The 576716-nt window shown below is 39.7% G+C and overlaps 7 protein-coding genes across 19 annotated transcripts; 5 read left to right on the top strand and 2 right to left on the bottom strand.

The window, feature by feature from the left end:
* Window positions 1-144455: 144455 nt before the first annotated feature.
* DLG1 (discs large MAGUK scaffold protein 1) lies at window positions 144456-431219 on the top strand. Of its 8 annotated transcripts, none has more exons than XM_061194323.1 (27): window positions 145995-146040; window positions 146161-146245; window positions 146371-146420; window positions 147445-147576; window positions 163736-163902; window positions 251022-251186; window positions 282639-282737; window positions 296788-296841; window positions 309406-309456; window positions 311979-312103; window positions 314117-314286; window positions 315437-315573; window positions 319349-319493; window positions 330884-331004; window positions 335477-335633; window positions 350724-350826; window positions 377372-377486; window positions 382493-382669; window positions 385852-385921; window positions 390504-390537; window positions 396439-396480; window positions 398669-398719; window positions 399602-399703; window positions 399953-400125; window positions 418648-418757; window positions 429485-429576; window positions 430521-431218. In XM_061194323.1, the coding sequence occupies exons 3-27, from the start codon at window positions 146402-146404 to the stop codon at window positions 430625-430627; spliced, it is 2718 nt and encodes a 905-aa protein (XP_061050306.1). In that variant the 5' UTR covers window positions 145995-146040; window positions 146161-146245; window positions 146371-146401; the 3' UTR covers window positions 430628-431218. The 8 variants fall into 8 exon arrangements, with proteins under 8 accessions (XP_061050304.1, XP_061050302.1, XP_061050309.1 ...); XM_061194322.1 differs by lacking the exon at window positions 390504-390537 and adding an exon at window positions 389716-389812; XM_061194318.1 differs by lacking the exon at window positions 390504-390537 and adding an exon at window positions 389713-389812 and having other exon boundaries at window positions 430521-431217.
* Window positions 431220-445243: 14024 nt separating this feature from the next.
* Window positions 445244-471386, top strand: MELTF (melanotransferrin). 2 transcript variants are annotated; one of them, XM_061194317.1, is made up of 16 exons: window positions 445244-445400; window positions 447191-447345; window positions 448462-448561; window positions 450790-450972; window positions 453061-453217; window positions 454365-454432; window positions 457439-457626; window positions 458351-458531; window positions 459216-459367; window positions 461874-461970; window positions 462946-463140; window positions 464088-464217; window positions 464344-464411; window positions 466197-466384; window positions 468500-468698; window positions 469146-471386. In XM_061194317.1, exons 1-16 carry the CDS (start codon window positions 445352-445354, stop codon window positions 469226-469228), a joined length of 2193 nt encoding a protein of 730 aa, XP_061050300.1. In that variant the 5' UTR covers window positions 445244-445351; the 3' UTR covers window positions 469229-471386. The 2 variants fall into 2 exon arrangements, with proteins under 2 accessions (XP_061050300.1, XP_061050299.1); XM_061194316.1 differs by having other exon boundaries at window positions 464088-464244.
* A 43995-nt stretch (window positions 471387-515381) lies between these two features.
* Window positions 515382-522089, top strand: PIGZ (phosphatidylinositol glycan anchor biosynthesis class Z). Of its 2 annotated transcripts, none has more exons than XM_061193237.1 (3): window positions 515382-515470; window positions 517720-517922; window positions 520263-522089. In XM_061193237.1, the coding sequence occupies exons 2-3, from the start codon at window positions 517799-517801 to the stop codon at window positions 521828-521830; spliced, it is 1692 nt and encodes a 563-aa protein (XP_061049220.1). In that variant the 5' UTR covers window positions 515382-515470; window positions 517720-517798; the 3' UTR covers window positions 521831-522089. The 2 variants fall into 2 exon arrangements, with proteins under 2 accessions (XP_061049220.1, XP_061049221.1); XM_061193238.1 differs by lacking the exon at window positions 515382-515470 and adding an exon at window positions 516875-516944.
* A 3643-nt stretch (window positions 522090-525732) lies between these two features.
* Window positions 525733-526535, bottom strand: NCBP2AS2 (NCBP2 antisense 2 (head to head)). The gene has a single exon (XM_061193236.1). The coding sequence runs from the start codon at window positions 526475-526477 to the stop codon at window positions 526178-526180; it is 300 nt and encodes a 99-aa protein (XP_061049219.1). The 5' UTR covers window positions 526478-526535; the 3' UTR covers window positions 525733-526177.
* Window positions 526536-526626: 91 nt separating this feature from the next.
* NCBP2 (nuclear cap binding protein subunit 2) lies at window positions 526627-532232 on the top strand. Its single transcript, XM_061193235.1, has 4 exons — window positions 526627-526785; window positions 528707-528888; window positions 531241-531379; window positions 531982-532232. The coding sequence occupies exons 1-4, from the start codon at window positions 526708-526710 to the stop codon at window positions 532051-532053; spliced, it is 471 nt and encodes a 156-aa protein (XP_061049218.1). The 5' UTR covers window positions 526627-526707; the 3' UTR covers window positions 532054-532232.
* Window positions 532233-537033: 4801 nt separating this feature from the next.
* On the bottom strand, window positions 537034-576295 carry SENP5 (SUMO specific peptidase 5). Of its 4 annotated transcripts, XM_061193230.1 has the most exons (10): window positions 576145-576295; window positions 564473-566013; window positions 555318-555423; window positions 555017-555155; window positions 554704-554751; window positions 552700-552777; window positions 542520-542657; window positions 539779-539862; window positions 538249-538299; window positions 537034-537372 (listed from the first exon to the last, which is right to left on the bottom strand). In XM_061193230.1, exons 2-10 carry the CDS (start codon window positions 565980-565982, stop codon window positions 537262-537264), a joined length of 2265 nt encoding a protein of 754 aa, XP_061049213.1. In that variant the 5' UTR covers window positions 565983-566013; window positions 576145-576295; the 3' UTR covers window positions 537034-537261. The 4 variants fall into 4 exon arrangements, with proteins under 4 accessions (XP_061049213.1, XP_061049216.1, XP_061049215.1 ...); XM_061193233.1 differs by lacking the exon at window positions 542520-542657; XM_061193232.1 differs by lacking the exon at window positions 554704-554751.
* Window positions 562878-563003, top strand: LOC133093406 (short transmembrane mitochondrial protein 1-like). The gene has a single exon (XM_061193229.1). It carries the CDS (start codon window positions 562878-562880, stop codon window positions 563001-563003), a length of 126 nt encoding a protein of 41 aa, XP_061049212.1.
* Window positions 576296-576716: the final 421 nt, after the last annotated feature.

Below are 576716 nucleotides of genomic sequence, written 5' to 3'. Positions count from 1 at the left end.
TGTCCTCATTTGAATCGGGAAGTAATGCTGTGGTGAGATTCAGTCTCCTGTAGTTCTGCATTGGAAGCGGGAAGAGCACATGGACCCCCTCCCATCCCCAGCGGCTCAAACCACCCACCTCCCGCACCCGGGCTCTCAGCCAGGTGCTTTCACAGTTGCATGATGGGCCGTGCTCTGCCTGGTGAGCATTGCTCTGCAGTCTGAGCGCCTGGATGCAATCCTCCACCCTGTGATTTCCAGGGTCTCCCCCAGGCCTCTGTGTAAAATGAGGATAATAATTGTACCAACTCCACAGAGCTGTCGTGAGAATACATGATTTAATATATGTAAAGGCTTCTGGCACATAGTCAGTATTGCGAAATGGGTTGCTGTCATCATCATAATCACCATCAATACTTGGTTTCCCACCTTCATGGTTTTTTTTAAAAAACATGAAAACCAAGTACCATACATAACATTATTTATTTAATACTTCAAACGAACTTTAAATAAACTCACTTTTGAAACATATCCTCCTCCTAAGCAAAGTATCCTTGAAATCACAAGTTTGATGGTTTTAGTTAGGTTTTTAATGGCTCTTTGCAACAATGCATGCCCATTAAAGTAAATGTGTTCACCCTGTAGCACTAACTCATCTTGTGCACAACCAGGGGTCCTCTGCCCTGGCTTTAAGGAACAATGCTGTGGGCGAGTGCTGGCATCTGTCTCTGTCTTCTCATCTGTAAAATAGGTGTGATGTGATGCTGCTGCTTCCTGGGACTGTTGTCCTATTCTGCAGCGTGTTGGTTGTGACCATGCTTTGTAAAGTGCAGTTCACTAAAGTTGCTATCATGTGGCTCTCCTGTCCCTGTCCCATTCCAGGTTAGCTGGTCACCCCAGGTTTGCAAAAGGAGCTGCTATTGGAAAACTTCCCCAACCCCTATCCCACCTCTCCCTGGAATTTGTTGGAATTCGCAGTCAATCAAGTAGATTTTTTTCTCACGTGTTTCCTTTCCTCAGGCTAGAACAGACCCCAAATCCATTTTAATCCTCCATCCTCATTCAGCATCCCTCCTCCTTATTGAGGGTGTCAGGCCTGGTTGCCGTACTCATGTGATGGCACCCCCAGCCCATGCGCCTCCAGCTCGGCTCAAGCCTGCCCCAGGGTTCAGGAAGCAGAACTTCCAGGAATTTTATCTCCATTGGCCGTGGGCTCTCCCCCTGCTGTCTGTCCATCGAACTCATGGGTCTGGAAATACCCTTGCTCTGGACCTGACCGGCAGAGGCAGCTGCTGCAGTTCTGCCTTTTCCTACTGCATGATGACTCATCAGGCATTCCCTCTGACCAGAGCCTCTTCCCTCTCTTCACCTGGGGCAACAAGGTAAATCTCCACCAGAGGGCTTGGTGTAATTTCAGCTCCAAGGGGTGAAGGCTGAGGCCCTGGGGGCTGGGGCAGGGTGGGGGTGGGGGAAGGGCGGTCCTGAGGGCAGAGGAGAGGATGGGAATAAAGTCCCAGGCTGAGGCCTGGGATGCTTTGCATTTCCCTGACTCCGCCCTGCCCAGCCAGCGTGCAGGGCTTCACAAATGTCCATTTAGAAAGCTCCTCCTTACTTGTGTGGAGAGGTCCCAGTGACTGACTGGCCCCCATCAGACACAGGAAAAGCTGAGGAAGCTGGGCACTGATGACAGTATGATTCCTTTTATTTTATGGGAGAAAGGAAAAAATGCCTATAAAACAAATCCAGAGCTTTTCCCTGAAGAGTGGAAGGGAAGAGCAGTTTTCAGTTTCTTAGACAGTTTTAGTCTATCAATGTGCCATGGAATCCTGAAGAATGTACAAACAGCCCTTCAAGTGTGAGTTGTATCTTCCAAATCAGTTGGAAGCGGCTCTTGTACTCCAGCTGGGGCATCTCTGGGCCCTCCTCAGCCCTAGATCCTTTGAGCTAGGGCAGAGGGCCCCCCCATTTGGCTCTCTCTCCTTTCAGCACTCCCTGCCCCAAATCCTGCCCCTTCAGATGTTCTCAACCCACTGCTCCTACTCCCAGGTCCTGCCTTGCATCTGCAGCCTCCAAGACAGGGCAGGCATTTGGCCACCCTGGGTTCTGCTCTGCCTGGGCTTGGACCCAGGTGGGGGCTGGTCATTGGGTTCTGTAAGGCGAGCTGAGCTTGCTCCTGACCAAGCCGATACCTTGTATCAGCTTGTATCTCCTGTTTATTGATGCGCTGAGGGAATCTCTGCTCTCTGTCCCCCTGGAGTTGGCCTAACTTTGGTTTGTCAGCCCCCAGGAAAAGGCAGAGGAGTGGGGTGGGAGTTTGTTATGGAATGAATGTTTGTGTTCTTCCAAATTCATATGTTGAAATCCTAACCCCCATAGATTATGTATTAGGAGGTGGGGCCTCTGGGAGGTGATTAGGTCATGAGAGTGCTCTTGTAAGAGAGATCCCACACACCTCCCTAGCTCCTTCTGCCATGTGTGGATCCCAGACCATGCTGGCACCCTGATCTTGGACTTCGAACCTCCAGTGAGCAAGAAGTCCCTGCTGTTTATAGGCTACCCAGTCTATGATATTTGGCATAGCAGCCTGAATGGACTAAGGGTTAGAGGGATATAAAAACCTATTCTGATCTGTACATATATTTAATTATTTGACCAGAACACTAAATTTTATTTCTCCATGGCACCTATTTCATTGTACTGGCAATTGTTATCTCTTAATAAATGGTGTTCATAGATAGTTGTTCTAGCTTATAGAATTCTGGGGAAAAGAGCTTCCAGAATAGTGATATGTTGTACTTGCCACAAAATCAAGCAAGTTGAAGATGTCTGTGAGCGTTAACCCTCCTTATGACAGTCTCATCTGGTGGGATAGTTAGTAGGTAACATAGGGACATTCACAGCAGAGATTATAACAACAATAAAAGAATAGTTCTTATAATCAAACTGCAGCTGGGCCCTGTAACGGATGGTGAGGAGTCAGTCATAAACAGGACATGCTCTTTGTCTTCAAGGGCTCCGAGTCTGGGTCATTTTGACTCAAAAGAATTTGCAATGACCCTTCAAGTCCACTGTTCTCTCTCCAGGAGCCCAGACTGATAGCCATCAGCACGCCATCATTTCATCAGATGGATGCAGGTGTGACTGAGGATTAGATACCTCACCTTTTATTCCTTCATGATGCTGTGTGCTCAGATTTTGTGAGCATGGTGCATGTCTGCATGTCTTTTTACATTTTTATCCACACCAGTTTTGTTTTTTGCTTCTCGGCTAAATTCCCAAAGATGACAAAGAAGTGTGTTTATTCATTTAAATTGCCTTGCGCCAGGATCCACTCAGCCGAACACCTGGATGGTATTTTGATAATGATGATGTTGATGTTGACAAACGCTTGATAATTCAATATCTGTGTAAAGTGTCCTATTTTTAAAAGAAAGCTTGGCTAGAACCTAACTAAAATCATAGGCAATTCAGAAGAGGTTTCTTTTAAGAAAATGGCAAGAGAAAAGGCTTTGCAGACCCATCAAATGAGAGAACAGTGGTGCTCCTGGCAGTTTTTTCTGCTTTTGGCACCGTCCAGGTCACCCCCAGAATGATGCAATGTCCTTGTGGACCTCATCCCGTCTGCATCTGTCTGTATGGTCCAGGGCCCATCAGTCTTTAAATGCTACCCTTCCTGCCTGCCAGGCAGGCCTGGGCTTCCTCTGTGAGTCACTCTGTCTGAAGCCGTGACCCATGCAGCACCCCAGACTGTCTCAATGCGACACTTCGCTATTAGCCTCCGTGTTCATCCAGCAATTTCAAGAAGAAACTGCAAGATATTGTTCTATGCCTAATCAAAAGCTGTTCTGCCAAACAACAGGGCAGTGAAGATGAGAGTTGCTTTCAAACCTAAAAGGAAAGGCAAACAAATACAAGACCAAATTCTGTTGGTCAAGCTGGATGTTTTGATATCAGCCTGTCAGAGACGGCAGTGGGGCCTTCCTCAACTCCTTGTGACCAGGGCTGATATTCAGCTGGTGTGCAGGGTAAAGACAGCTCTGTCCCACCAGCTTCCATGTACCCTCTCATCTCCCAGGGAAGAAGCAAGTATGGTTCCCTGTTGGACAGAATGGGCAGCATCCATACTGTACATTTAGTGATGAAAATCTCTAGATGCATTTTTTTGCAAGACTTTTGATAGCTCCACAATTATCCCGGAAGTTTTGCCTGGCCACGCCTCTGTCTCTGGCCTGATGCTCCAGCTGAACAATGCAATGAGAAGTGCTTTGGTAGCCCCTGCGTGCCCAATGGGTTTGTCCTCCTGAACCAGGGAACTAGAACTACTAGCTCATGGGAGCTGGGACTGTCTAGGACCACTTTCTCTGCAGATTTTGCAGTTGTAAGGCAAGGACCTTGAAAACCAGATTCTAGAAGATATCAAGAAGAGCCAAGTGGAGGAAAAAAAAAAGAAAGAAAAGACAAGTGACCAAGACTGCTGCATAAATATAGAATCGGTAGGATACTGCTGGTTCCCAAGAGGGGGGTCATCATTCCACTGGTTCTCACCCCAGGCTGAAGGCCCTCTATTGGACTGTGAAGACATCTTGGGCGGGTCTAATAACCTGGGTATCTTCTTTGCCTTTGCTGTGTTTCAACTTGAGACACAGAAGAGGGAGGATGGTTGCTGTGTGGGGTATGTGTGTGTGATACAGATGGGGATGTGAAAGTAAGGAACTCTGCAGCTAACATCTGAGATTTGCCACCAGCCAGGAAAACATTCGTTAAGCGCTACCCTGGGTCACCTAATACGGCGTCCTCAGAAATCCTGTGGAATGTTTTCAACTTGACAGCCTCTTATGTACCCAGACATATATTTCATATTCCTCAAATCCTAGCCAAGAAAGGGAAGGACGTAAACCTGGTGGGCCTGCAGGTAGCCTGGACCAACAGTCAGAAGGCCCTTGAGTTTGGTGCCGGCTCCAGCACCAACATACAATCTGTCTTCCATCTGATCCCTCTTGGATCCCCTGGATATGCTGGAAATAATCTTTGACAGTTTCAGCTGAAGTAGCCGAGAGAATGGAAATTTGGAGAGCAAGACCCAGACCACAGCAATCTGCTGGCCACAACAAGCCACACTGCAGACTCCCCTTAATGCAAGTCATCATTTATTACTAACTCCATTGATGACCTGCTGACTGTGGCCTACCACTTCACCAGACCGGTGGGAACAGATGGTCTAATGTGATGAGAGCATCACAGAGTGTCAAGGCTGGAACTCCTTCATTCTACAGATAAGGAAACTGAGCCCCAGGGAGGAAAATATTATAGTTATTCATTCACATTTCTGCTTCCGCAATTAGATTACGAGGTTCTCGAGGGCCAGGACTATATTGTTTGAAGCCTTACGGCCTAGCAGAGGGCTTGGCCATTGCAAGATGCTCAATAAATGTTTCTGAAAGGGAGGGAGGGTGGATGGGAAGGGAACTTGCCCAAGGTCATACAGGTTGTAGTGGCAGAACCAGACCCCCTACCCCACAGGCCTCTGTCCAGAGGCAGGCATGCTGGCCACTCAGGGAGCTGCGCATCTCCTTTCAGCATTGCCAGCTCTAGTTGATGCCTTCCCGCAGGTCAGGCTGGCTCTCTCTATTGCCCAGAAAGTGTCACTGATACCAGACCCCAAGGCATCTGCTGTTCCACAGCAGGGCCCCGGGGCGCTCCCCTGGTCTGTGACGTGAACAGCATCAGAAGAGCCAAGCCGGCCTCGTCTCAACTCCCCTGATGGAGGGGCTGGGCCTGGGCTCTCAACTTAGGCTGGTGTCTCTGGCGGGGCAGGACCCAGAGCTGGAGCCAAAGGAGAGCCAAGAGTGAGGGCCCCAGGGTCACAGGCAGGATGGAGCCTAGCAAGACATCCAGGCAAACGGGTGGCAGAATTCTGGGAAAGTCAATAAGGCAGGGCATCGGAAACCAAGGTCCAGAGAGCAGAAGGGACCTGCCCGAGCTCACCCACTAACAGGGCAGAGATGGATTAGAGGCAGAGATGGTCTCTTCATAGAGGTAAGATGTTCTCTTCCTCAGAACAGCGAGGAAGAGAGGGAGCCAGAGCAAGTCCCGGAGGAAATATGGTGCAGCTGCGGATTCTGTTTATAGGGCGGCAGCAGCGTCGCCTGAGGCGTGTCAGGAGTCGGGGTGTGGGTGGGGCGCTGTGAGAGGAGCTGAGCCGGCTGCGTGTCTCTGCGCTGTCTCAGGCTCGCTCCACTTTCTGCCAGCCCTGGGAACCTACCTTGCCCCTGTCCCTTGCACTGGCCCCTCTTTGGGGTTGGGGAGAGGCCCAGAGTTGGAAGAGACTCTTTTCTAAGCAGCCTTCAGGGCCCTGTCAGTGATGTCATCTTCTGTCACATCCCTAGACAAGGTATCCCGTGTGCCCCAGGATTGGCGCTGGACCCAGAGCTTGGTCCCTGCCCCCAGGGGTCTTAAAATCTTGTTGGGGAACTAGGGCACATTTGAGACACCCAGCACCAGGCACTCTAAGGCCAGCACGGCTCTGGCTACACCAAGTGGGTTGCTCAGAAAAAAGCAGAGATCCTCGCAGGTAAGTTGGCTTCTTGGAGGAGGTGAGGCTGGAATTGGAGCCCAAGCATTACACGCTGGGTGAGGGTTTTGAGTAAAGTCACTGCAGCAAGACTGTATGGGCTTCTCGCAGGGGCGGGGGATGGAAAGCTTTGGGGGCAGCCTCAGAGTCACGGGGTGAGGGCTAGTGTTTTGTTTTTTTTGTTTTTTTCATTTATTTATTTATTTTTGGCTGTGTTGGGTCTTCGTTTCTGTGTGAGGGCTTTCTCTAGTTGCGGCGAGCGGGGGCAACTCTTCATCTCGGTGCGCGGGCCTTTCACTGTCGCGGCCTCTCTTGTTGCGGAGCACAGGCTCCAGACGCGCAGGCTCAGTAGTTGTGGCTCACGGGCCTAGTTGCTCCGCGGCATGTGGGATCTTCCCAGACCAGGGCTCGAACCCGTGTCCCCTGCATTGGCAGGCAGATTCTCAACCACTGCGCCACCAGGGGAGCCCACGGGCTAGTAGTGTTTTTCAAGCATTTTTTTAGCAGCAGAATCCTTCACCAAAGGAAAACTTAGAGATCAACGTGCTAAAAGCAGAACTGCTCAGCTTCCCTCTCACCCCGGGGTTAGCCCCCCAGGAAAGGAATGGAGCTCTACAGCTGGACTAGTTCAACCTTCTTATTGGACCAGCAGGGAAACTGAGGCACAGAGAGCCGAAGGACACGCTCATTGGCTCTCGGGAGCGGAGGCGGACAAGATTGAGGTCTGTCTCCTCTCCCCAGCTCAGGGCTTCCCCCAGTAGACCTTACTCCCTCCAGAATGTGGCCAGACTGGGGAGACCTTCCACTGGGCTAAGGAATGTGGGTTCCACAAGATGGAGAACGATGGAATGTGTTTGGGCAAAGGCATTCTCTCTGGCATTCTAGTGTGGCAGCCTAGCTCAGACTGCACTCTCTTGATGTTTCAATCCCTTTATTGAGGAGGCTGGCATATTTGCATCCTCGAAGAACTATCTCCAGCAATGCAGGGTCAAAGACACTTGTGGGGATGGTGGTTTGGGCTAGAGAAGGACAGGTGTCATTGGTTGAGTTTGGTAAATAGATGAATTGTCAGTGGATAAGTTCAGTGGATAAATTCAGTGGAAGAATCAGTGCTTCTTAAACTGCATGAGAAATTGTGCCCATTCATTGGTCTAATGATGTGGCTTTAATTAGGAATTCAACAATAACTAAAAAAAGTCCTCAGAGAAAGACAAATACTATATGATAACACTTGTATGTGGAATCTAAAAAGTACAACACACTAGTGAATATAACAAAAAAGAAGCAGACTGACAGATATAGAGAACAAACTAGTTGCCGGTGGGGAGAGGGAAGGGGGGAGGGGCCATATGGGGGTAGGGGATTAAGCGGTCCAAACTGTTATGCATAAAATAAATAAGCTACAGAGATATATTGTACAACACAGGGAATACAGCCAATATTTTATAATAACTATAAATGGAATATAACATTTAAAAATCGTGAATCACTGTATTGTATACCTGTAACTTATATAATATTGTACATCAACTATACTTCAATAAAAAAATACACCTAAAGACCTAAAATGAAAGGTAGAAATAGATAAATAAGCCCCATCTTGAGCTCACAAACAATGCAAAGAACTGATAAATATCTTTGGAAGCTAGACAAGACCTCCTGCCTCTGTCTTCCTTGCAGATTTGTCTTGGCCAAGCCTCCTTCCACTAGGCCTCTACCAGTTTTCATGACACATCTTAGTTTCTGTTACCTTATGGCTGAGAAGGCTAGCTGGGACTTGGAGTGAGGTGAAACATCTTAAGTAGGCGGCACATGCATTTATCCTTTTTTTTTCTTTTTTTTCTTTTATATGACCAAGCTTAGAAATGCTTGTCAGAGAACATCAGACACTTCCTGAGGTCTCAGAGTCAAACCTCCCCTCCACTATCACCCAGGAGACCTTCTCTCTCAAGCCCTGAGTCCCCCAGCACCATCTGGTACATTACGTACTTGGAGTGCTTTACAGTTTGTAAAGAGCTTTCGAGTATATTCTCTTATTTGAGCCTCACAAAAGTGCCGTGAGGCAGGCCAGCAGGCATTGTCCTGATTTTAGAGAGGGTAAAAGCAAGGGTCACAGGGGCAAGTAGACTTGCTCAAGGTGGTGTCACTAGTTAGCATTTATTTAACATATATTCATTGTTTTATTTATACTGCTTTATGGTTGATATTTGTTATTACAGCATGAAGCCAGATCTGCTGACTTGCTTCCCAGGACTCCTTCAGCCGCCCCAGGCTCTTTCTCCTAAGGATATGAATAAAAATGGATTTTCTGCTAAAAACAGATCAAATGACTTAATACAACTGTAGGCAATTCAGAGGGACCTGGTAAATCCTAAATGAGTCATGCTTCATTTGAATAACAAACCAGAGGAACTCTGAAGCCTGCAGCATAAAGAAATAGAATTATACAGTTGGAGGGAACTCGATTATTGAGACCAGTGGCTTTTAAACATTTTTAAAGTACAGAAACCATTCTTAAAATTCAGTTTTACCAGGCATCTCAATAAGAAAGCCTATCAAAACAGCGTCTTTGTAGAACTTGAGGCTTCACTTAATATCTTTGGAAAACCGTCTTATTTATATTGTAGATGAGGAGACAGGCCCAGAGGCCCAGGGACAGGTCCCTGGGGGAATCTGTGAGCTGGGGCTGGAACCCCAAGCTGGTGGTATTCCCACTGAAGGGTCCCCATGCAGAATGAACTGATTGACCCAATTCACTCTTTGGTCATAATCCCCTACTGTCGCCCATATTACTAACACACCCAATCCTTTCCAGTCTCCTTTGCTCGAGCTATTTATTTCCTCTTCTCAGAATGTATTTCTGCCTTTGAAACTTGCATTTTTTTCCCCCTCCACACCTGGATCAAAGGCATCTCCCCTCCCCTATGAAGTTTCCTCAAGGGTCATAGTGAGAGAGACTCACAGTCTCACTTCTGAGTCCCTCTGGAATCTTTGGTGACATGCTTAGGATGTTCCGCTTTGGTCTTAGAGTCATTTGAGGCTTAATCCCACTCCTGAGATTTCATCCTTTTTGAGGACAAAGGCCCTTCCCAGAACCTAAGACAGTGTCTTCTTCCAGCTCTAAAATACCATGAAGCTATGATCTCAAAAGGTGTTACTCTAGAGTCTTTTCTTTTTTTCAAATGGAATTGTACAGAATCAGTCTCAGTTTTGAATACCTAAGTCCTGGCTAGTTAGATTCTTTTAAAGCTGAGCCAAGTTCCTTCCATCTTGTCCTCTTCCTCATTCTTGAGCATTTATCATGCAGCTCTACATGAACACTGACTGACCTTGACCAGGGCCTGTGAAACACATACAGTTGCTGCCTTCAGGGGCACTGGCCAAGGAGTCCGAATGACCTGGCCCCCAATCCTGGCCCTGCCATTTCCTCAGCAAGCCACGCTCTCCCTTAGAGCCCTGGCCTCTTCAGCCATTACACATGCCCACTCCTCTGTGAGGAGCCAAAGACAGGTACATATAGAGGCATTTATAAACTGCAGGCTGCCTTGTTGGCCAGCCTGTTGAAATCAGTGGGAAAAAAATTAAAGTCAGTGTCTAAGATTTCAAAAAATTGTGTAATACCAAATAACCAGTTTATCTGAATGTTCTCTTTCTAGTAGGTTGCTGTGGCATTATACAGTTATAGGCTTCCTACCACTTGCGGTTCAGCCCTGAGGCCCTTGTATCTGCTGCTCTGGAAATCAGCTCACTGTAATCTACTGACTCCAGTTGAAAATATACATTCATTTCCAAAATATTTTTTGAACATCTACTATGCCAGGTTGTTATGGGTTGAATTGTGCCTATCAAAAAAGATATGCTGAAGTCCTAACCCCTGGTATCTGTGAATGTGACCTTATTTGGAAATACAGTCTTTGCAAGTTAAGATGAGGTCATACTAGAGTAGGGTGAGCCCTACTCCATTGTGACTGGTGTCCTTATAAGAAGAGGAGACAAGAAACAGACGCAGACCCAGAGGGAAGGCTGCCATATGAAAATGGAGGCAAAGATTGGAGTTATGCTGCCACAGCCAAGGAAGCCCTAGGGCTACTGGAACCTAGAAGAGACAAGAAAGGATCCTCCCCTAGGGGCTTTGGAGGGGGCATGGCCCTACCAAGGCCTTGATTTTGGAAGTCCAGACTCCAGAACTATGAGAGAATACATTTCTTTTGTTTTAAGCCACTTACTTTGTGGTACTTTGTTATGGCAGCCTTAGGAAACTAATACATTGGCAAACTGGGCATCTAGCAGAGAATAAGATATAGAACTTACATTTTGATGAAGGAGGCATGACAATAGACATAGATGAATAAATATGAAAATAGCCGGTTCAGGTACTAAAAGTAGGGTCATGTGATATTGTGGTTCTTACTTGAAGGAGGAGAAGCCCTTTGTGTAGGCGGTGGGCTGGAACCAGATCATGTGGGGCCTTGGGAAGCTGTATGGGAAAAGGGATTGTCATGGAGCCAGGGTGGCTGTGGACAGACCTAACTGGGTTATTCAAATGGATGATGGTGGTTTTGAAAGGAACGGTGGCAATGGAGGTGAAGTGAAATGGACAGATTCGAGATATTTCGTGTTGATTGAACCAAAAGATCTTGCTGATGGATTGGCTGTGGAGATGTGAAAAGAGAGGAAGCAAGGATGAATCTAGATTTTTGACTTAAGCCAAAACCGTTAATTTTTGAGTAGATGGTGAGGTCTTTTATTGAAGTGGGGAAGATTAGGGGAGGCACATGTTGGCGGTGAGAGGGATGGAATCAAGAGTTCTGTTAGGTTTGAGATGCCTGTTAAACATCTTTGTGGAGGTGCAAGCAAGCCATTGGTTATGTGAGTTCAGTGGCAGGAGGGCCTCCAAGACCAGGGTCCTTCTCCCTGTATGGTGACAAAAGATTTTTCCAAATCCCAAGGCCTCCAGTGAGATTGGAGAGAGTTTCTTTTTTCCTACTGGACGCCTTCTCTTTGTCCAGGGTTATAGCTGGGCATATGCCTCCTGAGTGGCCCTGAATAACCGCTAATGCTAACAAACTTGCTAAGTAGTGTGGAAGTTTTTAAACTCCTTCACAAAGTATTTTGTGCTTCCTGCAGTGTCTTCAGAGCTGTGTCTAGCTTCATCTGCAGAGTCAGGTCTCCTGGGGCTTCCAGGATAAACTGGGTGGAAGGGTTGGGGGAAGCTGTAGGTGACCCTGGACAGTATTTCCAGGACTCCAGGCTCCGAGCTGGTTGACTAATTAAGAAAGCAGAAGAAACTTTTGCTTTGCACAGACTCATTTCCAGCACAAAGAGCTTGGGGGAAAAAAAAAAGCCAGAAATTCCTGTACTCTGGGCAGGCCAAGCCTCACCCGAGGGTGCTGACTCAGAAATAGCAGCTGCTTGCCCTGGGAGCCAGCAGTTGTTGGCACAATCAAAGATCAATTAAAACATGCCATTCTGGTTTGCTCTCCCTACACCAGTCCTTCCAGGGCACTTCCTCTCACTTTCAGCTTCCTCCAAAGACTTCTTTCCTGCCTAATTAACTTGGAGCCCAGTGGCCTGTGAAGGAGGTGGCTGGAAGGAGGGAGGAGCGGTCACCAGGAGCTAAGACCTGGGGCTTGCTTGGGTTCCTCCAGCACCATTCCTGGGACTGGCAGAAATTCACTGACCTCCCTGGGCCTCTGGTTCCCCAGCTATGAAGCAGATGGTGATTGTCCACCTTCCTGTCCTGTGCTTCCAGGGTCATCCTGAGAGTGAAGAGAGAATGCATATGGCCATGCTCGGTAAACCGTAGGCCCCTCTCCAAGTTTAGTGGTTTCTGTGACATATAGCATATACAATACGACAAAGTGTGTATTTTTAACCCATCTTAAAATTAACCCTAAGAGAAAAAAAATGGAATCGTTCTTTTCTAGTTGCAAAATAGTTTAGGGGGGAAGAAATCAATAATCCAGAAACTCCTGAAGTTTCTCGAAGTTGACATCTCCCTGGCCCCAGGGGCGCAGAAGTGGGGCTGTAACTGGGTGCCAGAGAATGGCTACAACACAGGGTTCCAGGAGCCTCCCAGGAAGGGTTGCCAGATCAAGCAAATAAAAATACAGGATGTTCAGTTAAGCTGGAATTTCAGACAAACAACACATAATTTTTAGTATAAGTATGTTCCAAATATTGCATGGGATATACTTATACTAAAAAATTATTCATTGTTTATCTGAAATTCCGGTTTAACTGGGTGTCGGATATTTTATCCGGCAGCTCTACAGGATGCCTGGGCCACATCAAGCAGAGGATTCAGTAGATCTAGAAAGCCACGTGGATGGCCAATATGCCTCACCCGTGTCCCCAGGAGAGTGCCCTGCCTTCAGCGTAGGGTCTCCTTATCCTTCAAGCAATTCGGCTTAAGGAAATGGTCTGTCTTTATTAATTCAGTATGTGTGTTTGAGGGCTTCCTGTGTGCAAAAGGGCATTGTCTAAATGTGCAAGACCATAAATCTAGTCGCTACTTAAAGCTCAGAGAGTGTTAGAGGAAGGAGAGGAGACCAGACTCAAAGGAGACAACACGGTGAAAGGTGAGGAGGCTGTGTGCTGGGAGGAGGACTGAGGAGAAGCCAGGGGCAGGGGCTTCCCATCCCCCAGCACAGCCTCTTTCCCCGCTGACTGGGCGCTTGGGCCCCCTGACTGTCATGCCCTTATGCAACTCCTCCCTGCAAAGTCCACACACTGCCGTCACTAGTGGGCTTTAGACACAGGCTTTTCAGTGAGGTGAAGGGAAGCAGCGAGGGAATTACCTTGGGCAACGCCTCTTCTGAGGGAAGCAAATTTGAGATTTTCTGTGCAACTTGTCATGAGCAACACCAGACGTGCACAAAAAGGAGAAAGCAAAGAACACTGGCCACTGACCCTGCTGTACTCCCGCCTCAGGAGACACTTGTCTGGCCCCAGTGTCTCCTTCTTTCCCTTCCTTCCTGCCTTTCCTCATTATTCCCTGACTAACTACTCACAGAGGAGAATCAGCCAGAGTCCCACTAATAGGATGCCTACAATCAGAGGTAAGAAAGTTAAGAAGGGGAAAGAACTGAGGCCTGAGAGAGATCATGCCCAACTGAGGAATCCAGGAAGGCTTCCTGGAGGAGCTAGCATTTTGTTGTGAGGGCTGAAGCACACATAGGATTTGGACATGTAGAGATGGGTGGGTGGGGGAGACAGGTCACACACAAGCAGAGGAGAGAGCGCAAGGCAAGGAACAGAGCTGGAGAAGCCCAGAACACAAGAAGAAAGTGGTGATCAGGGGCATATCGGACCATTCTGAGGTTGGTCTCAGGGTTCAAACCAGGGACTCAAGGGAAAGCAAAGTTTGCACTGTCCTGGGATGCTCAGAGAAATGTTCTGACCCACTTGTTTACCTGTTTTTCTCTTTCCCCTCACTTGAGCACATCTTCCTCTGTTGGAGACTCATTTATAATTCAGGCAACCTCCTTCAGAGGGAGCAGGTGTTTCTCTGGGATGAAGCACCTTGGGAAGCAGAATGTACAAGTGGAAAAAAAGCGTGTCACAGCAGAGCCGGGCAGAGAGAAAATTGGGTCGCAGCAAGGGCAGAAGGAGGAGGAGGCTTGTTGGTATGCAGTGACAAGGCAGCAAAAGAGGGAATCATTCCCTTTCCACACCCCCTTCTGAAAATCTGGATTGACTTTACCCTCCTTCAGCCCCACTATCCATGATCTCATCACTAGATTGCCTTTCTTTGAGTCTCAACACCCCCTTCCTCCTCCAAGATGTCCCTTTAAAAATGCTCACATCGTTATGAAGAACTGTCTACCCTGGGTTCCTCAGACAGCAGAGCCTGAGGTAAATGCTTACGTGTCTGCTTTATTAGGGTGTGTAACCCCAAGGAGCAGAAGTACGGGCAAAGGGGAGTGAGGCTGAGGGAGATCCAATAGAAGGGCATATTTTCAAGCTGGCCACAACTTGTATAAAAACCACAACTGCTGCTTTCACGAGACCATCTTCTGAGAGGCCATACGACAACCATATACAACATTCTTTCTCGGTCAGGAGAGGAAGGAAGAAGAATGCATCTGCAAGCTCCCATCTCCTATGGTGACATTTGGCCCACGGGCATGGGCTCCTCTGCTCTTTCACACTGCACATGAGTGAGCACCAGGCAGGCCACGAGGCACTTTATGTGTCAGGGTCAACAGGTAAGCCCCATCCCCATGACGGTGGTGAATGGTGTGGCCTTGAGGTGAAGCACTGTGGTGGCCGGGCCTGGGTGAAGGTTATTGGGACCCACACAGAACTGGTCTGCAGTGGAGACTGGGGCTGAAACAAGTGGCCTTTGGAGAGGCCAGAGAGATTCTGGAGATGCCCATGTGGTATCTGGTTCAGGGACGGTCCTTCATCTTATTATTAGCAGCTGTCGCCTGGGTTACCAGTTAGCTCTTCAGCAGGTGCTTGCCTGCTGGTGACCACTGAGAGCAGGAGAGACACGGATGGGACGTGGCAGTGGGTGGAGGTGCCGGGGACAGGGTGGGCATCTGGCAAGCTCACTTCCCCACCCTTGGTCCTAGGTTGGCGTGTGGCTGTGATGCGAATCACCCTGAAAACCCATTTGGGCTGCTCACCTCCGGCTGGGAGGCAGGCCCCCAGGGGGCCTCGGTGAGCAAATGCAACCCCACACAAAGACAAGACATTAAAGGGACTCCTGAGGACCCAGCATTATTGACGGCCTATTCAAGTCAGAGGAAATCAATAGCTCTCTAGAAAGGGCTTTGGAGAAGAAACAAGTGTCGATGAAGAAAAAGGAAAAACAAATACAAATACTTGCTCTCCGTGAGTGAGGGTGAGAGGATGAGTCAGGATTTCCCCCAGATTGACAGTGTTTCTGTAAACTTTTGACTGACACCTGCCAAGAAGGAGGGTCTGTGTGTGTGAGTAGAAATGAACCGCTAGATTGATTTTCTTTCTTTTTTAAAAAAAATAAATTTATTTATTTATTTATTTTTGGCTGAGTTGGGTCTTCGTTGCCACACACGGGCTTTCTCTAGTTGTGGCGAGCGGTCGCTTCTCTTGTTGCGGAGCACGGGCTCTAGGCACACGGGCTTCAGTACTTGTGGCTCGTGGGCTCTAGAGCGCAGGCTCAGTAGTTGTGGCGCACGGGCTTAGTTGCTCTGCGGCATGTGGGATCTTCCCAGACCAGGGCTCGAACCCGTGTCCCCTGCATTGGCAGGCAGATTCTCAACCACTGCGCCACCAGGGAAGCCCTAGACTGATTTCTTAATCTGATTTTCCCTTACCCATCCAGAGATTCCAAATTCCAAAAGGGAAAATTACATAGTTTTCTAAAACATATTAGTACCTTCTTTCCCAAAGCACTCAGGAAAATGCAAAAGGCTTTTAAAGCTCTAGAGGACGTATTTGAAATGCTGCGTACTTCTACCTTGGCAGTGAAAGTAAAAACAAGCCCAGATTCCATTTGAATGGTACGGTGTCTATCTAATACTTTTCTGCAGGAGTTCCAGGCCCTGCTGTGTGTAAACACTCTCTGCTTTCCCCTAAGGGAATTAGGTGGTCAGCATTATTGTCCCAATTTGGCAGCTAGTAAAGCAAAGCATGTGATGGGGGACTGATTTGTCCAAAAGAACACAGCAACAGTGTTAGGCATAGCTGTTCTCCACTTTGTCTTCTTGATTAAGTTGCTCTTTCAGACTAGAAATTATGGTAGGGACCCAATGAGATTAAGGACCTCATTGTAAAGGGGGGAGAAGAGGGGCACCAGGGATCACAGAGGGCCATTCCTTCAGGTCTGGACATTTGTTTTTTTTCTCGTTCTAAAGCTGACGTCTCATCAGTGGCTGACAGGCCAGCACTCTGCTAAGCCAGTGAGGACTCTCCTGGGCCTCCCAGGACCTTTATCTGGAATCAGGGTGCTGGCGTTCGCCCCAGTGACCTCGTGTGGCTTGTGTCATGACCTGATGATACCTGAGTTCAGTCCCCCTTTGTTAAGGGCCTTCTATGTGCTGTCCTGAGTGGGGCACTGAGTGAGGCTGCACTTGGCAGAGAGGCAGAAGAGAGAATCATTTGGTGCTGACTCCAGTGACCGTGGCCCCCAAGGTATGGTAGTCCTGCAGGGAAGCAGCAGGGGCTGTGGGTTTCTGTCACCAATATCCAGGGCACAGGGGAAGGCAGCACAGTACTGTGGACAGCTGTCCTAGCTTTGGTTCAAACACCAGCGCTGTCACTTAGAGTTGGTGGTCTTGGGAAAGTGAGTCATTTAACTTTGCTGAACTTGGGCCTCCTCATCTGCTAAATGAAGGTAATGATCTCTACCTCAGAGCGAGGAGATTAAATTGTATAATATATGTAAGTTCCTGGCACACGGAGGCACTCAGTAATTATGGTCATTGTCATGACTGGTTTAGTCCCGGTGTCTCTAGGTGATCCGATTTTGTTAGACTGGAAGCTGTGCTTCCCTGGTTCCCTTGGTCACTCCTGTTTAGGCTTGTATCTGTCAGGGAGGTCCACAGGTGAAAAATTACAGGCATTCTGGAGCTTGCCTCAAAGCACACCCATTGTTCCCACAGGAAAATCAGGAAGCTTCCAGACTGAAGGGCCCAGGCCCCCCATCTGGAAGGTGGGGTGGAGTGGTATTTGAACATACTTGTTTTTCTTTGCGGATTTTTTTTGGAAATCTGAAAGGGCAGAGCCTATTGCTAACGAGACAGTGTTTTCCATCTGTGTCTTCCCTCTCAGATGTTGTCTGTCATTAGGCTTGGGGGTTTGGGAGGCGATCAGATCTCCAGGGACTCAGGATCTGCCCCCAGATTTCCTAACTGGCTAGGAAGAATTCCTTTAAAAAAATGTTGGGGAAGGAGACCAAGGTGGTTCCTGGAAAAGTGTCACGGCTACCCTCCCTCCTTCTCCTCTTCCTTCCCACTGCTCCAGAAGCTGCTCTTCCGATGCTGGCACAGCTGACCTTGACATTGACAGACAAGCCCCGCCTCCTTTCCCACAACCCATTCCTATGGGGCTCCTTTAACTGAAAGGTATGGCCTTGGGCCCTTTCTTGGGCCACATACAGCTCCATGAGTGGGTGAAACACACATTACAGATGTGCGCAGTTTGTGCAGGAGAGTGTGAATCTTTGTCATCTATAGGCTTTTGGTTTTTTCAAAGGTTACACGAGATACCGAGTGCCGCCTTCTTGTAGGCTGTTCCCCCTCACCCCCAATTCACATATTGAAGTCCTAACCCCCAGTACCTAAGAATGTGACTGGATTTGGAGATAAGACCTTTAAAGAGGTAAGTAAGGTAAAATGAGGTCATATGGATGGGCCCTCATCCAATATGACTGGTATCCTTATAAGAGGAAATTTCGCCACAGACAGGTACAGAGAAAAGAACATGTGAAGATATAGGGAGAAGATGGCCATCTACAAGCCAACGAGAGAGGCTTCGGGAGAAACCAACACTGCTGACACATTGATCTTGGACTTCTAGCCTCCAGAACTGTGAGGAAATAAATTTCCATTGTTTAAGCCACCTAGTCTATGGTACTTGTTATGGCATCCCTAACAAAGTGTACTTCCCATTTATGCACTGTCAAGTTTTGTGGTCTGTTTTTGTTTTTAATTGGGAGTCTTTCTTTTTCTTGAGTTTGAAGGATAGATTCAAGGGGAGGTTGTTTTATTGACGAGTAAGATTTGCTAGAAATCACCTGCTGAAGCTCTTTGGCAGATTTAGAAAAGGACAAAATGCAAGCCCATGCTCACCAATGTCAGTGTGTTTGCACCACGTATCCTAAACCATAGAGATAATTGGAGGAGATGGATGTATTTGTATTGACACAAGAGGTTGTGAGTTTATGGGATTTGTCCTGCCAAGCAGTACCAGGAAAAATGAGTAATTATGATAGGAAGTTTTTCATCTTAAAAATTGATTTATAAGCATCATTAGAGAACTTGATACTTGTTTCACTTAAAAGGTTCTTTTTTATTTAACAAGAAATATGTTTCTACCAGTTATAATTCCAGCTAACCTAATACAGTGTGTTCTGGGCTTCAGTTGTTGATAATTCAATAAACCTTTAGTGCATTTGTAGTTCTTTCTGGGGCCAGAAGATTCTAGACTTTTTTATAAAAACAATTTTCTTTTGAATAGCAGTTTCAAAGAAGTCGCATAACAACCCTGTGAGGCAGTACACATATCATTACTAACAACTAGCATTTGTGGAGCGTTTTATCTCTTACATTCATATACACCATCTTGTTTAATTGCCAGAGAAGTTAAATGAATTGGTTGAAGATACACAGCAATCTTTAATGTTGAACTGGGATTAGAATTCAAGCCAGAGCTTTTTCCATGACACCATCTTTTTTCTTTACAAATAGGCTTAGAGTTTGGTCTCTGATGGTCTAAAAGTCCTGGAACTAATTTCCTACCCATCCTTCCTGGACCAGTTCAGATGTCACCTCTTCTGTGTAGACTCCCCAGATAACTCACAACACAGAACTAATCGCTCCTTCATCTGCAGCCCCAGAGCACTTTTTCAGGCCCTTCCTCACAGTTCTCACTCCCTTTTGTTTATATTTTGGTTTTCTATGTACCCATTTTATCATCCCAATAGACTGAGCTCTGTGAGGCTGAGAGGAGGACTTCCTCAGCCCAGCCACCCCAATGCTCAACCGACAGTGCTCAATGTATGTTAAGGATGTGAAGATGAATTGCACTCACGTGCCCCAAATGTCAGGTTCAGAGGTGCTCCTTGGCCAAACAGGAGTTCTCGGAGTCTATGGGAACATAGGCGCCTCATCTACAAGAACTGGATACATTTTTCCTGATGGAAGGATGACTAATTCACACTACCCCACACCTAAACTAATGCCATCTTCTTGCTACTCTCCAATTGCTTCTTTACTTTGGTTTCTTCACTCTTTTTGTTTTTTTCCTTGGGTAGGTGTCAGTGGTTCTAACCACCCACCCTACCTCCTGTGCCCTCCTGCCCCCAGCCCTGGTCCACAAACCTGGAGGAACTCCAAAAACAAAGTGGCCTTCAACATGTAGACCCATCGACCTTCAAATTCCAACCTGGAGCCACTGAGGAACCAGGGGTAGCAAAAACTTGGTGGGTCTGGAGGCCCATTAATGAAATTCACCTCTCTATTAACATCTTAGAAATGTTACTACTGATAGGATACTCTTTAGAAAAATTTTCAGATGGTAATTTTTCAGGATGCTGGAAGATAACTCACGATTAGCCGTTTTAGCTGCTAGATATTGCTTATCTATATAAATATTTTCCATCACTGGTTTTTCTATAGTCTCTGGGTTCTCTAAAGGTGTTAGACAAACAGCGATAATGAAACATCCTCTAAAATCTGGAACATTACCACTCCCAGGACCCAGTCTCCAACCCAGATCTGACCCCCGAAATCCCTTTCTCCTCACCCACACTCCAGACTCCCAATAGCTGCTTTGCTTGAGGGAAGGTTTTCTTAAAACTGCAGGTTGAGTTGCCAGTTCCTGACGCACAGGCAGACAGCAGGCTGTGCACAATTCTTCCTGGGCAATTCACTTACAGCAAAGAGGGATCTTTTTTGAGGCTTGAGAATATCAATATGCGGCTGCTTGGCTAAAATGCTTTCTGTCTCTCACAGTCAGAGAAATCTGCTTGCCTTGAGCTAGCCTCCAGTTTCTTGTTAAGGGCTAATTTTAGAGCTAATTTGGGTTCCATTAGTATATGGTTCTGTTGCAAATCTGACATTAACATTGGCGGCTTGAGGAGAAACAAAGGGAGGAAAAGCCTTTTACCCTAACTGCAGCGATGCGGGCACATATGGTGTCATTTTTCAAGGAACAGATTTTTGTCTTTCTTGCCATTTCAGAGCTGTTTCCCTCTGAAATTACCAGCTCTAATTTAATGCAGAACATGTCTGGATGTCACTGCAGAGATCTAGTTAAACTGAGAGAGCTGGCAGGTCCCACAAATTTGCAAAAACAGCGTTCATTTGCACAGTATAATGTCTCCCAAGTCCATGCTCGCAGACTGGGAATCAGGCACCAGCAAATGTGGGCTCTGCCCGTAGAATGAGAGCCCTTGAATTGTTCTGTGTCTGAGGCTGGGACCCTGATTCCCCAAACCTTTGTGAGGGGAGGTTACGGCGTTTCCCATTTCACCCCATGGCTAGCTGCCCACGTGCTGGGGCCCACATGGCTTTAACTGAGATCTGTGAATCCAACTGTGGCAATAGCAGGGAAGACTTGAGACTTGCTCTCTAATCTGAGTTCTGCCCATAGCTGGCTGTATGACCTTGTTCCCTGAGGCTCAGTGCCTCACTTGTAAAACGAGGGAATTCTCGGATTCTATGATATCTAAGCTCAATGGCCTGTAATAGTAACTTGTATTTATCTAACTTTTTACATTTTTCTGAGAACTTTCACGTTTGTTATGTCCTGTGATGGTCATAACGTCCTGTGGGGCAGGCATTCCTGTCTTGCACTTGGGAAATTCTGACTCAGAGAAGTGAGGAAACTTGCCCAAGGTCACACAGCTGGTAAGAGGGAGAGCTGGGACTCCAACCCAGTTGGCCTCACTCCCAGTTCAAGGCTCTCAGAAGTCAGCAGATGGAATCAGATAATAAGCTTTAAATACCGTAACTCATCACCAGGGGCCATCTTAGAGGGCAGATAGCCGTGCCCAATAGGCCTACATTGTTCAAACTTTTCAAAGGTGGGAAGACTGAACAATAACTTGAGAAATTATATTCTTGCTTTGGGACATGCAGTATCATGAATGAGCACCCAGAAGGGGCTGAAATGTAGTAGGAAAAGTACTAGAATTGGTTCCAGTCTTGGCTCTGTCTCAAGTTTCTGTGTGACTTAAACAAGTACCTTGGCCTCTATGAGACTCAATTTCTAAATGAGGCAGGTGGATAGGATGCTCTCCAAAGTAACTTCCCTTTGGATAGGTCTATGGTTCTATGGCAAAAGGTTCAATGCCAAAACCAAACAGCATAGCAGCAGGTGTAAGACCTTTGGTTAGGGAGAACCCTCTATGCCCAAGACATCCAAACTCTATAAAAACAAAATGCTCCAGGAAGTTAAAAAGTGAAGCCGATTTATAAAGAGTGAACAAAGCAGGTTACTTCTGTAAGTGACTAAGCAGATGTGAAAACAGGGGCCAGAAACTCCTGCAGGAGCCAGCCAAGTTAATAACGAGAGAGGCAGGCACAGTACAGGACAGTAGGCAGTGGTGGGGACTGCAGTAAACTGGCAAGCGCTGCCTGACTAAAGGGAATGGTGACAACTCAGCTCCAACCAAGTTTTGCCAAGCAGGAATGTAGATGCAGTGCAGACAATATTCCAGCTTCTCAAGAGAACTGGAGATCTGAATATTCATGTGAAATAGCCTAATTTTTAAACATTGGCAACAAATCCAAAGACTTAAAACCCTTTCATGACAAATAAAATGTGTCTGCTAGCCATATGCTGCCCAAAAACACCAGTCTGTTAATTCTGTGTTAACATCTGAGTTTGTGTCTATCTTTGTCTTAAACAATTCCAGAGGGCCTGTTTCCTGGCCTTACTTGGGAGCAGGCTGCAGTAGTGACCTGCCTGTACCATTTCAAGTCAACAATACTTTTCATCCCACAAATCCCATTTTCCTGTCCACAGCCTTTCAGGCTGGACCCCTGACAGGGGCCAGCACGCACGCCCGGTTCCTGCTCTGCCTGCCTGAAAATAACCTTCTCCAGAAAGACAACAGTAAGAGGGGAAAAGTGTGATTTGGCCTTGCTAGTAGGGTAAAGCAGACATTATATTTTTTTCCTGCCACCATTTCTACTTTATTGGATCACATAACCATTTTTATTGTTAATTTAGGTACAAATTAATTGCTGTACAAATGAATGAAAACACAGATGAATGCTCTCACCATTACTTGACACTTAAATGGCAATTACTTGGCTTCGTAATCCAATATAGCGAATATTAGTGCAGCCGTGGTGCATCCTTTGGCCCAACGCACTGCTAATGGGAAGAATGGATGTCCCTGGAGATCCTCTAACAACCTGAGCAAACCTGGGAGGAAGGTGTTGTCGACCCCAGAGGCTTCGTGTGTACTTGTCTCCTCTTTCCAAGTGTAACTGAATAAAGGCATTAGAGGATTTGATGGTATTTTCATGTCTCTTGTTTTTCCTCTGAGGGGTTTCTTATCACACCTGTGATTTTGTATATATTTGTCTCTTCAGAGCCACAGGTGAAACATCAGTCCTGGAAAGCAGGTTGGTAGGACTCCTGTCCAGGCAGCACCAGAGGCCCCCAGCCTGGGTGTGAGGGCCCTGCTATGTATGCCTGTAATCCCAGTACTGGCCTCATTAGGGTCCTGGTCACACTGAGCTGGAACTGTCCAGTTACTTGGCTGAGCTTCCCCCAAATGCACTACAAGCACCTTGAAAGCAGGGACAGCATCTTACCCATCTTTGTACCCCTGCTCGGGGCATGGAGCTCGGTATTGGTGTGGGCGCTGATGCTCAGAAACGAAAAAAAAATAAAGCTTGGTGAGCCCCTCACTTTATCTGTCTGCAGCACCTTCTCAGTGTATCCTCTCTACATGGTACCACACAAGTAATTTCCTCCTTTGTGTCATAGGCTTTTGTAATTTCCTGCCTAATTTTGTCATCTTACATATAACAGTGAAAGTAAAAACATCCATCTAGAAATATCTCCTTGATTTCCATTTGCCAAATCAATCTCATCTCCCCCTACCAAATAAAATGTAGTTACTTCTTGATCAAATGAAAAGATACTGTATGAATAATGGAATTATACTGTATAAAAATTTTATTAAGACAGGAGGAAAGTCCCTTAGTGGACAGCAGTCAATACCAGACTCTAGATTAAATCTAACAAATATTCTTTTTCTTGCCCTTGAGATAGTTGCACTGGAACTTGTTTTGAAGTTTTTATGATGAAATTTTAGATTCTCACCACAGAGAACTGAAGGTAAAGGGTTCCATTACTAGTTTTCTCTAACCACTATAGCCATTTGAGAGCCTGTTTAGAGTTCAGAGAATTTCTGAGTCACTTGCAGGAAATTTTCTTTGTCTGCATACTTTACATTCCAATAGAAGAGCCCTTAACTTTTCGTCAAAAGTGGTTTAAAGCATCAGTTGTAAACCAATTATAATGACTTTTTTGTAGTTGTTCTTGATTTTCTTACAGAGGTTAGCTGCACAGATTTGTGTTCAATAGACTTTTTCTGTTTTCAAGTTTGTACTCTGTATAGAGCTTAGCATAGTACCTTACACTTGATCAATGTTTGTTGAATGACTAGGTGAATGAATGAATGATTAGATGGATATCTCTTACACAGAGGTGACAAAACATTCATTTATCCTAGAGAGTTCTTCCTTTGATGATGCTAATAGAACTCATAGATTTAGACTAATAGAATGTCAAAGATAAAACAATCTGGTTTGGTATTTTTTCACTTTTCAGATTTCAAAAGCGAGGTTCAGAGAACCCCAAGATCACTTGGAACCCTCAAGAGGAATTTCAGGAAATTGTACCAAATATGAACCCTAAGGTAAGCATGGGTTTCCATGGCAACAGAACATGGGCTATTTCATTACTTTCTGCTCTCTTTACATTTGTGCAATTCTCAGAAACTAGCTGGGATTCAGAAGTACATGGAAGACTAGTTCATCAAAACTCTTAAATACTTCTTGGATCTTTTTATCCACTAGTTACTATGGAGTAGAGTTTGGTATTCGGTGGATCAGAACATTCAGAGGGGTCTATTACCAATGCAAGGAGAGTGGAAAGAACTCTGGGTCCTGAGTCAGATGGGGCCCAGGCCCCAGCTCTGGAGCTATAGATCCTGAGGCGAATCAGGTCACCAAGCCCTGCCCTCATCCCTAAAGTAGAAGTGATAGCCACTGTTCCACCTTCCTCACTGGAGCTTGGAAGAGCCAATGAGATAACAGATGTGAAAACGTTTTAGAAATTGTAAAGCATGCACTGTTCTCAATGTGTCCCTAGGGACAGAGAGACCAAGCAGATCCTTTGGAGCATGGGGGTGGAGGGCAACCCCGGGGTACTGTGCCTCCCTGCTCAAGAACTAAGAAATATAGGAAATTAACCTGAGAGTCAAACCAGTGGTTCCCAACTTTTTCCGGTATAAGCCCTCCTTTTTCTCATCAAAGTCTTCCCCAGACCCGCTCCCACATGATAATATTTGTACTTACAGTATTTGTCGATTAAGAAAATACATACTGACCAAAAGCTATTATGAGTTATGTCCACGGTTTAATTGTATTAATTGCTACATTGTATTAATAATTTTGACAAATACTGGTACTTGATTAAAGCAAACTGTGTGAGTTATTCAACCACCAAACACTCACAGATTAGTTGGCTTCTCAAAAGAATTCCCTCTGCTCTCAAATCAGGAAATCCTGCATTGAACAGTGAAACGTAAACATAATGAACAGGTCAGAGGCAAGTAATACAATCACCTTAAGTGGACTCTGGCCCCAGGTTGAAGTCAGACTTTACCGATGACATTAACGTATCCAAAGAAACAAGGTGTTGTTTACAAGAAGACCTGGTTGCCAGTGGAAGCCAGAGGAGGTAGCTCCACTCAGATGAGCACTGACAGCACCCTCCCGGCCCTGCCCGGGAAGATGTGCACTGACCTAGAGACTCAGTCTCAGGTCCTGGTGGAACAACTCCTTCTGTTCCACTCCAGGCTCAACTGAGTATCCTTGCTGCCAGCTGAGAGCAGTCAGACATCCTGACTGTTGTATTTTCATTGCAGATGAATGTCTTGGCTGTAGATCATATAGCCATCCTAAGAGCTTGGGTAAGGTGAGACCAGCCCCAAGCAATGGCTGACAGGGCTGAACCTGGCCCTGAGGCCTGTGAGTAGTCTTGGGGCAGCCACCCTATTGGCCCTCACTTGGAGCATATCTTCTATTTTCATTACCGCAGCCATGATTTCTCCACCTCAGCACTATTGACGTTTTGGATCCAATACCGCTTTGTCGTGGAGTGCTGTTTTGTGCATTGTAGTATATTGAGCAGCATCCCTGGCTGCTCCCTAATATACAGCAGTAGCATCCTGCCCCTGCCCGCCACCCCCCCGCCCCGAGTTGTGACAACCAAAACTGTCTGCAGACATTGCCAAATATTCCTAGGCCAGGGGGAATGACGCCTCCGTCCCCCCGCCCAGTTGAGAACCACTGGCATGAACCATTCTAGTTAAACGTCTACAGGATGCAACCACATGGGGTTCTTCTCAAAGACTAGTTCATTCCCAAATAACAGTACCTTCAATTTATATACAGTGTCGCCTTTATCCAAAAGATGTTAGAATTCTTAAAAAATCAATTTCAAGGAGCTTGAGTTAATTTAGAAATATGGTCAAGCTCCACTTCACTATAATGCAAAGGAAATAGGGATTCTGGCAGCTGAGTGAACTGAAACTTCCCTCTGATGCCCTAGTGATTCTAGGTCATCCTTCTGAACATCAACTGCCCCTTTTTTAAAAGTGTAATAGGGATGGATTGTGCTGACTAGGGGAGTCCCTGGAAGGTGTTGATATTTTGTTGCTTTTAAAAATAAATCCTTGATTTGTTTTTGATTTCTTATTATTTACTTCTTCCTCCTTAAAACAGTACCAAAAAAGACATTCCAATTACCTGAGAAATTCAATTAGTTTTGTGCTGCTAAATTGAGGATTTTTGCTAAAATGGTTCCAGCTTTCCCTAAATAATTCTTCTACTGGAAATTCCTTCTTCTGAGAAGAGCATTCTCACCACAGTCAAACCCTTCAGCAGCATAGAGTTCATCACTGCTCCTACTTACAAAGAGAAATTTCCACCTAGTTCCATTCAGGAGTGGGGTTTTCCCCCTTGGCCTCGTCCCTGCTCCTGGACCCCCAGGCCATCATTTGCTGTTCCAGGCCTTATAAGCACTGAGAGCTGGTGCCCAGTGAGGGTTCACACTGAGCCCCACACTGAATGCCTCCATGGGCTCCCTTCTTGCCCCGCCCCTCCCCCATTTCAAGGACTCAGGTGTTTTCCCTCTTCTCATCCCGGCCCAGCTGCCTCTTCCTGCTTCCCCAAGCTCAGTTCTATCTAGTCTCTGGGAGAAGAAAATCTGGTTCCACAAGCACTCCCTGAGCTTTTGTGTCTAAACCCAGGTTCTGTGGTTTCTGTATTTATTTATTGTTTCAGTTATATATTTCTATATTTTTTCAGATTATTTTCTATTATAGGTTTTTACAAGATATTGAATATAATTCCCTGTGTTATACGGTAAATCCTTGTTGTTTTCCTATTTTATGTATAATAGTGTGTATCTGTTAATCCCATACTTCTAATTTATCCCTCTCCCACCTCCCTTCTCCCTTTGGTAACCATAAGTTTGTTTTCTATGTCTGTGGATTTTTTTCTCTTTTGTACGTAGATTCATTTGTATTATTTTTTAGATTCCACATATAAGTGATATCATATTATATTTGTCTTTCTCTGCCTAACTTACTTCACTTAGTATGATATTCTTTAGGTCTATCCATGTTGCTGCAAATGGCAATATTTCATTCTATTTTATGGCTGAGTAATATTCCATTGTATATATATATATACACATCTTCTTAAACCAATCACCTGTTGATGGGCACTTGGGTTGCTTCCATGTCTTGGCTATTGTAAATAGTGCTGCTATGAACATTGGGGTGCATGTACCTTTTCGAATTAGATTTTCTTTCATCTTTTCTGGATATATGCCCAGGAGTGGGATTGCTGGATCATATGGTAGCTCTATTTTTATTTTTTTAAGGACCCTCCATACTGTTTTCCATAGTGGTTGCACCAATTTACACTCCCACCAACAGTGTAGGAGGGTTCCCTTTTCTCCACACCCTCTCCAGCATTTATTATTTGTAGACTATTTTGATGATAGCTATTCTGACTGGTGTGAGGTGATACCTCATTGTGATTTTTTTTTTTTTTGATTTGCACTTCTCTAATAATTAGCGATGTTGAGCATCTTTTTACATGCCTGTTGGCCATTTCTTCTTTGGAGAAATGTCTATTTCGGTCTTCTGCCCATTTTTGGTTGGGTTGTTTGTTTTTTTTGATATTGAATTGTACGCGCTTGTGTGTATTTCTGTCAGTGTGGACTAGAGTGCCCTTGTGTACCAGTGAGAAGCAGAGCAAAAGGGAAATATACAGATGAACTCTTGGAGATGTAACCCTGTCTTGTGTCTTACCAACTATTTGAGACAGAAATGAAGATGAAAAGGGGTAATGATCAAGGCAGCCCTGCACAGGAAGCCCCTTCCCATGCAAGCTACGTAGAGATGCAGGATGGCTGGGGCCTTGAACTCCATTTTTTTTTTTGTTTTGCTGCACCACGCGGCTTGTGGGTTCTTAGTTCCCCAACCAGGGATCGAAACTGTGCCCCCTACAGTGGAAGCATGGCGTCCTAACCACTGGACTGCTGGGGAATTCCCCAATCTTTTAGTCTTTTCCTGCTGGGGAAAAGGAAAAAAAAACCCTGCTTGGGGTTAAAGAGAGCGCTTTGGTGTCCCTGGGATATAAAGGTAGAGGTTCTGAGTTTGAGACCTTGCAAATCACCCCCAGTGAGAAGCCTGCTGGGAGGAGGAAGTGCAAGCAGGCTAGCCCTCACTCAAGGAGACCCCTCTAATGAGAGATGGGGAACCCATCGCAGTGGCAGCTGTTCTCCACCTGGCCAAGGCCTCCCATGACAAGCAGGAAAAGAGGGGAACCTGGTCTAACTGTGAGGCAGGGGGTAATATAAAGGCTTGCCTTACAAGTGCCATTCTCTCTTTCCCCAGCAGGGTGGGCTGGGTGCCAGCACAGACACCCAGCAGCTGCTGCCTGCCCTATGGTGCCTTTGTGCACAAGACACATACTGTAGTCTTTGTGTGGAAAAGCCCCACCCAGGGCACCTGACACTGAAAGTGAAGCACCCATGGTATTTCAGCCTCGGCTCAGCTGCTCAGCTGGGTGCCTTCAGACTGGCACAAACTGCACGGTCTTTCCTGCTGTGGCCCTGCTCACCCCAGTGAGAAGTAAGGAGACCAAATTTATGACGCCTACTGGATGCCAGATACTACACACACACACACACACACACACACACACAGTTTCATTTAATCAGCTCAACCATCATGTGAAGTAGGCATTTTTATCCCCATTTTAAAGATGAAGAACTAAGGCTTAGCAAAGTTAAGCAGCTTGCCCCAAATCACGCAGCTAGGAAGACTTTTTGAGTCTTCATGGAAAGGAACTGATCTGGAGGCTCTGAACAGCCTGCTGTTTCCCACTGCTGCTCTCCCTGGGAAATTGTGGGTAAGCAGTGACCCAGGCAATGAAGGACTAAGAATCACACTGAGGACATAAGAGATTTCACCTGCCTCCTCAGACAGGAACGCAGGAAAGGGCTTTCCCTGGGAAGGTCTATTAGGGCAGTTCTCAGAGTGAGGCAGGACCAGCCACCTAGCATCTCCCGAGAAAAATCACTGATCTCTTCAGAAATGCAAATTTTTTGAGATTAAAAAAAAAATCTCAAATTTGCTTCTCATCTGTAAGTTTATAATGACCATCCTATTTCCTAGTTGACATGTGCAGCAATAAAATAGCTGGAAGGTCAGTCAGGGGCATCAAGGGGGGCAGGGGGAGGAAAGCTGGGGAATTCTGTGTCCTCCTCTGAATCAAGTGTGGGGTAGAAAGGAACCCCAAGAGGGAGGAGAGGTGGTAGCAGCTGAAAAGAAAAGACCATGCTCCCTGGGTCTGTAGGAGGAAAGTGGTCCCCAGAGAGAGCAAAAGGTGGGTAGGGGATGGCGGGGGTGGTTCTCTGCAGGACACCGTGTGTGTCCATCTCCGCCGCAGGCCTGCAGGGCTGAGTGTGAAGAGCTGTGCGGAGCCCTGCATCCGGTCGGAAGTACAAGTCTGGAGCTCCTGGCTCGGGATGCTGCAGCTGCTCGGGGGAACTGCACAATCAGAATTCTCCTAGCGCTTCGTGCCCGCAGGAATCTAGTCACGTGGTGGACGTGGTGCCTGGAGCTGGGGGGTCAATGAGAGCTCAGTCTGCGAAAAAAAGCGTTCCTTCTCTCTGAAAAAGCATTCCTTCCCTCTGAGACATATCCTGCTTCGCTATGCACTGCTGGGCTTTTCCTCACAGGAAACCTCACCACCTTCGGGAAGAGGCTCAGGCCAGTGACCCGGGCCAGGTTGCTGGACTCCCCGGCGCGCGGGAGTCTCAGGCGCATGCGTGGTGAGCCGGGACGAAGGGAAGCACTTTCCCTTCCGACTAGGATTTTTTTTTTAGCAGAGGCTCGTTATTGATACCTTCATCTCCTTTAATTCATTTTCCTCTCTACCACAAGGCTGACTTCTCACCAAGCTACGATCTCATTCCTGAATAACTGTAGGGCGACAGCTTTAGAGAGATCATTTCCCTCCTCTCCTACCGCTTTGCCAAGGATCTGTAATTAATTAAGAGGGCTAAAGCTTTCATTCGAATTTCCTGAGTCAAAACCAAGGCTTTGTTATTTCTGGATTTGGGGGGGAGGGGTCGAAGAAGGAGCAGATTTCCCTCTCTTCGACTTCCTCCAGGTCTCTTGATGGGAAGGCATTTCTTAGTCATTTAGGCTCACATCGGTGATGTAAATCTTCTAGATACTCTCCCTCCAGCCCACTCAATCCCCCTCTGCCGAATGACATGCTGGACCCAAGATCTCGCCCAATTTGAGCCTCCGCAGATCCAGCTTCTTCTTCTTATTGATGAACCTCCCTCCACACCCAGGACCAACAATTCCCTATTTTCAGAGGGAATTTGGTTCCTCCCTGTTGTTTTCCAGTTTGTTTTGTGCTGCTGCTTTTTGTCCTTCCTCAAAAAAAACCTCATTCCTGTCAAAGACCTGTCAGAAATCACTACTCTCCTATGTAATGGGCACAGATGTCTTGTCAGAAATCCGGGCTCTCCTATCAGCAATCCCTGTTTTCCTATCAGAAATCACTGTTGTAGTCAGGAATCGCCCCCTCTTCCTTTAAAAATCACTGTTCTGAGAAAAATCACCACTCTTCAGAAATCCTTGTTCTCTTGTCAGAAATGCACTAATATCCTGTCAGAAGTCAACATTTTCTGTCAGAAATCCCTGTTTTCCTGTCATAAACCATTGCTCTCCTGTCAGAAATTCCTGCTCTCCTGACAGAGATCCCTGTTTCTTGTCAGAAGTCATTACTTTCCCACTGGAAATCGCTGCTCCTTGCCTGATCCTTCTCTCCACAGGATATTCAGAGTTGTTTGTCACGCTTTGACATTGATAGCTTTCCTGTGACTTCCATCCGGCTGGCTGTTCACACCTGTTTTGCTGCATCTCTTGAAGCTCAGCGCTGGGTCCGGAGGCAGCCTGGGCCAGGGGGAACTGCACTGGGGCGTCCACGGTCTCATGTGCCCCTCTTGGCTGATTACAGACAAGTCATTTTTGCTTGCTGGACCTTTTCCTCATCTCTTTGTTAGGGATGATAATATCACCATTCTGCCTGCTTCACAAGGTTATTTACTTTATTTATTTATTTTAAAATTAATTTTTATTGGAGTATGGTTGCTTTACAATGTTGTGTCAGCCTCCCCTGCATAACAAAATGCATCAGCCATACACATACAGATATCCCCTCCCTATGTATAAAATAGACAACTGATGGGCACACACTGTATAGCACAGGGAACTCTACCTAAGGTTATGTACTTTAGATCAATGACAGTTCTGACTTTCAGAAAGCCGCTACCTTATTCGAGCCAACATCTCTCTTCCTATAATTTTTGTTCACAGAGCAAGTCTAATACTTCTATGCCACAGCCTTTCACCTCACCTCTAAATCTTCTCTAACCCATTGGAAATGACCACAGTTCTCTAACATTCAGAAGAAACCTGCTCGGTTCCCTATGTAACGTGGTTTCCAGACCTGTTGCCAGCCTGGCCACATACAACACCCCCCCGAAGACATGTTCTATCATAGTTTGTTTGGGTTTCCCTAAGAGTGTGGTCTGAGCAACTTAGGGGAAGCAGGATTACCACCTCTCTCCTTCTAAAACAGAGTATTAATGTGGCCCAAGATTGCATTAGCTTTTGTATCATTTACCAAATAGAATCTTCCCAGCCAAAAGCTCTATTTGTTCAATAAGTCTTTTTTTTCCCCCCATTAGAGGTTTGTAATTTTCTTTGAATAGATTTTTGCATGTCCTTTTAAGTTAAATGCAAAATACTTAATGTTTTATTCTTCAGGGAATGAGCGCGCTCTCTCTCTCTCTTTTTCCATTGTATTTCTTTCTAGTCTTCATCACTGGAATCTAGAAATGGTGTTGATTTAATTTGAATCTTATAATCTGCAATGTTGCTGCACAGGTTTATCATTTCTACTAATATTTCTAGATTCTCTGTATCTTTCTTGGAGGGCATGTCCATTCTCTCTTATAATGTGGAAAGCTTTATTTATGGGAAGACACAGCAGTACTGCAAGCTGTAGCATTTTTTTCCCTAGGAAACACTAAAAATGGGTGACAGCATCCTCTTCAGCAGGAGTGTTGCTGGCTATACCTAAAAGAGTATATCGTAGTACAAGGAAATGAGGATGACATTATTAGATGGGTAATCTTTTTTTTTTTTTTAATTTTATTTATTTATTTATTTATGGCTGTGTTGGCTTTTCGTTTCTCTGCGAGGGCTTTCTCTAGTTGAGGCGAGCGGGGGCCACTCTTCATCGCAGTGTGCGGGCCTCTCACTATCGTGGCCTCTCTTGTTGCGGAGCACAGGCTCCAGACGTGCAGGCTCTGTAATTGTGGCTCACGGGCCCAGTTGCTCCGCGGCATGTGGGATCTTCCCAAACCAGGGCTCGAACCCGTGTCCCCTGCATTGGCAGGCAGATTCTCAACCACTGCGCCACCAGGGAAGCCCTAGATGGGTAATCTTTAATTAATTCTGATTTCTATTTTTAAAAGTAAATCATTCAATAACTTTGGTAATTCAACCATTAATAGCAACAAATTACTTACCACATACTTCACAACTGAGCACCAATCACACCAAAGTTGGGATGATGATTAAAACAGGCATTTCACTGAATTGTACACTTTTAAAATGGTGAATTTTAAAGTATGATTTTTTTCCAAAAAAAGAAATCAGGAAAAATTAAAAGCATAGGCTGTGGAGACAAATATTTTGCATTTATATCCCATCTCTGCCTCTAACAGGCCCCGTGGCCTTGGGCAATTACTTAATTTCTGTAAGTCTCAGTTTCAACCTATGTAAAATGGGATTATGAATTGCTCCTCCTCCATTCCCCTGATAAAAGACCCTCTCCTCCACCCTATGGAGATATGGAGTGGCCAAAGTATCTCATTTTTCTAGATATAATGATAGGTGCAGATGTGCTCACATAACCCAAAGAGCATCCATCGAGGTCTTGAGGAGGGCTCATGTGGATGTCAGGTCAGAATAGGGCTCTTTCCTTCTGAAATGATAAACTGTAAGGCTCATGGGAGTCAGAGCTACTGGGGCTCATCTTTTCTATCACATGGAAAGAATATACTAGAGAGTGAAGCTTACACAGAGGAGATGGAAGGAGAGAGAAATTTTTGATAATATTGTTTGAGCACACGGATCCCGCCTACCCAGAAACTAGACAGCTCCTGGTATTTTCATTTATGTGTGCCAATAATTCCCTTTTTTCTTTAGCTTGTATGAGTTGGGTTTCTGTCATGAGCAACCCAAAGAAGCCTAACATAGAAGTCTATTTTATAAGGCTGCTGTGAGAATTGTTTGTGGTAATACATGTAAAGCACCCAGTGCTTTTATAGAACATGTACTCAAAAATTGAACCTTACCATTATCATCATGATCATCAATATGCAATAGATAGGGACGGTTTTGTGTCTGCTTTGTCCCCTGCAGTAGCTAAGACAGTACTAAGTATAAAGAGTTCAATAAACATATCCTTAGCAAGAAATTTATATCTTTCCCTTAATATAGGATTTAAACATGAATTAATCAGAAGTTTTCTCTGCTTTCTAGTCTTAGGAGATAGAGACAAATCAACAAAATGGAAAGAGTGTTGAATTGGGGAGCAAAAGAGCAAGGTTCCAGTTCTGTTTTTCACATACTGAGTGCCCTTCCCCTCTCTGGGCCTTGGTTTCTCCATTTGTCAAGTTAGGCTACTGGGGCTAGATGATCTTAGTCCCTTATGAGCTCTAAACCTGAGATTTAAGAAAAAAGAGCAGGGAATTCTTTTAACACCCCATGATTTCTTAGGGTTAAAACAAATTCAATCTCACACACCCTTTTTGCATCCCTCAGTGATCAGGAAAGTTGCTGTACTTGCTGATGACCATTTGCAAGATTCTGTGATTTTGTGTAGGAAGATGCAAGGAAGTTCAGTACTCTTCACTGGCTAACATAGAAATGTTGCAAAATGCATTTTAGAATGATTTTCAGCCACAAGGCCTGAAATATAATTTAATATCCAGAAAAAATATCAATGGAAACAATATGTTTCATTCATCAAGCATTCATTTAGGCCTTCTAGACACATACTGTGCCAAGTACCAGGGAAACATAGGAACTAAGACCCAGTTCCTGAGGTCAAGGAGAGCAAATCTTGCAAGGCTGTTTCCTGAATGTCTTGTTCATCAAGATTTCACTGGAGTTCAGATGCAAATAGAGATTTTGCTAACCTGGGTGTCCACTGTGTGCCAGGCACTGGGTAGACAAGTTTGTGTACATCGTTTGTCACTGAGCTATAACTTTCCTGCACTTCCACCTCCCAGAGACACTGCTCTGGCTGAGGCCAGAGACAAGAGCCTTGGTGACTGACCCTCCCTTCACAAGGAGGCCCTGACCCTCCCAGCCTCATCCTCTCTCATCCTGGCTGTCTGATCAGAAGTGAAGCTTCACTCTGTATTGGAGCCTGGAGCTGTGGTATGTACAAGCATCGAAGCCCTCACTTTGTGGAAGATGTGAGACATCAATTTTTACTCAAGTACTGGGGAGGGATAATTTTTATGTTAAAGTAAGTATTGATAGATCATGGAACAAATTTAAGATTCATTCATTTTTTTCCAAAAAATATTTATTGAATGCCTACTGTGTGCCAGGCCTTGTCCTAAGCCCTGAGGATTGAAAGGTAAATAAACAGTACACAGTTAAAAAAAAAACAAAACCCTGCCCTCATGGGGCTCACACTCTAGTAGAAGGAAATAGACCAAAAAACAAAACAAAACAAAAACCACCCCATAATATTTCAGATGCTGACAAGGTCTATGGAGAAAAATAGAGCAGGGAAGGGGACTTCAAAACCATGTCCAATTTGCAGAGGATTGCTTCAGGCTTCACCGTCTGATTCCTTGGGGCTCCTCCTTGCCTCTGCCACAAGGTTGCCTGGGCAAGGGATGGGGGTTGAGAGTTGAGGGATGGTGGGGTAAGCAGGAGATGAACTGGCTTAAGAGATGCATCTTGAGCATATCGACCCAAGGAGAGTTGATGTGGAGGGAAGGGAGGCACCCAGTGGTGCCTCATGGCCCAGAACCCACACCCTATGGGACCCCAGTCAGGGCTTGAGCAGACTTCTGTCTCCATATTTCTACCTCACTCAGCATGATCCCCACTCGAGTTTCTCAGAAGCCCAGGTGGCTGCTCTGGGGAACTTCCTTCAGTTGCTCCCTCACTTTCACTCATCAAACTTCATCAGCAATTCCCCAGGCTCCACCCCAAGCCCTTGCTCTTTGGGCCAAAGGCAGCCCTGCTCTGTCACCATCCCACCTCTTATGGCTACAGAGGTTTCCAGCGTGCTGAACACTCTCCTGGCCACACACGGTGGTGGTTTCTCATGCCTCGCTCTTACAGGGCAGAGAAAAGAAGGCAAATCAGAGAAGTCGAGCTTGATGAGCAGCGGGGTATAGGAACGGTCCTGCCGCATAGGACAGACACTGCAAGCCAGTGCTTCTCAGCCTTGACGATGCCTCAAAGTCAGTCATGTATGGGCTTGTTAAAACAGACACTTCTGGGCCCTGCCCCCAGAGTTTGTGATTCAGTAGGTCTGGGATGGAGCCCCAGAATCTGCGTGTCTGACAGGATCCAGGTGGCACTGGTGCTGCTGAAGCCGAGCGCACACTGAGATCCAGGGCTCTAGGCCAGCCGGTGAGGCATGCTGCGTCTGCCCTCTGCGCTCCAGCCTCCTCTTGGGCCCTTCCCTACCCTCTAATTTGTGGACCCTTTTCCCTCTCCACTTTCTTCCCTTCTTTGGCCATCTGATTTTCTTTCTCACTCTAAAAAATGCCCTTTGGAGTGTGATCTGAAAAAAAATTCTACTAAGTTGCAAATGGCTGGTCATAACTATCATCCCTTCCAGGAATATTTGAATTTTGACAGTCAAGTAAACTCCAAAGCTAAATAAATAAAACTCTGATGGTGGACTTCAGGGATCAGCTAGTGAATAGTGGCTGTGTTTGGAGGCTCAGAGCCTCTGAAACTGTGTAGGTGGCAACTTATCTTACCTCCCGCTGGGTGCCTCTGGGGGAATGGCTCTCGCCCAGCCTGGCTAAGAATTGAAATTCTATGTCCCTCTTCTCCAGAAGCAGTGAGGCAAAGATGCCACTGCCAAAGAGGAGAACAACTACCGGCAATAATTAAATCCCTCAAGGAGACAGGATTCTCAGTGTCTTTTGTGTTTTGGGAGTGTCTCTTGCTTTGGTGGAAAGAAAGAAAATCTGTTTTGACAGGCTCTGCTTCTCCTGCCGAGAGAGCCCCCTATGTGGTTGTAACAGGGCCTGGGTCTTCCTTTGAAAAATAAATTGACCAGAATCTTAAAAAGTAAGGTCATGGCCCTTGCCCCAGGTTTAGAAAGAAAGAGTGGGCAGGCTTAGAAGATGTGCGGAGGGCTTCCTGAAGACAGGCTGGAAAAGAAGGTGCGTGGAAGGAGGTCAGCCGTGGCCAAACTGCTCATCTGTCCAGAATCTCATCCCTGGGTGCTTGCCCTCCAATCCAAGAGGCGTCTCTTGGCCTCACTGCCTCTCGTCCTTCTCCTGAGAAGCAGTCATTTCCCAGAGAGAGTGGGGATGCTGGCAGAGAAGGAGCAGAGAGGGAGGAGCAGGGTCTTTGGTGGGCCGTAGCGGGTCGTCCCTCCAAGCTGACTTGATGAGGGCAGCCATGTGGCAAGGTGGGCAAGCACCAGCCCGGGAGCCAGAGGCCTAGTTTCTTGTTCTTGGGTGGCCTGGCGCAAGTAATTGTTTCTCCACCGCCCACTGAAGAGTTAATTGAGATGATCTTTAATATCCCTTCAGCCCCTGAAATTCCACTACCTCTTCTCCCATCACCATCCGCCGTGAGAGGTGCTTCAGGGAAGAGTTAGTACATGTGGACCCACTAGTCAGTGCGTGGATGACAGTCATTTTTTTCATCTCTTCTCTTGGCCTCAGATGGAATTACACAGAAGGACGTGTCTGCTGCAAAGCGTTTCTCTGATCTGTCTTCAATGGCTATTTCTGAAGCCACATTACACACTGGGAAACCTCCCCATTTTCTCCCCTGTGCTCCACCTCCCACCCCTGTCTTCTCCTTACCATTCTTGTTGGTTTTGCACAAGGAACTCTGCGGCGATCCCAACTGCCCTTGTCTGCCCCTGAGAAATACTGTTCCACGGTGTCCTTGAGGGCTCAGGTTGGAAGAAGCAACCAGAGTATAATTTTGTTTCATGACATGTAACTTTGGTAACATGCCTATGTAAGTGTGTGTGTGTGTGTGTGTGTGTGTGTGTGTGTGTGTGGCACAAAGCCTTAGGCTGGAGGCATTATAACCTGGCAGTGAGCTCAGGTTTTGGAGTCACACACACCAAGGTTTAAATCCTGCCTTTGCCACTTATTAGTTGCATGACCTCAAGCAAACTGCCTAACTTTTCTAAGCCTCACTTTACTTATCTGCAAATTGATTATATGCACCCCAAGAGTTTTCTGGGGACTTCCTCCAAGCATAAAATTTGTTTCAGAGCTAATTAGAAGGTTCCATCAGTGTCGTGAGCATGCATCCTTTCTGGTGGATAGTAGCACTTCTTTCTACTGCTGCTATCTCATTGGGGGCCACCATTCTGTACCCCTAAAGACACCTGGAATCCTAAGCCATAGTCCCCCAGATAGGCTGTGACATCCAAGAGGCAACTGAGTGGAAGAGGCCCCTCTTCTCCTGGCCCACTGGCCCTTCAGCCCCCATAAGATCACACACCAGGCACAGGCAGATTTCCTTCCTGAAGGATTAGGCCATCTTCAGAGAGTAGGAAAAGAACCTAGAGCACTAGTTTATTTGGACTTTTTCCTGAAGCTCACAAGGAAAGACTTTGATCTTCTTAAGGAGGGCCCTTGGATGCCACCCCAACTCCCATGGACCTCAAGGCACACTGTCATCTTTGGTCTGTACAAGTCCCCGCTCCTGCGTTCATTCCCTTTTTCCTCCGTGCACCCCTCCCATTCTCCTTCCCTTATAGGCAACCATGGATTTAACCTATATCTTTTTGTGTATTTCCTGTGATGTGTTTTTATTTTATGTAAATGGTGCTGTGTCATATGCACATTCTTTTTCTCCCTTCTTCCCCCAGCACTGTGCTTTTAAAATCTATGTGTGCTGCTCTGTGCACTTCGAGCCAGCTTTCCCCTCTCTCTCTCCACAGTGGACTCTGGGTGACCTTCAACTTCCTTGCCACAGATAACAACGCTGCAATGAGCTTCCTCTGACAGCAGTTTCTCCTTCTCCTAACCTGAGTCACGTACTCTCAGATTTGTCGGTGCCATCTCTAATCTCTGAGTCCAAAACACATAAAGCACGCTCTCTCTGGGTCCTTGTTACTGTGAAGACCCCGGTAACACCCAGGTGGCAGAGAAATGAGCATTGATATTTGTGCTCCCTTGTCTCACAGAGCCCTCGGAGAGGGTGCTCTAGACCTGTGGTCCTAGACAATAGGAGCCTCTTACGTGAGTTTTCATATCAGGCCTAGTTCTTCCTTCAATTGGTTGACTGTTTAAAGAAAGCCCAGAAACAGTAGAGTCTAAATCCATAATGAATACATTCTTCATTAGAAATGTATTTATCCTGTCCTTGGGATCTTGCTGAGGAGAGTTTGGTTTCTTTTGGGGTGGGGGAAGTAGGGGTTTGGGGAGGCACAGGGAGTCTTGCTGGCATCTCAGAAGAGCTACACTTGATGTTCATGGCTGCTCTGGGATCCTCTGGGGAAGGGCAGTGGCCTCAATTAAATTCTTTCATCAGAAATTCCTTTCTACTCAAGAAAGGCTCAGTGATTTGCCAATTCCTTCCAAAGCTTTAACAGGATTAAATACTGTTCACTGAATGGTGTCTATTATTACTGGGCAAAGTTTCATAGACTTCCTGACTTTTTTTAATCCTTTTATCCTTCTTCTTTACTCTGGCTACTTCATCAGTCAAACTGCCTCTTCTTGGGGGTCCAGAGGTGCTGCACGAGACTCAAGGGGCACCGTACAGGAGCCTTCACCCCCCAGCCCTGCCTCCATAGCCCTGGGCTATTGGCTTGTATGGCCCCCATACTGGCTTGACTTATGGCCTCAGTGTTCTTGTTAAAAAAAAAAGGAGGGTGTTGGAGAGTTGAGGCTTTCTGGCTCGTGTGTCTCTGATTTTACAAAGGTTTCAGTATTCCTTGGCATTTCTAACATGTAGCAACTTCTGCCTTCTCCCTCCCCACATCAGTAATGACTCCCAACCCTCAACCTGCTGTGACCACAGCCCTTGGGACCCCAGTTCTCCATCATTCCCTCCTGCCTCTCTGAGGCTGGAGCCCCCAGCCCTCTCTGAGGCCCTTCTCCATTTCTTACCTCTTTCTCCCTGCTCATTCTCATATTCCTTTTCTCAAGGAATTCCCATCCTTCTGTACTCTCCCTCATTGAAATGACAGTTGAAGGCATGCAGCGTCTCTCCCTTTTCCCCCCAACCTTCCCTATGGTGCCACAATCCCCCCAGGGGTTTTTGTCAGGTAAGTGGAACCTGAGTGTACTTTGAAGGCCCTAGAATCTTTATCTTAGAATCATCCCAGATTCTTGAGGCTCCTCTGGATCAGGAATAATCTGGGCTACCCTAGAGCTCTCACTGTCATGCCAGGATCTCAGGCTACCCCAAGATCCTTTATGCTTCCCCAGACATGTTTCATAGGCGAGGAGAAGACAGGGACCAACAGATCTCCCCCATGGAAGACTGATATGCTTCTTGACCTGTCCCCAGTCACATCAAGCCCATGGGGATTTACTGTCTTCTAAGAGAGTTGGGCTACCAGCTCTGCTTCAGACTCATTCATGCATTCTTTCACGCGTCACTCATTCATCTGACACTGGGGAAATAGCTCAAGGCTGCTGAGATGGATGCACTGCAGAGCCCTGGGCCTCCAGAGCTCACAGTCAACGGGGACACACAGATGGTAATGGATGGAGACTTGCAGACAGGTTCCACCCCCTTCTACCACACATGGTTCTTTCTCCTGAAGAGTGGGGACCAGAGGACAGGTTGGGGCTGGGGAGAGTTTGACTGAAGCTCTAATTTACCTAAGTTATCATCACTCAACTGCAAGGTTGCTCACAAGTGCACTCGTTCCCCTAGACACAGTGGCATACACAGCAGAGCATGAAAATCAATAGGATAAAAAAGGCAGAGGATTGTGCAGTGATAAATAGGCATGTTTATCAACTTGCCCTTCTGTTGGAGTTTTCTCCTTGCCTTCCTTTTCTCTAAATTTGTCTGCAGTTCACAGGGGAGGGTAGGAAGCTGGAAGACAGCCCTGAGAGGACTCATCTTAGTACACGTGGGGATCCTACTGCGGCTTTGTACAAGCCAAGCAGGAAGATGTCTTTTGTGCTTGATGGTACCAACTGAAGTACTCTTTCAAACTTGGTGTTATCTTGGAACCACGTCCATTTGCTAGATATCAATTTTTAAAAGAGTTCTAAAGACACTCACATTTTTTGGTGTCACTGGTAGTCATAACACTAGGCCATACTTTTATGAAGCTTCAGATAGAGAGCAAATACTCGATAAATATATGTAGTACAGTTGCAAGTCCGTACACACCACTCGGACATGAAGAGAAAATGCAGGATTTTTTCTATGACTGATCTAATCTTTCTCATGAATCCTGTCCCTGTTGTATAGTAAAGGGAGTAAAGATAATGGTAACTTGCCAATCAAGAGTAGCTCAGTCTGTTCCAGTTTTGAGAGGCTCATGGGGCTAAATGCTTAGAAGTTCTGATGTCTTTCCCCTCCCCCTGTCCCACCCAAAGGTGGTGGCAGTGGCCCTGGAGCTCTCGCCTGTCGTGTGCTGGCCTCTGGGCCCTGTGGGTCCCTATTGCCAGCCAGGTGTCTGACCAGTTTCTGGCTTCCACAGGAGACCTTGTGGTTCAGTCAGGGCCCAGGGTACCCTGCTGGCTCACACCCTCTGAGTCTCAGCCACTTTCCCCATCTGCCCTAAGGCCTCTGATGAGGGCTCACTCTGTCCCTCTCCCGGAGACCCCTGTCAGGCCCACTCACTTGTACCTCAGCTACCATCTCTATTTTCCAAGGGGCATATGGGGACTTAGGGGCCCTTCCATGGCACATGAGCCTGGAGTGAGGCCTGAAAGCACTAATGCTGGCCATTGTTTGAAGTTTTCAGCTCTTAATGTGACCTCCTCCTGTTAGTAATGGGGAGCAAGCTGATTCCCTCACAGGGGACCACCATGGAATGAAAGGTTCATAAAAAATCTTTGCTTTTGGCTTTCCCCCAAAGCCATCTAGCATCTCCACCTGCCTGCATTTCAAACTTGGGGGATAAGGTAAACTATAAACTTCCAACCTGATTATTTCCTTCCACAATTTTCATCTCTTTTCCTTCTCCACCTGCCCCCTGGAGCAGGAGGGGGAGGATCCCCACCTCTTCATCTTATATCATATCCTCCAACTTCCATAGGGCAGCACCTTCATAGCCTGGCCATCATGACGAAAGTAGGGCTCTTCTCTATGCTGTGGAAGGAGTTAGGAGGTGAGGCCCCCAGGCTTGGCCTTTGATATGGGAGTTGCCAAACAACCAGGAACTGAGGATAAAAATGCACTGTTTTACCATCCCCTAAATTTCTCCATTACATTTTATATTTATGTATGAGCCCTAGTCTTTCTCTAGATTAGCATTGTTGCTTAGGAAGACATAAAGATTAGGCTGATAGTATGTTTTTTAAATTATTAAAAGTCATCTATTGCTTGTAGATTTTTTGATGATGGCCATTCTGACCGATGTGAGGTGATACCTCATTATAGTTTTGATTTGCATTTCTCTAATAATTAGTGATGTTGAGCATCTTTTCATGTGCCTCTTGGCCATCTGTATGTCTTCTCTGGAGGAATGTCTATTTAGGTCTTCCACCCATTTTTTGATTGGGTTGTTTGTTTTTTGATATTGAGCTGCATGAGCTACTTGTATATTTTGGAGATTAATCCTTTGTCAGTTGCTTCGTTTGCAAATATTTTCTCCCGTTCTGAGGGTTGTCTTTTCATCTTGTTTATGGTTTCCTTTGCTGTGCAAAAGCTTTTAAGTTTAATTAGGTCCCATTTGTTTATTTTTGTTTTTATTTTCATTACTCTAGGAGGTGGGTCATTTCAAAAAGACACACATACCCCAATGTTCATTGCAGCACTGTTTACAATAGCCAGGACATGGAAGCAACCTAAATGTCCATCAACAGATGAATGGATAAAGAAGATGTGGTACATATATACAATAGAATATTACTCAGCCATAAAAAGGAACGAAATGGGGTCATTTGTAGAGATGTGGATGGACCTAGAGTCTGTCATACAGAGTGAAGTAAGTCAGAAAGAGAAAAACAAATATATTAATGCTACATGTGGACTCTAGAAAAATGGTACAGATGAACCCATTTGCAGGGCAGGAATAGAGACGCAGACGTAGAGGATGGATGGTGTGGACACAGTGGGGGATAGGGAGGGTGGGATGAACTGGGAGATTAGGATTGACATATATACACTACCATGTGTAAAATAGATAACTAGTGGGAACCTGCTGTATAGCCCAGGGAGCTCAGCTCGGTGCTCTGTGATGACCTAGTTGGAAGGGATGGTGGGGGTGGGAGGGAGGGGATATAGGTATATGTATGGCTGATTCACTTCATTGTACAGCAGAAACTAACACAACATTGTAAAGCAATTATACTACAATAAAAAAACAAAAACAAAAACCTTGTTCTTTGGTCTTAGACAAATCACTCAATTTTAAAGTTACATTATTCATCATAAGAAAAAAAAAATGGAGGGACACACTACAAAACACCTAACCAGTACTCAAAACTGTCAGCGTCATGAAAAAAAAAGAAAAGTGGGAAAGTGTCATAGACTAGAGGAAACTAAGGAGACATAAGGACCAAACACAATGTGGTTTCCTGCCTCAGATTCTGGGACAGAAAAAGGACACTAGTGGAAGAACTCGTGAAATCTGAATAAAGTCTGAAATTTAGTTAAAAATAAAATAAAATAAAATAAAAAGTAAAATAAAATAAAAAGTCATCATGCTGGGGAAGGGGGAGGAAAATAACAAGACATGGTCTCCGAACGGAAGGGATGATGACAAATGTAAATAAGTAACTGACCTGCAACAGGAAGTTGTAAGTGCTTGAGGGGTGCGGTGCAACGGCCAAAGCAAGAGGGTTTGCGGAGGACTTGGTGTGCCTTGGACATGATACAAGTAGAAGGACGTTGAGGTCACAGATGACTAAGCTCTCAAGACTGGATTCAGGAATATGGAGGTTTTTGAGGAGGATCTGGTTCCATTTTGTACCCTGTGCTGCTAGAACTATACTTCCAATTGCTGAGCACACACTAGGCCTGGTTTCTGGGTGCTTCCTGGAGTTCAATGCACCTCATGGGCTGCTGCATGAATTTGAGCTCTATGTGCCTGACCGGTTTCTAATTAGACACTAAGTTTGTAGCAAAACTTGACTCTTTCAGAGTTTGCCCAAGGGAAACAAATGCCTTTTGAAAATGGGGCTAGCCTGTGGAATGTCTCCAGAGGTTACCTCTCCTTCTCCCCAGCAAACTGATCCCCTAGCCACCCTCACCATTGCCAGCAGCAGCAGCAGCTACAGCTACAACTATCATGGATTATGAGCCAACAGAGTTCCATGCCAAGGAGGGTACAGGATGGGAGATGATACACTCTTTAGGAGCTGATAGTGAGGCTGGGAGGCTCTGGGCACTCGGGGGCACATTAATGCAGCAAATATTTATTAGGTGCCTCTATATACTAGGCTTTGTTCTAGGCATTGAGAATAGAGTGGTGAGAGAGACACAGGAAAGTGTTCTGCTCTACATTACCTTGTAAAATGTAAAAAAAAAAAAATAATGTAAAAAATAAATAAGTAAAAAACTATAAACAAGAACTATAAAAATATCAGAGACTAGTAAGTACTACACAAAATATTGAATTAGAGTGATAGGCTGAAGAGAAGTGAGGTGGCCTCTTTGGAGGGGCTGGTCAGGGAAGTTCAGCAAAAAGTATAATACTTCTCGTGGGTATCTGAATTGAACACAAATGGCCCTATAATTATTACTGGAGTAAATTGTGTTAATTGTCTCCACATGCCCTGGAGCATTTGTATGTATTATTTCTGACATCTACAGTTTATTAAGTATAGCAATAGTTTAATAACAGGCCACATATCTTGTTTTCTTCTAAGCTTTATTAGATTGGATTAAGATAGTTTTGTCTACTTCTAGTGGAAGTGGAGGGAGTGAAAGAGATTTCTTCTTTGGCTCAAACTGCAAATAAGTCTGACACCCTTGCATAGAGAGCAATTTCCATGAAGAAAAAAATGGGGGAAGCAATCAATTCATTAAAGGCTGACTCAGAGGGGAGGAAATGGAGATATTGGATACAGGGAATATGGACCATAAGTTGTGAGCAATCTTCTCATTTATAGTTGATGGGAACATTATACCTCCTTTCAAGTTGATCATTTCACAGAGCTAATGATCAGTCATGGGTCATTTCCCCCTAAAAACCTCTTATTTTCTCTGAAAGGATCCTTAAGAATGCACAAGGCTCAGAAACTAAGAAAGAAAGTCTAATGGTAACACCCTAAAACAATGAGAATATCAGCCATTGTAAGGTTTCTGAGACTTTACAGAAAGAATCACCAATAAAAGAATAAGCAAGCCCAGGGAAAAGGTCAGCTCATGCCAATTTGGAGGCAGGCTTGTCACTGAGTGGGCAGATGCAGCCATCTCATCTCCCAGGGAGGACCACTAATTAGCTCTGCTCTGTGATTTAAAGCACTATTGATTTGTCCATGACATTAGTGGAGCTAGTATTTGAACCTAGGCATTTTGACTTCAGAGTGTCCATAACCATATGCTAAACTGCTCCCTGGAAGTGGGGGGGGGGGGCGGCACGTGGGAGGAGGAGGAGAGAGAGAGAGAGAGATGAGGAATGTGCCCTAAGGAGTCAGATATAAGAGACAGTAGAGGAACTACCCTGGTGGCGCAGTGGTTAAGAATCCACCTGCCAATCCGGGGGACGCAGGTTTGAGCCCTGGTCCGGGAAGATCCCACATGCCGCGGAGCAACTAAGCCCGTGCAACACAACTACTGAGTCGGTGCTCTAGAGCCCGCAAGCCAGAACTACTGAGCCTGTGTGCCACAACTACTGAAGCCCGCACACCTAGAGCCTGTGCTCCGCAACAAGAGAAGCCACCGCAATGAGAAGCCCCCGCTCACCGCAACTAGAGAAAGCCCGCGCACAGCAACAAAGACCCAGTGCAGCCAAAAATAAATAAATTAATTAATTTTAAAAAAGAGACAATACAGCTCGAAAGAGATTTGGAGAGACAAACCAGTGTGGCTCTCATCAGTTTTGCCATTTCTGGCATCATTCTTTATGAAGCCTGGCCTCACTTCCTGTCTTTGGGTTCCACCAGATCCCTCTATTTCTAATCACTTTTCTTTTTTGCTTAAGCCAGTTTGAATGGGTTCTGTTCATTGCAACCAGATGATCTCTGACTCAATAAATTAAATTAGGAGGGAACATTTTCCAGCAGGGGGTCTGAAATTAGAATTGCGTGTTATGTTAATCAGCTAGAGAAGTATGTGAGAAATGTTTTAATTTTGCTCTTTCTTAAATTCACACAGTATACTAAGCAGGGATGATCTAACTGCTTTAATAACCAAGATTAAATGTCATACAAAAGTATGATTCATAAAAGGGAATACAGGGAATTCCCTGGTGGTCCAGTGGTTAGGACTCTGTGCTTTCACTGCCAAGGATGCGGGTTCAGTCCCTGGTCTGGGAACTAAGATCCCACAAGCTGCGCAGCCGTGGCCAAAAAATTTTTTAAAAATAGAAAAGGGAGTACAATCTCTGCCCAGTGACTGGGGATTAGTACAATCATGGCTTCACTTCCACCTGGTGGAGTGGAATTTAAATTACAGGGATAGCTTTTTGGAATGGCAGTAAAACCAAGTAGCAATCAGTCAGAAGAATGGGTAGAGATGATGCATTCTTTTTTTTTTTAAATTTATTTATTTATTTATTTTTGGCTGTGTTGGGTCTTTGTTGCTGCACGCAGGCTTTCTCTAGTTGCGGTGAGTAGGGGTTACTCTTTGCTGCGGTGCACGGGCTTCTCATTGCAGTGGCTTCTCTTGTTGTGGAGCACAGGCTCTGGGCACGCGGGCTTCAGTAGTTGTGGCACATGGGCTCAGTAGTTGTGGCTCACGGGCTCTAGAGCGCCAACTCAGTAGTTGTGGCGCACGGGCTTAGTTGCTCCATGGCATGTGGGATCTTCCTGGACCAGGGCTCAAACCCGTGTCCCCTGCACTGGCAGGTGGATTCTTAACCACTGTGCCACCAGGGAAGTCTGATGCATTCTTAATTAGTCTTAATTTTTGTTTCTTAGTTAATGTGTTTTTAATTTATTGAATGAGTTCTCCATTGCTGCATTACAAATCATCCCCCAAGATTCAGTGGCTTTCAAAACCATCATGTATTCTCTCTCACAGTTTCTGTGGATCAGGAATTAGGACAGGACAAAGCAGAGATGGCTTGTCTTTGTGCCACAATCTCTAGGACCTCAGTTGGGAAGATGTGAAGTCTGGGAGGCTCTAATCATCTGATTTGGGAGGCTTCTCCGCTCATAAGTCTGGCCATTGTTGCTGGTTATTGGCTGGGGCCTCACCCGGGCTGTCTTCCAAACACCTACATGTGATTTCTCCATGTGGTTCCTCCACCTGACCTCGTTTGGCCTTCCTCACAGGGTGGCTGCTGGGTTACAGGAATGAGTGTCCCTAGAGAGAACCAGGTAGAAGCTGTATCACACATTATGATCTAGCCTCGAAGTCACATAGCATTCCTTCTGCCAAGACTGCTCTGTTTAAGAGATGGGAATACAGATCCCACCTATTGAGGGGAGAAATGTCATAGTCACATAGTAAGAAGATTAAATTGGATGAGAGATACTGTTGCAGACATTTTTTGAAAACTATAGACAAAACACAATGACAAATGCTGACTTTTTAAATAGACATGTAGTGGAAGTCTATAAGTCCCCTACCTTTTTGAAAAGCAGGATATTTAGTAAATTCTTAAGTGGCTTGATTGAAAATCTCATCACTTGAAAGGAACAGGTGACAGCAAAAGGGTACTGATAGTCCAGACTGGATTCTGCCAGCAAAGAACTGTTAGTGAGGCGAAACTCATGAGAGTTTCAAAGAGAGTGCCCATCCCATTCAAGCAGGACAAGTCAGATGTGTATCTTCAGACTTACAGACTTGAAGAAAGCAGACTTCAAAAAGTTCAAAACGGATGATCTCATGGTGAGAATCCCTGAAAGGGAGTATGGCTAAAAAAAGGATGGTTCTAAAAATAAAATTCAGAGCCTAAAATTGTGAATGATCCTGATGAGGAAGAAAAAAAAAATGTCTAAAGAAAACAGCAATTCTGCTGATGAGCTCCGATTTTAAGAGGGCACACACACAAAGATGGGAGGAGGGGCACAAAATCAAGGATGTGTATAGAATGCCACAAACTTTTAAGAATGTCAGAGGAAAGCAAAAGCACACAAAAAGTTGAGGTTTCAAGGGCTGGGGAAGCTAAAGATAAATAACCAAGAAGGTTCTTCTGACTATGTGCAGAAGAACAGGGAAAGAGCAGGCATCATCCATTTCCAAGCCATCATATGGTCTGTTAAAACATCTAGAGTTAGCCTGCTAGTTAACACAATGCACATTTAGAAAATATAATTTTGTAAAGTTTCCTACAATTGACAGAAAGAAAGCAGAATGCCTTTACTGCTATTTTGCTTCCTCCTTCACCATTATGGACTTTTAAATTTAGGATGACCATATGTCCTAGGCTGCTTAGGATAGGCCCAGTTGTACCTGTGGCCTGAGGGAATTATTAATAGCATTCCATGTCATTCTCAGAAGTGTTCCCGTTTGAATACTGGACAAGATAGGACAGAAATGGCTGCATAATTTACTAGCCCCAGTGCAAAATTAAAATGTGGAGGCCCTTGTTCAAAAAGCAGGAAAGTGCTGTTAAAGGTACTAAAATATAAAACTTTTCCCTTTCTTCTGCAGTCTCTCTTGACTTGTTGTGGTGTTTTTTATTTTGTGTTGTTCTAATTAAAAATATTTTTCAATTATTAACATGAATTTTACCTTTCATCTTTATATTATGTAATGCAATATAAGAGCATTTAACTAGCGTTTGGAACCACCAAAATTACACAATTCACATTTTGCAGTTTGTACGTGTATATTTATTCTATCTTACCAGAACAGAGGAAATGTTGCAAAAACAGACTCAGCTGTTTTTATTTAACCTTTTGACATTCTACCAACACTCTTTACCTTTGGCTTATTGATGAGAAAGAAAGGATGGAAAGGAAAAGGAACTATGGGTTGTCCTCGCTTTCACTTTCCTTCTGTGTCACAATATTCGGCATAAGTGATTGGCTGTAGGGAAGTAACTTGAGTAAGAAAGGATATGATAGGGTTCCATGGTCATTTGTGTTTCTTAAATTACCTTCTTCAGTGTACAAAGCAAGTTCTAGTTCTAAGGGAGAATGTAGCTTCTCAGATCTGTCATCGCCCCACTGACTCAGTCATAGATATAACACACTTACCTTGTACTCACTTTGAGTCTGGCTGAACTCCATGCATTATGGATCCACTGGCATTCTGCACTCATGGGCTTTGTGAATGCTATATGCAAATGGAGGAGCAAGGAATGGTGGTGGACATCTCCTCTGTTCACATGCGGGCTCCAATGTCTCATCAGACTTCACTTGCAAAACACAAGTTCAAAGATAAAGTCAGGAATTTCAAGACAGCAATATGGAGCTTTAAACCATGATCATATGCCTGTGAAGTCCCTGGGTAAGATAAGGACTGGGTATGGTTTCTTGAACTTTAGCATGCATCAGAATCCTGTGGAGGGCTTGTTAAAGCACAGATTGTGGGGTACCACCCCCAGAGTTTCTGATTGTAGGCCTGGGGTGGGGCTCAAGAATTGGCATGTCTAACAAATTCCCAGGTGATGCTAATGCTGCTGGTCCTGGTCCTCGGACTACACTTGGAGCACCGCTCTTTAAGAGCAGTGAGTCTCACACTTGATTGTACGTACCAATCACCAGGGTACCTTGTTAAAATGCGGGCTCTGATTAAGCGGTTCTGTGGTGGGGCTGGTATTGCAGGTCTGTGGCCACACTTTGAGTGGCAAAGGTCTAGAGTAGATAACAAGTACTACTCCAGGAGGAAGACAAGCTGGAACTTGAAATGGGCTTTAAAGCACGGGTAGGAATTGCTTAAATGAAGATGAGAGCAGGATGCATTCCGGGCAGGACAAAGGGGACTGTGCAAGGAGAGGAAGCAGGAACAGTGAGGAGAGGGATCTGGCCAGAGCAGGGGCAATTACTGGGACTAGGGAACTGGGGGTGGAGAAACTGGCCCAGCCAGAATGCACAGGGTCCTCGGGGGTTGAATGTCCCCCCTAGAAGTGGCAGTTTTGGATAATATGCCTGGATTACCAATCTCCCAAAGCAATTCTCCATACCCATTGTCATTAAACCCTGAACAGCCAGTCAAACTAGCAGTCCCCAAGGGACCAAATACTCCAAGAGTTTAAGTTCTTTAGGGGGCATCCTATGTTGAGCTCTAAGGTAGCAGAGGCCTGAGTCAGGAGATCTGGCTTCAGGATCTGGCTTGGATGGGTGACTCTGGGTGAACCAGGCTTGTCCTGCTCCTCTGTAGGATTCCTCTATACCACAGGGCGGGGGGTGGGTCTTAGATGATCTTTCAAGTCCCTTTAAAAAAAAAGATTACATAATTTTGGGAATCTGCGTGTTCCACCCCTGTCAACACCCCTGCCATGAGGGTCTGCCCTAATCAAACCCTAGTATCCAGGGTCAGGGCTAAATAGAAGCGGGGGAAGTGGGCCTGGTGCTTCCCAGAGGAAGAAGAGCTTCATGGCACTCCTGTTCCTGATCTTGGTGTCTCTTTACAGGATTAGGCACTGAGTCCCCAGGGACGGAGGCAGGTCCAGCCCTCAAAGTAGCATTCTCAGGAAATTTACCTTGACCATTAAAATCTAAAGTAGATCCAGGTGTGACCAGGAAAAGGTAGCCGGTAGTATTGAAAACAAATCACCAGGGCTTCCCTGGTGGCGCAGTGGTTGAGAGTCTGCCTGCCAATGCAGGAGACACGGGTTCGGGCCCTGGTCTGGGAGGATCCCACATGCCACGGAGCAAATGGGCCTGTGAGCCACAACTACTGAGCCTGCGCGTCTGGAGCCTGTGCTCCGCAACAGGAGAGGCCGCGATAGTGAGAGGCCCGCACGCCGTGATGAAGAGTGGTCCCCGCTTGCCACAACTGGAGAAAGCCCTCGCACAGAAACGAAGATCCAACACAGCCATTAATAAATAAATAAAGCACACCTAGTATAGTGTAATTTAAAAAAAAAAAAAAAATTGAAAAAAAAAAAAAATCACCAAATGGAGGAAGCATGATGAAACACGCCCTGCAGCTTCTTCCCACCTCCCTCTCTGCTTACTGCGGCCCAGACTAAGGGTTTCGGGGGAGCTTCCAGTGCCCTGGGAGGGGACTGTTGCTTGGGTTTAACATGGGTGGGAGGAAAAGGAAGGTCATTGACCAATAAATAAACATGATTCTAGCAACTTGTAGATATTAACTAAAACTATGCACAAAAGATCAGAAAATTTCTGTTCGAAGGCTGGATGTGGGAGTAGGTTTATCTCTGCTGCAAGAACAGAGAGAGGGCACCCCTGCTTCCATTTGGCTCTGTTCCTATCATCAAGAAAAGGCTCCAGGGCTCTCCCCCACCCCCCCAGGGAGGTGGGTAAGCCCACTTCTCTGAGGTTTTTAATTCCTGGGGTAATCCCTTCCTTCCGTGCCAGGTCGGGGGTGGGGAGAACCTCGCATCCAAACCTTTGATCTGGGTTGCAGCAACAGAGAAACACTTCTATAAAACTGTCAGGAAGATGGGAAGGGGCCTTGAAAGAGGGGTTGTAAATGGACAGTTCACCTTTGATCATTCACCCTAGATTTTTTTTATAGCCTAGGATTATGGTTTTAGAAGTGCCCTTCGTGTGTCCGCACAGGAACCATGTGACTTAAGAACAATTAGATTATTCTAAAAGTTTAGAGAGATTGTGAACAAAGGACTTTCATTTTCATTAAAGAAAAAGAAAAAAAAAAAAAAGAAAACATCAGTCAAACCATGAAGTTGATCCCAGAGCTAGTAATAAAGTAGAAACCCAGTCTGGTTTTTTCAGTGTAATAGGATACTCCCCGGCCTGGCAATTCCACTAAAATCTATTAACTGACAAGAGTAGGAGATATATTTTTATTCCTCACTCCCCACCCCCCAGATAAAAGAAACAAAGCGTTTGCTGTCTGTCATTGTTGGATTTTTATTTCATGCTATTTAAAATGTCAGAAAAACAGAAACTTAGTCTGACTTTTTTTCACTTGGGTATAAACAGATATTAGGGCTGACTGCTGATTTCCAATTAATTTCATGTGTGTGGTCAAATACTTCACAGAAAGACTAATTCATCATGGCTGTGTCAGTCTGTGTGTGTTTCTATGAATGTCTCTCAGGCCTCCCACCCCAATACCACATGAAGAGAAAGAAAGTTTACAATCTGTTCGTCTTCAAATCTGGTCCGTGAGACATTTCATCTTTGGCTAGGAAATATAAACAGCTTCATGTCAGTGTTTAGGGAAAGTTTGCGATTTGGGGGGGGGAGGAAGAGACTTCTCAAATGTGGCCAGTTCTCAGCCCGTTAGCCACAGCCCTCCTGCCTGCTCCCTGAGCCCTCCTCTCCCAGGCAGCATGACTGTGAGGCCCCCGAACCACACTGGTGGCTGCACCCCAGGAACACCCCATTTCCTGCGGCAGCCCTGGCTTCCCCTGCTTGTGCATCAGCTGGGAGGCAAAAGCCCTGTCTCTGTGGAGCTGGCAGGTTTGCCTGGCATTCACCACACCTAAGCTGCTACCCAGACCCAATCCAGGCCACTGGGGTCACGGGGAACAATCTCCTCACCTCTAACCTTTGTTATACAGCTCTAGCTGCCTACCTCCTTCTCCAGCACCCTTGACTCCTTAGGATGAAAGCGGAATCCACTACTCCATTTGGCTGGTACTGAGCCACAACCCGAGACAGGGCTTCTACCTTTTCTGCAGCAGGTTTAGCCCTAATTATAGAATTACCCAACGCATCATCATCCCTAAGAGGGGACAGCAGGCATCTGGTGGACAGTTAGGACGGTCTTCCTTGCAGTGAGAGAGCCGCGGAGTTAGATGCTGTCATCATTCCTGCACAAGGCCCTGACATCTACATGGGAGGCCCCAGAGCTGGGAAAGTGGACACCAACCTCTTGTAGTTGGACACCAACTACAACCTCAGAGCAGAGCCCTGAAGACTGATTGATGGATGATGTGAATGGCAAGGGATGGGGTCCTCTTTAAGGGAGGTGATCATGGAAGTCCTCATAAAGAAAAATATTTAAAACTTCAGATATTCCATTTTTGAATGATTTCTCTTCTTCCCTATCCTCAGCTACACACACACACAGACATACACGCCACAATTTCTTCTTTCCCTCATGATTATCAACAAGCACCAGAGATTTTTTTCTTGCTTCTGCCCAGTAATGCATAGTTTCCTAGGGTGCAAATGACAAGGAAATATGAGTTCCAGATGTTTTCATATGTACTGAAATATTCAATGCCTGGGTCTTTATGACCCCAAAATATCTCATCAGAGTAGTCAAAACCTCAGACAGTTTGAGACAAATCCATCTCAGTATTCACGTATTCATTCGTTCATCCAACAAATAAGTACTGAGGGTCTTGCATGTGGAAAACAGGAACCACCCAGGGAACACAGAGGAGAACAAGACATAGACAGTTGTTTGGTGATATGTAGATGAGCCCTTGGTGGATTCATCAGACTTCTCCTTGCCATTGCTTCGGCTCCTTAAAGGGCCTCTTTCAAGTTCTCGGTTCGGCTGCAGATCTGTCTATCAGCCCGTGTGTGGTACACGCTGTTTGGGTTGCTTGGAGATTGGAGATTGGGCATCATTTCTGCTCACTCTCATCGAGACAGGATCTATGTGCATGTTGTAATTTTATGTTCTTTCTGCTGGAGGTTATTGGTTACCTTAAGCCTGTGGCTGGGAGAGTGGGTTCCAAGATGGCGGGCTCTCAAAGGGCCAGTAGTGATTGACAATGGGAAGGCCAGAGGGTCCAGTCCTGTGGGGAAGAGAACAGTAAGGTAAGTTAGAAAAAGTGAGTGCTTTTTAGAGGCTATTGTTTCTACTGTGTCCAGACTCCCCTGGGCTTAACAGAAGCGGAAACTGGAGCCCTGTTAGGTCTGCCGTAGGAGAAGGTATTGTACCAGAAATCTACAACAGGATGGAGGAGTTGGGAATGGGCTATGCGCTGAGCCCCATTCTAAGGGGAGCAGACTTCCCAAGTGCAGGAGACAAAGCTGAGTACAAACTGGAGGGTGAGGCTGGACAAGGGGCACAGAAGAAAAAGCCTTCTATCCGAGGTCCCTCATGCCTGGGGGCTCAGTGGGATCAGCCTCTCAGGTTCTCACCCAGGAGCATCTTAAAGGCCGTGAGCTGCCGTTGGCAGTTCTCAATCTCTCTGACTTGGAAACCTGGAATCCTTACCCAGGGATCTTTTCACAGCTTTCCACCATTAGCGATTCCTCAGATCTGTATACTCTTCAGCAGCTGACCAAGGGCCAGCCCCTGGAGGACTTGGGAACACAAAGGGATTCCAGGGTCCCTCATCCTTATCCATGGAAAACCTAACGTGTAGATGCCACCTTAAATCCGAGAGAAAAACTCTGTCACAAGAAAGATTAGTACATCCTTATGAATTATGCATTCCATTGTTTTGTCTTGGTTTTGTGTTTGCTTTTTTTGCATTCCATTTTTATTGGGAGGAGGTCAAGAAATACTTGTTAACCCTAACCTGCCTGACAAACTCTTATTCTCCTCCTCCTTCCCACAGCCCTCCACTTCTAAGTGAAGTCTTCCTCACTCCTCCCTAATCCTTAAAACTTCCTTCCTTCCCATCACAGCCCCTCACTGCATTGGAAACTTGGAAATGTCTTCTCCTACACAACACTATTAGCTCCCTGGTGGTGGACACACTGACTTGTTTTTCTTTCATGTCTCTCTGTGCCTGGCACTTCACCCAGCACAGAGCTCCATTAAATGTTTGTTGGACCAGTGAATGAACGAGGGGATGAATGAAGGCATATAAAGCTGCATCTGATATGGACGTCAGATGACTGGGCAGACACTGACGACCAGGCTGGCATCAATGTGCCTCCTTTGTGCTGGGAGGACATCACTGCTGCTGGCTCACCTCCCTCCCAGCCAGAAAGGCTTCTTTGCCCCTTGGGCTTGCCCTGGTGGCTGTGGGTCCTCCTGCATTTTCAGGGCCTTGACAAGCACAGAATGAATGCTCCTTTGGATGGCACCCTCATCAGGTTACATTCAAATTGCCTTCTCCCCCAAAACTTAAATTGTCTCTTCTTCCTCCTGAGGTATAATAATCCCTGCAACAGATTGTTTCCTGTTCTGTAAAACGACTCCCTTCTGCTCGCCACATCCCTGCCGTGGCATTACCTTCTCTCAGTGTTTTCTACAGTCCTCTCTTGGGCTCCAGCTTACTTTTCAAATAGGAGCTTCCTTGTCCCTGAGCACAGATTCCCCACTGACACTGGAACCCCTTGCCTGGCAACTGGCAGGTCTCAGCCTCAACTAAGCATCCCTTGGCTTTGTAGACAGATGATAGAAGAGGAAGGTCAACCCTGTCTTCTCACTTGCAGTCCTCTCCCTGCCACCTTCCCAGGACCTCAGCTCCAGGATTGTTTAGCCTTGGTAGTTTCTTTATCTAATTTCCCAGCAAACTTGGACTAGACAACTGGAGATTCAGTTAGAGAGTGGGGCATTCTGCATGCTGTCCCAGGGAGATTCACCATTCCCAGACCCCCCTCTTAGCGGATTACTGGTGTCTAGGAGGGCACCAGTCACTTGTGGTTGCCCAGCAAGGAGAAACAGTAGTGGAGTGGGGTGGGTGGGTGAGAGATGTGGGACAAGGTAAAGAAAGAAGACTCTAGGGTGGGTGGGAACCAGCCCACCAGAGGTGGGTCACCTCTGCAAAGCCATAGGCATGTAGGCCCTGGAGCGGTAGGGTCCTACCCAGAGCTAATATTGAAGGAAGCATGTTCTGGGAGGGACTGAGATGATAACACATGCACGTTTGCATGTGCATGCATGTGTGTGCACACACACACACACACACACAGCATCAAACAGTATCCTCTGAATCTACCCCAGGCTAGAAACCCAAATGGGACTGAGGTATTTGGGTTGGGTGTCCTGTAAATTGTGCCCACTCAGTCAGTGTAGGCACTAGGACTAGGCACTGGTTACATTAGGAAGGAAATCAGGTTAATAGGCTATGGCTTAGGGCAACGCTACACGAGGAAAGTGCCAGATAGTAATTTGCTTCTAGATTCACTTTCCCCCTTCTCCACTCTGCTTTCTGCACTGACAGAGGACCACAGCCACAGGGGTTCCCTGTCCTCTGGCTTTTGATTGGTTTCAGCCGATGGAGAACCTCAGCGTTAGAGGGAAGGAAGGGAGGGATGTCAGGTATTCATTCCCCCAGCTCCATCCTATGCCATGGCCTTAGTCTGGCTATTTCCTTCCTTTCAATGCATCCCAACTCTGCACAGCTCTCTTTCCTAGTTCTGGGAACCTCTCTCTCTCCTTATCCCATCAGACTTAGGGAGAGTAGCAGCTCTGCTCTGTTAGCCCTGGGTTTCTAAACTGTCCTTTGTGGTTGTCCCATACTCCAACTTTATCTTTGTTATTAGTTAACCCCTTTATAAATAAAACCTCCTTGAATTATCCTAATTTGACTGTGCTGTGTGTCCCCTGTTAGAACCCTGACTGATACAGATAGAAAATCATATTTCAGTAAGATTCCCATTTTGTTTAAAAAAGAAATAGGAGCTCAGTTGAGCTGGAAGAGCAGTCAGGTGTCAGAATAGCTGATTGAAGCAACAATGAGCCAAAATGAAAGTAACAGTGAAGCCTTTAATCACTTGCTGTGATAGTATAAGCAGGAGGCTAAATCCGAGAAGGCGCTGACTCCCTCCTGTTTCATTTTCTCTGTGAAACGACACCTTGGTGTAGGGCCATGTGGATCAGCGCTGCTGTGGGGTGACCTCAGTGTTGAAGGGGTTCTGAGTAAGAGGCTCTGGCAGCTTGACAGATCCGGGAGTGGGTCGGGGGGCGGAGGACCGAGAATGGAGAAGTGCTGGGTACTGAGTCCCAGTGGGGAGAAACGGCAAGGTCCTCCCACCTCCCTTCATACAGAGGTCTCAGCAGAGGTGCCTGGAAGACCTCTGCCCAAGCCCTCAGATAAAGAGACCTAGGCATGAAGACACCAGGGATAGGGATGTAAATATGTGAAAGGCTTGACTGGCCAGGGAGCCTGAGACTAGGCTGCGACTCTCTCCAGAGACTGTTTTGCCCGGGCTGTGCGCCGAGGCCAGTGCAGGGAGGGCAGCTTTCCCGGTGTGGCTGCCAGGGAAAGCCTTACCTGGGGTCAGGCCTGGAAAATCACACGGGTTTGTAAGCAGGAGCTGGACTCCTCAACTGTATAAACACACACAATGGATGAAATACACCAAAATATTAGCAGTGTTTTCTCTAGACCTAGCTGTCTAATAGAAATGTAACATGAGTCACATATGTCATTTTAAGGTTTTTAGTAGCTACATTAAAAACAGGTGAAATTAATTTTAATATTTTGTTTAATGTGTCCACAATATAATGTCAAGCACTTAAGTGTTTAATGATAGACTTTATACTCCTTTTTTTTTTACTGAATCTTCAAAATCCAGGGTGTATATTACACCTATAGCACATCTCAATTCAGATTTTCACATTTCAAGTGCTCATGGCAACATGTGGCTAGTGCTGCCGTATTAGATGGCACTGCGCTAGGTAACGGGATTGCAGATTCTTAAAAAGTATTTTTCAAGTTTTCTACCACAAACGTGTTTTAAATTTTATTTTATAAACCTCCAATCTATAAATGTTATCACATCTGGTTTTGTTTATTTTCAATTTTATTTTAGTAAATGTTTCCTCTTAAAATGGATTGTTTCCACCGAGAGGATCATTTCTTACCATATAGCAGCAAATTTTAAAATAACAGATTATACTATTTCTGGACAGCAGTAACATGAACAGCAAAGAACTTCCAAGAGATACCTGTGAGTAAGCAATTCAAAAAATGTCTTCTTAAATCACTTTATGGTGCAAGTATTTGTAAACATAAAATACACTGTTGGGCTGCACCCCACAGGCTTGTGAGCCTTGTAGTTGCCCAGCCTCGAGACCAAAGAAAGAGCCTGGAGACAGCGACAGAGGCACCAATGGTTTATTGGTCATGGGATCTTACACAAAGGGTCCTGGAGCAATACCCCACTGTGTGCAGCAGATAGTGGGCAGGACATGGCAACAAACTCCCCTACTCAGGGAAGAAGGAGGCTACCATTTATAGGGGGAATTGATGTCCGGTGGGCTCATCAGTTACCAGGGACTAATTAAGCCCTATGTAATTAAGAGGATTGGATAGTCATGTGAACGAAGCAGGGACTGGTTGAGCAGGGGATGTACAGAGAGCAAGAGAACAGCCATCTTGAATGGCTTGACCATACATACATGTATGTATAAATGTCTATGTTGTCTGTTACATTAAATATTTAATATATTTACATGGAAAAAGATTCTATCCTTGTCTGTGGTGGCCTAAGAAGGAAAGGGGCTATTACCATCTTGAGTGAGTGAGCCTGAAGTGCATCATCTGGGCAAGGGCTGCACTTGGTCCAGGCTTGAAACCTCAGGAAGAGGGGGTGTGGCTGCAGCAGACAGAGGGGGCTGCACTGGGCGGGCGCCTGGGTTTGCACCTGCTCTGGCTGGGGCCTCCTCTCTTCCTGGTGTTGCTGCCTGCGTGGTCGGAGCACTACCCAGACCTAAACCATCCTGCCCCAGAACCGGGATCTGACCCACTGGAAAATAGGCAACTCTTTCTAACTAACTCTAGATGTTTTTCAAGGAATAAGTGGAACTCTAAGTGCCAGTTCCAGAGATCAAAGGAAGACTCAACCATGCAGGCTAGCCCTGCTCTATGCCAAAAGGTGAGTGTTTACTCTTGCACTTTGGGACAATAAAAACATAACTTGCCTCAGAGTTCACAGTCCTAGGCTCGTAGGAAGCACACACAGGTTGGTTACCTGGTTGGCAGGTTCATTGGTTTGGAAACAGCTGCGTGAGAAGGTAGCAGAGAATTGGCCCTGTGGCTGGAGGTGGTGTGGAAATGGAAAGAACCTGAAATGGGCATCAGGATGCTTCCCCTTGACCTCTCTATGTGACCTTGAGCAAGGCACCTCCCTACCTGGGACTTTGTGTTTCTCCACGGACAGGGGATTAAATTAGGATCACGAGATGATCTCTAAAATCCATTCTAGTGAAAGCATTTTGTGATTTTTGCCTCTGGAGGAAGCATTTAAAAGGCAGCCCAAAGGTGAATTTGAAAATGACTTTCAAGTCTGATTCCTGAGAGAGCTGGGGCCAGAATTGGAGAGAGCCTGCATTTATCATTAGGACCGGTGTTGGGTGGAAAAGAACTGCCCCAGAGCCAATGACCTGAGTAGGCAGGATTCACTGAGAACCGCCTGGACAGACTTCAGCCATATGAAATACCTTGGGATTATGGTGCTAGAAGCATAAAATTACAAAAATGACAGAAGTGTAAGGACCTTGGGAGATCATCTAGTGTAATCTCATTCCATAAGAGGGGACTTGCTGCAGGTCACATAGTCAGTTAGACAAAAGACAGCTCCCCTGACTCTTGATCGAGGTCCCCTGTCATAGAACTGTCCACTGCACTTCCTCCTTTGCAGATGTGGAGAGTGAGGTGACATAGGCAGAGAGAGAGAATTTCACTTGCTGTGAATGGTTTAATAATATGTTTCAACCCTATACTTCTACTTTATTATTACCGGATACTTCTTTCTCTGTTTCCTGATTACTCCATCTTTGTCCTTTGGCTTTCAACGTTTATTAACAATGATAGATGTAATACAGGGACACACAGGTTCATTCAATTGACATTCACCGAGAGCCTTCCACTGCTGAGGATGCTGGATAAGTAAGACACTGGTCCATCGGAGCCTGGGAGATTCGCTTTCCCTGCCAACCACAGTCCAAGGCAACGAGCTCCATAACACCCATGGAAGGCACTGCTTCGGGAGCATGGAGAAGAGGTGATTCGCCTTGTCTCAGGCCCGTCAGGGATTGTAGAAGGAGATAGGTTGGCAAATAGAGATCTACCTGTATATAACAGATACTGATATTTTGCTTATTTGGTAAAGGAGTTGAATTTAGCCTCCAGTATGGGTAGATATTTATATTTAATCCACAGCCACCAGGCAAGGGCCATGGAAACAGGACCTCCCCAGGATTCAGTCTCTTAAAATTCTGCTCAGTCCGCAATTATGCAGCCCCTTTCTCCACCTTATCTTTTTGCTGTTGTTTACACTGCCAGTTATATGCACTTGGCTTATTCGCAGCCTAAAAGCCTCCGCCAAAGTCTTTCTCATCCCACTGAAGACACAGACCTGGGGAAGGGACAGCAGGCTAAGCCAGGGGCATGACTGAGCATCATTCAGGGACCTGGGGATTCCCTTTCCACCAGGAGGTTTGGGGGAAAGCTTGATGGGAGTGAAAGTTAATCTGGGTCTCTTTGAACAGAAAATCAGCTAGAAAATGCCAAGCACGTGACTTAGTTAGTCCTCTCTCCGGGTAGTCATTTACTTGTAAAAGGAGCGCTATACGAGCTTTAAATGTCAGCTTCTTGCCTCTGCAAATGTGGGATAAGGTAACCCCCTGAGTACTTCAGCCTGTACTCTTACACCAAGGATCCCTGACGTTAGTGGGGGGCAGACAGACACACTGTCTAGGAATCAGCCCCGCCCCCCTGGGGAATGGCCCCAGGTGCTGTAGCTTTGGGGGTTTTTGTCCTCTGTGATTTTAATGCATCTCCTTCCTGAGGGCAGTTCCTAGCTCTACCTTTATTATATACAAAAGATGATAACTCTTTAAAAACACGATGAGAGCTGAGTTTTAATGCCCAAGCTTGGGTCTCTACCTGGCAGCTTTTCCTGTATCTAGCCCAACTGCTCTCAACAGCCTTCTCTTTTATGAGCTAATCCCTCTCTTGGCTCCTGTCTGTTAATGGCCTTCCCTATCCCCCTGAGGCACCATGTGCTTAATGATATCCTATAAAGAGGGAGAATTTTCCTTAGCTGTCCTCTAATTTTTGGAATGTACTGTCCCCTCCATAGTGTCAGAAAAAAAACAAAAACGAAAACAAATTAAGCTCTAAAGCAGCAGGAGAGCTAATGGACCTGTCTTTCCCAGAGAAGGGAAAACAAAGGTTCCAACCATTTGCGACTCCTGAATCATCCCGCTGAGAGGTGATCAGTCCCAGCCCGATAACGAGCTCGAATTCGCCTATTCAGTGATTGGCCTTTGTTCAATTCTCTGCTACCTGAATTGTCTTCCTCACTCCGCCTTCAGATACATTGAACCAAAAGTTCACCTGAGGGGCAAGAGATGGTGATTTGAGCATCTAGCCATCATAAATCACTGGTGATGTCTTGAAATTCAAGGCAATATAAATCTGTGCCATTTGGCTCATTATGAACTGGTATTACCGGAAACATTTTCAGTGCCGATTGTTTTAAATATGAGAGTTCTTTATTATTGTCTCCTGTCCATTCAGATCATGGAGTGATTATTATTGAATATTAAGGGACTCTATATTCACAGAGCATGAGGTTCCCTCCCAATATTTCCAATTTATTGCTGTAGATGAAATACACATACAGTAATAAGTCAGTTTTAGGAGAAGTGTCTTACCCTCCAAACCTTACATAACTGCACTGTAGTCTTGGCTTTGTTCCTATCCAGATACTGGGCTGAACTCTGACAAAACAAGCCAGCCAGTTCGAACTAAGATCTCATTTGATTGTTTTCCCCCCACTAAATTAGCACATTTCTCAGGCATCATTCAGAACAATGGTTCTCAACCCTGGCTGCAATTAGAATCATCTGGGGACCTTTAAAAAAAAAATCAATGCCCAGGCCCCACTCCAAATCAATTAAAATAGATTTTCTGGAGGTGGGCCTGAGGCATGGGAATTTTTATAAAGCTTCCCTGGTTATAGCAATGTGCAGCCATGGATGCGAATCACTGTTTTAAACACAATCAAAATTAATGAGTATGAGTTTTGCTTGCACAATAACTATTAATTTAATATTTGTATAAAACTTAATATAGTCACACTTTAAGTCAAACAAAGCCAACAGGAAGCTATATCTATATAGTGAAAAGTAGACATGTTCCAATGCCACTTAGATTAGCCAGATCTTTGGAGGTCATAAAACAATAACATATACAAACAAATCTGGCCAAAAATGTTTTAGCAACCAGTTTCTTATCTGGCACATTTCTAGTAGCCCGGGGCTGTGTGACTGTGCGAGGCGGTCAACATTCACTCTTCATCCTCTCCATTGAGGGAGCCTGGTTGGAAGCCAAGGGTTTAACTGCACTACTGGGGGGTGGGAACAACTGAGATCAGACCCAGGACACAACCTCCTCATACCAACATTGGGACCACTGAAGACTGTGGCATCTTCTTCTTGAGAATTCCATGACAACCTGAAGCATCCATCTCAAGGATGTTTTCCCACTCCACCACATCTACCCTTCCCACCCCTGGCCCACAAAACACACACCCTGGGCCAATCCTGAAGGCAGCTCTGTTTACCAGACACAACCACACTCCAGAAAAGACATCTTGGCTGCTGCAGGTCTGCAGCTTCCCTGCTGAGGCAGAGCCTGCTTCCCTGAATTTGTTTGCCATGTGTCCCCAAATGGTCCTTCTCACAGAGAGGTCTGATCTGCAAGCCTTATAACATCTTCACTGCTTTAAAGAATGGAAGAAATGTCTGTTTCTAATTACAACATTTACAGCTCCCTTCTCTCTCCTACGGAAAACAGACCCAGCTTCTTTTTGAAAACTTGCAAATATTTCACATTTGTTTGGCGAGCAGATTTCTTTCCAGGTTTTTGGAAAGCTGGCCACTGACACATGCCTGCTGAGTGATATTGTCGCTGAGTGCAAACATCACTTGTTCCCAGCATAGCCAAACCTGCTTTTAGGCCATGTCAGGAGGAGGGAGGGGTGAAACTGTTGTGGAACAGCCCCAGGGCTGCTGAGAGTGGTACTTCTGTCTGCAGAGACCTCAGAGAGAAGAACTGAACAAGGTGTATGATGGTCTGTCTTGAACCCTACCCCTTCCCCACCCTGACCCTGTCCTAGACACCAGTTGATTCTAGTTCAGACCTCTATTTAGCATGAGACTACAGAAAAACCTAGTGTCCTTTTTGGGAGTGAAAATGGAATGGCATAGATCCTGGGATATCAGGCCTCTGGTCTGTCCATTCTGAGCCTGGCCCCAGTTACCACTGGGCTCCATTAATCTGCTAGATCCTTCTCTATAAAGGGTACAGATAGAGCAAGATCTAGTTTGGGGTAACTGGCTGCTGAAGCCAGGTGCTTCAGGATCCTGGTCCTGAGTATAATCACCTTGGACCCCAGGTCAACTCTTCATCTGTGCATATTCATGATGATCAAGTGTCATTGGGGATTGCAAGACTATTTAATATAGGCACTAGAATGTTAGCACTAGAAGGAACCTCTTACATTACAGAGGGAGGGGTCTGTAAGGCTCAGCCAAGAGAAATGACTTTCTCAAGGTCACACACTAGTTAATGCCAGAGGTAGGAGGAGAACCCAGAAATCCCAACTCCCAAACAATGCTCTTTCTACCACCCTTTGCTTTCAGATTTTAATGAGAACCAGACTATGTGTATAAGTTGATGAGCATATTCTTTTCCCAGAAGAGAAGACTGCTTGGGGAAATAACGTGATTAATAGAATGTTACTCGGAGTTTCAGAGGGCCAGTCCAGGGTTTGTGCTGGAGAGAAATGGGTGAATCCAAGAGTCAGGGGTGCAAGAAGCCACGCTGTGAAATCCATGCAGAGAGACGTTGGGTGCAGGGAAACTTTCTGTAGCTCTACGGACAGTCAATAAAGAAGCAGGAAAGAAGCAGGGCTCCAAGAGGAACCTAAATCCCTGAGTTAGAAATGGAATTATTCTGAGAAAGAAGAGAGAAACCAACAGAGGGAAAAGCTAATCCCTTTTTAACTGCTCTTTGTTCCCGCACACAAGCTGAAGCAAGTAGGAGGAATTTCCAGCTCAGAACCCCCAGTCAGAAAAGTCTGGTCAGTTGGTTTATTTAACCTACGGCCAGTCCAAGAGAGGAGACGGGCAGGGACTTAAAGGGACACTGTCATTTTATGGGGGGAAAAACCCAGCTGCTGGAATGAAACTGTGTCTGTTCCCAGCTAAGCCCAGTGCCACAGTCAGGAGGGCAAAGATTCCCTTGATGCCAGGCATGGGGGGAGGCAGGGGCAAGTTCCCAGGGGCTGCTGGCAGGATATGGCTGCTCTCTCCCCAACTCTCTGGAAAAATACAAGCAAGGAAATTTGAACTTGGTTCTTGAATAGGCTCATTTTGTGTATGAGTGTAACGTGAGCACCCAGCAACCCCCAGGGCTTCGTCTCTGGTGACTTACCCCTCAGTGGTTCTGGAGACTGCCAGAAAGGGCTGGTCGCTCAGAGCTCAGGTCCAGTTGTCCTCTAGTTCCAATCAAAGGAAGACATGGAAGGTGATGAGAATGTGTCTGAGGGGCTGGAGGTCAGTCCTGGGGTTCATCCTCCCCTCCTCACAGGAACCAGAGTCATGTTTGCTGGGATCCCTAAAGAAATCCTGGTAACAGAGAAAATGAGCTAAGAAGAAGGAGATTTCTAAGAAAATGGTGAGGTTTATCTCAAATCAGGAGTGAGCTGGAGGGCATTAAAGTGAAGCCTCAAGGAGCTGCTCAGGGACTAAACAGTGGGTTCACACGGCCCAGACTCTGGGAGGCCATTTTTCCCCACAGGGGGTGCAGGCTGACTGCCCTGGGACAGCCTCACTGAGGTCCCTTCCCCCTCCTCACAGGGCAGGCGTCAGGCTGGCAGCTGCACTGTAGAGACTGGGCATGGAAAACCAAGTCTCTACTTGCATCCTCAGTTCTGGCCACTGTGCTAGGGAAAGCTCTTCCCCCAACTGTTCATTCCCAGATCTGAAAAAGAGAGCTGCAGAGCCAGTGTTTATCATGAAAGGGCACAGTTGCCCACCCAAGGGCTCTGATGAAGGATGGGCAGAGTTCTAAAGACGTACACAGAGAGAGGACTAAGGGGTACAAAGAAAATTCCACCTGTCTTCAGGGCGACGACCGCCCCCATTGCCTGGGCAGCAGCAGGAGGTACCAGTTTTGTTCCAAACAAATCCTGGGCTGGAGAGCACTGCTGGCCTCGAAGCTATAAAGTTCCACCCCAAGGACATCCCAAGGCCCTTTGGTGACAGACCTCCTTAGTCAGCGTGGGTGTATCTCATGTCCACTCTGTGCCCAGCTCTGGGTGGCACAGGGAGACAGCGGGGAGGAAGACAGACACATCCCCAAACTCATTGAGGTTACATTCTAGTCAGAAAAACAGACAGCAAGCCAAAGATGATGTGAGGGAGCCAAGGGATGAGCATCTAAGTAGCCTGGAGGGTCGGGGAAGGCCTCCCAAGGGAAGTGACGTAAACCCGAGATCTGGGGATCAAGAGGAGTTAGACAAAGTGGGGTGGCAGGGACTGTGAACTGTCTCTCAATATCCACCTCCTCTTCTTCCATAATCGCAGAATTTTCTGTTGAGTCTGTGACTTCCCAGAAAACAACTACAGTTCCCAGCCCCTCTTACAGCCACATGTGACTATGTGACTACATTCTGGCCTGTGGGAAATGAAAAGAGGTGGCGTGTAAACTCCTGGATTTTGGGAAGGGAGCTGGCCCTCCTTTTGCCCCTTTGCCCCTTCTACCAGCTGCAACGTGGCAGTGGTGGGGAGCCTTCTCGGAGTAAGTCAAGGAAGGTGACACCCCTGGTGACCAGATAGAAGCCGCCTGAGCCTCTGATGAGCTCTCAGACCAGAGGGGCCACAGCGGCTTGGAGTTTTATATGAGAGAGGAATAAACTCCTATCTCGTTTAAGCCACTGTTATTCTGGTCCCTCTGTTAGAACGACCAAAGTAATATCCTAACTAATACAAAGTGTGAGGGAGCAGCAAGGTGTTTCTGCTTCTATTCATTTCATCTTCCCAAGAACCCAGCAAGTAGGGGATTATTATCAACATTTTGGTGTTACAGAATCTGAGGCTGAGAGAGATAACTGTCTTGTCCAAGGTCACATGGTGGTGGAGCCAAGGACTCAAAACTCAGGTCTTCATCCCTCCAAGTCCAGGGAACGTGCGCTAGGCCACACTGCGTCCTTCTCTCTAGAATGGGTTTCGGTGCTTCCTCCCTTTACAAGGTGAATTGTCACCAAACCAATTACACTCCATCCTCATCCCTCTCCCCTAGGCCAGTCCAGACATAGTTCATGGTCTTCGTAGCACAGGCCCTGCCCAGCCGCAGCAATAGGTTTAAGTGCCTACCTACATGACATGGGGATTTGAGGTCAGGGATATGACCATTGTCACTTTTCTCAGGGGAGCTCTTAAATTTTATTCTAAAAAGGAGTACTTGGAAGAATCCCCTCTCCCCCAGCTTAACCTGCTTTCCCTTGTGCAAAGGACCCAGGAGACTTGAAGACACCAACACTTGGAGAGCCCAGGGGACCCTCTGCTCCTTCATGAGGGCAAGTTGCTTCTCTCCTTATTATGACAGTCTAGACTTCTTAGCCAGAGTAGCCCAGCTCCTCGGGTGTTCCTCGGGACACTGTGTAAGAACAATTCTGTTATTTAATCTTTTGTTAGTCCTTTGACTGATGGCATGGGAAATCATGGGCTAAGCCATGTTCACACAAACCCTCAGCCGCAGTTCTCCTACTGAGGAGCTCCTTAGGTGATGAATCACCTCCGGGGTACAGCATCTGAATAATTCATATTTTAAAATATTGATTTTTATTCCTCACAGCCAGGAGGCAGCTTTACACAGGCACGTGGCTTGATTAGGCCATCATGTGCCTCAGATGCCTGTAACTTGCAAAGATTTCATGACTGAAGCAGCTGGGGAGGCAAGGATGCAGCTTCCTGGGAAGCCTGCTGCTTAATGTTGGACCTGGAGGTGGGATGGAGGGGTACAGGTCAGGCCCCGGGCATCATCTCAAATAAGCAAAAACCACGTCACTCAAGCAGGCTTCGTCTGGATGCTTTCCTCTTTTCCTTCATGAAGCTCCCTTCATGTCCCTTTGTTGTTACCCACAAAGGAATCTGAAAATCAGGCTCCTCTCTCAGTACTGCTGTTTTTCTCTAATTTCGTTCCTCATACATTGCTGTATTAGCTTTGAGACAGGACGCTGCTGCTCTAAATTAGTAATGACTCTGAGGATTCTTTAAAATGTTTTGGAAATCTTCACGAAAGATTATTGAGACTCTCAGATAACCCCTTCCTCTCCCCACCCCACGCCCTCTCCCTGGGTGATTGGCACACTCCCACTCTTTCATCCTCTGCCTGTGTCCCCTGGAGGCTCCTAGGTCTGTATCATGGCCAGTTCCTTTCCTTGAGCTCCTGACCCACATGTCCATCTTTCTCAAGGATCAGCCTAGACGGCCCCCAGGCCCTCAGACTCCCCATTGAACTCATCGTCTTCACTCCCAAGCCTGCTCCTTCGCCTATTCTCCCCGCTGGGTGATGGTGTTTCCACCCACCCGGTAACCCAAGTCTGAAGCTTGAGAACCAGTGTACACAGTGGGTCACTGAGTTCTGGCAGCTACTCTTTAATGTCTTTGATGTCTATTCTTCTTTCCATCTGCTTTCCAAGTAAGTTCCGAATAGTCTCCTAACTGATCTCTCTTATAGCATTCTTGTTCCTCCAATTCATTTTCTACACTGCCGTAAGAATAATCTTCTACTATGCAAATCTGATCATCGTGGGATTTTAAGATTCTTTCAATGGCTCCCTCCTGCCCTCAAGGTCAAATCTCAATTCCTTGGCAGGGCCTTGTCTCCATCGCTATTTCTTCCTCCCACTCCCCAAACATGATACTCCCACACTGCTGAGTTCTCACACTTCTGGACTTCTGCCTGTGCATCCCTCTGCCTAGGACTGCCTTCCTCCCTCTCCTCACCTGGACAGTTTCCTCAGCCCTCAGTTCAGGCATCTCCACTTTCAGGAACCCTTCCTGACCCCCTGGCCCCTCACAGCAGCCTCTGCACATTGTCAGAGCACTCATCACCAGCTAGTCTGGGAGATCCTGAAAGGTAGGAGTTATGTGTTGTTTGCCTTGTCCTAGAGTCTGGCAGTGTATCAAACTCAGAGGAGGTGCTCATTAAATGTTTGCTGCAAAAATGAGACTTTGGGGAGCCCTAGGATGACATGGTCACTTTCTCCCAAGATTTCTGTCACTGGTACTTCACCAATTTTTTGTGTTGGTGAAACTTAAGGTAACACCAGTTTAGGCCAATAAAAGCAGTTTCCTTAATTTTTTTTTCCTCTGGGAATATTAGTATATTAATTCATTTAGCCATCTATTAATCAGTCACTTCATTGAACAAGTATGAAACGCTTCCCCTATGCCAGCCCCTGTGTTAAGTGTAAGGGATACAAAGCTAAGTGACACATAGTACAGTTTCTGTCCTCAAAGAGCTAACAATCCAGTGGTGAAGATAGACGTGCAGACATATCATGACAACATGATGTGATCAACATTACAGTGGAAGAAGGAGGTGGGAACGATGAATACTGGGATAGAACCTCTCCTTTGAGGTTCTCCTAACCCACATCCTTTCTCTGTCCCTGGATTATAATTGCCTATCATTCTGTTCTGCCTCCCACTAGACTAAGAAGTCCTTGAGGGCAGAGAATATGGGATTCATCTTTGTATTCATTCATTCAGCAAATATTTATTAAATGCCTACTGTATGTAAGGCCCTTTTAGGTGGTGTGGAGACAGCACATAATAACATAGACTAAGCTCTCTGCCCTCACAGAGTTTACAGTATGCCTACCACAGTGCTTGGTACGTACATAGTCTCTGGAAGAATATTTGTTAAATGAATAGAGGGGAGACTCCGAGGGATGTGAGCATTTTTGTCAAACTTCTGGAGGGTGGCCATGGGAAGAGAAACACACTTGTTCAAGGATGTCTAAAAGGGCAGGGCTAGGATGAATGCAGGTACGTTGCATGGGAGCTGGTTTGGGAAAATTAGAAAGAATTTTCTGTTAGTAGAAGCTGTTCCATGGTATGATAGAGTTATGGTAAATAAATGATAACACAGAAGCTCGTAGAAGGGATCCCTACAGTGGGTTCAAGGAGCTTAAGCCAAATGACCTTGAGGTCCTTTCCAAACCTGATATTTCATCATTTGGACACACTGAAGTTTGTCCAAAATGTTCAGCCATCAACATGTGTGGCAAATTGGCCATTGGCTTGTGGACATTTTCTCCAGAAAGGGAAATAAGCAAACACTGACACCATGACAGTTTTACAGCAACTCACCTGGAACTTTTGGGTGTATGGGGACTTCTCTGTCTCACCTGGCACCTGAATCACAGCTTCTCACCAACTCTGACCCTCGGGAGGAAATCAAGGAGCAAGAGGCTGAGCTGGTTGGTGTTCACAAAAGGAGAGAAATTCACAATCCTCCTGGACTGAGTTACAATGCATTTGATGAAATATTATTTAGCTATTATAAAGAATAAAGTATATATACATATATATATATATATATATATATATATAAATATATAAAAGATGTATCAAGTTAAAAGAGAGCAAATTAGATAGTACCATATATGGTATGATCACTTCTGCAAACTTGTTAGAAAGAATACATATAAATACATATGCATAATTTTTCTGAATGGAATGATAAGAAACAATAGTAGTTGTTTACTTTGGGGAAGTAGTTATTTACTGTGGACAGTGTGAATGGGAGAAGGCGACTTTCAATTTTCATTTTGTATGTTTCTATATTGCTTCTATTTTCTAACACCCCATCTTCTTAATGCCAGCAGATTTTACCTAGATCATAGGATTAGGCTAAATTTTTTGCTTCTACTTCATAGTTTTCCATTAGAAAATTAAAATTTAATAATATTTTTCATTCCCTAGAACCTAGAGAAAAGGGGGCAGGGACCAACCTGGCCACCCGCAAGACAAGAGTTTACTCCCTCCAATTCTAAACATGAGAAACTAGAGGCAGGGAAGCAGAGGGCTGAGAGAAGGGAGAGCCTCTTGCTTGAGATCATTCTGTAGAAAGATGTCTGAGCCGTGAGCAGAGGCCACGCCTCCTGGGTTCCTGCATGACTCCTCAGCTACACCAACAATGGGAGAAGAAGAAGCGGGGGTGGGGAAGGGAGTTAACACTTGCAGAAGGCCTACTGGGCACAGGCAGTTTACACGTTCACCAGACAACTTCTGTCCTGAGGAAGCCTTTAAACAGCAAGACCCATCTCACCCTGCACTTTCCTGAATTAAAAGCCTTAAAGCTGGCACAGAAGTTTACTTTCTGGACCCAGAAAAAAGCATGATAAAAATGGTACCCACACCGACTCTCTTACCATGTATCCTGGGATTCTCATTTTGCCTAGGGATCCTATTTATTACAGAGACTTGTTTGTGAACACAATGCTGGTGTCTAGAAGAGACCTTTTCTATAGTGCTGAGGAAGGCATGCCCTGGGCAAGGAAGGGTTAACCTTGGAGTCAGGGCCTGGTGCCAGCCAAGAGGTTCAGAGCAGTGTTTATGGGCACCTTGACATTCTGGTTCTACCTTTTGAGCCTGAGAGGCAGGGCATCTCTCAGACTTCCCGGCTCAGTTCTTCTCTGCATCCCTAGATCTTAATCTCTGTGTTCCTCCCTTTGGACTGGTAACCTGAACTTGGTTCTCAATTGCTTGTGGGGGACTTCAGGGACAGCAGTTGGGGTTTGGAATAGCCACCGTGGGGAATGGGATCCAAGACCGACTGATAAGCCTCATTATTCTTCTGGCTCTCTCAGGATCTCCAGTTTTTCTGGGACTGATGGGTCATGCAGGATAGATTTCACAAGGGGAGTTCACACCTCACCCATTCCCCATGAACAGAGAGGGCTTGCCAGACAAGTGGGCCAAAGCGAGCCCATTTCGCAGTGGGATGTCATCTCCCTGTTTGGTGCCCTCTCCCAGGTGGGCAAGGTCTAAGACAGCACCCCGAATTGGTTGTGTTTCCCCTATCTTGCATACCAGTCCTGATCAAGGGGGGGCGGTGGCTGTTTTGCCTATTGCATTTCAGTTAAGGTGATGACTTTGATTGGAATCTCAGGTGGGAAAGTTCAAGGGATAGAAGATGAAAAGGCATCCTGGGAGCAAAGTCCTTCTGCCTGGGAGAGGCGTGAACCTTTATCCAGGTGCCAGCCATTTCATCCCACTGAAGATCGGAGGTTGATGTCATTTCATTTGCAGGTAAGAGCAGGGAGCGGTGTGTAGCAGGGCTCTGTGATTTTCCAGTGACTCAGCCTGTGACCTTTTAGGAGAGATCTCAGAGAAAGAGAAGGTGCAGAACATGAGCTTGCTTTTCCAGGGCTCAAGTGGTGTTTGCTGCTGCCACTAGTTTTAGAAATCAGGTGTAGAGAGTTGGATTAACCTGACTCCTTGGTTCATGGAGCCATGGAACCAGCCGAGGTCATTGGTCCCTGCAAGACCCCTCTCTTGAATTTATTTACTGCCTTATTCCTTTTATGCCCCATCCCACAGTTCCATACCCCTCTCTCACCCACGGTGATTCTTATGTGTTTAGGATGTATCCTTTCGTTTGCTTTCATACAAACGCAATTTGCTTGCAGTATTTATTTATTTATTTTTATGTATTGAAGTATAGTTATTTACAATATTGTTAGTTTCTGGTGTACAGCAAAATGATTGTTACACACACACACACACACACACACATATTCTTTTTCAGATTCTTTTCCATTATAGTTTATTACAAGATACTGAATATAGTTCCCTGTGCTTTCAGTATTTTTAATTTATGTGACTGTTCCATCTCATCACGTTTCTTTCCTTTCTTCCTCCCCCGCCTCCTCCCCGTTCTTTTCATCGTTCTCAAGATCCATCCATGTTGCTGTGTGTACATCTGATCATTTGCTACAATCCTACTACACAGAATTCCAAGTGTGCATTCACTACATTTTATTTCTCAATCTTAGTGATGGAAACTCAGGTAGCCCCCCACTTCCACTGCAAATAACCGTGCAGAAAACATTCGCATACACGTCTCCTTACGGAATTGTATAAGAATTTCTTGGGATGTATACCTAGTGGAGGAATTGCTAGTATGCAACACTGAATTTGACTCATAATGCCAGAACGTTCCCAAGAATGTTTGCTGATGCACTTTTCTGATGTTCGTCTTCTCACCAGCAGTCCATAAGAGCTGTCATGTCCCATAATCCTGCCAATACTTGGCACTACACTTCCTTCTATATTTTGCTAATATAAAAGGCATACAGTGATAGCTCTTTGACGTTTTAATTTGCATTTTTCATATTACTAATGCTTTTGAGCCTTCCTTCATATCTGCCATAGTGGATACATAGTGTACTGTTCAGATTCCTGCTCTAAGACCGAGGTCCTTGTTAACCCAGCTACCAGTAGTGCTGGTTGCTGATGGCTCATAGATGAGACCCTCCTCAGCAATTATCCTCAGCCAGAGGAAGCTGCTTCACCCAGGGTTATGAACTCTCCTTGGGGGTGACATCCATCCAATGACTAGTCGTTGCAGGGAAATAAAGCCTGGTCCCCTTGCTGAATTCAGGACCTCTCTGAAGAGACACCCCAGTTTCCACATTCCCCCATCGGGTCAGCCTAAGCTGCAACTGCATCACAGTTCAGATTCTGGCTCCACCCAATGCTGCTTTCCTCACTCCCTCACCACTCCCCAAAAAACCTGCTCAAAACTCTCCATCTCAGAATCTGCTTCCCAGGAAAACTGACCTACACCAACTTGTTAGTTCTCTGGAGTTTCATCTTCTGTACAGTGTCAGTTTATATCATTTCCCCATTTTCTATTGCAGTCATAAACGTTCAAGATCCTTGCATATTCTTCGTATAAATTCCCCATTGGTCTTAGATGTTACAGATATCTATTTTTTTAATCAGTCTATTAACTTTGTTCATGGGATATTTTGCTGACTAGAAATCTTTAATTTTGATGTAATCAAATTCATAAAATTTTGCCTTATGGTCTATGCTTTTGAAATTTCATCTTAAAAGAGCTTTCCTGAATCACAAAGATATTTTCCTGCACTTAATCCTACTAATTTTATTTCTACTACTTTTCTTTAACCTTTTACACTTAGGTCTTTAAACGACCCAGAGCCCTCTTTTGTATGCGGTATTAAGTAGGGACTCAGTTTTATTTTTCTCCATATAGTAAGCCAGTTCCCCATGCCATTTACTAAACAATCTATCCTTCCCCCAATTTGTGGTAGCACCTTTGTCCTATATTAAGTCCAGACATATACATGACTCTGTCTGAGCTCTCTATTCTGTTTTGTTGGCCTATTTGTACATTTTCTTAATTTCTGTTTTTATTGTGATGGCTTTATAATGCGTCTTAATATCAGAGAGGGTAAGAGCCCTCTTCACTCTCCTTTTTAAAAGTTGGGTTAGCTGTTGTTCTCTGTGTCTAACTGGAGTGTTAACACATACCTGCATAATTTTTAGAATAAGTTTAGTTTCAGTGTTTTGGACTTTATATGTTGGCTTTGTTTGGGTTAGAAGCCCTAGTTCATCTGGCAGCAAGGGGTCTGATAGCCAGCATGCCGGGACGATGATTTGCGTCATCGGCCGTGCACACACAGAAGCACAGGGGAGAAACTTTAGGAAGGAGTCAAGCCAAGAGATACTATCTGGCCTGCATTGGATACTAGAAAGCCTTGACAATTCTCTGCAAAGTGGAATCCAATCTGATCCAAGAGAAACATTCAAAGGCTCAGAGATCTTAATGAGCCTGGGAACCTAATCAGAGGCAGTAATGAATGATATTAACAATACTGTCCCGCCAAAGAGAAAACCCTATCTGGATGCCAGGTTGCTTGGCCTGTGCTCCTGAGCATTGCAAGGGCCTGTCAAAAGGTTAGCTCATTGCCATCTTCTCTGTCTGCTGCTCCTGCAGCTTTTCAAACCCACTGTTCCCAAAACCTCAGCTTTGAGGCAAGTAGCATTTTTGTTTTATGATAACGAGGAGCCTGTGAGCAAGCCATAGTTATTCATCCGTGGTGTGAAGATGACGCGTGCTCCAGCTCTGGAGGTGCTTACAGGTTCAGACACGTCAGAGCTGAGGGGGAATGAAATGACACTGCCGAAACCTTGAAAACCAAGTTCAAGGAAAGGGCCAAGGCTTTCCAAATGTAGAATCTGCTCTTGGGTGGAGCTGAGGCTCCACCCGGGCATGGGTTATGCTGTGAACTTCCGTTTTCTCTTTACCAAGGACTGTAAGGCCGAGAGAATCACCTCTGTTTGGTCCAATCTGCACACCTGCCCTCACATGGATCCCGTTCGGCTGACTTCTGCTGGGTGTCTGCACCTTTCCTTTCCCCCTCATGCTGTTTTCATCCTCTGCTGCTGTATGAGGCTCATGCCCCTTCCTGTTTTCCAAACTCTTACTTCTAAGTTCAAAGTCTTTGAGAACAGACATCTTCAATTGATTTGTATGGATTGTGTTTCTTCCCCCAGTGGCTCTACAAAATTCTGGTTGTTGGCTTCACATGTTTACCTCAAGAGTGGCCAACAAATCTGATTGCTTGGCCCCATGGCTCTCTCTGTCTAACCTGAGTGTGTGTCCCTGTCCTGGACCCATGCTGGATCCCACACTGTGATGGGGGTGGCCTATATCATCTGCTCCCTTTGGAGAAGGGTCATATCCTGATTGGGGCCCAAGAGGCCAAGAAAGGGCCCTCATTTGACCTTTGTAGCTTTGCTGAACCCCAGAAGGCCAGAGTTCAATGTCCTTGTTACTTTGCTTCTCTGTAGCTAGGGAACAGGACCACTCTGCGAAGAAGGGCTTAATCTCTCCTCTTCCTTCTCCCCTCTTTCTTTTGCTCTGGGTATATGATGAGAGCTCAGGGAAGTCCATTAACTAGCCTCCTGTTTCCTTTAGGTCTTCTTTTAATGTAACAACCAGTGTTTGGAACCTCTACTAGCTGCTTCAAAGACCAGCCGCTGTGTTTTAAACAAGGACAGCTTGGCTGAAGGTCTTTTAGTGGACTTTTGGGGTCCTTACTCTGAGGGGTATAGGAGGGCTTTATCCAGCGTTAGCCTGCCTGGAGTGGTAGGAGGTAGGAAAGGGACTGGGGGTGGCTTTTTCTTTCAGAATCAGTGAGGAAAGGAAGGAAGCTGTGCCATGTTTTAAGATTCTAAGTGTGGTTGTCTAGGAAGCATCTATTCAGAAACCTTGAGACCCAGTCCATAGGTAGGTAAATATTCACAGAAGGAGAGACCTCAGTGGTAGGGATCAAGTTGTTGACTATCCCAGTGGAAAATTAGATCATCCATACTGCACCACCACCCTCTTACCTCATCAATTCCAGACTTTCAGGAAGAAAGGAGTACAGCCCAGCCCATGGTCAGGCCACTGGACAGGATGCTGTGCTGACTGTGCTGTCATGCTGTGTTCACACTATCTGCTGTGGTGTCAGTCATATGCTGACCAGGTCTAGTAGGATGGCAATGACCTTTTTTAGGGCTGTCGAGGATCCTGGAATGTCCCTGTACCTCTTAAAGCCTCTGCTTGTCCATGTGTCTAATTAAGACTAGAGAATCCATAGCCCAACTCTAAAGAGCGAAGAGTTCACCAAACACTTAGGTAGAGATGTTTCTTAAAAAAAGAGCAGTTGCATCCCACAAACTGGCTTTCCTATATTTGGTTTCTCCCAGGGATATTAAATATAACTTTTCACATGCTGTAGGCTTCAGAGCAGACCATGTGGTTGACAGACTTCTTGGTGTGGGCTCAAAACTTGGCCTACCAGTCCCTGAGGGGACCTCTGAATGTTAGACTGTATGAAACCACTCTGAAAGAAGTTGCATGTGCATGAGGAAGGGTGGGCAAAAGCAGAGATGGCCCGAGGAGCTGGTTCACTGTCTGTGCTCCCTGCGCCACCCCTTCTCCTTGGAACTTCTGAGAAGCTCTGTTTGGTCATCATCATCTTGGCCAAATCAAACACAACCAGGAAGAGCTGTTTCTCAGGAATGACCCTTGGGAGTCACGCCGCTGTGCCTTTTTGTGAGCCATGGGGGCCCAGAGTGAGGAGAAGCCAGTGTGGAAAGGTTCTTACGCTCCTTTATGATTCAGGAGCTCTGATTTTTGCTGGTGAAAGTAGGAAAAAGCGTCCTCAGGACAAGAAATCAAAGATAAGGCACAGAAGGAGTGCAGATAGTAAACTATCCACAGAAAGATGCACAGCCTGGATAAAAAAGGGAAGGAAATGCAAAGCTGGAAACAGGTTTTGGGCTCCACCACACATTTGTTAAACTGGGGTGCACCCTAACTCTGAATTTTCAGTCCAGGCCAGCCCACCACATATCCAGGGACAAGGGGCTGTAACAGATAACTCTCATTCACTTCATCCTACTCGGAGCATTTGTCACAGCTTCTGCCCAGTTCTGCTTCTTGGCTTCATCTCACAGGTCCTCTCCCTTGATTCATATCCTATAATCCTGACTGTTTAGCTTCCCCCATTTGACATGGCAAAAATGAATATAAATGACAAAACTCAATGATAGCCCAGTTCTGTGCTAGGAGAAATGGCACATTTAAATGAAGGTGAAGGCCCTGCAAACTGATTGCACCTTTCTAGATAGTAATCTGGCAATAGCAAGAGCTGAGTCCTAGCCACGATCCAGCCATTCTGTCCAGGGAAGCATACTCCAAATAAATAAACCCAAAGGGATAAAAGAACTATTCATACAGAAATAACCATATTGGTGTTGTTAATACTAATGAATTAGAAATGATACAAATATTCAACCTGAGGCAAATTGGAAAGCAAATTATGATGCACGCATATAATAGACACAGTATTACAATTATAATCAACAAACATGAGGCCTCCGTTGACACAAGAAAACCTGAATATGAAATAATATTAGAGAAAAAACACCCTGAGAAGTGTATCCTTACAGTGATTGCACAGTGTGAAAACCTGACAAGCATCAGAAGGGAATTAACAGGAACATAGGTATTTAATACACAATGGAGTTTTCCTGTGGAAAAGTTGTGTAAGTTCATAAGAAAGGTGTTTCCTAAATAAAATAGAAAGGTGGGAGGACAAGGCATTCTCCTCTGGTGGGTGTTCCTATGCTGGCTTGGGTAAGGGGCTCGGCTCCTTTTTCTTTAAGTTTTGTTTCTATCCTGTGGATGTTCTCAGATCAAGGAGAGGACAGGAGGAGGCTTTCTAAGATCTCTCATCTTGGCAGCACTGCCCTCCACCCTATGCTTCTGCCGCCCAACAGTTTGGTCTGTAGAAAATCCTTGGCTTCCTTTCATTTCTCCTAACTCATTTTTCAAAAAGCAACCAAGGAGCAATGGATAGTTGAGACAGCACCAGTCTAGAGGTCAGAGGGCCATGGTTCTAGCCCTGGCTTTGCCACCATCTTGCTGGGTTGCCTTGGACAAGTCACTTCCAGACTTGGGCAAGTCTGGGCCTCAGTTTCCTCATCTGTAAAATGGCAGTGTTGGACCAGGTGATTTCTAAAGTCCCAACATTTCTATTGCTCGGTCTTTATTGACCCAGGACGAGGGAAGGAGTCTTGAAATGGAATTCTCGTCACTCTGAGGCTGCGAATGAACTCTGCCATCCACAGCCAGCTACCTACATGCCCTGGAGGCCGGGGTAGCACTATGACCAGATCCCTCTCACTGCAGGTGCAAGGGCTCACCAAGGGTTGATGAGAAGAAAGAAAGAAGTCTGCATGTTTTGGGCCTTTATCATTGGACACTTAAGTACAGTTCAATGTTTCTTGAGAGAGATAAGAGCCAGAAAGTTCCAGCAAGAAACAGGTCTCCTTTAGAAGAGTGGGCTAATCTTGCTTGACCTTGACTTCCCAGAATGAGACCCTCTGAACAGCTTTGAAACAGCTTCTAGGATGGCAATTACCAGGCTCCTGTGTCAAAACAACTCCTCGCGCTGCGACTGCCCAGAGAACCAAGCAAGTGGAGCAGGGCTGGAGTCACAGAAGCTTCAGCCAACTGGAGAAAGAGCATTTGAAGCAAGTCAGAATTCTTTCAGATGTGCTGTGATCAAGAAGAAAAAGATTGGTGGGAGAAAAATGGGAACTGCGTAAGGAAAATTAGCTGGCTGTGGTATGCGGAAGGGGCCCTAAAGTCTACTTCAGCATCTAAGTCTAATGAGTCCATCTCTCTTTGTGCAGTGAGAAGTGAATAGTGAGGGGAGGACAAAGGGATGGGAAGAGGGGAAAGCTTTTGTCTGTTTTTGGCAGAGAGAATGAAAGGGCTCTTGACTGCTTCAGTGGCCATGCTGCAATAAAAGTGTAGGTGAAGCTCTTCTCACTAAGAATAGGGGCACTGGAAAGACAGGAGGGTCCTGTCTGCAGCAAAGGTCTTAGAGGAAACCTGAACATAGCAGACTTTATGTGGAGCTGTATGAATTAGTTTGCACTGAGTAACAAATCATCTCCAACCTCAGTGGCTTAAAGCAACAACCACTTACTGAAATGACGGCTCTGTGGGCTGGCTGGGCCATTCTTTGGTCTGGGCCAGCTTGGCTGAGCTCCGCTGGGCTGCGCACCTACCATCAGCAGGCAAATCGGCTGGCAGTCGAATGAATGAGGGTGGCATCACTCACAGGTCTGGTGGCCAGTAGGCTGTTAGCAAGAGTTATGTGACCGGGCCACATGCCTCTCATCATCCTGTGGGCTAGCGTGGGTTTGTTTATGGGGCAGCGGATTTCTAGGAGCTGCATGAGAGGGAGTGGCAAAGCCCCTTGAGGCCTAGGCTGAAAGCTGCACATTTTCACTTCCAATGCGTTCTATTGATCAAAGGCCAGCTAGAGTGACCATCTGTCCTAGTTTGCCCAGCGCTGAGGGGTTTCCCAGGACACAGGACTTTCAGTACAAAAATTGGGAGAGTTCTGAACAAAGCAGGACAGTTGGTCACTCTAACGGCCAGCCCAGGTGCAAAGAATGGGGGACTTGACCTTTCTCCAAAGAAGATATAAAATGACCAGTAAACACACGAAAAGATGTGCAACATCACTAATAATTAGGAAAATGCAAATCAAAGCCACAGTGAGATGCCACTTCATACTCATTAGGACGGCTATTATCCAAAAAACAGAAAATAACAAGTGTTAGAGAATGTGGAGAAATTGGAACATTTGTGTATTGCTGGTGGGAATGTAAAATGATGCAGCCACTGTGGGAAACATTATGGCGATTCCTCAAAAAAGTAAACACAAAATTACTGTATGATCCAGCAATTCCAGTTCTGGGTATATACCCAAAAGAATTGAAAGCAGGGACTTCAACAGATATTTGTACACCCCTGTACATAGCAGCATTATTCACAATAACCAAAAGGTGAAAGTGTCTAATGGTTAATCCAAGTGTGAAAGGATAAACAAAATGTGGTTTATGTGTACAATGGAATTATTATTCAGTCATAAAAAGGAAGGAAATCCTGTCACATGCTACAACATGGATGAACCTGGAAGACATTTTGGTAATTGAAATAAGCTAATCGAAAAGAAAAATACTGTGTGAGTCCACGTATATGGACTTCTTAGAGTAGTCAAATTAATAGAGACAGAAAGTAGAATGGTGGCTGCCAGGAGCTGGAGAGAGGAGGGGCTGGGGAGTTAGTGTCTTAACGGGTGCAGCGTTTCAGCTGGGGAAGATGAAAAAGTTCTGGAGATGGATGGTGGTGATGGCTGCCCAACAGTGTGAATGTACTTAATGACACAGAACTGTACATTTTTAAATGGTTAAAAAGGTAAGCTTTATGTTTATGTGTATCTTACCACCATACAAAAAGGAGTGGGGAAATTGGCTCCCCTATTAACGAGAGGAGCTACAAACTATTGTGGCCATTTTTGCCATCTGCTATACGGGTGGACAGTCATTTAACTGAATAAGGCCAAGCTGTTGCAGTAGAACATGGTTTTTGAGAAACTGTGCTGGGAGACAGCGAGAAGGATCCACATATTGACTATTTTGGTACGCTTACCTTTGGGAGCCAGTTGCAGCTTATGGTTATTCATCTGGGTAGGAAACAAGAGAGGCTAAAAGGAGGCTCATGTTGATGAATGAATGAGGTGATGAGGATGTATGGTAAGACTTTGGAACCGGCCAGACAAGTAAAATAAAATAAAACGGAGTCAGAGCCCTAAAGAAATCACTAACGTGTGCTGAGGGCTCCAAGCCGCCCTTTCCCGCCTCCTTTCTGCCCCTGGCTGCACACAGAGCAGGCAGTCAGTAACCAAATGCCTCAGTCATCCAAGGAGCCGGGCACACAGGGCCTGGCTCGTGCACAGCCTTCCCCTCCTAGACCCTCTCTGTTTGGTGTTCACGGGAGTCTGTGTTTATTGGAGACTCTGATTTGCCTGTTTCTTTAGTCCAGCGTCGCGAGGAGCAGGCAGCAGGGAGGAGTGAGGAAAGGCATCAGTGTGTGGGGGTGGCCAGGCGGGGTGAAGGCAGACAGGGACTGAAGGAAGCTACGAAGCAGGTGACCAGGAGGAACAGCCGGACTCCCAGGATGCTGTGGCCAGGAAGGACTTGGAAAGCGTCTGGTCCACTCTTCCCATCAGAGGATGAGGAAAGTGAGTCCAGAAAGCCTCGGGGACTTGTTCAGGACCGGTCACTGGGGGAAGCAGGAAGTGGCAGAGCTGGTACTTGGGACAGTTTTCTCATTTCTAAGCTGGAGCTCTGTCTTCTGCATCCAGCAGCTTCCGATTTTCCGTGGAACCCTCTCCACACTAGTTGCTGGAAGTGGACGTGGTAAAGCCCCACTGCAGTGTGCCTCCTTTCCCCCCCATTTGATCTACTCCTCAGGGGCACCATGCCCTCAGCACATAGGCACGCATCTTCTAGCTCCTCCAGCCCTGGAAAGGCTGGTACAGAGGGTGTACTGTCATCAGCTACTTAATTAAGGGGTTCTACTGTATTTCCCAGTCATTTTCCCCACTCAGGCTCATGAGGAGAAGTTATTTTTGGGTGTTATGGGAAGTACAGTACAGACCAATCCTTTCTTCTTAACTCAGTGACTAAAATTTAGCCTGCTCTGGGTTTGTGGCTTAATGCTTAAAGGTCAACAGTGAGTGGGCATAGCTCATCTCAGAAAGCTGAAGTGCTGGGGGATGGAGTCAGGCTGAGCCCTCTTCTTCTTTGTGTGGAGAGGAGAACTTCTGGGAAGAACCCAATTGAGAAGCAGCTGGTGAATGGACTTATTGATCCAATTGCCTTTCCCACCTGGGAAGGCTTCAATAACTGGAAAAAGCTAGTGACAAGCACACAGCTCTCTGCACTGTCCAGGACTCAGTGTGCTGCTCTAGGAATCCTAAGATGTGAATCTACACATTGATTAAGGGCCTGCTATGGACAAGTTACTGGGGAACCTTTCAAGAGGAGGCAGGTACAATGCCTGCCCTCAGGGAGCTCACAGTCTGGTCACAGGGGAATAAGGCATGGACCCACCAAGGCAAGTGGAGAAGGTAAGGGCTCAGGAGGCACTAAGTGCCTGGTGTCTGACACCCATGTAGCAGAGGTTGGAACGAGAGAGCAAACAGAATCTGAAAATGCCACCCTTTCCCCCATGCTTGCCTGTCAGGACAGGTGCCAGAGAAAGGATCCAAAGCTGCCTTGAGAGGTCAGGGTAGGTCAAGTGGGGAGGGACAAGCCAAAATCTGGGAGATGAAGCAGTGAACTAATAGTTAGAGAGGGAGGGAGAGGGCAGAAGCAGAACAGGAAGCCAAGAATTAAGTGGGGTGGGACACTATATTAGTTAGGATGCAGGTGTAGCTACGTGGGACAGAGACCCAGAGGAACTGTGGTTTAAACAAGACAGAAGTGTATTTCGCGAGTAAAGTCTGAGCTGGTAAAATGGTTCTGCTCAGTGAATCATCAGAAGCTCAGGCTCCTTTTCTCTTCTTGCTCCATCAGGTCATCTCTAGGTTGTTGTCCTCATTTGCATGGCCCAACGAGGCTCACCACCACCTCCACACTCCAGCCTACGGAAAGGGGGGAGGAGCCATGGCGGGGGGAGGAGCCTCCTTCCCTTTAAAGGCAGAGAGATTGCTCTTGCCATTTGCACTCCCATCCCATTGGCCAGAACTTGGTCACATGGCAATGCCCAGCTACAAATGAGAACGGGGATCGTTGTCTTTATTCTGGGTGACCATGTGCTCTGCTAAAATGTCTACTGCCATGGAAGAAGGAAGAGTAGGTATTGGGGGACACCAAGCAGTCTCTGCCACAGGCATACACTAGATGCAAACAAGGCAAGATAGGGTCCATGTAATGCCAATACAGATACCAAGCACAGCAGCTCCTCTGTGAAACCTGCCAGGATGTGTCCCCTTAGATACTGAGAAGAGAGAAGCACAGAGAAGAGTGAGATTACAATCCTTGGAAGAACTAAGGAAATCTTCATGTAAGTGTACATTTGAGTGGAGTCCCATCTATTTGACAATAGATGGAGAGGAAGGGCACACCAAGAAGACATGTCAATCATGTGGGGAGAGCAGCAGGAATGGAATCCAAGATAACGGGAGCCACTGACGGTGTTTGAACAGGGGGAGAGATGGGGATATGCTTCCGCTGGCCTCTCAGGGGCCAATGCAACAAAGCTTGATGCCAAGACAGGCAAAGGAAGAGAACACAGGATAAACTGAAGTTTGGGGGCATAGGGCTCTAGACTGTGTTTATACCTCCCCAAGAAGAATTGGACCTCACTGAATTTACATGAGCAGGTGCTCTGTCCCACCCTGCCCTAAAGGGCCTGGAAGCCTTGCCTTTTCTTCTCATTTTGTTAGGGGTAGGACGGCCCTGCCCTCTAATGTCCCACAGAGGCATCCTCCCTATCTCCCTGAGCTGCGGGCACAGATGCTTGACACTAAGCCTTAACCCGATGTTCTGGTTCCCAGTCGGTGTCTCTATGGGGATGGGGAATGAGGATGGGAGCCGGGCTGGCATCATTCTGCATACGTAATAGAGCCAGAAGACTTGTGAAACCCAGGAGGTTCTGCTAGGATGTTCTGCAGTAAATACGTGTTATAAAAATAAACCTATCTTGCTATTCAACAACAATGAGCAATACCCTAGGGTTGCCAACGCTGGAAGTACTCAGACATCTCTGGGCACAGTGCGGCAGGATGAAGGCCAGTCCATGACAGCATGCTCAAATGCACATATCCTCTCGCTCCCAGCCATCCACAGCCCACCACAGACTCAGACCTCCTTCAAGTTGTCAACTGAACTGCAGCCAGGTATAGAGAAATGTAAAGTCCTACTTTTGAGTCAAAACAAAACAATAATCGCCAGTGTCAGGGGTGGGGAGCTTGACTGTAGCTGGTGTAACAAAAAGATTGAAGGGTTATTGTGGACTCTACATTTAATATGAGCCAATGGTGTGCAGTTAGCATAGAGATGCTAATGTAGTCCTTAACAGCCTTGGAGCCAATAGAGTGTCCAGAACAAAGGAGGCTGTTAATCCTGTTTCAGATCAGAGTAACATATGAGTTACAATCAGAGAAAAGGTTCCAGAATGGTATGAGAACTTGAAACATGGAGATAAGAGAACAGAAACCCTGCAGCCTAGAGGAGACTCAGGTGAACATAACGACCAGCTTCATGTCCCTGAAGGGTTGTCATGGGGATAAGGAAGCAGCTTCTTCTGTGTTGGCTCCAAGGGGAAGTTATAGCCTGGCCCATTTGTTTCAGAATAGAACTGGAATTGTCTGAAAATGGAATGCTCTCCCCCATGAAACAGTGAATTCTCCATTGCTGGGGTTTGGAAAAGGCTGGTAAATCTGTATGTGGGCTACTGTGGCAGAAATTCATCCATTGGGTAAAGACAGGACTAGAGGACCTCTTGAGTTTCTTCCATCTTTCAGGTCTTATGATTCTGTGTGCTTTGTTTTTAATTAAAATTTTTATTTGGACATAATTGTAGATGCATATGCTGTTATAAGATACAATACAGAGAGATCGGGTGCACCCTTTACCCAGTTTCTCTCAATGGTAAGACTTACAAGACTCTAGTACAATCTCACAATCAGGATATTGACTATTCCAACAAAGTCTGTCCTTCCTGTGCCTCAGAAGTCCCTGCCCTTGAGGAGCTACCAGTATAAAGGAGAATAAGAGATGTGCAGGATCAAAAAGAGTGCAAGTTCGGATACAAGATAACCAATTGAGTGGGACCAACCAAATGCCATGGATGACCAGAAGACGAAGAGATCACATCTGCCTAGGGATATCAGGAGAGGCTTCCCAGGGGAGGCAGCATGGAATCAGGCCTTGAAGGAAGACTAGGAACTCGACAGAGGTGGGAGAGTTGGTGGTGGTACAGTGGTTAGTTAGCATAGCTGCCTTCCAGACAGAGGTGGGCATTCTTATTTAAGGACCTGTGGCCATCCAGGGGCTCATTAAGAACTAGAAGATAAGTCTGCTTGTGAATGACTTTCTCTTGTTACAGATCTACTATATAATCTGAAATTGCCAAAGATGTGAATATAGATGCTCAAAGAACCACTGGCAGCCTCTGGGTTGGCTTCATCCAGTTCCTAATACCTGCCCACGACCTCATGTATTACAGGTGCTTAGCATCTGTTGAATAAATGCCTGAGTGAAGATATGAGTGAATAGACCTCTTCCCCTGTTGTCTCAGTTCTGCTTTTCTTCCTTCATAGAAGAGGAGCATGTAATAGCATGGAAGGCAATGGCATTGGTTTAATTTGGGTGATTGCCTAAAACCCACGTGGTTTTCTAGTGTTGTAGCTAGGAGAGCATGAGATGCTGCTTAAGGCTGAGGCCACAGGTGCCCCACAAACCCCCTGGAGGCCAGTTAATTTTTTTCTCCTCTGTGGCTACAGGCTCTACACTGCATCCAAGGTGTCCCACTGTTCAAAGGAATCTCATAATCCACAACTGGTTATCTTTTCCTTAAACATTTTGATAATCAAGCCTGCAGAGCAAGTTTCTGGACCTAGTTACCTTTGCTCCTGTTTAACCTTCCTCACCTCTGGGTTTGTGATGTAAGAAAGGAATGTGTTTCCTAGAAGCGAAGTATGGCAGAGCTTGGGGGGTTGGGGGAGAGAGGACTTTGAAATTTAGAAATCAGCTGACCTTACCCCTTATTTTAAGACTAGACAGAATCAGCTGACCTTACCCCTTATTTTAAGACTAGACAGTGGAAGTCAGGAGGGGGCATGTCCTGCCCAGTGTCATCTCGTGAGCCACTGGGAACAGGGATCAGAGCTCCGGCTTCTTGGCTTCTCTTGTGATGTTCGCTCCAAGGCATCCAACTGTTTCCTCCTCAGACAAAGCCAGCCCCTCTCGAGCCTCCTACCCGTGGCCATGTGCCAGGAGTCTCTAATGCTTATGACAACACGGCATAGGAATTAGGTGTACTTGGTTTTCCTTATGCACAGAAGCATAAAAAAGATCAAAGCATTTACAATTTGATGATGTTCCCAAATGCAAGTTCAAATTGCTGAATTAAACAGCCAGCAGTTTTTCAGAGGGCTTTCCAGAGTAATTACTCAAGATGGAATTAACTCAAGATGGAATTAAGCCAAACTACCTTTGGCTCCTTTTCATCCCCTCTCACTGCCTGGAAAGAGAAGGAGGGGGGAACCAACAAAGAAAATCTTGAGAGACTATTGCTAATTATAGATTTTTACCTGCCTGATGTTCTTTTGCTTTGCACATTAATTAAATCAAGACCAGGTGTCTCGCAGATGGGTTAGCTGCTGGCTCTTGGAAGAGATGAACAGATCCTAGCAAATGGGTAAGGGGAAAGCTCTCAAGTTTTATGGGTCATTGATGCTGCTTCTCTGAGCAGAAATCAAGATTGAGAGAGAAAGAAGTGGCCTAGATCGTTAGGAAGCCTCAGTGGCTGCTCACATGTTAACCATCTCCAGAGCCCTGAGAGCAGGCAGATCCCCTCTGCCAGCAGATCTGGCCAAGCCATCAGATCTGAAAGAAGTCAGACCTCAAATTCTCAGTCTACAGGAAATTGGTTCGGGACTGGAGGTGTGCGACCTGGGACCAGAGGCTGCTGACAGGGCCCTGTGCGGCGATCAGGAGTCAGCCGTCTGATGGGAGCTGCTCTCCTGCCCCCACTCTTCCCCTGATGACACTAACTCTCCCCACTGCTGTCAAAACAGAAAAAGGACATGGCGGGGGGCGGGGGGCGCAAAGTGAGAGTAGCAGCGACATACATACACTACCGGATATGAAATAGTTGGCTGGTGGGAAGCAGCAGCATAGCACAGGGAGATCAGCTTGGTGCTTTGTGACCACCTAGAGGGGTGGGATAGGGAGGGTGGGAGGGAGATGCAAGAGGGAGGGGATATGGGGACCTGTGTATGCATATGGCTGATTTGCTTTGTTGTACAATAGAAACTAACACAGTATTGTGAAGTAATTATACTCCAATAAAGATCTATTAAAAAAAAAACTGAGAAAAAGGAGATGACAAAACCAGATTTTTTTTTTACAGTGTATTTTTTTTATTTTTGTTTTTTATTTTTTTTAACATCTTTATTAAAAGATGTATCCCCATATCTCCTCCCTCTTGCATTTTGATTTGCATTTCTCTAATGATTAGTGATGTTGAGCATCCTTTCATGTGTTTGTTGGCAATCTGTATATCTTCTTTGGAGAAATGTCTATTTAGGTCTTCTGTCCATTTTTGGATTGGGTTGTTTGTTTTTTTGATATTGAGCTGCATGAGCTGCTTGTAAATTTTGGAGATTAATCCTTTGTCAGTTGCTTAATTTGCAAATATTTTCTCCCATTCTGAGGGTTGTCTTTTGGTCTTGTTTATGGTTTCCTTTGCTGTGCAAAAGCTTTTAAGTTTCATTAGGTCCCATTTGTTTATTTTTGTTTTTATTTCCATTTCTCTAGGAGCTGGGTCAAAAAGGATCTTGCTGTGATTCATGTCATAGAGTGTTCTGCCTATGTTTTCCTCTAAGAGTTTGATAGTGTCTGGCCTTACATTTAGGTCTTTAATCCATTTTGAGTTTATTTTTGCGTATGGTGTTAGGGAGTGTTCTGGTTTCATTCTTTTACATGTAGCTGTCCAGTTTTCGCAGCACCACTTATTGAAGAGGCTGTCTTTTCTCCATTGTATATTCTTGCCTCCTTTATCAAAAATAAAGTGACCATATGTGTGTGGGTTTATCTCTGGGCTTTCTATCCTGTTCCATTGATCTATATTTCTGTTTTTGTGCCAGTACCATACTGTCTTGATTACTGTAGCTTTGTAGTATAGTCTGAAGTCAGGGAGCCTGATTTCTCCAGTTCCGTTTTTATTTCTCAAGATTGCTTTGGCTATTCGGGGTCTTTTGTGTTTCCATACAAATTGTGAAATTTTTTGACAAAACCAGGTTTTAAACAGTGCTCTGACACAGGTTAGAACACAGCTCTGCTCCTAAAGGCCAGGGCCCTTGTCCGACCCCTTGTAAGAGCAACTTTGGGTTAAAACACAGAATGACACCCCACCACCCCTGTGTGGAGGCTCAGGGTGCCCAACACCATTGGCAAGGCCAGGTCGGGTTTTCTTCTGGAGGACCCGGGATCTGAGCTGAGGCCAGGATGAAGCAGGGAGGTGGGGAGGCAGGGCAGAGGGAAACAAAGGTCACTTATTACTGACAAAGAACTCATTTGTCCCAGCGTGTAAAGCCCCGAGCTTTCACACAGTCCTGGGCCATTCACTGGAGCCCTGAGCTCATACTAACCAACTAATCAGTTCCAAATGCTCCTCAGAAGTCTGCCTTCCATGGCGCCGATTTCTGATTCATTGCCACGGGGACGGATTTCTGGGTGAGACAAATGATGAGCAACCAAGAGCCGGGCAGGGACCCCCCGAGCTCGCCCACACACTGTTGCAGGCAGACACGCCTACTTTGTCACTGACTGTAACAGACCATGAGCACACTTTGGTTTGTGCAACTTGTATCCCTTCCTGAAGAACCCTGGGACTTGTCCACCCTCCCCCATAGTGAGTTAAATCAAAGTGTCCTGGCTTCAGAGGCCTGGTGGAAATGACTAAGCTGTATTTTGCAGCCAGTGGTCATGGCAGGTCATTCTCATCCCAGAAACCGGCAAAGCATGTAAGGTAATGATTTAGTCTGTCCATTCTTTGGTTTTCTGCCCACTCTCTTCCCCAACCCATTCCCCAGAGGTCTCTTGGCCCCACGACACTTTCATCAGCAACTTTCCAGTGCCTTCTAAAGGAGAGGGCCTCATGGTCTGGCTTACCTCCTCAAATCGGACCAGGGAAGGAACTTACCTGGAGAGGAGGTGGAGCAGGGCTAAGTGAGGCAAGGTAGCAACTGGGGCACACATGGATGGAAGCACTCTCAGGTGCCCACCCTGCACTTACATGGCCTTGACAGTGAGCACCTCCCTAAATTGTGCATCCTCGGTGCCTTACTTGCCTCACCCTAGTCCTAGCCTTGGTGTGGAGGATATTTCTTTTCTTTTCTTTTTTTAATTAATTAATTAATTTATTTATTTATTTATTTTTGGCTGCGTTGGGTCTTTGTTGTTGTGTGCGGGCTTTCTCTAGTTGCGTTGAGCGGGGGCTACTCTTCGTTGCTTTGCGCAGGCTCCTCATTGCAGTGGCTTCTCTTGTTGCGGAGCAGGGTCTCTAGACGCGTGGGCTTCAGTAGTTGTGGCTCATGGGCTCTAGAGTACAGGCTCAGTAGTTGTGGCGCACGGGCTTAGTTGCTCCATGGCATGTGGGATCTTCCCGACCAGGGCTCTAGCCCATGTCCCCTGCATTGGCAAGTGGATTCTTAACCACTGTGCCACCAAGGAAGTCCCATGGAGGATATTTCTAACTCTGAAGGAAGCACCTCCCTGGTCACAAGCCCAGGATGCTTTTTTTAAATTAGAATATAGTTGATTTACAATACTGTGTTAGTTTCAGGTTCACAGCACAGTGATTCAGTTATATATATATATTCTTTTTCAGACTCTTTTCCCTTATAGGTTATTACAAAATATTGGGTATAGTTCCCTGTGCTATATAGTAGATCCTTGTTATTTATCTATTTTATATATAGTAGTGTGTGTATGTTAAACCCAAACTCCTAATTTATCCCTTTACGCCACTCTCCCCTTTGGTAACCATAGTTTGTTTTCTATGTCTGTGGGTCTATTTCTGTTTAGTAAATAAGTTCATTTGTATCTTTTTTTTAAGATTCCACATATAAGCAATATCATATATTTGTCTTTGTCTGGCTTACTTCACTTAGTATGATAATCTCTAGGTCCATCCATGTTGCTGCAAATGGCATTATTTCATTCTTTTCTATGGCTGAGTAATATTCCATTGTAGATATGTACCACATCTTCTTTATCCATTCATCTGTCGATGGGCATTTAGGTTGCTTCCATGTCTTGGCTATTGTAAATAGTGCTGCTATGAACACTGGGATGCATGTATCTTTTCAAATTAGAGTTTTCTCCAGAAATATGCCCAGGAGTGGGATTGCTAGGTCATATGGCAACTCTATTTTAGTTTTTTAAGGAACTTCCATACTGTTCTCCATAGTGGCTGCACCAGTTTACATTCCCACCAACAGTGCAAGAGGGTTCCCTTTCCTCCACACCCTCTCCAGCATTTATTATTTGTAGACTTTTTGATGATGGCCGTTCTGACCATGGGAGGTGATACCTCATTGTAGTTTTGATTTGCATTTCTCTAATAATTAGCGATGTTGAGCATTTTTTCATGTGCCTATTGGTCATCTGTATGTCTTCTTTGGAGAAATGTCTATTTAGGTCTTCTGCCCATTTTTTGATGTGTGTTGTTGTTGTTGTTGTTTTTGATATTGAGCTGTATGAACTGTTTGTATATTTTGGAAAATAATCCCTTGTCGGTCACATCATTTGCAAATATTTTCTCCCATTCTGTAAGTTGTTTTTCGTGTTGTTTATGGTTTCCTTTGCCGTGCAAAAGCTTTCCAGGATGCTTTTTTTAAAAATATCAGTGCTTCACCCCAGACCAATTAATTCAGAACCTTTGGGTATGGACCCTGGGCTCACTCATCGCAGGTGAGTCTGCCGTGCAGCCATGGTTGAGAGCTGCTGGTCTGAGGGCTCACATGGGCCACAGGTAATGGATGGATGTTCTGCTGATGTCTGCTGCAATTTGGCCAGTTGTCTCTGCGATGACTTGGCTCCCTCAGGACTTTCTCTGGGTCCCACAAGGCCCAAGGCCTTGCCAGACGTCCAGGTAGACTTACAAAGGCAGTCTGATCTTGGCTACAGTGCCAAGCACCTCCACACCCAGCTCACCAGTCAGACTTTCAATTAAGTTCCTTAACAGCCTCTAGGAGCCACAGAGATTCCCACGCTGTGCTGCGTCTCCTTTGATGTGGCCACAGACCCCTGCATGTTCCCTGGAGCAGGGAATGTGTTTGGTCGTCCCTGCAGACTCTGAAAAGAAGAAAAAATATTCTCTTCAACTTAGCAAACATGTCTCCCCCAAGGGAGATGGAGACACATGCCTATCTGACCCCCCTCTGTCTTCCTTTTCCCATGATCTGTTGGAAATAGAAGGATAAGCTCCCCCCTTCCTCTTCCTGCCTTGGAGGGACGGATAAAATTTTATGATGGGATCCTCCAGGCCTTTAGAAAATCCTCTCTCCCTAGCACTTGACTTTCAAGCCTATTGTCATTCGTGCAACTCATGAAAATCTGATTTGACAGTGAAACCTCAGCAAAGGCAGAGACTGCCCTTCCCTGAAGCACTGACACTCCCTGCTACACAGAATGGGAGGCCCCAGAGCAACAAGATGTATAGGTTACAGAAACACTTCTAAAAATATTTCAAAATAACATGATCTCCACATTTCTGTGCCAAGATTCAGCATTTTACACAGAGCCTTGGGATGCAAAGGCCTCTTCCTGGATCTCCTGTCACCATTGTCAGAGGATTTGAGGAGGCGGATAGAAGGGGGGCATTTTCATTCCCGTCTCATATTTGCCCAAGGAGACAGGGGAGAGACTTCAGTGAACACTGGTGCCCTCAGAGGGCAGGGGTGGAGTAGAGGGGCCAGAAGAAGAGAAACGAGAGCTCTGAAGTGGGTCTTGAGTTTCTGTTAATGTACTGAAATTCTTGGGATCCTTAAACCTCTGAGTAGGTCTAATATATTTTATTGAGAAAAGTGAAGTCTTTGATTCAGCTGTGAAAACTGGTTAATGCGTAAGCCATCTCTACCTAAACCTGGGTGTACAGTCTGGACCGCCTGCATGGGTGTAGGTTTACCTGACTCTCCCTCACTGCCACCCCGCCCGCATGTTTGTCTCCGTGTCAGTGCCTCTGCAAACACTCCTGTCGCAGGTCGGTGCAGGCCCACCTCTCTCCCTCCAAACGCCTCATCCTGCCTCTCACTGCTCTCCCGCCCCACTCTGCTCCCCTGCCCTCCTGCGCATGGCCAGGCAGGGCTACATGCCAGGCCCCAGGCCCCATTTCTGTAGCTGCACAAATACCACTAAGCCCTCTAGGTTTCTAGGAGCTGGGCCTGCCTTCCACAGGAGATTAAGAGCCCACAGTGAGTCAGCAGCCCACCTGGGCCCCAAGCCCCAAACTCCTGGCTGAGCCTCTGTCAGCTGGGGCATTCCCTGTCCCCTCCTAGGGACCCCCTTCTCCTCATTTCCCCCAGGCCATAGGTAGGCATCTGCCCCTACACTGGGCTGTCAGAGTCCCACTGTGTCTCCTTCCCTACCCTGTCCCAGCTCTGGAACTGTCCTGCCTAATGCTCTTGGCCATGATGGTTGGCCGTGTCTATAAGGCAGATAAGCCTGTGTCTTGGTGGTGACAGTGGCATTCTGGAAGACAGGGGCTGTGGGATGTGCATACCTCCTCTCCTTGGCTGTGACCCTATGGGTTCTAGTAGGGAGAGCTGAACGGCTGCCAAGACACCCACAGGCCTTCGGTGCCCACACACTCCGTGAATCACAGCTACTGTACGCTGTGCTGAGTCACCACCAGGAATCTGGGGAGGCAATATCAGCCTATTTTTAAAAGATCTGCTCGTGTACTCAGGCTCTTACAAAAGGCTTGATAATTATTGCCAGGAATAGGTATTGGTTCAGGGTCTCCAGGGCTGACGTAGGCAGCTCCTTTGATAAGGGGCCAGGACACCACATGCGCAGCCTGATCGTCACCACGGGAGGGGCTGGATTTCCGTGAGCGCGGCACCCCCAGCCGCCACGGGGGGAGTATCATGGACCCCGCCCCTGCTTCTTGAGGGGACGGATGGGAGCTGCAGGAGAAGCCCTAGCACCAACTTCGAAGAACAGAGATTGCGTCTTTGTGCCAACTATTCTCTGAGTCACTATGTCATTCCCATTCATGGGAAGAGAGAAATCTGGTGCATACGACTAACCAGTTTGACTTTCCAACTTCTTGGCAATCCAGGAATTTTTAGGCCTCCGTAAACAGGTCTCCAAAGCTCTCCCTCTTCTGGTGGGGAATGCCCTCTTCACAACCTTCTAGTCATTCAATGAGCCTTTTGCGGACCTCGGAGCTACCACACTCCTTAGGGATCATCTCCTCCCATTTGCTTACTGATGAGCAAATCAAGACTCAGAGTCGGGACAGGACTTGTCCAGGTCACAGAGATAAAAACCAGGTGGCCAGACCTGGAGTTATCCCTGTGGAGGGCATGATGGATAAGACACAGCCTCTGCCCTCGAGGAGTCCCAGATTATCAGGGGAAGCAGTCATTTGTTCAGAGAGCAATGATACAAGGTAGTACGTAATTAGATCCATAAAAAGTTGACATGAAGTATCATGGGAGAGCAAAGATGGGAGATCACTCCTGCATAAGGAATCAGGAAAGATATCATAAGGAATAGTATTAGAGTAGATCTTCCAGAGATGGGTTGGATTTGGACACTCAGGGATAGGAGAAGGGGGATAGGGGTAGGCAAATGAGGGAAATAGCTTGAGATGAGTCGTGGAAATGGGATGCCCAAGGAACGTAAGCCAGTTTGGCTGTTGTACCAGATGCTAAAACCAAACAGTGGGGTGTGGGGAGGGGAGTAGGTTGGGGGAGGGTCAGATGACAGAAAGTCTGGAATGCGGGATTTGAACTTATTATCATTGTTATCATCGCATAGCACCAGGTAGCAATGTGCCCAGCATTTTACTGAGCAATATTAATCATGTAAGGCAGTGTACTTTCTAGGAACTTGGAATTCAAGACAGAGAATGAAATTACGGACAGATATTGAAGGCATAGATTAAACATACACATAAATCAAAAACTATTTAACACATAAGTATTTAAGTGCAAGTAAAGGAGTAAGTGCATTTAATGAACCGGTGAGGGAAGGAGTCTGGGGACTTGTTCCTGGAAGGTCTCCCTCTGTCCTCAGCCTCCCCTGTGCTCTGCAGCTCTGGGAAAGGCCCAGAAGAGCCGACATCAGTCCTAATATTAGACGTTGGCTTCGTGTGGCTCTGTGTTCCAGATGGCTGATTTCTTCCATGGAACTGTTCCTTGAGTTTCCACTCATTCTCATTGATTGATCCAGTTCTCTTCTACGTCCCAGTCCTGAGCTCATAGCACACAGGAGACACAGCTTAGAGAAGGCAGGGGATAGTCATGAGGGCCACTGAGTATGGTGGTTCATGTCAACCACTGCACAAGAGAGAGTAAGTGGGAGCTAAAATCCAGACCTCCTCCTCTTGTCAAGTCAAAAGCCTGTGGGTTGCTGTCTTCCTGGAGCAGGGAGTGCCTTTTTCTAATCCACACAAATGTGTTTTATGGGCTTGTGGCTCTGACAGGGATATGGCCAAACAGCTTCTCTATATAATCCTCTCCAGCCTTACCCTCCCTGCCCGCCCCCCGCTCCATGGCCCCCCACCTTCCACCTGGGACGTGGAAACACTTCCAGCCTGAGGCCCTGGGCCAGGTACCAGCATGGCGATGACTCTCAGCCACCCAGCTCTCCCACTGGACCCCTGGCTCATTTTCTGTCCTATGAGGCTGGAGATCTGAGAAAGGGCAGAAGAAAATCTTTGCTCAAATATGCCAATGACTGAGAAGTACCCACGCACATGCTCTAAGGCCCTGCTGAGTCGAGGCCTGTCCTCAGACTGTTAAACAGATCACTGGCTATCCTGGTGCACTTGGCAAACACGGCACTCGACACTTCATACACTGTAAGAGCTGGAAGCACCTCAGAGTCCCTAGTCAGCAGAAATCACTCCCCACCCCTCCCCCCCACACACACACCATCCCCGACAGAGGCCACCCAGCTTTTCCCTGTCTGAGCATTTTAAATGACTTAGAGCTCACCAGCCCCAGATGGCCCCTCCCATCGTGAGTGAACTCTGGCTGTATTAGCAGTCTCCTCTTTTTGTTCTGCTGCAATTCGACCCCTGTAACTTCCACTGTTAGTTCTGGTTCTCTCCTTCGTTGCCATACAGACCTGTAGGTAAGAAGAAAAGAAAGAGAAAAAATGACACCCCTCCACAAAACAAACAAAAATTTCTCTTTTACCCCCTCACTCATATGTCCCTGCACCAAGAAGTCAAACCTCCTGAGAAATAGCCCCCAATACTCCCAGCCAAAACTTTGCCCATTGTCCATGTAATGTGCCATTCTTTGTCCTGTTCCTATTCTTGGCTCCACACTCCTGGGCTGGTTTCCTGATTATAGGCTGGCAAAAGTCACTTGAACCTTATCCCCCTTAAGCACTGGTTCCTGACTTCCCACCCACCCCTTTGATTCTGCTCCTCCAGGCAGTTTATGGTATATACTTTACCTAGATCAGCACTAGGGCCTCCATGAGCAGTTGCGCAGGTTGTGCACTGCTCAGTTGCACATCAGCCTCTAGACTCTGTTCTCTTAAGTCCTTGCTGTGGCAGTCAGTGTCCTTGCTAAGTTCACAGAGTCCCTTTTGAGGGGGCAAGATATAGGCAGGAGAAAATGAGAACTTCTTCTCTGGGATCCATTGGCCCTCCAACTACCCACCTACTTTTCCCAAATGGATTGTGAGCTCTCAGAGGGCAGAATACACCTCTTATTTTTCTCTGGGTCCTGAACAGCAGAGACCAACTCAGAGCCCTAGCCAGGTTAGAGGTTCAGGAAGTGTTACTTGAATGGATGAATGAGTGAGTGAGTGATAAAAGCATAGGATTTGATTGCTAAAGGGTGAGAGGGGAGCAGTTGAACAGTAGAGAGGGATGAGAGGGTCACTGATACACACGTGCATGGCCTCACCTCTCTGTATTTTAGAGATTCTCAGGGGCCTCGCTTTTCCCCTGGCAACTACTCAGATAGCTTGTCATTAGAAATGAACATCATGGTGACTCACTGGTCCCCCAAGTCATTCTCCTGTGTCTGACTTCTTTGCAGACTTCCTATTTCTGGCCCCACATGACCAGTCTGCATTTCTTTCCAAGCTGCATTCCTGATTTTCCACTGGGTCTTTAACAAAGCAAGACACTTGTAAGGCCACTCATGCAGCAATGATGATGGGAGCCCAAAATAGGGTGTTGGCAGGAGAGGAGAGGAGGAAACAGGAACAAAAAGTAGTTTGAAAGGTGAATTAAAAGAACTTGATCTGGGTTAAGTGATCAGTAGAGACCCAACGTGGCAAGGGGAGAGAAGAATCAAAGAGAAGTCCTCCAAGAGAGGGTGGAGGTCTCGCGGATGAAACATGGATGTCCAGAGGACATGCTGACTGGAGCTGATAATGAGTGACTTTGGTTTTGTGCATTTTTGAGGTGCCAACTAGACATCAAGTTGGAATTGTAGAACTGGTATTGGAGGTATACGGGACCCAATTTGATAAGACAACTGTAATAGTAACATAGAAATCAGAAATGACGGTGAGCAAGTGAGGGTGGGAAAGTTCTTCCCAAGGAGAGTTGCTACCTCTCTTGGCTATTTATGTCAAGACAAAGGCCTAGCTGCGCCTGCCTCAGAGCTGTGAAGAGGCAGAAAGAAAGAAAGAGAACCTAGTATGGTCTAGGAATTGTACCAGTGCTCCACACAAGCCACGTACCCACCCTCACTAGACATCTAGACCAGTGCTGTCCAATAGCACTTTCTGTGATGATGAAAACATTCTCTGTGCCAATACTGTGGCTACTAGCCCCATGTGGCTATTGAGCACATGAAATGTGGCTAGTACAACTGGGAAACTGATATGTAATTTTATTTAAATTTAATTAATTGAAATATAAGTGTAAATAGCCACACAAGGCCAGTAGCTACCACTTTGGACAGGACAGATCTATTCCAACCTCCTCAATTCACATGTGAAGAAACCAACAAAGTGACTTTCTCAGCAAAATTATTTTCCTTAAAATATGAACTGATTTTCGTACAACTCTTTTCCATTTTCATGTAACTGTTTTTGTGTAATTGAGGCCAGGTGTGCTTCATAGAAATCCTGACATGGTTAGAATTTAAGGCCTGAATAACAAGAAAGACCTTTTGAAGAATGGAGGTTTTTGCTAAACTTTTACATTGGTTTTCAATGTTAGGGTCAACTGGATTATTTTTTAGTAACTCGAATGCTCATTAATACTAATTCTGATGAAATTGATAACCTTGATTAAGCACTGACTATAGGCTAGGAACTTGTATTAGTTATCTATTGCTGTATAACAAAATACCTCCAAACTCAGCAGCTTAAAACAAAGAACATTTATTATGTCATTTATTAGTTTCCAAGGGTCAATAATCAAGGAGTGACTTGGCTGCATGGTCCTGGCTCAGGGTCTCTGAGGTTGTAGTGAACATGTCAGCTGGAGCTGCTGTCTCTGAAGGCTTGACTGGGGCTGGAGGATCTACTCCTAAAACGGCTTACGCACATGGTTGTTGGCAGCAGGTCTCAGTTCCCTACCTTGTGGGCCTCTCCATAGTGCTGCTCACAACATGTGATCTTCCCTCAGGAATAAGTAACCCAGAAGGAGCACGACCAAGTAGGGAACCTGAATGTCCTTTTATGACCCTGCCTTAGAAGTGACACACCATTACATCTGCTGTATTCTGCTGGTCACACAGACCACTTCTAATACTCTAAAGGAGGAGATTACATACGGTATCAGTATCAGGAGGCAGAGATTATTAGGGGCATCTTGGAGACAGGCCATCTCAGTGCTTCACACACACCATCTTGCTTCAGCCTCATAAAACGAGCAGGTGGAGGCCATTATTTATCCCCTTTTACAGATGAGGTGATTAAGACTCAGAGAGGTTAAGTGACCTCCCAAGTCTCTCAGGTGACAAGTAGCAGAGCCATATCTCTCCAGGTGTTCTTGGCAAAGGCGGTCAGACCTCCACGGTTGCACTGCCAACTATGACATGCTCCAACAGACATTCTTCTTGATCCAGCCCTTTGGCTCAAGGCATTTTGCAGCTGCTAAATCTTTGTGAGAAATTCAACACTGACTTGTTAAAAACTTTTTTGTGGAACTAGGAATAGAAAAATACTTCCTCAACACAATCAAATGCAACTCATGCTACTCATGACTATAGCAAACATAATATTTAACTGTAAAGCATTAGACATAATCTCATTAAAATCAAGAATGAAGATATAGAGATAAGAAGTAGAATTCTTGGAAAGGAGAGAAAATTATCATTAGAAACTCCCAGAGAATCAACTGGAAACACTTACCAGTATTAATGAGATTTCAGCAAAGGTGTGGATCTGAGCTACACACCTCAGAGCAGTAGCTTTCTTACAGTTCAGCAGTAACCAGCAACAAGATGCAACAAATCCCCCTCATCCCCCAGTCCCCTTGTGTCACCCTGGAGCCAGTGGCCTGTGTTCATTCTGTGGCCAAGGATTTGTGCCTTTTTTCTGGCCCACGTGCAGGGCAGGGTGCCTGAATGTTTGGGGGCGGGGGGAGGACTGCAAGTCAGACAGCTGCAAAAGGAGCCTTCAGGCTGGAAGTTTTCTGCATGGGTCTAGGACTGTCTAACACCCTGAGGAATGACAGGCAAGACCTCTCCTGCCACTTTGGCTTTTCCTCTGCAGAGAAAAATAAAGGACAGGAGATAGGATGCTGGCAGGGGCTGGACAGTGTCTCACCATAAAAGCGGCCAGAATGGAGAGCACCCCTGGTTTTTGAATCTTGACGATCCAGGTTGGGTCATGGCTTGGGCACTATTCATTTTAGGCAGCTATGCACTTCTCCAATCCCCACTTTCTTTACCTGTGGAGCAAAAAGGGGATTGCCTACCTCCTAAGGATTGTGGGGAGAATGCAATATGATAATGAACAGGAAAGTACTTTACCAACTAAAGTACAATGGAAACAGAAAGTAAGACTGCTAGTATTGATGAGGGCGCCGAGCTGGCCTGCTGACAGAGCCACGTGCTGTGCCAGCTCTCTGGCTGGTCCCCAGGTCCCCAAGGTGCATCTGACCCAGCTATAACACTACACCGAGGTCCCATACAGGCCTCCTGCTTGGTAAACTGACGACACTGGCTGCTTCAAATGCCCTAAGAACAGGCGCAGGAATGCAATTATCTTGCACGTTTACCTGGGCCCAGTTTCCTAATCCATAGATGGGCTTTGATTTCTCTGATAAGTTTGTTTGTATTGCAACTTCTACTTTGAGGACCCAGGGTCAAAGGGTATCACCTTCCTTTCTATAACAGGGAGATGGTAGCACATCTCCTGGAGTCTCGGGACAATGCCTCATGCCCCCATCCACGTTTGGGTCTGGCCCACAAGAGAGCCAGTCACCCGAAATAGGGTCCCAGGGACAAAGACAAGCTCCCAAAGAGCCTGTGCAGTGGGAATGCGCAAACACTGTGAGGCCAGGAGAGCAAGGGTGGAGGAAGAGAAGCCTCAGTGGTCCTCAGAGCACAAGGGGAACAGGCAGGGGTTAGGGGGACACAGGAAATGTCAGGGATTGAGAACTTGGAAGGAGCGAGGGAGAGGCTCTGGGAACAGGGGCCCCAAAATGATCTCTTAGCATTTCAGATGTTTGAGGGTGATTCCCCTGCCCAGGGCCCCTGCCTTTGGGGCCTCCAGGAGGTACCATGCTGGAAGCAGCCAGGATTTCCTAGGTGAAGCACGTTGCCCCACTGTGTTGGGAAATGGGGAAATTCTGCAACAGCTGAGTTCAATTACTAAGTCCTCTCTGCTTAAGAGACGCCATTCCCCCAGCAGACTGGAAAATGTTTAAATCTACCTGGACACATGCACGCCCGAGGGGGAGGGGTTTGCTTAGGAAATGGACTGGCTGCTCCCCCCATTCCTGAGATGACAGCAGAGGCCCGCACCCAGAGCCAGGGCCCCCGGGCCTGGCCAGCCGCTGCAGGCTGCAGCCCCAGTGCCCCCGCAGGCTCCTGACTGATGGATGCCCAGCTGTGCAGGAGGCCACTCCTCTCCCTCAGCTCAGTCAGCCCTGGCTGCCTGGGGCTGCAGGTCTATGTCACGGTCCCGTGGGGAGCCGTGGGGAGAGCCTACCCTGAGCTCCTAGGCCTTGCCTGTGGCCACCAGCCCGTGGAGTGAAGGGCTGGCAGCTGTAAACCGCAGCCGAAGGCCAGCTGTCCCTGTACATCCGCCCAGGCTGCTTCTGAAGCGTATCCTCTGAACATGACATGACACTCAGCTGGCTGCTGAGAACTAAGAAACCACTTCAGTACAAGGACTCCTGGGTGTAAAGTGCACACGTCTCCCCAGGGAGCCCCGCTGGTCCTGCTTACCCCCAAGTCTGGCTTCTCTCTCCAGCCTCATCTCCCTCAAAACGGAGTTTCTCTCCCTCTCCCCCGAGGGTCTCTTTTTCTGTGTCTGTAGCTGCCTCTCTACAGTTCTGTCTCTCTCCGCCACTCTGAGTGTGTCTAGGTGTCTCTGTGTGTGTCTGTTTCTCCCTGTCTCTCTGTGCCTCTCTGTCTCTCTCTCTGTCTTTGCCTCTCCTATCTCTTTGTCCCTCTGTCTCTCTCTGTGCCTCCCTTTCAGTCTTTGTCTCTTTGATTCTCAGTCTCTCTTGGCCTCTCTCTGATCAGCTCTTGCTGTCTCTGTCTCTCTCTCATCCTTGAATAAAGCTGCCCAGACTCTACCTCCAGCAGGACCGAGGGCCTCCCAGGGCCCCCACAGAACAGAGCAAGGGAGACACTGGGCCAGGCCCATGTGTCAGGTGGGCACAACAGTTTTGCTGGAACTTGCCCTCTGGCCACGTGAAGACTGTCTGTGGCACCAGGGCATTCTGGGCATGCACAGCAGGCTCCAAGGGCGCTCACTTAATAGCTGATTCATTTTGCCTAGACAGCAGAAACTAACACACCATTGTAAAGCAATTATACTCCAATAAAGGTGTTAAAAAAAAAATTGCTAACAACAGCAAAAAAATAAGCAACAGTATTTGGCGGCTCCACTCATCCTGGGAGACGTGGAGGAAAGGTGATTACATGCTGTGTCTGCGAATCTGTGAAGCCCTGTGTCTCCCTCCCAGGGAGCCAGTGTTCTCATTCTCTGTATTCTTTGGTCCTTCCAAGTGGCAGGAAAGACCCTTAGAAACCAGTGTCTGAACAAAATGCCAGCTGGAAAACCACAGGTTTCTGCTGTTTCTAAGTGAGATGGAGGGAGTGGAGCTGGGGCTGAGGGATAGGTAGAGAATTACTGAAGAAATAATAGGTACAGCAACGCAGAGCCCCATAACTTGAAAGACTTGAAAGGGCAGCTGGGTCCAGGGCTTCTGACTGTACACACCTGTGGCCAGTTCATCCCCCACTCCCCCCGCGACCACCACCGCAAAAAAATTGCCACCCAGCAACCAATACATGAATCAGAGTAATAATAAGGGCCATTTCTCTTGGGTCAGGGGTACTATCAGCCACTCTCTGTATATTATAATATCTTGGTCAATCCTACCAAAAATCCTAGGTAAGCAGTCCTCTCTCCATTTTACAGATGGAGAAACTGAGGCTCAGCGAGGTTAAGTAACTTGCCTAAAGTTATACAACTAGTGAGTAGAAGAGCTAAGATTAGAACCTAGGACCATCAGACTCCAGGCTGCATGCTTGCCCCATTGTCACCCTGAAGAAAAATTTTTAGTCACATGGAAATGGTTCTTTTCATACCTGAGTGTCCTTTCTGTGAGTGGATCAGAATATACTGATAGGAATATTTGGAGGCAATTAAGCATCTGGTCAAGCTCACCTCTCCTCCCTGCCTTCCAGGCAGCATGTGGCTTCTCAGCATGTCCAGGAGCAGTGCTGTTCCGATCAGTCTAGGTAGCAAAGGCCCACAGTGATGTCTGTGGAGCTTCAGGAAATATTCCATTTGCTGCATCTTACCAGTGGTCAAAACAAAAACAAAAACCGGATATTAAAAGCTTAAGAAAAAGGTATGGAAGAAAAATTTGCAATTGATAAAATTCTAGTATTTTTTTCTTTTCTTTGAATTGGGATAAAACTGACATCATTCTCATTATTGTGGCAGGATACTTTGTTCACTAGATTTGACCCGAAGGTCTAAGAAGGGAAGGAAGGGCTCCCGGGGGACCTCCTCCCGAATGTAGCTGCTCCTCTGATCAGCAGTGATTAGGAGGTCAGCGTGTGCCTTATACTTCTCAGGTCAGAGAGAACTTCAGAAACAAAAAGATTAAAAAAAAAGACATTTGGTCCATCTATCTGTAGACTCTTCCTTACTTCTTTCAGTGGAGAGAAGAGTCCCATTCATAGCCATTGTTTCTGCAAACAAGAGGGGAGAAAAGGGTGGCTTGAAAGGCAGCCAGGCGGTGCAACACACCACACCCACTCGGGGATATTTAAACCTGCTGAGGCTCTTGGAGTTGATCTCTCCCTGCAGTGACCTCACGGGGACAAGATGTGTATGGCTGGTGCCAGGATAAGGCTGTGGCTTCACCCACAAAAAAAGTTTATGAGGTTTAAAAGAATTCATTACTCTAATAATACAATAGTGACCCAGAGAATATACACCCAAAGTGGATTTGGGCCCAATTGCTAATTTGGCAGTCTTCATTTGACATAAACTTGATTCCATTCCATTCCACAAATATTCCCTGAGTTCCTACTGTGTGCCAGTGCTGAACTAGACACAGAGCTCTGACCCAAAAGAGCTTATTCACTCTAGGAAGGGAGATCAAATAGGTACTCAAAGAGGGAGGGGCGTTCAACAGTCAACAAATGGTTTTTGAGGGCCTACTAGGTGCCAGCCATTCAGAATGAGGGATTCCTTAAAAAAGCTTTTTGGAGGAAGTCTGATGGCAAATTTGACTCTCTTTTTTGATCAAATAAACCACACTCAATTTAATTTCACGGGCAAGTCCCTATTATTTAGGGACTTTAAAAAATAATGTTAATGCTTTTCCATTTTAATTTTTAATGTGTTTCCTGCTAGGCTTTAAGCTTCATGGCGGCTGGGCTGCAGATGTGCCTTGGGCACAGTTTGTCTCCAATGCTGAGATGGTGTCTGGTCTAGTGAGTAGTCTAGAAAAGCATGAACGTGGGGAAGCTCCTGGCCTGCAGGGGTGGATGTGAGATGGAGAAGGGATGAGGAACAGAAGGCCTGCTCACAAATTATCCTACAAGACAGAGCCACATAAGTTTTCTAAGAGAAATAGCAAAATCTCTCTCTCTCTCTCTCTCTCTCACACACACACACGCAGAGTCAATTAAGGGCATAGGATGAATTGTGGGCTTCATACTCCCATGGCTCGCTGAACTGGCCATAGTTTTCAAAGCTTTGAACAATCAAATTGCAGATACCTTGAGTGGCTCTCTCAACACCCACTTCAACCTCTTTTTTTCTTGCCATCTCTACCATAGAGTCTGAAAAGCTAAAATACTTCCCAGCCTCCTCGGCAGCTAAGGATGGCCACATGAGATGGTCATCCCTAGCCGAATGAGATGAGGCCAGTGAGATGTTGGCAGAAGACCCTGGGAGGACTTCCCTTTGAGAATATAAAGGCAAACATCACAAGGAGAAAGTGTTTGCCTTGTTGTCCTTCATGTAGCCCCCCTTCCTGCCTGGAATGAGGACTGGAGGTACAGCAGCCATTCTGCAACCATGAGGATGAAAACAAGTCAGGCAGGGAGGCGGTAGGAACCTGGGTTCTGAGAGGTCCCTGAAGCGGTGCCACTCCTGCCCTGGACTGCTCACCGCTGGGCTCCTCTGACAGGAAGGAGAGATCCCCTCCTTTTTCTTGCCATCCCTACCACAGAGTCTGGAAAGCTAAAATCATTATTCAAGCCACTCTAGTTGGTTTCTTTTACTTGTGCCTGAGCACAAGCCTAATAATATGTATAAAACAACCACTACTGACCACTTTCCACATGCTGGAGGCTTTGCATTCATCAGTCACCACGCTGAGAGGCACAGAGAGCTAACATTTTTGGAGCACTCACTTTGTGCCAGAAACTTTTCCGGGTTATTTAGGTGTATCTCCTCTCCACTCCTCACTTATTATCAGTCCCAAACTACAGACGAAGAAGCAGGTTTGGAGAGGCTATGTAGCTTGCACATGTCTGGTAAAGGGCAGAGCTGCTAGCTGAGCTCTTCACCACTCATCTATGACGTCTCCTCTCTGTCTCTTTAATAAAGTCATTCTCAAGGAGTGGCCCCCAGACCTGCAGCATTGGCATCCCCTGGGAACTTGTTAGACATGCAAATTCCCAATCCCCACCCCAGACCTACAGAATCAGAATCTAGGATGTGGGACCAGCACTCTGTGTTTCAACAAGCCCTAAAGGGGATTCCAATGTGTGTTAAAGCTTGCGAAGCCCTCTTTAGAATATGTGAGGAGCCTCCATTGTCCCCTCCTGGACATTCCTTATTGCAGCTCCCGTCGGGCTCCTCCTTGGGTTCTAAATCTTGGAGTCCTTTTTTGATCCTAGATCCTGGTTGATCTCTGCAGCTGCCTTAATGCAGGAAGAAAAGGGATTCTTTGCTGTTTTGGCCCCAAGTCCAGCTTGGGCCTCAGATCCATAGCCACCTAAGTGCAGTGGTGTTCCAGGAACGCTGTCAGGAACGAGCCTTTCTAACCCAGGTAGCCCCCCCAGCCCACCCCAGGCTGGATCGGCTCATTTGCTGCTCCACGTTCTCCAGTCTCTTTTTCATACATGCCAAAGCACCTCCAAGAGTCCACCTTGGGAAACCCCACCTGGAGCTCCCACCTCCCTCCCAGCTCGATCTTTGGCCCAGGTGGCCTCTAAGGGCCTCTGGAGTTAGGGCCTGGAGCCAAAGAGGTGCTTCTAATTTCCAGGGTTTGTGAGTTTTTTCACAGACTCAGAGCTAGAAGGGGACTTTGGGACCATCCAGTTCAATCCCCTGATTTTATCAAAAAACAGAGGCTGAGGGAATAGAAGTGATAGGTCCATGTTTATCAGAGAGACGGTGGAAAGATGGGGTAAAGCCCAATGGAGTAGACGTGGTAGACGCATGTCCTGAGTCTGCAGTGCGGGATGCTGCCTCTCTGACACCCAAGAGCAACTTCATGTCACCAGCTCAAGACACACGCCTACTGACTGAGGTACAAACAGGCCCCAGATGCTTCAGCTCCTGTTGGACAATGTTCATATCAAACTCTGGGCTAACCCACACTTACTGATGCTCCTCTTGAGGATGGAGAGAAATCTCAGACCAGCGGAGTAGAAAAGAGAGGAGAAGACAGGGCTACTGACCTGGGGGAAGAGACCAAAAGATTTTCTGCTTGCAATGATTTCCTTTGAATGTATCCCAGGTTTGAGCTGTCCCTGCGGAATGTTAAGGGGATATTTATGATACTGATGGGGTTAGTAAGAGAAAACTGGGGACCATCAGTAAAGGGACCTTTAAGAGAGGGTGAGAATGACTGTGTTTTTCTCCAAGGCCACTTGGAAGATAAATTCAGGCCCTTCCACAACAGCTACTGCCATGTTCCCTTAGCACAAGTTTTCACTTCTCAAGGTAACAAAAGCAAGGGACACCACACCTCCAAGGTGAGTCCCAGAAGAGAGCCTCCGTGTGCTCTGGAGGATGGCTCAACAGAGGCCAAGTTAATTTAGTTAAATTGTGTCATACTCAGGTGCTCAGCATAATTTTAAAGTGATAATGAACATACGAACTCTTGTTTCTGGGTAGTTTATCTAGCGACATCTCTTGGCATTCACAGGCAGCCAATTTCTTCCTGAGGAATTTCCACTAATCTCTTCTCCAGGAATAGACCTTGGCTCGCAAGGCAGTGTCAGTGAGCTCAAGGCATAGCCTGACTTCAGCCCTAGTATTGCCAAAGCAAAATGCCCTGGCTGTAGACAAGTGGACAGAGATTTATAGAGCCTTTTCCGAGGTCCCCAAAGCCAGGATGGTTGCAGCGGTCTGTGAGCTTTGGAGTCTTTCCTGCTTCTGGGATGTGGGGAGTAGAGGTTTGAGGGGGAAGGAGGTGACAGTAGGGAGAGCAGCTCAAGTACATATGATCAGCCTTAGCCACTCTCTGACCTACTTCTCCTTCCTCATCTACCATTTCTGTGGCAGCTTTCCCACCTCACCTGCACTTCATCTTTATGCCAAACAGATTTAAGTTATTTGGGGTGAAATATTGTTGGTTTCCAGACTCTGATTCTCCCTGGGAATGATCTTCAACCAAATAGAAAATATAATTTGTAAAATACCCCATTCAGATTTGCTTCAAAATAATATGGAAGGGGAAAGCAGTGGGGTTACAGATGAAACAGGATTGCCTCTGAGTTGATCATTGTTAAAGCTGGGTGATGGCATTATTCACAGTAGCCAACAGGTGAAAACAACCCTAGTGTCCATCAACAGAGGAATGGACAAACAAAATGTGGTATATACATACAATGGACTATTATTTAACTCTGAAAAGGAAGGCAATCCTGACACATGCTACAACATGGATGAACTTTGAAGACATTATTCACCCACAGAAGTTGAGATATATATATATATATTTTTTGTTTGTTTGTTTGTTTGTTTGTTTGTTTACAGATATGCAAGGATCCAACAATTATAGCAGTCTCTGAAGAAAATAGTTTCAAAAAGACTCTGACCAAAATCAAATGGGTTAGAGAAGAGAGGAAACAGGGGTGAGCAATAAATCATGTTTCCTTATATATACATATACACACATGTATATATACATGTTTACCTATATATATACACACACACATATGTGTATATATGTATACGTGTGCATAGATTTATACACATATATATAGTTCAGTATAAATGGATAATGATAGACTGGAAATGTGTAATGCTGAATAAGAATTCTTAAAATAGAGGTGAAATACTGCAAAGGAAATTCTAATGAGATCTAGAAAGAAAAGTACCATGCTATTTCAGCAAAACATAGGTGTTGGGGGCAGGGCATACAGAGTAAAAGCATCCCAGAGGCTCTTGGGATAAGGAGAAGAAAATGGGGGAAGTAGAAGTATTCTCAATGTCTCAATGGCATAAATCTTAGAAAGTCAAAGCAGAGAGTTGGCTCCCGTGCTCCAGCTCGTTTTTTTTTTTTTTAATTTTATTTATTTATTTATTTATTTTCGGCTGTGTTGGGTCTTCGTTTCTGTGCGAGGGCTTTATCCAGTTGTGGCAAGCGAGGGCCATTCTTCATCGCGGTGCGCGGGCCTCTCACTATCGCGGCCTCTCTTGTTGCGGAGCACAGGCTCCAGATGCACAGGCTCAGTAGTTGTGGCTCACGGGGCCAGTTGCTCTGCGGCACGTGGGATCTTCCCAGACCAGGGCTCGAACCCGTGTCCCCTGCATTGGCAGGCAGATTCTCAACCACTGCGCCACCAGGGAAGCCCCTCCAGCTCATTTTTCACGAAGCCCCCCAAATGCTAAACAGATTTCCTGCACCCTCGGGGACAAGCACCTCCTCTCTGGCCAAAATTCTGCCCCATTTTCTCACCCCAGTAATATGCATGGCCTCACAGCCATCTCCTGCAGGGGCAGCCAGCAAGCATCCCAGGCTGTCTCACGCTCTGTAACAAAATGCCTGGAGCCCACCTCTTTCCTAGTCTCCTTTTTCTAGGAGGGGGCCATGACTTGCTCCCATGAACCCAGGCAGGGGCTGTTTCCCATCACTTCTTGCAATGAGGTATTTCATGGGGCCTGAGAGAGGAAATCAGGTCTCTGCTCCCCCTGGGATTAGTGCCATTCTCTCGTCTGTTCTCCCAGAAGGCCCTTTCTCTAGGTCTGACATAACTTTCTCCTCCAAGACAGGACCAGCGAGAATCCATTTGTGTATAGAAAGACGAGAAGATACTTTTGACATATTGTAATGTGAAAGAAGCAGGCTGCAAAATAATTTATATAATATACCTCTATTGTAATAAAAAAAAAAATCCCACAAAACTATATTACACATTCATTGCATAGCTATATAAATGGGGAGGGAAGTGGGATTGGAGGTAAGCAAAGGGGAGTTTCGTTTTGTCTATATTGTTTGAGTGTTTTACAGTAGGAATGTAATCATGAATCACATGTGTGTAATTTAAATATATACTTAACCCATAACAAGAAGAAAGACCTTCATGCTTTGAAGGGCAGATACATCCATTAATCCATTCATAAATGCCCACTGTAGGTCAGTAGCTGCTGGGGAGAAGAAATGACTCATACGTAGCTGAGTCCTGGAGGCATTCTCTATCTGGTAGAGGAGATAAGACGTGTAAACCAGTAAGTGAAATAGGAAGACGCCCAGTGGAGAACCAATGTGTGCAAGAGCAGATGAGGAGAGAATTTGGGAGGAGAACAGTAAGCACTTGAGTTGGACTAGCCTGAGGGGGGGAGGGGAAGTAGGGGAGAATAGTGAATGATACAGCTAGAAAGGGAAACCAAGGCAAAAGCGTTCATTTATTTATCTAATGCTTCCTGAGTGCCAGCGAATTTCACTGCCTAATGGTGGGAGAGGGGAGAGGTTGTCTGGGGCAAACAATAAATACAGTTTGCTGTATACCTGAAACTAACACAACTTTTTTAATCAACTATGCTCCAATATCAAATAAAAATTTAAAAAAAAAAAGACCTTGGGAAGGCCAGCTGGCTGGAGATAGCAGATTCAGGAGTCCTTGTTTCTGGGTGGAGGGCGAAGCACGGGAATGATCAGTCAAGGAGAGCACTTGGTGTGGGACCAGGAAAGGAGAGGGTCATTATGGAATCTCTTGGGATCTCAGCAAAACAGGGAAAGATCTAGGGAAAGATGCCAGGACTTCAGTTACCCGGGAAGGTTACAAAGGAGCCAACAGAGGAATTGGGTTCTGGCATTTCCACCTCAAACTTGGGCTCCTACCCTCCAAGGGTGGCCGCCCATCTGTTTCTGTGTGTGCATCTGGCACTGGCTGCGCAGAGCTGCAGCTGGGAGCTGACCGGATGAGGCAGAGACAAGAAGAGAGGGCCTCACTTACAGCATGGAGGAGAGAGGGGTATAAACTGGACATTCAGGATATAAGAACTGCTAAATAGTGAAAGGACTAACCACATCCTCTGATTAGGGGTCATGTCCGAGGTGATGGTGCTCTGCATCTCGCCTTCATAGTGTTCTCCACTGGCTCCTCCCCTACGGCTAGCTTGGGAGCCCACTCTCCCCAGGCCTCAGAGAGGAGACGAGGAGCACACACGTCTTCCCGCCTGTATGTGGGTTCAGGACTTTGCCTTAGTGGGCTGCTGGTGAGTGGTGAGTGGCAGACATGTTTTACAACCCCAGATTAAATGCTCCTTCCATATGAGTTTATGTTTATGTCTTTCAGATTTCATCTTTCTATGAATAAAATGCAAGCTGAGTTTGACAGTCAAGGCTACCATAACCTTGTTCCGTAATACTTAGCTGTGGCTGGTGTCTTCAATATGTGCTACCCTTCTCCGTCCTGCTCCCTGCCCCAGGGCCTATCCTACAGTAGCCTCTGGCTTCTGTTGGGTTCAGCTATTGGGGAGCTCCAGATGGATACCTGAGTGGTGCGGGGGGGTGATGACTGGGTATTTATTCCTCTGGGTCTAAGTGTGATGCTGGTTTTATGAGACTGAAGCTTGCAATTTTATTGGTCCACAAAAACCAAAAATATCACCAAATGCAGAAAAATAACAGTATTTTTCTGTTTTCAGCAGCATACTCTTTGCCTCTTCATCTGACAACTTTGTAATAAATTTTTCTAGAGAAAGAACGGAAATATAATCCATTCTTTCCTCTAGTGGGTTTGATTGGAATTGGATTCTTTTTATATTGGTAACGTAGAACCATTTCAGTTTCACAACTCATCGTTTGTAATGTCATGTAAAAATCTGAGATTGCTGTCCCATTTGGGAAGACCTCTATCATTTTCTTCCATATATAACTAAGATTTAGAGCATTTCAAATTTTCTTGTTCAGGAATTAATCTTAAATACTCTTTGAATTGCTAAGACTTATAAACCAGCTTGTCTTTGGGCCCCATTATAGTGGTGGCATACCATGAGTTTTATGTTATCTTTTATAGAGGGTGCTGTGTGGTTTTGCCCAGATTCCCTCATGGGGCCAGCACAGCCATCCCTCAGCTGCTGGAATATAGGATCTGCTGACGCCACATTCTGGTCGGCTTTTTCCAGTCCTTCCATCCTCATTTCCTTACAAGTATAACTCCTGAGAGCTCTCCACAGTAAAAAAGTTACATGCAACTTTCCATTTCATAGGCCATTTCTAGGGAACCCCATCTAGGACATCTTCATAGATGTCAGGATTTTGTATCAAAGCAGTAAGAAATGTAAATCTTTTGCCAATGAGTTCATATGCTTTACTCCTCCATCAATAAGATTATCGAATAATCCAAGGTCCTTTAACTCTATTTGCATTTTCTTTCTTCGTCTTAATAACTTGCTAATTTTGATATGATCTGAAATTTTTTTTATGCCTATAGGCTATAAACACAGGAATATGAGAACTAATATGTGAAATTCCATTTAAAAAGAAATAGTATGGTGTGTTTATAGTTGCAGGTGCTGCATTATACTACTGACAATGAGAACTGAATTCTAGACTTAAAATTTTATGTCTGATGATGGGCCACAGACCAGCCCTCGTTCCTCACACAAACCTCTGTTCTCTTCACTACCCCCATACATCCATGCTGGGCACCAAAGGACACATTCTTATTACAACTGACCTCTCTGTACCTTCAAGTCATGACATCAGATGAGTTGGCGGTAAGAGTATTCCTGGAAGCCATTCCTACATGAGGACAGCTAGCGGTGAATTAAATATATACAGAGTGACTGTGAGCAACTTAAATATATCACACCAAACCCAAACTCATCTTCTCCTTAACCAGATCCTAAAAATGCCCATGCCGCCTCCAAAGCCACCCAACATAGGATGTGTGTGGCAGAGGGAAACTAGGATCAAAAATATCTTACTTTTACAAAATTTACCCCAAAAAATTTATAAAAACATGGAACATATGAACTTTGCTAGGGTTCCTTCCCAGGCCTGGGAAGGGGCCTGTGCAACTCTGAACCCTACAGCTTGAACTTAACCAGTTTCATTGTAAATCCGCCTCTGCCTGGACCTCTCCCTGCAAGGTTGCCTGGAACTGGCTGCATCCTTGACTGAGGCCACTGTTCTTCTAAGGCAGCTGTTCTACTGCACACTCTCTCTCTGTTCTAGCCATAGTCTCTCGGTGCCTAGAGTTGTAATGCCTTGGCTCTTACTGAGCCTGGTTTACTGGGCTATTCTTTATGGTTCTCCTACACCCACACGTTTGCAAATAAACCCTTTTCAAATTATCCCATCTTGGGTGTGCCCTCTGTTTCCTGTTGGGACCCTGACTAGTCATCACTCCCTCCTCCCCAACAAGACCTCTGTTCCCCTCCAGTTGCCCCCTGACTCCTCCTTCCTCACCCACCCCAGATCATTCATTCTCCCAGACCTTGGCTTACACCATCCCCCTGCCTAAAAGTTCTCAGCAAATCTTGCCCTTTCTTCCAGGCCCAGCTCCACCCTACCCTCCTCCCCAGTCAGAGTAGTGTTCAGGAAGCACTGCAGGGTGAATGGATGTTTGGATATTATCCGAGAAGTGTCTGCTTTGCAGAAGCTCCCGGGAAGGGGGAAGGGTTCCTGAAGATACTGATTTTACAATTAACCCTTGGAGAAGGAGGCTCTTTACATCTTTCCTGGAGACTAGACTCACTGTTTATTGCATCACTTAGGGAGACCCTGTCAAAGTGAGGAAGGTTTCTTCCATCCCCCAGGTGAGTGTGGCGGGATTCCCTGTGTCTGTGAGTATGTGAATGATTAAAAGTGAAGCTGGCCAAGTTCCCTACACAAATCATTTCCAGCCACAGTGCCCGAGGGATTCTGCTGGAATGCAGGGCAGGAACACAAATGGATTCTCACTGGCCCTGTCTTGGAGTAGAAAGTTATGTCAGACCTAGAGAAAGGGCCTTCTGGGAGAACAGACGAGAGAATGGCACTAATCCCAGGGGGAGCAGAGACCTGATTTCCTCTCTCAGGCCCCATGAAATACCTCATTGCAAGAAGTGATGGGAAACAGCCCCTGCCTGGGTTCATGGGAGCAAGTCATGGCCCCCTCCTAGAAAAAGGAGACTAGGAAAGAGGTGGGCTCCAGGCATTTTGTTACAGAGCGTGAGACAGCCTGGGATGCTTGCTGGCTGCCCCTGCAGGAGATGGCTGTGAGGCCATGCATATTACTGGGGTGAGAAAATGGGGCAGGATTTTGGCCAGAGAGGAGGTGCTTGTCCCCGAGGGTACAGGAAATCTGTTTAGCATTTGGGGAGGTTCGTGAAAAATGAGCTGGAGCACGGGAGCCAACTCTCTGCTTTGACTTTCTAAGACTTATGCCGGAAAAAAATGTAGGGGCTTTCAAACCAGAAAAGTACCAGATGTTTGGGGAATTGCTTTCTCTGGCTGATTTGAAATTAGGGCATGTTTTTGTCTCCTTCATAAAATTAGAAAGGTATGCCTGTCTAAATGGAAGTAGTGATGGATGACCTCTTGACTCTCCACATGTGAGTGGGCAGGATGGGGGCGTGGTAGCTGGGGTGGTTAATAGTCCGTGGAACATATTATTCAGCATCAGTGGAAAGAGCACTGAGCACAGGCAGTGTCTGTGACCTAGGCCAAGTCCCACCGCTAAGTGTTGTGACCTTGGGCAAGTCAATTTCCTATTCTGAACCTCAGGGTTCTCGTCTATAAAATGAGTTAATTGGATGAAATGATCTTTTTTGTGTGTGTGTGTGCCTTTAATATAAATGTCTTGCAAATCTTTCAGCTAGTGATGTCCTTTTTGATTTTTTCCCAAGTCTTTTTTTTTTAAAGCATTATTCATTTTTTATTTATTTATTTATTTATTTATTTTTGGCTGTGTTGGGTCTTCGTTTCTGTACGAGGGCTTTCTCTAGTTGCGGCAAGCGGGGGCCACTCTTCATCGCGGTGCGCGGGCCTCTCACTATCGCAGCCTCTCTTGTTGGGGAGCACAGGCTGCAGACGCGCAGGCTCAGTAGTTGTGGCTCACGGGCCTAGTCGCTCCGCGGCATGTGGGATCTTCCCAGACCAGGGCTCGAACCCGTGTCCCCTGCATTAGCAGGCAGATTCTCAACCACTGCGCCACCAGGGAAGCCCTGAAATGATCTTCACTGTCTCTTCTAATTGTAAAAATTCTATGATTCTCTTAAAACCAGCCACAGGCCATTGAGGTTGTAAGCTGTTTTCTAGTCCTCTGATTAGGTGAGTTTACTCTCCTGTGAGCAGCACAGTAATGAAGCCAGGATCACAGTCCTCGGGCTGTCATCTTGACTCTGCCTCTTCCCATCTGTGTGACCTTGGAGAAGTCAACCTATCTCTCTGAGCCTCAGTCACTACCCCAGGGCTCACAAGGTCAGATCTGGTTTCTCACTCCCCAGAGAGAAGATTTATGGTACAAAACCAAAAATGTCCTGGGTCTCGCCGTGTTGGTTCCAGCTGGGGCAACACATATGTCTGAGCCTTCTCAAATAAACATTAGTCTGTCATATATCCTGCCTTAAGATCCACCTCAAAATGTAATCCCCTGGGACTTAAACGGAGCATAAATACACAGAAGATGAAAGTATCTTGGGTGTCCCTCGTTTAGGCTCCCATTACCTTCCAAAGCTGAGTCTCATCCCCGACACTGTTCTCCTTAGGTGGCTCAAGATTGCCAGGACACTCGTGGGGCCATTTGCAGGAGGAGAAGACCCATATCCTTCTGGCAGTTTTCCATGACCCTGAATCCTGGAACCAAATCATCGCCCCATTGGGTTTCAGTCCCTCAGAATGCTTCCAGCTCACCCTGACTGCTAATTTATTGGTGAGAGAACCTCCTTAAACAAGGAGCTGGAAAGAAGTGATGCTTTCACAAGGAAACAGGTAGAACAGGTAAGGCCTAAAGGCCTTGTCTCATAGCACTAGTTTTGGATCAGGCAAGCCCAGATTTTATTCTCAGTGGATTACTTTCTAGCTGTGTGATCTTAGGTAAGTTACTTAACCTCCCTGAACCTCACTCAGTGTCCTCCTCTGTGAATACCTACCTTCCAGCATGGCCATGAGGTTTAGAGATACTATACATAGAACAATCGTCTCTGTGCAGTGGCTCACGTGTATCTGGAGCTCAATACATTTTAGTTCCTTCTCCTTCTCCTTCCTTTCATGAAATATGAGAAAGTGAAAAGTTGACGACTGTTAGCTTAATAGCATCGTGGGCTCATCATATCAGGCCTATACCCAGTTCTCCAGCCTATCTTTTCCCCAACCTTTCATCTTCTCTGAACTGGTGACACAGAACCACCCACCCATCTCAACACACATCCTTGTGCCCTCCCCAATCTTCACTTGCCTAAGTATTTCTCATTCTTCAAGGTCTGGTTCAAATTCCAGGTTATGCAGGAAGCATTCCCTGACTTCTAACTAGAAATCAACACTGCCTCCTCTGAATTACTGCAGTGCTTTTGCTAGCCACTCATCATTTTTCCCTTCTACGATAAAGATGTAAAAATATTGCCCCCTCCGCCCTCAACCAGCAGACCAAGAATGATAAATACTGTACATGTATCATCTCAGAAACCCTCAGGAGAGTGATCTGCACGAAGCTGAAACTCAGAAAACAGTCTTGGTTGAATAAATGAATAGAGATGTATTTATTTGAGGTAGAAGACGAGATAAGATAAACGGTAGCTCTTCAGAAAAGGGAATAGAGGAGAAAGGGAAAGTAATGCTATTTGCAAACCTATTGTGTGAGGTGAATATTGCAATCCCAGTTTACAGCGGTAGAAAATGAAGCTGGTGGAAGCTAAGTAATAATGTTATATAACCATTAACAGGCACAATTATGTGTTGAGTACTGTACAGTGCTTCACATGCATCATTTCATTTAATACACCCAACAACCCTTATGAAGTAGTATTATTCCCATTTTGTAGATGAGGAAGCTGAGGCCCAAAGAAGTTAAGATAACCCAAGTTTACAAAGCTCCTCTAGTAGAGGGGGGTGCTGTAAATTTATACACTGTACCTCAAATGTGGATACTTGGTGGGGTCCTTTATTGTCCATAACTGATGACTTTGACCCCTAGAGCCCCAAATCTCACTGAGGAGCAGGAAAAAAATATCAAAATTTGCCAAGTCAAAGATCTCAGAGTGGTTTTTTTGAGGAAGAATGGGAGTAAAAGAGATTATTTTTTTTTTGAAATGTTATTTTTTGTGTTTATTTTTTCCCAGTTTTCTCAGTTTCTTTTGAACAAGTATTTAAATAATTCAAGGCTCAAACTTCTTCTCAGGCTATCTCTCCCTCTCCAGGCTACTGCTCCTCCCCTCTGCCCCTTGAGAAGGCTGGTCTTTGTTCGCTTCTGTAGGTTCTCACCGCCCTAAGTCCCTACTATGCCTGCTCACAGGGCCCTATTCACACCTGCAGCCAAAGTCCATGCCGCACAGCATGTGGCCTGTTCTCCAGCCCGGCTGACGCAATGTGACGTCCCCTCCCTCTCTCCTCCCTGCTGCCGGCTCAGCGGCACCCCGGCTCTCACCAATCCAGCAGACCTGGGTCTTGGCCTGTCCCTTGCGGTGTGGGCGGTCCTCCTCACAGTCTTTGCTTTGGGTCACTTCCCCCTGTGGTGGGCCTGCTGGCCTTAGCTCTTGGTGACCTTTTGCATTCCCCACTGGGGGCCCCCAGGAGCTTCTGGCTCAGGCTGGGAAGCACCAAGCTGGGGGGCAGTCCTGCCTCAGGCCTGCTCTCTGTTCTGTGAGCCGACCCCTGGTCAGTGTGGGATCCTCTAAGGCAGTCTCCTCCCAGAGTCTCTTAGGCAGGAAGAGGAGCACAGCGTTTTGCTCTGGAATCTTCCTCAACTGAACTGACGGTTTCTAATCCTCACCTTCTGGGCACTTCTTCCTTTCCTTTTTTGCCTCTCACTCCTTGTCTCCTTGTTCCTTTCCCTCCAATTGTTTGACAGGGATGGTCCCTATGTCACATCCTCCTTCTTGCGGTGCCGTCCATCTTATTCTCTTTCTTAGAGCCACAAAGGCAGAATGACTGCAAGAAGAATATATACGGAAGGTATTTTGGAAAGTGTTATCGTCGTTCCACTTGTAGCACTAGAAATTAAATCGAAAAGTGTCCAACTCTAAAGCTTAGCTCTCAACCACCATGTTATAGATCCCAATACTACAAAACTAGAGTAAGGGATTGAACCCAGGTCTAATCCAACCTCAAAATCCAAGCTTTTCCATTAAGCCATTTTTCTTTTTCGTTCCACCAACAGAAAGCACCCCCAGACCCTGTCCCCTCCAGACATATCCTGGGGCCTCCTTTCTGTGCCATAGCAGGTGCAAAGCCCCAGAGCCCTCACTTCAGCGCCAGGGCCTCCTTCTTCCCTCCCGAGCAGAGTCCAGGGCATCTCCAGTGTTGACTCAAGGGTGCGTTAGGAGCAGAAATGCCAAAGACCTGTCTTGGGAAGCACCTGTGCATTTGCTTGCTTGCTTCCGATCACTTAAGGCAGGGCTGAGCGGCCCTTTAATAGGTTTGTTTTTGTGTTTGGTTTATTCCTCCGACAGGGTGAGTGGATTTCACTTAGCTGTGTAAAGGAGGAAAGGCAGTGTGTGAGCCACGTGGTGCAGAACACTGAAGTTTCCCACTGGCGGCCTCAGAAAGCCTCTTGAGAAACGTACTCTCCTGGTTTGGTGCAAGATTTGTTTTATTTTGTTTTCCCCTCAGCCAGATATTCAGAATCTGTTTCACTCACCTGGAAAGTTGCATCATCTTGACAAGCACAAGGCAATTAAGAGATTCCCAGCTGCTCCTGTTGCTACTGTGTATTCGCAGGCAGAGAAAGAGAGGACAATTGGCCTCTCAGAAGTGCATTTGCTGGTAAGTAGAAATGGGGAGCTGAGGCAGTTTCTCAGGTCATTCTGATAAACATGAATGATATTTGCCCCAAGTATATTGGGTCATAATTTTCAGCCTGAGGCAAAAGTGAGGCATCTCCTGGATTACGTTAGCTCTTTACTACAGGTATGGAAAAACCCAGTCTAAGGGTTTAATTTAACAACCACTTACTGAGTTTCTGATGCACAAGAGAAAGGGTCTGGGCAGGTCAGCATTTTGATTACAAAGACAGATAAGATATGGCCTTGAACCTTGTGGTTTCTGGCTGGTGGGGGTGGCTAGGGATGAAGCATACAGTGCCTGCTCCCCTTAGGAAAATCCTCTGTGTCTTAACCCTGCCCTGACCCTCTTGCTTCACAGCCTGATTTCTGGAAAGGTTGGTTCACGTGCACTGCCTCTAAGTCTCCTCCTGCTTCTGCTCCCTGCCATCCTCTGACCCTGCTTTAGCTACCACACTGACATGCACATTTTAGTCTTTATCTTACTAGGGTTGCTGTATTTAGCAAATAAAAGTAGAGGATTTACTTATACTAAAACAATTTTTAAAAAAATTTGTTTCAATCTGAAATACAAATTTAATTGGGCACTCTTTTTTTTTTTAATTAGTTTTGGCTTTATTTACTGGCATGGATGATCATGTAGGGCACTCTGTATTTTATCTGGCAACACCAACTCTTACGTGGCTTGTCTGCCAGCTCTAACCTAGAGACTGTTCCTTCCTTCTTGAAGTGATCTCCTCCTTTAACAGATGCAACATTGACTGACATCATCACTCTCTTTGAGTCTTCTTCCCCTTGGACCACCCCTCAGCCCCTTAATCGCTGAGCATCCCCAGAGTTGCAGCCTCTGTTCTCTCTCCCTCATTCTTCCCAGAACACCTTCAGCAGAGTCATGGCCTCAGCCCCATGGTTCAGCATGGATGAGTCTACTTCTAGCCTAGAGACCACACTTGCTACACTCACCTCAAATCTCTGTACCTCGTGGTCTCTTGGGCAACTCCAAGATGTATCACAGGTTCCCCAAACTCAGTGTGTTGCAAATTTTACTCATGTGTCCTTCTCCATTCCTTCTCTGCCCAATCTCAGTGAATTTACGCAATCATCCAACCCACCTGCAAGTCAGAAGACCTGCAATCACTCTCAATTCTGTCCTCTCCCTCCCTGCACATCCAACTTGTCTCCACAAAGTGTGGATTCTATCTTCTAAAGATCTCCCATTTGTCCTCCGCTCCCCCTCTGCCGTTGGCCTATTATAGACCTTCATCATCTCTCACCTAGATCATTGCAGGAGCCTCCTAATTGGTTTCTCTGCCTCCCTTCCATCTCCCTCCTATCTATCTTCCACACTGTCCCCTGAAGGCTTTTGCCAACACAAAATTTGCATTATGCCCTTCACTTGCTTCACTGGTTCTTTATCAACTATTGGGTAACTTGTCATATGGGACTCTTCACCACCTAGTAAATGCCCACCTCTCCAATCTCATCAGCTGACACAGAACAGCCCCAGTCATACTGAAAGTATGTTCTCTTCTCCAAGCACACAGTATGGTCTCAGAGTCTGATTTCACATATGTCATGGTTTTTTTCCTGCAGCACACTTAGTCACACTTGAAACCACAGAGAACTACTCATCCTCCCAGCCTCAGGTCAAGCTTTCCGCCTTACAGAAGCCTTCCTACATTCTCTAAGAAGACATCGCTGAGGAGGGGTCGGGTGCTCCCTGCTCTATGTTCCTCTAGCTGCTAGAGTCTAGCACTTTGTACTAACCTCTGTTAGAAGGCTCTCTAGACAGATGATCTGTTTGCAAATCTTGTATGTCCTGTAATTGTTTGAGCATTGCACCAGACCCTGAACTCCTTGAACACAAGGACCATATCTTTTGTTTAGTTTTATTGATATTTAGAATTTTAAAAATATCTGGGGCTTCCCTGGTGGCGCAGCGGTTGAGAATCTGCCTGCCAATGCAGGGGACACGGGTTCGAGCCCTGGTCTGGGAAGATCCCACATGCCGCAGAGCAAACTGGGCCCGTGAGCCACAATTACTGAGCCTGCGTGTCTGGAGCCTGTGCTCCGCAACAAGAGAGGCCGTGATAGTGAGAGGCCCGCGCACCGCGATGAAGAGTGGCCCCCCGCCTGCCACAACTAGAGAAAGCCCTCGCACAGAAACGAAGACCCAACACAGCCATAAATAAATAAATAAATAAATAAATAAATAAATAAATAAATAAATAAATAAAAAAATATCTGTAAGAACATAGAAACTAATACAACCAACACCTGTGTTCCAATTTTCCAGAGTTGACCACTATAGTATTGTTTTATTTGCTTCCAATATTATTCCTTTGACTCTCCTCTCACCCCTCAGAAGCAAAATTGGAGGCCAAAGATCCCCAAGTAGGGATCCCCGAGTAGATGTTTAAGAAGTGCTGGGGTGGGGTGGAGGGTAATCTGGGAGGAGCAGGAAATCAGTGATCAGTTAAGGCATTCTTGTAATGGGCTTTGAAACAACAGAAATCCACCTTTTTCTTAAAAACACCGTTTTCCCAGAGACTGAAGGCCCACTTGAGCTGTATACTGGTGGCAAGCTGAAAATGTTAAATGAAAGAAAATCTTACTTTATGTGGTTTTGGCTTTAAAAAAAGAAAAAAAGATTTTGAAGAATGTGGCAACACTTAAAGCCCTGGTGAAGCTTATTTTGAGTTTGTTTCCGTGCTCATTCAAAGAGCTCTCTCAACCAGCTAAGAATATGTATCGAAATATTAATTGTATCTTTGGGTGGAGAAATTGGAACCAATCTTCTTTTCTGTTTGCCAATCTGCATTTTTTTTAGAGCAATGAAGAAAAGGGAAACTGCTTTAAAACTATATCCAAGGAAAATTAAATCGTTTGAGAAATATTTCATGAGACGTATAGGATTTGAAGAGCTAGAGATTATATGTTGATAGCCTAGAATTTGAAGCTTGAACTTTAATGCGATTTCTCCCTGTCAGGATTATGGATTGACTGTACCACCCAGGGGACAAACAGCTGACCTCAAATCACATGCCAATATATTCACAATTAAACAATCATTCAAGAAGTTATAAAGCACACAAAATGCATAGTGGCTACGAATAGTCAACAAATGAAGCTTCTGTGTTTTCTTGCCTGAGAACAAGGGGCCTGTTCTTTTAGTATTTATAGCGAATAGTGAGACTCTGTGGAAAAAAATACAGCAGTTGGTAAATGTTCTAAGGGAGGCATTACAAACGTCAGAGAAGCTGGGTGCTCCTGACTTCACCTGTGGTTGGCTAAGGATGAAAGATGAGGAGGTGGCCAGTGGGCCTCTAGATTACCAATTCAACACAGAAAGTGACCATTCTTAAATCTCAGTTTTTTCCTTCTTAATTTTTTCCTTTCTGGATTTTAGAACAGGAGAAGTATTTAGTAATGAGAAAGTGATTTATTGAGAGTTTTCCCACATATACTACTCAAATGAGGTGGTGCTTTTTCCCCTAAAGATGACGTCTCTGTTCCAGGACAGATTACAGTTGATAAACAGTCTAGAAAGCCTTGCAAAATTTGGAAGCATTTGGAAAGCGGGACAGTTTTCTCCACGTATTCAGTCCTAGGCATTTGGCATAGAAAGGGCAACAAAGCAAAGTGCCTGGTTTGGTTTCTTTTTTTTTTTTTTTAATTTATTTTATTTATTTATTTATTTTTGGCTGTGTTGGGTCTTCGTTGCTGCACGGGGGCTTTCTCTAGTTGCGGCGAGCGGGGGCTACACTTCATTGCAGCGCGCGGGCTTCTCATTGCAGTGGCTTCTCTCATTGTGGAGCACGGGCTCTAGGCGCGCAGGCTTCAGTAGTTGTGGCACGCGGGCTCAGTAGTTGTGGCTCACAGGCTCTAGAGCACAGGCTCAGTAGTTGTGGCACACGAGCTTAGTTGCTCTATGGCATGTGGGATCTTCCCGGACCAGGGCTCGAGCCCGTGTCCCCTGCATTGGCAGGCGGATTCTCAACCACTGCGCCACCGGGAAAGCCCGTTAGACCCTCACGTGGGTTTAGTTGTTTTTAGTTTCCCTTGCTTCTCGAGGGAGGAGAGTTGTGCTAATGCTTGCTATTTGCACATCCAAAGGGTGGAGGTGGTTTATGGCAACCTCTGCACTCACCAGTCCTCACCTTTTTAGCATGGGGTCAGACAGCCACATTTCCCTGAGGACCCCTTGCCAGGATGCCACAGGGTGCAACCAAATCCTATAGTGTGAACTGGAAGCATCGGTTGTGGCACTGGTGTCCGATGGACTGTGAACTGAGGGTGGCAGGTCAGCCTGCCAGGCTCCATTCCAACAAATGCCCTTTAGAGAGCTGACCTTCTGTTTGCTGGGCCTTTCTTTACTGGATACCATGTGGAATTCTGGTAATAATTCAGGAAATAATTGAAGGCATTCACTTGTTCAGTATGTCAGTCAGTCAACAAATCTTTCTTAGGCACCTACGATGTGTAAGGTACTAATAGATGCAAAGAATGCCGCAAGAATAGAAACTTAGACCTGCAAGAGTAATTTATAATTTACCATGTTCATCTATGTTATATAAAAGAAGATAAAACAGAGATGGTCCTTGCACTCGAAAAGTTTATAATCTAGTAGGGGAGATGAAGCATGTACAGAGTACAATTTAGTACATGTCACAAGAAAAACCAAGTTCCTGACCAGGGAATGAACAGATATCCTGGAATCACAAGCTAGTACTTTCACGTTTCAGAGAGTTTGAAAGGGGAGAGACCACATCCAGCTTTGGGCCAGGGCTGTGTCTACACAGGACCTGCATGGTGGGATTTGGATGTGTGAGTGTGCCGCATAGAGTGGCTATACTTTTGTCACCTTGAAAATATTTTAAAATGTGCTCCCTTGGTTTTGAGGCTCAACACATTTTTCAGGGAACTGTGCATACCAACCATTGGGTTGCCTTTGTAGCACCTGTACTTTGAAATTTAGCAACATTTTTGGAGCCTAAAAGATAATCAGATCATGACTGACAATTCACATAGAATTAAACTTAATGATAGAACGTCTAAGTCGCACATGTGGGCCATTTTCTAAAGCCACACAATTTAAGGGCTAATGTTTTTTCAAATTGTGGGGGAATAATTTGCAGACTTCAGTGGCTTAGATCGTTAACTTGGTCCTAAAATTTATAACTCTTTAATACAGTCTCACAAAGATTCATCACCCTGCCTAGGGAACAAGGCCTCTCCTGGCTGAAAGATAGTTATTCAGTAAACACTTTTTGTTTCAGCTCTTCATTCTGAAAATTGTTCTGATATGGTGTCGAAAGATTGCTTACTTTGATGATGAATGTTAATTTTTTCTTTGGTGATTCAATATCTTGTGGCCTCTCAGCTTTCTCATTCTGAACGCCAATTGCCATTGAACAAGACTGTAGATACAGAAAACATAGTGTTTTAGATGAATGTGTACTGACACGGGAAGATTCCTTTGAAAAAAAGTTACAAAATCCCCTCTGATAAAAGTGTGTTTGTGTGTGTTGCTCTTCTTTCTTCTAAAAAGAGAATAAAATGAGAACATTCTAAAAATAATAGCTCACTGGGGATTCTGATTAGTCTATTTTACATTTATGACTTTACTTGTAATCTACAGCATTCCTCTGGTTTTCATGACTCTCATGTCGTAATTGTGTCTAAGAAGCTAAAAACATGCCTTACAAAGTGTTCCATATTCCTACACCAAGAAAAACGACAGGATTTGCCAAGTTCTGAGCCTGACACAGCCTTCTTTCCCCAACTGATAGAAACAAAAATATACTTCTTAAGAATGTATACAATAATCTGAAGTCTTAGTTTGATTAAATAAAAAAATATAAATTACTCATATTTATTTCCAGAGGATTTTCTTAGGCTTTTACAGTGCCCAAATAAACTATTACCACCTGAAGTCAAAAGCCATGTAGAATGAATTTTGTTCCAATGGGCCAAAACATTTCTTTTAATCTCTAATACACCCCTGTAATGAGGCAAACATGAAGATGAGAAGCAAACTTGTCTACTGACAAATATAGAAAACGTTTTGCGTACCAAATGATTGTGTCCATGTTTTTGTTTCCATCTGGATCCTTTTCAGTGTGATTACTTATTTTTAGGTTGGCATTTTAGAAGGAAGATGAAATGGCTTCAAGAAATGATGTGAAAGGTTAAGAAGATGGATGAGAAGTGTAAGTCCAGAGCTGTCACGAGGGAAAATGTAGCCCCACGGTATTATGTTCAGTGTATTTCTTAATAAAACAAGCTATCCATATTTCTGCTAAATCTATATCCTTGAGCCCTGTAAACTTGAGTAGCTATGCCATAGTGTAAAGGATTGTAAGAGAAAATGTGGAATTTGAAGTCACATAAGTATAGGGGGAGGCAGTATAACCAAATAATGAAGTGCAAACAGGCCCTAAACAGCCTGACCCTTTTTAAAACACAAAACCTTGGAATCCAGGGGGAGAAGGAGGTATGAACTAGAACAAGGGGACAATTTGGTTATATGACATTGAACCCAGACAATCTACAAAAGCTGAATTACAGAATCTTCAAGATAATGTTGAGAAGAGAACCCTGAGAATCTGAATAAACATGAACTATTTTCCTAACATTTTGAGGAGTTCAAGATATTCTAGAAAGCTTCATATTCTGGTAACTCCTTTATGAAGTAAGTCACAATGGAGTCATCAGTTCTGGCTGTGTCTATAACTCTGTCATCAGGTGGGCCCCAGGACAGATGAGGGCAAGGAATGCCCCCACCCCAGCCCCTGCTTAGACATCCATGCTTGTCTCTGATCAGGCCAGTCCTGCGCCATCTGACTCCTAATTATAGGTTCTCCTTGGGATTCACTCCGGACTTCTGAACTGGGTTTGGAATTTGTTCATCTTTGGCTGAATCTGAGCTCTCTGTCAAGACTTCAGTTCATATTCATCCTTAAAGTCTTCCACTACAGACTGATTCAGTGACTCTTTCAGGCCCTCCCATTCCCAGCCTGGCTCTAGCCTATTTAGATGCAGCCTCATCTATACAGGGCACCCTGACCCCTGATGAAAGGGAAGTCCAGCAGGAGTTATGATTTTCACATTCTAAGGACGCGGAGGTCCACACAGTGGACCTTATCCTTCCTTGTCCACACTCCTCCCCATATGTGGAATGGGTCCTGTACACTGGTCTGTCATTAACTCACATGACCTTTCTGCACTGACACAAAAGAGAAGATGGTTCAAGTTCTACCAGAGGTCTCTTCCCTTTCCTTACCTTTCTTTTTCCCTCCCTCCCTATCTTCCTTCCTTCCAAAAGCCTTTTCTGGGCTTCTCCTATGAGCCAAGCTCTGGACTAGGTGCTAGAATCATAAAGACACTGTCCCTTCCCTCTATAAACTCACATTCTTGTGCCTCCTGCTTTGAAGAAATAAGACCAATCAAGACTACTTGTTCATAGACTTGTTCAACATTTTGGGGTTTTTGCCTCTGTTTAAAATGAGGAGGAATAGGAATTCCTTTGTTCTTTGCCTCATACTGGCTACTTAATTAAAGGCATTTAGGTAGAGCTTTGGGGGGAAAGTGTGTCTTAGAGAGCATTCACCTTACCAGCCCAAACTGCCATCTCCAGAAGAGTTTTTTTTTTTTATTGTCCATTATGCGTGTTAATAAACTTTTTATTTTGAAATCATTATAGATCACAGGATGTTGCAAAAATAGCTCATAGAGTTATGAGCTATTAACATCTCCCAATGGTGACATCTTATATGACTTTGGTACAATATCAAAACCAGGAAACTGATGTTAGGTAGACTACAGACCTCATTCATTTTTCACATGCACTCATCTGTTGTGTATGAATGTATATGTGTATTTCTATGCAATTTGACCCCACGTAAATTATGTAACCACCAGAACAATCAAGATACAGAACAGTTCCATCACCACAAAGGCACTCCCTTATGCAACCTCTTAGGGTCACACCTCCTTGACCCATCCCTGGCCCCGGGCAACCATGAATCTGCTCTGCATCTCTATAGTTTTGTAATTTGAGGATGATTATAAGTGGAATCATACAGTATGTAACCTTTGCAGATTGCATTTCATCACTAAGATAATAGACTTCAGATCCTCCAAGCTGTTGCATGTATCAATAATTTGTTCCTTTTTATTGCTGAGTAGTACGCCATTGTATGAATGTACCAGAATTTGTTTAGCCATTCACCCATTGAAGAATATTTGTATTGTTTCCAGTTTTTTGTTTTTTTGTTTTTACTAATCTGAATAAAGCTTCTGTGAACACTCCTACAGTTTTTTTGTGTAAACATAAGTTTTCATTTTTCTGGCCTAAATGCCCAAGAGTGAAATTGCTGGGTATGGTAACTGCAGGTTTACTTTTAAGAGAAACTCCTTGTTTGTTAGCTTTAAAGGAAAAAAAAAGCTTTACTGAAGTATAATCAACATACAATAAGCTGCATGTATTGAAATTGTGCGATTTTATGTTTTCACAAAAGTATATAACCTGAGGGAGCTTCCCTGGTGGCACAGTGGTTGAGAATCTGCCTGCCAGTGCAGGGGACACAGATTTGATCCCTGGTCTGGGAAGATCCCACATGCCACGGAGAAGCTAAGCCTGTGCGCCACAACTGCTGAGCCTGCGCTCTAGAGCCTGCAAGCCACAACTACTGAGCCCGCGTGCCACAACTACTGAAGCCCACGTGCCTAGAGCCTGTACTCTGCAACAAGAGAAGCCACCGCAATGAGAAGCCTGTGCACCGCAACTAAGAGTAACCCCTGCTTGCCTCAACTAGAGAAAGCCCGCGCACAGCAACGAGGACCCAACGCAGCCATATATAAATAAATAAATAAATAAAAAGTGTATAACCTAAAACCATCACCACAATAAATGCATCCTTTACCCCCCAAAAGTTTCCTCATGGCCCCTGGTAATCCCTTTCTCCTGCCCTACATGCCCCCTCAACCCATCCCAAGGTAACCACTGATCTGCTATTCATCATGATAGATCAGTTTTCATTTTCTAGACTTTTATATAAATGAGATCATGCTCTTTTCAGGAGGTGTCTGGCTTCCTTTGCTCAGCATAATTATTTTGATATTCATCCATGTGTATCAATAATTAATTCCTTTTTATTGCCAAGTAGTATTCCAGTCCATGGATATACCTCAATTTGTTTATCCATTCCTCTGTTGATGAAAATTTGGGTGGTTTACAGTTTTGGACATTACAAGCAAAACTGTTATGAACATTGACGTGAAAATTCTATATATAGACGTATGTTTTATTTCTCTAGTGTAAATGCCTAACGGTTGGGTTATGTGGTAGATGTGTATTTAACTTCGTAGGAAACTGCCAAACCATTTTTCAAAGTCATGGTATCATTTTCACTTTCCCCTAGAAGTGTATGAGAGCTCCACTTGTTCTATTGATACATCTTTGTCAATACTTGGTCTGGTCAGTCTTTTTAATTGTAGACATCTCAGTAGGTGTGGTATTTCATTGTGGTTTTAATTTCCATTTCCCTAAGGACTACTGATTTTGAGCATCTTTTCATGTGCTTATTTGCCATCTGTATATCTTCTTTGGTGAAGTGTCTATTCCAGTATTTGCCCTTTTTAAATTGAGATGTTTCTTTTCTCATTATTAAGTTCTAAGAGTTTCCCAAGCCTCCCTCCAAAAAAAGTTCTCCCCCACTCTGTTTTTATTTTATATTTTAATTCACAAATTAAGCTTCTGTTACTTTAAAGCAAAACCGCCCTAACTAATTTGACCCCACTTTGTGAAGTGAAGAGAAATAGAGTTGTAGGAACCCAGGAAGTGAGGTGGCAACAGATCTTGGCAAAAGATGAGGTCAACAAAATGTCTTCCTTGAAGAGAAGCTACCTGAGGGAAAGTTTTATCCCTGCCTACTCCACCTGCATTCTTGATCCCCTTTTTCGTTTTAGTCTTAGAATTATTCTTGTTGTATCCAGCCTCAGCTCCTCGGGCTTCTTTTTCCTCATTCTCTATACTATTTGTCAAACACCTGCCTGGTGCCTGACCCTGTGCTAAGGCACTATCTCTTACTACTGCTTCTCCAAGGTCTAATACAGTATCTCACACTATGGAGACTCAGCAAATGTTGTTTGGATAGAAGGAAGGATGAATGGATGTTTTAATTTTCTTATACAGGTCAGTGTTTTTCCAGTTCTTTGGAGCCCTAGGGTTCAGCAGAAGGGCCTCAGGTTTCCCATGTGGGATCTAAGGGCAGGACTCTGGTGGCACCGCCTCTGCCAGCCCCACCCCTCTTCAACCAGATCAGTTCAACTTTTATCTGTGTTATGTAGTTGGGCTCCACTTAAGATTTTATTTTTATGGGAATTCCCTGGTGGTCCAGTAGTTAGGACTCCACGCTTTCACTGCAGGGGGCCCAGGTTCCATCCCTGGTTGGGGTCCTGCAAGTCACGTGTGCAGCCAAAAAAAAAAAAAGATTTTGTTTTTTTAAAGATATGCTTCTGCTAAAAAGAAAAAGTTTTAAAACTACTGATATAGATACTGATTTGCTGATGTAATTTCTTGAAAAAGGAAAAAGAGAAATGAATCCTAGTCCAATTTATACTACACTAGGTATAAATCATTCAACGATTTTCAGACTAGACTCTCCAAAGTTGAAAATGAAGGCTACAATATAGCAGTGATGCAAGGGCTAATTAGTGACTGAAGGTGAGTTAGATGTCCCAGGATCATCATAGGACATCAGTGGACTCCCTGCTAATAAATGCCAATAAGTTTATGAGGAACGCCCTATTGAATCCTCCCAATCCACTGCACAATGCCTTTTTTTTTTTTTTATAAATTTATTTATTTATTTTTTGGCTGTGTTGGGTCTTCGTTTCTGTGCGAGGGCTTTCTACAGTTGTGTCGAGTGGGGGTCACTCTTCATCGCGGTGCGCGGGCCTCTCACTGTTGCGGCCTCTCCCGTTGCGGAGCACAGGTTCCAGACGCGCAGGCTCAGTAGTTGTGGCTCACGGGCTTAGTTGCTCCGCGGCATGTGGGATCTTCCCAGACCAGGGCTCGAACCCGTGTCCCTGCATTGGCAGGCAGATTCTTAACCACTGTGCCACCAAGGAAGCCCCCACAATGCCTTTTATACTCTGGGAGGAACTAACAAATTGGTAGTGGTAGCAAATATCTTTTAGTCTTACATAAAAAAACTTACAAAGGGATGGAGGCAGGTTAAAGAACTCTGAGAGTCTATCAGTGTCGTGTGTGCATCAGAATTTCTCGAGGCAGAGAATCTAAGCTTTTTTTCTAAACACCTGAACGGAAAATGTCAGAGGTCAGTAAGAACGTTAACAATGGCTCTTAGACTTCTGAGCGAATAGGACTCTGGCCAAGTCACTTAAATATGTCTGAGCATCAGTTTTCTCATCTGTAACCTGGTGATAGTAGTACCTGTCCCAGTTGCCAGGAAAGGATGTTGTGTAAGTTATGGAGGATAACAGAAGTGAAAGTGCTTTGTGAACCTCAGTGTGCTATGTAAATGAAAGGCGCTATTGCCGTTCTTTCTGCGTGGGCAGAATCTTCTTGTTCTGGATCTTTCTCTGACAGAAGCCAGTGTTGCTCCTCCTTTAATGCTCAAAGATTTAATGGCAAATGAATATCTCGTGGAGAGAAATGGAAGATATAGAGAACCAAAATGGAGCTTTGTGAAGTTGAAAAATACAATATCTGAAATGATTATGATTTCATTTGATTAATAGCAGATTACATGCTGCAGAATAAAGGGCCCGTAAACTTAGAAACATAACGATGCAAGATTTCCAAACTGAAGCACAGAGAGAAAAAAAGACAGGGGAAAAATTGAACCAGGTCTTAGTGATCTGTCAGATAATATCAAGCTGTTAAACATTCTTGTAATTAGAGTCCCAGAAGGGATGGCAGAAAATCATTGACGAAATAATGGCCAAATATACCTCAAATTTGACAAAAACTATAAGCCCACAGATATAAGAAGCTCAACAAACCACAAGACAGAACAAACACAAATTAAACTACATTAGACCATATTGTAATCAAATTTCTGAAAACCAGTGATAGTTTACCAGAGGAGCCCTTTAATTATGTTTTTTAATCAGCCAGCATCTGAGAAGGCTATTTTCACTCTTACCTTGTTCTGCACCGGCCCCTTCCACGTACCTTCCTCCCCAGGATAAAACAAAAGAACATTATTACCTAGGTCCTCATCACTAGTAATACAAGTTGTTATGTATCAGGCAATTAGCATGTGCCAGGCACTCACATTATCTCGTCTAATCTTGACAATAATCTAGTGAGGTGGGAGCTGTTCGTGTCCATTTTATAAGTGAAGAAACAAAAGCACAGAGAGGTTAACTTGTTCAGATCACATAACTTGTGCTGTGGAGCCAAGGTTCAAATCCAAGCAGGCTGAGCCCGGAGCCCACCATGCTCAACACCACACTGTACCACCATAATGAAGGGCATCACACAATCCTAGGGAAGGAAGAAATACTATTTGTATTTCTGTACTATGTATCAGCCACAAAATGTCTTCTTATTAAATCACAGCTTTCAGCGACCTTCCCCAAACCATTGCCACCTTTCCAGTTTGGGGGGAAAAAAAAGTCTTAGAAAAGTCCATACTATGCTTACTCATTGTGATCAGATCTCAAGGACTGGAAATAAATCATTTGTAGTTGGAACAGCAATGAACTTGGAACCAGAAGGCGTAGATTATCAGTTCTGTGACCTCAGGCAAGTCATGTCTCTGGGCCTCAATTTCTTTTTTTAAATTTATTAATTTAATTTTTTTGCTAAATTTATTTTATTTCTTTAAAATCTTAATTTCCTTAAACATGTTAATCAACTTTTTGTTGTTTAGTTGTAACTTACGTTTGAACATCTCCTTCTGCCATCTGTTGTTTCTGCTGGGTCTTTCTCATGGTGCCTTTCTTTCTTTCTTTCTTTTTAATTTCTTAATGTGTAATCCAGGGAAAATGATAACTAATTATAAAGACTGTAACTGGAAGTGGTATGTAAACTGAAAAGTAATATATACAAACTTGAAGGGACTTTTCATGTTTATTTAGAAGGGCCATTTTAAAATGGAATTGATATCACTTATATTAATTGAAAATTTAAGCAGCAAGATCTGATCATTCATTTTGTTTCTTGTGACTGATGACTTATGCAACACTTTCACTTCTGAATAAGAATTTTGATATAGAGATTTGTTTTCTTTGGGAGTAAAGTTTAAAGATACCATAGGATCCTCAAGCTGGGGCCCTTGCCCTGCTGAAACAGGGTACTGGCAATAGAGGCTGATGTAACATAAAAAGAAGCCTTTAGAAGCTTGTGCATGTGCTGTAACACTATGCATCAAAACCTTAAATTAAAAATGTATGCTCCTTAACCTAGCAATTCCACTTCTAGAAATTCATCGTATGAATGAATATTTATTCATCTAGCATTGTTATTAATAATGGAAAATTGGAAGCAACCCTTTAAATAAGCATGTCATTGGGGAAAAAATCCTCCAGGGATAATAAAAGACATTTTGGAAAAGCGTGGCTTATTATTAATGTGGGGAAAAGAAGTATAAAAAAGCAAAGTTTAAAAAGGAGGCTACAAAAACAATTACCATGTAATCCAGCAATTCCACATCTGGATATACACCCCCCAAAACTGAAAGCAGAATCTTGAAGAGATATTTGTACACCCATGTTCACAGCAGCTTTACTCACAACAGCCAAAAAGTAGAAGCCACCCAAGTGTCCACTGGCAGATAAATAGATAAATAAAATGTGGTATATGCATACAATGAAATATTATTCAACCTTAAAAAGGAAGGCAATCCTGACATATGCTACAATATAAATGAACCTGAGAACATTATGCTAAATGAAATAAGCCATTCACAAAAAGACAAATACTGTATGATTCCATTTACAAGAGGCACTTAAGGTAGTCAAATTCATAGAGACAGAAAGTAGAATGATGGTTGCCAAGAGCTGGGGGGAGGAAGGAAGGAAGAGTTGTCGTTCATTGGGTATAGAGTTTCAGTTTTGCAAGAGGAAAAGAGTTCTGGAGATTGGTTGCACAATGATGTAAGTGTACTTAACACTACTGAACTATACACTTTAAAATGATTAAGATGGTAATTTTAATGTTATATGTACTTTACCATAATTAAATTTTTTTCAAAGGCAAGGAGGAATTAATAAGGCATATGGAGAGAAAGTTTCAGGCAAAAAAACAAAACAAAAAAAACAAGCACAGGAAAGCATGGTATATTCTGGGAACTACATGTGATTCCATATAGCTGGATGGACCAGACAATACAGGACCTCATACACGATGTTTAAGAATTTGGGAGTGGCATGGACATATATACACTACCAAACGTAAAATAGATAGCTAGTGGGAAGCAACCGCATAGCACAGGGAGATTAGCTCGGTGCTTTGTGACCACCTGGAGGGGTGGGAGGGAGGGAGATGCAAGAGGGAGGAGATATGGGAACATGTGTGTATGTATAACTGATTCACTTTGTTATAAAATAGAAACTAACACACCATTGTAAAGCAATTATACTCCAATAAAGATGTTTAAAAAATAATAAAATTAGGACTTTATCTAGAAAAGCAATATTGAATTGATTTGCTTAAGACTGCTTATTGAGTTGAGGGCAAAATATTGACAGTATCACTCAGATCTCCTGATTTCCTGGTTAGAGGATGTATGTTTGTGTAGACATATGATGTATGTTTAGTGATCATCTTAAACCAGTAAACATCTTTATAAAAAGCTAATACTGCAATGTCTAAGGTTTAACCCATTAATTGAATTGCACCACCCATTTTCCAAGAAGTACATATCACTCATACAGATCCTTAATTTTCTGTCATTATCGTTAAGCCCCTTTGAAGCTGAAAAATAAATGTAAATTCCCTTTAAAAAAAGAGGCTACAAAATAACATGTAAGATACTATTTTTGTGAGAAAAAATATATATGCATGGAAACGACTGGAAATATCTAGAGCAAATGTTAGTAGTTATCTTTGGGGTGTGCAATTTGGGTTAATTTTTGTCTTTTTCCTGGTTTCCTTTTTCTGTTTTCTAATGTTTCTTAGTGAGCACATAAACTAGAAGAAAACGTTAATGGAGAAAAAGTAATTCTAAGGTTCACTCCGTCAGATGGCAAATTTTTCAAGAATACTTTGGTAACCGTGTCAATCTATTCTTCTGAGTCCAGCAGTTAATAATCCCCCTGCAGGTCAGCTTGGATCTGCAGAAGGAGCAGGACTGTGAGAGAGCAGCTGCTCACCCAGGAAGATCCAGGCCCTCAGAGCCCCCTTCTCTCCCTTCCTCCCATCCTCCCTGCGCCTTCCACCCCTTTCAGTCTGCTGCTCAGTTAGGCTGTCTTCCTAGAACACCCGCTTGACGGGATCACTTCCCAAATACTAGCCTGATAGCAGGGTGCTTATGTACCCTGGGAGCAAAGGATGTTGGGAACTCCAAGGTGTCTCACCAGTGGGACCATGTTATAGACCTGAATTCAGCTCAGAATTCCCTGCCTTACGAAATGAGGTCATTTTCAAGAAGTTCAAGGGGAAAGCAAAGAAAAGGGAGGGATATAAGATTGACAGAGAAATGTCAGAAGATGTGAGAAGCTCATGGGGGAGGAAGGAGGAAAGGGTGAAGGCTAAATCCCAGCCCTCTGTGCAGGAGGACATAGTACACGCTTCAGCAGCAACTTCAGTGAGGTGCTGAATACAGCTTCTGACTGTGCAGGTTATCACCCTACCACTTGTGCCCAAAGAGACTCAGACTCCTCTTCTCAGAAAACAGAGGAATCTAAATCTGTGATAATAGGAAGGCCCCTCACTGTACCTAGCTTGCCTCTGAATTTCCCATGCCTTGTTGCTGACTTTCATCCTCCTCTTTCCAGCCTGGAAACTACTGCCACCTTTCTTCCTTCAGCTAATTTATCCTTCAGGGCTCAGCACAGGGTTTGCTTTCTTACTACATATCACAGTATACCTAAGGTATCTATATCGACTTCCTTCATTTAACCAAAAGCTCCTTGAGGGTAAGAACTCCGTCATTTTCATCTGTGTAGTCACAGTGCCTGGTACATAATAGGCACGATTAAATATTGCTTGAACTGAATTGACCTATTGAAGAATTAAAGCTTTCTTGTTGCTAAGGCTTTCACATTTCCTACTTGAAGGTGAGCAACCTTTTCACTGACAACTGAGTTTGATGCATTGACCAACCTCTAGGACCTCCTGAGATCCAGCCTCCTTCTAGAGCCACCAAAGGCACTATCCATTGGCACCCAAGAGCATCCTGTACCAGGCTCCTTGGACAGAAGGGGCAGAAGGACCAATGCAGTTCTCTTGCTACCAGCACTAGCTCAGGGCTGGCTGAAGTCTTTTTTATCTTATAATAAAACCCCCTGACCTCATCACTTCTTCAGAAACCTATCTTTCACATTTAAGAAGACCATAGTTATAAATTTTGAAGCAGTCTCCTCCTTGAGTATAGAGGATTCTGGGGTAAGAGCTTTCTCTGAAGAGGAGTTTCCCTTGCTCACTCCTGCACCATCTTCTCTCCATGACCAAATTTAAAAGGCATTCAACAGGATTCTGTGCTCAGAACCCAGATCAAACAAACAGCACAATTTTGCTGACTAGCCAACTGGTTCGGCTTTGGAGAATAGCTCTACTCACCCCCAGTAACCTGTGTTCCTCAAGTAATACCAGCCTAAAAGAAGACATGTCAGTAGGCTGACCTCAGAATCAGCCTGCACTGAGCTTGACCTTAACCTGATCTGAACCTCCTGGTACTTTGGACCAGAAGAGCACCAGTCACACGCAAGTTTCCAGTAAAAGGTCACAATGTAAAGAAGGGAATCAAAAGCACTGATCCAAAAAGATCTTCCTCAGTGCTGTATTGTTTGAGTTTTTATTCTCTCCTGATTTGTTCACGATTAACTTGCAAAGCTAAGTGTGAACAGACAGCTTCATGAACAAGCCATAATGAAGCCTAGAGACCAATTATAAGAATTGTATACTCTTTCAGCATTTCCTTGGAAGATTCTTCAAATTAAGCCACTAGCTGCATTTCTTTCTGGCTCGATGTAGAGTCACCAAACTTTAGAACAAGATTGATTCACTAAACAAACTTTGCCTTTCTTTTTCTGGTGCTTCATTTAACTAGTTTATGCCTCAGAGTAAAGCTATTATAATGACATTATCCTTCTAATGAGCAACGGTGCAATGCTTTCCTGATGGCAATACCCAGAATTATGCAGTATTTAAAAGCCACCACAACTTTAGGGAATACTCACTAATTTTTCTATTGCAAATACCGTAGTCATATTCAAAATGAATGAGTGCAATTCTTTTGGTGTTTTTTCAAACTTTTAATTCTTTTAATAAATCATGGCTTCCCAAAGGAATAAGCATAGTTCATTAGCAGTGCTAATGAAAATGTCATCTTCAGTAAAACTTACCAGAATATCATTCCCTGAAGTAAAATGTTTTCAGATGCTCTGTTTGCCAACTTTATTAAAGAAAAACTTTGTAGTCTGGTTTAGTAAATTGAACATAATTGAGAGCGAGAGAGGAACAATTATCCTTAGACAAGTAATTATTTATATAATTAAAAAAAAAAACAACTCTAATAATAGTGTTACAAATCTTCAGGGGAAATAAGAGATTTTTTAAAAATAAGAAGACTGGCATGAGAAACATTATTATTAATTCTTTTTATGCTATTATGTTAATTGCTGAGGCCTTCTCTCCATTCATGTTTAACCAAGGAACTTTGACAAGTTTGAAATAAATAGTTTGCCTGCTATAGACCATAAACAATGACTCAGATTCAAAGTTCCAACTCCTAAAGGCTTCAGCTCAGTCGTTTCCTTCTTAAACAAGTTTAAGTTTGTCCTAGGGAAATACAATTTATTTTAGTGGCTGGCTCATACTAGCATAATACATATTAGTTGAGGCTAATAAATGAAGCTTTCAGTGAAGCAGCAGACTGAACAGTTATTCTGATATCATTTTTGCTCCTTGTAGGAACGTTTTCTTGTCATTGTGGAAATAAACGATGAACACCTGAATAAGAACAGTGGCTATTTATTCAAAGCTTACTATAGTGTGGGATCAGCTACCATCTCTTGTGTTTGGCAGAGACTCAAAGGCAGACAGGGGAGTGAGAAAGCTTATAGTTAAAAAAAAAAAAAAGGCATCAGGTATGCTCTGATTGGTGGTTGTTGACACAGGAAAGTTGGAGGTGGGATAACCAGCAGGACATTTGGGGAGCATATTTGGTTTTCTCTGGTTAGTCCTGAGTTAGAAGCAAGGGCAAAACATAGGGAAGCTGGCAGTCATCACAAAGTCCTGAGCATTCTGCGCCAGTTGCTACAGAGGTTGTGGTTGGCTCCCTGGGCTGGTCGCTGCAGAGGCTGTGGATCAGAGATCTATTGTCCTGTAGAGTCTAGCCAACACCTGTGTATGTGTTCAGTCTCTCATCATATATAGCAGTCAGTTTCTTGAGTTGCTTTCTCACCTCCTTCCGCTTTGAAAAATCAAAAGGTAGTGGCCCACAACGTGATTTACCAAGCTATTAAAATCCACTCTTAAAGAGTGAGTCAGAGCAGGGGGCCAAAGATGGGAATGCATACTTTACTTTTAAGTATACATGCTTCTACTGTTTGCAGTTTTCTTTTTAACCATAAACAGATCTTAGTTACATAGTTTTTTAAATTGTATATTTGTTTAAAAATATATCCTTAAAGAAAGCATCAGAATATAAGTTAAGGCATACTAAAATTTTATTTTATTTTTCTACTTTTTTTTAACATCTTTATTGGAGTATAATTGCTTTAAGGCATACTAAAATTTTAATACTGGATGCTAATAAAGAGTGATTTTTTTTCTTACAGTGTTTATGATTTAGGTGGGGGAGACGTGACATTTCATTTTCAAAGGGTCTTCTATTTGTTTCTAGAAATCTTAGGGACTCACGCACATATCAAGTTGGAAAGGTTCTGAGAAGTATGTAAAACTGTCTACAAATAGAACCACATCTGAACCTTCCTGGAAAAAATATGACACCCCCTAGAAAAGGAGATTCTGCAGTCTTGTCATTCTGGCCCTGTAATGTCCACTTCCTTCAGCCGTCTCAGTCTCCAGGAGGGATGGTTCCTGCAGCAGCAACTGGAGTTATCAGATTCTTTCCATTTACATTTAGCAATGGAATGCCGCTTAAGGAGTCAATGTGCATGGAAGTCACTGTGCATCACCTAACTTCTCTTTATATAAATTTTATAAGATACTTTCAATATACTTTTTTTTTTTTTTTTTTTTTGCTGCGCCGCGCAGCTTGTAGGATCTTAGTTCCCCGACCAGGGATTGAACTTGGGCCCTTGGCAGTGAGAGCGCGGAGTCCTAACCACTGGACTGCCAGGGAATTCCCTATATAAATTTTAAAATAATCTTTATCCCTAGTCAAATTTTTCATGCAAATAGTTTTTAAAGGTCAAAGAGTGCTAAAAGTCCTATAGTAATAATAAAAAAATACAAGGTCCTTGCCCTCTACCCACCTCTCCAATGCGCCCATCCCACTCTGGAGAAAAATCTTCAATTCTTTTAGCTGTTTCTTTTGGAATTTACTTCCATATTATTAAATAATATAGAAGATTGATACTTTTATTCAGCAGTTGAAATCATCAATTGACTTTCTGTTACCTATGTATGATTTATCTGAAACTGTTAATTTATTGATTCTCATCCTGCTTTTACAATTGTATCTCTCTTTTTTGTTGTTGTTAAATTATTTTTCATTACTATATTATGTTTTCATTACTAGGACTACAAAAATATTGTACTTTTGAGCCAAATAGTATATAGTGATATTTTCTTTCTTACACAATTTATTTTCCTGGAGTTAACAGATGTTTTTCATTTGTTTAGATTTCTTTCGACATCTTCTTAAGTTTTCCCACCCCCTCCAACAGCTCTGAGAAACGCTCCTTGATCAAATTTTCCATGTGATCAAAACTGTCAACTAGTTTACCAATTCCATGTCTGTCTTGGAAACATTGATCTTAAAGTCCTCCCACCTTCCAATCTGTACTGCTTCCTCTCAAAGTCCTGCTCTACAGCAGTAGTACTGCAATTGTCTTAAACCAGCATCCTGGAATTCCCTTCACCTATTCCAAGTTGGATCCTGTTTCTTGGATCCCACATTTCCTATTTTGGTTTATGCTCTTGTTTTGCTGAAACACATCCATCTAGAAGCCTCCTGAAAAAGCATGCATGGGATATAAATTTTTTGAGAGAGTGAAAAAAAATTTTTTTTAATTGTACCCAGATTGGCAATCTGTTTAGCATATGATCCTGAGGAAAAGCAATTTTTCCTTAGAATTTTAAATACATTGTTTAACTATCTTCTAACTTCCAAAGTTATTGAGAATTCTGATGCCATTCTGATTTCCAATTCTTAGTATATGGACTGTTTTTTCTTTCTGTAAGCATTGAGGATCTACACTGCATTTTTATTGTTCTAAAATATCACAATGATGTATTTTGGTGTGGGTCTTTTTACATCCATTAAGGTTGATGGTCAGTGGGCCTTTTTTGATTTGTAGACTCTTGTCTTTCAGTTCTGATAAATTTCTTGCATTATTTATTTATTCACTTCCTCCCCTTATTTTGTTAATTTCTAGTATTATTTAGTTAGTTTTCTCCCTTGATCTCTCTTCCAGAATATCTACTATTTGATAATCTTTGTTTACCAAACCTCTTATTTTCCTATATTTTCTTTCTCATTGCTCTTTTTTCTTCCTTCCTTCCTTCCTTCCTTCTTTTTCTTCCTTCCTTTCTTCCTTCCTTCCTTTCTTTCTTTCTTCCTTCCTTCCTTTCCTTTCTTTCTTTCTTTTCTTTCTTTCTTTCTTTCTTTCTTTCTTTCTTTCTTTCTTTCTTTCTTTCTTTCTTTCTTTCTTTCTTTCTTTCTTTCTTTCTCTCTCTTTCTCTCTCTCCCTCCCTCCCTCCCTCTCTTTCTTTCTTTCTTTCTGGAAATTTCCTTGACCTTATCTTCCAAACTTTTGTTGAGTTTTATGTTTTGCTTTCTAATTTTTAATTTTAAAGAACTCTTTTCTTCCTTTTTGTTTATAATGTTCACTTCATGGATTCAATATCTTCTCTGAGGATATTAATTATAACTTCTTGATTTTTCCCATATTCCTTGCATTGACTCAGAACTCTTATTTTCCAGGAGTTTTTTCCTAGTTTGTCCATTTTTGGTCACCATCCTTCATGATGGAGTCATTACTCAAATGTCTGGTGACCCTTGGTTACCTCCTCCTGGTGAAAACTGAGCTGATTAGAAGTTCTGTGTACATGGGAGGGGCTTTGTGACTGATCAGCATTCTTGAAGGGCAATAAAGTGGCCAACCTGACTTTTTAAAGACAGTTCTATTGAGATATGATTCATATACCATACTATTCACTCATTTAAAGTGTACAATTCAATGGCTTTTGGTACATTCACAGAGTTGCACATCCAGTACCAAATCAATTTTAGAACATTTTCATTAACTTCAAAAAAACTCACCACATAGCCTTCTACCACCAACCATGCCCCTCAACCCCAGGCAACCACAAATCTCCTTTCTATCTCTATAGATTTGCATATGCAGGACATTCCATGTAAATGGAAACATACAATATGTGGTCCTTGCAACTGACCTCTTTCACTTAATATAATATTTTCAAAGATCATACTTACATCATATAATATATACCACTACTTTATTTCTTTTTATTGCTGAATAATAATTCATTGTTTGAATATTTCACATTTTATTAATCCATCATCAGTTCATGAACTTTCAGATTGTTCCCACTTTTTGGCTGTTATGGATACTGCTGCTATGAACATTTGTGTACAACTTTTGTTTGGACATATGTTTTCAATTCTCTTTGGTGTATACTCAAGAGTGGAATTGTCATGTGTTTAACCATTTGAGAAACTGGTAGACTGTTTTCCAAAGTGGCTGCACCATTTTACATTCCCACCAGTAATGTATGTGGGTTCTGATTGCTCCCTATCCTAGGTAGCACTTGTTATAATAACAGGTATGTCTTAACGGATGTGTCTTTTTGGTTATAACCATCCTAGTGGGTGTGAAGTTGTATCTCATTGTGGTTTTGATTTGCATTTTCCTAATGGCTCAGACTAACTTTTGTTGTGAACCTCCCAACTATATCTATTGGTCTTTTTTTCTCAGGCAGTTCCATTTTTGTTTGTTTGTTTTGTTTTGTTTGTCTGGAGGATATGTGCCCAGCTATGGCTCCTGGATCTAGGGGGAGGAAGTGGGCTGGTGAGGGAGAATCTCTAGGTTCAGTGTGCAGATTTTCTCTTAGTCTCTTATTTTTACTACTGTAACTCACCACCACCTTCTGTGTCTAGTGTCCCCAAATCTAAAACCTCTCTTTTTACCCAGTAAATAAAACTCTTGTCTTTTGGAGTAGTAGGGTAAGGTGGTTACATGTCTAAGTGTGTAGGAACCTAGCATCTAACTTCTCCTTATGTAGGTATATAACCATTCTCCTTTTTCAGCTTCCCCCCCAACCCTGCCCCACCATGCCTAGCTGTACCTCATCTTCACTGGTATCTGGAGCCTCTATTTCCTAAGCTCTTATATAGTTCTTCAAGACAAGTGTACCTGCTTTTTTTTAGATATAAAATTTTAATTAAGAAATATTTCAAAAATACAGGCAATAAATGGAACAGTCTTGTTATGTTAATCAATATGTTAATACGTCTCTCTCTCTCACACACACACACACACACACACACACACACACACTTTTCCCTACTTGGTTTTTTAATTTTTATTTATTTATTTATTTTTTACTCCCTCAACCCCTATCCTGGGCATTTGAATTTGACCAATTCTCTAACTACTTTCTATCTTTTTTGAGGTTACTAAGCACTCTTATTTTCATTGAGGATGAAGAAACAAGTTCGTTTTTGTTCTAATATTTTGGGAGTGATTTTCTGAGAGGAAAAAGAATAGAGATATAGCTTTATTCTGCTCCCTTGAGTCCAAGCTTCTCTAAATTACTATGGTAGCATTTCTTATCAAACATCTGCTCCTTCCTTTTCCTTAAAGACTTTAATCACCTTCATTAATAATTGATAATGTCCCCTCCTTTTAATTTTTGTTTTTGTAAGTATTATTTTGTTGTCCTCCACCCACTTTGGGCTTGGCTTTATTTATTCACAAAGTAATTTGCAATTTGAAATGATTTCCAACTTGTGGAATTTTTGCAGCGTTTTTAAAAAGCATATCTGGAAGTTTCCTCAACTGTAGCCCAATTTATTAATAAAAGGTAATTAACCTCAGTTGAAAAAAACTATCTTTTGGAAGAAATTAATCTAACATAAAGGAAATTTAAATAGAAAGTAAGACTTAAATGATTCTTTGTTGTTACTGTTCTGGTGAGCTTAAAATAAAAGGAAATAATAAAAGAATATGGGGTTATACAACATGAGGAACAAGAAAATTACAGCTCTAGCCAGTGTCATTTCCCCAAAATGGAAGACTGGCACAGAAAGCTTCTGGAATACTGTGGCAGTTTTTTGTGCTAAAGGAGATTGGTCACTGGGACTCAATCCATGTCCAATTATGAAGAATCTTTTGGATTCTTTTGCTTATCAGAATTCTATTTGCCAAGCCACATCTCAGAAATGGAATACAAATGATTTCCTAAAATTCTAGTAGTGTTTCTTCAAATTCCAACTAAGTTTCCTATGAAAGGATAATCTGACCAGGGGGCCCTACCCAGAGCCTTCTTTGAATAGACACTGGTAATCCTTTTGGCAGGGAGTGGGGTGAGGAGCCTGTCTCAGAGATTTGAGTATAATCCTAAGGATTTCAATATGGGATCCTAGAGTTTCTGTCAATACCCCAAGTTCTTCACAAGCAGAAAGGCAAATCTGGTTCAACTTAGAAATGTATTTTTAGAAAATATTACTAGTTCCCACTCCCTCTCCCCGCCCAGAGGAAGACTGATTATTCCTGAAATGCCAGTAGCATTCTGCTATCAGGGAAAAGCCTTTTGATAATTGTGTGCTGATACTGTCTGGGAGCATTTCTGTCTGTCAAATGAGAGGATGGCACTAGATGGTGTCTAAGGGCCCTTCCAGGCCGGATGTCCCATACATTTATGAAACCTCTCATTAATTAATACTCAAGGGTACTTGTCAGGGTAAAGGAAGGAAAGAAGGAAGCTACAGAGTGTTTTAGATAAACACCTTTGCATTAAAAAAAAAACTTATTTAGTCATAACATATAATTAGGGTGTGGATATTTATTTCTTTGTGGTCAGAGGCGACATTCCTATTTCCATCAAAACTATCTCCACTGTTAAAAAGCATTCAAATATATGATAAATAGGTAACAGACTAGCCTATTGCCTGTGCTTCATTTTATCAGAATCTCTCTGTGTCTCTCTTCTCTGTCTTTTTCTTAGTATCTCTCAGTCTTTCTATCTCCAATCTGTCTCTCATACACCTGCCGCCTGCCCCAATGCACACACAGTTGTTTGTTTGTTTGTTTGTTGTTTGTTGTTTTAGAAGGGAGTCAGGTAGAGAAAATGCAACACATTTTAATGGAATAAACAGTGAACTAACAGTCAGTCCCAGCTCCATTACCAGCTAGCTGAGGTGTCCTAGACTGGGTTATTTATTTCCTTTTTCCTCCTCTGCAAAGTGGGAGGTCATAACCAATAAATTTATCTCATAGGTTGCTGTGAGACTGCAATGAGTTAAATCTGTCTTTTAACACTATATGAAGGGCTAGAGCAGTATGAAAGTATACCAGTTTAAATGGGAGGCAGTTATGAGTCCGATACCCACTTAAGAATGCTTTACAGCATAATATAGAAATTTGAGGGTGGATCATCCATTAGAAAGCATGAGTTCAGTGCCTAATTGTCATGGAGGTGGGCAACTGTTCACATTTTAAAGGGAATTGATTTCAACTTGTACCTTCTATTCTGGTAAGAGTTATCTTTGCAGAAGGAGGTCAGTCTCAGTACCACTAAAAATGGGTAGAATGGATTCTTGATGTAGATAAAATGGTACTAATACCACAGCAGGGACAGAAGTTTCAAGCGCTTAGAACTGTCATCTCAAAGGTCACTTAGTCCAATCCTCTGTCCTGGGTATCTACCTCTCTCTGACAAGGAAGACTTGTTGGATTCTTTCAGACTCTTCTTGATGGGAAATTCCTACCACCTTGGGGCAGGTCTTCAGAATTTTGGACAGTTCTGACAAATTACATTAAAGAAGAACTTCTTGTGGCCCTGTAACTTGCATCCATTAGTTTTAGTACTGTCCCCTGGCTACACAGAATAAGCTTGTTTGAAGATTAAAGTCAAGCTCCCTAAAGCCCTCTCTTTTCTGAAAAAAACTGACCCTAGATTCTACAATCGTTCCCCTTGGGGTAAGGTTTCACATCCCTGATTGCTCTGGTTACTCTTTTCTTTCCAGATGCTGGTTGTCTAGATCCCTCTTAAAGCGTGCTGCCAGGAAATGCCTGCTGAGCTTTTCCTGGAGGTCTAAACCAGCATGGTCACTTTTATCATTCTCAACATTGTTCCTCTTCTTGCAGCCTAAGCTGGCATAAGTGTTTTGACAGCATCAAGTCCTTTCCTTTTATTGATTACCGTGGCACCGGCAGCATACTACCACTTGCCGGAGTGAGAGCAAAAGATGCAGTAGAGTCTGGCAGGACCCGAGTACTTTTACAGAAGATGGGTTGGGGACCTGGGTAGGGGAGAGGACAAAGATAGAGATGTGGAGCTACAAGGGTGGCTTGGGTAGAAGGATTATTGGGAAGGGAAAGTTTAAAACTGAGAAACAATTTTTTTGAGAATCAAATCTCTGACATCTCAATAGAAGAATGGGGGATTTGAGCCTTTCCCTGTATCCTTTGACTCCCTAAGGCTTTGAAGCTATTTGAAAGGAAAGTTAACTTGGAGCTGGAAAGTGTATATTGCTACACACATTTTTTTCATTATTATTATTTTTTTTAATGAGGAGGTTGGAAAAGTAATCAGATCCTGTATCGGGTCTTAGTTGATGGCAGCTGCTACCTGCATAAAGTAAGGAGAACTTCAAGGAAATAAAAGTTGTTTGGAAAAATCCAGATGTCATTGCTTTGTATGTTGTGATGATGTGGTAGCCAGCCCCTAATGATTCTTACTTCCTGGTATTCATACTCTTGAGGCTGATCTAAGTAACAAATAGGAGCTTGTGGAAATGATGGAATGTTACTTCTGAGATTAGGTCAGGAAAGATATTGTGGCTGTTGCCTTGCTCTCTCGGAACACTTGCTCTGGAGGAAGTCATCCACCATGTCATGAAGCCAGTGGAGCAGCCCTATAGACAGAACTTCTTGGTGAGAAACTGAGGCCTCCTGCCAACAATCAGAGGCCTTGTGAGGGAGCCATATTGGAAGAGCCTCCTTTAATCCCAGTTAAGCCTTCAGATGATTGCAGCCCTGGTAGACATCTTGAGTACAATCTCTTGAGACTACAAGCCAGAACCATCCAGCTAAGGTCCTCCTGAATTTCTTTCTTTTTTTTTTTAATATTTTATTTATTTGTTTATTTATTTTAATATTTTTTTTTGGCTGTGTTGGGTCTTTGTTTCTGTGCGAGGGCGTCCTCTAGTTGCGGCAAGCGGGGGCCACTCTTCATCGCGGTGCGCGGACCTCTTCACTATCGCGGCCTCTCTTGTTGCGGAGCACAGGCTCCAGACACGCAGGCTCAGTAGTTGTGGCTCACGGGCCCAGTTGCTCCGCGGCATGTGGGATCTTCCCAGACCAGGGCTCGAACCCGTGTCCCCTGCATTAGCAGGCAGATTCTCAACCACTGCGCCACCAGGGAAGCCTGGTCCTCCTGAATTTCTGATGCACAGAAAATGTGAGATAATGTTTATTGCTGTTTTAGTTACTATGCTACTGAGTTTTAAGCTACTAAGCTTTGAGGAATTTGTTATGCAGCTATAGGTAACTAATACAGATGGATAGAAGGGAGGAATGAAGAGTAAAGGCCTCTCATTCAAGGCCTGGACCTGTCCTGGTCCCCAAGGGTGGAACAGGTACTAGCTTCATTCATTCATGTCCATTTTGGACACTGCTGACCACATAGGGCTAGAAGATGACAAGAAGGAAGGGCTTCGTGCCCTCTTGTCTCCTCTTCTTCCTCCCCCTCCTTTTTGTTTTTAGGAGAGGACTAGGAAGACATTGAGAACTCACACAAATTTTGGTTTTGACTTTTCAGTGGCCCCTGAGAAAACCTGTGTTGGCCTTTATCCATTTGTTACTAGGCTGCGGGTCCTTGAGAGCAGGGCTTAGATCTTTATTTCTATCCCCATTGCCTGGCAAGTGAACATACATAAACAATAGATGAAATTAAGGGGGTAGGTGAAATCCCTCCCTCCTTCTGAATCTGCAGAGATTCCATTCTTAGAATGGTCCCTTAAGTGGAACCATTTCATTCACAGTTCATCAATGAAGTCTTGATAATAATAGCATGCATGCCATCAGCCATTTTCACTATTAACCCTCCCCATCCGCCATTTCACTATTTTAAAAATCCTTCTATTTCAGCTCCTTGGTTTTAAGAGCTTCCTTTCACTTTTCCATCCCATTTCTTCTCTGAAATGCTGCTTTAACTTTTGCTCAAGCTCCCATGAGGCAGGAGAGCATAAAGAGATTTGCTACCAATATACCAGCAACATACTACGGTCAAGTTGTCCAAAATCACAGTGGAAGGAGCCTTGGACTGGAGCTATGAGAGTTAATTCTGGGCTGCTGTCACTGATTAACCTATGTGTCCTTGGGCAAGTTGCTTCCCCTCTCTGGACATCAGTTTCTTTATCTTAAACTGAGACAGTAGGTCTAGATGAACTCTTATATCGCTGGGTTCTCATAACAAGTTAGGATTCAAAGGTGCAATCCAAAAGTGAAACCCGCATACCTCTGAGCAACTGTTATGATTACAGTACAAGGTTCCCCGAACTTGCCTTCATTAGCCCAAGGATACCGCCTCGGTGAAAGGCTATCTGGTTTACTGGCAAGAGCCTTCCAGTGTTGAAAGACATGATCACCGTGGTTCCAGATTTGTCACTAACTCTGGGTGATCTTAGGCAAATCCTCTCTGGACCTCAGAGCAGTGACGTGCCTGCTACACAGAAGAGGCTCGAAGACCTGGGAGTGACTTGGAGAGCTTTTCCCGATTCTCTTTCGACAGCCTGGGAGGCTCAGACCCAGAGTGGGGTCCTGGCCGGCCAGTAGTCCCGCTTCCAGTTGCAAACGAAACTTAAACTAGCCGCGGCAGCTGACTTGCGGCTTGGGAGGCGGTAGCTACAGGTGAGTTCTTAAAGGAGCAGCCAGAGCTTGGATAATACCTGGAGCTGTTGACTGGGCGGGGGTTGCAGGCAAGGGGGAATGAATGAGTGAGTAAAAGAGGGAACCAATTTTCTCTTCCCATCCTTAAATGCATTCATACTTGGAATTAATCACTTAGACTTAAAAAATTCTCTAGTGAAACCCTCAAACTCTTATCAAATTAACTAATCTCCCTATTTTACCTACCCTTCTTTAATTCAATCCTCCCAAAACTTTTTACTGAGGGGCTAATAGTAACTTTTAAAATATTAGCACAAAGTGTAAGAGTGCAGAGACGGCACCCCTCCCCCCCCCCCCCCCCCCCCCGCCCAAACACCTCCCTTTTCCCTCCTCCCAGGCTCCACCCTTTCCCGCCCCCTATTTTGGGTGGTGCTGATGATTCCTCCCGGAGAACACTTTTCCAGGTTGGGGATCCACCCCCGGGGGTGCCAGGCACGTGTTTAGTGAGGTTAAAGGGTGTCTCGGAATGTGTGTCCTGGATCTGGCGTAGGTGAAGTCATGTCTCTCTTCCGACACCCTCACCCTTCCTGGCCTGGTGCGTTACTCGCTCAGAATCGCGGGACACACCGGTGGGCTAGGGCGAGGTAAAGGCGGGCTCTTCCAGGGCCCCCCCGGGCCACCTGTAGAGTCTGTGTGTCAACTCCTTTGTCCTCAGAGCCACTTCGGTGGCCGCCCCTTTAAGCGAGGAGGTGCACTTAGATGCTCCCCGGGTCCCCTTTTGCTTCCCCAGCCCCCTCCTGGCCTTCCTCCCCCCCCAACCAAAGGTAGCAGCGCTGGGAGCCCGGGGCTCGGCGCGAGCCGCCTCCTCACTTCCCATTGGCTGCGAGCGCCGGGAAAGCGGTCACGTGGGGGCGCGGCAGTCCAGATCCAGGGCCGCCATCTTGGCGGAAAGTTTGGGGGGAGAGCGGTTGGGGGCGCGGAAGGAGGCGAGGTTCCGGGGGTGGGGCGGCTAAGAGCGGAGAGGGCGAGCGGGCTAGCGGGCAGCGGCGAGTGTGGAGGCCGCGGCGGCGGCGGCGGCGGCGGCCGAGGAGGAGGACGAGGCAACGGGGGTGCGGCCGCCGAGGGGAGCTCCTCCCCCGTTCCCTCACCCCCTTCTGCTCAGCTCCGCGAGCCCCGGGCGGGGCGGGGGGACGTGGAGCGGGGCAGGGCGGGGGAGCCGCCCCGAGACCGCCCGGGGCGCACCCCCGCTCCGAGCGCACGCCACTCGCTGGAACTTTGTGGCCGCGCCGCAGGTGTGGGGGCCCGCGGAGGTGTGCATGTGGGGCGCCAGGGCGTCGCGGAGAGCGGCCGCTGCCCTGTCCGGCCCTCGCTGGAGTAGCTCGGAGGAAGCGAGCAAGGAGACAGGCAAGCGAGAGGAGGGGGCCCGAGCAGGGCGGGGTGATCAGTCCAGCTGATCCCTTCTCCCAGTGCGCTACAGCCGCTGCTGGCTTAGGGGCCAAGGGTCGGAGAGCCTCTTCAGCCCCCCAGTAGCAGGTGGGGGGTATGTATACTTCTGCCGGGGGAGGCTGGCCCCATGTCCAGGCATTTAGTGCCCTTTGGAGAGGGGGCAGCTTTCGAGGAGAATTTGGCATCTTGCTTCTGTTTGCTCTTACATTTGCAGGGGAACCCAACCTTAGGTAAAAGCTTTCTGGATTGACACTGCTGGATTGTGCGGCTCTTCCTTTCACTTGGGAAAACTTTGCCAGGTGGGCTTTTCAAATAGGGCTAGGAGTTTTTCGATTTGAGAGTTAGGGGGAAATGCTAGTTTAACCTCGATTCTATTCTTTTCTAAATTTTTTAAATGTTTCCTTTATGTTTTGTGTTCTTAAAGGTGTGTGCCCTCTTCCTGATTCTGGAGAAAAATGCCGGTCCGGAAGCAAGGTGAGAATTTACGTCGGAACGCTTCTGTGGGTGTCTCTTGCTTTTCTGTATGTCTGTTTTGTGATTGCTATGTTTTAAAGATGTTTGTGTAACTCTGATGAGACAGCACAGCCCTAGCCTTACTACTTAGGGAATCTAAGCCTCACATCATTCAGACGATGGAAACACCTAAATGTTTGTCAAGCTTTTTTCCTTGACATTTCTCTAGTGACTGGAGAGGCAATTAACATTTTCCCTCTGAAATGTCTTTTTAAAAATTCTGTATTAGTGTTTTAATATTTCATTTTATCGTTCTTACTAAACACTTTTGTGAGCGAATGTGGGATGCTGGTTAAGAACTAGTAGTTTTGAAGCACGTAATATTTGAATTATAATGACAAATTGTAGATATTCTGCTTTTGTATATCAGATCAGTTGAAACAGTGTTACTAATACTTTGATCAGATGATCACTAGTACACATTTATTACAAACTGCTCACCTTCTTCCTTTATTGTAACACGTTGAACATTTTTTGGATCATTCTAGGGAATATATATATGTGTACATGAACATAGTGGCATGGATTGACTTGGAGAATGTTGGGAATTGTTTAGGTGCCTTGCAGAATCATTTGCTGCATAGCTAGTTTGTAATACTTTCTTGTAAATATATAATTTTTTTTTTAACTTTTTATTCTTTTGGCTGGTTGGGTCTTCATTCCTGCGCGCGGGCTTTCTCTAGTTGCAGCGAGCAGGGGCTACTCATTGCGGTGCGCGGGCTTCTCATTGCGGTGGCTTCTCTTGTTGAGTTGCACGGGCTCTAGGTGTGCGGGCTTCAGTAGTTGTGGCACACAGGCTCACTAGTTGTGGCTTGTGGGCTCTAGAGCGCACGCTCAGTAGTTGTGGTGCACGGGCTTAGTTGCTCTGCAGCATGTGGGATCTTCCCGGACCAGGGATTGAACCCGTGTCCCCTGCATTGGCAGGCGGATTCTTAACCACTGTGCCGCCAGGGAAGTCCCTAATCAGACTCTTTTTTCTTTTCAGATACCCAGAGAGCATTGCACCTTTTGGAAGGTTATCGTTCGAAACTAAGCCAAACAGAAGACAGACAGCTCAGAAGTTCCATAGAACGGGTTATTAACATATTTCAGAGCAACCTCTTTCAGGCTTTAATAGGTGGGAATTAAAACTTTATTTGTGACCATTATGTGTCAGCTAGGCGTAATGCTGCTCTGAGTTCATTTATTTTAAACTTCAGAGAGTGATATACTTGGTTCTCTGTGAGGCATTCAATAACTTGAACATCCAGTGAGTTGTGTATTTTGATACTTAGGCCAGTATTCTTTCCAAAAGTATCTAATAACCAAAAAAACTTTCAGTATGATTATTTCAGTGGTCTTTGATAACAGAGTTTAACGTCCTAACATTAAAAGGTGAAGAAGTTGCAAAAATGTTTCAGGATCCAAAAAGTAATGACTGAATAACTGTTAGCTTGTTTCTGTATTTGACTTGCTGTTTCTCTGGAATCCCTGAAAATGTTTGAGGAGTTCTGCTATGTTTAAGAACATTCATTCCCTTAATATAGACCTCTGTTTAAACTTGGCATTCGTGGAGTCAGAATTTTAGACCTGGAAAATGATTTTACAGATGATCTTGTCTAATCTTATTTTACAGACAAGAATATTGAAACAATTTTATTCTTAACTGTAACTTAAATTTGATGTGGTGCATTGTTTTAAAGGAGAATTGAACACATACATAGTCAAGAGTGCTGAATTCTACTCCTGACAGTGCCATTGATTGAATGATATGGTACAAGTCATTTAATCTTTTCCAAGTCACTATTATCTGTAGCATGTGGGTGCAATGGAACAGTGGTTTTTAAGCCTTTTTCTAAAAAGTAGCTAGATCCCTTTTTAAGGCAAAATCTTATATTTCGTACATAATCCCCAATATATAAAACAGGATGCCCTGTCTCTGGCCCTCTTCTCTAGGTACCTTGAAAAGTATACAAACCAGTGAACTAGAAAAATTGTCTCTTTCAATTCTAAGAATAAAATGTGTTTTTATTAGTCATTGGCTATATAACATATTAAAATAAGACATATATTTCGTTGTATTACAATTTTTTTCTCAGTAACTTCAAAGTAGTTACAGCCTTATATCTATCTATTGATGGAGTAACTTTTGATGTGGCTTGAGGGCTACTTTCAAGTTAATGTATCCTGTCAAATAACTTATTGGTAAATTGATACTATACTAAATTAGTTTTAGAATTAAAGAAGACTTTAAAGAAGATCACTCAATACATCTGAATAATTTTTTTAAATTTAGCATTATTATAGACTTTTAAAAATATATACAACAAAAGAGAGAACAGTATAATGAACTAGTATATATCTGTCACCCATCTTCAAAAATTACCAACATTTTGCCTTTTTTGTTTAAACTGATGGACATTTTTTACATTTGGATTTCTAAGCTCTGAGGTTTAAGGTCCAAATGGATGATCAAATTGGATTCCTCTGAAAAAACAAAAAAGGAAGGGAAAAATCATTTTTAGTTGTTTGGTTTTCTAAATCACCATTAAACCTAGGAGTGTTTTATTTAGTAGGATCACTGTTTAGAAAAAAATCGTATGACTTGTATGTCTTCTTTTACATTTGGACATAGATGGAGTCCTCTGTGTGGAGTCTGCAACTTAAGAAAATTAAATGGTTAGTGAGGTAACCAAACAGAACCTACACTTAGATTTCTCCATAGATTGGAGGTAGATTTACTATGTTTAGGGGGATTTTTTTTTTTTTTTAATGTATTCTGCCTTGCCTATTTTGAATGTATTTATTCTTATGCATAATTGAATTCTGATAGTTAGTTTTCTAATTGTGAGTTATATTTGTGAATCTTCTTTGTCCTGTATAACTTTATTGGTTGTGAATTTACTTTGATATTTAGATTTACTTATATTTTAAGATTTTATAGAATGTGGGATCAGATTTTGGTGTAAGAAAAGTAATAGATTTTAGGAATTTTGAAATGGGTAAATTTAGTAGAGATTTTTTTGTGTTTCCATACTGTAATTGAATTAATTGTTGACACTACTAAATTAATAAATGCATTTTTTGGTGCATGCTTAAGTTGGGTTAATGTATTAATCTTTATTCCTTTTTTTGAAAATTTTTAGGTCAGTAAGATTTTTTTTGCTTTGCACCTGTACCATTGGTTTTGAAACAGTGTGGTAATGTACTTTCATCCTGTAAATTACCCTAAGCTAAACTAGAGTCCACTGTGTTCATAGTGTGTACTGAAAAATTCTGTGTTAAGTGTGTTTTCCTTTAGTAGGTAGCAGTCTATCCTCTAAGGTGATACCTGTGGACCATTGGATTAAAGGAGACATGGAGTCTTGACCACTAATTGTTTGAAAGTCCTATGGTGCTTAGGTTTTTGACTTCTAGAGTTTGGAAATCATTTCCTTAGGCTATAGTGAATTATCTAGTTACTTCTTTGGACTTGCACTCTGCAGCGGTTATTTATTGATTGATTTCTTGAATTGGTAGTTTGTATCGGCTATTTTCATGCATTTAAAAAAACTTTGTGTGAGGCCCTAAGGGTTTGGTGTTATAGAAATGTTGATTTTTTCCCACCCCCTCCCTCTGTAGTTGATATATTATTAAGATTAGGTTTCTGGTACCTTCGGGTTATTCAGAGGAACAAGCATGCACATATTGCACTACATCTGTTCTAAGATACCAGTTTTTAAAAATTTTGGTATCTCTGAATTTGGGATGCATTTTTTAACGGATATATATTGGCATTGGTTTTACATTCTTAGTGGCATGTGAAATAATGGTGCCTTTTACAGTTGATATCCTCCATATCAATATCCTCAATTCAGTGAAATATGGCAATCATTGTTCTTGCCCTGATGCTTGGTAGTATCCTTGAAGGATGGCTTGAAGATTTAAAAATTATTGAAAACAGAAAAGTTTTTATTAACTTTTGAGTTTCAGCTAAGTTGTTTCTTTAAAGGTGAATATTTAAATTATAGCTTAAAAAAAAGTCCATGAACTATATATTTGTTTAAAATTTATTCCCAAAACATCTGGTGATTATTTTTGTATAAATGGGAGATAAAGTCTGCCTAATTTTAATCCCTGATTTAGGTGAGAGCAGGTTGAAAACTAAATATATTTGATTTTTGTATTCTCATTTTGTGTACTTATATTTGAAAATTTTGTGAGTAAAATAGACTGGATATCGTTTGATAACAGTCAAAGCTCTGCTCTCCCGGTCCGTAGTGGTTTAAGGTCATTTCTGATTCTTATGTTTGTCTGGGATCTGAGAGGACCTCGGTAGTCCTCAAAGATTTCGTACCAGTCTAGACCCCTGGGTTTACTAACGGGATAAGAGAATTCATCTACTTTCCTTGTGCACAGGAGAAAAACCTGGTCTCAAGATCAGGCTGGCTTTAGAGACTTTAGTGAGTGAGTCATTTGATTTGTATATTTTGTCTGCGATAAATAGCAAGCTTATTTTAATGCACTATTTTATTTCTGCAGATATTCACAATGAAGGTGGGTTATGTAATAAAACTGTCCATTTCTGAGATTTTTTAGCTTCTAATTCATTTATTGCTGCTTTATTAACTAACAGTTTCACTTGCCGTTGTAAACATGGTGAAGGACATTTTAAGTTTGGAGATACTGAGTTTCAAGTGTGACTTCTTTTTTGTTTTAATTGTAAAAAAAACGTAAAATCTATCATCTTAACCATTTTTAAATGTACCAGTCAGTAGTGTTAAGTACAGTCATATTGTTGTGAAACAATTCAGAACTTTTTCATCTTGCAAAACTGAAACTCGATACCTATGAAACAACAACTCCCCTTTTCCTCTTCCCTCCAGCCCTTGGTAACCACCATTCTACTTTCTGTATCTATGATTTTGACTACTGTAAATACCTCATATAAGGGAAATCATGAAGTATTTGTCTTTTTGTGACTGGCTTATTTGCTTAGCATAATGTCCTCAAGGTTCATTCATGTTGTAGCATGTGATAGGACTCCCTTCCTTATTAAGGCTGAGTTATATTCTTGTGTGTTGGAGTATATGTATATAAATGTGCGTGTGTGTCAAATTTTTGTTTATCCATTCCTCCATTGATAGACATTTGCGTTCTACCCCTCTTGACTATTGTGAACAGTGTGGCTGTGAATGTGAGTGTGCAAGTATCTCTGAGAACCTGCTTTCAGTTCCTTTGAATGTACACCCAGAAGTGGGATTGTGGGATCATATGACAGTTACATGTAAAATGTTTAAAGAACCACCATAATGTTTTCCGTAGAGATTGCACCATTTTATAATCCCACCAGTGGTGCAGAAGGGTTCCAATTTCTCCACAGCCTTGCCAACACTTGTTATTTTCAGTTTTTTTGATAGTAGCCATCCTAATGGATGTGAGAGTATGACTCCTTTTTAAGTATGTAAGAAGTAATAATGGCTAACGTTTTTTGAACACTTTCTCCGTGCTAATAAAAGTATCTCGTTTAGTCATCATAATTCTATGAGGCATATATTCACTTATGAGGTGATTATACTATTTTATAGATTAGAAAAAAGGAAATGAGAGATTATGTAGCTTGCCCAAGGACTCTCACATAGAAAATTGTGGAGCCAGGAATTGGACTCAACTAATCTGAGTCCAGAGCCTCTTTTCACCTTCAACCATTAGGGTGTTCTTTATCATAAGTTGAGTATTTTAATGTGAATATCCTATGACTGTTAGTCATATAGTATTTAAAGCGTTGGAATAATTTATCTTGGACACTGGCCTGACATTTTTTCTCTTTCTAGTGTGTGAAACAACAAATTATAAGACAAGCAAATTATAATACATACTTTAAAATTTTATGTACTTTTCTCTTTGGGAATCGAAATGGCTTTTTAAATGTACGTTGGTTTAGACGAAAGCCTGAGTAGGTTTGACTATTGTGTATTTTAATTTATAAGAACATTGTACTTAAACATAGTGATAAAGAACACTGACAATATGTTTAACATAGATGTTGATCTGTAGGGTCAGTGTTTTTAAAACATGGTTTTTAAAATAGTTTTTACTTTGAAGGAGAATGTTTATAATGATGGAATGATGTTTATAATGATGGAATTTACACACTTTGAAAGGTGTATTTACTTAGTAATCAAAGTTTACAAACTTCCAGCTATAATGGTAAAATGTCAAAGTTCCTTAGTTTTTTTGTTTATTATTGGTCCCAGTGATGTTATTTTTTAGTCTGTTGGTAACTTTGTGCACCTGCGTGTGTGTGTGTGTGTGTGTGTGTGTGTGTGTAACTTTGTAGGCTAGGTTTGAGAAAGGAAAGCATTTATAACAGGATATGGATCAGACTGTTGACTAAAAATTATGGAATTGGAGGAAAATTTTATTAACTTTTCTGTTGGTTTTGATTGAATTGGATTGTTATTTATTTGTTAATAGTTTTACTTACTCCTGCTTTGAAGCAGTGCTTTGATTATGCTGAATCTGGTTGAATTCTCTTTAGAACTTTGCAATCACAGAGCTGCAAAAGCATCTGTAAATATTTCTTCTAGTCTAAGCTATTTCATCTATGTAGGGCTAAATTTTTTCCTACTAAAATTTTCCTTTTCAAATTACTTTTCCAGTGCACTATCCAGGTACTGCATTTAGTTGTTATATCTCTTTAGTCTTCTTTAATCTGGGCACGTTTCCACAGCCTTTGTCTTTTATGACATTGATGTATTTGAAGAATACAGTTCCCCTCTGCTCTTATTTTTTTTATATATAATGTTTCTCATTTTAGGTTTGTCTGATACTTGCTTGTGATTAGACTCAGGTTATGTATTCTATATGGTTCTGTACATCCAGAGGTACATGATGTCTTCTGCCCTTCATTTGTAATGTTAATTTTAATCACCCAGTTAAGGTGTTGTCTGATTTCTCTGTAGTTACTTCTTTCCCCTTTGCAACTTATAAGCAATATGTAGGGGAGACAGTAACACCTTGCATGTACCCTGTTCTTTAGCAAAATTTCCATCTAGACTTAGCATCCATTGATGATGCTTGCCTGAATCAGTTTTTACTATGTTGAAAATGACAGTTGAAAAATTATATATATATTTTTAACAGCAGCACTTTTCTACAGTTTCCAGCTAACACTTGGCATTTTACTGTAATTAAGAGCACTCCTCTCCCATTTATCTATCTATCTACTTACCTAGCTAGCTAGCTAGCTATCATATTTCTTTCAGTGGTGGATAATTTATTACCATCCTTAATGATTTTGGTGTTCAGATTGTCTCAGATTTGCCTAGTAGGAGGCTTCTCAAGCTTGCTCTTATGACTTTGACATGCCCTCATTTTTTTTTTTTTTTTTTTTTTTTTAGCACTTTCTTACTTTTTGGCATAACAAGATGTTCCAGGTTCATCTTGTACATATCCTGCCCCAGCCTTAGGATCAACCATTTCTTTGAGAAGCTCGGTTCCTTTTGATACATACCTTGTTTTAAGGAATACCGTGTGACTGTTAGTCATATAGTATTTAAAGTGTTGGAATAATTTATTTTGGATACTGGCTTGACATTTTTTCTCTTTCTAGTGTGTGAAACAACAAATTATAATACATACTTTAAAATTTTGTATATTTTTCTCTTTGGGAATCAAAACGGCTTTTTAAATGCATGTTGGTTTAGATGAAAGCAGAGTATCTGTGCCTCAGTAGGTTTGACTATTGTGTATTTTAGTTTATAAAAACTTTGTACTTTTAGTTAATTAACTGATAAAATTTTTCCCTCTGAAATGGCAGGGTTATATTTCATTGTTTTTTAGCTTTCTAGTTGCCTTCTCTCTAACCCTCCAAAATGGAATTTATACACATTTAAGGTCAGATACATGTACTTTATATAAAATATTGTAAGCAAGAAAATTCTCAGACCAACACCTGCTACTTCCATAGGGTGAATATCCTTCTAGAATGCTATTCTTGTGTATATATACACACTTTCATTTTGCAAAACAAACTCCCTACATAAATAAAGCATAGTATAATTGTTTCTACAATTCAGTGGGAATTGATACTTAAAATCAGTGTATAAAGTGAAAAATATCAGATTAAAATTATCCTTAAAAATTCTCCAGGAGTTTAACACTGTCTGTCATTAACTACAATACAGTTGTTTTTCTCTGTAGTGGAAAGAAATCATTGATTTCAGCCAAGAAAAATCTTTTTTTGGCTGCCGTCGGGTCTTCATTGCGGCAGGCATGATCCTTCGTTTGCGGTGTGCGGGCTTCTCTCTAGTTGAGGCGCATGGGCACGGTAATTGTGGTGCGCGGGCTTAGTTACCCTGCCGCATGTGGGATCTTAGCTCCCCGACCAGGGATCCATCCCACGTCCCCTGCATGGGAAGGCGAATTCTTAACCACTGGACCACCAGGGAAGTCCCGAAATCATTGTTTCTTCAGTCGATCAACAGATGAAGTAGTTGACTTGTGTTTAAGTGACCTCTTGTATTAAAAGCACATAATTCTAGAATCACATTCAGCACAGTGAGATATAGAGAGATGCTATGAAAATGGAGACTGCCTGAGGGAACAGTCTCCTCCCTTCTCATTTTTTATTTGCTGACATTTACTTACTAGGTGGACTGATGGGTAGAATTGCCCTTTTTTTGGTGGAAAGAGGTGCTATGGTTGAATTTGCTTAAGTGTATACAGTGTGACTTCTCTGTGCTATACATTTTAACTACTTTTATCCCACAAAATTTATCATTATGTACCTTTCCGTATCAGTGGATTTGTACCATTTAAAGACTGTGTTTCACTGTATAGATTTATTAATAGTTAAAATAGTAGTTAAAATAGTAAAAATAGTTAAAAATAAATAGTAAATAGTAAAATAGTTAAAATAGTAGTTTTATTAATGATTTCCTAGGAGCATTTTAGGTATATAATTTTTCTGAATTATAAACAACATTGCATTTGTATATGCCTCTTTGTTCTGCATCCTTGATTATATCCTTTGGGTAAGTTCCTAGAATTGAATTGCTTAGTAAAAGGGGATGTGCAATTTAAAAAGGCTTTTGATGTAATTTTTAAAATTACTGTCAGAAATGTTATATCAATTTAATTTTTTAGATATTATGTGGAAGAATGACTAATTTACTATACCTTAAGCACTACGGAGTATTATCTATCTTTTTAATATTTTCTATTCTGATATGTGGAATACACCTTCAGTCATTTTGATGTTTTATTATGTATTTCTTTGAATAAATAAATAGCCAACGATGTAAGAATTTTCTTACATCATTGTTTATTTTAATTCCTGTGAATTATTCATGTCATTTGCCCCTCCAACCACTTTTTGTTTGTTTGTTTTACGAGTTTAATAACAAAAACAAATTAATAAAATACATAAAAATGAAACACTAATATCAATAATCACCATTTATGTAAGTGTTATAGGTAGAAAAATATTAGGAAACTAGATTCAATTTGTCAAATATTTTAATCCTCAAACACTTCTTTTCATTTTTTTCTTAGAGGTATAAAATCTACATTAGAGATACCAATTCTGTCTGCCTTGCAAGTTGCAAATAGCTTCCATTGTTTCTCATTTGTTTTTAAAATTTAATTAAAAAAACATATATTTATATATGGTTAGATTTATCAATTTTGTTGTGCTTTTACCCTTGGTACTATGCTTAGAAAGCCTTTCCTATCCCTGAGATTATAAAAATCTTTACTATATTCAAATTCTGTCATGGCTTCTTTCTTTAATGTTTAAATCCTTAATACATTTGGAAATTATTTTGAAATACAGTATGAGATTGCTTGTTTTTATAATATAAATTCATTATTATGCTCCCTTAAACATTTAAAAAAATTATTAGACTTTTAACTTTTTCAGTAGTTTCAGGTTTACAGAAAATTGGGTGGAAAGCAGAGAGTTCCCATATCCTTACCACCCCACACTCCCATTTCTCCTCTTATTGACGTCTTCATTAGTGTGGTATATTTGTTACAGTTGATAAGCCAGTATTAATATATTGTTATTAACTAAAGTCCATAGTTTACAGTAGGGTTCACTCTTTGCATTATACATCGATAAACTTGACATACACATTTGTTGCTTTGACAAATGTATCCACTATTACAGTATCATACAGAATAGTTACACTCCCCTAAAAATCTGTGTTCCACATATTCATCTCTTCCTTCCCTACCCCCAAACCCCTGGCAACCACTGATCTTTCTGCTGTCTCTTGCTCCACCTGTTCATCTCTTTCTCCCTCCTCCTGATTCCCTGGCAACCAGTGATCTTTTTATTGTCTCTGTAGTTTTGCCTTTTCCAGAATGTTATATAGTTGGAATCACAAGTGTGTGGCCTTTTCAGATTGTTTCTTTCACTTAGCAATATGCATTTAAGATTTCTCTATGTCTTTTCATGACTTGATAGCTCATATCTGTTTCAGTTTAAGTTTTTAAAGACTTTATTTTTTAGGGCAGTTATAGATTCAGAACGAAATTGAGAGGAAGGTACAGAGATATCCCATAAACCCCCTGTCCCCACACATACATAGACTGTCTTATTATCAGCATCTCCCACCAGATTGGTGCATTTGTCACAATTGATGAACCTACATGAGCACATCATTATCACCCAAAGTCTATAGTTTTACCTTAGTATTCACTCTTGGGGTTGTACATTCTATAGGTTTGGACAAATGTATCATGACATATATCTACCGTTATAGATTTATATTTGTATATATCCACCACACTATACAGAGTAGTTTTACTGCCCTAAAAATCCTTTGTACTCTGCCTATTCATGTCTCTTCTACCTCCAGCCCCTGGCAATCACTAATCTTTTTACTATCTCCATAGTTCTGCCTTTTCCAGAGTGTCATATAGTTGGAATCACACAGCATGTAGCCTTTTCATGTTGGCCTCTTTCACTTAGTAATATGCATTTAAGTTTCCTCCACATATTTTTATGGCTTCATAGTTTTTGTTTTTTGTTTAATTTTTGTTTTTGTTTTTTAGTGTGAATAATATTCTGTTGTCTGGATGTACTGCAGTTTATTCATTCACCTATTGAAGAATATCTGGGTTGCTTCCAACTTTTGGCAGTTATGAATAAAGCTGCTGTAAATATCTGTGTACAGGTTTTTGTGTGGACATAAGTTTTCAACTCATTTGGATAAATACTGAGGAACATGATTGCTGGATTGTATGATAAGAGTATGTTTAGTTTTGTAAGAAACCACCAAATAGCTTTCCAAAGTGGCTGTATCATTTTGCATCCCCACCAGCAGTGAATGAGAGTTCCCATTGTTTCATATTTTTGCCAGCATTTGTTGTTGTCAGTGTTCTGTATTTTGGCCTTTCTAATAGATGTGTAGTGGTATCTTTTTGTTTTAATGTGCATTTCCCTGATGATATATGGTGGAGCGTCTTTTCATATGCTTATTGGCTGTCTGTATATCTTCTTTGCTGAGGTGTCTGTTAACGTCTTTTCTTAATATTTTTTCTGTTAACTAAAATATTACTTACTCATAGATTAGAGATATTACCTATATTATATTAAATTATTACACATTCTTGAGCCTGTGTTTAGACTTCCTATTCTGATCCTGAGTTAGTACTGCCTTATTTCTTTAGTTTGAGAAATGTTTTATGGTTTGTGAGCTTCTCTGTTTAAGATGATGTAAGTTATCACTAAAAGCTAGAAAACTTTTTCTCAACTTCCTTTGAGGGAATTTCTGGAATCCTGTACTTCCCTTACTCCTAGTGTTTGCAAACTTAGAATTTTAGCAAGAAAATAATAAAGAAATTTTTACTTAGATTTGGAGACTTCTGAAATACATGTAATCTTAGAGATTTCCAAATAAAAAATTTTTTGTAATAGATAGGAATGATTCTCCTCAGTTCTGTTGGACTAATTAGTTGTGTTTAAGTTTAATTTTTGAGAATTTTTCTATTGTACGTGTTATAGCTTTGTGACCTTATAATTTAGATCTTTGTTCAGGAACTGCACTTGTGGGGACCCAATTTAGTCCAAAACAGTGAAAGCACTTGCAGACTATAAATGGAAAATGAGGAATAGACTGTGATAATACTGATCTGTAGGCTCGACAAAATTAATATTTTCAACTGGGAGTCAACTAAAGGGTAGTTTCCCTCTAACGCATGTTTTAACATTCCTGCATTTTCTTGTTTCCTCTTCTTGCTTGCTTTAGTGCATCATTATTTTCAAAGTAAATAATTTTTTTCAGGGTGATAAAAATGTATCAGACATTTTAATTATATGTCTGGTATATATCTGGGTGAGCTGTATGTATTTTTGGATGAGTATGGGATCACTCTTGTCTATTTAATGGCAATCATTTTAACTACTACTGCATTCTCTCATTTTCTTTACACTTTGATTTACTATGATTTAAAATATAGCTATCAAACTTTTATAGAATTCTGCCTTTTTAGGTGCTTTACATTGGAAAACTTTAGGTGTTGTATAATTTTTTTCCTCAGTTATCTCAATCTCCCGAAGACATTATGGTTGTATCTCATATTTTAATTCTCTTATTTCTCTTCCAGAAGGTATTCACTCCATTAATATATATTTTTTAAAATTAATTAATTTATTTTTGGCTGCGTTGGGTCTTTGTTGCTGCTCGTGAGCTTTTCTCTAGTTGCAGCGAGTGGGGGCTACTCTTCGTTGCGGTGCACAGGCTTTTCATTGCGGTGGCTTCTCTTGTTGCAGAGCACAGGCTCTAGGTATGTGGGCTTCAGTAGTTGTGGCACGCGGGCTCAGTAGTTGCGGCTCGTGGGTTCTAGAGCACAGGCTCAGTAGTTGTGGCGCATGGGCTTAGTTTCTCCGCGGCATGTGGGATCTTCCTGGACCAGGGATCGAACCGTGTCCCCTGCATTGGCAGGTGGATTCTTGACCACTGCGCCACCGGGAAGTCCCTCACTCCATTAATATTTATTGGCTGAATGTCTTAAGTGTTCAGAGTAAGCTCATTAATTTAATTCTTTATTTTCATGAAGTTGGTCTTTTGAGAATAACTTGGATTTTCAGACATTGGCATGTTGAATAGACTTTTAGGAAATAGGAGAGATTGGGATTATACTAGAATTTACCATGTTTGTTTTTGTCTTATATTTGTGTAGTAACTTCTGTTTTACTTTAGACTAGATATCTTATGGTACTCCATGTTATACTCCTGAGTTTAGAAAACTCTAAAGAAAAAGTAGAAGATAATATTTTGAATTCTAGAATGTTACTTTGTAGAAATGCTAATCTTGTCATAATGATAATCTAACCTTTTTTTCTAAATCTTTATAGTTATAATCAGTGATAATAATTCTCTTCTGACATATAAAATGTTGATTATAAAGAAGAGGGACTGCATGGGAAATATAAAATATTAATACTTGGGACTCCTAAGAAAAGCTCAGTCTGTGTGTGCAGTTTTTCCAGAGGGTGCCTTTTTTGATTGGGTGCACCTTTGAAAAAGCTTCACTGATACAACTGAAGGAATTGTAATTGAGAAATAGTTTCTGAAGGAGTGTTATTATGTTGCTCACCTCCATTGTCTCGGGACACCCTAAAGATGAAGAAATGTGGTGGACAAATGAAATAAAGTGTATAAACTTTGGAATGTTAGTCGAGATGGAATATGGGTCAAGATTAAAGATGTGTGTGTGTGTATATAAATACATTTTTTTAAGGAAAGTGATAATAACTGTGACAGACTGTCATCAGAAATGTCACCACACTGTACATATGTTAACAAATATTTCAGTACTTTTGCTTATGGTTTTAGTTAGCCAAGTATGGTAACTAATCTCTTTTTAAGTTGGGTCTTATCTGGCAATATCAGTTATCCTGACCCTAGTAAGAAACAGATATCTAAATAGCTAAAATATTATAAAACCCACATATTGTATCCCATGCACTTTACTCATTTAAACTCCCCTAGACTCTCAATTCAGCTCATTTTTTAAAATTGTGATAAAATATATATAGCATAAAATTTACCATTTTTAAAATAAGTGTGCAGTTCAGTGGCATTAAGTACATTCACGTTCAGTAGCTATCACCACTATTCATCTCTGGAACTTTTTCACCATCTCAAATTGAATTTCTTTACCCATTAAACAGTAACTCCCCATTCTCTCCTTATCCCAGTCCCTGGGAATAACTCTCTTTCTGTCTCTATGAATTTGACTATTCTAGGTACCTCATATAAGTGGAATCATACAATATTTGTCTTTTTGTGTTTGGCTTACTCCACTTAGCATTGTGTCTTCAAAATTCATCCATCCATGTTGTAGATTGTATCAGAATTTCATTGCTTTTAAAGGCTGAATAATATTACATTGTTTGTATATACCACATTTTGTTTATTAACCATTCATCTGTTGATGAACATTTGGGTTGTTTTCACCTTTTGGATATTGTGAATAATGCTGCTATGAACATGGGTATATAAATATCTATTTGAGTCCTTACTTTCAATTCTTTTGGGAATATACCGAGAAGTGGAATTGCTGGATCAAATGGTGAGTCTGTGTTTTAATATTTTGATAAACCACCATACTGTTTTCCACAGTGGCTGCATCATTTTATATTCCTACCAGCAATGCACGAGGGTTTAATTTCTCCATATCCTTATCGACACTTGTTATTTACTGTTTTGTTGATAATAACCATCCTAGTGGGTGTTTACTCAGCTTGTTTTTTCTTAAATGTGATATCCTTAATAATGTGGATATTTGGTTCTCTAGTCCATAGGAGCTCAGATACAGCAAATTAGAAAGGACTGTTTGATAGATTAATGTAAGACCTAGAAATGAGGTATTTCAATTGATAGTAGCAAGCTGCAAGTGAGCTTTTGAAAAATTCATAATAAAGTGTAGGGAACACTTTATTCCTTGACCATACTAGATAGTAAAGTGTTACTCTGAATTATATTAGTCTAGATCTCTGTCGTCCTCTACCGTAGCCATTAGCCATATGTGGGTACCTAAATTAATTAAAACTAAATAAAATTATAAGTTCAGTTCCTCAGTCACACTAGTCACATTTTAAATGCTCAAGAGCCATATATAGCTAGTGGCTACCATATTGGACAGTATAGCTATAGAACATTTATCACTGCAGATAGTTATTTTGGACAGCACTGGCCTAAAATTTTAAGAGATGTTATTTAAGGACAATATATCAGTATTTCTGCTAGTTAATTATAGAATGAAAGGTCACATAGAAATTTAAGGTTTGAAACTTGACCTACAGTATTGGAAAATATAATAAAAATTTTATGTAATGATGTGGGCTATTTATATTGAGACTGGTAACTAACCAATTGATCAACACTCATTTAGTGCTCTTGGGGGGGCATAATACTGTACTAGGAGCTCTGTTTTTTGTTTGTTTGTTTTGGGGGGGGTAAGAGATCTCTATAGACAGGTAGGTAGATAGATCTACAAATATTTATCTCCTACATATATAAAAAATATACCTCTTACATGTATAGAAATACATGTCCTGCTACATAAATATATACATACTCTCACGCACATATATATCTTCTAGAAAAAAATTTTTTCCCTAATATTTTCTGGAAAATAGTCTGTATTTAAGTTTCCCTGTTCTTGTCACAATGTCTTTTATAGTTCATCCCCCCTCCCCAGCCTTCCCCAAACAAACACACACACACACACCAGTTAAGGCTCTGACATTGCAGTTAGTTGGTGTGTCTTTTTTGTTTCCTTTATACAGAAATTCTTACTTTCAAACAATTTATTTTCCCTTTCGTGACATTGCTTTCTGAAGATACCAGGCCAGTTGTCTTGTAGAATGTCTCCCTCTGAATCAGTTTTGTTGATTGCTTTTCTGGTGTCATTTAACTTGTTCCTCTGTCCCCTGTATTCCCTCAGAACTAGAAGTTGGTTCTAAAGACTTGACTTAAGTTCAGATTAAACAGTTTTTGTTTGGTAAGAACCATTTGTAGCTAATGCTCTGAATTTGAGTTTTTAATTTTTTCCATGATGGTTATGTGAACAGTTTTATATAGTGATTCATGGTTTATAAAATGCTTTCACATACAATTTTCTGCAGCAATATTAACATCCTGTGAAGTAGGTCGATACTTTTCTCACTGTCAGACCTGAGTTTTTATTAGCCCTTTATCTAGAAAGTTCTACAATTCCACTGGTTATCAAAACTAAAAAGGGAGTTACTTTGTCTCTAGTATCTTCTGATGTTGTTTTTTAAGGGAGATACTAATCTTTTCATCATATTGCGAAAACAAGAAATGAAAGTTATTCTTTCTAAATATTATTTACAGTTATTTTATTTGATTCTATACAAGATAATACCCCATCTTTACTGTTAAATAATAATTTCCCTCCTTTAAAAAAACCAACTCAAAATTATACCAGGAGGTGAATAAAAAACTAGTAGTGGTGTACTTAAACATGATATAACTACCACTCAGAGCTTCTGAGCAGCATGAATAACCATTGTTAATATACTAAGTTCATATAATTCCAGCTGATAGCAGAGTAACTTGATCTTCCAAATTACCCTGTGCTGCTGTAAGTACATTTATTATTTCTTTTAGAGTTTTGTCATACTTTTAACTGATTATTTCTAAAATAACAAAATATTTTAACTTACTATTTCAAATATTCAAATTTGAGGCTATCTAAAAAATACTTCCTAGTTCTTTGATTTTATTTTAATGTATTATTCTTCTTTTGTTTTACTTTGGTTACAAGGGCAGTTGAAACCACTTGAGGGGTTTACATTCCCAGCCTGGATATTGGTGATAAAAAATATAAAGTATCAGTGATGACTTATGTCTGCAGAATTCACAATAATGGTATGAACTACTGTCTGTTAGGAGCCGAGTGTGTGCCAGTGTGCACTTTACATGTATTGCACTGAATACTTGAAACAATTCACAATGATAAGAGGCAAGTTATCAGAGATTAAGTAACTTGCCTATACATGTAGCTAATTGATGATGGAATAGGGATTTGAACTCAGCACTGACTTCGAAGTATAAAAAGCCTGTGACTTTTACACTGTGCCCTGCAGGTTCTGATATGACTGTGACATAATAAAATGAGAAAATAGTCACTGTATAAGTACATTATAAGATTGGATTTATTTTACTAATCCAGAGTAAAAATTTTGCTTTTGAGTTACGTTGTTTCAGCAATGCATAGTTTAATTAGAAAATACAAATACTTTTGAATTTTTCTTTTCCTTTCCTCACATCTAGATATTCAAGAATTTTATGAAGTGACCTTACTGGATAATCCAAAATGTATAGATCGTTCAAAGCAGTCTGAACCAATACAGCCTGTGAATACTTGGGAAATTTCCAGCCTTCCAAGCACTACTGTGACTTCAGAAACACTACCAAGTAGCCTTAGCCCTAGTGTAGAGGTAAGATAAAAAAACTTTTCCTTAAGCCATTTTTCAGTGATCAATTAATTGGGGCTACTAAGTTTTCTCATTTTATTAAAATGGATATTTTGTGGAAGTGTCATTTATAATAGAATAAAAAGGATGGGATTGAAAATACTTTTGAAAGGAAAAGCTCAGAATTTCTGGTACCCCTGTCTTAAAATGTTGTGAATGGTTCAAGGTCTGAAATACTTGACTATTAAAGTATTACTTTAGTCTTACTTAGTATTACTACTTCAGGCTTATTAATATTACTTAAAGTATATTACTTTATTAAAAATTACTTTGCATGGTAGACCTTAGTGAGGCTCCATCTGTGCAATAATTAGATGGGAACTACTTTGAAAAGATGGTTTTGCTCTGGTATTTTTTCTCAGAAAGCAGTTGCTACATTTTTCCCAAGGATTCTCTGTTTATTGGCTTGAAGGATTGCATTGTTAAATCTCACTAGAGACTGATCAAGAAATCTTAAGGACAGCATTGGTTTCTCTATTTTTTTTGTAGCTAAAACTCTTATTTCTTTGAGTTTTCATAACTGTTTTAGTAATGTTCTTTTTTTGTTGTGATCTACTGTTGCTGGTAGATATGACATAACAGAGATATGAAGCATTTTGTAATGAGGATTCTGTCTGAGGAACATTAGTCATTTGAAGGTGGTTGTCTGACTAACTTTGATTCTAGTGTCTTACTGCTGGAGAAGTGCCTGGAAAATTGAATCAGGGAAAAGTAGTGGTAGGCAGCAACCAGACAGCCCTTTGGTAATGAAACAGATTCTCAGTTTTCTCTTATGTTAAATAGCATAGAACTATAGAATTTTAGAGCAGGAAGAATCAGAGAACATCTGATCCCTCCCCTTCATCTTAAAGATGAGGAAACTGAGATCCAGAAGAAAATGAATGACTTGACCCAGCTTATTCGGCTAATTTGGGCAAGTTTACCTTTGGATTTTAGGCATCTTAATACCCATTTCACAGTTCTCTTTACTAATCATAGTATGTCCTTGTATTTTTCTCTTTGGTTAGAGAATGTAGTGTTGTATTGCCTATGTATCTTTATTTTTCTCTTCTCTTATTTTCGTCATCATTTTCTCTTAGATAGTTTCAATTTCCATTCCCTTTAATTGATATATCATTTGCACTTATGTTAGTCCATTTCACATAGATTTTTAAAATGTTAATCAGTAATACAGTTTCTATTTCACATTTATCGTGGTCCTAGGTTAAAAAATTTTAAGAAACATGTTAAATTTTAAGAGAATTGGCTTCTTATTTAATAACTTAATTATTTTTCTATTGTCTGATTTATGATGCTCAACTATGATTATAAAGCATAGAGTTCTTGAAGTTGATTTGTCTGTTTTCATAGGTGATTGTTTAGATAATGGCCTGCTCAGTGTAACCAGTAAATGTTCATTAAGGTTAAATAAGTGGACAGTTCTGCAAGCTGCAAGTTAATTTCCATATAGATTTCAGTCTGAAAGATCAACTGTGCATTGAATTCCATTAAGAATGGTATTGGAAACATTTCAACTTTTATAAAATTATGAGGCACTGGTACCTAGAATGCTTTTTGCATTGCTGGTTTCTGCATGTCCTGAAAGGTATATTATGGACATAATAAAGGTATCTAAAATTAAGAGGAGAATAAGGCCTTTCAGACTGGAATATGAGATCTTATTAATTAGGAATGTGGAGGAGAAGGGAGTATGGTTACAAAATGTTGTTTAGGGCTTGGCGCATGGAAGATGCTGTAGTAATGTTTGAAATCTGTACCCATTCATGGGTGGACTTAGTAAGGGGAACATGGGGATATATCCATCAAGTCCTAGATTTGTAAAAAGAGAAAAATCTGTGAACTAAGGTCAGTTAAAGGGAAGTACTGTTTTTCAGAGAGGACAGGATACCCTGAAGATGTTAGTCTGAAAATGCAAATAGTTTTGAAACACACTGGTGGATGACAGTCATAAGACTGAAAAAAAAAGCTTGGAATATTTGGAGATTTGATTTCTTTTGAGGGAAAGAAGGAAAGTATGTTCCCCTATTACCCATTCATTTATGCTTCATTTGGACAGAAAACTTGGCTAAGTGACCTTTAACTTGATCTCTCATTTCAATTCCTACTTTAAACTCTTAGGGGCACAATGTTTGGGACTGAAAAGAGAGTTGGATAATTTAATTCACCTCAAGTGTTTTACAGTTGAAGAGAATCCACTGACTCAAAACAAATGCAGAAAAAGTTTTTATTGGACTATAACTTGAAAAAAATTAAAATCATCAAAATATTTTGTCTTGTACAAAAAAATTAGATTATTATTACACTGTGCACTAATTTTTGGATTAAAAAGTATGATAATCTTTTTCTGACAAAACTGCATGCAACATGATCTTGTCTCTTTCACTTTATGTTCACTTTTGCAGGACTATCTTAAAGAGAGTTATTTTTGCAAAAATTATTTGAGATTGATCAATTTCCTCCAGGGCTTGCCTCTCTTATTCTCTTAAAGTAAAAATCTTTGTCTTGTAAAGCATCTATCCACTTTTCTTTCTTGTCTTTTTTTTTTTTTAACAGTTGGTAACTGATCTAACTCTTGCCAGATTCCCATTTGTCAGTTAATATGTGGCCTTGTGACTGTGTTTCTTCTATTTCTTCTGATGTAGTAAAATGAAAATTAATACCATTTATTTTTAAAGTGACATAATTAGTATTACATTTAGTTATAACTTTTTTTGGTTTTGGTATGTCTTTCTTTTACTTTGAACATATGTCTAGTGAGATGTTTGCATACGTTTGCTTAATATTAATGATTGTGGGTAATGGGGGTTTTTTTTTTTTAGTACTTTTTTTTACTTTTTAAAAATAATGAGCATGTGTCATTTTTATAAAAACAAATCTATTCTAAAATAAGAACAATTACTTTTAGAGATTGTAAAGAAGAATATATGAAAGGAAGCAAAATGCAAGAGTAGGAGAAATTGTCTGATTTAAGGAGAAATTCCAACAAAGAAGGATGCACTATTCTATCTTAGTTCTTTGGGGCTGCTATAACAGAATACCATAGACTAAGTGGCTTATAAACAACACAGATTTATTCCTCACAGTTCTGGAGGCTGGGAAGTCTAAGATCAGGTCACTTAATAGATTCACTGTCTAGTGAGATCTCACTTCCTGGTTCATTGATGGCCATCTTCTTGCTATGTCCTTATCATTGAGGAAGGTGTGAGGAAGCTTTCTGGGGTCTCTTTTATAAGGGCATTAATGCCATTCACAAAAGCTCCACTCTCAAGACCTAATCACCTCCCAAAGGCCCCATTTCCTAATATTGGGTTGGCCAAAAAGTTCACTCGGTTTTTTCTGTAAGATGGCTCCATTAGTGCTTAGTTGTCTTTAACTTCATTTGAAAAAATTTTGTTAGATTGTATTGTGACAGCTGTCATATCAGCGTACATTTAAAAAAAAACTTACCAGACTTGGTGAATTTTTGTGTAGCCATTTTAATATTGAAGATGGAAGAAAAAAGCAACATTTTTGGCATATTATGCTTTATTATTTCAAGAAAGGTAAAAACACAACTGAAACGCAAAAAAAGATTTGTGCAGTGTATGGAGAAGGTGCTGTGGCTAATCGAATGTGTCAAAAGTGGTTTGCAAAGTTTTGTGCTGGAGATTTCTCGCTGGACAGTTCTCCACAGTTGGGTAGACTAGTTGAAGTTGATAGCCGTCAAATTGAGACATTAAGTGAGAACAATCAACATTATACCACGTGGGAGATAGCTGACATACTCAATATCCAAATCAAGCGTTGAAAATCATTTGCACCAGCTTGGTTATATTCATCACTTTGATGTTTGGGTTGCACGTAATAAGTTAAGTGAAAAAAACCTTCTTAACAGTGTTCCTGCACGTGATTCTCTATTTAAACGTAACGAAATGTTCCGTTTTTAAAACAAATTGTAACGGGCAATGAAAAGTGGATACTGTACAATAATGTGGAATGGAAGAGATGGTGGGGCAAGCAAAATGAACCACCACCAACCACACCAGAGGCCGGTCTTTGTGCAAAGGAGGTGATGTTGTGTATATGGTGGGATTGGAAGGGAGCCCTCTATTATGAGGTCCTTCCGGAAAACCAAACGTTTAATTCCAACAAGTACTGCTCCCAATTAGACCAACTGAAAGCAGCACTCGATGAAAAGCTTCCAGAATTAGTCAACAGAAAACGCATAATCTTCCATCAGGGTGACGCAAGACCTCATGTTTCTTTGATGACCAGGCAAAAACTGTTACAGCTTGGCTGGGAAGTTCTGATTCATCTGCCGTATTCACCAGGCATTGCACCTTCGGATTTCCTTTTATTTCGGTCTTTACAAAATTCTCTTAATTGAAAAAATTTCAGTTCCCTGGAAGACTGTAAAAGGCACCTGGAAGAGTTCTTTGCTCAAAAAGATAAAAAATTTTGGGAAGATGGAATTATGAAGTTGCCTGAAAAATGGCAGAAGGTAGTGGAACAAAACAGTGAGTACATTGTTCAATAAAATTCTTGGTGAAAATGAAAAATATGTCTTTTATTTTTACTTAAAACCGAAGGAACTTTTTGGCCACTCCAATACTGTCACGTTGGGGGTTAGAATTTCAACCTGTGAATTTGGAGGGGGACACAAAACATTTAGTCTGTGGCAATCCTATTCCTGATGATACAGTACATTTCAAATGGATCAAAAGGTTAAAAAAAAAATGAAACCATAAAAATAAACTTTTCAGTCTTTTTTGGATAGAGGGAAAGCTTTTCTAAGCACAACAAAGAAAACCTTGAAAAATTCAAAGAAAAGGTTAAGAAATACTGACTGTAGAATTTCTTTGTGGATTTTACAAAGTTTGATTGTCTGAACTTTGATTATAGAATTTCTGTATCTTAAAAGATACAATGAACAAATAAATGTTACACTGGGAAAACATTTTGTCACATTTATGAAAAGGAACTAATTTCTAACCCTTTTAACTCAAGAAACCTCTTACCGATCAATAAGAAGAAAAAAGCCAAATTCAATAGGGAAGTGACCAAAGGACATGAATGGGCAGTTTGGAGAAAAAGAAATACAAATGGGCCAATAAGCCTATGAAGAGATGTTCAATGTAACTTTAAAAAATGCAAATTAAATTGACAGTGAGAATATTTTTAACTAACTTGATTGTTAAAGATTAATTAAATGTGAGGAAGCAGAAACTCTTATTCTGTTGGTAGGAGAATACAGTGGTGCAGCAGTTTTGAAAGACAGCCTGACAGTATATATTCATATCCTTTGATCCAGTATATGTCACAGATGTATTCTCAAAAATTATTAATATACATTAAAAAATATATGCCTGCTCATTGCAGTATTATTTGTAATATTAATAAAAAACAAAACGATCTAAATGATTATCAGTAAGAAACTGGATAAACATAATATCATACAGCCACTTAATGTAATATAAAATAGCAGGCATAAAAATATAGTCTCTGTATCTACTATATGTTATTAAATGATTGAAAGCAGGTTGCAGATCAGAAGGTATAGTATGATTCTGTGAAAAAAGAAAGTATTAATTAACCTAAAGTAGGTTAAGAAGAATACCCACTTTCAGTAATGTACTGTTGTTTTCAGTTGTTCCTGCTATCTCTAGGTCTCCTGTATCAGATGGGGACTGATGGAACTCCTTCTGAGTTCATCTTTATGGGAGGGAAATTACCTGACTCAGTGGTATAGGGAGGATATCTCTTTTCCCCTTCTCTTTGACCTTGTATTTAATGCTTTAAAGTAATCCATCTGCTTTAATTTAAGTAGAGTTAGGAGACAGTAGAGTTGAAGTGTATATTCAGCCTGCCAGGTTTAATCTGAAGTCCTCTAAATACTAACTTTAAAAAATTTATTGAAGTTCTTTGTAATATTCGTATATAAAGGTCCACAAATTATAAATGTACAGCTTGATGAAGTACTGCATTGTGAATACATCAGGCCAGGGGAAAAAAATGAAATGACTGCTAACGGATTCTGGAATTAGATAGTGATGATCGTTGCAACTGATCGTTGCTAACGGATTCTGGAATTAGATAGTGATGATCGTTCACAACTCTGTGAATATACTAAAAACCACTGAATTGTACACTTTAAAATTTGGTGAATTTTATGGTATGTCCATTAAATCTCAATTAAAAAAAGAAATATACCAGTACCCCCAAAATCTCCCTTGTACCTTTCCTATTCACTACCTAATCCCTTTTCCTCAAAGGACCATCCTGATTTCTAACACCATAGATTAGTTTTGCCTCTTTTAAAACTATATATTAACACATTCATACAGTATGTACTCTAGCTTCTTGTGTCTAGCTTTTTTCTTACATTTGTGAATTTCTTCCATGATTTGAAGTTTTTTCATTATTACTGCTGTATAATATTCCATTGTATGATACACCACACTATATCCATTCTGTTGATGGTGGATATTTGACTTGTTTCCAGTTTTGGGTTAGTGCTGCTTTGAATATTCTTTTACAGTTGTTTCTGCCATAGCATAATGTTTAAGTTCTTAAAAATCATCATACTATGCAAAGTTGTGCAGTGAAAACCACAGGGCTCATGTCTTGAGAAAATAGGGGACTCAAAACTTAAAACTTGGTGAGTGCCACGTTTAAAAAAGGTAAGAACCTAATAAAAATGGCAGCACAGTTTCACACATGTTAAGTGACTAAGAAATGCATAATATTACAATAAATATGACATTTTACCTTGAAAAAAATCTTGTTTGCTATGGCAGTGTGTGTTCGGGTTGCAACTTGCAAGTTACTGTGAAGTGCTGGCAGGGAGAGTTATCTGAAAGCGGATGAAAAGTTATAACACCAGATATGGATGAGTGTGACTCGTAACACTCAAACTAAAGCCTGAGATATGTGCATTTTATGTATTCCTATGTGGCTCATTTCTTCTGGGTTCAGTTTTCTGCCCTTACCTAGTGTTTCTCATAGACAAGATTGAGCATAAGCAAACATGAAATTTGTGCTTTGTTCATACTGTTTCCTAATACATCAGTTGTGTTGGAACAAATTTGCATTTTCAGAACAACATTATAGCAGAACTGAGTGTGTATGTTTTTTGGGCACCTGTGTATGCATTTCTGTTGGGTATATACCCAATTATGAAAATGATACATTTAGTTTTAGAACATAATGGAAACTGTTTTGCAGAGTGATTATGCCTGTTTTTATAATTACCACCAGTATGTGCAAGTTTCATTTGTTTCGCATAATTGTCAACACTTGTTATTGTCAGTCTTTTTATTAATAATTTCAACCATTCCAGTAGGTGTGTACTGGTACTTCATATTGTTGTATTTGTACTTTCCTTATCATTAACAAGATTAACAATTAACAAACACCTTTTCATATGTTTATTGTTCATTTTCTATCTTTTTGAAGCGTCCAAGTTTTTAACACTTTTTTTGTTGCTTTACATCTTCTATCTTATTGATTTGTAGGAGGTCTCTATCTGGATATGATTCTTTTGTCAGGTATATGTGTAATGTATATTTTCTCCTACTCTGAAGCATGCTTTTCTTAGTGAAGTCTTTTAATGATCAAGATTTCTTAAATTTAATATAGTCCAATTTATGTTTAATGCTTTTTGTGCCTACTGAAGTGTTTTCCAACTCCTAGGTGATAAAGATACTCTACTACATTATTTGTCAGAAGCTTTTATTTTGCTTTTCACGTTTACATCTAATTTGTGCTGCAATTTGCAAAATTTCACATGAATCAGCATTCCAGTGTGTCTCCATTCTTGCCACTCTAGTCTAAACCACCCTGATTTTTTGCCTAGATTCTTGGCCTGTCTGCATTCGCACTTTCCCCTTTTGAATTTATGGCCAGTTTGCTTCCAAGATTATCTTTATAAAATGCAAATTATGTTATTACCTTTCACTGGTTTTCCATTCCTCTCAGAATGAAGTAGGAAATCCCTCATGAGACTCAGAAATCCTAAGTTATTTGGCCACTGCCTGTTTTCTCCACTCATCTTTTAGAGCGCTTTCCTTCTTTGGTCACTGGTTCCTCTTAGCTCAGGGTCCCCACATAATGTTCCCTCTGCGAGAAGATTCTCATTTCTTCTTTTGCCAACTCCTGCTCATTTTTAGCATTTTATTTTGAATGTCAAATACTGAGCACCTATTGTATATCATGCATTTATCTAGTGTGTTAGAAGGTGATAAGTGATGTGAGAGGAAAAAAGGTAGAGCAGATTAAGGGGAGCAGGGATGCCAGATGGGGGGTGTGCTTTGCAGTTTTAAGTAGGGTATGTATGATGGGCCTTGTTGAATGATACTTGTACAAAGAATTGGATGTTGATGCAGCTGTTTGGGGGATAACTACTGCAAAGACTAAGGCAAGAAGAAGGCTAGAATTTATGAGAAATAGCAAGATGGCCAGTATGGCTAGAGCAGAGTGAGAAAGGGAGAGAGTAATGGGAGATGAGGTCAGAGGGTAAGACAGGGGCAGATCATGTGAAGCTTTTGCAGTTTTGGAGCAGAGGAGTGACATCATTTAACCTAACCTTTAAAAGGATCATTCAGGCTATTTTGTTGAAAATACACTGTAGTAAGGGTAGAAGCAGGAGACCTGTTAGGAATCTGTTTCAGTAATCCAGTTAAGGATGGATATAGGCTTGAACCAAAGTGTGATAATGGAGGTGCTAAATGGCTGAATTTTGAGATATTTTGAATGTAGATCTCAAGGATTTGAGGACAGTTTGGAAATGGGTTGTAAGAGTCAGAGATCACTACAAGAGAGTCAAGGATCACTACAAGGTCACTTCCTGATAGAAGGCTTCCTTTACCTCTCAGATTGCCAGAGCTCCTATTATAGCACTTTCTACCTCTACTTGATAGTATTCATTACTGTCGTAATTAAATGCTCAAATGTACATTATTTTGTGTGTATTTTAGTCTCTCTACCTGAGTGTAAGTACCTGAAGTTAGGGACTGTCTTATTTACTGAAATATATTAGTACTTGCACATAGTAGTTGTTCAGCAAATGTTTTTCGAATGAAGTGAGAACTGTGGTTCTTTCCATATTATAGTTAAGAAATAGGCTAAAGGTGATTATATTTTTTTCTTTTTATTATAAAACATTTCCAAGTACAGTAAAATTGAAAGAATAGACCAACAAACATCCATATAGAGTCAACAGTTACTAATATTTTATAGTATTTGCCTTTTCTCTATATGTGTATTTGGGGAAACTATTTGAAAATCAGGCGCAGACATCATGCACTTAAACTGTAAAAACTTCAGCACATATCTCCTATGAGTAAGAATAGTCAGACATTCTCCTGTGTAACCTTAGAACTATTATCACACCTAAGAAAGTTAATAATTACTAAATTTTATCTCCAATCCATATTTACAGTCATTTCTGATCTATCTTTTAGGACTTTTAAAAAGTCAGAATCCAGTTAAGATTCATGTACTGCATTTGAACGTTAAGTCTCTGCTATTATCTGGATTTCCCTATTAACAGAACTTGAGGCAGAGGGCTAATGTGCTATTACGTACTTTATTTAGGGAGTTCATTCACTGCTAGGGAGCACAAGTGAGGGAAAAGTTGAATAAGCTGGAAATAAGGAAAAACTAATACAGGGATGCTTCCTGCCACTAAGTGTGACTGATTGCTGGATCCTGGGTATTGCATCCATGAGAAGCCATATATACTGCATCCAAGGAGGGAAAGGGCAAGAATTTATCTACTGGCTTCTAGTGAGCAAGAATTCCCCTGTCCTTCAGGGTTGTGGATTTGTGGGTGCAGGGCATATGGTATTTGGTTTTGTGGTTTGCAGGAAAGCCCCAAGTGAGGAGGTGAGAGGATGAGATGTGGACAGCAGGCCAGAGGCACAAGGTGTTGCTAGGGCTGCTCAGGGTGGAAAGCAAATGTGAAGATCTGGGGGCAGGCATTGGAATGAGTCGGGAGGGCACATACCAAATCTGGTTCATGTTCTTTACTCTCTTACAATCTAGAGGAATGGCCTCCCCATCTTTTTTTTTCCCCTCTTTAAATGACTGACTTTTTGTAGCGACCATGCCAGTTGTCTTATAGAATAACACCCATTGTGTATTTGTTTAGTAGTCTGTTCATGTTGTTTAAGTCATTCCACTAAGTCTTATATTTCTGATAACAGGAAGTTAGATGTCAAGGTTGATTAGACTCATTTTTAGTAAGCAGACTTCATAGTGATATATGGCACTTCATGTTGCGTCGCAGCAGGAAGCACACAATATCAGGTTGTTGTGCGTGTGATGATAAGTATGATTACTTAAAGGTGGTGACCTCCAAGTCCTCCTTGTATAGTTATGCTTTTCTCTTTGTAGTTATTAAGTATCTATGGGGGTAGTACTTTAGCACCTTGTATTGAGTGAATATTTACCTGATTAACCCATTAATGATCCTTGCCTGAATCACTTATTCCATTAGAGGTTTCAAAATGTTGATTTTCCCTTCTAATTTTATCATTCCATTTGTATTTATTAGTTGGTATTCTTCTGTAAAAAGTACTTATCTCCATCAGCTAGGGATGAAACTTTGTTTTTCCTAAAAAGATAGGGTAAAGCTTATATTTTCTGTTTGCGCGATGATCCCCTGCAAAAGTGACTGATAAGTTTCCCACCTTTTTCTTGCTCTTTAAAAAAAACTGTCACTATGGACTGAAGGATTTTATTTATTTAGTGTTTACAATCCATTTCAGTTATTATTCTTTGGATACTCAGATTACTCCAAATTTGGGGGAATCTCTTGAAGAGATCCCTCCATGTCCTCTTGACATGAGCTCATTAGTCTTTCAGCATGTCCTTGCATGCTGGCACAGTTTTCCCAAGTTCATTTTGAAGTTTCACTGCCCCAGAACTAGAATCAGCCAGGAATAATGGCTTATGGTATTAATTTTTAAAACTGATACATTATGTTCTTCCTTTCTTAAAAAATGTTCACGTGTTCCGTAGGAAAGGATTATAAAAATAATTTTATTATTTTCAAATTGCATAGTTTTAAAGGGCACCTTCACACACATTATTTTATTTTGAGATGTTATAGGACCATGGATTCTTGGTATAGTCTCCTAATATATATGAGGTAAGCCGGATTTTGGTCTTTAGTACTTGGAGCTGATACTAACTTTAGAATTCAGCAAACTGTAGTTCAGGGATGTTGTGACTGCCCAAACTTACGTTATTATCATGTAGAAAACCTGAGATTAGAACTCAAGACTTCAGGCTTCAAAGGCAGATGTTTCTGTCTTAACTTCATTTAATAACTTTCTTGGTAATTGGATTTGTTACCTAGACAAATGAAAATGCCACAATAAAGTTAATAAAATAAGAGAAAGAGCTAGTAATTTTAATAGAGATAGAAACATAACAGGCAAGTTTGTAGGAAAAAAAAGGAGATATTTAACATAAGAAAGTGAAATCCCTCTGTGCAACAGTGGCTGCTGAAAATGGTTTGGTATATATATTCCAACTGGAATGTCTGTACTTTACCTATCCTGCATAGCCCAGCTCAGAAACCTTCCATGTGAGGTCTTCACTCATCTTTTCTTCGAAACGAATCCCTTCTGAATGCCTATAGCACTTTGTACTTTTCTTATAGGACTTATATTTTACTGTTATTTTGGACCTTTTTTCAATTTCTCTCTTGTAAAAAATTTGTTATTTTGAAAAAAATGTTTATCTACAGAAAACTTACAAGAATAGTAAAATTGCCGTTTTGTCACATTTGCTTGCTCTCTGTACACATACACACACACTTTTTAATTTTATTCTTGCTGACCCATTTGAGAGCAAATTGCAGACGTCATGATCTTTTACCCTTAAATGCTTCAGCACGTATCTCCTATGAACGAGGATATTTTCCTTAAAAAATTTATTTTATTTTATATGAACATTTCTAAAAACATCTAGTATACAATTATCAGACTGAGAAAATTTAAAATTGATACAATGCTATTATCTACACAGTGCTATTATCAGTCCATATTCAAATTCAGTACTTTTGGTACCATCTATCTTACAATTCTATAACCCTAATGCAGATCTCCACTTCAGTTCTTACTATGGACTTTAGAAGACAGCTGACCAAATTTTATAGCACAGCTTCATAATTTTTCACAGTTTTGAATTCCAGTTGACAGTCCTTTATGTTGGTGGTCAGTTCCTTTTCCTGTTTCCTTTATCAGTGTTCTCAAGGTTTTCATCCTTCTCCCTAATGTTTATTTCTCTTAACAGAATGTCTCTGTGTCTCAGATAATACATCCCAGAGACACTAGTTTGAACTCCCTCCCTGTACCACCAGATTTACAGTGCTGTCTCATTTAATTCCAGTTTTTAAGTGGTGTATTACAAAGCAAATAAAATGTACAAAATTTGAAATAATGCACAACCCTTATGCAAAGACCCTGTAATTGAAAAATTTCATCAAGACCAAAACTGACAGGTCTGTGTACTGAGTGAGTTGTACATTAAATGTTTCTGCAAGTGATTTTGATGACTACTATGCTGTTATTTTACATTCACTATTATGTAATTTTTATATTTTTATGTTTATATCTCTGACAATCTTATCGCAGCGTTTAAATGGTAGTTGCCAGTTCTAGAACTGAAGGACATACCCCTAAATCAATAACTTTGAAATGGAAGTGAAATACAATGAAATGTTATGAGAAAAGTGAAACAACTGCCATATTATGCCAAGCTGCTAATCTAGGAGAAAACTTGGCAAAATGTTATAGTTACTAAGAAAATAAAAATCTCTGTTAAAGCTTAAGTATGCCACAGTGGTTATAGATTTATGTGCTGCAAGAAGGCATCCCCGATTAGTCTTAACTTACGAGTTTTGATTATAAGGCATTTTCAGTAACTCATTTAAATAATTTTGATTGTTATATATCCATATCTGCATCTGTTACTATCTTTAGTATTAGAGCATTGATATCTTCTCATATGCTCTTAAACCCTACCCCTTCTGTTTCTTCAGATGTGAAAAATATGGGGATCTTGAGTTGGAATAGAATGCATATATAATTTTTCCCAGTAAAATGTATGGAAATTAAAAAAAAAACCCTCCCTCTTTGTTTGGATTACCAAAGTAATACATACTTACTGCAAAAATTCCTAACTTTATAGAAAAATATGTTTTCAATTATGTGAAAGTCACTGTCTCAAATAAATATTAACAGCTTCTGTTGTGCTCTTGATCCTTTTATCTTTGGAATCTCATTCTCTGCACTCCTCATGTAATATCTATAACCTCTTCCTCTCTCTTGGACCTTTGTTCCCTTCTTCCCTTTATCCTATAAATATGTTCAAAGATTCCATTAAAAGAAAACCAGACAAACAGGAAAAAGTTCTTCTCAGTAGGACCTCTATAGTATTCCTTCTCTTCCTAGCTAAGCTTCTTGAAAAAAGTAGTTTACATTTATTCTGTCCTTCCTTCTCATTCCCAATATACTGTAACCTGGCTTCTGATGCTTCTTTTCCACAGGAATTGCTCTCTTTTTCAGTTATTTACTTAAAAAGAAAAAAAGTCTCTGATTACAAAGATAATTCAGGCATATCTTAAAACATACATATACAGAGAAATGTACATTGTTGAAAGTTAGTCTTTTTTAAAATATTCTTTCACTGAGACAACCACCGTTAACCATTTGGTATGTGTTTATTCAGTTAATCCTATATGTTAATGAATACATTGTTTAGCTCATATATATATTTAAAATGAAAGCCATATATGTATCATTCTGTAATTTTCTTTCCATGTCTGTATTTAGGTCTGTTGCATTACATTGTATAATGTAGGGCAGATCGTTTAATTTCTCTTCTTTTAGTTTCATCATCTGTAAAGTGGAGATGAAAACAGAACTCACTTCCTTTGGTGCCTTTAAGTATGAAATGGGATAATTTATATAAAACTTACATCAGAGTCTGACACACATATTAAGTGCTCAGTAAATGGTAGATTTTTAAAATAAAGAATGTTTTTATTTATGTTAAAATGTTGCATACTCAGTCATTTATCAATGTAGCAAAGGATAAAGAACATAAATCCCTTTTCCATGTCATTTTAGCCCTTTACCTTCCCTGATTTTTCTTCATGTCATTTGCTACAATCTGCTTTCTGTTTTTGAAATTTTTTTGTCTTCTTGGCAACTGTCTTGTTGGATTGTCTTCTTTTTGTGTAAGGATTATTAGAAAAAAAAGATCTTTGTTATACAGAAACCAAAGAGAATATTTTGAATCTCCATGTACCTATTACCTAGCTTAAGGTAACTTAAAATGTTACATAGTTGAAGATCCTTTATTTTCCACCCTGATTTCCTTCTCTGCCTCATCCCCCAGAATTACCACTGTCCTGAGTTTGGTGCTTATCATTCCCATATACTTTACGTTGTTACAATTTTCTTCATGCCTTTGGGATTTGTTGAGTTTCTTTGATCTGTGGGTTTATAGTTTTCACCAAATACGGAAATTTTTTTCTCCATTATTTCAGTAATATTTTTTCTGTTCCTTCTCCTTTTTTTTAGGGACTCTAAATACATGTTCATTGGGTTGATTGAATTTGTCCCATAGCTCACTGATGTGATTCATTTTTTTTCTTTTTTTCTCTATGTGTTATATTTTGGACAGTTTCTATTGCTGTGTTGATTCAGTTCATTAATTTTCTGAAGTATTGAATCTACTGTTAATCTCATTTAATCAGTTTTTCTTTTCAGACATTTAAATTTTTATCTCTAGAAGTTTGATGTGATTCCTTTTTTATTTTCTGTCTCATTAACATGCTCATGCTTTCCTCTGTTTTCATGAATATATGGGATAAATTTATAACAATTTTTAAAATGTCCTTGGGTACTACTTCTATCATCTGTCATTTTGGGGTGGGTTTTTTTGTTTGTTTTTATTGAAGTATAGTTGATTTACAGTATTGTGTTTCAGGTGTACAGCATAGTGATTCAGTTTTTTTGCAGATTATATTTTATTATAGGTTATTATAAAATATTGGGTATAATGTCCTGTGCTATACAGATAAATCCTTGTTGCTTATCTATTTTATGTTTAGTAGTTTGTATCTGTTAATCCCATACCCCTAATTTGTCCCTCCCCCACTGCCTCCTCCTTTGGTAACCATAAGTTTGTTTTCTATGTCTGTGGGTCTGTTTCTGTGGTTCTGGGTTTTTTTATTGATTGTTTTTTCCCTTCTCTGGGTTATATGTACCTCTTTTTTACATACCTGGTAGTTTTTTAATTAGATTTGGCAGACATTATGAATTTTACCTTTTCAGGTCCTAAATATTTTTGTATTGCTTTAAATATTCTTGAGCTTTGTTTTGGGATGCAGTTAAATTACTTGGAAACAGCATGATCCTTTTGAAACATGCTTTTAAAAAGCTTTTTTTAGTGGGACCAAGCAACCTTCAGTATAGGGTTAATTTTGTCCCAGTACTCTTCTGGGTACTCCACCCAGAGCCTGTATATTATGAGTTTTTCCATTATTCTTGGCCCTGTGTGAGTTCTGGGAATTGTTCTACCTGCTTCTTTCTAGGGTTCTTTCCCCAGCCTCAAGTTTCCTTATATGCATGACTGATCAGAACTAATGAAGACTCTGAGCTCCATGAGCTATTTGTATATTTTGGAGATTAATCCTTTGTCAGTTGCTTCGTTTGCAAATATTTTTTCCCATTCTGAGGGAACAACCCAATCAAAAAACGGGTAGAAGACCTAAATAGACATTTCTCCAAAGAAGATATTCGATGGCCAACAAACACATGAAAAAATGCTCAGCATCACTAATTATTAGAGAAATGCAAATTAAAACTACAATGAGATATCACCTCACACCAGTCAGAATGGCCATCATCACAAAATCTACAAACAATAAATGCTGGAGCAGGTGTGGAGAAAAGGGAACCCTCTTGCACCGTTGGTGGGAATGTAAATTGATACAGCCACTATGGAGAACAGTATGGAGGTTCCTTAAAAAACGAAAAATAGAACTACCATATGACCCAGCAATCCCACTACTGGGCATATACACAGAGAAAACCATAATTTAAAAAGACACATGCACCCCCATGTTCATTGCAGCACTATTTACAATAGCCAGGACATGGAAACAATCTAAATGCCCATTGACAGACAAATGGATAAAGAAGATGTGGTACCTATATACAATGGAATATTACTCAGCCATAAAAAGGAATGAAATGGGTCACTTGTAGAGGCGTGGATGGTCCTAGAGACTGTCATACAGAGTGAAGTAAGTCAGAAAGAGAAAAACAAGTATCGTATATTAACACATATATGTGGAATCTGAAAAAATTGGTATAGACAGTCTTATTTACAAAGCAGAAATAGAGACACAGACTAGAGAACAAACGTATGGATACCAAGGGGGAAGGGGGTGGGGTGGGATGAATTGGGAGATTGGGGTTGACATATGTACACTACTGATACTATTTATAAAATAGATAACTAATGAGAACCTACTGTATAGCACAGGGAACTCTACTCAGTGCTCTGTGGTGACCTAAGTGGGAAGGAAATCCAAAAAAGAGAGGATATATGTATATGTATAGCTGATTCACTTTGCTGGACAGTAGAAACTAACACAACATTGTAAAGCAACTATACTGCAATAAAAATTTAAAAAAAACAACAACTAATGAACACTGAAGAGGAACTCTGCAGATCTGTGGAGCTCTCACTATGCACCTCTCCTCTCTGGTACTCTTACCTGTGAATTTTAGACACCTTGGCCTTCCTGAATTCTCAACTCTGTCTCCTTATCTTAGATTGCTAGACTTTGTTTAGTTTCCCCCTCCCTCTGCTGCAGCGTGGAAAGTTTTTCCAGGCAGTTTCCTGGGCATTTATGGGACTTTGTCCAACATCTGAAAATCATTGTTTCTTATTTGTCCTATTTTTTTAGTTGTTTTAAAGTGGGAGAGTTAGTCTGTTCCCTATTATTCTATCATGGTTGGAAACAATTGCCTGTATATAGAAAGGCATAGATATTCTAAAATACTGTTAAATATCTTATGTGCCTGAATATTAGGTGAGGTGTTGCCATTCCAAAAGGCTTATATTTGAGACCTCTAAACTAGCTCATATTACAGAGTAATTTATAAATTATTTTGCACGGCAAATGACTATTTGAGAAGAATACACTGACTTGATATGTCCTTAATCAGTGCCAGGTTGGATGTTTATAAAAGACGCATGAGTGTAGAATTTGACACAGATTAAATAATCATTCCTGAGTATGGCCTTAAAAACTATAGGCATTGGATTAAAAAGTATACTAAAGAGTAACGTAGTAAGTGATTATATTATAGAGATTATAATATATTACTGAGAAAACAAATGGGAAAAATTGTCTATTATGTGAATAGGTACTAGCAGTGATTTGGGATAAAATGTCAGGTGATATTTTATTTTATTTATTTTTTGGAGGGGTGTGTAAATATTTTTATTTATTTTTTATACAGCAAGTTCTTATTAGTTATCTGTTTTATCCATATTAGTGTATATATGTCAATCCCAATCTCCCAATTCATCCCACCCCTCTTTTCCCCCTTTGGTGTCCATATGTTTGTTCTCTACGTCTGTGTCTCTATTTCTGCCTTGCAAACCGGTTCATCTGTACCATTTTTCTAGATTCCACATATATGTGTTAATATACGATACTTGTTTTTCTCTTTCTGACTTACTTCACTCTGTATGATAGTCTCTAGGTCCATCCATGTCTCTACAAATGACCCAATTTCATTCCTTTTTATGGTTGGGTAATATTCCATTGTATATATGTACCACATCTTCTTTATCCATTCGTCTGTCAATGGGCATTTAGGTCGCTTCCGTGACCTGGCTATTGTAAATAGTGCTGCAATGAACATGGGGGTGCATGTGTCTTTTTAAATTATGGTTTTCTCTGAGTATATGCCCAGTAGTGGGATTGCTGGGTCGTATGATAATGCTATTTTTAGTTTTTTAAGGAACTTCCATACTGTTCTCCATAGTGGCTGTATCAATTTACATTCCCACCAGCAGTGCAAGAGGGTTCCTTGTTCTCCACTCCTTCTCCAGCATTTGTTGTTTGTAGATTTTGTGATGATGGCCATTCTGACTGGTGTGAGGTGATACCTCATTGTAGTTTTGATTTGCATTTCTCTAATGATTAGTGATGTTGAGCAGCTTTTCAAGAGCTTCTTGGCCATCTGTATGTCTTCTTTGGAGAAATGTCTGTTTAGGTCTTCTGCCCATTTTTTGGTTGGGTTGTTTGTTTTTTTAATATTGAGCTGCATGAGCTGTTTATATATTTTGGAGATTAATCCTTTGTCCATTGAGTCATTTGCAAATATTTTCTCCCATTCTGAGGGTTGTCTTTTCATCTTGTTTATGGTTTCCTTTGCTGTGCAATAGCTTTTGTTTCATTATGTACCATTTGTTTATTTTTGTTTTTATTTCCATTACTCTAGGAGGTGGATCAAAAAAGATCTTGTTGTGATTTATGTCAAAGAGTGTTCTTTCTATGTTCTCCTCTAAGAGTTTTATAGTGTCCGGTCTTATATTTAGGTCTTTAATCCATTTTGAGTTTATTTTTGTGTATGGTGTTAGGGAGTGTTCTAATTTCATTATTTTACATGTAGCGGTCCAGTTTTCCCAGCACCACTTATTGAAGAACTGTCTTTTTTCCATTGTATATCCTTGCCTCCTTTGTCATAGATTAGTTGACCATAGGTGCGTGGGTTTATCTCTGGGCCTTCTGTCCTGTTCCATTGACCTATATTTCTGTTTTTGTGCCAAAACCATATTGTCTTGATTACTGTAGCTTTGTAGTATAGTCTGAAGTCAGGGAGTCTGATTCCTCCAGCTCTGTTGTTTTCCCTCAAGATTGCTTTGGCTAATCAGGGTCTTTTGTGTCTCCATACAAATTTTAAGATTTCTTGTTCTGGTTCTGTAAAAAATGCCATTGGCAATTTGATAGGGATTGCATTAAATCTGTAGATTGCTTTTGGTAGTGTAGTTTAGTCATTTTCACAATATTGATTCTTCCAATCCACGAACATGGTATATCTCTCCATCTGTTTGTGTCATCTTTGATTTCTTTCATCAGTGTCTTGTAGTTTTCTGAGTACAGAAACTTTCTGAGTACAAAAACCTACCTTTCCTTAGGTAGGTTTATTCCTAGGTATTTTATTCTTTTTGTTGCAATGGTGAATTGGATTGTTTCCTTAATTTCTCTTTCTGATCTTTCGTTTTTAGTGTATAGGAATGCAAGAGATTTCTGTGCATTAATTTCGTATCCTGCAACTTTACCAAATTCATTGATTAGCTATAGTAGTTTTCTGGTGGCATCTTTAGGATTATCTATGTATAGTATCATGTCATTTGCAAACAATGACAGTTTTATTTCTTCTTTTCTAATTTGTATTCCTTTTATTTCTTTTTCTTCTCTGATTGTTGTGGCTAGTACTTCCAAAACTATGTTGAATAATAGTGACAAGAGTGGACATCCTGGTCTTCTTCCTGATCTTAGAAGAAATGCTTTCAGTTTTTCACCATTGAAAATGATATTTCCTGTGGGTTTGTCATATATGGTCTTTATTATGTTGAGGTAGGTTCCCTCTGTGCCCATTAGAGTATTTATCATAAATGGGTGTTGAATTTTGTCAAAAGCTACTTTTCTGCATCTATTGAGATGATCATATGGTTTTTATTCTTAAATTTGTTAATATGGTGTATCACATTGATTGATTTGCATATATTGAAGAATCCTTGCATCCCTGGGATAAATCCTACTTCATCATGGTGTATGATCCTTTTAATGTGTTGTTGGATTCTGTTTTCTAGTATTTTGTTGAAAGCCTAAGAGACCTCTGGGACAACATTAAATGTACCAACATTTGCATTATAGGGGTCCCAGAAGGAGAAGAGAGAGAGAAAGGACTCAGGTGATATTTTAATACATGGATTAAAAAAAGTACAGCATCTAAACAACTTAGATGGAAATGAAAATGATGTTTGAGATACGAGTTAATTCAAAAAGTGGCTGTAGTTATAATGACCACCCTAACATTTAAGGTGAATATGAAGTTTGACTATAATTGTTTTCTGAATGTGAGTAGAATAAAGTAATATTTTAGATATATTATTTTAATAATATGTTGTTAAATATTTATATGTTGAGTCCGTTTAAAGTAGATATTTGATTATTTCATCTATATTCACCTAAGAATATGACTACTTAAAAGTTAAACTGTTTCAACTCTGTTAATGGGCTGAAACACTATTTCTGACTCTTGCTATAGTGATTTTCAATCTCCAGTGTTATGAGGTCTGCCAAACTTAGGAATGCCTTCTCTCTCTAGGGTAGACTATTTTAGATAATAAAAATTACACATAAACACAGAACACTAAGGGAGAAACCAACTAAAGAGTTTCACATACCTCTTTATTTTCCCTCATAGAATGCAGTGCCTAGTCAGTACTTAGATATTACCTACACTGTTTTCAGTATTCTTTCTAAAAATGATAAACTTTATTTAAGGGATCATGAGCCTTGAGTGGACTTTACTCTTTCATGTTGGGAGGAAACAGTGGTTGGGGTGTGTGGGAGGAAGGGGGTACTCTCAGTCTCAAACTGAGCATGTATTTCCCAGGCTGTCTTTTCTGCATGGAGGAAAGGATATGTTGACCAATGATGAAATTTACTTCTGCCCATCCTTCAAGCCTTATACCTACATATGTATGTATATAGATATATAGCTGTAACTGGCTTGTGTTGTGCACTTAACGAGGTTGGCATTATTTTAAGTGCTGTGCATTTATTATTTAATCCTTACAACACTCCCATTAAACTCTGTTCAAGGTAAGATCCCACCGGATCTGCCTTAGGTATATATTAGACTTGAGACAAAAGGCTATCACCTGATAGCTGATCAAAAATAGTAATAATAATAATAATAATGTGACAGGTACTAAATGATGGACATGTATTAACTCTTTTGCATAACCCTTTATAGTGAAACTCAGTTTAGTGTTAAAGTTGCTGATGCAGTCCATGACATTTGAAACATTAGGAATAGGAGTGAGGTATGAGAAGAAAATGAGAACAGTTCACTTGTTTGAATTTGAGGCAGTTTATAATACCTGTAGACTATGAGGAAACCTTGTGGACAGAAATTGCAGGTAATGCTCTTCCTTATTACACATTTTTACAGGGGAGCATGGCTGCAAGGTTATGAGACTGAAAGCCGGTTGCAGCCCTATGCCTTGTCCTGTCAGCCTGTCTAGCTCTGTTTTCAGTGATTTTGAGGACAGGACATGAATTCACAAAGTTAGGCTACTTCTGGGTTAAAAATGAAGTCTTCTTGAAGAGTTTGAAATGGTACATAGTTACAGTTATCTTTTTGTGGTGGTGTTCTTTGTTTTAAGGGATTAAGTGAAATAGATTTAATAGGGCACTAAAGTTAAAATTTGACTTAATTGGTAAAATGTTATTATTACCATTTTTTAATAAAGGGGGAAAAGGTAAGTTTTAGAGATAATATTTTAAATTATTGCATTTTGTTCTTCTCTCTCCCCTTCTCAAAAATACCACATGGAATATTCCATTCATTACTGTCTGAGAAAGTCATTACTTTGCAAGCTGCAGTTGCTGAAATGGTTTAGTGGAAGAAATGTTTGCTTGCATTTTTTTTTTTTTTAGTGATTTTTTTTTCTTTTGGTAGTTATTTTTTGAATATCCAAACTGTAGCAAACAAGGAGAAGGAGTTTTAAATTCATATCGGGGAAACCTCTTTGTGGAACGTTTCATTAGATGACTCCCTGTCAACCTCAGATCTTTAAAAGAGGGATTAATGAAACAGCATCTGAAGCAGCAGTGAACTCTGGTGGAATAAACCCTGACCTCTTCCACAGTGTTTTGTGGGATAATTTCAAGTTCTTCAGATACAGATTACATAAAGAAGATTGTAGGGCACGTGACACATTCTGGTTTCCTGTATTTCAGGTAGTAGAAAAATTGCTACCTCTAAGAATGGATCCTGGAGAGATCTTGTCACAGTTATAACTTTTCATCAGTGGTTTTATCTCACAACTTTATTTTTACTTTTTATTCATATAGGCAACTTAAAATAGTTTGCAGTAAACTGCTTTATGTATTAAATATTGTAATGGTAGAGTAATGGATTGCCTGTGCATTGTAACCACAAAGGTAAGATATAGTATGCTTTCTACCTTTGTTAGTGACAGAGTGTGAGAGAACTTTTTGTTTATAATATATTTAAAAAATAAAGTGTAACCATTGTTATATATTTGAAAATAGATATTTGAATCCATTTGATGCTTAGTTTATATCCTTTAGTAAAGGTAATATTCTGAAATGTGTTTCAGATAGCTAAAAATAGTATATTGAACGGATATTTTTTTCCCTGAGATTTACAGGAAGCATTTCTCCCAACAGCAAAGGTTTATAGGGCCCTGATTATATTTAAATCTTCTAAATATATTCTCAAAGTTCTCCCCCTCTACTTTATTTTCTGTCCCCATATGTCATGCTGGTTGAAAGTATAACTCATTTTGAGAACATTTTCTGGACTCTCCCATTTATTTATTGCAAATATAGTTAATTTTTTTCTTAAGAAGAATAGTAAAGTTCTGATTGTGTTGCCTTTGGAAAGATGTTGATTGGATTTAAAATGGTTAAACTTGTGCAAGAACTCCTTAAAGTTATTTGTTTTAAAGTCTGTTATGCTCATCCTCAAAGTGCAACATGCTTCACTTAAGCTCTGAGTTTGGTTTCTTTTATTCCTGAGCACCAGTTTGTGGACATTGTGTGATTGTGTAAGATTCAAGATGCTTACATTTAAAATTTATACATTGGTTTGTAAAATATGGAATAATTTATTTTGGGGGTTTTATTTCTATAAACTTATGACACAGTGTTAGACAAAATTGTTGAGATTTTTAAATTATGTTCAGTAATAAAAGAATCAGTAAATTTGTGAATTCTGAAAGTAGTCTATTTTTATGTAGTGAATTATTTTTCACAAGAGGAAAAGCAAGAAAATTGATCTAAATTAGTTTTGTTTGCTTTTTGTTCAAAATTATAATTCAAACAGAGTTTTCATCAGATACTAACATACCCATTATCTGGTCCCATTCTATTTATCAGGGATGTCTTCCATGTACCTCTGTGTAAAACTGTCTTATCAAAATATTCTTACAGAATGTTTAAAGGGCAGTAAGCCTGGGACACAGGTTTAGTCTAGTTAGTTTGGTTTTTTTTTTTCCCCCCTTCTCTAAGTTCTTTTCATGGTTGTCTGTGGTTGGTTCTCTCTGTGATTTACCTTTTATCACTTCATTTTAGTTTTTATTTCTAATATTATAACAAGGTTATTTGAAATGATCTATCTTCTCTCTCCCCTGTCCTTTTTGATAGATTAAAATATTTTGTATTTGATCCTTTTCAAGCAAACGAGAGCTACCATTGTTAAAAAAAAATTTGGAATCAATATCTAAAGTTTTAATAAGTTTTTATTATGTAACTGTTAAAGCAAAAATAGAAAAGATGTAGGTTGGGAATTAGGAAGCCTAAAATATTATTTGTAGCTACTTTTGAAAGAGCTAAATTAAAATGATTTCATTTATTATTAGAAATAAACCCTTTGAACGTATTTAACCAATAGCTATAGCAGGAAGAGCAAAAATCTTAATTTTCTTTTCAACTGAAGTGCTTCAGTGTTTTCTCCCCCTTGAGTCTTTCCTTGCTTTTCTGATCTTTAGAGAGCTTTATGGTTTTATATATATTTTTAAAGTCTGACAATATAGTTGATGTAATTCTATCATGTTAATACTAAAACACCTTTCCAAGTGAAATTTTTTTCATCATCCGCCTCCCCTCTCTCCCACTTGTGTAGGCATGGTGAGCTAGGTAGGCATGTTGCATCACTGCTACCATGGATACCCTTAAGAACAGGCATGTGGGTTGAGCTAAAGCAATGATGATTAGTTTTCTGGGCTTCCCCCCCCAACCCCATAACTATATGTTCTTCACAGTGAAGACTCTTACTTTAAAATGTTTGCAAATGACTAGGTTGTGAGATGTGATGACTAAATCATCACTGTTGCTGAACAGCCGAATTTTGGCCTCCATTTACAGTAGTATTAATGCAGTCATAAATAGCTCTAGTTCCTTTTCTGATTAATACATTTTAAACACATGTAATGTTTGTTTTGCCTCTTAGTGGGAAATGAAAATGTATTTCCTCTTCAGTCTGAATTTTTAAAAATAATTGTTCTGAATTTACGTATTTTGCAGGGGAAAAGATCCTAGTGAGCATTTCTCTTGTGCAGTATTTCTTTATTGTTAGTATACATACATAGATCTTTATGTAATTTAATCAGCTTGGATACAATATTTTATTTTGTGGTTTGCCACATAATGTCTAAGAGAGATTTGTTTTTGTGTTTGTAAATCCTTCTGTTCTTAATTAGCTCCTTTGTAAATGTATGTCAGTTGAGGTGGAATTAATATTGTTAGAGGACCAGGAAAAGATGTGTAGTTTTGTCAGACTCATTATCACTATGGGAAAATTAACTCAAAGTATACAAAGTCCAACAAGAGTGATTTGGGAGTATTGTATACGGTGTGTTTTCTTTTGTTAGTGATAAGCACTGTGCAGCTTCAGCTAAAGGCACTCATTCTTTAGTATAGAGGTTTCCCATCTGTCTATTAACTTCTGAGAAAGGGAGTTGCATAACTTTCGTATCGGAATTTCTTGCAGTAGAATCATGTCTTTCTCCATCTTTTGTTATACTGTTTGTTGATCAAGTAGAAACGGGATGTTCTCTCTCTCTCTCTATTCATTTTAGGGTCATTTAGCAGAAGTTTAGGTGGCAGGAGAAAGACCTGAAAAGAAAAAAAATTTCTCGTGTGTTCTTGATTAAGCTTATTAGGAGGAGAGGAGTGTTCATATTTCAGGAGATTCTCTTGCACTCAGTACCAGTTGTTATTATTTTTGTTATTCAACTTGTTTGCCAAAACTTGGAATCCATATTAAATTCTGTTAGGGCAATATTTGAAATCTGTGCAGTCTTGGGGAGTCTCTTCCAATTAAGGGACTGCCAATACAAATGTTTTAGGAGCTGCAGACCAGGTTTTCATTGTTTTTATTAACAGGTCTTCCCCCCCCCCCCCCCCCCCCCCGCTCTTGTGAGGTGGTTCCTTCTTCTTTGAGATCTTCATGCATAATGATTTCCTTTGTTTGCAAGTCCTTGCCCCCAAATCTTACTAACCCTTCAGATTCCAGCTTATAGATTATTTCCTCAGGGAAGCCTTCCTTGAGGCCCAAGATTAAATAAGGTTCTTTTATTGATAACTTCTATAAGTATACTTTACTTTCCTTTTAGCACACAGTGTATCATGTATTTGTGTGATTCTTTATTAGTGTATGTTTCTTCCACTGGACTATAAACTTTATAAAATAAGACTTTTATTCTCATGGTATTCCCGAGGCCTGACCAAGTGTCTGAGTATCTACATATAGTGGATACTCAGTGAATAATTGTTGAATGAATGAGGCTTTGGCACAGATGTTCCAAACTTGTGGATTAAAAAAAATAAATGAATATTTTTACTTTGTAATGCATTTTAAGCCCTCTTTTGAATATGGTTGTATGTTGACATCCTGGAAAATTGTCACTAAAATTTATTTATCTTTCTATATTTATTATGAATTCAAAAGGATCCAGAAAATGGCCCATCTTCCCAGTGTTTTCCACCTCTTTCTTAGTTTATGGTGGGGATGGACCACATCATCTTTTTTTTTTTTTTTAACATCTTTATTGGAGTATAATTGCTTTGCAATGGTGTGTTAGTTTCTGCTTTATATCAAAGTGAATCAGCTATACATACACATCTATCCCCATATCTCCTCCCTCTTGCGTCTCCCTCCCACCCTCCCTATCCCACCCCTCTAGGTGGTCACAAAGCACCAAGCTGATCTCCCTGTGCTATGTGGCTGCTTCCCACTAGCTATCTATTTTACATTTGGTAGTGTATATATTGGACCACATCATCTTGTCTTGATACTTACTTGTCTACTATTCACTTAAATATTTGACTAACTTTTTTTGAATGGTTGTATATATAATTTTTTTTCTTGCTTATACTTAATTTGGGAGAGTCAGATCCCTTTTCATTTTACAGGGCTTACTTCCATCTCTAGACTGCAAAATGCTGACTAACAAGTTAAGTACTGTCCAGTAGAACTTGATGCAGTGATGGAAATGTTGTGTATCTGTGCTGTCCTATCCACTGACACATAAAACATGGCCAGTTTGACAGAGGAACTAAATTTTAATTAATTTAAGTAGACTTAGATTATTGATTGTAACAACCATTTCCATACACCAGCCAACCGTTCACTTATTTATTCTTGAATTTTTTATACATTTTTTTGAGTGGGTAATAAACTCACATATTATTCAAAATAAACTCAGGAATCAAAAATCATTTTAAAAAATTATATAGTTATGTCTCACTTCTGTCCCTTCTCACCCTGGTCCCCATAGGGAACTATTTTTATTTGTTTCTATTTTTTTCCAGTGTTTATGCATATACAGGAATTAAGAATGTTTTATTTCTCCCTTTCCCTATACAACAGATAATGTGTTTTATATTTATATAATCTTTTGTCCCTTGCTGGTTTTACTTATAATATCCTGAAGGGCTCTCCATTTTAGTATACATAACTTTTTCTCATTCATTTTTCAGAAATATAATATTTAGTTGTGTGATATCAGTCTCCTTAACCAAACATAGTCTTTTAAATAAATGACCTGTAACAGCTGGTTCTAATTGGAGAAAGATGAAAGTTGGATACATACCTAGTACTGAATATCATGAAAAATTCCAAATTTTCAGAAGTTATAAATATATTTTTGCTAAGCACTAAAGTTCTTTCTAACCTCTTATTATAAACAATTTTTTTCAGTGAAAAAACTTTGTATGTGTGTCATTTTATATTTGTGCATGTATATCTGCATCATGTAGGATTGCTGGTTTAGAGAGTAAATGTGCTTTAATTTAGGTATCTATTGCCAGATTCTCCTCCACTGGAGTTGTGTCATTTTTCATTCCCACCAGCAATGTATGAGAGTGATTGTTTCCCTGCAACTTTGTCGACAGAATGTATTTTCAAATTTTTGTATTTTTGCCAATTTCTTGGGTGAGAAATGGTATATAAATGTAGTTTTAATTTGCATTTCTCATATATTTAAGCAAGGTTTATTATATTTCATACTTTTTCCCTTCTGAGTTGGTCTTTTTCTTCTCAGTTTCTAGGAGCTCTTTATATAATAACAGGGAGCTTAGCCTTTGTCCGTGATGAGTTGCAGATTTTTTCCCCACACTTTGTCATGGTGTTATTATTAGTTCTCCCCTCCCCTCCCCTCTTCTCTCTCTTCTGAATTTTGAGGTCATAGTAAGACCTTCCACATTCATATTCCAGAGTTATAAGGAATTCCACCCAGGTGTTATAAAAAATTCACCCAAGTGTTCTTTTGGTACTTTATATAAGATTTCATTTTTAAGTCTTAGGACCATTTAAAGATTATCTTGATCTGTAGTGTTAGTTGTGGAACTGGTGTAATATTTTTCCACATGGCTACCCATTTGTTCCAGCGTCATTTATTAAAAAGTTCATATTTACCCCCACTCGATTGAGATGCCACTTTTTGAGAAATAAATTTCCGTATGTATTTAGGTCTGTTCTGGACATTGAATTCTGTTTCATTGGTTTGTCCATTTAAGAACCAACTTGATGGCGTTTTACTTACTGAAGCTTTTTAGTATGCCTTAACATCTAATATAATTATTCCTTCTCTTTGCTTCTCTGTTTTTGAGTTTTTTATTTAAAAAAAGGATGATTCTTTCTTGTTTGTTTATCCATATAGATTTTACAATCAACTTATCTAGTCTGAGAAAGTGTTTCGGTATTGGGAACAACCTCTAAATAAGTACAGTTGGCCCTCCGTAGTCTCAGGTTCTGTATCTGTGGATACAGAGGAATGACTGTACTACATCATTTTATATAAGGGACTTGAGCATCTGTGGATTTTGGTATCTATGGGGATCCTGGAACCAGTCCCCACCTCGAATACCAAGGGACGACTGAGTAGAACTTAAGGAAAGTTTTTTTGCCCAGTAAGGAGAGGCAGGAGAGCTTGGTAAAATTTTCTCTTACATACCTTCCCAACTAATAGTATAAACTGCCAACAAAAGGGTAGACAGTAGTCTTTTTGATTCCCTAGCCTGGGGAACAGGATTTTAAATTCATCTCTTAAGAGTTCTTACCAGTTGATTTTTGTTTAATGAAAGACACATTTTACCTGTTTAATAAGTTTTGCCAAAGTTTACCAGTCAACTAAAGTTGCCTTTTGACTAAGTGAAATAGGTTTATTTCTGGTCTGTGTTGGATGCCTAGAGGGCTGTGTTGAGAATTCTAACAGGTTGAAGGAAGAGTGCTGTCGTCAGTTCATAGCCTTTGCCATGGCTGAGGGATTGGAGAACGGTGAGGGCCTTGGTAGAGCAGTGGGATAATTTGTATTTAATATGTTTTGAAAATCCTTACACGTTATCACCTTATAGCATTTTAAATGACTCCACTGTTTGGATGTTTTATAACTTAGTCAACATTTGGATTATTTCTATTTTTTTCTCTGAAAATGATGTACTTGATGCTTAGTCTCTGAGCATAACCATTATTCTTTAGGTGAGGAATTTCAGTATAGAAGGTATGAACATTTTTTAAAAATTTAATTTAATTATTTATTTATGGCTGCGTTGCGTCTTTGTTGCTGCGCGCGGGCCTTCTCTAGTTGTGGCGAGCGGGGGTCACTCTTCGCTGTGGTGCGCGGGCTTCTCTTTGCGGTGGCTTCTCTTGTTGCGGAGCATGGGCTCTAGGCGTGTGAGCTTCAGCAGATGTGGGTTGCAGGCTCTAGAGCACAGGCTCAGTAGTTGTGGCGCATGGGCTTAGCTGCTCTGCGGCCCGTGGGATCTTCCCAGGCCAGGGCTTGAACCCATGTCTCCTGCATTGGCAGACGCACTCTCAACCACTGCGCCACCAGGGAAGCCCGGTATGAACATTTTTAATGTTTTGATAAATATTGCCACAATTTCTAAACTTCAATTACCTTCAGATTATTTTTCCAGTTAAAATACCCTATTTTATATTGTGTGTTTTCACTGAACTGGTTCTGCATTTACATGTGGAAAGGTTCATTATAGCTTCTGATCTTATCCATAATGATTGAGTTTCTTGACTGTTTCACTTTTTGTTAACTTTTAATATCCAGTCAGTGTTCACCTGGGGTTTACCTCATTTGGGACCTACTGCATTAGAAAAATAGAGGTTGCTTTCAAGTACTATCTATTTCTGCTTATCCTTTTACAATTGTACTTTCAAATGAATGAGGATAACTAAGACTTCTGTTTCTCTTATTTTGTCACTCTCTCACTTATTAAAATTCCTTATAGTCTGCGTTCTGCAGCAGTCACTCAACTGAAATTGTGCAGTTTAGTCTGGACAGAGAATAAAGAATAATAGTTAAGAGCTCAAGCTCTGGAGACCTTTGATGTTCTAGTCTCAACCCTTGATTCCTGGACAAGTCATTTATTCCTTCTGTGTTTTGTTTCCTCATCTCTAAAATAGGGGAAATAATGGCACCTACTTTACATGGTTATTAAAGATTAATTGAGCTAATAATTACACACTGTCAAGTGTGTGAAATGATGACTACCACATAGTAAGACTTTAATAATAATGTTAAGAGATATTTTTAATAATTTTTATTAAATAGTAATAAAATATATAGCCTTCTGGTTGGACAGAACAATCTTTTCTGAATCATTCTCTCTGCCTTTACACTGTTGGTGTTCCCTCTTTTATAATTCTTGTTCCCTGCCTTTTATGACTAGTGTACTGGTTCTCTTTCTTTATTGAGGGTGGTGGATGGTTTAGGTACAGCTGTATATTAAGGCAAACTGGCATTAGGAATAAAAGGAAAATGAAAAAGGATGAGATTTAAAGATACTTTTACACATGCCTGTTTCTGCTTTATCTACCTCTTCTTTTGCTGCTTTTATTTTGGATTTTAGAGTTATGCTAATGCCTGTCTTTGGAGACAGCTCCCTGAATCTCTGATTGCCAAAAGTTTATGACTGTATATCCTTCTTTTGGTGATTGGTATGTAACCATCTTATATGGATAAAGAAAAAGGATTGTCCATGTGTGGGAAAAGATATTTACTTGTGATTCCAGTGGATACTCAACAACTATTCAAGTAGATAACGATAATGGTAGGTAATAAATCACCAGAGAAATGTTGAATTGTTTTGGCTTATCAGTTTGAGAATTATGAATAGAAATGTCTGTGATTTAAATGTTCGTATTTATACGTCAGGACACTTTTAGTTGTGCTGGGTTGTATTAAAATTGTATATTAGCCAGCAGCTTTGAAAGGCGTGTGAGACCTTTTTAAAGAAAATCCTAGTACAGAGATTTCAGGTTTTTTAGATTTTAGAAAGTTGAATTTTAATAATATATAGAAATGCTGCCCTCTACTGTTGCCTAGTTGTTTTACTGCCGTGTAAAAATGTTCAGTAACCTCTACTAGGATAACTTTTTTTAAAGTATTAGATTGGAGTATACTATTAGATTGGAGTATAACTATATAAAATACTATTCTGATAATGTAATTGTTAAATTATGTTTATTACTCAGTGCTAACTCCCATTAAATATGTTCATTGTCATCATTTGGCTTTTAGAAAAACTTGGATCTTGGAACAAAAGTCAGCTTCTTATTTTACATGGTGAGCTTTAAGTGGTCACTTGATTGATTCTGTATGGTTGTGTGATTCAGAGCTTGTATTGATAGCTTATAAGCAAACTAAAAAGTTCTACAGGTAAAGATATTTTTCTAAAGTAAAAATTGTTTTAATATCTTATGTAATTGATTTGAAATTCTAATCAATATTAAATAGGGATGTAAGATCTTCATATGTTTACTAAAAGGAAGCACTGCCTAAACAGTGGTGATGTTGACCAAAATTTTAACCTCTGGATTTCAGGTTTTTCACTGTAAAATGAAGGGATTAGAAGAGATAACTTTTAAGATTACCTTCAGCTTTGTTTTACTGAGTACCTATTGTATATGAAGTAATCTACTGTATATAAGATAGAAATGGAAAAACAAAGATGATTAGTATAGTTGTGGCTCTAGATCGGGTCAGCCAGTTAGCCAAATCAGACTGTAGTCATTTACTTAATGTCATGGCTACTTTCGTGCTACAGTGGCAGAGTTTGAGTAGTTGCAGCAGAGACCATATAACCTGCAAAGCTGAAAATATTTGCTATCTGGCCCTTTATAGAAAATGTTTTCTGACCCTTGCCCCAGATGAACTTGGGGTCTGGTGTCGAAGATAAGTATCTAAAAAGATAATTCAGAATGGGCGTTTATAAAGGACATACAAACAAAATGCCAGGAGTAGTTTAAATAAAGTTAACATGCAATAAAGGAAAATATGCTTTCATCATCAACACTGTTCTTCCCAGTTCAGTAGTGTGCTAACATCTTCTAGTAATTCCCAGAGATTCCTGTTTATCAGACATTAGCAAGTATCCTGCTTCACAACCTCATTATCATCGTTATCATTATGACTTTCTTTTTGTAAAATGCACAAATCTATGTAGGCACTTCAGTGTCTTTTTATAACTGTGACCAATACCTATGTAAAAATATAAAACATTTTCAGTACCCCAGAATACTCCCTTTTGTTCTTCCTAAAACATTTTGGCCTCCCCAGAAGTAATCATTTTTCTGACCTATATCACTGTAGATTAGCTTTGAACTTCTTACAAATGTAGTCATACAGTGTATATGGTCACTTTCGGTTTCTTTTACTCAGCATGTGTGTCTCTGTGTGTCAGTAGTTTGTCCCTTTTTATTGATGTGTAGTATTCCATTGTATGACTACACCACAACTTTATTCTGCTGTTGTTGGAATTTGGGTTGTTTCCAGTTTGGGGCTGTTATGAATAAAGCTGCTTTGAACATTTTTGTGGAAGTCTTTTGTGGACATAAGCATTTATTACTCTTGGGCATGTATACCTGGGAGTTAGAGTTTTAAATTCATCTTGTAGAGTCCTTACCAGAAAGTGTTTGTTTAATAGGACAAGGTGGGAGGGTGGGATCAAAGACACATTTTCACCTACTTATTAAGTTTGACTTGTCCACCTCTCCATTACAAAGTGACATCTTTACATTTCTTCATGAACTCTGTGTCTAAGGCAACCTACCTTTTGACTAAATCAAATAGGTTTTTTTTTTCTGATGCCAACTTTGGTTGATGTTGGGTGTTTAGAGGTCTTTGCTAAGAAGTCTAATAGCAGGTTGAAGGAAAGAGTGCTGTCATCAATTAGTAGTCTTTGTCGTGACTGAGAGATTGGAGAAAGTTGGAGGACCTGGCAGAACAGTGGGATCATTTGTATTTAATATATTTTATATATTTAAAGTTGCCATTTTAAACTCCTTTTCTTCTAGTTCTGACATCTGTGTCTTCTGTGGTTCTGCTATGGGTCTACTTTTGATTTTTGTTCTCTTATTGTTCATGTTTTTCTGATTCTTCCCATATCTTGAAATTTTTTTGTTGTGTGCTTTAAGTAATGTGTGAAAGAACTATTGAGACTGAACCAATGTTATTTTCCTTGTAAGAAGCTAGAATGAACTAATCAATTAGGAGTTGTTTGTTTAGAGCTAGGTTGCCACATTAGTTACTTTCAGCTCACTTCAATTTTCAGATATCATAAGGATGAGATCAGTTCTGTGCCTTTCCCTTTCCACCAGTAGGACTTAAGACCTAAGAACTGTGACACTGTAGAAATGTTTCACTGCTTTTCCAGCCCAATTCTCAGTCTCCTACACTTCAGTACTCTCCGTAAATGTCCCATGAGGGTGATCCAGTGTGTGGGGACAACAAGCTGTCCATTTTAGGTTCCTCCACATTCCAACTTGACATGCCAACCCACATGTGATTAAAAACTCGGCTGCTTACCCCAGCAGAGTTCCTTAACCTAGATCACGCCCAGTCCTTTGCCCACCTGGGTCAAAACTTGCTAAATACTCCGTTTAGGTAAGTGTCTGCCTTCTCTAGAAAAGGTTCATCTCTTTGGAATTTGGATTCCTGAGACTAATTTGTGTTCAGAAATTTCTTTTTTTTTAAATTAAGCTTTTTGTGATAATTGTAGATTCATGTATGTATGTAAAAAATAGTATAGAGATCTCATGTGCCCTTTACCCAATTTCCTCCAAAGGTAACTGTAGTACAGTGTCACTAACCAGGATATTAACATTAATATAGTCAAGATCCAGAACATTTCCATCGTCACAGAGATCCCTTATACTGCTTTTTTCTAGCCACACCTACTTTCCTTCCACCCCAACACCCTCTTAATTCACAGGAACTACTAATCAATATTCCATTTCTGTAATTTTGTCATTTAAAGAATTTTATATAAATGGAATCATAAATATGTAACCTTTTGGGATTGGTTTTTTTTTTTTTTTTAACTCTGTAATTTTCTGGAGATTCATCCAGAAAATGATTGTTGTTTATATCAGTAATTTGGTTTTTTGCTGTTGCTGGGTACTATTCCCATGATATGGCTGTACGACTGATAACCATTCACCTGTTGAAGGACATCTGGGTTTTCCAGTTTTTGACTATTACAAGTAAAGCTGCTATTAAACATTTGTGTACAGTTTGTGTGTGAACATAAGTATTCATTTCTCTGGGATAAATTACCCAAGAGTGCAAATTGCTGGGTCATATGGTTGTTGCATATTTATTTTTTTAAGAAACTGCTAAACTGCTTTCCACAATGGTGGTACCATTTTTACATTCTCATCAGCAATGTGTGATTGATCCAATTTCTTTGCATCTTTGACAACATTTGGTGTTGTCACTAATTTTTATTTTAGCCCTTTTCATAGGTATGTAGTGATATCTCATTGTGGTTTTAATTTACATTTTCCTAATGGCTAATGATGTTGAATATCTTTTCATGTCCTTATTTGCTATCTGTATCCTTCTTGTATACCTGTTCATGTCTTTTGCCCATATTCTAATTGACTTTTGTTGTTGTTGAATTTTGAGAGTTCTTTACGTAATCTAGTATACTAGTCCTTTGTCAGATATGTCATGTGCAGATATTTTCTTCCAGTCTGTAGCTTGTCTTTTCATCCTCTTATTAGGGTATTTCATGGAGCAAAGGTTTTTAATTTTGATGAAGTCCAGTCTATTAATATATCCTTTCATGAGTCATGCTTTTTGTGGCAGATCTTTTGATATTCATGTGTTTGTTGCTAGTGTATATAAATACGGTTTACTTTTGTATTTTTATCTTGTACCCTGTGACCTTGCTGAACTCACTTATTAGTTGTAGGAGTTTCTTTATAGGTTCCTTGAGATTTTTTAATGTAGACCGTCTGAAAATTGGGAGTTTTTTATTTCTTCCTTTCTAATCTCTATGCCTTTATTTCCTTTCATTTGCCTTATTGCACTGGCTAGAACTTCAGCATCTTCAAGATAGAACCATAACCCTTCTTCTTATCAACACTGTTGGCATCCTTCTGTAATTCATTGTAATTTCTTACTTGGACCCAAGTTCCTAGTAGTTGATCTCTCTTTCCTCTGTTGCCTAGATATATAACCTATTCTCCACATAAACAAGAATGGGAAAAAAATATCTAAATCAGAGTCTCATCTCTTCCTTGTTTAAAATCCTCTGAATGGCTCACAGTTCCAGTTAGAATAAAATCCAGTTAGAATACGCTCATTCTGGAATATTAGATTCTACCTCAGCTGGACTCTGGCCACCTTTCTGATTTAAGCTACTCTTCTCCTTGTTGAGTCTTCTCTAGTTATACTAGCCTTCTTTCAGATCCTAAAATTCCAATACTTTTGGATCAGGTACTCCTACTGCCTGAAAGCCCCTCTTCTTGATTTTTACATATCAACCTTCTTCAAATCTTTTAGGGTTCAGCCTAAATGACACATCTCAAAGAGGCCTTCTCTGACTAACTTCCCTGTTCCCCCTTGACCACACACTGTTTCCTTTTCAGTGCTTATCACTCTAATTGTTTACTTTGTTTAGTTTACAAATCTATGTGGAAAGTAAAATTACTCAATGAATTAGAAATTTTGTGATATGTAAATAAAAACCTAATATTTATAATTTTGGCAGTCTGATTTTTTTTTTTTTTTTTTAATTCACGTTCTTATTTATTGATTGATTGATTGCTGTGTTGGGTCTTCGTTTCTGTGCGAGGGCTTTCTCCAGTTGTGGCAAGCGGGGGCCACTCTTCATCGCGTTGCGCGGGCCTCTCACTATCACGGCCTCTCTTGTTGCGGAGCACAGGCTCCAGACGCGCAGGCTCAGTAATTGTGGCTCACGGGCCCAGCTGCTCCGTGGCATGTGGGATCTTCCCAGACCAGGGCTCGAACCCGTGTCCCCTGCACTGGCAGGCAGATTCTCAACCACTGCGCCACCAGGGAAGCCCTGGCAGTCTGATATTTTAAAAATATAATTTGGGGATCAGACACATGGCTTTGAATGCCCCATTTGATGGGGACATTTAGACAATTTACATTTAATGTAATTATCAATATAGTTGGGTTTAAATCTGTCATCTTGTTGTTTGTTTAATATTTGTCCCATCTGTTCTTTGTTTTTTCCTTTTACTACCTTGCTTTGTAGTAATTGGGTATCTTTTATGATTCCATTTTATCTTCAGCTATTGGTTTATTACAATAGCTATACCTCTTTGCTTTATTGTTTTAGTTGTTGTTCCAGGTCCCAGAGTCTAAGATATACAATATATGCATCTTTATCATAGTTTACCTTCAAATATTATAGCACTTGACTTATAATGTGAAAACCTTGCAACAATGCACTTCCATTTCCTCCTCCTTTTATTTGTGCTGCTGTTATCATACATCTTCTACATGTATCATAAACCCTATAAGCTATTTATTATTTTTTCTTTAAATGAAAATTATCTTTTTCTTTTCAGATTAATAGACTTAATATTTTAGAGCAGTTTCAGATTTACAGAAAAATTGAGAAAATGCAGAGTTCCAGTTAATGAGCCAATATTGATACAATATTAACTAATGTCCATTGTTTACATTAAGGTTCACTGTGTATGCTGTATATTCTGTGGGTTTTGAAAATATGTAATGACATGTATCCACCATTACATTATCATACAGAATAGTTTTATTTCCTTAAAAATCCCCAGTGCTCCACCTGTTCATCTCTCCTTCCCCCCTGTGCACCCCTGGCAACTATTGATCTTTTTCCGCCTCCATAGTTTTGCCTTTTCCAGAATGTCATATAGTTGAACTTACGTGGTATATAGCCTTTTAAGTTTGGTTTCTTTCACATTATAATATGCATTTAAGGTTTCTCCATGTCTTTTCATGCTTGGCACATGATGGCACATTCTTTTTATCACTGAATAAGATTTCATTGGTGTCTAATCTGCTGTTAATCTCATCTAGTGGATTTTTCATTTCAGATATTGCATTTTTCATCACTGTAAGTTCCATTTGATACATTTTTAGTGCATCTGTTTGTGTCATGTTCATGTTTTCCTTTAAATCCTTGAACATATATATAATTTTATGAAAGTGTTTCAAAGTTTTGTCTGCTAATTCTGTCATCTGATATTTCTATATATGCTCCCATGGACTGATTTTCCTCCTGTAATGGGTCACAATTTTCTGCTGATTTGTATGTCTTTGTGTTTTTCACTGTATGCCAGACATTGTGAATGTTGTTGAGTGTTGCTCCATATTGTTTTCGCTAAAGAGTGTCCATACTTTTTGATGGGCAGCTAGGTCTTTTGCAAATAAGGTTGATAACTTTCAAGGCTTCTTTTTAGGCTTTTTTTCAGTTGGGTCTCCACTAGCCTCTTCTTAGATTTACTACTAAGGCTTTGACTGTCTAGGAGTGTATACTGATTACTCCAGGTGTTCATTGAGGTCTCTCTTCTCTGACTATATAGATCTAAACACCTCCCTGACAGTTCTTGGCCTTGTGGGGTTTCACATTATCAAGTAGATTAACGTTCAGACCAAAATCTCAAGGGCACTCCCTCTACAGATTTCTGGAGCTCTTTCTCTGCTTAGCTTCCTCCTTTCTGATAATCTGTTTTGCAAATTCCAACTGCTTTAGACTCCCTGAAAACCAGTGTTGATATCTTCAACCACTCTTGATCTCTTCAGTTCCGTGAGATGGCTGTGTTTGCTTGAATTTCCCCATTGTGTGCCAGGTTCTCAAATTTGCCTCCAGGCAGAAAGCCAGAAAGATGGTATTGTTCATCTCATTTGTTTTCTTTCTCTCAGGTATCACAATCCTGTACTGCTTGTTGTTCCAGTGTCTGTAAACTGTTACTGCTTGTATTTTTTTCCTAGTTTTCCAGTTTTTTAAAGCAGGAGAGTAAATTCTGTACCAGTTACTCCTTTGTGGCCTGACACAGTTTTTCCTATTTTATTTATTTAGATCCTATTTCACTTTGTTATAGATTTAAGATGGCCTACTCTGGAATATGAACTTCTTTTTCAATAGTTGCCTTTAAAAAAAATAACATTCTTGCTCTTTGGCAATAAAGGAGATATAAAAGTAATGTATTTTCATTGAAAACTACAGAAATAGATAACAATGTACATAAGCCTCATCTGTAAACTCAGGCTCCATATCTACCGCTGTTAACATTTTGGTATGTTCTACTAATTTTTCTAGGTGCATATGTAACTTCTTATAAACATAATTGAGGGGCATGCACACATAAACACATAATCCTCTTTGTTACTCCAATTTCTTTTTTTTTTTCCTTTTAGAAAATACAGGTTGGAATAGCTTTCTGTGGCATTACATTTTCTTTAAAAGTGCATGTGTCTATTTGTGTTATAATGGCAGTTAAAGATTTTTATCACAATAATGTATAATCATTTATTCAGACAACATGGGATTGATTATGATTAAACATTTATTATTTCCAAATGTAAGATCTTTAGTCAGTAAAGACTGTACTCCTAATTTCGTCTTCTATACTTTTTTTGGGATATTTTGTTCTTGTTTCATCCATTTCATCCTCTCTGAGGAAGGTATTCCATGTTGAAATTTTGGACTCGGTTCACTTTGAGAACTGTGCTTTTCTTTTAGTAATTGGATCACCTGTATTTGTAAGCCTATCTGTATATAAGAATCACATAGAGAGCTTGTTAAAAATAAAGATTCTTAGGCTTGAATTAGACTGAATACCTGGGAATCTTATTCAGATAGGTCACCATTAGGGAACCACTATTCAAAACATGATCTCTGATACTCTAGGATTACTTAAAGACCTGTGCGTTGATTGGTTCAGGAGGATGTATAAGAACATATGATGGAACTCATTGACCCTCAGCCAGAGCCTCTGTGCTTTTATTTATTTGTTTTTTTCAGGGGGTACACCCAACTAAGATATGGTTTCAGAGAAGTTTTATGGGAAAGGAAATGTGTTTACCACAGTAATAGCTTATCAGAGCTCTGTCTCTGATGTGTGATGGGTTTATCTCTTCAAATATAAAGAAGTCACTGCAAACTGCATAAGAGTTATGGCTTGTTAAAGCTTATAAAAACTATTTAAATGGTTATATAAATATGTTTCCCAAATATCATACTCTTAAGTTGTAATTTTCACTTTATGGTTGAGTATATTGAACAAATTTTTAATAAATTATTTTAATCCAATATGTAAAATCTTTGAATAGAAGTTGAAAAATCATAGTTGCTACCTATACATGGTAGTTTTTCCAATCTGTGAATATGGAATGTTTCTCTATTTATTTAAATCTTCTTTAGTTTACATTAATAATGTTTTGTAATTTTCAGTGTATGAGTATTGTACTTTTATTAAATTTTTTTCTGAATATTTAGTGCTTTTTTATTTTAATGTGAAAGGAATTATGTTCTTAATTTCATTTTCAGATTGTTCACTGTATATAAAGTTACATTAATTTTCATATATTGCTGATGTATTCTACATCCTTACTGAACTTTATTAGTTCTAATAGGTTTTGTGTGGGGGGATGGGGGGGAACTCCTTAGGATTTTCTACATATAGGATCATGGCATTTGCAAATAAAGCAGTTTTACTTCTTCCTTTCCAATCTAGATACCTTTTGTTTCTTGCCTGATTGCACTGGCTGGAAACTCCAATACAGTTTTGATTAGGAGTGACTAAATTGTACATTTTTTCCTTGTTTTAAGGATCTTATGGAGAAAACATTCAGTCTTTCACCATTAAGTATGGTGTTAGATGTAGGTTTTCTATAGGCGCCCTTTATCAGGTTGAGGAATTTTCTTTATTTTCCAAGTTTGTTGAGAGAATTTTTATTGTGAATGGATGTTGGCGTTTGTCACATGCTTTTTATATGTCTGTTGAGACACTTCTTAAAAAGATGTTTCATTTGGCGCAAAGGTTTTCGTGTTGTTGTTGTTTTTTAACATAGGTGGTGATTTTAGGATCATTGGTGCATTGCATATCATTTGGATTTAAATGAGAACCATTAAAGATGATTTGCTGTCATTCATTCAACAAATATTCATGAAATGCCTGCAATTTGTGTTTCTAACAAATGCACTAGATTCTGATGAACACTAAAGATTTAGATTTACTAGGTTAGAGTTTCAGATGCATGATAACAAAGTTTTGCTTATTCCATGAGTTTAAATTTTTAAAAGCAGTTTTTAAACATCTAAATATATAGCTATAAAACCTAAGTAATAATGAGCCCAGTTCTAACTTTTCCTAAAATAATAGCTTTTTTTTTGTTGTTGTTGTTACCATGAGCAGTATCATTTTAGCAGGGCTACATTTCTTTCTTGTATTCATATTGGGGTGATTGAGATGGTGCTAGATTTCCTTTTAGAACCGCTTTATAGGTAATAGCCATATGACTAAGCAAATCACACTAATTTGTTGATGCTCCTGTAGTTGGACTATCACAGTCTCTATTTTGGGCATATACATTGAGGTTTCATGGTACAGTTTGCAGCATACAGATTTGTCCCATTATTTGAAATTGTATATAGTCACAGTTGAATTTGTTTTTTTGTCTTTTTTTTTTTTAGATTGGCTCTGTTCAACTGTGAAAGCTGAAATTCTATAGTTAATTGAAATCAGTCAAGGTAGTATAGTTTGATCAATAATGAATATAGATTTGATTTAACATTAGTTTTAATTTTAATTATTCAACATCTTATTTGACAGAGTAGCATTTTAGTATTCTTAATTACAGCAAAATGTAATCAATTTTTTCTTCCAGTTTTATTGAGATGTAATTGACATGCAGCACTGTATAAGTTAAGGTGTATAGCATAATGATTTGACTTACATACATCATGAAATGATTATCACAGTAAGGTTAGTGAACATCCATCATGTTGTATAGTTACAAAATAAAAGAGAAAAATGTTTTCTGTGAGATAAGAACTCTTAGGATTTACTCTCTTAACAACTTTCATATATTATATACAGCACTGTTAATTATATTAATCATTTTGTACATTACATCCCTAGTACTTATTTATCCTTTAACTGGAAGTATGTTCCTTTTGACCACATTCCACTAATTCCCCCTCCCCCCTCCCCACCTCTGGTAACCACAAATATGATCTTTTTCTATGAGTTTGTTTGTTTTGAAGTGTAATTGATCTGCAACACTATGTTAGTTCTTGGTATACAACATAGTGATTTGATATTTCTATATGTTACAAAATGATCTCCACAATAAGTCTCGTCATCATCTGTCACCATACAAAGACAGTACATTATTATTGACTATATTCCCCACTGTGTACATTTCATCCCCGTGTCGCATTTATTTTGTAACTGAAAGTTTGTACCTCTTAATCTCCCTTACCTATTTCACTCATTCACCCCCCCTCCCCCTGGCAACCACCTGTTTGTTCTCTGTATCGATGAGTCTGTTTCTATTATGTTTGTTCATTTGTTTTTTACATTCCACATATAAATGAAATCGTATGGTATTTGTCTTTCTCTGCCTTATATCACCTAACATAATCCCCTCTAGTTCTATCCATCTTGTTTCAAATGGCAAGATTTCATTCTTTTTTTATGGCTGAGTAATATTCCATCACACACACACACACACACACACACACACACACACCCCTTTATCCATTCATCTATCAGTGGGCACTTAAGTGACTTCCATATCTTGGCTATTGTGAATAATGCTGTGATGAATGTAGCAGCACATATATCTTTTCAAATTAGTGTTTTTGTTTTCTTTGGAAGAATACCCAGAAATGGAATTGCTGGATTGTATGGTAGCTGTGTTTTTAATTTTTTGAGACATCTCCATACTGTTTTCCGGAGTGGCTGCACCAATTTACATTCCCACCAGCAGTGTACGAGGGTTCTCTTTCCTCTGCATCCTTGACGACACTTGTTTGTTGTCTTTTTAATAATAGCTATTTTTACAGGTGTGAGGTAATAACTCATTGTGGTTTTGATTTACATTTCCCTGTTGTAGAGCATCTTTCCATGTATTTGTTGGCCATGTGTGTGTCTTCCCTTGAAAAATGTCTCTTCCAGTTCTCTACCCTTTTTTAATCAGGTTGCTTGTTTTTTTGAAGTTGAGTTGTATGAATTTTTTGTGTATTTTGGATATTAACCCATTATTGAATATATCATTTGCAAATATCTTCTCCCATTCAGTAGATGGCCTTTTTGTTTTGTTGCTGGTTTCCTTTGCTCTGCAAAAGCTTTTTAGTTTGGTATAGTCCCATTTGTTTATTTTTGCTTCTGTTTCCCTTGCTTGAGGAGACATATCCAAAAAAAATATTGCTGAGACTGACGTCAGAGAGTGTACTGCCTATGGTTTCTTCTAGGGCTTGCATGGTTTCAGGCCTTATGTCTAAGTTGTCAATCCATTTTGAGTTTATTTTGTATAAGGTGTGAGAATGTAGACCAGTTTGATTCTTTTGCGAGTAGCTGTCCAGTTTTCCCAACATTATTTATTGAAAAGGGTGTCTTTTCCCCACTGTATATTCTTGCCTCCTTTGTCATAGTTGGATTGACCATATAAGTGTGGGATCATTTCTGGGCTCTCTGTTCTGTTTCATTGATTGTTGTGTCTGTTTTTGTGCCAGTACTATACGTTTTGATTACTGTAGCTTTGTCGTATAGTTTGAAATCAGGGAGTGTGACGTCTCCACGTTTGTCCTTCGGTCTTAAGATGGCTTTGGCTATTTGGGGTCTTTTATATTTCTATAAAAATTTTCAAATTATTTGTTCTATTTCTTTGAAAAATGGCATTTTGATAGGGATTGCATTGAATCTGTAGATTGCCTTGGGAAGTATGGTCCTTTTAACAATATTAATTCTTCAGACCATGAGCATGGTATATCTTTCCATCTCTTTGTGACATTTTCAGTTTCTTTCGTCAGTGTGTTACAGTTTTCCAAGTACAGATCTTTTGCCTCCTTAGTTAGATTTATTACTAGATATTTTATTCTTTTTGATGTGATTGTAAGTTGGATTGTTTTCTTAATTTCTGTTTCTGATAGTTCATTGTTATCATGTAGAAACACAACAGATGTCTGTATATTAATTTTGTATCCTCAAACTTTACCAAATTCATTGATGAGCTCTAGTAGTTTTTTTGGTGGTGTATATAATACCATGTCATCTGCAAACAGTGACAGTTTTACTTCTTCCTTTCCAATTTGGACAATTTTACTTCTTCCTTTCCAATTTGGGTTTCTTTTATTTCTTTTTTTTGTCTGATTGCTATGGCTTAGATAAAAGTGGCAAGAGTGGGCATTTTTGTCTTGTTCCTGATCTTAGAGGAAAAGCTTTTTGCCATTGATTATGATGTTACATGTGGGCTTGTCATATATGGCCTTTATCATGTTGAGGTGGTTACCTCTGTACTCACTTTGTTGAGAGTTTTTGTCATAAATGGATGTTGAATTTTGTCAAAAGCGTTCTCTGTATCTATTGAGATGATCATATGAATTTATTCTTCAGTTTGTTAATGTGTTGTATCACATTGACTGATTTGCAGATATTGAACTGTACTTGCCTTTCTGGGATAAATCTCACTTGATCATATATGATTCTTTTAATGTAATGTTGAATTCAGTTTGTTAACATTTTGTTGAGGGTTTTGTATCTATGTTCATCAGTGATATTGGCCTGTAATTTTCTTTTTTTGTTGTGTCTTTGCCTGGTTTTGGTGTTAGGGTGGTGCTGGCCACGTAGAATGAGTTCAGAAGCATTTCTTCATCTTCAATTTTTTGGAATAGTTTGAGAAGGATAGGTGTTAATTCCTCTTTAAATATTTGGGAGAATTCATGTGTGAAGCTGTCTGGTCCTGCACTTTTGTTTGTTGGGTTTTTTTAAATTACTGATTCAGTTTCATTACTGGTAATTATTCTGTTCATATAATCTATTTTTTCCTCATTCAGTCTTGGAGATTGTTCATTTCTGTGAATTTATCATTTCTTCTAGGTTGTCCATTTTATTGGCATATAAAATATGCCAATATAGTAGTCTCTTATGAGCCTTTATATTTCTGTGGTGTTGACTGTAACTTTTTCATTTCTGATTTTATTTATTTGGATCCTCTCTTTTTCTTGATGAATCTGGCTTAAGGTTTATCTATTTTGTTTATTTTTTCAAAGAGCCAGCTTTTAGTTTCTTTATCTTCTCTATTTTTTTTTTTTAGTGTCTACTTCATTTATTTCTGCTGTAATCTTTATTATTTCTTTCCTTCTACTAATTTTGGTCTTTTTTTTTTTTTTTTTTTTAGTACCTTTAGATGTAAGATTAGGTTGTTTGAGGTTTCTCTTGTTTCCTGAGGTAGGCTTGTGTCACTATAAACTTCACTCTTAGAACTGCTTTTGTTGTGTCCCATAGATTTTGGATTGTTGTGTTCCTATTTTCATTTGTCTCCAGGTTTTTTATTTCCTCTTTGATTTCTTCAGTGACCAATTGGTTGTTTAGTAGCATATTTGTAGCTTCCACGTGTTTGTGTGTTTTGCAGGTCTTTTTTTTATAGTTGATTTCTAGTCTTATAGCACTGTGGCTGGAAAAGATGCATGGTATTATTTCAGTCTTCTTAAGTTTATTGAGACTTGTTTTGTGGCCTGGCATGTGATCTATGCTGAAGAATGTTCCAAGGATGTGTATTCTGCTGCTTTGGGGTGGAATGTTCTTTATATATCTATTAAGTTCACCTGATTTAATGTGTTAAGGCCAGTGTTGCCTTATTGATTTTCTGTCTGGATGATCTGTCCATTGATGTAAGTGGGGTGGTAAAAACCCCTACTACTATTGTGTTACTGTCAATTTCTTTCTTTATGTTTGTTAATGCTTGCTTTATGTATTTAGGTGCTCCTTTATTATGTGCATGTATGTTACAATTGTTATATCTTCTTGTGGGAAGATTATCATTACCTAATGCTCTTTTTTTTCTCTTCTTAATGCTCTTCTTTGTCTCTTGTTACAATCTTTGTTTTAAAGTCCATTTTGTCTAATATAAGTGTTGCTGTTCCAGCTTTCTTTTCATTTCCATTTGCATGGAATTCCTTTTTCCATTTCTTCACTTTCCATCTGTGTGTGTCTTTAGATCTGAAGTGAACCTCTTGTGGGAAGCATATATATTGGTCTTGTTTTTGTATCCGTTCAGCCACTCTGTCTTATGATCGGAGCATTTAGTTCATTTACATTTAAGGTAATTATTGATAGGTATGTACTTATTGTCATTTTGTTAATTGTTTGGGGGTTGTTTTGCACTTTGTTCCTTTGTTCTTTTCCTTTCTTCCCTTGTGATTTGATCACTATCTTTAGTGTTATGTTTGGATTTCTTTCTCTCTTGTGTGTGGGTACTATTACAGATTTTTGGTTTGTGGTTACTGTGAGGTTTATATATACAGTTTCTTAAGATGATGGTCACTTAAGTTCGAATGCATTTTAACAACCCTGCATTTTTACTCCTTCCCACCCACACTTAATGTTTTTGACATCATATTTTACATCTTTTCGTTTTGTGTGTCCCTTAACTACTTATTGTGGATATAGATGATTTTAAGTGGTTAATCTACTGCCTTTACTGTATGCTTGCCTTTACCAATGAGATTTTTCCTTTCATAGGTTTCATATTTCTAGTTGTGGCTTTTTCTTTTCCACTTAGAGAAGTCCCTTTAACATTTCTTTTAAAGCTGGTTTAGTGGTACTGAGGTCTTTTAGCTTATCCTTGTCTGTAAAACTCTCTCTTTCAAACCTGAATAATAGTGTTGCTGAGTAGAGTATTCTTGATTGTAGGTGTTTTCCTTTCATCATTTATAGTATATCATGCCACTCCCTTCTGGCCTGCAGAGTTTCTGTTGAAAAGTCGGATGACAGCCTTATGGAAATTCTTTTGAATGTAACTAGTTACTTTTCCCTTGGTGCTTTTAATATTCTCTCTTTATCTTTAATTTTTGCCATTGTAATTACAGTATGCTTTGGTGTGGACCTCTTTGGGTTGATCTTGTTTGGGACTCTCTGTGCTCCTAGACCTAGATGTCTGTTTCCTTTCACAGGTTAGGGAATTTTTCAGCTATTATCTTTTCAAATAAGTTCTCCGCCCTTTTCTTACTCTCTGCTCTTCTGGAACCCCTGTAATTTGAATGTTTGTTTGCTTGAAGTTTTCCCAAGGTCTCTTAAACTGTCCTCCTTTTTAAAAATTCTTTTTCCTTTTTTCTGTTCGTCTTGGGTGATTTCCATTTCACTGTCTTATATTTCACTGATCTGTTCCTCTGTATCATCTAATCTACTGTAGATTCCTTCCAGTGTATTTTCTATTTCAATTATTGTATTCTTCAGCTCTGGTTCTTCTTTGTATTTTCTAACTCTTTGTTAAACTTCTCACTGTGTTCATCCATTCTTCTGAGTTTGTTGAGATCTTCATGATCACTCTTTGAACTCTTTATTGGGTAGATTGCTTATCTCTTCTTTGCTTAGTTCCTCTAGGGGTTTATCTTGTTCCTTCATTTGGAACATATTCTTTTGTCACCACACTTTGCTTAATTCTCCATGTTTATTTGTATGTATTAGGTAGGTTCATTACCAGGCCCTACCTCATGCAGGGCCTGGGCAAGGCTGAGTACTGATGCAGTAGCTATACTGCCAGGGAGTGCTGTTCCTGGTCAACTGGTGAGTGTTGGCAGTTCCCATGGCGGCTGGCTGAGGGTACCTGGATCCCTATGCTGGTGCTGGCCCACTTGTGGGCAGGGCTGGTGCCTTGAAAGTCCTGGAGCTGCTCCCAGCCTGCTGGTGGGTGGTGCTGGTTCTTGAGTGACTTGCTGGGGGCCCTGAGTGAGCCTGGGGCTGGGGCCAGCCCACTGGTTGTCAAAGCTGGTTCCCAGCACAAATAGTTAGAAGGAGGACTTCAGAATGGTGCTTGCCAGCATCAGTGTCCTAGTGGTAGAACCAGCTCCCAAAATGGCTGCCACCAGTGTCCCCAGGGGGAGTCCCTCCTGCCTCTCTGGGAGGCTTCTCCAAGATCAGTAAGTGGGCCTGACCTAGGTTCCTCTCAGATGACTGCCTCTGTGCTGGGTCTCAAAGCATGTGAGATTTTGTGTGTGCCTTTGAAGAGCAGAGTCTGTTTCCTACAGCCCTCCTGCTCTTCCATACACAAGCCCCACTGGCCTTCAAAGCTAGACATTCTGGGTACTCATCTTCCCAGTGCAGATTCCTGAGGCTTTGGATCCTGATGCAGGGCTTGGATCCCTTGCTTCTTGGGAAGAACCTCTGCAATTGTGATTATCCTCCTGTTTGTGAGTTGCCTACCCAGAGGTGTGGAACTTGACTATACTGCATTTCCACCCCTCTTACCCATCTTGTGGTTCTTTCTTTATATCTTTAGTTGTGGAAAGTCTTTTCTGCTAGCCTTCGGGTCATTCTCACCAATAGTTTCTCTGTAAATAATTGTAATTTTGGTGTGCGCACGCGGGGAGATGAGCTTAGGATCTTCCTACTCCACCATCGTGGCCACCTATTTAATCAGTTTTATGGCACCTTTGCTCAATCAGCTTTTTAAGTCTACTTAAAACAGAAATGTGCATGTTATCTTGGGCTACTCTTTGCTGGAAAAGTTGATAGCAAATTCATAGGTATATGATGTTATTGCTGTATTCTTACTGTTTAAAAAAAAGCAAATAAGCAAAACCCTAACATTAATTTTTCATTCATGTGGCTTAAGAAAAATAGTGTTTCTCTAACTCCATTAACCATTTGAATTCCATATGGCCTTCTTGCAGTGTTGTGATCTAACTGCATTTTCTTCATTGCAAGAATTATTAGGAGCTTCTGTTTGGAGTAGTTTCTAATGTTGAAATTATCAGTAAATGTTAATTCTTCATTGAATCATTACCATGGAAACTCAGATGTTACATCAGTTAGTTATAATCTATAACTTATTTATCTAAACTTAGCATTAAAATTATTAAATTAATTATTGTTATAAAGCAACTGGAAGAGTCCTGGCAAATAGTGCCGTATCTTATTAGCAGATATTACTTAGCAGTTTTATTGTTTTTTGGCAAGTGTGAAAACTAAATTCAGATATTCTTTAAGATTTAAATTTCTGGTCTTTAGGTGTAACATCTCTTTGCAGGAATTATAATTGTTTTATTAAAAAAAAATAGAGGGTAGTAAGTTCTCAGTACTGAATTCAAATATCTATTGATAGCTCTGCTGTAATGTTTTCAGCGTGAGTGGATTAGGGGACAGGGACATGTCAGGTTCATCAAGGGGTCTGAAAAAAATGCAGAACCCTGCTCATTTTGAAGGGCTGCTGGTCTGCAAATTTAGCTTCTTCTTATGGACTTAAGAAGAAAAATTTGTTAGCTCACCCTAGCTGTATGATACTAACTTAATAATTCAGCATTTTTTAGTAACCAGAGTTTATATATGATGGATCATTTTTATTACTAAGTAATTTTCCCACAATATTAAACCCTGATCTCTTGTTAATGTGATAGGTTTAAAAGTTTGGTTGGATATTCCTCTTGTGTTTTAACCCCTCACCCCTTTTTATAAGATTTTAAGTGGAAGTGAAATCTTATACATGGAACTGTAATATGTAATACAGGTAGTATTCATTACCACATGTTTGCTTATAAGTTCAGATTTATAAAACATTTGCTTATTTTATTATAAATGTGAACAGTAAGCAGTTTTGATAATGTAAAACATTTCAATATTATTAGACTCAGCATGTTTTTTTTTCTAATTTTGTTGTACAGTATTGAGAAAATGCCAACTTACACCGATAAGTAATTGATAACAGTGTTTTGAAGCTTGCCTTATAGTCTTAATTTGTCATTCTAGCAGCTAGAAAGAGTAGTAAGGACTTTGAATTTCAAAGTTGACTCACTAAATATCCATTACTTACATTTCCTGATTGTTGGCAAGGGCTTTGGAGTCAAACATGATTCTCTTTTCTGCTAGCTATGACAACTTGGATTAATTTTTTAACCTCTCCAAGCCTTGGGTTCCTCATTTACCACATAGACATTGTAATTTTTTACCTCATGAAGTTTTTGGATTAAATAAGCTAAATACTTGTGTTAAAGTATGCTTTTCAAAAAAGGGAAGTTACTACTAAGCAAACAGAAAATGAACGCGTATCACAGATTTTATTCCACTTATTAAATGCGGGAACCAGTAAGATGCTAAACCAGTCTAGAGTGCATTTGTGAATCTAGCTATTTATAGGCAGTGTTAACACAGGATTGCTGAGTTAGATAGAAACTGGTTAATATCCAACAAGACCATAAACTTAATCTTTGTAGTTACCTTTTCAACTGGGCAGAAATTATTTACTTCTCTACTGGATAAAAATTTACAGGTAAACATATAACTTTACTAAATCTGGGATTTTTTAATCAATAGCAAATAGTGAGTTGAAGTACAGTCCCCTAAATCAGGATTTTTTTAACCTCAGCACTATTGACATTTAGGGCTAGATAATTCTTTGTGGTGGGGTGTTGTCTTGTGCATCGTAGGACTTTTAGTAGCATCCCTGACTCCTCCTTACTAGATGTCAGTAGACCCTCCCTCCTCCAGTGTGGCAACAAAAATGTCTCCAGACATTGTCAGATGTTCCCTGGGGGGCAGAATTGTCCCTGGTTGAGAACCATCGCCCTAGATAATCTTAAGTGGCCTTTGTACCCATATAACATTGTAAGAATATGCTGCCTAATTTTCCCCTTTTTTCTAAGTTTTTGGTAATTTTCCTTACACATGTAAAGCACTTTGCCCAATGCCTGACAAGTAGTAGATAATTATTAAATAATAACTGCTATTACTAACAATGATGACACTATTATTATTTGTTATTATTACTAATATCGTGTTCCTTAAGCAGTTTGAAAGTCATTATTTGTAGAATGTATTTCTGATACTGATTTATTAAACAGTGTCATTAAAAGCAAACAAACAAAAAAATCCCAAGATACTTCAGTGCTTATCTGTCAGATTTACTCAGTTTCAAAACAGTCAAAATTACGTTTTGCATGTAAAGACCCAAATTCACATTCCTCACATTCTCTCTGCAGTTTTAAGTGCCATAAATTTTAATCAAAAATATATTGCTTGAGCCTATTCATTTTCTTTAAAAATCAGACAAGAACCACTCATAAGTTCGTAATAATAATTAAAACAATCATAACAGTGTTATTATAGTTGAATATATTACATGTTCACATTTATTGTACAGCCAACTCTAAGCTAAACCATGTTAAGGGCATAGGCTGAGTAGATGTGTTTGAACTTTGCATGGCATTTTATTTAGTGAGACACATGCCAAAATAATGTACTTAGTTATATATTTTTAGGTGAACAGATGTGCACTTAAATTCATGTGCTGAATTTTCATGAAGGCTCAGTGCAGAACTACAAATACATAATCAATGAGATAAATCCCACATGTGCTTAAAAATTGGAGATGTTGTATTTTGAGATCTACCAATTTTAGCTGGTAGTGTAAGTTGTTATAGATAAATGCCAGTGTTAAAACTTGTTATACATTTGTGCTTGTTGATTTTTAAAATTAAAATTTTGAAAACTATGAGTATGAAAGTTTTAAAATGAAGGAACATTGATGGGACCTGTGAAGCACAGCAGTGAAATATCCTGAGAACTATAGTTTGACAACTATAGTTCTGTTTTAGTAAATTTGCTTTTACATGTATAGTCTTTTTTTGTAAAATAAATTTATTTATTTATTTTTTGGCTGTGTTGGGTCTTCGTTTCTGTGCGAGGGCTTTCTCTAGTTGCGGCGAGCGGGGGCCACTCTTCATCGCGGTGCGTGGGCCTCTCACTATCGCGGCCTCTCTTGTTGCGGAGCACAGGCTCCAGATGCGCAGGCTCAGTAGATGTGGCTCACGGGCCTAGTTGCTCCGCGGCATGTGGGATCTTCCCAGACCAGGTCTTGAACCCGTGTCCCCTGCATTGGCAGGCAGATTCTCAACCACTGTGCCACCAGGGAAGCCCACATGTATAGTCTTTTAAGGAGCACACTTTTTCTTTTCCTAGTTACATTTGACACTTGACCTTTCATTTAAGTTTCACAAAGTTCATGTGATTTGTGAGTGTTTACCTATCAGGTAATTACTGGAGAACCAGCTATTTTCTATACTGTTTTAGAAATGTAACCTAGTTTTAGCTCCTCCTCTCTCTTACCCTGATAAAAATTGCTGAAGTAGGAATGAGGCAGAATAGGGAATAGTTTAGGAAATTAGAATTGAAAGTATCCGTGGGCAGGTTTGGAATTAGAGTTAGTGATTGTTGATAAGGAGTTGTTCTTGTCTTTTAGCTCACTGTCTCTTTGATACAGCAAAGTATACCTTTCCACAGAAAGCTTTGTTTATTAAGTTAGAGATATAGGTCTTTGAGTACAAGTATATGAATTGTTAACTTTAGTTTTGTAAAATTCAGCAGTCTTCATTAGCAATTATCCTAGTCATTTGCTAACTGCAATACACATACAGTGCTTAGAAAGCCCCAAATATAGTGGAAGAAAGAAAAGATAATTACAGAGATGAAGAAATAAGTATTCCTTTCACTGTTACCCAGCTTTTTGCCAGCACGGGTTAATACAGCTTTTAAGTTTAAGTAAATATTGCCCATTTTAATTATAGCGAAGCTATGGCATAAAATGTAATGTGCAAGATTTTAAATATGAAATACTTTGAGAATGACATTTTCACAGTGTTTTATTTGTTGCTTTGGATGTCATTAGGTAATGATACTTTTCTGCTAATGGGTTGATTAAAAAGCCAAAGCATAGAAAATAATCTTTGGAAGAGCGAATAAATCAGTGCTCTATCAGTGAAATAAATTGCTTGACTTTTTGCCTTTAAACCTTCTACGTGGTTTGGATATACATCAAAATTGGTTCAGTAACATTTCCCAAAAACTTAAGTTATTTTGATGTATTAAAAATGTTTACATCTCACTGAACTTTTTCAATGTCAAAGTTTAATTCTGTTCCTATTCTCTTTAATTTTGCCAGATAATTGATTTTTTTGTTTCTTGAATGGTGTAGCGAGGAATCAACCCACAAAATATGTGATTGAGACACTCTTTTTACATTAAGCTATATTTTAAATTAGCGTAGAATGTTTAGTGTTGTTGTAAGAAAGCATCGTGCCCAATATGTTCTAGGCTCATCTGTTGAACTACGTAATGAGTCCCTTGCTGCAACATCTTGCCTCTCCCCCCAAAGCAGCCAGCGTATATTTTGCAGCATAGTGGTTCTACGCCTGTTGTATCTCATTCTCATGGAGGAGATAGCAATGCTTACCTTGCAGCGAGTGGAGCTTCTATGATGAATCCAATCCTGGATTAAATTTTAAAGATATTAGAAGGCTTTGGGCCCTTACAAAGTGGTGCTGAATGAGTAGTTTCACTCTGGGAATTTGAAACAGTTTTATTATATAGGAAAAAGAAACAGCATCTTAATTCCATTCGTATTATGCCAACCTGATCTCTGCTGTGGGGGTGGAAACGGCCGAAGAATGCAACATTCTCATATAAATTTTTTAAAAGAGTGCTTTGGGTCTGTATTACATGTTCAAGACAGTCAGCAAGCAACTTGAACCAAGGCATTTTTCTGGAATTTCAGTCTTGGATCGATTGAAGTGCTCAGGGTCTGAAAAAATGTCTCCTGGCATTAAAAACTTGGATTGCTTTTCTCCGATGTTATGCCACTGTAAAGTAGCATGCACCAACAGCACAGTATCCTTAATGTTTGGGTGTAAGGTGGGTTTGAATACTTCTAAAAAAGCTTAGTTTTAAAATCCAGTAGTATTTCAGCAAATAAATAATTATAATTCAGATTAGATGGTTCAATTGACTTTAATTCATGGTATATAATTCCCTGTCCTTTTTGTGTATCTGACACAAGTAAAGAATTGGTTTGTGTACAGTGAAAGTGTAATGCAAAAATTGTTTTTTGACAATTTTTATACAAGCTGTATGTAAAATGTCATTATCCATTAATGAAGATTAATTATTGACTTGGTTTTTATGTTTTGCTACTGTGGAAAATTAAATATACAGGAAACAACGTTGATATGGAGGACTGGAAATGCCTTCTAGTATCATTTGTTGGAAGAAATTATTGGTGGCAGGTTTTGTGTTTAAACTAACGTCACAGGCTTTGTAATTTTGGTACTAAATCAAATGTTGGTATTAAGATTTTGTAGGGGGGAAAAAAGCTTTTAAACAATACAAACAACAAAAGAAACATGACCCTACCCATACCCTATAAGTGAAACAATGGTTATGTTAATTTGTGATATGATGTATATATAGAAAGAAAATAAATGTAAAGTTTGCCTTAAAGATAAATGGTTTCTTTATATAAAATATTAAATGGCATAAGGAACCGATGTATTTTTACCTGATTTCTGTAATAAAAAAACAGCGTATGATTTAAAACCAAGTTGAAAGCAGGAAGAGCTTTCTAATGAATATAGTATTTGGGGAATAATTACTTATTCTGAAGTATGGTTTTTGAATGAAACCTTTTTCTTAGTTTTTGTAGGACTGAAACTTCCCAATTGATGATGTGAAGAGGTGTCCAAGTTGCTAATTGACTAAAAAAATTATACTGAAAATGTTATCCATTTATTTGAGAATATATTGCTTTTCTGGTCCCCTAAGGCTTTTATTTCTCCCCACTTCAAACTCTTTGCAATGTTAGAGAAATCTTATTTTCCTAGTGATATTTCAGACATTTTCTGAAACATTTAACATGGAAAGATTGTGCAAGAAAAATATGCTGCTTATGGGAACAGGTTTTTAAAGAGTTTGTTTTAAGATTTGTATTGGTCATTAAACTGAACCGGTGTAAAATTCATATGCATGGTTTAAATAGCTCAGGCTACATTTTTGTTTTTCCCTGAGTGTCAAGCCTGCTTTTTTCACGCAGTATGCGCAACAGGATGTCTTAGGAGAAGGGTTTTGAATTTTTTAAATAATATTTTTACAAAGTTAACCACACTAAAAATCTTCCTTCTTTTGTATTTAGGCAAATTAAATACCTTATGAGGTATTATAAGATGTTTTAAGAATGCTGTCCTTATCACAGAATCAGTTTTAAGAAGGTGGTATACCATTGCTCATAATTAGTTTAATAATGTCTGTGAACTTCACCTCTACCCCCAGCACCCCCACCACCCCTTAAACCACTTTCATCCTGTGGTTCACAGAATACCACTTGAGGTTCTTGTTTGCCCCGTGGTGGGAAAATTGAGAAAATATTTTATTGAAAATGTCTTGCTGTGCTCATACTTGGTGATTTAAGATAGTTAAAAGGACATCTAATTCATTATATTTATCTACTTAGGAAATCATTAGATAATTTAATTTGTATAGTAAAAAAGAATGCTTTTTCTTTGCTTAAACTTTTGTGGATAGAATTTTTAAAGCCTTTTTTCGAAATTGTTTGAATTATACAGCAGATAGCATTGATAAAAGACTGTACAGGTTTCCCCCACTATCCAAAAGTAGAGCGTTCCTATGAAACCCTTCTGAAAGCCAAAGGAAGCAATTACCTTAGGACATATCTTACTAAATGGATGTAGGAAATAAATCGAGATAAAGCACAGATACTCACAGACACAGTTCAAAGCTGTGGCAGCTTGACTTGTAGTTCCCAGGGAAGGAGCTTGGCGGTGCCGCTCTCGCTGCTTGCGAGATGCAAAACAAGTGATGAACACTATTTTCGCTTTTTGCCTTTGTTCATAAAAACCAAAATCTTCTTGGGATTTCTTTCAGTTAGGGAAAACAGGTAATAATGTAGGTCTTCATAAAAGCGAAGGGGCCTAAAGTGAACTTCGAAAACGGAGGAATACCTGAATACAGAAGTAAAGCTTCTAAGACTGCAAGTGTCCTAGTTGCATGTTTCATTAATGTATTTTTTATATATTCAGAATTCATCATTTAAAGCATTGTATCTAAATACAACTAAATTTGGATTTAAAATTTTAATATGCAATCAAAGCAGAGCACTTTTGGGGAGGACAGGGGAAAATACTAATAAAAGGTGAAATTACCCTGCAACTTTTGGTTAATACATATTAAAAATAGCTTGCAGTGATAAGGATAAACAGATCTTCCTTTCCAGTGCATAAGCATAATACCAGTACTGTACGTGAGCATGAACTTTATTTTCTAATACTGCTAGTACTTTTAATATCAATTATTGTTTGCTTACTTAGTTTATAGGTAAATAGCAAGTAAGCTACGCATGTAAATTCGAAATCACATTTTAAAATAAACTTAGTGTTTTCATTTATGGCTGTGAACTTTTGAAAAGTAATAAAAGCCCCACCTTGTTTGTTGGAAATGAAATATTTTTTTAAAAGTCAGATTTCTGTGTGACGGGAGCGTACCTCTGACCGTATGAGTCTTTATGAGACAACCACCCAAGACAGTTACAGTAATTGGTTATCATGAGGAAGGAGTCAACTGTTAAAGTGTCTGTGTGTGGGTAGTTAGGTTGGTAGGTAGGTAGGTAGGTGGAGTAGTATCACCAAAAGGTGAGTTACTTTCTAGTGTCAGTCTCCAGAAAGAGGCTTGGTTATCTTTCATCTCTAGTATTAGAACTCAGAGTAAAGACCCTGGAGAATGTAGAGCAAATGCAGAGAGTACTCAGATTCTTAATCTAGGTTACAAAGCTGTCTAGGGCGCATTTCCTTAGGGCTGGATGTTAACAGACTGAGCAGATTTATTGTGCTAGGGTGTGCCCACTCTAGATTAGAATTAGCTATTTCAAAATAGTAGATGCAGTAAGACCAGAGCCTAAGATTCCTTGGGAGGAAATTAGCTGTGTTAATAAGATCAAAACTTGTATTTTGTAAAGGAAATTACCTTTTTCTTACTCTTCCGTAATATACTTACAAGAGTAGAAGCTCTCATAAGTTCTTGCTTTTACCAGCTGTCCCTAAGGGAAGCCATTATAAAGCTTTTTGTATTAGAACGTTAAATTGTATTTGGTGGCAGCAGTTATTAAAGTGAGAGAATCCCAGAGAGAACTCAACACAGCCAGTAAAAAGTCAGGAATGTTTTTGTCAGTGTCTTCTCACAGGAAGATATCCCAAGATGCTAAACTTTGGTGGTTCTATTTTATCAGGAGAGATGCAGTTCCCTTACAGCTATGGTTCTTGGCCTAGAATACAGGTAGCTTCAGGAACAAACATGATGTGTTAATGGAGATCAAAAAGTATATATATAATCAATTTTTCTTGAATGTATTTTTAAATAAAAAGAGACTTCAAAATATTTTCATATTGAAACTTGTGATAAATTGAGTAGGTTAATGTATAATTTGTATGAATAATTTGTATAAGTGTAATTGTATATGTGGAGTTCACATAAGATAAAAGGTAAGGCTTTTAAGAAATATTGTATGTATAGCTAGGATTCCTTGCTATATCTCCTCCTATCCTTGAAGTGATGATTTGTTTTTTTTTTTTTGCTGTTAGAAGACATTTGGTGGAAAAGTTTGAGAAGCACTGTCTTACTGTTATATAATTGCCTTCCCCTTCTCACCACCTCCCACCGCACCCTCCCCTGGAGGGAAAAAGTCTTACAGCATAGATTTGACCAGTATGGCCCATTTACTTCACTTAGTTCACTCATGCTTAAAGATTGTGTTTGCACATAATTAAATACTAAGCTGAAAATGGCTTGAAACAAGTGGGCCTTTATTTTTTTCATAATTATAATCAGCTTGGAAGTATGCAGCTGCTACAGCTGCTGACGTCTCGGCTTTTGCCTCATTGAAAGGTGACTGTTGGAGCTGTAGCCCCTAAAAACAGAAAGAAGTGGGAAGGGGGAAGCGGTGTGGTTTATAAAGCTAGAAGGCATCTGCTTAGAACTGATTAGAACTGTGTCATACAGACTGTCATATGTCATAGTAGTAAGGGAAAGTTGGAAACCTAGTATTTAGCTTTTATAGCCTCTATATTAGAGAAAAGCAAAGAAAACATTGTAGTATTAGGTGAAGTAACCTAAGAGTCTGACTTAATGTATAAGTGGAGTATTTTTTTCCTGAAATGTGAGTGATTGCAGACATGCTAGTAGATGTTGCTGATCAAGTGGTATGTCCATTTACTTGAAATAAAGCAGTAAAGTCCAATTGGAGCTCTCTTCACTTCTTTCACTTCTTTGCCACAACCTTCAGAAGCAAAAGCAAACTTGCAAAAACCTACCTTTGGATTAGTTCTGTACGTGCTGAAGTATAAGGAGCATATCCCTTTAGCCTTAGGTTATGGTGTATAGTATCTAAGGCTTCCTTCAAACCAGTTTACTAAACATTAATAGGTGACTTAAAATATTCTTATTTACAAATACAGTTTCAAAATAGATTACAAATTGAGAAATACTTAAGGGATAATGACTAATACAGACCATTTATTCTAATTGGATAAGAATAATTTTTAACAGTAATGTTAAATGCCTTATGTTAAAGTACAAGCTTCCTCTAATATCTTCTCTTTTTTCTAAGATTGAATATACATTTTTCTTGGCTTTGTTGCCAAACTTTGACATTAAACCAATATCTTTAGTGTACTGTTCTGTTTTGGAATCCTTTTTGTTTGGCCGTGCCATGGGGCTTGTGGGATCTTAGTTCCCCCACCAGGGATCGAACCCAGGCCCTCAGCAGTGAGAGCATAGAGTGCTAACCACTGGACCACCAGGGAATTCCCTGGAATCCTTTTTTATTGACTGCATGGTTTCTCCAAGGGAGAAAAGGTATTCTTCGGTAACTCCAGGACTTCAGTTAATTCCTTAGTCTTTCAGTATGCTGTATTAAATTCCTTCCGTAAAGTGAATGTTTAAAGTAAATAATTATTTCATGTATTGGTAAATAGTTTCTAGTAGCAGTTTGTTCATAGCACTGGGCCCATAATAAGTCTACAGCTAGAAATAGTTGCTTATTTGTCTTCCCTCATATCCATTTAAAACTATATATGGTGCTGTATTAATAATTAGCCTTTTAATTTCTTTATTTGAAAATCTATTACTTTTGAATGTAGTTTTTCTTATGTTCCTTTAAGAGTGTATTGTTTATATATAGATGAAATTTTATTTTACACAATTGTTAGGAATGGAAAACTTGACAAGTTTTGAAAGAATATTTCACTTTAAGACAAACAGCACTTGTTTGATTATATAACATTGAAACAGTGGAATTATTTCAGGAAGTTAGAAGAGGATATGTCTTTTATAATTTTTACAAAGAAAATCATAGTCATTAATTGAAAATCATAGTCATTAATTGATTGACTTATTCATTGATTCATGCATTCTCTCCTCATTTCATTCAGCAGTTATTTATTGAGCATCTGTGTCTGGGGATATAGCAGTGAACAAAGGAAATCCTGCTCTAATTTAGAAATTCTGTCAACAAGCATGTTGGAATAAAAACTCAGAGTAGGAAAAACTGCAGTGTGCATAATTAGTGATTGCTTTTTAAGCTCTGTATTAGTTTGCTAGGGCTGTCATAACAAAATATCAGAGACTGAATGGCTTCAACAACAAAGTTTTATTTTCTCTCTCTTTTGGAAGCTGAAGTCCAAGATGCTGGCAGCGTTGATTTTTCTTAGATCTCTCTCCTTGGCTTGCAGATGGCGGTCCTCATGCTGCCTTTTCTCATCCTATTTCCTTTGTGCACAGGCGCCCCCTGGTGTGTCTCTCAGTGTTCACATTTCTTCTTATTAAGGACACCAGTTGGATTGGATTATTATACCCTAATGATTTCATTTTAACATAATCATTTCTTTAAAAGCCCTATCTCGAAATACAGTCCTATTCTGAGGTATTGGGACTCTAGGGCTTCAACAGATGAATTTTGGGGGATCAGTTCAACCCCAAACAAGGATCTTATTAATTAAGGAAGAATTAGGACTTCAGAGTTCCACAAACATGTGAGGGAAGTTTTGAATGTGAGACATTTATGATATATCACATTCTTGGAAAACATTTTATTATAAAGTTTACTGAGCATTCATAAAGCTGGTTTGAACATGTTCTGTCAGTGGTGATTGCCAAATGAATAAGTAAGGGTGCTCTGATTTTAAAATATTTATTTTAAGAATTACTTGAATTTTTCAGATTAAGAAAGTCAGTGCAGCCTCTGCTTCTCAATTTGGCCACCCTATTCCTATTTGCTACTACCAAAGAAGAAATTTCTTGAGCTTATATTTGGGAATGGAAGGTAGGAAAGAAGACAAAGAATGTTTTGGTAATCTGAGTTTTAATTTCAAAACAGTATTATCTATATATATGTGTACCTATGTGTGTTTGATGGCTACCTATGTTTGGGGGAACCTATTCATAATTTATATTGTAAGGATTTCAAGTTTGTAAACAATCAAAAAGTACTGATTTTTGGAATACAACTTATTTATCAATTGGGAACTGTCTATAAAAACATATTGGGCAGCAGCAGAAGTTGTAGTTCCTGATTTGTTCTGCAGAAGTAGTAAGTAATGATAACTTTTGTTTGACAGTTATGTTTTGAGGAGTGAAGCAAATTGGCTATGTTTTGCTGGACTTAAGGTCCAAGAGTGGGTTTGTTCTGATAGTATAGCTGTGGGGTTTTTTTGTTTAAAGGAAAAACAAATCTATGTTAAACTATCCTTGGCATTTGCTGGAATTAAAATACATGTAAAGGAAATCTTCCCCTGAATTTCATAGCCATTAAGAAATGTGGTGCACCAGACCAGTGGGAGCTCCTGGCAGAATTTTTAAAGGGATCCTCAGTTGGTTTTAGAGGGAAAAAAGCAATGCAAGTTTGACAAATTACACAAATTTTTTTCTTTCTTTCTAATTGAAGTATAGTTGATTTACAATATTATGTTAGTTTTGGGTGTACAACATATGTCAATATTTTTTCTAGATTATACTCAGTTTAAAGTTGTTATAAAATATTGGCTAATTCCCTGTACTGTACTATATATCCTTGTAGCTTATTTTATACTTAGTAGTTTGTACCTCAAATGTAAAGTAAGTTATGATTCTTGTAAATTCCATTATGTTCTTTTCATTATTCTCGTAAAGGTAGGTGTCTGCTATATAGACTGCCTTGATCATTTCTCTTACCTAGCAATCAGTTAACCCTCAGTGTACCTGGAAAATTATTCATCATTCTTTGTGAGCCTTTTATTTTTATTGCTATTCTTTTTATTTTTTGAATATTTTAAGTCATTTTATAAATAATTTAAGAGGAATAATGAAAAACTTCATTTGAAATTTTAATTAGAATCTAAACATAACAAACCCAGTTTTTAAAATTAGCTTTACTAAGATATAATTGACATACAATAAACTGTACATATTAAAAGGGTACAGTTTTATGAGTTTTGACATATGTATACACCTTTGAAACCATCCCTGCAATTAAGATAGTGAACATATCCATCACTCCCATGAGTTTCCTTCTTTCAATCCCTTTTTCTTGTCCTTCTCCCAGACTACTGCTGGTTTTATTTCTGTCATTATAGATTAGTTTGAATTTTCTAGAGGTTTATATAAATGAAATAATAAAATACATTCAATTTTTTAACCTGGCTTCTTCAGATTAATTATTTTGAGTTTCACTGACATCATTCCATTTATCAGTAATTCCTTCTTTTTAGTTGCTGAGTAGTATTCCATTTTATGTATATAACACATTTGGTTTTGAAGATATTTATACCCAAATGTGCAGTGTCCTTTGAATATAACTAACCACTCATCAACTAACAAGTATGTGCATGTAATATATATCCATTTGGTACATACTTATTCAAGATATCAAATAATTTCTGGTTTTTCACTTGACATCAAAGTATGATACTTTTATAAGTTTTGATAGCTCATAATTTTGTAGTAAAGAGGACATTCATTTGTCTTTGATCCATAATTGCAAAGCATTTCATTTTTAGATTATCAACATCAATTAGTATGATCGACTCAATGAATTTTTTCATTTTTGCATCATCTCTTTCCTTCCATTCACCTTTGTATATACACAGCTAGCTTGAACAGTTGTCTACATATGAACTACGTGAAGAAAATTATGGTGCTTAAATATAAAATTTAAGAGTGTGCTGTCACACTTTCTTTTAGGATAGTGGTATGGTCCAAGTTATTGTCACAAAATGTTGCATAATAAAGTCCTTGACTAAGTGGATGAAAATGCTGTATTTCCTTTTTATCCTTAGTTTTTCACTCATCTGTTCTTGAACTTGAGAAAATTTATTTAGAGTATTGTCATCTGAAGACTTGTAGTCTCAGATTTCACATATATAACCAAGTTCACCATCATCATTAATGTACAGTGCTCTATTTTCATTCATTCATTCATTTCATTCTTCTGATCAGCTAGTAATTGGAAAATGTCTTTGTCATTTTTCTTCTCTTTCCCATTGATGGTGTGCAGAGAAGAATTAACATAACCTAAATTGCTATCCTTGAAAAGGTCTGCTTGCAAGGTTGGGTCCTTGGCTGGTGTCTGGGAACTTAGATTTCAAGAGGATGCCCACCACTAACTGATAAAAGTTACTGTGCCTAAACTGTTTGTGCAAACAGTATGATTTATGCTGAATAACACTTCCTTCTACAAAGGTGATGTCTGAAGGATGATACAATAGTGATGACTTATTTCAAGATAGAATGACTTTTATTCTATATATAAAAAGTAAATTTCCTCTTTGTTATATGGAAGATCTTATGAAAGAACAAAAATTATGGGAAAGCAATCCTTTTTATTTTATATTGGAGTATAGTTGATTAAAAATGTTGTGTTAGTTTCATGTGTACAGCAAAGTGACTCAGTTATCCATATACATTTATCTATTCTTTTTCAAGTTCTTTTCCCACTTAGGTTATTACAAAGTATTGAACAGAGTTCCCTGTGCTATACAGGTCCTTGTTGGCTATCTATTTTAAGTGTAACAGTGTGTATATGTCAATCCCAAACTCCCAATCTATCCCTCCCCACCACCCTTCTCCCCTGGTAACCATAAATTCGTTCTCTAAGTCTGTGAGTTTGTTTTTTAAGTGAGTTCATTTGTATCATGCAATCCTTACAAATAGTTAGAATTGCTTAAAACACACACACACACACACAAACTAGAACTGGGTTCATTAAATCCTGATGGTCTACAAAAGATTTAATAAAGTGTAGTTTCTTAGTCAGTTGCATGCTATTTAAGATTTGCATTTATTAAATATTGAGTAAATACAAACTAGTATGTAAGAAACATGTTAGATATAAAGAATCTCTACATAACACTAAGAATAATCAAAGAATACTTCCTAGTCCTTTAGAAGCACCCCATTTGCCCACCTCAGATCCAATCTCATTCCTTTCATATTCAATAATCATAATTCTGTATTTAGAATTCCTTGTTTTTCTTTATAATTTTTAAACAATTGCACAGTTTTGGACTACTGGGTAATGGTGTGACTATTCATTTTTTTGCCTACTTTTCTTTCTGTTGGATTGTTTTTCTTTTCCTTACTGATTTGTAGGAGGTTTTTAAAATATATTCTGAATTTGAATTTGTTGTTGGTTGTAAGGGTTAGAAATACCTTCTCCCATTCTATGGCTTACGGTGTTTTTTTGTCCAGCCCTTTTTTGATATCTTTTGATCATTAGAATCACATAATTTTAATGTCAATCTGCCAGTTTTTTCTGTTAAGGTTTATACATTTCATGTCTTGTTTTGAATTTTCTTCCAGAGCCAGAAGTCATAAAGGTAACATCTCATATTATATTCTAAAAGTTTTATGGTTTTGACTTTCTCATCTGCCTGAAATTAATTTTTGTTTTGGTATGAGATATAGTAGTCCCATTTCCTTTTTTTTTAATGGCTATCCAGTTGTCCCAGTCTCATTTATTGACAGATTCTTTCCATTCTCCCAGTGATCTACATTGTGTCATAAATTCCCATATATGAGTCCGTTTCTAGATTCTTTATTTTGTTCCACTCATAGGGTTTATCTAACCCTATGCCAATACTCATTATCTTAATCACTACACGTTTAAAATTATAAATGTTCTTATTGTTTACTTATATATTATTTTGTATTTTCTATACAAACAGTAATATCATTTGTGAATAATGACAGCTTAGCTGCTATCATAAATGAATTCCTGGGTCAAGAGTTATGTGTGTTTTATATTTTGATAAATAGTGTTAAATTGCTGGCAAGGAAAAGCTGTTCTCATTTACATTTCCACTAATATGTTAAGAGTTTCTATTTTTTCCACACCTTCATCAACACTAGGTATCATTAGGCATTTATGTTTTTGTTGATCTGCCCAGATATTAAGTGTGTTCCTTTATGAATGGGAGGGTGAACATCTTTTCATATTTTTTTTCTTTATTTTTTTTGGCTGTCTTCGGTCTTAGTTGAGGCACGCAGGATCTTTTGTTGCAGTGCGTGGGCTTCTCTCTAGTTGTGACGTGCAAGTTTTCTCTCTCTAGTTGGGGCGCACAGGCTCCAGGGCGCGTGGGCTCTGTAGTTGTGGTGTGCGGGCTCCAGAGTGCATGGGCTCTGTAGTTTGCGTTGCGCGGGCTCTCTTGTTGAAGTGCATGAGCCCGATAGTTGTGGCGCTCGGGCTTAGTTACCCCACGGCATGTGGGATCTTAGTTCCCTGACCAAGGATCAAACCCGCATCCCCTGCATTAGAAGGCAGATTGTTTACCACTGGACCACCAGGGAAGTCCCTACATCTTTTCATATTGTTTATTGGCTGTTTGTAATTCCTTTTTAAATGAATTGCTGGTTTATGTCTCTTACTGATTTTTTAAATCGAGTAACAAGACTTTATTATACATTAGAAAACTGGCTCTTTTGTAGTATAATTCTACCCCTGCCCCACAACCAGTCAGAATGTTAAGTTAGTGATATAGATGTTTTAAACTTTGTGTATTCAAATTTATTAGTTTTTTTGTTTGTTTCTAGATGTCGTTTCTTACTTAGACTTTGCCATTCCAAGAGTGCAAACAAATTTACCAATGTTTTGTTTAAGTGCTTGGCTCAATTCTTCATTTTTAGGTCTGTGATCTAACGTGTAATTTTTCTTTATTAGTTAAAGTTATGCTGTAAAAATCCTGAATTTTTTTTCCAGATGGCCATTTACTAAACACTATTCATTCAGTAATCCATCATTCCCTCACTGATTTAAAATATTCTTATCACATTACTAAATTCCCATATGTATTTGGTTTTGTTGTTTTACTCCTGTTCAGCTGATTTGTTTGTGCTGTTATCAAGGTTTTAATTATTGAGGCCTTTTAACACTTCTTTATACTTGAAAAAGTTAGTTGCCTCTCATGACTTTTTAATTCAGAATTTTCTTGGCTTTTCACATGCTAGTTTTTTTCAAATGATGATTACTAATACCCTGGCAAGCACTCTCACCCACCCAAATAAAACTAGCACAATAGTCTGGGTTGTAAACACATTCAGTTTACTGATTATTTTCTTAGAAAATTCAAACTATTAAAATATTGGACCTTTATCCAAGAATAACTTTTCCATTTATTCAGTGTTCCATTATTCACTTCAGTAAAATTTTGTAGTAAAATTTTTGTAGTAAAATTTTTTTAGTAAAATTTGTAGTAAAATTTTTTTAGTAAAATTTTGGTTTTTTCATAAAGATTGAGTCCTTTGAGTTTAATTCAAGTTCTCTATGTTGTTATTGTTGCTACTGCGAATTGATTCTTTTCCAACAGATACACAGAAATTCACTGCTTTATTCAATCATGTTTGAAGTATAATTTTTGTTCAATAAACTGTATCTCTGTAAAATGTACAGTCTGATTAGTTCTGACAGCTATAAACCCCTGTGAAACTAGTGCCACGATCAAGGTACAGAATGTTTCCCTCACTCCAAAAATATTATTATTATTATTTTTTTATTAAAACATATTCATGGGAAATACAAACACTTTTTTACCTACTTCTGAGCAAGAGTGGCTTATGTGGGAAAACCCATTTTACTTAAAACTCCCCCAGAGATGTCTTAAAAAGTTCAAAATAAACTAAAGCCTGATTCATAACTTTGGTTAACTGATCTCTGCTTCTCCTGTCAACCTAAAGCTCTAAATAAATGCAAATGCAAAAAGCGGGGGGTGGGTATAAACATTTACCCCACTGTACTTGGATGCCACTCTGACGTTTGCCCTTTAGAAAGGTTTTATTTTCCTTTTTTTTTTCCAGGAAATATAATGTGTGAATTTCTTTCTTTTTCTTTTTCTTTTGAATTTCATTTTATTTATTATTTTATACAGCAGCTTCTTATTAGTCATCCATTTTATACACATCAGTGTATATATGTCAATCCCAATCTCCCAATTCATCACACCACCCACCCCCTGCCAATTTCCCCCCTTGGTGTCCGTACGTTTGTTCTCTATATCTGTGTCTCTATTTCTGCCCTGCAAACTGGTTCATCTGTACCATTTTTCGAGGTTCCATATATACGTGTTAATATACGATATTTGTTTTCTCTTTCTGACTTAATTCACTCTGTGTAACAGTCTCTAGATCCATCCACATCTCTGCAAATGACCCAATTCTGTTCCTTTTCGTGGCTGAGTAATATTCCATTGTATATATGTACCACATCTTCTTTATCCATTCGTCTGTCGATGGGCATTTAGGTTGCTTCCATGACCTGGCTATTGTAAATAGTGCTGCAATGAACATTGGGGTGCATATGTCTTTTTGAATTATGGTTTTCTCTGGGTATATGCCCAGTAGTGGGATTGCTGGATCATATGGTAATTCTATTTTTAGTTTTTTAAGGAACCTCCATACTGTTCTCCATAGTGGCTGTATCAATTTATATTCCCACCAACAGTGCAAGAGGGTTCCTTTTTCTCCACACCCTCTCCAGCATCTGTTGTTTGTAGATTTTCTGATGATGCCCATTCTAACTGGTGTGAGGTGATACCTCACTGTAGCTTTGATTTGCATTTCTCTAATAATTAGTGATGTTGAGCAGCTTTTTATGTGCTTCTTGGCCATCTGTATGTCTTCTTTGGAGAAATGTCTGTTTAGGTCTTCTGCCCATTTTTTGATTGGGTTGTTTGTTTTTTTTAATATTGAGCTGCATGAGCTGTTTATATATTTTGGAGATTAATCCTTTGTCCGTTGATTTGTTTGCAAATATTTTTTCCCATTCTGAGGGTTGTCTTTTCTTCTTGTTTGTAGTTTCCTTTGCTTTGCAAAAGCTTTTAAGTTTCATTAGGTCCCATTTGTTTATTTTTGTTTTTATTTCCATTACTCTAGGAGGTGGATCAAAAAAGATCTTGTTGTGATTTATGTCAAAGAGTGTTCTTCCTGTGTTTTCCTCTGAGAGTTTTATGGTGTCCAGTCTTACATTTAGGTCTCTAATCCATTTTGAGTTTTTGTGTATGGTGTTAGGGTGTGTTCTAATTTCATTCTTTTTTTTTTTTAATGATTCAGAGATCTACTTTATTTATTTATTTATTTATTTATTTATTTATGGCTGAGTTGGGTCTTAGTTTCTGTGCGAGGGCTTTCTCCAGTTGCGGCAAGCGGGGGCCACTCTTCATCGCGGTGCGTGGGCCTCTCACTATCGCGGCCTCTCTTGTTGCGGAGCACAGGCTCCAGACATGCAGGCTCAGTAATTGTGGCTCACGGGCCCAGTTGCTCCGCAGCATGTGGGATCCTCCCAGACCAGGGCTCGAACCCGCATCCCCTGCATTGGCAGGCAGACTCTCAACCACTGCACCACTAGGGAAGCCCCTAATTTCATTCTTTTACGTGTAGCTGTCCAGTTTTCCCAGCACCACTTATTGAAGAGACTGTCTTTTCTCCATTGTATATCCTTGCCTCCTTTGTCATGTATTAGTTGACCATAGGTGCGTGGGTATATCTCTGGGCTTTCTATTCCTGTTCCATTGATCTATATTTCTGTTTTTGTGCCAGTACCATATTGTCTTGATTACTGTAACTTTGTAGTATAGTCTGAAGTCAGGGAGTCTGATTCCTCCAGTTCTGTATTTTTCCCTCAAGACTGCTTTGGCTATTCGGGGTCTTTTGTGTCTCCATACAAATTTTAAGAGTTTTTGTTCTAGTTCTGTAAAAAATGCCATTGGTAATTTGATAGGGATTGCATTGAATCTGTAGATTGCTTTGGGTAGTATAGTCATTTTTACAATATTGATTCTTCCAATCCAAGAACATGGTATATCTCTCCATCTGTTGGAATCATCTTTAATTTCTTTCATCAATGTCTTATAGTTTTCTGCATACAGGTCTTTTGTCTCCCTAGGTAGGTTTATTCCTAGGTATTTTATTCTTTTTGGTGCAGTGGTAGATGGGAGTGTTTCCTTAACTTCTCTTTCAGATTTTTCATCATTAGTGTATAAGAATGCAAGAGATTTCTGTGCATTAATTTTGTATCTGCAACTTTACCAAATTCATTGATTAGCTCTAGTAGTTTTCTGGTGGCATCTTTAGGATTCTCTATGTATACTATCATATCATCTGCAAACAGTGACAGTGTTACTTCTTCTTTTCCAATTTGTATTCCTTTTATTTCTTTGTCTTTTCTGATTGCCGTGGCTAGGACTTCCAAAACTATGTTGAATAATAGTGGCGAGAGTGGACATCCTTGTCTTGTTCCTGATCTTAGAGGAAATGCTTTCAGTTTTTCACCATTGAGAATGATGTTTGCTGTGGGTTTGTCATATATGGCCTTTATTATGTTGTGGTAGGTTCCCTCTATGCCCACTCTCTGAAGAGTTTTTATCATAAATTGGTGTTGAATTTTGTCAAAAGCTTTTTCTGCATCTATTGAGATGATCATATGGTTTTTATTCTTCAATTTGTTAATATGGTGTATCACATTGATTGATTTGCATATGTTGAAGAATCCTTGCCTCCCTGGGATAAATCCCACTTGATCATGGTGTATGATCCTTTTAATGTGTTGTTGGATTCTGTTTGCTAGTATTTTGTTGAGGATTTTTGCATCTATATTCGTCAGTGATATTGGTCTGTAATTTTCTTTTTTTGTAGTATCTTTGTCTGGTTTTCGTATCAGGGTGATGGTGGCCTCATAGAATGAGTTTGGGAGTGTTCCTTCCTCTACAGTTTTTCGGAAGAGTTTGAGAAGGATGGGTGTTAGCTCTTCTCTAAATGGATGATAGAATTGACCTGTGAAGCCATCTGGTCCTCAACTTTTGTTTGCTGGAAGATTTTTAATCACAGTTTCAATTTCATTACTTGTGATTGGTCTGTTCATATTTTCTATTTCTTCCTGGTTCAGTCTTGGAGGGTAATACCTTTCTAAGAATTTGTCCATTTCTTCCAGGTTGTCCATTTTATTGACATAGAGTTGCTTGTAGTAATCTCTTAGGATGCTTTTTATTTCTGCGGTGTCTGTTGTAACTTCTCCTTTTTCATTATTAATTTTATTGATTTGAGTCCTCTCCCTCTTTTTCTTGATGAGTCTGGCTAATGGTTTATCAATTTTGTTTATCTTCTCAAAGAACCAGCTTTTAGTTTTATTGATCTTTGCTATTGTTTTCTTTGTTTCTATTTCATTTACTTCTGCTCTGATCTTTATGATTTCTTTCCTTCTGCTAACTTTGGGTTTTGTTTATTCTTCTTTCTCTAGTTCCTTTAGGTGTAAGGTTAGATTGTTTATTTGAGATTTTTCTTGTTTCTTGAGGTAGGCTTGTATAGCTACAAACTTCCCTCTTAGAACTGCTTTTGCTGCATCCCATAGGTTATGGATTGTCGTGTTTTCATTTTCATTTTTCTCTAGGTATTTTTTGATTTCCTCTTTGATTTCTTCAGTGATCTCTTGGTTATTTAGTAATGTATTGTTTAGCCTCCATGTGTTTGTGTTTATGTTTTTTTCCCTGTAATTGATTTCTAATCTCATAGTGTTGTGGTCAGAAAAGATGCTTGATATGATTTCAATTTTCTTAAATTTACTGAGGCTTGATTTGTGACCCAAGATGGGTTTATCCTGGAGAATGTTCCGTGCACACTTGAGAAGAAAGTGTAATCTGCTGTTTTTGGATGGAATGTCCTATAAATATCAATTAAATCTATCTGGTCTATTGTGTCATTTAAAGCTTCTGTTTCCCTATTTTCTGTTTGGATGATCTGTCCATTGGTGTAAGTGAGGTGTTAAAGCCCCCCACTATTATTGTGTTACTGTCGAGTTCCTCTTTTACAGCTGTTAGCAGTTGCCTTATGTATTGAGGTGCTCCTATGTTGGGTGCATATATATTTATAATTGTTATATCTTCTTCTTGGATTGATCCCTTGATCATTATGTAGTGTCCTTCCTTGTCTCTTGTAACATTCTTTATTTTAAAGTCTATTTTATCTGATATGAGTATTGCTACTTCAGCTTTCTTTTGATTTCCATTTGCATGGAATATCTTTTTCCATGCCCTCACTTTCAGTCTGTATGTGTCCCTAGGTCTGAAGTGGGTCTCTTGTAGACAGCATATATATGGGTCTTGTTTTTGTATCCATTCAGCAAGCCTGTGTCTTTTGGTTGGAGCATTTAATCCATTCACGTTTAAGGTAATTATCGATATGTATGTTCCTATGACCATTTTCTTAATTGTTCTGGGTTTGTTTTTGTAGGTCCTTTTCTTCTCTTGTGTTTCCCACTTAGAGAAGTTCCTTTGACATTTGTTGTAGAGCTGGTTTGGTGGTGCTGAATTCTCTTAGCTTTTGCTTGTCTGTAAAGCCTTTGATTTCTCCATTGAATCTGAATGAGATCCTTGCCGGGTAGAGTAATCTTGGTTGTAGGTTCTTCCCTTTCATCACTTTAAGTATATCATGCCACTCCCTTCTGGTTTGTAGAGTTTCTGCTGAGAAATCAGCTGTTAACCTTATGGGAGTTCCCTTGTATGTTATTTGTCGTTTTTCCCTTGCTGCTTTCAATAATTTTTCTTTATCTTTAATTTTTGCCAATTTGATTACTATGTGTCTTGGCGTGTTTCTCCTTGGGTTTATCCTGTATGGGACTCTCTGCATTCCTGGACTTGGGTGTCTATTTCCTTTCCCATGTTAGGGAAATTTTCGACTATAATCTTTTCAAATATTTTCTCTGGTCCTTTCTCTCTCTCTTCTCCTTCTGGGACCCCTATAATGCAAATGTTGTTGCGTTTAATGTCCCAGAGGTCTCTTAGGCTGTCTTCATTTCTTTTCAATCTTTTTTCTTTATTCTGTTCCGCAGCAGTGAATTCCACCATTCTGTCTTCCAGGTCACTTATCCGTTCTTCTGCCTCATTTATTCTGCTATTGATTCCTTCTAGTGTAGTTTTCATTTTCATGTAGTTATTGTATTGTTCATCTCTGTTTGCTTGTTCTTTAATTCTTCTATGTCTTTGTTAAACATTTTTTGCATCTTCTCGATCTTTGCCTCCATTCTTTTTCCGAGGTCCTGGATCATCTTCACTATCATTATTCTGAATTCTTTTTCTGGAAGGTTGCCTATCTCTACTTCATTTAGTTGTTTTTCTGGGGTTTTATGTTGTTCCTTCATCTGGTACAGAGCCCTCTGCCTTTTCATCTTGTCTATCTTTCTGTGAATGTGTTTTTTGTTCCACAGGCTGCAGGATTGTAGTTTTTCTTGCTTCTGCTCTCTGCCCTCTGGTGGATGAGGCTATCTAAGAGGGTTGTGCAAGTTTTCCACTCCAAAAGTATTCTTTGTGCTCCTTTGCATTCCATCCAACTTTCCATTCCCTACCAGATACCACTGATCTGCCTTTTGTTGCAATAAATAATTTTACATTTTCAAAAGTTTTATATAAATGAATTCATACAGTAAGTACTGTTTTGTTTCTGGCTTCTTTAACTCAGCATAAGGCTTTTGAGAGTCATTTAGGTTGTTGCTTGTGTCAGTAGTTTGCTTCTTGTTTTGCAGAGGTATATTCTATACAGATGGATATATTTCACCTTATTCATATCTGTTGATGGACATTTGGGTTGTTAACAGTTTCTGGCTATTTTGAATAAAGATTCTATGAACCTTCATGTACAAGTTTTTTTGTGGACAGCAGTTTTTGTTTCTTTTGGATATCTAACAGTTGTTTTCATATCCTAGGTATGAGAATGGTTATTTTCATATCCTAGCAGTATATGAGTATCACACTTGCTCTATATTCTCACCAACACTTGACTTTTCTAAAAAAGTTTTAGCCCTTTTAGTGGGTATGCAGTAGTATCTCATTTTGGTTTTATTTTACATTTCCTTATGACTTGTGATGTTGCCTATCCTTTCACGTTTGACAGTAGTAGCTCTTCTTTTGAGAAGTGTTATATGTTCAGTTGTATCTCCTCAAAAAAACAGATATGTTAGAGTCCTAACCCCTAGTACCTCAGAATGTGACCTTATTTGGAGATAGAGTCTCTACAGATATAATTAATTTGAAATGAGGTCATTATAGTGGGCCTTAATCCAATATGGCTGGTGTGCTTATAACAAGGGAAAATTTGGACAAAGAGACAGGCAAGAATGCCATGTGAAGATAAAGGCAGAGATTTGGGTGCTGCATCCACAGCCATGGAATGCCAAAGAGTGCCAGCAAGCCACCAGAAGCAGGAGAGAGGCATGGAATAGATTCTTCCTCACAGTCCTAAGAAGGAGCCAGCTCTGCTAACATCTTGGTCTCAGACTTCTAGTCTCCAGAACTGTGAGATAATGAATTTCAGTTGTTTAAGCTGTTTAAGTCACCCAGTTTGTGGTACTTTGTTACAGTAGCCTTAGGAAACTAATACATGAAGTGTTATATAAATTTGTTCCCCAGTTTAAAAAACTGGATTGTTTGTCTTCCTGTTACTGAGTTGTAAAAGGCCTTTTTATATTCAGATATGAGTCCTTTGTCAGATTTATTTATTGCAGATATTTTCTCTCATTTTGTAATTTGCCTTTTACTTTCCTTAGTGGAGATTTTAAAGAGCAAAATTTTTAATAAAGCGTAGGTTGTGAAATGTTTTTATTATTGTTTTGTGTGTTCTGTATAATAAATCTTTTCCTACCCAAAGTTTGCAATTTGTTTTCTTATATTTTCTTCTAGAAATTTTATAGTTTTAGATTTTACTTTTAGGTCTGTGATTCATTTTGAATCAGTTTTGCATGTGAGGTGAGGTAAGGGTCAATGTTAATGTCTTTCTGTATGAATATCCAGTAGTTACAGCATTATTTGTTGAAAAGCCTTTTTCCCTCCCTCACTGAATTTGTATTGCACTTTGTCAAAAAACAATTAACCATATATGTGTAAATTTATTTCTGAACTCTTTATTCTGTTCCATTGATAAGTCTGTCCACCTTTTGACCAATACCACACTGTGTTGACATCAAGTAGTGTAAGCCTTTCAACATCGTTCCTTTTAAAAATTTGATTTGGCTAATCTAGGTCATTTGCATTTTTAACATTTTGCAATCAGTTTATCAGTTTCTACAAAAAGTGTGTTGGAGGGACTTCCCTGGTGGTGCAGTGGTTAAGGATCCGCCTGCCAATGCAGGGGGCATGGGTTTAATCCCTGGTCCGGGAAGATCTCATATGCCACGGAGCAACTAAGGCCGTGCGCCACAAGTACTGAGCCTGTGCTCTAGAGCCCGCGAGCCACAACTACTGAAGCCCGTGTGCCTAGAGCCCATGGCTCTGCACAAGAGAAGCCACCGCAATGAGAAGCCCACGCACTGCAACAAAGAGTAGCCCCCCCCTCGCTGCAGCTAGAGAAAGCCCGCGCACAGCAACGAAGACCCAATGCAGCCAAAAATAAAAGAAATAAAAATTTAAAAAAAAAAGTGTGTTGGAATTATTATTGGGACTGCATTGAATCTATAGATCATTGGAAGAAAACAAACATCTTAAGAATATTGAGTCTTCCAACCCACATACATATTATGTCTCTCTTCAGGTTTTAATTTCTTTTAGCAATGTTCTGTAATTTGCAGTGAAGACGTCTTGCATATCTTTCGTTACAGTTTAGTCCTAAATATTTTATCTTTTTTGGAGTTGGTGTAAATGGAATTTTTTGAAAGTTTTGGTTTCCAATTATTTGCTTTTGCTAGGAAAAAAATACAATTTGATTGCTTAACGTAGTATCCTGCAACCTTATTAAATTCAACTATTAGTTTTAGTAGTTTTGTAAATTCGTTGCAAATTTTCAGTGTAAACAATCATGTCATTTGTAAATAGAGACAATTTTGCTTCTTCCTTACTGGCTCTTAAGCTTTTTATTTCTTTTACTTGCCCTCTAGCCATGGTTAGGACATTCAACATCATGTTAAATAGAAATAAGAAGCATGAGAATCCTTTGTTTTGTTCCCCATCTTAATGAGGCTAATGTTCAGCATTTCATCATTAGATGGGTTAGCTGTGGGGTTTTGTATATGACCTTTACTGGATTGAGATTTTTCTGGATTTTTAGTTTGCTGAGAATTTTATCATGAATTTGGGTTAAATTGAGTCATATGTTTTCCATATGTTGAAATGATCATGTAGTTTTTCTCCTATATTATGTTAATATGGAGAATTACACTTTTTTTTTTAGATGTTAAATTAACCTTGTCTTGTGATAAATATTATTTAGTCATGATGTATTATTGTTTGGATTATCATTTTCATAGTGAATTTGCTACTTTTTTAAAAGGATTTCTTGCATGTGTTCGTGAGGGATATTGGTTCATCATTTTCTTCCGTAATGTCTTTGTCAGGGTTTAATATTAAGGCTGTGCTGGTCTTATAGTTGGGAATGTCTCTGTTTTCTAAAAGAATTTGTATAAAAATGTCATCTCTTTTTCAAATGTTTGGTAGAATTCCCATCTGGGACTTCTCTGTAGAAGAATTTTGATAACAAATTCAGTTTTTTTAAATAGATATGGGGCCCTTCACACTTACGTTTTCATGTTGTGTCAAGATATTGTGTGTGGAAAATAGTATTTTTCAAGGAATTTCTTGATTTCATCTAACGTGTTGAATTATTTGGCCTCAAGTTGTTTGTAGTTATTTTCTTGTCTTTTTAAAGTTTGTAGGGTTTTTTTTTAGTGATAACTTCTCTTTCGTTCTTGATATTGGTGATTGTATTCTCTTTTTCCTCTACCAGTTTAGAAAAAGGGTTTATTCAGTTTGTTAACATTTGACTTTGTTAATGTTCTCAGTTGTCTGTTTTCAACTTCATTGATTTCTGTCCTTTATTATTTTCTTCTTTCTCTTATTTTTGGTTTACTTTAGTCTTCTTTTTGTAGCCTCTTGAGGTGAATCCTTAGGTCACTGATTTTAAACTTCCTTCTCTAGTATAAGCATTTGAAGCTACAAATTTATTTCTAATAAGCATTTGAAGCTACAAATTTATTTCTAAGTGCTAGTAAAGTTCAGGAACAATTCACAAGACCACTCTTACTTTTGACACCAGTTGCAGTTGCAGGGGTTCCCAAAACCACTCTTAGGTTCAGTAATTCAATAGAAGACTCAAAGAACTCACTGAAAGCAGTTGCAGGTTTAGGGGTTCCCGAAACCACTCTTTGGTTCAGTAATTCAATAGAGGACTCAAAGAACTCATTGAAAGCTGTTATATTCATGGTTGTGGTTTATTATAGTGAAGGATAGAAATTAAAATCAGCAAAGGGAGAGTTACATGGAGTAGAGTCTGAGAGAGTTACAAATGAGGAGTTTCCAGGTGTTCTCTCTGTGGAGTCATGGACGACTTTAACTTTTCTGGCAACAATGTGTGATAATACACACTGAATATTTGTAACCAGAGAAACTCAACCAAGCCTTGGTGTCCAGAGTTTTTATTGGGACCCAGTCACATATATATGGGTGCCTGCTCATGATGCTGACCTATCTCCAGCCCCTCCTAGAGGTTAAGCTGATAATATGTGATCCAAACTCTCCACCATAAATTACATGGTTATACTATCTGGTGTGTCACAAAGCCCCCAGATTGGCAAAGACATTCATATCAGGTAGGACATTCCAGGGGTTTAGAGATTACCTTCCAGAAGCTGAGGACAAAGGCCAAACCTCTCTTTGGGCAAAGTTAAATTCTTTACTACACAGTACTGCTTTAGCTTCATTCTACAAATTTTAAAACTGTTTTATTTTCATTATCATTCAGTTTCAGAATGTTTCTGATTTCCTTATTGAGTTCATTTTTGATGCATGAGTTTTAGGAGTATGTTGTTTATTATTCAGATATTAGGAGTTTTAGCTAGATGTCTTATTGTTTGTTCCCAAGTTAGTTCTGTAGTGGTCAGAGAATAAATTCTTTATGATTTCAGTCCTTTTAAATTTGTGACTTGTTTTATGATCTAACATATGTTCTGTCTAGGCAAACATCATGTACAACAAAAAGAATATATTTTCTTCAGTTGTTGAGTATAGCAAGCTATAAATATCAGTTAGATCAAGATGGTTGATAGTTTAGATTGTCTAAGTTTACTGACATTTGTATAGTTCTATCAATTCCTGATCAAAGAGTTTAAATCTCTTACTAAGATTGTGGAATTGTCTGTTTCTCCCTTTAATTATTTTGTTTTTGCTTGTGTATGTTAAGGCTCTGTGATTAGGTGCACACATTTATGGTTGTTTTATCTCCTGGTGAACTAAATTTTTATCATTTTGAAATCTCTTTTTCTTTAGGTAATGCTCTTTTTCTTGAAGTCTGTTTTATCAGATATCAGTGTAGCCATTCCAGTTTTCTTATGCTTACAATTTATAGGATATATCTTTTTTCATTCATATACTTTCACCCTATCTCTGTCTTTATGTATAAAGTACATCTCTTGCCTTTTTATCCATTCTGATAAACTCTACTTAGTGTTTAGGTCTATTTACATTTACTATAATTATCAATAAGATTAGATTAGTATCTGCTTTTTATTTATTATTAAAAAAATTTTTTTTCATCTTTATACCCTCTCTCTTAGGCTTCTTTGTTCTCCTTCTCTTGCCTCCTTTTGGGTTATTTGAATATTTTTAAGTACTCCCTTTTAATTTAACTACTGTTGGTGTCTTAGCTTTCTTTGCCAAGAACATGGTATACCTTTGTATTTGGTAAAGTTGGACATTTGGATACTTTAGATTTATTAATTCCTAGGCATACCTTTTTTGCTTCTGTTGTAAATGTAGTCTTTTATTTCATTATATCATCTGATTGATTGCTTTTAGTTTAAATCCGGGGTCAGCAAATGTTCCTGTAATGAATCACATAGAATTTGCCTTGGCACTTCAGGGCCTTTTGTGTGGTTCCATATAAATTTTAGGATTATGTATTCTAGTTCTGTTGGTATTTTGATAGGGATTGTATTGACTCTGTAGAATGCTTTGGGTGGTATGGACATTTTAACAATATTTTTCTGATTCAAGAACATGGAATATCTTTCTGTTTCTTTGTATCATCTTCAATTTCCTTCATCAGTATTTTACAGTTTTCACAGTATAGGTCTTTCATCTCCTTGGTTAAGTTTATTCCTAGGTATTTTATTTTATTTTTTTGATGCAATTTCAAGTGGCATTGTTTTCTTTCTCTTTCTGATAGTTCATTATTAGTGTATAGAAAAGCAACAGACTTCTGTGTATTAATCTTGTATTCCTGCAAATTTACTTAATTCATTTATTCTAATAGTTTTTGCATGGAAACTTTAGGGTTTTCTGTATATAGTATCATGCCATCTGCAGATAGTGACAGTTTTAGTTCTTCCCTTTCTATTTGGATGCCTGGTATTTCTTTTTCTTGTCTGGTTGCTGTGGCTAGGACTTCCAATACTATGTTAAATAGCAGTGATGAGAGTGGACATTCTTGTCTTGTTCATGATTTTAGAGGAAAGGCTTTCAGCTTTTCACTGTTGAGTATGATGTTAGCTGTGGTTTTATCATAAATGGCCTTTATTATGTTGAGATATATTCTCTCTGTATCCACTTTGTTGGGAGTTTTTATCATAAATGGATGTTGAATTTTGTCAGATGCTTTCTCTGTGATTATTGAGATGATCATGTGATTTTTTATTTATCCTTCCTTTTGTTAATGTGGTGTATCACACTGATTCATTTGTGAATATTGAACCACCCTTGCATCCCTGGAATAAATTCCACTTGATCATGCTGTATGATTCATTTTATATATTGTTGAAATTGGTTTGCTAATATTTTGTTGAGGATTTTTGCACCTATATTTATCAGAGATAATTGGCCTGTACTTCTCTTATTTGTAGTATCTTTTTCTGGTTTCGGTATCAGGGTAATGGTGGCCTTGTAGAATAAATTTGGGAGTGTTTCATCCTCTTCAATTTGGGGAATTAGTTTGAGAAGGATAGATATTATCTCATCTTTATACAAATTCACTTTGACTGCTAGTGTGCTAGTGATTGGTCTGTTCAGTTTGTCTATTTCTTCCTGATTCAATCTTGGAAGATAGTATGTTTCTAGAAATTTGTTCATTTCTTCTAGGTTGTCCAGTTTGTTGGCATGTAATTATTGGTAGTATTCTCTTAAGATATTTTGTATCTCTGTGACATCAGTTGTTATTTCTCCTGTTTCATTTCTTATTCTGTTTATTTCGGTCCTCTCTCTTTTTTTCTTGATGAGTCTGGCTAAAGGTTTATCAATTTTGTTTATCTTTTCAAAAAACAAGCTCTTGGTTTCATTGATCTTTTCTGTTGTTTGGGGCTCTCTATTTTATTTATTTCCTCTATGATCTTTATTATTTCCTTCCTTCTGCTGAGTTTGGGCTTTTTTTGTTCTTCTTTTTCTAATTCCCTTAGATGGTTGGTTAGGTTGTTTGAGATTTTTTTTGTTTCTTGAGGTAGGCTATAAATATCCCTCTTAGAACTGCTTTTGCTATGCCCCATTGGTTTTGGAAAGTTGTGTCTTCATTTTCATTTGTCTCAAGGTATTTTCTGATTTCCTCTTTGATTTCCTCATTGACCTGTTGGTTTTTCAGTCACATGTTGTTTAGTCTCCACGTGGTTGTGCTTTCCCACTATTCTTCCTGTAATTGATTCTAGTTTCATACTGTTATAGTTGGGAAAAATACTTGATACAATTTTTATTCTCTCAAATTGGTTGAGACTTGTTTTGTGGCCTAGCTTGTGATCCATCCTGGAGAAGATTCCATTTGCAATTGAAAAGAATGTGTATTCTGCTGGTTTTGGATGGAATGTCCTGTAGCTAGCTATTAAGTTCAGCTGGTCTCATGTATCATATAAGACCACTGCTTCCTTATAGATTTTCTGTCTGGATGATCCATCCATTGATGTAAGTGGGGTATTAAAGTCCCCTACTATTATTGTATTATTGTTAATTTCTCCCTTTATGTCTGTTAATATTTGCTTTATATATTTAGTTGTTCCTGTATTAGGTGCATATATGTTAATTAGTGTTATACCCTTTTCTTGTATTGATTCCCCTTATCATTATATAATGTCCTTTGTCTTTTGTTATAGACTTTGTTTTAAGGTCTATTTTGTCTGATTGGAGTATTACAGTCCTCATTTTCATTTTGTTTCCATTTGCATGAAATATCTTTTTCCATCTCCTCATTTTTTTGTCTCTGTGTATCTTGTTAGCAGCATATAGATGGGCCTTCCTTGTTTTTCATCCAGAAAACCACCTTATGTCTTTTGATTGGAGCATTTAGTCCATTGACATTTAAAGTGATTATTGATAGGTATGTACTTATTGCCATTTTGTCACTTGTTTTCTTGTTGTTTTTGTAGTTCTCTGTCCTTTTTTTCTTTTAGTTTCTTCCCTTGTGATTTGATGATTTTCTTTAGTGGTATGCTTGTGTTCCTTTCTCTCTAGTTTTTGTGTATTTATTGTAGGTTTTTGATTTGTGGTTACCATGGGGCTCACATATCTTGACCTGTAACTATATCTACTTGTTTTAAACAGGTAGTCACTTAAGTTCAAACACATTGTAGAAGATGAACATTTTTTACTCTTCCTCCCCCACATTTTGTGTTTTTGATGTCCTATTTGACATCTTCATGTTTATTCCTTTACTGATTATTATAGTTGTTTTAATAATTTTTTCTTTTAATCTTCATACCAGCTTATTTTAGTGGTTGATTCTTAGCCTTTACTAAATATTTACCTTTACTAGTGAGATTTTTCCTTTCCTATACTTCTTGTTATAGGCTTTTATTTTCTACTTAGAGAAGACCTTTAACCTTTCTTTTAAGGTAGATTTAGTATTGATGGACCTTTTAGTTTTTGCTTGTCTGAGAAGCTTTTTTTTTTTTAAATGTGATAAATCTATCACATTTATTTATTTATTTATTTATTTATTTATTTATTTGGCTGTGTTGGATCTTAGTTGCAGCATGCAGGATCTTTTGTTGCGGCATGCAGGCTCTTTGTTGCAGTGTGTGGGCTTCTCTCTAGTTGTGGTGCATGGGCTCAGTAGTTGTGGTGTGCAGCCTCAGTAGTTGCATCACGCGGGGTCTCTAGTTGTGGCATGTGGGCTCAGTAGTTGCGGCGCGCAGGCTTAGTTGCCCCGCAGCACGTGGGTTCTTAGTTCCCTGACCAGTGATCGAACCCGTGTCCTCTGCATTGGAAGGCAGAGTCTTAACCACTGGACCACCAGGGAAGTCCCTTTCTGAGAAGTTCTTTATCTCTCCTTCAATTCTAAATGATAATCTTGCTGGGTATAGTATCCTAGGTTTCAAGTTTTTCCCTTTTAGTACTTTAAATATATCATGCCCTTCCCTTCTGGCCTGCGAGGTTTCTGCAGAAAAATCAGCTGGTAGCCTCTTTGTTCTTTTATGCTGCGTTTAGAATTCTCTCTTTAATTTTTGCCATTTTAATTATGATATGTCTTGACGGGAGTTTGTTTGGGTTCATCTTTTTGGGACCCTCTGTGCTCCTCGTACCTGGATATCTGTTTCCTTCTTCAGGTTTGGGAAATTTTCTGTCATAATTTCATCAAATACGTTTTCGACCCCCTTCTCTCCCTCTTCTCCTTCTGTGCCTTCTATAATGCGAATGTTGGTATGCTTGGTGTTGTCCTAGAGATCCCTTAAACAGTTCTCATTTTTTTTGTTTTTCTTTTTGCTGTTCTGATTGGGTGATTTCCATTATTTTATCTTCCAGATCACTTATCTGTTTTTCTGTATCACCTAGTCTGCTGTTAATTCCTTCGAGTGTGTTTTTTGTTTCAGTTATTCTTCAGTCTGACTGGTTCTTTTTTATATTTTGTAGATTAAAGACAGTAGAAGGCTTTATACTAAGGATACAAGCCTTAAAAACAAAAAAGATGGGGAAATGTATTTAGAATACTCTTATTACAATCATTTTAAAATGCTCTTATTAAAGTCATTTTAAAATCCCCTTCCTCCTTTATCCCTACTCTCTCATCCCCATTTTGTAATTATTTTCTAGTGTAGGTGTTAGATAAGTTATGCTTGGACCACAGTAGGAGGCTTAGTTTTATGCATTCTAACTGTGTTAACAAAGTGTTTATATGAAATTTTATGTTAAAATTATTTTGAAAATAGGTTGAGATCAACCTTTAGGTAGTAAGAAATACAAATGAATGTTGCTGTGCAATGTAATAGAGGGCCTGGAAAGCTACTTGGAAATACTTTCTCAAATAATAATTGTAACCAAAGTAATCCCTTTTTTGAATCACTAATAGGTAATAGAATTTTCCTTTTGGTAACTGTATTTTGTTTTATTAGGCTTTCTTAAAGGTGCCAAGTACAAGGGAACTCAGAAAATTAAGAGATTCTCCTGGCTAGAGATAAGACAATTTCAGCATCAAAAAGGACATTTTTAGTGGATGTAAAGCAATCATATATGTGTAATCCATCATTTTATAATAATTTTTAAAGTATTCACATACCATAACACTTACCCTTTTAAAGCTGTACAGTTCTGTATACAAGGCTGTGCAACCGTCACCACTAACTAATTCCAGAACATTTTTGTCACACCCCAAAGAAGCTCCATACCCACAGCACTTGATTCCCATTTTCCCTCTACCCCATCATTGGAAAACACTAATCTACCTTCTGGTTCTGTGAATTTGCCTGTTCTGAACATATGTTCATATAAATGGAATTATATAGTATGTGGCCTTTTGCATCTGGCTTATTTCACTTAGCATAATGTAATCAAAGCTCCATGTTGTAGGATGTATAAATACTTAATTCCTTTTTTATATTTGAATAATATTTCAATGTATGAATATACCACATTTTGTTTATTCATTCATAATTTGGTATACATTTGGATTGTTTCCACTTTGGGGCTGTTATGAAGTGTGATGCTATGAACATTTGTGTACAGGTTTTTGTGTGGATGCATGTTTTCAGTTCTTTTGGATATATACCTAGGAGTGGAATTGCTCAGTCATATGGTAACTCTTTTTACCTTTTGAGGAACTGCCAGACTGCTTTCTAGGGTGCCTGTACCATTTTACATTCCTCCCAGCACTGTTTGAGGATTCCTATATCTTTACATCCTTGCCAACATATGTTTTGTCAGTCTTTTTTATTATAACCATCCTGGTAGCTGTGAAGTAATATCTCATTGTGGTTTTGATTTGCATTTTTGCAATGACTAATGATGTTGAACATCTTTTCATGTGCTTATTGGCCAATTGTGTATCGTCTTTGGAGAAATGTCTGTGTAAATCCTTTGCCCATTTTAAAATTGGGTTGTCTTTTTATTGTTGAGTTGAAAGACTTTCTTATGTATTCTGGATATTTACCAGATACTTACCTTATGTACTGTTTGTGAATAGCCTTATCAAATATATAATTTGCAAATATTTTCTCCCATTCTGTGGGTTATCTTTTTGCCTTTTTGATAATGTCCTTTGATGATCAAAATTTTTTTCATTTGTATGAAGTCAAATTTATCTGGTTTTTTTCCCCCCACTTTGGTTGCTTATTGGCTAATACAAGGTCAAAAGATTTACACTTATGTTTTCTTCTAAGACTTTTATAGTTTTAGCTCTTATATTTAGGTGTTGATCCATTTTGAATTAAATTTTAGACATGGTATGAGAAAGAGGTCTAATTTAACTCTTTTGCATCCAGATGTTTCAGCATCTTTTGTTGAAAAAATGTTCTTTTCTCATTAAATTGTCTTGGCAATCTAAGGATACATTTTTGGACTCTTAATTCTATTATTATATTGCTCTGTGTCTATCCTTATGCCAGTATGACAATCTTGATTCATGTAGCTTTGAAGGAAGTTTTGAAATCAGGAAGTGTGAGTTCTCCACTTTCTTCTTCTGTTTCAAAACTGTTTCGACTATTCTGGGTCCTTTCCAACTCTTTATGAGTATTAGGGTCAGCTTGTCAATTTCTGAAGAAAGCCAGATGGCATTTTGATTGGAATTGCATTGATTGATATATAAAAACCTCCTAATTGCTTTAGGAGGATGATACGGAACCAGTTTTTTATCTGTCTTGAAAACTAGTAGATAAAAGGACGTGTTATTCATGTGTGAATCATACCAATAGGTAACCAAATAGTAAGTGAAGAGACTTACTCTTTTTATACATATATCTTTTAATAAATAAAAAGGATAATAGAATTAGATTGTCATCACTTTGCAACCATCATTGAATGAATTGATTCAGGCATTGAGTATCAAGAGCTCCTAACATCACAAAAAGATATAACCAGACATTATGTGCTTCTTGATAGAAGAACATAGTACCATCTATAGTCTTGCCAAAAGGATTGAACATGAGACTGATCAAGCTATTACATTCAGCTGCCAATTTGCAGGAAGTACAGAAGCCAAGGGAGCACACTGAATGGTCCCATGAATATGAAGTGATTATACTGGGGACCCTACAGGTTAAATGCCTTGAGTTTCTCAGTAATTATAAGGAATAAAAAGGGATCAAGGGGCAACATACATTAAAAGATACATAAAAGACATAAAATTTTTAGTGATTTCTTTCTTTACTTTTCAGAATGAACCATTTCTTGTTTTAAATCTTTACAGACCCCCCCAAATTGCATGTGGACATTCATGGATATGCTTCACACGCACATATTGCATGTGCATATAATGTTAATACATACGTACACATATATACACTATCGCTTTGTTTTAAAATGTTCAAGTTGTGTGTGTTATCTTTGAAACATGCTTTCCTCATTCAGTAATTGTGTCTTCATCTTTTTCTGTTAGAATAAGTAGCTTTTTACCCAATTTAACTTCCACGTAACATTTCCTAGGATGACTGTACCATAATTTTTTTAAAAAATCTATTGATAGGCAACTTGTTTCCAGTTTTTCTTTATTCCAGACTGTACTATAGGGAATATCCTTCCGCATGTATCTCTCCTTAAAGTACATACTAAGTTGTAGAGTATCCTTAAAGTTTGAAAACATGGTATCAAGTTTCCTTCCTTATTATAGTGTGTCTACTACTAAGGTATAAGAATACTTAAATTTTGCTTTCACTCAATTGAGCATATAACCTGTTAAGTTTTGTAAGTATGTCTATGTTAACTTCAGCCTTACTCAGGATAAAGTTAGTGAATTCTTTTCATTGGTTTTGAAAATAATTGAAGTCTACATGTAAAAACAGGTTTCTTATATCATGTTAAATAAACTAGCTGATGTTGATGTGGGCCTGATTGTTGTTTTCCATGTAATTGTACCATTTCACAGAAGGATGTTTAAAAAGTGATGCTGGAAGTTGTGTAATAACCTTCAGCAAATTCATAGCTAAGTTTTTTAAAATATATTTTACAATGTACACGTTTGTCTATATACAACAAATATTTATGCTCCTCACTAATGCTATATATCTTCTAAGATTAATTCCTAGAGGTGGAATTACTGGAGGACTAGAAACATTTTCAGGACTTTTGAAACATTTCGCCAGACTGCCCACCAGAAAAAGACCTCTGCCAGGAATGTGATGATTTATGCCCATTTCTCTGAATGTTGGCACTGTAATTCTTACTTACTAAAAAAGTTGAGCATGTTTTTCCTATAAGTTTACTGACCTATTTGTATGCCTTTTGTGAATATCCCTTTATTAATGTTTGCCGACTTTTTTTCAATGATTTCTAAAAGCCAGCTTATAGTGGCTAATAATCCTGTTTATTGTTAGAAACATTTGTTTTCTATTGTACCTTTTTTGTGTCTTTTCTTTATATGTGTGTTTAATTTGGGGGGGGGTGTAGTATCTAAGTTTGTTTTGTTTTTGTGTATGTGCATACACATTCCCAGCCTGATTTGAGAAACAAGCACTTTTATTTTCTCCCAGTTCCTATAATTATGATTTCCTTTACTTTCGTGTATGGTGTGAGGTAGATTTGGTTTTCTACGTGCGTGCGCATACAAGAGAGAGAGAAAGAAACAAGTATTCTTTTATAGATAAAAGAAAAATACTGTTATCTAGTAATTAATTTTCAGTTAGAATTTGAAAAGGCTGACTTTTTTTTTTTGTACAAGTTAATTGAGTAAGAAGACCAGACTTAATTAGCTGAACAACTTTGGCTTTTTATGTTGACTTCACTTAAACAGCTGTATCTTTAGAGACACAGTGTTCAGCTAACATTGGGTAAAAAATGGACAAATCGGTATTCAGGTTTCTTTTTCACCTAGCTTTGAAGTCTTATTTGTATTTATTTTTTTACTGTGGTAAAAATACACATAACATAAAATTTACCACCTTAACCATTTTTGAATTTACAGTTCAGTGGTATTAAATGCATCCACATTGTTGAGCAGCCATTACCACCATCCATCCCCATAACGTTTAGTGTAGTAAAACTGAAATTCTGTGCCTATTGAACAGTAACTCACAATTCTCTCCTCCCACCAGCCCATGACAGCCACCATTCTACTTTCTGTCTTTATGATTTTGACTACTCTAAGTACCTCATGTAAGTGGAATCATACAGTATTTGTCTTTTTGAGACCGGTTTATTTCACTTAGCGTACTGTCTGCAAGGTTCATCCATGTTGTAACATATAGTAGAATTTCCTTCCTTAAAGGCTGAATAATATTCCATTTTGTGTGTGTGTGTGTGTGTGTGTGTGTGTATATACACACATATATATACACCTCATTTTGGTTATATATCTATCCATTGGTAAATACTTGGGTTCCTTCCATGTTTTAGCTACTGTGAATAATGCTACTATGAACGCTTGTGTACAAATATTTCTTCAAGACCCTGCTTTCAGTTCTTCTGGGTATATGCCCAGAAGTGGAATTCTTGAATCATATGGTAATTGTATTTTCAATTTTTGAGGAACCACCATACTATTTTACACAACGGCTGTACTATTTTACATTCCCACCAATAGTGCACAAGTGTTCCAATTTCTCTACACCTTACCAACACTTGTTTTCTGCTTTTTTTTTAACCAGTCTTTCTTTTCTTTAATAACTTTTTTATTGAAGTATAGTTGATTTACAATGTTGTATTAATTACTGCTATACAGCAAAGCAATTTAGTTATAAATATATATGTATACATTCTTTTTTATTTATATTCTTTTCCATTATGGTTTATCATAGGATATTGAATATAGTTCTCTGTGCTATACAGTAGGACCTTGGCTTTTTTTAGTAGTAGCCAGTCCAGTGGTTGTGAGGTGGTACCTCGTAGTTTTGATTTGCATTTCTGTAATGATTAGTGATGTTGAGCATCTTTTCATGTGCTTACTGGCTATTTGTATATCTTCTTTGGAGTTCTTTGCCCATTTTTGAATTGAGTTGTTTGGTTTTTTGTTGAATTTTAGGAATTTTCTGTATATTCTGGGTATTAATCCCTTATCAGGTATGTGATTTGTAAATATTTTCTCCCATTCTGTGGGTTGCCTTTTTACTCTGTGATTAGAGTCATTTGATGCACAAAATTTTTCAATTTTTATGAAGTCAAATTCGTCTGTTCTTTCTTTTGCTACTTCTGCCTTTGGTGTCATATCCAAAAACTCATAGCCAAACACAATGTCTTAAAGCTTTTCCTCTAAGAGTTTTATTGTTTTAGGTCTTACATTTAACTCCTTGATCCACCTTGAGTTAATTTTTGTATATAGTATTAGGTAAGGGTCCAACTTCATTCTTTTATGTGTGGATATCCAGTTTTTGCAGCACCATTTGTTGTAAAAACTGTCTTTCCCTATTGAATGGTCTTGGCACCCTTGTGAAAAATAATTTGTGTATGTGAGGGTTTATTTCTGGACTCTCTATTTCATTCCATTGGTCTGTATGTCTGTCTTTATGCGAATACCAAACTGTTTTGATTACTGTAGCTTTGTAGTAAGTTTTGAAATAAGAAAGAGTGAGTCCTTCAGCTTTGTTCTTTTTTTTCATGGTGATTTTGACTATTTGAATCCCTTGAGATCCAAATGAATTTTAGGATGGGTTTTTCTATTTTGCAAAAAATGTCATTGAGATTTTGATAGGAATTGGATTAAATCTGTAAATTGCTTTAAGTAGTATTGACATCTTACCAATATTAAATCTTCAACCTATGAACACGGGATGTGTTTCCATTTATTTCTGTTGTCTTTAACTTTTTTTTTCAACAGGTCTTTTCATTGCACAAGTCTTTCACCTTAATTATTGCACAAGTCTTTCTCCTTAATTATTGCACAAGTCTTTGTAGTTTTCATTGCACAGGTCTTTCACCTTATTTTTTTTGATGCTATTGTAAATGGAATTGTTTTTGTAATTTTTAGGTTGTGTATAAAATGCTACTGTTTGTGTATAGAAATGCAACTGATTTTTGTGTGTCAACTTTTGTAGGATACAAAGCAGTATCATACTGCTTTGCTACATTCAGTAGTTCTAACAGCTTTTTTGCTGAGTCTTTATTGATATAAGACAGAGATAATATTACTTCTTCCTTTCTAAGTGGATGCCTTTTATTTTTTCTTCTTGCCTAATTGTTCTGGCTACGACTTCCGGTACCATGTTGAATAGAGGTGGTAAAACTGATCCAAATTAAACACAGTGTACATCCAAGTTTTCCCCTGAAGTTGCAAGCCTTCAACAGACTCCAGAGTTCCACAATTACATCAGACAGATTATGCCTCTGTAATTATTGTTTAGGTGGGGCAACAGATTCCTGGTGTTTCCTACTCTGCCATCTTTCCAGAGTCTGAATTATTTTTAATAATCAGATAAGTTTATTAAAATATTGGCATGACTTTAAAATGGAGAACCATTTCTCTCAGACTTTATGTATTAAACTGTAAAAGACACTTTTCATATAGTTAAGTATTATTTGGGTAGTTATGAAACTCATGATTTGGATTGAACTCATGTTGCTTTTCAGAGCTTCCTCATATTTAATAATTTGCTGTACGTTACAGAAATACCGGTATCAGGATGAAGATACACCTCCTCAAGAGCACATTTCCCCACAAATCACTAATGAGGTGATAGGTCCGGAATTGGTTCATGTCTCAGAGAAGAACCTGTCAGAAATTGAAAATGTCCATGGATTTGTTTCCCACTCTCATATTTCACCAATAAAGGTAAGATAGTAACTTTATTTTGTTGCTATGAATTATTTATTACTTTTGTTACTAATGTAGCTCATGCGTAGAGAGAACTATTTTTTCATGTAGGATTTTCCCCCCTTGATGTTTCTGGTTTTGTAATTACAAGGAATTTCATAGTATTTGTTAGCATTCTAAAAACATTTTAAAAAATATATGTTATAAATGAATTTTATTCAGTGATACGATCTTTAAGCCTGAAAGTTCTCATGAAGGAAATAACTATTATATTTCGAATACCCACATCAAAATATCTTTAAACTTTAAAAAAATATATTAGTAAGTACAGAAAAAGAGCATTAACAGTATCTTTGAAGTCCAGTGTGTGACTTTACCTGACGCCATCACCTTGTCTCTCCCCTCAGAAATAACCACAGTCCTGGCTTCACATATTTAGATTTCTAAACAATATATTGTTTCTTTTGCCTGTTTTGGTTTTTATATAATTGGCATTATACTGCATCTACTCTCAACTTGCAGTTTTTGGTCAACATTATATGCCTGAGATTCATTATCTTCACTGCTCTAGAGTTTTCTATTTTATGAATATACTATAATTTACCTTACTTTTGATGGATGTTAAGTTATTTTCATATTATTACTAGTATTAAAAATGCTGTTAAAATCGTAGGTTATGTATACATATCTTTGTGGATAACACCAGATTATTTTCAAGTGGTTCTATAATTTACATTTTCAGCAGCAATATGTAACAGTTTTAATTGATCTGTATTCTCATCAATATTTGGTATTGTTATTTTTGCCATTGTTTTGGGTTTGAAGTAGTATCTTACTGTGATTTTAATGTGCATTTCACTGTTTGATAATATTGATCATTCAGGTTTCCTATTCTGTGACATACCCTCTCAAGATTTTTTTTCATTTTTGTAATGGGTTGTTCTTTTTACTGATTTGTGCAAGTTCTTTATATATTCCAGATACTAATCCTTTGTTAGTTGTATGTATTGTGTATAAGGATCATTTCTTATTTGTAAACCTTGAAGTGGGTTTTGTAATTCTCTTTGAAGGATGATTTCATATTACTGGTTAAAAATTGTAATGGATTATATAGTACCAGTCAGATTTCAGTTAATAGTTAGTTTTTCTAGGTATTTGTCCATTTCATACTTACTTCGAAATATTCTCAACGTCCTATTATTTTGTTATGTCTATAGCATATTTAGGTGTAGCCCGTTTTTCATTCCTAGTATTGTTTATTTGTGCCTTTTTTCCCCTTGATCCTTCTTGCCAAAGGATGGTCAATGTCAAAGAACCATGTCTTTTAATAGAGAACAGACTGGTGGTTACCAAGGGGGAGGGGGTTGGAGGAGGGATGGAATGGGAGTTTGGGATTAGCAGATGTAAACTTTTATATATAGAATGGATAAACAACAAGGTCCTACTGCATAGCACAGAGAACTATATATCCTATAGTAAACCATAATGGAAAAGAGTATTAAAAATGTGTATATATATGTGTATAACTGAATCACTTTGCTGTACAGCAGTATTTAACACAACATTGTAAATCAACTATACTTAAGTAAATAAGAAAAAAAAGTCTTTAAAAAAAATCTTCTCCTGTGCCCCTCCCCCATGTGCCGTCACCTCCATCCCCTCTCATACACACATAAACATGAATATATACACATGTTTATGTAATATGTAAATGTGTGGATAGCCTACATATCAATCGAAGATTGTGTTTGGCAGAGGCAATCTGATCTTACTTTGGGACGCTAAATGAGAGATACACATGGGGAAAAAAATCAGTTGTCTATTAGTGACAGAGACAGTTTTCCTTTTATCTTTTCCCCTTTCTCCTCTTATCATTATTATTTTATTTTCTTCTGCTTTCTTTGAGTTTATTCTGTTTGGGTTTTTGCCCCTAGTTTCTCAAGTTGGTTACTTAACTGCATTATCAACCTTTTCTAACGGTATTTGAATTTGTGAATTTTCCTTTAAATAGCACATTAGCTGTAACCCACAGGTTTAATATGCAATGTTTATCATAATTCAAACTTTTTCTTTTACATTCATTATGATTTTTTTCTTTGCCCCATGAGTTATTTAAAAGTATGTTTCCTAATTTTAAACATACGAGACATTTATTCCAACATGTCTTCTTTTAGATTTTATTTTCTCGTCTCATTTTTCCTTCTTATTAGCTTGGAAGCTATTGTTTCTCTTCCTTTAATGGTTATCCTAGAAATTTTTTTTTTTTAGAAATTTTAATATACAAATTTTGCTTACAAAAATGTAGACTCAATATATATCTTTTACCCTCATTTTGAACAACATAAGAACCTTAGAACACTTGAATTCTAAGCACTCCCTCCTGTTTTATATGCTGTTCTTATCAGCCTATGCCTATTTTCTCTTGACTGAATTAATAAAGCCTATTTTTTACTTTAGTCGAAAAACCTTCCCAGGTATGTATAATTCTTTTGTTTCTGATATTTTGAATTTTTGATGTTTATGATTGTTACAAATTATCCAAAGCCAATTTGCACACACCCAACCTCCTCAGTCTTTTGGTGGTTGTTTGGTAGTTCTGTGTGTGTGCAGATTCTGACACAGGCAGACATTTAAACAGACAGTGAGCCACATAACATATTGTATATAGCCTCTTTAAATGTGATGAAGCCTCAACTTTTTTTTGTTGCATAAAATGCTCACTCTAGGCAAATAAAACAATATTCCAGAGACCAAGATTTTGTTACCCAGAATTTCCAGACATCTTAGGTATTAAACTTTAAGGTGCCATCCCTAAGGGTATAAGCCTCTTCAGAGTCTTTTCTTTCCCTTATGCAAGGGTGGATTGTGTCTAATTTAGCCAATCCATATAACTGAAATACAATGGATTTCACCAGTGAAAGCCCACTTCATTCATTATGATAATTGGAAAACTTTTGGTGTTGATCAAAGATTAACATAACAAAAATCTTATAGCAGCCATTTACTTTATAATTAAGTGTTAGCTGACCAGTCTAGGAATGCTAATTCCTAATTAGGACAACTGACTGTCCATAGTAATGGTTCTCAGCTGTGGTGGGATATCGGAACCACCTAAAAAGGTTTTAAAATTTATATCTTAGTGCCATCTCAGAGATTGTGATTTAATTGGTTTGGGGTGTAGTCTGGCTTTGGAGAGTTTTACAAGTTCTCCAGGTGTTTCTAGGGGATAGCCACTGTTGAGAAGTACTGCACTAGAACCTAGCTTAATTGAACCACCATACACGTATTTCTTTACTGTCTGTCTTGAAGTATTTTAAAGTAAATTTCTGACATCTCTTTATTTAATCCTCACTCTGCAGTGAGACTTAAGTGTTTCTAGTTATTGAGCGAGAAAGCATTATTACTTTTTTAAGATTCTCATTTGCTTCCTTAATTTGACTCTTTTTCCCTTGATTTCCTTACCATAAGAGAATTAAGTGAATTTTGCCTGATTCTTTCGGTATCTGCTTTAAAAATGCTCTTGTCCTTTGCATACAGTTAATTATTACATGATAAAGGATTATGTCTCCCATAGCATGTTTTCCCCCCAGGGCTTTTTAAAGACAAATTTGACGGAGGCTTATTTAAAGGAGTATGTTATTGAGATTAAAATATCCTTTTACTAACAGTTATAAAACACATCTTTTTCACATTTTATCTTTTCTGCAATTGACATACATCTTATAGTTGCTGGTGTTATACTATTGCCTTAGTGAAGTGGCAGTTTGAGTATTTGTATGCAAATCTTTGACAAATTTTGGTTAAGATCAAGAAAGTACTAGCCTCAAAGCATTTTAGTGTACTGTGGTAATAATTCAGCTGGTCTCATTGAAAAGCAGCTGGATCTATCCATCCTTATATGCCATTCTCTTGCTCCTTTTCATTTTGTTTTCTTTTATTAGATATTAACAGCATCAATCTCTGAAACAGTTATAAATATAAGCTTCTGATGCAAATAGGTAGAGCAGTTGGGTATCATCACTGTATTCCCCCTTTGGCTTGCTGGCTCTCTGATTTATATCTGGGGACTGAATAGATAAGGATTTTCATTTCTAGTAGAAGAAATTATCTAACTTCTCCTTCATCTGTTTCTAAATCATACTTTACATCTTACTTTTTTAAATGTGAGTTTTTTCCTATTATAAACTTGTTTTACACATTTTCCCATGTTAAATTTTTTAAAAACTTGATACGTAACATTACATAGTATATTGGTACCTTAACTTGCCGAACACTTCTGGTCTTTGCTATTTGTTATTTCCATTTTTACTAGGTTTTGTAAAGAAGGCTGCAGTGAATCATCTTGGGGCATAAAAAGTATGTTTGGTTGTTTTCTTAGGATGGATTTCCAGAAGTCAAATTACTGGGTCAGAAATCTTGATAGGCTGGACTTTTGACAAACTATATTCTGATACAATTGTAATTTAAGAATTATTAAAGCTGCCCCATTTGGGGTATTTCTTCCTGCTTCTCCTATCTCATGCATAGGTTAAAATTTGAGGAGTGAGCGTAGGATTGGGGTAGTGTAATAGCAAAATGGTTAGGATTACTTTAACTTTCTGTTAGAAAACCAAATTTTAAAAAAATAACTTTGTTTTGACATAAGAAGGCAAGTTTTAATGTTTTTAAAATTTTTTCAAATAACTGCAAATGTTCTAGGAAGCTTAACAATGGAGTATATTTTATTTAAAATATAAATAAGATTACCAGATTAGCAGTCTTTTTTTAAAAACAAAAAAGCTAATATAAGGAGCTTTTCCACTTTTATAGTATTGTGGTTTGGAATGAAGCAAGTAACTGTTGTACTATACATAGAACTCAGTATATGAATTATTATTTTTGTAATTTGAAAAATTATCTTTGAATAGTAGCAGTTTGCTGAGTAGAATGTAAATTAGGCCCTGTTTTGTTCTTCACAGTTCTTATAAAAGCTAATAGAAAAATAAGATTAATAGATGATTGCTTTAAAAATCAACAGAATATTAGTTTTGTTTATCAAATAACATGCATTTAGCATTTGTTAAACATCTATGTTAGTAAATTTGTTAGACTTCAGTGACTGGTATTTTTTATGGAGAGATAGTTATAACACGGTGTGATGTAACATGAAAAAATAAAGAGAGAAATTAAATTCTTGAAGTATTGTAAAAAACAAAGTTGATATTTGGACAAGGTGTTGAAGGATGTATACAATATGCTAATTCAGAGGAGAAGGCAGTTACTGGAGAAAATAAGTACAGTAGGAGGGTGATAGTCTGAGGAGACTGTAAAAATGCAGAAAAGTTCATTATATTGTAGTTGATGTTTAGGATGGTTGTTAGGAAATGAGGACAAGGTGTGAAGGACCTTGATCCTGAGCTGATGAGTGGGCTTATGAAGGGTTTGCCACCATGAAACATGCTGTGAAATAATCTGTCAGGGTCTTGTAGTGCTAGTGCTGATTCTCATTACTGAAGTAATGAGTGAAATAAGATAGTGATTGAAAGTTACTTTATTCAGGCCTTAGCATAAAACATAAAAGTAACTATGATTTGGACTTGCCTGGCGTCCAGTGGTTAAGACTCCGTGCTTCCACTGCACGGGGCACGGGTTTGATCCCTGGTCAGGGATCTAAGATCCTGTATGCCACGTGGCACAGCCAAAAAAAAAATAAAGTTTTTTTAAAAAGTAATTATGATTTAAGACTCTAAAAGGGAAAGTTTCTTGCCAGTGCTAGACAGTTTCAAAGAAAGAAATTGGTGATAATAATGGTGAAAAACCGTAATGTGGAAGAAAAGGACACAGTGGGTAAATTCTTGTGGTATATGAAAATCTTTAAAAGTAAGCTTCAATTTTAAACAGTTCTAAATATAGTAGTATGGTACTAATAAGAACAGTGTCAAGATTCCTAAAACTGAAAATGATCTAAGAATTAGGAAAAATGGTCAGAACAGTAAATTGAACAAGTAAACAAACAAAACCTCAGCCTTTTTCAAAATAGATTTAAATCTAGATGAAGTGACAAGGGTGACATGGCTTAGTGTGGAATGTTGCAATGGTCATTGAATAAAAGAGTTCATATTTTGCTTTTGTCTTCAATGACGGAAAATTATGTTTAAACTAATATGTGCAAAGTAAATGTAGTTACGAGGGGCTTGAAATTGAAGACAGAACAGGGTATATGAACAGATAATTATTTTAAATAAGTGTATCTTCTAGCCTGGACACATTTCATCCAGTAGTACTGAGAATACTATCAAATGAAATCACCAGCAGCAATTGGTAGTTTTTCAAATATTGTGAGAAATGGAGGTAGCGGAAGAATGGATATAAGCAAGCATAATGCCTATTGAACTAAATGCTACAGGAAGAGAATCTTTGCTATTTTGAGTGCATACTGAGTGCTTTGTTGAAGTCAACTTTGCTTTTACAACTCTGGAATATATTAAAATACTTTTGAATTTTATCTTTTTTGGATGACCCTGGAGTACTAAGTTGAGCACACAGTTTGCATCCAATTTGACCACTAGATGGCGCTCATACAGAAGGGATATGTATATATATGATCAGTTTTTTCTAGATAAATAACAAATCTATGTTATCAATCTTCTTAGTCTTGTCTTAACTTAGTACAGCTGCATGTTTTGAAATTTAATAGGCCATATTATAAAGATAAAAAGGTAAGGAAAATGCTTGTTGCATTTACAGTAGTTGGCTTTGTGGTTACTTAGTAATTTTTTTCCTAATATTTTAGAGTTTCAATATTGTTTTTCCTCTCATCCTTCAACCTTTTAAAATTTTTCACTAAAATTACTTAATCATTGCCTTTGTTACTATACCTGAAGACTTCTGGGTTTATTTGCAAGTTTGGAAAAGGGTACAAATAATTGCGGGCCTATCCTATATAAATTTTTGAACTGTCTTTACTTCCATTTAATGTTATAAAATAAACATTTCTAACAGTCAGATTTTTCATAATCATATTTAAAGTATGTAATCACTAAATGGATGTACTTAAGTTTACTTACGCTTTCTCTTACTGTTTAGAGTTCTGCTATAGATGATATTATTATCATTCTGTGAAAAAGAAAAACTGTACAGAAAAAAGAATGTAAGGTGCACAGTATTGCTCAGTGGTAGAGTATTTGACTGCAGAAAAAAAAAATGTCAATTCTTTATATATCATATTAAAATCTTAATAGTGTTCTTTTTGGTGATTTAAACGTTGTGTAGTATTTTTAAAAATTCACTATTTTAAATAGACTTTCCAGGTTCTATAATGAATTTAAATTTTGGTTTAATGGAATAGAGTTTATATTTCAGATATGTGACATGGGTTTGGTTATTCTAAAGCAGAGATCAGTGAGGAGTTGGTTGCCTCTGCTTCCCAATCAAATCATATGAAACCAACTGTGATTTAGGTACATATATGGTTTTGTATGTGTGTATTGACTGTTGCACAATCGATGAGATGATCCTAGATTTCCATAGCTCAGGTAATGAGACATTTTCATTAAAAAGCCTTTCTCAAAACTCAAAGTTGTTTTCTTGATGTCAGTGGATTTGAATAGGAAATTTATATATTGAGAAGTATTTCTTCTCTGTACTTGGGATATATGGGCTGGAGCGTTCATCAACTTTCGATTGTTCCCAAGCTCTTTGGCTCTCTAGCATAAGAAATCATCGTATACGAATGGCTTACTGTTCCATCTGTGTTGGTACTGTTTGCAACTTGAGTAGGGTATTTGCATTCAACATTCATTTTCAGTATCCTCATCCGCGACTTCCCTGGTGGTCCAGTGGTTAAGAATCTGCCTTCCAGTGCAGGGGACGTGGGTTTGATCCCTGGTTGGGGAACTAAGGTCCCACATGCCACAGGGCGACTAAGCCTGTGCACCACAACTACTGAGCCCGCACCCTCTGGAGCCTTTATGCGCTGGAGCCTGCGTGGCACAACTAGAGAGAAGCCTGCGCCCTGCAACAAAGACCCAGTGCAGCCAAAATTTTTAAAATAAAAATAAAATATCCTCATCCTTACAAATCCAGAGTAACAGAATCTGTATAAATCCTAAGGTTCCCCCTCCCACCCTGGCTTTCCACCATATATGGATCAAGACACATATTTGGGGGCCAAACCAATTACTAGAGCATTTGTATAAACCACACTAATCAGTTCTTTATTAAGTACCTGGTCCATAGTAAAATTTATTTTTATTTTTAAGAGGTTTTATTTTTTTTCCTTTAGAGAGGATTCTTAGTTCTCTGTCTACCCTTAGTGTTTTCCTCTAGTCCCCTACCCCCAAATAGATAAGATCAATCTGTGTAGGGCCTTAAAACTGCCAGCTACTGTCTGCACAGTTCTTGGGAAGAAGCAAACTTTGCTATAATCTGTCACAAAACATCTTACTTCCAGAAGTCCCACATGACTCTCAACCCTTCTTGGGCATGTGTTTGTATCTTAGAGACGGAATCATAGAGACAGTGTTCGCATCTTTTCTTGCCAAATCAGGATTTGCAGTAGTCCTAGAGGTTGTAGTTTGCCAATGCTACTTTCCAATAGACTGCATTTAGTTGGTGCTGGTAAGCAAAAGCAAGCAAGATTTTGTTGGTCCTCATTCATGGCTGAGGTTGGGGATTATGATGTGCTTATATCAACTTAAAAATTGAATTACTCAACTATTAGTAAGTTATCAAGTAGCATTTTTATTCATATATTGTTTTTAATGGCGATATGTTGTGTTATATACTAATGTAGCATAGTATTAAGAGGACAGACTTACGAATCTGTGGTTCTCAAACTTGAGGGTGCTTAAGAGTCTCTTAGGGGGGCTTTTCAAAAATGAAAATTCCCAGATCTCCCTTACCCCTAAAAATTCTGATGGGAAGGGGATATCAGTCTGTATTTTTTTTAACCAGCACCCTAGGTGATTCTGAGGTGGACTACTGTGTTGAGAAACACAGACCTAGATATTAGATGTTAGAAAGTATCTATTTAGCAATCAATCAGTATTATTTTTTGAACCAGAGTATTATTTATGTCATGTTGGATAAAATATGTTTTACTGGCTATAAAACAAAAAATTTACGTTTAATTCTTCTGCATTTTTACAAATTCATAACTTGGTAATCTTAATGTTTATAACATATGAGAGAGATGATGCTGATAATAGCGCTTTTTTATCACAGAAGTCCCAGAAGCCAAATACTTATTTAGCTAATTATTCTGTTTCTGTCTTCAGACTCAATTAATCAAAGCATTTAAAACTAGTATGTTAAATAAAATGATCAAGTTACATTCCAAATGGGTTTCTCTCTGTCATTAGATCCTCAGAGTTTAATGTAGATAGTACCTTTTAAAACCTTAGTGCTATTTAATGTAAGTGCCTTCCTGATGTAGAAATTTATATGTGAATAGAAAGATTCCTTTAGTAAAATTGTTTTAAACAATCAGAACTGTCGGCAGAGAGAATCCTCTTGTATTTTTAAATTCAGTTCATATTTATAATTTATTTAGGCAGTGAAGATGCCATTGGATTTTACTTCAGACTGTGATTGAAACTTGGTAATCCAAGGTTTCTCCACCCAGTGCATTAAATCAGGCAGCCCCAAAGCGTCTTGGTAGTCCAGTGTTTATAACATCCTTCTTTACCTGCTAATCGACCTCACTTCCTGGATTTCAGTCCGTCTAGTTATCAGCTAACAAAAGAACAGCTTTTCCTGCAGACGCTGGTGAAAAAATAATCATGAGAAAGAAAACCACCTTATGTCATCTTTTTTGTCTAGAAATATAAACTCAGCCATCATACAGCTAACAGGTACAGAGGGAAGATACAAGCTCTTTCATGGGAAGAAATTACAGAGAAAATGAGCATCATTTCTCAAGGTTTTTATTTTCCCTGATCTACAAGTGATGCTGCTGTAATTCTAGCTGCAGTTTTTACCGATCATTCACCACTCAGCAGCTGGTAGAGAAGTAAGACTGCTTGGCAACCACCTGCAGGGCTGCAGAGATGAATTACATTTTCGGGAACAACACACTTCTGTACTCTCGCGCCAGTCGAGGAGGCAATACTAGCTCTAGCCATGGCTCAGTAGGCCCAAAGCAGAAACACTGGGCAAAAAAGGGCTCATCAGATGAACTGCAGGCTGAGCCAGAACCTTCACGCTGGCAGCAGATAGTTGCATTTTTCACTCGAAGACACAGCTTTATTGACTGCATCTCGGTAGCCACCAGCTCCACCCAGGTAACATACCACTTGTTGAAATTATTTTTGGTTCATGTTGCTTTGCAAAAATGTATTGGTATAGATTTCTTATTATTAAAACATAGTCTTATGCCCTGAAACCTTGGATATGCAGAAATGTATGTTTTCAGTCCGTCTATGCAGGTCTTTAGCATGAAAGGGGAAACAAAAATATTTTCCCTTTTGCTCTTATGTAATGCCAAACAAAACAGTCTCAGATTCTGTTGAATGACTTCTCTAAAAATATAAAGCCATTCATACATAAATTAAAATGTAAATTAATAATGCTTGTCTCCTTATTTTCAGATTGTGTTAAATGCTATAAAGTATGATGTTTGACCAAAGAAAATACCTGTTTGTTTAGCTTTTATATGTCATTAGATAACCTCAGGAGATTGTTATAGTAAAGAAACAGAAGATAATTTGAAATATTTTTATTTTCTAGTGTTTTGAGTATAGATTAAACTGAATACAGTTGGCTATTGTATATACTAATATCTTAAAATTATTACATTATGGTTTATTCAAGGGATTTAATGAATCCTTCCATTTCTATAAATATATTATCTAGGGTTAATTGGAAAGCAGTAAACTTGTGTAATTACATGATTATAGGAGTATTTTATCAAATATTCAATTGACAGTGTAAGGAGCTGAGCAAACACTAAAAGTCCTCAAATTTAAAAAAAAAAAATCACATAAAACCACTTCTTTTTGAGGAGTGAGTATTAAAAATATAAGGAAAATATAAAGTTAATCATAATTTGAGTGAAATACCTATTATTTGGTATTAAAGGAGGGTTGGGGGAATATTTTTATTTTAAAACATGTTTTTAATAGATATTCATTCAACTTTAGTAAAAATGAAAGCATAAGAATTAGTCTAATTTAAAAAACAAGGTGAGAATGCTTTTGTCCTTTAAATTTAAATTAAAATGTATACACATACCTTAGGGCCTTTTAAAAATAAATTCCTTTAAAACCATCTTTTTTTTTTTTAGTAATTAGAAGCAGCACAGTAAGTATAAAGTAACTGTCAACAGCTTCTTCTTGTTTTTGGTTACTAGAATTTTCTTCCAATGGTTTTTATTTTTAAATAATGTCAAATTTCTTAAGTAAAACTATTCTACTTGTTTTTTCTTAGATGTTTGAGAGGAGTGGAATTACTGGGCTAGGGAGAGTCATTAATAGTTTTTATGTAGGCAGTGAGGTTACTTATAATCAAAACTTATTCAGAGGCAATGATTGATTTAACTCTTAGATTGAATACTGCCCCAAGAATTTAACTAACTTGATTTTGACTACAATTACATATACCAAAAAGGGACACAGAGACTAAAGTTTGGCATTGTTATTCATTGTATGTTAGTATTAAGTGATATTTTTCCATTGTCAATAAGAAAGATCTGTTAAAAACTTCAAATACACACAACTATATGTATATATACACACACAACCAATGATATATAATTCATCTTGTAAAAGGCATACAAATGAAAGACAAGCAAAATAGTTTACATATAAAACTATTGAAACCACGGAATTACATTATAGTTACTTAGGAGTTGGGCCGAGAAGTTGCTATTGTATTGCACTAAAATAGCCACAATTTTAGTAAACTCTATTTGCAATTGATCCTACAAAGCCATTTAAAATTTTATCTTCCTCCCGTTTGGTTCAGATCACTTGTGTATACTGAAAAATTACTATTTTTCTTTCTTTCAGCCCTCTTTCTGTTACTTATTTTGTCTTTTTCATTATCTTTGTATTTCATATCTATAAATGTAGACTTTAGGTCAGAGTTTTAGCTTTTATTTCTCCAGCTCTGGAGGACCAACATATCATTTTTCATTCTATGTTATTTTTCTCACTAATGAGTTGGATATTTTATATATCCAAGTCTTTTGTTGTAACTCACTGGAATTCATTTTACAGGATAAAATATAATAGGACTGAGAAAGAATGTTAGGCGCACTTAGATTTTAGTTGATGCTAGAATACATTTTTCTGTTTCATTTACTGACTCATGGCTAGCAGTTTTATTTTGTAACATAAGAGGATTTTTATATTGTTAAAAACAAAGTAGATTAATGAAATTTTAGTTTATTGAGCATATGCTATATACCTATGAATATATATGTATGATAGTGTTTTGTTCTGTCATTGATAAATAGCAAAAGTGATTACCAGGTCTCCTGTTTCACTATTGTCAGAAATATTCTTTTCTAAGATTGGATAGCAAGATTAACTTTGAATCTAATTCCTTATAACTATGATGCATGGTACTTTTAGCAGTTTGGAGAGTTGTTATTAAATGCAGTTTTAGTAATTTGAAAGTAATTACTCTGATTTAATATCCCACCAAATAGCCTCTATAAATAAAAAGGAAAATTTACTTTACAGATTCACTTAAATTGCTCATCTGTTTAAGATATTTGTGTTCACAACTAAGATTTTGTGTCAGATTCTACTGTAATACGTGGAACTTAGTAGGAAGTCATTAATATTTTTAAATGTTAGGGAAGGCCAAGTGGTTATAAACTTCTGCAGGACCCCCAGCTTCTAGGATGGGACTTGCCATGTAGTTGGTGCTCAGTAAATGTTTATGGAATTGATTGATTAATTACCATTTCAATCACTTGAAACCTTGTTAGCTCATGGCCTTCCGAAATAATGGCACCTAACCTGAAACCTCTTGGGTACCTATATTTATTGGATTCACTCTATTGCCGTCATACGTGCCTTTGATTCTTCACAGTAGCCCATCTCTTCCTCCACTTCGCTTTTCTTCCCCTCCGTTCTTCAGATTTTCTTCAAGCCGCACAAACCCCCCATGTACCTGATTTCCTCACCCCTTTGAATCTTTACCCATGACGATAACCATACAGCTTAAAGACTATGTCTAATTTTTGTCATTTGGCTGTATCCCAAAAGTTTACAATGTGAGGTTTTATTGTTTGTTTGTTTGTTTTTAATGTTAAACTAAGATGAGTTTCTTGTGAATTATTTTACTTTGGTGTAAGGTTTTCTATTTTGAGCTTCATACTACTTATGTTCTTAATTTTGAATAGTCATTATAATATAGAAAACGTGGGCTACTCATTGTCAAGCCCTCCTCAGTTCCTCACTTCAGCCTTCTTCCTGTTCTTGTATTTATGATCCTTTGATGCCAATCTGCCCTGTCCTATTTAGTGATGCAGCTCTGTTAAATCCAAGACCAATTTTTATATTCAACAGGGCTTTAAAGAACTGTAGCACAATACTTCTAGACTTTGCTACTTGATTATCTCCTAAGTAAAAGCTTTTATCTACTTGGTGATGTCAGTGTTTATTAACGAAAATAGTAGTCATATATAAACTTTGAACAGCTGTCACGTGGTAGGTCACTTCGAATGTGTATTTGGCAATTGTTCCCATGTTTTGGATTACTTCAAAATCCCTATTGTGGGTCATTATAAATATTCAAATAGAATTCCCCCCCTCCCCCAGACAATTGGCATGCCAAATTAAGCTGAAAACAGCAAAATTCTCTTCCTAGGAGTGAATGGAACAGGCATAATGACTTATAATTGAAGCAGAACAATAAAATTTTAACTAGAGTGAATATTAGCCACATGAATTGAATGATCTGCTTTTTAGAGGAAAAAACTCTGTCCTAAATTAAAATACAGGAAAACGCTGTTCAGATAGATGCCCACTGTTCAGATACCAGAAAAGTAAATAGGCTAATTTGTATGAAAAGAATACTATTTGTCCTAAACAGGTACATTCTGGAGTAGAAAGGATTTAATTTTTAGAGCTATGCATTGGTTATATTGTCCCCAAAATGAAGATAATAGCATCAACTTCATTGAGTTAATTGTATTAAATGATTAAATGCATGTAACACTTAGAATAGTGCCTGGAAGCTATTATTATTATTATTTTATTTTTATATTGCTTAATTTTAATAGTCTTTGACAAATTCAAATTAGATAATTAGGAATTACAGTATCTAGGATAGTGCAATTCATTCAGACATTCAGTAAATAATGTTGACTGAATAAGTTCCTGTGAGTGCAAGCTGTACAGTTTTTAAAGAACCACATATCTCAACACCTTCAATTGCAGGATATAAAGGAGGGACCCCAAAGAGCACTTCAAATTCTTGGTGAGACACCAATTTCCTGACCTTGCCTTCCCGCCCAACACTCCCTTCTGCAAATGCTAAACCAGTCACAAGTAGACAACTAAATTTAACTGATTATCCACCTTTTACCAAGCATACCATCAGGACATCTTAATCACTAAAAAAAGTCGAAGCCTTCCAGATCACCTTCACTTAATTTCCTTATCTCTGTTTGACTCTGGTATATCTCCAATATGTTTTAAACTCCCATTTGTCTGTGACCTCCCAATTTCTTTCACTCTGCCCTTTGGAACTCCCAGTTCGTGATCAGCAAAATTTCGTTTTTCCTCAAACTCTTCTGTGATGGTTCATCTCACCTTTTTTTCTCTCATAGAAACCTGGTGTTGCCCCGAGAGTACTGTTTTTTCTATAGCCCTCACAAAAAGTGGAATTTTTATCTGTCAACGTCCCATGTGCCTTGGGACCAACAAGTGGAGTTGATGTCTTCCTTGCTTATCATTGGTATTTATGGATGATTGTACCTCCTCCCTTTTAAAAATGTATATATCATCAGACAGACAGTATTTTCTACTTCCCCTCCTTGTCTAGTCATCTGCATCTTTCACAATCACTCCTACTCATTGATGATTTGAACTGTCTTTTCTCTGTCCACTGTTCATGTAATCATTCTCAGTGATTTTCAGTATCCTGGTGTGATCCTTCCAAAATCTTGACTTCTCAGTTCTTTGATATCCTTGCCTCTAGGAGTCTTTATTTTTTCTTTCACTTGAGTGACCTGCTGAAATGGTTATATTCAAGACCTCATTACCATTGACTGAACCACTTACAAAATCTCAGCTGCAAGCATTTCAAACTGACTAGCACTTCCTTTCTTTTCAGCTCACCTCCCCTACAACAATTTTTTTTTTTACCCTTTAAAGACCTCCAGCCCAACTTTTTATTATCTATCACTTCTTTCATGCTCTCACTTCCCGCCTTGCCTTGCTCACATTCCTTGGTCCATGACTATAAACACTGCCTTTCATAATCTTAACTCTTGCTCCTCTGTCACTTCATTGGTAAGATCTAACCTTGGTTAATTGCAACTCTGCCTCCTCCACATCAGCTCCAAAGCTGCCCATTAAACTTCCAATACCTGTTTCCTGGCCCTCATTCTCAATTGATGGTCTTATTCTGTATTCCATCCTGTTAAAATAAATGATCCATTTGTGTTCTTAAATCTCACCCTTCACTTCTGTACTAGATCTTCATTTTTGACTGTTCAGGGACTTGTGAAATTCTCTCTTCTCTTCATTGCATTGTCTGTCTTTCCCTCCATACTGGATTATTCCCATCAGCGTACATACCCGCTAAAATACCTTTCATTAAAACAACCAGCCAGAACCCCTCTAGGAGTATAGACTGTCAGATCCAATGGTCAGTTCTCAATCTTTATTTTACTCGACCCCACAACAGCTTTTTACACAACTAACTGCTCTCTCCTTTAAATTCTTTTCTCCTTTGACTCTTGAACACCATTCTCCTGATACTCTCCCTACCTCAGTTTCCTTTGCAGTATCCTCCTCCTCTTCTTACCGCTAATAGTTAGAGTAACTCAGGGCATCAGTCCTTGAACTTCTCTCTTTTTATACTCATATTTCAGGTGATCTCATCCAGGTGCCTTTAAATACATCAGTACTCATATCTTCAGTCCAGAGCTATTCCCCGTACACTAGACTTGTGTATCTGTCTTTCCTACTCAGTATCTCCACTTGGATTAAGTATCTGAAAGTTAACATGTCAAAAACAGAGTTTCTAATTTTATTGTTCTCCCCCATCTTCATTCAGTGTACCAGTCACTGAGATGCTGAATATAAAAACCCTTGGAATAATCTTCTGTTCCTTTTTCCTTTGCTCCACATGCAATTTAATAGCAAATTCTGAGGGCTCTGTGTTTAGAATATATTATGATCTAACCACTTTTCACCACTTCTACAACTACTACTTCAAATTATTTAATTTGTTGCCTGAACTATAGCAGTAGATATCTATCTGGTCTCCCTAGCTCCATTCTTTACTCTCACCAGTCTGTTCTTCACCCAGCAGCCAGAGTCATCCTTACAGAATGTCAGTTCTTGTCAGTACCTTGTTTTTACTCTCCCGTGGCTTCCAATTCGATATATAATAAAATTCTAAATCCTTCTTTACCATAGTCCAAAAGGCCCTTTATTATCTAGCCCCTGGCAGTATCTCTAATCCCATTTCCTACTGCTCCCTCAATTACTTTGTTCCAGCTGTATTGGCCTTGTTCCTGTTCCTCAAATATATCAAGCATGTGGCCATCTCAGAACCTTAATCTTGCTGTTTCCTTTGCCTGGAACATTCTTTCCTCAGATATTCTCATAGTTCATTTCCTCACTTCCTTCAGATTTCTGCTCATCTGTTACCTTCTCAGAGGGTCTTCCTAGATTCTTGTCTAAGGTAGCAGGCACTTCTTCACTCCAAACATCACTGACTTCTTACCTTTTTAAATGTATTTCTTCATAGCACTTAATACTACCTGATTCTTTATTATTATATATTTTTAATCTGTCTGAATTCCCTCTTAGACCTTCTGTGAAACATACATCACACTTTAGCTAGTGGTATACTGATCCTCTAGCTGATGATTCTCTTCTTATTTACCCTTATGGAAAGAAATACCCTTGAGGAGGTGAGACAGGGAGAGAAGAGGAGAAAAACCATTTGGTTTCCTTATAACTAGGATGAGTATATAATTCATCGACCAAACTTGGAGTACTTTTATGGAAAGAGGGAACTTCCCAGGCAAACAGAGGCATGTGGTGTCATCATCTATAACCATTTATCTTCTGACAGTTCCTACCAGGCAGCAGGTCTAAATATTCACACCAAGGCATTTCCATGTTGGACCAACACGGATTGGCCTAATCTTCTTATCTATGTATGTTTCAAACATTTGGCCTCATGCCTAATAATAGTTGTGTTTTGAAGTGATAGATCAAATATATATATATATATATAGATATATAGATCAAATATATATATATATATTTTTTCTTCATCTCTAAGGAATGAAATTGCTTATATTCAGTAGTATAATGCCTTTGTATTAAACTAGAATATATAGAGAGTAAGTAGATAATCTTCTTAAATGACTTTGGAAATGCCAAGTCTGATAGTAGAATAGTTTCCAGGAGAATGGGTAGAAATAGTCTCTTTGAGTATTGATTAACCAAGCAATCAAAGTTAGGATAAAAATTCTATTATACTGGTTGTGAGATGCTGTCTCTTGGCAAAGTTTAATTTCCTACTCAAAAGGCCAGTAATTTTGTAAAATTAATACCATTACTCAGATTTGGAAATTAATTGTTTCCCTTTTCACCCAAAGAATATCTACTGAAAAATATGTTTAAATGGTGTTTGAGACCCAGTCATTTGTATAGTTGGACACTTTAGAAAAGCATAAAGATGAAGGTTAAACAAAAAGTTTACAATGGTTATATTCGCTTTTAAAAAATACCAGATTGACCATACAATCCATCAGTTGCATTCCTTAGTTTTTACCCAAATGAGTTGAACATTTATGTCTACATGAAAACCTGCACACAGATGTTTATAGCAGCTTTATTCATGATTGCCAAAACTTGGACGCAACCAAGATGACCTTCAGTAGGTAAATGGATAAATAAACTGTGGTACAGCCAGATAATGAAATGTTATTAAGCATTAAAAAGAAATGGAAAGATGTGGAGGAACTTTAAATGCATATTTCTAAGTGAAAGACACCAATCTTAAAAGGCTACATACTGTATGCTTCCAACTATATGACATTCTGGAAAAGGCAAAACTAGGGAGACAGTAAAAAGTTTAGTGGCTGCCAAGGGTTAGGAAGGAGGGAGAGATGAATAGATAGAGCACAGAGGATTTTTAGGCCAGTGAAACTATTAGGTATGGTACTATAATGGTGGATACATGACATTATATATAAATTTGTTCAAACCCATAGAATTTACAACACCAAGAATGAACCCTAGTGTAAACTATGAACTTTGGATAATGTGTGTCAGTGTAGGTTCATCAGCTGTACAATGTATAGCTCAGGTGGGGAGTGTTGATAGTGGGAGGCAGTGCATGTGTGTGGGCAGAGGTTATATGGAAACTCTGTACTTTCTGCTCTAAAAAATAAAATCTGTTAAAAGAGCAACACTGGTATCTTAAGGTGGATTAGATTGGCTATAGTTTGAAGAACTAAGTAAGTGAAATTTGTTATATAAGCTCTTTATAACTAGGAAGTGTGTTGCATTCATCTTTGTAGTTTCTATAGAGTGTCATGATTGTTAGATTGTCCTTTTGTCAAGGACAAATAGGTAAAAAGAAATTTCACAAGCTGCAATTTATGTATTTTAATATGTATATTATATATGTGTATATATGTATTTTATATATATATATATATATAGTTTTAGAGTTGACTTTAAAAATAATGTGTTAATAACAGTGCTGAAAAAGCATATGACTGGCTCATATGCTTTAGGGTCAGAATAGGATATTCAGCCTGCACAACATTTTTGCCCTTTGCTTATTTCAAGCAGTGTTTGTTTTCCTGAGAATTGTACTCCATACCTCTTATCACAGCTGCATTTCAGTAATCAGTTGGGTAATGATTTGTTTAATATCAGCTGCTAAACCATAAGCTTCACAAGAGCTGGTAGTACAGACGTATGTTTTCTTCTCTTATATCCCCAGAGCCTAGCATAGTGAACGCACATGTTGACTGTTTGTTGAATGAATAAACAAATGTTAATATATGTGTCTGTTTTCATTTAATCTGATGATGGCTACAGGGAAATTTGGAACTTCTAAATATGGTTTGGCCACTGTAAATTTCCCAAGCCATTTTTATATAGAACTATGGCTTTAAAATTAGCAAGTTTCCATTACAGGATTTTATAAAATCATGTATATTTCTAAAGCAATTCAAAGCCCTCTGTGAAAAAAACTGAAGCATATATCTTCTTAACAAATGAGGAACTTAAATTCTTATTGTCAAAATTTGACTTAGTATCATATTCTTTAAAGAGCTCTCACTGCGTTATTCTTTGTACTTCCTGACACTGTTATTTAGATAACATTTTCAATCCTCCATTTTTATATCAAAATTTAGAATTTTGATAAAGGTAAAAATACTTGTTCAGACCATGTGGAGAACAGTAGCCTACAATTATCACCTTATTTTACAAACTTTAAATAAACCAACTGATGTGACAATTTTACAGGCATACGCAAGTCAATCAACAAAGACTGGACCTATTTTGTGCAAGTATAAACCAACTGGTGTCACATCTGGAAGCAGTGGAATTTTAGGAGAATCCTAAATACAATTTCTGCTCCTAGATAAATTTATTTAAAAGATGTTTTCCCCCTCACCTCTTAACAGGAGCCCTGCCTGTTCATTCTTTATCCATTAGTAAACCCCAATTCAGTCCCGTTTCTGAACAGTATTTTCAGTAGTTTTGAAATCTGAACTGTGACTGTTGACTCAGCCAGCTGTGGAGTGTGAAGAAATTATTATTATGACAATATGGGACCAGTTGATTGCCTTACAGAATTTTTGTTGGTCCTGAGGAAAGTAACTGGAGATTATAATCTGCAATTTGAATCAAAACATATCCCAGCGTCATTTTTCTGTATTTAACTCTGACTAATCTTGGTAGAACCATCTAATATATCAAAGTGTTATAAATTTGAAAAATAATCAGTTTGTAAGTATTTTGAAAGATAAAGAATGGGATTTCCCTGGTGGTGCAGTGGTTAAGAATCCGCCTGCCAGTGCAGGGGACATGGGTTCGAGCCCTGGTCCGGGAAGATTCCACATGCCGCAGAGCAACTAAGCCCGTGTTCCACAACTACTGAGCCTGCACTTTAGAGCCTGCGAGCCACAACTACTGAGCCTGCATGCCACAACTACTGAAGCCCGTGCGCCTAGAGCCTGTGCTTCGCAACAAGAGAAGCCACTGCAATGAGAAGCCCGCGCACCGCAACGAAGAGTAGCTCCCACTCGCCGCAACCAGAGAAAGCCCGTGTGCAGCAATGAAGACCCAATGCAGCCAGAAATAAATAAATTAATTAATTTTTTAAAAAAAAACAAAGATGAATATCAACCTTAGGAATTAATTGTTTCAGCTGTACTAAATGCTGTAGCAGGATTTTGGAGAGGGGAAATAGAGCAAAAATCGTATCATTCTAATCATTTTTTCCAAACTGAAAGGCTGCAAACAGTATAGATCCTAAATTCTTTCAGTTATAAGAACACAGCTTTATTATATAGGCCTTTTTTGTAAAAATATTTTAAAGAACTCTAGATGAAACTTGAAATTTTCATATGTATTTATTGTTTTTTTAATTCTCTCATTCCCTTTTTTGGGGGAGGAGTTGCTTGTTTTTATTATCCTAGGTTAAGCACTACAAGAGAATTAAACCAACTGTAGTTAGTAAAAACTAATATAGGTGTCTCGAAGTTATATTCTGTTCTCTTCATGACCTAATCAGACTTTTTTTCTTTTTTAAAATCACCTAAAGCGGAGTCAGCATACTACAGCCTGTAGGCCAAATCCAGCCTGCCACCTGTTTGTGTAAATAAAGTTTTATTGGAACACAGCCATGCCTATTTATGAATTGCATTTGGCTACTTTCAAGCTGCTACAGCACAGTTGCGTAGTTGCAACCGAAACTACATGGCCCTTAAAGTCTAAAATATTTATTACCTGACCCTTTATGGAAAAAGTTTGCTAACCCTTGACCTAAGGATTGATGAAATATTCTGTTTCTTTTCTGGGATATTATATATTGCCTTTGCAGTAAAATACAATAGCCACAGTAAAGACGAAATAAAGCTCTTTTTGAACTATTTTGAAGAGACAGTGTAGTATAGTAGTTGAGAATGCTGTCTTTAGAGGATGATGGCCTGGGTTTAAATCTCTATTGTATTTATTAGCTGTAGCACCTTGGACAAATAACCTAAATTCTGAGTCTCTTTCTTCCACCTGCAGAAAACAGGGATTAAGATCTAGTGAAAATTAATGGGACAAACATGCGAAGCCCTTATTATAATATCTGACATCAGTAAAGTACCTATCATCATCATCATCATCATCATCTTTATCACCACTTTCACAACCACCATCATTATTGGTCCCACAAAATATTCTGGCCTTTTAAGTGAGGAATCTGGAGATACGGAGAAGCAACCTCATTACAGAATGATGAAGAATTATAGTTTAACAAGAAGATTGGTAACCTTGACTGGGTCCAGCCAGGAAAAGAGAAACCACAGTAATTATTTTAACAGGGAAAATGTAATATGGCAGGGGGGGTGGGTCGGTGTTAAAAAGGAAACTGAAAAGGAAACATGGAACACCAAGGTAAAACAGAGAAGCAGCTAACCTCTGAGGAGGGACCTAGGGACCAAGTTAAGGTTAGTAGAACCCAGAAGTTTGGAGTAAGGGCACCACAGGTTTTAAATATGAGCTGTCAGTGATATTTACTTTCTAATACAGCTTAAAAAGGAAAGAGGTAAAAATCTTTTGGGCAAGTGTTCTTCACCAAGACATGTTTATTTTCAGTTGGGATATTATTAGGCAATTAGCTGTTGCTAGATAGAGAACAACATGAAACTGGTAATTTTTTGACATTTTTGTATTTTGAAACCTCTAAGATCATCAAATGGTAGAACATCTTGAACACTTTCTGATTGGTAGTGACCTCCCAACCACACAGAATCTTTTAGCAATATCTGCTATGTGTATAGCATGGGGAGGGAGGATGTACACAATCCATTCCGAGTCACTTTATCATTTTAGAGTGCTGATGAACTCAATCTCTTTTGGCAATCACATGGTTTCATTCGTCCAACAAATGTGTATTAAATACTTACTGTGTGCTAGATACTATTCTAGGCACTGGGCATACAGGAGTAAATAAAACAAGAATCCCCACTCTTCTAGAGCTTATATTAAAGGGGGGGAAGACAGATGACAAACGTAATTAAAATATGTAGTATGCTGGAGGAAAGGTAAAAAGAGAAGGCAACAGGAAATGTGTATGTTTGTGCGTGTGTGGTGGGGGTGGGGTGGGGTTAGTAGAATAAGAGTGTCTTCAGCTGGAGGGCGATATTTGAGCAAACGCATAAAAGAAGTTATGGAGTTGAGCCATATGGATATCTGGGGCAAGAGCATTCTGTGCAGAGGAAGAGTGAATAAAAGACTCTGAGGCCAGAGCATGTTTAGAGTGTTTGGAGAACAGTAGAGAGGTCAATATGGCTGAAACGCTGAGTGGGAGGAGAATAGTGGAAGATGACTTCAGAAAGGTAACAGCGGCCTGAATCACTAGGGACTTGTACAAGAATGAATAGAATAGGGTAAATATATGATTACTAGGAAGATTTAAGGGCCCGTTTTAGGTTAGTCATTATGGAGTCCACGGTTGTGTATGTTTCTGTAGCCATAGTCTGATAAAATTGGGGGGTGGGGGACAGGCAGCATATTGCAGTTGGTAGTTTCATACCTATTTGTTAATTATGTAACCACATCTTTGAATCCAAGTTTTGGATCTCTGTTTACTTGAAATTTTTAGTGATTGTTGGCTCATCCTTCTACCAATACAAAGTGATCAGCTGAATGCTGATAAAACACCATCTTTTTATAATGAAGGGATGACATACCTTAACTATCATGAATCTTGCAAGCAGATATAGATCCGTAAACTAGATGTTCTGTCTGTGTGAACTAACAAATTTGTACCCATGCTTCTATACTAGGATTGTTAATCACTAGATCTATTTCCCTATCCCCCCTTTGTTATTTTAAAATCAAAAATTTATATTTAATCTCTTAGTATTTGTTAAAAAATGTATCTGGTTTCGTTGCTATTTGCTTCTGAGATAATTATGACACAGGTATCATATACAGCTGGTTCAAATAACATGTTACGGAGTTTATTTTGAAGGTACTTATTTGGAGTAACTGTGGCAAAAAGAGCATTTGAATCAAATGAGAACCATATCTAAGCAGTGAAAAACACCTTTATTCTGAAGATACTGGACCCCTGTTAAATACAGTGATTCCCAAACAGTTTTGATAAATCTACTGTGCTGTATTTTATCCTTCTATAAACATACAGAAGGCTTGCAGTTTTTTCCCCTGGTTTCTCTTTCCCTCTTAGATAGCTTCTTTGACATTTATTCAGAGAAACATGTCTCATTACCACATAGTAGATATTTAAGCAGAGGAACTTGGATTAAGAATATTAAACTGTGCCATACAAAAACAAAATAAAATACTTATTGACCAACAGTGGCATAGGGGTAATTTTTTTTTCCTTGTTATCTAAGATATTGATAACAAAAGAGTTGCTATTTCATATATTTCATCTTCCATAAATGTGGTATAAATTTATTTTGACCTTATTGAATCTTTGTGTGTATTCTAAGCTCAGTTTACCCCATTCATGTGACATGTTAATGTAAGATGTAAACAATTATTAATTACCTGGTAGTATGGTATTAGTTATCTTTCTTCAGAGTTTGATCTTATGCTATGATGACCATTTTAATAAGCAAGAAAATAAGTGAGAGGGACTTCCCTGGCGGTCCAGTGGTTAAGGCTCCGCCTTCCAATGTAGGGGGCGCGGGTTTGATCCCTGGTCGGGGAACTAAGGTCCCACATGCCATGGGGTGCAGCCAAAAATTAAAAAGAAAATAAGTGAGAAAGAGTTTAAAAATATGTTCAGAAAGCCTTGTAAATCTATTGTGGTTGGGTCTAACTATGATGTAAAAGATACTTTTTAGTAGTCATTGTTGGTGTTATTCTTAATAGTCCTTCCTCCCAACTACCCATCAGTCACTAGATACACCAATTCTACATTCAAAATCTATCTTTATTTGACTACTCATGTCCATTTTCACCATCACCATCGTTCGGTTAAAGCCACTGATCACCTCTCAGCTGGATTATCATAGCAGCCTCCTAATTGTTCCTTCTGTCTCTTCCTGTATCAGTCAGGATTCAGATGCACATATGAAAAAAACCACTTTAACTATTTTAAGCAAAAAGAGATTTATTAAAGGTAGGGGCACTCAATTTATATATTGTTTTTCATTTATTGTTGAATTAATGGAAGTGAAAGAGGGAGGTACATAGTCATAAATGTAGGTGTGCAGTACACATTAAGCATGTGGCTATACCTAATGAGGTTTCAGACCACTTTTTATCAAAATTTTTTTAAAAGCTGCTTTCATAATTTTAAGATCTTAAATCAAATTTAAAATGTAAAGCTGTGAATAAATAACAAGAATCTCTAAAAATTAGTTAAAACATTTTTCAGAAAGCTGTCAATTCGATACTGGCATTAAAAAAGTACTTTAAAAATATGTACAATCCAGTTACTTTCCGGGAATTTACAATTTTCTGCAGTGTTCTTTGAGACAGTGTTAATATTATAGCCTCTGTTGTCATGGAAACAAGTCTCTGAAGGCAGCCTCCGAGGCTAATGATTCCATGGTGTTGCTATGGATAGAAACAACTGAGACTGTTGTTAGTCACATGGTCAAGATTAAAAAAAAAAAAAAAAATCGTTGAAGCTGATCTTATTGAGTGATATATACAAATGGAGCAGAAGAAGGATGATGGCATAAAAGTCATATTGTCTAATAAAATATGTATGTAAGATTTTTCAAGTTTAAAATGCTTATGGTGAATTCCTTCTTTTCTGTAATAACCCATATATAATGGTTACTGTATATTGCTGCCTCATTATTTATATTAGAATCTTAAGTTTGCCATTTTCCAATTTAGAATCTTGTTATACAACTCCCCAGAATTTTACCATGCTCTCAATCCTGCACTGAAAATAGCCTCTTGTCTCTTCATATGTATTATCATATCTAACATCCGTGCTGTTCCTCATCACTCAGCCTTCATTTGATTAGATATTATTTGTTTAGCGTGGTATTTTTGTTTCATATGAACTAAATGACTTGTTGTTCTGTAATTCTGTGTTACCTGAACTGGTTATTGGCTGTGGCTAGGGAATTGTGTGTGTTGGTACCCATTTGGTTTTGAAGGCTTTCTCATCGGTATTTGCCTTTCTTAAGGAAGAAGCAGGGGCATATGTTCTTTTTCAAAGTACTTGCTCAGTGCCCTGTAGAGAGTGGGGTGGATTCAGATGGTGTACATTTTTTTAGGATTTTTAAAAAATGGTATTCAGATCCTCTAGATTATCGTATCGAAAGGAAATAGATTTAGAATAGGCTCTGAGCCAGTAATACAGTGAGGTTTAAATGTAATATTAAAGAATTTATAGTTTATCATAAAGGGTTTTGGAGAGCAACTGCCTAATGGAGGAAATTTTTGTACTTGGCCTTGAAATTTGATATAAGCATACAGCTATGTCTTTTTTATGTTAAAATGGATTATTAATTAGCTAATAGCTGACCCTATTAAAGAGGCATAAAGAAACTTTTATAGGTGTTAGATATGTCTCCTACTTTGATTGTGATGATTGTGTCACAGGTGTATGCATATGTCCAAACTCATCAAATTGTATACATTAAATATGTGCAGTTTTTGTATATCAGTTATACCTTAACAAAGCTGTTTAAAAAAATTAAATAAAAAAATGATAAACTTTAGACTTTCTTGTGTTTGATACTTTGGATGACTACAGCCAGTTATTTTGTAGTTTGTCACTCAATTTGGGTTTGTCTGATGTTTAATGTTCAAGTTATGCATCTTTGATAAGAATGTCACAGAAGCGATGTATTCTTATTACGTCCTATCAGGTAGCATATGATTTTGATTTGTCCTGGTGATGTTAACTTTAAGATAGTATCTGCTACATTTCTTCACTGTAATTAATCTTTGTAGGGGAGATATGTGTGTGTATGTTTTTGTGTGTCTCACATTCAAACTTTCTTCCTCTAGAATGAAATGGAGGGTTCATTCAGCAGCAATGGAAGTTTTAACATTTGTTGATGTTTCTTGAATGAATTATTACTGTGATGGTTGCCAAATGATGATTTTGTAACTCCATCATTCCTTCTGCATTTCTTAATTGGCATTCTACTGTAAAGAAATGCTCTCTCTTCTCTCTATTCATTTAATTATTATGTAATTATATCAGTGTAGACTCTTGGAGTCCTGTTTAATTCAGTGGGATTTATGCCATCATTATCATTATTTATTTTGAGTCTCAAATTGTTCCCAATCTGACTGATAAGAGCCCTTCAAGCTGACTGTCAGTGTCCTTTGTCATGCCCTCGTTATTCTTTGAGCACCTCCTTATTTTCTGGAACAGCAGAATGTTCTAGGCTCATATTGTACTTGCTAGAGTCTAGCCCTGGAATCAGCCATTTCTCCAAAGATTCCTCTTTTGTTTTTTTTTTTTTAATCAAAGAATGGGTATTTATAAACCAGGATCTGAATGCTAAGTATTTTCATGCTATTGAGGTGTTACTGCTCCCAGGTCTTCTCTGTAGACAGAGCTAGGGTATATATGTACATATAAACACATGCATTTATTTCTGTATTTATATATATTGAAAACCATGCAGTCATACCAGTGCCTCCAAATCTAGTCTAAAACCATAGATTTCAGACTAATTTTCTCCCTTTCCATATTTGTGACTCCGTTCTCTGACGTGAGGAACCTTGCTTCCTTTATCCTTGGATCAAAAATTCCCCTGTATGTAAGCAATCTCCTGTCACTGTCGATGCTCTAGGTAGACATCCTTCCCACCCAGCTCAAGATCCAAGAGATATCCCCACCTTGTTCCACTGGGGTCCCTATACTTCGTGCCAGACTACTACTACTGCCACATAGATACTCCATCACACTTGGGATCCAGCAAAGCACATCAGGCTGCTGCCACTACTTGCCCACGTGGGATACCCTCCTCATCCTGCTCAGACTCCGCAACACCCTGCTCCAGACTGCTGCCACCCTTCCACTCCCTGTGCACAGAGGCTCTCCTCACCCTGCTCGACTTCAACAACCTGTACTTTCCTATTCAGGAAGTCTTTGCCTACACCAAGATCCTGATGATATTCTATCAATACTATCTTCTAGAAACCTAATTTTTGTACATCTCTTAATTATGTCAGTAAGCCATCTGGAATTAATTTTAAGTATGGTGTAAGGGAGTGAAGAGGGTTCATTTCATTTTCCATATGTATATCCAGTTGATTCAGCAGCAGTTTTCTAAAATCATTGAAATATAGTTGTTGTACAGTATTATGTTAGTTTCGGGTGTACTAAATGATTTGATATTTACGTACATCGTGAAATGATCACCACAGTAAGTCTAGTAACCATCTCTCCCCATACAAAGTTATTACAGTATTAGTGACCTTATTTCTTGTGCTGTATATTACATCCCTGTGACTTATATAACTAGAGGTTTATACCTCTTAATTCCCTTCACCTCTTTCATCCACCCCGCCCCCCCACTGCTTCCCTCCCTTTTGGCAACCACACATTTGTTTTCTGTATCTATGAGTCTCTTTTCATTTTGTTTTGTTTGTTTTGTTTTGTAGTGAGATCATGTGGTATTTGTCTTTCTCTGACTTATTTCACTTAACATAAATTCTTTTAAAACTAGCTTTTTCTCTTTGTCATAAATTAGGAGTTAGAAATCTCTGGGTTTTTCAAACATTTTTAAAAAGTTGTAAGTATTCCATTGAAAATTGTTTGGCATTTAAATTACTTGTTTTAAGCTCATACTGTGGAATTCGAATTTTTTTTTCTATAGGAACAATGTATAATTGGTGACTGGAGTCCCAAGTAAGACCCACAGAGGCTTTACTCCTAATGTCCTTTTTTTAAAAAATTGTGGTAAAATATACATAACAAAATTTTACCATTTTAACCTTTCTTAAGTGTACAATTAATTCAGTGTCATTAAATACATTCACAGTGTTGTGCAGCCATCACCGTTGTCCATCTCCATAACTTTTTCCATCATCCCAAACAGGGAACTGGTTTAGACTGGGAACATTAAAAAGAAAGAAAAAAAGGAAACAAAATCTAATGGCTTAAAATCTCTTTCTACAGGATATAAGAAATCCAGGTAACAGTAGTCTAGCAAGTTTTTTCCTAATTCCTCACAGGTTACCTTTTGTGAGCCTAGCTCAGTTGTAAAATGAAGGGTTAAACTTGATCCCTAGCTTCTTCAACTCTAATAGTCTTGTAAAATCATTGAAATTTGTTAGCATCTTTTAGAACAATTAATGGGAAACGCATTTTCAGTTTATTTTCTAGAGAATGAGATGGTAAAAGATCATAATAATTGTTTTTCTCTTAATATGAATAGATCTTCCATCCCTCACCCAGCATTATAGCATCACTGTGTATTCATTGTTGACGACTGGAAAAGTAGAATTCGAAATAAAGAGGCAGGGGAGAAAAACCATTTATAATCCTGCCCTCAGAGGTTTACTTTTCAAACATTTCTTTCCATTTTTTAAATAAAAGCTTTATCTTCCCTTTTTTACTTAATGTCATGTCATAGGCAATATCCTTTATGACTTACAGGCTGTTCTTACAGATGCTTGTTAACTGATGCATAATATTTAATCTTATAAAATTATCATTATTTGCTCAACTATTCCAACACCTTATATTTAGGATATCCTACATTTCCCCAAGTATAAACAATGCTCAAAAGAATATAGTGAGTGTTAAGACATTTGCTTTTTGAATTATTCCCTTAGGATAGATTTCCACAATTACTAAGTCAAAGAGTTCGAACACTTTTAAAGCTATAGATAATTACTTAGATTGCTTTTCATAAAGTTTGTATGGCGTTATATATCCAACAGCACTGTGAAAGGACCTGTTTCCATGCATTAAAATTTTTTTGAGTTTTTTAATTGTGGTAAAATACATTTGCCATTTTTACCAGTTTTAATTGCACAATTCTGTGGCATTAATTACATTCCCAATGTTGCCCAACCATCACCACTATCTACTATTTCCAAAACCTTTTCAATATCTCAAACTTACTTTGTAACCCTTAAGCAGTAAACTCCTTATGCTCCTCTCTCCCTGGCCCCTGGTAACTTCTAGTCTACTTTTTATGAATTTACCTATTCTAAATATTTCATATAAGTGGAATCACACAATATTGACCTTTTGTGTCTGGTTAATTTCACTTAGTATAATGTTTTCAAGATTCATCCATGTGTAGCATGTATCAGAATTTCATCCCTTTTTATGGCTGAATTAATATCCATTGTATAAATATACCACATCTTGTAGCTATTTATCTGTTGATGGACACTTGGGTTGTTTCTACCTTTTGGCTGTTGTGAATAATGCATCATTGAACACTGGGGTGAAGTATTCAAGTCCCTCTTTTCAGTTCTTTTGAGTATTTACCTAGGAGTAGAATTGCTGGGTCATATGGTAATCCTAGGGTTAGTTTTTTGAAGAACTGCCAAACCAAACTGTTTTCCACAGTGACTGCACCATTTTGCATTCCCACCAGCAGTTTTTGAGGATTCCAGTTTCTGCACATCCTTGCCAACACTTGTTAACTTTCTGTTTTTGTTTTCACTTTTTTTTACAGCATCCTAGTAGGTATGAAGTGATATATCATTGTAACTTTGATTTACATTTCCCTAATGAATGATGATGCTGAGTATATTTTCATGTGCTTATTGGTCATTTGTGTATCTTCTTTGGAGAAATGTCTGTTCAAGTCCTTTGCCTATTTTTTAATTGTCTTTTTGTGGTGAGTTGTAGGAGTTCTTTATATATTCTGCATGTTAAACTATCATCAGATGTATGATTTACGAGATTTTCTCCCATTCCATGTGTTGTCTTTCCCCTTTCTTGATAATGCCATTTGGTGCACAAAAGGTTTTAATTCTGATAAAGTCTAATTGATTTTTTTTTTTACTTATGCTTTTGATATCATATTTAAGAATCCATTGTCAAGTCCAAGGTCATGAAGATATATCCCTATGTTTTCTTCTAAAAGTTTTATGGTTTTAATGGTTATATTTCGGTCATTGATTAATTTCCAGTTAGTTTTTGTATAGGATGTGAGGTAGTGGTTTAACTTTATTCTTTTGCATGTTGCTATCTGGTTGTCCCAGCACCATTATTGAAGAGATGCCATACATTTTTGATAAATCTTGATTGATTTGATTGACAACAAAAGGTCAACATTATAATTTTATTTTGTATTTCTTTATCAATGAGGAAAAGCATAGTTTCAAGTGTGGCAATTGGTTCTTCCTGTTTTAAGTGTCTTCTAATGTACATTGTTTTCTTATAGATTTGATTTTAATGTTTTTCTTATATATGTAGAATATGTCATTGGTATAGCAAATACTTATGAATTAATCCAGTTTATAGAGATTGGGACTTGTTGCAAGACCCCTTTTCTGTGTTCCAGTTACCTCTTTTTTTAAAATAGTGATTAAGCCTGATAGAGTAATTGAGTATAAATATCAAAACTTCTTAGTTTAAATTATGTCACTAGAGTTCCCACTTAATGACTTTACAGGCAGGTTTACGACAGGTTATTACAGTTCTTGATAGTAGAGGTTAACAGCACAGATTCTTTAAAATGATATAAATTCAGTTTTTAGATCCGTTGAATCTTCTGTTTGTGGATTTATAGGCCCCAATTGCCTACCTCATGGGCTAATGAAATTACTTTTGATTCTTTGAATGCAAGGAGGAAAGTAGTCACATATATACTGAATGCTACAAAAATATTTTGTAAACTGTCTATGAAGTGAGTGTCTTGCCTCCCAGTGGAGGAGTATTGTTAAATCATTATCTTTTATTATTTTCATTTAAACATCTAAAGGGTAGTCACTCGTTTTAACTACAGAGTCATTAAAATTATTATTGGTGGTATAATTGAGCATTTTCTCATTTAAATTGAAGTAATATATTACTTTACCTATTTCAGTTATTTCTGAAAACTATATCTTTATGACAAAACTTTCTATTATGTGTTTCCTTTTTATTTGATATTTTTCCTGATGTTTTGTCGTTGATGATTTTTAGCCAACAGAAGCTGTACCTCCCTCTCCTCCCACTGTCCCTGTGATCCCTGTCCTGCCAGTCCCTGCTGAGAGTACTGTCATCCTACCCACCATACCACAGGTTTTTATTAGTTTTCTTTTTTCTTTATAAAAACTTCATTTGTTTTTAATGTTTCATTTGTATTCTTTTCAAATCATTTTAACTATTTCTTTATTAGATTTGGTAATTCACATTGGGCTTCAAACGGTACTTTTAGGGAGTTAAATATCTGGGATTTAATATAAGATGGGTTAATATTTGCCATTTTATCAGGTTATCTGTGAAATAAGATACATTCTAAACTTCATCATATTGAACCGCCTTAGATTTGTTATCATGCCTTTTATACTTGTAAATCTGTTCGAAACAGTTTTTTAATTTATTTGCTTTGGGAAATTTTATTTTCTAAAGATAATAAAAATAATTGTCCTCCTGATCTTGTACTGGATGTGTCATTTTATATATAGCATTTTGTTTTCTAGTATATATTTATCTTTGGAAATACTCATCTTTCTGTCATTGGGTAGGATAACATACTTCACATTTATTATTTAAAAACAATAGCTAATGTATATAAAGTATATGGGGAACTCTTCGTGGTATCTTTGCAACTTTTCTGTAAATCTAAAACTATTTTAAAATCATAAGTTCATTTTTTCTAAAGTTAATGTATAACAGTCAAAAAATAAAATGAAACAATAGCCAAATGTCAGAGAATCTGAACATTTTTAGCTTTCAGAGCTTTACTTAATAGTTCCAAGGGATGGCTTATTAAGACATTAACTACCCAACCAACAGAGTCATCCAAAGTTAAAATAATGGTAGTATTATTACGTATAATAGTGATCTTTGGTGTGAAAGATCTCAACCTCATTTAAAGTGTAAATAAATGCATCTTTAGGTATTTTTATTATTATTGATCTATAGCATAAAATCTAGTAAAAATGGTGTTTTTGCTGTGAAAACACAGTGTCAAAGTAAGTCCTATTGTGGGAAAAAATGGGTTATCAGCTGTGATTGTTCACATCTCTGTGCCCTTCCCCTCTCCTAAAAAGTGAAAATCAGTAAGAACATTATACAAAATAGGATTCTAGAGGAAATTATAGGTATTACACTAAAACTTCAGTCTATGTTATTATGTTACTGCTTCTATATAATCTCTGACCCTTTATGAAAATCATTAAAAGTCAAATCATTGTAAAACTACCAAGAATTGAATAGATAAGTCCAGATGGATATTTCCTCTGTATTGCAGAGAAGAAATTGAATTTATAAATAAAATATAATTCTACATAAGCAGCCAAAGGGTTATTGTAATATTGTAATAATGTAACACCTTTCCAAGTAACTAGGATTTAGTAGTACAATATTTTTTAAAGTAGGACATTTGAAAGTTTATTTTACTCTTGTCACCTCAATTTGTCTTTTGATGTTAAAATAGTTTTCTAGAATCCTTTGAAATTTTGTAGTAGTTTCTGTTCTTATATTCAATAGGGAACCAGTCCTTCCATTTCAGAGTTCTCTGACTTATTTACTCCAGTGTCCCTAACTTAGCATCACACTACACTTGGAAATTGTTGAGACATTGCATAGCCATGTAGTTATAAATAAAGAACTTGGATTGATCTGGTTTAGAATTCCAGTCCTACCACTTAACTGGCTGTGTAACTGAGCAGTTTACTTAACACTGATCTTCTCTTTACTCATCTGTAACACTGAAGATGATAGTACTTACTTGAAATGTTTTACAGTGATTGAAAGAATAGGAGTGTGTGTGTGCAGCTGGCACATGATCTTGGCTATTTGTATTATTAGTGTTGTTTCATATTTCCTTGAGACAGTAAACTAAGGAACAAGTTAAAAAAACAAATGAACAGAAGAGGCTTATTTATACTACCTAGCCTCATTTTAGGTTTTAAATATACTTACAAAAGTCCGAAAGTAGAGTAGTTTAACCATTGATGTTGTTTATGTGAGAAGGCTGTGGAGTGTGCCTCATTTTCCAGAATAAGTAAGTGTGTGCCTGAGTCATTGAGTATAACGTGCATTATACAATTAATAAAAGTGATTAAAATATTTGTCCCCAATTGAATTTTGAAATCCACACCTAATACATAACCTGATTTTAACATTTTAAATAGATATTTTTCTTCTAAAGATCTACTACTTTATATTTTAGATGCATCAGGATGTAATAGAAATAGAAACAGAAGATACAAGATTTAGATTCTAGTCCTACTTTGTGACTCAAACAAGTTACTTAACCTCTCTGAGTTTTCTACTCCCTTCATCTATTAAAAAGGGTGGCTGACGCCTCCCTGACTACTTCAAAATGAATTTGAGGACAAATAGGTAGATGATAATTTTTTTTAATATTGTCTTTGATTATTTGTAGAACTTTAAACTTTCACAGTACTTTTATATTGATCATGTCATTTAAATTTTATGATAACCCTCTGCAGTAGGAATTATCATGCTTATTACTCAGAGTGGTACAGAGAAGGATACATTGAATGACTTTTTGAAGTTGCAGAAAGAACCTGGACTTTATAGTGACACCTGACCCTACCACTTCCTGGCCTCACCCTTGCCTGGTTGTGTGATGGTGGGGACATTACTCAGTTTCTCATAGCCTCAGTTTCTCCACATAGAAACTGAGCACATAGTAGTTATATAACAGATGCTAGCTCTTCCTGCTGGAGATAAAATCATATAATCTCTATGATACTGGCCTATTAAATATACACCCAGAATAAATACTCTGCTTTAAAACCAGATTCTTTAGACCTTCTTCTTTACCAGTTGTGAGGAGCTATCAGGTAATTAAAGTATTGTTGAAAATGCTTTATAGCTAATTTTGTGTGTCTGTGTGAAAGTCTCTGTTCACATGCAAACAGGTGCTTTGGAGGGATTAGTTTTTGTTCAATAATTTGTTATTGTTCCAATCATGTAGATACTAAGATGAATGTAACATTGTTCTTGTCCTCTAGGAGCCTACTTTCTGTTTATGCAAATCACAACTTAACAAATAACTCCCACATGACATGAGAGTAGTTTACGTTAGAGGTATAACCAGTATAGAACATACTGTTGCTTCTGGATAATTCAAGTTCCACAGAACATCTGAGTGTTGACTCAAATGATTTGATCATTAGTATAATCTAAAGCATGGCTTGATACATTTTCATTTTACTAGTAATCTTAAATAGAATAGTATACTTGGATTACCTTGATGAGCCTTTTTAAGCCACACACTAATATCTGACTGCAGTGCCACTGTTCTATTTGTGTTTTGGGTTTTATGTTGGTTTGTTTGTTTTTATATTATTTTCAAATCATTTCAGACTTACAGAAAGTTGCAGGAATTGTACAAAGAAATTCCATATACTTTGACCCACGTCTCCCAATTGTTAATATTTTTACCTGCCACATCTGCTTTATCATTTCTGTTCTTCTGTAATTGAGTATAATATTATTTTTTGTAAACCAGTTAAAAGGAAGTTTTATTCATGCCCCTCTTACTGCTAAATATTAATACTTAATTAATTAATACTTAATTAATATTAATCTTTACAATACTAAATATTTTTCCAAAGAACAAAAATATTACCATAGTGCAGTGAGCTAAACCAGAAAATTAACATTAATATAATACAACTGGTAATTCTGTTTTACCAGTTGCCCTAATAATGTTTTTTGTATGAAAAACAAAAACAGGTACTTTGGCCCATCCAAGACCACAGTTAGTTTTCATGAGTCTACTTTAATCTGAAGTAGCTACACAATCTGTCTTTCATGTGTGTGGCCTTTTACAAGAGAACAGGCTAGTCGTTCTGTAGAATATCCCGCAATTTGTGTTTGATGCATTTTAATAATTAGATTGAGGTCATATATTTGTTTTCCATTTTTTTTATTGTGATCAAATACACATAATGTAAAACTTACCACCTTAACTATTTTTAAGTTTACAGTTCAGTGGTATTAAGTACATTCATATTGCTGTGCAAACATCACCATCATCCATCTGCAGAACTTGTTTCGTCTTGCAAAACTGAAACTCTGTACCCATTAAACACTTAATTCCCCATTCCTCCCTCCCCCCCAGGCCCTGGCAACTACCATTCTACTTTCTGTGTCTGTGGTTTTGACTCAAGTACCTCATGGAAGTGAAATCATAACAGTATTTGTCTTTTTGTGGCTAGCTGATTTCACTTAGTATAATGTCCTTAAGGTTAACCTGTGTTGTAGCATATGTAGCATCAGAATTTCCCTTCTTTTGAAAGCTAAATAATATCCCATTTTATGTATATATGAGACCTTGCTTATCCATTCATCTGTCAATGAACAACTTGAGTTGCTTCCACATTTTAGCTATTGTGAATAATGCTACTGTGAACACAGGTGTACAGACACCTCTTCAAGACCCTGCTTTCAATTCTTTTGAGTGTATACCTGAAAGTGGAATAACTGGATCACTTTGTAACTTAATTTTTAATTTTTAGGGGAACCATCATACTATTTTCCACAGTGTTGTATCATTGTATATTCCCACCAGTGGAACACAATGGTTCCAATTTCTCCACATCCTCACCAACACTCCTTATATTCTCTTTTCATGATAGTAGCCAGCCTGATGGGTATGAGGTGGTATCTCATTGTAGTTTTGATTTGCAGCTCCCAAATGATTAATGATGTTGAACATCTTTTCATGTGCTTATTGGCCATTTGCATATCTTCTATGGAGAAATGTCTATTGAAGTCCTTTACCCATTTTTGAATTGCATTGCAGTTTTTTTAATTGAGTTTTAGGAGTTCTTTATATATTCTGGATATTAGTTCCTTATCAGATATATGATTTGCAAATATTTTCTCCCATTCTGTGGGTTGCCTTTTTAATTTGTGGATGGTGTCATTTGATGCACAAAATTTTTAATTTTTAGGAAGTCCAAATTGTTTATATTTTCTTCTGTTGCCTGTGCCTTTGGTGTTATATCCAGTGAATCAACTACCAAATGCAGTGTCCTGAAGCTTTTACCCTGTGTTTTCTTCTTAGAGTTTTATAGTTTTTTAGGTCTTTTATTTAGGTCATGGGTCCATTTTAAATTAATTTTTGTATATGACGTTAGGTAAGGGTCCAAATTCAGTCTTTTGCATTTGGATATCCAGTTTTCCCAGCACCATTTGTTGAAAAGACTATCTTGTCCCCATTGAATGGTCTTAGCACCCTTGTTGAAAACAATTTGACTATATATGTGAGGGTTTATTTCTGCAGTCTCTATTCAATTCCATCGGTATATGTCTGTCTTTATGTCAGTACCATACTTTTGAGTACTGTAGCTTTGTAGTAAGTTTTGAAATGAGAAAGTATGAGTCCTCCAGCCTTGTCCTTTTTAGAATTATTTTGTCTATTCAGATCCCTTGAGATTCCATATGAATTTTAGGTTGGGTTTTTCTATTTCTGCAGAAAACATCATTGGAATTTTGATTGGGATTGGATGAAATCTGTAAATTGCTTTGGGTAGTATTGACATCTTAACAGTATTAAGATGTCATGAACAGGGAATGTGTTTCCATTTATTTCTGTTGTCTTTAATTTCTTTCAGCAACGTTATAGTTTTCAATGCACAAATCTTTCACCTCATTGGCTAAGTTCATTCCTAATTATTTTATTCTTTTTGATGCTGTTGTAAATGGAATTGTTTTTGTAATTTTCTTTCCAGATTGTATATTGGAATGCAACTGATTTTTGTGTGTAGACCATATCCTGCTACTTTGCTAAGTTTATTAGTTCTAACAGGTTTTTGTGTGGTTTCTTTGGGGTTTTCTACATGTATGATCATATTATCTGAAGACACTTAATTTTCCTTCTTTCTCATTTGAATGTCATTTTTTTTCTTATTTGTCTAATTGACTGATTTTTAATACTGTGTTGGATAGAAGTGGTGAAAGTGGGCCAGCTTGACTTGTTCCTGATCTTAGAGGGAAAGCTTTCAGTCTTTCACCATAAAAGTATGATGTTTGCTGTAGGTTTTTCATATGCGACCTTTATTATGCTGCGGTGGTTTCCTTATATTCTTAGTTTGTTAAACGTTTTTATCATGAAAGAATGTTGAATACTGTCAAATACTTCCTGCATCGATTGAGGTGATTGTGTTGTTTTTTTCCTTCATTCTGTTGATGTGGTGTATTACATTGATCAGTTTTCATATGTTGAATCATCCTTGCATTCCAGGAATAAATCCCACTTGGTCATGGTATATAATCTTCTTAATATGATGCTGAATTCAATTTTTGTTGAGAATTTTGGATCAATGTTCATAAGGGATATTTGTCTGCAGTTTTCTTATAGTGTCCTTGCCTTTGACCTTAGTATCAGGATAATGCTGGCTCATAGGATGAGTTAGGGAATGTACCTTCCTCTTCAATTTTTGGGCAAAGTTTGAGAAAAATTGATGTTAGTTCTTCAGATGTTTGGTAGAATTCACCAGGAAAGCAATCAGATTTCAAGGGCTTTTGTCAGGAGATTTTTGATTACTGTTTCAATCTCCTTATTAATTATAAAGTCTATTTAAATTTTCTCCATGATTCAGCCTTGGTAGGAGTTTGTCCATTTTGTGTAGGTTATCCAATTTGTTGGCTTACATTTGCTCATAATACTCTTATAGTCCTTTTTATTTCTGTAGAATTAGTAATAATGTTCATTTCTGATTTTAGTAATTTAGTCTTCTCTCTTTTTTCCTTAGTCCATCTAACTAAAAGTTTTTCAGTTTGTTGATCTTTTCAAAAAACAACTGTTGGTCTTTTTTCTCTATCATTTTTCTATTCTCTATTTTACTTATCTCTGCTCTAATTTTTATTATTTCCTTCCTTGTACTAACTTTGGGTTTAGTTTGTTCTTCTTTTTCTAGTTCCTTAATTTGTAAAGTTCAGTTTGTTGACTTGAGGTCTTTCTTGTTTTTTAAGGTAAATGTGTAGTTGTAAACTTCCCCCTTACCACTGCTTTTGCTGTGTCTCATAAGCTTTGGTATGTTGTGTTTTCATTTTCATTCATCTCTTTAAGTCTTTTCCAGTTTGCTTTTCTACTTCTTCTTTGATTCGGTGGTTAAGAGTATGTTGTTTAATTTCCACAGCTTGGTGAATTTTCTAGTTTGCTTCTATTATTGCTTACTATCTTCATCCATTTTGGCCATAAAAGATACTTTGTATGATGACTTTCTAAATCTATTGAGACTTAATTTGTGGCCTAATATATGGTATATTCTGGAAAATGACCCAAGTGCACTTGAGAAGAATGTATCCTGTTGTTGGACAGAATGTTCTAAATATGTCAGGTCAAGATGGTTTATTGTATCGATTAAGTCATCTTTTTCCATACTTATCTTTTGTCTGGTTATTTTACACATTATTTTGAGTGGGCATTGAAATCTCCAACTATTATTGTAGAACTGTCTATTCTCTTTAATTCTGTCACTTTTTGTTTCATAGATTCTGATGGTCTGTCACTAGGTACATAAATGTTAGTAATTGTTACATCTTCTTGCTGTTTTGAACCTTTTATTAATATATAATGTCCTTTGTCTCTTGTAACTTTTTAAAATTTAAATTCTATTTTGTCTAATGTTAGTATAGTCACTCCTACTATCTTTTGGTTACTATTTGCATGGAATATCATTTTCAATCTGTTTGTGTCTTTGTCACTTTCAGTCTGTTTGTGTCTTTGGATCTCAACGGAGTCTCTTGTAGACAACATAGAGTTGGGTCATGTGTTTTTATCCATTCTGCTGTTTGTTTGTTTTTTTTAATTGGAGAGTTTAATCAATTTACATTTAAAATAATTACTGATAAGGAGAGACTTCTGTCATTTTGCTATTTGTTTTCTGTATTCATTATAGGTTTTTTGTACCTTATTTCCTGCATTAGTGTCTTATTTTTTGTTTGGTTGATTTTTTGGTAGTGAAATGTTTAAATTCCTTTCCCATTTCCTTTTGTGTATATTCTTTAGCTATTTCCTCTGTGGTTACCATGGGGATTACATTTAACATCCCAAAGTTATAACACTCTAATTTGAATTTAAACCAGCTTAACTTCAACAATATACAAAAACTCTGCTCCTTTTAACAGTGCCATCCCCACCTGTTTCAGTTGTTGATGTAACAGAATTATAACTTTATACATTGTATGTACAAAAACATAAATTAACAATTTTAAAATGCATTCATCTTTTAAATTATGTAGAAAACAAATGTGGAATTACAAAGCAAAGTTACTATAATACTAGCTTCTGGACTAGTAATTGATTTTAGTTATTTACTAATGTTGACTTCACTTCTGTACTAAGAAGTAGCTTTTAGACTAATTTTTTAAATATAATTTAAAAAATATGAGTCTCTTAAATCATGTAGGTAACAAAAAGTGATGTTACAAAACACTATTAAAATAATAAGAGTGTTTTTGTATTTATCCTTACCAAGATCTTTATTTCTCCAAACACCTCAAGTTGCTGTCCTGTGTCCTTTCATTTCAACCTGCAGGATTCCCTTTAACATTTCTTTCAGGGCCAGTCTACTGGTAATGATCTCCTTCAGCTTTTGTTTATCTGGGAATGTCTTAATTTCTCCCTCATATTTGAAAGATAGTTTTGCCAGATACAAGGTTCTTGGTTGGCAGTGTTTTTCTGTTAGCACTTTGAATATACCAGCCCACTGCTTCCTGACCTCCAGAATTCTGATGAAAAAATCTATTAATATTATTGAGGATCCCTTGTATATTGAGTCACTTTTTCATGCTGCTTTCAAAATTCTCCCTGTCATTGTCTTTCAGGAGTTTGATTATAATGTGTCTGAGTGTGAATCTCTTTGAGTTAATCCTACCTTGAGTTTGTTGAGCTTCTTGGATGTTTATGTTCTTGTCTTTCATCAAATTTGGGAATATTTTAGCCATTATTTCTTCAGGTATTTTCTCTGCCCCTTTATCTCTCTCTTCTTTTTCTTGGACTCCCACAATGTGTGTGTTGGTCCACTTAATGATGGCCCACAAGTCTCTTAGACCCTGGTCACTTTTCTTCAGTCTTTCTGTTTTCAGACTTAATAATTTACGTCATCCTATCTTCAAGTTTGCTGATTCTTCTGCGTGTTCCAGTCTGCTCTAGTGAATTTTTCATTTCAGTTATTGTACTTTTCAGCTTCAGAATTTCCTTTTGGTTTCTCTTTAGGTTTTCTCTCTCTTATCTCCATTTAGTTCATACCTCATTTTCTTGACTTTGTCCTCCTTGTCTTTTAGTTCTTTGGATATCTTTAAGGTGGTTGTTTTAAATCCTTTGTCTAATAGATATGCCACCAGCTCTTTTTCAGAGACAGTTTCTTTTTTCCTCTCTCTCCTTTGAATGGACCATATGTTCCTGTTTCTTTGCATGCCTTGTGATTTTTTTGTTGTTGAAAATTGGACGTTTGAATCATATGATTTCTCTGGAAACCTGATTCTACCCTTTCCTAGGGTTTGCTGGGTTTTTTGTTTTTTGGTTTTTTGATTGCTGTAGGCTATCTCTGTGCTAAAAATCAGCCTATGGTGTAACTTTAAGATCTTCGCAGATTTTTTCTATGCCTGTACCTTCCCCAGGCATACACAGTGATTTTCTAATTTCCCTCATATATGTGGTTGCTTTTGAATATTCTAATCTTCAATGTCTGGCTCTCAAAAGGGGAAAAAGAGAAAAATGAAATTGTGGAAGGAGACACTTGCCCTTTAAATCTCCTGGGAGTCACTTCAGTCAGAGAGAGAGAGATTTACATCGATTGGGGGAGGTTCAGCAACAATGGCCACTGCCTCTTTGCACCTCCATGATCAGAAGCAGCAGTAAGAGCACAGATTCCCTATATTTGGAGGACAGGGTGTTTTTTTGCTGCCCACCCCCATCCCCACTCCACCCCGGTTTGTGCAGGCTTTGTGCCAACTGCTCCAGGAACACTTAAGAGGGGTGGGAGTTGGGTAGCTGCTACTGTGCTAAGAACTGAAATTGACTGGATTAACCACAGTTTGCCATCTAATACTTACCCTGGAAGTTGTAAGCCTTCAATAGACTAGAATTCCAAAATAGTTACATCACACTGGCAGTTGCGTTTTTGCCAGTGCAGTTGTTATCTAGGTGGAGAGACAAAATTGTGGGACTTCTTGTGTTGCCATCCTCCCAGAATTCACCCTATTTGTTTTTACAATCACTTTAACTTACAGTGATCACTGAAGTGATAGCATTTAACTTTTAATGCAGTGTGTCTCAAATTAGAAGCCAAGATGTATTCTCTGGGGTTTGTGAGTTCTGTGTTTGAAAAACATTTTTTTTATAATTTAGTAGGGGAGAAAGAGACACTAAGCCAATAATATAATGAAACTTTGATACATGCTAAGAAGGAGAAATATAGTATACAGCATAAAAGCATTTTCTAAACTCCTAATTTTGGCCTGTTTTTAAATAACTGGATCTTAGAATTATTTTAACACAAAATTTTTAAGATGTAATATTATGCTCTGAAAGTGTGTAAGGATGCTGCAGTGTGTTAACAGCAGCAGACCGTGTGAGGCCCTTTATTAATGAAATAAAATAGTAAAAGTTGGATGAGCAAAATTATGTTTCTTAAGTCTTGTTATTAATTCATGGGTCATATTCTTTAGGGGTTTGTTAAGTTTCTCTTTCTGGTATATCCCTGCCCCCTTACTAATCACCCCCCCATTTCTAAGTGAATTATAGGACTTCATTATTGTCTATTGAAACATACACAATGGTATATATTGTTAGTAAATAATAATGGATTAGCAATAGGTTTCTGTGGTTTACAACACATTTTTTTTTATATTACTTCACTAGGTCCTCACACAGTCCTCTTGGGTAAAGGTATGTCTCTTTACAGATGCAAAAAATAAGTTTCAATAATACTTGTGATTTATCTGTATATTCAAAGTCATTGAATGGTAGAGTGAGGGTAGAGAGAGATCTAGAACCATGTCTTTTGATAAGTGTCACTTAAAGTGAGGTGCAGGGAAGGGTTTTTTTCTTCATTTGAAATAACTTTCACATAGATTATTCTCAAGTCTTGTTGCTGTTGTTTGATTTCTTCCCTAAGCAAAGCTGATAATTTCATGTTACCTATTCTGCTATCCCCTGTCCTAGATACAGATCCTGAGGTCTTAAACTATCCAGATTTGCCACTGTTTTTTATTTTAGTGATCTCTACTTCAGCTATCTGAAAGTAGCAAATTCCATGGCCAAATTTTTCTCTATCTCTTCCTTCAGAAGTACCTGTTCTGGCTTTTGTGCTAGGTTATTATGTCTTTCTGAGTTGTATATCATACCCTCCAAGCCCATTGTGCTACCTCATTCCCACCACCTCCAAATTTGAGAGGAATGGAGTACTACTTTGTCAGATACCATTTCTGTATTCTGTAATATAAGAATTTAGAAAATCTTAAGTTAGTAAGGGTAAATTTTAAGGTAATGTTTTAATTCTCTACCTGCTAACACAGTCTTAAATATTTTTATCATTATTTTAGGCGGCTTAAACTTGAGGCCGTCAAATCATGCCTCTTGAGCTTCATTTACGTAGGCTTTTATTTTAGACTATATTTTGTGATATGTCTTTTTCAAATTGCTAGGTTGTCTTATCTTGACATTAGTTTTGAATGAAATTCTTGTTTAATCCTCATTGTGAACATTCCCAGTTTTTGTTCAATTTCAAGTCCTTTATTCCCATGCTTTCCCTTCAGGTGTGATCATTCACTCATATTAATTCTAAGATACATCTACAAATAAACTTATTGTACCTATATTAATTATCTAATCATATTCATTAAGTCAAAATTACAAATTATTTTTACTAGTCTGTATTATTCTTTATTCAGAACTGAACTTTAAAATTGAAATTAATTTTATGATGGGAATGCTAATATCTTGATAGCAACTCTAACCTATATTTCACAACTGTATTAGTTATTAACCTCTTACAAACTGAGTACTTGACTCAATATAATTGTTTGGCTGTATATTATGAAAAATTTCAAAAATGCTCAGACATAAAGGGAGTAGTACAGTGAACCCCATGTATACTCATCACCCAACTACAACAATCCTCAATTCATGTACTCTTATATGATCCATAGCCCCTCCTTCTCCTGATCTCTCATTGCCATTATTTTATTTTGAAGTAAATTTAACCCTTTATGTAGTTTGGTTTGTATGTATTTCAATATCAGTTAGACTTTTTATATGACTAGAATCAAAAGATAACTTACCTACAGTGATGATGAGTTGGTGATCATGAACAGCTAGTGTTGTGATAATTCTGGTATAAGTTAGATTTTGGTAATAAACAACTTTTTCCACTATATTTTTGGTAATAAATGAGCAGAGAGAACCAAATGGTTTTCTTGCCATAATTTTTGAAGAATGTAACTTCTTTTATAACTTTAAATAGCCTTGTTCTTTCTTGCCCTCCTCTGTAATTTCTTAAGCAGAAAAGGTGAAGTACCATTAATTTTTTAATGAATTAAAATATCAATTTGAGAAATGTCAGTAGTCATTGGGAAATGAATAATTTCAAATGTTCATAAAATCTCAGATGTCTGTTAGTTGACTAGCTTTGCTTGAATATCATTCTCACAAATAGTATTTTTACCTATTAGGTTTGCTTTTCACTGAATCATTCGAAAACAGACTATTGTAGTCAAAGGTAGGACTACACATAAAGTAGTTAGTATCATGTTTATATTTAATAAAGTATTCCCTACTCATTTTGTTTGTTTGTTTTTTTCAGGGTATTTTTTATTGTTTCAGGTGTACAGCAAAGTGATTCAGTTATATACATTTTTTCAGATTATTTTCCATTATAGGTTATTACAAGATACTGAATATAGTTCCCTGTGCTGTACAGTAAATCCTTGTCCCTACTCATTTTTAACTTGCTGCTTCATGTAGCTGAGATGCATACTGTACAATTATTTAAGCATGCAATGGTGTTGTCTTTAAGCATTTTATCATATGATCATCCAGATCTAGTACTTTGCTGAAAATAATGTAAAACATTTGAACGCTGAATATTCATTCACCTTTTAGAAAAGCCCATACACTTGGAAGAAAACGGTTATTTTGTGTATTATGTTTCTTTCATACAACCTTTTTGTGTAATTCTTTAGTTAGAGTAGAAGAACTGTGAATGTTTAGACACATCTCTTAAAATTTATTTAAAGGATAGTCATCTTTTTGATTCTCTGAAAATGTCATTTGACTTGGTAATTTTATACTCTTAAATGTGCAGAAGAAAGATAATTTTAAGAGGAATCACATCAGTTTTCTAGTATATTCTGGTCTGTTTTTCATTTGGTATTAATTGCATTTTATTCTTTAAATTTTATTGTACCTACATAATAACCACTTTTCAACTTAAGCAGAAAGCCAAGCTTTTTTCATTCCAAACTTAATTAGACCTATGTTATTCTACTTGGCTTTTTTGTTTTTGTTTTTTTGTGGGTTTTTCTGGTTTTTTGTGGGGTTTTTTGACCACTAGTTATTCTGTGAGTGGTCTAGAATAACACGTGGAAAGCAATAATTGCAGTTGATAACAATTGAGGTCTTTTACGTTGAGTGTGTTTCCAGTATTCTAAAAGTTTGCGATTGATTTCTTTGTATGGCTTTTTGTTTGTTTGTTTATTCCAGTGTTTAAACAGTTCAGTGTGGGACAGAATTTTTTTTCTGGGTGATAAAATGATTGGAATCTTCATGGGATCCTTGAGACTAGAAAAGCAAATGATTTCTGAGCAATTTGGGAAGAGTTGTTTGTTATGCTAGAGAATATTTGTGGATTTTTTGAGAAGGCTGGTGAACTTCTTTGCAAATATTAAGAAAATTGTGTCTGTTTTAGCAGAAATAAGAACTTATTTCTCAAAAGCAATTATAACAACTGCCTATACCTAAATCTTTCCATTGGTGCTAGAAACTGGATACATAGTTTAACATATGTAAAGTTCATATAAAATTATACTTTAAGAAATAGCAAATCTTTCATATGCTTCTAACATTTGTGAACATTATTATGTAATGTGTCAATTTTCCTGTTAAGCCTAACACATTTACAATTCTTTCTCTAAGGCAAATCCTCCTCCAGTACTGGTCAACACAGATAGCTTGGAAACATCGACTTATGTAAGTTCCATTCATTGCCATAGTTAAATAATTCTGTTTTCTCTTTTGTAGGTTTTGATATAGATACAAAAATCACAGCATTATTTTCTCTAATACATTGTACTTACAATGTTCTATCACTAAGCTGTAATTGTTAAAGTAAATGAAGCAGTACCGTCCTTCTTTGGTTGTTCTTTTTCTATACTCTTGCAAAGCAGAAATGGTGAAATAAGAAATTTTATTTTTAAATTAAAATGAATAACTTTCGCTGTCTCTGACCGATGGTCATTTACACAATGCCATATATTCCAAGAGTCATTTTTGAAGTCTAATTGAGTGACTAGATTTTTAGTGACCAGGTTTATAGGTGTTCACATATTCAAATAATTAGTTATAACTTTATAACTTTAAATTGATTAGTGCTTCTCTCTAAACTTCTTTTGTTAAAAAGCCTTCTTTCTCCTAAAGATAAATAGCCAGAACAGCAGAATCTAACATTTTTCACCCCAACTAAAATATCTTCGGAGATGTTTAAGTAGAAGTTGTGCTTGCGCATTTTAAAAAAAGCAAATGGTGCATAATTTAATAGGTTGTAAAAATCTTTTTCTCCCATTTTTTAACTATAGTTGATTTCAGTCTATACTTTAAAACATTATATTTAGCTTTATCTTCCGTTTATATTTATATGGGTATGTCAAATTTGGGGGGATTTTTGAAAACTTCAAATAATAATACTTAATACAAACCAAAAATACTCTTTTCAGTCAGTCACCTTTCACATGGATAAAGAATACTTAAGCAGAATTTTGTTTGTACTTTTGTCAATATTTTCTTCTTCACATTTCTTTCTCCCTCACTTGTTCTTTTTGTTGACTTATGTTTTGCTTAAAGACAGAATCAGTGATTAAATATTTTTATTTTAAAACCCTTTCAACTGAAAGGTTAATATGTAAGAACTAACAAATAAAATGATATCAACAAAGAAAATAAATACACATGCATTTTAGGGGAAATGTCAACAAATTAAAAACAGGATTAGCATACAAGCAGCAAACTTAGAGTAAAAGTTGTATTAATTTTAAGTTTGTATGACATATTATTCATAAAATACTTTTCCTGCTAAAGCAGGGTATGTTGGGAGTCTTGAAAACCATTCATTACCCACGGTGAGAAATTTGCTAGAAGGATTCACAAGGCTCAGCATGTTGTACCTATGGCTAAGATTTATTACAGCTATGTGATAAGTCAGGATCTACAGTCAGATTATAAGGCTGTATGTCTAGAAGAATCCATGTTTAGATTTCCTTCTACTTTCTTCCTCCCCAGAGGGGTCCACAGAGCACTCTTTTCACCTAGCAGTGAAAAAGTAGCAACACGTATGCAGTTTTTCTGCCCAGGGAAACCCATTATGGACGCAGTGCAAAGTTATTTATTGGTGGTTGGTCACATAGGCACCCTTTGTCCAGCGCATACCAAATTTCCAAGCTCCCAGAAGGAAAACAGGTGTTCAGCATAAAATGCATTGTCTTTGCAAAGTCTAGCCACAGTAAGCAACCCTTTCAGTTAGGGAATGGTGGGAACACTCCCAAAATCAATTTCTCAAATACCTGCTAAGACCCTTCTAGTGATAGCACCCTTGGGCCTGCTTTATTAAACCTTTTCTGTACGTAAGGATATAAGATAAATTCCAGTTCCTTAAGCAAGATTTTTCAGAGTGTGGTACTTTATCATACTTGAAGAACACTGTGTAAAATGTTTAGTAACTATTCTTTGCAGGTTTTTAATTTAATTCTGAAATTTAAAATATATTCCAGAATGGTTTTTAAACTTATTTGTTATTCCTTTGTTAAGTCCTGATCATTTAATACTAGCTATGTGTTGATGAATAAAAATAAGAAAACTTGCAGCTATTGCTTTATAACACTTTTTTTCCTGATTGTTGTCACCATGCTTTCTAAAATTAAGTAATTTATATATATATAATATATATATATCCTTCTGTAAACATTCTGTGCATGTACAAGCATGTATGTGTTGTTTTCAAACTTTTACCATATAAAAATCAATGCCCCCACTGATAATTTTTGTATAGATATTTTTGTGTATTTATGCAATTATAGAATCAGTATATTTATATATTGATACATAGATTGCTCAAAGGGTATGTCAATTTTTAGATTTGATCATTATTGCCAAATTGTACTTCACAGAGTTATATCCATTTATACTTCAACAAAAATTATTACTGTTTTTACCCCATACTGTCACTAGCATGGTGTGTTAATAAACTTTTTGATCTTTTGTTAGCATTATGTTTAAAATGTATTAACTCATTGTTTCAACTTGAATTTATGTCATACCTCACCTTTTTCAACTTTTTCACCTTAAAAAATTTTATCTTGAGACACGTAACACAAAATCTACCCTTTTAAAGTATACGATTCAGTGGTTTTAGTCTATTCACAATGTTGTGCCGTCACCACCACTTTCAAATTCCAGAACATTTTCATCACCTTGTAAGGAAACCCTGTACCGGTTAGCAATCACTCCCCATTCTGCCCTTACCTCAGCCCCTGGCAACCAGTAATCTATTTTCTGTCACTGTGGCTTTGTCTTTTCTGGACTGTTCATATAAATAGAATCATACAATATGTGGCCTTTTGTATCTGTCTTCTTTCACTTAGCATAATGTTTTCAAGGTTCATCTATGTTGTAGCATGTGTCAGAATGTCATTCCTTTTTATGGCTGAATTATTTTTCATTTTATATATATATATATATATATATATACACACACACACACATACACACACACACACCACGTTTTGTTTATTCATCCTTCTCTTGATGGACCCTTGGGTTGTTTCCACCTTTTGCCTGTTGTGAATAATGCTGTGGTAAACATTGGCATACAGTATCTGGGGATTATTGTTATTTTATCAACATTATGTCTCTCAGTCCATGAACACAGACTGTCTTTCCATTCACTTACATCTTTAATTTTGTTACCAATGTTTTATAATTTTCAGTGTACATGTCTTACTCTTCTTTTGTTAAATTTATTCCTGTGTATTTTTATTCTTTTAATGCTATTATAAATGAAATTGTTTTCTTAATTTCATTTATGGATTTTTCATTGCTAACATACGGGTATATAATGGATTTGGGGGTATTGATCCTCTACCTGCAATGTTACCGAACTCATTTATTAGCTCTAATGGTTTTTTTCATGTAGATTCCTTTGGATTTTCTATATAAGATCATGTCATCTAAAAAGATAGTTTTACTTCTTCCTTTCCAATAAAGATGCCTTTTATTTATTTTTCTTGCCTAACTGCCGTGGCTAGAACCTCCCTTAAAATGTTTTATAGAAGTTGCAGAGCAAACATTTTTGTTTTGTTCCTGATCCTTGGGAGAAAGCTTTCAGTCTTTTACCATTAAGTATGATGTATTATACTCAGTTTTAAGTATTAATTGGTATTAATACTTAAAAGGAGGAGGAGAGAAAAAAGAGAATATGTACATGTGTTTTGGAGAGATGGAGTTAGACTTAATGATTCATCTAGAGCTGCATCTTCCAAAATAGTAAGCCACTGGCCATGTGTTGGTATTTAATTTATATTGATCAAAATTCAATAATATTTAAAATATAGTTTCTCTGTTTCAGTAGTCACATTTCAAGCACTCAGTAACCATGTGTGGGTAAGAAACTCCTCTATTGGAAAAGGCAGATTATTTTACACTTCCATCATCACAGAAACTTCTTTTGGACAGTGTTGATGTAGCAAAGTTAAAAACTCAAAAATAACCAAATAAAATTTTAAATAAAAGTAATTTGGGGGGATTTCCCTGCAGATAATAAAACACTATTTAATTAAAGCAACATAGTTCTGGTCCCAAACCATATTAGATCAGTGGAATACAACTCATCTTTGCTATATGTTATATAATCTGATTTTTTTTCCTGGTCAGGTTTATTATAGAGTAGTTGTTCTTAGTTATGACTTTATGGGACTTTTTCCCCGTTAATATTAAGATTTTTTTTAATATTTAGAAATTTACCACCAATTCTTAAGTGTCTTTGGAATTTCTTCCTTTTACCCAAATTATTGCCGTAACTTCTTTACCAATTTACTTTTCTCCTATTTCTCTCCATTTCTGTTCCATACTGCCACAAATCTTTTTCTGGAAAATCTATTAAACCTACTTGATGCTCCAAAACTTTCAAGAATATTTCTCATTCATCAGGAAAGCATTCAAGACCTTTCACAATCAGGCTCCAATCCACTTCTAGTTTCTTCTCCAGCTTTCACCCCCGCCCCGATACACAATCCCATTTTGTTAATAGGACTAAATTCAAAACCTAGGAAGTACTAGCAATGACAGTTCTCAAGAAGTATTCTAAATCTATTCTGTTTTTAAGGGGGGAAAAAAACCAAATATTTTGTCAGTAAAATATTACGTTGTCTAAAGATTGATCTCTCTTCTCTCATTTTATACCCAGCTTACCTCTCACCTTATCCTGTTAACTGAGAGTGATAAACCCATTAGCCAAGCATTTCTTTCCTGTTGGAAGCCACATTTTGTAAAGCTATTATAAAAAGAAGACTAAGCAAATCAAGCATTTTGTAGTTTTGCTGGAAACCATATAGCTTTTGAAAATATTACACCAACATTATTTTTTTGTACTTTTACTGTTAATGAAGTGGTACTTGTAGAGTAATTTGTGGTTTTGATAATGTATACTTGGCATTTAGAAGCCCAGTTTGAATGTGTTTAATGATGTTATTGAATTGTCTCTATACATGAAATTATCAGACAGTTTCAAGTTATTAAGGGTACAGGAATAAAGTCATCTGGGGTTCATATGGCCGTCTCACATTTTACCTTTCTAAAATCACTCTATGCTACCTGGAATCCTCACCAGATATCAATACATCATGACTTGGCATTAAGTGAAGCATCAAGGACGTTTACTAAGTACCTACCTTTTTTTTTTTTTTTTTTTTTAAATACAGCAGGTTCTTATCAGTCATCAATTTGTATACACATCAGTGTATACATGTCAATCCCAATCTCCCAAATCATCACACCACCACCCCCACCCCCCCGCTGCAGCTTTCCCCCCTTGGTGTCCACACGTTTGTTCTCTACATCTGTGTCTCAGTTTCTGCCCTGAAAACCGGTTCATCTGTACCATTTTTCTGAGTTCCACATATGTGCATTAATATATGATATTTGTTTTTCTCTTTCTGACTTACTTCACTCTGTATGACATTTTCTAGATCCATCCACGTCTCAACAAATGACCCAATTTTGTTCCTTTTTATGGCTGAGTAATATTCCATTGTATATATGTGCCACATCTTCCTTATCCATTCGTCTGTCGCTGGGCATCTAGGTTGCTTCCATGACCTGGCTATTGTAAAGAGTGCTGCAGTGCACATTGGGGTGCATGTGTCTTTTTGAATTGTGGTTTTCTCTGGGTGTATGCCCAGTAGTGGGATTGCTAGATCATATGGTAATTCTATTTTTAGTGTTTTAAGGAACCTCCATGCTGTTCTCCATAGTGGCTGTATCAGTTTACATTCCCACCAGCAGTGCAAGAGGGTTCCCTTTTCTCCACACCCTCTCCAGCATCTGTTGTTTGTAGATTTTCTGATGAAGCCCATTCTAACTGGTGTGAGGTAATACCTCATTGTAGTTTTGATTTGCATTTCTCTAATAATTAGTGATGTTGAGCAGCTTTTCATGTGCTTCTTGGCCATCTGTATGTCTTCTTTGGAGAAATGTCTATTTAGGTCTTCTGCCCATTTTTGGATTGGGTTGTTTGTTTTTTTCATATTGAGCTGCATGAGCTGTTTATATATTTTGGAGATTAATCCTTTGTCCGTTGATTCATTTGCAAATATTTTCTCCCATTCTGAGGGTTGTCTTTTCATCTTGTTTATGGTTTCCTTTGCTGTGCAAAAGCTTTTAAGTTTCATTAGGTCCCATTTGTTTATTTTCGTTTTTATTTCTATTACTCTAGGAGGTGGATCAAAAAACATCTTGCTGTGATTTATGTCAGAGAGTGTTCTTCCTATGTTTTCCTCTAAGATTTTTGTAGTGTCCGGTCTTACATTTAGGTCTCTAATCCATTTTGAGTTTATTTTTGTGCATGGTGTTAGGGAGTGTTCTAATTTCATCCTCTTACATGTAGCTGTCCAGTTTTCCCAGCACCACTTATTGAAGAGACTGTCTTTTCTCCATTGTATATCCTTGCCTCATTTGTCATAGATGAGTTGACCATAGGTGCGTGGGTTTACCTCTGGGCTTTCTATCTTGTTCCATTGATCTATGTTTCTGTTTCTGTGCCACTACCATATTGTCTTGATTACTGTAGCTTTGTAGTATAGTCTGAAGTCAGGGAGTCTGATTCCTCCAGCTCTGTTTTTTTCCCTCAAGACTGCTTTGGCTATTCGGGGTCTTTTGTGTCTCCATACAAATTTTAAGATTTTTTTGTGCTAGTTCCATAAAAAATGCCATTGGTAATTTGATAGGGATTGCATTGAATCTGTAGATTGCTTTGGGTAGTATAGTCATTTTCACAATATTGATTCTTCCAATCCAAGAACATGGTATATCTCTCCATCTGTTGGTATCATCTTTAATTTCTTTCTTCAGTGTCTGATAGTTTTCTGCATACAGGTCTTTTGTCTCCCTAGGAAGGTTTATTCCTAGGTATTTTATTCTTTTTGTTGCAGTGGTAAATGGGAGTGTTTCCTTAATTTCTCTTTCAGATTTTTCATCATTAGTGTATAGGAATGCAAGAGATTTCTGTGCATTAATTTTGTATCCTGCAACTTTACCAAATTCATTGATTAGCTCTAGTAGTTTTCTGGTCGCATCTTTAGGATTCTCTATGTATAGTATCATGTCATCTGCAGACAGTGACAGTTTTACTTCTTCTTTTCCAATTTGTATTCCTTTTATTTCTTTGTCTTTTCTGATTGCCGTGGCTAGGACTTCCAAAACTATGTTGAATAATAACGGTGAGTGTGGACATCCTTGTCTTGTTTCTGATCTTAGAGAAAATGCTTTCAGTTTTTCACCGTTGAGAATGATGTTTGCTGTGGTTTTGTCATATATGGTCTTTATTATGTTGAGTTATGTTCCCTCTATGCCCACTTTCTGGAGAGTTTTCATCATAAATGGGTGTTGAATTTTGTCAAAAGCTTTCTCTGCAGCTCTTGAGATGATCATATGGTTTTTCTTCTTCAGTTTGTTAATATGGTGTATCAGATCGATCGATTTGCGTATACTGAAGAATCCTTGCATCCCTGGGATAAATCCCACCTGATCATAGTGTATGATCCTCTTAATGTGTTGTTGGATTCTGTTTGCTAGTATTTTGTTGAGGATTTTTGCATCTATATTCATCAGTGATATTGGTCTGTAATTTTCCTTTTTTGTAGTATCTTTGTCTGGTTTTGGTATCAGGGTGGTGGTGGCCTCATAGAATGAGTTTGGGAGTGTTCCTTCCTCTGCAATTTTTTGGAAGAGTTTGAAAAGGATGGGTATTAGCTCTTCTCTAAATGGATGATAGAATTCACCTGTGAAGCCATCTGGTCTTGGACTTTTGTTTGTTGGAAGATTTTTAATCACAGTTTCAATTTCATTACTTGTGATTGGTCTGTTCATAGTTTCTATTTCTTCCTAGTTCAGTCTAGGAAGGTTATACCTTTCTAAGAATTTGTCCATTTCTTCCAGGTTGTCCATTTTGTTGGCGTAGAGTTGCTTGTAGTAGTCTCTTAGGATGCTTTGTATTTCTGTGGTGTCTTGGTAACTTCTCCTTTTTCATTTCTAATTTTATTGATTTGAGTCCTCTCCCTCTTTTTCTTGATGAGTCTGGCTAATGGTTTATCAATTTAGTTTATCTTCTCAAAGAACCAGCTTTTAGTTTTATTGATCTTTGCTATTGTCTTCTTTGTTTCTATTTCATTTATTTCCGCTCTGATCTTTATGATTTCTTTCCTTCTGCTAACTTTGGGTTTTGTTTGTTCTTCTTTGTCTAGTTCCTTTAGGTGTAAGGTTAGATTATTTATTTGAGATTTTTCTTGTTTCTTGAAGTAGGCTTGTATAACTATAAACTTCCCTCTTGGAACTGCTTTTGCTGCATCCCATAGGTTTTGGATCATCGTGTTTTCATTGTCATTTTTCTCTAGGTATTTTTTGATTTCCTCTTTGATTTCTTCAGTGATCTCTTGGTTATTCAGTAACGTAGTGTTTAGCCTCCATGTGTTTGTGTTTTTTATGTTTTTTCCCCTGTAATTCATTTCTAATCTCATAGCATTGTGGTCAGAAAAGATGCTTGATATGATTTCAATTTTCTTAAATTTACTGAGGCTTGATTTGTGACCCAAGATGTGATCTATCCTGGAGAATGTTCCATGCGCACTTGAGGAGAAAGTGTAATCTGCTGTTTTTGGATGGAATGTCCTATAAATATCAATTAAATCTATCTGGTCTATTGTGTTATTTAAAGCTTCTGTTTCCTTATTAATTTTCTGTTTGGATGATCTGTCCATTGGTGTAAGTGAGGTGTTAAAGCCCCCCACTATTATTGTGTTACTGTCGATTTCCTCTTTTACAGCTGTTAGCAGTTGCCTTATATATTGAGGTGCTCCTATGTTGGGTGCATATATATTTATAATTGTTATATCTTCTTCTTGGATTGATCCCTTGATCATTATGTAGTGTCCTTCCTTGTCTCTTGTAACATTCTTTATTTTAAAGTCTATTTTATCTGATATGAGTATTGCTACTCCAGCTTTCTTTTGATTTCCATTTGCATGGAATATCTTTTTCCATGCCCTCACTTTCAGTCTGTATGTGTCCCTAGGTCTGAAGTGGGTCTCTTGTAGACAGCATATATATGGGTCTTGTTTTTGTATCCATTCAGCAAGCCTGTGTCTTTTGGTTGGAGCATTTAATCCATTCACGTTTAAGGTAATTATCGATATGTATGTCCCTATGACCATTTTCTTAATTGTTTTGGGTTTGTAGGTCCTTTTCTTCTGTTGTGTTTCCCACTTAGAGAAGTTCCTTTAACATTTGTTGTAGAGCTGGTTTGGTGGTGCTGAATTCTCTTAGCTTTTGCTTGTCTGTAAAGCTTTAGATTTCTCCATCGAATCTGAATGAGATCCTTGCCGGGTAGAGTAATCTTGGTTGTTGTTTCTTCCCTTTCATCACTTTAAGTACATCATGCCACTCCCTTCTGGTTTGTAGAGTTTCTGCTGAGAAATCAGCTGTTAACCTTATGGGAGTTCCCTTGTATGTTATTTGTCGTTTTTCCCTTGCTGCTTTCAGTAATTTTTCTTTGTCTTTAATTTTTGTCAGTTTGATTACTACATGTCTCGGCGTGTTTCTCCTTGGGTTTATCCTGTATGGGACTCGCTGCGCTTCCTGGACTTGGGTGGCTATATCCTTTCCCATGTTAGGGAAGTTTTCGACTATAATCTCTTCAAATATTTTCTCTGGTCCTTTCTCTCTCTCTTCTCCTTCTGGGACCCCTATAATGTGAATATTGTTGCGTTTAATGTTGTCCCAGAGGTCTCTTAGGCTGTCTTCATTTCTTTTCATTCTTTTTTCTTTGTTCTGCAGCAGTGAATTCCACCATTCTGTCTTCCAGGTCACTTATCCGTTCTTCTGCCTCAGTTATTCTGCTATTGATTCCTTCTAGTGTAGTTTTCATTTCAGTTACTGTATTGTTCATCTCTGTTTGTTTGTTCTTTAATTCTTCTAAGTCTTTGTTAAACATTTCTTACATCTTCTCGATCTTGGCCTCCATTGTTTTTCCGAGGTCCTGGATCATCTTCACTATCATTATTCTGAATTCTTTTTCTGGAAGGTTGCCTATCTCTACTTCATTTAGTTGTTTTTCTGGGGTTTTATCTTGTTCCTTCATCTGGTACATAGCCCTCTGCCTTTTCATCTTTTCTATCTTTCTGTGAATATGGTTTTTGTTCCACAGGCTGCAGGATTGTAGTTCTTGCTTCTGCTGTCTGTCCTCTGGTGGATGAGGCTATCTAAGAGGCTTGTGCAGGTTTCCTGATGGGAGGGACTGGTGGTGCGTAGAGCTGGGAGTACCTACCTTTTGAGAAGGCTTAATGGTGAAAATCTCAAATTCCTTAAAGCAGAAGTCCATAAGCTCACAACACAAAAATTTATACTATATTACATATTAACACCAAAAGGACTGTGTAAGTATACTGACTTGGAAATGTTTTCCAGAATAAAATTTCAGGCTAATTAGAAATAAACAAATGAACAAAAATAGAGCCCAATATAGCAATTTGGGGATTTGGCCAAAGCCATATGCCAAGGAAAATTTATTAACTTTAATGGGTGTTTTTAAAAATAGAAAAAGTAATAAGCATAAATGAATTGCACATTCAACTCAAGAAGCTTTAAAAAGGGCCTAAGGAAAGAGTAAAGAATTGATAAAAAATAAAAGCAGAAAGTAATAGCATAGAATGTAATAAATCAGTGATGTTAAAAGTACTTCTTTGATAAAGACTGATAGACTTTTAGCAAGTCTGAGCACGAAAAAATATAGATGATACAAATAACCTTTAGAATAAGAAGAGTTGTATAGCTGCAGATACAGATTTTTTATTTATTCATAAAAAAGAACTTCCAGTTAAGTTGGCAGGATATGCATATGTATAACCCTCCTGCACTCTATAAGCATATAAATCATAGATTTATATATATATACACACATACATATTGTGTGTATGTATATATGTTTGTATATATATATGTGTATATGTGTGTGTATACACACATATGTATAACGTAATTTCAAGAACAAGAAGAAAATATCTTCAGTTGAAAAAGAAGATGCAGCAAAGTAGCAATTGGGTTTGAATCCATTAGAACCGTAAGAATTAAGAACCCAAAAAAGTAGTAGAGATGCGTTTCAAAAATCCTCAGGAAAAAAAACCCTAGCTCCTGCATTGGACCTGAATTAGGGGTTGCTTTCTTATAGTTTGGTGAAGAAAACAGAGTACCTTACATAGATTTCATTATTCTTTTGTTTCATTATACTATTGCTGTATAACGAACCACCCTGAAACTTAGTGGCTTTAAAAATAATTCATTATTTCTCATGATTTTCTGGGTTAACTGGATAGTTCTGTTTTACATGATCTTGGCTGGGGCACTGGAAAAGACTGGAAGATCCAAAATAGCCTCATTGACCATGGCTGGCAGTTAGTGCTAGTTGCTGGTTAGAGATGCAGCTGGGGCTTTTGGCCAGGGGTCTTGATGCTCCCTCATTTGAGTCTCCTCATAGGATCTTTGAACTTCCTCACATTACAGCTTCTGGATTCTAAGAAAGTGCATTCTAAGACAAAGGCAAACACTACAAGGCATCACGTGACCTAGATTCAAAAACCACAAAGCATTTGTGCCACATTCTTTTTAACAGAGGTCATCTAGAACCTGCCTAGATCCAAGGGAAGGGGAAGTAGATAACATCTCTTGATGGTAGGATGGTTCAATCATATTGCAAAAGAGCACTTTGGATGGAAGATGGGCTGCATCTAGAGATGAAGTTTATCACAATCCCTATTTGACTTATTAGATTGGGTATTTTGCCCAGCTTCGTATCACCAGAAATGTTAAAGCAATGATTTGAGTCCCAGCTAATCTGATTCCAAGGACTATTCACCCTTCACCAGTGGCCTTTGCTATGGGAATTACTTCTTCCAGGAGGAGATATGGAATAAATTAGAAGGAATGAGAGAAAGTGCTTGGTCTGGATGGTGTAAGCAAGAGTGTGAATGGTGAATCAAAGTTGGACATGAAATATGTAACTGAAATTTGGCAGAGGAAGCAATAAAGTAACAGATGTGGAGGGAGGAACTTGCAGGATATGTAAAGGAAGGAGCACGTCATTCAAGTGTGATGGTATATAAGGCTCATGAAGAGGTGAGAAACATGTTAGAATGAAGTTGAGTGATAGATTGGGGTCAGTTCATACAGAGCCTTGTATGAGAGTTTTTGAGAATTTTGGAGCAAGTATGTTATTATACATGGGCTCCATAAAGATCCATCTATGTAAAACACATTAGAATGATTTGAGCAATGGAGAATAGTAATCTAAGAGACTGGGTACATTACACTTGCAGTAGTCCAGATGAGTTAACAAAGGCTTTTGAAGCAAGGTAATAGAAATGAAAATGAAGGGGTGATGGTTTTCAGGAAAAAATGAAATATTTAAGTCAGTAAGAATTGGCAGCTGATTAGATGTGTGGATCAAGGCAGAGAAGAGAGTCAAGAGTTCAGTAAGTATTAAAAGCTGAATGTACCCTTTCTGTATTTGAAAGTCACAATATCATGAGTGTCAACTCTTTAATCACATTTCTACTGTTCCATTCCTTGAAAATCTTCCCTAAAACTGTTAAAATCAAGCTATATTATTTGATTACTATCACATTTAATAGGTTTTCATTAAGAAATCATGCAAAAATTATGTCTTGCCATTTTGAATTTCACACTCTAAATTTCTGTGCTACTTCTTTTTTCCCCCATTAGGTTAATGGCACTGATGCAGATTATGAATATGAAGAAATCACACTTGAAAGGGTAAAAACTATTAATTATCTTAAGTTTTTATGCATAAACCTGTTGCTTTAAACAACTCTTTAAATATACTGCTCTTTCATATAGGATCCAAGGAAGATCACCTTTCAGAACCATATAATATTAGTTTCTTTAATGAGTCCACATATAAAATTAGCCATGGCAGTTTCGGAACATGCTGCTTTTCTTTAATAACCTTTTTTTTAAAATAAACTTTTTATTTAACATAGTTTTAGATTTACAGAAAAGTAGTACAGAGAGTTTCCATTTACCCTGGACTCAGTTTCACCTATTATTAACATCTTTGCATTACTAGAATACATTTTTTTCAACTAATGAATCAATAGTGATACATTATTATTAACTAAAGTCTGTACTTTATTTGGATTTCCTTACTTTTTATGTTTTTCTCTTCCAGGATCCCATCTGGAATACCACATTACATTTAGTTATGATGTCTCCTTGTGCTCCTCTAGACTGACAGTTTCTCAGATTTTTCTCAGTTTTTAATTTTATTATTTATCTTTCACATAATAAAATATTTATTTTAAATAAGTATTTAATATCCTAGTAATATGGTCATTGTATCAGTTTTGTTTCCCAGCAAGATAATAACCATAGATTTAATGGAAAAGACCTTATTGAAAACTTCTTATGCATTCCCCCAGTCAGAAAATAACTTAAGGATACAATTCAGATGTGTAAATTTTCTTGATGTATTTTCCCCTTAAGAATATCTGCATTCAATTGATACTGTATTTTAGCAGTGCCACCTTGTCTGACCAGCATTTTTGGGAAATGAAGTGCTCTGCATAAGTGAATTTTCTAAGTAACTGAATGTCTGTATATTTAAAATCCTAGATAATTAGATTTGTTTATGTTTGAAGCCAGAATAAACTGAGTAAAAGTAGACCTCAGAGGGATAATAGATTTTTATTGCCTATTTACCTAAATTTGGGCCACCTGTTCAAGTGACATGGATGACTGAGTCCTACAAGTAAATAGAGTATTAATGTATTGTACACATTTTAATGTGGCATTTTGTTGGTTTTTTCCCAGCTTTATTGAGATTTCTTGACATATAGTCCTAACTTTTTATCTTATTCATCTTTTCATCTTTTCCCAGTACCTTTTAAATTCCTTTATTTAGTCAGAACTGTACATTGTATTTTCCACTGATTAAAGAGCTTGAGTACCAGGAATTGGGGAGATGTTGTTAAAGTATACAAACTTGCAACTAGAAGATGAATAAGTTCCAGAGATCTAATGCACAGATAGTGAATATAATCAACAATACTGTATTGTAATCTTCAGATTTGCTAAGAGACTAGATCTTAAATGTTCTCACCACAAAAAATAAATGGCAATTATGTGACCTCATAGAGGTGTTAGCTAAATAAAGCTAAGGTGGTAATCATATTGTACTATATAAATGTATCAAATCAACATGTTGTACACTTTAAACTTACACAAAGTTATTTGTAATTATATCTCAATTTTTTAAAAAGCAAATAAAAAAGAGAACTCGAATACCTGAGTAACTTGGTAGCCCCATACAACCTATTGATACTATTATTGATACTCTAGTAACTCTTGAAGAGTTTAGACTGAAAAATTTTTTTTATTAAAATAGAATTTTAGGACATGTCATAGTCTATTGAAATTTTAAGCTATTTAATGCAAACAGTTTAGTAATAGATCCAGATATACCCACTTATTTGAGTTGCCTGAAAACCAAAGTTAGAACGTTCTTGCAAAAATAAACGTTTAATACCTTTGCTTAGATCAGTTTTGCTTTTTGTAGCAGTAGAACCCTTTCTTCAAAGAAAATATTATTCAAAAATCCAGTACGTAAATAAAATAAGCAAGAAGTAATGCTACTTTGGCAAAATTGACTGCTGTCAAGAAAGTACACCAATGTTAAGTTCTCCAGTTGGACTTTCAGTATTAAAAAATGCCTTTTGCTGGTCAGGTGTCTTGGTTAAACACATCAAGGATGATGTCAGTGTTACTTAGCTCATACAATTTGGTCATTTTAAAATAAGCTGATGGCAAAATTAGCAGAAGAAAAGCACCACCCAGTACCCCTTTTTTAAAAAGGCTGAAATAATATATTGGTATTACCTACTCGGAAATAACAGCAGCAGAAGGATCACATCATTGTTTTTCTCTTGGGAGCAATTTGCCTTACCAAACATGAGCAAGATGCAGTCTAAAAGAAAGAGACCTAATAGTGACACCTCTCCAAGGACAAACTGCACATAATTTTAAAGAAAGAATCGTAGACCAGACTCCAGAAGTACTCAGTACATCATCAGCCTCACCTTTTCAGCAGTAATACCTCTGAATTCATAGAGAAAAAAGAGCTTTCCTTATATTTCTTAATTTAAAATCATATTTCCTATACATATGCCTTTATGTGTGTGTTGCCTATGTTAGTACAGTTTCTAGGTCCTATAATGACGGGAACCTATCAATAAAGATAATTATTATTCAGTGTCAATTTTTTTCCCCTCTATCCCCAGGGAAATTCAGGGCTTGGTTTCAGCATTGCAGGAGGTACAGACAACCCACACATTGGAGATGACTCAAGTATTTTCATTACCAAAATAATTGCAGGGGGAGCAGCTGCGCAAGATGGAAGATTGCGGTATGTTTTGCACTTTCTGTTGTGATACCAAATCTTCTTTGTATCTTTTTCTTGAGGCAAACTGAACAATGAATAAATACAAATGAACACTATCATAATAACTAACATAAGGTAGATGCTCAGATATCAAATGAATGAATGAGATAATTGTGCTTTAAGCATTTTCCCTGTTTTCAATTAGGAATTCAATTTTATCTTAGAAGTTAAGCATTTTGAATAATAAATTTGTTTAAATATTTCTGAGCAAATTTATAGAAATCATAGATTTCCCATTGTATGTTCAAATACCTTCACAAAATGTGTTATTTTCTGGGTGGGAAACGTGTATACGCTTATTTAAGGTACAGGGAATCATATATATCTGAGTTGGTATCCCAGACCACAAAGAGTAGTAAAGATTATGCAAACTTTAAATAAATTAATCTATTTTCTAAATTGAATAAATGTAAGTAACATTGGTCTTTTGTTTAAATGTAATGTTCCATTTCAGAAAAATATCTTTAGCATACTTTGTTGTTTCCTTAGACCATAGATTGTGGCACTTTTCCTGTTGCCTTATTTGTTGCTTTTTATACATGGTGATGGTTTCCTAAAGTTTTAGGACTAAGGATTATATATGGTCTGTTAAAAACAGTATCTTATTTTAAGGCTATTCATGCCTTATACAGCTTTTCAGTTTCTAAACTTCTCACTGGATATGATAAGTGGTATATTAATGAAATTAGATATGAAATCAATAATTTGACTTTCATGTAAATATTTACTTCCTGATTCTGTTATTGGCCTTTTATTTGTGCTTCATGTGTGAAAATTAGTATGTTCCATTTGTTTCACTGGAGAACATACCTATAGTACTAACTCTAAGGTATCACTGTCTTTGGATATAGAATTTCTTTTCTCTAAAGAAAGTTAATTAGATATAGAAGCTTATCATGATCACTTTAAATGTTTTAATTGTTTTGTTCCCCGTCCCTGCCCAATTTGAGATGACCATCTTTTAATTTGTTTTCTTATTTGTTTTCTACATGAATACCATGCAGTTGAAACTGAGATTAGTTTATTTTTTGGTAAATCAATGAATTAATCTCAATTTTGCCACTCTGACCTTAAGCTAGTTATTCAGTCTGAGCCTCAGATTTTTTATGTTTGAATCACTGCTCTGTTAGTCATTATCAGAGTGGCCTTGGGAAAGTTATTTAAACTTTGTACCTCAGTTTTTCTGTCTATAAAATGGGAATATAAATATGTATCTACCTTACAGATTGTTGTAAGGGTTAAAACACTAAAAGAAGTTCCTAGCATGTGGTTAGTGCTAAATAAATATTTGCTGTTTTTCTAAAATATCTTAATTTCTACACGTAATCATACAAATTACAACTGTTGGGACTTCCCTGGTGGCACAGTGGTTAGGAATCTGCCTGCCAATGCAGGGGACACGGGTTCTCTCCCTGGTCCGGGAAGATCCCACATGCTGAAGAGCAACTAAGCCCATGCACCACAACTACTGAGGCTGTGCTCTAGAGCCCGCGAGCCACAACTGCTGAGCCCACGCACCGCAACTGCTGAAGCCCATGCCCTCTAAGGCCCGTGTGCCGCAACTACTGAGCCCACATGCTGCAACTACTGAAGCCCACGTGCCTAGAGTCTGTGCTCCCCAACAAGAGACCGCCACCGCAATGAGAAGCCCATGCACTGCAACAAAGAGTAGCCCCCACTCGCCGCAGCTAGAGAAAGCCCACGTGCAGCAACGAAGACCCAGACGCAGCCAAAAACAAAAAAAAATTATAGCTGTCATTATTATTTAATATTTTTGTATAATCTATTATTTGCACTGTTTCCTTTGCTGGCCCTTGGAAAATGTTTGTATTTATATGAGTTTTTGATACATTGGAATTTAACATGCAGTTTCTTATAAATAATTCTAGTAAATAATTCTCTAGTCAAGAAAACTGGCTAAGAGAAAAATTGATATTAAATTTTTAATATTTAATTTTTAATGTTTTTTTTCCTCAGGGTCAATGACTGTATATTGCGAGTAAATGAAGTAGATGTTCGTGATGTGACACATAGCAAAGCAGTTGAAGCATTGAAAGAAGCGGGATCTATTGTACGCTTGTACGTAAAAAGACGGAAACCAGTATCAGAAAAAATAATGGAAATAAAGCTCATTAAAGGTCCTAAAGGTATGAAATAAATCAAACAAAGACAAATTATTAAGTAAGAAATCTCTAAGTGAAATGTAACTATGAAGTTATTTATGACACACATTCTAAGATTAACAATGCTGGTAATCTACAGAACTTAGTGAATTTTTAGAATTTCTGTGTCATTTCTACTGATTTTTGTCTTGAGAATACTGTGCAAACATTTTGCAGTCATGTGTAGTGTTGATATTAACTTGTAATCATTAATCTAAAAAGTGCATAAAATGCAGATACACAGGCTAAAAGAAAAAAATATTTGTGAACATGTCATTAGTAGTTACATCTGCAATGAAGACTGTTAGGATGTGATCTGAATTTTGAAAACATGGATGGGATTGAGGGTAAATGGAAATATTGATTCTAATTTGTGGCTTCATGGAAAAATGCATAGAGAGCTACAGGTTTGGCGTTAAAGCTATGGGATTTATGAATTATTGAAGTTCCTTACTTAAAATTAATTCATAGAATATTGAAAAGAGAAGCATCTGCATTTCTGAAGCTGTTAGTTCTGCCCACCACCAATTTTTTTTTCTCAGTTTTAATCTTGTGGAAGTGTTAAAAGTGTTAGTAAGAAGTGCAATTATGATGGAAACAAAAATGAAGCAATTTTACACCATCTCTTTGAACTAACAAACAAATGCATTTTACAAAGACACTTTAAGAAGTAACCTGGGTGGGGGTGGGGGGGGCTTCCCTGGTGGTCCAGCGGCTAAAGACTCCATGCTCCCAATGCAGGGGGCCCGGGTTCGATCTCTGGTCAGGGAACTAGATCCCGCATGCCACAACTAAAGGAGCCTGCATGCCGCAGCTAAAAGATCCCGCACGGCACAACAAAGATCCTGCATGCCGCAACTAAGACCTGGCACAGCCAATTAAATAAATAAATAATTTTATTTTATTTTTTAAAGTAACCTGGGGGTAAAAAGGTACTCATTTGTAACTATAGGAGCACTTACATTTGTAATTGCCCCTGATTACAAAATACTTAGGATTTTTAAAATAGGTAAATAGATTATTTTCTATTTTAAAAAACATTAGTTTGGTGAAATTATCACCTTCTAGTTTTCAGTCATTTGGACTTAAGTTTACGTATATTGGTGAAATTCTAAAACTAGCGTTTTCCATACAGGTCTTGGGTTCAGCATTGCTGGAGGTGTTGGAAATCAGCATATTCCTGGGGATAATAGCATCTATGTAACCAAAATAATTGAAGGAGGTGCAGCACATAAAGATGGTAAACTTCAGATTGGAGATAAACTTTTAGCAGTAAGTATAAGAAATCCATTGTTTTAAAAATCACTTCGATGTCTTTTTTTTTCTGACAGACTGAATTTCTACATGCCAAAAATGTTTAAATGATATTTACATGATCTACATGAGTGAATACTAGCCTTGCTTTAGTCAAAACCTGAAAAATGATTCTTTATTTGCCATTACCATTTCCTCTACTAGCTCCCCTCTCTTTTTCTTTCATTCTGCTTAGGGGCTTGGATGCACAGAATTGTTTAGTCGTAATCCTTAGGTTCATAACATCATCATCCTTTGTTCATGTGTGACCTTCTTTTTCCCTTTCTTACTTTAATTAATTAATCAATTATTTTATTTATAATATAGTAAAAACTGCTAGTCATTACCCAACCCAAGAACTAGAATATCAACAATTTGTGTTCCTCATTCCTTTGTTTTTTAAAGATTGCTTAATCACATACATATTCCTAAATATTTTGTTTAGTAGTGTTTGTTTTGAAAAAATTTTGAAGGCTGTTGTGCTGTATATAGTCTTTTTTAATACTTTTCTCACTCAATATTGTTTTACTGAGACTTATCCATATTGTTGCCTAGAGCTGAGATTTATTCATTTACCCTCTTCATAATATTCTATTCTGGGACTATAGACTGTATCACAATTTATTTATCCAATCTTCATCAATAACTGTCTTAGTTCATGTTCCCTAGAAAAACAAAACCTGAAGAAAAGCTACTCTGCTAAGGTATTATTGGGAGGTATAACTTCAGAGAAGCTAGAGTGAGTGAAAATGAGAAGTGAGGCAGAGAATGAGGGAAAGCCAATACAACATATTATGTTTCTGAGCTGGCTATAATTTCATAAGAAAATGTAGCTGATTGCTTGTCATGTAGGACAGTCTCCCAGGCAGGCAATGTGGAACTGCTAAACCTTAGATCCAGCCATCCAGGGAAAAGAAAGGATTTTATCTACTGACCCCTTTTAGTCTCTTGTCTCTTGTTAGTTAGAGTCTACCCCCACGGGGGTTAACTGTCCTAGAGTTCTCGACTGTGTTACCCAGCCCCTCTGGACAAATGCTAGGAAAGCCAGTTCCCACACTCTGGCACAGCACTTCCCCTGAACCCAGAAGTCATGAGAAGAGCTAGAGCCTCGTGGTCTAGACAAGTCAGATGTGGTCTTCTAATATGTTACAGCTCTCACTATGTGGAACACGTCAGCCATACCCAAGCCCAGCCTTTACTCCAGAAAAGGTTGAAAGAGCTCATAATGGTAGGGGACAATATGAGAGTAGCAGTAGCTAGGACTCTCCCCTAAGCAAGCAACCAAGGCCTAGTGGACAGGTAGGCTCAAGTGAATCTGAAAAGGCATACAAACAAAGTCTGGTATAGTGGTGATTTGCTGTATCTCCTATTTATTTATTTGCCCTTTTTTAATAGTTCTGCTAGGAAGAGCAACTAATTATTTTTGAGTTAATGATAGGGAGGAGGAAGGAACTGTCCTTCAACTGCTTCTCTCTAACTTATCCTCTCACAGCTATGACTTGCCGCTCTTTCCCCCAAGCTACAGCCAACACTCTCTCATCATCGCATACACCCCCCCACCAACACACACCAGTTCCAAACAACCTTCTTTCTCCACTACGTTTCTCACTTTTATTTTTAATTTCTTAGATACTGTGTCTTCTTTATCCTTCCAGAATCAATTTTAGGGGTAGGGAGCCAGAAATTCATGCTGATTTACCGTTTAGGGAGGCTTTTGTTGCCATAATTCCACTGAAATTATTCAATTCTTAATTCTCACCTTAATTGATGTATCAGGCATTTGACACACCTTCTTCCTTCTTAAAACACTTTCCAGTTTTTCTGATAGTCACCCTCTATCTTGCTATTCCTCTTATCTCACCAGCCATTCCTTCTCATTCTCCTTTTTGGTGCATCTTCTCCCTAACCTCTAAACATTGAAGTGATCCAGGACTCAATACTTGAACATATTCTCTTCTCTCTTTGATAGGTGGTCAAATAACTTACTGGGTCTTATTGTACATGATAGTAATAAGTATTGTTTTCTGAACTTCAGTCTCCTTCTCTATGTCTCAAGAGTCATCTCAAATATAATATACACTTGGCTCTTTGTATCCATGGGTTCCACATCTGTGGATTCAACCAACTGAAGATCGAAAATATTTGGTGGAAAAAAATTCCAGAAAGTTCCCAAAAGGCAAAACTTGAATTTACATGGCATTTATATTATATTAGTTATTATAAGTGATCTAAAGGTGATTTAAAGTATAAGGGAGGGTGTGCATAGCTTATATGCAAATACTACGCCATTTACATAAGGAACTTGAGAACCTGCAAATTTTTTTATCCTCGAGGAGGGTAATGGGGGGTAGTGGGGTTATAGAATCATTCCCCCACAGATACCGAAGTACAACTGTATCTAAAAATGAACTTTCAAATCAGGGCAACCCACCCCCACCCTGCCCCGCAAAATTCTGCTCTTTGCATAATTTTCACATCTCATTAAACGGGAACTTTATCCTTCTAATTTCCCCAAGTCTAAAACTTTAGGATCATTCTCTTTCTTTCCCACTCCACATTGAATCCCTCAGCAAATCTTGTCAGCTCTTTTATCAGTTATCTAATGCTGCATAAGAAAAAACAAAAATCAGTGGCTAAAATGACAACAATTATTTATTTGCTTACACTTCTGCAATTTGGGTAGGTTTGGCCAGGACAGCCTGTCTTTATTCCATATAATGTCTACTGGGGTGGCTCAACTAGGCCCAGGGGTCCACCTCCAAGTTGGGTCACATATAGTGGACCGGTTGGTTTTGGCTGTCATCTAGGAACTCAACTGGGGCTGTTAGCCAGGTATTCAATTTTCTAGTGGGCTGTCCACATGGCTAACTTGAGCTTCTCACAAAATGGTGGCCAGGTTCCAAGAGGGACACGCCAGAGTGAGCTTTCCAAGAAGACAGCTCTAATGTGTGGCATTTATTAATCCTCTCTTTGCATCACAGTTACTAATGTCTCATTTCAGGCCATCAGAAGAACAGTATACCACAGTTGTGTATTTCAAAATGCAGCAAGTCCTCACTGTACACAGTAGGGTGGGACCATAAAAATGACCATGCAGTTGAAATCCTGCGAAGCATTATTTGTAATCAGTAGGGAAAGTCAGGATTGTTCTGTGACCTTTAGAAGTTTTCATCAAAACATTTAAAAGTCTCCTGCAGTTGATTATAAAGTCACATATTAGGGAAATGGAAAATATACTAAAATGAACATTTGTTTAGTGCACTGTAATTTAAAACACTAGAAACATTTATAGTGTTTTATTTCTTTTTTAAAAAAAATGTTTACCAAAGAGAGGAGCAGTCTAAACCTAATGCTAGCAGAAGAGAAAGGATTAGAACAGAAATTAACAACATAGGAAATAGGACAACCATGTTGTCTATGTTGGTAGAGAAGATCAACAAAACCAAAACTTGGGTCTTAGGAAAGATCACAAAATTGACAAACCTTTAGCTAGACTGACCAAGAAAAAAAAAAAATGACTCACATTTCTAAAAGTAGGAATGAAAGAGAGAACATAAGGGAATACTTTTATTTATGAATAACTCTATACCAACGCATTAGATAACTTAGATGAAATGGGCAAAGTCCTAGAAAGACACAAACTACCACTCCTATTCAACATTGTACCAAAGATTCTACCCAGAGCAATAAGGGGGGAAAAAAATGACATTCCAAGTGGGAAGGAAGAAGTAAAACTTTTGGGATTTTCTTTTAGGTGAATAGTGTGTGTTTAGAAGAAGTTACTCATGAAGAAGCAGTAACTGCCTTAAAGAACACATCTGATTTTGTTTTTTTGAAAGTGGCAAAACCGACAAGTATGTATATGAATGATGGCTATGCACCACCTGATATCACCAACTGTAAGTCTGTTTGCTTAAATCTTGTTTCCTTAGATGTGATGTATTTTAATGAAGGTTCCCAATATAAAGTTTAAACATTATACAAATATTTTTAAAAGAACTATAAAGCATTTTAACCTAATCATTTTAAAAAACAATTTTAAGTCAGAATCTTCATAATAATAAGTGGAGATGGCTTTTTCACCTTTTCACCTGTAATTTCATAGCAGTAATTACTTTTAACATTTAAGGCATTGATTCTCAAACTTTTATATAAGTAACAGTCACCAAAGGTATTTGCAAGTAATGTGGTTTCTTGTTTTGTTCTAATAATTTTTGGATGGAGCACAGAAATATACTTTAACAAGCAATTAATTCTTTTAACAAGCAGGGCAATTCTGGTGCTTCTGATGCTGCTGGTTCATGGGCTGCCCTTTGAGAAACAGTAACTTGAAATATTTGTAAAACTTGGGCTTTTCTATACTCTCAACTGTGTGAGCACAGATATTATCTTTGTACTTCAAGCTCTTAGTATATCACCTAACTCTGTTCATGCACAGTACAATTGTATTGCCTAGAAATGAAATGCAATGAAAGTACTTAGGTAATTTTAAGTTTCCTATTTGATTTTCTTTTTTAATGTACAAGCCGAGATGAGATTTAAATATATTCTTAATGTGTTCATGTTGGTTGAAAACTGAAAATTTTATTTGTTTGGTATGTTGAGTCAATACTAGAATCATCCATGTGTAATAAAGATCATAAGTGTACTCTATAATCTGCTTTTCCAAGTTTTCCTTTTTTAAATTGTAGAATTTTAAAGATATTTGTGATTTTGTAAGTGGCAATGTTTCCAGTTTTAAAATGTCAAAGTTCATTACAATCATTAATCATTAGAAGCTAAATACAAATTATATTTTAAAGTGTATATACTGTCCTCCAGTGATGCATCTTCATTATCTGCTCATTGATTCATTAATTACTCAAGTATAACTGAATTATTTTCTTAATAGTATTCAGTCTTTTTAATGGACAGAGATGATGTCTTATACATCATTTGTGTCAGAAAAGAACTTTACTACTTGTTTAAAATTCCATATATTTGGTCTTTCACAGAAGCTTTAAATAAGGGCTTGATGTATTTGTTATTAGGAGATGCAAATTCAATGATAAGCTCTTTTATTCACCAATTTAAATATTAATCTTATTTATTATGCTGCTTTATCTGTTCAAGGCAGCTATGTCCCAGTTGTTACGCAGATTGAGAATTGGCATCCTGATTATGGCCAAATATACAAATAGCCAGGCTGCTTCTTAAAAATATGTTGAACTGGAAAAAATGTTACTTTTTATTGAATTATCTCTTTTTATATAAGATAATATGACATTTAAAAAATGGGAGAGCTAGTCCTAAAGAGTAGTAAATAATGATTAATTGTTTTCCTTATAGGCATACGTAGGATATTTCGTCCCTTTTTTTCATCTGTTATTGAACTAATAGAATATTATGAAAAAGTTGAAGTTTACCTTGCTAGTTCAACTTCTGTTTCTCTTCTTATGAATTTTGTTGTACACTTTCAGTCCATGCTCATACTATAGACGCAACTCATAAGTAACTTATTATGTGTGTTTTAAAAAGCATTTGTATTTGAAAACTTTTTACATAAATGATTTTTACCTGTCAGCTCTTGTGAAGCCCTTGCCATCAGACTATTCAACTTACCTGCCTGTCCCTTATGTTGTTAGTCATGTAGTTTCCCCCTCATCAATCTGGCTTTAGTCACTGAAGATTTTAGTGTCGAGCCCATTGTCCTTTGATACACATTCACATTGTCATTCTTAGTGATGTCCAGCCAAAATGCACACTGATTCATTCAACAACCTGGCTTCTTTGTTGATCTCTTTCTTTCTAGCTCTCCTGCCCTCCACTCCAACTCAGATAATTGCTTCCAAGACAATAATTTAGATCTTATCATCGTCAATACCTTCACCACCTCCAAAATCTTGATTTAAATCATCCCATTCTCTGACTACATCCATCAGTTTATTTACTCCTGTTCTAACAATTCATCCTCATTTTGACCTTCAATCATTTGACACCATTCCTTGGTTGTCCCCTTGTGTTTCTACTTGTCTACTTTTTTTAACTTAGCCTCCTTGGTTTGTTGTGATATTCACTTCGTTGCATATATCTTCTACTTTCTTGCCCTCTCCATCTTTACTGGCAGAATCCCAACCCTGGTTCAACCTGCTGTCTTCATCCATTCCTGCTCCCTAAAAAGCAGAACATGCCTGGAGAAAAGCACAGAATTTTAGTTTAAGTTATGACCGTAAATCTCAGATGGGGTCACACATATGGATAATAGCCAAAATATGGTACCCAGGAATAAAAGGAGGTTTATTACTGAGAAAAAATAAAAGTTCATCGGATCTGATAGAGAACATAGTTTCTTTGATGATATTAAAATTCTCATGCTTTTGCATTTATATATCTTTTCACTTTTAATTTATATTCTCTTCAGGTGGAAGGCCTTGTTAAACTTCTGATTTGGCCACTGCTCTCTTCCTGCTTTTACTTTAAGCTCTTCCACTTGGCTTCTTTCCTAAAATTTGGAGGGTTTGGGTCATTCATCTTGATATCTAAGGACAATAATTTAGCCTCCCTTGTTTTGTAGTTCTCTGAGGAATCTTTTTACTTAGGATTTGGGGTATAGGAAATAGCACTGTTTTAACTAATCATTCTTTAGGCAGTCATTTCTTTGACAGGAACATTAATTTTTAGTTCCTGCTGTATGAGATACTATGCCTTACATGTGAGAATGACTCCTTCAGAAAAGGTCCATTGAATAAAGGCACAGTCTGGATATGGTAGGGAAAAGGTACATTTTCTGGCTTGAGCAGTTGACTGAATTTCTTGTCCAGTTGGGTTTTTTTGTTTGTTTGTTTGTTTCAGCCAAACTTGATAATGCAGCAAAGAAATTTGAGTAAAACTTCAGTAAACTCTGGACTTTAAATGGCCAGTGATTATAATGGTTCACATGCATGTCTGTTGCTTTAGGGCAACATGCTGGTTCCCTTGAAAATCAACAGATATTCTTACATATCACCCAAGAAAGACTTTGGACTTCAGAAAAGCCATTGGTAGAAAATCCTTTGGCTCAAATGCAGAAGAGTATCTTATATATGAATTGGACGGGAAGAAATTGCTATTGGAGACTGCAAACGTATAAAATCAAAGATGGCTCTGGACTTCTAAGCCCTATACTATTAATAGACATTATAGACTTTTTCCTTTTTGTATGATTACAGAAAGAGATGTATAGATGCTGTCTCCCTTTGATAGCACATAATTGTTTCCAGTACACCATACTTCCAGTCACTACCTACTGTCTTTCACGCAGGTTACTTCACTCATATATGTAACCTATCTGGCCACTATAGTAATTTGAAGTAATGATCCTTGCATTTTTGTTTTCCCAGTGGGTGTTATAATGCTTTGTGCATAGAAGGCACTCGGTAATGTAGTGAAAGAAGAGATTCATGGTTAAATAATAAATATTACAGCTAGATTTTGAAATGCCTAGTAACTTTATCATAGTTAATACCTCAAGAAAGTTAAATATTGTTTCTGTGTGTTTTGATAATAATGCACATAATTCAGATGTGTTGTGCTTTTGGAAGTTACAACTGAAATGTGTTGCTTACCTGGGTCAGGAATAGCTTTATAATTTTCTGTTCTTAGCTCTCACTAGAATTACAGTCGATGAACTATAATGATGTTTTTTATTATTGAAATGAACCAATAAATAATGTTTGCTTGTTTTTTATTCCTTTTTTTTTTTACCAGGTTTCCATTCTTTTATGGTGCATTAAAAAGAATAATTATAAATTGGGTTGACAGATCTGAGCTGGTGTCAGGGCACGTTCTTTTTTTTTTTTAATAGACTTTATATTTTAGAGCAATTTTAGGTTCACAGAAATATTAAGCAAAGGTACAGAAATGTCCCACCTGCATAGCCTCTCCTATTACCAACATCTACCAGAGTGGTACATTTGTTACAGTTGATGACCCTACATTGCCACATCATTATCCAAAGCCCATAGTATACATTAGGGTTCACTCTTGATGTTGTACATTCTATGGGTTTGGACAAATATATAATGACATGTACCCACTATCAGTATCATACAGAGTAGCTTCATTGCCCTAAAAATCCTGTGCACTGCCTATTCATCCCTCCCTCCCCTCTAACCTCTGGCATCCACTGATCATTTTACTGCCTCCATAGTTTTGCCTTTTCCGGACTGTCATGTAGTTGGAATCATACAGTATGTAGCCTTTTAAAATCTTAACTTTTTACACCTAAAACTAACACAGCATTGTAAATCAACTGTACTCCAATAAAAATTAAAAACAAAAAACAAATACGTCATATTTTACTTTTCATAAAATACATTTTAGATAATTTGATTAACATTTCCAATTTACCTGAAACTCACAAAATGGCATTGAATATATCACATATGTCCAATTGAAATACCCAAATTACACCAAAAAGCCTCAAACTCCTTAAAAACAATTAAAATAATTAATTAAGCCCTCTGCTGATTTTGTCAAATTTGAGATAACAATTCAGTAAATATATTAAAATATAGCACAGGCTAAAGTTTTCCATAAACTTTTGAATTAAAGAAGGCCTAGATGTTTGAAAAAAACAAACAAACCTTCCTTCACATAGTAATGTGCATGAGTTTTTAACTCCTTTGGGTAAATAACCAAGGACTGCAATTGCTGGATCGTATGGTATGAATATGTTTAGTTTTATAAGAAACAGCCAAATTGTCTTCCAAAGTGGCTGTACCATTTTGCTTTCCCACCAACAATGTATGAAAGTTCCTGTTACTCCACATCCTCACAAGCATTTTGTGTTATCAGTGTTCTGGTTTTTAGCCATTCTAATAGTTATTCAGCAGTATCACATTGATTTAATAAGCATTTCCTTGATGACATATGATAAGGAGTATCTGTTCATATGCTTATTTGCCATCTGTATATCTTTTTTGGTGAGGTGTCTGTTAAGAGTCTTTGGCACATTTTTAAATTGGATTGTTTATTGTCTTGTTGAGTTTAAGAGCTCTTTGCATATTTTGGCTAAAGTTCATTATCACATATATTTTTTGCAGATATTTTCTCCCAGTCTGTGGCTTGTCTTTTCATTCACTAGACAGTGTCTTTCACAGAGCAGAAATGTTTAATTTTAATGAGGTCTACCTTGTCAGTTTTCTTTCATGGATCGTGCCTTTGGTGTTGTATCTAAAAAAACATTGCCAAACCCAAGATCATCAAGATGTTCTCCTGTGTTGTCTTCTAGAATTTTTATAGTTAGGGGTTTTACTATGTCTGTGATCCATTTTGAGTTAATTTTCACATGGTTTATATCTAGATTCTTTTTTTTTTTTTTTTTGCATGTGGATGTCCAGTTGTTCTAATAACATCTGTTGAAAAGACTGCCTTTGCTCCTTTATCAATGATCAGTTGCCTAAATATGAGTCTATTTCTAGATTCCCTGTTATGTTCCATTGATCTAATATTTTCCTTTTCTTTTGCCAATATCACACTGTCTTGATTACTGTAGCTTTTTAGGAGGTCTTGAACTCAGGTAGTATCAGTCCTCCAACTTTGTTCTTCTGCTTCATTATTGGGTTGTCTATTCTAGGTGTTTTGCCTCTCGATATAAACTCTACAATCAGTTTGACAATATCCACAAAATAACTTACTGGTATTTTGATTGGGATTGCATTGAATCTGTATATCAAGTTGAGAAGAACTAATATCTTGACAGTATTGAGGCTTCCTATCCATGAACATAGGCTCTCTCTCGATTTATTTAGTTCTTCTTTGATATCTTTCATCAGAGTTTTGTAGTTTTGCTCACATAGATCGTTAGATTTATACCTAAGTATATCATTTTAGGGGATGCTAATGTAAATGGTAGTGTGTTTTTAATTTCAAATTTCACTTGTTCATTGCTGGTACACGGGAAAGCAGTCAACTTCATATATTAACCTTGTATCTTGCAACCTTGCTATAATTGCTTATTAGTTCCATGAGTTTTTTTGTCAGTTCTTTCAGATTTTCTACATAGACAATCATGACATCTACAAAGACAGTTTTATTGCTTCTTTCTCAATCTACATACCTTTCGTTTCCTTTTCCTATGTTAATGCATTAACTAAGACATCCTTCACTTGCTCCTAATTTTAGTGGTAAAGCTTCAAGCTCCTCACCATTAAGTATTGTTAGCTGTAGGATTTTTGTAGAGTATTCTTGATCAGGTTGACAATACTCCCCACTATTCCTAGTTAACTGAGAGATTTTCTTATAAATTGATATTTTGGATTTTATCAAATGCTTTTTCTTCATCTATTGATATGATTATGTGACTTTTCTTTAACCTGTTGTTGTGATGGATCATATTGTTTTTTGAATGTTGAACCAGCCTTGCATACCTGGGATAAATCCCAGATGCTTGTGGTATATAATTCTTTTTATATATTGTTGGATTTGATTTGCTAATATCTTGTTGAAGATTTTTCCATTTATGTTCATGAGCGATGTTGTTCTAGAGGGTTTTTTCTTATGATTTCTTTGTCTGGTTTTGTTAGGATAATGCTGGCCTCATAGAATGAGTTAAGAAGTATTCCCTTGGCTTCTGTCTGCTGGAAGAAGTTATAGAGAATTGGTGTAATTCCTTTCTTAAAAGTTTGGTAGAACTCACCACTGAAGGTTATCATTATTGATTCAATTTCTTTGATAGATATAGGCTTGTTCAGATTGCCTGTTTCTTTTTTGTGAGTTTTGGCAGATTGTGTCTTTCAAGGAATTGGTCCGTTTCATCTAGGTTATCAAATCTGTGGGCATAGAGTTCTTCATAGTACTTACTATTCTTTTAATTGCCATGGAATCTGTAGTGATGTGCCCTCTTTCATTTCTGTCTTCTCTCTTTTTTTCTTAGTTAGCCTGGCTGGAGGCTTATTGATTTTATTGATCTTTTCAAAGAACCAACTTTTGGTTTTATTGATTTTTTTTAATCTGTTGATTTCCTGTTTTATTTATTTATTTATTTATTTTTAATTTATTTATTTAATTTATTTATTTTTGGCTGCATCGGGTCTTCCTTGCTGCACGCAGGCTTTCTCTAGTTGCAGCGAGCAGGGGCTACTCTTTGTTGCAGTGCGTGGGCTTCTCATTGCGGTGGCTTGTCTTGTTGCAGAGCTCGGGATCTAGGCGCTGGGCTTCAGTAGTTGTGGCACGCAGGCTCTAGAGCCCAGGCTCAGTAGTTGTGGTACACGGGCTTCATTGCTCCACGGCTTGTGGGATCTTCCTGGTCCAGGGCTCAAACCCATGTCCCCTGCATTGGCAGGTGGATTCTTAACCACTGCGCCACCAGGGAAGCCCAGATTTCCTGTTTTTAATTTCATTGATTTCTGCTCTAATTTTTTATTATTTTTTTCCTTCTGCTTACTTTGAATTTAATTTACTCTTCTCTTTCTAGTTTTATCAGGTGGAAGCTAAGATGATTCATTTTAGATCTTTCTTTTTTTTCTAATATATGCATTCAATACTATAAATTTCCCTCTAAGCACTGCTTTTGCTGTATCCCACAGATTTTGATAGGTTGTGTTTTCATTTTCATTTAGTTCAAAACATTTTTTTAATTTCTCCGGAGATTTCTTCTTTGACCTAAGCGTTATTTAGGAGTGTGTTTGTGTTATTTAATCACCATGTATTGGGGGATTTTTAGCTATCATATTGTTATTGATTTCTAGTTTAATTTCACTGTGGTCTGAGAACGGACATTGTATGATTTCTATTTTTTTTTAATTTGTTAAGGTATGTTTCATAGCCCAGAACATGGTCTATCTTGGTGAATGTTATGTGGGAGCTTAAGAAAAATATGTGTTCTGCTGTTGTTGGATGAAGTAGTCTATAGGTGTCCATCATATCCAATTGATTAGTGATGTTACTGAGTTCAGCTATGTCCTTCCTGATTTTCTGCCTGCTATATTTGTTCATTTCTGATAAAGAGGTGTGGATTAACGTATTTCTCCTTTCAGTTCTATCTGTTTCGGCCTCACATAGTTTGACACTTTGTTGTTAGGTGTTAAAGATTATTATGTCTTCTTGGAGAATTGACCACTTTATCATAAAGAAATGCCTTTCTTTAACCCAGATAATTTTCCTTACTTTGAAGTCTTCTCTGTCTGAAATTAATATAGCTACTCCTGCTTTCTTTTGATTAGTGTTAGCATGGTGTATCTTTCTCCATCCTTTTACTTTTAATATATAGACCTTTATATTTAAATTGGCTTTCTTGTAGACAGTATATCTTGGGTCTTGGTTTTTTGACCCACTCTGACAGTATCTGTCTTTGAATTGGTGCATTTAGGCCATTGATGTTCTAAGTGATTATTGATATAGTTGGATTAATGTCTATGATATTTGCTACTCTTTTCTATTTGTTGCCCTGTTCTTTGCTCCTGTATTTGTCATCCATTTTTTTCCTGCCTTTTATGGCTTTAATTAAGCATTTTGCGTGATTCTATTTTCTCTCCTTTCTAAGTGTATTAGTTACATTCTCTTTTACTTTTTTTGCGTGGTTGCCCTAGAGTTTGCAATATACATGTATAGTAATCTAATTCCACTTTGAGGTAACACTGTACAGCTTTACAGGTAGTGTGAGTTCCTTATAATAACAAAATAATCCTAATTCCTCCCTCCCATCCCTTGTATCATTGCTGACATTCATTTCATTTATACATAAACATATATACAGACATAGTCGAATACAGTATTGCTATTGTTTTGAACAAAGTGTTATTTGTTAGGTCAATCAGGAATAAGAAAAATAAGAAAAATGAGTTTTATTTTACCTTTGCTTATTCCTTCATCAGAGTGCTCTTCCTTTCTTTCTGTGTAACTGAGTTTCTGACCTACTAACTTCCCTTCTCTCTAAAGAACTTCTTTTAACATTTCAAAAGGCAGATCTACTAGCAATAAATATTCCCTCAATTTTTGTTTGTTTAAGGAAGTCTTTATTTCTTCTTCACTTTTGAAGGATAATTTCACAGGTGGGTTTTTTCTCTTAACACTCCACTGTCTTGCTTGAATGGTTTCTGAGGAGAAGTCATATGTAATTCTTACCTTGCACCTCTATCAGTAAGGTGAGGTTTTTTCCCTTGACTTTTTTTGGGGCTTTTCTTCCTTTTTTTTTTTTCCTGTAGTTTGAAAAAGATATGCCTAGGTGTAACTTTTCTTTGCATTTAACCTGCTTAGTGTTCTCTGAGTTCCCTAGATCTATGGTTTGGTGTCTGACATTAATTGGAGGAAATTCTCGTCATTATTGTTTCAGAGATTTCTTCTATTCCTTTCTCTCCTTTTTCTCCTTTTGGTATTCCCATTACATATATGTTACACCTTTTGTAGTTCTGCCACTGTTCTTGGATATTCTGTTCTGGTTTTTTTCCCCCCAGCCATTTTTTCTCTTTGCTTTTCAGTTTTAGAGGTTGCCATTGAGATATCCTCAAGCTCAGATTCTTTCCTCAACCATGTCCAGACTACTAGTAGCTCATCAAAGACATTCTTCATTTCTGTTACAGAATTTTTGATCTCTAGTATTTTTTTTTTTGTTTCTTTCTTAGAGTTTTCATCTCTCCGCTTGTATTGCCCATCTGTTCTTGCATACTGTGTTCTTTATCCATTAGAGCCATTAGCACATTAATCATTATTGTTTCAAATTCCTGGTCTGATAATTCCAACATCACTGCCATATATGAGTCTGGCTCTTATGCTTGCTCTGTCTCTTCAAACTGTGTTTTTGCCTTTTGTATGTCTTGTAATTTTTTCTTGATAGCCAGGCATGATGTACTGGATAAAAGGAACTGCTGTAAATAGGCCGTTAGTAATATGGTGATAAGGTGTTGGAGTGGAAAAGTGTTGAATAGGCCTGTGATTAAGTCTCAGTCTCTTAGTGACCTTGTGCCTCTGCAGTGCTCTTCACAGTGCTTCTCAGTATTCTCCCCTGTTCTGCTCCCTTAGGACAGGATGGCTAGAATTGGCTAGATTTGGTTATTTCCCTTCCCCCAGCTCCGTTGGGCTCTGACAAAACCCCAGCAGGTGAGGCTCTGGTTAAATAGTTTCTTCTGAGGACAGACTGTTAAGAAGAACAAAATGCTCTTAATATATTTCAAAATGGTTCCTTTTCCCCTCCTCCTGCCAGAAGCATGACAGAATTTTTCTCCAGTATTCACTGTGAGAACCTGTAGAGTTCTAGGAGGTAAAACTCACAAAAATGTGGGGTCCCTGTTGATGGGGTCCCCCTGGAGTTTTTGACTCCCAAAGTCGTCCACACTGAGCCCCCAACAATTTGTTAATTACAGTTCAGGTTACTCTACCCCAGCACTTGTTACCACAGAGATTTCTGCTCTAGTAAGTTATGATTTTCTGTATTCACCTATCAGTCTCCTTAATTTGGGGGACAGTGTTTTGCCCTATGACTTCTATTTTAAGCATCTAAGAAGGGTTGTTGATTTTTCAGTTTGTTCACCTTTTTAGTTGTTGTTAGGACAGAGTAATGACTCAAAGCGTCTTATATGCCAAGCTGGAAACCAGAAGTCCCTCAATTTATTCTAAAACTTTGTTAAGCATAGTCTTTTTGCACCTATTTTTAAGCTTTTGGTTTTCGTTATTCACAATCAGATTTTGAGTATACAGTTGATCATTGAACAACATGGGTTTGAACTATGTGGGTCCACTTATACGTGGATTTTTTTCAGCACGTACTAAAGATCTGCAGTTAGCTAAATCTGTGGATGCAGAACCATGGATATGGAGGCCCAACTATAAAGTTATATGTGCATTTTCAATTTTTTGGAGGGTCGGTGCTTCTAACCCCCATGTTGTTCAGGGGTCAGCCATATATACTTTCTAAAAACATTAATCTGCAAAATAACTTCTTAGAAAAATAAGGTTATTGTACTTAAGACTGATTTGGTTCAGTCTTTCCTGTGACAGTCTTTTGAATAATCTTTCCTGGATTTCATTGTGCAAATCAGTTACTGTAACTCCAGTTACTGTAAAACTAAACTCCTTTTTAGTTCTGTTTTCTCAGAGAAACCAAATGGAATAAGTTTGCTTTACTGATCTGAATTTCTAAACTAGTTTTTACCTGGAAACTTGAGCTTCTCTAATTTTTTTACCTAATAAATAAATTTTCTCTACCAAATTCTGTTATATAAATGAGCGAATATGAATTATACATTAATTAACTTTGAAACTGATAATCCACAAATGTGGTACTGAATGGTATGTTTCCTTTTTCAAGTGTTTTTTTACTTACTTTATTTTGAAGCTTCTTCTCAGCCTGTTGATAACCATGTTAGCACATCTTCCTACTTGGGCCAGACACCAGCGTCACCAGCCAGATATTCACCTGTTTCAAAAGCAGTGCTTGGAGATGATGAAATTACAAGGTAACGAACTGAATAGTCATCCTTCTTACATAAAGCCAACTGTTAGATGGAGTTATAATTAGCCAACTAAGATAGTCACAATTTTCAGGACTAATTTTATTAACAGATAATGAACTTAAACCTTATTTTTTTTTATTGGAGGGTTCATTGAAGGGCCATAAATGTAAAAATATATTACAAATAAATCACTGCTTTTTTTTAATGTTGCTATTTATTCTGACACCTAAAATTTACTTCCATCTAACATTACTAACGTTACTCACTAACAGTTTTTTAGATTAACTGTCTTTTTATTCCCCAAAAAACTCTTATCTAAGTGGGAAAAAAAGTGAAAAAATATTTTAGATCTTTTTCACATTATTCAATATAGTAATATGATATTATGTTTGAACAGTTTGCTTTATAGCTTTTGTAGAAGTAAATTTTGTAGAAGTATTTCATATTATAGCATTTAATGTTAAATGTATGCCAATTCATGTCATTTTATGTTTTTATTAATTGTATTATTGTTAGCATTATTATTTTTGAACCTTTATAATCGTAATTATTCTTTATTTGTCAGACTCCTGACTCCAAGCAGTGATCTCTTAAATGTCAGATAGGTGTGTTTGTCTTTGTCCTCGTCTTCAGGAGTTAGCAATATTAAGAACTTAATTTAATAGGTGCTCAGTAATTGTTTTAGGATGAAAATTACTGGAAAGAATAGTGTTTGTGATTATATGTTTGTGGTGTGAATTTTCAAGGCTGTTAATCTTTAGGCTGTGCTAGTATACTGACCTATCATGGTCGTTTTATTGTTGCTGTTATTTTCTAATACTGCTTATTTATAGAAGTAAAGAGGAAGTAGTTAATGGCTTATCTAGTCTTTAATCAGCATATTTTTCAAATTAAAAATATGTCATATTAGCATCTTCATTGCTATTCCCCATCTTTTTTCGCTACATATCTCTTGTCTAGAGTATTTGTTGGACTCTGTAGTATTACACAACAGGCCTACCTGTTTTCTGTATTCTTCTATAAAAATCAGGCAGTTGATTATTGAATATGTCTTCCTAAATGGTGAGTGTTTTATCACTCCCTTTTGATCATTATACTCCTTTGCCCAGATAATGAAGTACAGATATCTTTACTTCATATTAGAAGTTCTCCACAATTTAACCCTAAACAATTTTTCAGAGATTATATCACATTACCAATAAAAAGAGAAAATAAAAGAAATCCCAACATACAGTTAATAATTCTAAAGTTCATTTTTTAACAGCTTTATTGAGATATGATTTACAAACCATACAGTTTACCATTTAAAATGTACAACACAGTAATTTTTAGTATATTACATTATAAATTTTTAAAATTGTGGTAAAATATATATAACATAAAATTTGCTATTGTAACCATTTTCAAATTGCGATTTGGTGGCATTAATTGCATTCACGATGTTTATGCCCAACACCACTATCTTTTTCCAAACCCTGTTCAGGACTTCTCTGGTGATCCAGTGATTAAGACTCCATGCTTCCCAGCTGCACAACACAGGGAGATCAGCTAGGTGCTTTGTGACCACCTGGGAGGGTGGGAGGGAGACGCAAGAGGGAGGAGATATGGGAATATATGTATATGTGTAGCTGATTCACTGTTATAAAGCAGAAACTAAAACACCATTATAAAGCAATTATACTCCAATAAAGATGTTTAAAAAAAAAAAAAAGACTCCACGCTTCCAACGCAGGGGGCGTGGGTTTGATCCCTGGTCAGGGAACTAAGATCCCACATACCACATGGCGCAGCAAAAAAAAAGAAAAGAAACCCTTTTCATCACCTCAGACAAACTCTATAACCGTTATGCAGTAATTCCACATTTCCCTGTTCTCCCAGCTCCTGGTAATTTTTTTTTTTTTTTTTTTAAATGAAAGCTTGTTTCTTTCTTTCTTTCTTTCTTTCTTTTTGGCTGTGTTGGGTCTTCGTTCCTATGCGAGGGCTTTCTCTAGTTGTGGCAAGCGGGGGCCACTCTTCATCGCAGTGCGTGGGCCTCTCACTGTCGTGGCCTCTCTTGTTGCGGAGCACAAGCTCCAGACGCGCCGGCTCAGTAGTTGTGGCTCACGGGCCTAGTTGCTCTGCGGCATGTGGGATCTTGCCAGACCAGGGCTCGAACTCATGTCGCCTGCATTGGCAGGCAGATTCTCAACCACTGCGCCACCAGGGAAGCCCTCCTGGTAACTTCTAATCTACATTTTGTCTCTCTGAATTTGCATATTCTAAATTGTTCATGTAGTGGAATCTTATAATAACCTTTTGTATCTGGCTTCTTTCACTTAGCATAATGATGTTTTCAAGATTCATACATGTTGTAGCATGTATCAGAACTTCATTTCTGGTTATGGCTGAATACCATTTCATTATATGTATGTACCACATTTTGTTTATCCATTCATCTGTTGATGAACACTTGGGTTGTTTCCACCTTTTGGGTATTGTGAATAATGCTGTGATAAACACTGGCATGCACATAGCTGCTTGCATACCTGCTTTTAGTTCCTTTAGATACATACCTAGAAGTGGAATTACTGGGTCATATGGTAACTATGTTTAGGTTCATGAGGAACCACCTAACTGTTTTCTGTAGCAGCCACCCCATTTTACATTCCCACCATCAATATATGAGGATTCCAGTTTCTCCACATCTTCAGCAACATTTGTTTTTTCTCTTTTGTTTTGTTTTATATCCATTGTTGTAGGTGAGACGTATCTCATTGTGATGTTGATGCATTTCCCTAGTGCCTAATGATGTTGAGCATCTCTTCAAGTGCTTATGTTATTTGAAAAATCAATTAATTTTCCTCTGGAAATACTATTGGATTTCAGCAGGGTATTTTTAAATTATTATTTGCTAATGCAAAATTATAATTCATACATATGTTTTAATGTATTATAGGAACCCTAAACCATGAGTCCACAATCTAACAAGGAAATAAGACCAGTATAGTGAAACCTGTCTTGTGCCCCTGATCCTACCCTGCTTCTCCTACATTGCCCCACCAAGTTAACTCCTTTCCTGAATTTTGGATTTATTATTCCCTTTTTTCTTTCATATAGGTGTTTATGTATATATTTCCTAAACAACATATTGTTGAATTTTGCTATTTTTGAGAAGAAAATATTCAGTATAATTTTGTTAATCCTGTAAGTGAACTGACAAAGCTGATTAACAATGAATACCTATGTATGACTAGAAAACACCGCTTTAAGTTTTGAGCAGACAAATATTTAAGAAGATTAATTCCACATTATATGGAAGGATCCCTAAAATTCAGTTTTTAGAAATATTTACTTCTATTAAGCCGTTTGTTACCAAAAGCTTTCTGCAGTGTTTTAGAAAAAGCAGATTAAATTTTTTAAATATTTACCAAATATGATACATTCTAATCTCAAATGATATTCTGTGATTCATCATATCTAAAACAGTCAGCTCTTGGAATTTTCATGGTGTTACCGGAAGATGTAAATGGTTTTCACGCAATTATGTATAAGTGGCAGCAAATGTGAAACGTTATTAGTGGTAAGATGTATTCTGATTTCAGAGATTTTAAATTGGGAGTTGGAGGGAACAAAAGAGATGCATCTTAGAATGGATGAAAAGCAGAGATAGGTAGATGAATTGGAGGGATGTGACTTAAGAAATAAAGATATTTAATTACTTTATATAGAAGGTCTAGAGATGGGCAATTCTAACATTTGTGTAGCAAAACTAGGTCCATGGTATCTCTGGGATTCTGCTGGTTATCTTCATGATTGTAATATGTCCAAACCAGTAACAGGATTTTATAGTTCATTCTTTTGTGTGGGAGTGATTTGGAATAAGGAGGGGAACAAATACGCTTTGTATGGGGACAGAATATGCTTTGTCCTTGTTAGAGTCTTTGGGAAGTGACAGTAAAATTTCCTGTTATTTCTTAGAGGCCAGAATAGGGTCATAGCCTCACCTTAGCAAACGGGAGTGAAATTGCAGTGACTGGCATAGGTTATTCATGATTCATCCATTTGAGAGTAGAAAGGGGGCCTGCCTACCTTCTCTAAGACAAAGGGATATCTGCCTTTTACAACATGTAAGAAGTAGAGACAGTGACTGCTTCTTAGGCAGTAAAGTGTGTGCAACATCAGCTTTTCATGAGTATTATTTTTTGAGTAGGCTCTTTATATCATTTTTTTAAATTTCCACATTGTTTTCTCCTTTTTATTTTAGTTTTATGTTTGTTTGTTAACAAGGATTTTTAGCTTCTATATAAAATTAGGATTTTTCCTTTTAATTTCTAGGCTTGGAAAGAATCTCTTTACCCCAGAGTTTGGAAAACTTTTAAATTTCATCTGACTTTTTTTATAATATGGAAATATGATTTATCAGTAGGGAATTCTCATTGATAGAAAGTCAAGTTCTCTATATGTTTTAAGGTATTAAATATTTTTTTAATTTTCAGGGAACCTAGAAAGGTTGTTCTTCATCGTGGTTCAACAGGCCTTGGTTTCAACATTGTAGGAGGTGAAGATGGAGAAGGAATATTTATTTCCTTTATTTTGGCTGGCGGACCTGCTGATCTTAGTGGAGAGCTCAGGAAAGGAGATCGTATTATATCGGTAGGATATGTTTATCAAAATAATGTTTTTATTATTTTAACTATGACCTGTTAATTATTAAACATTTTGTTTTTTATATTCTAAAGTTATGGGAGATATTTTGGCTATCTTCTTCTAACATTTTACAACTTAATTGTAGAATTACAGTGTTGACCGGGAACATGTTCTGTATGATAGATTTTCTTTTGGTATTTGACTTACTTATAAGAGGTCAGTCTTTACGAATGTGCTTGAAGAAAGTATGTATTCTCTATTTGTTGACTGCAAGGTTTTCTGAGTCTGTTAACTCATCCTTGTTACTTGCATAGTTCATATCTTCTTTATACTTCAATCTGTTATTGACTTATCTGTTATTAAAGGAGACTTTTTAAGTTTATCTGAATGGTGGGTTTAACAGTTTGTCCTGGCAGCAATTTTTTTCCTTATATCTTTGAAACTATGTTACTAGGTGCATCTAAGTTTAGAATCAGCATTCCTTCCTGGTGAGTTGAAATTTTTTACCATTAGGTAATGATCCTCTTTACTTGTAATAATGGTTTTTACCCTAGAAGCTATAATGCCTGATATTACTGTGGCTATGCTGACTTTTTTTGCTTGATATTTGCCTCATCTTTTCTCCATTTTTCACTTTCAGTTTGTGTCTGTGCTTATGTGGCTATTACCCATACAATTTTAGACTAAAACTTTACTAGTTATTCAGCTGTTCTGCTGAATGACTCAGATTTTGAGAAACCTTAATTATAATGGGGCTGTTTCTAGTATTTTGCTTCTGTTTCATTTTTATATCCCTCAAACTTAGTCATTTTTCTTTTTGTTTTTTAACAGCTAATCCAAGTGTTCTACAATTTTTTGTTCATCATCCTTTCTTGTATCTCACTTCTTTCTTACGTGTTTCTCAGCAAGTCACTAACAGCGTTGGGACTGGATTCGCAGTATAGGACTATCTTGATCATTGTAGAAAATTTAGCTTTTCTAGCTCCCATCCTCATGCTAGTAGAACTCCTTAGTTATTTCAGAAAGCAAAAATGTCCCTCAAATATCCAAATGCTTCTTAGTGGGAGCTCTTAGATTGTTCTTTCAGCAGTGATTTCTTGTTGGTAAATACTCTTAGCGTTTACCTGGAACTGTTTTTAATTTACCCTCACTTATAAATTTAGTCTAGAACTCTATGTTGACAAGTGTTGTGTCTCAATACTATGAACATATTACTTTATACTCTCTGTCTTCTTTTGTTGCTGTTTAACAGAAAAGATTACTCTTTGTTGTTTGTAGGTGATTTCTTTTTTTCACTGATTGCTCTTAAGTCTCTTAGTCTTTGGTACACTGCAGTTTTACTAAAATGTGTCTGTGTCTAGCATTTTATTTATTCTATCTGGAATTCGTTATGCTTGCTGAATCAGAGGAGTCCTGTCTCATCAATTCTGGAATCTTAGCCATTATCTTTTTAAATTTTGCCTTTCCCACATTGTGTGTTTCTATCCTTCTTGAACTCTATGAGAGGACATTACCATTCTGTTCTCCATGTCTTTTAATCCCAATTTCATATTTATCAACAATATCTCCTTGTACTTAATTTCAGTCAGATCTGTTTTCTATCTCATAAATTTTCTTCATCTGTGTCTAATCTGCTCTTTAGGCTAAAACTAACTTTTTCATTTCAACGTACCATTTTCTTTCTAGAAGTTCTTTCTAATTCTTTTTCAAATCTTCCTTGATGGTTTTGGGGGAGTCTTGATTAAAGTTTCTTATGTTCTTTTAGGTTTTTCTTTTAAACCTATTTATCTTATACAGGCATACCTCAAAGACATTGCAGGTTCAGTTCAAGACCACCACCAAAAAGCAGATATTACAATAAAGCAAGTCAAACAAATATTTTGGTTTCCCAGTACATGTAAAACTTATAATTATACTATATCGTAGTCTATTAGATTAACATTATATCTTAAAAAACAATGTCCATACCTTAATTTAAAAAATACTTTATTGGTAAAAAATGCTAACCATCATCTGAGTCTACAGAAAGTCATAATCTTTTTGCTGGTGGAGAGTTTGAAATATTGCAAGAATTATTAAAATGTGACAGAGACACGAAGTGAGCAAATGCTGTTGGAAAAATGGTACCAATAGACTTGCTCAAAGCAGGGTTGCCACAAACCTTCAATTTGTAAAAAATGCAATACCTGCGAAGTACAATAACGTGAAGCACAGTAAAATGAGATAAGCCTGTATTCTATAAATAATAGTTCTGTTTTCTGAAGTTTGTAGGTATCTAATACATGTTACTTTATGGTGACTTACAGTACATTGTTTTCCTATGTTCTAACTTTTTCATTGTGAACTTAATGTCAGTAGTACTTTATGTACTTCACATGTGGGTATTCAGTGCTGCCTGAATTGGGGAGTGGTATTCTTTGAAAAATATCTTAAGTCGATTGTGGTAGACTTGGGGGCATCATTCTTATCACCATTTTTCCATTGAGAAAACTGAAGTTTAGAGGTTGATTTGCTCATAGTAGCTAATAAAACCTAGTAAGTGGTATAGCCAGGATTTACCTTAACCACTATATTATGCTACGTCGTTTTGTTTTTAATTAAAAATTTAAGTGACACTTTCTGAAATTTTAGGATCTGAGATATAGGGATAAAACCTATATCCTGGGTCAGCAATGCTATTCAGTATTGATAACTATTTTAAATCATTTTTTCAATATAAAGTAAAGAAAATCAGAAAGTACTCTTCAAACTGAAGATATATGTGGCTGGAACATGATAGGAAAAGCATTCCAAAAATTGGATCTTTTATTGCAGCTTTCAGATTGCAGTCCCTCTTGCCACCTGATCCTTCCCTGCACATACTTAGACATATCATCATATTCCTGCAGCTATCTTTTTGAGGATCCTTTATAATTCAAGATAGACTGAGTCCAAGACAGAAAGAAGGTGGCTAATCATTTACAAAAGAAGTAGAGCTCTTTCTGGTTTTAGCTCTTCTGAGATATTGGTATAACTAACTGATATTTGAATGAAAATCTTGGGAGTTTGAGTCTTCAAATAGGCTATGGTACTTTGTTAAGGATTATAGTACTACAATTTTAGAAAATAAAGGAAATTAATAATATGCAGTGCAAGTAAATGGAAATCGTACCCATATACTTTAGGCTACAGCAACTAAAATAGCATAGTACTACCCAAAAATAGTGATTATTGAACAGATTTGTAAAGCAGAAATACAACTTAGTTACAGTGTTAGAATGTTGAGGGCCTTAAGAGACCATCACTCTTACCATAACAACCAAAACCATCTGGATAAGTTTAGAAAAACTAAACTCATCAGAGAACTGAGGATTCAAAGTGACGTAAGTAAAGTAACTTCCAGATAGTAACTAGCCCTACATAGAAGAGAAGACACCCATGGCAGCTGCTCCTTGGAAGAGTGGTGGGAGAAAGAGAAGGGTTAGACGGGGATAGCGAGGAACCAGCCAAACTTTACCCCAACATGTAATGGCCTCAGTGGACTGGTGAAACTGATAAAAAATTCTGGGAAGCCGCAGAGCAGGTCTGTACCTACCTGCCAACTCCTTTCCATGGGTCTTCACCGAGACCTCAGAGCTTATAAACCAAAGGTTGTGAAACAATAGGGAATTAAGAAAAAATTATTACTGAGTCATACAGAACATCCCAAAATACAAGGCACCTGCCAGTAAATAGGGGACCTTGAGCAGAAGATCTGTGAAAACTAATGTCAGCAACTCTGTACTTTGAGCTGCTCAGGGATGAGAGTGGGGCAAGAAAGCTGAGAAAAAGCCCTCTGCGGCAGTGTGGACAGAGATACCTCCAAGAAACAGCAAGCCTGGGACAGGTCTAGAGAGCAAAGAAAACTTACCAGCAACCTCAGAAGCTGGCAGCAGGGTTATAAAGGTGTATGTTTGTGTGTGTGTGTGTGTGTGTGTGTGTGTGTAATGAGATGAGATCTTTACACCAGTAAAGGGAATTTTACCAGTGCTCATAGCCTAAGCACCTCAGAAAGAAAAGTCTTAATTCTGCTCTCAAAACATTTGAAACTAAACTTAAAGCTACAACAAAATCCAGTAGCAGCTCAACTATAGATCATATAGGTACAGCTGCCCCACTCTAGTGGCCTGGCACAAGGGTTATTCCCAATTCTGGAATTAAATATTATTTATTTTTTATTTCAACCTCTACTGTTATTTTATCCATAGTGTCTACTTTATAATTAAAAACTACAAAACATGCAAAAAAGAAAGAAAAGCTGGTTGTCAAGACAGAAAACAGTCAATATAAGTAACTTGAGAAAAAGCTCAGATGTTGGATTTATCAAACAGGTATTTTAAAATAAGATAAAATGATGATGATAAAAATACTAAAGGATATAGGAGTAAAGGTAGACAATATGGATGATAAGATGGGAGAATTTCAGCAAAGATATAGAACATATGAAAAATGAGTCACATGGAATTGCTAGAAATTTTTCTTTTAACTATCACAAGTGAAAATTTTGTCTGAAAGGCATAACAGCACACTGGAATCTGAAGAGGGAAGAATGAGTGAACTTGAACATAGGTCAAAGAAAGTTTCCAAACTGAAACGTAAATCAAGAGGGGTGGGGGGAAAATCAGGGAAAAAAAGTAGACCAGAGCATCCAAGGTCTATGGAAATAAAGAGATGTCAGACAATAAAGAGGAGACAGAATCTTTGAAGACATAATGACAAAGAACTTTCAAGAACTGATGAAAGATATCAACCCACAGATCTGTAAAGCACAGCAAAGCCGAGGCAGAATACATGCAAAGGAAACCAGACCTAGATACATTGTAAAGTGCTAGAAAGCTATGCTAAAGAGCACATGTTAAAAGTAAACATAGAAACACGTTACATATATAGGAACGGTACAAATGACAGCTGGATTCTCACTGGAAATATTAGAGAACATAAAGGAATGGAACAGTATCTTTAAAGTGGTGAAAGAAAAAACCTTCAACCTAGAATCCTATATCTCCTGAAATTAGTCATCAGAAATGAAGTTGAAATAAAGACATTTTCAAACAGACAGTATCTTAGAGAATTTGTTCTTGACAGACCTACAAGAAATACTAGAAGAAATTGTTCTGGTTAAAGAGAAATTATATCAGATGGAACCTAAATCTGCAGACAGGAAATAAGAATAACAGAAGGGGTAAATACCTGGATAAGTATAAAAGGTACATTTTTAGAAAATAATTTTACATGTTTCATTATAAGATGATTGGCTCTTTAAAACAAAATAACTGCATTGTATTGTGTGAGTTATGGCATATGTAGAAGTAAGATATAAGGCCACCAAAGCACAAATAGAAAGGGGGAGGATGGTTCTTATACAGTTTGAGAAGTGGTATAAAATTAATTGGAAGTAGCCTGTGATAATTTATACTTGCATGTTATAATCTCTAGAGGAAACACTAAAAATACTCCAAAAGGGTATAGTTTTTGTAAGTCAATACAGGAAATAAAATGAAATATGAAAAAATACATGCTTCTTCCAAACAAAGGTAGGAAAGGAAGAAAAGGCAAGGTAGAAAAAAGCAGTGCCAAGGTGTGAGGTTAAAATGCAACTATATTAATATCTACATTATAGTTAGCACTTTAATTAAGATGCAGAAATTGTCAGCTTGGTTCAAAAAATACAAGACCCAAATATAGACCCTTTATCAGAAATTCACTTTAAATATAAAGATGCATATGTTGTAAGTAAGAGTGGAAGAAATTATGCTATATAAACAACATATGAAAGATGGTGTGACTATATTCATATGAGACAAAATAGGCTTCAAGGCAAATGGTGTTATTACTGAGAGATTTTATAATAATGAAAGCATCATTTCTTCAAGAAGACATAACAGCCCTCATTGTGCATGTACCTAGTAATCATTTCAAAGCACATAAAGCAAAAATTCCCAGAACTAAAGGGAGAAATGGACAAATCTACAGAGTTGGGGATTTAAACACCCTCTTCTATAACTGGTAGAATAAGTAGAGAAAAGAAGAAAATAGCTTTAGCGTTACCACTCATCATCTATAAAAATTAACTTGAAATGCATTGTAGAACTAAACTTCTAGAAAAAAACATACAAGAAAATCTTAGTGAACTTGGATTAGTCAAAGATTTCTTAAATGGTACCAAGGGACCAAGTCAGTCCAGTGGTGAAAGGAAAGTCTTTTTAATAAATGATGCTGAAACAGCTGGATATCTTTATGGAAAAATACAAATTTCAACTCAGTCTTACTCCAGATATAAAAATTAACTCTAGATGATTATAAATCTTATAAATCTAAATGTGAAGCCCAGAACCATAATCCTCCTAGAAGAAAACATAGAAGGATATCTTTGCAACCCTGAGGTAGACGACAGTTTCTTGGACAAGATATGTTAAACACTAACCATAAAAAAATGTGCCATTAGGAAACCAAATAGGCAAGCTATACAATGGGAAAAAATATTCTCAGTACATATATCTCACAAAAAACTTATATCCAGAATATATAAACATCTCCCACAAAGCAGCAGTGAAAGATGAGTAACTCAATTTAAAAATGAGGGCAGATTTCCCTGGTGGTGCAGTGGTTAAGAATCCGCCTGCCAAGGCCGGGGACACGGGTTCGAGCCCTGGTCCGGGAATGTCCCACATGCCGAGGAGCATCTAAGCCCATGTGCCACAACTACTGAGCCTGTGCTCTAGAGCCCACAAGCCACAACTACTGAGCCCGCATGCCACAACTACTGAACCCCGCACCCTAGAGCCCATGCTCCACAGCAAGAGAAGCCACCTCAATGAGAAGCCTGTGCACCACAACAAAGAGTAGCCCCCGCTCACTGCAGCTAGAGGAAGCCCGTGCGCAGCAATGAAGACCCAATGCAGCCATAAATAAACAAATAAATAAATTTATAAAAATGAGGAGAATTTCCTTGTGGTGCACTGGTTAAGAATCCACCTGCCAATGCAGGGGACACGGGTTCAATCCCTGGTCCGGGAAGATCCCACATGCCGCAAAGCAACTAAGCCCATGCACCACAACTACTGATCCTGTGCTTTGTAGCCTGCGAGCCACAACTACTGAGCCTGTGCGCCACAACTGCTGAAGCCCACGTGCCCTAGAGCCCACACACCGCAACTATGAAGCCCGTGCCCTCTAGGGCCCGCGTGTCGCAACTACTGAGCCCGCATGCTGCAACTGCTGAAGCCCACGCAGCTGGAGCCTGTGCTCTGCAACAAGAGAAGCCATCGCAATAAGAAGACCGCGCACCGCAACGAAGAGTAACCCCTACTCGCTGCAACTAGAGAAAGCCCGCATGCAGCAATGAAGACCCAACGCAGCCAAAATAATAATGCTAATAAATAAATAAATGAGCAAAAGACTTAAACAGATATTTCACAAAACAAGGTGTATCAGTGGCTTATAAACACATGAAAATTTACTTAACATTAGGCATCAGGGCAATGCAAAAAACACAATGAATAAACCAAACAGGGTTAGAGGAATTTTGGTGGGAGCAATGTCACTTTTTTACATCTTGATTGTGGCAGTGGCTCTACAGCATACACAGTTGTCAACACTCTTATCTGTAAACTAAAAACGATTACTCTATTGAATGTAAATTATGCCTAAGTAAAAACATTTTTAAAGCCATAGTGAAATACCATATCCTATCCCGTTGAATGGCTAAAGAAAAAATAATGATGACAACAAACATTAGAGAGGATGTGGAGCAGTTATAACTCTTATTCATTACTGGTGGGCATGTAAAACTACGCAACCACTACAAGAACTTTTGGGGAAGTTTTAAAGAAATTATACATACACCTAACCTTATCACCCAGATTTTATCCAAGAAATCTTATGTTTACACTATAACAGGAATGTTCATAATAGCCTATCCATAATAAAACTCAAACAGCATGGATGACACTAAAAAACATCGTGTTGAGTAAAACAGAACACACCACAAAAATACATACTGTATGATTCTTATTGTAATCATGTGCAGACAACACTAATTTGTATTGATAAGTCAGAACGTGGTTGCTGCTAATTGTCCTATTATAAAGAGGCATAATGGAGATTTCTGGGTTGGTTGATGGAAAAGGTATGTTTGGGGTTGTAGTTTCATGGGCATATACAGTTGTCAAAAATCCTTCCAACTGAACTGTTTAAATTTGTACATTTTATTGCTTGTAAGTTATACTGTAATTTAAGTTTTAAAAATAATTTACAGTATAAGGGCAAATTAGTGATAAGGAATGAATTTTTTAAAAATAAATGTTAGAGAAATTAGCTAGTTGCTTAGCGGAATAAAATTAGCTTAGAGCCTCACTTCACACCTTGTGTCAAAATAAATTCTCAGTTGGCTTAGAGGTATGTGTGAAAAACTCAAAACAAAAATATATGTTTTTTAAATTGTCCATGTGGGACCTCTTTATGTGGGTTACTGTCACACTGCTAGAATATGTTAGTCTGACGAACACAACGTGGTTCACCCAGAACTATCCCAGTTTTAGCACTGAAAGCCCCATGTCTGGAAACCCCTTTAGGCTAAGTTTTAAAACTGAAAGTCCCAGACCCTCCCAACCAGTTGCTTGCCCTAATGTTACTGTAAATTAAATTCAGCTTTCTGTTCGGCAGTATGCATCCATAGTCTTAAACATTTTAATGGTTACTAAGCTGCTCTAGGGAAATACCCTAGGGAAATACCCTGAGAAGCAATAGGAAAGACCTTAGGAACAAGAGAAAAACATGAGAAAAGATATTCAAAACTAAAATAAAACCCAGAAACACTTATTTAAGTACCTCTTTACACAAAATTTAGCTATTTTCAGTCTTCCGCTTGTATCAGGATAACCTCAAGGCCTTATTAAAAAACAGATTCCTAGATTCCATCCCCAAAGTTTCTGATTCAGTATGACTTGGATAGGATCTGAAAATTTATATTTCTTACAAGTTTCCATGAGATACTGATGTTGCTGCTCCTGGGACCAAACCTTGTGAACCACTGTTCTAAAGACATCCCTGTTATTGATGTTCTTAATGATAACCCACATTACTGAGAAAAGCATAAATATTTGGGAAGGCAAGGAAATAAATAATAATTTTTATAAAATATTCCCTTTGATATATTTAATTTTGTTGAAGAAAGAAGCTTTTGAAGTCAAGATTTATTATTGTACAGATGTTGAACAGTACATTTTTCAGTATGGTATAAATGGAAATATTACTGTTATTTCCAGTGATGCCAAGCATAGGGCAGGATATAGTTGATATTCCCTGAAAATTTAGAAACATGGAAAGTGACCCAAGAGACTTCAACAGAAATTCTCTCCTTCATAAAAACAGTGAGAAAAGTGGCCAAAATTGTTTTTAGAATAAACTTTTTCAGAACTCTGGAAATTAACCAAAGACTGACAGCCATTCAGGAAGTGTTTACTCAAAAAAAAAAAATTGCTGAATCTCTGTAAGAATGAGCTTTGTGGAATTTTAATTTGCTTAAGTCCCATCCCTGGCTCTCTATCACCACATTAGCCTTGAAAAATAGCCCACCTTTTCAGTGAGAACCAGTGGCCCAACAGCCACTAGAGAGAGCAAAATGGTGGTAGAACGTTCAGAGCTTCTTTTCCAAAGAACTGTCATAATTTGACCTGTATGGTGGGTTCTTGGAACATCCTATTTGAAAGGTTCTCTGTATTTGACCTGATTCAAAGCTCCACCAGTGCAAAAGCCTTTCCCCTGGGGTAATTGCAAAAACAATTACAGGCATATTATGGCTGCCTGAGACATTGGTAACAGTTGGGGCAAACAGTAGACTAATCAAAAACTTAAAAGGAAAAACTAGGGAGTGAACTCTCCATAGGACCTTTGAAAAGCTCTTATACTTTGGAATCTAGGAGGACACATGCATGGTCTTGGGCTGTGTGCCTGCTCAGGAAAGACCTGAAAAGGCCCTAAACTCTCACCTCTGGCTGACCATGAGACTCTGTGCAAGAAAGAAGTGACGATTAAGGCAGAATTATCAATTGCCTAGCTGATTGTTGAAGGCATTACCCAACATGTGCACATTTAATGAAATCTCTGTCCAGTCATTTACTGACCACTCTGCTAATCAGGCAGACACTTCACTGGCACATACAACAAAGAATACAAACCTTACAGAATTCAGAAAAGTCACCAAACAACTACTATAACAAACAGCAGTAATATCAAGCCCTGGGTAGGAGGACAGATCTTATACCCAGAATTGCTACTTTATATTATTTTAAATGTCCGGTTTTCAACAAAAAATTGAGACATGCAGCAAAACAAGCAAATATACACAGGGGGAAAAGCAATCAGTAGAAACTGTCTGTAAGGAAGCCCAACACTATACTACTAGACAAAGATTTTAAATCAGATATTTTAAATATATTCTAAGAACTAAAGGAAACCATGTCTAAAGAATGTAAGGAAAGTATAGGAACAATATCGCACCAAGTAGAGTATGTCAATAAAGAGATTTATTTTATGAAAAAGAAACAAACAGAAATTCTGGTGTTGAAAAGTACAATAACTGAAATGAAAAAAAAAAAAATCCTCTAGACAAGTTCAACAGCAGATTTGACCTGGCAAAAAAAAAAAATCCGCCAACTTGAAGATATATCTGTTAAGACTACCCAGGCTGAAGAACAGACAGAAAAAAGAATTAAAAATTGTCAGAGGCTCAAAGACCTGTGGGGTTACCATCAAGTGTACCAATGTATGTATAATGAAGTCAGAATGACAAGAGAGAGAGAAAGAGGCAGAAAGAATACTTGAATAAATAATGGCAAAAAACTTCCCAAATTTAATGAAAAACATTGTACACATCTGAGAAGCTCAGTGAACTACAAGTAGAATAAACTTGAAGAGATCCACACCACAGATAAATCATAAATATCAAAAGACAAAGGGAGAATCCTGAAAGCAAAGAGAAATCACTGATTACAGGGAATCCTCAGTAAGATTAACAGTTGATTTCTTGTCAGAAATCATGGAGGCCAGAAGGCAATTCTGAAAGAAAAGAGCCATGGTCCAACGTTTCTATACCCAGTCAAACTATCCTTCAGAAACGAAGGACAAATCCGAGTCCCAGGTAAACAAAAGCTAAGGAAGTTATTAATCTCCTTAACTTCTCTTATAGACCGTAAACCTGCCCTACAAGGAGTACTAAAGAGAATCCCTCAGACTAAAAAGAAAGGACATTAGAGAGTAGCCCAAATCCATATGAAGAAATAAAGAGCACTGTTAAAAGTAACTATATAGGTAAATGTAAAACAGCACAAGTGCATTTTTTGTTTGTAACTCTCTTTTTTCTCCTTTATAATTTAAACAACAACTAAATAAAGCAATAATTTAAAATCTGTGTTGATGGGCACACACACACTGTATAAAGATGTAATTTATATGACAGTAGTATCACAAGGGGTATAGAGGGCACAGAATTATAAGAGCAGAGTTTTTATATACTATTGAAACTAAGTTGGTATTAATTCAAAGTAAATGGTTATAAAATGTTAATTATGATCTAGAGAAACCACTAAGCAAATAACTCAAAATATGTATAATTTTTTAAAGGGTATTAAGATAGTACAGTGGAAAATACCTATTTTACAAAAGAAGTTAGTAATGCAGGAATAGAGGAACAAAAAAGACAAGGTGTGAAGAAAACAAATAGCAAAATGGATGGCATAAATCTTTTTTTTCATTAAATTACATTGAAGGTAAATGGGTTAAATACTCCAACTAAAAGACAGATATTGACAGGGTAGATTTAAAAAGATCAAATTACATACTTTCTACAACAGACACACTTTAGATTCAATCTTCGTTGAAAGTAAAAGGTTGGAAAAGATATGCTGTGCAAACAGAAACCAAGAAACACATAAAATGGCTATACAAGTATCAGACAAAGTAGACTTTAGGACAAAAATTGTTTCTCAAAATCTAAGGACATTTTATAATATATGTGTTATATAGATTATGTGTGATATATAGTTATACATATTGTGTAATTGTCGATAAATTTCTAGAAAGACATAAACTTTTGAAACTGACTCAAGAAGAAATGGAAACTATAACAATTTCCAATAGACCTGTAACAATTAAGGAGATTGAATTGATAATCAAAACTTCCCACAAAGGAAAAAACCCAGGACCAGATGGCCTCACTAGTGCAATCTATAGAACGTTTAAAGAAGAATTAGCACCATTCACAAACTCTTCCCCAAAAAAGGAATAGGTGTGAAGAACACTTCCCAACTCATTCTACAAGGCCAATATTATTCTTATATCAAACCAAACAAAGACATCACAAGAAAAGAAAACTACAATATCCCTTATGAATTTATATGTAAAAATCCTCAACAAAGTAGCCATCTGGATTCAGTAGCATAAAAAGATTGTACACCAGCATTAAAAAAGGATTATACCCCATAACCAAGTGGACTTTGTCCAAGGAATGCATAGTTGGTTCAACACAGGGATAACCAAAGTAAAACACCATGTTAATAGAGTTAAGGATATAAGCCACATGACCATCTCAACAGAAAAAGCTCCTGTCAGAAACCAACAGCTTGCATCATAAAAGCACCAAACAAATTAGGAATAGTAGAGAACTTCCTCAACCTGATAAAGGATGTCTATGAAAAACTGATAACTTATGTCACACTAAATGCTGAAACACTGAAAGCTTTCCCTCTGAGATCAGGAACAAGACAGAGGTGTCCACTCATGCTACTTTTATTCAACATTGTGCTGGAGTTTCTAGATTGGGCAGTTAGGCAAGAAAAAGAAATAAAAGCTTTCTAGATTAAAAAGGAAGAAGGAAAATTATCTCTTATTTGCAGATGCCATGATCTTATATACAGAAAATCTTAGGAAATCCAAAAAAATTATCAGAGATAATAACCAAGCTCAGCAAGTTTGCAGGACAGAGAATCACTATACAAGAAACAGTTGTGTTTCTATATACCAGAGTTGAACAACCTGAAAGTGAAATTAAGAAAACAATTTTATTTATAGTAGTATCAAAAAGAATAAATTTAACAAAGTGGATAAACGAAATATGGAATATCCATACAATGGAGTATATGATTCAGCCATGATAAGTAACAAAGTACTAAAACAGGCTAAAACAAGGATGAACCATGAAAACAAGCTAAGTGAATAAGCCAAACACAAATAGCCACATATTGTAATATTCCTTTTATTTAAAATGTACGGAACAGACAAATCCTTAGAAAGTAGAATAGTGGTTTCCAGGGTCTAAGGGGAGAGGGAAGGGGGGGAATGAATGCTAATGGGTAGTGGGTTTTTTGGGGGTGGGGGCTGATGAAAATGTTTTGGAATTAAAGCATGGTGATGGTTGCACATGCTTGTGAATGTACTGAAAAACACTAAATTGTACACTTTAAAAGTTTGGATTTTATATAAATTGTATCTCCATAAAAAAGTGACCCTAAGTCTGTTTACACGATATGTTTCTCAGTACCAGGATTTCTTCTAAAATATCCTTGATAATGTATTCCATTAAAATGTTTGGTGTTATTTAGGAACATTTTTAATTTGTAGTCTTCTTAACAAATTATTCTCCTTTGAATCTACGTAGGTTGTTTTCAGATCTTTTCTGTAGCAAAGGGATCCAATGCTCAGGAATAATTCATTAAAAATTGTGACCTTCTCTAAAATCATCTATGAAAGTTTGTCTACCTTTTATATTTCTTCTCTAATTTTTTCTGCTATAAATTAGGAGGATTTTCTTTATGTTCAATGTAGAACTATTTATACATTGTGTTGAGTTATTCTCTAATAAGATATTAAGCTAGAGATATTCTCTAATAAAGCCACATTATGTTACACTTGTTTAGATTAAGGTTTTTGGATCTTGATTTTCATTCGAGAGGTGTCTGTACATTTTAACTTAGTTACATAGTAATATCCTTTATAGATAATGTAAAACATCAGGTCTTTAAATGTTTTACATTAAACATTTAAAATGTTCTTTTATGTAAATTTTATGATCCCAGGAATTTCTGGGCTATAATCAAATTTTCCAAAATTGGTATGTCATTTTTAACAGGTTTTAGATTAGATGTCAATGAAGCAGGCTGTCATATTAAAATTGTGTGACAGCTCTTCTTTCCAAAAATATTCAGTAAAGGTCCCAAACATTGCTGTATTTTATTCATTCATGGTTCTTAGGGGGAAAAGCCAACTTAAATATTTAAAGTTAATTACATTTAAGTTTAATGCTCACATTAATGTCCTATTAAGTTTTTCTTGTAGTGGAAAAGGTTCAATCTCTAAAGATAGTGTACCTTGCAGTGTACTAGGTACTGGCAGCCTTTCAGAAATAAGAATGAAGTTGCCTATTCTTCTGGAGTGGGATTAATCACCTCATTAATTATTTTACCCAAGGAAGGTCCCTGTGTTCAAAAAAAGTCTCCTTGCTCATTTAATAACATTTACTGTATTTAAATGTCAGTCTGTGAAATCTGAGCTATTTTAATACTTAAAGTAATTGCTTTCCTGTTACTCCAAAGGAATGGAAGCTTTAGTTTGGGAAAGGAAGGAAGAGAGTTGAAACTGAGATGAGTAATAGTGAAAATGTGGCAGGAGTTGAAAGGATGCTGTAAACAAAATGAATTTCCCTCTCATTGCCTGAGTTACTACTGAAATGAAATGTACAAAATGATGACACTTGTTGATTTTTCAAGTTGTCAAATTAAGGTACATTTCTCAAGAGATTGATAGACAACCTTCTGGAAAACTTAGGGGAAAATGTTTTGGATTTGTTCACTTGACAGTAAACATAGTATTTTAAGTGAATAAAATTGTCTTGATTGACTATACAATATATTTTTGTTTTACTATATAACATATTTTTAGTAAATCAGAACAAGAAAATATTTTAGTGATAAAGTAATTGCAAGTAATTTTTTTTAATCTATGCCTGCTCAAAGAATAGGCTATTGTGATTTCTAATCAGTGTGATGATTTTCTTTCAAATTTAATATGTGGTTTGATTTACAGGTAAACAGTGTTGACCTCAGAACTGCCAGCCATGAGCAGGCAGCAGCTGCATTAAAAAATGCTGGCCAAGCTGTCACAATTGTTGCACAATATCGACCTGAAGGTAATAAATTCTTGTTGTCTGTATTTATTTTTTATTTCAGTTTTTAGAAGTCTTCCTCTTAAAAATGTTTAACTTCCCAAGCTTAACTTTGTTTTGATATTTTTGTCTGATTTATTAATCTGTTATTTGTTTAGTTTGAACTTAATTCACTATCCAGATCAAAGAGTTTTTAATAGAATGTAGGAACTTGTATCTGCCAACTCTTTGAATATTTCTCTATTATTTGGATTAATTTTCAGGAGTTTATCTTTTTAAATGTGTCATCTAACCAAACACATACCTGTAAGTATACCTTTGACTAACTCAGTGGTTGAAAAGCAAAGATAGTAATTTTGCCAAAGAAAATTAGGTTATCTCAGTATTTTCTGACCTTTGAATTAGGTTATATTTATTAATAACAGGGTTTAAGATATGTTTCTAATAGCCTTTATTGTTACTTAAAGAGAAAGAATGCAAGTTTGAGATATGATATTTTTCTAAATAGTGAGGTATCATGGACTTGACCTTACCAAGTTCCTACTGGGAGAAGGTGATAATGGAAAATTTGAGGTCATATTAAACATACATAAGATTCTAGTGTACATCAACATAACCACTTCAGTAAAACCTCAGTGGAATTTTAAAAACTTAAACACCCAAAAGAATACATAGCATACTAGTTAATGTTCATAAACAAGGTGAAGAGGGAAAGAATGATGTGACTAAGGGAGCCAGGCGAATCATTCTATGATTTAGCAGCTGTTACATGTATTATTCTTTTCTTGGAGTGGAATTTATTTCTGTAACAAAACCTAATATGTGTTTTACCTGATCAAAGTAGTATGTTGGGCATTGCTTGCTATTTCATAATATTTCTTATAAACCTCAGCATTCTAGGTTCAATAACTGAACAAGAATAAATTCATTTATGTAAGGGGTAAGTTCCAAATAAATCACATTAGTCAAGCCAATAGGGATTAATAGATGAAGTCAGAATGCCAATTCATTAATTTTTGTGAGAAACAAGACTACCAGTGGGACTACACATGCTTTTATCTTCTGGCCAACACATTCTTGCCCAATAGGCATATTATACGGAAACAAATTATAATCAGTGCTTGCTTAGTATTATAGAAAGCCTCTTATTTATATGTTTATGAGGAATATAGACTATTTAGGTATGATTAAGGGTAAGTCAATATCTGCTCCTTGACCTCCCCAGAAAACACACAAAAGCAACAAGGAAAATAAAAAATAAACACATATTTCTACCCATACAGCTTCACTTCACATTAAGCAAAACTAAGAAGACAGGTATAATACCTGGACAACAAAATACAGGCAAAGGCTGCTTAAGCAGGTTAAGATCTGGCAAAAGCTACATGTAAAGAAGGGAAGAGTAAAAGCATGGAATGTTGAGAATGCTCAGTGGTAGCAGAACGTAGAATATGACAGAAAATTGTACTTCCTAAAGGTGGGGGGCTTGTTTTTGAAGTATAAAAACATTATCCCTTGTTTATGGCAGGCCACATAGAAATTGGAGTGAGCAAGCTAGAGCAGAAGCCATCCTTGATGTGGTTTTGTTTAAAGGAGGTATTTGGTTAAAACAGTCTGTCAGATTATCTGATGCTATCAAGGCAGTCTTTTGGTTTTAAAGGCTGTAAAAATAACCTGTGATCCATCCCCACCCTGCACCGCAAACTTTCTGGTCCAGCCAACTCATTCAGTAATAAGCAATTTAAAAGGAACTAGCCTGGCATTCATACAAAGATATTAATAAGGAGACATGGAAACAAATAGCAAAGCATAGCAAGAGATAAAAGTTGTCACAAACATGCATTTACACACACACAAAAAAAATTGGCACATATCAGGTGAAACTTTGATTTTAATGTTCTTAAACAATTTATGCATTCACTTCTTTGAAAGAAGACCACAAAGTAGATATGTAAAGAAATGTAGGAAGAGATGGCTTAACAACCAGAAGAGTTTAATTTTGAGCTAGCAGAACCCAGGAAAGAAGAAGAAAGCAAACCGTTTTCTTAAATTGGAACACAAAGGCAAAGAGACACTGCAGAACAATCAATAGGGGACATAAAGGATACAATAGGAAAAGTAAACAAAATTAAATAGAAACAAAGAGAATTTTTAAAGATTAGAGAGAAAAGACAGGCAATTATATATTATATATATATATACTTTTATATATATACACACACACACACAGGATATACTTATATTTTCTGGAAAAAGTAAATTTTTTTAAAAGAAAAGAATAAATGCTTGCAATTATAATTCATTCAAGAAAACTTTACTAGATTAAAAAGAAGTAACTTTACATTGAAAAGACACAGCATGATAGAAAATTAACTCAGAATGGTCAAAATTCAGACATATTCTAGTTAATTTTTATCAAGAAAGAATCTTCTGGAGTATTGGTTCAAGATGGCGGAGTAGAAGGACGTGTGCTCTCCTCCTCTCGCAAGAGCACCGAAATCACAAATTAACTGCTGAACAACCATTCACGTGTCACAACAAGACACTGGAACCCACCAAAAAAGATATCCCACATCCAAAGGCAAAGGAGAAGCCTCAGTGAGATGGGAAGGGGGGGCACAATCATGATAAAATCAAATCTCATACCTGCCAGGTGGGCAAACCACAAACTGGAGAACAATTAAACCACAGAAGTTCTCCCACTGGAGTGAAGGTTCTGAGCCCCACGTCAGCATCCCAGCCTGGGGGTCCAGCAACAGGACTAGCAATCCCCAGGGATTCTGGCTTTGAAGGGCAGCAGGATTTGATTGCAGGACTTCCACGGGACTGGGCAAAACAGAGACTCCATTATTGGAGGGCACACACAAAGCCTTGTGCATACCAGAACCCAAGGGAAAGGAGCAGTGACCCCACAGGAGACTGAACCAAACCTACCTGTTAGTGTTGGAGGGTCTTCTGCAGGGGCAGGGGGAGGCTATGGCTCACCAAGGGGAACAAGGGCACTGGCAGCAGCAGTTCTGGTAAGTACTCATTGACGTGAGCCTTCCCTGAGGCCGCCATTAGCCCCACCAAACAGCCTGTAGGCTCCAGTGCTGGGTTACCTCAGGCCAAACAACCAACAGGGAGGGAATACAGCCCCACCCGTCAGCAGACAAGTGGATTAAAATTTTACTGAGCAAGGCTCTGCCCACCAGAGCAAGACCCATTTCTACCCACCACCAGTCCCTCCCATCAGGAAGCTTGCACAGGCCTCTTAGATAGCCTCATCCACCAGAGGGCAGACAGCAGAAGCAAGAAGAACTATAATCCTGCAGCCTGCAGAATGAAAACCACAATCCTAGAAAATTAGACAAAATGAAAAGGCAGAGGATTATATTGCAGATGAAGGAACATGATATTACCCCAGAAAAACAACTAAATGAAGTGGAGATAGGCAGCCTTCCAGAAAAAGAATTCAGAATAATGATAGTGAAGATGATCCAGAATGGAGGCAAAGATTAAGAAGATGAAAGAAATGTTTAACAAAGACCTAGAAGAACTAAAGAACAAACAAACAAATGAACGATACAATAACTGAAATGAAAAATACACTAGAAGGAATCAATAGCAGAATAACTGAGGCAGAAGAACTGATAAGTGACCTGAAAGACAGAATTGTGGAAATCACTGCTGTGGAACAGAATAAGGAAAAAAGAATGAAAATAAATGAAGACAGCCTAAGGACAACATTAAACACACCGACGTTCGCATTATAGGGGTCCCAGAAGGAGAAGAGAGAGAGAAAGGACCTGAGAAAATATTTGAAGAAATAATAGCTGAAAACTTCCCTAACATGGGAAAGGAAACAGTCAACCAAGTCTAGGAAGCACAGAGAGTCCCAGGCAGGATAAACCCAAGGAGAAACACACCGAGACACGTAGTAATCAAATTGACAAAAAGTAAAGACAAAGAAAAATTATTGAAAGCAACAAGGGAAAAATGACAACATACAAGGGAACTCCCATAAGGTTGTCAGCTGATTTCTCAGCAGAAACTCCGCAAGCCAGAAGGGAGTGGCATGATATATTTAAAGTGATGAAAGGGAAGAACCTACAACCTACAACCAAGAATACTCTACAACCAAGAATACTGTACCCAGTTCGCATTCATATTTGACAGAGAAATCAAAAGCCTTACAGACAAGCAAAAGCTAAGAGAATTCAGCACCACCAGACCAGCTTTGCAACAAATGCTAAAGGAACTCCTCTAGGCAGGAAAGAGACTAGCAACTTAAAAAAAAAAAAAAAAAAGCCTTGTACATATAGACTGTTATATCAAAACCTCATGGGAACAGCAAACCCCAAAACTACAATAGATACACACACCAAAAACAGAAAAAGCAACTCAAACACAGCACTAAAGATGGTCACCAAACCACAAGAGAAGAGAACAAAAGAGGAAGGGAAGAAAAAAAGACCTACAAAAACAAACCCAAAACAATTAAGAAAATGGCAGTAGGAATACACATATCGATAATTACCTTAAACGTAAATGTATTAAATGTGCCAACCAAAAGACATAGACTGGCTGAATGGATACAAAAACAAGACCCATATATACGCTGTCTGTGAGAGACCCACCTCAGACCTAGGGACACATACAGACTGAAAGTGAGGGGATGGAAGAAGGTACTCCATGCAACTGGAAATCAAAAGAAAGCTGGAGTAGCAATACTCACATCAGACAAAATAGACTTGAAAGACTGTTATAAGTATTGAGTAGCAATACTCACATCAGACAAAATAGACTTGAAAGACTGTTATAAGAGACGAAGAAGGACACTACATAATGATCAAGGCATCAATCCAAGAAGAAGATATAACAATTGTAAATATGTATACACCAACATGGGAGCACCTCGGTATATAAGGCAAAGACGAACAGCCATAAAGGGAAAAATTGACAGTAACACAATAATACTGGGGGACTTTAACACCCCACTTTCATCAATGGACATATCATCCAGACAGAAAATCAATAAGGAAACACAGGCCTTAAATGACACATGAGACCAGATGGACTTAATTGATATCTGTAGAGCATTCCATCCAAAAGCACCAGAATACACATTCTTCTTAAGTGCACATGGAACATTCTCCAGGATTGCCCACATGCTGGGACACAAGGCAAGCCTCAGTAAATTTAAGAAAATTGAAATCATATCAAACATCTTTTCCAATCACAATGCTATGAGAGTAGAAATAAACTACAAAAAAAAACTATAAAAAACAAACACGTGGAGGTTAAGCAATATGCTACTAAACAACCAGTGGATCGCTAAAGAAATCAAGAAAGAAATAAAAAAATACCTAGAGACAAATGAAAATGAAAGCGCAATGATACAAAACCTGTGGGATGCAGCAAAAGCAGTTCTAAGACGGAAATTTATAGCAATACAATCTTACCTCAGGAAACAAGAAAAATCTCAAGTAAACAACCTAACCTTACATCTGAAAGAACTAGAGAAAGAAGAACAAACAAAACCTAAAGTTAGTAGAAGGAAAGAAATCATAAAGATCAGAACAGAAATAAATGACATAGAGACAAAACAATAGCAATGATCAATGAAACTAAAAGCTGGTTCTTTGAAAAGATAAACAAAATTGATAAATCTTTATTTAGCCAGACTCATCAAGAAAAAAAGGGAGAGGACTCAAATCAATAAAATTAGAAATGAAAAAGGAGAAGTTACAACTGACACCACAGAAATACAAAGGATCATAAGAGTACTGCAGGCAACTATATGCCAATAAATGGACAACCTGGAAGAAATAGACAAATTCCTAGAAAGGTACAGTCTCCCAAGACTGAACCAGGAAGAAACAGAAAATATGAACAGACCAATCACAAGCACTGAAATTGAAACTGTGATTTTAAAACTCCCCAACAAACAAAAGTCCAGGACCAGATGGCCTCACAGGCAAATTCTATCAACATTTAGATAAGAGCTAACACCTATCCTTCTGAAACTGTTCCAAAAAATTGCAGAGGAGGGAACACTCCCAAACTCATTCTATGAGGCCACCATCACCCTGATACCAAAACCAGACAAAGATACCACAAAAGAAAATTACAGGCCAGTACCACTGATGAACATAGATGCAGAGGTCCTCAACAAAATATTAGCAAACTGAATCCAACAATACATGAAAAGGATTATACACCATGATAAAGTAGGATTTATCCCAGGGATGCAAGGATTTTTCAGTATCCGCATATCAATCAGTGTGATATACCACATCAACGAATTGAAGAATAAAAACCATATGATCATCTCAATAGATGGAGAAAAAGCTTTTGACAAAATTCAGCACCCATTTATGATAAAAGAAAAAAAAAACTCTCCAGAAAGTGGGCATAGAGGGAACATACCTCAACATAATAAAGGCCATATACGACAAACCTACAGCTAACATCATACTCAATGGTGAAAAGCTGAAAGCATTTCCTCTAAGATCAGGAACAAGACAAGGATGTCCACTCTTGCTCCTTTTATTCAACATTGTCTTGGAAGTCCTAGCTATGGCAATCAGAGAAGAAAAAGAAATGAAAAGAATCCAAATTGGAGAAGAAGAAGTAAAACTGTCACTGTTTGCAGATGACGTGATACTTTACATAGAAGATCCTACAGACGCTACCAGAAAACTACGAGAGCTCATCAATGAATTTGGTGAAGTTGCAGGTTACAAAATTAATACACAGAAATCTGTTGCATTTCTATACACTAACAATGGAAGATCAGAAAGAGAAATTCAAGAAACAATTCCATTTACCGTCACGTCAAAAAGAATAAAATACCTAGGAATAAACCTACCTAAGGAGATGAAAGACCTGTACTCCGAAAACTATAAGACACTGATGAAAGAAATAAAAGAAGACACAAACAGATGGCATGGATTGGAAGAATCAACACTGTCAAAATTACTACACTCCCCAAGGCAATCTACAGGTTCAGTGCAATCCCTATCAAATTACCAATGGCACTTTTCACAGAACTAGAGCAAAAAATCTTAAAATTTGTATGGAGACGCAAAAGACCCTGAATAGCCAAAGCAATCTTGAGAAAGAAAAACGGAGCTGGAGGAATCAGACTTCCTGTCTTCGGACTATACTACAAAGCTACAGTCATCAAAACAGTACGCTACTGCTACACAAATAGAAATATAAATCAGTGGAATAAGATAGAAAGCCCAGAAATAAGCCCATGCATCTATGGTCAATTAACCTACAACGAGGAGGCAAGACTACACAATGGTGGAAAGACAGTCTCTTCAACAAATGGTGCTGGGAAAACTGAACAGATACGTGTAAAAAAATGAAATTAGGTCTTTCTTTAACACCATACACAAAAATAAGCTCAAAATGGATTAAAGACCTAAACGTGAGACTGGACCCTATAAAACTCCAGAGGAAATCATAGGCAGAACACGCTCTGACATAAATCGCAGCAATATCTTTTTTGAGCCATCTCCCAGAATAATGGAAATAAAAACGAAAATAAACAAATGGGACCTAATTAAACTCAAAATTCTTTGCACAGCAAAGGAAACCATAAACAAAATGAAAACACAACCCACAGATTGGGAGAAAATATTTGCAAATGACGTGACCAACAAGGGATTAGTCTCCAAAATTTACAAATAGCTCATGAGGCTTAATATCATCAAAACAAACAGCCCAATCAAAAAATGGGCAGAAGACCTAAATAGACATTTCTCCAGAGACATACAAATGGCCAAGAGGCACATGAAAAGATGTTCAACATCACTAATTATTAGATAAATGCAAATCAAAACTACAGTGAGATATCACCTCACGGCAGTCAAAATGGCTATCATCAAAAAATCCACAAACAGTAAATGCTGGAGAGGGTATGGAGAGTTGGGAACCCTCCTACACTGTTGGTGGGAATGTAAATTGGTATAGCCATATGGAGAATGGTATAGAGGTTCCTTAAAAAAGTAAAAATAGAGCTACCATATGACCCTGCAGTCCCACTCCTGGGCATATATCCAGAGAAAAACATGGTCTGAAAGGATACATGCACCCCAGTGTTCACTGCAGCCCTGTTTACAGTAGCCAAGACATGGAAACAGCCTAAATGTCCATCAACAGAGGAATGGATAAAGAAGATGTGGTACAAATATACAATGGAATATTACTCAGCTATTAAAAAGAATGAAATAATGCCATTTAGAGCAACATGGATGGACCTAGAGATTGTCATACTGAGTGAAGTAAGTCAGACAGAGAAAGAGAAATATCGTATAATATCCCTTATATACGGAATCTAAAAGAAATGATACAAATGAACTTATTTACAAAACAGAAACAGATTCAGAGACTTAGAGAATGAACTTATGGTTACCTGGGGGAAAGAAGTAGGGGAAGGGATAGTTAGGGAGTTTGGGATCAACATGTACACACTGCTATATTTAAAATGGACAACCAACAAGGACCCTACTGTATAGCACAGGGAACTCTGCTCAGTGTTATGTGGCAGCCTGGATGGGAGGGGAGTTTGCGGGAGAATGGATACGTGTATATGTATGTCTGTGAGTCCCTTTGCTGTGCACCTGAAACTATCACATTGTTAATTGTCTATACTCCAATATAAAATAAAGAGTTAAAAAATTAGAAAAGGAAAAAGAAACTTCTGGAACCCAATAAAAATATTCAGTTATTAATAAGGAGGTAAAAATTGATTGATAAAAGGAAGAACTGCTCTAATGCTTGGTGAGCATAGATCTGGACAAGCATCGTTAATTTTACCATTTTTATGTTTAGTGACTCTTAACTAAGCCTAATGTACCCCTGTATGCAGTAGGTATACTTGCCACTGATGGTTGTCAAGGGTGGGCCACCCTTTTCCTAGGCTAGTTATTGCGTGGGCCTAGGAATCTCTCTTTCAGATTATCTTTTTCTGTGCTTGTACTCTGTTTTGTTTTTTTTTTTTTTCTTTTGCTCTTTTTTCGTGATTTCTATACTTTTCTTCTGTATGAATCTTTCTGATTGATACTTTTTCTTTAGTTGTATTCAAAACTTTAAACTATTCTCATCTTGATGGAGCTATTTTTGTATCAAGGAGAATTTGCATTGTATGTTGATTATTCAAGTAGCTGCTATATAGCAAACATCTTCTGTGTCTCAAGGTTAGACCCTTATGTTAATTACTCTTGTATATATATCTTTTTTTCCAAACATCTCCTAAACACCTGACTTTTTGTCCTGTTTGATTTCTCCAGGTGTATATCTCTTTAATGTTCAAAACTGAGCATGTCTGAAACAATTCTTTTACTCCCTCAGTAAATGGCACTTCCATTGATGGTTAAGCCAGAAGGCGAGGAGTCATCCTTGACTTCCCTCCCCTTTTCTCAACCTCTATGTCTCGGCCACTACCCTTACCAAACCCACTATCATATCTTACCTATTCTAATAGCCTCTAGCAAGTCTTCTTACTTCTTTCTTGACTTTCTCCAATGCATTCATCAGCCAAAATGATCTTTTTAAATACAAAGATTGGATTGTATCACTTTCTATTTAAAACACTTCCAATTATACTCTGAATAAAATCCAAAGCCTTTAATAGTGCCTGCAAGGCCCTGTGTGATTGAGCATAGCACAATACATTTGGCTTCACTGCATGCCCTCTATTCCTTCCTTTGCTCCTTCAGCTCTAACCACACAGGCCTTCTTCTTTCAGACCCTTGATTACACCAGGTATTTTCCTAATTCTCTGTTCATTCTGTTTGTTCTTAGAATATTCTTTCTCCCTATTCTTTATATGATTGGCTCCTTCTCATAATTCCATTTGTCATAGCACTGTGACATTTTTTTTCTTTAAACAACTTAACACAGTTTATAATTGTATGTTTATTTAGGTGCCTATTGGCTTTTTGTTTATTTAAGCCTTGCTCTAGAGCCTTATGAAACACATAGCTATATCCCTACATACAAGTGATGATATAGAGTCAAATAACAAAGCTAGTAATAGCTAGGCTTCAGTCCCAGGTCTATTGCCTTCAGAATATAGATACTTTTCACTGGGAATATTTTGATGAGTGTTTAGTCTGGCAGTATTGATTTATACTATATTCTTTTACCATAGCTATGGTGTCATTGCCTAATAAGCACAAGGTAAGTACCAATAGAGCACAGAAAACAAACATTGCCTTAGGAATTCAAAAGGAGGTAAATCATATTGCCGGGTATGAGGAAAAAATGCCATAGAGTACAATTGGGGCTTAACTGGAAACCTGAAGAATGGGTAGTCTTTAGATGGGCAGAGAGAAGAAATGACATTCTATAAAGAATAACAGAAGACCAAAGATAAGAGAGTTAAAATTTAAAAGCATCTTTTGGGTACTTTAAAAACTTACCTGTCCTCCTTGCTGTGTTGCTACTTACCTTATGTTTGTCTATTAGGCAGTGACTCGATGGCTTTATGTTTTGTTTTAATACTATGTAGTTTTAACAAATGTATTTTGGTTATACAGCACCTTTTCTAAAAATCATATTCCACGTCATCAGTGTGTAACTGCTGTGAGGGCCAAGGATATAAATTGAAGATAAGAGTCAGATTTTCTTTCTTGGTGAGGGGGCTGTTTCACAAAGTACAAAAGGAGTCGCCTGATACTCTGATAATCAGTCATCTCCTTGCAGTTAGTATCTTCACTTTATTAATGACGAATCCATTGGGATTCTCTACTTCATTGATAATCTGACATATATACATACATACAAACAGACAAAGAGCGAAAAGGAAAACTTTTTGGTAAGAGTAAGTTTTTATCTTTTAGGATCTATAGCTTGCCTGTTGGTCTCCCATGAGATACTGTTATGAGTTTTTCAGCCTGTATACTTTGAACTTTTATGACATAGGCTCTAAGTATGCAAAAATAATCTCCACAATACATTTAGAATGACTTTAACTCCTAGCTCCCCCAGTTTTGCTAACTCCAAAGACAAGCAACTATTTGTTTTTAGAGCTTTACTACTAATCATTCTGGGGAATTATAATCAGAAATCAAACATGGGCACTGGAAATACTATTTTAGTTTTTTGCTCCATATCCAGAAGTTACAAAATTTTGACAAATAGTTCCTGGTCTGTAGTTATAGACTCTCCTATGGACTGGGTGATAGACTATAATAGAAAAAAATGTGTGCCGGGCATCTAACCATGTTATATTTATTAGCTCTTTTAATTCCCATAAAGCCCTATAAAGTAGGCACTTTTACCATCCTTTTACATTACAGTTGAGTAAAATAAGGCACAAAAAGGTTAAGTAACTTGGCAGTTACATAGCTGTTAAGTGATTAAGATTCATTCTAGCCCTTCGTAGAGGAGGAAAAACTTTTCCTCTACCCTTTTAGTTTCAGTAGCTGGGGCCTATGAATTAAACTGACAGAAGACAGATTAACAGAAGAAAATATTTTATTTTGCCTGCATACACAGAGCCAACAAAAGAAGGAGTTGGCTCATTAAATGATTAAAGTTAAAGGCTTATCTACCTAACATAGTATGGAAAAGGAAGTGGAGATAAAAGCCTTCTGTGGGAAAAATAAATAGGTTTCTTAAGGAAAGAAAAGTACATTTTTAGGAGAAAGTTTGTGATAATGTTTGTCTCTACAGTATGAGTGGTCTTTCCATCTTCTTCAAGGCCATAAAGCTCCCCAAGAGAGGAGATTTACAATAGCCTCATTTCCCAGAAGTTGCTCCTTTTAGTCAGATAAGGAAAGCTCTAAGAAGGCTTTTTTCTACATTTGTTGAACCTCAGATGTCTTCAGCGTAAAATAATCTCTGTGACAACTCTGGGGTTCCAAGTGGTCCCCACACCTTGAACACCTCTCAACTACACATTAAAGCTACCTCCCTTCACAAAAAAGCCCTAAACTCAAAAGTGTTTTATCTCAGTGTTCCTCAAGTATACTATACCAACTTCCAGACCTTATTTTTTGGTTCAGAAAATATTAATTATATTGATATTATAAAGGAAAAAGAGCAAAGGGAAAGAATTAAACTTTTATTAAATGTATGTTCTGTTTCCCATTGGACATGTCTTAAACTTGTGAGGTATTTTTATTTCATTTTTGTAAGAAGAAAAAAAATCTTTGAGATTGGTGTTACTGTCCCTAATCTTCAAGTGACTGAACTCCAGAAAAGCTGAGAGGTTTGGCCAGAGCCACTTTTCTGTGTTTCAAAGGTTTAATTTAAATCTGAGTTGCAGAGATGGAGTTTTAACCCATCTTCTCATTTTATTTTCATAATTACTTTTGGTAACAACCAAAGAGAGTCTGGAGACTGAATGGAGAAGTTGTATTGGATTAGTGGCATTTCTTTGCAAACATATGTCATCTCTTAACGTGGTTTTCTGTAGCAGGTTCCTAATTTAATTTTTTTCAGTATCTTACTTTCCTTCCTATACCTTTCTACCCTTTCCTAACTACTTAAAACAACCAGCCTGACTTCTTACTCAGAAACTTTCCGTTTTTCTTTTCTAGACCAGTCATAATATCCATTCTCTGATACTTGTTGCTCTCAGATGTTAACTGTGTATTTAATTAATATATTTCATTATAAAGTATATATGAGTTTTATTCTTCATAGTTGGGATTGCGAGTTTCAGAGAAATTGGGGGAGGTAAAATTTCTCCCCACTCTCCTGCCCCCTGCTTTCCTCCATCTTTTCACTTGAAGTGTGGAGGTGCAAACTAAGATGAGAAGTTGAAAACAGAATAAAATGCAGAAAGTTAGCTATTAAACATTTTCTCTCCTCTTATAACCATACACATATTATTTAACTTACAGCCAATAGTTCAGAGACTCCCTAATGTATTTCATGACAGGAAATATAGTTTGGTTCAGGAATTTCTGAAATGCTTAGTGGAGGTTATCTCTTAGGTAACATTTTAGCTCTCTCCAATGGTAGCTTTCCTGAAATGAGTTGTGGTGTAATTTCTGGAAGAGGGGTGCAAATGACTTAGCAGAAAAAAAGAAATGAGACTCTCTTCCTCCAAAATAAAATATAAGAAAGGGTACACAGGATGGGTATAATGTGGAAATTGTTAGAGCTGAAAGTATGAATTGATTGAAACAAAAGGAAAAGATGGGAATTTTAGCTAGGTGAATGAAATGGAAGACTTAAAGGAAAAGTAACTTTGAGGAAAGTATTGAAGTATGTTCGGAACAGACAGACAGATGGTTATGAGGAATTATTAATAGTAAGTAAAGACCGTAAATATGAAAATCTGAACAGAGTGAACAAAATAAGTAAGGCACATATTTAAGAAATTATCAGGAATTGCGTTTAGGCCTCCAATATCTTAAATGTTGACTATCTGAGACTGTAACTGCTTTGTGGTAACTTAGTTCTTAGGAAAGAACATTTTTTGCCTCACTATAAAATAAGGTAATGTGATCTTTTTACAGAAAGTTTTTAAATTTCTAAAATGTAGAATATTTTTAATCACTAGGACTTTGGTTAATTCAATTGGCAAAATGGCTGAAAACAACTAATAATGCACGTGAAATATAATGAACATCTTATTAAAAGCATCAAACTGCTGCTAAGGCAGTAAGGAATTATCAAACAAAAAGTGAAGGGAAACTGGGAACTCAGAGAACTAAAGAATCACAGAAGTCACTTTTGAATAAGTGCAATGATGTACTGGCTTGCAAGGGTCAGTTAAACTTTCAGGAATTTTGCAAACTAGTTGTTAAACATGGTCATTATTTTTTTATATATAAATTTATTTATTTATTTTTGGCCGTGTTGGGTCTTCGTTGCTGCGCGCAGGCTTCCTCTAGTTGCGGCAAGTGGGGGCTACTCTCATTGCAGTGCGTAGGCTTCTCATTGCCGTGGCTTCTCTTGTTGCAGAGCATGGGCTCTAGGGTGTGGGCTTCAGTAGTTGTGGCATGTGGGCTCAGTAGTTGTGGCTTGTGGACTCTAGAGCACAGGCTCAGTAGTTGTGGCACACGGGCTTAGTTGTTCCGTGGCATGTGGGATCTTCCTGGACCAGGGCTTGAACCTGTGTCCTCTGCGCATTGGCAGGCGCATTCTTAACCACTGCGCCACCAGGGAAGTCCCAACGTGGTCATTATTAAAAATAAAATTAGACAGGCTCTTTGATGGGGCTAATGGTGGACTCTGGGAGGGCTCATGCCAAGGAGTAATTCCCAGAACTTCTGCCAGTGTTCTTGTCCCCGTGGTGAAACGCAGCCAACCCCTGCCTCTGCAGGAGACCCTCCAACACTAGCAGCCATGTGGCTGACAGGGTCTTGGTGCTCCAGCTGGGTGTCAGGCCTGTGCCTCTGACCAGAGACCTCCCGGCTCCATGTAATATCAAATGGCGAAAGCTCTCCCAGAGGTCTCCATCTCAATGCTAAGACCCAGCTCCATTCAACAACCAGCAAGCTACAGTGCTGGACAACCTATGCCAAACAACTAGCAAGACAGGAACACAACCCCACCCATTAGCAGAGAGGCTGCCTAAAATCATAATAAGGTCACAGACACCCCAAAACACACCACCGGACGTGGTCCTGCCCACCAGAAAGACAAGATCCAGCCTCATCCACCAGAAGACAGGCACCAGTCCCCTCCACCAGAAAGCCTACACAACCCACTGAACCAACCTTAGCCACTGGGGGCAGACACCAAAAACAACGGGAACTACAAACCTGCAACCTGTGAAAAGGAGACCCCAAACACAGTAAGTTAAGCAAAATGAGAAGACAGAGAAACACACAGCAGATGAAGGAGCAAGGTAAAAACCCACCAGACCAAACAAATGAAGAGGAAATAGGCAGTCTACCTGAGAAAGAATTCAGAGTAATGATAGTAAACATGATCCAATATCTTGAAAATAGAATGGAGAAAATACAAGAAACGTTTAACAAGGACCTACAAGAGCTAAAGAGCAAACAAACAATGATGAACAACACAGTAAATGAAGTTAAAAATTCTCCAGAAGGAATCAATAGCAGAATAACTGAGGCAGAAGAACGGATAAATGACCTGGAAGATAAAATAGTGGTAATAACTACCACAGAGCAGAATAAAGAAAAAAGAATGAAAAGAACGGAGGACAGTCTCAGAGACCTCTGGGACAACATTAAACGCACCAACATTCGAATTATAGGGGTCCCAGAAGAAGAAGAGAAAGAGAAAGGGACTGAGAAAATATTTGAAGAGATTATAGTTGAAAACTTCCGTAATATGGGAAAGGAAATAGTCAAGGCCAGGAAGCGCAGAGAGTCCCATACAGTATAAACCCAAGGAGAAACACACCAAGACACATATTAATCAACTATCAAAAATTAAATACAAAGAAAAAATATTAAAAGCAGCAAGGGAAAAGCAATAAATAACATACAAGGGAATCCCATAAGGTTAACAGCTGATCTTTCAGCAGAAACTGCAAGCCAGAAGTGAGTGACAGGACATATTTAAAGTGATGAAAGGGAAAAACCTACAACCAAGATTACTGTACCCAGCAAGGATCTCATTCAGATTCGATGGAGAAATTAAAACCTTTACAGACAAGCAAAAGCTAAGAGAATACAGCACCACCAAACCAGCTTTACAACAAATGCTAAAGGAACTTCTCTAGGCAGGAAACACAAGAGAAGGAAAAGACCGACAATAACAAACCCAAAACAATTAAGAAAATGGCAATTAAGAACATACATATTGCTAACTACCTTAAACATAAATGGATTAAATGCTCCAACCAAAAGACATAGACTGGCTGAATGGATACAAAAACAAGACCTGTATATATGGTGTCTACAAGAAACCCACTTCAGACCTAGGGACACATTCAGACTGAAAGTGAGGGGATGGAAAAAGATATTCCATGCAAATGGAAATCAAAAGAAAGCTGGAGTAGCAATTCTCATATCAGGCAAAATAGACTTTAAAATAAAGAATGTTACAAGAGACAAGGAAGGACACTACGTAATCATCAAGGGATCAATCCAAGAAGAAGATATAACAATTGTAAATATTTATGCACCCAACATAGGAGCACCTCAATACATAAGGCAAATGCTAACGCCCATAAAAGGGGAAATCGACAGTAACACAGTCATAGTAGGGGACTTTAACACCCCACTTTCACCAATGGACAGATCATCCAAAATGAAAATAAATAAGGAAACACAAGCTTTAAATGATACATTAAACAAGATGGACTTAATTAATACTTATAGGACATTCCATCCAAAAACAGCAGGTTACATTTTCTTCTCAAGTGCTCATGGAACATTCTCTAGGATAGATCATATCTTGGGTCACAAATCAAGCCTTGGTAAATTTAAGAAAATTGAAATCGTATCAAGTATCTTTTCTGACCACAACACTATGAGACTACATATCAATTACAGGAAAAAATCTGTAAAAAATACAAACACATGGCGGCTAAACAATACACTACTAAATAAGCAAGAGATCACTGAAGAAATCAAAGAGGAAATCAAAAAATACCTAGAAACAAATGACAATGAAAACACGACAACCCAAAACCTATGGCATGCAGCAAAAGCATTTCTAAGAGGGAAGTTTATAGCAATACAATCCTACCTCAAGAAACAAGAAACATCTCAAATACACAACCCAACCTTACACCTAAAGCAATTAGAGAAAGAAGAACAAAAAGACCCCCAAGTTAGCAGGAGGAAGGAAATCATAAAGATAAGATCAGAAATAAATGAAAAAGAAATGAAACGATAGCAAAGATCAGTAAAACTAAAAGCTGGTTCTTTGAGAAGATAAACAAAACTGAAAAACCATTAGCCACACTCATCAAGAAAACAAGGGAGGAGACTCAGATCAATAGAATTAGAAATGAAAAGGAGAAGTAACTACTGACGCTGCGGAAATACAAAGGATCATGAGAGATTACTACAAGCAACTATATGCCAATAAAATGGACAACCTGGAAGAAATGGACAAATTCTTAGAAAAGCACAGCCTTCCGAGACTGAACGAGGAAGAAATAGAAAATATAAACAGACCAGTCACAAGCACTGAAATTGAAACTGTGATTAAAAATCTTCCAACCAACAAAAGCCCAGGACCAGATGGCTTCACAGGTGAATTCTGCCAAACATTTAGAGAAGAGCTAACACCTATCCTTCTCAAACTCTTACAAAATATAGCAGAGGGAGGAACACTCCCAAACTCATTCTACGAGGCCATCACCCTGATACCAAAACCAGACAAAGATGTCACAAACAAAGAAAACTACAGGCCAATATCACTGATGAACATAGATGCAAAAATCCTTAACAGAATTCTAGCAAACAGAATCCAACAGCACATTAAAAGGATCATACACCATGATCAAGAGGGATTTATCCCAGGAATGCAAGGATTCTTCAATATACGCAAATCAATCAATGTGATAAATTGAAGGAGAAAACCCATATGATCCTGTCAATAGATGCAGAAAAAGCTTTTGACAAAATTCAACACCCATTTATAATAAAACCCCTCCAGAAAGTAGGCATAGAAGGAATTTACCTCAACATAATAAAGGCCATATATGACAAAACCACAGCCAACATCGTTCTCAGTGTTGAAAAACTGAAACCATTTCTACTAAGATTAGGAACAAGACAAGGTTGCCCACTCTCACCACTATTATTCAACATAGTTTTGGAAGTTTTAGCCACAGCAATCAGAAGAAAAAGAAATAAAAGGAATCCAAATTGGAAAAGAAAAAGTAAAACTGTCACTGTGCAGATGACATGATACTATACATAGAGAATCCTAAAGATGCCACCAGAAAACTACTAGAGCTAATCAATGAATTTGGTAAAGTAGCAGGATACAAAATTAATGCACAGAAATCTCTTGCATTCCTATACACTAATGGTGAAAAATCTGAAAGAGAAGTTAAGGGTACACTCCCATTTACCACTGTAACAAAAAGAATAAAATGCCTAGGAATAAACCTACCTAAGGAGACAAAAGACCTGTATGCAGAAAACTATAAGACACTGATGAAAGAAATTAAAGATGATACAGACAGATGGAGGGATATACCGTGTTCTTGGATTGGAAGAATGAACATTGTGAAAATGACTGTACTACCCAAAACAATCTACAGATTCAGTGCAATCCCTATCAAACTACCAATGGCATTTTTCACAGAACTAGAACAAAACATTTCACAATTTGTATGGAAACACAAAAGACCCCGAATAGCCAAAGCAATCTTGAGAAAGAAAAGCTGAGCTGGAGGAATCAGGCTCCCGGACTTCAGACTACACTAAAAAGCTACAGTAATCAAGACAGTATGGCACTGGCACAAAAACAGAAATATAGATCAATGGAACAGGATAGAAAGCCCAGAGATAAACCCACACATACATGGTCACCTTATCTTTGATACAGGAGGCAAGAATATACAATGGAGAAAAGACAGCCTCTTTCCCAGTGCTGGAACAACTGGACAGCCACATGTAAAAGAATGAAATTAGAACACACCCTAACACCATACACAAAAATAAACTAATATAAAATAAAAATAAACAAAAATAAATAAGACCTAAATGTAAGGCCAGACACTATAAAATTCTTAGAGGAAAACATAGGCAGAAGAGCACTCTATGACATAAATCACAGCAAGATCCTTTTTGACCCACCTCCTAGAGAACTGGAAATAAAATCAAAAATAAATGGGACCTAATGAAACTTAAAAGCTTTTGCACAGCAAAGGAAACCATAAACAAGATGAAAAGACAACCCTCAGAATGGGAGAAAATATTTGCAAATGAAGCAACTGACAGAGGATTAATCTCCAAAATTTACAAGCAGCTCAATATCAACAAAACAAACAACTCAATCCAAAAATGGACAGAAGACCTAAACAGACATTTCTCCAAAGAAGACATACAGATTGGCAACAAACACATGAAAGGATAACATCACTAATCATTAGAGAAATGCAAATCAAAACTACAATGAGGTATCAGCTCACACCAGTCAGAATGGCTGTCATCAAAAAATCTACAAACAATCAATGCTGGAGAGGGTGTGGAGAAAATGGAACCCTCTTTCACTGTTGGTGGGACTGTAAATTGATACACCACTATGGAGGTTACTTAAAAAACTAAAAATAGAACTACCATATGACCCAGCAATCCCACTGCTGGGCATATACCCTGAGAAAACCATAATTCAAAAAGAGTCATGTACCCCAATGTTCATTGCAGCTCTATTTACAATAGCCAGGACATGGAAGCAACCTTAGTGTCCATCAACAGATGAATGGATAAAGAAGGTGTGGCACATATATACAATGGAATATTACTCAGCCATAAAAGGAATGAAATTGAGTTATTTGTAGTGAGGTGGATGGACCTAGAGACTGTCATACAGAGTGAAGTAAGTCAGAAAGAGAAAAATACCATATGCTAACACATATATATGGAATCTAAAAAAAAAAGAAAAATGGTTCTAAAGAACCTAGGGGCAGGACAGGAATAAAGACACAGACATAGAGAATGGATTTGAGGACATGGGGAGGGGGAAAGGTAGGCTTGGATGAAGTGAAAGAGTGGCATGGACATATATACACTACCAAATGTAAAATAGATTGCTAGTGGGAAGCAGCTGCGTAGCACAGGGAGATCAGCTTGGTGCTTTGTGTCCACCTAGACGGGTGGGATAGGGAAGGTGGGAGGGAGACGCAAGAGAGAGGAGTTATGGGGATGTATGTATATGTATAGCTGATTCACTTTGTTGTACAGCAGAAACTAACACACCACTGTAAAGCAATTATTCTCCAATAAAGGTGTTTAAAAAATAAATAAATAAATAAAAATCCAAATCTAAAAAAAAAACAAAATAAGATAGATTTAAAACTGAATTGCCCAGAACTCCCCACTCCCCACACCCAGAAAAAAATTAAGATACCAAAACCAGATGAAAAGGTATCCCCATGAACCTCAATATAAAAGCAGGTATAAACAAGCTGTCAACAGCTGTAAGACCCCATGATATCAGCATCTGTACCCGGAGAAGCAGTAGAAGCAGCCCAAAAGCCAATCTGTACTCATTTAAAAAACAAAGTGGATCTATTGAGAACTGCCTCTGAAACTATAAGGGTTTTTGCACAATCTACATGTGAGTGCAAGGGATCTGCAATAAGGTGTGAAGAAGCTGGAGCAGTCTGAGCCTCATGACACAATTAACCAGCTATAGCTCCCTTTTAGTTCAAAGCCCCACACCAAGGAACAATTACTAGGAATAAAATCCAAATTCAGCAGAATAGGGATAATAGAGCCAAAGGATATAGAAGGTCCAGATGAGTGGGGGGAAAGAAAGCCCAGGAGATCTCACAGTATATGAGATATATCTTTGAACACTTGACATAGACAGCAAAAGGGAGTTCTAGAGCTGTGGAGATAGAAAAGCCATCCTGATGGAATACTCTTACCTAAAAAAGTTCAGGAAAACTAATTTCTCATAAAAATGAACAACAGAAAAGGATCAAGATTGAATCCAATGGAAACCTATTTGAAAAATGAAAATAAGAATCAGAATAATGTCTCTACAATGAAAGTATGCCAGAAAGACATCCCCACAAAACAAATGAAAAGTATAACCTAATATTGCAAAACAAGTTAAAGGAAAATGATGAATATATGGAAGAACAACATAAATGAGTTAATAGAACTTAGGAAATTATTAGAAATAAAGAAAAATTTTATTTCAAAAATTAAGTTTAACTCGAAGGAGCACACAATAGTTATTTAAAGCAAGTAGGTAAAAAAGAGGAATTTATAAAAATCAAAAATACAGAGTTCTTTCCCTTCCACATCCTGATCAATTTTGTATTAAAGCCGTCAGGTGAAGCATAGCAAGGTAATTATGTACATTGCAGGGCTGGGAAGGTGGTGGACATCTGTGGTAAACCGTTAGGACTTAACCATGATGAGGGCTTCCACACAGGCAACTGTCCTGGTGTGAGGAGTTGGAGCCTGAGCAGAGTGAGATGGTTACACATGGGACTGGTCAGAGCCCAGTCTGGAAAGTAGATGGTACTAGAAGCAGAAGGCTAGTTACATACAGAGAGATTGATCAAATGAATATATATTTTAAGGATAATGTCTGTGATTTTCAATGTTGGAGAAGAGAGTTATAAATATTGAAAGGGAGAAAACTAAATATAGACCATATATTATTAGATTAAAATTGGAGAAATTTTTATGAACATATTGTTTTCAGTTTACATAATATAAACATATAGTTATAAATGTGTATCTATTTTACATATATATATGTAATTCCCTGGCTCTATCCACTGAGAAGGCCTGGGCTCAGTGCCACCCCAGTAGCAATGAGCACACCTAAGCCTCATCTTAGCTTCTAAATACTATTCCCCATCTAAATTACCAAGGCTGTTTGGATAAATGGCCTGTTCCAGGAGTGGGGCAAGGAAATATTACAGATTACTCTGTAATATTTTATGCCAGAAAGCAAGGAAGTGCTCAAGGAATGATGGAGGCATGTCAAAGGGCACATAATCCACTTTGAAAGGGTTCCCACTGGCCAAATTGGGAACAATTTGAACATCAAATTGATGATAATAATACCTGATAGTAATCCACTGAATAAACTAAGATATCATGGGTCTTTACTATTATAAATAAATGAATTAATTGAAAGTTTGATGAGAATTGAGATGTGTACATGGTTTCAATAACTTGCTATTTGCAAATGGAAAAAAGAGTAATTTTGCAGTAGAGAAACCTGGCAGACACAACCTTCATCAAGTGCTGAAAGTTTATAGCATCAGTAATGGGACAAATCAAAAATGTATACCACCTGGTAGGGTGCATTGAAAAGAACATACATCTCTTCTGTGACATTCCTGCCAAAGTTGCAGGACTAATCATGTGGGAACATCAGACATATCTAAAGAGACATTCTACAAAATAATTGGCCTCTAATTTTCAACAGTAGCAAGATTACAAAGTCAAGGAGAGACTGAGAAACTGCTCTGACTGGAGGAGACTTTAAAAATATGACAATTTTAATGCCTATATGCTCTGATATAACTCATGATTTCGAAATGGATCCTTTTGCTATTAAGAACATTATTGGGGAAACTTCAGTGGGATGTGAGCATTAGATGTAGTAATGTATTAACATTGCTTTCTTGATTTTGATGGTTTTGTGATTGTATAAGAAAATATCTTTATTTGTAGGCATTACACACTGAGAATTCAAGAGTGACATCAGAGTAGCATGTTACTCTCAAATGGTTCAGGAAAAAGTTTGTGATTGCTTCAATCTTTAAAAATATATTAATTTTTAAAAAAGAATAAGAAAGGGTTTGAGAGTGACAGATGTAGAAAGTAGGCAGAGAATATTCAACATGCATATAATAGGAGTCTCATAGGAAAAAACCAAAACAGTACAACAAAACAAATAATAAAAATATATAAACAAGAAAACTTTTCTAAAATTAAAAATAATAATAATTTAAGCTACATATTGAAAGGACAATCTAGGTACCTAAGGTAATAACCATCACTGAGAAACATTCTAATAAAATTATTGGAATTAAGAGAAAAAAATTTGGTGAAATTCCAGGCCCCCAAAAAATGTTTTTTAAAGAAAAGAAAATGAGGTTGTCATCAGAACTTCATCAGCCATCGTTTATAAGAGACAATGGAGTCAACATACTTAAGAATCAAAGAAAGAAACTGTGACTCAAACAGGCTTGAAAAATAAAGACTGCAGTCAAATGTATCGACAAAGAATTAGGATGATATTGTTCACATAACCCTTCCTGAGGAGAAAGAACAAACTTCAGACACCAAAAATGGAAGAGATGCTGACATAAAGACTCGTGTTAGTAATTAAGATAGTTATAAGGAAAAGAATGTATAATATGAAAAAACTGTATGCTATGACAGTTTGGAAAAAATTCAGTTATCAGAAAATGGGGGTAGAATTGTAGATAATGTGAAAATAGAAGGACTTGCCTGGTGGTGCAGTAGTTAAGAATCCAGCTGCCAATGCAGGGGACACGGGTTCAAGCCCTGGTCTGGGAGGATCCCACATGCCGCGGAGCTACTGAGCCTGCGCTCTAGAGCCTGCAAGCCACAACTACTGAAGCCCGTGCACCTAGAGCCCATGCTCTGCAACAAGAGAAACCCGCGCACTGCAACGAAGAGTAGCCCCCCCTCGCCGCAACTAGAGAAAGCCCGCATGCAGCAACGAAGACCCAACGCAGCAGGATAAAAAAAAATAGAATAAACTTTCTGATTGCTTTGAAGTTATTAATATAAAAGGATAATATTTCAAATTAGATCTGGGGAGATTGCTCATAGTAGGGGGCCGAAAGCCAAACCAAGAGTTATCATTAGAACAACAGAATAAAGCTTCCTAATTTTATATTTATATATTTACTTTTATAAATATTTAAATTTTATTTAAATATATTTTATTAAGTATATATAAATGTTTATAAGTGTTTTATAAACATATTTATTAAAATATAAATTTTATATAAATATTTTATATATTCATATAATATCCCTTGTTTAGGAATCTAGTGTGCGTGTGTGCGTGTATATATATGTATATATATATATATAAATAAATTTAGGAAGGCTTGTCCTTGTGTGTGTGTGTATGTGTGTGTGTATATATATATGAACAAATAGACTGCACAGTGAAACTGTGTTCCAGTTACTATTACTTCATAACCACCCCTAAAGCTCAGTGGATTAAAACAACAATCATTTTATGGATTCACTATGTTAGGAATTCAGCCGGAATTTTGGCTTGGATGGTCCTTGTGGCATAGACCGAGGTCACTTAATGGGATTCAGCTGATGGATGAGCTGCTTTGGAAGGTCCAAAATGGCTTCACTCCCCTTGTCTTGGGACTTTGTTGGCACCAGCTAGAAGTTTGGGCTCAGAGAACTATCACATGAGCTCTGAAGAGTGGTGCTTTGAGAGTAGTTGGAATTCTCACATGGTGTCTGGCTTCCTCCAGATCAAGCATCCCATAAGAACCAGGCAAATGTTCCATGGACTCTTCTCATGTAACCTAGAAAGTCATGTATGATCGTTTCTACCACAGTCACTTGCTTACAATTGAGTCATAAGACCAGCCCAAATTCAAGAAGGGGATTAGACTCCACCTCTTGTTCGAGGAATGGCAAGGTCACATAGTACAAGAACATGTGGGATGCCAGGCATCTTTGGAATATATAATCTGCCACAAGCTATGTGTATAAAAGTCATATATATATATATATATTCAACATATGAACATAAAATATAAAACATAAAATAGAATGAATAGAACTGGAGATCACACAACTTCAATTATATCAAAAGTTAATTCACCTTAATTGTTACAAGAAAACAATTTTCAGATTTGCTAGTAAAGCAAAATCTAACCCTATATAGTATCTTGTTGTAACAAAGAGATAGAGGTTAGAAATAAAAGAACCATATAGCTATAAAAAAAGAATGAGGGACGTCTGTATATCCTGCTATGGAGCATTCTTACTATTACTGCAATAAGACTACTTATTATTAAATAAAATAAGCAATGTGGAGAAATGTGTATGTTACTGTTTATTAAAGAAAGAGGAACAATACATATATGTGTGTGTACATATACATACAATTACAAAATATATGTATAGTTTAAATATACATATATTAAAATAATATAGAATAAGTGTAAACATTTGTATGTTACATATATGTTTACTTATATTATTAAAAGTGGAAGGATAAACATTTCTTTAAATGTTTATAATGACGAGGACAGAGTAGGGTAGGGAGAGAGGGATATTCTTATTTGATATCCTTGTTTTATAGATTTGACTTTGGAACTGTTTTACCTACCTATAAAAACAATGAAAAATGTAAAAAGCAACCCCTAAAAATTGAAGTTGAAAATTTAAATGAACAAATGAACCTGGATGTGTATCCAGCTGGCAGCCTTAACACCTAGGAAGGAACTATTCCCAGTGACTTTAAAACAGTATTCAACTGTATATTCCTAATAGGCCATACTCCAAAGATAAAAAGAACTAGGAAAGCTAGTTAATTGTTTTTAGTAATCATGTCATGGTTGTAGTTTTGGTGTTATTTTAAGACTGTTGTGAATATAATATGGGTTAAAACAAGTAAGTCATGTTGGGTCCTCTAATTCTGTTATCCCCAGTGTCTTGAGAACCAGGATTCTTCATATGCAAGGAAGCATATAAAGTAAGAAGAGATTAAGTAAAAACCTAATGGCCCTAATTTTTAATTAGAAGAACCAGTATAAACTAAGGATTCACTTCATATTTTTAATCTTTATCTTCATCCATTGATCTGTCTGTATCTTAGCTGTGTCTACATAGACTAAAGATTTGCCATGAGTTGATAATTGTTGAATTGTCAGGGATTCATTTTTACCAATCAGTCTACTAATGTTTATACTTTAAATTTTATATTATATTTTTAAAGGACAATAAAGAATATTTTATTACATATTATTGTGAGCATTTAAATATTTCTGAGTTTTTTGATGAATTGTTGCTTCAATTCCTTAATCTTGGTATCCAGAAAACAAGCTTGATGACTGTGGTGAAAGGAAGAGTAACTCAGCAATAATCATGCTTACTCTTACTCTGTCTCCTTAAACTACACACGCTCCAGACAAGATACTTGCTCTTGCTATAAGACTGGTTTTATAAGAAAATCTAATGGAATCTGACTTGTCTGTTAGTTGTTTATTATAAATAGAGAAAAAGGTATAAGTGTGTATAACCGTGTAATTGCAGTATTTTTGAAAAAGTGCTTAAACTTTTTGTTATTAATAGGTTTTGTAGCTTTTAATGTATGATATAGTTTAAAATAGTCCATCTTCAAAATCATACTTGTTTTTGTATAAAAATTGTCTTAAATAAAATGTTTATTCCTTCAGATTGCTTTTGTGCATCTTATTTTAACATTTTGAAAATTTATAAATTATAAAATGAGTTGAAGTAAATTTAATTTCATTTATTAACTTATTAAGGCATATTTTTCGCATATTATTGACCCTGCACAAGTTCTATAATTCGAAAAAATAGGATTAGCTGATTTCTTCACAGAAAAAATCAGTAAACAAAGCATCTAGTATAAATTATTTTAGGCTTTTTTAAGTATAAAAATTAGAATAAATCCTACTTTTTAAAATTTACAGTTAAATTCAACAGTAAAATTGATACTGCTATTTGATGCATGGAAATTGTCTTTTATTAAATGTGATACGAACTTTAAAATAGCATACTGAAAATAGTATTTTCAGCCAGTTCTAATTCATGGTACACTTAGAGATTGTTAAGTTTTAAAATTTGCATATTGGGCAAAATCTTGTATAGATTACTCTTTTAAGGTTCTGACCACATTTAATCAATTATAAGACAGCTTATATATTTAATACTTTATCTTCAAGTAACTTATTTTTTTAGAATATAAAATATGAATTTATTTCTCTTTTTTCTTCCATCAGAATACAGTCGTTTTGAAGCCAAAATACATGACTTACGGGAGCAGATGATGAATAGTAGCATTAGTTCAGGTTCAGGTTCCCTTCGAACTAGCCAGAAGCGATCCCTCTATGTCAGGTAAACTTTTTGAATTTCTAATTATTGCAGTCTTTATGCATGCATGCAGATTCTTTCAGGTTTTTCACCATGACTTAGTTTTACTATAGAAAAGTGTATTGCAAACCAAGGAAATGTTTTTTTATGATTGATTTCCTGATAATGTGTCTTTCAGGTGTTGGAATATTATTATAATTTTATTAATGAAAGTTATATAACCTCTTGAATAATAATAGTATGATAAAGGAAGACAAAATAAATACAAACCAGAAAATTTTTTAAGTTGATATTTTACTGGGTGACTAGTGTAGCTTGATATGTCATACCATCCAACACTTCTGTTTACCTGTATCTTTTTATAATAAAATATTCTTCATTTGAGTAACATTTAATTTCTATAGTAATTTCCACCAGTTCTTCTGTTTTCACGGCAGTAATTTGTCTCTGCCTACCTGGATAGTGTACACCTCTAATTTGTGAGCATTTCTAGGGTCTCATGGAGTAAATCTTGTTTCAATATCCTTCTCTTCAGGCACCCCATTTAGAGCTTCCTCTGCTCTGCTAAATTTACCATCATCCAAAACCATGTTAAACTCTCTTTCCTCCTTCTTGTCATCTCTCTTTTGTATTTGTTTTTGGTGGTGGTGGTGGTGTTGTCGTCATTTTAGTGAGTTTCAGGATGGAAAGGAAATACAAGCATTACCTCAGAGGTTTTGCAGGTTTAGTTCCAGACCACTGCAATACAGTGAATATCACAATAAAGCGAGTCATGAATTTTTTGGTTTCCCAGTGTATATAAAAGTTATGTTTACACTATACTGTAGTCTGTTAAATGTGCAATAGAATTATGTCTTTAAAAAAAATACATACCTCAATTTAAAAATATTTTATTGCTAAAAATGCTAACCATCAATGAGCCTTACGCAAGTCATAGTTTTTTTTTGCTGATGGATGGTCCTGCCTCCATATTGATGACTGCTGACTGATCAGGGTGGTGTTGCTGGAGGTTGGGGTGGCTGTGGCAGTTTCCTAAAAATAAGACACCAGTGAAGTTTGCAAACTGACTGATTCTTCCGTTCATGAACAGTTTCTCTGGAGCATGCAACGCTATTTGACAGCATTTTACCCACAGTCACAGTCAACTTCTTTCAAAATTGCACTCAGCTCTCTCAAATCCTGCCGCTGCTTTATCAACTAAGTTGATGTAATATTTCCATCCCTTGTTGTCATTTCAATAATCTTCACAGCATCTTCACCAGGAGTGGGTTCACATCTGTAGTTACTTCCTCCGCTGAGGTCTCAAACCCCTTAAAGTCTTCAGTGAGGATTGGAATCAACTTCTTGCAAACTCCTGTTAATATTGATATTTTGACCTCTTCCATGAATCACCAATGTTCTTAATGACATCTAGAATGGTGAATCCTTTATGGGAGGTTTTCAATTTACTTTGTCCAGATCCATCAGAGGAATCACTATCATAACTAGTAAGTCTTGAAAGTCAAACATGGGCTACAGAATGGAAGTTGTCTTAGCAGGCATGAAAACAGCATTAATCTCATTTTACACTTCCATCAAAGTTCTTGGGTGACCAGGTACATTGTCAATGAGCAGTAATATTTTGAAAGAAAAAAAATTTTTTTGAGCAGTAGGTCTCAACGGTGTGCTTAAAATATTCAGTAAACCATGTTGTAAACAAATGTGGTGTCATCCAGGCTTTGTTGTTTCATTTCTATAGCACAGGCAGAGTAGGTTTAGCATAATTCTTAAGAGCCGTAGGATTTTCAGAATGGTAAATGAGCATTGGCTTAACTTAAACTCACCAGCTGCATTAGCCCCTAACAAGAGAGTCAGCCTGCCCTTTGAAGCTTGGAAGCCCAGCGTTGACTTCTCTCTAGCTATGAAAGTTCTAGATGGCATCTTCTTCCAATATAAGGCTGTTTTGTCCACATCAAAAATCTGTTGTTTAGTGTAACCACCTTCATTACTTATTTAGATTTCTGGATAACTTGTTGCAGCTTCTACATCAGCACTTGCTGCTTTACCTTGCACTTCTGTGTTAACGGAGATGGCTTCTTTCCTGAAACCTTATCAACCAACCTCTGCTAGCTTCGAACTTTTCTGCAGCTTCCTCACCTCTCTCAGCCTTCATGGAATTGAAGAGAGTTTGGGCCTTACTCTGGATTACACTTTGGCTTAAAGGAATGTTGTGGCTGGTTTGATTTTCTATCCAGACCACTAAAACTTTCTCAGTATCAGCAGTAAGGCTGTTTCACTTTCTTATTATTCCTGTGTTTACTCAAGTAGCACTTTCAATTTTTTTCTACTTAGCTAACCGTTTGATGCAAGAAGCCTAGTTTTTGGCCTATCTTGGCTTTCAACATGCCTTCCTCACTAAGCTTAACCATTTCTAGCTGATTTAAAGTGAGAGACCTGTGACTCTTCCTTTCATGTGAACATTTAGAGGCCATTGTAGGGCTATTAATTGGCCTAATTTCAATATTGTTGTGTCTCAAGGAATAGGGAGTCCCAAGGAGATGGGAGGGAGATGGGGAAGGGCCAGTTGGTAGAGCAGTCAGAACACACACATTTATCAATTAAGTTACCATCTTATAAGATCATGGTTTGTGATGCACCAAAATGATTACAATAGTAACGTTAACGATCACAGATCACCATAATAAATATAATAATAATGAAAAAGTTTGAAATATTGGGAGAATTACCAAAATGTGACATAGAGACATGAAGTGAGCAAATGTCATAAAAATGACACCAATAGACTTGGGATTACCACAGGGTTATGCCGTCCCAACACAGGGTTGCCACAAAACCTTCAATTTGTAAAAAAAAAAAAAAAAAAAAAAAAAAAAAAAAAACACAATATCTGGCAAGTGCAATAAGGTAAAGCACAATAAAATGAGGTATGCCTGTAGATACATGTAGCCAATCTGCCATAGTTAACCAGAAGTCTTATGGTTCTTTTTAGTAAATGTATTTTTAATTTCAAAAGTAAAAATAAAGTTAAGGCTACCAATGACTACATACAGTATGGTACCTTTTTATAAAGCTCTGAAACAGGTAAAATCATACATAATTACTTAGTCATCCATATGTGTGTGATAAAACCAAACCAACAAAAAAGGGTAAGGAGCAAGGAAATAATAAACACTGTATTCGGAATGGTGGTTACCTTCTAATAGTGCTTAACTCTTAATCTGAGGGAAACAGGATCAAGGGGAAAAATACATAGGTGAATATAAGTTACTGATAAAAGTTTTGTGTATAGTCTTAGGTTGGAGAGTAGATTAACAGGTGTTCATTATAGTCTTATGATTAATAGCTCAAATAAGTATTCCATGAGTTCCTTTTTTTTATTAATCAGATTACTAAAAGACAAAGTTTAAATGCTAACATAGGGAGTAGAGATTGTGAGTGATTCCTTCGTTGCTCATAGGTAATATAGTTGTGTTGATTTTGTAATTCAAAAGATTAATTTATGATAATAAAAATGTTGAGATGTAGTATTTTCCCTTTTCTGAATATCCTGTGGCATTTGTTCTACCTCTTAAGGTACTTTATTTGCTATTTTATATTCTGTTTATTTGTATCTTCATCATCTTTGTCATCTGTATCTTTGCCATATCTACTTAATTACCTTTTAAATGAATATTTAGTAAATTACTAACTATATCAAACCTTTGTATTATTTGAAGTTAACTATATTTTTCCAGTAGAAAGACGTTTCCTTAGTATTCAGAATTTATTGAAGTAATAACTTCGCATTTATATCATTTATAATCTTTATCTTACAGTTGTAGAATTCTTTCTTCAAATAAAATCCAATGTATTGGATATGTTTTAATATATGTTTAAGTAAGCCTTCCCACTTTTGATTCTCACCTACTTCCTTCACACTGTTAGCCACTGAAAAGTCTTGAAAGAACACATTTGAAAACCATTAACTAGTTCATTCATTTAGCCATCAAATCATTTCACCCCTCTTCAGTTTTACTTCAAGAGGTAGAGTCTTAAAAGTTGGGTAGCATGAAAAGGAATATGATTTGTATCCTAATTTCCCATTGCCAAATTAGGACAAAAGAATGAATAAATTGTATTATAAATGTAATTCTTGGGATCCTTCCTGTACTCTTGTTAGAGGTTTTTTGAATATAAGAATTTAATTTGTCACCATTCTAAAGCAATTATACTCCAATAAAGATGTTAAAGAAAAAGAATTTAATTTGTTTAAATATTGTACACTAATTAAGTATCAGGACACAATTTTCTTGTTATCAAATTTTAAAATATTCCTAACATTTAGCAATTACTATATTAAATTGATACGGTATTTTTTCCAAAATGGTTGGCAGCTGTTAAAGTCATCATATCATCATCTGTAGTTAGTTTTCATCATTGTTATTGACTCTGAAAACCCTATTAATTATAGTTTTGTGAACAAATGAAAGGAATAGTTAACTGGGAAAATAATCACTCTGTTGATCTAGTCTTAAAGTCCGCAAATGATGAATCAGATCAGTCAGGGAATTTGTTTACCCAAGTGTGTCTAGTCAAAATAAAGAGAAGAGTCTCTTTTAATATTTACTTTATTAATTTAGAACAACTGACCAGATTTGTCTTCATTTTAGAATTCAATACAGGTTGCCACTGGATTGTACTAAAAGTATTTTTTTTAATTTCTCATACAGTATTGAGAGAAATAAAGTAGTATATCTATTAACATAACAAGTTAATTTTGCTATTTCTTTTTAGTCTCAATTGTCTTCTTGTATTGGGTTGGCCGAAAAGTTCGTTTGGGCTTTTCTGTAACATCTCACGGAAAAGCCCGAACAAACTCTTTGTTCGACCCAATAATATAGCACAAAATTGAGCTTGGCATTATTCTGCCTACCATGGTACATTGTTTAATTATCTACCCAGGTTATATATATATTTTTAGGATCCTGTTTATTTAATATTCATAATATCATTATAAGAAATAATTATGGACTTTTTTCTTCTTAATCTAGGGCCCTTTTTGATTATGACAAGACTAAAGACAGTGGCCTTCCTAGTCAGGGATTGAACTTCAAATTTGGAGATATCCTCCATGTTATTAATGCTTCTGATGACGAATGGTGGCAGGCCAGGCAGGTTACACCAGATGGTGAAAGTGATGAAGTTGGGGTGATTCCCAGTAAACGCAGGTAAATATAAGTCTGTTACAGTCTTACCACTTGAAAATTGGACAACATAAATAATTGCTGTTTCTTTAATTTTCTTTTACTGAAGTGATTTTATGCTCGGTTTTATATATTGTGTTTCACAACCATTTAATTTTATTCACCTTATATTGTAACCAATGACATAGTAAGAGAATATGATGCCCCCAAATAGAAATTTCTCGGAAGCTCCTACTAGTTGCTAAAAACAAAATGAGTATATTTTAAGTCACTGTGCCGTATATCTATACCAGTGGAGGGAGAGAGAATTAAAAGCCTCTGTAGTTTTCCCATGTAGATGGTGTTAAAACCTAAATTTCCAGGGGTTTTGATTGTGTGAATTGCCTCCTCTAGACTTAAAAAATGAAAGCATTTTAACTAAATGCAAAATTTTTAGAAATATCTAAGAATGTGTTTCACATCTCTGTTTTCTTGTTTAATTTAAAAGTATCCATGCATTCACTGCTCTTTCCTCTTTGCTTTTAACTGTTTATTGTAGTGATTCACTCACTGGTACATACTTACCACCTAGTGGCAAAAGTGGTTAAGTGCAGATTGTCTTTGAAAAGGGTGATCCCAATTTAGAACCCCCTCTAAGGTCAATGAAATGCTATTCAATGTCTACTTCTATGGGAAAGGTATTAAAACATCAGTTCATAATTTCCTCAAAAGAGCTTATTTATGAGATCTGATTCATCCAAATCATTGCCTAAAACTTAAAAGTTTTAAGATAGCCAGTAAAAATTGTCAATGAAACATTAATGTTTATTATAGCCAGTTAATTCACTTCAAGTCAAGCTTATGACGTAATAAACTTGTTCTTTTCTTATTAATAAGTTGGACTTATACTTATTTTGTTAAGAGTCTCTAAAATCGATACTTATGCCAAATCATATGCCTGTTTATAAACCTCTCTACCTTATCTATATTTGTACACCTGTTTTTAGACGTTGAAGAGTAGAAATGTTAAAATATTGCCAAGGTTTGTAATTGTGGTTTTGGAATTTATGACTGTTGTTGGCTAGATCCATATTTTTAGCAAGATCCAACTATCTGGCTGGATCTTACATTTGGTGGCAACTCCTCTTTTAGCAATGCAGCCCTCAGCTGCATAACTTTTTTCCTGGAATAGAATGTAGTATACTTTAAATCCAGAAATGCTTCCACTGTGCCTTGTTGAGTCAGTAGAAACCTCACATCTTAAATATCAAGGTCAGAGTTCCTAAAAATTGTCTTTATCCCTTGGAGTCTTATATCTTGCAAAGGTTTTACGTGTGCTTGCAACAAATGAGAAATACAGCTGACTTTGGTGGAAAGAGATATTTTTCATTTTGTGTATAAAAATTCTATGAGGTTGGATTTTGAAGCCAGAAGTGATAAAAGAGATGAGATATACCTTGAGACCTCTACAGATCCCCAAATTCATGAATAATATTATAGAATATAATTTTCCTTCCATAAAATGCAGTATGAAATCACAACCAATTATGCCATTTCATTCTTCAGTGTATTCTAAACTTGTATTTTCTTAAATAGAATGATATCTTTCTTAGACCTCTTTATGTCTAATAATAGCACAAGGAATTGTAGTTCCTACAATTCTTAGCTTTCTTTTGGGAACAGTGTTGACAAATAAACACAATTGAAGTCACTCAACTATTTAGCGAGCAAGATAATGATTAGAAAACAAAGCCATTTTGAGTTGTAAATGTTTACTCACTAAATGTTAGTTTTTCAGTGCCCTCAGTAAGTGCCTAGGCAGAATTATAAATTAATTATTCATATCATGGACCCTCAGGATTGCTCTGGAATAGAAAAAGCAAGTTTTAAATCCATGACTGCTAGGGTTCTTCTGCACCCATGGTAAAACTGTATAGCTAGATAATAAAAAATAAAGATATGCATTTATTCATAGGCTGTTTCGGTACGTTTTTCTGCTATATACTAATATAATTGCTATGTTGAAATCAAGGATTTGTAAAGCTTAATTTATATGAAATTTTGCACGATTCATATTGGTGTTACAATCTACACGATTGTAGATTGTACATTTGTTGTAGTTTTGTTTGCTTGCTTATTTCAAAGGTAACATTTTTAACAAGGTTTAAAATTCAAAAGATTTCAAAGCTATACAGGCTGTCTCTTAACCCTGTTCCCCAAGCACCCATTTCACCTTCTTAGGGATAACTAAGGTTACCAGTTCTTCTATATCCTCCCAAAGATACTTTAAAACTCTATTTTGGGGACTTCCCTGGTGGTCCAGTGGCTAAGACTCTGCACTCCCAAAATAGGGGGCCTGGGTTTGATCCCCGGTTAGGGAGCTAGATCCCACATGCCGCAACTAAGAGTTTGCATGCCACAACTAAAGATCCTGCATGCTACAACTAAAGATCCCACATGCCGCAACTGAAGATTCTGCATGCCGCAACTAAAAGATTCTGCTTGCCACAACTAAAGATCCCACATGCCACAACTAAAGATCCCACATGCCACGACTAAAAGATACTGCATGTCGCAACAAAGATCCCGCGTGCCTCAACTAAGACCCAGCACAGCCAAATAAAAAATAAATATTTTCTTAAAAAACCCTCTATTTCGTACACTATAATTGGTTACTTTATGTATTTACACAAATATATCATTGGAATTAAGCTTAATTTTTTTTATTTCCCTCCTTTTCATTTTCAAAAATTTCAGAGCTATAGAAAAATAAGAGAAATGCAAGAATAGTACTTAGAACACCCACATATCCTTCACCTACTTTCATCAGTTAATAGTTTACCCCATCTGCTTTCTCTCTAACACTGAGTTTTTAGCATATGTGTTCCATGCTAATATAACATTTAAACAACAAAACAAATGGAAACCTGGAAAATAGCTAAACTCAGAAGTGGTGCTTCATAATTTCAGTGTAATTATGGAATAGAGTGCATATATAAGTACACATACTTGTACTGTATTTTGATATTTCACAAGTGGTTTTGTTTCATAATAAAATGAGCCCTGTATTTCATTTCTCATAATTTCTTATAAATTATGGGATTCAGATGACTTCTGAAGGCTTTAGAATATAAAAATGCTCCATATTAAAGTCTCAGTTCTGATGATTTCTAGTTAGAGCTTTAGATATGTTTATTATACTTAAAAAATAATCTGTGCTTTGCCAGGGTTGAGAAGAAAGAACGAGCCCGATTAAAAACAGTGAAATTCAATTCTAAAGCAAGGGGAGATAAAGGGGTGAGTATGTGAAATCTATTATTTCTAGAAATTAATAATTGAAGGTAATAGGCCTTTTCATAATTCTTGTTTGAGGCACATTATTAAAATGAGAAGGATTTTGCCATAAGAATTAACTATCAACTGCTCTTGCCGTGGTGGCCTACAATAGTAGATATGCTAAAGTAAACAATTTATTAACTTAAAGCATCCATTTCACAGACTTTTCCAAATTATCAAAACTGTCATTTGATATATTCTTAACAACATACTTTTGGTCGTTATTTTTATAAATGAAATGAATTCAGCCTTCACTCAGATGAACAATTAACTATAAACTTGTGTCACCAGTATTAGTCATGAAGCTAATAAATAATACATCTGAGAAAATAGGCCTTCCCAAAACTATTAATTAGTTCATAATGTAAGTTTACGGGTTTTTGCAAGTGAATTTATGGAAATTTTCTTATTTTTTCCCCATTTATTGCTAATATTACTCATTAATAAAATCCATCTTTTAAATGTTTAAATCAGTATGAATTTTTATCTTAAGGGAATAAAGAAAGGGACAGTCAAGAGGAGGACTTTGTAGGAAATATATCAAGAAATATATCAAAGAAATATATCAGAATTCTTTTATATATATTTTAGACGTGTTTTTGTTTTCATTTACTTTGTCCTTCTTGAATCTAGTGGATGTCAATGGATGATATCACAGGCTTCACCCTATAGTATGTGTGTAATTAGTGCAATGGAATATTCTAGCAATAGGCCTGAAGAAAATGCTGAAACACATGTTGTGTTGAAATACTATTTATAGCAATGTTTTGTGTTTTGGGGTTTTTTTATCTAAAGCAAAAGTTTTATACATCTTTTGATCAAATTTCAAATGAATATGGAAAGTTAACTCAGCAAATAAATTAACCCTACTCTTTGTACATGTCTGATATCACTAAGCACTCAGACTTAAAGCTTTAAAATTTTAAAGGAATATGATCCTTGATCAAAGAAATTAAATCTGAGTAAATTATATATAATGCATTCAGTTATTTTAGAAATGATAAATTCCTTTAAAATTTACTTGTACCTTTCAGAAAATACGAAATTATATAGTATAATCTGAAGCAATACTTAAAATAGAAAATCTTTGGAGGAAAAAATCCCAAGTAAATGCTCAGTATTTGAAATATATACAATGGTTTTTGTGCTTGTTTTATATATGTCTTTTAAAGTATTTTAGTAAAATACACTGTCAGTGTATTGTAAAAGAGGTTGCATGTTGTAACTTTTCTTTCAAACTGTAAGAATTTAACTGAATTAACGACATATTTAAATCTTAGTCTTGTTTGTTGACTATAACCAACTTTATACACAGTCACTGTGTTCTAACACAGCACCAAAAGTATGCATGATACTGAGTGGGGTAAAAATACGCTTGCCATTGATACAGAACTGCGTTTCTCTCTGTAATACCATTTCCCATTCTAAGCTCTTCTTTTCCTTTCCTTATATGGTGGGTTATGGACTTTGTTTCCAATACAGACTTTTTAAAAACATTTCAGTTTCTCATTAACATTTTTAACATTCATTTAGCTATTTTGAAATACTACATATGGAAATTATATATTTAGATATTTGGTATATGTTTCATGAATTTGTAATATTTTATCAGTCCTCATATTTAGTACACTCTCTCTTGCAATATAGCATTAATAACAATAAGTAATTAAACAGATTGTTTTGTATTGAAAATGTAAAGGAACTAGAGTTAGTATGCTTCTTCAGTTTTGTGTTTTCCCTACACATTTTTGTCCTGTTTGCTTGTGCTATTTTTCACTTTTAATAAATTCTTCACCTGCGGGATGTTAGATGTAATACAGTTAATACATTTCTTAACTAACAAGCATTTCTTTCTGTCCTATATTATGATATCTTTACGATATCTCATTTTGGCTAACTGCAAAAGATATCAAAAATCAAAACATTTTAAACTTCATGTTTCTTTTGGTTGTTTGCTGTGAAACTGACTCTGACCACTATATATGCAGTAGGAGAGGTAAATAACCTTTTATTAAAAATGTATCAGTTTTATCAGTTAGCATAAAAAGTATTACTAAATTCAAAATCAATGATTGTCATGAACAAAAAGACTTAGTCCTTCCATAAATTAGATTACCATAAATTTTTCTCTATTGAAACTTGTTTTCTTCTCTTTCTCTTTTCTAAAATTTGGATTCAAGCAAAGATTTTTATTCAGGTAATGCTACTTGACAGTTTATAAAACAATTATAAACTTAGATTTCTCCACAGTATTTTTTTCTCAACTTAATTTTTAACTTCTGCTTAGGGTTATCTGAGCCTTCAGATTTTAAGATTGATATCAAGACAGTCTGCTTGTCTAATGACTATGAACTTATTAATTTTGAATTATTGATATGAAAAAGATAAAAATGAAAGTTTTTGTAAAGATTCTTACCAAAATAAATCTTTTCAAGTAATAGATTTTGAGCTAAAAAAGTCACTTTAATCCATTTCATCACCTTAATCACCTGGCATCACATGACTAAAAATACCGGCACGCCAGAAAAAAATACTGCCTGGTGTTGATATACTTCACAATATTGATAGCATCTTATGACATGGATAAACGCAAGAAAAATTAGAACAGAATTTCTATCCTTTATATTGTTCCCACTTCAGAAAATAATAAAAATTATAATTCCTATTGTCACTGGTAGGCAAGGCCATTTCCTTCAAGACATGGGTGCTTGTGACAAATTACAGAAGAAGCTGTTCCTCTTTAGCCTCATCTTTCTGTGTGCTACCTGCTTTTAAAAGTGTGAATGCACAAATGGGACATTCAAGAAGGGAAAAAACTTGTCTCAGACATCTGTGCAACAAGGGACATCAAATCAGCTGTCATAGCAATTATGTATAAACTACTAGATTTTTAATTGCCTCTTTGACATTATGAGCACCAAACTTTTTATTCCCTATTCAGGACATGGTGCTAATGAATTGAATTTGGTTCTATTTTATTTATATATACTTTAAAAATAGATAATATGGTAGAGCTTAAAGGCTAATAAATGAGTTATGATGACATTTAAATTGGCCAGGAGAGTTGACTCTTCTTCCTTGGTTAGATAGCATTGATAGTTCTTTTGCTGGACTCTGTGCTTGATGGACACGTCTTAGTTTTCTTCCCATTTTCTGATAAGCATTTAGTTATCCTAATTCTCTTCTTTAAAAAAAAAAAAAGATTGTTTTTAAATATTCAGCACTAGCAACTTGCTCAGTTGTTTTGGTTCTCTTTTTTAGTAGTGGCTTTTTGTTAGTTTGTTGGAGCCACAAAAAAAAAAGAGAGAGAGAAAGGGAAAAAATGTGCTAAAGCCAAAGGAAAATTTAAAATATTTGAACAGCTAAAGTAATAACTTTTGCTGTAGAGCACCTAATACTTGGAAATCTAGAAAAATATGGATTGATATGAACAGATGCAAGCTTGATTTGGACTATAGTAGTAGCTAATCTGATTTACTCTTCCCTTTTTTATCAAATAACACTTCCTCCTTATTTTTAGGTATCATTGAATTACACTCTTGAAATTTTTCTGTGTTTTCAGTTATAAAATATTAGAATTAGAGAAGTTAATACTAAATTAAAAATTCACTGTGTATGTGATTAAAGCAAAATTCATATACAAACTGCACACTGTGGTCACAAGAGTCAGCTTTCACAGAGCTACTAGGCTGGGCCTTTGTACACACAGACAGTAGACATCCCTTTGTTTTGCCCCTCCTTCTCTTCTTCAGCAGTCATTCAATGACAAGCGTAAAAAGAACCTCTTTTCCCGAAAATTCCCCTTCTACAAGAACAAGGACCAGAGTGAGCAGGAAACAAGTGATGCTGACCGTAAGTATGTGGATCCAGTGGTCAACTGAAGATAAATGTAGAGGGACCTACTGCCCTGCAGTTGGTTGTTACCATGGAGACAGTTTCAAGAGCTGCAACAGGTTACTATTTGTCTTAACTAGGGACAATTTAACAGGCATAAATTAATTTGCGTACCAATCTTAACTTTTTCTAGCACCTTAGGAATTCTTAATTTAAAGTAAATGGTATTTTTAAGCTATGTTTAAAATAGAATTTTTTTATGTAAAGGTTCTTATAAGAAACACTTATACTCTCAAAAAAATATTTTAGAGGAAAAACATGGGTACCTGAGAAGCTACTTATTGATTTCTAGGTATAGCATTGCCAATCTTTGATAATAGATTATCTCAAATCATTCCGTTTTATCCCATTTCTTCAGTATATGTAGACAATCTGAATTTTACTTTTAAAATAGCAAGAAATAGTCAAAATTTTTGCTTCTCTACTCTAATCAGCTTCTCATATAAAACTTTCATTCTTTTATTAGATTATATCTAGCTGCTAGCTTATTTTAAACTTTCAGAAATATACAAAAATGCTCTGTAAGATACGTGCACCTGTAATGGTCTTGGAACTGTCTCTTATTGTAGCACCAATTTTATGCATTACTGACAACTATTTTCTTTGATTATCTTTTTATTGCTTGCTCTCTGGGAACTACTCTCTACAGGAGATCCCTGACGACATGGGATCAAAAGGCCTGAGTAAGTGATTAAAATACTCCCAAGTTATTTTTTAGCCTCCATCTACAGACCTACCTTTTTCAGATACATTTTGAGATTCATGGTAGCGCCCTTCTGGCATGAGGAGGTGTATGATTTAGATTGCTTTTAGATTCTTCATGTTAATAATATGCTTGGGATTTTTATTTCTGTAATACACACCTTTTATTTTTCTCCATTTTTCACATGTCATTTGAAAAACTGCTCATAATTATATTTTCCTTTTTGCAATTTTTATGGCAATTACTTTCTCTAGGAATTTTTTAAATATGAAGAAAGACTTTTAATGTTTTTTAAAATACTGCTATCTGCCCTCATTATTAGATGGTAGAATATAATCTTCCTTACAGTTTTATGTCCGCCCCTTTTTTTTGTTAAAACAAGTTAAAATTGCTTTGAGCCTGTGTTAGAAAAGCATTGCTATAAGGTGAAACTATAAAACACAATAGGCCTTAAATATTAAAGAAGAATTGTAGAACTCAAGTTCAAGTAGCAGTCTATGTAGTAGGTAAATTGTATATCTTTTTTTAAGGAAGTTGTAAGTTATGAAAAGAATTATAAGAAATATTATCCTTTGTTTTTTCTTTAACCAAGGTGTTGTCTCTGTTTGGGGAGAGTTTTTTTGTGTGTGTTGTTCCTGTTTAATTTTCTAGCTAGTACTTAATCTTCATATAAAGCTTGGTACAGAGTCTGATAATGTAGGAGTCATTTAATAAATGTTGGAATGAGTGAATGAAACAAGAAGTCATTTTAGCAAACAAAATTTTAAATGTGAGTGTTTACAAATTGATTAAATGTGAAATTTTACTAAATATTACTAAGTTCTTTTAGGTGACAATGACTCATAAAAGTAATCTTTTAGGCTAAAGTTTTTTTCCAAGTAGTTGTTTCCGTTTGCATTATTAAGCATCTTGAAAACTTATTTCTTCACAATTCATTGATCATTAAGGATATAGCCAATATCTTTTAACTTTCTAAGTTTACCTTAATAAACATTAAATTTCACAGATTTTTTTTTTCCTGATTAATGCTAACTTGACTTTTAACCTTAACTATAGGTACTTGACTTTTATTTCAACTTTAACAATTAAAGGTTTATATTAGATTGAAAGCAGTATGCTTTATATGTAATTATTTCTATTACACACACTTTATTATTTATGCATTTGCCTTTTTAGGATCTGGCAAGAGCCACAAATTTACTATCACTAGTGGCACCCTTTTTTAATCTCTTACCTTTGGGAAAAATTATCAGTGAAATCTTCAGAAACTGGAAAATATTTCCACAGATTCTTAATACTATAGAATTTATTTTGAGAATGATCATGAGGTGGTGTGGATCATCAAATGAACCCACATATTTTTGTTACCTGTTGAGTCATCAGAGAACTATGGAAAGCTCATGGAAAAAGGAACTAAATGAAGAATTTGGTTCCCGCATTGATATTTTTATAATAGATAACTACACCTTGACCACATCGTATTTTCATCTCTCATTTTAATTGAGGTTTGAGACTTGGGAAGAGAAACAAATGAAAAATGATAACTGATTACCAATGTCGTTGATTTAATTTTCTGGTCAGTGACTTAAGATCCCTTGAATGGTAGGTTTCTGTGCTTCATCTCACAAGAACTGGAAGAATTTATTCACGTGGTAACTTCATCAGATCAAAAAGATTTTATTTAGAAAAGGTTGACGGAGACACAAAAATATCAGTAAAATTCTAAACTGGATATGATGGAGGTTATCACATAAAACATTACTAGCAGCTGACAAGATGCTCATTATTATACAGTAGAAAATACTGGGAAGAAGGGTGGGTTAAGGGCATTATTTAAGATCTCAGTTATCTATATTCTAAAGTTCAGGATACAGGGAAAAAACTAAGCAAAATCCTGTGCAATTTTAATGTAAGAAAATAAATGTGACCTCATATTGGTATTCATTAAGCCTTGCTGGAACAGGACTCATGAAGGGACTGAAAACAGAAGGACAAATTATTCCAGATAAACCTGTTGAAGAGATGTGGAATAACACTGAATATCAAGAAAGATGTACACCTGCGTGTAATTTCACACAACCTATGAAAAAGTAGGGTATTTAATTAAAGAGCAGAGAGGGAAACAAAAGTGGTACCCTACAATACTTTTCATAGACAAGAATTCAATGATTCTACAAAGAAGAGGATCAAATAAATTATTGATTTATCCTGTTGACAGTAGATGAAACAATAATAGAAATTGCCTTTCCAAACCTAATTTTGACTAACAGAACTAATTAAAGTATGATGGAAATCTGGGAGGATACAACTAAATTATCATACTTGTAAAAAGCTAGAAATAGAAATCTGTGTACCTTTTATGCTTTTAGAAGGCAATTTTGAAAAAATTCAAGAGGAAAAAAGTGGGTAAGATTCCTTTAAAAGAGACTAAAAGTAAGTGTAGTTCAGGAGCAGTTATATAAGGTGCTCAGAAATGAAATTATGATATACAGTTTCAGACAAGGTTTGTACCTGTCTTTTGTATGCAGTTTATTTTTATAGCTTTCCACTTTGTAGAACACCTCAGAAACTTCTACAGTTAGGCACATAGGTTTCCTATTACATCTCTTCTTTTTCTATTTTAAAGACTTATTTAAGTAGATTGGTACAGAGCTCTTAAGATGCCAAAACCAGACTTATTTTCATTTGTGTTAAGAATAAGTGTAAGAGTAGTAGTATTTTTTAAGACTGAGGATGTGTCGTATTTAGGGAGAGCAAAGAGAAAACACATGATATAGTCTCAGGAAGAAATGTCTGACTAGAAAGGTGAGACTTGGTCAGAGAGATTTGAAATGGTTGTGATCAGCAAACATATAAACAAAAATTAAAATTTTAAGAATCTGATTATACTATCTATGTCAAAAGGATAATATTCTTGCACATAAATTTCTAACAGATCAATAAGAAACAAACACTCCCCGTTAGAAAACTGGACAAAGGATATAAGAAGAATGCTCAAAAGATAAGCAAATGAAATAAGCATATAAGAAATCTTTAACAGCCCTAATAATCAATAAACAAAATGATATGTTTTACCCATCACCTTAGCAGACTTTTCTTTGAAAGGAGAATCCAGTGATGGAGATGGTTCTGTGGAATGACTACTTTTAACATATTACTACTGGGAGTGTAGATTGGTACAGCCTTTTTGGAAAAGCATATCTTCTGATCTACTAATTCTTTTTCAAGGAATTTATCCTAAGGATGTAATCAGAGGTGGAAACAAAGGTTTATATATCAGGATGTTTTGTTTAATATTATTTAGAAAGTACAGCACCCCCAAAATTGAAATAATCCTAAAATGCCTTACAGTTGGGAAGTGGTTAATGAAGTATGACTTACTATATAGTATAATATTTTATAGCCATTGAAAATCATATTAAAACATAATGGCATGGAAAATGCTCACAATATAAATGAAAAAAGTAAACTATGAAACTGTACATATATTGTCTCAGATTTGTAAATAAACATATATTTAGGGCTATTTTTGAATAGTGTTGCTTTGAACATTTTTATACATATCTTTTGGTATGCATATATGCCTTTTATGTTGGGAAAATACCTAGGAAATGAATTGCTAGGTCACAGATATATAATATGTTAGGTATTAGTAGATAGTGCCAAGTAGTTTTCCAAAGTGGTTATACCAGTTTACCCCACCCCCACCCCCAAGTAGTATGTGAGTTCCAGTTGCTACATATCTTTCTCTACGCTTGACATACCTGTTTTGTTTTTGTTTTTTCATTTTGGTCATTCTGGTGGATGGTAGAGATATCTGTTGTGGTTTTAATTTGCGTTTCCCCGATAATAAGCTTGAACACTTTTTTATACTTATTGGATATTTGAATATCTTCTTTGATGACATGCCTTGAAAAAGATTATTTTTAATTATCAGGAAAAAAGCATTTTAACTTTCTAACAAGCTCCCAAGCAATGATAATGATGCCATTCCAAGGACAATACTTTAAGTAGCAAGAGTTTATTATAGAGGAGTTACTTAAAGGATACTTGAAAGAACTTGAAGAATTTGACTGCTTCATAGCTATTGGTAATCTTAGAGAACTCAAGATGAGTAGGGGAAATTCCCAGAAAAGAGATTGTAGTAACTTCAGTTTTTTATACATGTATAACATGTCAGACATATTCAATAGTAGAGGAATAATAAAATAAACCCCACAAGTATTCATTTATCCAACTTCTCTAATTGTCAAATCATGGTTAATTTTGTTTCTTCCATACTCCCACTTTCCCCTCCACTCACTCGAGTGCAATAACTAACATTTCTTTCTTTTGTATATTAGAGATTGCAGAGTGTAATACCAATCCTAGTATAAATTTAAGAATTTTTTTTTTCTATGTGGCATTCCTACTTCTGGGAATGAATTTTAAGGAAATAGGACAAAAGGTGAAAGCCATATAAATGAAGACGTTCATAATAATTTGTTGATGTTTGTGGAAAACAATTTAAAGCAAACTAAAATATCTAAGTTAAGTAGTAAGGTAAATCATGATGTAACAGTCCAATAAAATATTATACAACAATTTAAAATGATTGTTTTGACATCTGTGTGATAACATGGGAAGAAATTTTTAAATATAAACTTTAGAAAACCACCATTTTATATGTGCTATCATACATTATTCAGTCTTGTAATTTTTAATGTTCTTCCTTCATTTAAAATATACATAATAATGATTAAGAAAGTTGTATCTTGTCTTTGTAGGTTAGAATAACAGACTTATTTTTCACTATGACAGTTATTCAAGAACTGTACTACCATTAAGTTCTACCATTCTCTAAACTTTTCAGTAGTGCTACTTGATTTTAGGAGACTGTGGGTGGTATGGTACAGCAGATATCTCTCCTCAAGCTTTTTCCTTATCCGTTAATTTTTTTTTTCCTTTGCCTGACATAAGAAATTTAGATTTACCTCTCTCCCATGGAAAATTTTGTTTTTTAGTTTTTATAGATAAAATTACCTTTTTTTATTCAAAGGAGACACGTGTTGAGAGAACGCAAGAGATTACATTTACGTGAGAAAAGTGCTGGCTGTTTACTGAACAGTCAAGTTATGAAATGGGGGTCACTCTGAAGAAGGGGCCAGGCAGCAGATGGGTGTGTTTACTTTATCCTTTTTGTTTTGCAAAGTAGCCATTGACAGTTTTATCAAAGCAGAGTTTCTCAGAAATAATTAGTCTACTTGAAAATACAATCCCACCTTCTAGAATTCCGTTCCATTTGACTTTTTTTTTGAGGCATCTGAATCTATGATATCCAAAATGCTTTATCTGTATGATCTCAGACATGAATTTTCATTTCTCTTCAGGAACAAGAAAGAAGCTGAACTAAAAGCAAGATCATTTATTTATTTTTTAAGATATCACTTCACTGAAATGGGCATCTGTTTGCGCAGATATAACTTGTCTCTTTTGTTAGTCATTACTGTATCATAACCTAAATTAAATGGTGTCAATGACATTTTCTCTTTGGGGTTTTTATGTCGACAGTTGGACTGATGTAGGATCACTTTGTTATATTCTACTTTGTTATATTCTATTATAATCTATTCATAATAAGATTTTGTTCATAAACTGTTGAACAGAAAATGAGACATTTTCCTTGATTGCAGATTTTTTTTCCTTGCTAATTCATATTCATTTATTTGAGATAATTAAACTTTTCAAAGAAAATCAGAAATGTTTTTAAAAACTCTTTGGGTATCTGTGGTTTATATCTCGACATTTTGTTAAGTCGCCTTGTGTTTATTTTGATAATTTGCTTTTTTTGAACTCATGACACTGTGTTTTCTTTATTTTTTCCATTGTCCTGCAATTTCAGAACATGTAACTTCTAATGCCAGTGATAGCGAAAGTAGTTACCGTAAGTGTTTTAAGTTGTTTGTTCTTTTGTTATCTCAAGTAATATATCCTTTGGGGTTTTTTTCCCTTAGTGATGTATTCTGAAAACTGAAAATTAGGTGCTTAATATTTTAAAATCAGGGAGAGCCAAGTAAAATTCTTTACTTGATAAATAAAATCATACTCTATGTACAGAAGTTAATTTCCAAAGTTTTCATAAAGTACAAGAGTTCATTTTACAAAAGTGCTATTCGTGTACACAGTATGTGTATGTGTGTTTGTATCTTTTATAAGAAGTAAATATCTAGTTAAATGAGTAGTAAACTTGTGTTTTGCCATTTTATTTAGTAATTCTGTTTCTAACTAATCGTTAAAATATTTTTCAGTAATGCTATTATTTCCTTTTTTATTCTGTGTCACCAATACTGGTGTGGGTCAAGATACTATTTATCGCCAGCTTTTGGTGAACATAAGAAATGACGAAGGGAAAATTTTCAACAGTTGCTCAAACAGTAATACTGATTTCCTTTTTGGTTCTTATGTTACTGTCTTGGTATTATATTATTAAGGGACCTATATAAGCGTGTGAACTTTTTAAACATTTGGGCATGGGAGGAGGGGAGAGTACATGAATATTATCAGTTGTAGCACTTTAAAAATTAAAATTGCTTTTCTAACTTTTTTTTTTTTTACTGCTGTCTAATATGAAAGTAATCTTGATTACAGATGAGTATGGCTGCTCAAAAGGTCCATCCTGTTAATATCAGTCTCTAATATTTTTCATGTTGACAGTATATACTTTTAACCCTCATTCATTTGATTGGTTGTTATTTTTCCTGCATAATAGTTATTTAACGATTTTCTTTTTTGGTATGGGAATGTGATTTCTCGTATTTTAACATTTTATTAACTTACAGTCAGAACTCACCAGAGAGTAGTTGAGTAGCTTTCTAGACTAAAAAGAGGTAATGAAAGTATATACTGTCTGTCTCACCATTTGCATGAATTATTAGGTGTGGAATATTCAAATTGCATGTTTCTGATAACATGTAAAACATGTTTTACATACAGTACTTAAAAAAGCAGCTTGTAAATATATTTTTATGTATTATAAATTTTAAAACAACAAAATACACTTTAAAGCAGGAAAGAATATTTATGTTGGTATATGAATTTAAAAGATTTACAGCTGCATACATGTAATATAAACCAATGACAAATTTAGTGAAAAGATTGTTATAGAATCATAATAATCAAGAAGAAAATCTTCAAATACATTCTGCAATATTGATTGATTTCATTGAACCACTTGAATTTAACAGCTCTTCCTTGTTTGTTTTCTACACGTGTGTGTGTGTGTGTGTGTGTGTGTGTGTGCTAAGAACTCCTGAAATTTTTAACTCTTTAAGTTATTTTCATTGAGTCGAGATATAATTCGTAGACTTTTCTATTTAGGATATTCATAAGCTCTAATCTTTTAATTTAATCCTAGAGAATTTAACTTCTGAAGTGCTTTTAAGATAAAGCAAAATATATTTTTTCTCCTTTACTATCTATGTGATTCATTTTGCTGAAAGGGAAGGATTTAATTTTATCTAAAATTTTTTTTAACTCAAAATGTTATTTTTTGAAAATTGAATAAATGAATTATTATAATAATCAATGATTTTTTTCATCAGTGAAATAGTGACACTAGTTTTACCTTTGCATTAAAATCTTTTGGTTAGAAAATAGTTGTAATTATAAAAATGTATGTGCTATGTTAAATGTTATACCTGGTAGGACCAAAAAAAGCAGCATATTAATAACAAAATTACCTAATATGCATATATGTAGAACTGCTCATTAAAGTATTAATTTTTAAAGAACTATTTAATAGCTCTTAGATTCTAAATAAAAAATTAATAGCTTCTACTTGACATCCCAAGTGAAGATTTTAATTCGGTCTAATGATAATCTGTAAAGCCCAGAATAACAGAAAGGTAGTTATTAACTAGGACATTTATATTTTGTTTTTACACATACCAAACTTTGTAATTTATCACGTTTTTCCCTAAATCTTGCCATAATTAATTTATAAAGTACCCTTTTTTTTACGTCTTTGCTACTTTTCTCGAGAAAGTTCTAGTAATTTATATGTTATATTAAAGAATTAAATTAGTATAGTTTTCTTTATAGATTTTCTCATCTGTATTTTAACTTCCTAATAGGTGGTCAAGAAGAATATGTCTTATCTTATGAGCCAGTGAATCAACAAGAAGGTTTGTGAAGCCTGTTGATGTTTTACAATCTTATGGAAAAACTTAATTTGGAATATAGGTCTAACTCAACTCATACCTTAAAAAAAGTTTTATTAGAATTTTAGCCTTTTTTCTTACTATACATGTATATATATATAGAAATTTACTATATGTATTTTATGAAACATGGTTTAGCCCATAGATTATTAAAATCTAATCATTTTATATGGGCTATTTTATATTGGTGTTTTATTTCCTAAGCAGCTTCTTTCCAGTGTTCATAATAGTATCACTATCCTTGTTCAAAATCTTGCAATTATCTTTGATCTTTCTGTTCCTCATCTCCCTTATCTAGTCAGTTTCTAGGCCCTATTTATTCTTATCATATCTTTCTTATTTATAACCTCCTTTCATCCCTCCTACCACAATGTTAAGTCTGATTTTCACTCCCAATCTGCCTGCTTCCAACATGGTCCCTTACAGTCCAGCGTATACACTTATATTAGATCATCTTTCTCGATGACTACTCTGATTATACCCAGTTTCTTTTTTGCCCTTCTTTGATCTGCTTCTGTACAGTTTCTACTTGAAAAGGGATCAGTAAAACACTGTACTGTGTTTTCTCATTTGTAATGAGATGATGTTAGCAATGTATAGAAACATTATCTGCTAAAACGCTGAATTTAACTTGGTTGAATTATCTAAGTGTATGACTTACAACAGGAGATTGACTGAAGTGTAAGATTTTAATAAAGGTTTGTAAACTATCAAGTTAGGCATCATTGGTGGAGAAAGAATAAAAAAGAAATTCTTCGTAACAGTTAAGGATACTTTCTAGTGAAGTAAAATACACAGATGTTTGTTGAGTGTTTATTTCTTTTAACATGCAGTATATTTTTATAGTTAATTATACTCGACCAGTGATCATATTGGGACCTATGAAAGACAGGATAAATGATGACCTGATCTCAGAATTTCCTGACAAATTTGGATCATGTGTTCCTCGTGAGTAACCCACATAAAAATTCTTAATTATTGTTCTTAACATTTTGTCACTGTGTGTGGTCAGAGTAAACAGTACCATTTTTTAATGGTTTATACTTATTTTATCATTCATCCTCCATATTATTGTCACTTTTCAAATTTAAATCAATCTCTGTTGTAGTGAACTTTACAAAACGATTCTTTAAGTAGAAAATGGCTTTGTTGTGCCTTTAAATATTAAATACTTCCTCAAGTTTTTTTCTATTAAAGATACAACTAGACCAAAACGAGATTATGAGGTAGATGGAAGAGATTATCATTTTGTGACTTCAAGAGAGCAAATGGAAAAAGATATCCAGGAACATAAATTCATTGAAGCTGGGCAGTATAACAACCATCTGTATGGAACAAGTGTTCAGTCTGTGCGAGAAGTAGCAGAAAAGGTAAGCATCAAAGTGATCCCAGAATGAAGTTTCTAATCAGATATGCTTTTTTTTTTTCAGATATGCCTTTGACAGTATGAAAGAATGATGGATAGAAACTTTTAATTCGTGTTTTTGAAAAAATATAGATACATGTTGCAGCATTGATTACTTTAAGCAATGTTATGAATTTATTCAACTACATATTTACTTTTAGGTGACTTAGAAAAATATATATAAGATAAAGTAGAATAAGAAGATCAACAAAGAAAATAAGAATAGAAATGGTAACATGAATCTCTGCAGGAGGAGAGGTTATTATTTTGGGGTCCTGTACATTTGCTAGAGATAGACCTTGTGTTTAGCCCTAGCTTTCCAACAAGTAGCATAATTAAGAAGCTAAGATCATCAATAAAAATGAACCAGATGTTCAAAATAAGTGTAAGTTGCTCCTGGTACTGAGACTAGGCAAAAATTTCTCCTGAATGGTCATTTAATAAAAGACAGTGTGGAAAAATACTCAGTAACATTGTAACAGCAACAGATTTTTTGAAAGCAGTCTGATGATACACTGACGTGGGGTTAAGGCAGTTTTATGGTAAAGCCAAAACTGTGTACTCCAGATGTGCTGCTATACTTAAATCAGTCTTTGGGCCTAGAAAATAAACATCAACAAATTATTTTATACTTTCAAAACTATAGTAGTTTAAGACTTAGTCATGAAATACCTACAAAGCATAAAGCAGTAATTCAACATCTCAGTTTTCCATCTTTAAGTATTCCTTTTTTTAATAAGAGGTTTGGTTAATTGTGATTAGTTTTAAAAATCGAAGAAATGGACATGTTCAGTGATGGCAAGAATTTGGGAAAATAGAAAATCTTATTAGATATTGTTAATGGGGGTAAAATTAATAGAACTTCATTTGAGAACGATTTGGCAATACCAAATAAATGTACATAACCTGTGACTCAGAAATTCTATTTCTTGGTATCTAAGTAGAGATTCACACATAAGGATTATGTATAATGATGTGCATAGTAGCACTTTATAGTAGTGAAGAATTGGACTCAGCCAAGGGGAATGGATAATTAACTGTTATTTATTCATGCAGTAGGATACAGAAGCTAGAGCGAATAAACTAGAATATCCACTAATTAGGTGTATCCACATTAATAAATCTCAAAATTATAATGGTGAATGAATGAAGTTGCAAAGGATATATACAGGATGACACTATTCATATAAACTTTAACATAATGGAGTTCATTAATACATATTTCGTGTTTTCATAAACATAAAAACATGCATGGGTATCAAATAAGCTATGAGGATATATACTACAGCCCAGGGAATAATTATAAATAGAATATAACCTTTAAAAAGTGTGATCACTATGTTGTATACCAGAAACTTATATAATATTGTACATCAACTATACCTCAATTTAAAAAAAAATATTTACTGGGAAAAAAAATGCATGGGAATGATACACATCTACTTCAGGTGTATATGTAGCCACTATTCAGTGGTTTTCCTTTGGGAGAAAAGGAAGGAAATTGTAGCTTTAACTTTACTTGTAATATTGTATTTCTTTTAAATTTTTTAAAAATTTATAAAACACACCTCAGCCTGACAAATAATATCCAAACTTCAGATTATTGATAAATAGAAAAGTAACACCATATCATAGCAAACTATTTATTCTGCAAACCTTGTGGAGAAGAAAATATCAGGAGGTGCCACAAAGTAGAAATATTCCAAATAACACTGTGATCACAATGCAGTAAAGCTATAAATTATTAGAAATTCAAAAACTGAAAGCCTGGCCAACTGGAAAATTTTTATTATTTATTTATATTAAAGTATAGTTGATGTACAATATTATATATGTTAGAGCTGTCCAATATAGTGATTCACAGTTTTTAAAGGTTGTACTCCATTTATAGTTATTATAAAATATTGGCTATATTCCCCATTTTGTACAGAATATCCTTATAGCTTATTTTATACATAATAGTTTGTACCTCTAAGTCCCCTACCCCTATATTGCCACTCCTCATTTCCTGTCCCCACTGGTAACCACTAGTTTGTTCTCTGTATTTGCGAGTCTGCTTCTTTTTTCTTATATTCACTAGTTTGTTGTGTTTTTAGATTCCACATATAAGTAATGTCATACAGTATTTGTCTTTCTCTGTCTGACTTATTTCACTTAGCATAATACCCTCCAAATCCATCCATGTTGCTGCACATGGCAAAATTTCATTCTTCTTATGTCTCAGTAGTATTCCATTATGTATATATACCACATCTTCTTTATCCATTCATCTGTTGATGGACACTTAGGTTGCTTCCATATCTTGGCAATTGTAAATGATGCTGGTATGAACATTGGGGTGCATGTATCTTTTTGAATTAGTGTTTTTGTTTTTTCAGGTATATCCCAGGAGTGAAATTGTGGGGTCATATGGTAGTTCTATTTTTAGTTTTTTGAGAAACCTCCATACTGTTTTCCACAGTGACTGCACCAATTTACATTCCCACCAGCAGTGTACAGGGGTTCCTTTTTCTCCACATCCTTGCCAACATTTGTTATTTGTGCTCTGATGATAGCCATTCTGACAGGTGTGAGGTGGTATCTCATGGTGGTTGATTTTCATTTCCCTGATGATTAATGATGTTGAGCACCTTTTCATGTGCCTGCTGGCCATCTGCATTTCCTCTTGGGAAAAATGTCTATTCAGTTCTGCCCATTTTTTAAACAGGTTGTTTGTTTATTTGACGCTGAGTTGTATGAGCTGTATATATGTTGTATATTAATCCCTTATCAGTTCTATTATTTGCAAATATCTGCTCCCATTCAGTAGGTTGTCTTTTCATTTTGTCAATTATTTCCTTTGCTGTGCAAAAGCTTTTATGTTTAATTAGGTCCTATTTGTTTATTTTTGCTTTTATTTCATTTGTGTTAGGAGACAGAGCCAAAAAAATATTACCGTGATTTATTTCAAAAAGCTTTCTGCCTATGTTTTACTCTAGGAGTTTTATACTATCCAGTCTTGCATTTGGGTCTTTAATCCATTTTGAGTTTACTTTTGTATATAGTGTTAGAGAATGTTCTAATTTAATTGTTTTACATGTAGCTGTCCAGTGTTCCCAGCAGCACTTACTGAAGAGAGAAGTCTTTTCTCCATTGTTTATTCTTGCCTCCTGTCATAGATTAATTGACCATTAGTGCATGGGTTTATTTCTGGGCTTTCTATCCTGTTCCATTGATGTCAGTTTTTGTGCCAGTACCATACTGTTTTGATTACTGTAGCTTTGTAGTATAGTCTGAAGTCAGGGAGCATGATTCCTGCACATACATTCTTCTTTCTCAAGATTGTTTTGGCTCTTTGGGGTCTTTCGTGTTTCCATAAAAATTTTAAATTTATTTGTTCTAGTTCTGTGAAAAATGCCACTGGTATTTTGATAGGGATTGCATTGAATCGGTAGATTACCTTGGGTAGTATGCTCATTTTAGCAATATGAATTCTTCCAATCCAAGAACATGATATATCTTTCCATGTATTTGTGTCATCTTCAATTTCTTTCATCAGTGTTTCATAGTTTTCTGAGTACAGGTCTTTTATCTCCTCAGGTAGGTTTATTCCTACATATTTTATTCTTTTTGATGCAGTGGTAAATGGGATTGTTTCATTAATTTCTCTTTCTGATAGTTTGTTGTTAGTGTATAGAAATGCAACACATTTCCATATGTTAATTTTGTATCCTGCAACTTTATACCAAATTTATTGATGAGCCCTAGTAGTTTTCTAGTGATGTGTTTAGGAGTCTTTGTATACAGTATCATGTCATCTGCAAACAGTGACAGTTTTACTTCTTCAGTTCCAATTTGGATTCATTTTATTTCTTTTTCTTGTCTGGTTGTTGTAGCTAGGACTTCTACTACTAAATAAAAGTGGCAAGAGTAGATATCCTTGTCTTGTTCCTGATCTTAGAGGAAATGCTTCAACTTTTCACCTTTGAGTATCATGTTAGCTGTGGGTTTGTTGTAAATGGACTTTATTATCTTGAGGTATGTTCCTTCTGTGCCCAGTTTCTGGAGAGTTTTATCATAATGGGTGCTGAATTTTGTCAAAAGCTGTTTCTGCATCTATTGAGATGACAGTATGGTTTTTATTCTTCAGTTTGTTAATGTGGTGTATCATACTGAGTGATTTGTGTATACTGAAAAATCCTTGCATCTGGGATAAATCCCACTTGATGGTGGTGTATGATCCTTTTAATGTACTGTTGGATATGGTTTGCTAAATTTCTGTTTAGGATTTTTGCATGTATGTTCATAATTGATAATTCACCTCTAGTTTTCTTTTCTTGTGATATCTTTGTCTGGTTTTGGTATCAGGGTAATGCCAGCCTCATAGAATGAGTTCAGAAGCATTCCTTCCTTTGCAATCTTTTGGAATAGTTTGAGAAGGGTAGGTGTTAACTCTTCTCTAAATGTTTGGTAGAATTCACCTGTGAAACCATGTGGTCATGGGCTTTTGTTTGTTGGACAGTTGTTTTTTTTTTTTTTTTGAACGGTTTTTAATTACTAATACAGTTTAATTACTGGTAATGGGTCTGCTCATATTTTCAATTTCTTGCTGTTTCATTCTTGGGAGAGTGTACCTTTCTAAGAATCTGTTTATTTCTTCTAGGTTGTCCATTTTATTGGCATATAGTTGTTTGTAGTAGTCTCTTATGATCCTTTGTATTTCTGTGGTGTCAGTTGTAACTTCTTTTTCATTTCTGATTTTATTGATTTGGACCCCCTCTCTTTTTTTTTTTGATGAGTCTGGCTATAGGTTTATCAATTTTATTTATCTTTTCAAAGAACCAGCTTTTAGTTTCATTGATCTTTTCTATTGTTTTCTTCATCTCTATTTCATTTATTTCTGCTCTGATCTTTATGATTTCTTTCCTTCTACTAACTCGGAGGGTTTTTTTTCTTTCTCTAGTTCCTTTAGATATAAGGTTAGGTTGTTTATTTGAGATTTTTCTTTTTTCCTGAGGTAAGCTTGTATCTCTATAAACTTCCCTCTTAGAACTGCTTTTTGCTGTGTTCCATAGTTTTTGGATTATCATGTTTTTGTTTTCATTTGTCTCGAGGTATTTTTATTTGCTCATTGATTACGTCAGTGATCCATTGGTGGTTTAGTAGCTTATTATTTGTGTTTAGTAGCCTTCACATATTTGTGTTTTTTGCAGTTTTTTTTCTTGTAGTTGATTTCTAGTCTCATAGCGTTGTGGTCAGAAAAGATGCTTAATATGATTTCAGTTTTCATAAATTTACCAAGGCTTGTTTTGTGGCCTAGCATGTGATCTGTCCTGGAGAATGTTCCATGTGCACTTGAAAAGAATATGTATTCTGCTGCTTTCAGGTGTAATGCTCTTTATCAATTAAATCCATCTGGTCTATTGTGTCATTTAAGGCTAGTGTTTCCGTATTGATTTTCCATCTGGATGATCTGCCCGTTGGTGTAAGCGGGATGTTAAAGTCCCCTACTACAACTGTGTTACTGTCAATTTCTCCTTTTATGTTCTTAAAATTTGCCTTATATATTTAGGTGTTCCTATGTTGGGTGCATGTATATTTACCGTTGTTATGTTTTCTTGGATTTATCCCTTGATCATTATGTAGTGTCCTTTTTTGTCTCTTGTCACAGTCTTTATTTTCAAGTCTATTTTATCTGATAAAAGTATTGCTACTCTGGCTTTTTTTAAATTTCCATTTGCACGGAATACCTTTTTCCATCCCCTCACTTTCAGTCTGTGTGTGTCTTTAGATCTGAAGTGAGTCTCTTGTAGACAGCATATACACCAGTCTTATTTTTGTATCCTTGATTCCAGCATTTAGTCCATTTACATTTAAGATAATTATCAGTATGTATGTTCTTACTGCCATTTTGTTAATTGCTTTGCAGTTGTTTTTGCATGTCGTTTTTTCCCTTCTTTTGTTCTCTTGTGATTTAATGACTGTCTTTAGTGTTATGTTTGGATTCTTTTTTCTTTTTTGTGTGTATATCTCTTATAGATTTTTGCTTTGTGATTACCATGAGGCTTTTATATAGCAGTCTGTATGTATACGTGATTGTTTTAAGTTGCTGATCTCTTCATTTCAAATGCATTTCAAAGACCCGCCATTTGTACTCTCTTCCCCTCATGATTACTGTTTTTGCTATCATATTTTATATCTGATTGTTTTATATAACACTTAACTGCTTACTGTTTTTGCTATCATATTTTATATCTGATTGTTTTATATAACCCTTAACTGCTTATTGTGGATGTAGATGATTTTACTACTTTTCTCTTTTAACCTTCCTACTGCCTTTACTGTATATTTGCCTTTACCGTTGAGTATTTTCATTTTGTAATTTTCTTGTTTCTTGTTGTGGCCTTTTCTTTTCCACCTAGAGAAGTTCCTTTAACATTAGTTGTAGAACTGATTTGGTGGTGCTGAACTCCTTTTTTTTTTTTAACTTTTATTTATTTATTTATTTATTTATTTATTTATTTATTTATTTTTGGCTGCATTGAGTCTTCGTTGCTGGGCTACCTCTAGTTCCACTTAGTTGCAGTGCGGGGGCTTCTCATTGTGGTGGCTTCTCTTGTTGCGGAGCATGGGCTCTAGGCAGGCAGGCTTCAGTATTTGTGGCGCACGGGCTTCAGTAGTTGTAGCTCACGGGCCTCAGTAGTTGTGGCGCACGGGCTTATTTGCTCCGCGGCATGTGGGATCTTCGCGGACCATGGATCGAACCCGTGTCCCCTGCATTGGCAGGCGCATTCTTAACCACTGCGGATGGTGCTGAACTCTTAGCTTTTGCTTGTCTGTAAAGCTTTTGATCTCCATCAAATCTAAATTAGAACCTTGCTGGGTAGAGTATTCTTGGTTGTAGGTTTTTCCCTTTCATCACTTTAAATATATCATGCCACTTCGTTCTGGGCTGCAGAATTTCTGATGAAAAATCAGAAATTTGTGGGTGTTCCCTTGCATGTTATTTGTTGCTTTTCCCTTTCTGCTTTTAACATTTTCTATTTATCTTTAATTTTTGTCATTTTAATTACAATGTGTCTTGGTATGTTCCTCTTTGGATTAATTCTGTTTGGGACTCTGCACTACCTGGACTTGGGTGACTGTTCCCTTTCCCAGGTTAGGGAAGTTTTCAGCTGTTATGTCTTCATTTATGTTCTCAGCCCCTTTCTCTCTCTCTTCTTCTGGGACCCATGTAATGCAAATATTGATGTGCTTGATGTTGTCCCAGAGGTCTGTTTAACTGTCCTCATTGCTTTTCATTCTTTTTTCTTTTTTCTCTTCAGTGGCAGTAATTTCCACTACTCTGTCTTCCAGCTCACTAATCCATTCTTCTGTATCACTTAGTCTACTATTGATTTCCTTCTAGTGTACTTTTCATTTTAGTTATTGTATTCTTCATCTCTGTTTTGTTGTTCTTTATATTTTGTATCTCTTTGTTAAAAACTTCTAATTTGGAAATACCCAGATGGTCCAGCGGTTAGCACTCCACACCACTGCAGAGGGCACAGGTTCAATCCCTGCTCAGGGAACTAAGATCCCACAAGCCGCACAGTGCAGCCAAAAAAAAAAAAAAAAACACTTCTACCTGCTCACTCCGTGCATCCATTCTTCTCCCAAGTTCTTTAATCATCTTTACAGTCATTACCTTGAATTCTTTCTTGGGTTGATTGCCTATCTCCACTTCACTTAGTTCTTCTTCTGGGGTTTTATCTTGTTCCTTTGTCTGGAACATGTTTCTCTGCCACCTCATTTTATCTAAGTTGCTATTTGTATTTTTATGTATCTGGTAGGTTAGTTACATTTCCCAACCTTGGGCAAGTGGCCTTCTGTAAGAGATGCCCTCTGTGTCCCAGCAGCACACTCCCGTCTCGTCACCCAAGATATATGCTTTAGGTGATCCCCCTGTGAAGGGGGGGTCATTCTGTTGTGAGAGGCTGACTATGTGGGCAGTGTGGTAGGCTTGGTTGGCCCCTAGTCCGGTTGGTTGCCAGGCCCTGCCTTGTGCAGAGGCTGCTGGCTGTTGGTTAGCATGGCCTGGTCACACAGTGGGTGACTGCAGAACCCCAGGATACCTCAGGGCTTATGCGAGCTCACTGATGGGCAGAGTTAGGGCCCAAAAGACTCTGGGGCTGTTGTCCACCCACTGTTGGGTGAAGCCACGTCCTGGGGTTAGTGCCAGACTACTAGCAGGCAAAGCCAGGTCCTGGAGTCTGGCTGCAGGGCCCTGGGATCCCAGAGCTGGTGTCAGATCACTGGTGGCGGAGCGGTTCCTCATACAGTTGGTTACAGTGTCCAGGGAGTCCCAAAGCTTCTGTTGGCCTGCTGTGGGCAGACTGGGTCCGCAGGCTGCAGGATTGTGGTTTTCTTGCACCTGGTGTCTGCCCCCTGGTGGGTGAAGCTGGTCTAGAGGCTAGTTCAGGCTTCCTGGAAGGCAGAGCTGGTGCCTGCCCACTGGTAGATGTAGCTGGGTCATGACCCTCTCTTGGGCAGGGGCATGTCTAGAGGTGACTGGGTTCAGGAAGTCTTTAGGCAGCCTGTCTGCTGATGGGTGGAGATGTATTCCCACCCAGTTAGTTGTTTGGCCTGAGGCATCACAGCACTGGCACCTACAGGCTGTTGGGTGGGGCCAGGTCTTGGCACTAATGAGCTAGAAGGAGGATCCCACTATGACGACCACCCACACCAGTGTCCATGTGGTAGAAAACTCCGACGTGTGGCTGCCACCAGTGTCTGTGTCCCCAGGGTGAGTGGCAGCCACCCCACCTCTCCAGGAGATTCTCCAAGACCAGCAGGTAGGTCAGCCCAGGCTCCCATCAGATTACTGCTTTTGCCCTGGGTGCTGGTGCATGGGAGATTTTGTGTGCACCCTTTAATAGTGAAGTCTCTATTTCCCCCAGTCCTTTGGGACTCACAAAATTGATCTCCACTGGCCTTCAGAACCGAATGCTGTGGAGACTTGTCTTCCTGGTGCAGGGTCCCCAGGCTGGGGAGCCCAACATGGGGCTCAGAACTCTCATTCCTGTGGAAGAACCTCTGTAATATAATTATTTTCCAGTTTATGGGTCACCCATCCAGGGGTATGCAACTTGATTATATCACAAGTACACCCCTCCTACCTGTCTTGTTGTCATTCCTTCTCTATGTGTTTAGTTGTAGATCTTTTCTGGTAGGTTCTGATCTTTTTCATACATGGTCGTTCTGCAGGTAGTTGTGATTTTGGTGTGCTCATGAGAGGAGGTGAGCTCAGGGTCTTTCTACTCTGCCATCTTGGCCAGTCTCTCTCCCAGTTAGAAAATTTAAAGCCACCTCTTAACTCTTAAATGAAGGAGAAAATACAAAATGAAATTACAGAATTTCTTAAAAATGAACATAGTACATATCAGAATACATGGGATACATTTAAAATAGTGATCAAAGGAAAATTCATAGCCTTAAGAACTTTTCCAAAGAAAAATGAATGCAAATAGGGATTTCCGTGGTGGCGCAGTGGTTAAGAGTCCTCCTGCCAATGCAGGGGATACAGGTTTGAGCTCTGGTCGGGGAAGATCCCACATGCTGCAGAACAACTAAGCCCGTGCACCACTACTGCCAAGCCTGCGCGCTGCAACCACTGAAGTCCACGTGCCTAGAGCCCGTGCTCTGCAACAAGAGAAGCCACCACAATGAGAAGCCCCCGCGCCGCAACGAAGAGTAGCCCCCACTCACCACAACTAGAGAAAGCCCGCATGCAGCAACAAAGACCCAACGCAGTCAAAAATAAAATTAAATAAATAAATAAATAAATTTTTTTTTTTTAGTGAATGAGAATAAATAAACCAAATCCCTAGTGTAAAGTGCTAGAAAAAGATAAAGGAAGAACATGATATAAATAAAAGCAAAAATTATGTGGTAAGCAGAAGGAAGAAAATGAAGATCGGAGAGGAAACTAATAAAAAAGAAAACAAAAGCAATAGATAAAATCGATGAAACCAAAACTTGTCCTTTGAGAAGATCAAAGTTATTGATAAACCTTTAACCAGACTGGTCAGAAAAAAGGAGAGAAGACACAAATTACCAAAATCAGGAATGAGAGAAATAACAAAATCTACAAATATTTAAAGAAAAGTCAGAAATTAGTAACAACTTTATACCACTGAGTTCAACAATTTAGATGAAAAGGATAAATTCCTTGAAAGGAATAAACTACTTAAGCTCAAGAAGAAATAGATAATTTGAATAGCCCTACATCTGTTAAAGAAATTGATTTGTATTTAAAAACCTTTCCACAAAGAAAACTCCAGGCCCAGATGGCTTCACTAATAAATTTTACCAAAGGCTTAAGGAAGAAATAATACCCATTTTCTACCATAAAATTTAAAAAGAGGGAGTGCTTCCCAATTTATTCTGAGTCCAGCATTACCTAGATTTCAAAACCTGATTACACATTACCAAAAAAACTACAGACCAATTTCTGTGAACATAGATGCAGAATTTCTAAACAAAATTTTTACAGATTTGATCTAACAATATAAGAAAGATAATATAACCACCAAGTTAGGGTTTATCCAGTGAATTCAAAGTAAATTTTAACATGAGAAAAGCAGTCAGTTTACCTCACTATATTAAACTAAAAAAGGAAAACCATATGATTATCTCCATAGTTTAGGAGAAGCTTTGACAGAATCCAAATCCTTTTTTTTTTTTTGGCTGCATTAGGTGTTCATTGCTGTGTGCGGGCTTTCTCTAGTTGCGGCAAGCGGGGGCTACTCTTCGATGCGGTGCGCAGGCTTCTCACTGCAGTGGCTTCTCTTGTTGCGGAGAGCGGGCTCTAGGCGCGCGGGCTTCAGTAGTTGCAGCACGCAGGCTCCGTCGTTGCAGCACACGGGCCCTAGAGCACGCAGGCTTCAGTAGTGGTGGCACACGGGCTTCAGTAGTTGTGGCTCACGGGCTCTAGAGCGCAGGCTCAGTAGTTGTGATGCACAGGCTTAGTTGCTTCACAGCATATGGGATCTTCCGGACCAGGGATCAAACCTGTGCCCCCTGCATTGGCAGGCAGATTCTTAACCACTGCACCAGCAGGGAAGTCCCCCAACATCCATTCTTGATTAAACTCTCCACGAACTGGGAATAGAAAAGAACTTTCTCAAACTGATAAATAATATTCTAAAAATCCTACACCTATCATCATACTTAATGATAAAAGAAGCTCAGTGTTTTCCCCCTAAAATCAGAAACATGTCAAGGATACCCACTCTCACCACTTGTTTTCAGCATTGTACTAGAGGTCCTAGCCAGTGCAGTAAGACAAGAGAGAGAAATAAAAGTCATCCAAATTGGAAAGGAAGAAGTAGAATTGTCCTTAATTGCAGACAACATGATTGTCTATGTAAAAAATCTGATAGAATCTACAAAAAAAAAAAAAGCTACTAGAACTAGTAAATAAGTTTAGCAAGATCAAAGGATACAGTATTGATCAATATACAAAAATCAATTGTATTCCTATATACTAGACCAAATTGAAATTTTAAAAAACATTATTTGTAGTAGCATTAAAAATATATTAAATACTTAGAGATAAATCTGACCAAAAAAATTCGCAGATCAGTACACGAAAAACTACAAAGCATTGCTGAGAGAATTAAAGAAGACCTAAATAAATGGAGAGATGCACCATGCTCATGGATTGAAAGGCTCAGTGTTGTTTAGATATCAGTTTTGTTCACTTGCACTTTAGGCTCAGTACAACCCCAATCAAAAATCCCAGGAGTTCTTTTTGTAGAAATTGACATGATAATAATACTTAAGTTCATATGGAAATGCAAAAGATCTAAAATAGCCAAAACAACTTTGAAAAAGAACAAAGCTGAAGGACTCACACTACTTCATTTTGAAATTTATAAAAATACAGTTAATCAAGATGGTGTGCATAAAGATATTGGCATGAAGATAGGTAGATCAGTGTAACATACTAGAGAATCCTTAAATGGACCCACGTATATATGGACATCTGTGGTCAAAGGTGCAAAGACAATTCAGTGGAGAAAGGGATATTCTTTCAACAAATGGTGATGGAACAATTGACTAGCCGCACCTCATACCATACACAGAAATTAACTCAAAATAGATCCTAAATCTGAATCCTAGAACTATAAACATAGGAAAAATCTTCATGACTTTGGGTTTGGCAATGATTCCTAAGATAATATACCAAAAGCACAATCCATAAAAGAAGAAAAATGGTAAATTGGACTTCATCAAGATTAAAACTTCTGCTCTTGGGGGGGAAAAAGAAAACACTGTTAAGTGAATAAAAAGACAAGCCATATACTAGGAGAAAATATTTTCACATCATATATTTCATAAAAGATTTGTATCTAGAATATGTAAAGAACTCTTTCATCACAATAATAAAGACAACCCTATTTTTAAATGAACAAAGGATTTGAAAAGACGTTTCTCGAAGGAAGATATAAAAATGGCCAATAAGCACATGAAAAGATACTCAACACAGTCAGTCATTAGGTAAATGCAGATTGAAACCTTAATGAGGAGCCACTACATACCCATTGGAATGGCTAAGTTTTTTTAAACTGACCATTACCAAGTTTTGACAGAGATAGGAGGAAAGAAATCATATGTCCATACAGAGACTTAACATGAATATTCGTAACAGCTTTATTTATAATGGGCAAAAACTGGAAATAACCCAGATGTCCCTCATCTGGTGAATGGATAAAGTGTGGTATATTCATGTAATGGACTACTACTCAGCAATAAAAAGTAATAAATTGTTGATGTTACACAACAACATGGATGAATCCCAAAGTAGTTATGCTGAGTGAAAGAAGCCAGACAGTAAACTACATACTGAATAATTGTACTTATATAAAGTTTTAGAAATTTCATACTAATCTATAGTAACAAAAAGCAGACTAGTGGTTGCTTGGAGAAGGACAGGAAGGAGAGGTTACAAAGAGGCATGAGGGCTTCCCTGGTGGAGCAGGGGTTGAGAATCCGCTTGCCAATGCAGGGGACATGGGTTCGAGCCCTGGTCTGGGAAGATCCCACATGCCGAGGAGCAACTAGGCCCGTGAGCCACAACTACTGAGCCTGCGCGTCTGGAGCCTGTGCTCCGCAACAAGAGAGGCCGCGATAGTGAGAAGCCTGCGCATCGCGATGAAGAGTGGTCCCCGCTTGCCGCGACTAGAGAAAGCCCTCGCACAGAAACAAAGACCCAACACAGCCAAAAATAAATAATAAATAAATAATAATAATTAAAAAAAAAAAAAAGGCATGAGACTGGGGAGTGACTGATATATTTATTATTTTGATTATGGTGATGATTTCAAGGTGTATATACATGTCAAAACTTACCAAATTGTATACTTTCAATATCTGCAGTTTATTGTATGTCAGTTATGCCTTAACTGAGCCTTTTTTTTCTTTTAACTGACATTCCTCCTAGTGCTTTGGGGGAAACAGAACTTGTATCCTTAACATTATATGCTTTCTGAACTACTTAAGTTTTTTGTCACTTGCATACATATTCTTTATAATAAAAATAATTAATAAAATGGATTTTTGTAAGAAATTAAGGTGGAGAATAGAAAAGCAGAAGATCTAGAAGGAAATAACACAATAGACAAACTACTAGCTAACCTGATTTTTTTTAAGGGGAAAATCACAAACACTAGACACAGGAAATGACAAGGGGACATAACCATTGAAATATTATGAAATCATAAAAGGCTATATTGCATATCTTTATATAAATAAAATTTTAAACTTGGTTGAGATGGATAATTTCCTAGAAAAATACAGTTTACCAAAATTAACCTATTAGAGATGGAAAGATTTCTATAGAAGAAGAAATCTTTAGAAGAAATAGAGCAAGTTATCAAGAAACTATGCCACAAAAAGCATCAGGCCCAGATGACTTCATGGGGGAATTCTAATCTTGAAAGGTTAGATCATCCTAAAGCTCCATAAATACTGTTCAAGAGCATACTTTTTATGAAGCAAGTCTAATATTGATATCTAAACCTGATGAAGACAGTGAAAATTATAGATCAGTATCACTGATAAATATTAATACAAAAGTGTTAAATATTTTAATAAACAGAATCCAATACCACATTGCGAAAATAATATACCATGACCAAATGGGATTAAAGGTATTTAAAGTCAGCTCAATATTAGGAAATCCATTAATGTAATCTACCACATTAACAGATCTAAAGAGAAAAATCATATATTCACAGATGCCTGAAAAACATTTGGTAAAATCCAGTACCTCTACTGGGAGGGGGAAATCTCAAAAATACAGAGATTGTTGATATTTTTTTAAAGAGAAAAAAAGAAAAAGATTGAGATGGACGGATCAAAATCCTTAATGGGAGAAACATTGAGGCAGTGCCATTATGATAGGAGCAAGGCAAGGATGTCCATTATCTCTACTACTACTCAAGGTATTAGTCAATGCTATTACACAATACAAATCAATCAGAGGCATAAGAATTGGAAAAGAAATAAAACTATCTCTGTTTTCAGATAATATGGTAACCTAGAAACCATACAAAATTTATTATAAAATTTATTTTGTAAAATATAAATTTATTATAAAATTAAAGACATAAAATCAAAGACATAAAATAAAAAGCTAGAGTAAGGTAGCATATAAAATTAATATGCAGAAATTAATAGCTTTCTTTTACATGAACAGTAATCAGAAGATGATTATAGAGAAAACCCCATTTATAATGTAAGAAATAGCATGTAAAATACTTAGTAGACTTAATGAGAAATATACAGACTTATATGAAGAAATCTGTAAAACACTCCTGAAAGACAGAATATTAGACTTGATCAAATGTAAAGACATCCCTTGTTCTTAGCTATGACAATTCAACGTTGTAAAGCTGCCAGTTCTGTCTAAGCTATTTATATATGAGCACAATCCCGGTAAAAATAACTACCAGCTTTTTTATGGGGTTAGACAAATGGAATTGAAGTTCATAAGAGAAGCCAGGAAAACACAAAAAGAAAAGCTACAAGAGATTCTAGCCCTACCAGATATTAAAGAATACCATTAAGACTTCTTAATTAAAACAGTGTGTTAATGACCCATGAATAGGACAAAAAGACGAGTAGAATAGAAAAGAGAATCCAGGAAAAACCCAAATACATATGAAAATATAGTATATGACAAAGGTGCAATCTCATATCACTGGGGCTTTTAATAATGGGCTTTTAAGTAAATAGTGTTGGAACAACTGGAGAAAAGGTAAATTAGAACCATACTTCAGGGGGACTTCCCTGATGGCGCAGTGGATAAGACTCCATGCTCCCAATGCAGGGGGCCCGGGTTCAGTCCTTGGTCAGGGAACTAGATCCCACATGCATGCCGCAACTAAGAGTTCGCATGCCACAACTAAGGAGCCCGCAAGCTGCAACTAAGGAGCCCAGGTGCTGCAACTAAGACCCAGTGCAACCAAATAAATAAATAAAAGAACAATACTTCACACCATACACAAAAATTGGCTCTAATACAATTGACAGAAGAAAATATAACCTGGGCATAGGGAAGGTTTTTTAACCATGAATCAAAATTCAGATGCAGTAAAAGACTGATAACTTCTGAACGCATGAAAACAAAAAGACTTTTGCTTGACCAAAAAACTTTTCCTAAAACTAATAGAAAACACCATTACCAATGTCAAAAGACAACTGACAGAAAAATTCTTCAAGAAAAGGGCTGATATTCCCGAATATTAAAAACTGTTAAAAATTGAGCGAATAGAGACCAAAATCTATTAGAAAATGGACAAAAGATATAAATACACAATTCACACAAAAATAAGATATAAAAATGATAAATCAAACCTGAGATCGGTTACCTACGAGGGAGGAGTGGAAAGGATGGGAGACTGGGATTGAGGTAGAAGGGATGGAGGTGTAGCATTTCTCCAAGTATACCTTTTTGTATAATTTTGACTTTAGAACTGTGTTAACATTTTGTATATTAAAAAAACAAGAAGAGAAGATGAAGGGAAAGCAGAATGATATATAAGCAAACTAAACCTAGTCTAACTGTTTCAAATAGTTATTTTTAAATTAATTTTCAAATAACTTCATTGAAGAGAGGAAGGGAGGGGAGAAGTCTTAATCCCAATAATCCTTGAAGACAGGCTAAAGACAGAAAGCCTATGAACAAATATTGAACTCTAATTAGAGTGGTATGGGTTAATAGGTCTGAAACTACTTTAAGGTATATTTTAGAGTTGAGCAAATAAATTAATATATTGACAATTGGTGGGAGCTAGATTTCTCGCTGTCAAAGAAGGGATTTTAGAAATATGGAAAGAGGAGAGGGTAGAATAAACTCTGGTAATTGGATTGGAATTAGAGATATGAATATAAACCCATGCATCTTATAATACAGATATAGAAATATAAATGTGTATATATGTTTTCTTGCTCTGTCCACAAAGAAGGCCTAAAAATGATGACTCCTCAATAAACAATGAGAATATCTAGTGTCGAGATCTTGGCTTCTAAATACTATCCTCCATTAAAAATGTCCAGAACTCATTAGAATAATGGCTGATTCCACTGGGAAAGTACAAGATGAGCCTAGAACATTTTGCTCAGAAAACTAAGGAAGTGCTTAAAGAATGATACAAATATGTCAAAAAGACACAGAAACCAACCTGTAAGGCCCCCCAGTGGCCAAGTCTGGCATAATTGGAATATTAAAATAAATGATAATAACTGATTATAACATAGAGAACAAGAATCCAAGAGTCCATAATGGTATAAATAAATATATGAATAAATAAATAAGTAGATAGAAGGGAAAGCTTTACCTTACATTATTAGAATGTCTACTAATAAGGTTAGAAGGAATGATGGAATTAAGAGAGCTCTCTTGACAACCACCATGATAATAATTGTTTCAGGCAAGAATCATCAGTGTATGCTAAAATTAATGAGTGAATCAATACCTGATGAGAAACAGGATATTTACATAGTTTCAACATATCCTTCCCCCAAATACTTATCAGCTACAAAAGGAAAATAGTAATCTAAACCTGGCAGACAAAAACCTTTAAAAAGTGATCAAAATTAACATCACTAGTACACATCTTATGCTTCCTGATATGATGGACTGAGAAGGATGCAACATCACTTCTGTGGTATTCCTACCAAAAATGTGTATCCTGCCATCTGATGGGAAACATCAGGCAAACCCAGGTTGAGGCATATTCTATGAAAAAAAATGTTCTGTACTCTTGAAAAATATCAAGATCATGAAAGACAAAGACTAAAGAACTGTGCCAGATTGACAGAGACTAAAGAGACTACAACTAAATGCAATGTGTGGTCCTGGATTGGACCCTAGAGCAAGAATACTTTTTTTCCTTTTGCAGTAAAGGATACTAGATGACCAACTGAAATTACACTGTGGTTATGTAAGAGATGTCACTGTGTTTAGGAAATAAGGGGTAAAGAAGTTTTATGTTTGCAATTTACTGTTAAACTATTGTGTACATATATATAGAGGGAGATAAAGCAAACAAGATAGAATGTTAATGTTTCAATGTAAAGTTTTTTAAAATTTATAAGCAATCAGGTAAAATAGTAATATCTAATAAAAGGAGGTGGTGGGTACATGTATATCTGTTATTTACCTTCTATATGTTTGAAGTATTCATAAAATAATAATTTTTTTATTTTAAATAGTCCTACTGAGTTGAAATTATCATTCATTCAAGTGGATTCAAGCCCTTAGATTACAAGACGCATTATGGGGTAGTACCTGACTTTAAATGTTATAATAAAATCTGTTTGATAAATTAGAAGTACTACCCTATTTAACATGGAAATGCTCATCTTTACTAAAAACCTTAATGGCCTTTGGCAGTGAATTTAAGCATGTCAGGAAAGCGTCTTATACTCAGAATTGGGATTTCCAAATGCTTCAGTTTGTGATAAAGTTTTTACTGGTCACCAGTAAGATGAAAAATAGAACAGAGAGTGGTAGTGAGGTTTTATAAATTTAAATTTATTCAGTTTTAAAGATTCTCCTTTATCCTACACTTTTACATTCTTGTTTGATCATATATTCTTTTATGAAATGATGGTTGTGGTAAGATGGTAGCTTAGGGTATTTTTTAGTGCCCTTTCTCAGCAAAGTAAAAGATAGGAACCCCATATTGGTTGCCATTTTGAGAGATTACTGATCTGTGAAAGCTAGGAGTAAGGGAACTGTATTTTCATTCCTTTTTAAATGTAATATTTGAGAATAGAAAACCAGTTATCCATAGCCATTATTCATTGTCTTCATAACAGAAATGACAAGTTTGCTTAAAGTGAACAGGATCCAAACATATCATAATTCAGATTTTGTACTTGTAGGAAATGTACCTTTGAAATAGTTGAAAATACTTGGTTCACTTGTTTTTCTTCCCTATTCCGTCTGTTTTAGGGCAAACACTGTATCCTCGATGTGTCTGGAAATGCCATAAAGAGATTACAGATTGCACAACTTTACCCAATCTCCATTTTTATTAAACCCAAATCCATGGAAAATATCATGTAAGTGTAAATGCCTAAGGCACAGCCTCTAAGTACAAATCCAGTCTCTGTTACTTATTAGATTGGGTAATTTGCATACTCTTCTTGCATCTCAATTCCTTTATCTGTAAAATGCAGGTAATAATAGTATACCCACCTCAGAGGGTTGTTGTGAGGATTAAATAAGCACTCTTGATATTAACTGTCATAATCATCAACATTAATATACTGAAGTATAAAGTAACATATGTTAGAACTTTTAGGTTTAAATAGTCACATGTGTCCAGTACCTACTTAATTGGGCAGTGCAGCTCTGGGTAACCATTAAGAGAATAAAATAATGTATAAATATTTACCTAATAGAGGACAAAAAATAGAATTTATATAAATATTAAAAAAGAGAGGAATGAGCAAATAGAAACATAGTATATAGGTGGGGCAAAAGGATACAGATAGTAAGATAGTATAAATTAACCCAAATGTTTCATTAAATTCTAGACTAAATGGTCCAATTAAAATACAAAAATTGTCAGAATAGAGGAATGAAAAATAAATAACTATATGTTGCTTTTGTAGAAAAGGAAAAGAATCTTTACCTTCTACTCCTCCAGGTTCTCAGCTGGGCCTCTGTAACAAAAGACAGATGAACAAGAGAAAAGCATGCAAATTTATTTAAGTTTTACATGACATAGGACCCTTCATAAGAAAATGAAAATCCAAAGAAATGGTTAAACCTGAACATTTTTATACTAGGTTAGATGAAGAGTGGAGAGTGATGGGAAAATGTGATAGGACCAGACGATATGACTTAAGAGTAGTAAACTAGTGGAAACTTAGTAAGGCTTGTTCGTTCAAATTCCTCTCAGCTTCCCTCCATCATCAGAGATAAGGATAAGGATAAGGATAAGGATAAGGATGGTCCTTCAGATATAGGGAGGTCACCTCTCACATGAGGGTCTTTTTGACCTGCTTCAGGTGAAGGTCAGAGAGTCCTTCCTGTACCTGTCATTTTTCAAATTCCTTCAACATAAAATATTCAATATGCCAAGGTACCATATTTTGGGGTAGTGTGCTATAAAACCCATCAATTATATGTTGCTTTCATAAGACATACCTTAATTATTAGTCTATGGAAGGGCTGAAAGAGAATAGAAAAAAGGGATATACCTTGCAAACACTAAATAAATTAAGCTGGTTTATACTACTTTCAAAGTATACTTTAAGGTAAGAAGTATTACTAGAGATAAAGAGGGACAGTCATAGAAATTAAAGGTTCACTCCATTAGGAAAATATATTTATACATTTGTTTTACACTTTTAGTAACACAGTCTCAAAATGTCTAAAGCACAAATTGACAGCTATGTAGGAAAAATAATAATAATTCCACAATCATAGTGGGCGAACATAACAAAAGAATCACAAAGTAATACAATAAGAAAAGAGACAAATAAAAAAATAAATAAGGATATACAACAACACAAATTAGAAACTTTACCTAACTGACATACATAGACCACTGCACTCAACATCTGCAAAATTTGCACCTTGATTTCAAGTGCACTTAAAATAATTACCAAAACTAATTGTATGCTAAGCCACAGATTTCAAATGATTAAAAACAAATATCTCTGAGCATGATGAAATTAGAGTAGAAATCAATAATTAAAAGATCACTGGAAAATCCCCAAATATTTGGAAATTCTGTGGATCAAAGAATAAGTCACTCCATAAGTTAATAAATGTTTTGAACTCAATGGTAATAAAATTGTCAAGTAAATAAATTTGGAGGATGTAGTAGCCTAGAAAACAAACATATGGTAGAGAGGATTAACAAATCAAAAATGTTTTCTTTGAAAATACTATAAACTGTTAATAAGAAAGATCAAGGAAAGAAAAATTTAAAGGCATAAATAACATCAAGAATGAAAATGGGAGGGCTTCCCTGGTGGCGCAGTGGTTGAGAGTCTCCCTGCCAATGCAGGGGACACGGGTTCGAGCCCTGGTCTGGGAAGATCCCACATGCCGCGGGGCAACTAGGCCCGTGAGCCACAATTACTGAGCCTGCGCGTCTGGAGCCTGTGCTCCGCAGCAAGAGTGGCCACGATAATGAGAGGCCCACACACCGCAATGAAGAGTGGCCCCTGCTTGCCGCAACTAGAGAAAGCTCTCGCACATAAACGAAGACCCAACACAGCCATAAATAAATTAATTAATTAATTAATTTTAAAAAAAAAAAGAATGAAAAAATGGGAATATCACTACACATCCAGTAGACATTCAAAATGTTAACACAGGCAATCCAGTAGAAAAATGAGCAAAGGACTTGCACACTTCACAAGAGGATCCAAATAGTTAATAAACATTTTAGATAGTGCTTAATCATGGAAATGCAAGTTAAAGCCACAAAGTCATATATTATACTAAAATAGCTAAAATGAAGAAGTACCAAATGTTGGCAAGGATGTGGAGCAACTGAAGCTCATAACACTGATAGGAGTGTAAATTGGTACATCCACACTGGTAAACTTGTTTACAGTATCTCCTAAAGCTGAACGTACACATAACTTAGGACCCAAAAGTCTCATTCCTAGATATATACTCAACAGAAATGTTTATGTGTGTTTACCAAAGACATGTACTAGATTAGATGGAAATACTGTACTAAATAACAAAACTTGAAACTATCCAAATACCCATCAGAGCCTACGTAAATATGACATATTCACACAAAATGAAATATTCTACAGTAATGAGAATGAGCAATCTCCAATTACACACAGAAGTATAGAAGAATCTCACAAACATAATTTGAGTAAAAAAAAATTCAGACCTAAAAGTATATATACTCCATGATCCCAAATTTAATCATTGCTTATAGAAATCAAATAGAGGTTACTCTTTGAGGGTAGGTTGGTGACTGGAGTGAAGACACCCAGATTCTTAGGTGCTGATGTAATGTTCTCTATCTCAGTCTAGGTACCGGATATACAGGTAAGCGTTAAGTTGCTGAAAACTCATCAAGATATACATTTATGATATTTCTGTTCTTTGTTTGAAAATTATACTTTAAAAAAATCTGAAGAAATAGAAAAGGAAAAAAAGAAATAGAAAATCTAGACCTGTACTCCTAAAGAACTTGACTTTGTTATGAAAAGCCTTCCCACAAATAAAAGAGCCAAAAGGACTTACTGAATTCTACCAAAAGCTAAGAAGTAATACCAGTCTTATAAAGATTCTTCAACTAATTTTATGGGCATTAATTTAATACCAAAACCTGTGAAAGATTTCACAGGAAATGAAAATGACAAACCAGTCTTACCATGAATATAGATACAGAAATCCTTACCAAAATAGAGCAATTTGAAGCCAACAATTTTTTTTTTTTAATGAAAGCTTCTTTATTTATTTCTTTCTTTATTTATTTTTGGCTGTGTTGGGTCTTTGTTTCTGTGCAAGGGCTTTCTCTAGTTGCGGCAAGCGGGGGCCACTCTTCATCGCAGTGCGCGGGCCTCTCACTATCACCGCCTCTCTTGCTGCGGAGCACAGGCTCCAGATGTGCAGCCTCAGTAGTTGTGGCTCACGGGCCTAGTTGCTCCGTGGCATGTGGGATCTTCCCAGACCAGGGCTCGAACCCGTGTCCCCTGCATTGGCAGGCAGATTCTCAACCACTGTGCCACCAGGGAAGCCCTCCAACAATTTTTTTAATAAGATAAAATACAACAGCCAAGTTGGGTTTATTTAAGGAATGCAAGGCTAGGTTAACATTTAAGATTAATCAGTGATAGAGCTAGAGAGAAGATGGAGTAGGAAGCACCAGGAATCTATCTCCCCACCTAGACAACAGTTGGACTTGCAGAATCTGTCTGATGTTGACCCTTGAACATCGCAGGTTTGAACTGCATGGGTCTACTTAAACATGGATTTTTTTCAGTAGTAAATATTGCAGTACTACTCAATCTGCGGTTGATTGTGGATGTGGAACCATGGATACAGAGGAACCAAGCATATGGAGGGCCGACTGTTATACATGGATTTTCAACTGCATGGAGGGTTGGCACCCCTAACCCTGACATTCTTCAAGGGGCAACTGTATTTTGGAACTCAGGAATTCATTGAAGGCTTGCAGCTTCTAGGGGATGGTTTGAACTGTCAAATTTGATTTATTTCACCTCTTACCACGGTAGCAACTTCCCATTTCCCCACCTTCAGCCCCCTAGCAGGTAGCCTTGCACTCATTCCTTGAGCAGCTTACATAAAGTTTGTGGAGCCAAGGTGGGGAATAAGGACCTTGTCCTCCAAACACTGGGGAATCTGTGCTCAGATAGCTGATTCCTGCTTCTGACTGTGGAGGTGTAGACACAGAAGCAGGGAGCCATTGTTGCAAACCCCACTGCCACTGTTGCAGGGCCCCACCTCTCAGGCTGAAGTGACTTCTAGAGAGTTAAGGGGCTGGTGGTGCCTTTTTTCCCCCTGTTTTACGTTTTCTTTTTCCCATTTGGGAGCCAGACTAGGACGTTCACATATACAGGAGTATTCAGAAAGTCAACACACATGCCCAGGGAAAGGCACAGGCTCAGAAAAGATCTGAGAAGACCTTATGTGTATACCTCAGGCTAATCCCTGGCATGGAGGCATCCTACAACAATTAAAAACAAACAAAAAACCCTAAAGGAAGGAGAATTTTACCTCTGGCATTATCACATTATAAGATTCCAATGTCCAGTATTCAACAGAAATTTATAAGGCATACAAAGAAACAAGAAAGTGTGGCCTATTCAAAGGGAAAAAATAAATCAATAGAAACTTCCCTGAAAAAGACCTAATGGCAGATATACTAGACAAAGACTTTAAGACAGCTGTCTTAAAGTTTCTCAGCAAATTCAAAGAAGATGTGGAAAAAGTCAAGGAAACAATGTGTGAACAAAATGGAAACATCAATAAAGAGGTAGGAAACCAAAAGGAAATTCTGGAGCTGAAAAGAACAATAACTGAAATGAAAATTTTCATTCAAAGAGGGATTCAAACACAGATTTGAGCAGGCAGGAACAAAGATTCGGCAAACTTGATAGAAGAATGGAAATTATCAAGACTATGAACAGAAAGAGAAATGACTGAAGAAAAGTGAACAGATCCTAAGGAACCTGTGGGATACCATCAACCGGAAGAACATATGCATCTGGGAGTCCCAGTATTAGAAGAAAGAGAGAAAAGGCAGAGAGAATATTTGAAAAAATAATGGCTGAAATTTTCCCAAACTTGATGAGAGACATGAATATAAACATCCAAAAAGCTCAACAATCTTCAAGTAAAATGAACTCAGAGAGACCCACATTGAAACACATTTTAATCAAACTATCAAGAGACAGAGACAGAATTTTGAAAGCAGCAAGAGAAAAGTGAATTATCACATACAGAAGTCCTTATTTTCAGTAATTTATGTAAGTGGACTAAACTCTGCAATGAAAATACAAAGATTGGCAGACTGGATAAAACACATGCAGTCCAAAGACACAAACAAGTTGAGAAAGTAAAAGAGATATTCTATTCAAATAGTAACCAAAAGAGATCAGGAGTATCTATACCAATATCAGACAAAATAGACTTTAAATCGAAAAAGGTTATATATGACAAGAATGACATTGTATATTAAAGTTTCAATATGGCAAGAAGATATAACAATTATAAACAGTTATGTACCTAATAACAGATCATAAAAATATATGAAGGAAAAACTGACACAATTGAAGGGAGAAACAGCTCTACAATAATAGTTGGAGACTTCAGTACCCCACTCAAAATAATGGATGGAACAACCAGACAGAAGATACATAAGGAAATAGAGGGCTTAAACAACACAATAAACCAGATAGACCTAACAGACATATACAGAACTCTCTAGCCAGTAATAACAGAATACACATTCTTCTCAAGTGCACATGGGACATTTGCCAGGGTAGACCATATGTTAGGCCACAAAAGTTGATTCTTCAAAAAGATCAAGAAAAATGACAAACCTTTAGGTAGACAGACTAAGGAAAAAAAAGAAGACTCTGAAACTAAACTCTGAAATGAAAGTCGGGACATTACTACTGATTATACAGAAATAAAAAGGATTCTGAGAGTGTTATGAACATTTGGGTACCAAAAATATGGGTAACCTAGGTGGACAAATTGCTAGAAACATAAAACCTACCAAGACTAAATCACAAAGAAATAGAAAATCTGAATAGACCTGTGTAACTATAGTAAGTTTTGTATACATATAACTTATACACCCTATATTAAGAAAATTGAATCAGTAGTCAGAAACTCCCAACAAAGAAATGCTCTGGATCTGATGGCTTCTCTGGTGAATTATAACAAACATTTAAAAGAAGAACTAATGCCAATCCCTCCTAACTCATTCTATGTGACCAGCATTACCCTGATACAAAAGCCATACAAAGAAACTACAAGAAAACTGTAGACCAATATCCCTTATTAACATTTATGTAAAAATCCTCAACAAAATATTAGCAAACAATTCACCAACATATTAAGAGGATTATACACCATGAGCAAGTGGGATTTATTCCTGGAATGCAAGGATGTTTCAACATATGAAAATGGATCATTGTAATAAACCACATAACAAAATGAAGGGGGAAATCACATGATCATCAACCAATGTAGAAAAAGCATTTGACAGTATTCAGCACCCTTTCATGATAAAAATATTCAACAAAATCAGAATAGAAGGAAACTATCTCAACATAATAAAAGCCATTTATGAAAAACTGACAGCAAACATCATACTCAATGGTGAAAGACTGAAGGCTTTTCTTCTAAGATCAGGAATAAGGCAAGGATGCCTGCTTTCACCACTTCTGTTTAATGTAGTACTAGAAGTTGTATCCAGAGGAATTAAGCAAGAAAAAAAAAGCCATCCAAATTGGTAAGGAAGAAGCAAAATTATCTCTGTTTGCAGATGATATGATCTTATCTGTAGAAAACCATAAAGACTCCACACAAAAGCCATTAGAACTAATAAATTCAGCAAAGTAGAAGTATGCAAAGTCAACATACAAAAATCAGTTACATTTCTATACATAAACAATGAACAATCTGAAAAGGAAATTACAAAAACAATTTTATTTACAATAGCATCAAAAAGAATAAAATACTTAGGAATTAACCAAGTAGGTGAAAGACTTGTACAATGAAAACTATAGAACATTGCTGAAAGAAATTAAGATATAAATAAGTAGAAACACATTCCATGTTCATGGATTGGAACACTTAATATTGTTAAAATGTAAGTACCACCCAAAGTGACCTACACGTTCAATGCAATGCCTATCAAAATCCCAATGACATTTTTTGCAAAAATAGAAAAAGCCATACTAAAATTCATATAGAATCTCAAGGAACCCCCAAATAGTGAAAACAATCTTTAAAAAAGAACAAAAAAATGGAAGACTCACACTTCCTGATTTCAAATTTTATTGCAAACTACAGAAATCAAAATGCTGTGGTACTGGCATAACGACAGAGATAAAAAACCAGGGGGAAGAAATGGTCAGTTGATTTTTGACAAGGATGCAAGACCATTCAATGAGGAAAGGACAGTCTGTTCAACAAATGGTGCTAGGAAAATTGCATATCCACATACAGAAGAATGAAGTTGGATCCTTACCTAACACCACATACAAAAGTCAACTAAAAATGGATCAAGGACCCAAATGTAAGACAATAAAACTCTTAGAAGGAAACATAGGACAAAAGCTTCATAACACTGGATTTGGCAGTGATTTCTTAGATATGACACCAAAGACACAGGTAACAAAAGAAAAAATGGAAGGTTAGACTTTGTGAATATTTTTAAACTTTTTATATCAAATGACACTATCCACAGAATAAAAAGGCAACCCACAGAATGGGAGAAAGTATCTGTAAGTCATATGTCTGATAACAGATTAATATCCAGAATATATAGAAAACTAAAACTCAACAACAACAACAAAAAACTTGATTCAAAAATGGGCACAGGACTTGAATAGACATTTCTCCAAAGAAGATAAACAAATGGCCAATAAGCACATGAATAGATACCTATCATCACTAATCACTAGGGTAATGCAAATCAAAACTACAATGACGTACTACCTCACACCCATTAGGATGGCTACTGTCAAAAAAATAGAAAATAATCGCTGCCAAGGATGTGGAAAAACTGGAATTCTTGTATACTGTTGGTGGGAATGTAAAATGGTACAGCTGCTGTGGAAAATAGTTATGGCACTTCCTCAAAATACTAAAAATCATAATTACCATATGATCCTGCAATTCCACCTCTAAGTATATACCCAAAAGTATTGAAAACAAGGTCTTAAAGAGATATTTGTACACCCATGTTCATGTTATCATTATTCACAATAGCTGAAACATGGAAGAAACTCAATGTCCATCGACAGATGAATGGTTAAGCAAAATATGGTACATGCACACAAAGGAAGGAAATTCTGCAATGTGTTACAACATGGATGAACCTTGCAGACATTATGCTAAGTGAAGTAAGCCAGTCACAAAAAGACAAATACTGTATGATTCCACTTATATGAGGCAGCTAGAGTAGTCAACATCATAGAGACAGAAAAAATGGTGGTGGCCAGGGGCCAGGGGGAGGCAAGAGTGCGGAGTTATTTTTAATAGGTATAGAGTTTTGGTTTTACCAGATGAAATGAATTATAGGGATGGATGGTGGTGATGCTTGCATAGGTACTAATGCCACTGAAGTGTATACTTTAAAATGGCTAAAATGGTAACTTTTATATTGTGTATATTTTACCACAATTTTTAAAGTAATTTTTAAAAATCAGTGTAGTGTAAGACTCGCAGACATAGAAAACAAGCATGATTACCAAAGGGGAGGGGGAGGGATGAAGTAGGAGTTTGGGATTAACAGATACACACTACTATATATAAAATGGATAAACACCAAGGACCTACTATATAGCACAGGGAACTATATTCAGTATCTTGTAATAACTTATAATGGAAAAGAATCTGAAAAAGAATATATATATATGAAAAGAATAGATACATATATAACAGAAACACTTTGCTGTACACCTGAAGCTAACAACATGGTAAATCAACTATACTTCAGTTTTTTAAAAAATCAGTGTAGTGTACCGCATTAACAGATTTTACGGGAAATTCCCTGGCGGTCCAGTGGTTAGGACTCGGCGCTTTCACTGTGGTGGCCCAGGTTCAGTCCCTAGTTGAGGAGCTAAGATTCTGCAAGCCGCACGGTGCAGCCAAAAAAAAAAAAAACTTTTAGTATAAAAAAAATCATTTTAATAAATGCAGAAAAAGCATTTGATAAAATTAACATCTATTCATGACAAAAATATTTTGTAAACTATGAACAGAAGGGAATTTCCTTAATCTGATAAAGGTCATCTACAAAATATCAAAGCAAACATCATATTTGATGATGAAACATTGAAAGCTTTCCCTCTTAAGTTGGGAGCAAACTTCCATTTATCCATCATCCAGCTGTAGCATTAATTACCAACTGTGACCAATCTCGTTTTATCTATCCCCCCACCTCCTTACCCCTCCACTCCAGATTATTTTGAAACAAACCCCAGACATTACATGATCTCATCCATACATCTTTGTATATATTTGAAAGATAAAATTCTTTATTAAAAAACATCACTATGGGGCTTCCCTGGTGGCGCAGTGGTTGAGAATCTGCCTGCCAATGCAGGGGACACAGGTTCGAGCCCTGGTCTGGGAAGATCCCACATGCCGCGGAGCAACTAGGCCCGTGAACCACAAATACTGAGCCTGCGCGTCTGGAGCCTGTGCTCCGCAACAAGAGAGGCCGCGATAGTGAGAGGCCCGCGCACCGCGATGAAGAGTGGTCCCCGCTTGCCACAACTAGAGAAAGCCCTCACACAGCAACGAAGACCCAACACAGCCATAAATTAATTAATTAATTAATTAATTTTTTTAAAATCACTATGATGTCACACTAAAACATATATACACTAATATGTATAAAATGGATAACTAATAAGAACCTGCTGTATAAAAAAATACGTACACATTGTAGAAGGTTCAGGCAATATGAAAAAGCATAAAGAAGAAAAAAAATCACTATGTCACACTAAAACAGTAATTCCTTGATATCATCAGTTCATGTTTTCTTGATTGTTTCATAAGTTTTGTTTAATTTTTTTCAATTTGTTTGAATCAAGTTCCAAACAAGATCTGTTTGTGACAGTTGGTTGTTAAGTCTTTTGATCTACAGATTCTCCCTTCATATCTTTCTCTTTTTTCTGTCTATTTGTTGAAGAAACCACTCATTTATTCTGCAGTTTTCCCCAGACTATATTTTGCTGATTGCCTTCTCATGGTATTATTTAATGTGTTCATGTATCCCCTTTACTATCTATAAATTGGTTAAGTAGATCTGTAAGTCATATTTTAATATGAAATTTTCATCGAAGTCAAAACTGTCAAATTAATGCTTAGTTTTTTTGGCTGTCTTGAACTAATGCAAAAATGTGTTGAAACCCTTCTGTCATTCCAGGTAAAAAGCTACATAGTCAGTGACTGGATGTAGTTTTTAATGACATTAAGATTCTCAACAGAGCTCAACTTTTCATGATTTTATATGTCTTCTCTCCTCTGTCATCCTTTTTCAAAAGTATTATAATGTAGTAATTACTAATTTCTAAATTTATTTGTATAGGGAAATGAATAAGCGTCTGACGGAAGAACAGGCCAGAAAGACGTTTGAGAGAGCCATGAAACTGGAACAAGAATTTACTGAACATTTCACAGGTTGGCATCATGTGTAGCAGTGCCCTTTATGGTAGAATTTTGCTTTGGAGCCATATGAACTGACCCATTGAAATGGATTTTGAACTATGCCCACATTTAGCAGTAGTAATAATAAGTGCTATAAGTTTCAGAATAATTCATCTAATCTAGGTTGCAGTGATGAGGAATCTTGAAATTTAGTGTTTCTTAGGTTGTCAATGAGGACAGCGTGTACAGGAATAATTCATACTGACCAGAGGAAAACATTCAGACTTGACTTCTTCAATGAAACTGACTTTTCTCTTATTCTTTATAAATTTTGATCCATTTTAAGATATTATTTGTTTAAAAAGAGAAGAATAGGTAGCAATTCCCAAATTCATTTTATTCTTTAAATTATTCCTTAGGTATCTTTGGATAGCTTTTTGTTGTTGTTTATTGTTTGTTTGAAATAATGATTAGCTTATATTTGGTGTTCATATTAAGTACCATTAAGTGTCATGGTGTTGTAACCCATGTGTGTGTGTGGTTTTTTTTTTAAGGATTATTAATAATTTCAGACTAACAGAAAAATCACAAGAATAGTACCAGCAATTCTCATATACCCGTATTCCACAAATGTTAACATTTTACCACATTTATAATTTTGCTGAAACATTTAAGAGTAAGTTGCAGACAGATGCTCTTTTGCCTCTAATTACTTCAGTGTCTATTTCCCAAATACACAAAACAAAGTAAAAAATCACCAAATCTTGCTTTCTGATAAATTTTTAAAATAAAATTTTTTCTGTTTTACAAATAAGAAAATTCATGAAATGAGCCTTTTCTAAGCAAACAGTACGTAGATGGTATCTCTTCCTGAATGAGTATTTCTAAGATATAGCTTCTGCTGTTTTACCAACAATTGTAATGGTGAAGATAGACAATTTTAATGGAGGTTTCTGATTTTGTTTCTATCATTACAGCTATTATACAGGGAGATACGCTGGAAGACATTTACAACCAAGTGAAGCAGATCATAGAAGAACAGTCTGGTCCTTACATCTGGGTTCCAGCAAAAGAAAAGTTATGAGGACTGATGTTTCTCTGTTTCTCTTTTCCACGGTCTCATTTTCTCTGACACTTCTTTGCCCTTTCCTTCTGGAGTCTGTCTTCAATACTTCTTCCATGTTGAATCATATCCCACTCATCATGGTCTGCAGTTGCACTTATTTTTGACATCTTAGTGTCTCCTTCAAGTTGTAACATCTGTATTATTTTATCTCACTATTGGTTTGTGGCCATTTTTCACAAATGAAGATGGAATGGCCTGACCAGCTATTAATAGGATTTGGGGAGACGGGGAAATTGTGGTAAAATTCCTTAATGTTTAAGGGAAAGTAACTTTAAGAGATTTTCAGAGAAGCTTTATATACATTCTTTCCAAATTTCAATATAAATGAAAGAAAAGTTGTTTTAATCAATGATTTAGTAAACTTTGAGCAACAATGCATGCTTAACTTTAATAGCATGGTTTGGCCAACATATTAGCTCTCAAGTCCTTTTCTCAATTGACTTCTGTTATCAAAGCAAATATTTCATTATAGACAAATAAGGAAAATATGTTTTTTAATTTCAAAATTAATATCTGAGTTAACTTTAATAATTTCACAAGGGATATTCATATTCATATCTTCTTAAAGTCTTTTATTGTTTGAAGTTTTTTTTTTTCCTCCCAGTAGATTTGCTAGGAATAACAGTGTTTTAATGTTTTTAATCTACTTGTGCAACACTATTTATAGTGTCTTACAAAAGTTGTTCATACATAATGATCATCACATTTTCTGAATTGAGGCCATGTTTAGGTGCTAGGGGAGTTCACCTTTTACACATAAGGTTGAGAAAATTTCATAGACGTAAATACAAAACAGACATTACAGTGATGATGTAATCATTATGGCAGTGGGAAAGGAGTCCAATTCATAGTCTAAAATTTTAAATGCATTCTTAGGGGTGAGATTTTAATGAATATTTTACCCACAATAACTGACTATTTTGTTATAATAAAATATATATATATAAATATATATATAACTTTCTTTAAACTCTGTAACTATGGGAATTATTTTCTTTACGTAGTTGCACACACACATATATATGTATATTTAAAATATATTTTTTTTCTTTTGCCACCTACTCTCTTGGTTTGGTTTTAAGTTAAATATTAGTTGATTGGACTTTATCTTCCTTAATCGTGTGAAGTGAAAACAGGAGGATGGTGGTTGTGGAAAGAAGCCCTTAGGGAAATTAGGTTATACATAAAAACATGGGCATGTTCTCCTCTTTTCTATAAAAGTTTTCAAATGGTTCCTGGTTGGTTTTTTGTGGGGGGTTTTTTTCGGGGGGGTTGGGTGTTGTTACCGTTGTTCTTGTCATTGGCTTTGGATTTGGTCTCCACCTCTTTCCAGTTCTCCTTTCATTAATAGGCAAACAGGCAAAAACCTCATGTGTATGAGTGTTTTCCCCTCAGACTGTACACCTTTCGTCTCTTGTAGCTGCTCTGCAGTAGAGTTGCACAGATCTTCATGGTGAGCAATTAAGAAATTTTAGTGAAAAGTAGATAACAATTTCAGAAATCAATTTCTCTGTTCTTTTATATTAATAATACTGTTTGGCTTCCCATTGCTTTTTTGGAGTTTATTAAATATGTGTTTTTGACAACCTCCTCATTACAGTTTCTTAAACAAATGAGTACTGGTTTGTAAAGAATTATCAACATTATCCATTCCATTTATGAGAAAGAGGAGAACAGGTAATAAACTTTATTGTAAAATCTGTATGTTAAATGTGTCTTGTATTCTGAAAGAAAAAAATTATTTTACAAGCTAGCGTTTTCTTGGAACAATTTGGGGCATCACATCATTTGTAAACTGAATTCAAGAATCATTAGGCAACCTAATCATATTTCTTCTGTAGGTTTTGGAATTGAATATGTTAACACATTGAAATATATACCATAGCTGTTACATGCTAATATAATAAGTTGGTTCCAAACATAAATAGATTAGAAGAAAACTATTGTAAAATGATCTCAAGAGCCTCAGAAATCACCTTATAGCAGGACCCCAGCATAAGCCATTTTGAAGTATTTACTGGTCGAATGTTGTAAAATATCAAGAGGTTATAAAATGACACCATTTATGTGTTAAAATGTATATTACATTGCTTTCTGAATGTCCTTGTTAAGTGATTTTTTGTAAGAAGATACTTTTGTGCACCTCTCTAGATTGTATAGAATTATTAATAAAAGTACTAATTGTTTAGTACTACTGGGCAACAGACACTTTAGTATCATTTAATTTTTCAAAAGATGATAAGAATTACTGGCCGCACTATAAGGCTTAAGCAGAATCTCTTGGCCAAGATGACTTAGCTAGTAAATGGCAGTGCTGGGTATTGGTATCGAAGTTTCTCTGTCCCAAGTTCTTTCTAATATAGTATGCTGCCTCATTTTTCAGCCCCTACTGTGGAAGGCACTATGACTTAAATTATGTTATGTTACTGCCCCTTTACAGATAAAGATAGACTTAGATGAAGATCCTTGCCCAGAGTCTCATAGTAAGTAAGGACAGACCCACAGAACAAGTCATTCCCATCACAGCTGGAAGGACTGTTTCTGGGAAACAAGTCAGCCCAGCACTGTCATAGTGACAAGGAAAGAAACTCTTTAGAACCAAAAATGGAACACTATTCATTAGGGGGAAAAGTCCACTATTCTAATACACAGGGAATAATACTATTTTGAATGTTTTATGAAATAGTCCATATTTTTAATATGCTTCTTAATACCCTTAATTCAGCAAAAGTAAAAATGTCTCTTAAATGTGACTACACGTCTTTGGTTGCTTTCCTACTCCATATCTGCGCAGGGCTCTTCAAAAAATGATGGGCGCGAGCTTGAAGGGCTCATTCCAGCAGAATACACTCTGGTCAGCAAATACCTGCTGAACCACCACACAGTATTTAAACTCCAAACGTGGCAATTTGGGGACTTTACTAATGAGGAAAATTTGTTTTCTAAAGTACTAAACAGCTACCTTCTAAGATTCTGCCTTGAATACTCTTAATTTACAGGTGGTGAAACAGAAGCCCAGAGATCCCTGTGTCCTAATCAAAGTTGCACTGCAACCAGGAACAGAGCCAGGATTAGAGCCTTTAACTCCTGGCTCCTGGAACAGTAGTTTTTCTACCATTCCAGTTACTTTTCCTCCCTTGCTGTGAGCTGAATTTAGTGGGCTCTTCAGTCCCTCGGGATTTGAATTATTGACTAAAAGAAAGTAAATATTAGTGAAATTAAGAGATTTTATTGAGGTGGTCGGATTTGAAAGATATCAGGGAAAAACACAAATGTCACTTTTCTGACCCAAATTTAGATTATCTGGTTTAGTCCAATGTTGAATCTTCCATTGATCTCCCCCCCCCCCAGAATCGCACAACATAGCTCTCGTTGGCTTTGGCAGCAGAGTACTATAATGTGAAGAAGGTGGGCTATGGAATGACTTGACTTGAATGCCAGCTCTACCACTTACTGGTTATGTAACGTTAGTTGGGCAAGTCATGTCATCCCTCTTTCTGTTTATCTGTAAAACGGAGATATTTTGAGAATCAGTAAGATTACAAATAAAGGGGGCACCCTAAAAGTTAATTCCCTTTTCCTTGGAATCAGAAGCCTGGAATTGTTCCAACTCCCCTTGTATAGATTAACTTGAGACTTCATTTTGCCATATTTTAAATGAGATTTGATTGACTACCTTGCAGGACTATTAATAAGGATTAAATAGAGCAGTGTGTACAAAACACCAATCACAGCATCTGATACTTGACTCTCAATATCTGTTCTTCCTCTTGCTCTGGAGTGTGTTTATGGTTGCAGAAGAGTGAGAAAGAAGAATATGGTGCACCATTCTTTATCCCTATAGAGAAATTTTGACAGACTTTTAGTTAAGAAATTATTTACATTTCAGTCTCTATAATCTTAACTCATCTCTTCTTCTAAGGATTCCTACTCTTTGTCAGAGGTGCTGTGATTGTGACCTACCGTAACTCAGCCTTAAACATGGAACTGGAAGACATCAAGATTTCATAAGCCATTCTCACATCTCTGCACAGTGTTAGACCCTACCATCCCTAGCGATTCTCCAGAACATTAATTATTGAGAGTCTAGAAACAGGTCTGGAAAAAATTACTTAAATTGCCCAGATAAAATACATTGTCTTTCAATTTAAGAATAAAATAGTTACTACTTACTCACTGACTGGTTTCTCATTCGTTTCCTACTACTACCAGCTCTTTCTCCATTCCACCCCCAAATATGGTTACCTGAGAACTGGCAAAACAAATCCTGGTCCGCTAAACAGCATTGTGAACAGAATTGGTGGTCAGGTAACCTGGTATTATTGTTTGAGACTTTTAGGAACAGGTACGAAACCTTACCAGGGTGAGTTTCACACTAGGATTTTTCTAGCCGTCTCTGTCACCTATAGTAGTAGTAAACAGATACGTGAAGAATTAGGGGGACGAGACTAAAGGACAGTGAAGGCTGGAATTCTCTCTCACCCTCTCTCTTGTTTACTTTTTCTTTTTTTTTTTTTAGACATTGACTTTTTTTTTTTTTTTTTTAATTTATTTTTGGCTGTGTTGGGTCTTCGTTGCTGTGCGAGGGCTTTCTCTAGCTGCGGCGAGCGGGGGCCACTCTTCATCAACGTGCGCGGGCCTCTCACTGTCGCGGCCTCTCTTGTTGTGGAGCACAGGCTCCAGACGCGCAGGCTCAGTAGTTGTGGCTCACGGGCCCAGTTGCTCCGCGGCATGTGGGATCTTCCCAGACCAGGTTGCGAACCCGTGTCCCCTGCATTGGCAGGCAGATTCTCAACCACTGCGCCACCAGGGAAGCCCCTGTTTACTTTTTCTTGAAGTATAACATACATATATAAAATGCATTATTATAAGTGTACATATACCTCAGTGAGTTTTTACAAACCAGCGTCGTGCATGTAATAACAAGCGTGAAGCTCAAAAAACAGAACGGGACCAGCACCGCAGGCACCCCTACCCCTCAGCTCACTCCCAGTCACTACTTCCTGCTGCAAGGGAAACCACTATCCTCATTTTCTTACTGTATATACTTCTTAGTTATGTACAGTAAAATGGTGTACAATTCTATGGGTTTTGATACATGCGTGGAGTCCTGTAACCATCCCCACAGTCAAGAATACAAGAGTTCCATTATCCCCAAAATGTCTCTTATCCTTGCCTCTGTGTAGCCAATACCCCCTCCAAACCCCAGCTTCAGACAACCACTGATCTTTTCTTAGTGCCTCTACTAGTTTTGCCTTTCCCAGAATGTCATACAAATGGAATCGTATCATATGTAGCATTTGGAGTGTGGCTTCGTTCACTTAAGGAAAATGCATCCGAGATTCATCCCTGTTGCTGCAATAGTTTGTTAATTTTCACTTCTGAGTAGTCATTTATGAATGTGCTGCAATTCATTTATCCATTCACTGATTGAAGGACTTTGGGATTGTCTCCAGTTTTCCCCACTATGCTTTTGTACTTCATTACAATGATAGGCCTGCAGGAGCAAGGAGCAAAGCCAGAAATGGGCCTCGGATCTGACAGCCACAGCAGGCCCTCCCCACGCCCACCTTTATCTGCCATGAGCATCCACGCATTTTGGCAGTTGCACAGGAGCCTATCGTCCTAAAACAAACTTTAAATGCAGAATAATAGATCCCAAGAGCCTGTTTACAGAACGAACTTGTGCCTAAAGTAGGGGACTGCTAGAATAAGCAATTCAGGATTTGTAGAATTTCAAATTCCTGGGAATAACAGATGATTCAGTAGCTGGATGTGCCAGTTACTAGTGCCAGATTCTCAGTGTCCTAAGGGAAATGTAGTTTGTTTAGGACGGTAGTGAGAAGAAGGTAGTCTGAGCAACAAATGAAAAGAGCTATTTGTCAAACATGAAATTGTCTAATAGACTTATAATTCAGAAAACAGTCCGTGGAGACAGCCCTAATCTCTTAAGAAAATCTAGTTTGTTGAACACCCTAAGGACTGTAGTTTTTTAAATTATTAACTACCAATTTTCTTTAGGTGGTAACCTCTCTGCATCTTTTTTCTTTTTAAATAACTTTATTGGAGTATAATTGCTTTACAATGTTGTGTTAGTTTCTGCTGTACAACAAAGTGAATCAGCTATATGTATACATATATCCCCATATCTCCTCCCTCTGGAGCCTCCCTCCCACTCTCCCTATCCCACCCCTCTAGGTGGTCATAAAGCATGAAGCTGATCTCCCTGTGCTATGCAGCAGCTTCCCACTAGCCATCCATTTTACATTTGGTAGTGTATATATGTCAATGCTACTCTCTCACTTCATCCCAGCTTTCCCTCCCCGACCCCGTGTCCTCAAGTCCATTCTCTACGTCTGTGTCTTTATTCCCGCCCTGCCACTAGGTTCATCAGTACCGTATTTTAGATTCCATATACGTGTGTTAGCATACAGTATTTGTTTTTCTCTTTCTGACTTACTTCACTCTGTATGACAGACTCTAGGTCCAACCACCTCATTACAAATAACTCAATTTCGTTCCTTTTTATGGCTGAGTAGTATTCCATTATATATATGTGCCACATCTTTATCCATTCATCTGTCTATGGACATTTAGGTTGCTTCCATGTCCTGGCTATTGTAAACAGTGCTGCAATGAACACTGTGGTATATGTATCTTTTTGAATTATGGTTTTCTCAGGGTATATGCCCAGTAGTGGGATTGCTGGGTCATATGGTAGTTCTATTTTTAGTTTTTTAAGGAACCTCCATACTGTTCATAGTGGCTGTATCAATTTACATTCCCACCAACAGTGCAGGAGGGTTCCTTTTTCTCCATACCCTCTCCAGCATTTATGTTTCTAGATTTTTTTCGATGATAGCCATTCTGACCGGTGTGAGGTGATACCGCATTGTGGTTTTGATTTGCATTTCTCTAATGATTAGTGATGTTGAGCGTCTTTTCATGTGTTTATTGGCAATCTGTATGTCTACTTTGGAGAACTGTCTGTTTAGGTCTTTTGCCCATTTTTGGATTGGGTTCTTTGTTTTTTTGATATTGACCTGCATGAGCTGCTTGTATATTTTGGAGATTAGTCCTTTGTCAGTTGCTTTGTTTGCAAATATTTTCTCCCATTCTGAGGGTTGTCTTTTCATCTTGTTTATGGTTTCCTTTGCTGTGCAAAAGCTTTTGTTTCATTAGGTCCCATTTGTTTATTTTTGTTTTTATTTCCATTACTCTAGGAGGTGGGTCAAAAAGGATCTTGCTGTGATTTATGTCATAGAGTGTTCTGCCTATGTTTTCCTCTAAGAGTTTTATAGTGTCTGGCCTTACATTTAGGTCTTTAATCCATTTTGAGTTTATTTTTGTGTATGGTGTTAGGGTGTGTTCTAATTTCATTCTTTTACATGTAGCTGTCCAGTTTTCCCAGCACTGGGAAAGAGGCTGTCTTTTCTCCATTGTATATTCTTGCCTCCTTTGTCAAAGATAAGGTGACCATTTGTGTGTGGGTTTATATCTGGGCTTTCTATCCTGTTCCATTGACCTATAGTTCTGTTTTTGTGCCAGTACCACACTGTCTTGATTACTGTAGATTTGTAGTATAGTTTGGAGTCAGGGAGCCTGATTCGTCCAGCTCCATTTTTCTTTCTCAAGATTGCTTTCACTATTCGGGGTCTTTTGTGTTTCCATACAAAATTGTAAAAATTTTTTGTTCTAGTTCTGTGAAAAAATGCCACTGGTAATTTGATAGCAATTGCATTGAATCTGTAGATTGCTTTGGGCAGTATAGTCATTTTCACAATGTTGATTCTTCCAATCCAAGAACATGGTATATCTCCCCATCTGTTTGTATTGTCTTTGATTTCTTTCATCAGTGTCTTATAGTTTTCTGCATACAGGTCTTTTGCCCTCTTAGGTAGGTTTATTCCTAGGTATTTTATTCTTTCTGTTGCAGTGATAAATGAGAGTGTTTCCTTAATTTCCCTTTCTGATTTTTTGTTGTTAGTGTATAGGAATGCAAGAGATTTCTGTGCATTAATTTTGTATCCTGCTACTTTACCAAATTCATTGATTAGCTCTAGTAGTTTTCTGGTGGCATCTTTAGGATTCTCTATGTATAGTTTCATGTCATCTGCAAACAGTGACCGTTTTACTACTTCTTTTCCAATTTGGATTCCTTTTATTTATTTTTCTTCTCTGATTGCCATGGCTAAAACTTCCAAAACTATGTTGAATAATAGTGGTGAGAGTGGACATCCTTGTCTTGTTCCTGATCTTAGAGGAAATGCTTTCAGTTTTTCACCATTGAGAATGATGTTGGCTGTGGGTTTCTCTCTGCATCTTAATTATTACTAATATGTGATTAACAGAAATCTAATTCTAGTGCAGTGTACTCAAGGAATCTGAACCAGAGCTGGGCCCCGATTGATTGGTTTGACCCTCAACATTTTTGCATGCGGATGGCACACTCAGCCTTGTTGGTCTTTTCCATTCTTATCATAATATGACTTATTTCTCATGTGTGTGTTTTCAAAAAAAAATTAGGTCATGCCTTTAAACTGGTTCTAGACTAAACCTTAGGAACTACCTGGTGTTTACCCAAAGTAGGAATAAAGTACTCGAGCATATAATCATCCCTACTTCTGCTATTTAGCTGTTAATGACAAATTTCATTTGGACAGTTTTTAACCACAGTAGAATGATTTTTTTTTAAACTATACAGAAGTCAGTGTGCAAAGCAATTAGCATGTGAAACAAGATATAGTGAATTTGCTGGTGGAAGGAAAGATTAGAACAAGTGATGTAATCTTTCTTTAGGATGTCTAAAATTAGGTTCATTTACCTCACAGATGGGAGGGCTAAAAACAAGAGAAAGGTCCCATATGTTCCACACTATAAATCTCTACAGAAAAGTTTTCTAAGTCTTGTGAGAGGCATTTGAACAAAAATATCTACTTCCCTAGTGGTATTTAAGACTAGAAAAGATATCTCTTGATGATAGGTCCATTTCTTTCTCTGAAAGTTCAGTGCTTGGTTCAGATCTAGTTTATCTGACATTCCTCACTACTTCCTTACTAGGAAAAAGCTTTACTAACCTTTTAACTATTTTTCTACCTGTGGCTAATAATAGTTGTACTTAATAGAATATTCTTTCCATCACCCAGGTTTTTAACTTTAGTGCTGCTTGACATTCTCTTCCTCAAATATCCAGTCACTAGATACTATTGATTCTTCCTTAACATCATATTTTTTCTTGCTGTCATTTCCACTGTCATCACTGTAATCGAGGTCCTTAACCCACCCTCACCCCCAGGCCTGAATTACTGCAGTGGCCTCTTAAATCATCTCCCAACCTCTAATTGCTTCCTTGCTAATCCAGTCTGTCAGCCACCAGATGACTTTTCCGAAGATGCAACTTGGATTGTGCATCTCCTCTCCTCCATGACCTTCATGGGTACTAAATCCAAACGAATCAATTGACCTGTATATATAGTTCCTGGAACGTAGTATGTGGTCAATAAAGCACCTACCTCCCCAGTCATCTTTAGTCACACACCCCCTGCAGTGCTTGTCTTGTGGCTGGTGGTCACGCAGATTCTTACTGTGCTGATTGCTGTGTCCTCCCCACCCAAGTCCCCTCACCAAGACTCTGTCTTCAAGACCCACCCTAGGGACTTCCCTGGTGGTGCAGTGGTTAAGAATCCGCCTGCCAATGCAGGGCACACGGGTTCGAGCCCTGATCCAGGAAAGATCCCACATGCCACAGAGCAACTAAGCCTGTGCGCCACAACTACTGAGCCTGCGCTCTAGAGCCCGTGAGCCACAACTACTGAGCCCGCGTGCCACAACTACTGAAGCCCGTGCACCTAGAGCCCGTGCTCCACAACAAGGGAAGCCACCGCAATGAGAAGCCCACGCACCACAATGAAGAGTAGCCCCTGCTCACCGCAACTAGAGAAAGCCTGTGCAAAGACCCAATGCAACCAAAAATAAATAATAATTAAATTTAAAAAAAAAAAAAAAAGACCCACACTAAATCCCTCCTACAGAAGCCTTCCCAGTTACAGCCCTTGATGCCTGAATTCCTGCAGTACTTATTGGGTGTCCACTTAATACTGAGCGTGCACTCTCTGTGCTGCCTTTACAGATTAGGTGGCCTTCACCTTGTATTCCTCTGCCCCAGTGAAGTGCCCGGGACAGGTGATCAGGGCACACAGCTCCTCTACTTGTCCAGAGCCTGCCGGCCTCTGTACAGCATGGTCATCTTCACTGCTGTGGTTTTTAATGGGCTGAAAACAGACTTGTATAAGTGTTGGCAATGACTTCATTTGCAAATTGGTAGAGTTGGGGGCATGGAGTAGGGGATGAGAATGGATAAAAAGGTCTGACTATAAATCTCTAAATTAGCTAAAATTTTTTGTTTAATTATAGGCCTTTCCTTTCTGGTTCCTGGAATAACAATCTCCCTCCCTGAACATGCTTTGTGACTTTTTTTGTATCAATTTTATCTTTCTTGTGCATATGTTTTCATTATAAGTCATCTGAAACCTCCTCGGAAGTAGCTGGGTATGAATAATTTCTCTGAAAGTCTTATTGACAGAGCCAAATATAGTATTCTTGATTTTACTCTTTAGCCTCCTTTTATACTGGTTTCCACTCAGATTAAATCTTATATTCAATGAAATAGATGGAGATTTATTAATGGCTTTAGAGCTGTATCTCCAGAGTTAATCCTGGAGCCTTCTAATCTTCTTCTAAATTTTAAAGTCTGGACTGCAAGGAGAATTTTCAGGGGAAAAAAAACTTTTGTGGTTTGATAATTAAAATAATAAACTGAGCTCCAGGATGAGAGACCTACCCTTGAATGCAGGTCTGACGCCGGGTGGAGCCTTTTCCACCCTTCATTTTACCCATCTCTGAGGAAGAAGCATTTTCTCTTTTCCTTTGAAGATCACCCTCTGCTTGTCCTCCTGGTCTTATTCCTCATATCTTCTTCCATTACCCTCTTTTCCTGTATTGTTATTCTCCTTCCTCCATGGGCTACCTGTGCTCTGACTATATGATCAAATTTCTCCTATCCTATAAAAACTTTCCCTTGACCCCAAATCTCCTGAAAACAACCCCTCTTCTCTTCCTTTCCTAGCCAAATATCTTGAAAGAGACACACTGTCCACTTTTCACTTAAATAATATTTATTGAGTGCCTACTTATCCCAGACATGATGCTAGACATTGAGAATGATGGCAGACAAGACACCACCCAGGCCCTTGTGGAGTTCAGCCTCCTGTCCAAGGCTCAGCCCTTGCCATGCCACTGAAACAGCTCAGACAAAGCTTCTGGGGACCTAGTCCCCAAATTCTGTGGCTCTTCTCAGCCTCCCCCTCCAGCAGTACGAGACACCTTAGCAATAGGTAGTAACATCCTCAAACCTAATAGCTCACACTTAGAAGTCATCCTCCCTGTTCAAGGCCCTGTGATGAGTACAGAGAATCTGCCTTTGAAAAGCTTACACATAGAATATCATGTAGCCCAAATACACAGGGCTTCCCCTAAGTCCAGTTTCATAGGGAAAATACTTCTGGAGAGGCAAAAGCTTTTATTCACAAAACTTGCTTAATTAATATGCCTACCATTGATCTCAATATACAAATTCAGATGTATTAAACAGCAAATACTTGGGGAGTGACATCAGGAGTAAGAATGTAATATCCTTTTGTAACACATTTACTGCTGCAAATGTTCACCATTCCTGATTTCTCTGTGCATACCAGCCCTTCCAAGTGTCCCCCAGAATAAAAATTGTCTGGACTTTTTCTTAGTCATAGACCTGAAAACCCATAGAAATAGAAAAATACAAATTATGGTTTGTTGAAATGAAAAAACATGAATTTTCCTAAGACTCTGGGTAAAAGAATTGTTCACGTTTTGCTGTCTTATTAGCCCCCATATCTGCCAATACAGGTTCTCTGCTCCCTGTCAAAGGCCCCCTCTTCTTTCTGAGTCCCCAGAGGCTATCTTTAGTGTGTTCCATCCAATAGCATCTGCTACTGTTCCTGAGTTCCATGACAAGCAAGCTCCTGAATCCTTGGAGAACCAGAGTTGTGTCTTTGGTAGAGAAGAGCTCTCTGTATTTCATATTATGGAATAGGGTCAGTAGGTCCCAAAGCATTGTTGCTTAGGCCCCAACATCTTACGGAAGTGTTAGTGAAACCAGTTCTTATATTTTTTATACTCTCCCTCTAACCTCGGTATGAGTCCAGAATGAGGACCAAACTATCCTCAGTGCTTCTGCTCCTCTATAAGGCTATTCCTGGGTTAAACTACTCTCACTGCATCCCACCCACTCCTCTGATGAACCCAGGTATGTCTGCACCCCAGAAATAGGATCCAGGCTCAAGCTGAGGCAGAGTTCCCCATTACACACAGGTATCAATACAAAGCTATGTCCATGCTAAGGCCAGGCAAATGGGCCTGATGTAGAAGCCCCTGGAGCCCAGCAACAGCAAGTTCCCTGATGAGCCACAGTTGAGGAATGACTCCTGAGAGATAGGGAAAGGACCCGTTGTGAAAGAGCTCACCCAAGCTCTTGGCTTGTAGCTGTTTGACACCTTATCGGTGTCACCAGGAGTTTTACTAAAGGAACGACTTGATGAACACAAATCCTGCCAGTAACTTCTGGTTGTTCCTGAGTGTGACAAAGTGAGTCTCTTCATCCTCATGGGGTGAGGCTTGCTAAGGACACCTATTTATTCCATCCCCTTAGGACAAGCCATAGCCCTCTGCCAGGGCCATCTACTATCTATTCGTGCAAATTAGAAAGAGGTGCCCCTCCTTCGGATGGATCCAGCTGGAGATGAAAAAACAGCTTCCATCAAACATGCCCCCCTCAGATTCTCCAGAGCAGACAGCTATTGGGGGAAGAAGAATGGCACATCAGAGCCATCATGACCTGCCTTTTACAGGGGAAACAAGCCCAGAGAGGAGAATGAACTTGCCCAAGGTCACACAGTGAGTCAGTAATAACAAGAGTACAGCGCAGGTCTCCTAAAGCCCAGCCCATGTAACGTCCACAGATCATCTCAGGGTGTGATAAGCAACAGTTTCATGGCCCAGTCGGAGGACCCAGGGCTCCCTTCCCCAGGGAGCAGAGCAGGCTCAAGGACTGACAAACCCAGACCCAAGTTCCCTTCTGTCTCACTCAGTGTTCTTTTTACACATGTCCTCTACCCAAGACAGGGAGGAGCTCATTCCTGGGTACTCATGGGGGTGGGGGAGGGGTGACGATGACAAAAGATGAAGACATAAATGGATCACTGAGTAACCGTTTCTGCAGTCCAGCCCCCTCGTCCCCAGTACACATGGAGAACTGCAGTTCTGGTCTACATAGAACAGTGCTTCTTAAACCCTGCTGTGCACCAGAATCAAAAACATAGATTGTTTTTTTGTGTGTTTTTTTTTTTTTAATTTATTTATTTATTTTTGGCTGTGTTGGGTCTTCGTTTCTGTGCGAGGGCTTTCTCTAGTTGCGGCAAGCGGGGGCCACTCTTCATCGCGGTGCGCGGGCCTCTCACTATCGCGGCCTCTCTTGTTGCGGAGCGCAGGCTCAGTAGTTGTGGCTCACGGGCCTAGTTGCTCCGCGGCATGTGGGATCTTCCCAGACCACGGCCTGAACCCGTGTCCCCTGCATTGGCAGGCAGACTCTCAACCACTGCGCCACCAGGGAAGCCCAAAAACATAGATTGTTGATTGTCTTCCCCTAAAGTTTTTGATTCAGTGGGTCACATGTGGGCCTGAGAATCTGCATATCTAACAAGTTCCCAGGTGATGCTGATGCTGCTGATTTGGGGACCACACTTTGAGAACCACCAGCCTAGTCCATCTTTGGTCTTCTTCCCATCCTCCAAAGCATGATGGAATGAGTGAGGCTCTGCCGGAGACCTGGGTTCCAGTTCCAGCACTGTCACTGACTAAATATGTGACCCAGGGCAAGTCACTTCCTGTCTCTAGGCCCAAAGAGAGGCAGTGAGATACCCCCACTGCCAGCTCCTCCCCAGTCAGGACCCCATCAACCTGGGTTCATCTTTGTAGCCCCAGATCCTTTGTACGATCTGTGCTTGAAGAGATGCTGGTGAATGAATTTGATTGCCTTCGAGCTTCCTTCCAGCTCAGGCCCTACGTTTCTGAACTCTTCTTCTTTCCAAATCCGAACTTTTCCCTCTCCAGTTGGACCAGATATTTGGGATCTTTCTAGGACAAGAGGAGGGGAGGATGTTCTGGAATTCAGGACAGATTGTTGAGGTGAGAGAGCCCTGGAACACCCGTGAGCTGGGGAATCAGGCCCCAGACAGCAGATACCTTACTCTCAGAAACAGCTGAGCGGGTGTGTCCAGGCCTAGGAGCATGGGGATCAAGAGAGGCCTGCGGTTAGACTCAGCCCCCGCACCGGCACAGGCTCCAGCAGGGGCCGCCAAAGAGAAGCGTAAGGCCAGCCGGTCAGCGCCCAGGTGTCCAGTCGGGGGTGGGCGGGTGCACGTTAGGGGCGTGGACACCGCCAAGGCACACCCCGGCCGCACTTAAGGAGCTGAAGGCCAGTGCCAGGGAAGAAGGAGGAAGAAAGCTCCGGCTGCTGTTGACCCACTTGGACCCACACCTAGGCAAAACCCGCGCCAAACCCAGCCCCAGCTAGCTCTAGACTGCGCCATGCGGGGCCCCAGCGTGGCTCTGTGGCTCATCCTGGCTCTGCGCACTGGTGAGACCCCGCCGCCCGGCCCTGGGAGTAGGAGCTGGGCCGGGGGTCCTGGAGTTCTCCAGACACACACCCACCCACCCACCCACCCAGGAGGGTCCCGCGGGCTGGAAAAAGTGTCCTGAACCTTTGTCTCCCAGGAAAGGGGGGAGGCTAGAGAGGCGCGAGGCGCGAAGAAGGACGGGGGAGGGAACGAGCACTGACCCGGGCAGACCAGGATGTCTGGAGGGCTTCTTGGAGGAAGGAGAGGCGCGGGCAGAGGCGTGGAGGGGAGAGCCCTGGAGTGTCGGGGGGGAGGTCCGGAGGGTGAATGCTCTTGATGGGCGAGGAAGCCCAAGGAGGGTTTGGGAGCCAGAACGGCTCTACTTCTTCTGAGCCCCCGTGGGGAGGGAGGCGGGAGAAGATTCGGAGGGATTGGAGGGGAGGAGGAGGGAGATACTGCCCGGGAGACGGCTCCAGGGCGCCCTGCATGGATAGGGGGTGGGAGGCGCAGACCGGGACTCCTCGCGTCAGCACGGGCAGCTCCCAAGGGAGTCACGGTCCCGGACGCTGAGACGTGAGGCCGGACCTCCGGGAGCGGCTCGCGGGGGCCGCGGGCGGAGGCTGCTGGAAGGATGGCTTCAAGCCAAGCCACCGCTCTGACCTCGTCAGTATGAAAAATGGACCTGCCACCCCGGTCCGGGCCCGGCAGTTGCTAGGCCTACCAGGGTGCAGCCTTGGAGCACTAGAGAGGGCGAGGGCACCTCCACATTCCAGGGGGCCACCCAGAGCTGGGGGAGGCGGAGGGGGCCAAAGGGAGGCTGTAGAGGAACCGGCAGTCTTGACCCTTGGGGTGGGGATGGAAAGCACAGGCTGCCTTGAGAGGGTCCCTGGCGGGTGGAAATGGACCCAAAACCTCAGGTTTCCCAGGAGCACAGGCATCCCTAGCAGGGCTGGCTGGGAGGGTGAGTGGTGGAGGAGCTCGGGTCTGCAAAGACAGCAACCTCAGGGAGCTGGGCACCACTTCTGCTGGGCCCCCAGGATCCCCAGATCACGGGACCCAAGAGGGTCCCCATCAGGAGGAGGGGCCTAAGAGGCAGTCCACTGAGGACCTTGTGTCCTGGCTCTACAGAGGTTTACTTACAACGCAGAAGGTGGTTTCCTCATCTGCTTTCTCAGATGACAAAACAGGCTCAGAGAGGTCAAATAGGTTACCTGAAGTCACCAGCTGGAGGAGCAGGAACTTGAACCCAACCTGCTGACTCCTCAGCCTCCCCTTGTCAGGGGCCTGGCACTGTGCCCACAGAGGGTAGGTCTGCAGGGGGCATAATCACAGATGCTCCAAAGGGTGCAAGGCTCCTCAAGGGCAGCCACAACCTCTTCCCAGTCTCATGTCCCAGTTCATGAGGAGGGCCCAGGGACACCACTGAGTGAGAGAACCCAGTCCAGCACCCTCTTGCTGGAGACACACAGGCCCAAGAGGGGCAGGAAACAGCCAGTGCTCCTTCCACCCACCAGGCTGTGCTCCAGGCCAGGGAGGGGTGGGCGGGGGAAGCCCAGCTGCTACCTAGGGAAACCCTCCCTGGCCTATGCAAAGGGCCCGGCTCTGAGCCTCGCTGGGCAAGTGCAGGGAGTGCATGGCCCACGCACAGCTTTGCCAGTGAGCCCGGCCCCCTCCCAGCCTGTGACGCCTCTTTGTGCCCCAGTACCCCACAGTGAGAGGGCAGGGCTGATGCACAGGACTGGTTATACGTGCTGACGGGACACATGGGCTGGGGCTGCTGGAGCCGGGCCTCACTGTCCCCCGTCCCCAGCACTCGGAGGGATGGAGGTGCGATGGTGCACCATCTCAGACCCGGAGCAGCAGAAGTGCAGTGACATGAGCAAGGCCTTCCAGCAAGCCAGCATCCAGCCCTCCCTCCTGTGCATCCAGGGCACCTCAGCTGACCACTGCCTCCAGCTCATCACGGTGGGTCCTCTCCCTTCCGCTCTGCACAGACGAGAGGGCTCTGACTCAGGAGGGAGCGCACAATGGCCTCATTCACCGGGAAAGGCTCCGGAGTCCTCCCCACCGCCAGGGCCGGGCGATAGGATCTCCTGAGTTTCCCCAGCAACAAGGGCCAGCTTGTTTCCTGCCCAGGCCCTGGGAGGCCCAGGGAGGGCCCTGCTCAGGGCGCCGGTGGGGAAAGGTGTCTGAGAGGCAGAGTTTCCTTGCACAGAGCCCCTCTACATGGGGGACATGACCCGCCCCACCCAGGGGAGCCCAGACAGCAGACCCCTCCGTGGCCCATGGCAGTTACTCACTCCTTGGAGTTTTCCAGAACTGGGCTTGTGTGTTTTCTGGGGCAGGAGGAACAGGGCCAGCAGTCCTGGGTGAGTGCATGGTGGGTGGGAGAGCTGTTCTGAGGGGCAGGAGATCTGCTAACTGGCACGGACTAAATTAAGAGGCAGGACTTCAGTACAGGACAAGGGGTGGAGAGAAGCACTGGGGGCAAACACAAGGGGACCCGGGTTTCCATTCCAGCTTAGCCCCTGGTGTGCCCCCAGAGCTAATCCTGTCACCATCCATGTGGCCAAGGGCTTGGGCCAGGCTCCACCGTGAGGGTGGAAACCAATTATGTTGAACTATCATTTTACCCGTGGACCCCATTTGTGTTTTAAAACAAAAAGGAAACAATTGAAGAGGATACTTGTAGGATTCAATCTGCATCTTAGAGAGAAAACCCGAGAAACAGGTTAGTAGCAGAGGCAGGGGGTTGAGAAACAAGAAAGTGAGGGAGACTCACTTTTCACTACTTTTCATTTTGTGCTGTCTGATTTTTAACTATGTGTAGTCCTATAAAATTAATATTTTTAAAATAACATAATTATAAAAACAAGGTGAGCCCTTGGTCCTGGTCGGGGGAGACCCCTAGGCCCTGGTGGGGAGGGGCCTGAGAGGCTGAGCCAGGACAGGGCTCCCAGGCCAGATGAAGAGGACCGCGTGGACCTCCAGGGCTTTTCAAGGGGCCCTGGGCAGGTGTCCCTGAGCTCCTGGCTGAGTGCCCCTGGGGCCAGGCTGCACTGACCCACCTGTTCCCAGCAGGCCCGGGAAGCTGACGCCATCACTCTGGATGGAGGAGCCATTTACGAGGCGGGGAAGGAGCACGGCCTGAAGCCCGTGGTGGGCGAGGTGTATGATCAAGGTCAGAGGGCCAAGTGGGAGGGGACTGGAAGGAGAGAGGAGGCCACTCAGCAGTATGTCCTTGCTGGGCCTGGCCCGACCCTGCAGCCCCCTTAGCTGGTCAGTAGTCCTGTCCCCAGAGCCGGGGGTGCTAGAGACAAGAAGGGCTGACCTGAGTTTGTTCTTCCTCATGGGGAGCCCAGCAGCCCCCTAACCGTCACCCACAAGCTCTTACTGAGGGGCTACCCCATGCCTGGTGTAGTGCGGGGCATGATTGCCAGGTGAACGAGGCATCAGTGATGCCCAGCTCCCCGCACTCTCCAGTGCCCTCTGTCAGATGCAGCGTGGAGTGGGAATGGGGCCAGACAGGAAGTGGTGTCTAGGATCTGTAGAGCCCAACAGACCAAGAAGGAATCCCAGTTCTGCCTCTTCCTGTCATCTTGTGTGACCTTGAACAACTTCCACTTCCTTGACCATAAAATCAGGATAGAGGTCCCTGCCCTGTCACATGGATTAAGTGAGCCGGTCTGTGTGCACCTGACACGTGGTGTGTGCTCAGAAATGTGCGTTTCTTTGCCCCAGCCCTGCACTCACACCAGACATGCCTCTGGCACAGCCTGCCCTTTGGATACCCACCCCTCGCTTCTACCTGTCCAGTGCCCAGCGTCTGCCACAGCCCAGCTCAGCTGTCACCTCCAAAGAGCTCCCCTGGGCCCTCCCACCCCTGCAAAGGGCCTCTCTTTGCTGCTTTCCAGAGCACTGACTCACTCTACAAGGTCCTTTCCCCTCTGTCTGTTTTTTTTGTCCTCACCACAGCGAGTCCCCTGAGGCAAGCCTGGTCTTCATCCTTGTATACCCCTGGTGCCTGGTACCCAGCACGGGGCCTCGCTTGGTCACCTGTTGAATTGATGACTGTCAGATGACACAGGACACAGTCCAACCCTGCAAACCAGCCAGGCTTTCCACTCAATGGCCAGAAACAGCCATGCCTCATGGGCCCCAAACACAGCTCTTCCTTTTTAATTAATTCAGCACATTCATTGAGCACCTACTACATGCCAGTCATGAGCATAGAGTAGTAAGCAAGAGAACCCATCCCTGCCCTCAAATAGCAAGAGTCACATAGTAAATAAACACCAAAAACTGTAGTTACAAATGTGCTGGGTGTTGTGAAGGAAGTAAAGGCCATGAGGGAGAAGATAAGGGCTGTGGAAGACCGGCTAAAATAGAGCAGACAGGAGGGCTTCTCTGGAGAGGTGACATTAAAGTTGCACTCTGAAAAGTGTCCCAAGTAGAAAAGAGCTTGGTGATCTCAAGAAACTAGAAAGAGAGTGGGGAGTCAGAGGGTGGGACCAGACAGGCTGCTTAGGTTGACAGGGGCCAGGCTCAGGGGTGCAAGAAATAACACTGGCTTGGTTTTCTAGAACTCAGCTTCGTTATGATCATGGGCATCTGACCACCCCCGGGCAGTCGTGTACATGTCTGTGTGTGATGGATGCCCTCTGGTCATCAGTCCCATAGAGGAGTCATCCCTGTCTTGTCTGAATGGCCTCTTCCAGGCAACCTCTGGCCCAGGGGAATCTTTTGCAAGGCTGTAGACCCTCGCCCACCCACATGCACCCCATTCGGGTCTTGAGTGATTTGGGGCCAAATCGTTCGTGTTTCTCTGCTTCTCTGTGTGTGAGTGAGTGTCTGTGTGTCTGTCTCTCTCTGTCTCTACCCCTTCATCCCTGGCCCAGCACTGAGAAATCACTTTTTCTAATCTGAGGGAAGTCCCTGCCCTGCTCCCTCTGCTTCTCCCAACCACCCTTCTTCCCATAACGTGATACCATTCCCTCACATCCTCTAAGTTCTCCTAAGGGGCTAGACTTCTGGAAAATGAAAGACTTGCAGGCTACTTCTGCTTTTGGTCTGGCTACAGAGCTCCCTTGATGTGTGCAAATGTAGACCCGGCTGAGTGCCAGCTGGCTCGGGCAGGACAAGGGGGAAATTAATGAATGAATTAACATCTCAAGATAATAGCTACCGCAGAGGCTGGAGGGGGCGGGGTCTTGTGTTACAACACGTGGATTGCACCCACTTGCTCTCTTGGTACTAGAATGCCATGCACGCACGCACGTGCACATCCACATACGTGCACGCATACGCACATGCATCCGTGCACACCCCCGCACCCTCCTCCCGCAGCCTTCCCAGGCAGGGTCCCAGCCTCCTTCCCACCCTCACTCCTCTCCTTTCCCCTCCTCCTAGAGGTTGGTACCTCCTATTATGCCGTGGCTGTGGTGAAGAGGGGCTCCCCCGTGACCATCAACACCCTGAAAGGCGTGACGTCCTGCCACACGGGCATCAACCGGACGGTGGGCTGGAACGTGCCCGTGGGCTACCTGGTGGAGAGTGGCCGCCTCTCGGTGATGGGCTGCGATGTGCTCAAAGGTGAGGGCTTGGCCGCCAGCGGCTTCTCCCGCAGGGGCTCTGCGTTTCCCCTTGTGGGACAGCCTCCCTCCGGGCTCACCTTCACTGCGCCTCCTTTAAAGGGCAGCACAGCCGCCTCCCCTGGGCCTCCCCGGACCCCTCATCGATGGCATCACTCCCTCCTGTCCGCTGGCCGGCCTGGTGTTGTCCCCACTTACATTTCCGCGTGGTTGGCTCCTCCAGGCACTCAACCCTCACTCACTCCTCCCGGGGCCCCGGCACAGCCAAGCACGGGGCCTGCAGGCCCACCCCGCGGGAGGCAGCGAATCGCCCGGGAGCACCTTTCCCCTGGTGTAGACGTGGTCGCCCTTGCCACGAATGTGTCCTTAGCTTGACGGGGTCAGAAGCCGTGTTCTTTCAGGACCCAAACAAGCTGCGGACTTGCGCCCAGAAAGCTCACAAGTGGCTCATCAGAGACCCGCCGCTGATTCACAGGTGGTGAGAATAGGGCCATCCTGCAAGCAGCGTGTGCCCCGTGAAAGTTGAGCGAGGGCAGGAGGTGCTGAGGGGACCTGGCTGGGAGCCCAGAGCCCTGGTTCTGGTGACCTGGACCCTGCGAGGATGCAGGTCACCTTTTCCCGGTCACCTGCTGGCCACCCAGCTGTGTCAGTCTGAGGTGGCCCCTGACACATGACCACCACCGTCTCAAACTGCCCTCTTGGGACCACACCACCCCTTGAGGAGAGTTTCAGGCGTCCCCAGACCCCTTGTTCCTGAGTGTGCTGCTTCCGGGTTTGCTCCGCACATAGGCGAGCACCTCGTCTCTCAGAGCCCAGACTTCGCTGTGGGTACATGTGAGTTTACACCCTGGCTCAGCGTGACCTGCCCTCAGAAGGATTACTCCGCACACTGAACTTCAGTTTCCTCACCTGTAAAATGGGGAAATTAACACTTACTCCAATGCTGTGGGGTTGGGAGGACTGGGATAATCTACACAGCATCTTTGCAGAATGCACGGCACAGGGGCTGTGCTCACTGCAGGGAGCTGCCGTTATTATGAGCTCAGCTTCCATCCCTCCCGGTCAATGTGGTGCACACACACGTGCACGCATACACACAGGCACACATGCACAAACCCACACACGCACATACACGTGCATGCATACACACATGCACACGTGCACAAACCCACACACGCACATACACACATGTGCACGCATACACACATGCACAAACCCACACACGTGTGCACATGTGCACGCATACGCGGGCACGCCCATCCGTGCAGGCACAGACCCACACACTACACACAGGCATGCTGCCCCCACCTGCACACACACAAACACGTGGATACTCTACCCCCATACAGCACCGCGCACAAGGGCCTGGAAGCCATGTCCTCTCAGACGGCGCCCAGCTGTGGGAGGTTTACCAGTCATTTGGCACATTTATTAAATATCCACTCCCCTGCGAGGATGCAGAAAGACCAAGAAAGGAACCTGCCCTGGAAGAGCTTGGTTTAGCCGAGCACAGTGCAACTGGCTCACCCTACATGGCACTAGGGGGTCCTTGGGCGCAGGATAAATATTTGCCAGGAGGGTGGACTCGGGGCCTGGGCGCTGGTAAGGGCCCCAGAATCCTGCAGATCCTGAATTCGTCCCCAGCCAGGCCTCCTTCTCTGCTGTTTCCCTCCCCTCCCTGTGTTTTGAGAAGTGTAGTCTATCAAATTAATTATACTCTTTAAGTAATCATTTATTTCCCTACTTTCACTGATTACATGTAACTCCTTCTGAAGTGAAACCCTCAGTGAGAACACTATCTGGCTGATGGTTGTCCTGTGTGGCCATTTGGGGGTAAATGTTTTACCCCCTGAGCCATTTTTAAATAACAGCAGTCACTCTCCGACGCCCACACTTTTGTGGCCCCCGTATGGGAACCACTGAGCAGATCCAGCGCTCCAGTTTTGCTCAGACTGAAGCCTGGGGAGTCCAGCTGGGTCCCTGGGGAGCCCAGCCCTCCTGACTCCAACCCGAGTGGCCTGAGCGCTCCCTGGAGGATGGGGCGGGGTCTGATGCTGTGTGACCGACCCCCTCTGCCTCTTTCCCACAGCTGTCAGCGACTATTTTGGGGGCAGCTGCGTCCCCGGGGCAGGAGAGACCAGTTACTCAGAGTCCCTCTGTCGACTCTGCCGGGGCAACACCGCCGGGGAAGGGGTGTGTGACAAGAGCCCCCTGGAGAGATACTACGACTACAGCGGGGCCTTCCGGTGAGAGGGGCTGGGATGGGGCCACAAGCGCTGGGGAAAAACACCTCGGCACAGGGAGGGCCCCTGGGGGAGTGGCGATGTCAGCTGCCTCTCATCAAAGCACCCTTTATATAGTCCATGTGCCTGGTTAGTTTAAAAACCTCAAACTGGTATGTGCCAGGCAGGATTTGCTCATAAAATCAACATGTTTGGTATATTTAGAGAAGTAAGGGCTCAGAGAGAAGAAAATGTCCAAAACAGCCTTTGGCTGCTCCCAGGTCCCCGTTCTGGTGTCTGAGACCTGGAGGGAGGATGCTGGAGTGGGGGAGCATGGGGGCGACCCCCGAGGCTTGACGCTCAGGGCTGGCCTCTCTCTGCCCCTCTTCAGGTTGGCACTTTAGAGCAGCCCTCCATGGAGACAAGAGAGTCTCTAACTGCTTGTGGTGCCCTTCCATCTGTCCACAAAGGAGGAAACACCGATGGGGGCTGGCATGGGAGTCTCCCAGGTCCCTCTGACTGCCCTGGCCACAGTGTTTCCACCTGGAACCCGAGAGCCTGCTGGGGCCCCATGCCCCAGGGTGTAATAAGGGAAATGCAGTTTGGGGCACAGAGAGAAAAACAGTTCGTGGTCCTCCAAGCCAGAGACTCTCTCCCACCCCATCTCTCCTGGTGTCATCCCCCCAGTCCAGTCCCTGCTTGTTTGCTGGCTGTAGGGACCCAGGCAGCCCCTTTGCCTAGTAGGCCCTGACCTGCCTCCCTCACTGGGCAGTGACAGATAGAGGATCCACGAAGTCCTGGTCCCTTCCACTCAGGGTTTTTGGTATGACCTCAGGGGTCATCTTCAACACATCCTGAGTGTTAAGGCTGCTGATCAAGCAGCTGCCATATGAGCACCCCCTCCTATCAGGCCCCAAGCTCAGCTGTAGAGGATCTATACGGATTATAAAGAATCTCTCCCTACGGGAGCCACTTTCTCATCCCCACTTTACAGGCGATAGAGGCTAGGAGGGCTCCACCACTTGCCAAAACCACACGGCCAACAAACTGGGGAACTGGAACCCAGGACAGCATGACTGCGAAACCCGTGCCCTCTGTGACCCCACCCCCCATGGCCCAGGCCAGACCTCCCGAGGTGGAGGATGGCAGCTCATTGGTTCCACCTGCGCAGGTGCCTGGCAGAAGGGGCCGGGGACGTGGCCTTTGTGAAGCACAGCACGGTGCTGGAGAACACAGACGGTGAGTGGATGGGCTGCCCCCAGCAGCGGATCTCAGGCCCCATAACCCTCCCTGACAGAAAGAAAGAGGTGGGGCTCACCGATGGAGCTCAGCTGCTCTGCGGGCAAGGGGACCGGGTGAGCGGCTCTGCCCCGCTCTGATAACGTTTCGGCCTTGGGTTCCGTTTCCGTGTGAAGATTCTGCTTTTGAAGAACAAAAGTTTGCAAACCTCTGCACTAGCTGTCATCTACTGTCCCTTCCAGCCTTTGGTCCTTTTCCTGAAGAAGCCATCCCTTATCCCTGGACGAGGACTTATTAAAGATGGGTTGGTGTTAGGTGTTGATCCATTATACCACTGTCATTTTAAAATTTTTAGATTTTGAAATAATTGAGCTTTAGAAAAGTTGCAAGAATAATTCAAAGAACCCCCATTTATTCTTTATCCAGATTCCAGCTTTGAGCATTTGCCACATGGAATTGATCATTCTTTCTATACGTGTGTGTGTGTTTCCGAACCATTTGAGAATATGTTTGCCCACATCACACCCTTTAATACTTTAGTGCATGTTTCCTAAGAACAAGGTGATGTGGACCTCACCATAGCGCAGTTATCAAATTCAGGAAATGTAACATCGACACAATGTTTAAGCTACAGTCCACGTTCCAGATTCACTAATTGTCCCAATTCTGTCCTTCGTAGCAATTTTTTCAGGCCAGGGCCTGATCTTTGATCACACATGGTATTTAGCTTTTAGGTTGCTTTAGTTTCCTTTAACTTCGAACAGTTTCTCAATCTTTGTTTTTAGTGACATTGACATTTTTGGAGAGTCAGGCCAGTTATTTTATAGAATGTACCCTAATTTGGATTTGCCTAAGAATCTTCTAGGTTTTTTTTAATTGAGGTATAATTTACATACAGTAAAATGCACCCTTTTTGAAGTACTGTTCTATGAGTTTTGCCAAAAACATACTGTTGAATAACCACCACCACAATCAAGATAGTGACTGTGGCAGACCTTTCACCCCAAAAGTTCCTTCATACCCCTTTCTGGTCAATCCCTTCCAGCCTCCTCCCTGATGCCCACCAGTCAGACTTTTGTCTCTACACTTTTGCCTGTTCCATAATGTCTAATCATTGTCTTTTTTAAAGAATCATCTCTTTTTTTTTGTTAATCTTTCCTTTTAAATCAGAAGGTCCATCATATAGTCTGACATTCATGAAGGCAAACAACATGAACCAGATTTGAGAAAAAACTGATCTGAAAAAGGAGACATAGGATTGTCTTCAGAGCAGGACGATCCTATGATGAGTCAAGCAAACGAGAATTTGGAAGATGGAGAAAGAATTAGGGGTGTATTGGGTTAAACCCATCTCTTTTAAAATGTTGATGATAGTCTAAGGAAACCTAAGGAAGTAATTTTTTAAAGAGTTGTCTTCAGGCAAAAAGGTTGGTAAGAGCAAAAGAGTGGAATTGACATAAATGTGCAAAGTAGTGAAGTAATATGGTTTTAATTGTCCCTAGTGAAGAAAAACAGGAGTGGCAGATCGAAATACCTAAATGATGCATTTGTCTCGAGGGAAGGCCAAATGATCCCTTGGAGCTCTACTGCAAAGGTTTTGCAGCAGTTTATAAATAGAGGAAAGTTGGGGAGTGGGGAGAGAATGACACTAATTGTTGAGAGTGCTATAAATTATCATGCAGTCATTAAAAATGACCTTTATGGACTTTTCCAAACTATTACTCTCTTGGTTTTCTGGTTTATTTTTAAATAGTGAATAGAGTGTTCATGATCGCACAAATTATCTTTTTCCCTCCTATTTTCTAGCAGAGGTTTATCCTCCTCATTTTAAAATTTAGAAGTCATTAAAATATTGTTATGTAGGGCCATCTGTGGTATATCTTATTGCATGAGTTACAATCCTTGAAATTCGTCTTCTTTTTTTTTTTTTTTTTTTTTAAATTTATTTATTTATTTTTGGCTGTGTTGGGTCTTCGTTTCTGTGCAAGGGCTTTCTCCAGTTGTGGTGAGCGGGGGCCACTCTTCATCGCGGTGCGCGGGCCTTTTACTGTCGCGGCCTCTCTTGTTGCGGAGCACAGGCTGCAGACGCGCAGGCTCAGTAGTTGTGGCTCACGGGCATAGCTGCTCCGCGGCATGTGGGATCTTCCCGGACCGGGGCACAAACCCGTGTCCCCTGCATTGACAGGCGGATTCCTAACCACTGCGCCACCAGGGAAGCCCGAAATTCGTCTTCTTAATATTCCTATTTGGTGTTGATATTCACTCTTATAAATGAGTTTTATGGAAAGCTTCCAGTAAAAATATTTTTAAATAAGTAGGATGCAAAATTGCCTATCATGTATGTCCTTAACCATATTTAAAATAGTTAGAAAATAGAATAGAAAAAAAAGGACATGGAGGAAAAATACCAAAATATTAATAGCTGGAGTTGTGGCTGAAGCTTTGGGAATTTACCCTCTTCTCTCTGGGCCACGATTCTGGTGAATTCTGTCGGGGTTTGTTTCCACCATGGCCCCCCCGTCCCCTGCCCTCTACTCAGGGCTAAATTTAGTGCCAGACGGCAGTGGTGAACTCCTGACACATTTCTCTCTCTCATCCTAAGCTTCTCTTACTTTCTTACTCTTTTTACCTTTAATGAGCAGTTCTGTTTATATATATTGTGTTATTGTCAGAGATCTCAAATCCATTTTATTACTAGAAATTGGTGACAAATAAAAAATGTAAGTAAATAGACACAGTCTACAGAGACACCTGGTTTTGTACGGTGCAGCCACCAAGCTCCTCTTCATTCTGAGTTCTGGTCTCACCTCCTGGTGTGGTTCTGGGTTCTCACTTCTTGGTGTGGTTCTGGTTCTCACCTCCCATAAGGGTTTCTTTTCACTGTGGGCCTGTGGCCATGAAACCCTAAGCTCTCCCCAGCCTCCCTCTCGAGGGTCCTGCCTGATGTCCCCACCAAGCCCCACCCAGGACAGGAGTTGGCTCACCACAGGATTCCCATCTTCCCAGGGAAAACCCTGCCCTCCTGGGGCCAGACGCTGCTGTCACAGAACTTCGAGCTGCTGTGCCGGGATGGCAGCCGGGCTGACGTCACTGAATGGAGGCGATGCCACCTGGCTCGGGTGCCTGCTCATGCCGTGGTGGTCCGAGCCGACACAGATGGGGGTCTCATCTTCCGGCTGCTCAACGAAGGCCAGGTGAGTTCAGGGCACCCCACACAGCTTCTCAGGGTGATGCTGGACCTTCTCGTCTCTCACCGGGGTTGGAGCTCAGAGCCATCCTGGGGCTGGGCCAGCCAGACTAGGAGGGGCAGGACCCAGAGGCCCTCCCCTGGGACAGACCCCAGCTGGGGAGCCAGACCTCTGTGGCCTTCAACCTCAGGCCAACTCAGAGTGAAGAAGGGACCAACTGTGCCAGCTGGCAGCGAGGAGGGCTGGCCAGAGTGGGGAGACCAGGGGACTCAGGCACCCCTCAGAGAAAGCTCCTGGTACTTGTGGCGCTTAAAACCAAAATCAGAACATATGAGCAAATAAACTAAATGTCAAAGTATACCATTCATTAAATGTGGTGAATAATGTTTTGCTGAAGCCGCTGCTTGCAAGAGCAGCAAGTTTCTGCCCGTGGGCCACACCAGCTTTAGTTAGTTTTGCTCATCCATACCACCGATGCTCAGCCCCACTGCTTGTGCTGAGTACCATCGCACACCTGGGCCACGAGCCACGTGTTCAACCGGCTGAGTATGAGAAGGCAGAATGCACCGGGGGGAGCACAGGGGAAGGAGGGAGGCGGAGCCTCACCTGGTCCTCAGAGTGGGCGCCTGGCCTGAGAGCCCAGGAAGAAGGAAATGGTGGCTGAAATGGGAGGAAAGGATTCGCCCCTGCAGCTCCTCACCAGCCCACACCCCAACCCCTTGACATACAGCGCCTGTTCAACCATGAGGGCAGCAGCTTCCAGATGTTCAGCTCTGAGGCCTACGGCCAGAAGAACCTGCTGTTCAAAGACTCCACCTCCGAGCTGGTGCCCATCGCCACGCAGACCTACGAGGCATGGCTGGGCCGCGAGTACCTGCATGCCATGAAGGGTCTCCTCTGTGACCCCAACCGTAAGTCCAGCTGTCTCTTCTCCCGCCGGCCCTCGCCTCACTGCAGGCGTGGCCAGGCCTTCTGGAGAGGTGGCCAAAGGAGGACACTCACCCCAGAAGGTGTGTGTGTCTCTTGGCCTCGATGGGAACCTGTTGCTTCCACCTTCCTGCCTCTGGGGGTAGGGGAAGAAGACTCTCTGGAGTCGCATGGCCTGCTGTACCCTGGAAACCCCACCTGTTCCAGGGGGTGGGATCCAGACCCGAAGGGTCTCCTTGCCCCTCCATACAGAATGTGTCAAGTCCTGTCATTCTCCCTCCACCGTGCCTCACTCCTCCTCACCACATGGCCACAGCCCTGGCTCTGGCACTGTCTCTCTCCTGGACCCTTAAAGTAGTCTACAAATGGCTTTTGCATCTATCCCCCGCCCCCGCGTATCCACCACCTACAGCCAGGGAGATGGTATGCCAGGCCTGTATTGTATACACGACAGCCATGATCTGCCTCGAGCGTCCTCACAGCCCCTTGAAAGAGGTTCGGTGGTCCCCTTTCTGGGTAAGGAAACAGGATCAGGTGGTGAAATAACTTACCCCTTGTAGCTAACCAGGGAAAGAGCCAGAATTTCCCTTGGGTCTGGCTCCAGGCTCCTCCTGCTGAGGGCCAGCCCCGAGGCAGGCCAGCGTGACCACACGCCCACACCCAAACAGAGCTGCCCCACTACCTGCGCTGGTGTGTGCTGTCCACGCCCGAGATCCAGAAGTGCGGAGACATGGCTGTGGCCTTCAGCCGGCAGAGGCTCAAGCCGGAGATCCAGTGTGTGTCCGCCGCGTCCCCCCAGCGCTGCATGGAACAGATCCAGGTGGGAGCCGTGTCGAGAGGGGCAGAGCAGGCCAGGTGGGTGGGCAGGGGCAGTGCCTGGGATGGTTGGTCCTTCCCGGCCCTCCCTCTGTCCCACCTGGTCTGGAGGACACAGGGCAGCCTGGGGAGGAGAAGAAAGTCTCCCATGACAACGCCACAGAGGAGGGGGAAGAGGAAGTGGCCGCAGGAAACAGGCACCCCACCCGGGGGGCGGGGCAGAGGGGGGCTCCCCCGCACTGAGCAAGTGGGCAGGGGGCAGAAGGACCGTGAGACTGGCTCAGCTTGGCACTAATGACCCTGTGGCCTTGGGCAAGCCCCTTCCCCTTTCTGAGTCTCAGTTTCCCCTTGTGCACAATACGGGGTGGCCTTGGCTCATCATTTATTAAACTGCAAGCCAGTCAGAAATACATTTTCCATCAATCACAGTCTAGTACACAGAAACTGTTCTTTCAGATATAAACATGTAAAAATATGTATCCGCTATAGAGAGATATGAAGCCAAACAGTACTTATCTTTACTAAGTACAATGTACGCTGATAGTCTCTGGGGTAGTCTATCCTAGTCTTTTTTTTTTTAAGCTTGTCATGGCCCATTAAATTGACTAAGCCTTCGTTAATATGCCTGCCACCTGTAGTTAAAAGCACAGGCCGTGTCTCTGAAAGCCCATTCAGCTCTGTCCTGCTTCGCTTCTCTGACTGGAGACTGAGACCAGGAGTGGGAGACGCGCCCGAGGCCCTGCAGTCAGGGATGAAGTCCTACAGGGTTCTCCTCCACCCCTGGGTTCCTGGACTCATTTCCTCCTGCTTTTCAAGAGCTACTAGGTGGGAGCTGATGGTGAGGAGCCCTTTTCAAGGTGGTCCCCGAGTGCAGGCCAAGTCACAGCCCCTCAGGTGCGTCCACCCTGCCCCAGCCAGGCAGCACATGGCTCGAGAAGAGGCGAGTGGGCAGGAAGGACAGGGGCCCGGGATCGTGACGCTAACAGTCTCATAAGCACACACTTCCTATGTACCTCGCACTGTGCTAAGCCTTCGTGTGGGTCTCCTCAGGTAATCCTCACAACGACCCTGTGGGGTGGATATGATTACTATCGTAAGTGGAGACTGGGGCTGGGAGAGGCTGAGGAAGTAACTTGCCCCAGGTCACCCAGCTCAAGGGCGGGGGAGCCCCTATCCCCAGGGGTTGACGAGAGCCGGATGTGGCACCGAGGGAGGGGAGCCCAGCGGGGATTGAGGAAGGGGGACTTAGCGGTGGGGACTCTTTTCCTAACCCTGGGCAGGCTGTCCTGTGGAGGAGAGGCTGTTCCAGGGGCACCAGAGCAGGGAGAGATGCAGGGAGATGCAACTGTCTCCAGGCACAATCCTTCTCTCCACCTGAGCTCACAGAGGGCCAAGGGGCTGCGCAGGGTCCTGTGGGGAGAGGAGTAGATTTGGGGGGGGGGGTCCCTGAGAACCCCAGCCAAAGGCTCAGAGATCCTCAGTTCTAACTTCTAAGGTTCTCAGAGGTGATGTCCAGTGTAGCTCTAACACCCATTTCCTGTCTGACCACAGTGATGCAGGCAAAGAAGGGTCAGCTGGCCCAACCCCTGGGCTGTGGGTTAGGGTCTGGTTTCCTCCCCGGCACCACACCACTGTGGACAAGGTCTACGTGGGAACAAAAGGGGTCCCCCAGAGAGGCACCCTCCAGACTCAAAACATCAATGCCACTGCCCGTTATTCCATCGTCATAACCTCATGCCTCTGGCCCTGAACAGCATCAGGCACCTTCCTGGGGTGCCGGTGTCCCCTCTGTCCCCGGGCCCCAGCTTCTTCCCTTGGGGTATGGCTTGATTATCAGTTAACCTCTTGGCAGGGTCTGAGGAGCCACCTGTCCAGAGACTTCAGAATGGACACGCGGGGTGGGGTGCAGGTGACCTGGAGGGCTCTAGAGGTTTCTGAGGGAGGAGGGTCCTGGGCCCCTCCTGCTGGCATCTGAGGCAGGGCTCTATCCCTCAACCCTGGAGCCTCCTCCCACAGACCCTGAGACTGCCGTCTTTTCAGACCTGGCTCATTCATCCATTCACGTACGCGTTTGAGAAATATGTATTGCATTCGTGCTGTGTGCCAGCCCTTGGCCAGGTGCTGGGGATGCAGTACAGTGCCCCAGGTCTCTGAGGCTGGCAAGCCGTGGGGAGACCCACACCGAGCATGAGAGCAGGCATTGTGCTAGGTTCTGCTCAGAACAGGGCCTGGCAACAGGAGACCCTCAGAAAACACTTGCTGAAAGATTGAAAGACACCCATGAATGGTGGTGGTTTGTTTCAGGCCTCTGGTCCTCCAAACACCTCTCTTGCCTGCCCATCTTCACAAGGAGAGGAAGGGGCAGCTAGGGCAAGATGGGGTTCCCAGGGGAAGGGAGCCTGAGGCCAAAGTCCCCGAGAGACCCAGCCTTGGCGCCTCTGTCAGATCCCGACACCCAGAGCTGCCCTGGGGCCCACTCTAGCCTGGCCACTCTTTCTGTCCCCCTGCAGGCTGGGCAAATCGATGCTGTGACCCTGAAGGGCCAGGACATTTACACAGCGGGGAAGATATACGGCCTGGTTCCAGCAGCCGGGGAGCACTATGCCCGTGAGTGCAGGTGCCAGCCACCTGGCCTCTGCTGGGAGGTGGTTGATAATTTTATATTTATAAAAACGACTCATCAGAGCCTTTCTCCCTGGGCCAGTTGCTGTCTATCACAGGCAAGCCACTCTGGCCCCGGGCACAGTGTGCCCAGCCAGTCACTGGAAGTCTGGCAGGCTTTGGAGAACTTTCTGTAAAGGGTCAGAGAGTAAACACTTCAGGCTCTGCAGGCCACATACAGACTCTGCTGCATGTTCCTCTTCTTCTTCTTTTTTCTTTTTAACAACCCTTTAAAAATATAAAAATTATTTTTAACTTGCAACTCAGGCTGTACAAAAACAGGCTGAGTAATTTGCCAAGCCCTGAACTAGAAAGCCTCCTTGGCCTCTTCCGTCCAGACCGTGTGGCTCACGGAAGGTGGCCCTGGGACCCTCCTTCCTGTCGGCTCATGAACACCTTCTCAGTGGCCTGGGCCAGGACCCAGGTGCTCTGTGCTGAGGTCTAGTGACCTCAGGTCTTCTCCACTTGGACGTGAAAACTCTCCCATCTTAGGGAAAGCGCTTCTGCAGCCTCAGCTATGCCTCCACCTTTCTCCCAGGGGGTGAGAAAAATACCACCTGAGTGTAAGGAAAGAAAAAACTCCTCTGGGTGAAGACTGTTGGAGGGTGCACAGAATGCTGAAAAGTGGAGCCCCACGGGCTGCTTCTCAGCAGTGAGGGGACACGCAGGGGTCCCGCTGCTGGATGTGCGCCCTGAACACCCACCCGGCCCTTGGCCTGGGTGCTCCTGAGCCCAGGCAGCCAAGGCCTAGTACCAGCGGGTAGAGGCGTATGGGGCCAGGACCACTGCTCTGAGGTCAAGAGCGGCAAGAGGGAACGGGTTTGAGGGAAGAAGCGCCCCGTCGGGATCCGGCCCTGACTCTTGCTCAGCCGAGGCCACTAAGCATTCGATGAGGGGCCTCACTGGTGTCCCCTCCCCCAGCGGAGGACAGGAGCAACTCGTACTTCGTGGTGGCCGTGGTGAAGCGGAACAGCTCCTATGCCTTCACCCTGGATGAGCTGCGGGGCAAGCGCTCCTGCCACCCAGGCTTCGGCAGCCCTGCAGGCTGGGACATCCCCGTGGGCGCCCTTGTGCAGAGGGGCTTCATCCGGCCCAGGGACTGCGACGTCCTCACAGGTACCATCCTCTATAGACACACAGATGTGCAAGCTCTTCTTTGGGGTTGGCTGGCGTCAGGGCCAGCTCTGAGGGCTGGGGTCCTCTCCCAGCAGGAGAGGAGAAGGCAGCCCCAGAGAGATTTCCTCTTCCTCCTTGACATGCCCCTTGCTCTTGGGAAGGCTGGGGAATATTCTTGGCTACACTTGACACAGTCAGGGGTGTCTGGTTCTGTCGAAGGTGCCAGTGCCCCTGCCCACCTACTCGCTCAGAGTGGAACAGTTCCAGTGGGCGTGGGGAGCAGGGCGAGTGCACTGACCCTGGGCCTGGCTGTACCACCATCCAGTCATGGGCTGTCCCCCTGGGCATCTGGGGGACCTTGTTGGAAAGTGGCCAGCCATCTGTATACGTGCTGAAGAAGACACGTTTACCAGGCACCCACCATATGCCATACACAGGGCCCTCCCTGGGTGTTAAATCATGCACATTCCTGGTGAAGGGAAGGCAGGAGGAAGCTGGCTGCACACACACCTCTGTCCTGGCTGGCACCTCCGAGGAAAAAAACACATTTTTTTTCTAACCACCCACACAAGCACATGTAAGGTGTTAGAAGTGGCTGCTCCCACTCCTAGACAGCTGGGCGGTTGCTCTGACTGGAACAGAAGAGTTTACAAGGTAGCGAGTTCCCCGTCCCCGAGGGAGTTCAAGGGAAGGCCGGGCGGCCACTTACCAGGGATTGTCAGTGGGGGTTCCTGTATCTAGACAACGTCTGCAATGCCCCCGTCCCTGTGATCCTCCCAGGAGGAGACACGCCACTCTGAGCTGGGTGGGCACTGGAGCGGATGGGTGGCCTTGAGCCATGGGGCAGGCCAGTGGGCAGATCTGTGCGGGGAGCAGCCCACCCATCTCCCCCCTGGCCGCCCTTTCTGATGCCGGCCCCTCAGCACAGCCCTTCCCCTCTGCCCCAGCGGTGAGTGAGTTCTTCAGCGCCAGCTGTGTGCCCGTGAACAACCCCAAGCACTACCCATCCTCGCTGTGCGCACTCTGCGTGGGAGACGAGCAAGGCCGCAACAAGTGTGTGGGAAACAGCCAGGAGAGGTACTACGGCTACGGTGGCGCCTTCAGGTACCTGGCGGGCCGGGAGGGGTGTGGGGAGGTGGTCCTGGGGCCAGGCACAGGCGTGGGACCTTCTGCCGACACCTGTCTTGGCTTCTTGTGTGGCAGGTGCCTGGTTGAGAATGCAGGGGACGTTGCCTTCATTAAGCACACGACTGTCTTCGACAACACGAATGGTATGTGATGGTGCTGGGACACGGCAGGGCCAGATTCTGGCGGGGCTGTTCCCCATCTCCAGCAGAATCCAGGCGCTAGATGGTGCTGGGACTGTGGGCCAAGTGGCAGCCGGGAAAGACTAAGTCTAGAAGGCTCTGCCCCTTGGGGATCCCAGGAGCCCCAAAGGCCGAGCGGTAAGAACAGACCTCAGGCCACGTATCCAAATGCACAGGTCACATGACTGTCTTTATTTGTCTGGAATCCAAATCCCCATTCCACTGAAATGGTAGAAACTCAATCAATTTGGAGAGAACCCCTTCTGGGGTGTTTATGTGGCACCCAGGTATGTGGGTAGGGGTGGCAGGGGCCTCTCTCCCCAGGGTTATCAGTTCACATCAGCATCTGGTGTTTGGTCCTGAGCAGGTCAATGCCATGCGCAGGGAAATCACTCTGCAGCCCCCAAGCCGTGTGAGGCAGGGCACACCCCCATTCACATCATACAGGTGGTTTTTTTCTCTGGAGTCACCTTCCTGGGCTCCACCTGGGAAGAAGAGCCCAGGAACTCCTCCAGGACCCCTAAGCCCCCACCTGAGGTCCTATCGGGGTGCAGGCCCTTGACCGTGCATCACTCCCCTGCCCCACCCTGTTCTCCCTCCTCAGGGAATCTATCCATTTTGAAGACTGAAAGCTGTTTCCCTTCAACACTTTATTGTTTGCATTTTCTGTATACCCTGCCTACACCCCAGGCTTTGAAACCCCAAACACTGGAGGTTAAGTCTTCTCCACTCTGTCCTAACACATCTCTTCCCAGGAACTCAGGGCAGAAAGGCAGAGGGCCCGAAGGGGAGGAGGACATTGGCGAAGGGAAAGCAAGACACGCAGGGAAAAAACATCAGTCAGTATTTCAAAACTCAGATCCCACCCTGCCTATGAAAGTCACTAAGCTGTAGACCAGTTGCCCCAACAGAGCTGGAAGGGTTCCAGGCCCTGTTGCCATACCGCCGCTCCCCTGCCAACCTCCCACCGAGAACACTGGGGATCATCCCCGAGAAGGAGGGAACCGCGTGCTCCTGCAGGAGCTGTGAGCCCTGCCTGGTCCCAGCCTGTGCCCTCTGGGGTCCTGGGCTGAGGGCTGGGGAGGAGGCGGGGCCCTTGCGAGGTTCACCTGCAGTGAGGCGACCGCCTCCCAGGGCCACTCAAATTCTTTTATCTCTGCTTGTGAGCCCACCTGGAGTTCCTCCTGGAAATACAGGAAGACATAAAAATAATGTGATTCCTAAGAGTAGTGTTTGTCAGGAAGCCTTCAGACCAACCACCTGCATCAGAATTACTGGGTTGCTAGTTTAAAATGCAGATTCCTGGGCCCCATTCTAGACCTACCTGATGAGATTCTTTGCAAGGAGGGGCCTTTGAAACTGCATCTTACAGATCCATACTTGATGTCATACCTCTTCTGGCTTGAGAACTTCAGCTCTTAGGGGAGGAGCCCATCCCACCCTGAGACCTGTAACACACAGATGGAGTTCTTTGCCGGGGAGTGATTAAGAGCCTCAGTTTCTCCACCTGTAAAACGGGAGTGATCATACAGTGCAGAGTTACATAGTGCATACTTCCTATTCCCTACGAATAACCTTATTAGCCCAGCTGGGTTCTCTCACCCTGGTAATAGAGCAGAGCAATTGAAGAATGGAGAGGGCTGGGGAGCTGGCCAGATATCACCACCCCTCCCCAGCCAAGGATTTGGGGATCCCCGAGGAGAGCAGCCTCTCTCTATTCCTCTCCCTGCCTCTGCTCCATCCCCTCAGGCCACAATTCTGAGCCCTGGGCTGCTGAGCTCATGTCGGAGGACTACGAGCTGCTGTGTCCCAATGGGGCCCGGGCCGAGGTGACCCAGTTCGCAGCCTGCAACCTGGCACAGATACCGTCCCATGCTGTCATGGTCCGGCCGGACACCAACATCTTCACTGTGTATGGACTGCTGGACAAGGCCCAGGTGAGCCAGGGCAGGGGCTGCCTCACTGGGAGGAGGGTGACAGAGGGGAGCCAAGCCCCCGGGGCACCTCAGTCTACCTGGAGCAGACTTCAGGAGAAACTGAGGAAGCCTGAGGGGAATTCTGTGATTTTCACTTAGCCGAAGCCATCCCTCCAACCACTGTGCCTTCTGTCACCTACATCATTAATTTTCCCTTCTCAGCCGGACCATTCTCACCAACATACAAACCTGCTGTTATTTCTACCATCTCGTAAAAACAAATGAACCCTCTTTTGGCCTCACATCCCCTTGTAGCCGTAATCCCACTCCCTTTTACAGCAAAACTCCTTCAAAGAGCCATCTCTACTCTGGAGTCATCAATTCCTCCTCTCCTGGTCTCTCTTAAGGATGGAGACTACTCTGGAGAGGCCCCACCAGGGCCCTGAAACTGCCTTGGTCAAGGTCGCAGTGACCCATGTTGCTGAATAGAGTGGCTGTTTCTCAGTCTGCCTCTCCCTGACTTCCCAGCAACATTGGCTGCAGTTCCCTCTTCCTGAAGTTCACCTCCTTCCTGGACGCAGTTCCCCCACTTGGTTCCCAGGGCCCCACGCTTGCCTGGCTCTCCTCCTACCTCTCTGGCCTCTCTTCCCAGTCTCCTTTGCTGGTTCTTCCTCGTTTCCCTGGCTGGTAACCACCGGAGTGCCCCAGGGTTCAATCCTAAGCCCTCTTCTCTGTCGGCACCTACATGCATATCGATCTCATCCAGCCACAGGTCATTAACTACAGTCTATATACTGATGACTCCTAAGTGTACATCCTCAGCCCTGCTTCAGTCCCACCCTTTAATCTCAAACTTGCATCTTTAACAACCACCTACTTGACATTTCAATTTCTAACAGGCATCTTGAGCTGAACAAATCAAAGTTGGACTCCTCTTTTTCCCTCCATCTTCCCCACTTCAGTGAATAGCAGCTTCAGCCTTTCCATTTCCTCAGGGGTCAGCTCAGACTCCTGTCTTCCTCTCAGACTCTACTTCCAGTGCATCAGCAAATCCTATTGGCCTAAAAACAAATACCTAAAATTTGAACCCAGGCTGTCTGACAGCAGGGCCCCTGGTTCCCAACCTCCCCCTCTATGCACCCCCGACCTGACATAGGCTGAAACTGACCTCCTTTCCCTCCACCCATAAGCGCCACAGACTCGCAGAGCCAGCTGGCTCTCCAGGCCAGTTTGTAACCTTTGAAATGATGTTTGCTCTCATCTTCCCCACAGAGTCCCTCTGTCCCAGGAGTTCTTGACTCTGGGTCCCTGGGCTTCCCCACGGGTCCCCAAACCCTGTGAAGTGATGTGGGGGAAGAGCCCTGTGTAGATGTGCCCTTTTCTGGGGAGAAGGCTGAGAGCTTTCATCAGATCCTCAAGAGGATCCATGAGTCCCCCCAGAAAGATCAATAACCACCTTACTCTTTCTTTCCCCCTTGATTGGTATTTAAAAGCTGACGTAAGCATTCGTCCATGTTCTCCTGATGTCCTGTATGTATTCATAATTTCTCACATCCCTTCTGGCCTCTTTAGTGACTCTCTGAGGGTGGGAGCCATAGCACACTCACCCCGAGGACCCCCAGCAAGGGAAGACAACAGCTGCTGCAAGAATCTCTTGGGTGCTAGGAGGGTGGGTTAGTAAAGGATACTCAACTCACCTAGTACAGAACAAAAGGCTCTCTTATGAAATCATTTGGGTTTGGGGTAAAGGACACCCATCAGATAGAGTGAGGAAGCCTGGTAGAAGAGGTTGAGGGGTGCTGAGCAGGTTTAGTAAACCTCTCGGTGATCTCAACCACATCATCTCTCATTTCTGGGTCCTTCTGCCTGTAAGGCTCAGGCTTCAGTTCTGTATCCAAGAGCTGGTTTGGTGTGATGTTTCTGAATGGCTGTCTTACTGTGGTGGCTATGGTCATCTCTTCCTCCAAATCTGCTTTGGTAACAGAGGTCAATGAGTTGTCAAGCTTATGATTTCCAAGCAGAGTCTTGGCACCTGACTTTCCTTGCTCCTTGGTGTATAAAGCTGTCAGTGGCAAGTGATACCCGGGTGACCATTTGTGAGCCCAGATGCAAAGCAGGTCTGCTGTGTGTTTCCAGGACCTGTTTGGAGATGACCACAATAAGAATGGGTTCAAAATGTTCGACTCCTCCAACTATCATGGCCAAGACCTGCTTTTCAAGGATGCCACCCTTCGGGCAGTACCTGTGGGAGAGAAAACTACTTACCGTGACTGGCTAGGCCCCGACTACGTGGCAGCTCTGGAAGGGATGCTGTCTCAGCAGTGCTCAGGCACAGGTAGGGCGCGACAGGCGGGTTCACACCCCACAGAGGAAGAGTGGGCATACTCCCCGGGCATCTTTCTAAGCCTTTCACCCAAAACCTTGAGTGAACTGAAGGGCACTCTGGGTCTTTGCAGACGATCAAGGTGAAGTGTCCTGGGAGGGTCTGAAACACTGGCTGTGGAACCCAGACAGACCTGGATGATGATTATAAATGCTAGAAATAGTCACCCAAAGAGGATTCAGGCAACGGCATAAATATACATGTAGTATAATTGTGAAAGAAATGAATATGTAAAGAAACCAGGGGAAAGAAAAATTGTAATAGGGTAGCCAGAAGGAGCCTGAGGTGAGTTTAGTGCCCGAAACTATGCTGCATCTAGTCCTGCACATGAGTGCCAGCGGGCCACAAGCAGGGCACTCGGCACTCGGAGGCCTTAACCGCCTGTGTTTAATCCCTCAGCGATCGTTGCCTCCAGCGTCTCCCTGCTCCTGCAGCTGCTCCCGCTGGCCCTCACGGCCAGCCTCCTCCAGCCCTGCCTCTGAAGCCGCTCTGGGCAAGCCTCGCCCTCCCTCGGAACGGAAACCTATTCAGAAATCTCCGTAGATAAGGCTGTTCTCCTCAGTAAATCCAGTTAACACTGCTCAGAGGGAAACGTGTGCCGGGAGAGGAAGCGTGCGAAACCACAGAGCTCCCCAGGGCTGCGATTCCAACACTGAAGCTTCTGTGATCGCTCCAGAGCGGGATAAAGAGGGATGTTACAGCAAAGCCCCCCAGCTGGACTGAGCAGGTCTCTCCCTCCTGCTGGAACCCAGCCGCTGCCTCCCCGGCGCCGCCTGTCCCTCCACTACCTGAGGCGGTGCGCTGGCCCGCCTCCCAGTCACGTCCCACCCACAGGCTGGTACAGCCGCTGCCCTGCAGATCTGCAGGCTCCCACCACACGGATCCTCACCAGCCTTGGCTTTGGAAGAGACCGGTTGCCAGGGAAACAGGCTGAACCCGAGCTTCCCACACGGCCCTCTCTGCTGGAGCTTGCCCTGCTGAGCCGCCCAGGGGGCCTGCTGAGATGACAGGCCTGCCGGCCCCTCCCTGACAGTTCCCACCTCCCCCTCTGGAGGAGGGACACCACAGCCAGCACCTCCCATCAGCCCCCGCTCCGTCTGTCCTCTGGACTCCCCATGCCAGCCTCCCCCCCAGGATGCTGTGTCTGTTCACCAAGGCATCACCAGATGAGGCTGGAGCCGGACCCCCCCGGAAGACACAGAGCTGCTGGGCACACGCAGCCCTTCGTCCTTGTCTTCTGCGGCTCAGCGCAGCACAGACCACCGGACCGCTGACTGTGCTGGGCTGGGGAGGGCAGGGAGGCCAGGGCTGGGCCCTAGGGGTGAAACCCTCAAGGGGTCCTAGGACAAAGGAAGTGCTTCTCAGTATTTTTACTAGGTGGGGGCTTGATGCAGGGTTGGGGGCCTAAAATCTTGCCTAAATACCTGTCTGTGGTAAGGACAGCAGGCCTCAGAACCGGACATGCTCTGTGTGCCCTGCCCTTTGGTGATGCACCTGCACCCGGCTCTGTCCTGGGGCTAAGCCCAGTCAGCGGGAATCCCCGCTCCTGTGTTTGCTCCCCTTAGGCGGCATCTCAGATTATCCCCTCCTACCCCAGCGTGATGTCCACTGCTCTGGAGCTACTCCTGTAGCTCTAGCAGCGGTAGTTTCCTCCAGACTGAAGGGTTCCGCCTCTAGAGCAGCCCAGTAACCTCCAGGCCCTGGAGCAGCAGGTGGCCCAGGTCGCTAAGGCAGCACGAGGCCCTCTGAAGGGCCGGGAATGGGAAGATGCCATTCTCTTTGTCAGAGAAGCTACAGGCCAGGTGAGGTGCTGCAAGGAGCTCCGTCTCCTCAGCTGTGAGCCCGGGGTCTCCTCACCCAGCCGTGCACTGACTGGGCCCGAGGGCCACTCACTCCAAAGGAAGGGTCCCTCCTTCCCATCCCCTTCGAGTCAGTGGAAAGTGTCTGGAGCGGGTCTCCATGATCGATCGCCACGGTTGTCTGAGGAGCAAGAAAAAGTTTCCAGAACTGCCAGCTCTTACTCTGAACTCTGCTCCCTGAAAAAAGTAAGAAGCAAGAGAAGAAACAGGAGCGAGCCACCCTCGTCAACAGACGGGGAGCCGCGTGGGCCTGGAGCTATTTGCATCTCAGTCTGCGGGGGCTCTGGGGATGCTGAAGACAGGCTGGGCTCCCAGCACTTCGCCGCCACCCGTGGGCGCTGGGATGGATCCCTTCCACTCTCAGCAGGGAGCGAGGCCGCCGGCAGTGTCCCAGCCGTGGTCACATGGTCCCGAGGAGTCCTGGCCCCCACCCCACTGTGAGGAGCCAGGAGGAACCGGCTTCAGCTACCCAGTGTGTGCCCTCTTCACTGGGGGAGCAAGTGATTCTTCTCTGACCTGATGATTGTTTGATTTTTTTTTTTTTTTTAAGGGAGATCTGTGCAGTGAGAAGTGTATTTCTGTGTGGCCGCCCTGGGCCAGGGTGGTGCCCAGGGTGCAACCCTGTACTGTGAGCCTGCCGAGGGTGTGACCTGTGGGAGTCTGATTGTCAGGTGACAGCAGGGGGGCCACTGCTGGGTTAATGCTAATGAAAGATGTTGGTTTGTTTTTTAAATAAAGCCAAACAGCCCTGCACCTGCTGAGGCTTGGATTCTGATAGAAACCTGCCGCTGACGATTAGTTTTTTCCTCTTAGGTGGTCAGAGGCCTACGTGCCCCAGGCCATCCCCCTGCCACCCAGAATGGCAGATTCCACTCGGAGCCAGAGTCAGGAACCAGCCAGGGCCTCCAGCCAGGGAGGCCCCCAACTCCCTTCTCCAGTATGGACTGGTTCTCTGGCCTTAGCCGTCCCAGCACATCCCGGCTGTCTCCACCCTCTCGGCCTCTTAGGTGTCCGTTCCTCTGGGGACCAGGTACAGAGCAGGATGCAGACTTCTCCACCGCCCCTGCCCTATGTCTCCAAAATAAATCACCCACACCTTTCCTCTGGCTGCCAGCTCACTGGAGGAAAGGAGGGGTCAGTCCTCACGGCGGGCTCTCTGGCCTGTACTGAAGTGTGGTGAGTGGGCTGCTCTTGGCCGCTGCCCTACGCCCGCTTAGGGAGTGGAGGTTCTCTGGGCTCCCCTCTCCCACAGCTCCTGCCCTTCATTCTGCCCCAAGGCCTCCCTCCCTCCCTGCAGCTGCCTCACAGAGCTGGGCCTCCTGCGGCGCCCAATCACCATGAAGCCCGGAAGCCTGGGGCCCTGGCAGCAGAAGTTGATGACGAATTTTTTCTTTTTAACATCTTTATTTGAGTATAATTGCTTTACAATGGTGTGTTAGTTTCTGCTGTATAACAAAGTGAATCAGCTATGCATATACATGTAACCGCATATCTCTTCCCTCTTGCATCTCCCTCCCTCCCACCCTCCCTATCCCACCCCTTTAGGTGGTCACAAAGCACCGAGCTGATCTCCCTGTGCTATGCGGCTGCTTCCCACTAGCTATCTGTTTTACATTTGGGAGTGTATATATGTCCATGCCACTCTCTCACTTCGTCCCAGCTTACCCTTCCCCCTCCCTGTGTCCTCAAGTCCGTTCTCTACGTCTGCGTCTTTATTCCTGTCCTGCCCCTATTTCCACCAATCACATGAAACAGCAACAGACACTTGGATCCAAAACCTTCCAGTATTTTATGTATTTGTACTTACATGTTTGTATACACACTCTTTTTATAAATAAGATCATACTTAACATACAAAAATAATAAAGTAATCCATTTGAATAAACTAAAAACATATTCACATAAAAAAGAAAAATATGTGAATGACGTTGATGACATTGTGCACCACATGGCTCGGGTTTGGCCAGTCGCTCAGCTCTCCTGGTGCTGTCCCTGCCCCCCTTAAACCTTTGGGAGAGTTACTTAACATCTGAGCCACAGCTCCCCATCTAAACAACAGCAGAATAATAATACCTACCTGGTGAGGTGGTTGTGAAGATGGGATATTTATACTATATGTAAAACACTCAGTGCTGTGCTTGGCACATAACCGGTGCAGGAAAGACATTGGCTATTACCATTGCTGCTACTCTGGGAGCTTGATTTTGGGGCTTAAGTTGCAGATTCCTGGGAGAGATCATCTGATGGACCCAATGTGGGTCAGGTGACTCCTGCTGGACCAATCAGCTCAGGCCGACAGCAGGGCCTAGAGCTGAAACGTGGCCACTGAGGCCCCAGAGAAAGAGGAGATTAAAGCACTGTGAGCCAGCAGCCAGCCACCCCAGCTGCTTTAGGGGACGTTTGGCATTCACTGAGCAAATGTTTATTAATACCCACTGTTAGCACCCGTAGACCTGGACACGAGGGACCCTGGGCCTGGGTTTTGTGGTTTAGAACAGTGCTTTTCAAACCTCAGTGTGCACATGAATCCCCTGGGGATCTTGTTGGAACGCCAGTTCTGCTTCAGTAGGTCTGGAGCGAGGCTGCAGCTCTAACCAGCGCCCAGGTGGTGCCCATGCTGCCAGTCCAGGGGCCACATTTTGAGAGGCGAGCCCTCAGAGGTCTCTCCTGGAGCCCCCCTCTGACCACATCCCTCCCCCACAGCTGGAGGAGTCATGGGGAAATGGGAGGGGTTCACGCAAAGCCCGGACCCCATCTTTTAGACATGCTCCTGGAATTCTTATCCCAAGCAGTCCTGAGCCAGCTTCCAGGGTCTGGACAGGCCTCTTCTCCAGATCCTGCCTCCAAAGGGTGGTCAAAAGGTGGCCCTTTGCAGGGAGGTGTAGCTGGAGCTCGCTGAACAGGCCACAGTGTCCTCTGGCATGTGCACAGGCCCTCGAAGTACAGGATGGAGCCTGGGTAAGAAGAGCTACGGGATGGAGCCTGTTCCCTCTGAACCTCATATTCCATTCGACTGAGTCTAGATAAAGGTTTATTTGTCAAAGTAGGAGGACGGGACACATTTAAGTTTGTTAGCTTGATTTGTAAGTTTTAAATCTGTAGCCACGTGGTAGATGGGCCTCCACTGGTGCCCTTGTCACGGGCCCCGCAGATGGTAGCGTTGTGCCAGCCTGCTGTGTGCACAGCTGTCCAGCTCTGACAACCCTCTTGTCAGGGCTCTGGAAGACACACGTTCGGTTACAGCCCCCTGGCCCTGCCCTTGGGCTCATTTGGTGAGGCCACTGGGCTAATGTTTGGACGAAGGGACAGTGAGAAGGTGAGTGACCCCCAACAAGAGGCACAGGGACTCCTGGCTCCACAGCACATTGAGGATGAGGCATCACTCCACCTTCAGACTCCTCCCCAGGGCTTTCTTTACACGTTTGCATTGAGGATGGATTCCTTAGGACCACATACCTGTAAAAGATTCACACAATAGGTATACATGCTACAGTTTTTCAAAAGATATTTCAATTTGGGGAAAAAAATAAACCTAGGATTCAAGAAACTTGAATTCTAGTTCCACTTTTGGTATTCACCTCAGGCAAATGCTTTCTCCCGTCCCAATCTCAGTTCCAAGTCTATAACATGGAGATTTGGATGGTGCCTCTGTAGTTCCTAGCTCTAACAATTATTCTTAGACTCAAAAATCTCAGTCTTCCCAGGATTATTGCCTTGGTGGGTGCTGAAGTGCAGAGGGGCCAGGTGAGCTCCTTTTATTTTTGCCTTTCCCAGCTGCCTCTGGGTCGGTACTAACAGCCCAGAAGCTGTTTCACAGCCTGCAAGTCATTACATGTTAGTGATTCTCAAACTGGACCGTGTATCAGAACCACCTGGAGGGCTTGTAAAAGCAGAGTGCTGGCTCCACCCCCAGAGTCTGATTCCTCGGGGCCGGGGTGGAGCCCAGGAATTTGCGTTTCTGATGCTGCACGTCAGGCCATCTCACTGTTAAAAACGGTGAGCACACACGTCCTGAGAGCGTGACAGGTGCCACCCCGGCGGGGCGGGAGGTCCGGTGGGAAGGGCGAGTGGTTAGGAGGCCCTCTCGGAGCTGGGCCCAGCCTTGAAGGAGGGCTGGGCCTATGACCACGCTCCGTGCCCTCCATGGGGGCGGGGTGGAAGGTGCAGGATGATGCCGAAGCACGGAGCCCAGGGGTCCCAGCAAGGTAGCCGAGGGTGGGAGCAGCGTCCTGATTTCAGTTTCCTGCCCGGCACAGTTTCCTTCTCGGGTCCCCTGGTCCTATGCCCCCATGCTCCCCGCCGCGCATTTCTGAGTATGGCTTTCAGGAAGGGGAAAGCCCTGGAAGACTAGCCTGAGAAGTACGTGTAGTCAGAATAACTCCCTTCCACCTTCCTAGCTTCTGACATCCCCAGAAACCTCCAACTCCACGTTATATTCTCTACTGTGGCCAGCCTTTGGGACATTGGGGGATGAAGAGAAGGGCCTGGCGACTTGCTGGGCAGGGCATTCTTAGCCAAAATCCCCATCCAGGCAGGTTCACGGCAGACTCTGCCTGTGGCATCCAATATCCCCTTCCCCTTCTTCCTTCCTAGCACACCTCAATTTGCTTCAGAATGGCAATGTGCTCAGCTAAAAATATTCACTCTGGATGGCCAGGCAACCCAGTCCTGGCTGATGAGAATAAGTGGAAGTTACAGGGTATGGATTTCAGGAAGGCGTTTAACAGGAACCACCTGGGCTAGCGTAGCCCTGCGCCCCTGCGCGCTCTCTCTTCTCATACCCAGAAAGCAGACGTGAGAGCTGGAAAATGGAGCAGCTGTCTTGCTGTGCGAGGCAACAAGCACTCGGAAGAGGACATGGCGAGCAGAGCAGAGCAAAGCAAAAAGAGGGAAACGCTGGGGTCGAGCGAGCAACAGCACCCAGGCCAGGACTGTTCTAATTTGATTTTCTAATCCTTTGTTTCAGCTGAATGTGTGGGTAAGGGATACAGCACTAACAGTGGGAAGGGCGTGAGATGGGTTTTGGGGACTTGTCCTGGCTTTGTAATAGGCTGTGTGACTCAGGGAAAGTCATGGCCCCTCTCTGGGCCCCTGTTTCTTCATCTGTGGGGATGAATTGGTCTCCAGGGTCTCTCTATGCCCTTCCGTGGATCAAAATCAAGAACCAGAGCTGGTCCCACCTGAGAGTTCCAGGGCTGGGCTTAAGGGGGGATTTCAGTGATAAGGCAGGAGGTGACCTTAGGAATAGATGACACAGTGAGGATTGTGTCTTATCAGTGCTCAGCTGAAGCACAGAATTAGAGGTGTCAGCAATAATTCAGTCCAGTTGTCGTAAGTCTCTGAGTGTCCCCAGAGTGGTTCACATTTGTCTCTGAAACGAGCCCCGGGGTAGCTGTGCAGACCTGTGCCCTGCCCCACAGTCCGTGTAGTCAGGTGGATGGCCAGCTGGAGCTCTAGCTGCTCCTGGGAAGGACAGAGCCTGGTGCCACGGCAGGAGAGAAGCCTGAGACACTTCTGATTGGTGTCAGCCAGGTCACGAGTTGTCCTCTGTGATGTATGAATTGGCTTAGGCCTGCGTCATATGTTAGAGCCCCAGTTCTGGGGGGGCAGAGCCATCCCCCTAGAAGTACAAGGCCTAAGATTGGGGAAGGAAGGAGGAAATCAGAGTACTGTGATTAAAGCCTGGGAAATGGATAGAGGCTGCTAGGAGCCGTATCATCTTCCACCCTGGCTCAGCCACGGCCCTGTCCTGAAATGGATTCCTAGCGGCACCGGCCGATTCTGAGAGCTACCTGAGTATGCAAGGGTGGGGCCCTACTGTCTCAGCAAGAGCAAGAATACATCAGAAGCACTTTTTTAAAATTTTAATTTAATTTTTATTGGAGTTGATTTACAATGTGGTGTTAGTTTTAGGTGTACAGCAAAGTGATTCAGTTATGCATATACCTATGTCCACTCTTTCAGATTCTTTTCCCATATAGGTTATTACAGACTACTGAGTAGTGTTCCCTGTGCTGTACAGTAGGTCCTTGTTTATTATTTTATATATAGTCATGTGTATGTGTTAATCCCAAACTCCTGATTTATCCCTCCCTCCACATTTCCCCTTCTTAACCATAAGTTTGTTTTCGAAGTCTGAGTCTGATCCTGTTTTGGAAATAAGTTCACATGTATTATTTTTTTAGATTCCACATATAAGTAATATCATATGATGTTTGTCTTTGTCTGACTTACTTAGTATGATAATCTCTAGGTCCATCCATGTTGCTGCAAATGGCATTATTTCATTCTTTTTTATGGCTGAGTAAAATTCCATTGTATATATGCACCACATCTTCTTTATCCATTCGTCTGTCAATGGACATTTAGGTTGCTTCCATGTCTTGGCTACTGTAAATAGTGCTGCAATGAACATTGGGGTGCATGTATCTTTTCAAATTATGGTTTTCTCCAGGTATATGCCCAGTAGTAGGATTGCTGGATCATATGGTAGTTCTATTTTTAGTTTTTTAAGGAACCTCTATACTGTTCTCAATAGCTGTACCAATTTACATTCCCACCAACAGCATAGGAGTGTTCCTTTTTCTCCACATCCTCTCCAGCATTTATTGTTTTTTGGTTTTTGGTTTTTTAAATTAATTTATTTGGCTGTGCCCAGTCTTAGTTGCGGCATGTGGGACCTTTGTTGCCGATTGCAGGATCTTCGTTGCAGCATGCGGACTCTGAGTTGCGGCATGCATGTGGGATCTGGTTCCCTGACGAGGGACTGAACCCAGACCCCTTGCATTGGGAGCACAGAGTCTTAACCACTGCGCCACCATGGAAGTCCCTCCAATATTTATTGTTTGTAGACTTTTTAATGATGGCCATCTGACCAGTGTCATACCTCATTGTAGTTTTGATTTGCAATTCTCTAATAATTAGCTGTGTTGAGCATCTTTTCATGTGCTTTTTTTTTTTTTTTTTTTTTGCTATTGAGCTACATGAGCTGTTTGTATATTTTTTTTTGGAAATTAATCCCTTGTTGGTTGCATCATTTGCAAATATTTTCTCCCATGCTGTGAGTAGTCTTTTCATTTTGTTTATGGTTTCCTTTGCTGTGCAAAAGCTTTTAAGTTTATTTAGGTACCATTTGTTTATTTTTGTTTTTATTTTCGTTACTCTAGGAGGTGGCTCCAAAAAGATATTGCTGCAATTTATGGCAGAGAGTGTTCTGCCTGTGTTTTCCTCTAAGAGTTTTAGCATATCCAGTCTTACATTTAGGTCTTTAATCCATTTTGAGTTTATTTTTGTGTATGGTGTTAGAGAATGTTCTAGTTTCTTTCTTTTACATGTAGCTATTCAGTTTTCCCAGCATCACTTATTGAAGAGACTGTCTTTTCTCCATTGTATATTCTTGCCTCCTTTGTCGTAAAGTAATTGACCATAGCTGCGTGGGTTTATTTCTGGACTTTCTATCCTGTTCTATTGATCTATATTTCTGTTTTTGTGCCAGTACTATACTGTTTTGATTGCTGTAGCTTTGTAGTATAGTTTGAAGTCGGGGAGCCTGATTCCTCAACCTCCATTTTTCGTTCTCATAATTACTTAGACTATTCGTGGTCTTTTGTGTTTCCATATAAATTTAAACATTTTTTGTTCTAGTTCTGTGGAAATTGCCACTAGTAATTTAATAGGGATTGCATTGAATCTGTAGGTTGCCTTGGGTAGTATAGTCATTTTGACAATATTGATTCTTCCAATCCAAGAACATGGTATGTCTTCCATCTGTTTCTGTCATCTTCAGTTTCTTTCATCAGCATCTTATAGTTTTCAGAGTACAAGTCTTTTGCCTCCTTAGGTAGGTTTATTCCTAGGTGTTTTATTCTTTTTGATGCAATGGTAAATGGGATTATTTCCTTAATTTCTCTTTCTGATCTTTTGTTGTTAGTGTATAGAAATGCAATAGATTTCTGTGTATTAATTTTGTATCCTGCAACTTTACTGAATTCATTGATGAGCTCTAGTACTTTTCTGGCAGCATCTTTAGGATTTTCTATGTATAGTATCATGTCATCTGCAAACAGTGACAGTTTTACTTCTTCTTTTCCAATTTGGATTCCTTTTATTTCTTTTTCTTCTCTGATTGCCATAGCTAGGACTTCCAAGACTATGTTGAATAAAAGTGGCAAGAGTGGACAGCCTTGTCTTGTTCCTGATCTTAGAGGAAATGGTTTCAACTTTTCACTGTTGAGTTTGATGTTAGTTGTGGGTTTGTCATATATGGCCTTTATTATGTTGAGGTAGGTTCCCCTAGGCCTACTTTCTGGGGAGTTTTTATCATAAATTGGTGTTGAATTTTGTCAAAAGCTTTTTCTGCATCTATTGAGATGATCATATGGTGTTTATTCTTCAATTTGTTAATGTGGTGTATCACACTGATTGATTTGCAGATATTGAAAAATCCTTGCATCCCTGGGATAAATCCCACTTGATCATGGTGTATGATCCTTTTAATGTATTGTTGGATTTGGTTTGCTAGTATTTTGTTGAGGATTTTTGCGTCTATGTTTATCAGTGATATTGGCCTGTAATTTTCTTTTTTGTAGTATCTTTGTCTGGTTTTGGTATCAGGGTGATGGTGGTCTCATAGAATGAGTTTGGGAGTGTTCCTTCCTCTGCAGTTTTTTGGAAGAGTTTGAGAAGGATGGGTGTTAGCTCTTCTCTAAAGGTTTGACAGAATTCACCTGTGAAGCCATCAGTCCTGGACTTTTGTTTGTTGGAAGTTTTTAAATCACAGTTTCAATTTCAGTACTTGTGATTGGTCTGTTTATATTTTCTATTTCTTCCTGGTTCACTCTTGGAAAATTGTACCTTTCTGAGAATTTGTCCCTTTCCTCTAGGTTGTCCATTTTATTGGCATATAGCTGCTTGTAGTAGTCATTTATGATCCTTTATATTTCTGTGCTGTTGTGACTTCTCCTTTTTATTTCTAATTTCATTGATTTGGCCCTCTCCCTTTTTTTTCTTGATGTGTCTGGCTAAAGGTTTATCAATTTCGTTTATCTTCTCAAAGAACCAGATTTTAGTTTCATTGATCTTTTCTATTGTTTTCTTCATCTCTATTTCATTTATTTCTGCTCTGATCTTTATGATTTCTTTCCTTCTACTAAATTTGGGCTTTGTTCTTCTTTGTCTAGTTGCTTTAGGTGTAAGGTTAAGTTGTTGGAGATTTTTCTTGTTTCCTGAGGTTAGATTGTATTGCTATGGACTTCCCTCTTAGAACTCCTTTTGCAACATCCCATAGATTTTGGATCGTCATGTTTTTGTTTTCATTTGTCTCTAGGTATTTTTTATTTCCTGTTTGATTTTTTCAGTGATCCATTGATTGTTTAGTAACATATTGGTAGTTTTGTTTTGTTTTGGCCACAGTGCACGACATGCGGGATCTTAATTCCCCAACCAGGGATTGAACCTGTACCCCCTGCAGTGGAAGCATGGAGTCTTAACCACTGGACCGCCAGGGAAGTCCCAGTAACATGTTGTTTAGCCTCTACATGTTTGTGTTTTTTACAGTTTTTTTCTTGTAGTTGGTTTCTAATCTCATAACGTTAGTGGTAGGAGAAGATGTTTGATATGATTTCAGTTTTCTTAAATTTACCGAGGCTTGCTTTGTGGCCCAGCATGTGATCTATCCTGGAGAATGTTCCTTGTGCACTTGAGAAGAATGTGTATCATGCTGCTTTCGGATGGAATGTTCTATAAATATCAATTAAGTCCATCATGTCTAAGATGTCATTTAAGTCCTGTATTTCCTTATTGATTTTCTGTCTGGATAATCTGTCCATTGAAGTAAGTAGGGTGTTAAAGTCCCTCACTATTATTGTGTTACTGTAGATTTCTCCTTTTATGACTGTTAGCATTTGCCTTATATATTGAGGTGCTCCTATGTTGGGTGCATATATATTTACAATTGTTATATCTTCTTCCTGGATTAATCCCTTGATCATTAGGTAGTGTCCTTCTTTGTCTCTTGTAACAGTGTTTATTTTAAAGTCTATTTTGTCTGATATGAGTATTGCTACTCCAGCTTTCTTTTGATTTCCATTTGCGTGGAATAACTTTTTCTGTCCCCTCACTTTCAGTCTGTATGTGTCCCTAGATCTGAAGTGGGTCAGCATATCTATGGGTCTTGTTTTTGTATCCATTCAGCCAGTCTATGTCTTTCAGTTAGAGCATTTAATTCATTTACATTTAAGGTAATTATCAGTATGTATGTTCTTATTGCCATTTTGTTAATTGTCTTGTATTTGTTTTTGTAGGTCTTTTTTCTTCCCTTCTTCTTTTGGTCTCTTCTCTTGTGATTTGATGATTATCCTTTCGTTTTAAACATTTTAAAAAATATTTATTTATTTATTTATTTATTTGGCTGCATTGCGTCTTTGTTGCAGCGCACAGGATCTTCGTTGTGGCATGCAGGATCTTTAGTTGCCTCACTTGGGATCTTTTAGTTGCGGCATGCAAACTCTTAGTTGAGGCATGTGGGACCTAGTTCCCTGACCAGGGATCAAACCTGGCCCCCCTGCATTGGGAGCATGGAGTCTTAGCCACTGGACCACCAGGGAAGTCTCGATTTGATGACTGTCTTTAGTGTTGTGTTTGGATTGCTTTTTCTTTTTTGTCTGTGTATTGTAGATTTTTGGTTTGCGGTTACCATGAGGTTTTGATGTAGCAGTCTATATATGTACAAGGTTGTCTTAAGTTGCTGGTCTCTTAATTTCAAATGCATTTCCAATATCCTGCATTTGTACTCTCCTTTTCTCACAATTGCTGGTTTTGATATCGTAATTTTCTGTGGATGATTTCCTATCTTTACTGTATTTTGCCTTTACCAGTGAGCTTTCCCATTTGTACTTTTCTTGTCTCTAGTTGTGGGCTTTTCCATCTAGGAAAATTCCTTTAGCATTTGTTGTAAAGTTGGTTTAGTGGTGCTGAATTCTCTTAGCTTTTGCTTGCCTGTAAAGCTTTTGATTTCTCCATTGAATCTGAACAAGAGCCTTGCTGGGTAGAGTATTCTTGGTTGTAGGTTTTTTCCCAAAAGCACTTTTGAAAGCCGTCTCCTGGGTGGAGGCACTAACTGGCAACCATGACAGCCAAGTTCATGATCAGGCTGGTGGGAGTCAGCTCACATATGCTCACGTCCATGGCAACAACCTGAGGGCCTCGTAAATAGGATCCCAACGCCAAGACTCTGGGACTCTCCTGTCCTCTCCCCCACTCCCTTCTCACCCCCTTTAGAAGGCCCCCTCCAGACTCCAAGCCTAGCCCTTGATGGAATCATTGTACCCCAGTAAACCAACCTGTGACTTTGGGACACACTGCAGGGCCGCAGAGGAAACCTTGCCTTTGAAAATGGTAAAAAGAGGTTCACCCCCTGGGCAAAAAGCGATGTGTGAGTGTTGGGGAAGTGAAATCATAATGGTGAAAGTTACTCTCACTTTGGTTTCTTTAGAAATAGGCCTTGCCTGGCTGAGGTATAGCCTACAGTCTGGTAATGAAGTGACTACCCCCAAAACCCTCCAATCCCCCACCTTTCTCCCTTCAAATGCGTGAGGACTGTCAGTCACCCTACCTGTCTGTGGGCTCTCCCCTACCAACTGTGAGCCTTCCTTTCCTCAGTTCTGCGTAACCAGCCCTACCACAGACCTGCCTTGCTGGATAAAAGCACAGATCGATAAATGAATCAGTGGGTCACCAAGCCCAGGCTTCCATCTTGGCCCACTGGCAGCCTTTGGCCCAAGTTTCTTTAGGCCCCACCTGGCCCACTAGCCTCTTAGAGGGCAAAGCCAAGCACCTTGCTGAGTTGCAGGCCACCCTCAAGCCCCAGCAAACTCGACAGGACTGATTCATGTGGACTGGTTGTGTCTTTGGATCTGGAATTGGAAATTTCACAGCTTGGGGGCAAGGGCTCATCCCTGCCCTTCACTCACAGCTGCCCAAGGAAAAAGCTGTATTCCTAAGTGTGTCTCTGCTGAGCTGCCAGGAGAGCACCTGGAATGGAGGCCACTCTTCCCTCAGGGAGGAGCCCCTGGAAAACGAGAATCTGTGACTGGAATGAGGCAGCCGAGTAACCACCATTGCTGTGGGAATTTTTCTCTAAGATCAGAATGTGCCTGGAGACAGCAGGTGGACAAATGGCCAAGGTAGAGGTGTGATAATGTTCATCCAAGAGTCTCTGTGACAGCAAAATCCTGGAAACTACCTAAATGCCCAGCATTTTAAGTTGGATAAATGAAAGATGATGCATATTTTCACTTGCAGTGGAATACAATGGATGGTCTGCAGCCAACAAATGAAGGACAGAGCTATATTTACCCATGTGGAAAGATTTCCATGACATATTGTTGAGTAAAAAGAGTCGGTTATGAAACCGTATATGATCCCATTATCATAAAATATCACACACACGCACGCACGGAGCTGTCTGGAAATCTGTTCACCAAACTGTTAACAGTAAGTATCTCCAGTCGGTGGAATTTAAGGGCAATTTTTACTTTGTTCTTTAAATTCTAGATTTTGAATTTTAAAGCATTCTAAATAACTAATCATTTTCACTTGGGAATGAATAAATAAACAAGCAAACAGAAAATAAAACCTTCCGCTGTCCCAATCACAGTCCTGATGTCTCACGTCCTCTCATCTCTTGCCAAGCAATTCTGAGTCGGCCCCAACGAGGAGCAGAGCTGCGGGAGGACCAGGCTTGGAGCTACTCCGTGCTAGATGTGGATGTGGCTCTACCACGAGCTGTGGGACCTTCAAGAAGCCAATGAACCCTTCAGAGCCTCCATTTCTTCCCTGAGTGTCTGCCGCATGAGCTGGTGGGAGGCGATAAGAGTGGGTCAAGTGCCCATGTGGTCTTCTGGAGGGGATGGAGTGAGGTCCTGCCTGCCCAGGCCAGTCCAGAAGCTCAAACTCAAGGCCTCATGGACCGGACACCCATGCCTGCAAGTCTGACCTCTCCCGCTTCTGCAACTGTGTGATCCTGAGCCCACACCATCCACCAGACTGTGGGCAGACATGGGAGGAAGAAAGAGAAATCTATGAGGCCAGGCTCATCCTGAGGGAAGCAGACAAAAATCCAAGTTCAGTGGGGTCAGCTTCAAGTGCCTCAGAATTAGAACCCACCAGCCTTGGGGAGGTCTGGGGGCCTGAGCCCAGGATCAGATAGGCTACTTCAGGCAAGGTGGGGACAGAAAATCGCCTCCAGTCTCCTCCACCCACCACCCCCTCACTCATTCACACTCTTGGCTCCAGGACACTCCCATCCCAGCCCCCAGCCCCCCACCCCCTTCCAGCAGTAGTTCACAGCTTGTGGAGGATGCTAGAGCTGGAAGGGCCCTCAGTAAATCAGCTTGTCCAATCAGTGTGACCCACGCCCTCATCTTTCAGGAAAACAAGGCCTACAAAGGCAGGACTTTCTACTGATGGGAACATAGCTCCAGGTTCAAACTCAGAGTCTAGTTCCCGGGTCTGGGGTAACAGAACACAATGCACAGTGACCAGCACACACCAGTGCATTCCCTTCCACCAGTACCCCAACCCAGTTCAGGGTTAAAAGCAACCCTGGGAAAGCTTTAACAGTCATGCCACAACTATGTGCCAGAGGTCCTCATTGGCCAGTGGACCATAGGTGATCCGGCATCAAAATCCCATTTTGATGTCTATTCCTAGCAGCGCTCCTGGCACCACTATTCACTGTCGTAGGTTGGTTCCCCAGAAAACATGCTCTGAGACAGATGTGTGCAGGTTTACTGAGGAGAGCGTTTAGGAACAGTACCTACGAAGGGGTAAGGATTCATGGAATGGGCAGAGAGGAGTTGAAATGCAATGCTGTAGTAAGGCAGAACCTGGTAGATCCTACAAGGAGCTCTGATGTCCCTCAGGTTATCCCACCTTACAGCAGGAGGGTCTGGCCCTCATACTCCTACCTCAACCCTCCAGCGATGCAGGGGGAGGGCACACATGACCTTAAGCAGGGTGGCTCTCTTCAGCTGAGGGCAAGTCCCAGAGGGAAACCCAGCAGCAGGGGAGTGAGAGCCTCAGTCCTGAAGGGGCTCTGGGCAGCAGACCACAGCCTCCACTACAGGGGGGGAAGAAACTTGCCTGAGATCACACAGCCAGTAAATGATGCAGCTGAATTCAAATCCAGATGGCGAAAGCCACATCTTTTTTTTTTTTTAATTTTATTGAAGTGTAGTTGATTTACAATGTTGCATTAGTTTCTGCTGTACAGCAAAGTGACAGTTTTATATATATATTTTCTTTTCCATTATGGTTTATCACAGGATATTGAATATAGTTCCCTGTGCTGTAGAGTAGGACCTTGTTGTTTATACATCCTATACATACTAGTTTGCATCTGCTAATCCGAAGCTCCCAATCCTCCTCTTCCCCACCCTCCTCCCCCTTGACAACCACAAGTCTGTTCTCTATGTCTGTGAGTCTGTTTCTGTTTTGTAGATATGCTGATTTGTGTTGTACTTTAGATTCCACATATAAGTGATAGCCTATGGTATTTGTCTTTCTCTTTCTGACTTACTTCACTTAGTGTGATAATCTCTAGGTCCATCCATGTTGCTGCAAATGGCATTATTTCAGTCTTTTTGATGGCTGAGTAATATCCCATTGTATTTATATACCACATCTTCTTTATCCATTCATCTGTTGGTGGACATTTAGGTTGTTTCCATGTCTTGGCTATTGTAAATAGTGCTGCTATGAACATAGAGGTGCATGTATCTTTTCAAATTATAGTTTTGTCTGGGTATATGCCCAGGAGTAGGATTGCTGGATCATATGGAAACTCTACTTTTAGTTTTTTAAGGATCCTCCATACTGTTCTCCATAATGGCTGCACCAATTTACATTCCCACCAACAGTGTAGGAGTGTTCCCTTTTCTCCACATTCTCTCCAGCGTTTATTGTTTGTAGACTTTTTAATGATGGCCATTCTGACTGGTGTGAGGTGGTACCGCACTGTAGTCTTGATTTGCATTTCTCTGATAATCAGTGATTATGAGCATTTTTTCATGTGCCTATTGGCCATCTGTATGTTGTCTTTGGAGAAATGTCTGCCCATTTTTCCATTGAGTTGTTTGTTTTTTTCTTGTTGAGTTGTATGAGCTGTTTGTATATTTTGGAGATTAATCCCTTGTTGGCTGCATCATTTGCAAATATTTTCTCCCAGCCCATAGGTTCTCTTTTCATTTAGATAATGGTTTCCTTTGCTGTACAGAAGCTTATAAGTTTGATTAGGTCCCATTTGTTTATTTTTGCTTTTATTTCTATTGCCTTGGGAGACTGACCTAAGAAAACATTGGTATGACTTATGTCAGAGAATGTTTTGCCTACGTTCTCTTCTAAAAGTTTTATGGTGTCATGTCTCATATTTAAGTCTTTAAACCATTTTGAGTTTATTTTTGTGTGACATGAGGTGTGTGTTCTAACTTCACTGATTTGCATGTGGCTGTCCAACTTTCCCAACACTACTTGCTGAAGAGACTGTCTTTTCCCCATTGTATATTCTTGCCTCCTTTGTTGAAGAGTAATTATCCATAGGTGTGTGGGTTTATTTCTGGGCTCTCTATTGTGTTCCATTGACCCATATGTCTGCTTTTGTGCCAGTACCAAGCTGTTTTGATTACTGTAGCTTTTTAGTATAATCTGAAGTCTGGGAGGGTTATGCCTCCCACTTTGTTCTTTTTCCTCAGGGTTGCTTTGACAATTCTGGGTCTTTTATGATTCCTTATAAATTTTAGGATTATTTGTTCTAGTTCTGTGAAAATTGTCATGGGTAATTTGATAGGGATCGCATTAAATTTGTAGATCGGTTTGGGTAATATGGCCATTTTTACAATATTAATTCTTCCAACCCAAGAGCACGCAAAGCCCACATCTTAATCTCAATACTCACATGAATGTCTAATGCTTAAAGGGTGTGCTTACTGTGCTGGGCATTGTGCCAGACACTATCTGTAAATTATATGGCTTACCTCTCAAAGCAACCCTCAAAAGCAGGTATATAGTATTACAGCCACATTTTACAGTTGAAGAGCCTGAGGCTTGGTGATGATAAGTAACTTCTCCAAGGTCACTCAATTAATAGCTAGGATTTGAGCCCAGAGCCACTACATAATAAGGCCATACTTTACTGACAAATTGGACCCTTGTTCAGTAGCTTGTGGATTATGTGCATTTTTTAAATGTTTTTTGGAGTAAGAGGAGAGCATGGTGAACTTGACCTCTCTGAGTTGCCCACTGGTCTGCAGACTGACAGCTGCCTGAGGAGGCTGAGCCCACCCGAGGTCTGCACTGCCCTGCAGGCTCCCTACTCTAAGTCTGGCCGGAGGAGTCCACGCCTCCCCCCTGCTCACAGCTCAAGTCCGCACAGGGCCGCTGGTACCAGCACCAACCAGGTGACCCGAGGTTTGGCCCCACAACTGCTGCAGAGCCCTGGTCCTCGGACTCCAGGAAGCTCAGTTTACAGAGCTGTAAATGGGGGTCATCCCCATTATCATCCTTGCCTTGCTCCAGCAGGTCCCTTTGAGAGGGCTGCTGGCGAGAAACAATTATAATACACGTTGCAAACCACGCGTGCTAGTTGTGTTCTGCAGCATCACCAGCCCCAATAGAAGTTGACCTTTGACAGCCAGCAACCCCACATTCCTTGGAAATAGTGTGTTTCCTCCTTGGGGGTGGGGTGGAGCCCTCTCTACCCATGATGGGCTGTCCTGGGAACCCAGATCCGTGTGCCCCGAAGCCTGGCAGCTATACAGGGAAGGCTGACAGGGAGGAACAGACCAGAGGTCCCCTTGCCATGCTCTCCCCAGGCTCTTCTCTCCCCTCCTCAATTAACAATTTGTGTTTGGGAAAGGTCTGCCTCCCCCCACCCCAGTTCTTCAAGGGCAGAGACTGAGCCTGCCCTCTGTCCACAGCATTCCCAGGGCCAAGCTCCATGTGGAACATAGCTAGTACCTAATAAGGTGTTTGCTGAAAGAGAGAGAGAGAGAGAAAAGGAAGGAAGGAAGGAAGGAAGGGAGGGAGGAAGGAAGGAAGGAAAGAGAAAGAAAGGAGGGAGGAAGGAAGAGAAAGGGAGAGAGAGAAAGAGACAGAAAAAGGAAGAGAGAAAGAGAGAAGGAAGGAAGGAAAGAAAGGAAGGAAGGAAGGGGGAAGAAAGAAAGAAAGAAAGGGAGAGAGGAAGAGAGAAAGGGAGAGAGGAAGAGAGAAGGAAGGAAGGAAAGAAAGGAAGGAAGGAAGGAAGGGGGAAGAAAGAAAGAAAGAAAGGGAGAGGGAGAGAGAGAGAGAAAGGGAGAAAGAAAGGGAGAGAGAGAGAAAGAAAGGGAGAGAGAGAGAAAGAATGGGAGAGAGAGAGAAGATGGTAGTTTCACATCCTGGAAGTGGACTGCTCCAGGCGGAGTTCCCAGAGCGCTGAGAGGCCTGGTCCTCCCCGGCAACTCCCGGACTATGGAGCTGCTAAAGAAAGGGTTACTGTTGACATCAGGGCTGGCCAGTGTCTCTTCCTGGTCCTGAGGCTGACCCCTTTCCCAGGATGTGTATATAGTTTGCTGGGTGGCTTAAACAACAGAAATGTATTGTCTCAGTTTTGGAGGCTAGCAGTCCAAGATCAAGATGTCTGTAGGTTGGTTCCTTGGCTTGTAGATCACCCCAATCTCTGCCTGTATCTTCACATGCCATTCTCCCTGTGTGCCTGTGTCTCTGTATCCAAATCTCCCCTTTTCATAAGGATATCAGTCATATTGGATTCAGGCCCATCTTAATGACCTCATCTTAACTAATTCCATCTACAGCAACCCTATGTTCAAATAAGGTCACATTCTGAGGTACTGGGGGTTAGGACTTCAACATGGGAATTTGGGACGACACCGTTCAACCCATGACAGTTCGCTCGTATTCTGTTGGTCAGGGTCGGGCAGAGAATGCCTCACAGTGTCTCTGTCCTACCCCTACCAATGCTGAGCTATCGAGATGGATGATGTCTGGGTGGGATCCCCCAGCCCCAAGATGTGCTCTGACCCTCCACTTTCCTTCCCTCAGCGAAGAGGCAAAGGAGCAGGTTCAGAGAGGTCTGACCTGCAGATAGACGGAGCCTGGCTCAGAGGTCTCTCCACAGCTTTGAAACATCTGGGAGAGAGAAGCAGCTGGCTCTCCCAGTGCCGTCGCTCCGGACCGTGCTCATGCCCCAACCCCCGTTCCCCCACCCCCCTTCCTTTCTCTCCTCCACTTTCTTTTTTCCCTCTCAGCTCCAGCTGCCCTAGGGTATCAAAACTGGCTTCACCCATCGTGGGCTGGAAAGGAAGCAAATGGGCAGTGTGGCATTTTCCAAGGATGTTGCATTTTGTACCATCAATTACCAACGTTCGTCGTTACCTCATCTCTCCCTCCTGCCACTCCCATTCTACAGGACAGGCAAGTGAGGCTATGAGAATCACGGGATTTCCTGGGATTTGAACCCAGGCACAGCCGGCAGACCACGGTGGTGGCAAGTCGGCGTCGGCACACCTGCCACAGCGAGGGCAGGACTGCCTGCCTGCAGCCTCCAGGACACCCCAGCCAAAGTCCAGGTGCAATTGCCCTTATCTCCCGTGCTCAGATCCACATGATCATCTCAGAGCCCTGGTCAGGGGGGCCCCCAACCCAGGGCAGGAAGCCTGGGTCAGCGTTTGTGGGAGTGTGGGCTCCTCACTGATAACAGAAGTGCTGGCCCTGCCCAGGTTAGAGATGGGTTGGGGACTGAGCTTATCTCTGAAAGCAGAGAATTTCGCAGCAAAGCTTGTTAGCCGTTGGCTGCTCAGCTGAGCGTCAGGGCATAAAGTCCCTCCTTTTGAGGGGCTACCAAGAGCTGAGAGCAGTTTCTGCCTGCAGGTCTGTGCCATCAGCCCTCCTGGACCAGAGACCTACAGCAAAGAATGGGTATGACTAGGGAGGAGGGACATGCAGGCTGACAAGGGCCACCTGCCCCAGCTACTAAGCTCGGGGGTGGTTTGATTAACTTATCTCTTTCAGTAAGAGACACCAGCCTGCGTCAGTGCATGTGCATGTACCCACATGTACATGGTGGATGTGTGTACACACGTGTAAGCATGTACACCCATTTCCAGACCTTTCCTCCTGCAAAAGGACAGGGTTGCTGGCTGCTGCTCAAGAGAGGATGACAGGAAATGTCCTCCCCCAGAGGTGTCTTAGGACTCCAAGCTTTTAAAGCCCTTACTCTTCTTCCCATTTCCATTTCCATCAGAGGCTAAAGAACTTTTTAAAAGTCAGGCCTCCTTCCTCTCCCAACCTTAGGTTTCCTCTGAGATCTACAAGTGGTGAGGTGGAGGTTGCTTTAATAGAAATGCATCTGCTTTGCAGAATCTTGTCTTAGGCAACTTTATATTTTTTTTATTGTGGTAAAATATACATGACATAAAAACTTAGCATTTTAATAACTTTTAAGTGTACAGTTCTGTGGCGATAAGTACATGTACACTGTTCTGTAACCATCACCACCATCCATCTCCAGAACTTTTTCCTCTTCCCCAGCTGAAACTCTGTATACATTAAACGCTAACCTCCCATTCGTCCCCAGCCCCTGGCAACAGCCATCCTACTTTCTGTCCCTATGAGTTTGACTACTCTAGGGACCTCATACAAGAGGAATCATTTATCTTTTTGTGACTGGCTTATTTCATATTTCCCATAGCATGATATCTTCAAGGTTCATCCATGTCATGTGTGTCAGAATTTCATTCCTTCTTAAGGCTAAATAATATTCCACTGTATGTCTCTATCACATTTTGTTTATATATTCATCTGTCGATGGACACTGTTGCTTCCCCCTTTTTAATGCTGCTATGTACATGAGTGTACAAGTAACTTTTCAAGTTCCTGCTTTCGATTGTTTTGTGTATATACCCAGAAATGGAATTGCTGGATCACATGGTAACTTCGTCTTTAATTTTTTAAGGAACTGCCATGCTGTTTTCCACAGAGGCTGCACCATTTTACATTCCCACCAACAATGCACAAAGCTTCCAATTTCTCCATATCCTCTTCAGCACTTGTTATTTTATTTTTCTTTTTTGTACTATCCATCCTAACTGGGTGTGCAGAGGTTTCCCATTGTGGTTTTGGTTTGCATTTCCCTAATGATTAGTGATGTCGAGCATCTTTTCTGTGCTTATTGGCCATTAGTATATCTTCTTTGGAGAAATGTCTATTCAAGTCCTTAGACAACGTAAGATTTTTTTAAAACTCCTATTCTTAACGCTCTGAAGATTGTTATTGGGACCATTTCTTTCTGAGATTTCTTGCAGCCCATCCTGGGGCTAGATCTGCTGCCACCCAGACATTCCTGTGGGAACAGGAGGTGAGGGAGCCATGAAGAGAAGTCTCAGCCAGCTTGGAACCTGGCCTGGAGGACTTTGCTCTCAGGAGTTCAAACCTTGAGAAATCTAGAAACTTGAGTTGAGCTGGAGCCAGTTTCTGGATGGCTCAGCTCAGAATGCATGCCTCCCCTGAGAGATGCCAGTTTTGAGGGGGTTTTGCCTGGGCTGGGAGGGCAGCTGACCCAGTGCCTGGTGCTGGGAATGGGCAGTGCCCACCTCCAAAGCTGCCTTTGGGCTCCCAGTCACTTGAGATTTTCTGGGGAGAATTTGCTATCCACAGGCCCCATGACCACTAAGGTCACTTAGCACATGCTGAGACCTTTCTGCTGATAGGAAAGATTACAATCAGGTTTGTATCCAGAAGGTGGTGAGTTTATCATCTGTCTCAGTTCAGAGTTTATCATCATTACCAACCCACAAGGCCCATCTCCTGTTTTATTTATTTATTATCCCCCTTTATCCCTGGGCCCAGTTCTTGCCCCCATTCCTCCTTGACCCTACCAGGGGCATCCATTCTACTGTGTTTGATGTGCTTCCTTGCATTTGTGTAAAGCATGTGTGTTTTCATGGGTATGTGTCTTGAACTAGTATATACATTGTCCTGTGCTAATAAATCTCATTCTCCTTCTCACTTTATCTTTCACTTAATGCGATGTTTTACAAACCAGTCCAGATCCCATGATGTATTTCTAATTCACAGAGGATTTCATCCTGGCTGTCACCTTTGGGAGATGGTCAACCAGGTGCCGCCATCTCCTGATACACCTTCACTCTTAAGATTTTTAACTGAGTCAAACAAATCATCTGTATCTTTGCTTTTTTTGTTTTTTGGGGTTTTTCCCTAAACTATCTCTTCCTGAGAAAATGGCTTCATTAAAATCTTCAACCACAATTGGAGAGCTGTTTTTTCCTGCAGTTCTGTCAGTGGCTGCTTTATATATTTTAAGACTATTGTTTGATGCACATGTTTGTGGCCATTTTACCATATGTTATATCACTCTTTGACAATATGATGCTTTTTAGTCTTGAATTATATTTTGTTAGTTATTAATGTTGCTCCTCTGGCATTCTGTGGTTCATATTTACCTGATACACCTTTTTCTCTGTTTCTTTTCAATCTTTATCATTTTGTTTTAAGTGTATTCCTTACAGTCAAGGTATCAACACTAAGAGCTTCTGTCTAGATATATACAGCCTTTCTATAATTATAATGAGTGACACTTTATTTATAATTATTATTGATACTATTATATTAGGACTTATTTCTACCTTATTTTATATATTCTATTTACTATACATCTTACTGTTGCTTTTTACTTTCCTGCCTTCAATTAAATAGTCCAATTTTCTTCTGCTGGTTTGAAAGTGTTTTTTTATAACCATGTAAAATACACACCTGTGAATGATTGAATAAATAAATTGGAGGAGAGGGACAAATCTCCCTTACAGAAGAATTTCAAATGATAAATGTAGAAGGAATGAGTGAAATAGAAAATCAACATTAGAATACTGCAGTGATTCCTGCAGGTAAGACCCGCAAGTAAATGCTAAAATCAGGGAGCAAAGCCCTCAGAAGAAGCAGGATATTTGCATAGACTCAAAAGTATTTCCTCCAAAGTACTGTTAATTACTACACTAGTTTTAACAGTTTTCTTTGATACTCTTCCCTCAGGGAAAAGGAGTTTAACTCCTCTCCCCTTGAGATGGGCTGGACTTAGTGACTGGCTTCTCATGAATAGAATCTGGAAAGGGAAAAATAGTAACTTTACAGTGGAGAAGTCTGACAGTCACCACCTTGACCACATGAACAAGACTAATGTTACCAGTAATAAATCACGTTGTTATCAATCCTGTATGATTTGATGAGGAGAGCACTTCCTCTCTCTAAGATTCTCCCCCCGAGATCCATAACCCCAGACTAATCATGAGAAGATATCAGACAACCCAAATTGAGAGATATTCTATGAAATTACTGACCAGCATTCTTCAAAAGTTAAGGTCATGAAAAACAAGGCAAGACAGATACAATTGTAGCTTATAGGAATCTAGGGAGTAATGATGACTAAGTGCATCACAGTATCCTAATGGGATCCTGGAACAGAAAAGGCATTAGTGGAATGTTAATTTCTTAGTTTTGGTGAATATGCCATGGTTATATAAAATGTTAACATGAAGGGAAGCCGTGCTACATGAACTATCTTTACAATTCTTCTGCAATCTAAAATTATTCTTAAATAGAAGTTTAAAAAATACAGCTATATATGAAAAGCTTAAAGAAATAATAAAGCAATCACAGAGATGAGAAATAGTAAAGCAACAAGAGAATACCAGGAATGAACAGACAGATTAATATTTTTTGAAATGAAAAATGTAATTCTTAAAATATCAATTAGGCACAGATAAAGAGAAGTGGGAGTTAATAAACTCCAAAGGTGCAACACTGAGAGATAAGTAGAGAGAAAACATAAAGGAAGCACTAATTAAGAGATAGGAAGGTTAGACTAAAAAGCTGTATTATAAGCAAATGTTTATAATCAGATCCTCAAAAATGGAGAATAGAGAGAATGAAGGAAAGAAAATATTTAAAGGGATAATGGCTGTGAAATTTTTAGAACTAGTGAAAAACATGATATTAGAGGTTTAGGAACAAAAATGCATACTTAGCAGGATAAATAAAAATAAATCCATACCTAGACACAGCTCAGTAAAACTGAAGACACAAAAGACAAAGGTAAGATCTTAAAGACAGCCAGAGAGAAAGGAGAGGTGGTCCACGAAGAATCCACAATTAGAAAGACAGTGGACTCCTCAGCAGCAACACAGAAGTCAGAAGATAGTGAATATAATCTTGCAAATGTTGATAGAAAATAACTATCAACCTAGAGTTATGAACCCATAAAACTATCTTCCAAGATTGAGGGTGATAAAAATTGAGAGTTTACCGTCAAGAAACCTGCACTATAGGGGAAAAAATGACTTCACAAGAGCAGTCTAAGATTTAAGATGAAAGAGGGTGTGCTGAGTAAGTAAATGGAAATAACATTATATACACCAAACAACCATTGTCTTTAAAAATAATAATGGTAATTTTTATAGATTTTATCAACCTCAGAGGTTGTGCCAGTTTACATAGCCACCAGCAACATAAGAAAATACCCATTTCTCCAACTCTCTGATGACCTATTACCAGACTTTATGATTTTTACTAAACAAATAGGTAAAAATGTTATCTCAGTGAGTTTTAATTTACAATTCTTTTAGCATGAATCTGTTGACATAGTTATTCTTTCCTAATTTTTTGCCTTTGCCTGTGATTATAGTGTCTTTTGCCCCAGAGAATTTGTTAAATTTTATGTAGTACCATTTTCTCCTATTTTTTTTTTTTTTTAAAGAATTACTGTTTTTTTTTTTTGGCTGCATTGGGTCTTCGTTGCTGTGTGCAGGCTTTCTCTAGCGGCGAGCGGGGGCTACTGTTCATCGCGGTGCACGGGCTTCTCATTGCGGTGGCTTCTCTTGTTGCGAAGCACGGGCTCTAGGCGCATGGGCTTCAGTAGTTGTGGCACGTGAGCTCAGTAGTTGTGGCACACGGGCTTAGTTGCTCCGCAGCATGTGGGATCTTCCCGGACCAGGGCTCGAACCCGTGTCCCCTGCATTGGCAGGTGGATTCTTAACCACTTTGCCACCAGGGAAGCCCTCTCCTTTTCTTTTAAGGCTCCTGGGTATTGTGCCATACTTTGAAGTGCTTTCTCATCTGCAAAATTATTTTTTAACTCTTCCATTGCTTCTTCATTATTTTGTGGTTTCAGTTTTTTAATATTTACATATTTGGTCCATCTCAGAATTATCTTGCTGTGAAGTATATGGTATTGATAAAACTCTTATTTTTTTTTTTCAGATGACTACCCTGTTTGCCTAGCAGTTTTATATTGAATAGTTTTCCTCCGCTGATTTGGAATTGTGACTTTATCATATCCTAAATTCCCTTGTATTTCAATCTTTTCCTGTACTTTCTATTCTGTTCCATTGATCTGTCTCGCCCTGTGCCTGTACTACACTAGTTTATTATAATAGGCATGATAAGATAAGACATTTTAATCGCTGATAAGTCTGGTTCCCTCTCATTTGTCCTGGATATCCCTACTTGTTTGGTTAAAAAAAAATATCCTGCTGGTATTTTTTTTTAATTGAGGTAACATTGATTTATAATATTTAACCTGTTGGTATTTTTATTGGACTCTTGTTAAATTTATACAACCTAGAGTAATGGACTTTCTAAAAATGTGGAATTTTTTTCTGTTTGTTCAAATCGTCTTTAGTAACCCTTAGTAGAATTTTAAAGTTTTATTAATAAATATATTGCATAAATCTCATTGTTTATTCCTAATTTTTCCATTTTATGTTGTTTTGTAATTGTAAATAGATTTTCTTTTATTAAATATTTTAATTGAAGTATAGTTGGTTTACAATGTTGTGTTAATTTCTGCTGTACAGAAAAGTGATTCAGTTATATATACATACACACACATATATATATTCTTTTTTATATTCTTTTCCATTATGGTTTATCACAGGATATTGAATATAGTTCCCTGTGCTATACAGTAGGACCTTGCTGTTTATCCATTCTATATACAATAGTTTGCATTTGCTAACCCCAAACTCCCAATCCATCCCCCCCAACCCCTCCCCCTTGGTAACCACAAGTCTGTCCTTTTTTTTTTTTAATTTATTTATTTTATTCATTTTTGGCTGCATTGGGTCTTCGTTGTTGCACAGAGGCTTTCTCTAGTTGCAGCAAGTGGGGCTACTCTTTGTTGCGGTGTGCAGGCCTCTCATTGCAGTGGCTTCTCTTGTTGCAGAGCATGGGCTCTAGGTGCGCAGGCTTTAGTAGTTGTGGCTCGCGGGCTCTAGAGCACAGGCTCAGTAGCTGTGGTGCATGGGCTCAGTTGCTCTGCGGCATGTGGGATCTTCCCGGACCAGGGATCGAACCTGTGTCCCCTGCATTGGCAGGCAGATTCTTAACCACTGTGCCACCAGGGAAGTCCTACAAGTCTCTTCTTTATGTCTGTAAGTCTAGATATGTTCATTTGTGTCATGTTGTAGATTCCACATATAAGTAATAGCACATTGTATTTGTTTTTCTCTTTCTGACTTACTTCACTTAGTATAATTTCTAGGTTCATCCATGTTGCTGCAAATGGCATTACTTCATTCTTTTTATGGCTGAGTATTATTCCATTGTATATATGTACCACATCTTCTTTATCCATTCATCTGTCAATGGACATTCAGGTTGCCTCCATGTCTTGGCTATTGTGAATAGTGCTGCTGTGAACACAGGGGTGCATGTGTCTTTTCAATTTATAGACTTGTCCAAATATTTTTCCAGGAGTGGGATTGCTTGATCATATGGCAACTCTATTTTTAGTTTTTTGAGGAACCTCCTTACTGTTCTCTATAGTGGCTGTATCAATTTACATTCCCACCAACAGTGTAGGAGGGTTCCCTTTTCTCCACAACCTCTCCAGCATTTATTATTTGTAGACCTTTTAATGATGGCCATTCTGACTGGTGTGAGGTGGTACCTTATTGTAGTTTTGATTCGCATTTCCCTAATAATTAGCAATGTTGAACATCTTTTCACATGCCTGTTGGCCATCTGTATGTATTCTTTGGAGAAATGTCTATTTAGGTCTTCTGCCCATTTTTTGATTGAGTTTTTTTTGTTGTTGTTTTTGAGTTGTATAAGCTGTTTGTATACTTTGGAAATTAAGCCCTTGTCAGTCACATCATTTGCAAATATTTTCTCCCAGTGCATAGGTTGTCTTTTCGTTTTGTTTATGGTTTCCTTTGCTGTACAGAAGCTTGTAAGTTTGATTAGGTCCCATTTGTTTATCTTTGTTTTATTTCTATTGCCTTGGGAGACTGACCTAAGAAAACATTGGTATGATTTATGCAGAGAATGTTTCACCTATATTCCCTTCTAGGAGTTTTATGGTGTCAGGTCTTATGTTTAAGTCTTTAAGCCATTTTGAGTTTATTTTTGTGTCTGGTGTGAGGGAGTGTTCTAACTTCATTGATTTACATGTGGCTGTCCAACTTTGCCAACACCGCTCGCTGAAGAGACTGTCTTTTCCCCAGTGTGTGTTCTTGCCTCCTTTGTTGAAGAGTAATTATTCATAGGTGTGTGGGTTTATTTCTGGGCTCTCTATTCTGTTCCATTGATCCATATTTCTGGTTTTGTGCCAATACCATGCTGTTTTGATTACTGTAGGTTTGTAGTATTGTCTGAAGTCTGGGAGGGTTATGCCTCCTGCTTTGTTCTTTTTTCTTAGGATTGCTTTGGCAATTCTGGGTCTTTTTTGGTTCCATATAAATTTTAGGAGTATTTGTTTTAGTTCTATGAAAAATGCCATGAGTAATCTGATAGGGATCACATTAAATCTGTAGATTGCTTTGGGTAGTATGGCCATTTTAACAATATTGATTCCTCCAATCCAAGAGCATGGGTTATCTTTCTATTTCTTTGAATCACCTTCACTTTCCTTTATTAATGTTTTATAGTTCTCAGTATATAAGTCTTCTCGTCCTTGGTGAGATTTATTCCTAAGTATTTTATTTTTTTGCTGCAATTTTACAAGGGATTGTTTGTTTTCAGTTCTTTTCTGATATTTCATTGTTAGTATAAAGAAATGCAACCAACTTCTGTATGTTAATCTTGTATCCTGCTACTTTGGTGAATTTGTTTATCAGTTCTAGTAGTTTTTGTGTGGAGTGTTTACGGTTTTCTATATATAGTATCATGTCATCTGCATATAATGACAATTTTAACTCTTCCCTTCCAATTTAGATATATTTTATCTCTTTTTCATGTCTAATTGCTGTGGCTAGGACTTCCAATACTATGTTGAATAGAAGTGGTGAGAATGGTCATCCTTGTCTTGTTCCAGATTTTAGTAGGAAGGCTTTCAACTTTTCACCATTGGGCATTATATTGGCTGTGGGTTTGTCATAGATAGCTTTTATTATGTTGAGATATGTTCCTTCTATGCCCACTTTGGTAATAGTTTTTATCATAAATGGATGTTGAATTTTATCAAATGCTTTTTCTACATCTATTGAGATGATCATTTGATTTTTGTCTTGTCTTTTGTTGATGTGGTGTATCACATTGATTGATTTGCATATGTTGAACCATCCTTGCAACCCTGGGCTGGATCCAACTTGGTCGTGGTGTATGATCTTTTTAAGTGTTGGTTTATGGTTTGCTAATGTTTTGTTGAGAATTTTTGCATTTATATTCATCAAAGATATTGACTTGTAATTTTCTTTTTTGCCGTGTCTTTGTCTGGTTTTGGTATCAGGGTGATGGTGACTTCATAGAATGTCTTTGGGAGTGTTCCCTCCTCTTCAATCTTTTGAAAGAGTTTGAGAAGGATCAGTTTAAGTTCTTCTTTTTATGTTTGGTAGAATTCGCCTGTGAAGCCATCTGGTCCTGGACTTTTGTTTGTAGGAAGTTTTTTTAATTACAGATTCTTAAATAGATTATTTTCTTCCATTAGTTTTTCTAACTAGCTGTTGTTTGTAAATGTGAAATCTATAGTTTCTGAATATTAATTTTAAACCAGACGTCTTACTGCATTATTTTGCTATTTGTAATATTTTCTTTTTAATAAATGTTTTTTTTAAAAAAAAAAAGCAGTTTTAGGTTCACAGAAAAATTGAATGGAAAATATAAAGAGTCCCCATATACCCCCTGCCCCTGCCCTTCCCCTGCCACATACACAAGCTCCCTCACCATCAATATCCTATATCAGAGTGGTACATTTATTACAAATGATGAACCAACATTGACATATTACCAACCAAAATCCATAGTTTACATTAGAGTTCAGTCTCTGTGTTGCACATTCTATGGATTTTAACAAGTGCATAATGACATGTATCTATCATTATAGTATCATACAGAATAGTTGCCCTGGCCTAAAAATTCTGTACTCCATCTATTCAATCCTCCCCTGCCGTGAACCTCTGGTAACCACTGATGTTTATACTACTTCTATAGTTTTGCCTTTTCCAGAATATTATACAGTTGAGATCAGTATACAGTTGGCTACAGTATGTAGCCTGTTTAGATTGGCTTTTTTCACTTAGCAATACGCACTTAAGCTTCCTCCATGTCTTTTCATGGTTTGATGGCTCACTTCTTTTTAGCACTGAATAATATTCCATTGCCTGCCTCTACCACAGTTTATTCATCCATTCATCTACTGAAGGACATCTTGGTTGCTACCGAGTTTTGGCAATCACGAATCAAGCTGCTATAAACATTTGTGTGCAGCTTTTCATGTGGACATAGGTTTTCAACTCATTTATGTAAATACCAAGGAGCACAATGCTGGATTGTATGATAATAATATGTTTAGTTTTGTAAGGAACCACCAAACTGTCTTCCAGAGTAGCTGTACCCTTTTGCATTCCCATGAGCAACGAATGAGAGTTCCTGTTGTGCCACATCCTCACCAGCATTTGGTGTTTAATACATTGAGTCAAATCTTTTGGGTTTTCCACGTATAAAATTATGCTATCTGGAAATAATAATTTTTCCTCCTCCTTTCTGAGTTCTATACTTCTATGTTCTACTCTTGTCAAATCACATTGGCTACTACATACAGAAAAATGGATGTAGCTGTAAAATAACAGCTGTAAAAGTGGACAAATCTCTCTTGTTCCTGACTTTGAGTTGGGAGAGCTTCTCTCTACTAAGCACAATGCTGCCTTTGATATTGAGATAAATATATTTTATCATGTTAAGGAAGTATACACCTACTCCTATTTTATTGAGTGTTTACCAAGATTCAGTTGTTGAATTTTTCAGCCTTTATAGAGGTAATCATATGATTCTCTTTTGATCTATTAATATGGTAAATTATATTGATGGATTTCCTAATATTAAATGATTCTCATATTTCTGGAAGATAGCTATTTTTTTTTTAATTACTTGAATTCTTCACACACAAAGAAACTTTCTTATTTGAACCCTTGTCTCTGAAAAAACAGTTAAATGTGCAAATACAAAGAAGCTACTCATCAAGTGCTCCTGTTCCTTTAATGGATCCAAGTTGATTTATATATGAAAAACCTGGTTCCCTATGGCTGGAGAGGCACAGAAAATGGCCCAAAGGAAACCCCTCCCTGCCAATACAAATATGAAGCTTTGCTTAGCTTTAGGTCAGACAAGGGGGGCTCTTTGCCTGAGGACCATCCCTGGTCCCAGGGAGCTATGAGGCCCAGAGCCCCATCTAGCCTTCAGGTGAGTCACTCCCACCTCTTAAGGTCACCAGTCAATTCTGTTAATGATTTGAGATCTGTTTCTCAACTTATTTCACTATGCTGGGGGCCCAAGGCCAGCACTCCTCATGAGGGAGTGAGGGAACGGGAAGCAAAGAACAAAGGTCAGCATCATCTGGGCATGGTATGTCGTTTGAGTTTCTTGGGAAATGGCTTTCTGGGCTCAGCAAGGAAATTTGAACTCATGGAAAATGGGAGACCTTCACTTCTACAGAGCAAATCCCTGTGATCACCAGCCTACTGCTTCTCTGTGTCTCTGGCTCTGTCCTTAACTCCGATGCTGACCTTCTAGCTCTCTCTTCCCAGCTTGGATGGGCCCTTGTCCCTAAGTCTCTGGCGGCTAGTCCAGCAGCCTAGGCCGTCCACGTCATAGATACAGCCCAGGCTTCCTAAAGGCTTCAACTGGTGAGTCCCTGCTTTGCTGAGACAGAGCCAAAAGGAAACAGCCCAAGGCAGGCAGCACCACAAAACTTAGGCAGAACCATATGAAACTGTCAACAATCAGCTAGTTTTGACCTTCAAAAAACAGCACTGTTACATGGTTCAAACACAAATGCTGCCTTTGAGACCGAAATAGTCACAGAACCAAATCTGTGGTGCCACCCAGTGGTCGGAGCAAGCAAATGGTGCTTGTTTCATTAATCATGATGGTGATGATAACAGAATAACATTTCTGTTATCTGAAATAACAGGTGGGAGTTCCCACTACGCGCTGGGAGTTTGAGCTTTACACAAGTGATTATTTAATGCTATTGTGGTTTATGGTAATAATTACTTATTTTTATATACTACAAACAGCTCTTCTGAGGTAGGCAGTAGGTATTACTATCCCCATTTTATAGGTGAGAAAAATGAGGCTCAGGGGATTTAAGCAAGTGATGCAGGATCACACAGCTGAGGGAGGCAGACCTAGGTCACACTCTTCACATTCTGTGGCTTCCCTTCCCGTTTTAGGGAGAAGATGAGGCTTCCACGCTGGAAATCAAAACTCGCAGAGGTCCCAGGCAAAGCTGATCCCGGTGCACACACCTGATGTCTGAGCACTTCGTGTCATACAGGAGCAGAAGATGTTAGTAGAACCATTAAGGTAGGCCATTAAATCAATAGTTTTAAAAAATGATATTAAAAGTTTATTAAAATTTTAAAAACTGTATAATTTTTTTAAAATTGGGACTTCCCTGGTGGCGCAGTGGTTAAGAATCCGCCTGCCAATGCAGGGGACATGGATTCGAGCCCTGGTCTGGGAAGATCCCACATGCCACGGAGCAACTAAGCCTGCGAGCCACAACAACTAAGCCCGCGAGCCACAACTACTGAGCCTGCGTGCCACAACTACTGAAGCCCATGCACCTAGAGCCTGTGCTCCACAACAAGGGAAGCTACCACAATGAGAAGCCTGCGCATGCAACGAAGAGTAGCCCCCGCTCACCACAACTAGAGAAAGCCTGCGCACAGCAACGAAGACCCAATGCAGCCAAAAATAATAAATAAATCAATAAAATTAATTTTTAAAAAAAAGAAAGAAAAATCACCACTAAAAAAAAAATTGATGAAGTAATTGTCAGCTTAGTGAAGTTCACTCTGGAAAATTCTGTCCAAAAATTAATCAGGATTTGTGTAACTTGGATTAAGTGTTTTAATTCAAATCTTCCTTTGGGGTAAAAAGTGTCCTTTAAATCAAATGGCCAAATACTCCCTCCCATGATGCCATGGCTGCTTCCTCCCATCCTTTGCCTGGGGGCCAAGAGAAGAAGCTGCTTTGTTAGGCAGGCTGAGGAAATGGTAAAGCAGGCAGGATGCCCCCCACCACCAAGGCTCCTGAGCTGGTTGGGCACAGCAAATCGGGAGGGCATCACAATGGCCAAGCCATGGGATACTGGTCAGAACCGTCCTGGCCGGAGAGGGCCAGGACTATTTCAAGTGACTTACCTCCAAGACATTAGAGCTTTGCGGTTTTCTAGAGACGACAGTGTCATTTTACAGATGGAGAAGCTGGAGCACAGACAAAGGAATCAGCCTGCCCAGGGTCACACATCTGTCTAGTTGGTGGCAGAGCCAGGTCATTACCCAGGTGCTGATTCCCCATCCCCGCTCCTTGTAGCCCCCGGATGAGATGGGAAACACTGTTGCCACAACTGACCTGTGACCTGTGAGCTAGGAAAACCACAGGAGGACCTGAGCCAGGACCTCAGCTGTTCTGGAGCCTGCACCACCTGAGAATTTTGTCCCGCTCCATGTGGGCCCAGGGCAGAGAGAGCAGGAACTGAAGACAGTTCCAGCACAGGCTCTGCACCTGTCTTTCAGTTTCCTAGAGTCTAGTCCTGATTTCAGATGTTGACAAGGAGGAGGAGGAAGATGAACGAGGAGGGGGGACAAAGGAAGAGCAGGGGGAACTGGAGGACTGGAAGAAGGGGACCCTGACCAGAGAAGAGAAGGCCTCGGGGTTACCTGGTTACATCTTCAGGCTTAGGAAGGGCTCTCATACCAGGCTGCTGCTTCTCATGTAAGCTTTGTATATCCATCTGAACTTTTTTAGCTGTGCCCATGTATCATTTTGATTAAAAACGTAGGCTAAAGCAGGAAAGACTTCAATTAGACACAAGGAAACTGAAGGGTGACAAAGCCCTGCCCTGGCAAGTAGAGAGATGAAGATCCCCAGGGGGCAGGGGGCCCAAGGGAGGGGCAGACAGCACCTTCCAGCTGGGCCAGAGTGGGGGAAATGAGCCCTTGTCTATACTGTATTCAGTACTTAAAATATCTGGTATTTACTGTATGTACATAATCTCTCAGTAAAGTAGGTAGGGGCTGTTTTGTTGTTTTTTAATGTGAGGGCTGCTGTGCAGCATGAAAGGGAATACAGGTGAAGGGACTCTGCTTAAGACCTTCCAAAAAACATTTGATTGGGCACAGAGGGCAGGAGTCTCTCCTCTAGGCCAGGTCAGCCTCCCCCGGCTGGCTTAGTGAAACATTCCCGCGCTAGGGGGCAGTATTCGCCGGCCACCACAATCCGTCCACAGCCCCGGGGACCCAGAGGGACCCCAGAGGGACCCGGGAGGGTACGAGCCCCCCAGTGGCGCACCGAGCTCCGTCATGGAGCCCGCGAGTGGGGGGTCGGTCACCCCACGGAGGGACCAAGAGCGGCGGGCTCGGCGGGCCTCGCGCCGGGGAAGGGAGCCTGGGCTCCCGGGCACACAGTGACCTTCTCCGGCCGCGGCTGTCGGGCAACCCTGGGCTAGTGACCTGTCCCCCACTTGTGGAATGCAGAGGCGGGGGGAAGCGGCGCCCGCCGCTGCAGAGAAGGAGCTGCGTCCGGGTGAAACCGACCCTGCGTCTTCGGCGCGTCTTCCTAAACCAGGCCCGCAGAGCCTGTCCTCCCTGACCTGCTCCACCAACAGAGCAGGTCATCTTAGCCGTAGCAAGCCCCACCCACAGAGAACTCAGAAATTTTCCTTTTGAATGACAAAGAAGTATGGCCTAGAAATGTTCTGCTTAATTGCCCCGCGTGCTAAAAAGGCGGCTCACTAGGCGTGGCTCGCCAAGGAGGGGGCTGCTAGGGGGACGAGCTGGAAGCGGGGGAGGGGAGAGACCAGCCGCTGCCCGGCGTGCCACGGTCCAAGGGCCACCGGGTACCCTCCATCGTCCCCCCGACCTCGCTGGAACCGCGAGGGACGCCTTGGGCGGCCCCGCCCGCCAGTGCGCTGGTCTCCAGCCCTCTCCTCCACACCTCCGCCCCGCCTGGCGCACTGCGTGGCTTGCCTAATTCCCTGGACCGGACAGAGAGGCGGCCGCGCTGAGGACACGTCTCCCGGCTCCAGCCCTTTGGTCGGGCGGCTCCGCACCCACCCCATGTGCGGGCTCTCGCGGGGCCGGAAGCCGCCAGCGGGTCAGGTGCAGCTCGGAGCAGCGCTCGGTGAGTCGCCCAAGCAGCTCGGGAAGAGTTGATGGGGGTCAAGGGGGAAGGAGGGAAGGTCAGGGAGGAAGGCGATTGTTTCCATTCTTACCTTTGCTAGCTGCCCAGAGACCAGCAGAAGCTAGACTCGGGAGGCAAGCAAGAGACCTTTGGCCTCCACATTTTCGGGGGCAACTTTCCTCAAACCGGGATCCGCCGGCTCTGAGCACTGACCGGCCCCAATCTAGGGGAGACAGGAAGCTCGCCGTTTTCTTGGGAAGGGGAAGGGAGGCTGTGGGTATCCTCCACTTTCGAGAGCTAACTTTGGACCCAGACAGAGACCTATACTTGAATCCTCTCCTACTACCGTGTTGTTGGGTGGTTCCGTAACTTTACTGAGCCTCACTTTCCCCGTCTATAAAATGGGAATATAATGCTACCTCCCAGGGTCCCTGTGAAGATGAAGCCAAAAGACGCTGCAAAGTGCTGAGCCCGAAACCTGTGAGCACAGATCCGCATGTACCGGAGAAGAATAGCCACTTCCGGTCTCATGGGGTGCCCTTTGGGCCAGGCCTGTCCTCTCGAAGGGTGAGAGGATGGCCTCCCTGACCAGGAGTCACATGGGGGCACAGACAAGAGCCAAAGCCCTGTCACCAAGGCTGCTCCAGGCGACCCTGTGGCGCTCTGGTTGGTGGCTGTCCCGGCCTTTGCGTGGGATGCACGATATGACAAGGACAGTTTTCTTTAAGGAGGACATCCCCCACCGTACCTTCTCCCCAGACGTCTTCACCTCAGGAAACTGGGAACCACTGTCGAAATCATTAACACCTGGAAACTCCTTGCTACAGAGCCGAGTTCCCATTTTCCAGGTGGGAACCGCGAGGTCACAGATGGTTGAATGATGTATGCTAGTTAATGGAGATACCTTACTCTCTTCCACTCTCCCTTATGTATGTTTAATGCTGTGTGTTGCATTCTGTGTTAATCAAAGGATAAACATGGGCCCGTTTGGGCAGCCAGAGAAGGAGGCACCAGGGACAGACATTGCAATGCTTCCACGATGGGGCGCCCGGCAGGGTTTACTGCCGCGCTCTGGGTCGAGGTGAGGATGAAATGCAACACCAAACAGGAAAATGGACTCAGGAAAGCCACTCTCACTCTCTGCCCCTGGGATGGAGCCCAGAGTTTGGAACAAGACCTTGCCCTTGAGGGACATGGTCCTGGCGCGTTTTGAGGCAAAGACGCCTTTGGCTGCTGCGCAGGGGCCCCCTTCTCCAGCACTTCCTCCCATGCAGTCTTTAAAACCTGCTCCGAATACTGACTGGATCCAGAGAAGGGACTGAACCTTGGGCCTGCCGCCCTTTCCCATAAAGCAACGACCCTGCAGTTTTGTCAGGAAGAAGTTTAAGTTTGAAGGTAAAGACGTTCCTTGGAATGAGCCACATGCTATGACTGCCATTCTGGACCATGCTCATTCACAGTTGTGTCTCCAGGACACGATGCTATGCACACAGTGGGCGGCAGAGAAAGGTGGGCCACCAAGAGCCAGCCCCGGCCATCTGACTCAGCGAGAAAGACAAGTGTCTCTGCCCAACCTTCCAGTCCTCTCGCTCCACTGATGTGATCTCTTCCCCACCTTCCTTCCCACCCACCCCAACCCGCGCCCGGCGTAGTGGTTTCTGCTTCTCTGTACCCCTGCCACTGAGATGGTCTCTCCCTGCTGCCTGAGCTCTGACATCCGCCGCACGCGCGCGCGCGCGCGCGCGCCGGATGCCCCTGTCTGTAGTTATCGGCAATCCCTCCCCTGCTCCACAGTCGAATCTCCACAGCCCTGGGCGCAATCCCTTTATGCAGACACCGGAGGATGTGGGATTTGCAGGATTTGGACCCCCGCTGGGCAGCTCAGTGAGCTTATAGGCATAAATGAGCAGGCTTGCATACTGATTGGGTTTAGGTGAGTAGTTGCCATGCCCCATGCTGTTGGCTCCACCCCCCCCCCAGAACGCCCAGCGGGACCACTCCTCCAGCGTGGCCTCAGCCTGGGGAGCCAGACGCTGGATGAGCAGTGGGGGTCTCCCTCTGAAGAACTCCCACACTTGTTAAGTTCAATGCCCTGCTATGTTGCCACCTCCTCCAGGGATCCCCGACTCTATCCTTGACCCTAGCCCCGCAGTGGTCCCATGCAGGTGGGCTCAAGGCGCTGAGATGGATACGAATGGCTCCCAGAACTGGGGGTCCTCAGACAGTACAGAGAAGCAATCAGATGGTACCCGCGGTCAGTGCACAGCGCAGTGCAAGGCCTGGCACAGGGTGCTGCCGAAATGGGGTCAGGGAGAGCTTCTTGGGGGTCCAGACAGTTTGTTTAATCCATCTTCACAACAGCCCTGAGGTAGGTTATACTCATTCTACAGATAAATTATACATTGGAGTTGAGAGATTAAGTGCTCTTTCACCATGACAGAGCAAGAATTTGAAACCCGGTCTACTCGATGCCAAAGCTTGTCTTAACCTCCATATTATAAACATATCCCACAAAGGAAGCAATGTGAGCAAAGAATAGAGGAGGAGACTACAGGAAAACGTAATGTTTCTGGAGCACCAAGCTCTGTACACAAAGGGGTGAGAGTGGAGGCTGGAGAGGATGCTGGGGGCCTTGGAGAGCCGTGGAAGTCACAGTCAGGAATGTGGACTTGGTCCTGAGGGTGGTGAGGGGCTGACCCCCCACCCCGAGGTTTTATACAGGAAAGAAATGCACTCTCTCTCTGGCTGCAGTTAGGAGGGTGGGTGCAGGTAGGGGAGGGAAAGCAGAGAGTTGAGTGCCATGTACTCTAGATCTTGCTTCTGGATATTTTTCTCATTATGCATACACAGAAAATGATTCCTTTTGTTTGACACACTGGGGTAATAAAGGAGGGGGCTGCTTGCAGCTAGAAGCAACCAACCCAGGGGCTCCAGCCATCTAAAGTCCCCTCACAGCCACCCGTAGGGCTGAGGAATCTCAGGCAACATGTACCCCAGTCACAGCGGACCTGGACTTAGGTAGTGACAGTGAAGGATGAAGAACAAGTGCTGGACTCAAAGGATGATTAGCAAGCAAAGTTAGTGTCACATAAAAGGCGTGAAGATGGGGCTTCCCTGGTGGCGCAGTGGTTAAGAATCCACCTGCCAATTCAGGGGACACGGGCTGGAGCCCTGGTCCGGGAAGATCCCACATGCCGCGGAGCAACTAAGCCTGTGCACCACAACTACTGAAGCCCGCACGCCTAGAGCCTGCGCTCTGCAACAAGAGAAGCCACTGCAATGAGAAGCCCGCACACCACAATGAAGAGTAGCCGCCGCTCGCTGCAACTAGAGAAAGCCCGCGTGCAGCAACGAAGACCCAATGAAGGCAAAAAATAATTAATTAATTAAAAAAAAAAAAAAAACAAAAGGCGTGAAGATGGCAGATGACCCCTGGGTCTCTGGACTGAATAACTGGATAAACTAGTTCCCTCACGGCTGCAGGGAACATGGGGGTAGGACTGGGTCATGGGGAAACGATGCGTTCTTTTCGGCTGCCCCGTGTTAGAGCTAGGTGCAGAAGCCCAACAGGAAGTAGATCAGGGTTCTGGAGTCAAACAGACAGGGTCCAACTCCTACGTTCATTAGCCTACTCGTTCAGTTACCTTGAGCAAAAAACTTGACTCTCTAAACCTATTCTTGCATCTATAAGATAGGGATGAGAGTAAAATGAGATAATGTACTGTGCCTGGGACGCAATGGGTATCTAAAAATGGCAATTCTATTATTGTTTGTATTCATTATTATTATCAGTAAATCTGAAGCTCAGAAAAGAAACAATTTATGATGTCGTCAAAAAGAAATTGAAACCATGAGAATAAATAAGATGACCCAAAGAGTGTGGATGATGAGAAGGGAGCACTGACATTTCAGGAGTGGACAGAGGAAGAGGCGCCTAAGAAGAAATGGTCAGAGAAGAAGGAGGAAAGCCATCAATCAGAGCCTGGCATCATGGCAGCCACACACATGACGCAGCTACACAGCTGATCCTCTGTCTCACTTCCTCCTTGCTAACAGAACCTGATGTTGTTAGGGTAAGCCCTCTCCTCTGGATGTCTGTGTGCCTCAAAGGAGGCAACCCACAGCCCCAACTCCCCTGCACTGGAAGGCAGATTCTTTACCACTGGACCACCAGTGTATATGGTGTGAGGGTTTGTTCTAACTTCATTGACTTACATGAGGCTGTCCCAACTTTCCCAACACCACTTGCTGAAGAGACTGTCTTTTCTCCATTGTATATTCTTGCCTCCTTTTTTGATGGTTAATTGACCACAGGTGTTGGGTTTACTTCTGGGCTGTATTCTGTTCCATTGATCTATATGTCTGTTTTTGTGCCGATACCATGCTGTGTTCACTATTGCAGCTTTGTAGTATTGTCTGAAGTCTTGGAGGGTTATGCCTCCAGTTTTGTTCTTTCTCCTCAGGATTGCTGTGGCAATTCTGGGTCTTTTGTGCTTCCATATAAATTTTGGGATTATTTGTTCTGGTTCTGTGAAAAATGTCATAGGTATTTTGATAGGGATCACATTAAATCTGTGGATTGCTTTGGGTAGTATAGAACATGGCTATTTCTTGTGCCAACCTAATATATATATATATATATATATATATATATATATATATATATATATATATATATATATATAATTGTATGAGCATTGTAAGTGTGGGATCATTTTTAATCACATTATTGGCTCCAGGGATTTTTTTCTTTTGGGGGAGGTAGTGCCTAATCATGTGAATTCAGGCTGAAAACCTATATGAGGGTAGGCTCATGGATACAGTTTCTCAGGGGAGATTGCCCTACCCCAATTCGATTAGCATCAGGATCCAAGAAAGGCAGTTTCCCTGAGAATTTGGACCCCAGAAAAACTTTAGATGTTGGAATTATCAGATCTAGCATATCAAATAAGTACCCTTAATATAATATAGTAAATAAAAGAGAGCCTTGAAAATATGACAAAAGAGGAAGCAGATGTAGAAAAAAATCAAACAACTCCTAGAAATGAAAAATCGAAATTTAAAATTCAATAGATAGGTTTAACAGCTGATCAGATACAGCTGAAATGATGATTAGGAACATGGAAGATAGAACAGAGGAACTTACTTGAACTATAGCCCAGAGAGGCAGAGAGATGGAAAATATAAAATAGAAGTTTAAAAGACATGGAAGATAGACCAAGAAGATGTGTCATACATTCAGTCATAATTCTAGAGAGAGAGTAAAGATGAGGGAAGAGGCAATATTTGAAAATATAATGGAGGATTGCTTTCTATAGATGACAAAGGACCCTAATCCACAGAGTCAAGGAGCCAAAGAAATTCCAACTATGATTAAAGAAAAATGCACACTCAGAATCATCATAGTAAAACCATAGCACATACTATATTAAATATTAAAACATTAAATAATGTACATTTTATAACATAATAGAAATCGAGTATAACTTCCGAAGTGTTAGAGAAAAAGGAATGAAGAAAATAAAAACCAATCCAAAAGAAGGCAAGAAAGGAGAGAGAAACAAAAGATAGAAAGGCATGAAAAAAGAAAACACAGTATAAGATGGAAGAAATAAATATATCAATAATTGCACTAAATTTAAATATTTTGAAATAAAGCTGCATTTGAAAGACAAACATTGTCAGACTGGGCAAACAAAATCCAGCTATTTGTTCTTCACAAGAGACATATGAAAGTATAAATGTACAGAAAGTTTGAAGTAAAAAGGTGAAAAATGATGTACTAGGTAAATACTAAATAAAAGAAAGGTCATATAGCTATAGGAGACAAAATATTTTAAGGGAAAAAACTTATTAGAGATAAAAAGGTAACTGTATAATGATAAAATATTCAATTTTCCAATACGGTATAACAATTAAAAAAAATAATGATATACCTTCAAAAATGAGCTGAAATGACAAAATTACATGGAAAATTAGTCAAGACCACTATCTCATGAGCTATTTCAACACACATTTCTGTGATTTTTTGTGAATAAGCAGTAGAAAATCATAAAGGACATAAAAGATTTGAGGAACACAACTAACAAGCATGATCTAATGAACATATATAGAACTCTATGTCCAATAACTATCCAATATATGGTATTTTCAAGCATCCGTGGAATATCTACAAAACTGGACCATTAAAAATTAAATGCTGGGGGTGAGGGCATGAATAGGCAGAGCACAGGAGTTTTTTAGGGCAGTGAAAATACTCTGTATAATACTATAATGGTGGATACATGTCATTAAAACATTTGTCCAAACCCGTAGAATGTACAACACCAAGAGTAAACAGTAATGGAAACGGTAGACTTTGGGTGACAATGATGTGTAGATGTAGGTTCATCAGTTGTAGCAACTGTACCACTCTGTTGGGGGATATTGATAATGGGAGAGGCTATGCATGTGTAGGGGTTGAGTGTATGTGGGAAACCTCTATACCTTCTTCTCAATTTTGCAGTGAACCTAAAACTGCAAAAAAAAAAAAAAAAGTCTTATTTATTTATTTATTTATGGCTGTGTTGAGTCTTCTTTGCTGTGCGCAGGCTTTCTCTAGTTGCGGCGAGCCGGGGCTACTCTTCATTGTGGTGCACGGGCTTCTCATTGCAATGGCTTCTCTTGTTGTGGAGCACGGGCTCTAGTAGTTGCAGCACGCGGGCTCAGTAGTTGTGGAACACGGACTTAGTTGCTCTGCAGCATGTGGGATCTTCCCGGACGAGGGATCGAACCCATATCCCCTGCATTGGCAGGTGGATTCTTAACCACTACACCACCAGGGAAGTCCAAAAAATAAAGTCTTAATCAAAAAATCAACTGCTTCAGCCATAAAGCATTAGTCAAGGAAGAAATTACAATGGAATTAGAAAATATTTAGAAACAAAAGCTGATGAAAATATTACATAACAAAACCTGTGGGATGCAGTTAATATAGTATTTAGAGAAATATATAACCTTAAATATTTCTCATAGAAAAGCTCAAAAATTAATAAGCTCAAAAGTTAAAGTCTCAAAATTAATGAGCTAAGTGTCCATATCAAAATAACACCCAAAAAAGTAAAAGGAAGAAAAAAAACTATAGATAAGAAAAAATTTTAAAAAGAAGATGAACAAAGCCAGAAGTTGATTTTTTAAAAATATTCATAAAATTGACAAAATTCTGGCGACAATGATCAAGAAACAAAAAGAAGGCACAAGTAACCAATATTAGGAATAGAAATGAGTTAAGAATACAAGCCACAAACTAGAAAAGGATATTTGTCACGCAATAAATATAAAGGCTATATAAAGAATTCCTATACGTAGTAAGAAAAAGATAGACAGCCAATGGTTCAAAAGGAATTCCACAGAAGAAACATTTCACAAATTTTTGAAAAGGTGTTCGGGAATTCCCGGGCAGTCCAGTGGTTAGGACTCTGTGCTTCCACTGCAGGGGGCACAGGTTTGATCCCTGGTCAGGGAACTAAGATCCCGCATGCCTCGAGGCACAGACAAAAAAGAAAAAGAAAAGGTGTTTAGCCATATTAATAATCAAGGAAATGCATGTTAATACCTATGAGATTCACAAAATCAAAACATCAGACAATACCAAGTATAAATGAGCATATGAAACAGGGGCACTACACTATCTGCTAGCTGGTAGCAACCTTTGGAAAACAGTTGGCCTTATTTGAGGTTAAAAGTGTGCATACCGGGCTTCCCTGGTGGCGCAGTGGTTGAGAATCTGCCTGCTAATGCAGGGGACACGGGTTCGAGCCCTGGTCTGGGAAGATCCCACATGCCGCGGAGCAACTAGGCCCGTGAGCCACAATTACTGAACCTGCGCGTCTGGAGCCTGTGCTCCGCAACAAGAGAGGCCGCGACAGTGAAAGGCCCGCGCACCGCGATGAAGAGTGGCCTCCGCTTGCCGCAACTAGAGAAAGCCCTCACACAGAAACGAAGACCCAACACAGCCATAAATAAATAAATAAATAAATAAATAAAACCTTTAAAAAACAAAACAAAACAAAAAAAAAACAGTATTAACTTTAAAAAAAAAAGTGTGCATACCCATATGGATCTTTTGCCTAAAACATCTTTTTTCTTAATCTTACTGAAAATATCTTTGTTTCTTTCTGAATTCTTTCTTCCTTTAACTACAACATTGATTTCTTCATTTTAATTTTAAATACATCCTTCTTATTCTCTTGATAATGGGATTTGACTTTCTCTTTTTTAATGGGGATTTATTCCCTCACCCAGCTGATATTAAACATTTTAGTATCAAGATCCCATTAAAAATTTATTGAGGACCCCAAAGAGCTTTTGTTTATGTGAGCTGTAGCTATTGCTATTTACCATATTAGAAATTAAAACTGAGAAATTTTTTAAAAAATAAAATAAAAAACTATGCATACCCTATGACTCAGGAATTCCATTTCTAGGTATGTACTTCAGAGAACTCGAATACAAATGTTTATAGCAGCATTATTACGAATAAAAAAGAAAAATCTTGTAACCCCCTGGAGGTAACCTAGCTGATAAACAACAGTAGAAGGGTAAGTAAATAAGCTTCAGTATATTCACCCAAGGGGATACCATATAGCAATGAAAGGAATTGCAGCTACAGAGAACAATATGGTGAATACCATTATCAGAACATTGGGGAAGAAAAGCAAATCATCAGTGAGTTACATAAAGAATTATCCCATTGATCTAAAATTCAAACAAACACTGAATTATTTAGGGTGTGATGGTCAGTTTTTTGTGTCAGTTTGTCTAGGCTAGAGTTCCCAGTTATTCAGTCAAACACTAATCTAAGTGTTGCTGTGAAGGTATTTTATAGATGCATGAAAGTCCATAATCAGTTGATTTTAGGTAAGGGGGATTATTCTAATAATAATCTGTATGGCCCTGTTGCAATTAGTTGAAAGGCCTTCAGAGCAGAGCCAAGGCTTTCCTGAATAAGAAGAAACTCCCACTGGGGACTGCAGCTTCAGCTCCTGCCCAAAAGTTGCAGCCTGCCCTTCCTAATGGCCTACCCTGCAGATTTCGGACTTACCTAGCCAGCCCCACAAATGCATAAGCCAATTCCTTGCAATAAATCTCCTTAGTATAGGTCTCCTACTGATTCTCTTTCTCTGACTGACAGATTTTGGTACTGGAGGTGGTTCTAGAGGAAGAGAATCTTAAGGATGAGTTTTCTGAATAGGTCCTGGATTTGCTGGAACTGTTTCTGTAGTCTGATTAGATTTAAAGGCACAAATGACTCTATTTCAAGTGGTAAAGAGGGTACTGGTAGTCCATGGAGTGATGATATAAGAGATATGAAAAATATCGCCATTGGATACTCCAGGCAAGGGTTTGGATGACCTTTGAACTTTTTTTTTTTTGGCGATGCCACAAGATTTGTGGGATCTTAGTTCCCCGACCAGGGATTGAACCTAGGCCCTCAGCAGTGAACGCGCCGAGTCCTAACCACTGGACCACCAGGGAATTTCCTGGGTGACCTTCGAACATTTTAGTCAAACTAAATAGTACAATGAGATTGGTTGGTGGTTCCTAACTGTGCTGGACAAATTGGGAAAAGAGAAGGATAAGCTCAAGGCTTTAAATTCCCAGCTCAAGATCCTCATAAAATGACCCAAAAGCTGGCTGAAAAACAAACCCCATATCTCACTCTGTGAGTGGCTGAATTACAATGCAAATTGAATTCCCAGTCTCAATGGTATCTACTGTTAAAGTGAGGGCACTAATTGTGAAGAGATGGGATGCTGAAAGTTGGAATGAGGACAAATGGGAAGACCCTGAGAGAGACGGGGACACTGAGTCCCTCAATTCTGGTGAGACTTTTCGAGCAGTAGAACCAGACTTTCCACTGGCATCTGAGGGGATTAACCCTGCATTGGAAACTGTAATGGCCTCCCCAAAGCAGCTGCTTTGCAAGACAATTTCTGTCTGCTGTTTCTCCCCAGGACCCACTCCCACCACTCCCTTTGCTTCTAGACCTACAATTAGACTCAAGTCCCAGCATGTCCCTAAAGGTGAAGCGTAAAGCAGGAGGAGGTGTGCTATTCACCAAAAGACTGCATGATTTTCCCAATTTATACAGACAAAGCCAGGGAATATGAGATTGGAATGTTAAGAGTGGAGTACTTCTGTAAGACCTGCTCGTCAGCCCCAGGAAGGTGCAGAGGACACATTTTTCACCACAACACAGAGGAATACTTACAAAGGTGAGAGAGACTATTAATACCAGCAAAGGAATGATGTCCCTCTCACCCCTGCAGCCTCACCCCACCAAGCCTGGCAGAGAAGAGAAGGGCCAAGACTCACCTTTATCGGTACTTTTCTTAGTTCCTCTGATCAGACCAGCGTGTCATGCACCCAACCCTGAACCTATTAGTGTGGGCAGTGGGATGGGAAATGTTATTTGGCTTAAACAATTCAGGGTCTATACCTGGGTTGGGGATGGGATCGAATCCCAAGCCACATAGCTGAAAATAGGTGATGGGGGTGAGGAGTACAGTTCTGAGTGGGAATTCTGACTACTATTAACTGGAAAGGGGGAATAGATGGTGGGTGCTAAACAGGATGAATTTCCTCTGTTGCTGCAGAAGGAAAACAGTACAGACTCAGGACCCAGACTTGCTATGTAACTACGCACGCCAGGGCAGGGCAGGCTGGGTTTCTGTGTTCCCTATCAGTGTAATGGATTTGGTGTTTTAATCTAATCATGTAGTAAAAGTTCCATACTTGAAAACAAAGTTCTATACTTGAGAAAAGCTTCAAACACATGCAAACATGTATCTTGACAATTGGACTATACCAAATCCTGTTTATTATTGTAGTCAGTACAAGTGCTGGATTTGAGGATCTTCTAGTGTTGGGGGAGGTCGTAGAGAGGATGTGACCCACGAGCTGGACCCCGGCAACTGGAGGCCCCTCACCCCCTCCCCATCCTTGGAATGTGTGCTCTGCTTGTCTTCCTCACGCTAGAAGCTGCCCAAGGACACAGCTTTGAGATAGTCATGTGGTGCTGAGACCATCTGGACGTTGTACATGATGGAGCCCAGTTCAGTCCTCTGTATAAACTTCAAGATTCTGGCAGGCAGGTGTGGAGATCTGTTCATCTTGCGGCCACCCAAGACAAGCTTGGTAAGTAGGTTCTCTTGCTTCTTAAACCTGCCACCTACCAATCTGCAGTGGTTTGCCTCTTTCTTCAGTCTCTCCCTGCCCTTCACCTATGGGGCCAGTTTCAGAAGCTCCCAAGGAGGTTGCAAACTAACACCTAGGTGTCTGGAGCAGCATGGCTTATTATTTGTGCCTCAACTAAAAGTAGTAATAGCTTTTAGCTTTGGTCACTTATACATGCAAATTCTGTATACTAAGTGCCCTCCACGCATCAGCTCTTAAATCTCCCACAACCCTGTGAGCTTGATATTATTATCTGACTTTCCTGATAAGGAATCTGAGGTTTAGGGATATAGGCAGCTTGTCCAAGGTAACACAGCTACTAATGGCAGAGTTGGGATCTGAACCAGGCCTACAGGACCGCAAAGTTTGTCCTGTATGATGGGTATCGTGCTTTGCCCCTACCCCTATCTCCACCCCACACCCCTGCCCTGTCCTGCAGTATCATATTGGCTATTGATGAAAAAAAAGATTCTGATTCAACCTTTGCTTCCCAGTGCTAAGTTTGGCCTCATCTTCTATCTGAAAACTCTAAAAGTCAGGATATTCACTGGCTCTGGAAAAATAGGCTGCACAATTCAGTTGCAAAGTTTGAGCAGAGACTGCAAAACTTATATATTTTTTTTTTTGAAGATTTTCACTTTTTATTTATTTATTTATGGCTGTGTTGGGTCTTCGTTTCTGTGTGAGGGCTTTCTCTAGTTGCGGCAAGTGGGGGCCGCTCTTCATCGCGGTGCGCGGGCCTCTCACTATCGCGGCCTCTCTTGTTGCGGAGCACAGGCTTCAGATGCACAGGCTCAGTAATTGTGGCTCACGGGCCTAGTTGCTCCATGGTATGTGGGATCTTCCCAGACCAGGGCTCGAACCCGTGTCCCCTGCATTGGCAGGCAGATTCTCAACCACTGCACCACCAGGGAAGCCCAAAACTTATCTTCTAAGCTCTATGAGGTTTTAGTATCAGGAAGCTCCTTGTCAACATCTGCCAGATTCCTGTTCTGTTGCTTCACTTTGTCTTGTCTCCTCTGTTATGACTTGATGTCATACCTGAGAACAATAGCTGTTTATGGTCAAGCTTTAAAATATCAAAGTCAGGAAGTCAGGGAACCATATGTATTTCTGGAGGAGTAACAAACACGTTGTCAGACTTGTTTTTCTGTGCACCCGTGATAATATACTGGTGTTGATAAAAAGGTCCATCATGCCGTGGACTCAGATTCCCACTGATCTTTGAGTCAAGGGAGTGAGAACCTCCATCAAAAGGAGACTGTTTGGGCTGCTTTAACAAGATACCACAGACTGGGTGGCTTTTAAACAACATAACTTTATTTCTCACAGTTCTGGAGGCCGGAAGTCTGAGATCAGGGTGCCAGCATAATGAAGGCCTTCTTCCTGGTTCAAAGCCAGCAACTTCTCGCTGTGTCCTCACATGGTGGAAGAGGTGAGGGAGCTCTTTTATAAACGGGTGGTGTCTCTTTTATAAGAACACTAATCCCATTCATGAGGGCTCCACCCTCATGACCTAAGCAGCTCCCAAAGGCCCCACCTCCTGATACCATTAGAATTTCAGAATTAGAATTTCCATATATAAATTTGGGGAGGGGGTGGGCACAAACATTCAAACCACAGCAGTGTTTCCATCACCTTCCAAAAGGTAGGATCCAGGATGTGTGAAAGTTGGAGGGAGTGACTGAAGACCATGGGGTCGAATGTAGTTCATTTTTGCAAAGAAATGGATGGAATCCATTGAGGTTCCTAAGTTTTCAGAAGTGTAAGAGCCAGGCTGCCATGCTTGCCTGTGAATAGGAGCTGGTGAATAGGATGGGGTTGTGAGACCCAGATTTGGAAGGTACCCTAATCCTACTTGCAAATGTCATGTTTAGACACTTAGCAAAATGTCATATTAGGAAAAATATTTAGCAAATGCCATATATAGACACTTAGGAAATATGGTTAGCAAGTAACCAGGTTACTCAGCGGAGGCCTCAGTTTCCCCATCTGTAAAATGGAGATAATACGATCCACTGTCCCAGACTGTGGAAAGGATTAATTGAGATAAGCATGTAAAGTTCCTGGTATTTAGCAGGTACTTAGTAAACAGCAGCTATTATTATTAACATTTTTATTGTGTGTAGACCCATGTTGAGTTTGTTCAGACAATTGAACATATAATTTACATTATAATAACTAACAAATGTTATCCTCCTCGGATGCAGGTCTGTGGAACCAGAATAGCATCTGTAGCAGCTGAAGTCATCCTAGGCTCTTGGCCCTGTGTCCTGGCAGCAATTTGATATGAAGATGGCAGCCAGGGTGCTGTGGGGCAGCCTCAGCCTGCTCCGCCTGGTGTGGTGTCTCCTTCCACAGACAGGCTATGTGCACCCAGATGAGTTCTTCCAGTCTCCTGAGGTCATGGCAGGTAAAGCTCCCCATGTGTGGTTACGATAAGCTGCAGCAAAGTCTGGTCAAGGAGCTGATTGGCTATTTAGTGCAGAGGGAGAAAAATGTCTGTGCAGATGAGCAGTAAATCCACAAGCCTCTCTGGCATAAGAATTTGGGAGTGGGGACTTCGCATCTCCTTCCTGAGTGGTGACACTGACCTTCTAAATGATACCGATGAAATGCCAGCCTCTTTGACATCTTCCTGCTTATAACAACAGTACAGGTCATTCAGAACAAAAGCTATTTTGGGCTTCTCAGTGGAAGGATTTTAGAGTTGGGCTTCCCCAGTGACTGGGGAAACTTACACAGGGCTGTGACATAAAATAATAATGAAACTTTTCTTCTGTAGGTTCATATGATGGCTGAGGGAACCCAGACCTAGAATGCTCACTTGTTAGAACTTAACTTCTAGGTGGTATAGGACACATCATGAAGTGGTTGCTGGAAACCTTGAGGTCTTTCAGATGCTGTGGTCACAAGGCTTCCTCCTCATGGTTCAAGATGGCTGCTTGTGCTCCAGGCATCAGGTCTGACACCAAGTCTTTCCCGCCCCCAGAGAAGAGATAGGCATGCCTACTTTCTTTAAGGGCATATTTTGAAAGTCACATACTTTGTGCCCATTCCATCCCATTGGTCAGAATGTATCACGTGACCACACGTACCTGCAAACGGAAGCTAAAAAATATAGTGTTTATATCTGACCAAATGCCCAGCTAAAGTGACTAAGGATGAAGGAAGGAATGGATATTGATTGGGGAGTTATCAGCTATCTCTGCCACAGGGCTCAACAGATGGATTTGTTTTTAAAGTTGAAAGGTCCAGTTTTTTTTTCCACCCCCCCCCCCGTTTTTTTTTTAACCTGAGCCAGTAAAAAGCAGCCAGATTGATCTGATCCAAGGTTTTCTTTTTTTTTTTTTTTAAAGGAGTGTTTCTATTTTTTTTAAATCAATCAATTAATTAATTTATTTATTTATTTTTGGCTGTGTTGGGTCTTCGTTGCGGCGAGCGGGGGCCACTCTTCATCGCGGTGCGCGGGCCTCTCACCATCGCGGCCTCTCTTGTTGCGGAGCACAGGCTCCAGACGCGCAGGCTCAGTATTTGTGGCCCACGGGCCCAGTTGCTCCGCGGCATGCGGGATCCTCCCAGACCAGGGCTCGAACCCGTGTCCCCTGCATTGGCAGGCAGACCCTCAACCACTGTGCCGCCAGGGAAGCCCCTGATCCAAGGTTTTCTGTTTCCCTTTCACCTTCTGACGTAGAGAGAAAAAAACTGCCAAAAGGCCAGAAGAATAAGGAGGAGAAGCAAAGAGCCTTAGACAACCAGCAGTGTTATCAAGTGTGAGATGTTGTAGAGCTTGGAGCTAAGATGCAGAAATTAAGAGTTCATTTTCCTCACCCCCACCCCTCAGAGCTCTGGGACAGTGGGGCACAGAGTCAAAGACTAGCCCCAGGCAGCAAGTAATTTTAATTACATGAGTATATTCTTAATTTTAAACATTAAGAATCATAGACAAAACCAGTCGCTTTTGACCATAACCACAGTTGCTCATTCCCTTCCCCCATTCTCACACTGGCTGTCCTGGGTAACAGTCATAATCACGGAGATGCGTTTTTGACTCTGACTTTGGAGCCTTTAGAATTCAAGGAGAGGAATGGGGCCTCCCCCTGCTCCTCCTCATACATCCTGTCCAGGACACACTGTTACCTCACTTCCCAGGTGTGGGCTGTGTAACAAACCATCACACACCTAGCAGCTTAAAACTGGCAGCTCACAGTTCTGTAAATCAGAAGTCCAGCCTGGGCTCTCTGCTCAGGGTATCATAAGGTATGGGCTGGGCTGAGTTCTCGTCTGGAAGCTCTGGGAGAAAGTCTGCTTCCAAGACGATTCTTGCTGTTGAACAAATTTAGTTCATTGAGGCTATGGAACTAAAGTCCCATTTCCTTGCTTGCTGTAAGCCAAGGGCTGCTCTCAGCTCCCAGAGGCCACCCACATTCCTTGCCAACTGCCCCTTCCACCTTTAAGCCAGCAAATCCTTCTCACCTCTGATGTCTTCTGCCACCAGCTGGAGAAAACTCTCTGATTTAAAGGGCTCATGTGATTTTTGTCACACGCATCTGGGTGATCTCCGTATCTTAGGGTCAGCTGACCCCTGTGACGTAACCTAATCACAGGAGTGAACTCTGTCGTCTTCACAGTCCCAGGGGTTATGTCCGGCATGTACACCAGGGGGCTGGAAAATCTTGGGGGCCATCCTAGGATTTTGTCCGTCACATCCTCTGTGCTGGGACCTGGCTCACCTCTCCTTCTCTCTCTGCAGAGGACGTCCTGGGCATAAAGGCCGCGCGGCCCTGGGAGTTTCACCCCAGCAGCCCCTGCCGTACAGTGGTCTTCCCACTGCTGACCTCTGGCTCTGCCTTCTGGCTGCTCAGGCTCTGGGAAGAGTGGGGGCCGTGGCCTGGCCTGGTGAGTGGCTATGCGCTGCTGGTCGGGCCCCGCCTCCTCCTCGCTTCCCTCTCCTTTGCCCTGGACTTGGCCGTGTACCACCTAGCCCCACGCTGGGGGGCGGAGCGCTGGAACGCCCTGGTCCTGCTGTCTGGCTCCTACGTCACCTTGGTCTTCTACACAAGGACCTTCTCCAATGCCATTGAGGGGCTGCTCTTTGCGTGGCTGCTGGTACTGGTATCCCCCCGTGTGGCTGGGAGCTGCACGCCCAAGAAGCCTGCCCCAGGCCCGCTGTGGCACAGTTGGCTTCTTGGGGGTGTCATGGCTGCTGGCTTCTTCAACCGGCCCACCTTTCTGGCCTTTGCTCTGGTCCCCCTCTTCCTCTGGGGTACTTATGGAGCCACAAACCCCAGCCTCAAGTCGCTGACCAAGGAAGCCCTGGTGCTGCTCCCAGGGGCGACCCTCACAGCAGTGGGGTTTGTGGCTGTGGACAGCTGCTACTTCTCCAGTCCATCTAGACCCCGTACCCTTGTCCTCACACCTGCCAACTTCTTGTACTACAACCTGGATCCCGTAAACCTGGCAAGGCATGGCACACACATGCGGCTCACTCACCTGGCAGTCAATGGCTTCCTGCTCTTTGGGGTGCTGCATGCCCACGCCCTGCAGGCTGCGTGGCAACAGCTGCGAGCCTGCCTCCAGGCCTTCACACAGATGGGCTTCCCAAGGGCACTGGCTGCCCGGAGCCTGCAGTCCAGCCCCAGGTCTCACCTCCTGCTCCTCTACTTCATGCCCCTGGCCCTGCTGTCTGCCTTTAGCCACCAGGAGGCTCGGTTCCTAATCCCCCTCCTGGTCCCCCTCGTCCTGCTTTGTAGTCTACAGACCCAACTGGCACCCCGCAAGGGCACCCTGGTCCTTTGCAATGCCCTGGGTGCCCTCTTCTTCGGCTGCCTGCACCAGGGGGGCCTCATGCCTGGCCTGGGGCACCTGGAGCAGGTGGTTCGCGCTCCTGCGCTCCTGCGTGTACCCACCCACTACACACTCCTCTTCACCCACACCTACATGCCCCCGCGGCACCTCCTGCACCTCCCGGGCCTGGGCTCACCCGTGGAGGTGGTGGACATGGGCGGGGCTGAGGACCAGCTCCTGTGCCAAGCCCTCAGCAACCTCACCAGACAACCAGCCTGCCACGTGGCTGGTGGGCCGTGGCTCTGCCGCCTTTTTGTGGTGACCCCTGGCACCACCAGGTCTGCCATGAAGAAGTGCAGCTTCCCCCTCAAGAGTGAGACACTCATCTTTCCCCACTTGACTCTGGAGGACCCACCGGCCCTGTCCTCCCTGCTGAGTGGGGCTTGGAGGTACCATCTCAGCCTTCACATCCTGGAGCTGGGGGAGAAACCTGACAATATGACAGAAAAGCCCCTGCCCAAGACTCAGCCATAGGTGAAGGCGCTGCTCCACCTTCTAGGTAGAGAGCTGGGCTGGGACAGAGACCTGACTCTCTTCCTTCCCTTTCCCTTCCAGAATCCCCACCTCTCCTGTGCACAGCCTTTGACTGCTCCACCTTCTGGGTAAACTGACACCCATCTTCCCTCAAAAACCAAAGATCTGACCAGTCCCAGTCCTGATGCCAAGGTCCCCAAAGAACCTGGTGTAATCAATGACGCAAAATGCCTGTTCCTGCCCTATTCCTTCCAGCCACTGTGATGTTTTAAGCATATAAATAGCACCTGACTGTGAAAGGAGACAACAGTCTCCTAATGACGTTCCTGAATGACTCCCCCCAAACCTTCCAGGATGCCTTACCTCTTGCTGTCATGACAACCCTTTGGCTTCCTAGATACCTGAAAGGAGGCAGTGTAGTGATGTAGAAAGAGTAGGTAGCTCATATTCAGAGGAGTTAGTTCTTGTCCCTGGTCTGCTACACACTGGCTACGTAATCTTAAGAAAGCCCCTTCCCCTCACCCAGCCTCAGTTTTCCAATCTGTACAATGGATCAGAAGGTCTCTGAGGTGTCTGCCAGCTAACACTGTGTCATTCCTGGGTCTGCAGCACATGTTCCCTGGCCAGACAGGCATGTCTCTCCCAAAGCTCTGTAAGCATAGAAGTGGGTGTGGTGTATTTAACGGCACTTCAGGGCCTACCGTCTCAGCACTTGGTTATTACCAAAAAAAGTAGTTCTGGAACTTTTCTCCCCACCCACTCTCTTACTCCTGTCCCTGAGAGAGGTGATGGAACGTTTCTGCATCTCACCCTTGAGGGATCAAGGAGCCCAGATGTTCTCCCTTCTCAGTTGGCCCCAGTGGGAATGGAGATAGAAGACTCAGTCAGTATCTGGTGGCACTTGAGCACAAAACCTTAAATGTGGTCTGGTCACTCTCCAAGCTCAAAGCTTCTATCTGAAGCCCCTTCACAGGATCGAGAGCAGACCCCGGGCCAAACCCACACCCGCTGCCCTGGTGGAAGCCATCACACCGGGGCGTGTTGCTCCTCACAGCACAGGGCACCCCCGCTCGGTCCGCTGGGAACACGAGGAGCTGTGGCACTAAGCTTGTCCTCGTTCTCCCTCCTCACAGCCCTGCCATCTCATGAGAACAAGAGGCACCCAGGCCACTGAGAGCAGTATGCTGGAGGAGCACAGAGCAGGAGGCCAAACCTATACAACCGACCAAACCTGAGCGCTTTTCTAGTCCCGCCTTCTGCTGGCTAAAGCCTTGGGTCATCTTAAAGCTCCACCCACCACAGGCAAGTTGCTCTGCGGCGGTTGCTAGGGTCCTAGTGCCACACTTTCCTCAGGACTCCAACCCCGAGGGAGAGGAAAGTCAGTGCCATGCTAGTAAATGTTTAGCAACCCGTTCTCTAAGGGCAAACTAGCCCCCATTTGTAGTGTTTGCCGATTTGTGTGGTGTAAATACTCTCACCATGGCTGGTTTCAAACTACTAAAATGATGTTACTCAACTTGGGAGGAGATGCCAAGGATCTCTCTCCTGAGCTGGCTGTAGCACACTCCCGGATATTTCCCTCTTTAAAACTCTATAGTACCTGTTCATGATAGTTCATTGTTCTTTTGGTTGGTTTGTTACGAACTTCAGATTGGTCTTCCTACCTGTAGCGCTTAGCATCATCTCTGGCACCCGATAGCACTTATTTACTCTGCAGCCAAAGATGGCTTCTCTGCCCAACAGATAAAACCAAGTGCCACCTTGAGACACCCCAGATTCGAAGGTCCCAAATTCCTCTGGGCTTCTTGGGACTTCTCTTCCCTTCCCCAGTTGGGTTCATACCCCCAGAATTCCCTGCAGGAGCTGTTGGTGTAGTGGTCTGTGTAGACCGTAGTGGTCTGAGCGCTAACAAATTTGTCTGTAAAGTGTTGGTGTCTAGATTTGTGTGGCACCAAGGGGTGATATGGAATTGTCCTGCAGGATAGTGGAGTGAGTTACTTCCCTGCTTCACTTTCTGACAAAGCTCACAAGAGCCTGAAAGGTATGTTGGGAGATTGTTGCCACTGGGGGTGGTGGGAAGAATTTGGTCTGTTTCTTTAGTAATAGGGTACCTGGTGGGCTGACAAGCCACTGACTACGAACACTGGAGGCTTCTCCAACGAAGCGAGGAGGCATCCAAATCTCCTCTAGCTGGAGCAGAAAGGACCCAGTTCTCTCTCTGTCTGCTCTCAGGCTCCTTTTACAAAAACGGAGGGAACTTAGTCCCTGCACACTTCTTCCACAAAAAATAAACTGCCTTCATTTCTTGCTTTCTTTCCTTTCTTACCAAATGGCCAGCTTGTCTAGAAGCTTCATTGCTTCCTGCACTGCTTCCTTTCTGTCTCTGCTAGTCTAGAAAAAGACCCAACTGTGAGTGTGCTTGTTTATGTTGAGGGTAAGGGACTGGGCTGGGGACTACTAACATTCTGCGGCTCTGATATTCAGATCCAGAGACCAAGGAGTGGGATTGAAACCAATGAGGCAAACAAGGCAGTAGAATGAACAAGCTCCTCTGGCTCCTCACTGCCAAGGTCAAAGGAGAGTCCAGTGAGTTGCCTCTGGTCTGGGAGAGGGAGGACAGGAGGGTAGGATGCCAAATTAGAACTCTGTCATTAGGAGAGTGGGACACTGGCCTCAGAGAGGATTAAATAGAAGCCCCTCTGATGGGAAGACTGGAGGATGGAATGTCAAATCAGAACTATGACCATTAGGAAAGTGGAGGACAGGCTGCTTTTGCTTCTCCACCCTATCCAGCTCCCTCTGTGACTATCAGAATGCCAGAGTATAAACTGGTCACCAGCCTAAAAGCTTCTTGGGCTTCGAGCTTTCTAGATTGCATGATGAATTGTGTAGCCTGATTACAGTCAATCAATGCATACAGTGGATTTCCGAATCATGGGTCTGTTAGCTGGAGCATAGTCTTTAGAGTGCATCCCAGACCCTCTAAAATAGGGACAAGGAATCCAGGTAGCTTGTTCCATGGTAGGCAGTTGTCCTAACGCCCAGTGATGATGGTGGTTGGTGGCAGGGAAGGTAGGCATTGAAGGTCAGGGTAAATGCTGCAGGGTAAATGTGATTAGGGACTTGGGCCCTGGAGTCAAACACCTGTATTCACATTCCACTCTACTGTAAGGCCTTGGGCAACTTAAGAAGTAGCCTTACACTTCCTCATATGAAAGTTGTCGTAAGGAGTGAGATAACCCCCACAGAGTGCAATTAGCAAGTGCCCAGTACAGAGTAAGTACTCAATATGTGCTAACTAGTATTACAATGGGCCTACAAGTCCCCAGGAATCCTAATCCACCTTGCCAGAGAAGTGCGGCGCACACACTGAAACCATGGGTAATGAGTCAGTCCATTTCACCTGCCTTCACTAATCAAGGTCATTTTAAGACTCACAAGGCCTCCAAGCAGCACACAGCCTAAACAATAAGATGTTTGATGGAGTTGTTTTCCAGGAATTTGCAGTTGGCTGTGTCTAGTTCAAGCTCTGGGCATGCTCCTGACCTTTTGACATCACAGGGCCGAAAACTCCACCGGCAGAGGCAGATGGTGCTAAGAGCCTCCATTTTTCAAGCTGCAGAGGCATGTGGCTTAGTTACACCTGTGCAGAACTACAATTACCACACCTTTCTCCAATCACCTTTCCCCACGCTCCCCACGTCTCAGGCCGCCCTCCTTCTTTATTCTTTATCCCCCAAATACGCGAAGCCCCTTGCCTTGAGGAAGACAGATCTGAGACTAGTTCTCCTCCTCCCTTGGCTGCCTTGAGAGTTAACCCTCTCTTTGCTGCAAACCTCTGCATCTCAACGTTTGGCTTGCTACGCATGGGGCAAAAGAACCTTGTCCGGTAACAATACCCATTACTCAGCTCACACATTTAATCAGAGGATTTTGGCAACTTCAGGATTGTCTTTTCATCCAGGATCTCCCCTGGAAGTAGTGTCCTGCTATATCAGTGCAGCATCCATCACTAGTTTTAGTCCCATTTCAGAGGGCAGACCCTCTTTCCGGTTGTACTTAGGTCCATGGCTCTCTGTCCGCGCGCTGTAGCAGGGCCCAACCTATCTTTACTTCTGTCAGACTTCGGGGGCTTTCCTCATACGCTGTGTCCCGTCCGATCACAGGGCTTCCTTCACCAGGGGTGTCGGTTTGGCCTGGGCTCTCTGATGAGCGGGACCTCTGTAGGCGGACCATCTGAGTCAGGATTCTAAGCCGTGAGCAGTGTCCAGGATGACTTCTTAGCGCCGAGGCCGGTGTCGAGCCCAGAAGGGAGAGCAGGCGACCTCGACTCGGCCCGGCCTGGGTTTAGGGGTTTGCTCCCGGGCCCTTCTGGCTACCTGGTGGTGGCCGCGGGCGTTCCCGGAGGCTGCGGCGTAGCTCCTGAATGAAGGTGTCTCTGAAGCGGGCAGCGCGGCGGCCCAGAGAGCCCGCGGCCCCTGCCGCGAGGGCTCGCAGGCACCGGGCCGCGTCCTGCCCGTGTTGCTGGGCCTGCAGCAGTGCAAAGGCGGTGAGCTGCGCCGCACGCCGGATGGGCCGCGACTGAGAGAGACGCTCCACCAGCTGCGGGCTGTGCAACAGGGCGGCCAGCAGCCGCCGTAGAACCATCCTCGGAGCGTCCCGGAACCCCGAGCACACTGCTCTCGCTTCTGATCGGCGACGCCTGACTACGGACCCCGTCTGCGCCGGCGCCGCCGGGTGACGACACTGCCGCGCTGGGATTGGAGCACGGGATTTCGAGTTTCCGCAGCAGCCGCCGAGCGTTTCCGGTTCCGCTTCCGCCGGGGCGGCTTCGTTATTCTCGCAGTGGCGGCGTCCTCGGCCGAAATCTGTGCACTATGTCGGGTGGCCTCCTGAAGGCGCTGCGCAGCGACTCCTACGTCGAGCTGAGCCAGTACCGGGACCAGCACTTCCGGGTGAGGCAAGCGGGGCAGCGAGAAGGGGAGGCCCCGGGCCAGAAGGCTGAGAATTGGTTTGCTCTTGTCTCATTGTGTCGTCTTCCACTCCCTGGTATCCCGAAACGCGAAGGGAAGCCTCGGTGCCTGCTGGGGAATGGATGCTGAAGGGGCGTTTGGATATCACTGAATCCTCTTCTCTCGTCGGCAGGGAATTTGAGGCTCGCTCTCACATTCCCTAGCAGCCGCTCCCTGATCCCCGGGGCAGTGCAGACGGGCGGCAGTAGTAGTGGCGTCTCACGTTTTCCCGAACGGTGCCGGGGGAAGGTGACTTTGTGATGAGGGGAAGCGGTGTCTTTTTGACACGTGGAGCATGTGGAGGCGCCATCCTGACCCAGATACCGGGGCTTTTAATTATTTTAAAATTTTCGGTTACATCAGCCAAACTGCGCTTTGGCGTTTCGCGTCCTTTCCTTGGGCTGGTTAAACGGCCCTCCACAAGTTGTACGTGGTGAGTGGCAGACACAGTTGAGCCCTGCCTCTACCTTTAGGGGGCCCTTGGAGTGTGGAGGGGGACCAGCATGTTAAGGGTCTGGATGTCAAGATCGGAGAACTGCTGGGTTTCAGAAGAGGGAAATTTTCGTTTGGCCCACGTCATAGCAGATTCTGTGGAAAAGGGGGAGGCTGCAGATATTAAAGGTGGGTTCTTCAGTATCAGCAAAGGCGGGGATGGGGTGGAGGTGACACTCATTAACTAGTGGTTGTTTAGTAAATTTGTATTGAGTGCTGTTGCTGAAGCCTTCTGCTAAACCTTAGAGAGGGAAGACAGTTTCCACACCCTAAGACTTCATAATCCTCTAGGGATTATGGGATTGTAAATGGAAGGGCTGTAAATGTACAGATTTACAATGGAGGTAAGTAATCATAATCTAGGCAGAAATGATGAGTGGAAAGGGAGGGGCTGTGAGGATTCAGAAAATTTCCTGTGACGGGGGAAAGGAGGGGTCACATACAGAAGAAGGTAGGTGTGGAGAATGTTTAAAATGCATTAGTAGGGTAGGGAAATGGAAATTTGAGGTCAAATTGAGAAAGATCTTAGATTTTCACTCAGTCTACTGTTTTTAAATGCTTACTGTATGCCAGGCATGATTTTTCATTCTATCACTTTTACAGGTCTCATTACTTTAGAAAGTTCCACATCATAACCATCATGAATTTCAAGCATCCTGCAAGATTAAAACAGTGAAAGGATTCAACTTTTGCTGTTGTTTATCTCTGCAGTCTAAAGCCTATAGCTTCATTTAGATAGTAGTAAGATACTGTCTTGTAGAATTTCTACAGTGTTTCCTGAATGGGATCCACATTATTATCATACCTTAAATAAGTACTTACACCAGTTGTCCTAAACTGTAGGCTGTTTGGTGGGACATGACTTATATGTGTGAGAAAAGAAGAAGGAAAAAGGAAAATGCTTCCTGACCATAATGTTAACAAATCAGTAACAGCAGTAATAAAGTGAATCTACTTTATTTAATGTCTCATTCCAGAGTCCTGAAAAACCTATTTTTAATGTATCGTTAAAATGACTCCTGTCCTGTGAACTTTTAAGGAAGTATGGGATTGGGGATAAGACTAGGTTTGGATTCCAGCTACAACTACTGATTAGATGTGTGACCCTGGACAAGCTACTTAACTGTCTTCCCTCAGGTAGAATGAGGATAATAAATTAGGACCTACTTCATTCAGCTCTGAGAATTAAATGACACTTCCATACATGGAGATCTGACTTGCAGTCCCTTGATTCTCCCTAGAGGCAGACATATTACCTGTTTCTTGTGTGTGGTATCCATGTATATTCATACTTTTAAAAAATATAACTTGGAGCATACGCTTCACATTGTTTTATGCCTTTCTTTTTTCACTTTGCTCTTGGAAATTCTAGGGTGACAATGAAGAACAGGAAAAATTATTGAAGAAAAGCTGTACATTGTATGTTGGAAATCTTTCCTTTTATACAACTGAAGAACAAATCTATGAACTCTTCAGCAAAAGTGGTGACATAAAGAAAATCATCATGGGCCTGGATAAAATGAAGAAAACAGCATGTGGGTTCTGCTTTGTGGAGTATCCTTCCTGTGTGTTTGATGTAGCTATTGGCCAGAGGTGGGGCTGAGAGTGGCTGGTACCCTATTTTACAAGATGAGTGAGGATATTCGTTGATTAGCATCCCTACACTTATCTCTGCCTCTCCTTCCTTCTGTCCAATGTGCCTGTACTCTTACACTGGAAAAGCTAGTAACATTAACATTCTTTCTGAAATCCATTCTTTTTTCATAGTTAAGAAAAATAATCTTTGAAAATGTATATGCTTATGGTGTTTCAAAAAGTCCAAAGAGCGTAGTGAAAATAAAAGCCCTATACCATTCTAAGTCCAGAGACAATCAGTTATGAGTCTCATGGGTCTTTCCAGAAGTAATCCTATGAATGTGTGGTAGCGTACTGCATGCACTCATTTTTTTTTTTCACCTATCTTAGAAATTGCTTCATGTTAGCATATGTAGGTCTACCTCTTTTTAAAACAACTATATAGTATTTCATTATGTAGATGTATATAGCTTGATTTTATAGGTCAAAACCAAAGCTATATTTACTTGTGACCATTTATTCTCTCCCTGGAAACTCTCCAAATATTGGACCTTCTGGATTTATCCTTTGATGTTTTGTTTTTTAACTAATATTTTTCGGTCATTTTGTTTGAGAAATTTTCCAGACCTGATCTACCGTGTCTTTTGAATTTTCTTTTCTGTGCCCTGAATTGTTTCTTTTGGTTGCATTTATGCCGTAAAATTTCCTTCAGTTTCTGGTGATCCCTGGGTTTCTGATTATAATTAGGGGGAAAAAGACTGACTATGTGGATCTAGGCAGAACTACTTTTTATTTTTTAAATTAATTTATTTGGCTGCGCCGGGTCTTAGTTGCAGCACACGATCTTCGTTGCCGCTCTAGTTCCCTGACCAGGGATCTAACCCGGGCCCCCTGCGCTCAGAGTGCAGAGTCTTAAGCACTGGACCATCAGGGAAGTCCCCAGGCAGAACTTCTTAAGTTGCTGCCTTGCCTTTGGGACATGTGGGTTTCTCAAATGCTAGAATGAAAAGGAATTTTATTTGGCTTGTTAATGTTAAAGACAATGCCCTAGTTCCTCCAGACAGTTCAGATCCCTATCATTTTTTTTTTTATTTGCCTGGGATTAAATGCCTTTCTGTTAACAGGTCTTTTTCCCACATAGTGGCTTCTCTTGTTGTGGAGCACGGGCTCTTGGTGCATGGGATTCAGTAGTTGTGGCTCGCGGGCTCTAGGGTGCAGGCTCAGTAGTTGTGGCGCATGGGCTTAGTTGCTCTGCGGCATGTGGGATCTTCTTGGACCAGGGATTGAACCCGTGTCCCCTGCATTGGCAGGCGGATTCTTAACCACTGCGCCACCAGGGAAGTCCCAGAAGCCCCACTTTTGAACCTGTTCCCCACTTTTGATTTCAGTATCTGATTTCTGGATTCTGCAAGCTTCTTCCACTCTTCCTTCAAGTACGAGGGACGAGTGCCCAGGTTTTACTTTTGCCTCTGATGGCAATAGTGTAAAATAGTTCACAGGGGACAGAAAAGGCAAAGAAAATACTAGATAATAACCAGTCTCTAAGAACTGGAGTGTTTTTGCATCTGCCTTGAAGGTCAGAGATCAACAATCATGACGGCAAATACCTGAAAGAAAGGCTACCATTCACTGTTAGTGTTTTTTTCCTCAGTTTGCCCTTTAGCATTCATTTCATTCAACAAAAAATTATTGAATGCCCACAGTGTGCTAGGCATTGTGTAGATGCCGACACTGGAATTTCAGTGTTTCCCTGTGTAATTAAAGACAAGGGGAAAAAGTCCAGATCAGTATTTCCTAAACCCAGCTAATAATCATAATTACTTACAGAGATTTTTTTTTTTAATAGCACCCAAAGATAGATTTAGTAGATCTGGTTTGAAACTACTAATGTGAGTGATATTTTGAGCGTTTCCTTCTAATGAAATGCAATGGCAATTCGTATGTACCGTGACCTCTTTTTAAGGTTCTTGAATATACAGCTTCATATTTCAGGGAACCCAAAGATGCTGTTGTTTTCTTGGATAACAGTTCGTGGTTAAAACCTGCACTGAACATATTTTATATTTTGCAAACCAAAATATGGAGACAGTGGAACCAGATACTTAACAGGATTATCCAAAAAATCATCGGTGTAGCCATGGATAAGTGTCATTTTTGACTGCTTCTGGACCAACCTCAAACAGGCCTGTGCAAGCCAAATTATTGTCTTTGAACTCCATCTGGTTGGATTAGTTTTTGTACTTTTTCTTAACTCAGCTTCATTTAGATGTTGCTTCCTCTGTTTACAAAAATATCTGGAGAAATGCTAATTCCTTAATAATTATAATTAAGATACTATTCAAGAGCAGATGCAGAAAATGCCATGCGGTACATAAATGGAACTCGTCTGGATGACCGGATCATTCGCACAGACTGGGACGCAGGCTTTAAGGAGGGCAGGCAGTATGGCCGTGGGCGTTCTGGGGGCCAGGTATGCAGAAAGGTTCTCTGGGTTCAGCCTTTGCGTGGGATTCCAGTCCTAAATGACAAGTGTTTTGTCAATTTGTATTTGCTCTTTTGAAAATAACTTTGTGCCTATAACCTTGGCTTGAAGTGAATCTGAAAACCACCCATTGGGGTTGGTAAATTATTTTTACACTCGATCTTAGCCAAAAGGCCGAGAAGCGATGGTAAATTATTTTTAAAAACCATTAAGTAGTATATCCTCTACATCACAAGCAACCATTATTGGACTTCTGCTAGGGGCTAAATGTTCTCCACCTGCCAAGAGTGTTGAACAAAAGCAAAATGCACTAAAATGACTTCTACATTTTTATTTTAAAATAGTTTATTCTTTGCAACGTGCTATCTTTGAATGCTGAGTATGAACCTGGTGTTTGGTTAAACACCATTAGGTAGTCTTAATTTTGCAGGGCAGTTGAGCTATATTATCAGTTGCTTAAAATTATGTTCTGTTCTGCTTGAAATGTTCACATCATAACATCTGAAAAGGCTTAGTTATTTGACACATTTTAGGAAGCACGTTTGTTACACTAATCTTTTCTATACTGTAACACGTTCTTTTCAATTAAGGTACGAGATGAGTATCGTCAGGACTACGATGCTGGGAGAGGAGGTTATGGAAAACTGGCCCAAAACCAGTGAGTGGTGAGAGCCCCATCCTGAAAAACTCACTCCTTTGGCCTGTTGAATTTGATGTGCGTTCCCAAGGTCTGCGAACCTGCCTATTTTTACCAAGCTTTATTTAATATGTCTCTACCAAGCTGGAAGGCTCTTCATGGTTTTCCACTTAAAAAATTATTAAAGGACAGAATCCAAAAGAATGCCTTTAATTCTATAGTCTTAGCATCTTGGTTGTGTGTCAGATTACCAGAATGATTTCTGTTACTGGGTCAAAAATTGTGTTCCTTAGCAACAGACTTCATGTGTAATGTTGCTCTATCAGCCAAAACACACTTCTTTTAGGAAGATTGGAAAAAAAATTTTTAAGTGTTTACCATGTTTGCATCTAAGTAGGTTCATGGTCATCCCATGGGGCCTGGAATTACTATTTTTAAAATTTTAAGTTTGCATGAGATAAAGTTTAATAAGTGGAGTTTTGCTATGTAATGTAGCTTTACTCTAAATTAGGAATAGATTTTGATAACTGAATTTTTTTCTATGTTGAATTTTAATCTCTGAAGGCAAACTTAAGAGTCAAGGGAACTTCTTAAATAGTTGGTAAGCCTTAGACAGTCACAGGGGACACCACTTCTTATGTGCTTTATATATCAGGAAATTAGGTCAGGACTTGAAGGGTATTTACTAAACACATTTTTCAAAATATGTGTTTTAGCTAACGCTAAAAAAACCAAGGGTCTGTATTACAGGGAACCTCAACTACTCTAAGGGCAAGGGGGGACGCTGTCAGTAGGAAATGGGGAGGAAATATCAGGAGATGTGCGTTAAACCAGTGCCTTGACATGATGAACGTTGCTGTGAGAGCCAGCAGATCCATTTTTTTCATTTTCAAACTGATCTTGGGAATTGAGTGGGGTTGTTTGTTTTGTTTTTAAAAAAAGAGCTTTAAGATCAAGAGAGAATGCTTAACAAAAAATCAGAAATGCTTCCCTCGGGAAATGTTTTGGCTCCTTCTCATACTGAAGTCTGTCTTGTTTTTTCCCTAACTAACTAACTGTGCTGAGTTTCAGAGCCTGGATAGTGAGCTGGTGGTCTCTACAGAGAAGGGAGTCTGGAGGATTTATTTTGCATTTGTAAGGCAAGAGAGAATTTCTCTAATATCATGTGAACTGTTGCTCATTTTATACTGGTAGTCGTCTAATTTTCCCTGATGTAAGTGATATTTTTTCATCTAGCAACAAAGTATCTCCTAATTTCCAGTAGTTTGTGAAGTTGGGGCTGAAGTATCTCAATTGAACATCTTTCATGTTACAGTAAGTGTATGTTTTCTCAAATTTAAACTGGCTATTTGAACTTTAAAAGATATCTCTAAATTAGTTGTATTTAGGAAGACATTTGCAAATATCTAATTTAATGAGGACATACAATTCATTATTAAAATCTTTTTACACTGTAGTTTGAATTAATGTATTTTATATTTTACAGTAAAACGTAACTCAGATTTCTATAGGCGTTAAAACCACAGTGGTTCCTATTTGAATTGTCTTCTGTAACAGATTTCAATAAAATTGGACCAACTTATCATTGTCTGTGTTTCCTCACCGATAATGACATTGAAGCGCTCTTTACTCTGGAATACATTCTGGGGGAGTCTATGAATAGTATGCAGAATTTGCATGTCCATTTTAATTTGACAGTTAGTTACTAATACGGTAGCCACTAGCCACATGTAGCTAATTAACTAAATTAAAACACTCATTTCCTCAGTCAGTCACATTAGCTACATTTCAGATGCTCAATAGCCACCCGTGGTTAATAGATAATGGAATTTGTAGGATGCAAATACAGAACATTTCCATCGTTGCAAAAAATGCTACTACTGGACAGGGTGGGCTGCTTAGAGCCCACACTGGTCACTGTTGTTAATAGATGAGCCTTGTCGTGACTGGTATGTCACTGGGAAAAATTACTCACCAAACAAACAGTACATTTTATCCAACACAAGAGAACACACATTTATAAAGGCATTTAGTTTATTTTTCAAAAAAATAGTTTTGCTAGGTTTGAGTAATTTTTACATGATCACAATCTTTAAATAATTTTTTTCTAACCAAAAGGTACCATTTAAGTGGACAGCTTGTCTAGATCTGCTTTTGTTAACACCCAAATACAATTAGCACTTCTGATGGCATTCCCTAGGTCTTCTTAATTATCTACAGGCCAGGAGGCAGACCCCAGCACATAACAAAGTATGTGCTTTACACCTGCTTAGTTCAGTTGCATAACAATTAAGCAGAGCAGGTAATCAGGATATCTAATTCACACTATTAACACACTGGTTCTCACCTGAGGAGTCTGATTCACCCAGAGCTCCCAATTATTCCTTCTAACCCAGGGAAGTAGTATACCACAACTGCAGAGAAAAGGGGCAGCTCAACCTAGGCTAGTGCTGGCTGTGTCCCAGTTAGGTCTGTTATTTTGTTCCAACTATGAATTCAAGGTGACCAATGTTAATCATAGTCAATAAGTAGAAAATAAAATGCAAAGCCAAAAAAAATGATTTGGGGATTACTGGCAGCAACTGCTGCTTCTCCCTTCCTTAAGTGCATCCCTTCCTTAAGAGAAGGTTGGTTCTCTATGATTCTTGAGAGAACTTAACTAAAAGTTGAACTAAATCTACATTCATTGCTATAGATTTAACAAAAGGATAAAAGCAACTACAGACTGGTAAATTTGCTGATGGAGAGGACTGAGCAGCTTGTTGAAGGCACATCATAAGCAGCTTTTAGTTTGTATAAGGCCTGCCCTCAACCCCAAAAGCATAAGGTCTGCCCACCTTGAGGGCACCCAAACAACTCAGTGCCAAGCTAGTGAGAGTAAAACAATGCCTGCCTCTTCTACCAACAGCCCAGACTGTATTTCCAAAATTTCTGTTGCAAGGAAGCCATTATTGCAAACATCAGGATAAAGGCCATTCTAAACGTAGGGCTTGGGCTAAATAGAGGTTTGCACCTAATCACAAGATGGGGGAAAGCGACTATGTGTGCTGAAGCAAGTTTCGTGAACAACAGAGAAACATTTTAACCAGACTTAAAATATTTGACATTTAAGCTAAGGCATGCTGGACGATGTACCTCAAGGTGCCCTACTAAACTGGACATGAAAGGCACCCTGGACTTGGGACAGCTCACCTTAGGTTCTCTCTGCCTCCCTGTTAAGAGCATGACCATTTCTCAGACTGGAGGAAATGGCAACTGAAACTTCGGGCATTAAGCCAGAACACAATTCTGTCTCTTCTGTATGCCTGGTTCTGTCAGAGAGTGAGATACGGAGCTCTAAAGTATAAGACATTTTTAATCAATAGTTACCCATTACCAAAAAAAAAAAAAAAAAAGGCAAATGTCTTACATACGGATTTGAAAAATCTCATGTTTGTATAATTATGCCTGAAAACCTCAAGAAGACACACAACCCATTCTGTCACCTTTCCTAATGCTGATACAACCCTACCTGTAGCAGCACAAAGTGCCTCTAATATCAGTCTTTTTAATGACTTGAAGCACAATAAGAAATACTGACCTGGTTTTATACTAAGGAGTTTGAATCTGAGGGACTAGGAAAGTGCTGGGGCTGTTTACAATGTAAACATTGGTGTTGGTGCTTGGAATGTCTGGGGATGGGAACCCTGCATGTAAACATGTTCTGACTCCACCCTCAACTGCTGGCAGTCAGCCCTACCTTATGGCCAAGTTAAACTGCACATTTTAGCTTTTTATTTTCAACACCTCACACCTAACAAGGCATAAACCGAAGCATCTTCTGCCATTTACTTGGTATTTTTCTGTACACGCTTCTGAATTTCTTATATACACATTTGTTGTTTTTCCTCCCTCAGTTCAGAAAAGATGTAGTTTAACATGCATCTTTCCTTATTTCCTTTCCTTTCCAATATCACAAAACTTTGTTAGATTAAAGATGCAAGATCCATTACTTTAATCCTAATGCAGCCAAGGGTAATAATCAGGACAGGGCCACTTCTGCCTTCCCCCAGAAGATGAGGTTCATGGAAGCAAAAAAAAGGACTCCTGTGCTGGAGTCTCAGGGTTGGTCAAGCAGAGGCAGATGAGCCCTGCATGCTGCTGAGATCACTAGAGAAATAAGAGGGAAAAAACTCATAACATTTGCTGTACTCCCATAGTTTCAAGTCTCCCTTAATACCTTTCCTGTTCTCTCCTCCCCACCCACGTGCAAAATACCTGAAGTCAGTCTTCAGTTTTGAATGTTGATATTTTAAATACCCTTGAAATAGAAAGGTATTTGACAAATCTTAATTTCTTCCATATGGGAAACAATTACTCTTAGAAAGGCTGAATTCTCATTTGTTTGACCACTAGTTTTGACAGATACTAATTTTTTAATAGGTCAAAACCAGAAAAATCCAGGGAATCAGTGTTCCAGCAAAAGCCTTTGTAAGATTAAAGCATTTATTATAAATGCTTCTTGAAACCAAGATTGAAATCTCTCATGTGTGAAGATAAATGGACCCTCCAGGTCACTGTCTTTTTCTCATACCTTAATCAACTCTTCCCAAAGCAGGCACTGTGCTTACAAGTGTGCCTCCATAAACAGAACATACCAGTCAGTTTATGGCCACTTCCTTTTCACCCTTCAAAAGGAATGTGACTCACTTGGAGAGGGAAGTCAGTGAAAGGTGCTGCTGGTAAAAATAAAACAGGACTGGCTTTGTTCGAAACCCCTTCTAGCTACCCTTTATGCCCCAGGGAACATCTACTATTCTCAGAGTTACGTTGTATCAAAAACATCCTGCATTTTTAGGTTCTGGAATTAAAATTTAAACCTGTATTCAGTTCACATCTAACTAAGTTTCAAAAGCTGCACCAAATCTACTAGGCTTTTTTTTTTTTTTTTTTTTAATACTCTGCACTGCATGCTCTGTCTATATGCATGCGTTTGGATAATAAATATTAAATATGGGGGGACACACACACACACAGAACCCATAAAATTAAAAATGAAACCAAACTGAACATTAAAAAATAGTACATGGTAACTAGGGAATTGAGTAAGGGCAGAAAATAAATTTGAGGTAACAACAGTGGCCCAACACCACTGATCTGAAATATCTGTAAAAATTCAAATAAGTGTTTGGAGATTCAAGTAACAAACCATCTGCTCCAACTTGGTCAGACTTCCCAGAGTCCCTGCTGAGTTTCAGTCCATGAGCCGGCACTCACACAGCTCCTTGTAAATCCTCTTCCGCACTCGGGGCATGTCTTCTTGGGAAAACTGGAAAGGCTGCTCTAAGGCGAGGCACTTGCAGTACTGCAAAGGTCCCAGAAACACTTAAGTGGCACGTGGAGTTATGTACCAGCCTAATGTATTTTACTAGATGCAGACCTAATAGAATAGGGTCTAAGGCAAATGTTAAAGTTTGTTTAAACTCGTAAAACTGTTTTAAAACATTTACCTCCAAATTATAGTCAATTTTCCAGGCAAGTATATGTCTTGGGATTCTCCCTCCCTCCCCACTCAATACTGTGAAAAGCAAAACCGATGAAGGGGCTCCAATTCTTCTCAAGGTGAGACCTGCTGAGAATGCAGCCAGACCTAACATGGCCTTTAAGTGAGAACTTGAATTTGTTTACAAACGTTGAGTCATATGAGTGAGCCCATCTTCCAAGATCTTTGGAAATCTCTAAATTCATGGATTATATACTATAATTTCCTTCATAAATGTAATGTATAACAACTTTTTCAATAGCCCTTTGAGACCTAAGATCTACAGCATGAGAAAGCACAGTGTTTAAATGTGGCCCTTATTTAAAATCTAATTAGTTTTTACTCTGTGGTTAAAGACCACCTGCCAATGGTTAGAAAAATATAGTTAATACCACCAATGCCAAGGGTCCATGAAACAGACAAATTCACGTCAGTCTCCAATGTGGCTTACCAATAGCCTCTGATAATACATGGATGATACCAATTATTCATCCTTAGCCTTAGAAGGTGATTCTTCCTAATGATAATATATGAAAATGCAGAAACTACTGCTTCCCAACAACAAAGGAGGGTTGGGAGGAAAAGTGTTCTGTTATCTGTACCTAGTACCTGTATACATCAGAGGGATCCCACTTCTCCTCCCTAAACCCAATAAATTTAATTTATAAATTGTAAATACTGAAAAAACTATTTCTTTACCTGGAGCACAAATACTCCACAGTCACTGTCATTTTTCTGTTGTGGAATACACTAAGGGGAAAAACAAAACGATCATTAAAATAAAACCAAGTATTCCTCTTCAGGTAAGAAAAGCTGTTTTTATGGAAAAATGAGCGAGACAGGAAACTTGTCTGTATCCAAGACAGTTGGTGTGTACCTCTGGTATTCAAAGTGTTTGAGTTTATGGAGGCATCTGGCCATGAAAAGAGCTATCAATCAACCACAACTTAGAACATTTTGCCTAAATATGAGAAGTGGGAAATCAAGTAAAATCCTATTTTAAAACTTCCATTTGGATAATTAGTTTTGCTATCAATTCATTGACAATGGAATCAAAATGGAATTGTGGATCAGAGAACGCAGTGCCAGCGCGTGGCCTGGACTCTGAATACTTAGTAACAATGCTGCTTGGCAGTCTTCCCTTTTCATCTCATATTTCACAACTCTGTCCTATTCTTTTAAAGACATGGTAAAGGTAAGCAGTATGTTTTCCAAAGAATTGGTTACTGTATTCTGCATAAAGTGTTGGAATATGAAAGATCCTGATTAAATTTAGAATACCTGGATATACTACTGGGTAAATTCAGAATATTCACAAGTTCAGTTCTGGTTTGAACTAATATACTAGGTTATTGAAAACACAAAACATAAGTTTAGAAGTTAGCATTTAGTACAGTTCAAGGATAAACAAATAAGCCTTGTCTCTTTGGGTTTGGGTTAAAGGTTTATTTCAAGACCCTGCCTTTTTAACAGTGTCTTTGATCCGGATAGACCTGAGATCAAAGACTTCACTCTGTCAATAGTTTTGATGGCCTTTGGGGAAGCTCACACCTAGGATTCAGTTTTCTCATCTATAATAAAGAGCTTCTTATCCCTAAATGACCTGCCTACCTCACAGACTGTAAGGATCAAATAAGATCATACATACAAAAACACTATGAAAACAAAGCAGTGCCCATAAAACGGAAGACACTGATACTTGTGACAGGGTTAAGAGGCTACGCCTGCTCACTCTGCCCCTCACACAGCTTTTATGTCTATGGCCAAACATAGTGCTGCTTCTAGACTGTTCAGACTGAAGCACTCAGGCCACTTGTCTTCCCCAAATGCCTGGAAAGCAGCCCAGTGCACTTGCTCCCTTAGTGAATCCAAATAGTCATTTCAGTATTTCTCTGGGTCTACATGAGTCATCTGGAAATAAGAGGCATGAGGCAAGAGGCAGGTGCCACCAAAAAAAATTTTTCCTTTTTTTCAGCAGAGCAACTATATCATCAGCAGCTGCCCCCGGGATGAAATGACTGAATTTATTTGCCCCAGCAGGCAGTGGGAAATTGGGCAGCCAGGTGATGAATACTGAACTGAGGTTTACTCTGAGCTGCCTCCCTGCAGCCTCTAGGCTCTCTGTTGGTATCTTCATGATCAGTCTTCATGTGCTTTTAAAGACACCCACCCCTTAGACAATTCCAGCCCCTTGACATGCCTGGGTTTTCATTTTTATCACTTACTTACCTTGGTAACAGCAGTCTGCCAACCCTGAAGAAATTCAGGTCTATTTTTTTCTCTGGCTTCAGTCAGCAAATACTTTCTTATATTCTGGTTAAAAAGAAACCACAACACAGATGCTGTGTTCCATCAGTTGGTGAAAAATGGAACCTGCCCGCAGCAGACAGAAGCAAAGGAGGAGGCTGTGGCCCCACCACTGGGCAGAGTATGCATTAAAGAGTTTAAAGCTGGAACTTGATTTCAGACCTTTTTCACTTTATAGAGTGAAGGACTCAGACCTTCTGTACTGTATGCACTTAGACTGTGGACACTGGTATATGCTTTAATTAGATCTTTTTATGAGATGGTCAGCCTTTTCCAGGAGTAAGTCAACTTGCTGAATTTGAAACTTAAATAAATACTGGCAAAACAAAAAGAAAGGCTTAATTACTGCCAATGCTCAACAAAGGGAAGGAACCCATGGCAGAAATCATTAATAACTGAAATGAAATTTAAACATTCTAGCCTTAGATATACTCCATGTTTTTGAGGGCTGCAGGTAAAAGTATCATTCAGCTTCTAGAAAGTGATACTTAAAACCCATCCTGGATACTAAATACAGTCAAGTCCACTGCTGAAATCTCTACCAAGATGAAGCCTACTGGAGTTCCTAATTTTCCCTTATGCCCTCCACCTCTTTGTGTATCTTTCTCTGCCTATCTTTTCTAAGGGTGAAGTCAGAGGTTACATGAATTAAATTAACCCCCTGAAGGTGGAGCAGAAGTATGTATGTACATGTAGAGATACAAGTATGTGTCTGTATATACATACATACATATACACATACATGTATCTGCATATTCATATTTTCTTTCCATATATGGTATCATTCTGCAACTTGCTTTTCCAAACTCAGTATGTCTTGGAGATCTTTCCACGTTAGGACACAAAGATCTACTATATTCTTTTTAACTGCTATTGTCAGTTTAATATTGTGAATATACTACAGTGTATGTATTTAGCTATTCTGTTAGTAGAGCTAAATTTAGGTTGTTTTGACTTTTCACTGTTATCAGTAATGCTGCAATGAACATCCTGGTGTATGCCCCATTCTTGTGTGCATATACAAGTATTTTTATGTAGTATATACCAAGAAATAGAACTGGTATGTAATAGGATATGTGTCTTTTTAATTTATAAGGCACTTAGAATTGCTTAGAATTGCAATTGTTCCCCAAATGGCTGTATCAATTTATACACTCCACCAGAAATTAAAAATGCCTGTTTCTTACACCCACTTTAGTACCATCAAATTTTCCTAACATAATAGGCAAAAAATGGAACCCTGAGGTAGTTTTAATTTGCATTTCCCATATTTCTGGTGAGGCTGAGCATCTCTCCATGTGTTTAATGGCTATTTGCATTTTTCCGAAAAATTGCTTATTTTATCCTTTGTCCCTATTAGATACTTCTTTTTCTTATTCATTTGTAGTTCTTTTTATATTCTGGATAGTGACTATTATCTATGTCACAAACATTTTCTCCAAATCTATCCCTTTTAACTTTATGACAAACAGAAGTTTTAAATGATGACATGGTCAAATTTATCAATCTGTTCCTTTATGTCTTTTGCTTTTTTTGGTTCTGCATAAGAAGACCTTCCATACCCTTTGTGTTTTATATTTAGGTCATTATTCCATCTGGGATTTGTTCTTATAAATAGTATGAAACAGAATCTGTATTTTACTTTTCCAAATAGATAGCTAATTTTCCCAATGGCATATATCGAATAGCCTGTCCATCCCCAACTTTATTATATACTAAGTTCCCACATATACATGAGCTACTTCTAGATTCTCTATGCTGTTCCACCAATCCACTTGTCTATTCCTAAACAATATAATTAAAATAGCTTTAATTTTTAAAACTTTGTGATATGGTTTGACATCTAGTAGACCAAATATTCCTTTCGTCAGTTTTGATCTACTTCAAAACTATTTTAGCTGTTCATGCACATGAATTTTGCAATATGAATTCTAGGATGAGCTTATCAGGTTTCATTCAAAATCCTCCTGGGAAATTGATTAGGACAGAAATTAGTTTATATTAGTTTAGGGAGAATTAATCTCCTTCCAATACTGAGTGTGCCTGTCTTCCCATCTATTCAGATTTCCTTTAAATACTTTAGAGTCTTCATCTCAAAGAATGTCCCCATTTTTTGTTAGGGTATATTCCTGGGTAATTCATGTCTTTGCTACTTTTGAAAATGGAATCTTTCTGTTTTCATTTACATTTTCTAACTGTGCGGGAGAATCAGGAAACATACTGATTTTTCTTGCTTTGTATCCCACCATCTTATTGAACTCTTATTAACTGAACTCTAATATTTTGCCAGATGATTCTCTTGGCTATAATACATTCTACAGAAGTTACTTTGAAGATACAAGCCAATTTTAGCTCTAAGGAAAACCAAGGAAAATGATTTCTATCCACATTCAAAATGTAGTTTTAAGGGAAAGACAGAAAAAAATCTGATGAAATCCAAAACAGGGCATGTATCTCAGAGAGGGATCCAGATCGTGGACAGCTACCTCTTCCCACCTGGAGATTCCTCTTGTCCTTTTCTCTGCCAACATTTTTGACATGACATGACAGAAACTGATCATCTATGGTACTGACTTCTGTTGTTCTATCCTAGAGCTGAGATACCATCTGGTCAATCACAAAATAAATGGGAAAAAAAAAGGGGGGGCAGTATATTAACTTACCTCTACACAAAACTTAAAATGAATGCCTTGGGAATCATAAAATGAAATAATTCGATTAGAGAGTGTCACAGTAATGAGAGACCAGTGGACTTCCAGGTGAATAGGAATCAACAGAAGACTCTTTTTAAACAAATCCACCTGATCAAGAAAAGAAAAAGAAATGTAGCCATCACCACAGGCTTTCCAAACCAACAACAAACAGCAGCTTCCATTTACTGACCTTTGACCTGTCCAAGGTCATAAAACTAGGAAGTGGTGAAGCCAGAATATGAACCCAGATCTTAGTCTAAAGCCCATGTTTGTAACTAGTAAGCTAAAACACACAATTGAAGATACAGAAAGCACTGTTTTCCATTTAACCTGCTAAACCTGTGCTTATTAACTACCTAATATGACTTAGCCCCTTATTTTTAAGCTTAACTTATTTTCTTATATACATACTTGACCTAGAATCAATTCTTATTTAGGAAGGAATTGTGGTATTAGAAAACAACATAGCCGCCTTTTAGCCTTCTATCTTTCTACAGATTCAGTACAGTAGTTAAGATCACAGGCTCTGAAGTTAAGTCTGGTCAAGTTCAAATTGTAGCTCTGCCACTTACTGGCCAGATGACTTTGGCAATTTTCATAGCTTCTCTGTGCCTTGATTTCCTCAATTATAAAATACAGATAACAATAGTACCGACCTATGAAGTTGTTGAGAGTGACAATAAATGTAAAATGCACAGAAGTGTGCTTAGCAAATTATATGTAGCCAATAAATCTTAGCTGTTATCATTATCACTACCTCGAATCTCTCAGATGTCGAAATTGAGAAAAAGAGCCTTGATAATTCTTCATGTCCTTTACATCCTCACTCACCCTTCATATCGTAATACATATCGTTTAAAAATCTAGAAATATTCACTATACCACTCAAAATCCCAGTTGTGGACTGGATGATGAAGTAGTAGGTACTCAATAAACATTTGTAAAAGAGTGAATGGATTTTTCTCAGGCGTTTTTTTGTATTTTAGTGATTCCCTGGGTTAAAACAATTACAGGGCTATTTTCTTTTTTAATTATTTATTTAATTTTATTTTTGGCTGCGTTGGGTCTTCGTTGTGGTGCACGTGCTTCTCATTGCCATGGCTTTTCTTGTTGCAGAGCACAGGCTCTAGACACAAGGGCTTCAGTAGTTGTAGCACGAGGGCTCAGTAGTTGTGGCTCACAGGCTCAGTAGTTGTGGCACATGGGCTTAGTTGCTCTGCGGCATGTGGGACCTTCCCGGATCACGGATCGAACCCGTGTCCCCTGCACTGGCAGGTGGATTCTCAACCACTGCGCCACCAGGGAAGTCCCTACAGGGCTATTTTAAACTAGATTCTTAGAAACTATTTCTCAAGCGTTCTTTGCTTTCTGATATTCAGATAATGTCCTGTTCTAGAAGAATCTTCTACCAGTCTACATGACCTTGTAACAAACCACTTCTGCTTTTCAGTTTCTGTATCCATAAACCTGGGAGGTGAGGTGGACAGGAAATACTAAATAGGACAGACAATTGGTCCTTTCCAGCTCAAAAATTCTGAGTAACTAAAACAAGAAATCATATTTAAAATACAGCATTAAATGAGACCAAATTTACATTTTTCTCAAAAAGAAACTTTTTTCTTAATTATAAATCAATTTTAAAATAAAAATTACGAAATACAGATAAAAGGATATACTTCAGTTTATGTCTTTCCAGATCTTTTTCTTTTTAATATATTAATTTTCACACATGCACACACACAACCCTATTACATATATGTAATTAAGAATGATGTGTGTGGAGTGACTAAGATAGAAAAATAGAGGATGTGATGATGAAGAGTCTGGTTGTTAACAGGCTTTCTTAGATTGAGAGATAATGTCTAAAGACTGAGTTTGGAGCACATTTCTTCAACATGTGTAGGTTAAAGGTTTCACTTGTCAGGTGAAGTGTGTATTGAGACTGGTGTATTGAGACTTGTGTATAAACAAGAAGGTAGGCACAAAGCCCTCTGGTTATCAGAGGATTTAGCTTCAGGAGAAATGGGGGGTTATCTACTCTAGATGGCAAAGAGTTGGGAGAAGCTCACGGGCTTGGCATGCTAATAAGGTAGAATTAGAAGATGAACTTTCAAAACGCATTGTTTACAAAAATCTTTCTCAATGAACTATGCCCTCTCTGTATGTATTAAAAAAGTTGGTTTCTCATTTGCATAACAAAGTGGAGAGCGAGTAGTGGGAACTTATCTAATTCAAAGTTAGTACTTAAATTTCTAAGAAAAAAATATCTGAAACAGTAACAAGTTGTATATTGCCAAAAACTACAGGAAGAAATGAAATATAATGCCTTGATTTGGAGATGAAAAGAGCTTGAAATACATAAAGTACTTTAAAATTGTAGAAAATATAGTTCAAAATGATGAAATAAGAAATGATGAAATAAGAATATGCTACAGCAGGAGGGACAAAAAAAAAAAAAGAATGATGTGTGTGGTCAATTGTATTACTGATCTCAATTATTTGGTGTCCTCCCTGTAAGAGGATTATACAGAACTACCTATTACCATGTGGCTTCACTGCCCCTTCCAGGGGGAAAAATGTAGTCATATGATTCGCTGTAAAGAGAAATGAACTTATGTCATGACCAAGCTGAAACTTCAAGAGCCATCATGTGGCCCTGAGACTGACATGTCTGAAGATTAGGTGCTGCTCCTTCAGTTTGGGTCCCATTAAAGGAATAAAGATGAGAAAACACAGGATCATCTCCTTAGATATAGGGAAAAGCATTTGATAAAATTCAACATCCATCTATGATTAAAAGCTCTCAGCAAACTAAGAATAGGAGGGAACTTCCTTAACCTGATAAAGAGCATCTATAAAAAACCTACAACTGACATCATAAACAGCAGTGAAAAACTGAATGCTTTCCTCCTAAGATTAGGAACAAGGCAAAGGTGTCCTCTCTCATTACTTTTATTCAACAATGTACTAGAAGTCCTAGCCAGTGCAATAAAGCAAGAAAAAGATGGCATACGATTTGGAAAGGAAGGAATAAAACAGTCATTACTTACAGACATGACTTTCTATGAAATTCTCACAGAATCTACAAAAAAGCTCCGAAAACCAGTGAGTGAGATTGACAAGTCACAGGATACAAGGTCAATTTACAGAAATCAATTGTATTTCTATATACTAACTGCAAACAATTGGAAGATAACATTTTAAAAATTCTGTTTTTAGCAGTTTCATCAATATGAAATACTTAGGGATACATTAAAAAAAAATAAGAGCTCACATGCCACAATGAAGGAGCCCAGCGGCTGCAACTAAGGGACCTGCAAGTTGCAACTAAGGAGCACATGTGCTGCAACTAAAGGAGCTGGTGAGCCACAACTAAGGATCCTGCCTGCAGCAACTAAGACCCAGCGCAACCAAATAAATAAATAAATACGTGCAAGACCTGTACACTAAGATTTATAAAATATTGCTGAGAAAAATTAAAGACCCAAATAAATGGAAAATATACCATGTCATGGACTAGAAGACTTAATACCGTTAAGATGTCCATTCTCCCCAAATGAACATACAGATTAAACACAATCCCAATCATAATCCAGCAAGTTTTTTAAAAGTAGAGATTGACAATATGATTCTAAAATTTATATGAAAATGCAAAAGGACCTAGAATTGCCAAAGCAATTTGGAAAAAGAAGGCTAAAGCTGGACACTTACACTGATTTTAAGACAAACTGTAAAGATAAAGTGATCAAGATAGTGTGGTATTAGCATAAAAACAAAGAGATCGATGCAAGAAAACATAAAGTCCAGAAACAGACCCATACATACATGGTCCACTGGCTTTCTACAAAGATGCCAAAGCAATTAAAGTGGGAAAGAGAAGCCTTTTCAGGAAATGCCAATGGAGGGGAAAAAAAAAAAGAACCTTGATCCCTACTTTACGTCTTACACAAAAACTGAGATGTACCAGAGATGTAAATGTAAAACCTAAAACTATAAAGCTGTTAGAAGAAAACATATGAGGCAACTATTTTTTAGACTAGATATAGAAAGCAAGACTATAAAAGAAAAAAGTATGGTAAATTAGATTTCATCAAAATAAAAATCTCCATTCATCAAAACACACGTTTAGGGACTTCCCTGGCGGTCCAGTGGTTAAGACTCCACACTCCCAATGCAGGGGGCACTGGTTCAATCCCTGGTCAGGGAACTAAGATCCCAAATGCCTCATGGTGTGGCCAAAAAAAACACACACACACATATTTAAGAAATAAGTATAAAAGCCACAGACTGAGAGAAAACAATAAAAAAGTATAGATCTGACAAAGGACTTACATCCAGAACTCAATAATAAGCACTTCTTTATTACAAAACTTTTCATTTAAAAAAAAAATTAATTTATTTATCTACTTTTGGCTGTGTTGGGTCTTCATTGCTGCATGCGGGTTTTCTCTAGTTGCGGCGAGCAGGGGCTACTCTTCATTGCAGTGCGCGGGCTTCTCACCGCAGTGGCTTCTCTTGTTGAGTAGCACGGGTTCTAGGCGCGCAGGCTTCAGTAGTTGCAGCACGCGGGCTCAGTAGTTGTGGCTCGTGGGCTCTAGAGTGCAAGCTCTGTAGTTGTGGCGCACGGGCTTAGCTGCCCTGCAGCATGTGGGATCTTCCTGGACCAGGGATCGAACCTGTGTCCCCTGCATTGGCAGGCGGATTCTTAACCACTGCGCCACCAGGGAAGTCCCAAAACTTTTCATTCTTATCATTCACCCATTTTTCTACTGAGTTGGTGAGGTCTTTTTCTTATTGATGTGTAGAAGCACTTTATATATTTAAAAAATTAGTTTTGTGATTTGAATTGCAAATATTTTTTCCCAGTTTACTGTTTGTCCTTTTAGGTAATTTAATTAATTCTTTTTTTTTTTTTAATGTCATCTTAGTTTTAAGTTGTACACAGAATGGACTTTGCTACTCTGAGATTATTTTTTTAAAGTTCTGCTGTGGATTTCCTTTGTACTTCCACTGTTTCACTGTCTTGTTGCATTCAAATCCTTCATCATTCTGTAATTTATCTTAATGTAGTCTAATTTAGTGAGTACTTAATTCTTCTTTCATTTCTTCTTTAATAGTAATGCATTTATGGCCATTATTTTTTCCTCAAAACAGCTTTCATTATGTTCCATAGTGGTTGGTAAGATGTGTTCCCCTTTCTATCCTTTTCTAGACAGTTTGTATATAATTTCATTTTTTATTTTCTTTTAGACCCAGGGGTTATATCAAGGGTTTATATCAAGTGCAATTTTTTAATTAAGATTTTTTTTAGTCATATTTTAATATTTATTTTTAATTTAACTGAACTGTGGTTAAGGAATAGTGTAATAATTTTCTTTGTGGCCAAGTACATGGTCAATTTTTTACAAATGTTCCTTAGATATAGGAATAAATGTATATTCTCTTTTTGAGGGGTATAAAGATCTAGTATATATCTATTAAACCAAAAGCACTGGTTGTATTATTTTTTATTTATGATCTTATTTTTTATCTACTAGATTTGTCCAACTATGAAAGAGGTCTCCCACTATCACTATTTACCAAGGTCTCCTAGCTTTTGTAATCATTGTTATATCTCCTATGTATTGAAGTTGTATCATACAGTGTACTTTTCACCTTAAATTCTACCTCATCTGCTGTTAATACTGCTATTCCTCCTTTTTGCTTGCCACTCCTTTCTTTTGGTTTGCATTTGCCTAGTACCTCTTTACCTGTCACTTTACTTTCAAGCTTTCTTTTTCATATTATTTTATATTTCTTTTTTTTTTTTTTTTTAAAGATTTATTTATTGATTGATTGATTGGTATGTTGGGTCTTTGTTTCTGTGCTAGGGCTTTCTCTAGTTGCGGCGAGCGGAGGCCACTCTTCATCGCGGTGCGTGGGCCTCTCACTATCGCGGCCTCTCTTGTTGCAGAGCACAGGCTCCAGATGCGCAGGCTCAGTAGTTGTGGCTCACGGGCCTAGTTGCTCCACGGCATGTGGGATCTTCCCAGACCAGGGCTTGAACTCGTGTCCCCTGCATTAGCAGGCAGATTCTCAACCACTGCGCCACCAGGGAAGCCCTATTTTATGTTTACTTCTTATACACAGCATATAGCTGGATTTTCTGATTTAACCCAATCTGAGAGGGTCCAGAGGATGGAACAATTTAATTTATTCTATTTAATGAAATGACTCCCATGTTTATACTTGACTTTATTCCTTCATTCTCATGTTGTTTATTATTCGGGAATTCTTCCATGAGTGTATATTTTTCCACGCTATTTACAAGGCATACCTTGTTTTACTGTACTTTGCAGATACTGCATTTTTTATAAATTGAAGGTTTATGGCAACCCTGCATAGATAGTGTATTGGCACCATTTTTCCAACAACATTTGTTTTCTTCATGTCTCTGTGTCACATTTTGGTAATTCTTGCAATATTTCAAATTGTTTTATTATTATTTTATTTGTTATGGTTATCTGTGATCAATGATCTTTGATATTACTGCTACAACTCACTGAAGGCTAAGGGGATGGTTAGCATTTTTTAGCAAAAAAGTATTTTTAATTAAGGTATGCACATTATTTTTTTAGACATAATGCTATTGCAAACATAAGGGACTACAATATAGTGTAAACATAACTTTTATACGCACTGGGAAACCAAAAAATCCAGTGACTCACTTTATTGCAATATTCACTTTATTGTGGTGGTCTGGAACCAAACCTACAATATCTCCAAGGTACACCTGTCTAACCTTTCTCTAATCCATACTAATATGATCATCTTTCCTCAGCTATGTAACTTTTCCTGGTTAAGTGGCATCCTATTATATGTATGTACAGTTTTAATTTGACCAATCCCCTACTAATTAGTTGTCCTCAATTTTTCTAATATAAACACCACCACAGCCCATCCAGTGGCACAAGCCACATACTCAGAAGTCATCTTTCACACTTCCTTCTCCTTCATTCCCATAACCTACTCATCACCAAGTCCTGTTATTTTACTCCCTAGGTCACACTCATATTTGTGTACATCTTCCATCACTACCATTCTAATTTAAAGTATCATCAATCTGCAGTGGCCTCCTGTTCTACCCACATCAACTTTGCTCCCACACTCGTCCATCTTCTTCAGTGCCACCAGAGCAGACTACAAATTGGATGTCGTCACCTACAACCCTTCAATAGATTCTTACGCATTTAGGATAAAATTCAAAACACAGACCTCAAGGCCCTGATCTCTGGATCAGATCCACTTTATGCCACTCTCTTTGCTCTGCATTCCAGCTACACTAGTCTTCTCCCATGCTTCTACCATAATATAAAAATGATGACCACTTAATGTGTGTTTATCATGTACTTAGTGGTTTACATGCATTATCTCATTTAATCCTCACAAGATAAATAAAACTGATATTTCTATTTTATAGATGATGAAACTGAAGCTTAAAGGAATTAAGTAATTTGCCCCAAGGTCTTACAACCAGTTAAGTGGCTGAACCAGGATCTGAACCCAAAAAATCTTACATGTTCTGGTATAATGTTATAAGTCATAATTCTAGTTATTACTTTAAAATGTATATCTCAGAAATAACAAAATTTCCTTGTCAATTGCATTATTATGAACTTTCATCAAATCTTTAACCGTAGTCATTTTTAAGTCTTTTGTCATTTACAGACAGTTCTGGGTGTACTCTGATGCTTTCGTAAATATGTTCCTATAAAAGGGTTTCATCTTCAGGAAATTCATGGAAAAGACTCTGACAAGTACAGGTTTCTGGTACCTGACTGTACTGCTGAACTGAATGAATAAGCATTTTCAGAACTCTAATGAAAAACTGATAAGCTCATAAAAGTGCTAACAAAAGATCAAGATAAAAAAAAAAATTAATTACATGGGACTGAGTGAACTGATGAGGATGAGTATAATTTTTGTGACTTTCTGTTTGAATTTAAAAAAAGAAAAATCCCACAAGGACTCAGAGGCAAAGAATATACAAATCAATTTTCACTGCAAAGTAAAGGAGCTGTTACAGTGGAGGATTACTGGACTGAATGTCAATATTATGACATAGTATGAGTGTGTTTCATGTTTGGTAATTGCAATCATTGTTGCTTTTGTTGTGGTCATCCATGTACAATGCTTGGTGTCAGTCTATCTCTTGTAAAAATAAAATACAGTGTGTGTGTGTGAAAAAAAAAAAAGATAGAATATAATGTTCTGATGATCAGAAAATCATCAATGTACCTTGTTTTGAGCACAATGTTTTGACAAAGCAAATAAATACCAGGTTGAACTGAAGTCATAAGTGTAGATAAAACTTAAAAGAATATCTAACTTTCTATCACAAAAAGATAAAAATTTTAATGCCTTTAAAAATATATGCTATTTTATAAAAAATATATATATGCTATTTTAACTAATAACTATTGTATTTGCTGTCATTAGAGAAACAGCAATAATGAGTGTTATTCACAAAACAGCATGTTTAGCCAATTGCTTGTCTGTCACAACTGTGTGATTCGTGATTAAACATCATTTATTTTTCTGTGATGTCAAAATAAAAAAAAATAAAAAAAATAAAAAAATCTTTAACCGTGGTCATTTTTAAGTCTTTTGTCATTTACAGACAGTTCTGGGTGTACTCTGATGCTTTTGCAAATATGTTCCTATAAAAGGGTTTCATCTTCAAGGAATTCATGGAAAAGACTCTGACAAGTACAGGTTTCTGGTAACTGACTATACTGCTGAACTGAATGAATAAGCATTTTCAGAACTCTAATGGAAAACTGATGAACTCATAAAAGTGCTAACAAAAGATCAAGATAAAAAAAAACAAATTAATTACATGGGACTGAGTGAACTGATGAGGATGATTATAATTTTTGTGACTTTGTTTGAATAATAAAAAAAAAAAATCCCAAAGGACTCAGGGGCAAAAAATATACAAATCAATTTTCACTGCAAAGTAAAGGAGCTGTTACAGTGGAGGATTACTGGACTGAATGTCAATATTATGACATAGTATGAGTGTGTTTCGTGTTTGGTAATTGCAATCATTGTTGCTTTTGTTGTGGTCATCCATTTACAATGCTTGGTGTCAGTCTATTTATCTCTTGTAAAAATAAAATACAGTGTGTGTGTGTGTGGGAAAAAAAAAAAAAAAAGGATCTGAACCCAGGTCTGAATCCTGAGTTCATTATATCTATTTCTCCAGATGTGCACTCTTCAACCACATTTAGTTTATCTTGCCACTACTGATGATGCCTTGAACATATTACCTATATAGCAATGTTCAATCAGGTGTTTGTACTTTGCAAAAAATTATTTCCACCCACAACTACGTAAGACAAGACTTACTCTTAATTTCTCTAACCCATCCAATATAAAAAGTGAAAAGTTACAGTATCTCTAGACCTATGACTGTGGATTTTGAACTTGTTGGTAATTTCAAAATATCAAAAATAGAATATAAATAGGCTTTTAAAATAATGTTTCTGACATAGTCAATGAATACTGAGAGAAATTAAGGTTGGAAAGTACCTTAGGGATTGCTCTCATTTATCATTTTGCTTTATAAATAAGCAATCTGAAGCCCAAATTAAGTGTCTTGTCTAAGTTGTACAGCAAGCTAATAGCAATGTCAGAACCATGAACTTCCAATCCAGTGCTTTCTGTTATAGCAGATTCCAATCAACTGGATAGACTCAAGAATTTTACTAGTGTCTTGTCTTTCAAGCAAAAAGACTCCTTTGCGATGACCTAGGGGGTGGGATAAGGAGGGTAGGAGGGAGGCTCAAGAGGGAGGGGATATGGGGATATACGTATGCATATGGCTGATTCACTTTGTTGTACAACAGAAACTAACACAGTATTGTGAAGCAATTATACTCCAATAAAGATCTATAAAAATAAATAAAATTAAAAAATAAACAATCAAATGATGATGATAAAAAAATAAAGATTCAAAGAAACAATAAAAAACTTACATTAAAAAGCCTGTTTCTAATTAACATCATAATTGGCAATAAAGTTATCCTTCCACTCAAAGTGGCTTATCATCTGCATTTCAAATTTAGAATAAAAAAGAAATTAAAAAAAAAAGAAATAAAGAGAATACCTTTTTAGTCCATCTTTTTACTCCATTATATCCTTTGGTTACCAGCTGTCTATGAAAAAAGCTGTTGAAGAAGTGAACCTAGAAAGACATCAAATACAAGCACTCAGATTATATTAAGCTGTGCCAAGACTCAACTTCACAAGAAAATGGAAATTTTAAAATCCCTGAATGTAAGATGGACCATAAAATGAGGAAAAGTTTCTTCTTAAAAATAATGACCAAAACATACATTAACCAGTTCAAAGAAGACTGTTTCAAATTTTCATTAGGATGACCTTACAGATGTAGTTGGTCTATAGTCAGAACTGGAATGGGGCAGTAAATAAATTACCTGAATCCAATCAAGTAAAGAAGCAACCTGATAAATCTCGTCAAATCAGGTGATAAAGTTGAAAGAGGCTATGAAAGAATCAGGTAACAATTACTTTGAACTCAAGGGATGTGGAGTACAAAACTAACCCCATCTGAAGGATGTGGATTTGGAGACTCCTATAGTCATAACAACTATAAAAAGGCTTTAGCATGATCATTTCTAGCACTGAAAAAATTACCCTAGTCGTATGTAGCATCATGTCCTGCATCCTTGGCTTTTTCAAAATTCTGGCTTATAAATGAGTATCAGCTCACCTGAGACAGTAAACATACTATGGTCTTAAAATGTTCACTCAGTAACTTTGACTCACTTGAGATGATAAAACTGTTCCCTTAGTGCTGAGGTTCTCAGGGTGTGGTCATCAGACCAGCAGTATCAGCATCACCTGGGAACTTGTTAAAAGGGAAATTCTCAGGCCCCACTCCAGTCCTACTAAAGCAGAAACTGTGAGGGTAGGGCTCAGCAATCTGCTTTCTGAGGATTCTGATGCACATTTGTTTTGAGAATCACACAGTTTAAGATATCAATAAAAAAGGCTTGTAGTAGCTATCTCTAGACAGTAATCCTCAAACTTTGAGTCCTTCAGAATCTGCAGGGCTTGTTAAAACACAGACTGCTGGGCCCCACCTCCAGTTTCTGATTTAGTAGGTGTGGGCTGGATCCAAAACTCTGCATTCCTAGTAAATTCCCAGGTGATGCTGATGCTGCTGGTTTGGAGACTATACTTTGAGAACCACGGCCTTGGTTAGGTGTCCTTTTCATCCAATGAAGGTTTAGAATTAAATGTAGTGGTAATGAAGGGAAATTATACTGTTGAAATTAATACTTTTATGTTAAAAATCATCTGGTGTTTAAATCTAAACATACAGGTGTATGTTTAGATTTCTGATGATTAAGAGAATTTGAAAAAATAGAGAATCTGACAGATTAGCTTCATGATACCAATTTAAAATGTATAGCAGATTTTTGATTTTAAGTGGAAAGTTATGACATTTTGTCTATATTAATAAAGAGTTGGAATCTGAGATTCATTATATTTACCTGTTTAAATTATTAGATTTATAAAAGTTTATAAAGTACTTGGAAAGGTTTTGCTTGTTGAAATTAAAGGCTGCCCATCAGGCAATGTGAGTACTCAGAAAGAAAATTTAATATATTAAATTTTAAAAAATAGTAACTAAGCTCTTGAGGGAATTTTAGAGTTTAAGGGGGGTTAGTTTGTATTTAAACTGAGTACCAAAGATTAATCCAAGAAAAAGTGAAGATGAATACTACTTTACTACATTTTTAAAGGGAGTAATACATTAAGTTAAAATTTTTTTAAGTTAAATTTAAAAACTCAAAGCAAATAGTCCTTTTTGTGCATCTCCCCACTAAAGAAAATAAAAGCCTCCTCAAGATATCAAAAAACACACCCATTCTGAAATAAATAAGCAGGAAAACACTGGCATCATGACTTTCTTATGCTGAAATGATTTTATAGACCTTATGCGCAATCCTAGCACATATCAAGACAAAAACCTCCTTTTAAAAATCTAAGAAATATCAAATAATTACATAAAGTTAAAAAAAAAAGCTTCTTCCTTTAATACACAAGGACTCTTTCTCCTAAAGAGAAAGTTTTCACTTACTTTGTCTGGGACTGCATCCATTATCAGCTCACCGTACATATTAATGACCTATAAAAAGTCAACATAAAACCAGCTTACTAATAACCCTATGCAATTCAGAACATCCACTCAGAATGAATAACATATTGCTACTGCTAACAGTAATCAAACCTTTCCAATACTGTACTGGGTTAGTGAATGAGTCACTTCAGTAAGGACTAAAGAATCCTTGATTCCAAAAGATAATTGTGAGGCCAACCTAGAGGTTATTAATTACATTTTATTGTCCAATATCCTCTGCAACTTCCATGCTGAGAATATACAATACACTAACCTGGTCATTCAGCCAATTCTGACCATCCAGGGTTGCCAGATCATCCATATCCAGCATGTGCTTATTGTAGAAGATGCGGAAGTTGCATTTTTGATGTCTGGCCCGATAGTTTGTTATCTCCCTATTGATAAAAGGTTTTCTGAAACAGAAATATTTTGAAAGAAAAAGTAAAAAAAAAAAACACGAAACAAAAGTTCAGCTCAGTTTATTGCTAAGTATCTTTTTTTTTTAAATCAAGAGAAAAGTCATATAAGCCAATAATTTTCTTTTCAATGGCTTAACTTAAGCATCATTGACAAACCTATTAGAAAAGTCTTCGTTAAAGACATCTTTTAATCTTCCAAGGACATCTTTTTCACTGAGTGGGACCAAACTGCCATACTTCTTCATAACCTCATCTAGGAATCCTAAATAAAGGAAGAAAGAAAAATTAAGATGGAAAAGACATTTTCAGCAAAGTCATTGTCCCATTACTTAACCTATACACAACACTTAACGTACATTTAACTTACATTACTAAATGCATTATAAAAAGAAATCTTTTAAAAGTTATATTTTGTAAAAAAAAAAAAAAAAAATTAAATGGATCAGGCCCTCACCATTCCAATCTAGAGAGAAATGCTCTAAGGCATCATTTCACATTGGATTTTTAAGCTACTGATGCATTGTTAGAAAATGGATAGCTGAAACTAAAGACTGACATTTTTCAGTATCTTAACCTTGGAGAAGAATCCTATCTCCCAAAGGTAAAACCTAAAGGGTTAATCACCTAGTTAAATGTGTCTATCACATTTGGTAACTGAAGAAATTACCTTTTTAAAAATCACAATTAGAGGGCTTCCCTGGTGGCGCAGTGGTTGAGAGTCTGCCTGCCAATGCAGGGGACACGGGTTCGAGCCCTGGTCTGGGAAGATCCCACATGCCGCGGAGCAATTAGGCCCGTGAGCCACAATTACTGAGCCTGCGCGTCTGGAGCCTGTGCTCCGCAACAAGAGAGGCCGCAATAGTGATAGGCCGCGATAGTGAGAGGGCCACGCACCGCAATGAAGAGTGGCCCCCACTTGCCGCAACTAGAGGAAGCCCTCGCACAGAAACAAAGACCCAACACAGCCATAAATAAATAAATAAATAAATAATTTTTTAAAAAAATCACAATTAGAGAGAATTGTTGAGATCACTGTCATTGTATTTATTATTTGATAAAGGTGTGAAATTTCACATAACAAGGGACATATACTAAGGCATTTTTAATATCATACAATTTGACAGTTATTTTAACACTCATGATACTGCATAACCCTATGAGGTGAGCTTAACCTTATGAAGTGAGCTTAACCCTATGAAGTGAGCTTAACTGGATAACAGCTGGTGAGGCATGTTTTAAAAGAGGAAACAGAATTAAAGAATGACTTCTTGGCCAGGATACAGGCTAGTCTTTACGTCAACTTAAGTAATAGGTATATGCATTTTAATGGTTTCCAAGAGGACCCACTGAACAAATATACCTAAAAATACTCTAGAAAATAAAACCAGGCCATTATTTCTAAGTAACTACAAAGAAGCTGAGGGAAGGCTTAGAGGCTCACAGAAGTGGAGATATGACTTAGGCTATCCACTGATGCTGAGTGGGGAGAGCAACAGTCTGGCTAACCATCGGTCTGACAGTTAAGTCCACCGAGTTAAGATGGAAAAAACGAGGACTGTTAGTCACTTATTTTACCCAGCCCCCTTTCTAACGTCAAGAATGGCCTCTGCTAAGTATCTATATAAAATGGACAGGAATGATTACAACACAGTAACTGTCCTGGAAATAGAGTGTTTTGTATGCGGGAGGAGCAGACAAATGTGTGAAAAACCTATTTTCCTCCTGTTAGTCTCCCACCAGAGTGGCTCCCAATTTGAAAGGCTTAAGAGTATAGTAAGCAGGAAAGAGTTGCTTGCTTACGTCTGCTCCTGGTCTACGCTTTAGGCATACAGAAGACAGAAAGGGAGTCCCATGTTCCAGTTTAGTCAGAGCAGGAGACGATGACTTGGGGCTTCTAAACTAGGAATCCGTTCGGCCTGTTTGCCGACAGTGTTTACTATACCATATCTTACAGTTGTCTAAGCAAGTCTTGTGTCTACGTGGGAGAATGGACCCAAACAGAAGATAAGGATTCCCAACATTTGAGAAACTGCATTTAAGGAACAAATTTTATACAAAAATATTGCCCCTAATAACAAAAAATTAAACTTTAGGCCCAGCAACCTTAATTGAGACTCTTCAAATAAGAAAGCAATCTCTTCTACCAAGCGAATATGGACCCAATTCCAAACTTGTAACAAGAAGTGTCCTTGTTATGTTAACAATGTTATTTCTGGACAGCAGTGTTTGGGGGATTTTAAGTTGTTATGTTTTTTTCCTCTTATCCATATTTTTGTTTTCACTTTCAGATGATAAACATGGATTGGTAATGCAGTAGAAAAGCCCTACCTGGATCTTCAAGGAGAACCCTAATGACAATGTCTCACTGATGCACACCATTATCTCACTAGGACCAGAAGTAAACAAGAGTTAAAATGCACTCATACTGAAGCCCGCGTGCCTAGAGCCCGTGCTCCACAACCAGAGAAGCCACTGCAATGAGAACACTGTGCACTACAACAGAGCAGCCCCTGCTCTCCGCAACTAGAGAAAGCCCACGCACGGCAACGAAGACCCAATGCAGCCAAAATTAAATACATAATTAAAAAAACAAAAAGCACTCATAAGCCAAGCACTAGCATACCTCGTTTCATCCTTATAACTATCCTATGTGTTAGACAGTATCCCTACTTTAAAAATGGAGAAAGGCGGCTTAAGGAGGTTAAATAACTTCCCCAAGGACCCTTAACTAGCATATGGCAGAAATCAGGTTCTGACCGTAGGTTATGTGACAACAGAAACTGAGCCGTTAACGTCTATGCCAGCTCCAATGCAGGAAATATCTATTATCTCTTCTCTGCAAAACAACTTAGTTCTTCATTTTACCTTTCCCTTCTAATACCCATGGGCCAAGAGTAACCCAAAAAACAGACTTCTTAGAGTTAGGGAATTCCCTGGTGGTCCACTGGTTAGGATTCCGCGCTTCCACTGCAGGGGGCAGTGGTTCGATCCCTGGTTGGGGAACTAAGATCCCACTTGCTGCAGGGCTCAGCCAAAAAATAAAAATAAAAAAATAAAATGAGAGTTAAATTCACTATTTACCCACTTGTTTTCACCAAACCAATGAATCAAAAAGGAAAATGCATTTGGAATATACAATTTCTTTTATTCCAAAAGTACTAAAATTTTAGTATGACCAAGAAACAAAGGATAAGATATTAGGAAAAAACAAAACAATGAAAAATTAGAGTTCAAATTATATTCCATCCTGTAAGTACAAAAGGTAATAATGTGAAAAACAGAAACTGAGGTGTTTTTTAGAAGTTAAGTTACTCATCATGTTAAACCAACTGTGTTAGACAGCTTTTTCTTGCAACAACTGATATGGGTCACTTGGATCACATCCCACCCTGAAAGTGGAAAGGGGTTCATTGTGTTGTGCACATATGAAATGCAACCACTTGGTTCCCCAACAAGATACAATACACATGTCAGAAAGGTCCCATCAAAAATAAGAAAGGCACAAAATATCTAAGAATAAACTTAAGGAATGTGCTTAAGTTTATTAAACTTATTAAACAAGTGAAAAGCACTACCAAATTCTAGTAAGGGACACAGGTCAATAAATGGAGTAATTATTTGGTTTTTAGACAGGAAAACTCCATATTAAAATGAATGCAATTTTCCCTAAATTAGTCTATTAAATGTAATGCAATACCAATCAAAAGCCACTGTTCGTTCATTGGTTTAATTGAAAAAACAAATCCAAATTCATCTTGGGACAAAAATGTGAGAAATTCTTAGAAATTTTTGAAAAAGATTAAGGAGGAGAGGTGAATAAGGGCAAGAGAGAAGAGGAGAAGGAAGGCCTACTCCCATCAAACTATAAAACCAAATAACAGTGATTGAAGCAGAATAGTGCTATCACAGAAACAGAGAAACCAACCAGATAGGAACCTGAATGGCAGGCAGCATCTCATAATCATGGGGAAAAGAGATGAATTAATCAATAAATAGTAGTAGAACTACCAAGTAAATCTTTTGTTCACAGTTGAAATTCATTTTGGTGTAAAGAATGTAGGAATCCATCTTTAGTTTTTTCCAAACACCTACATGTAAAAATAACACATTAATAGTCTAGAAAATAGGGCTGAATATTTTTATAAACTTGAAATGGGAACAAGCTTTAAGTATTTATTCTAGTATCAATACATGACCATAAACATTTTAAAATAAAGTGGCAGCCACCCCATAATTCCTTTAGAACTTTTATGCCCTAATGAACATGTATGTCTTAAACATGTAAGTAGCAAACTATACTCACTCTTCTGGAAGCTGCTTTTTTATATTTAATACATGAATTTTTTTTTCCTAAGTCAATTCAAAACAATCTAGTGGTCCATTAAATTGATCTGCCATATTTTAACCAATTCCCTGCTGATGACCATTTAAGTTGTTAATTTTTAGCTCTCTAAATAATGTTACAATTAAAACCCTCAATATATCCTTGTTCTAGTGTTTCCTTAGAACACACTTGCTAAAATTCAAATTTCTGAGGGAACTCCCTGGTGGTCCAGTGGTTAGGATTCCGCGCTTTCACTGCCGAGGGCAAGAGTTTGATCGCTGGTCAGGAAACTACGATCCCGCAAGCCAAAAATTAAAAACCAAAAAACTTTTCAAATTCTGGGTTAAAGGACACTAAAACTTGCAGATTTTCACTTATGAATTTGGTTATCTATATTTATGAGATTTTAATGTTTATGGAGTCAAATTGGTATATTTTTATTGCTTCTGAGTTTCCTATCATGCTTTAAAGTGTCTTATCAATATGAGATTATAAAAATGGTCTCATGTTCTTTTTTTTTAACAGCTTAAGCTATGATTCACATACCACAAAATTCATCCTCTTAAAAGTCTACAATTCAGTGGGTTTTTATATATTCAGAGTTGTACAACCATTACCATTACCTAATTCCAGAACATCTGCATCACTCCACAAAAAAACTTTGTATGTATTAGCAATCACTCCTTATTCCCCCCCTCCCCACCCCCTGGCAACCATTAATCTACTTTTTATCTTTATGTATTTGCCTACTCTGAACATTTCAAATCGGTAGAATCATATGGTATGTAGCCTTTTGTGTCTGACTTCTTTCACTTAGCATGTTTTCAAGGTTCACCCAAACTGAAATATATCAGTACTTCATTCCTTTTTATGGCAGAATAACATTCCATTGTATAGATATACCAAAATTTTATTCATCTATTCATCAGTTGATGGACATTTAGGTTTTTTCCACTTTTTGGCTATTATGAATAATGATGCTATGAATATTTGTGTACAAGTTTTTGTTTATCTGTATTTGTTTCTAATTAGTTAACTTTTCAATCCACCTGGAACATATTGTGATACAGGAATCTATTTCTTTTCCTTCCAAAACAGCTAATCTGAGTACAGAATCCTAGACTTTCCTACCCTCCCTGAAATTTTTTAAAGTTGTCTTGTACAAACTTAACACTACTGTTGTTGCAAAGCATTCAACTTGGTTTTGAAGGGAGTAACTTTCTGAACAAATACTGCATCAGTTTATGCAATATTTGATAAAAATATGAAACACAAAAGTAAATTTTGATAAGTACAATAGGCTCTTAATAAATATATAAATACAAAATGAGCATAATGTGCAGTTATATTAGAGAAGAGCCAGCATTCAGGACACCACAGAATATTGGCTAACACTACAAAGTCAATTAAGGGAGCATATACCATGCTGATCGTCCTATACTGATTCCTATTCTGACTGCTCTATTAATCTTGATTACTCGAGTTTAGTTCAATTTGTCTCTTCCATTGTGTTGGCTTTCCCCAGATGTTTGGTGATAGATGATAGGCTCATCTCTACTTGAATAACTTGCGGGTGGAGGGAAGGCTGTGATGGGCAGTAGCTTTTGCTCTGCCTTGAACTATTTTCAATGTGGGGATGCTAAGAACCCCCAAAACTGTTCTTCTGGAAAGGGTTGTTCTTCATTCTTGCCAGGCGTTATAAGTAATGGGGCAGGAGGAGAGGGGAATGTCCTGTCTCTCCACACCAATCTCCTATTCTTAGAATTTCAGTGCTATATGTCAATTATATCTCAATAAAATTGGGGTGGGGGGAGAAATTTCAGCTTGATAGCAGATATCCTCCTTGCTGATATATGGCACAAGCAGGGAGAGATGCTTTTGCGGAGATTTTCCAACTACTCAGTCTTTTACCATGGGTCTCCCCTTTCCTCTCCACCTCCACCATCTCCAGAAATGGTACACCCTCAGTGTTGCACCATTTTCCTGCACTAATCTTCCTTCTGTCACTGGGGTTCCCTCTGCGTCTTCGCTCTACTTTATGCCTTGTTAGTTTCTCAGTTTTTGATCTACCAAAACTCTCCTTGTTTTTGAGTATAGAGATACATATGTTTTAAATATATTTTTCATAATTTCTATGGGTTTGGTAGGAGGAAGAAGAGATTCCATGGGCTTACTTCATCCTCTTAAACCTACTATGGGTTTCCGACAGATATTCTTTACTAAGTGAAGGAAGTTTTCTTTATTCCTAGTTTTCAAAGAGATTTAAACACAAAGGAAGCTAAGCTTTATTATCAGGCTTTCAGCACTTGCTGAGATATCATGATTTTTCTCTTTTAGCCTATTAAAATAACTACATTACAGATCACGAAATGTGAATTCTGTAAAAAATTCCTGTCTTCACATTATGCTACAGTTTTACTATAGGACATAGTCAATTTATCAACTTTTTTTGGAAGTGCTACATATATATTTGTAAGTTAATTGGTATCTGTGGGTAAATGCTAACTTTTTCAGATTTATGAATCATGGTTCTGCTAACCTCATAGTAGGAAAATTTGTCTTCATTCTAGGACAGTATAAACAATAGAAATTTTTTTTAAAAGATTTTCTAGGACTCTGTACTTTGTCATTTTGTGGGGAAAAGTTTTTTATACATACTTAATGGTTGAAAAAAACAAAGTGTTCAGAATTGTTTAAACCACCAAGAAGTAACTCTCCTAACTCCCCAGAAAAAGCCATTTATAACAATTTGATATATCTGTCCAGATATGTCCTATACAAATGCATGTGCACACACATATACATGTACTCATTATGTGCACATGTATCTTTTAACAAAACGGCCTCCTGTTTTGCAACTTGCTTTTTTCACTTTATATAGACAGTGGTCAGTATCAAGATATAGATCAAATTTATTCTTTAATAGCTTCATGGTATACTGCCTGGATATGCCGTAACTTATAGGTCCATAAAAACACTTGCTTTGGTTGTCCTCAGTGTTTTACTACCAAGACAATACTATAAGTAATGTCCCTGTACAAATATACTTGTACTCTTTTATATCTTGGCTAAATTGCAAGAAGGGGAATGGGTCAAAGACTGATACTGCCATATTGTCTTCCAGAAGTGTTTATACAAAATGACTTCATGGGGTAGATTTTGACAAGACTTTAAAGCACTACATAAAAACTTGAAGCCATAAAGTAAAGACAAATAAATTTTACTATGTAAGAATTGAAATTTTCTGTTAAGCAAAAATGTCATACACAAAGTTGGGGTACTGAGGGTTTTTACCAAAATTTAATTTAACATCTTTAAAACTCGGCCAGGGGAGGCAGGCTCGGACAGCCCAAGGAGCTGCAGCTGCCCTTCGAGCCCTCCTTGCCGACATTATGCTCCAGTTCCTGCTTGGATTTACTCTTGGCAATGTGGTGGGAATGTATCTGGCTCAGAACTATGACATACTTGAAGAAATTAAAAAGGACGTGGACGCCAAGAAGAAACCCCCTAGTTCATGAGGCCGACTCTAGCACTGCCTCCTGGATAAACTGATTCTACTGTTCTTGAGGGCCTCCTTTACCATCTGAACCAAAAGCTTTTGTTTTCATCTCCAGCCTCAGCAATTTTCTTCTTTGCTAGACCCTGCCTTGCCTTACAGCACAAATGGGGCCACAAGTTAAGAACAACCCTTACTTTTCCAACATCCTCACTTCTTCCCTTCCTCCTTCCAGCCACTTGGGAGGTCCTGAGAATGGAATTATGGTGCTAGATTAGTAAACATGACCTTTAATTAGTAGTTTCTCCCTTATTCTTTGGGATTTCTACTACCGTTTCCGAAAGAAAAAATGATGAGTTTTGTATAGCTGATGAGATATAAATAATGCTGATTTCACAGTCTAGCAATTATACTGGGTGTTTAAACTTTTGGTACTAAATTATGTTGTTTCAAAGTAGTAACTAAAATGAAAATCTAGAAGCCAGTTTCTGGTGAATTATCCACTAATTTTATATTGTTGTCAGGAAGCTCCATAGTTGCTAATTTAACCAATAAATCAATTTGTTATTCATTAACCAAGAAACTCTGTTCTGAGAACCCTATCAGGAACTCAAGAATTTAAAAGATTTAAAGTAATGGTCTTTGTCCTCAGTAGAATTCATAGTCTCGTATGCATGTTTTTCTTAATGGTGCATTTGATCTGGCTCTATTCTCTCATAGGAATCATACTTATTTTATTACAGGCACATTTCACATTACATGGCAGATAAATGAGAAGTTGTCTATAAAGGAAATTTTATGCCTTTTTACATTTAAAAAAATGTGTTTACATTATAACTTTATAGTGATTCTCATAAAAAAAAAAAAAGTATAATGATGCTAAGGACCATGAGGGTAGGAATCAGTGTATCCTGTTTGTTGCCATATTCTTAGAGCCAACAATGGTACATAGGAGCTTCTCATATATTAAATAAGTAAAATATAAACAATCCAATAGAGAAAAAGGCAAAGTAAAATTATATACAAACAAAAAATGGCAAAGATAGAAAAAGATGTTCAAACTTTAAATTTAAAAAGGCAAATTAAAGAACTCTCCTGTGATCTATGAGACTAGCAAACTTTAGCAAATGCAAACGGGTTTAACTTTTTAGAGGGCAATTTAACAATTCTCTTAAAATTTTAAGTGTGAGTATCCTTCCACCATCATTTCTACTACTAGGAATTTAACTTACAAAAACAACCATAAAAGTATAAAGAAGTAATTCCACTGCACCATTGTTTTTAGAGGGAAACAACTAAAAGCAACACAAGTGTCCGTCAATCAAAAACTAACTAAACTATGGAACATCTATATAATACAGCAATATAAAAGAATGTCTAATTGCTTAAAGGGAAATCCACGTGGGGAAGGACCAAATAGGACTCTCCTAGAAAGGATAATGGACAGCAGGTGTGGGTCGGATTGGGGGAGAATAAAGGAAGAGTGCATACCAGAAAGGCAGATTGACAGCTGTTCATCATCCACTGGAGAGGCTTTTTGACCGTTCTTCCCACCTCCCACTTGATTTTCTAGTTTGAGTCCACTGCACGTCAGAGGAGCCTCCAGTGGACTTTTACAGTAAGGGTGGTCCAGCAACTTAGAACTAAGAATGTTCTGCTTGAAAGATCCATCCTCATCCATCTGGCATGAGCTCTCATTCTGAACAGTCTCTTCAGACACAGGCCCATCTACACTACTCACAGATTGATCTGCCCCAGACACTGACAGTTTTACTCTGTCATCATTGACAGTACTTGTCCGATTTTCCTGACCCAGAGCCATAACTTCTCTCTCGGTTTCCGAGATAAACATGTTATTAGAATGATGTTCTGGTAAGGGGATGTCATGAATCAGCTCTGTACACTCCCACTTAGGAGAGGAACAGGGTGACTGGTCCCAGATGTATGTGGCACTGCCATTCTGTTGGTCAGGGAATGCTTCATCTAAACTAAGCTCCTTGCCCAAGAGAGGGCTTCCTTTAGTGTGGCCATCAGGCACATGAGAGTTCTTTCCCTTCACCACAGCACTGCTGTCCATATCTGGAAGGTATGGTTGATGCCGACAAGAAGGGTCTTTAGGTTCTGGGGAAGGGAATGAGCTGCAACTGCCACCCTCACTGTTCTCTCTAAGGGTCTCTTGATGGTCCCCAGTGACCTGCACCCAGCTTCGCTGGGCTTTTTTTAGCTTGCAAACTTTGCTTTTTGTTCTGAAGTGCTGGGATCTGAGAATCCTGTACCGAAATCTAATCATGGATAATTTTTCATACATCATATGAGGAGATACTTTTATTCTTCTATGTTGATTAAGTTGGAACTTTCTTGGAATCAGGGGTCCCCCATTCCTGTGGTGCTCCAGCCCTCGGTAGCAGCCATAACAAAAGCGCTTTCTCTTATGGTTGCTCAAGGTGACCACAATTGTGCCACTCTCACCTGGACTCTGGCTCTCCCCATTGAACTTCATAGGAGGATCAGAAGCTTGTGGCTCCGTCCTAGGTCTGTGACCACTGGCCTGACTTAAAACACTATTTGCTGGTATGTCAGTGGCTGCCTTCAAGAGACTTTTCTCTCCAGAGTATTCATGATCAGAGTTCTTTGCTGATGATAGCAACTTCTCTGCTTGGAGTTTCAGGAAGGTCCTTGAGGAGGAAACGAAGTGTTTAGTGTCCTTTCCTTTCACTTTAGAGGACAAAGTACTAAGATTCTGAACAGCCACATTCGACTTTGTCTTAGCAAAAAGGGGTTCATCCTGGATCCACGTTTTCTGGATTTGAAGGGCCTTCTTTCTGCACTGGAAATGCCTTAAATGCCTGCTCCAAGTAACTGGCCTTCCCAACTTGGCTTTCAGAATGCACAACTGTTGGTGAAAGTAGAACTTCTTAAAGCCTCCAAACCCAGTATTCCATTTCTCAGAAAAGGCTAAGTGGATTCCTTTCCTCCATAGAATTTTCCTCTGTTTTTTCATTTTTCTGATGCATAATGAGATCTGAATGCACCTGTAAAGAAGAGAAAGAAAATTTACATTTCTACCCTAAAAATAAGGTCATAAAGATATACTCACAACAATATACATTAGAAAATAGAAAAAAGCATATGAAGTTCAATTTATACTATCGGACATAATGAAATCCTACCTGATCAAGGTTTTCCCCACAATGAAAATGAGGGATAAGGGAAGACATGAGTGCTCCAACATGACCCCATTTGCTGTACCTGCCTCTGATAGAAACAAGTTTCAAGAATCATTTCCCAATATGCAGCCAGTTTTTGATGAAGCAGAAAGGGCAGGGAGTCAGGAGAGAATTTCTAAGTGTTGGCCTTGTTTCTCATTAGCTAAGTGACTTTAAGCAAGTCACCCAAATTCTGTGTTCTCATTTGTAAAATAAAGGATAGAGAAGGGAGAGGGGACCAGACACCATTTAAGACTGAGTTCACATCAAAACAATTCGTTCCATACAACAAATTTTCTTTTAAAGATTTTTTTTTTATGTAGACCATATTTAAAGTCTTTATTGAATTTGTTACAATACTGCTTCTGTTTTATGTTTTGGTTTTTTGGCCACAAGGCATGTGGGATCTCATCTTCCTGACCAGGGATAGAACCCACACCCCCTGCATTGGAAGGCTAAGTCTTAACCACTGGACTGCCAGGGAAGTCCCATACAACAAATTTCAGAAAGTAAAGGCAGGGACTTTTACTCTGTACAGTCATCCACAGGCAGACAGTCAATAAATGCACGCAGTATCAGTACGTCAAGAGGGAGACCGACCAGCCTCCTCTTTGTCAGTCAGTCAAAGGCTTTCTGAGTGACTATGAGGAGACAGGACTCTATCAGGTGCTCTCAACCAGTTATAGTTCTGGCTCTCAAGTAAGTATAAGAAAAAAGAACCAACATGTGTGTGTGTGTGTGTGTGTGTGTGTATGAACTTTAGGAACACACTTACAGGAAAGGGTAGATGAAAATGATAGTCAAAACCAAACATGATTTGGGACTTCCCTGGTTGTCCAGTGGTTAAGACTCTGCACTCCCAATGCAGGGGGACCAGGTTCGTTCCCTGGTAAGGGAACTAGATCCCACATGCTGCAACTAAGACCCAGCACAGCCAAATAAATAAATATTAAAAACAAACAAACATGACTTCCCCTCAGATTTAATAAGATCTAACATTACTGAAGGCTCTTTAGCCTAGAAAGAAAGGCACCAGCCACTGCAGGTGAAACAGAAGAATCAAAAAATCAATATCCTAATTTCAGCACGCTAATAACTTACTAGGAAAAGCTGTATTACCTTTCTGTGCATCAGTTTTCTCTGGGGGCGGGGCGGGGGGGAGAAGACGACTGAACACATGTTTACTTCTGCTTCCTTTCCAAATCCCATTAAGATGACAGAAATGGAGTTTTAAAAAAGGCAAAACCTCTCAAGGACAATGACAACAAAAAAGGAGACAAGAGCAATAAAACTGCTGAAAGAAGAAAGCAGATGAACGAGTGATAACAGACTCAGCCAGCCAAAAGAGCTGAAATCTAAGCCAGCAGTAGGGGAAGCCAAGCAGCAAGTTACAGGACCTCAGAAAGGCTCAGGAACCAAGAGCAACAATACCTATGAAGGTCAGGGAATGGAGGAGAGCTGAAAAAGGAAGGACTGGTTGAAAGTCTGAATAAGAAGCAATTAGACTCCAAGATCCCTTCTCCCACCATGGCAGATGATCAAAGTTTCACTTTCTCAAGGGAATGAACTAGAACAGTCAGGCACATCATGTACAGCTGAGGGCAGGGGTACAAACAGGAGGATAAATCAGTTTACATAAGGAATTCCTCCCCAACCTCTTTCCCCACTCCGCTCCCAGAAAAGTTTATACCCACAAGGAGGTCAGTTGTGGGGGTGGGCAACGGGTGGGGTAGGGATAGATCATTCAAAAAGACCAACAGATACTGATATTTGGGGATGCCACAACTACACAGGCCCAATTACCCCAAAGTTTAAGAAGCAATGAAACCCCCAAATCCATTCCCAACTCTGCATAGCAGGTGACTGTCCCTCCCCTACCCAAGATTAGAAGTTTCTCCTTCAGAAAGGAAGTTCTGCAGACAAGGGGATCCAGGAACAGTTTGAAGATGGAATTATATATTGAATATAAGACCCCGCAACACTTTCCCACTCATCTCCCAAAACGCTGGCAGTCTGTCTTACCCGTCCAAGCAGGAGATTGGAAGATTCTTCTTCAGAGAAACTGATTAATCCACAAGAATATACATAAGTACAGGTATGCCCCCACAGAATGGCCCAGCATGGCCCACAGTGCACCCCACAACTGACAAGTCCCACCACAAGCTCAGAACCTCCTAGCAACTTCTTAGTGGTCAAATGACAGCATAACTAAGAATCACCACACTTCCGGGGATAAAAAGTAGACCAAACAAACAGATAAAAGCAAAAGCGTATTTAGAGAAGTCAACTTAAAAAACCTGAGGAGGGGGCTTCCCTGGTGGCGCAGTGGTTGAGAGTCTGCCTGCCAATGCAGGGGACACAGGTTCGAGCCCTGGTCTGGGAAGATCCCACATGCCGCGGAGCAACTAGGCCCGTGAGCCACAATTGCTGAGCCTGCGCGTCTGGAGCCTGTGCTCCGCAAAAGAGAGGCTGCAATAGTGAGGGGCCCACGCACCGCAATGAAGAGTGGCCCCCGCTTGCCACAACTAGAGAAAGCCCTCGCACAGAAACGAAGACCCAACACAGCCATAAATAAATAAGTAAAATTAAAAAAAAATAAAATAAAAAAAAAACAAACCTGAGGAGGGGAGAGAAGGGAAGTTATTGTTTAATGTGAAGAGCTTCAGTTTAGGAAAATTAAAATGGGTCTCAGGATGGATGGTGGTGATGGTTGCACAGCAATATGAATGTATTTAATGCCACTGAACTGTATACCTAAAAATGATTTAAATGGTAAATTTTATGTTATGTATATTTTACCACAATTTTTTTTAAAAAAGAGAGAAGAAAAAAAACCCCAACGCTATCCTCAAAGAAGAAAATATTACATCCATTGGGGAAAAAAAGAATGGGATTTTTTTTTTTTAAAGGAACAGTTAAAAAAATAAAGGAGCTTAGGACACTTAAAATAGCAAAAATGAAAAACTCAATAGAAAGTAAAGGGCTAATATTACTAATATTTAATATCTTAAATTGAGGGATAAAGGAAAAGGCTGATGGAAAAATGGGAAAAAGACATAAAGAAACAATTCACAAATAAAGATTTTTAAATGGCCCTTAAACATAAGTAAAGATGTTCAACTTCATTCATTCAAAAATTGTCAAGGGGGCTTGGGACATAGGCAAAATGGGTGAAAGGAGTCAAAGGTACAAACCTCCATAAATAAACATAAACAAGTCATTCATGACGATGTACTGTACAGCATGGTGACTATAGTTAATAATACTGTATTGCATATTTGAAAGCCGCTGAAAGTAAAGCCCTCATCACAAGAAAAAAAATTTGGGGAGGTGGGGAGCTATGTATGGTGACGGATTTAACTAGACTTATTGTAATTATTTTGCAATGTATACAAATGTTAAACCATTATGTTGTACACCTGAAACTAATATAATATTATATGTCAATTTTACCTCAAAAAAATTTGGCAAAAGTTATAGCAACACGTTTTGTTGGTGGGAGAAAAAAAACTTTCATACTTTGCTGGTTGGTGGGAATACAAACTGATAAAGTCATTTTGGAGGGGAATTTGGTAATATCTAACAAAACCATACAAGTATTCACCTTTTAATCCAACAATTCCACTTTTAGGAATTTACCCTGAAGATACATCTCCAATAATAATGAAAATACATAGTACATGGTTATTCACTGCAACACTGTAATTGCAAAATACTGGAAACAAACTAAATGCCCATACATAGGGCAGTGGTTGCATAAACTATGGTTCATCCACACAATGAATGAAGCTATAACAGAATAAGGATAAGGTCTATGAACTAACATGGAGTAATTTCCGGTTTAAATGAAAACAGCAGAGTTCAAATGAGTATCAATGGTATGCCACTGCAATAGTTTAGCCAAGTGTACAGTTAGGGAGAACAGTCCACACAAGATCACCCTCACTTCTGACAACAACTGAAAGTTCAGGGAGTTTCCAAAACCACCCTCAGGTCTGATACTTTGTCAGAAGGACTCACAGAACTCACTGAAAACTGTTAATAGTTATGGCTTATTACAGCTGAAGAATGTGGATTAAAATCATCCAAGTGAAGAACTACATAGTGCAGAGTCCAGGGGAAGTAACAAATGAGGTGCTTCCAGTTGTCCTCTCCCCATGGAGTAGAGACAGCATTACTTTCCCAGCACCAATGTGTGACAAAGTGTGACAAGAATTGCCAGCCAGTGAAGCTCACCTAAGCCTTGATGTCCAGAGTTTTTATGGGGGTTCATAGGCATAACACATGACTGAGCTCAGTCTTCAACCCCTCTGGAGATCCACTGATATCAAAGTCATTACCCTAAATCACACTCTTGGTTTTTCTGGCATGGCCAATCCCCATCCTAAATCATATTGTTAGATTATCAGTGACCCAAGGCCCCCAGGCAAATAGACACTCCAATCAGACATAACATTCCAAGTGTTTAGAGATTACCTCCTAAAAGCCAAGGATAAAGGCTTTCTTTTTGTGCAAAGTTAATTCTTTACTATATTATATATAGCCACCTTTCATAAAAGAAAAAATAAGAAAATATACATGTATCTTCCCTTTTGTGCCTCCCAAATAAATTAATTGATAATATAAAAATCAGGGCTTCCCTGGTGGCGCAGTGGTTAAGAATCCGCCTGCCAACGCAGGGGACACGGGTTCAAGCCCTGGTCCGGGAAGATCCCACATGCCGCGGAGCAACTAAGCCCGCAAGCCACAACTACTGAGCAAGCCCGCATGCAGCAACGAAGACCCAATGCAGCCAAAAATAAATTAATTAATTAATTAAAAAAAAAAAAAAAAGAAAGTTAAATGTCAAGCTTGCAAGAAGGAAAGCAATCCAATTTATACAACAGTGCCTCAAAACAGGTCAGGAATTGGCAGCAGGAGGTTCTGTAAGTGGGGTGTGAACATGGTGCTAAAAACAAGAGGATAGATCAAATCATTTAGATACCCTCCTACTCGCCACAAAAACCAGCCAACTGCCCCTCCCTGATCTTTGCAGAAGCCTGGAGTGTTATTTTCTAGACTAGAACAGCACTGGCCAATAGTTCTGCAATGATAGAAATATTCTATATCTGCCCTGTCCCATATGGAAGTCTCTGGAAACATGTGGTTACTGACCACTTGAAATGTGTGTAGTGCAACTGAGGAATGAAATATTTAATTTTATTTAATTTTAATTATTTAAATTTAAGTTGCTACATGTGGCTAGTGGCTACCACATTGGATAATGCAGCCCTAATGGAAAAACAAAGGATTTCTGGACTGGAAAACATCTGGTGCAGTTGAGAATGAGGGTATCATACTGAAAATAGTTGAGTAAATGAACATGAGTGTTTACATACTGAATGCTAAGACCTCTACCATTTCCCCCAGTTTAGCTACAAGACTGTTGACAGCCCAGCTTATAAGCTCCAAGCAGAAGATCTGAAGATTCTTCTTTGGGAAATCTACCTAGCCAAAGAAAAAAGAAAAAGATAATACTGTTGGGCTTCCCTGGTGGCGCAGTGGTTGAGAATCTGCCTGCCAATGCAGGGGACACGGGTTCGAGCCCTGGTCTGGGAAGATCCCACATGCCGCGGAGCAACTAGGCCAGTGAGCCACAACCACTGAGCCTGCGCGTCTGGAGCCTGTGCTCCGCAACAAGAGAGGCCGCGACAGTGAAAGGCCCGCGCACCGCGATGAAGAGTGGCCCCCGCTTGCCGCAACTAGAGAAAGCCCTCGCACAGAAACGAAGACCCAACACAGCCAAAAAAAATAAAAATAAATAAATAAATTTTAAAAATTAAAAAAAAAAAAAAAAGATAATACTGTTGAAGGTTCTCCAATAAGAGTCTAGCCAGAGCACCCTAAAATCAACATATCCCAAGCATGAACTCAGAGTACATGTAATTAAAATTAAAAGCAACCTCCACATGGGGTCCCTTAACATTTTTGCCCCTGTATTCTCGGCCATACTGTTGTGTGTTCACCAAATACCAACATTCCTTCAAAGATAAAATAGGGAATTCCTTGGTGGTCCAGTGTTTGGGACTCCACGCTTTCACTGCTGAGGGCCAAGGTTCAATCCCTGGTCGGGGGAACTAAGATCCCATAAGCCATGGGGTGTGGTCAAAAAGTCATAATAATAATAAAATAAAGAGCATAGCAAATATGGATTTAAAAAAAAAAGATAAAACACACACACAAGGGAAACAGAAGTGAGCTTTCAACTCTTATTAGATACTCACTGACCCTAGGACAGCCTGAAGTCTGAACAATCCTTGAGGGGTCCAATATTTACTCGAGTAAAAGTTTGCAGTGCAACCACTGTACAGATTAACTCAAGCATCACTATGAAAAAGTTCTTTCTCCTGTAGGTAATAAGACAGTAATGAGAATAGCTGCTGTGCAGTGAATAAACAGGGGAGAGGTTATCCGCCCCCCAAAAAATGAGACAGAATGAATGGTTTGTAGTAGGAAACAAGATTAAAAACAAAAATAAAAAATATTGCCCACTGGCATCAGAGGACATGAATGAACCATAAAAAGGTCCAAATTTGAGAACTGGAGACTTGTACATTTATGGTACCTACTGATGATAGGTACATTCAGCTACCACATATAAAGTAGATTAAGTTAAATATCCAATTTTGGTCTCAAGTCCTTACAGACAGAGAAGACTGCCTCAAGGACCAGCAAGTGACTTCTAAACTCCACTTCTCACTGGGTCTTCAAGTTGTCACTACCCCTCCCCCGCCTTTGTTTCTACGTTAAACCCGTAATATCAGTTTACATTAAAATTGTGAACCCTGGGTTCCCATTTATCCTTTCTCAATACCTCTACTTGAAAAGTGTATTCTGTCAGAATCTGAAATTCAACAATTTTTAGGCTTCAGAATTAAGGTATTTCAGACACAAAATTTAAAAATTTAGAGGGACTTCTCTGGTGGTCCAGTGGTTAAGACTCCACGCTTCCAATGCAGGGGGCTCGGGTTCAATCCCTGGTCAGGGAACTATGATCCCACATGTCGCATGGCTTGGCCAAAAAAAAAAAAAAAAAAAAAAATTAGAGACTCAGTGACTTGGTTTTTCATCTTAAACACATACCATATGTCTCTCTAGATTCTGAATTTATAGATTACCTCTCTGTTAACATGGCTTTGTTAATCAGTGAATTCAGAATGCTCTGTGTCATCTGGTTGTAGGAAGTTAACATGCTATAAACAGGGTTATTTTTAAAAAGAAAATAATTCAGCATCTTCCTTTAGAGGATTTGTGATGTAGGGTCCATTTCTGGCTCTATTACTAACACAGCCTTTTCATCGTTTCAGTGATTCTTATTCAAAGGATAATTTACTAATGAATATATCTCCCCAAAAGAGAATGTTCAACTCTGCCTGATGATCTATTACCTTAAGAATGCTGAAAATATTAACCACCCCCCCCCCCAAAAAAAAGTCACAACATTTTCACTATAATGGGCAAGAAAAATACATATGAGGCACTGTTACTTCCTTATCAGTTGATCCTTTCTAGATATCTATCAAATTCTTTAGATCAGTGGCATGGTACAATTAACCAAAAAAGAAAAAGGGACTAAAAATTCAAGGACAAGCTTAAGGCAATACCAAGAGCCTCTGGTTAAATCAGGTGTTTATAAGGTAATTAGAGACATTATAGGGCTTCTCTAACAGTTCTCAAATTGAGTTCCATAGGAAGCTGGCTAGTGATACAAAGTAAGACGTCATGCATACCAGGATTGTGGAGGATGGTGGTAGAGAGAAACCTGTGGACAGTACAGTGGGTTTATGACAAGCCAGAACAAAAGCAAAAATATTCTTTAACTGGAATTCTTCCATGGTTTATGAAGGCTTGGCATAAAAGTCTACTAAGAAATACTGATTTATAAAGTGATATGGTCTTTATATAATTCTGCCAACAACAACAAAAAAACCTAAGCAACATTTAGTAAAATATTTTACTGTAAAATCTAATACTTTCATCAAAGAGCATTAAGGAGTCTAACTGCATAGGGAACTATGAAAACAGAATTACACAGAGCTACTGACAAATGACTTTTTTCCCCTTCTGTGCTCTCAGAGCTACAAAACGTGAAATAGTACTATTGATTCAAGTAAGGTTATTTAAGGAAAGGAAGAAAAAGAGAAAAAAATTTTAAAGGCATAGGCAACAAACTAATTGACACTTCACCTCTCTGAGCCTGTTTATAAACTAAAATCTGCGTTTTCAAACAGTGAATATCACCTGAAAAGCTTTTTAAAAATCGCAAACACCCGGGTCCCATTTCAGATCTATTAAGGTAGTGTCTGGGCATCTGGGGTTTTGTTTTAATTCCCCAACTGATTCTGATGTCCTTGCAGGTTTTGGAACCACTGGATTAGGTGACCCTCAAGGTCCCTTCCGTATCCATGACTTAAAATTCCAAATTGACAATTCTGTGTCAAAGGAACTGAAGATTGCACTTCATCATGCTTCACTGAGCATCATCACACTCCAATGAGGGAAGGCAAGTATCCTTAATTCGTCTGACCAAGCAACTCTAAGAACAGGTGCTACTCACTCAAGTCACTGATTGCACCTCCCTTCTCTCCTCCCCAAACACTTCTCTTAGGGTCTATTTAAACTTCAGAGCAGGGAATGGTCTTCTCTCACCAATATAGAGAAAGGTATTTCCTCATATTAACTTAGAACTGTAATGTTCAGCCACTCAAAGGATTCAAGTCCCTACATTTATTCTCTGAACATTTTCAATTAACATGAAATGCTTTAGAGGCAGAGGGAGGAGTCCTCAGAAACGTGCAAAGAATTCCTTCTAAAGTGGGCCAAGGTGTGAATGAAGCCCCTCCCAGCTTTTCTCCTAGAAAGGGCCCACTAGACATACTGAGCAAGAAGCAAAACTGATTTAGGTCATCCCTCATACACCAATAATGTGTAATCAATAAGCATGAGACCTCTGGGTGACTAGGAGGAACTGATTTCTTTCTAATGCTGCCCGACCCAAAGAAGAGACTGCAGTTAGGTTTTAACCACAAGATCCTAGTATCTCTTCTGGCACCCTTCTCCATACCAAGCGTAGTTATTCTGGGTAAGAGACATAATTAAGAACCTACCATTTAAGCGTCCTGGGTATTCTTAAACCGACTTTAACCTGATTCCCAAAATATTTCATGATTAACGTTCTGTTTTCTTCATTTCATTTAATTCTCCCGACTAATTTATATAGGTATAAGAAAGTTCCACTTTACATGGGTTAAAAATGTCTACACAAGATTAAAGCCACCACCAAGTGGCAGGCCAGGATTTCAATTCAGCTTTTCGAACTCCAGCTTTTCGAACTCCAAGTCCAAAACCCTTATCTCCGACATCCTCTCCGCACCCCTCCTCCCCCAAGAGTGGTCATACACTGGAACGGGGGTTGATACTGCCTAGCATAAACAGAAGGGAAAAACAGGCTTCCCACCGCCCAAATGTTCAATTGTGCCATACCCGTTCACTAGAACAGGGTCCCAGGAGTGTGAGGATGGAACCAAAGGCAGGAAGGAAGAAGAATTGTCCGAACAAATAAAACCCAAGACGGCAGGAGCTGGAGGACCTCTACCAGCAGCTCTTCCGCTCAAAGATTCCCCCGGCTTCAGGAGGAGCGGCCGGGGGCGCTAGCCCTCTCCGCTTCTGCGTCGTACAGCTCGGACTGGCGAGAAAAAGGGGACACTGGTCCCTCGGGACGAGCTCCTTCCCCGCCCCCAGAAAGGCACAACAGCGCCCGGGGAGAAATCCGCTGCCTCTGGTTCGCCGGTGGGGGAAGAGCAGCGCTCGAGGCCTCCAGGCCAGGGTGCTGAGCTGGCGCGCACTGGCGCGAGAATGGCCAGCCAGCCTGGTCCGTCAGTCATTCGCCGTATTTGACACCCGGGCTCCCCCGCTTACCTACGTCCCTCGCTGCCGGCACCTGCCCCGCCGTGGGTCCAGATACTGCGGCAGCTCGGACTGCGGCCCCGCCTTCGCCAGCTTTAAGGGAAAGCCCGTCAGCCAGCAGACGTCCGACCTGCTTACAGCGGCCACGGCCGCCGAGCTTCCTCTGGAGCCACTGCCGAAAAGCCGGCGCTCACTTATAACGTCACCTCCTTCGGTGCCCTTCCGCCTCAGCCCCGCCGGCGCCGCGTGCAGGGGGCGGGGGAGGGAGCGAGGGCTCGGCGCTGGGGGCGTGGCCCCGCCTTCCCTCTGCTTCCGGCGGCGCACGCTCCCCCGCCCTCCCGGGACGTCTTTCTGAAGATCGGCGCTCTTGGCGTCAGGACTCCGCCTTTGGTCGCGGACCCGGCTCTTCCGTCTTGGCGCGTGAGGATTGTAGAAACTGTGATCTGAACATTGCAGAACGGGTTTGAGACTTCTTTACAGCCTGCTCTCAAGTTTTTAACCCCCATAGGGCTAAGGCAAACCGCAGCTACTATATGGCGTCTCCCTCCACTAATCCCGTTTCCCTTTGGTCAAAAGCGAAGGAC

Source organism: Eubalaena glacialis, chromosome 6 (assembly GCF_028564815.1).
Source record: "Eubalaena glacialis isolate mEubGla1 chromosome 6, mEubGla1.1.hap2.+ XY, whole genome shotgun sequence".
In the NCBI taxonomy this organism is placed as follows: Eukaryota; Metazoa; Chordata; class Mammalia; order Artiodactyla; family Balaenidae; genus Eubalaena; species Eubalaena glacialis.
The sequence above is the reverse complement of the archived record's forward strand: the minus strand, read 5'-3'. Positions and strand labels throughout refer to the sequence as shown.

Coding starts and splice junctions, on each gene's coding strand:
- DLG1 (XM_061194321.1), top strand. Junction 389,813..396,438: donor GGAAACAAGTGATGCTGACC/GTAAGTATGTGG, acceptor CTGCAATTTCAG/AACATGTAACTTCTAATGCC. Junction 429,577..430,520: donor ATTTACTGAACATTTCACAG/GTTGGCATCATG, acceptor CTATCATTACAG/CTATTATACAGGGAGATACG.
- MELTF (XM_061194316.1), top strand. CDS start 445,352: ATGCGGGGCCCCAGCGTGGCTCTGTGGCTCATCCTGGCTCTGCGCACT. Junction 447,346..448,461: donor ACTGCCTCCAGCTCATCACG/GTGGGTCCTCTC, acceptor TGTTCCCAGCAG/GCCCGGGAAGCTGACGCCAT. Junction 463,141..464,087: donor GGACTGCGACGTCCTCACAG/GTACCATCCTCT, acceptor CCTCTGCCCCAG/CGGTGAGTGAGTTCTTCAGC.
- NCBP2 (XM_061193235.1), top strand. CDS start 526,708: ATGTCGGGTGGCCTCCTGAAGGCGCTGCGCAGCGACTCCTACGTCGAG. Junction 526,786..528,706: donor ACCGGGACCAGCACTTCCGG/GTGAGGCAAGCG, acceptor TGGAAATTCTAG/GGTGACAATGAAGAACAGGA. Junction 531,380..531,981: donor GTGGGCGTTCTGGGGGCCAG/GTATGCAGAAAG, acceptor TTTTCAATTAAG/GTACGAGATGAGTATCGTCA.
- LOC133093406 (XM_061193229.1), top strand. CDS start 562,878: ATGCTCCAGTTCCTGCTTGGATTTACTCTTGGCAATGTGGTGGGAATG.
- PIGZ (XM_061193237.1), top strand. CDS start 517,799: ATGAAGATGGCAGCCAGGGTGCTGTGGGGCAGCCTCAGCCTGCTCCGC. Junction 517,923..520,262: donor GTCTCCTGAGGTCATGGCAG/GTAAAGCTCCCC, acceptor CTCTCTCTGCAG/AGGACGTCCTGGGCATAAAG.
- SENP5 (XM_061193230.1), bottom strand. CDS start 565,982: ATGAAAAAACAGAGGAAAATTCTATGGAGGAAAGGAATCCACTTAGCC. Junction 555,156..555,317: donor AACGAAGACTTTTCTAATAG/GTTTGTCAATGA, acceptor TTTCTGTTTCAG/AAAACCTTTTATCAATAGGG. Junction 542,658..552,699: donor TAAAAAGATGGACTAAAAAG/GTATTCTCTTTA, acceptor TTTCTTGATCAG/GTGGATTTGTTTAAAAAGAG.
- NCBP2AS2 (XM_061193236.1), bottom strand. CDS start 526,477: ATGGTTCTACGGCGGCTGCTGGCCGCCCTGTTGCACAGCCCGCAGCTG.